The sequence below is a fragment of the Homo sapiens genome, chromosome 20 (genome assembly GCF_000001405.40).
Source record: "Homo sapiens chromosome 20, GRCh38.p14 Primary Assembly".
In the NCBI taxonomy this organism is placed as follows: Eukaryota; Metazoa; Chordata; class Mammalia; order Primates; family Hominidae; genus Homo; species Homo sapiens.
The window spans coordinates 51,573,564-52,006,084 of NC_000020.11; the positions used below are offsets into that span (position 1 = coordinate 51,573,564).

The 432,521-nt window shown below is 45.9% G+C and overlaps 2 protein-coding genes, 1 long non-coding RNA gene and 3 pseudogenes across 5 annotated transcripts, besides 42 other annotated features; 3 read left to right on the forward strand and 3 right to left on the reverse strand.

Annotated features, from left to right (window-relative positions):
• Positions 1 to 22,950: 22,950 nt before the first annotated feature.
• ATP9A (ATPase phospholipid transporting 9A (putative)) lies at positions 22,951 to 194,827 on the reverse strand. The gene is made up of 28 exons (NM_006045.3): positions 194,739 to 194,827; positions 156,271 to 156,415; positions 152,256 to 152,369; positions 139,403 to 139,511; positions 123,861 to 123,919; positions 122,530 to 122,581; positions 120,445 to 120,539; positions 117,176 to 117,256; positions 115,501 to 115,576; positions 102,569 to 102,645; positions 100,590 to 100,750; positions 97,552 to 97,694; positions 96,434 to 96,546; positions 83,375 to 83,587; positions 65,780 to 65,941; positions 55,417 to 55,509; positions 54,037 to 54,120; positions 51,629 to 51,799; positions 48,511 to 48,609; positions 45,391 to 45,480; positions 45,099 to 45,243; positions 43,927 to 43,991; positions 40,114 to 40,269; positions 36,538 to 36,602; positions 34,955 to 35,063; positions 33,964 to 34,021; positions 31,254 to 31,457; positions 22,951 to 27,784 (listed from the first exon to the last, which is right to left on the reverse strand). Exons 1-28 carry the CDS (start codon positions 194,804 to 194,806, stop codon positions 27,648 to 27,650), a joined length of 3,144 nt encoding a protein of 1,047 aa, NP_006036.1. The 5' UTR covers positions 194,807 to 194,827; the 3' UTR covers positions 22,951 to 27,647.
• Positions 34,625 to 35,824: an enhancer, noted in NCBI's record as "CDK7 strongly-dependent group 2 enhancer chr20:50224727-50225926 (GRCh37/hg19 assembly coordinates)". NCBI's record gives its function as "activates an origin of replication core promoter dependent on BRD2, BRD4, P300/CBP, MED14 and CDK7 cofactors, with strong dependence on CDK7, by STARR-seq in HCT116 cells {active_cell/tissue: HCT116}" and the evidence as "EXISTENCE:reporter gene assay evidence [ECO:0000049][PMID:35650434]".
• Positions 36,285 to 36,438: a silencer, noted in NCBI's record as "fragment chr20:50226387-50226540 (GRCh37/hg19 assembly coordinates)". NCBI's record gives its function as "represses an EF-1alpha promoter that drives an FKBP-Casp9 reporter gene in an ReSE screen in phorbol 12-myristate 13-acetate-treated (for megakaryocytic differentiation) K562 erythroleukemia cells {active_cell/tissue: K562(+PMA)}" and the evidence as "EXISTENCE:reporter gene assay evidence [ECO:0000049][PMID:32094911]".
• Positions 50,707 to 51,239: an enhancer, noted in NCBI's record as "H3K4me1 hESC enhancer chr20:50240809-50241341 (GRCh37/hg19 assembly coordinates)". NCBI's record gives its function as "activates a minimal SCP1, AML or CMV promoter by ChIP-STARR-seq in primed H9 embryonic stem cells {active_cell/tissue: H9 hESC(primed)}" and the evidence as "EXISTENCE:reporter gene assay evidence [ECO:0000049][PMID:30033119]".
• Positions 57,311 to 58,510: an enhancer, noted in NCBI's record as "BRD4-independent group 4 enhancer chr20:50247413-50248612 (GRCh37/hg19 assembly coordinates)". NCBI's record gives its function as "activates an origin of replication core promoter dependent on BRD2, P300/CBP, MED14 and CDK7 cofactors, and independent of BRD4, by STARR-seq in HCT116 cells {active_cell/tissue: HCT116}" and the evidence as "EXISTENCE:reporter gene assay evidence [ECO:0000049][PMID:35650434]".
• Positions 65,707 to 66,001: an enhancer, noted in NCBI's record as "tiled region #9373; HepG2 Activating DNase unmatched - State 25:Art". NCBI's record gives its function as "activates a minimal TATA promoter and a strong SV40 promoter by Sharpr-MPRA in HepG2 cells {active_cell/tissue: HepG2}" and the evidence as "EXISTENCE:reporter gene assay evidence [ECO:0000049][PMID:27701403]".
• Positions 121,987 to 122,281: a silencer, noted in NCBI's record as "tiled region #11561; K562 Repressive non-DNase unmatched - State 21:Repr". NCBI's record gives its function as "represses a minimal TATA promoter and a strong SV40 promoter by Sharpr-MPRA in K562 cells {active_cell/tissue: K562}" and the evidence as "EXISTENCE:reporter gene assay evidence [ECO:0000049][PMID:27701403]".
• Positions 124,997 to 125,497: an enhancer, noted in NCBI's record as "H3K27ac hESC enhancer chr20:50315099-50315599 (GRCh37/hg19 assembly coordinates)". NCBI's record gives its function as "activates a minimal SCP1, AML or CMV promoter by ChIP-STARR-seq in naive H9 embryonic stem cells {active_cell/tissue: H9 hESC(naive)}" and the evidence as "EXISTENCE:reporter gene assay evidence [ECO:0000049][PMID:30033119]".
• Positions 127,907 to 128,201: a silencer, noted in NCBI's record as "tiled region #2244; K562 Repressive non-DNase unmatched - State 21:Repr". NCBI's record gives its function as "represses a minimal TATA promoter and a strong SV40 promoter by Sharpr-MPRA in K562 cells {active_cell/tissue: K562}" and the evidence as "EXISTENCE:reporter gene assay evidence [ECO:0000049][PMID:27701403]".
• Positions 127,907 to 128,412: a biological region, named in NCBI's record as "Sharpr-MPRA regulatory region 2244".
• Positions 127,912 to 128,412: an enhancer, noted in NCBI's record as "H3K4me1 hESC enhancer chr20:50318014-50318514 (GRCh37/hg19 assembly coordinates)". NCBI's record gives its function as "activates a minimal SCP1, AML or CMV promoter by ChIP-STARR-seq in naive H9 embryonic stem cells {active_cell/tissue: H9 hESC(naive)}" and the evidence as "EXISTENCE:reporter gene assay evidence [ECO:0000049][PMID:30033119]".
• Positions 128,413 to 128,913: an enhancer, noted in NCBI's record as "H3K4me1 hESC enhancer chr20:50318515-50319015 (GRCh37/hg19 assembly coordinates)". NCBI's record gives its function as "activates a minimal SCP1, AML or CMV promoter by ChIP-STARR-seq in naive H9 embryonic stem cells {active_cell/tissue: H9 hESC(naive)}" and the evidence as "EXISTENCE:reporter gene assay evidence [ECO:0000049][PMID:30033119]".
• Positions 131,722 to 132,280: an enhancer, noted in NCBI's record as "OCT4-NANOG hESC enhancer chr20:50321824-50322382 (GRCh37/hg19 assembly coordinates)". NCBI's record gives its function as "activates a minimal SCP1, AML or CMV promoter by ChIP-STARR-seq in primed H9 embryonic stem cells {active_cell/tissue: H9 hESC(primed)}" and the evidence as "EXISTENCE:reporter gene assay evidence [ECO:0000049][PMID:30033119]".
• Positions 133,353 to 133,852: an enhancer, noted in NCBI's record as "H3K4me1 hESC enhancer chr20:50323455-50323954 (GRCh37/hg19 assembly coordinates)". NCBI's record gives its function as "activates a minimal SCP1, AML or CMV promoter by ChIP-STARR-seq in primed H9 embryonic stem cells {active_cell/tissue: H9 hESC(primed)}" and the evidence as "EXISTENCE:reporter gene assay evidence [ECO:0000049][PMID:30033119]".
• Positions 136,930 to 137,475: an enhancer, noted in NCBI's record as "NANOG hESC enhancer chr20:50327032-50327577 (GRCh37/hg19 assembly coordinates)". NCBI's record gives its function as "activates a minimal SCP1, AML or CMV promoter by ChIP-STARR-seq in naive H9 embryonic stem cells {active_cell/tissue: H9 hESC(naive)}" and the evidence as "EXISTENCE:reporter gene assay evidence [ECO:0000049][PMID:30033119]".
• Positions 139,371 to 139,881: an enhancer, noted in NCBI's record as "H3K4me1 hESC enhancer chr20:50329473-50329983 (GRCh37/hg19 assembly coordinates)". NCBI's record gives its function as "activates a minimal SCP1, AML or CMV promoter by ChIP-STARR-seq in primed H9 embryonic stem cells {active_cell/tissue: H9 hESC(primed)}" and the evidence as "EXISTENCE:reporter gene assay evidence [ECO:0000049][PMID:30033119]".
• On the forward strand, positions 160,977 to 161,501 carry RPL29P35 (ribosomal protein L29 pseudogene 35; annotated as a pseudogene).
• Positions 165,407 to 165,701: a silencer, noted in NCBI's record as "tiled region #2265; HepG2 Repressive DNase matched - State 5:Enh". NCBI's record gives its function as "represses a minimal TATA promoter and a strong SV40 promoter by Sharpr-MPRA in HepG2 cells {active_cell/tissue: HepG2}" and the evidence as "EXISTENCE:reporter gene assay evidence [ECO:0000049][PMID:27701403]".
• Positions 169,427 to 169,721: a silencer, noted in NCBI's record as "tiled region #2507; HepG2 Repressive DNase matched - State 5:Enh". NCBI's record gives its function as "represses a minimal TATA promoter and a strong SV40 promoter by Sharpr-MPRA in HepG2 cells {active_cell/tissue: HepG2}" and the evidence as "EXISTENCE:reporter gene assay evidence [ECO:0000049][PMID:27701403]".
• Positions 176,286 to 176,896: an enhancer, noted in NCBI's record as "H3K27ac-H3K4me1 hESC enhancer chr20:50366388-50366998 (GRCh37/hg19 assembly coordinates)". NCBI's record gives its function as "activates a minimal SCP1, AML or CMV promoter by ChIP-STARR-seq in primed H9 embryonic stem cells {active_cell/tissue: H9 hESC(primed)}" and the evidence as "EXISTENCE:reporter gene assay evidence [ECO:0000049][PMID:30033119]".
• Positions 176,644 to 176,693: an enhancer, noted in NCBI's record as "active region_18115". NCBI's record gives its function as "activates an Ori minimal core promoter by ATAC-STARR-seq in GM12878 lymphoblastoid cells {active_cell/tissue: GM12878}" and the evidence as "EXISTENCE:reporter gene assay evidence [ECO:0000049][PMID:35858748]".
• Positions 188,679 to 189,363: an enhancer, noted in NCBI's record as "H3K27ac-H3K4me1 hESC enhancer chr20:50378781-50379465 (GRCh37/hg19 assembly coordinates)". NCBI's record gives its function as "activates a minimal SCP1, AML or CMV promoter by ChIP-STARR-seq in primed H9 embryonic stem cells {active_cell/tissue: H9 hESC(primed)}" and the evidence as "EXISTENCE:reporter gene assay evidence [ECO:0000049][PMID:30033119]".
• On the reverse strand, positions 208,768 to 228,958 carry SALL4 (spalt like transcription factor 4). Of its 3 annotated transcripts, none has more exons than NM_001318031.2 (4): positions 228,716 to 228,958; positions 217,770 to 218,789; positions 215,298 to 215,578; positions 208,768 to 211,121 (listed from the first exon to the last, which is right to left on the reverse strand). In NM_001318031.2, exons 1-4 carry the CDS (start codon positions 228,843 to 228,845, stop codon positions 210,702 to 210,704), a joined length of 1,851 nt encoding a protein of 616 aa, NP_001304960.1. In that variant the 5' UTR covers positions 228,846 to 228,958; the 3' UTR covers positions 208,768 to 210,701. The 3 variants fall into 3 exon arrangements, with proteins under 3 accessions (NP_001304960.1, NP_065169.1, XP_047296274.1); NM_020436.5 differs by having other exon boundaries at positions 216,459 to 218,789; XM_047440318.1 differs by lacking the exon at positions 228,716 to 228,958 and adding an exon at positions 227,928 to 228,039 and having other exon boundaries at positions 216,459 to 218,789.
• Positions 214,907 to 215,408: an enhancer, noted in NCBI's record as "H3K27ac hESC enhancer chr20:50405009-50405510 (GRCh37/hg19 assembly coordinates)". NCBI's record gives its function as "activates a minimal SCP1, AML or CMV promoter by ChIP-STARR-seq in naive and primed H9 embryonic stem cells {active_cell/tissue: H9 hESC(naive and primed)}" and the evidence as "EXISTENCE:reporter gene assay evidence [ECO:0000049][PMID:30033119]".
• Positions 215,409 to 215,908: an enhancer, noted in NCBI's record as "H3K27ac hESC enhancer chr20:50405511-50406010 (GRCh37/hg19 assembly coordinates)". NCBI's record gives its function as "activates a minimal SCP1, AML or CMV promoter by ChIP-STARR-seq in naive and primed H9 embryonic stem cells {active_cell/tissue: H9 hESC(naive and primed)}" and the evidence as "EXISTENCE:reporter gene assay evidence [ECO:0000049][PMID:30033119]".
• Positions 216,368 to 216,934: an enhancer, noted in NCBI's record as "H3K4me1 hESC enhancer chr20:50406470-50407036 (GRCh37/hg19 assembly coordinates)". NCBI's record gives its function as "activates a minimal SCP1, AML or CMV promoter by ChIP-STARR-seq in naive H9 embryonic stem cells {active_cell/tissue: H9 hESC(naive)}" and the evidence as "EXISTENCE:reporter gene assay evidence [ECO:0000049][PMID:30033119]".
• Positions 216,935 to 217,500: an enhancer, noted in NCBI's record as "H3K4me1 hESC enhancer chr20:50407037-50407602 (GRCh37/hg19 assembly coordinates)". NCBI's record gives its function as "activates a minimal SCP1, AML or CMV promoter by ChIP-STARR-seq in naive H9 embryonic stem cells {active_cell/tissue: H9 hESC(naive)}" and the evidence as "EXISTENCE:reporter gene assay evidence [ECO:0000049][PMID:30033119]".
• Positions 221,749 to 222,248: an enhancer, noted in NCBI's record as "H3K4me1 hESC enhancer chr20:50411851-50412350 (GRCh37/hg19 assembly coordinates)". NCBI's record gives its function as "activates a minimal SCP1, AML or CMV promoter by ChIP-STARR-seq in primed H9 embryonic stem cells {active_cell/tissue: H9 hESC(primed)}" and the evidence as "EXISTENCE:reporter gene assay evidence [ECO:0000049][PMID:30033119]".
• Positions 225,741 to 226,664: an enhancer, noted in NCBI's record as "OCT4-NANOG-H3K27ac-H3K4me1 hESC enhancer chr20:50415843-50416766 (GRCh37/hg19 assembly coordinates)". NCBI's record gives its function as "activates a minimal SCP1, AML or CMV promoter by ChIP-STARR-seq in naive and primed H9 embryonic stem cells {active_cell/tissue: H9 hESC(naive and primed)}" and the evidence as "EXISTENCE:reporter gene assay evidence [ECO:0000049][PMID:30033119]".
• Positions 226,812 to 226,861: an enhancer, noted in NCBI's record as "active region_18116". NCBI's record gives its function as "activates an Ori minimal core promoter by ATAC-STARR-seq in GM12878 lymphoblastoid cells {active_cell/tissue: GM12878}" and the evidence as "EXISTENCE:reporter gene assay evidence [ECO:0000049][PMID:35858748]".
• Positions 227,377 to 228,019: an enhancer, noted in NCBI's record as "NANOG-H3K27ac-H3K4me1 hESC enhancer chr20:50417479-50418121 (GRCh37/hg19 assembly coordinates)". NCBI's record gives its function as "activates a minimal SCP1, AML or CMV promoter by ChIP-STARR-seq in primed H9 embryonic stem cells {active_cell/tissue: H9 hESC(primed)}" and the evidence as "EXISTENCE:reporter gene assay evidence [ECO:0000049][PMID:30033119]".
• Positions 228,663 to 229,304: an enhancer, noted in NCBI's record as "NANOG-H3K27ac hESC enhancer chr20:50418765-50419406 (GRCh37/hg19 assembly coordinates)". NCBI's record gives its function as "activates a minimal SCP1, AML or CMV promoter by ChIP-STARR-seq in naive H9 embryonic stem cells {active_cell/tissue: H9 hESC(naive)}" and the evidence as "EXISTENCE:reporter gene assay evidence [ECO:0000049][PMID:30033119]".
• Positions 237,285 to 238,157: an enhancer, noted in NCBI's record as "OCT4-NANOG-H3K27ac hESC enhancer chr20:50427387-50428259 (GRCh37/hg19 assembly coordinates)". NCBI's record gives its function as "activates a minimal SCP1, AML or CMV promoter by ChIP-STARR-seq in primed H9 embryonic stem cells {active_cell/tissue: H9 hESC(primed)}" and the evidence as "EXISTENCE:reporter gene assay evidence [ECO:0000049][PMID:30033119]".
• Positions 258,234 to 289,350, reverse strand: LINC01429 (long intergenic non-protein coding RNA 1429). Its single transcript, NR_110016.1, has 3 exons — positions 289,262 to 289,350; positions 269,122 to 269,186; positions 258,234 to 260,406 (listed from the first exon to the last, which is right to left on the reverse strand). It is a non-coding gene; the product is annotated as a long intergenic non-protein coding RNA 1429 (long non-coding RNA).
• Positions 272,916 to 273,416: an enhancer, noted in NCBI's record as "H3K4me1 hESC enhancer chr20:50463018-50463518 (GRCh37/hg19 assembly coordinates)". NCBI's record gives its function as "activates a minimal SCP1, AML or CMV promoter by ChIP-STARR-seq in primed H9 embryonic stem cells {active_cell/tissue: H9 hESC(primed)}" and the evidence as "EXISTENCE:reporter gene assay evidence [ECO:0000049][PMID:30033119]".
• Positions 288,839 to 289,405: an enhancer, noted in NCBI's record as "H3K27ac-H3K4me1 hESC enhancer chr20:50478941-50479507 (GRCh37/hg19 assembly coordinates)". NCBI's record gives its function as "activates a minimal SCP1, AML or CMV promoter by ChIP-STARR-seq in primed H9 embryonic stem cells {active_cell/tissue: H9 hESC(primed)}" and the evidence as "EXISTENCE:reporter gene assay evidence [ECO:0000049][PMID:30033119]".
• Positions 313,646 to 314,146: an enhancer, noted in NCBI's record as "H3K4me1 hESC enhancer chr20:50503748-50504248 (GRCh37/hg19 assembly coordinates)". NCBI's record gives its function as "activates a minimal SCP1, AML or CMV promoter by ChIP-STARR-seq in primed H9 embryonic stem cells {active_cell/tissue: H9 hESC(primed)}" and the evidence as "EXISTENCE:reporter gene assay evidence [ECO:0000049][PMID:30033119]".
• Positions 314,147 to 314,647: an enhancer, noted in NCBI's record as "H3K4me1 hESC enhancer chr20:50504249-50504749 (GRCh37/hg19 assembly coordinates)". NCBI's record gives its function as "activates a minimal SCP1, AML or CMV promoter by ChIP-STARR-seq in primed H9 embryonic stem cells {active_cell/tissue: H9 hESC(primed)}" and the evidence as "EXISTENCE:reporter gene assay evidence [ECO:0000049][PMID:30033119]".
• Positions 319,154 to 319,654: an enhancer, noted in NCBI's record as "H3K4me1 hESC enhancer chr20:50509256-50509756 (GRCh37/hg19 assembly coordinates)". NCBI's record gives its function as "activates a minimal SCP1, AML or CMV promoter by ChIP-STARR-seq in primed H9 embryonic stem cells {active_cell/tissue: H9 hESC(primed)}" and the evidence as "EXISTENCE:reporter gene assay evidence [ECO:0000049][PMID:30033119]".
• Positions 319,655 to 320,155: an enhancer, noted in NCBI's record as "H3K4me1 hESC enhancer chr20:50509757-50510257 (GRCh37/hg19 assembly coordinates)". NCBI's record gives its function as "activates a minimal SCP1, AML or CMV promoter by ChIP-STARR-seq in primed H9 embryonic stem cells {active_cell/tissue: H9 hESC(primed)}" and the evidence as "EXISTENCE:reporter gene assay evidence [ECO:0000049][PMID:30033119]".
• RNU6-347P (RNA, U6 small nuclear 347, pseudogene) lies at positions 328,728 to 328,832 on the forward strand (annotated as a pseudogene).
• Positions 331,406 to 331,467, forward strand: RNU7-6P (RNA, U7 small nuclear 6 pseudogene; annotated as a pseudogene).
• Positions 333,729 to 333,905: a silencer, noted in NCBI's record as "fragment chr20:50523831-50524007 (GRCh37/hg19 assembly coordinates)". NCBI's record gives its function as "represses an EF-1alpha promoter that drives an FKBP-Casp9 reporter gene in an ReSE screen in K562 erythroleukemia cells {active_cell/tissue: K562}" and the evidence as "EXISTENCE:reporter gene assay evidence [ECO:0000049][PMID:32094911]".
• Positions 383,401 to 383,908: an enhancer, noted in NCBI's record as "H3K27ac hESC enhancer chr20:50573503-50574010 (GRCh37/hg19 assembly coordinates)". NCBI's record gives its function as "activates a minimal SCP1, AML or CMV promoter by ChIP-STARR-seq in primed H9 embryonic stem cells {active_cell/tissue: H9 hESC(primed)}" and the evidence as "EXISTENCE:reporter gene assay evidence [ECO:0000049][PMID:30033119]".
• Positions 386,326 to 387,160: an enhancer, noted in NCBI's record as "H3K27ac hESC enhancer chr20:50576428-50577262 (GRCh37/hg19 assembly coordinates)". NCBI's record gives its function as "activates a minimal SCP1, AML or CMV promoter by ChIP-STARR-seq in primed H9 embryonic stem cells {active_cell/tissue: H9 hESC(primed)}" and the evidence as "EXISTENCE:reporter gene assay evidence [ECO:0000049][PMID:30033119]".
• Positions 387,161 to 387,993: an enhancer, noted in NCBI's record as "H3K27ac hESC enhancer chr20:50577263-50578095 (GRCh37/hg19 assembly coordinates)". NCBI's record gives its function as "activates a minimal SCP1, AML or CMV promoter by ChIP-STARR-seq in primed H9 embryonic stem cells {active_cell/tissue: H9 hESC(primed)}" and the evidence as "EXISTENCE:reporter gene assay evidence [ECO:0000049][PMID:30033119]".
• Positions 394,965 to 395,466: an enhancer, noted in NCBI's record as "H3K27ac hESC enhancer chr20:50585067-50585568 (GRCh37/hg19 assembly coordinates)". NCBI's record gives its function as "activates a minimal SCP1, AML or CMV promoter by ChIP-STARR-seq in naive H9 embryonic stem cells {active_cell/tissue: H9 hESC(naive)}" and the evidence as "EXISTENCE:reporter gene assay evidence [ECO:0000049][PMID:30033119]".
• Positions 395,467 to 395,966: an enhancer, noted in NCBI's record as "H3K27ac hESC enhancer chr20:50585569-50586068 (GRCh37/hg19 assembly coordinates)". NCBI's record gives its function as "activates a minimal SCP1, AML or CMV promoter by ChIP-STARR-seq in naive H9 embryonic stem cells {active_cell/tissue: H9 hESC(naive)}" and the evidence as "EXISTENCE:reporter gene assay evidence [ECO:0000049][PMID:30033119]".

Consider the following 432,521-nt stretch of genomic DNA (forward strand, 5'->3'; position numbering starts at 1 on the left):
GCAAGCCCAGAAAGATGTCTAAGGAGCTCCAAGCCTTCATTAGCACTCAGAGGAAACAGGCCATGAGGGAGAACACGTGGATGGAGCAGTGACCCAGGAATAAAGCCAATGGGCCCTGGGGAGCTGTATCCAGAGTGGGGCATAAGCTGGTAATGGGCCATGTTGCAGAAAGCCACCTCAGCACAGTCCAGCCCAGGAAGCCGTGCCTGGGAGCCCCACATGGAAACGGGGTGGTTGCTCTGCCAGGAGAAGCGTGCTGCACTTTTCCCCTCCGTGGGCTCCCTGGAAGATAAGAAACCCCAGCTTCCTGAGGATATGCTCTGAACCCTCCTGCTGGCTCCTCTGGGCTTGTCAAAATATTTCTTTGTGGAGCCATCCCTGTTTTTCCATTAATAAAAGTATTTTTGGGCTCCCAGCAACAATGAGTGAGTGTTACAAAAGAGGTTGGGCCTTCCAAGGTAAACAGAGCTCATCCCCAACCTCAGCCGGTGGCTCTGGGCCACTGAGCAGGGGCGTGGTTGTTCTTATTCTGGAGCTCTCTGTGCTCTGAGCCCTGATTTGGCACAGGGAGAGCAGGTTCTAGGATGGGCTGCCCTATCCACAGCAGAGGGCCCTGCCAGTGCTCTTCAGGGTCCCCCGGGCTTGCATTGCCAGGGCATGCTGCATCCATCTTCCCTCCAGCTGATCAGTCAATCAGTCAACACACGTCTGTTGAGGTCCTGCTCTGGGCCCAGCAACACACAGAAAAGATACAGTCTTCCACCCTATTGCAGGGCAACAGATGTGGGAGCAGGTGAACCCACAGGTGCCATGGTAGATATCTCCCTGGAGACAAGCCAGGGCAGAGGGGAGAGAAGCACCTAGTGCAGCAGTGATCACTATGGGCTCTGTGTTCAAACTGGGATCTACCGCCCACGGGCCATGGGACTGTAGGCAAGTGACTCAACCTTTCAGGGAGCAAGTCTCCTCATCTGCAAAGTGGCAATACTAAGTAAGTTAATATAAGAAACATGCTTAGAATAAAACCGTACACAATGCAGAAGTGTTCGCTATTAAATCATTGTCAAGAAATCAATATTTGTTGAATGAATGAATGAATGAATGAATGCATGAATGAGGAAGTAGGTGGATGGATGGATGAATGGATGGAGTCAATGTGTCAGTAACTGTATTAGTAATCTCTTGCTGCATAATACATCAGTCCAAAACTTAGTGTCTTGATGCATTCATAAACATGTATCATCTCTCATTACTTCAATGAGTCAGAAATTCAAGAGCTGCTTAGTTGGGCTCTGGCTTCTTCATTGTGTTGAAGTCAAGATGTCAGCCAGGGCTGCAGTCATCTGAAGGTTGGACTGGGGCTGAAGAATCCACTTCCTAAATGGCTCCCTTTCATGGCTGTCAAGTTAGTGCTGGCTATAGGCAGGAGGCTTCAGTTCCTCCCCATGTGGGCCTCTCCTCAGGACCGCTTGAGTGTGCTAACAACATGGCAGCTGGCTTCTCCCAGAGTGAGTGACTGAGGAGAAAGGGAAGCAGCAGAACCAGAAGCTGTGACCAGCGGTCAGTTTTACCACATCCTATTCCTTAGACGCAAGTCATTAAGTCCAGCCCACATTCAAAGGCAAAGGAATTGGCCTTTACCTTTGCCCTTTGAAGAGTGGCGTGTCAAAAAAAACTTACAAGTATAGTTTAATCATGACAGTGACCAAATAGATCCCCCAAACAGATCACAAAGGCCTCAAATACTAGCTTCCCCAGACCAAAGGAGTATGCACTGTAGGAATCCATTCATTCAAAACTTTGGAACAGTCCAAATCAATTTGCAAGGTAGCAGTCAAGTCAATAGTTGGTTAGGTGGGGGAAGGAGGGATCAATTGCAAAAGGCAATGGAGATGTTCTGTATTTTGACTGGGACGATGGTCAAAACTGATTGAACTGTACCTTTAAAATATGCAATTCATTGTATGTGAACTGTAATTTATTAAAGTTTATTTTTAAAAATACCAGCTTCCTGACTTTGAGTAAACTATTCCTATAATTTCTTTGGTCTAGGTCAGAGATTGACAAATTTTTTACCAGCTCTGGTCCATTGCCTGTTTCTGTAAATAAAGTTTTATTGAAACGCAACCACTCACATTTATTTACAGATTGTCTATGGCTGTTTTCACACTATAATGGCAGAGTGACACAATTGAGTAGAGCATATGGCCTGCAAAGCTGAAAATATTTACTATCTGGGTCTTTTACAAAAAAAAGTTTGCTGGCCGGGGGCTGTGGCTCATGCCTATAATCCCAGCACTTTGGGAGGCCGAGGTGGGTGGATCACGAGGTCAGGAGATAGAGACCATCATGGCCAACATGGTGAAATCCCGTCTCTACTAAAAATACAAAAATTAGCTGGGCATGGTGGCGTGCGCCTGTAGTCCCAGCTACCTGGGAGGCTAAGGCATGAGAATTGCTTGAACCCGGGAGGCGGAGGTTGCGGTGAGCCAAGATCATGCCACTGCACTCCAGCCTGGACGACAGAGCGAGACTCCGTCTAAAAAAAAAAAAAAAAAAAAAAACCAATTTTGCTGACCCCAACTCTAGAGGGAAAACTAGGAGGACAGTTTAATGCTACTTTAGATGCATCCATTTTCAGGGCCAAATGTATGCCAATTTGTCAATCTTTTTACCCTAAAACTGTAGCAGCCCTCAGCTCATGTGTGTGCACAGCAACTTCTCCCAGTAGCAGACAGATGTGGGAAGATCCAAGTTCTCCCGGAAGATCCCACGACTTGTCTGCATTTGGGAACTGTTCGACATTTCCTTAGAAGTGCTTTCTACAGCCCACTTTTTAGTGTCTGGGACCCCTGCCTGAGCTGGTGAATCAAGAACTCGGCCCACAGAGCAGGAGACACGGGCAGCACTTTTGGGGGATTGTCTACATTTCATTAATTATGTTTATCTACATACAATTTCTTTTCCTTCTTCCCTTTCTTCCTTCCTTCTTTTTCTCTTTCCTTCTCCAAAGACACATCGGTCCACCAGGTTGGCTGTGTGGGTCAGATTCTCTCAAAGTGATTCTGTTTCATGGTGTTGACTCAACTTGTAGTCAGGCTGGCAGTATAAAATTGCATCTCAATCAGCTTTAAGAACAAAACTTAAAAACCAAAATGGGAATTACAAATGAAAGGCCGCAGGGAGGGCAACTGTCTGCCACTATCCTCTCCCCTTAAAGCTAAAAAGTCAGAGCATGAAACAGCAGGAGAAAGACCGTCTCAGGGTTTCAGTCCCAGAAGACCCTAAACCCAGACTGGGGAGGAGGGGCCTGGGGGTGAGCCTGCTAGGGGCATCCACCCTGCAGGAAGGCCCCTGTCCATAGTCATTGTCTTTGCCCCACCCCTTCCCCTTCTTCTGGAAATAGTGCCCCAATTTTTACTTTGAGGTCAGACCTTTCTGACTCTCAGCTTGTGCAGTTGGAGAGGGGCTGACTCTCTCAGCGCTTGGGATGGGCACGTGACCCAAGTCCTCCTCATCAGCATCAGGGTGATGGTCTCGGGTCAATGAGAATCCACCCCAGGACTGTAGTTTGAACTGCCAGGAAAGCAAATGTCTCTCACACAGACGTTCTCTCTATTTCCTGCTGAGATGTGAGGATGAAGATCTGCAACTGCTCTCCACCAGCTTGGTGCACTGCACTCTATACCGCAAGATGTCACAGGAGAAGACGGAGCCAGGAGATGGAAAGAGATTGGTTGCTGCTGACGACATTTGAGCCCCTAAATCCAGCCATCCCTGAAGCTAGAGGAAACTCCATATAGCTTCTCACATATATAAAAACATTTCTTCCTCACTTAAGCCATTTTGAATTGGATATTCTGTCACTTGCAACATCTCCTATTTCATCCACAGGAGTTTGAGATCTGGAGACCTGGAGAACCGGAGCCCCAGCTGCTGGTTGCTGGCAGTAGCCATTTTACTGCCATGAAGAAAGCCAGACTGAGGGCAAGGCCAACGCAGAGGGGAGCAAACCAAAGGAAATGCAGAGAAATAGATCCAGAGCCTTGATCATGCAATTCCTGAAGCCCACTTTCCCCCTAAAGTTCCCGAGAGTGAGGAGATACAGTTCCCTAAGGTTAAAGCCAGTTCGAGTCAGGTTTTGCATTACTTGTGGCCAAAAGAGTCTCAAGTGACACATTCGGTCTTCTTCCATGTAACACAGAGATAATCACACTTACCTCAAATAGTGGCTCTGAGGAATAGAGACCAGATGTGCAAATGCTCCTGCCCAGAGCCTAACAGACAGAGCAGGGGCTCCACAGATGCGTTCCCACTGCTTCTCTGACTTATTTTCTCCCCATTCCTCGCTGCTGGTCCCGTGCAGCGCAGGCTGAGGGCCATGTCATTGCTGATTCAGGCCGGGTAGGACAAGGCCTCAAGGTACAGTGGTCACTGGTCCCACAGATGGAATCAAGTGCGACACCTCCTTTCTGCAAAGACAGGGGGCAGTCCAGGGGCAACCAGAGCTGGGGCTTCACCCAGTCCTCCCAGTAATGCATGTCAGTTGACTCCCCTTCTGGTAACACAGTGCCCCCATTTCTCTCTGGCAGTCCACTCCTTCCTATCTCTGTACTCTTGGAGGGGGCTTCATCCCCAGTTTAAAGTTGAGTCATGTGACGAAGGTGTAAGCCTATCAGCCTGTCACATTTCCCCTGACCACTGGTGATTGGTTCAGGGAATAGCATGTGACCCAGGCAGTGCCAGCGTTACCCAGGAGTCTCTGCTGGGCTCTAGATAGCAGCTCAGTCTTTCCTGCTGGAAATGCAAGGGGAAGAAGAATGTGGCTGTCATGGAAGCAGGAGAGGACAGGTAAGGGAGAGTCAGTACAGCAGAGGTGAAACCAAACCCTATCCACGTTGTCTGAACTCCTGAATCCAACCAAGCCTGGGGTCCACCCTGGAACTTTTCAATAAGAAATTCTTTTTCATTACTTCGACCAGTTGGTGAGGTTGCTAAGTTTAGCAAATAAAAATCCAGGCTTCGGATTAAATTTGAATTTCAGATGAACAACAATATTTTAGTATATGTGTGCCCCATGCAACATTTGGTACCTACTTACGCTAAAAAAAATTATTCATTGTTTAGTTGAAATTCAAATTTAACTGGGTATCCTGTGCTATATGCAGCGACCCTACTAGTTCGGGCCAGGTTTCTCATTCTTTGAACGCAAGAGAGTCTGAACTGAGGCCCAGTCCCATCCCCTTCAACAAGGGCACAGGAGTGCTACTCCTCCTGCCGCGCTTCACAGAACAGGGCCCCCCACTGCCCAACCACAGGGGTTAGCCTCGGCCACTCCATCAGCCTCCTTCATACCTCATTTCTCCTGCTAGCAAGGGTGCTACCCACGGCAGTGAAGAACCGTGGCCACAGCTCCTACTGGGGATGCCTACTGTGTGTGAAGGGCTAACCTGTACCCTTCCACCTCCTCCCCACAGCACGATTCTAAGAAGCAGGCAAACTACAGTCCTCATCTTATAGATAAGTAAAGCAGCTCAGAGGCTCTGTGACCCACCCAGGGTCCCACAGCTAGTAAGAGGTAGGGCTATGTTTCATACCAAGCCCAGGTTCTAGGAATGACACTTCCAAGCCGGAGGGGATACGGAAGGAGCTGCCTCTCCACGGAAGGAGGATCCTTCCGAGGAAGCCCAGTAGCCGCCCTCTGGATAGAGGCAGGAGGCCTGGGGAGGTCTGAGTCACTGTGTGGCTAGAGAGCAGGGGTGCTGGGATCAGCAGAAAACCTAGCAGACTCTCTCCCTTAGGGATTTAAAAGGACTGGGCCCAGGGAAAGGGGAAGGACATTGGCCAAGCCATCCTCAGACAGCCTGGGGAGCAGAGGAAGCCGGCAGCTGGCGGGTCACCTGGGGGCAGGTGCCCCACCTCCTGCTTCTCACCTCCTTGGCGTTTCCCAGGCCCCTCTCCTGAAGGCCTGCTCACTCTCAACCTCTGTTTTGCTATTTTGCTTTGTTGTTTTTTTTTTTTAAAGTTCCTTTGTTGTTACCACTTAAAACAATAAATAAATAAGGCAAACCAACAACGCAGACATCTGGAAAGCTTTGTGGAAAATGGCATCTTGTTCAGAGGACCCGCCCTCCCCGGAGTCAGAACACAAGTGCCCACGGGACTCTCAACTGGCCCCCGAATGCTCTCAGAGGAGAGGTGAGACCCCCTCACTGTTCTCCTACCAAATCCCTGTCTTCCCCTGGGGGTCATGTCCCTCCCAAAACACCACCACCTCCATCGGCATGGCTCTCAGCTCCCATTCTGCACCCTGACCAGGCTGCTGAGCCTCCCTGACTTACGCCCAGCACATCCCCGACCCTACTCCATCATTTTCCCTCCCGCTTAGGTCTTTTTCATTCTGGCAGCCATGCCCCATCTCGGACTTGTCTCATTTCTGACCCATCACAAAAGCCTCTGTGCCTCTCACTTCACCTCTTCTCCTTCCACTCCACCTGACCCTTCACCCCACCTCTGCTAAAGTATCTTCTCAGAGTACACCTCAGATCACAATACCCCTTTCCCCTGCTCAACAACCTTCTAGGCCAATGAAGTGGCTCACGCCTATAATCCGAGCACTTTGGGAGGCCGAGGCAAGTGGGTCCCTTGAGGTCAGGAGTTCAAAACCAGCCTGACCAACATGGTGAAACCTCAGCTCTACTAAAAATATAAAAATTAGCTGAAGCGTGGTGGCGCACACCTGTGGTCCTGATTACTCAGGAGGCTGAGGCAGGAGAATCACTTGAACCTGGGAGGTGGAGGTTCCAGTGAGCCGAGATCACGCCACTGCACTCCAGCCTTGGCAACAGAGTGAGACTCGGTCTCAAAAACCAAAACAAAACAAAAAAAAAACCTATGGCTTCCTAGTGTCTCCTGAAATAAATACCAGCAGCTCCTCACTGTGATGTTAAACCTTCCTGCAATGGATGTCTTTTGTTTTTATTTTTCCAGTGTTCCTTTTTCCTTCTTTTGGTAACTCCACCCTTGGTGGTTTTCTTGAGGGTCAGGGAATCGCACCTCCCTAACTTTGAGTCCAACTGTTTTAGGGTCTACCCACAATGCCAGGTCCAGGAGGAGGTTGTGTGACCCAGGCTGGGCCATTGAGTGTGCAGCATTCCCCTGAACAAGGAGTTGGTTCAGGGTTGGCCACATGACCCAGGTCAGGCCAGTCACAGCCAACCCTAGGTCCTTGGCTGGAATGATGAAAGAGGGGCTCTCTCTGTGTTGGTGTCACCAGGCTGAGAAGATACAGGTCAGGAGCTGATGAGGGCCATCAAGCCACCACAAGGGGAGAGTCGAGGGGGAGCAAAGCTGTAAGATCAAGAAAGAACTGGTATTTAAAACATCTTTAAGTTCCTGCATACAGCTGTGCCTGAAGCCAGTCGACCCACACTATTTTTTTAGGTTTAAACTAGTTTGAGATGAGTTTCTGTCACTGGCAGCCAAAGGCATTGTAATGAATATAGTCTCCAATCATGGGTTCCGACTTCCTCTTCTAGCTTTACTCTATTTTCCTACGTGCGTCAGTGCTTCTGAGAAAATGGTCTCTTGAACAGCCAGTGAAACATACCCCATATCTCAGCCTCTGTGCCTTTGGTCCTGCTGCTTCCTTGACCCGAAATACCCTCTTCTTTGTAAATACTGCTTTACAAAGCTCTAATCCTCCCTTAAGGCCTTTCTCAAGCTGGTCTCTTCCATGAGAATGTCATCACTGTCATTTTCTTACTTTCTGTCCCCATAATGCTCTCCAAGAACTTATTGCCCTTCCTTGAATCCTGGTCATTTGTATATCTCCTTTCCCTTCTCAGAGTTAGGGACTCAGATGACAAGGAGACATTATTGTTCAGCTCTTCCTAAGCACAACACATGCACGGAACAGAAACTCAGGAAAAGCATCTTTGTGCTCATGGCCAGCCTGGTGAAGCCTCCCAGGACTCACTCACCTGAGACCTTAATTTTGGGACAGATGTTCTGCCTGCCTGTTTCACATTCATTATCCCATCTTTTCATACCAGTACCCCAATTTTCCTTTGAAGGACCACTCCATCTCCATCCTCATTTTTTTTCCATCACCCTTTCCTGGTATCCATCCTCATTCTTAAGACTTAGGTAGAGCCCTTCCCTCCCTCTCTCTGACTCCACAGATGCCATGTGACCCAGACCTGGCCAACCAGGGCACTGCACACTCCTAACCCCAGTGATTGTCTCAGGTTTGGACATGTGATCAATGCCAGAGATTCAAACATAGAACTTTTGCTGGAACCATTGAGAAGGGGACACTCTGTTGAATGGGATCAGAAAACTAGGGGGATGTGAGCCTGGGCTGCTGGAGCCACCAGGAAAAGAAGTTCTGCCTGAGGAAAAAAAAAAAAAAAAAAAGCAAACATAAAGCAAAACAGAGCCAGGACCTAGAGGCAGATGCTTCATATCATTTGCATCCTAGATCCAGCCATGTCTGAAGCCAGTCCTACTCTGTACTTTTAGATACATGAGTGAATAATTCCTAACGGATTGGGCTTCTGTCACCTGCAACCATGAGTCTCAACCGATACAAGGTCCAAGTCTTTATCCCCATCCTTATTCCTAATCCAGAGCACATCAGGTGGTCTTTAGTTAGTGATCAGCTGACTAAGGGCAGGACTTATTCTCTGCCTTGTCACTGATCCTTTTCCCTCCACTGCACACCCCAACTCTTACTCTAGCTAAGACCTACCCATTCTTCCAGTCTCAGCTTAACTGTTACTCCCGGAAAGACCTTTCCTGACACTCCCAGAAAAAAATTGGTCTCCCCCTAACACCTGAGCCTCAAAACACCCCAGGTTTTCTTTCTCACAGTTGATGATTCCATAATTGTTGGAGAAATTAAGTTTTCTATATCTGTATCTCCCAAACCTGCAAACTTCACCAGCCATACATAGTCTCATTTGCTTCTACATTTTCAGGGCCCAGCGCAGAGCCTGACATAGTAGGTGCTCAGTAAATGGCTACTGAATTAATAAATGTACTGACACAACTCAGGAATCAAAGAATATGTCTCCCAGGTTTCTCAACTTGAATAAAGATGGTGGAACCATGTCTCTTACTACTACCTGGTCCATTGATGGAGGGTTCCAGGAGAACCAGCCGTGGGAGGGCTTGAAGAGAAATTGCCTCTTTGTGCCACTCCACAGAGGTATTAGCATATTGAACTTGATCAGAAAGTCCAACACAACTTGCGATTCATTACTGGAGACCTTAGCCACGCCCTGAAGCAAATGTCAAATTTCACACATTTAATGAACTCCATACTTGAAATATGTGGCCTGTAAAATCTGATTTACACTGCTGTTAAAATCCTCAGTGCCTAAAAAGTAATGTGAAAAGTATGTATTGGTGCTAAGAGAAGGGGCTTTTTTTTCCCAAGACATTAATTCACTCCAAGGCATATAAACGTTCCCTAAAGCATCATTTCAATTGCAATATTTCTTTCAGCACCTCAAATTTAGTTACCAACTTTTAAGAAGAGGGGCTGTGTTAGGTTACACACGAATGGAAAAGTGCCACCATGTAATTGTCAATTCTCTGGAAGGTAAGCTGAGTTGACAGCTGAGCTGGGGACAGCCCCGAAGCAGGCAGAGCACAGCTTACCTGGCACTATAATTAAGACCTGCCTTAAGTCAACACCGACGCGGCCACGGTGCCTGGCAAGATGAATTTCTTTTTTCAATTCAGCCACAACCTTATTTATTTATTGGATGCTAACACCTGGTATTTCTTTCGTCTGGAAGTTCGCGGCTTGCTTTGGCACGTTTTAGGTTCAGTACCGCGGGGTGGCTGAGCTACCTGACGGGGTGACAGGAGGCCTCCCTCTGAGGTGGATCCATGGAGCAGAGGCAGCACAAACCAACTTCCAAGGACATAGTCTAGACCGAAAAGGACACCCTGACCCTCGTTTTCAAGCTTTACTGGCTAGGAGAATTCCGTCCACAGAAGCTGCTATCCTTGAGAGCGCAAAGCATAGCCGATCGTGAGTGCTCGGCACACGGTCATCCCATCCCGGCTTGCTTCCGGAAAACTAGAGCTTGACTCTGATTGGCCTTTATCCATTTCCTTCACACCAGTGATTGATCTAGGGGTGGGCGTGTATCCAGTGCTGACCAATGAGATGTGAGAGAATTTCCAGGAAACTCTTTCAAAGCTGATCAAAAGAGACGGCCTAGAAGAGAGCGTCCTCGTTTTTCTAAAGTTCCACTGGAGATGCTGAGAGTTACCCTGGTGTGGAACTCAGTGCCTTCATTGGACAAAGTAAAAACTGAAGCTTATAGAGAAGTGATAGTCTTGACCACAGCGAGTCCAGTGGCAACGCCAACATTATTACTGTAGTGGACATGTGTTACTCTTTGACCACCAAGCATCTAAGTCACCCTTTCTCCTGGGGAAAGCAAAAACAATCTCTCTGGGGAATTACTTCCTCCCCATGGCAGGCAGTCTTGGAGGAACTGTCAATCAAAATACCCTGCCATGTAACCCAAACTTGGCCCATCAGATTCTCACACGAGGATGTTGACCCTTGAGTGATGCAAGATGGGAGTGATGTGGTGGGGGTGGCGGGATAAGAAACCTGCAGGTGATAAAACAGGCTGAGGGACCTGGTTGCACGGCATATTAGCTCCTGCTACCTCCCATTTCCGGCATGCCCTCATTCTTGTTCATAGCCAAAGCTCCAGTCTGTGAGCCACTCCACATCCTGGCAATAAATTTCCCCTCCCCGTTTCTTGGCTGAACTTTGCCAGTTCTAATTTTTGTTGTGTGCAACCACAGAACTGTAACCGATACGGAACAATAAGTTGATTGTGACCATGCCGGGCATATCACATACATCACATTTATTTTTCTTTCACAATATCACTTATGGAGTGGGCACACATGCACACAGACATCTACCCATTTTACAGATGAAAAATCTCAGGGTCAGACTGCAACATTTGCCCAGCATTTCATAGTTAATAAACTGCCAACCCTGAAATTTAACTGTATCTTGTTTTGCTTATCTGTGAGATGAGTTTAACTCCACTTAGCCTGCAAGGTTAGAGTGAGGATACAAGAAAATACAGGTCCAAGTGCCTGGTACACACTCTCATTTGGAACTTCCATGGCTCTCAGAAGTGTCTTTTTTGAGAGGCTTTTCCTAGGCCCATGAGAGATTCTTTCAGGAGTTCAAAGAGCTTTCTCATCCCTGAACTTGGAGAAAGAAACCAGTCGTACTTGGGGTAACAATGTGGTCTGGAGTATGAACCATATCCTTGATGTCTCTGGCTATGGGAATCCATGATCCCGGGATCTGGAGTCTCTCAACATGACATATAGTAGGCCCGCTCTGCACACTTATCTCCAAAGGTCAGAGGGTAGCTTGCTGCCTGGCATGGTGGGGACAGACTCAGGGTACATAGAAGCCTTCCTACTAGGCAACAATACCCATTTCCTGCCACTCTTCAGCACTGGCTGCCATTGCTCTTCTTCCTGTTCCTGAAAACTCTGAACGCTTCCTGCCACAGGGCAATTTGCACATGATATTTTCTCTGCCTGCAACACTGCTCCTTGCGTCTATGAATCCTGGATCCTCTCACCTTTCAGATTTCAGCTCAAAAGCCAACTCCTCAAGGAGGCTCTCCCTGACCACCAAGTCTAAAAATAGCCTCCCATACCCTCCCCACTCCCAACCCCCAACCTCTATCCCGATTGGTCTCCCAGATGGCATCCTGACTTAACTTTATGATAATATTCATCACTGTGCAATGAATTACCATATTTGTTTATTCATTTATTCATTTCACGTCTATTGAACACTCACCATAGGCCATCTTTTTCTAGGCATTCAGAATAGCAAATGAGTCAAAGTCCCTGTCCTCACAGAACTCACATTTTAGTGACCAAGACTGAGGCTAAGCGCCTGAGGACAAGTAGAGCAAGCAAGGGGCTAGGAAGTGACAGGGCTACACATCCAATGGGAGGAGGTCAAGGAAACCTTTTTTTTTTTTTTTTTTTTTTGGAGACAAGAGTCTCGCTGTGTGCCCCAGGCTGGAGTGCAGTGGAGCGATCTCGGCTCACTGCAAGCTCCACGTCCCGTGTTCACACCATTCTCCTGCCTCAGCCTCCCGAGTAGCTGGAACTACAGGTGCCCGCCACCACGTCTGGCTAGTTTTTTGTATTTTTTAGTAGAGATAGGGTTTCACCGTGTTAGCCAGGATTGTCTCAATCTCCTGACCTCGTGATCCGCCCACCTCGGCCTCCCAAAGTGGAAAACCTCTTTAAGAAGGGACAACTAAACGACGACCTGAAGGAGGCCTGTTTATTTCTCCACTGCCTAATATAGACACTCCACTCAGTAAGAAAGCAGGACCCATGAACATCTAGATCATCACATCCCCAGTGCCTGGAAGCTGCCTAGCATCCAGTAGGTGCTCAATAAATATGCATGCAATGGCTGTCTACTGGTGCTTCCAGACAGTGCTGGGCTCCTCCCGTCCCCCGGGGTGACGACATCTCCACAGTGACTCATGGTTCGAGGCCTCTACCTCATTCTGAGGTTGGCTCTGCTCTTAATTAGAAGGTGGGAACAGCCACAATGACAGCAGCTAGGGAATGTGGCAATTCCCTGGGAAGTGCTATGTCAGGGATGGAGGTGAGGATGGCCCTTGGGAATGATGGGATTCAGATAAATGGAGCATTAATTTGGAAATCTGCCTTGGCATTTTTCAACCTCCTGTGACATGCCATAAAAGAATGCAGCTTGCTGGAGAGAAGGGAGGCTGTTGCTTTCACCAGGAGGCTTGAAGTTGAATTAGATTATAGCTTAAAAGAGGCAGCTGCCTCTAAGTCTGTGGACCTGAGCACCAATCCTGGCTCCATCTCTTACAAATTGTGTGACTTTGAACAAGTCACCACAGCTCTTAAATCCTCATCTATAGAAAAGACAATGAAGGCCGGGTGCGGTGACTCACACCTGTAATCCCAGCACTTTGGGAGGCTGAGGCGGGTGGATCATGAGGTCAGGAGATGGAGACCATCCTGGCTAACGTGGCGAAACCCCATCTCTACTAAAAATACAAAAATTATCTGCGCATGGTGACGCATGCCTGCAGTCCCAGCTACTTGGGAGGCTGAGGCAGGAGAATCGCTTGAACCCGGGAGGCGAAGGTAGCAGTGAGCCGAGATTGCACCACTGCACTCCAGCCTGGGCGACAGAGAAAGACTCCGTTTCAAAAAAAAAAAAAAAGGAACAAAAGATAATGAAAATATCCCTCTTTGAAACGATTCTGTAGGTAAAGCATTTTGCCTATAGCCATAGCTGCTGTTGAACCAAGACTCCACAAACCAGACTTGAAGTGATCTGATGCAAATTAAAACCACAACGACATACCAGAACACACCCACCAGAAAGGCTAAAATTAAAAATATTAACAACAATGACAATGAAAAGGCAAGCTATAAGTGGGGCAGGGGAATATGCAAATCACTTACCAACAATATATATAGTCAGAGTATATTTTTAAAAACTCTCAAAACTCAAAAGTAAGAAAACAATCTAATTCTTACAAATGAGCAAAAGACGTGAACATTTCACCAAAGAAGAAAAGTGGATGGCAAACAAGCACATGAAAAGATGTTCAATATTATCAACTGTTAGGGAAATGATATTTAAAACCATGGTGAGATACCACTGCACATCTGTTAGAATGGCTAGATTAAATACCGACAATGCTAAGCGCAGACAAGGATGTAGAACTGGAACTCTCATACGAATGCAAAAATGGTACAGCCACTCTGGAAAATGGTTTGGCAGGATTTTAACACCTTTAATGAGATATAAGTTACATGCCACAAAATTCACTCATTTAAAGTATATAATTCAATGGTTTTTAGTAAATTTACAGAGTTGTGCAACCATCACCCCCAAAAGAAACTGCCAGACTGTTTTCTAAAGCAAGCAAACCATTTCACATTCCCACCAGCAGTGCGCGAAGGTTCTGATTTTTCCACATCCCCTCCAACACTGACCGTGTCCTTTTAATTGTAACCATCCTAGTAAGGATAAAGTACTATCTCACTTTGAGTTTGTTGGCAGTTTCTCATAAAGTGAATCAGACACCTTCTCCATGATCCCAGTAGGGGTCCCATGGGTGCAAACCTATGCAAAAATGTATCACTATGCATTTAATATTAGCCTACTAGATACACTTTGCTGTATGTATTCTATACTCATTTTTTTAAAACAAAAAGACAACAGGAGAAGAAAAACTAAGAGATTCAGGGAAAATTAAGATGAATGAAATAAGGAATGCAAAAAAAGAAAGGAATAAAATAAAAAGAAATAATGTGTCTGGCCAGAGAGTGCCTAGTGAGATCACAGCTACTGCTCTCACAAGAGGGCGAGTTCACGTCTCCTACCTGTTCACTCACCTCTGGCACCCATTTAACTTTAAGTGTATGGTGGCCGGGCGCGGTGGCTCATGCCCTAACTCCAGCACTTTGGGAGGCCAAGGCCGGTGGATCACTTGAGTCCAGGAGTTCCAGACCAGCCTGGCCAACATGGCGAAACCCTGTCTCTACTAAAAAATGCAAAAAAAATTTAGCAGGATGTGGTGGCAAGCACCTGTAATCACAGCTACCTGGGAGGCTGAGGCACAAGAATCACTTGAACCTGGGAAGGAGAGGTTGCAGTGAGCCGAGATAGCACCACTGCACTCCAGCCGGGGTGACAGAGTGAGACTCTGTATACAAGAAAAAAAAATAGTATATAGTAAGTAAATGAAGTAATTTAAGGTGAAGGTTCCTTAGAATCCCACGTCTTTCCCCTGTCTAGTGTAGAAACTGCTGTTTGCCCACCTTCTTTTCCCTCCTGCCTCAGAAACAAAACCTTGCTTTTTGTCAGTATTCTTGTTAAACAGCTACATTTCCCAGCCTCTTTGCAAGCCAGGTGTGGTCATGTGGTCATTTGCCCAAGATGTCAGCACAAGCAATGTGTGGGAACTCTGGGAAGTCTCCCTCAAAGGACAGGGCTCCCTCTCTTTGCTCCTTCCTACTGGCCGGACTTCAGGCATGAAGGCGGGACCTCCAGCAGCCACCCTGGATAAGGAGGATAAGGGCAGCAGCCTTAGGATGGGCCAGTGCAGAGCTGAAGAAGCCTTGGTTTCCCAGTGACAATCCAGGCCAGCATACCTCTCCTGAACCTCCTAACCCCAGCCTCCTCTGATGTGAGACAGAAAGCACTTTATATCTTATTTAAACTAGGTCGTTTGAGAGTTTTCTGCTATAACAGATGTTTTTTCTCACAGATACATCCTCTGTCAAAATTCAACCACAAAATTCAATCATTTTAGGTGCTATGTGGGCCTGGGTCAACCTCACCCTCTCTCGGTGTTGTTTTTCTCATCTACAAAATGGAGATAATGACACCTGCCTCACGAAATTGTGAGGTCTAGGTGGGAAAGTACTTTGCAGGTGTAAAAAGCCATCAAAAGGCAAGAGTCATTTTGTTCAGTCAGGTTCCTGAATCTTCCAGAATGCACTTTTTTTTTTTTTTTTTTTTTTTTGAGACAGAGTCTCGCTCTGTCGCCAGGCTGGAGTGCAGTGGCATAATCTTGACTCACTGCAACGTCCACCTCCCGGGTTCAAGCAATTCCCCTGCCTCCGCCTCCCGAGTAGCTGGGACTACAGGCAAGTGCCACCACATCCAGCTAATTTTTTTGTATTTTAGTAGAGACAGGGTTTCACCATGTTGGCCAGGATGGTCTCGATCTCCTGACCCATGATCCGCCCGCCTCGGCCTCCCAAAGTGCTGGGATTACAGGCACAAGCCACCGCGCCCAGCCCAGAATCCACTCTTAAAACTCAAGAACTTAGTGCCAATGAACTGTACACTTAAAAAATTGTTGAAATGCTGGGCGCGGTGACTCACGCCTGTAATCCCAGCGCTTTGGGAGGCCGAAGCGAGCAGATCACCTGAGGTCAGGAATTCCAGACCAGCCTGGCCAACATGGTGAAATCCCATCTCTACTAAAAGTACAAAAATTAGCCAGGTGTGGTGGCGCATGCCTGTAGTCCCAGCTACTTGGGAGTCTGAGGCAGGAGAATCGCTTGAACCCAGGAGGCAGAGGTTGCAGTGAGCCGGGATCGCACCACTGCACTCCAGCCTGGGCGACACAGCCAGACTCCGTCTCAAAAACCAAAACAAACAAACAAACAAAAAATAGTTGAAATGGCCTGTAATCCTAGCACTTTAGGAGGCCAGGGTGAGAGCATCACTTGAGGTCAGGAGTTCAAGACCAGCCTAGGCAACATAGCAAGACCCCATCTCTACAAAAAAAAAAAAATTAAAAAATTAGCCAGGCACAGTGGCTTGGGCCTGTAGTCCCAGTTACTCAGGGTCCTGAGGCAGGAAGATCACTTAAGCCCAGGAGTTCAAGGTTACAGTGAGCTATGATTGTGCCACTTTACTCCAGCCTGGGCAACAGAGCGAGATCTCATCACAAAAAAAAAATAAAGTTTAAAATAATAAATTGTATGCTATGTATATTTTACCAGAATTATTTTTAAAACCAACTCAAATGTCACAAAGGTTTACTGAGCCCTAACCATGGGCCAGACGCCTGGCTTGCTAAGGATAAGCCAGTTCCTCTCAAGCTGCACCTCTGGATCCTATGAGCAGAAGCCAATAGTGAAGCCCCGCCGCCGCCCATCCACATGGGCACCAGCCACCTCCTCCCCCTCAATTATCTCATGCCTTGTGTGTTTTTTTTTTTTTAATTGAATTTTAAGTTCTGGGATACATGTGCAGGACGTGCAAGTTTGTTTCATAAGTAAACGTGTGCCATGGTGGTTTGCTGCACCTATCAACCAATCACCTAGGTATTAAGCCCCGCATACCTTAGCTATATTTTTTTAACACAAGTAAATTCTGCTTTCTATTATATTAATAAGTTTGTTTTAATGTAAAAAGAGAAGTTTTTAATGATTGGCCAATTCTATGACTTTCATTCTCCCTTCCAGATCCCTGAGGAAATGGATTCTTGAGGAGTCCCTTTGCCTTCTCCTTTGTCTGTATGTCCCCTGCCCCATGACAGGTACATTCTCCAGTCAGGGATGCCCAGGCCAGCCCAGCATACTGGAGGCAGGTTCACCTCCAACTGAGAACCACGGCTGGGGCCACAGGACCCTGGGCAAGTTTGCAAATCCATGAAAGGTGCACAGAGAGATTCAAGGTCGAGGCCAGGTGCAGTGGCTCACACCTGTAATCCCAGCACTTTGGGAGGCCGAGGCAGGTGGATCACCTGAGGTCAGGCAATCGAGACCAGCCTGGCCAACATGGTGAAACCTCATCTCTACTAAGTATACAAAAATTAGCCAGATATGCTGGCACACACCTGTAGTTCCACCTATTTGGGAGGCTGAGGCACAAGAATCTCTTAACCCCGGGAGGCAGAGGTTGCAGTGAGCCAAGATCTCGCTACTGCACACCAGCCTGGGCATCTGGACTACAGAGTGAGACTCTGTCTCAAAAAAAAAAAAAAAAAAAAAGATTCAAGGTTGGACATTGCCTCTGCCCCCAAACTTTGAAATCTTCTAAGAACTCTAGCCAGCCAGGTGACTGCAGTGTTTGGGGGAAACAGTAGCATAAACCCATTCTGATGAAGGGCTTTTGAGCTTGGTGGAGACCAGGCCTCCCTCCATCAGCAGCAGCCTCGAGTGATAATGACAGCTACTGTTTCTATATCTGCACTGCTTCCAATGCCATCAGCCTCATGGCTGATCCTCACAAATGGGGTTCCTGCTCCCAAAAACAGGCAAGGAATGGGAGGTCAGAATTTAAGGAATTGGCCCCATCTCACTCACCAGTAAGTGGGGAAACTGGTGTTCAAACCAAGTCTGTGTCCGTCCCAGCTAGGTCCAGGCCACATTGTCCCCAACTCCAGCACAGCCCCCTGAAATGGCTCTGATTCATTTCCACTCCCAACCCGCTCAGGGCCCAGAAGAAAGGTAGTGCTTTCTCTTGGGGTCTTCCCCAAGCGTGAGCAGACCATTTTAGAGCAAAAGCCTCCACGTCTGCATAAGCCTGGCTCTCAGATTTTTTCTGGCCTGATTTTCACTAATTCTGTTGGTGATGAGCTGCCTAATAAAATTATGCTAAGTTATGTGCATAAAGAGTAGCATCTTAAACTCTAATTATTGGCCACATCTTTGAAGAATTCCTGTGCAATTTCCAGGGTAATCAACTCACCTCTTTCTTTCGGCCTGATTAGCTGTTTGGGCCAATTTAAGCCCCCACCCCCAGCCCCACTCGAATCAACGGGGTTCTGGATGTCATTAGCTACTCCAATTGCCTTTTTAAAAATCTGTTTCATATAAAAGGACAAATGAGAATGAATATTTGGCCATCTTTAAGACACTAACTACATTCTTTTCCACAGCCTGTTCTCGTTTATTCTTTCTTTCTTCCGGAGGAATTTGAACACAGCCTGGGCTCCCGCAGTTCATGACTGCAAAAGGCTTCGCCTTCGAAATCTGACCCAAGTGGGCATATTCGGGAAATGTGGCAGCTTCGAAGAACATGAGCCAGTTAAGTTTTCTCTACCTATTCTTCCTCCGCACTCACCTCCCAGTTCTAGGCAGCTGGTTTATGCAGCCTGCTTTCCAGGACTGTCGAAGGAAAAGGCACCTCTGCCAAAAGCACCCCAGGCTACAGGGCTGAACAGAGACCCATCGTATCATTCGCTGGAAAAGCAAGAGGAAACTTCATCCAAGGACTGGCTTCTTCTCTCCTTTATTTACTAGTGTGGTTATGTCAATAAAGTCATGCAGAACCACTGGGCATGGGAGTGGGTTGGTTCCAATGGAAAGGGTTGCACCTGAGCCTCCTCGGACATAGACGCAGAAATGAGAACAGGTGGGAAAGGGTCGGTGAGGCGGGGTAGAAGAGAAGGAGTGAAAGGGGCCCTCGAACATGGTTCAGTGTAGAGGGCTAACTTTAATAATGCTTGCTCGTTCTGCAACGGACTCTTTAGTCCGAATGCCAAGGTCTGCAGGCCCTCCCTATCTCCCTGACCTCACCTCCTCCATGCCCCACCCCCTCGGTCTCAGCACTCCAGCCCTGTGCCCCTCCGACATGCCCAGCCTTTCCTACCCCGGGGCCTTTGCACACACTGCAACCACAATGTCACTTCCCCAGATCTCTCTGAATGACGCTCTGCCTTTGCAAACTTGCCCAGGGTCCTGTGGCCTTAGCCATTGTTCAAAGTTAGAAATGAACCTCCCCCCAGTATGCTAGGCTGGCCTGGGCATCCCTGACTAGAGAACATACCCCTCATGGGGCAGCCCAAGGAGAAAGCAAAGGGACTCCTCAAGAATCCATTGACTGGCTGGGCACGGTGGCTCATGCCTGTAATTCCAACACTTCGGGAGGCCAAGGCAGGCAGATCACTTGAGATCAGGAGTTTGAGACCAGCCTGGCCAACATGGTGAAACCCCGCCTCTACTAAAAATACCAAAATTAGCCAGGTGTGGTGGCACGTGCCTGTAATCCCAGCTACTCGGGAGGTTGAAGCAGGAGAATTGCTTGAACCTGGGAGGCAGAGGTTGCAGTGACCCAAGATCGTGCCACTGCACTCCAGCCTGGGTGACAATGCAAGACTCTGTCTCAAAAAAAAAAAAAAAAAAAAGAATCCATTTACTTGGGGATCTTGGAGAATAGAATTGGCCAATCATTAAAAACTTTTTTTTTTACATTAAATCCACTAATGGAATAGAAAGCAGAATTTCCTTGAGATTAAAAAAAAAAACCCCACAAGGCATGAGAAAATTGAGGGGGACGGTGTGGCTGGCACCCACATGGATAGGTTGGGGGGCATCACTACCAGCTTCTGCTCTTACAGGGTCCAGAGGTGCACAGCACCCTCCTTCTCATCCTGCAGCCCTCTGCTCCAGTGGGCCCATCTCTGACTCCCAGCACTTTCCCCACCTTTATTCCTACCTGGTTGTCATCCTCTGCCTAACCCTTAGGCTGCTTTATCTTAGGAAGCTTTCTCTCCACCTGATGTTAGTCTTAATCTGTTTATTGTCTTTCACACACATACACACACACACACACAGAGTGTAATCACTATGAGGGCAGACACTACGCTTGTCTGGTTCCCTGCCACGCCTCCAGCCCCAAGAACAGTGCCTAACACATAGGAAGTGCTCAGCAAATATTTGATCAATGAAGGAATAAAAATGTCAGCATATTCTGCACATCTCCTACCCATCCCCCAACACTTTTTCCATTCCTTCTGGACTCTGCAATCTTTCTCAAAGGAAATAAAAAATAGTCCTGGGCTTATCTGGACCTGATCTGATCAAAGAAAAAAAATGTATTTCTTTTAAATCTCTTGAAAACAAACACCACAGGCTTAGAACACCAAGTTCTTAATGTAAGCAAACAGAACCTGCTGGCTGAATTCTAAGAAATGAGCCCTGGCTTGGTATCAAGCATAGGTTGTGGGGCCGATGACTTCACATGTGACTCAGTTACCCCAAATTTCAGGGGGAATCCATTTCAAAATCAAAACGTCAACATGGAAAGTGGAGGGTGGCTTTGTTTGGGCATTCCTGCAAGAAGGCAGGCTTTCTGAAAAGATGCTATGTTATAGATAACTCATCCACAAAAGGGGGGCAGGAGGGATGGGGAGAAACCCCAGGATTGGGTGTATTTCTCGGCTAAGGCTTTGGATGCAAACTGATCCGGGAATGCGTGATCCTCCAAAAATCCACCAGCCCCCAAAGTGCTTGAGTTACCCCTCCGACCACAGCCACATGGAAAATGAAATTAAATCCCACGGAAAGATTTGACTTTTTTAACATTATGCAATGTTTGGGTGAAAAAAGGGGGGTGGGGAGAGGGAGATCAGAAAAAAATTCATCTTTTTCCCAGAGTTTAGCAGAGCTATTTCTAGCTTTTAATGATACATTTCACCATCACTTCATGGGTAGTTTTGAGAGGCGCGAAGGCGGGACCGGTTCTGTTATGTAACCCATTTAAAGTAGGAAATTAGCAAGTCCTGAATGAATTCTGTCACTGTGCTCCCACTTCTGGAAAATTTGGAGCGACTACAGTTCTATTTTGAGGTGAGCAAATCCATCATTTATAGACCTCCTCACAAATACCACAGGGCTTCATGTCACCCTGAAAAGTTTCATAACAAAAACACTAAAAGTACTTGGGGTGTTGGTACATTTCGTCTCAAAACCTTATTAGACTGAACAGTGAATTGGCAAAGCTTCCTACTTGCCAATTATTCAAAAATGCAAATATCCAAGAGCAAATAAATATTCATCTCTCACCCTCCCTGCCTTTTTTTTTTCCTTTTTTTTTTTTTTAACTAAGTCCAGCAAAATATTCTGGTCAACAACATGAAAAGAAATGTCTGTTTTTCACGGAGCCTCTGGCCATGAAATAAATTCTGAAGCTATGAAAGCACAGTCTTGAAACTCAGGGCAGTTGGGCACGTGGGGTCCGGCTGGTTGTGGAAAACAGGAAACAGCAATGTCTTTCAGTCCTCAAGTTCCCCCTAGCGGCTCCGGCGGAGGAGTGTCCGCACATGGACGGAAGTTCACTGCAGGCAAATGCAGAGGCTTAAGGTCGTGCAGGGATAGCACACGTTTAAGGGAAAGCATGGTCGGTCCCTACCTTTGAAACCACATACCTTCCTTTTGCTGCTGTCATGAGATAACACAACTAAGTTACAATTATCTTTCTAATCTATATACTGAGGATGGCCCTTTCCATTGAGAACCAAAAAGAGGGAACCAGCAGCTCACACTGCAGACAGCCACTAATTACACCATTTGGTATAGTATTTGGTATAGTAGGCGGAGGCATAACTTGCTTCCTGAGACACACGAGCTTATACCTCCGGGCCCTTTTACAAATACAGACAGACAAATGGTACAGCTGACACGTGCCAATTAAATTAGGGTTTCTCTGGCTGGGCGTATGGGCTCATGCCTGTAATCCCAGCACTTTGGGAGGCTGAGGCAGGCAGATCACCTGAGGCCTGGAGTTCGAGACCAGCCTGGCCAACATGGTGAAACCCCGTCTCTACTAAAGATACAAAACTTAACCGGGCGTGGTGGCAGGCCCAGCTACTCAGAAGGCTGAGGCAGGAGAATCGCCTGAACCTGGGAGGCGGAGGTTGCAGTGAGCCAAGATTGCACCACTGCATTGCAGCCTAGATAACAGGGCAAGACTCCACCTCGAAAAAAAATAATTAGGGTTTCTCAATGTTGGCACTTTTGACACTTTGGGCTCTGTTGTGGGGGCCACCCTGTGAATCACAGGGTGTTCGGCAGCATCTCTTGCTTGTAGCACTCCTCTTCCCCGAGTTGTAACAACTGAAAAGGTCTTCATACCGCCACGTGTCCCCCAAGGGACAAAAATCACCCAATTGATTTCAACTACTTCCTACACAAAAGCTTTTTTTGTTTTGTTTTGTTTTGAGACGGAGTCTTGCTCTGTTGCCCAGGCAGGAGTGCAGTGGCACAATCACGACTCACTGCAGCCTCGACCTCCGAGGCTCAGGTGATTGTTCCGCCTCAGCTTCCCAAGTCGCTGGGACCACAGGCTTGAGCCAGTACACCCAGCTCGTTTTCTTGTATTTTTTGTACATGAGTTTCACCACGTTACCCAGGCTGGTCTCAAACTCTGGGCTCAAGCAATCCTCCTGCCTTGGTCTCCCAAAGCTGGGATTACAGACATGAGCCACTGCGCCGGGCCTTAAAAATTTTTTCTGCCTAAAACTTAACTGACTGTTCCTATATGTTCCATCCCTCGATAAAAAAAAAAAAAAAAGATTCCAGTCATCGAGGACCGTGTATAGAAATACAATATGAAGCTTATGGTTTTCATCTTATTTTCCATTTATATCTATCACCTTTTGAAATTCTGACACGTCTGGGATGGACAATAGTACAAAATAATAAATAACATGCATTGATTTGGGGTTTTTTTTGCCAAAATCAAAATAATTTTCTGAACTGGAAAGAGTTTTCTTTACATTTCATGTACCATGAAATAAAGAAAAAATAGGAGCGTTATAATAAAAAGTCCTCATTTTGATACCAGAATTCATGTTTCTGTACAAATTAAAATAATCCCCCAAGGCAGAACGTACACAAGCTTTATTGGGCAACAGCAACGAGCCACGCTGGCAAACAATGAAAGTAGAGTCGCTCAGAAACACGAAAGATCATATGTGTGTCATCACAGCATCGAGAATTTAAATCATCTGGAAGTTCCTGCTAAATTAAAGCATACTGTGCCAGAGCTCCCCTCTAATCAAAAAACGCTGTCCTGGTGAAAATTTGCAATGAGGATTACAGAGAGAGAGATCAACCAATGAGGAAATCACAGACTCTTACATGAGTTTACAGTTAACCCCACTGCAACAAAATAATAAATTAGCCATAATTTGTTTTTTTTGCAAATACCATGCCCCCCACCTGACCCCACAAACACAACAGTCACTGACATGGCCCAGCTATATTAACAGACTGCGCCTCAAACCATGCTGTGGCGGAGAAGACAGATTCACGGGTAATGCCGCTTTGGCCTGAGAAGATGCTTCGGAGCTCCAGGTGGAGGAGCTGCTCACGCTGCAGGATGCTTTGCAGGTTCATTCAAAACCAAATTTTTTTCCAAGAAGAACTGGACATAATTCATGGGAATATTTTAAGTATATATAAGTGGCAAAAAAGCTGTACATTAAAAGAAGGGGGAGAAATAAAATGTGTTGTATTTACAAAGCTCTTTGTATATTTTTTTAAATGAAAACAAAGCTGGGAGTGATAGAATTTTAATGCAATGAAAACCAAATAATTCTTCAAAAAACTTTAGATGACATCATTCTCTCGCTCTTTCACACACACACACACCCCCCACACACTTCAAACATACAGAAAAGGTTAAAGATAAAAATAGCTGATAGGTGTTTAAGTAGGATGGAGCAGAAGAATGTACATGTCCCATTTGCAATTTTGGCAAAGGTTTAAAATGCTGCCCTAAAGGCACGCACGCATGCCCAGCCTACCCCAGTAAAAACAAGACAAAGTATAAAAAGAAAAGTCTGGCGGGGGGTGGGGGAGGCATTAGCATATCAATTTCCAATGAGCACAAAATTCAAAATACATTAAAAAGTAGCATGGCTTACATTTTCAGCAGAGAAGAAACTGAGGAAATGTTCATAAAGAGACAATGATTTTTAAGATTTACTGTCACAAAAAAAAAAGGGTTTCACTTCAGGGGAGTGGAACTGGGATGGGAATTTTACAATGCTAGTTCCAGCACGTGGTCTAATGGCCCCAGGGGCTGGAAAAGGGAGGTCTGCTCCAACTTTAAGATGCGCCCTTGGGATGCCTTCCAAGCAGCTGGAGTTAGTGCCACCTGTCTCACCTGGCACCACAGGCAACACACATGTGCACACGCATGCTTTCAAAATGAGGATCAAAACTGTCCCACATAAGAAATTACTCAAGATGGAAAAACTAGTCTGGTGATTTTCTTAGAGAAAAAAAAAGAGAGACAAAAAGGAAGGGGTGGGGGGAGGGGAAGAAACCAAATAGATCCTGCTTCCCCCTGTCACACAACCATCATCAAAAGACATATGAACAATAATAAAATAGTAATAGAAGTTCTTACTCTGGCAGAAATAGCTAGTGTTGTCAGAGGGCGCAGGGAGCTGTGAGTTTTGCTTTCAGGAAAAGTGTTCAAACAGTGCTGACTGTGTACCTCAAGGCCCTCTGACCTCAAATTAAATTGGCTGTCAAAGACTTACGGCCCATGGAGCTCCCAGGTGACAGTGTCAATGGCGCTTTATGTAAGTTCTTTCCAGATTGATGAACCAAGAAAAAGGTCAACTGAATCCTTATGCTTAAGGTTTACAAACTCAGGAGAGTTTCTTGTATAGTAACTCTAGTTTCTTGTTTGCTTATTTCTTTGTCTTCCCCACCACAACTAAGATGACCTCCGAGAAGTACCCAGGCGCCCCTGGGGTTCTCTGCTGGGCTTACAGTCTGATTGTGCAGGTAAAGATCGTGTCCTCTCACCGGACTGCATCCTCCTGCCTTTGCGTCTCCAGTGTCTGAGAAGCACGGTGTGTGCATTCCTAGGTGTTCAGGGACCGTCCAGTGAATGGCGTCAGCCAGCTGCCCACTGATGGGATGGGCCAACGACGTGGCAGTTTGCACTTGAGTGTCGGTACTTCTCACCCTTGACCGCCTCCGCCCCAGTGCGGCTGAGACAACAGAGTAAAAAGGTTTGTGGAGAACACTGACGAGTACCTTCCACTTCCAACTATGGCTTCTTCAGCCCCTCCTGGGAGCATTCTCCCTTGAAGATGTCAATCAGTATCTTAAGCGTTGGCTTTAAAAGTCAACTTGTGCACCTCAATCAAAATTGAGAATTAAGGAAAAGGCCAGGGAGACCATCTTCATTCTGCTTCTGCTGGAAACCTCTAAAACTTTCTGACGAGGCTCCCACACGCCCTGCCTGCAGGAGCCAGCATCCCGAATCTCCGAGCAAAGCCAGGTACAGGGTTTGCAAAGTCTAAACAGGACTATCTTAAGACTTCCCAGCGTTACAGAGCCAGGTTCAGCATCTGCAAAGTCTAAATGGGACTATCTTAAGACTTGCCAGTGTTACAGACTGATTTCCAAGAAAACGGAGGCTTAAAAACTTCCAGCACAAATTTCTCCTCCACCTTTGAAAACACAGAAACTCACTCAATGAATACGTCAGATTTGCTCAATCTTTCTGAAATTTTTGGACAAAGATCCTATCCTTAACTATTCACTCAATACATCTTTTCTGCCGACCTTTTCCCTCTGGCAGAAATGGCTGAATCAGATAGAGAAAAGTACTGCAAAACTGCAGAATCATAAGACAAAATAGATGTGGTGTCAACAGCCAATTAACCAGTACCTGCAACGTAAAGTCATTCTAGAACATTTTAAAAGGACAACACAAAATACAAAAGCTTATCAAGAGTGCTCCAAAGGCAAGGGACTATCTGATCCTCGTGTCTCCAGCTCTCCAAGAGCAGGAGTTAGTAGGCATCAGAAACCAGGCTGTGATGTACATCTCTGAAGCACACAGAAGTAGCGCCAGGCAGAGGGTTTGAAGGATATGTATTCATCAAGAAGTAAACGCAAATCCAAGATCTCAACCACACTTGGCTCTTAAAGATCCACCAACTTAACCCTTATGGCATGCATATGTGGCTTCTGCAAGAAGCAACTTGAAAACCCAAGAATGCCTTGCTCTACCACGTCCCGCGACTGCAAACTCCCTTCCTCTGAAACAAGCAGCCACAGCTTTATAAGAAACATGCCGGCATGTAGTCCATCCTGGGAGGGGAGAAATCTTCACCACTGGCTGCCTTTCAGCAAGTTCCCCTTGAAATCTGCCGGCAGTGGAACAGATCCCAGATCCCAACGCTGTAGCTTGGGCGTCCTCCCACCAGGGGTTCCTTGTTCTGAAAGCTGCCACCAGTGTTGTTCCGAAAGATGCCTCTGCCTTTGTGGGGTCATCTTCCATTATGCCTCCTAACAGGAAACAGGCTTCTATGGAAGAGAAGAGTCCCAGCCCCCTGACCTTTCCGCTTTGGTCTTGGAGGATCTGAGTCACATCTGCCATGTTGCCTAAAGAATTAGTTGAGTCTCTTATCACACTGTCGACACATTTAGGGGCCATTCAGTGGCACGTTTCCTGCTAAAACAACTCTGCTGAAAATGTCTGAGGTCCTTCTCAAACAGCCACTGGCTTTGTGATTGTTACCAGGTCCCAATAAAGCGGGATCACACCTCTGAAATTCTTTTACGAGGTGGCAGGTGAAGTTAACTCACACACTATGGATGCTGAATCAGATCAAGGATAACAGATTGGACTTAGGACACTCTCTCTCCCTCTCCTCTCATTTACTGGTTACGATCCCAGGAATCCAGTGTAACCTGGATAAGCAGGGCTGGCTGGAGACGATACTGAGCATTTCCGAATGGAGATTATTGTGTGGATAACTTTTTACCAAATGTCACTGTCTTTTCCTCCCAAACCGACACCAAGAGCTTTCTATTTTTCTGACACCTCTTTGTAAGAGCAAGAAAGACATAAAGAGTACATACACATTAGGACTCTTTAAAAACACACACACACACACACACACACACACACACACACACAAGCCTTCTACAACCTTCAGCTACACAGAAACTTTTATCATGTGACAACAAAATTCAAGTCATAAGGAAGCTCGCACAGTGACCCATATAAATCTCCCAGCTGAGCCACCAGCTTTAACATATTCATATTCACCTAAACATGAAGAACGAGGGGTTCAGACAGGCCCAGATGGGTCTCTTTCAGGACCCTCCCTCCCGTTGATGCAGCGTTAGGACTCCGTTTAGGCGCAGAGCCACTTCCCATTAAAACTGCATGTGTTAGCAATTACTGCAAAATCCACAGGTGGCGGTTAATATAAATGGAACTTGAGCTCTGTCCATCAGGGAAGCGCCAAGACCAGGGCCCCCTCCAGCGAACGCACGGCCTATGATGTGAGCTTTGAGTAGCTGGGGGGAGAGAACCGTCTTCGCAGGTACTTGAGGACATAGAGGGGGAGGCAGCTGACCAGAGTGATGACGGAGACTTTCCACAAGAATGACAAGGTGGCGATGAAGTACACATCTGCAAGGAAAGGGGAAGACGGCAGTGAGCAGGCAGGAATATTCCGGAAGGTGCATGGGGTCCAGAAACAGGCGTCACAACTATCAAAGGGAAAGTCATCTCCCGTCACAAACCCACAGCCTCCTGGCATTGGCCCTCTTTCTCCATGGACTGTAAGGGAAGGTACCATGGCTAAGAGCACACAGCGCCGCAGCTTGATTTTCCTCGCTCTCTCTTCTGTAGCTTCCTGACAGTGAAATGCTACTTTTAACACCCAGGAGAAGAAAACTATGGGGGCCACCAGATGCAGTGGCTCATGCCTTAATCCCAGCACTCTGGGAGGCCAAGGCGGGCAGAAGAATTGAACCCAGGAGTTTGAGACCAGCTTGGGCAACACAGCAAAACCCTGTCTCTACAAAAAATACAAAAACTAGCCAGGCATGGTGGTACATGCCTATAGTCCCAGCTGTTCAGGAGGCTGAGGTGGGAGGATCATCTGAGCCCGGGGAGCTTGAGACTGCAGTGAGCCAACATTGCACCACCGCACTCCACCCTGGGCAACAGAATAAGACACTGTCTCAAAAAAAAGAGAAAAAAAGAAGGAAAGAAAATTACAGGGGAAGAAAACTCAGAGATGCTTTTGATTTGGTGTTGTCTAACAGTTGGAGAGTCTTTCTAAGTCCCGGCCACTGGCGAGCAGAAAATGACATTCAAATGCACCCTCTGCTTCCAGTGATGGTCGCAGAAAGCCACAGGATGAGTCTGGGTCATGGTGCAAAGTGTTCAGACCCCCTTGTCAGAGAAAGGCTTAAGCTGACCCTCAGGGACTCTGATGGAAGGTGGGGGGGGCGGGCGTACTGCCTTTCCTGCTGCAGGATTATAAACCCGGTTATGAGGTTTTCTTAAGAGAGGAGTGACAGTTTGTGGCTTTCAATATAGCAGAAGCCAGAATAAGCCCCTTCTCCACTTTCTGAGCACAGGATGCTGAAATGCAGCTGCCACTGAGGCAGCACCTACTAAGTGCCAGGCCCAAGGCTCAACTCACCCTGTGGTTTTCCTACACCTCTGACCCGGTCCTGTGGTGTGTCCCTATCACAAACAAGCTGAGCTTCCTGAGCAGGGGCCACATCTCTGTGACCACCTCAGGCCCAAGCCTTTGAGCACATACTAGGTCTCACAAAACGCTTTCTAGAGACTAGTGACAAGGGTGAAACTGCTTTAAAACTCCACTGTTCACAGGGATGCTCCTTTAGTTCCTGGAGCGCACAGTAAATGCTCACAAATCCTTTCTAGAAACTGGGGCTGCAACTGTGAAACCTTTACTTTTCAGGGGATGTTTCTTTTACCTTTACTAAAACCTTCCTAAGGAGCTTTGGAAGCTGGCAAAAGAGCCGCGATCAAAGATGCTTCCAGGGTAAGGTCGAGTTTCTCTGCCTTTTTGTTGTTATTGCCCCTTAAGGAACATTTTTAGACTTTTCTTCTTCTCCTAATTGACCACCTCCATGACATGTTAATGTCACAGGTATACTGTGTATCTGTTTATAATATTATATATACATCTCCTTTATACGTAAAAGGTTAGGGTTTGTTCACACCCCACCAAAGACCACTGTTTGTTCCCCAGGCGGTGGGGTCCACACCACCCCCACTGAGAAGGCCTGAGGTAAAGGAGCAAGGGATGGGCCATTGCTAGAGAGCCTGGGCCCTGCAGGTTTCCCACGGAGGATGGGGCGTGAGGGGGTTGTCATTAACTGAAAGTTTCCCCCAGAGAGAGTCTATCCTGCAATCCTGAACACACATGAGCTTCTTAGCAGAGAAGCAGCCTCCGGGCCCTGCTCCCCCAGCTGATAAAGGAGAAACAGTATCACTCTTGAGGGTTTTTTGTTTGAATAACACAGACAGAAAATTAAATGCTCCTACTGAGGAGGAAAGAGGTGTAAAGAGGACTGTCTGCTAAACCAGCTAGACTTTCAGGATGACCCCTGGCCCTGAGGTTCCAAAGCCATAGCGGCTTGAGTTTGCCCCGTGCGGGGGAAACCAAGATTAGAGTTCAGAATCTATCCACAGCACAACACAGAAAATGCTGGATCATCTGAACCGTGCCCGTGTTGCAAGTTCTAGTTGAACTAGAAACAGGTTTCTAGACAGGAATTAAAGCCCGTGTCAGCACCCGATGGGGTCCGTAGCATAGCATGGGGTCATCTTGGTGGCCCTGCAGGGACTTGTGGCTCAATCAATTGGGAAGAAATTAACTGATATGGCAAAGCAAGTGAGGTCAGCATGGAAGAGTGATGAAACCAGGCTTGTCCATCTAGAGACAGTGGCTGACGCTGGACAAGCCCAAGAGTACCTGGAATCACTACTGAGGTCAGAGAAATCTGCCACCACCCCACATTAGGATGGTGCTGACACTCCCCCATCTCTACATTCCCATAACATTTTTTATTATTTATTTATTTATTTATTTATTTAGAAATGGAGTCTTACTCTGTCGCCCAGGCTAGAGTGCAGTGGCGTGATCTCAGCTCACTGCAACCTTCGCCTCCCGGGTTCAGGCGATTCTTCTGCCTCAGCCACCCAAGTAGCTGGGACTACAGGTGTGTGCCACCACGCCCTGCTGATTTTTGTATTTTTAGTAGAGATGGGGTTTCACCATGTTGACCAGACCGGTCTCAAACTCCTGACCTCGTGATCCACCCGCCTCTGCCTCCCAAAATGCTGGGATTACAGGTGTGAGCCATTGTGCCCGGCCTCCATAACATTTTTTATTTGGGGTGTGCCTGGGCGTCTAGCACCTCACCCCATTTTTCTTTCTTGGTAACTTTGATCACATCTGATATTCCTGTGCTCACACTCACTTAATGTGTGTTTATCGTGTGTTCCCAACGAGAAGGGCAGCTCCCTGGCGAGCCCGTCCACCTCATCTGCCACCATAATCCTGGCACACGGCAGGTGCTCCCACGTCTACGGAACTGGCGAGTACCTTCAGCACTTGGTTTGCTGTGAGGAGCAGCAGATTGTATTCTGAGATCCCTGGAGTCCCTCAGGAGCTCTATCAGGACACAGCAGCAAGGCAGGGCTGCACGGGCAAGGTTCTGGGGCTCGGCACCTCCCAGCACTGCCACTTTGCTATCACAAGTCCCCTTTTATCAGTTTCATAGATTGGACTTCAGATTAAGATTTCATGGGAACAAAAAGATTTTGTGGCCCAAAAAAGGTGACAGAGCAAGACTCCGACTCAAAAAGAAAAACAAAAACACTGTCTACTGCAATCACGCCCTCTGTCCTCAATTTCACACCCTGAGGCACAACTACCACCTGTCCCTAGAGAACACCTGTTAAGAAAACGTGGACAGCTGAGCGGGAAGGACTGCTGGAGGAAGAGCCCAGGCCGAGCGCTGGGAACCCCCCTTCCTTCATACGGCAGTGAGACCTCTGGGCCAGATTCACTGGGGGTGACGGACGGGGTTTAAGCATTCAGGGGTCTTACCGATGAACTCGTGTAAGAACACCAGGGAGGCGATGTAGCAGGCCAGGCTGAGCAGCTCCGCCACTGTCATGAGCCAGTGCCAGGTCTGGATGGTCAGCGCCACCATGAGCAGCTCGGTGAGGATCAGCGAGGTGAAGGAGATGGCCACGATGTGCACGAACTCCGACTCAAACAGCAGCAGCGCCCCGTACATGATGGTGCTCCCTGCAAACACCAGAGAAGGGTATTCCCCTCACCCTCCCTGCGAAAGCCGTGCGCTGCTCGCCTACACCTGGCTCCTTTCCGCAGTTTTCATTTAGACATGAAAGGCATCACTTGTTACATGAGGTTAATGACTGGTGCTTTATGCAGGTCTGAACCTATGGTTTTCTGATTTTCCTCTTTGACCTTGTAGGATAAATAATCTTTAACTACAAAGTGAGAAAAAGGGAGAAAAAAGGAAGTAAGGCAGGGAGGGGAGTATCTAGAGTTGATGAAAGAAATAGAAAGTTAAATATAATATTTAAAATGATGGAGTCGCGGCCAGGCGCGGGGGCTCAGGCCTGAAAACCCACAATTTGGGAGGCCAAGGTGGGTGGATTGCTTGAGCTCAGGAGTCTGAGACCAGCTTGGGCAACAAGGTGAAAGCCCGTCTCTACAAAAAATACAAAAATTAGCCAGGCATGGTGGCATGCACCTGTAGTCCCAGCTACTCAGGAGGCTGAGGTGGGAGGATCACTTGAGCCTGGGAGATGGAGGTTACAGTGAGCTGAGATTGTACCACTGCACTCCAGCCTGGGTGACAGAGTGAGCCCCTGTCTCAAAAAAATAAAAAATAAAATGATGTCGTGACTCACACCTGTAATCAGCACTTTGGGAGGCTGAGGCGGGCGGATCACTGGAGGCCAGGAGTTCAAGACCAGACTAGCCACCATGGCGAAACCCTGTCTCTACTAGAAATACAAAAATTAGCTGGACGTGGAAGCGCATGCCTGTAGTCCCAGCTACTCGGGAGGCTGAGGCACGAGAATTTCTTAAACCTGGGAGGTGGAAGTTGCAGTAAGCCGAGATCGTGCCACTGCACTCCAGCCTGGGTGATACAGCAAGACTCTGTTACAAAAAAAAAAAAAAGAATAAACCCCAATAGGAGACATGAACAGTAAATTTATTTTTTAAAAAAATAATAAACCCCAGCCAGTCGCGGTGGCTTACGCCTGTAATCCCAACACTTTGGGAGGCCAAGGTGGGCGGATCACAAGGTCAGGAGTTCGAGACCAGCCTGGCCAACATGGTGAAACCCCCGCCTCTACTAAAAATACTAAAATTAGGTGGGCGCCTGTAATCCCAGTTATTCGGGAGGCTGAGGCCGGAGAATCGCTTGAAACCATAAGGCGGAGGTTGCAGTGAGCCAAAATGGCGCCACTGCACTCCAGCCTGGACAAAAGAGCAAAACTCCATCTCAGAATAGTAATAATAATAATCCCCAAATACACATGTTTATTTGTAAGTTATATATGTGTACCTGTCCAGATATATAGAAATATTAGGATCATTTCACATGTATATTATATGTACTACAAAACATACATAAAAATGGAAATACTAAAAAAGAGTGAGGATTCCGGGCACAGTGGCTCATGCCTGTAATCCCAACACTTTGTGAGGCTGAGGCAAGAGAATTGCTTGAGTCCAGGAGTTTGAGATCAGCCTGCACAACATGGTGAGACCTCATCTCTACAAAAAATACAAAAATTAGCCGGGTGTGGTGGTGTACACCTGTAGTCTAAGATGCTGAACTAGAAACAGGTTTCTAGACAGGAATTAAAGCCTGTGTCAGCACCCGACAGGATCCACAGCACAGCATGAGGTCATCTTGCTGGACCTGCAGGGACTCGTGGCTCACAGTCCATTGGGAAGAAATGAACTGATTTGGAAACTGATTTGGTGGTGGTGTACACCTGTGGTCCCAGACTCAGAAGGCTGAGGTAGGGGGATCACCTGAGCCTGGGGAGGTCGAGGCTACGGCGAGCCGTGATTGCTCCACTGAACTCCAGCCTGGGCAACAGAGTGAGACCCTCCGCCACCCAGGGTCTCACTCTGTTTCTACATATTATATAAAATATATTTTATAAGTATATAAAATCTATTATGTGCACTACAAAACATACATAAAAATAGAAATACTAAAAAAGGATTCTGGGCATGGTGGCTTTGCCCTGTGTCTCAAAAATATATAAATAAATAAATATATATATGTAAATTTAAAAGAGTTAGGAAAAATAAATACAAACAGAAGTTTTGCTATTTTCTTCTTATATTCCAACAGGTCATCTTACAACGCCTCCACAGTCTGGGAAGACCCCCCTCTGGAGGCCACTGAGGTAAACATGTTTTTCCAAAACTACGACTTGACCTGACTCTCAGAAAAGGTTTCAGAACATCCCAGAAAGCATCTGCTTTTTGCCTCATGAGTGGAGCAGCCCCACAGGCTTTGATTACTGTCCACTGCCTTCCTCTGGCTTCACTACCTCATTTCTCACACAGCAGCACTGTGCATGTCTGATGTTCAAGTCCTTATACAGGGTGAGCAGGGTCTCCCCTGGGTCCCACTGCCACCCTCCTTCCTGCTATTTCAGATTCGTTTCTTCTCTTCTTGTTCTACAGGCAAGAAGGGGACACCCTGAGTCAGTACCAGAGCACAAGACAAACAGGTGTCTCCACTCATCCTTACCTTGATAGATGCTAATCAAAACCCATATTAAGAATGTCTTGTAGGACAACGGCCGTCCCTGAATGAGAGACAGAGAAAGGTTAGAGCCGGTTTCGCGGGGGGCTCACGCAGCATGCCATCAGCTTTCACGTTATTCTCCCGCTAACGAGATAAGGCAACCCATCTGTCTTCATCAATAAAGTGGCTCGCACACATCTGAACACATTGGAGGAATTATTTCTTTAAAAAAAGAATTGGCCAGGCATGGTGGCTCACACCTGTAATCCCAGCACTTTGGAAGGCTGAGGCAAGTGGATCACTTGAGGTCAGGAGTTTGAGACCAGCCTGGCCAACATGGTGAAACCTCCTCTTTACTAAAAATACAAAAATTAGCCAGGCATGGTGGTGCACGCCTGTAATCCCAGCTACTCGGGAGGCTGAAGCAGGAGAATCGCTTGAACCCAGGAGGTGGATGTTGTAGTGAGCCGAGATCGAGCCACTACACTCCAGCGTGGGTGACAAAGTGAGAATTAGTCTCAAAAAAAAAAAAAAAAAGAATTAACATTAAAATTAACATTACATGGGAATAAACCTTCCCTTGGGTAAAAAACCCTGAAGACAAATAAAATTATACACCTGCCTAGGCACACGCCACCACACACACTTTTTGGAACTGTACACAAGAACATCTCTGGGAGCAAACGTTAAGTTGCAACTGCAAAGCGGAACTGTCAGGGGCTTTTTGCAAGTCGTGAGTTGGCTTGTTTTCAGTTTATCTATTACTGTACTTTTTCACGTTCTTTATACCAGTGAATATATTACTGCTTTAAGAAAAAATGTAAACTCCCACACCTTCCCCCCAAAAGTAAAAAAGCTACCAGTTCAAGTGTGTTCAAATCAGAATTGGAGGGTCTGTGTGAAATAAATTCAAAGAAAAAAAGCAGGGAGGGAGGGAAGGAAGGGAAAAGCAAAGGAGGAAAGGAGGAAGGAGGGACTGAAAAGCTAACAGAACCTTGAGAAGATCCTTGTAGAGCTCAGGATACAGCATGGCAACTTCCGATTTGACATCTTTGTCCAGGACCAGAGAAAACACAGGAAACATGGTGTAAATTGTGGAGTACCTGGGAGAGAAAACCGCCATAGGTAAGACCTGGCTGACGCGATAGGAGCTATGTGCTGTGCCAGCCTCCGGCACCCAAGTCCCAACCATGCCTCTAACAAATATTTACTGCTTGTCTATTATGCTCCGGGGCTGGCTGTAAGCACCAGAAACCCATGAGCAAAAATGGACAAAAATGTCTGCCCTGAAGAGCTTTCATCCCGGTCAGCGAGTCAATAAACAAATAAATTAGGTAAACTCTATGTGTGTTAGAGAAGTGCTAAAGAGAAAAATATAATGGGGTAGAGGAAATAAGACGTGTGTGTGTGTGTGTGTGTGTGTGTGTGTGTAGGGGGTGATGGTACAATTTTAGAGGCTGAGGAACAGAACATTTGAGTGAACACCCACAAAAGGTGAGGGCCAGCCAAGCCAATCCCAGGAGGAAGAGCATTCCAGGGAGAAGGAACCACCAGTGCAAAGGCACTGAGGCGGGAGTGGCTGTCATGTCTGAAGAACAGCCATAAGGCCAGTGGGGCTGGGGCTGAGGGCGACGGAAGAGGAAATGAGGACCCACGGGAAAGATGGGACCAGACCACGGAAGGTCGCACGGCGCACAGCTCAGGGAACCCCTGACTATATTCTGTAATGTTCTTGTACTCTTCCAGAACCCGACGAAAGACAGCCCGCTTTTCCAGTTAGAAGCAGGCAGAATTCTAGTGCCTCCTCTCAGGCTGAACTCATCAGCCAACACAGTAGGATGGAAAGCGGACTCTGTGAGACTCTCCAGAGCGCAGCTGACCTTCCCGCACCCGCCGTCTCCTCATAACCAGAAGTGGCCTCAGCTGCATGTGTCTGTATCTAGGGCACTCGGTAACCAAACTCCACCTACCTGGGTGATTCAGAGACTGAGCACATTCTCTGAAAAGGTCAGAAGGATCATCCTGAAGTTCCAGGTCAGTAATGGGGGTGGGTTTGCAGGCTGCAAAGGCCCAAGTGACACCATCTCTGTCACTGTGGCACAGCAGCCAAGCTCTGTTACTTGCACATCCCCGAGGCAGTGGACTCTGGCCCTCCCTGGAGCTCCAAGGATGGGACTTCTACTGGGCTCAGTTCAGGCCAGGAGGGCATTTTTCAGATCCCCCACCCCTTTTTATTAAGACCCCAGTGAAATCACCAAGTCTGCAAACCTTCCACCTTGCTCTCCTCAATCAACTGATAACTCTGGAGTATTTTTTCAAGACCAGGTACAAATGGCAAAGTGCAACACACCACACACATCTCCAACTCCACTTCCTCCATCTGGTTAAGGGCTTAACAGCTCAAAACCTTGTTAATTGAAGGAGGTTCTAAACCATGGTGCTGGGCCTGCATTCGCTGGGGCTGGGAATCCAATGTGGCTTGGGAACCCAAGAATTTTTCCACCACGTTTCTTCTCTCTGTTGCAGCATTTGAAGAAGGTTTTGTAAACAATTAATTCCTTGGCAGGATTTCCTTACCCAATGATGAGGAATCCTTGATAGAGAGGGACGGAGGCAAAGTAAAACACGGAGGAAAAGACAGCCTGTGCCAAGGAGAGAGGAGGATGTCACCAAAAGTCATGACAAAATCCCTTACATTTACAGAATAAAAATAACACCTGATACTTACATAACACCCGCGCCGGCACTGCTGTAAGGTACTTTACATGGATTTGCTCATTTCATTCTCACAACATCAACAACAACCCTATGAAGTAGGTACGATTCTCATCATCCTCATTATGCAAAGCAGAAAGTGAGGCATAGAGAGGGTACGTGGCTTGCCCAAGCCCACACAGTTCCTAAGCAGCAAATCTAGGAATCATTCCCGGGTAGGGTGATGTATCACAGCTCCAGGGTCTACTCAGCCTGTTGTGAATATTTATTAAGTTCCAGGACCCAGGAATGCTTTGTACATGAGCACAGCTGATCTCCAGAGCAGCCCACAGGATCAAGCCCTACTATCACCCACACTTTACAGAAGGGGAGGCTGAGCAGGTAAACAGCCCTATGGGACTCAAGCCCAGCTGTGGCCACAGCTCTGTGGCCACACTTCTAAACAGCTCGGAATCCTCACCTCTGTAGGCATGCACGCTGCTAACCAAAGTGCCGTAGGTATGGAAACACATACAGAAAAAGAGCCTCTGAAGTGTCTACGGGGGCTGGGATGGCAGAAAAGGCTTCACTTCTTATATTACATGTTTCGGTATTTGGGGAAATTTTTGAAAAGAGCATGGTGACAGATTATTTTTGCAATTAGACAAAAGCAATGAAGATATTTACAAACCCTCGCGGAAATGTCTGCTTCCTGCTTTGGAAAATATTAGCTGCTGGTAATGATGAATAGGCTGGGGAGATCCAATCAGGCTTGAAGCTCTGTTAGCTCCATCTCTGGACCTCTATGGGCTAACAGAGGAAACACGGTCTCCAAGCTGATATCCATTCATATAAAGCTGAAGGAAGGCCAGAGACAAATGCTGCCTGAAAGCTTTTAGAAAGCAGAAGAAAGCAAGGCAGAGATACCCTAGTCATTAGAAATAGCATCAGACCAGGGCTAGCTCCCCAGAGCACCTTCAATGGACACAGAGAGAAAGCATGTAAGAAACACGTGCTTTCTCGGCACAGAGCTCAGAGCGCAGGTGATCCTGAGCGCCATGGCCACAGGAAGCCCCAGTTCGCCCTGGCTGCGCCGGAAAAGCCACTTTTCCAGTGACTTTTCACCCAGGCTGTGCCGCTGCTTAGGAAGGATGGTTGTAAAAATGTCAAGAATCTGTTGTTTATTTTCCAGACCAGTATCAGGAGCCCCTTCCTCTAAAAGGGTCATCCTAACCACAAAGTCTTCATCTCGACAAGAGCACTTTGGGAAAAATAAAAACACTGTGTTCTCTGACAGACTCATGTCCCGGTGCAATTCTAACTGGGACTTGCTCTCGGCCATTTTCAGCACAGTGGACAGGGGTTAAAGGCATTTTCTTTAGCACAAAGAACAATGCCTCATCCTGGAATTCTTTTTCTACATCAATGTTAACAGTAACATCCAGTTTTTGAAGAAGTCAGCTCATCCCGGCCAGCTTTTGTGTATGAGTCCAAGGACGGGCTGATTAATCTCCCAATCATTAAAGCCACAGCATTATCCTGTTCAATTGGTGAGTTAACATAAAAGTACAGATGTGGTCTGGTGAACCACAGCAGCTGTTTGGGTTTAGATCATTTTGATGAAAGTCACTTTCAGGCTCCCCTACTCACAATTGCAATAGATATTTAAAACATAAAATCACCCCCAAAAAACTGGGGTGTAGCCAGTGGACGGAAAATTCTCATGTACCCAAAGCAGCACTACCTGATACATTGTACAAGGCAGACCGCCTTTCAAGTATGATTAAACATTCTCACAAATTAAAATATCACCTGATGTTTACATATTACCTTATTTCACTTCTACTAATCACGGTAAGGATGCCTTAGCACTGATGCCTTAAAAACGTCTCTGTTTTTCACAGTGGCCCTGTCCGAGGGCAAGGAGGGTCTCATCATCCCCGTTTTCCAGGTGGGAAGACCGAGGCCTAGAGTAGTAAAGTTATTTGCTCAAGGTCTCACAGATCCTTAATGGTATGGCCAGAAGGAGACGTGAGTTCCAGGATCTACTGTACCTACATTCTCACCACTCAACTGGGAGCATTTTCACCTCAATGCCCAAAAAGGAAGATTGACAATCAATAGCTTTTTAATACCAAAAATATTTTCTTTCCCTCCTTTGGCCTCCTTTCTACTCCACACTTAATTGCTACAGACTGATGGCAAATTTTGTTGTTGTTGTTTTTGAGATGGAGTCTCACTCTGTTGCCCAGGCTGGAGTGCAGTGGCGCAATCTCAGCTCACTGCAACCTCCACTTCCCAGATTCAAGTGATTCTCGTGCCTTAGCCTCCCAAGTAGCTGGGATTATAGGTGCATGCCACCATGTCCAGCTAATTTTTGTATTTTTAGTAGAGACAGGATTTCACCACGTTCACCAGACTGGTCTTGAACTCCTGGCCTGAGGCGATCTGCCCACCTCGGCCTCCCAATGTGCTGGGATTACAGGCATGAGCCACTGCGCCTGGCCTATGATGACAGATTTTGAAGAAGTTTGTGAGAGAGAAGGTGAGAAAATATATACTCTAGAATCCTTTTATGAAAAAGCAAGATGGGAACAAGATGTTAACTTCCAAGGGTATTCGTGATCATAATAATTAAACTCAGTTCCCCTACTAGGCTCTGCTGGAAGACAGAACCGTGATGCTGAGTCAATCTCAGTGCCAAGTGTCATGCTGACCCCTGCAAGTGGACACGGTCCCAGGCCCTCCATGACGAGTGTATCAAGAAGGTACTCAGATTGTGACTGCAGGCTTTGAGGTCCACCTGCCTGAGCTGACTGAATCCCTGCGGGACACCACAAATTTCTCATCCATATTCAGCCTCAGCCTCCCCATCCGTAAAATGGGCTCAGGCTATTGTGAGGCTTATGTGAGACACTGCATTGTCAACACTTAGCCTGATGCCTAAGGTACAGGAGGCACACAAGCAAAGTACATTCTTCTTTAGTGGTTGTTCTCTGATGGCCCTTACCTCTGCAAAAGGTGAAAAACCAGGGCCTGAATAGTCATTCAGCATTTAACTCTGCGTCTTTCACTCCAGCAAACAAATTATAACAACGTACCCACAATTAAAATAACTCATGTACACTCCACTTGCCCCATGCCAGGCACTGGATGTCACCACTGCTAACGCACACATCCTCACCACATGGCAGGAATGACCAGCACCGCTTAACAGGGGAGGAATCTTGAGCACCAAGAAGTTCAGGGACTGGCTCAAGGTCTATCAGCTGGAATGCAGCCAGGTGGGGGATTTAAACTGGCGAGGTAGGGGTGACAGCTCCAAAGCATAATCTAATTCCCAGGCTTTTTCCATGATAATTACATAGCCACATGTACATGTGCAGAGGGAGCAGCTGCCCACCCACCTACATGGTATAGCCACAGGCACATGTGCAGAGGGGCCAGCTGTCCACTCACCTGCATGGTGCTGATACAGAGGCTCCTGTGAATCACGAACTGGCTGAGGGCGGCTGACCGCTTGTAGCTGTTCCGGCCATGCACCATAAGCAACCGGCCAAGATGCTTAAATTGAGTGATGGAGAAGTCTGCAGCCAACGAAGCCTGTTTTCCTTCCTAAAATCCAATAAAATTAGGCACCATCAGAAGCACAAGAGGTCAGGGCAAACACATTTTCTTTCACTGAAAAAGCAAGACATTGTAGGAAATCTTTGAAGAACTTCAAGAAAGAAATTCTTTGGTTTCAAGCTATATGCAGTTGGTGGTCCAAGTCTAAATTTGATTTTAAAAGGGGAATTTATTTAAATAAAAACCATTCCGAATCACATATAGTTATAATTTGGACGTCAAGTGGATCTAATACTTTGGGAGTTCAGCCCACCCCATAAGTAGCAAAGAATCATTTAAAAATAGATATTTTAAAACATTCAGTTCCCTTAAGAGCTAATTAAACAAGAGGCAAAAACCCAGAGCTACTAACAATATTAGATAGGATATTCCTGAATACACAGCTCTGCACACTCACAGAAGTGGGAATAACTTGCAGTGCAACCATATAATGGAATTCTCTCATTTTGTATTTTTTAATTTTTATTTTTTCTTGAGACTGGGTCCCACTCTGTCACGCAGGCTGGAGTACAGTGGTGTGATCTTGGCTTACAGCAACTTCTGCCTCCCAGGTTCAAGCCATCCTCCCACCTCAGCCTCCTGAGCAGCTGGGAGCACAGACATGCACCACCACACCTGACTAATTTAGTTATTTTTGGTAGAGATGGGGTTTCTCCATGTTGCCGAGTTTGGTCTCAAACTCCTGAGCTCAAGCCATCCGCCCACCTCAGCCTCCCAAAGTGCTGGGATTCCAGGCATGAGCAGCTGCACCTGGCCGAATTCTCTCATTTTAAAAGGCAGTGACAGCCAGCAATAAAGGGACAGAGGGACATGAGAGCCTCTGGATACGACACAACAGGAAGAACACCAATTCCCCTTGTACAGTGCTCATGCCAAACCAGAATTGGAACCGAATCAATCTGATGGGTTCAAGAACTGTGTGCCGTGAGACACTACAACTGTCCTGAATGCTTCAAAAATGTCACTGACATGAAAAACAAAACACCCGCTAACCAAACCAAACAAAAAGAGAGAAACGTGTTCTACAATAAAGAAGATCAGAAACATGAGGACATGCTAATAAATGTGATTTGCAATCCTTCCTGGAGCTTTTATTACTTAAGCTGTGAAGACACTCAGAGGACAGATGGGGGAATTTGAGCATGAATATTATCCAGTACCATTATATATCAATGTTAACACGGGGTTGAGCATGAATATTATATAGTAGCATTGTATCGATGTTACATGGGGTGGGGGTGCCTGGGGGGGCGGGGCGGGGGGTGGGGCGTGGTTATGATGTTACTTTCTTTGTGTGGGAGAATGTCCTTGTTCTAAAGAGATCCAGCTGAAATATTTAGGGGTAACATTACATACAATTTACTTTCTACTGATTCAAAGAAAGAAAGATAATGTAGCAAATAGTAACAATTGGCCAAAGTGAAGGGTAGATGAATGCTCACTGTTCTATTTCAACTTTTCCATTGTTGTATTTCAACTTTTGACATTTTTCAAAATAAAAAGGTAGAGTCAGAGTAAGAAGTGATGGCTCTGTATGCTCTCATGTAGGAACAAATCCATGATGTAGCAGATTTAAGTAAGCTGCACAACAAAATGTACAGTGTGTTTTCAATTTAAAAAAATACATGAAAATTACATATATATACATGTGTAAGATATTTGTATAGATAGCAAATATATACACACTCATAACCAGTAATATACACACAGAAAAAATGTTGAGAGAATAACCAGTGTTACTCATTTGATGCAGTTACCTAAAAGAAAAGATGCGTTTTACTTCTAGATTCTTTTATTTTATGTTATATATATTTTTGAGACAGTCTCACTCTGTCACCCAGAGTGCAGTGGCACAATCTCCGCTCACTGCAACCTCTGCCTCCCGGGTTCAAGCAATTCTCCTGCCTCAGCCTCCCGAGTAGCTAGAATTACAGGCACCCACTGCCATGCCTGGCTAATTTTTGTATTTTTAGTAGAGACGGGGTCTCACCATGTTGGCCAGGCTGGTCTTGAACTCCTGACCTCAGGTAATCTGCCCACCTCGGCCTCCCAATGTGCTGGGAATACAGGTGTGAGCCACTGAACCTGGCCTAGATTCTTTTAATTTTTTATAGTGAGCACTATTTTATATCCCAAGAAACAAAGGAACCAGAATACCATTTTTAATAGAAGGGAAAATGCTTTAATTTTTTAAGAACTGGTAGAGAATGCCATTAAACTCAAAAACATGCTTCTTAAAAACTGTATTCAGGGAATCTATACAGACTTCTGATATATCTCATTCAAAAATCATTTCACTCTACAACTTTAAATCATCGTCATCTTGCTGAGAACCAGAGAACCAGAAAGGGTGGTAAAGAGGGGGAAAAAAAGCCCTATGGGTCAGCCAAAGTCATGAAGCTATGCAACAGGATGGACAGGGGAGCATCTCTGCTGCCCCCTCCGGGCCTTGGCACTCCTATACTTCAAACACACTTCTTTTCTTTTTTTTTGAGATGGAGTTTTGCTCTTTCACCTAGGCAAGAGTACAGTGGCTCAATCTCGATTCACTGCAACCTCCACCTCCTGGGTTCAAGTGATTCTCCTGCCTCAGCCTCCTGAGTAGCTGGGATTACAGGCATGTGCCACCACATCTCACTAATTTTTGTATTTTTAGTAGAGACGGGGTTTCACCATGTTTGCCAGGCTGGTCTCGAACTCCTGAGCTCAAGTGATCCTCCCGCCTCAGCCTCCCAAACTGCTGGGATTACAGGCGTGAGCCACCGCTTCCAGCCCTTCACACACAGTCCTAACAAACTCGGTGACCCATCTTCTTGCCTCTTGTCATTTAGAGGTCACAAATTAGGGCCGAGTAAACTGTAAGAGGCAAGCGCACAATTGGCAAGGAGAAAAAGACAGAAAAAATATTTCCTAACACACCAACTTTTAAAAATTATACCTGCCAAGGCCTTTTGGTGAGAAGTGAACTAAGCCACACTCTTCCATAGCGCCCAAGAGATCAGCACAGAGCAGGATAACTAATGCTTTTACTGACAACGCTGACTGTCCCAGAGAAGTCTGAAGTATACTTACCATACCCTAAGAATATAGAGAAACTTTTTTTTTTTTTTTTTTTGAGACAGAGTCTTGTTCTGTTGCCCAGGCTGGAGTGCAGTGGCGCAATCTCGGCTTACTGCAACCTCTGCCTCCCGGGTTCAGGCGATTCTCCTATCTCAGCCTCCCAAGTAGCTGTGATTACAGGCACCCACCACCATGCCCAGCTAATTTTTGTATTTTCAGTAGAGACAGGGTTTCTCTAAGTTGGCCAGGCTGGCCTCAAACTCCTGACCTCAAGTGATGATCCACCCACCTCAGCCTCCCAAAGTGCTGGGATTACAGGCGTGAGCCACCACACCGGGCCTAGAAACACTTTTTCTTTTTTTAAATTCAGGTCGTGGCAAACAAAAAGCCAACATTCATCTGTCTGTAAGATGTAGCAATACAGACCTCTATCTTCCCAGTGACACAAGGTAACTGTGACACATGATTCCTTATGTTTTATCATTCTTTATCTGGAATTTCCAGAAGGCTTAAAGCTGTGTCTTTGAGGGAAAAAGAACCAAGAAACTACAGCAAGTGGAGCCGAGCAGAGGGAAACACTCTCACCTTTCCTTCCACTCCCACGCCGCAGTCAGATTCCTGAATCATGCTGACGTCATTGCCTCCGTCCCCTGCGAGCCACACAGACCAGAGAGAAAAGATGTTTCATTCTTACCTTAACCAAGAATGTATGCTTGTCTTTACCGCACTCTCGTCTTTCACGGAGCGCTTGCTGAGTGCCTGGCCTGCCCCGTCCATTCCATCTCTCCAACCCCTTGACTACCAAGATCCTGTTTCACAGGCAGAGTGGCTGAGTGTCAGAGAGCCCAGGCGGCTTGCCAAGGGTCCCGGCACTGAGCAGCAGCAGTGGGACTGTGTCCACATAGGCATTTACCACCACCTGTCCTCCTCGGAGGCCGGGATACCCCAGGATTACCATCAGCAGCAACTTGTAGTGCTCTTACTGGACGCTTTCCATGCAGCGTGGCAAGCACATTTTAAAGGTGATCCTTTTTAGGCTGAGCAGTGGCTCACGACTATAATCTCAGCACTTTAGGAGGCTGAGGCAGGCAGATCACCTGAGGTCAGGAGTTCGAGACCAGCCTGGCCAACATGGAGAAACCCCGTTTCTACTAAAAATACAAAAATTAGCCACACGTGGTGGTGCACGCCTGCAGTCCCAGCAACTCGGGAGGCTGAGGCAGGAGAATCACTTGAACCCGGGAGACGGAGGTTGCAATGAGCTGAGATTGTGTCATTGCACTCCCGCTGGGCAACAGAGTGTGACTCCGTCTTAAAAAAAAAAAAAAAGGTGACCCCTTTTAGTCTTCATGACACCATTTAAGGAAGCCACAATTATTATTCCCATTCTACCATAAGCAAACCGAGGCTCAGATGGGTGAAAGAAGCCACCTGGGGCACCCACTGGCAAAGGCCAGTGGAAAGATTTGAACCCAGATCCAACCCCACAGTGTGTGGTCTCCACCCCCTGGAAGGCTGCACTCTTGAGCCACTGGCAAAGGAGTAGAGGCCTGGCACGTGCTTATCTACTCTCCAAGGGAAATATTAAAAATAATAACAAAAAGAGCCAAAGTCTGAGAGGTGGAGAAAAATCATGACCTGAACAAAGGGGCCTGGGGAATTTGAAGAAAGAGCAGCAGTGTCCAAATATCCTTAGGGAAAGGGAGCCTGGTGCACCGGCAGGCCAGGGCCAGCAGCACAGCCTGAGCCTCGCCTACCTACTGCACAGGTGAGCTTGCCCGTGCGCTCCTGAAGCAGGCGCACGATCTGGGCCTTCTGGGTGGGGGCACATCGGCAGCAGACTACGGCCGGGCACTGGCAGGCCAGCTCCATGAACTCGTACTCATAGTACTTGAGGCAAACCTGCAGGGTGGAGGGAGAGGTGGTGCGTTGGTGGAGGGAGAGGTGGTGCGTTGGTGGAGGTCGCTGCCGAGCCTGCAGTGCCCCTGCCGAAGCCGGGTAAGACCCAGGCTGCTGGGAGGACTGGCTCTCAGGGGTCCCCAAGCTCACCTCCAGGGAGTCTCCCGAGATGACCAGGGCACAATCATGCTTCCTGCGGAAGGCGTTCAGCTCGAGGTGAGCCTCCCCGCGGTTGGTCACCTGGAAGGGAACAGAGATGGGGAAGGAGGCATTGCTCTCCGGACATGATAGAACAACAAACAGTGGCTTCCAGGAGCCCACATGAAGACAACGGCCACCCCAGCCAAGGGTCCCTCCCCTCCCCTGCCACCAGAGGCAGCACCAAATGGAATCCTATTGGTTGACTCTGCAGGAATCAAGAGAGCCCATGTGCCAACCACCACCTACAATTTCCCCCAGGACTAAAAATGCCTGTACTGGCCAAGCGCAGTGGCTCATGCCTGTAATCCCAGCACTTTGGGAGGCTGAGGCGGGCAGATCACTTGAAGTCAGGAGTTTGAGACCAGCCTTGCCAACATGGTGAAACCCACTCTCTACTAAAAATAGAAAATTAGCTGGGCATGGTGGTGGGTGCCTGTAATTCTAGCTACTTGGGAGGCTGAGGCAGGAGAATCACTTGAACCCAGGAGGCAGAGGCTGCAGTGAGCCGAGATCATGCCACTGCACTGGCAGTATGGGCAACAGAGCAAGACTCGTCTTTTAAAAAAAAAAAAGGGGGGGGGGGGCCAGGTACGGTGGCTCACACCTGTAATCTCAGCACCTTGGGAGGCTGAGGTGGGCGGATCACCTGAGGTCAGGAGTTCAAGACCAGCCTGACCCACATGGAGAAACCCCATCTCTACTAAAAATACAAAATTAGCCGGGCTTGGTGGCACATGCCTATAATCCCAGCTACTTGGGAAGGCTGAGGCAGGAGAATCGCTTGAACCTGGGAGGTGGAGGTTGCGGTGAGCCGAGATCATGCCATTGCACTCCAGCCTGGGCAACAAGAGCAAAACTCTGTCTCAAAAAAAAAAAAAAAAAAAGCCTGTACTTTCATTTTCGGCCAGGTGTTGGATGATGCATTCGGTGGATTTTTCTCATTTATTTCTCACAACGGCTCTATGAGGTGCCAAAAAGAAGAAGCTCTATTTTGCACCTAAGGAAACTGAAGCATGGTGACATCTGCTAACCTGACTAAAGGCACATGGCTAGTATGCTGTAGCCCAGGTATGCAGAGCCAGGCACCTAGCAGGGACTGGGCCACTTTTCTGTAAAGGACCAGATGTTAACTATTGTAGGCTTTGAGGACCACATGGTCTCCATCACAACCACTCAGCTCTGCCGTTGTAATCCAAAAGCAGTCGTACACCATATGCAAACGAGCCGGTCTGTCTACACTCCAATAAAACAAAATACCTGCTGTTTAGAAAAACAGGTGGCTAGCACATAGGTCATTAGTTTGCAATCCCTGAATTCTAGAACAGACAGTCAATTCTCATTATTCATAGTAGCTATGTTTTCTAAAGTCACTGTGAACACTGAATTAGCAAATACTAAACCATCACCTGTAGGGGAAATACAGGGTTAGGTTTTTGCCCCTGGTTGCAATATCTTCATAAATATATAACCTTATTTTATGTGCGTTTCTACTTAAAGACACCTGGATTCATTAACATTGAGCTCACAGCCACCAGTTCTGTAACTCATGCCTGCAGGAAGCTCATCTAACACACGCATTCGCTCCATAAGTCACATCAACAGCCTTCCTGTTGATGTGACTTATGGATGTTGGGAAGTTCAAGTTCCAGAAAACAAGCCAGCAAAGAAGCGCTGTGTGCGGCCATTTTAAACGACAAACTGCCAACAAAAAGCATAAAAATGCAAAAAACCGGATACTCGATGGACTGCAAAAACGACACTGGTTCGTCACACGGGGCTGAAAGGAGGGGGGAGTGCGTGAGCTTGTTCAGCCTCAGGTGGGAATGTGTGTCTCAGGCAGCTAAAATTTTAAGCCACTCTAGGCCAGGCGCGGTGGCTCACGCCTGTAATCCCAGCACTTTGGGAGGCTGAAGTGGGAGAATCACCTGAGGTCAGGGGTTCGAGACCAGCCTGGCCAAAATGGTGAAACCCGTCTCTACTAAAAACACAAAAATTAGCCAGGTGTGGTGGCAGGCGCCTGTAATCCCAGCTACTTGGGAGGCTGAGGCAGAAGAATTGCTTGAACCCAGGAGGCGGAGGTTGCAGTGAGCCAAGATTGCACCACTGCACCCCAGCCTGGGTGATAAGAGCAAGGCCCCATCTCAAAAAAAAAAAAAAAAGGAGAGATTTAAGCCACTCTACGTATGACAGTGAAAATATCAAGAGTACTGATTTGGAGGTCACAGATAAATTTTGGGAGGAGGAGAATTCACAAAGAATCTGTGAATGATGAGAACTGACTGTACCTGCCTCTATACAATACTATGCTATTTCAAAAATCCCTGGATTTTTTGAAGCTTCTGTGTGCTATGGACCAAAGGCGGGGTGAGGGCGAGACCCCCAAACATCTAGAGACCCTCCAGTGGTTTGCCATCGTGGCTCTGGTTTCAGATCAGTGGGATTACTATATCCTGCCCCAAAGAGGACCCGGTCCCCCTACCTCCCCAATGCAATAAAGCCTAGCACAGTCCTCACTGGCAGCAGTTCCTGATGTGCACATTGTCTTGGTCAATGTCTGCCACAAGGGCGGGCGATTTCTCATTTGCCCATCCAGTTCACCTCCTTCAAAAGGCTCCTCAATGGTCCTAAATGCTTCCCCTCTCAGGAGGGCAGATGGACCAGTATCTGTGGCCTGGAATTTCTTTCTTATCCAAGGACTTGACTTTCAGGGGTTCCGTGAAATCCCAGGAATCCCATGCATAATTTCATGTGTATGAGTGGATCTGCATCTTTCGGGGGGAGTGCCTGACTTTCATCAGCTTCTCAAAGGGACCACGACCCCCAAAAGGTTAAGAGCATGGCATTAGCACAGGGCTAGAAGGAGGTACTCCCAAACCACTACTGGAAGAAACTCTCCAGCCGGCGCCTGGGTCATTAATCATCCCATCCAAAGCAACCGTGGTTGATGCTCCCCACCCTAGGTAATTCACATGCTGCCCCTCCCTTCTTAAGGGGCCCACTCAAGGTTAGGAGGTTATAGGACAAATCGAACATCATCCCCACATGGCCCTAACGCAGAGGACACTTTACCAGCCGAAAAACGTGGATGTCTTGGTTTCTGGTCACCAGATGTGCATTCTTCGCTGTGCACGTAGCTGTCTCCAGCTTGTCCCCTGTCAGCATCCAAACCTGAAATCATGGCGTGACAGAGGTCCTGTTTATTAGTTTTTGAGGCCGGCCTGTCATCTGCAACAGCTGAGTTTCCAACAACATGGAGCTGAACTTGGTATGTTCCGTTTACCTCCTGCCGACTCATGCTGTCCCCAACACAACACAGCAAGCGCCCTGGCTGAAGGGCTCTGGGACTCCAAGCAACCACTGCTGGTAGCAGCAAAAACTGGCAGATGCTTCTAGAAAGGGCCATTTGGCCACACACTACAGGAGGTACTATGAAGCTCGGTCCTTGGACCGCATAATTCCCCTTCTGAGGATTTTTCTTAAAGTGATAAATATCCTAAAAGAAGGGAAAGGCTGTACAGGTGAGGGGGCACTTCCCTGTCCTACAGGAAACACTCATTTTTGACGCTGTGGACTTTCTATGTAGTTGGATGAGCAAGACAGACCCTTCTGGGGTTTAACTCAGCTTATAAAACGCTGACCGTAAATGAGTCAGGTTCTTCCGTATCGTGCATTAGCTCACACTGCATTTCTCTGCTGTGGGCTCAGAGAGGGTAGATGACTTGCCCCAAACCACACAGCTACCTCTTGTCCTAACCAGGCCCAGAATCCGGGTCTTTAGAGTCCTCATGGAATGTGCTTCCTGCTCTGTGATTTTACCTCATTAACCCTTTTGTTCTCTTTGCTCCCAGCTGGGAGCAGTCTTGGGGCTATCGGTCAAAGAAAATCTGGATAGGAGGGAAAGTATAGGAAAGAAGATCATGACAATTGTCTCCTGAGTGTCCACTACGTGCCCAGCACCCACGCTGAGCTCTCTGTTACCTTCATGACAGCTTCTGGAGGCTGGAAATGGAAGCGCTAAGAGCTTCAGTCATTTGCCAAGGGTCACAGAAGAAGTAAAGGGAGAGGTAGGATGGAAACCCAGGCAGTGAGACGGGCAGAAGGAAGGCACCGGGCACCTCTCAGGGCTGAGCCTCCCGGGCCCTCTCCCCTAGCTGGGTCTGTTTTCCCTCAATATCCCGCCTGTCCTAAAAATAATATTCTTTTTGGTGAGCTTCGTTTAGTCATAGTTCTCAGGGTTTGAGGTAAGAGAACAAACACTGGGGAAGGAATTGGGAAGTTCAAGTTCCAGAAAAGCATGAAAAGAACGATCAGGTGCACGACATGGCTAATGTCCCATGCTGTGATGAAGGCAAGGTACTACAGGAAGGGTCCAAGACCCCAGCTCCAGTCCCGGCTCTGCTGCTTCCCAATGTGAGAACCTGGGGAATGGAGACGCCTCACTTAGCCTCAGTTTCTACATCCATACAAGGGGCTGATTTAGAAAATATCCTGTGCAGCCAGGCGCGGTGGCTTACGCCTATAATCCCAACACTTTGGGAGGCCGAGGCAGGTGGACCACTTGAGGTCAGGAGTTCGAGACCAGCCTGACCAACATGGAGAAAACCCATCTCTACTAAATATCTAAATATACAAAATTATCCAGGTATGGTGGCACATACCTATAATCCCAGCTACTTGGGAGGCTGAGGCAGGAGAATCTCTTGAACCCAGGAAGTGGAGGTTGCAGTGAACCGAGATCGCACCACTGCACTCCAGCCTGGGCGACAGAGTGAAACTCTGTCTCAAAAAAAAAAAAAAAAAGAAAGAAAGAAAGAAAAGAAAAGAAAATTTCCTGTGCAAGATCGTATCTTAGACTTTAATTACCAACTAACCTGCCCCATCCCAGGCACTCCCCTCCTCCTGTCATCTAACAGGAAACTAGAATGGTAAGTCACATGCACACTCTGTGAATAAAATATCTCGTCTTGGGCTAACATAGTTTTGAGAAGGAGAAAAACCCCAGGACAAAGATGGAAGCAGAAAATGGAAACTCCAGAAGTCTTAGGAATGGCCAGGGCCCCACTGCAGACCCCACGATGAAGCAGAAATGGGCCTCCAGCGGCCAGACTTCCGGAAGCAAGGTCCCGTTGGTGATTTCCTTATGACGAACCAGGCCTGTGAGCCAAATGCAAGCGACAGAATTGGGTTTACAAGGAAACAGGCACGCAGGGGTGGGAGTCCCCAGTGGGCCTGAATGTTGCCTGGCATCTAACCTGTCCTCCTGCCATGGCCCTGCTGAAAGGACAGGCCCCAGGATGCAGCAGAGAGCCACTTTTGAGTGGAGGCCGGTGGCAGGCACACGTTTCCAGGAGCTCCAGGCCAATGAGTTTGGTTGTTCACACCTCCCTTGGTCCACTGAGGACCAGGTCCTCACGCGCCCTCTGCTGGCCCCTCCAGATTCAACTCCTAGTATTTTTTTTTGGGTCGCCACTGGTAGAGTGCAAAATGCTAATACGACAGTGTGATGGCGCTGACGGTCACTCTGCTGGGTGGTCACTCACTCACTTGGCCACACGGCAGACAGACCGGCGTGCTGATCACTCAACTAGAATTTAATCAGCAGCCATGCACGCTGGACACTGCTCGGCCTTGAGCACCAGGGAGCCCAGTGGAGTCAGGGGAGTCATCGGTACAGTAAAGGCAAACGCTACACAAGATGTCTTCCAAAATCAGGGCTGGAGGGCCAGGCACAGTGGCTCACACCTGTAATCCTAGCACTTCGGAGACTGAGACAGACAGATCACCTGAGGTCAGGAGTTCAAAACCAGCCTGGCCAACATGGTGAAACCCTCTATCTACAAAAATATAAAAATTAGCCAGGCGTGGTGGTACGTGCCTGTAATCCCAGCTACTAGGGAGGATGAGGCACAAGAATTGCTTGAATCCAGGAAGCAGAGGTTGCAGTTAACCAAGATCATGCCACTGCACTCCAGCCTGGGCGACACAGCGAGACCCCGTCTCAAAAAAAAAAAAAAAAAAAAAATCACAGTTGGAGGGGCAGAAACAGTGCCTGTGGCCCATTGCAGATAAGGCACTCCTGGTGTCCTCTGCTGCTCCTCCCACCCTTTCCCCCTGTGATCTCCCTGCACTGCTGAGGGATAACTGGCATTGCCCTGGAGTGCCCTTCCCTGCGGGCAGCCCGCCCTACCTTGATGCCAGCATTCCTCAGGGTCTCCAGCGTGGGCCGCACATCTGCCTGCAGCTGGTCCTCCACGCCCGTCAGGCACAGCAGTTCCATCTCCATCTCCAGGCTCTCGATCACCGTGGCCACTTTGAGGGAGCGGTCGTGCACACTCAGCTTGGCCTGGACGTAGCGGGCCTGGGACACACCAGCAGATGCAGTCACTGCTTAGGGTGAGGAGAGGCCAGGCTGACTGGCCAGTGCCAAGAGTGGAAGGGCCACACCCGATCCCCACCACACGGGGTGGGGGACCCCAGCAGGTGAGCTGGACCCCACAGGGGTGACATAGGCTTCCAGCTTCCTCACAAGTCCTCCATGTAGACACTGCACAGACCTGAGTCCCACCCTACACTCCACACTCACCTGCTGGGAGACTTCCAGCAAGTCACTTAACCTCTCTGAGCCGTGGCCACGAAATGGCAATAACAGCACCAACCTCATTGGGTTGTCTCAGGGACGGGCACAACCAAGATCTCAAAAAAACAGTAAGTTCTCCCATACACAACATGCACTTTGTAAGCCAAACTGTGGGTCACCAGGTTTTCTAAAGACCAAGTCGAGCTTCTGAAGACCATCAACCCAAACTGCCGCTTCTTCTCTTTATCATGTTAGCAAAAACCTGGAGGAAAACCAGTCATCTAATGGGCCCGCTTGAAGCACATGCTTTTAAAATTAAAAGGCAGGTAGCATTGATCGGGGCTAAAATGCTTGTTAAATAATGGCTTACAAAGAACTCAAATATATTAAAGAGAGATCCAGGCAGTTTCCCCGCATGGAGCAGGGCAGGGCCCCACGAAGCGTGTCCCGCCTCCCTCCCTTGCATTCCTGCACGCTGGATTTAGGCCAGGCACCAGAGACACGGCAGTAAACAAGACGAGGACCCTCCCCTCAGGGAACACACAATCTATGGGATGGGATGACAATAAGCAAGTCAATAATCTGGTTCAACCCCAACATTTTTACAGCTTAAAGAAATTAGGGAGGCCGGGTGTGGTGGTTCATGCCTGTAATCCCAGCACTCTAGAAGACCGAGGCAGGCAGATCACCTGAGGTCAGGAGTTTGAGACCAGCCTGGCCAACATGGCAAAACCGTGTCTCTACTAAAAATACAAAAATTAGCCAGGCATGGTGGCACATGCCTGTAATCCCAGCTACTTGGGGGCTTGAGGGAGGAGAATCGCTTGAATCCAGGAGGCAGAGGTTGCAGTGAGCAGAGATCGTGCCATTGGCACTACAGTCTGGGCAACAAGAGTAAAGCTCTGTCACAAATAAAAAAAAAAAAAAGAAAAGAAATTAGGGAGCCGAACCAGATGCGGTGGCTCACACTTGTAATCCCAGCTACAAGGAGGTTGAGGCAGGAGGATGGCTTGAGGCCAGGAGTTTGAGACCAGCCTGGGCAGCATAGCGAGACCCCGTCTCAGAATAAATGTGCAAAAAAAAAAAGAGAAAAGAAATTAGGGCTCCAAGAGAATGATTTATGCCAAATTTTCCCGAAGGCATACCATATGCCAAGGACTATCTTTAACTACTAAGGATATAAGAATAAACCAGGCCAGGCACAGTGGCTCACACCTGTAATCCCTGCACTTTGGGAGGCCAAGGCTGGTGGATCACCTGAGGTCAGGAGTTCGAGACCAGCCTGGCCAATATGGTGAAACCCCATCTCTATTAAAAATACAAAAATTAGCCGGGCATGGTGACGGGCAACTGTAATCCCAGCTACTCCAGAGGCCGAGGCAGAAGGATCCCTTGAACCTGGGAGGCGGAGGTTACAGTGAGCCAAGATCACACCACTGCACTCCAGCCTGGGCGACAAGAGCGAAACTCTGTCTCAAAAAAAAAAAAAAAAGAAGAAGAAGAACAAGAATAAGAAGAACAAACCAGACTTGTAAAGTCCCTGTCTTCAAAAATATTTTATTCCCGAAAGGAGATGGATAAGATGAATGTTAAAAAAAAATATATGAACAGGGTCAAGTTTATATTCTTCTGGCCTCTCCAGATTCAACTCCTAGACATATTTTTTGGCCCCAAATGGTAGCACGCGATGACAGTGACAAATGCAATGAACAAAGTGAAATGGTATGATGGATGGAAAGTGAGAAGGAGCCTTAGACAGGTGGTCCAGGAAGACTTCTTGGAGGACGTGGCTTTTGAGCTGAGACCCAAAAGAAGCGAGGAAATGGGCCATGGGGCTCTGTGGGTGAAGAGAGTTCCAGGCAGACAGAACGGCAAGTGCAAAGGCCTTCAACAACAGTGAACCCAGTGTGCCCAGAAATGACATCAGAATGGCTCGCATAGGATGAGGGATGGTGGAAGGAGTGACTGGGAGGCAGGTGGGGCTGCAAAGGCAATGGAAAGGTCCCAGAACAACTTACTTCAAAGTCCTGATACTGCTCCTCTGCAAGAGACTTCTTTGCCACCACGAGCACCCGCAGCCCTTCTCGGGCCATGTTGCCACACTGAAAAATAGACCACGGTCGAGTGGGAGCGGTGCTGAGAGCTCCTGACCTCACTGGGGAAGGACCAGTGCCCAAGTGGATGTGCCCCTCCCACAGGGTCAGAGAAAATGGCAAATCAGAAAGTTGCTTTCCCCTACGGCAATCCTCCCTGGAGCAAGCTTTCTATAGGGGAAGTTGCAGAGAGGCAGCCGGTGAGCCAAACACAGCCCACCCACAGGTCGTCTTCAACTAGCACATGTATGTTTCCAAATTTAAGTCAACATTGTGCGGTCTCACACACAAATCTGGACTGCTGAATGGGTGGAAAAACTGAGCATCTGACAAAACCAGGTGCATTTTCCCAAATAACCACAATCAATGATGGCTGAGGAGCAGTGGCCTCCACGTGTTCCCAGGAAGTGGAGGTGTCAAGTGAAGAACACTCCAGCACGTTTTACACGCAAAGTGCAACTCTGCTCAAAATCACAACCTGTTTGTTCATTTGCATTAACTGCCAGGCCCCTGTAGGCATTTGAGTTTGCAACCCTCAAACTGAGAATCTTATGCAAAATGTAAATTCCCCCTAGAGCTAAGAGATGGGACAAAAATGGCCTGAAAACTGCCTCCCTCCTGCTGCTGGCCAACTGTCCACGTCACAAACTGGGTTGTGCAGCCTCTGATGTGGCCCCTCCTGGAACTCACATTCTGGTATAATCGCCTACCCTTTGAGTGTGTGCTGGACCTAGTGACTTGTCCCTAACAAACAGAATGGGCAAGAGTGAGGGGATGTCACATCTGAGATCAGGTTAGTAAAGACAGTGACTTCCATCTTGTTTGCCCTCTCCTGTTCCATCACCTGCTCTCTTTGTTGAAGCTAGTTGCCAGGCTGTGAGTGGCCCTATGGGAGAGGCCCACCTGCAAGGAATAGAGGGCGGCCTCTGGCCAACAGTTGGCAACAACCTGAGACCCTTAGTTCAACAGTCCAAAAGTAGCTGAATGTAGCCCACAACAACTGAGCTTGCTCACAAATGGATCCTGCCCTGGTCAAGTCTTGAGATGAGACCACAGCCCCAGCCAACATCTGAATTACGGCCAGTGGGAGGCCCTGAAGCAGAGGATGCAGTTCAGCCACACCAGCATCCCTGACCCACAGAAACCATTATATATTAAATGGGTGCTGCTTTAAGCAGCTGCATTTCAGGGTGGTTTGTTACACAGCCACCGATAACAAATACAGAGACCCACCTTACCATGCAAGGGGCTGCCTCTGCAGAACATGCTTCCAAGGCCTGGTTTAACTTCCTGCATCACACTTACCTCTTCCTCCAACCAGTCATTGTACTGCACAATGCCAGCCATGACCACATCTGCTCCCTTCATGTAAAACGTAATTTCTCCAGTTGATTCATCCTAGAGAGGGAGGCCGGAAGGAATGAGAAACTGAAAGGAACACCCTCTTTCAGCGGCAAAGCCCGCTTCCCATGACAGACAGTGTACAAAGTGCACTTAACAGACACCAATGTTTTTTCAGTTGGCTGAAGATGAAAAGCGAGAAGGGGCCTCATTTAGGGGCAAAGGCTACAGAAAGTAAAAGGAAAACTCAAAGCACTTGGAAGATTTTCAATGATGAAAGAAAGATCAAATGGATTTAAGACCTTTGTTTTGAAAGTTATTACTATTTCAACTGGAATAGACTCACATGCTATGATTTTAGATTTACACTTGGGACTGCAGATATCATCAAACTGTGGTCCACTGAAAGAATAGGGAAGATAAGGACTAGAACAGGGAGTCTCAACCTCGTCACTGTGAACATTTGGGGCCAGATAACTCTTTGCTCTGCAGGGCCCCTCCTGTGCACTGTACAATGTTGAGCAGCATCCCTGGCCCCTACGCACTAGATGCCAGTCATACACCCTCCATGGTGACAACCAGAATGTCTCTAGACTTTAGCAAATGTCTCCTGGGGGCAAACTGACTGTCTCAGCTGAGAATAATTCCAGATCCCTAAGTCTAACTAAGGACTTGCCTAGAGATCCAATTACCCAGAGTTTCAGTTCACCCTAACCAGATTTTCTGGGTAGTGGGTAGCACCATGGCACAGGCATCAAATGCTTGGACCAAGTACCAGTTTCTAGTTGTGTGCAGCTGGACAAGCTACTCCTCTTCCCTAAACCTCAGTTTTCTCATCTGTAAAACAGGAATCAAGCATGTAGCACAGAGACTGACACATGGAAAGGACCCCTCAGTGGTATAACTGCTGCTGGGATGAGAGTGATTTCCCAAGTCCCCCAGCCATACTGTACGTAGAGAACAAGGCTCAGCCCAGTACTCTCAACAGGGCAATGTGGCCCTCCAGGAGACATGTGGCAATGTCTGGAGACACTCTAGGTGTCACAACGCAGGCAATGTCCTACTAGCATCTGACGGGTGGAGGCCAGGGGTGCTGCTCACCCTCCTACATCACACAGGACGCCCCCAACCACCACCAGGAACTCCTCCAGCCCTAAAAGTCAACAGTGCTGAGACTGAGAAGTCCTAGCTCTGAGGAATGACGGCGCAGCCACAGATCCTTCCCCCATTTTCCCCCAATGATTCGCGTCACTGGGAGGTGGGAGGCAGTAAAGATAAGCAAGAAAACTGAGCATGGCCATCAATACCTTGTGCCTAAATTTTGCTACTCCAGGAAGCCCAGAATAAATGCCCGGAAAGTCTTCATTGAATATGGAACCGTGGAGACAAAAGTGACTGCATCTCAAGCTGGGTGTGGTGGCTCACGCCTGTAGTCCCAACACTTTGGGAGGCTCAGGTAGGTAGATCACCTGAGGTCAGGAGTTCGAGACCAGCCTAGCCAACATGGTGAGACCCTGTCTCTACTAAAATTACAAAATTAGCTGGGCGTGGTGGTGCATGCCTGTAATCCCAGCTACTCAGGAGGCAAGGCTGGAGAATCACTTAAACCTGGGAGGCGGAGGTTGCAATGAGCTGAGATTGCACCATTGCTCTCCAACCTGGGCAACAAGAGCGAAACTCCATCTTAAAAAAAAAGTGACTGCATCTCAGGTGCAAATGCGCCATGCTGACTTCTGATTAGCCCAGTCCCATGAACACCCCCGATTCCTACTTAATTCACCGTCCTTCACATAAGAACATGTCAACCTTGATGTTATCGCACAAATTACAGGTGATGAAACATACAGCTTTCTTGCCTCTCCTGGAAGGTGCCCGTAATTGTCCTGCTGGGGCACGCGGACCCTTTCCCTGTGGTATAAGCCCTGGGTCTAGGGAGTAACAGTATGGACATCCACCTGTTTTCCTGCCGCCCAAAACTACACTTCTGTCTGTTCGGCTCCCCCAAAAACCACGCTTCTATCTGTAAGTTTCCCCCAATAAAACACCCTTTAACGACAAACTGGATTTGCCTGCCTTGTTCTTTGGTTTCAGGCTCCTTTGGAGGCCACTTTGTCTATGCAGCCCTTTCATGGAACAGAAATATCCAAAATCAGATTAGTGGTAGAGTTTCCTCTTTTAGAATAACTTTCAAATGCCCCTTAATCACCAACAATCTTTTAGAACAACATGCTGACTCATAAGAGCACCCCCAGGCCAAGACAGGCACCCACGTTTAAAAGCGTTCAACTGCACACTTTATCTCTGATAGACTGTGGCTATGCCTGCTCTTGACGCAGGCCAAAGAGAGCTGTGGGGTCTGCACATTAAAGAATCAGAGGTTTTATTTTTTCCTTCCCCCCGACAACCAAAGGGTGCTCAACAACATGTGGCTGTAGGAAATGATGCTCCCAGCCCAGCTTCCTCACTAAGAAAAGGGCTTGAGTGAGTTCAGAAGTTCTGTCCAATATAAATACCGCATCAACGATCCCCTCCCATGAGTCACTTCCTCCCACGGAGTTCATCACAAGTTTATTTCGTTCCCATATTATGGCAAGATTACGCCATAAATTTACAGAGATCGGCCGGCTGTGTGGCATTGTTTGGGGGCCTCATCTTTTCCCACCGTGGTCTGCATCTGGCACCTGCTCAAAGGCCTCTTTTAGTCCAGCAATGACAGCGCTACGATGATCTACAGCCACGATCCAAACCCGTGGCTCCACGTGGGAAGGGGGAGAAGGCACTGGAACATCTTGTACGCCACAAAAACAAAACAGGGACACAACCTTCCTGCAAAAAGACATCACACGAGTCCTTCTCCAACCTTGCCTGATTTCTTAAGAGACAGACATTCACACAAGGAAATGGCCTTGCTTTGTGGGTGCAAGAAGGTGCCATCTTGCACTGTGCGTGCACTCACACATGTTTAAAAAAGAGACAGGGGAGACCCAAACTGGGGCTGTCCACAGTCACTAAACCAAGTCAAGAGAATTTTTCTTTTTTTTCTTATTCTTTTTTCTTTTTCTTTATTTTTTTGAGACAGGGTCTTGCTGTGTTGCCCAGGCTAGAGCGCAATGGCACAATCACGACTCACTACAGCCTCGACCTCCTGGACTCGAGTGACCTCAACCTGGACCTCCTGACCTCAACCTTCCCAGTAGCTGGGACTACAGGTGTGCACCACCATGCCCAGCTAATTTTTTTGCTTTTAGTAGAGGTGGAGTCTGGCAATGATGCCCAGGCTGGACTGAAACTCGTTGGCTCAAGTGATCCTCCTGCCTTGGCCTCCCAAAGTATTACAGGCAGGAGCCACCGTACCAAGCCTAGGAGAAGTTTTATAACTGAACTAAAACTTCCTCACATCAGATAACTGGACAGTCATTTGCATAGAGCATTTGGGTTATATGAACACATCATAACAGGGTTTCTCAGGCCCTTCCTCAGGTGGGGGCTGTCCTGTGCATTGCAGGATGCTGAGCGGCATCCCTGCTCTCCACCTATGACATGCCAGTAGCACTCTCAGCCTCTGGTTGTGACAACCACAAATGTTGCCAGACATTCTCGAATGCCCCCAGGATGAGAACCATCACATTAGAGGAGTGTGGTGAGGTTTGTGCCAAGGGGAGAACTAGTCCAAAAGCCCCAGAGGCCCAGTTCCACCAACCCAACCAAAGATAAAGAGGTCAGAAAATGAGAAAAAAATAGCAAAATAATACTTATTTCATTAAAGACAACCTCACCAAGATGGACATTCACAGCACTATTTTTAGTAGTCAAAACCAAGAAAAAAGCGAGGCGCAGTGGCTCACACCTGTAATTCCAGCACTTTGGGGGGCCGAGGCTGGTGGATCACCTGAGGTCAGGAGTTCGAGACCAGCCTGCCCAACATGGTGAAACCCCGTCTCTACTAAAAAATGCAAAAATGAGCCAGGCGTGGTGGCAGGTGCCTGTAATCCCAGCTACTCAGGAGGCTGAGGCAGGAGAATCACTTGAACCCAGGAGGCGGAGGTTGCAGTGAGCTGAGATTGCACCACTGCACTCCAGCCTGGATGACAGAGTGAGACTCCATCTCAAAAAACAAAAACAAAACAAAACAAAAAAACTGAAATTGAGAAACAGCCTAAGCAGCCAAAAAATAAGTTAATGAATGAAATAGTGGCACATTCTTTCAACAGAACGCTGCACATGCGTTAAAAATCATTAAAATCAGATTTTAATAATACGAAAAAATTCTCATCGTATACATATAGTTCAATGAGGGAGGAAGTTTAGGAAGCCTTCTATGGAGTTCAGTGATAATTTTACAAAAATGTGTGTGGATATTTACACTCGGATATGCTTAGAAAAGAGACTGAAAGGAAATCCCTTGAAAAGGTAAAAGGTCTTTTGTTGGGTGAAAATGGAGATGAACTGGTCAGGCACGGTGGCTCACGCCTGTAATCCCAGTACTTAGGGAGGTTGAAGCGGGAGGACAGCTTGAGGCCAGAAGTTTGAGACCAGCCTGTGCAACACAGAGAGACTTTGGCTCTACAAAAAATTTAAAACTTAGCTGGGTGTGGCAGTGCATACCTGTAGTCCCAGCTACTTAAGAGGCAGAGGCAGGAGGATCCCTTGAGTCCAGCAGGTCAAGGCTGCAATGAGCCATGTTCATACCACTGCACTCCAGCCTAGGTAACAGAGTGAGACTCTGTCTTGAGAAAGAAAGAAAAGAAGAGAAAAGAAAAAAAGGGAGGGAGGCAAAAAAAAGAAAGAAAGAAAGGACAGAAGAAGGGAAAGAGGGAGAGGGAGAGAGACAGAAAGAGGGAAGGAAGGGAGGGAGAAAGGAAGGAAGGAAGGAAAAGAGGGAGGGAGGGAGGAAGAAAGGGAGGGAGGGAGAGAGAGAGGGAGGGCAGTTTTGATCCCCCTCTTTACCTGTAACTTTTTGTTCTAAATGCCTTAACTGTGAATGTTTTTTAATAACCTGGGAAGGGGGGCATGCCAGGTTAAAACAAAAATAGATCTGCCCATCTGACAGCATCACAGACTCTAAGCACAGAGTCCCTGTTCTTCCTGCTGGAAGACACACGAGCCACATCTCAAAAAAATATAACATGTCCTTCACAACTAGCTGAAGAGTGGCGTATGCCATTCACTTCTTCTAGGATGGCTGACATTAGGGACTGCTCAATGATAAGTCAACCCTCAAATGACCCTAGCAGAGCCCACAGCCCTACGTCTTGAACAACTTCAGACTGGAACAAAATTAAAGTAATTCGATAGGAGATAATGACACTCATTCCCCAGGAAACACCCCACCCACAGGATCTATGCTGCTGCTTCCAGACCACAGATGTTCTTGACATCAGATGCACACTCAAGATACGGTTTAGAAGCCAGGGATCCAGCCAGGTGTGGACCAGTGGGAAAAGCAGCAGCTGTGTGGGAGAGAAAGCTCCCTCTCCACCCAAGAGTTGCCAAGGACACAGGTCCTGCAGAGTCTGAAAGAACCTATTGGCCTCTGGACATAAAAATCCCCTAACATAGGGCCGAGCGTGGCGGCTCACTTCTGTATCCCAGCACTTTGGGAGGCCGAGGTGGGTGGATCACCTGAGGTCGGGAGTTCGAGACCAGCCTGGCCAACATGGAGAAACCCCATCTCTACTAAAAATACGAAATTAGCCGGGCATGGTAGCACATGCCTGTAATCCCAGCTACTCGGGAGGCTGGGGTAGGAGAATCGCTTGGACCCCGGAGGCGAAGGTTGCAGTGAGCTGAGATCACGCCATTGCACTCCAGTCTGGGAAACAAAAACAAAACTCCATCTCAAAAAAAAAAAAAATCCCCTAACGTGTGATGTTTCAAAGCATATTCATGGTGTGCGTCTCTGGTTCCTCAATACAAGTGCTCAGTGCCACCTCCATCTCCTCCTGGGCAGGAAGTCTTCAAAGTGGCTCGCAATGCCCCCCACCTCCTGGTACTCATGCTGTGTGTCAGCCACCCCCCTGGAGTGGAGCTGGGCCTAGTGACTTGCTTCTGATAACAGCATGAGGCTGACGTGAGGGGAGGTCACCTCTGACAGTGGGTGACAGAAGACTGTGACTGCCATCTCATTCACTCTCACCTGCTCACTCTGAACAGGTAGCTGACAGGGGAGCTGACTACAGGGAGGCCCTCGTGGGAAGGCACTGAGGGTGGCCTCTGGCCAACAGCCAGGAAAGAACTAAGGCCCTCAGTCCAACAACCCACCCAGAGCCAAACTCTGCCAACAACACTGACGTCTGTATGTGGGTCCTACCACCATAGAATCTTAGACCCCTTGAGCCCAGGCTGTGAGAGACCCTGAGCCAGAGGACCCAGCCAAGCCTGCCACAGAAATTGTCCTGGCCACAAAAACCATCAGATAGCAAATAGAAAACAGAGCCCCCAGTTAGGTGTGGTGGCTCATGCCTGTAATCCCAGCACTTTGGGAGGTCGAGATGGGAGGATCATTTGAGCCCAGGAGTTTGAGATCAGCCTGGGCAATATGGTGAGACCCTATCTTCACTAAACGATAAGAATTAGCAGAGCATGGTGGTGTGCACCTGTAGTCCCAGCTACTTGGGAGGCTGAGGCAGGAAGGTTGCTTGAGCCTGGGAGGTCGAGGCTGCAGTGAGCCATGATTATGCCACCGCACTCCACCCTAGGCAACAGAGCAAGATGGACGGAAGGAAGGAAGGAAGGAAAAAGAGAAGAGAAAAGAAAAGAGAAAAGGAAGGAAACAGAGGAGGGGAGGAGGAAGGAAGGAAGGAAGGAAGGGAGGGAGGGAGGGAGGGAAAAAGGAAGGAAGGAGGAAGGGAGGGAGGGAGGGAGGAGGGGAGGGGAGGGGAGAGGACAGGAGGAACTTCCTTACTCCAGGGAAATACATTTTCTGGAGTAAGGGAATGCATTTCCCTGTAAGAAAGACACCAATGGATGTCTAAGACCATGAATAATACTGACCCCATATACACTATGTTTTTTCCTACACATACATACCTATGATAAAGTTTAATTTATGAATTAGGCACAGTAAGAAATTAACAACAATAACTTATAACAAAATAGAACACATAATATGCTGTAATAAAAGTAAATAAGACTTGCTTGAACGCAAGCACGGCAATACCACAACAGCCAATCTGAGGGTTCCTGAGTGACTAGCAAGCAGGCAGGTAGATGGCGTGAGTACACTAGACAGATGATTCATGTCCGGGAGGATGGAGTGGGATGGCATGAAATTCGTCACACTACTCACAATGGCACACAACTTAAAACTTATGAATTGCTTATTTCCGGAATTTTCCATTTCATATTTTTAGACTGCAGTTGACCATGGGTAACTGAACCTGCAGATAAGTGGGGATTACCATATTGCTGTTTTAAGCCACTAAATGTGGGGCAATCTGTTATGAAGCAATACGTAGTTAATATCCCACCCTAACATTACTGTGGGTCTTTTGTGAGCTTTTCGATGTCCCTCTCGTCACACCCCAGCCCTAACCCCCAAGTCCTGGCGTAGAGAGCTGGGAGCTGGAAGCCAGGCAGCCTGGAGTGAGTTCCAGCCCCACTAATTCCAGCTGTGTGAACTTGGACAGGTTTCCCAGCTCCCCTCAATTCCAGCTGTGTGAACTTGAACGGTTTCTGAGCCTCCTTCCACTTCAATTTTCTCCCCTGCCAAACATCAGTCCTAATGGTACCTACCTCACATGGTTATGTATTAAATGAGTTACTTCATGCAAATCACTTAGAACAGCCTCTGGCACACAATAAGCCCCTGGGCGGGGTAATCCCAACACTTTGGGAGGCCAAGGTGGGCGGATTGCTTGATGTCAGGAGTTCCAGACAAGCCTCGCCAACATGGCAAAACCCCGTCTCTACTAATAATACAAAAAATTAGCCGGGCATGGTGGCGCACGCCTGTAATCCCAGCTACTCGGGAGGCCGAGGCAAGAGAATTGCTTGAACTTGGGAGGTGGAGGTTGCAGTGAGCTGAGATGGCACCGCTGTACTCCAGCCTGAGTGACAGAGTGAAACTGTGTCTCAAAAAATAAATAAATGTTACTTGTCATTCCTGTCATTCTTCTTACTACTGCTGCTGCTAGTGGCTATTACCATTTCTACTACTATCCCAGAGCTGCCCATGGCACTAAAGCTACACGGTAAATGATCAAGGAGAAGAGTGGTGCAAAGATAGGAGGGCGAGAAAAAGCTGTGAGTTGTTTATTTTAAGTATCTTATTTGATAACTTCCCTAACATTAAAAAAAAAAAAAAAAAAAAAAAGACAACTGGCTATCACTGTTGAATCCTGCTCACTTCGGCACTGACTGTGAGTCTACCGTGTGCCAGGCAGGAAAGCTAGGCACAGGAGACACGGGAGGACCAAAAGGATCCTGGCCCCTGTTCTAACCCACAGGGAGAAGACAGGTGGTGACAAGCAAACCCGCAGGAAATCAAGAATTTCAGTGTGATGAATGCTACGGAAGAAGAACGAGATGCTGTAAGAGGTGGTCTGAATTCAAGGAACCTGTAAGGCTGAAGGAGAAGTTCACAAGCCAAGCCTTAGCTGAAAATTCTCCGCCAGCAGGCAGGGGGCAGGGCCATGTGCCCAACAACCTATGTTATCAATTTCTACTTCTACTTGTGCACTCTGTTTTTTTTTTTTTATTTCCAAAGGTTTTTGGGGAACACATGGTGTTTGGTTATATGAGTAAGTTTTTTAACAGTGATTTATGAGATTTTCGTGCACCCATCACCTGAGCAGTATACACTGAACCCAACTTGTAGTCTTTTATCCCTCACCGTCCTCCCACCCTTTCAGCCCCCTGACTCGCCAAAGTCCATTGTATTATTCTTAAGCCTTTGCTTCCTCATAGCTTAGCTCCCTCTTATGAGTGAGAACATACGACATTTGGCTTTCCATTCCTGAGTTATTTCACTTAGATAATAGTCCCCAATCCCATCCAGTTTGCAGCGAATGCCATTAATTCATTCCTTTCCATGGCTAAGTAGCATTTCATCATTTTATATATATATATATATATATATATATATATATATATATATATATATATATATCTCATAGTTCCTTTATCCACTTGTTGACTGATGAGTATTTGGGCTGGTTCCATATCTTTGCAATTGCAAATTGTGCTGCTATAAAAATGCATGTGCAAGTATCTCTTTCCTCCATGAGGCATGAAACACTTGGGTAGATCAGGGTGGAGAGGATTCTCATTTGTCAAGGAAAAAAAAAAAAAAAAGTCCAGAAAAGATGAAAGAGCCTTATTCCAAAGATCCTTAAGATCTGAAGGAGAGTTTTCTGCAACGAAGCTAAATGATGTGAGGAACCACCCCACTCCAACATAGGTGTGGGACTGAACCAAGGAATCGGTATTTTCAAAGCTCCCTGGGAAAAATCAGACAATCATGCAGACTGCAGAACAACCAGACCAAGTGGCATATGAACACCAGATTTTCCAGCCTCCCCACGACGGAAAGTGTGATCTCCGTGGGTAAAAAGAGAAAACAGAGGGATGGGCACAGTGGCTCACACCCGTAATTCCAGCACTTTGGGAGTCCCAGGCAGGAGAATCGGTTGAGGCCAGGAGTTTGAGACCAGCCTGGGCAGCACAGTGAAACCCTGTATCTATAAAAAATTAAAAAATGAGTCAGCCCTGGTTTTGCAAGCCTGTAGTCCTAGCTACTCGGGAGGCTGAGGTGGGAGGACTCTTATAAATACATTCTTTTAATAAGAATTTAAAAATTAAAAATTTTTAAAAGAGCCAGTAGAAAAACAACATATCAAATCCAATCAGACTCTTCAGACTGGCAAAATTTTTTAACGTGCCCGGCCACAAGGTTTCTTTTTTCATCATTTTGATGAAAATGTTTTGAAACATGAGGGAAGTGGTGGCTGAGCAACACTGTGAATGGACTAAATGCCACTGAAGTTTTCACTTTAAAATGATTATATTATGTGAATTTCACCTCAATAAAAAAATACATGTTCAATATTAAACAAAAGAGAATGAGAGATGTATTACCAAGAAATCCCCAATGGACGTTCTCTTTAACTTTCACTCCAGAACCAGGGACACCATAAGCGGATCAGAGTTACGGGGTGTGTCCAATGAATGAACTAATTTCCTTTCTGCTTAGGGAATTATATTCCCTTGTTAGTCTGGGTGACAGATACCACAGTAAAGAGGGTTAGAAAGAATGTCAACCCACAGGGACACACGCAGCACACCTGGGGTACTTAAGCACTTTAAGCCATGAATAAAAACGACTCACCCGCACGATGATGCCCATACGTTTGCTTTCATAGGTGAAAGGGAAGATCTGTAGGATGGTGAAGTTCAGGATCTGGTCGCCAGGGGTCCTCAGCTGCATGGAAGACTGGTCTCGGCCCACCAGGGTTAAGCCCACACTTTCCGTCCACTGTACCAGGGCCACCTAAACATAACACAGGGTCGAAGGTCAGATGCCCAGCCGAGAATCTGGGTTCACAGGCTGTGCTATGAACACAAAGGCAGAAGGGGGCTCAGAGACAGGGGAATCACAGTAGTCACTGCCCTTAGGGACGCCAAGTGCTCTGTGCTGGCCCATGACAGTGTCTGTTCCTCTGGGTCTATGAGGGCTCCCACACTGAAAGCTGCCCCTCTATAAGGCACAATTCATCTTTTCTAGGCTCAAAACAGGCTGCACACCAGAGGCATGGCGGAAAGAGATGGCACAGAATTAAGAGTGATTGTGACTGGGTGCAGTGGCTCAGGCCTGTAATCCCAGCACTTTGGGAGGCCGAGGTGGGTGGATCACCTGAGGTCAGGAGTTCGAGACCAGCCTGGCCAATATGGTGAAACCCCGTCTTTACTAAAAATACAAAAATTACCCAGGCATGGTGGCGGACACCTGTAATCCCAGCTACCCAGGAGGCTGAGGCAGGAGAATCGCTTGAACCCAGGAGGCAGAGATGCAGTGAGCTGAGATCACGCCATTGCACTCCAGCCTGGGTGACATAGCGAGACTCTGTCCCCGTCCCCACCCCACACCACCCCCACTCCGAAAAAAGGAGCAATTGGCACAATTACGGATCACTCCTGGAAGTATCTGCAACAAGCTAAACAATAAAAAAAAGAAGGAAGAGAATGCTGACTGACACAGCCCTTCGCCTTCAGGCTCTCCTTTCAGCCTCACACACTGCACTGGGGGAGTGTCTTCAGTGGTTCTCAACTGGGTGATTCTGTCCCCCAGGGGACCCGCGCCAACATCTGGGGGAATCTGTACTTGTCACAACTGGAAGGAGGTAATGCTGGTATCCAGTGGGCAGAGGCCAGGGATGCTACAAAACGTCCCGTAACACACAGGACATACCACACCAGAGACTGATCTGGCCCCAAATGTCAATAGTGCTGAGGTGGAGAACACGGGTCCACACAGAAGAGGAAACCAAGGCTCAGAGCAGTTAATGAAGTTGCCCAAGGTGACAGCGCTGGCATGTGGCAAAGCTAGGCCAGACTGGCACCTGGATCCGCCTGGTGTAAAGTTCCACAGCACACACTCTTCCCTTCCAAGAGTCATCGCACGGGTGTCAAGTCAGAACCTTCTCATGGCCTCAGCCAGACATACTCAGCTTAAGGTCAAAGGCATGAGGGTTGCAAACTCCAAGACAGGGGCCAGAGTGTTGATACAAATAGCAAAGAGGGCTGAGTGGGGGCTGTGGCAAGCAGGAGCCCAGCCCCAGCCAAAGGAGGCTGCTGCCACTATACACACAGGTGGCAGTTACTGCCCTGCAGGGACTAGGGCCAGGGTGGATGGAGCTTCCAGTTTCTCAAGAAAAAACAGAAATTTAGACTTCTCCCCGAGACGGCCTAACTTTTAAATGTAAGCAATTGGCCAGCTGCTGTGACTCACACTTTTAATCCCAGCACTTGGGGAGGTTGACGCAGGAGGATCACTTGAGCCCAGGAGTTTGAGACAAGCCTAGGTAACACAAGGAGACCCCATTTCTAAAAAAAAATTTTTTAATTATTAGGGTGGTGGCTCATGTCTGTAATCCCAGAACTTTGGGAGGCTGAGGCAGGCAGATCACCTGAGGTCAGGAGTTCGAGACTAGCCTGGTCAACATGGTGAAATCCAGTCTCTACTAAAAATACAAAAATTAGCCGGAGGTGGTGGCATGCGCCTGTAATCCCAGCTACTCAGGAGGCTGAGGGAGGCGAATCTCTTAAACCTGGAAGGTAGAAGTTGCAGTGAGTAGAGATCGCACCACCCCACTCCAGCCTGGACAACAGAGCGAGACTGTATCTCAAAAAAAAAATTATTATTAGGGTGGGGTGGTGCATGTGTGTCGTCTCAGTTACTCAAGAGGTTGAGGTGGGAGGATCACGATCTGGGAGGTGGAGGCTACAGTGAGCCATAATGGTGCCACACTACTCCCACCTGGACACAGAGTAAGACCCTGTCTCAAAAACATAATAATAGAGCCGGGCGCGGTGGCTCACACCTGTAATCTCAGCACTTTGGGAGGCTGAGGTGAGTGGATCACCTGAGGTCAGGAGTTCGAGACCAGCCTGGCCAACATAGTGAAACCCCATCTCTACTAAAAAAATAAAAATAAAAAAAATAAAAAATAAGCTGGGCGTGGTGGCAGGCGCCTGTAATCCCAGCTACCAGGGAGGCTGAGGCAGGAGAATCACTTGAACCCAGGAGGCAGAGGTTGCAGTGAGCCGAGGTCGCGCCATTGCACTCCAGTTTGGGCAACAAGAGCGAAACTCCATCTCAAAAAAAAAAAAAAAAAGATAAAAAACACTTCCAGTGGAGGTGATGCCTCCCAAGTACCCCTCTCCCTATCACCTACCTGCAGCCCCTGTCAACACCCTCCTAAAACCTGCCTCCCCTACTCCCCCTAAAGATTAAGCTTTATGAGAGGAAAGTGGGAGGGCCTTCCTTTTCTTCTTTCTTGATTTTTTGTAGACACTGTACCTTTGGACTTGGATGGGAATAAAGTGACAGCTTGTTTGGCATTGAAGTTGGAAGCCCTCCTGTATTCCTTTCCTGTTGTTGCTGTACCAAATTACTGTGCATCTGTTTTTTTTTGTTTGTTTTGTTTTGTTTTGTTTTCGTGATGGAGTCTCACTCTGTCACCTAGGCTGGAGTGCAGTGGTGCGATCTCGGCTCATTGCAACCTCCACCTCCCGGGTTCAAGCAATTCTCCTGCATCAGCCTCCCAAGTAGCTGGGATTACAGGCACCTGCCATCACATCTGCCTAATTTTTGTAATTTTAATAGAGATGGGATTTCACCATGTTGGCCAAATTGGTCTCAAACTCCTGATCTCAAGTGATCCACCTGCTTCAACCTCCCTCCCAAAGTGCTGGGATTACAGCCATGGGCCACCGCACCGGCCAGCATCTGTTTTAAAATGAAACAAATAGATTTTCTTACAGTTCTATAGATCAGGGGTGGACATGGGATGAGGGTCTCACTGAGACAGGATCAAGGTCGCTTGATCACCATTGCTGCATTGCTGCGGAGGCTCTAGGGGAGCACCTGTAGTCCCAGCTACTGGAGAGGCTGAGATGGGAAGATTGATTCAGCCTGGGAGGCAGAGGCTACAGTAAGCTGAAACCATGCCACTGCACTCTAGCCTGGGTGACTGAGTGAGACTCTGTCTCCAAAAAAAAAAAAAAAAAAAAAAAAAAAAAAAAAAAAAACCTGGCGTTCCTCTTGAGTTCCCATTCCTTTTACCAAGAGAGCTCTGCAGAAGCCACAAGGCAAAGGTATGCAGCTCTCCACCCCTAGTCCTTTCTTTCTCTGGAACCCCTGGATGTCATCTTAGCTGACCTGCTATACCCCGAAGAAGAGATCAAGCTGGAGCTCAAAACTGGGGTTCCAGTCCCCGCTCTGTCCCCAGCCCCCAGCCCCCACAGGCCTCTGCAAAATAAAGATCTTGGAGTAGATGACTATTTCTCATTTCTGCTCCAGCTCTGAAAATGTATCTTTATGCATCCTTAGTCTACTATGCTCAGATATCGAGTTCAGTTTCTGTTGCTTCTATTAACTAAATTTACATTAGCAAGAAATTATTTTTCAAGACTCTCCCTTATTTAAGTTCAAGTCATAATGAGTCAGCCAGCACTAACGAGCTTTGAGCTTTGACCAATGGAAGAAACTGTCATACTGACCTCTACCTTTCAAAGAAAGGACCAATCAAGTAGTGGGTTTTTCTGTTTTTATTTTGTGTTTTTTTAGTTTTAGTTTTTGGCTACTGGCCTGCCTAAGTCTTTGAAAACTCATTCACTTAGTTATTTGTTTAATTTAATGGCTATGCTATAGACTATGTTTATGTCCCCTAAAATTCATATGTTGAAACCTAATCCCCAATATGATAGCAGTTGGAGATGGGGCCTCTGGGAGGTGATTAAGTCCTGGGGGTGGGGTTCCTCATGAGTGGATGTGTGCCTTTATGAAAGAAACCCCAGAGAGGTCCCTCGCTCCTTCTGCTGCGAGAGACAGAGTGAAAAGAGGGCCTTTTATCAGCCAGGAAACAGGCCCTCACCAGACACCAAATCTGCCAGTATGCTGACACAGGACTTCCCAGCCTCCAGAACTAGGAGAAATAACTTCTGTTGTTTACAAGATACCCAGTTGATGGTATTTTGTTATAGCAGGCCATGTTATAGCAGGCCAAACAGACTAAGACACTCTAACTTTCAATATAGCCCTGTTTTGTCTGCTAACAATTGTCTTCCAAAGTTTAAAATTAACAAATCAGTAATGATTCGCATATATAAAATCATACCAGCCAGGTGCAGTAGCTCATGTCTGTAATCCCAGCACTTTGGGAGGCCGAGGCAGGAGGATCACCTGAGGTCAGGAGTTCAAGACCAGTCAGGTCAACATAGCGAAACCCCATCTCTACAAAAATACAAAAACTAGCCAGGCATGATGGCGGGTGCCTGTAATCCCAGCTACTCGGGAGTCTAAGGCAGGAGAATCGCGTGAACCCCAGAGGCAGAGGTTGCAGTGAGCTGGGATGGCGCCATTGCACTTCAGCCTGAGCAACAGAACAAGACTCTGCCTCAAAAATAAATAAATAAATAAAAACAAGAAAAAAAATTATCCCATCTGTCTATGTAAAAAAGCTTGGGTGCAGTGTAGAAATGTTTATAGAGTGATACACATGGAGAGAATTACTTCTAGCTTTTACTTCTAGCTTTTTTTTTTTTTTTTTTTTTTTGAGACGGAGTCTCACTCTTTTGCCCAGGTTGGAGTGCAGTGGCGCGATCTCGGCTCACTGCAAACTCCACCTCCTGGGTTCATGCCATTCTCCTGCCTCAGCCTCCCAAGTAGCTGGTGCCCGCCACCACACCCGGCTAATTTTTTTTTTTTTTGTATTTTTAGTAGAGATGGGTTTCACCATGTTAGTCAGGATGGTCTCGATCTCCTGACCTCATGATCTGCCCACCTCGGCCTCCCAAAGTGCTGGAATTACAGGCATGGGCCATGGCGCCCGGCCACTTCTAGCTTTCTATACCACCGAAATGTTTCAAACGTGTATACGCATTTCTTTTACGTTTAACTTTAATTAAATAAACATCCCAATACAATTCAAATATTACAAATACCTAGTTATGTACAAGCTAAAAAACCCTGACTAAATTTATATCCTTCCTTATATACCTATTAAGTAATAAAGTAAAAAAAAAAATTATTCTTCAGGTACTTTCAAACACTTATGGAAATGATTTTTTTATTCCTATTCTCAAGTAGCTATTACTTTGCCTGTTAATTGCCCTGAAAATATGTGAAAAGTCTGTGATACTGGGCTTCCAGGAGATACACTAATTCCCCAAAAGCCTGCTTTTAACTTTAATCGAGAAAGAATCTGTAACTCCAGAACCAGAAGTGGCTTCCAGGGCTGGGCAGCAGAATCGGCCAGCCCAGCATGCCCAGCTACAGACCCCACAGGTTCATGTTAGTGGAAACGTTGAATAACTATAACCTGAAATGATCAGAAATGACAAACGCTTTTGAGGAAAGATCAATTACAGCTGTATGTAAACATCTTTTAGCCTTGCTTTCTTCTAGAGCAAGCCTCTCAGTGGAGCTTAGGAGCCTACGACAGCTATATCTGTAGCCCTTCCCCACCCCTGGGATCCACCATCCTAATCAAAACCTCTGCAGGATCTGGCGAGGTGGCTCACACCTGTAATCCCAGCACTTTGGGAAGCCAAGGCAGGCAGATCACCTGAGGTCAGGAGTTTGAGACCAGCCTGGCCAACATGGTGAAACCCTGTCTCTACTAAAGATACAAAAATTAGCAGAGCGTGGTGGCAGGCACCTATAATCCCAGCTACTCGGGAGGCTGAGGCAGGAGAATGGCGTGAACCCGGGAGGTGGAGTTTGCAGTGAGCCAAGATCGCGCCTGGGCGACAGAGTGAGACTCCGTCTCAAAACAAACAAACAAACAAACAAAAACAAACAAACAAAAAAAAAACAAGAACGTTCTCAGTCTCTTTGGGAGCTGATTCCAACAGGATCTGAGCCCTGCAGGAAGTCTTTCCTTCTCCCCTTCCACTCTCCTCCATTTTAGCTTAAGTCAGTGTTAATTTAAAGCTACTTTCTAACAGGACACATAACATCCCCCAGAGTCCTACTCAGGGAGGACCAGTTTAGAAGTGGGGTACTCACTAACACCTCTCGATTGTGGGCCAGACAAACATCTGGGGAGTGAGCTGAGATAACTGCATTCCCTCCCAAAACAAAGTGATATACAACAAGGTTACTTAACATTCTGGCTTCTGTTCAAAGAAATCACCCCGTAACACACAAGATAGAGGATTTCAGGGGCTTGCATCTCACTGCTGTTAACAGCCTGAGTTAGGGTCTCAATAACTGCAGGTCAGGCCAGCAGCAGAAAACACAACCTCGTTAAGGTGGATGAATGAACAGATACATTAGACGCGAGCTGGATAAAATGCTGGAAAGGTAGAAAGGGCGGGGAGGGGATCCTGTCTCAGGAGTCTGTTGTGTTTTCTCCTTTGGGTGACAAGAAACCAAAGGGGCAGAGCCCACACCTTTCCCTGCCTCAAATGCCCATGTGAGGGACTCAGGCCAGAAACCATCCGTGAAAGGGCTTTTTCATCATTTCTTGGCCAGCAATAAACCACTTGTGACAAGTTTTTAAAGTTTTCTCTTTGTACCTGGGATGCTGTGCTTGGGAAATAAGCCAGATCACGCTCAGTAGCCTTGAATTCTTGTCAAAAGCAGGATACATACCAATCATCAGAGCACGTATGATACGAGGCGGGAATGTGACATCTGATAAAAGGGGTTATTTGGTGGCATTCAATAAGATAAATACTTAAGCTCACAAAGAGTCACCGGTCAGCCCTAATCCAGCCTTTCAAAATTATAAATCTATCCACAGACACACGGTTTTCTTCACTCAATACGAAAATACATTCAAATGCACCAGGCAGTGGTTGCAGGTTCAAATGCCGACAGGCGTTGGGAGAGAAGCAGACAGGCATAGGGCAGGGCCATGTGGGGGTCAGAAGAAAACTGAGGCAGCAGCTGCCCAGCTTGGCCAACCACTGCCAGGTAGAAGTTGGGCCTACTATTTCCAGACCTGATCTTTCTTGAGAAAAACTAATTTTGACATAAAATCAAGTGATTTTTAAATACTGCTTCAATTTTTTTTTTTAACATAGCATGAAACAAACAAAACACAGCCTGCTAGGAATCAGCGGAAGAGACAGTGGCATAAAAGGTCACTTCTTGCCAGGCGCAGTGGCTCACGCCTGTAATCCCAACACCTTGGGAGGCTGAAGTGGGCGGATCACCTGAGGTATGGAGCCTCAAGACCAGCCTGGCCAACATAGTGAAAACCCATCTCTACTAAAAAAAAGTGCAAAAAATTCACTGGGCCGGTGGGTGCCTGTAATTCCAGCTACTCGGGAGGCTGAGGCAGCGGAATTGCTTGAACCCAGGAGGAGGAAGTTGCAGTGAGCTGAGATCACACCACTGCACTCCAGCTTGGGCAACAGAGCAAGACTCCATCTCAAATAAATAAATAATAGTCACTTCTTGATCCAAATGTCTTGTACTTGAAATTGAACTTCCTATCACTTGACTGATAAAAATAAATACTTAAGAAGAAAGAACAGCATCATCTTCCTAAAATGTGATCATTAAGAAATGACTATTTATAGACCGGGCACGGTGGCTCATGCCTGTAATCCCAGCACTTTGTGGGGCCAAGGATGGTGGATCACTTGAGGTAAGGAGTTCAAGACCAGCCTAGCCAACATGGTGAAACCCTGTCTCTACTAAAAATACAAAAAAATTAGCCAGGCGTGGTGGCACACACCTGTAATCCCAGCTACTCGGGAGGCTGAGGCAGGAGAATCCCTTAAACCCGGGAGGCGGAGGTTGCAGTGAGCTGAGATTGTGGCACTGTACTCCAGCCTGAGCAACAGAGCAAGACTTCATCTCAAAACAAACAAATAAACTAAAAATACAAAATTAGCCAGGCATGGTGGCATATGCCTATAGTCCCAGCTACCCAGGAGGCTAAGGCAGGAGAATAGCTGGAACCCAGGAGGCGGAGGTTGCAGTGAGCCAAGATTGCACCTTTGCACTCCAGCCTGGGTAGCAGAGCGAGACTCTGTCTCAAAAAAGAAAAAGAAAAAAAAAAGAAATGACTATATATTAACTCTATTCTGAGCCAACACTAATATCACATGGGACAGAGCTTTTGCCTCTATGGCCCATGGATAAGCTAACACCAAGGGAGGCACATCTGACAGTTTCCTACAGTGTCTGTAAAACACTGTCCAGCCCTGCTCAAACAGCCCCCGCTGTCTTCTTCTGAACAACCACAATCCTGTTTTGAGACCCCACTTCGGTGGTTAATCAATAATACTGATGGAAGAATTCCCCTATAGTTCCTAACCTCTGTTCTTTGACCTTACCCCTTGGGTCCAAGGTCATGGCAACGTGGTGGTAAAACTCCAACACCCTCCTAAATCTTTCTGCTTCACACTCCGAGCTCATTCATGCACACATCTGAATGCTGTCATTGTCTGGACCTGAGGCTGAGGCTCAGGCTATACCCAGGCATGGAGGGGAACTGCATACATCTTATGGTTCACCAAGAATGTGCTCATAAAAAAACAAACCAACCAACCTCGTAGCCGCAGAAGGACCGCGAGATTGCCTGCCCTCCCCGGCACCATGTACTTGAGCTCTCCAGCAGGTTTTACACTCACGTTCAGCAACAAGATTAAGACGAGGCAAAAGGAGACAAACGGGACCTTTTACACACATGGTCAAAGATGTGCAGAGAGAAGGTGGAAGGCAATGCATCGTGGCATGATTTATGATAGCCAAAAGGGGGAAACCTCCTAAGTGGTAAGCTTGGGAGATAGAACAAATACTCTGTGGTGTACGTACGCAGAAGAATATTGTATAGCCATTAAAAAACCTCTTATTGGCCCAATGCAGTGCTTACGCCTGTAATTCCAGCACTCTGGGAGGCTGAGGCAGGACAGTTGCTTGAGTTTGGAGTTTGAGATTGGCCTGGTCAACATAGCAAGACCCCCATTGCTACAATAAAATACAAAAATTATCCAGGTGTGGTGGTGTGCGCCTCTCATCCCAGCTACTTGGAAGGCTGAGGCGGGAGGACTGCTTGAGGCCAGGAGGTCAAGGCTGCAGTGAGCCAAGACTGCACCACTGTATTCCAGCCTGGGCAATACAGCAAGATCCTACCTCAAAAAAATAAGCAAAACACATTAAAAAAGAAAGAAATTCTGTGACTTGCAGCAACATAGGTGGAACTGGAAGTTGCTAAGTGAAACATGCTCATTTTAATTTTCCTTTCTAAGGGATGAATCCTAATGAGGTGGGTGGTAAAGGCAAGATACTCAGAAGGTAGGCTGCCAGGGTCTGGCAGAAAAAGGCTTATTTTCACCAAGCTCGGAAGCTTCCCCAGATGAGAAAAGAGGGAAGGGACCAAAGAATAAAAATAAAAAATAAAAATTCCACTGCACTTGGAAGATGCAGAGTGTCTGAACATTACCTCCAAACAGGGCACCCTGTTTGGCTAAAAATAGCCAGAGACTGTGGTACTTCATCCAGTATCAGCCCTGAGTCTCCCACACACAGGCATCTTCACTCTCTGGAGCACTTCAGGAGTTTACAAAGCACTTTCAAGCCATCATCCCCTGGGGAGGAAAGTGGTATTGTGGGTTGCATAGTCCAGACTCTAGGCATGGGCTGTCTGGTTTTAATCGTGCCAGCTATGCGACCATGGGAACTTTCCTTAGCCAACTTACACTTCATCTACAAAATGGGCACAATCATTGTGACTCTATCATAAGAGGGGCTCATAGCCCAGGGCCTGGCACAGAGCAGGTATTCAATAGGTGATCATTTCTCACTGCCGTCAGTACCACTGTTATCACCATTACTACCTCATCTTTAGCAAGGACCTGTGAAGTCAATGGCCCTAGTCCCTCTTTACCTTTGAGGAGGCTGAGGTGCAGCAATGATTTGCTTAAAATCGCACAGCTAGGCCGGGTGCAGTAGTTCACGCCTGTAATCCCAGCACTGTGGGAGGCCAAGGCGGGCAGATCACTTGAGGTCAGGAGCTCGAGACCAGCCTGGCCAACATGGTGAAACCCTGTCTCTACTAAAAATTCAAAATTAGCCGGGCGTGGTGGTAGATGCCTGTAGTCCCAGCTACTTGGGAGGTGAGGCAAGAGAATTGCTTGTACCTGGGAGGCGGAGGTTGAAGTGAGCCAAGATCGTACCACCGCACTCCAGCCTGGGCAGCAGAGCGAGAATCCGTCTCAAAAAAAAAAAAAAAAAATCACACAGCTGATTGAATTGAAAGTTACAAGTTAAACATGGCCAGCAATTGCACTGCAGAAGCAGGGAAGGCCAATGTGATGCCCTCACCTTCCATGAAAGTGAGTAGACAGGGTCTTGAAATACAGACATGCATTTATGCCACTGGGAGGCTACAGGAACCCACGGCAGATGTTTCAGTAAAACTCAGCCCTCGCTGAGGTCACAGTGCAATGATATTCCATGTCCTGGCACATTTGTAAAAACTGAGCTACTAAAAGCAAAGTGTAAAGCTGCATCTATAATTTACAGTTGTGCTTTTAAATTTTAAAAAATACTTTAATAGGCTGGGTGTGGTGGCTCACGCCTGTACTCTCAGCACTTTGGGAGGCCAAGGTGGGTGAGTCACAAGGTCAGGAATTTGAGACCAGCCTGGCCAATATGGTGAAACCCCGTCTCTACTAAAAATACAAAAATTAGCTGGGCGTGATGGCGTGCACCTGTAGTCCCAGCTGCTCGGGAGGCCGAGGCAGGAGAATCACTTGAACCCAGGAGACGGAGGTTGCAGTGAGCCGAGATGGTGCCACTGCACTCCAGCCTGGGTGACAGAGTGAGACTCCGTCTCAAAAAAAAAAATAAAAAATAAAAAATATATATATATTTTAATGAAGCGTGAGGGTAATTCTAATACATGCAAAGAATTATCTCTGCAAGTATACTCAGATATTAATAACAGCGGGTGTCGCAGAGGAAGAAGCCTGGGAGAATGGAAGTCAGGGAAGGAGAGCAACAGGCTTCTCACTCTGTGCCATGAGCATGTGCTAGCCATGGAGACACTCTGCATGTTACCTAGAACTGCTGATTCATTGCTCTGGAATTATTCAGCTATTCAAGACCCAGTGAAATACAGCAAGCAGCTTTCATTCATACACACACATGTGCATCCATGTGCACACACATACTAACATGGCACACAGGAAAATACATCACACATACACACACACACACACACACGTATACCTGAACACAAGCGTAAGTCCTACAGAAATGTGAAAGTCATATGACTTTCTTTTTTTTAAATTTTTTTTTTGAGACAGTCTCGCTCTGTTGCCCAGGCTCGAGTGCAGTGGTGCAATCTCGGAAAGCCATATGACTTTCTAAAGGAAGTTACTTAATTCACCCTCCTTCCTGTTTAATTATATGTACTACAGCATGATTCTGTACTGGTCCTCTCTCTCTCTCTCCATATATATATATACACACACACACACAAAGTAAATATTATTTTATATATTTATATATTATGTCAATATTTAAATTATTATTTACATAATATATATTTACATAATATATTATATAATATATATTTACATAATATATTATATAATATATATTTACATAATATATTATATAATATATATTTACATAATATATTATATAATATATATTTACATTATATATATTTCTTTACATATTTATAATATGTAAATATTTACATATTATAAATATGCATATCATATATTATATAAATACACATAAAATAAAATAAATATATATGTATATTTAAATATGCATACATTTAGAAGGAGTCTGAGAAAATCTATACCAGAACATAAACAGTAGTAGTTATCGCCAGGTGGCAAGAATCACAGGTTATTTTTTATCTTCTTTTTGATTCTACAATTTCTCCCTTTTCTGTAGTGAAGACATTAGTACTTGTGATTTTAAAACCTTTTTTGGCCAGGAGTGGTGGCTCACGCTTGTAATCCTAGCACTTTGGGAGGCTGAGGTGAGTGGATCATTTGAGGTTAGGAGTTTGAGACCAGCCTGGCCAGCATGGTGAAACCCTGTCTCTACTAAAAATATAAAAATTAACCAGGCATGGTGGTGGGCACCTGTAGTCCCAGCTACTCAGGAGGCTGAGGCAGAAGAATGGTTTGAACCCGGGAGGCGGAGATTGCAGTGAGCCAAGATCACACCACTGGGCGACAGAGCAAGACTCTGTCTCAAAAGCGCCTGGCCAAAAAAAGAAAAAAAGTTTTTTAAATATGAAAAATTCATGGAAAAGACAAGTGAATGAGCCATGGACAGAGCTGATCCTAGCTGCTTACAGGACAGCACCTCCTGGCTCAAACCAAGAAACAAAGGCTTGGAAAGTTGCATTATCACCAAGGCCCCCACTGCCACTCCCCACCACCCACTCTCGACACTGTGGAACATCCTGGAAATGGTGGGATGCTGTCAGGGCTGAGGCCTGCTCGCTCCAGCATCTGAGCAGTGCTCCGCTCCTCCGGGTCCGACTGTATCTATTTCATTTCCTCCGTGACTTACTGTACGGTGGCAGGGAGGGCCCAGCGCCCCCAGGCTGTAATCGATAGCTGAATAAAGACACTTCAAGGTTCCCCAACTGGAATGTGCACAGGAAACAAATTTAGGAAATCCTGCTTTCTGTTACAGGAAATGAATCCTACGCCAACTGGTAGAAATTACTCCAGCAGCTCCCAAGTAAAATGCATACTGGTTTCTACACATGTTCCATAAACTGACCTTGCCTAGGCTAGCAATGTTTTATTGATATTGAATTTCAAAGGCACGATTCTAGAGCCAGCCAAGTCTATGCAGAATCCTACAGGGACTTGGAAACAGTACGGCTTTCTGAAAGATTTCACCTTAACTAGATTTAGCCTCCTCTGAGCCTCATGAGGCATTTATATAAACCTATTTGTATTTGGCAGTAGGCGGCCTCTGAAGTAGTTTTTAGAAGGCTGATCAGGAAGACATTAACAATGACTATACCTTTAGTAAGATTATGGGCTACTTTTTACTTTTCTGATCAATGCATTCATGTGTTCTACTATAGACATAAAATAACTGTGCAATACAAAATAATAAAAGTTGTAAAAAAAAAACCACAGCAAGGCCAGTCGCAGTGGCTCACGCCTGTAATCCCAACACTTTGGGAGGCCAAGGCGGGCGGATCACGAGGTCAGGAGATCGAGACCAACCTGGCTAACACGGTGAAACCCCATCTCTACTAAAAATACAAAAAAAAATAGCCGGGCGTGGCAGCGTGTGCCTGTAGTCCCAGCTGCTGGGGAGACTGAGGCAGAAGAATGTTGTGAACCCGGGAGGCAGAGCTTGCAGTGAGCCGAGATCACGCCACTGCACTCCAGCCTGGGTGACAGAGCAAGACTCCGTCTCAAAAAAAAAAACAACCACAGCAAAAAGGTAACACTGGCCTCTGAAGACACCAAAGGCCAAAGGAAAGTAGTTCTTTTTTTTTTTCTCAATCATGATTCAGAATCTTAGAAAAACAAGACAAATCTGATTTCAAGTGCAATTCATCCACAGAAGAGATAAAGTACCATTCACTTTGAGAAAAAGCGGCCGAGAAGTGCAAAGCATTCCATGAAAGATTTATCCTCATGGAAAAATCTTTGCACAGCCCTAAAACAAATACACCAAAGTCCAGTGGGAGCAGAGGAGTGGGCAACGGGCATTAAAGCCTCCAGAGATGCCAACAGGAGCATCAGGGGCCTCAGGCAGGACTTGCTTCTCAGATCATCAGCATCTGGAGCTTGCTCAAATTTGAATTCCGCTGGGTGCGGTGGTTACGCCTGTAACCCCAGCACTTTAGGAGGCTGAGGCAGAGAGATCACTTAAGCTCAGGAGTTTGAGACCAGCCTGGCTAACATGGGGAAAACCCTGTCTCTACTAAAAATACAAAAATTTGCCAGGCATGGTGGCGCACTTCTGTAATCCCAACTACTTGGGAAGCTGAGGCATGAGAATCGCTTGAACCCGGAAGGTGGAGGTTGCAGTGAGCCGAGATCATACCACTGCACTCCAGCCTGGGCGACAGAGCAAAAAAAAAAGGCCTGGCACGGTGGCTCACGCCTGTAGTCCCAGCACTATGGGAGGCTGAAGGATCACTTGAGGTCAGGAGCTCAAATAAAATAAAATAAATTTGAATTCCATCAAATACCCACAGGTTACTGGTTCCAAGTCCATAGCTACCAAAAATATGGCCCTCTCTGACATCGCTATTCCACAGTATCATTCCCAAAGGGAAAAACAGACTAAACCTGCCAAGCCACAGAAAGAAGAAATGATGATAAACCTGAAATTGTCACTTACTATGGCACAAGTCCAAGTAGATCAGGACAATCACCCAAACCTACCCTCCCTCCCCCTCTCTCTTTCTGCACACAATTCCCATCTCAGAAGGTAGCCAGGGGTGTACAACATTTTTCACTCCTAAAAAGCCTGGTTCAAATGTCAACAGTCACGGATGAACTGGGTTTTATAGCTTGAGCTATTCCACAAACACCCTGCAGGCTGGAAGGAGGAGTCTCCCAGGTGACAAATTCCACTGCCCAAAAAAGGGAGAAAGAAGCACCAGGACACAGAAGATGACACTCAAGCGTTCTTCCATTTGTGAACTTTGGGAAAGATGTTCATTGTGCCATCCCCCAACCGCCAGGAACCGCAGGCTCACTGATACTTGCAAATTGGTCCAGAACTTTAGGAGCCCCATTCTTCCTAAAATGGGTTAAAAAAAAAATTGGGATTCCTCCCAATGTTGGTACAAGAGTTAAATGTTTAAAAAAAAAAAAAAATTCTGGGAAGCACTCTGGCCATAGTTACCATGAGCCTTATGCTCATTTAAAGCCGGGCATGGTGGCACACGCCTGTAGTCCTGACTACTCAGGAGGCTGAGGTGGGAGGATGGCTCATACCCACGAGTTCAGGGCTGCAGTGAGCCATGATTGCACCTATCAAGAGCCGCTGCACTACTCCAGCCTGGGCAACATAGCAAGACCCCATCTCTAAAAATAAAATACTCATTCAATTTGACCCACAAGATATACTGACTGCCTACTTGGGGCTTCACAACAGCCCCACTGTGGGGGTTCCATGGCACAGATCTGGAGGCACAGCAAGCATAAGTAACTGCCCAAGTGTGGAGCTGGATCCCGGGAGTAAGTCACACACTATACTGTGTCACACAAGCCTCCTCCCTAGGGGCCTGGGGCTGTCTTGTTAGCACTAATATCACAGTGTTAGTCTACTCAAAAGTATCTCTTGAATTCATAAACCCAATCACGCCACTTCTAGAATTATAAGGTGTAAGGATGTTCATTGCAAAATACTTATAAATATCATTGCTAAAAATTAGGAATAACCTAAGTTCCTACAGTATGAGAAGTTCCAATTATGAGAATAGTTAGGATATTAGGGTATATGCATAGGTAGCAATTCTTAAAGAATGCTTTCAATAATATTCAAGATGATTAGAAAACAGAAATGATAAAATAGTAAGTGAAAAAAGGAGGATACAAACTATATCAATAGGAAAATTCACGTTTTAAAAAGTAAATTAAAAGATATTGAAAGGTGGCCGGGCGCTGTGGCTCACACCTAAAATCCCAGCACTCTGGGAGATGGAGCCGGGAAGATCGTGCCACTGCACTCCAACCTGAGTGACAGAGCAAAACAAAAACAAACAAACAACACCTCAACAACAAAAAGAAAAACAGACAAAGTGAAAATGGATAAAGGATATGGATAGACATTTTTCCAAAGAAGATAAACAAATGGCCAATAAGCATACGAAAAGACGCTCAACATCAGGGGCCATCCGGAAAATACAAATCAAAACCACAATGAGATACCGCTCCACACTGACTAGAACGTCCAGAATCCAAACAACTGACAGTAACAAGGATTGACCGAGATGTGGAGAAACGGAAACTGTCATACGTTGCTGGTAGATACGTAAAATAGCGCAGCCACTTTTGGAAAACAGACAGACAGCTCCTCAAAAGGTTAACTATAGAGTCACCATATGACATTGCCAACCCACTCCTAGGTATATACCCAAGAGAAACAGAAATCTACACCCACTCAAATACTTGTACACAATTGTCCATAGCAGCATTATCTATATAGACAAAAAAAAAAATCCAAATGTGCATTAATTGATGAATGGATAAATAAAATGTAATATATCCATAAACAGATTATTATTCAGTGATAAAAAGGAATGAAGCATTGATGAGTGAATATGCATGGATGAATCTTGAAAACATCACACTAAGTAAAACAGGCCAATCACAAAAGGCCACCTATTGTATGGTTCCAGATGTTTGGAGTGTCTGTCATAGGCAAATCTATAGAGGTAGAAAGTAGATTAGTGGGTGCTTTAGGGCTGGAGGAATGAGGAAGACAAGGGAGTACAGCAGGAAAGTGGGTATAGAATTTCCTTTGGGGTGATAAAAATATCCTAATTTGATTGTGATGATGGTTGCAAAAAAAAAAAAAAATCCCAAAATATACTAACTATATTAAGAAGCCATACTCACCAACGCAGTGACTCACGCCTGTAATCCCAACACTGTGGGAGGCCAAGGCCAGTGGATCACCTGAGGTCAGGAGTTCAAGACCAGCTTGGCCAACATGGTGAAACCCCATCTCTACTAAAAATACAAAAAATTAGCCGGGCATGGTGGTGGGTGCCTGTAATCCCAGCTATTCAGGAGGCTGAGGCAGGAGAATCGCTCGAACCCCAGAGTGGGTGGTTGTAGTGAGCCGAGATCACGCCACTGCACTCCAGCCTGGGCAAAAGAGTGAGACTGTATCTCGGGGAAAAAAATAAAATAAAAAAGTCATACTTTAAATAGGTAGACTGTATGGAATGTGGAGTTTATCTTAATTAAGATCTTAATTATTTACATCTTTTTTAAAGTATGTGGTTTAAATGGGACCTTGTGCCCTGTTATGCTGGCCTTTTGAGTTACAAAACAAAATCTCTAACTTTCCTAATTCAGACTATACCTCAAGTCCAAGGCTATTCTTTTTAGAGGAAAGGCGTTTCTTTCTTGTATTTGAAAATGTGTTTCCCAGCAGCCCTGCATCATCCTGGCTCCTGTCTGCCCTGACACATTGCTTCCTTAGAAAACGCCTAATTCCAGCACAGAGAAAACAAGCAGGGCCTCCCCATGCCTTGCTGCACCTGCCCAGGTTTACCTCATCGGGGCTGGATGCCTGGTATACGCGGCAGGAGTCTTCGTACTGCTTCTCGGCCTCAGCCTGATCAGTCACACCGTTGGACTCATACACGGGAGTCACGTTGTGGCAGAGCGCGATGGCCTTCACGGCTTCGTGCACGCGGCTGCTCATGGTCCGCCGGACCTTAGTGGTGAGCGTTGGGCCCTTCTGAGCCGGTGGGTCCTGGGATTGCTACAGGAAGGAGAAATGAACAAGGAAGATGACCAGAGGCAGGAATGATTTGGAGAGTGGAAGAACAGCCGTGCAGCTATTGTTTCTTTTTTCTACTGTTCCAACACACAGAACCCTTAGATATATCTACAATGATGCTGCAAATAAATGACATGCAATTTTCAGGGTTTGTCATTTATGCTCGGCAAAAAAAAAAGAAAAAGAGACAGAGGAAAAAAAATACAATTTAATGAACGAGAACGATTCTACCTGCAGATTGAGTGAATCTATCCTCCCTGGGGTGGTGTCGGGGGCTTTTGACAGAATGAGGACCCCACTGCACTGAAAGGGATCCCGGTAGTTCAGAGCAGGGCTTCCCCACTTGGGTACTCCTATGTTGGGGGACATTATATAGGGTGTTCAGCAGCATCCCTGTCCTCCAGCCACCAGATGCGCTGGACGCCAGCAGCACTCCCCTAGTTGTGACAAGATATGTCACCAAATGTCCAATAGAGGCCAAAATCACCCTCGGCTTAGAACCACTGTTTAAGCTCACAATCTTCTTGGTTTACAACAGAAGGCAACAACCTCATCTGGTACCGTATGCAAGTAACAACCATCAGCAACAAGCAATCCAGGGCAGTCCAGCAAGGCGTCAGGAACAGCCAGAGGAAACCTTGGCCGGATGGGACTCACTGCAAAACGGCACCTGGCTCCCCACTGAAGCTAGACTTTCGGGTGTAATGGTAACTGTGCTCAAGTTTTGCCTTGCAGGCTGACTTTAGACCCCAGCTCTTGCCTGAGAGGCAGCTCCATGGCATACAACTGGCCTTCTCCATCCCTTCCTTTCCAACTGGCAACACAGCTCAGCCCCTGAAAGGCCAGGAATGGGTTAAGTCTTGGAAAAATGGTTTTGAGCAACATGGTAAAAAGAGCACTGAAGGGTAACCAAAGCTAAGCCTTATTCTTGGATGGGTGGCAAGCAGCTAGGACACCTGCAGCAAGTGGTGTCTGTCCTCTGAGGCTGTTTCCTGTCAACGAGAGGAGTGGCCGGGCACGGTGGCTCACGCCTGTAATACCAGCACTTTGGGAGGCCAAGGCGGGTGGATCACTTGAGGTCAGGAGTTCAAGACCAGCCTGCCGAACATGGTAAAACCCTGTCTCTACAAAAATACAAAAATTAGCTGGGTGTGGTGGCACTGTAATCCCAGCTACTCGGGAGGCTGAGGCAGGAGAGGAGTGAACTAGAGGTGGTTTTCAATCCATGCTCCACACTGAGCCCCAGGAATCCTGAGAAACCCGCTCAGCACCACCAACTGCAGCAGGATGGGAGATGCAGCCTGCAGCTCCGTTCCTCTGTCACACATCGGGTGCCACCTATGCTTCCTTTTTTTTTTTTTTTTTTTTGAGACATGAGTCTCACTCTGTCACCCAGGCTGGAGTGCAGTGGCATGATCTCAGCTCACTGCAATCTCCGCCTCCTGGGTTCAAGTGATTCTCCTGCCTCAGCCTCCCGAGTAGCTGGCATTACAGGCGCCCGCCACCAAGCCCTGCTAATTCTTGTATTTTTAGTAGAGATGGGGTTTCACCATGTTGGCCAGGCTGGTCTCGAACTCCTGACCTCAAGCGATCCGCCTGCCTCGGCCTCCCAAAGTGCCGGGATTACAGGTGTGAGCCACCGTGCCCGACCCCCACCTAGGCTTCCTTTGAAGAAAGGGTTCTACTGCTTTAGAATATAATGAAAATTAAGACCACTGGCGGGGGGGGGGGGGGGAAGGCTCATTGTTGAACACAAGCCAAATGCCCTCGCATCTGATCAACACCTGCCTGCATCTCCAGCTGTCCCTCATGCCATCTTCCTCCCGTTCCCTCTGCTCCAGCCATGCTGGCCTTTCTGTTCTTTGGGCACTGCCAAGCTTCTTCCTGCCTGAGGGCCTCTGCACTTGCTGTGCCCTCTGCCTGGAACCCCATCCCCCAGCTCACTGCAGGGCTGGCTTGCTCAGTCTCATCATTCAGGCCTCAATTCAACTTTACCTCCTCAAAGAGGCTCTTCCTGGGCCCCCCAGTTCATGGCACTCCACTTGCCTTCCCGTTGCAAGTCACATTTTGGCAACACCCTGTGTGTTACTCTCTTCATTGTCTAAATTGGCCTATTTACCTGACGGTTCCCTCTCATTAGACCATAGAAACAGAAGGCTCACCTGAGTGAGTTACTCATCACTGTATTCCTAGTATCCAGGGCAGTGTCTGGTATGTAACAGATATTTGCTGAACAATTAAATTAATAACTTAATAGTCCCAAGGTGGTGGTAGGGAGTCCTCAATTGACATGCATTTTTTTTCATTTTCAAGAAGTAACAACTATGAAATCGACATCAGTTTCAGATTTTAAATCACAGATTTAGACAAGGGGTCACCTACAACAGTCTTACTGAATCCACAGCCAACTGAATTGTGGAGGCTAGAAATGTGTATGGAGTTACCAGATTCTACATTCTATTAAAAACATATTTATCCAACAGGAGAGAAGTGATCTGATCCTTTAAAATGAGTCGCACTTTACACCCATGACACCCGATTGCCCAAAATAGAGAACAGATGGGTTACAAGAAACAAGAAAATGACTTTCACTTAATTTTTTAATACTATTTTTAGTATTAGCATTAGACTCCTCAGGTAATTAGACAATTACTAAATTATTCTGGTCACTGCGGGGACACAGCGCTCTGCCTTCCTGCTCTGTTAACCTCTGGTGTCAGGAGCACACGAGTTTCACTTCCAGGCCAAAGGGCACTGCATGGTAACAATAATTAGAGTAATGAATCAGAACTCCGGTTTAAATGAATCATTATTTGCCGAGTGCTTTTAATTATAAAGAATTTAACTCTAAAATTATAAAGAAAAGATTTACAGAAAGGTTCTCTATTGGAGAGACTAAATCGAGAACCCTTTTTTTAAAAAATTCTATAATTTAGGTTCTAGCCACGAACACGTGTCTTCATTTCTGTCCGCATTCCTCAGCACCTGGACCAAATCGTTATTTAACATTAGGCGCAATAACAAGACCTTTGACAAAGTAATTACTGTGGTTGGCAAGTTTCAGTATCCACGGATTTAAATGAAAAGCTGTACTGAGGGCATCCTTCATGAACTTCTGGATTTTGTAAAGCAATCTGCTTTCATATCTACAAAAGTCAAATGCTTCCACTAATATTTCAAACATGGGATAACACAGAGCCATGGGATTTTGTATTCCAGGTGAAACAATTCCCAAGCAAGGCAAAAAGAGAACCACAGACGGTCAGATGTTGACAAAGGCCTCACTCAGGAGACCATCTGACAACGAATGAATTAGAAGACTACTATGATAGCCTGACCAACATCACAGGCCACAGGTTCAATGCCTCCACCCACATATCTTTCTCTCTTAAATTAATACTTTCCCACCTTTCCTACTAAAATGTTCCAGGAAGGAGAGGAAATACTCATTGGTGCTGAAACTGCTTCTTTTAATTGTTAAATAAAGTCTCATTTGCACACCAAATGGTCATGCGCATACATCCTTAAGGCACTGAAACTGACCAGGGGCTGTGTTTGGATGATGCCTGTCTTAGGCCTGGCCTTCAAACATCCTCACATTCCCCATATGGAAGAGTTTCACATTGTACAGTGTTTATCTCTAACCTCCTCCCCATAGGCCCTTTAACCTACACACATTTCTTCTTACTTAAAAAATACCAGGGGAAAACAAAAACAGATGTGGCATCCACAGAGGCAGGTTATGACTCTTTTTGCCCTGGGGAAAAACCACTGGTCCCCTTATGGAGGGAGGGAGGGCAGAACAGCTCCACACGAGGTCAGAAGTGACTTCAGAACCAAGCACAGGTCACTATTGGGAGAGGAATTAAGATCTCCAAATACAAAGGGCCCTGACTTGGGCCCCTGGGCGGGTGTCTCGAATCCTATAAAGCCCCTGAGTCATTTATAGCATCCCAGCCAATAAATGAGACACCAAGGCAGGGAAAATAGGCTTCCCTTTCCCATTAGTAATCCACAGCTAGGGCCATTTCCTGACAAGAACTCCAGCCTGTTATTACAGAAAAGATTAATACAAAAATTAAACGTTGAGTCACCAGGAATGCCAGTTTTCTTTCCAAATGCAGTTAAAACTTCACCACATATGGGCATTCATACTATTAATGGATATTAGGAATGGGTTGCAATTGACTGAAATACACTTTTTTTTTTTTTTGAGACAGGGTCTCACTCTGTTGCCCAGGCTGGAGTGAAGAGGCATGATCACAGCTCACTGCAGCCTCAACCTTCTGGGCTCAAGTAATCCTCCCACCTCAGCCTTCTGAATACCGGGACCACAGGCGTGCACCACCATGCCCAGCTTTTTTTTTTTTTTTTTTTTTTTGGTAGAGACAAGGTCTCCCTCTTATTGCCCAGGCTGTTTTCTAACTCCCAGGCTCAAGTCAACCTCCCGCCTCGGCCTCCCAAAGTGCTGGGATTATAGGTGTGAGCCACTGCACCCAGCCAGAAATACACTATTAAAGATAAAGAATTTCTGTTATGATAACCCTAACTAACCTGCCACATCAAAAAAGCTCAGAGCTGATGACTCACTCACCTCAAAGGGCCACCATCAAAGAGACAGGCTCAGAGCTACTACCTCCAAATGAATCAGCTGAGCCACAGGCTGATTAAGTGACTAAGTAAATCCAATGTTTACTGTTTTAGAGCAGACATCATCTGCAACACAAAGTCAATAAATTTAAATGTACCCATATATCATCATCATTCTCAACTTGGATGATTTTGACCCTCATTTGGTCATGTCTGGAGACATAATTGGTTGTCACAACTGTGAGGGGACAGGGGTACTATAGAAATCTGTAGCATGCTGCTTAACCTCCTACAAGGCACAGGACAGCCTCCCATGACAAAGAATAATCCAGCCCCAATAATGAGAAGCCTGACAGCCACTGAAACTATAAATCCAGGGCTTAGGACCAGGGTGAGTTAGCGCAACTGAACTGTGCTAGCACAAGGTTGGATCTTGCCTTCATTTAAAATTTCAATATACTGTTCTTCACGAATGTTTTGCGCTTGAGTTTTTAAAATATTGCACTGCGCCAGGTGTGGTGGCTCACGCCTGTAATCCCAGCACTTTGGGGGAAGACGAGTGGATCGCCTGAGGTCGGGAGCTCGAGACCAGCCTGGCCAACAGAGTGAAACCCAGTCTCTACTAAAGATACAAAAATTAGCTGGGCGTGGTGGCAGGTGCCTGTAATCCCAGCTACTCGGCAGGCTGAGGCAGGAGAATTGCTTGAACCTGGGAGGCAGAGGTTGCAGTGAGCTGAGATCACGCCACTGCACTCCAGCCTGGTTAACAGAGCAAGACTCTGTCTCAAAAAAAAAAAAAAAATTTTTTTTCACCAAAGTATGATTTGCTTTATTTATTTTTTTTTTGGCACCCGGTTAAATTTGCTATGTGAGTTCCTCACTTGTCTTACTCTAGTCTGGACTGTGTTATGAAACCATTAAAAACCTTGACATGAGTGAAAAGAAGGAAGTTAAATAGTGTTATTCTGGCAGTGGTTCTTAACCAGGAAGGCTTCTCAGAATAACCAATAAAGATTTTTTAAAATATACACGCCGGGCACAGTGGCTCACACCTGTAATCCCAGCACTTTGGGAGGCTGAGGCGGGCGGATCACCTGAGGTCAGGAGTTCGAGATCAGCCTGGCCAACATGGTGAAACCCCGTCTCTACTAAAAATACAAAAATTAGCTGGCATGGTGGCAGGCACCTGTAATCCCAGCTACTCAGGAAGCTGAGGCAGAAGAATCGCTTGAACCCACGAGGCAGAGGTTGCAGTGAGCCAAGATCACACCACTGCACTCCAGCCTGGGCAACAAGATCGAAAACTCCATCTCAAAAAAAAACATTTTTAAAATATACATACTTAAGATCCAGACCCAAAGAATGCCGTACAGCCCAGGCATATATTTATATTTATATTTTTAAAACTTTACAGGCAATTCTGGTGGTCAACTCTAGTTAAAAAAGAAAGGAATATGATGGGTTCTCATTGAAAAGAAAACAGAGACAGAGAGAAATAAAGAACGCATCTATCCAGACACACAAAGGCAGAGCATTTGGCGTTTTGTCCACCCAGGTGTTAATACTGGTTACTGCCGAATGATATGAATACAGGTGAATTCAATGTTTTGTCTTTGTGCTTGGCCGTATGATTTATTTTTTCTGCAAAAAAAACTTTCATAAATACCAGAAAGTTTTTTCAATGAGTAAAAAATGAAGTAGGCTCCATGTCCCAGAGAAAACCACACTGACAAAAAAAATTCTTCCTCAAGAGAATGTAAACTCGGTGGCTCACACCTGTAATCCCAGCACTTTGGGAGGCTGAGGCGGGCGGATCACGAGGTCAGGAGATCAAGACCATCCTGGCTAACATGGTGAAACCCCATCTCTACCAAAAATACAAAAAATTAGCTGGGCATGGTGGTAGGCGCCTGTAATCCCAGCTACTTGGGAGGCTGAGGCAAGAGAATGGCGTGAACCCGGGAGGTGGAGCTTGCAGTGAGCGGAGATCGCGCCACTGCACTCCAGCCTGGGAAACAGAGCGAGACTCCGTCTCAGAAAAAAAAAAAAAAAAACAAGAGAACATAAACTGAACTTTGTATCTGTTTTCTGTGGATGCAGAAAGTAAGAAGAACGCTCTCTGGCAGTCAGTACTGATGAACTGAGTGCATCCTGTGTATATATGTTGTGTGTAGAAAAATAAATCACAAACTCACACGCTCATAAAAAAAACAACTCAGTAAATGAAAAATGACAGTTCACAGACCAAAGTATGTGGAATAATCCCAATTATGGTTTGAGACTGTCTTGCTCTGTCATCCAGGCTGGGTGCAGTGGCATGATCTCAGCTCACTGCAACCTCTACCTCCTGGGTTCAAGCAAGTCTCCTGCCTCAGCCTCCAGAGTAGCTGGGATTACAGGCATGAGCTACCACGCCCAGCAGGAAAAGTTTTCCAAGTACCTTCCATCTATATATATTGATCTTTGTATAAATATTGTATTGTACTACTGAACATTACAAAACAAGAAAAAAAATTCTAAAATCCTATGATAAAAATGAAAAACAGGGCTGGCTGCAGTGGCTCATGCCTGTAATCCCAGCACTTTGAGAGGCTGAGGTGGGCTAATTGCTGGAGCCCAGGAGTTCGAGACCAGCCTGGGCAAATGGTAACACCCCCTCTCTCTACAAAAAATACAAAAATTAGCCAGGTATGGTGACGCATGCCTGTGGTCCCAGCTACTTGGGAGGCTGGGGTGGGAAGATCACCTGAGCCTGAGGGGTCAAGGCTACAGTGAGCTGTGATGGCACCACTGCACCGTAGTCTGGGTAAGAGAGTATAAGACTCTGTCTCAAAAAAATAAAAATAAAAATAAATAAGAAAACAAAATGAAAAATAGCATTTCTCACACAATTAGCTAATATCTCAAAATAACATATACTTGGGGTAAGGAACACTGAGAATTATAGATTTAAACTTAAATTTCTTTTTTTTTTCCTTTTGAGAGGAGTCTCCCTCTGTCACCCAGGTTGGAGTGCAGTGACGCGATCTCAGCTCACTTCAACCTCCACCTGCCGGGTTCAAGCTATTCTTCTGCCTCAGCCTCCTGAGTAGCTGGGATTACAGGTGCCCGCCACCACCCCCGGCTAATTTTTTTTTTTTTTTTTGTATTTTTAGTAGAGACGGGGTTTCACCATGTTGGTCAGGCTGGTCTCAAACTCCTGATCTCGTGATCTGCCCGCCTCGGCCTCCCAAAGTGCTGGGATTACAGGCGTGAGCCACCACACCCAGCCTAAACTTAAATTTTAAATCATCATACCTGTTATTCAGCTACAAAGAGGAATAAAGTACATACACCTGCTACAACCGGAAGAACCTTGCAAATACTCTGCTAAACGGAAGACCGGCCAGACACAAAAGGTCACATATTGTTTGATTCTATTTATAGGCAATGTTCAGAATAGGCAAATCCAGAGACAGAAAGTAGACTGACAGCTGGGGGGATAGAGCAGGGGGGTTTGGGAACTCAAGGGATGTGGGCTTTCTTTTTAGGGTTGATAAAAATGTTCTAAAATTAGACAGTACCAATGTTTGCACAGTATTGTGAACATATTAAAAACTACAGAATCATATGCTTAAAAGAGCAAATTTTATGGTTTTTAAATTGTATCCCCTTTTTCCATTAAAAGTACTAGTAAATTGCCAGGCGTGGTGGTTCAAGCCTGTAATCCCAGCACTTTGGGAGGCCGAGGCAGGCAGATCATCTGAAATCAGGAGTTCGAGGCCAGCCTGGCCAACATGGTGAAACCCCGTCTCTACCAAAAATACAAAAAAAAAATTAGCCAGGTGTGTTGGCACATGCCTGTGATCCCAGCTACTCGGGAGGCTGAGGCAGGAGAATCTCTTGAACCCGGGAGGCAGAGTTTGTGGTAAGCCAAGATAGCACCACTACACTCCAGGATGGGGCGACAGAGTGAGACTTCGTCTCAAAAAAAAAAAAAAAAAGTACCAGTAAATGAATAACCCAGGGGAAAAACCATCACAAGTCCTTAGCTGGTTATAGTTTTCTCTCCTAATGTGTTGGCCATTTTCTTACTGTTTACTTGGCCTTGTATTAATAATCTGAAGCTTTCCTGCAGGAATCTTTTAAAACCACCTGCTCTCTTTATGAGTCCAGTTTAGTTCAACCACATCCTTAGAACAAGTCACCTGGACACTCATAAACTGCGGCCTACATTTCAACACTGGGAAAATAAACAACTGTGGAATTCCAGCCCCTTCCGCAGGACACCTCAAGGACCGGACCTGACAAGTACCTGTCTGATACATGGAGTGAGGGCCCCTGGGTCAACCTCAATAGTATTAGTAAGATTTTAATTTTGCATTAATTTTGGAGATGGAACTGAAATGTAAAGAGTCGCTTCCTGTACCCCAGTGGGTCATCTTGCAAACTCTTCCTTGGAGTCCACAGGTTTAGATACCCATGCTCTGAACAGGGATGAACCTCAGTTTCACAGCAGCTGTTCTCCAATGCTACTGTACTCTGGAAACACCTGGTTCACCTGTTAAAACTGCAGGTCTGGGCACCACTCCTTGTGCTCCTGACTCTGGCCCAAGTGATCTAGCCCAGGGGTTCCAAAGGCTGTACTTTACGAAACACTGGGCCAGGCATGGTGACTCACGTCTGTAATCCCAGCACTTTGGGAAGCCAAGGCGGACAGATCACCTGAGGTCAGGAGTTTGAGACCAGCCAGGCCAACATGGTGAAACCCCGTCTCTACTAAAAATATAAAAATTAGCCGGGCGTGGTGGCAGGTGCCTGTAATCCCAGCTACTAGGAAGGCTGAGGCAGAGAATTGCTTGAACCCGGGAGGTGGAGGTTGCAGTGAGCCGAGATCGCACCCCTGTACCTCAGCCTGGGCAACAGAGTGAGACTGTGTCTTAAAAAAAAAAAAAAAAGAAAGAAAGAAAAAGAAGAAAGAACCACTGGTATAAGAACCCCTTACGAAGCTCTAAGGTGGGAGGCGTGACTGCAGTGGGAGCAGGGGTGATGTGCATATTTGGGATGGTTCCACAGCTGCAAATTTACTAAAGTCACCACACTGTGTATTCAACATGGCTGAACTTTCAGGTATGTAAATCATCCCTCGATAAAACTGGTTTTAAAAAAGCATGCAAAAGCTTCCATATGTCCCATCACACACGTGGTCCTGTGCTTATGCCAGGATGTTTAGACATCACGAGAGAAAGATGCACACACTCTCACTTGGGTAGATCTGTACTGGAATTGTGAGTTCACCCCAGCCTCGCACAGCTAACCCTAACCCCACAACACACAGCTGTGTCAGACTCAAGGCCGGGATGGGCAAACTGATTTATGAGCTTCCCCTAAGGAAGGAGTATGAGGTGAGGTTCACGGTAAGAAGTGTGGTTTTCTGAATTTCAACACTTTACAAAGAGTGTTATCTGTGCTAAGCCAAAAATGAACCATAAAAGCTAAAATACACAAATATCCTGAGAGGGGACGGCTTCCGTAAACACCAGGAGCTCTTAAAAATACCAGCAACATGGCATGGGTGTAACTCCCACCGGATGTACACACCACCACCTGTGAAGCTGTCTAATATAACCATCAAGAGTCAACACGACTGAGAAGGGGCTGCGAGTGATACAGACATGTAGCTGGGTGCTGATATGCATGACAATCCAATCAATGAGCCCCCCAAGAAGGAGCCTGGTGGGCATTTGGGGTTGGTGGCTCCGAGGGAAGGGTCTAATTTGAGACACAGAAATAAGGCAGCTCACCCTGCCTGGAAGGCTGAAACATGGGAAAGGGGAGGGGATGAAGACCAAGGCTAGATCCCACTGCAAGTCTCAGACTCCACCACAGAGCTGATGGTACCGAGAGGCTCCTGAGAGGACAGCAAGAAGGAAAGCCGGGCAGCTACTGTGCAGGGGGTCACGGCAGACAGGCGAGGAAGGGGGTCACCTTGCTGAGTGAGTGAGAAGGGATGAAGACAAAAGGCCAAAGGTGGCTGGGCGCAGTGCATCATGCCTGTAATCCCAACACTTTGGGAAGCCTTTGGGAGGTGAGGCGATCACTTGAGCCCAGGAGTTCAAGTCCAGCCTGGGCAACACAGTGAGACCTCGTCTCTATAAAAAATAAACCAAATTAGCCAGGTGTGGTGGTGCATACCCAGTGCACACTTGTAGTCCGAGCTACTTGGGAGGCTGAGATGGGAGGATTGCTTGAGCCCAGAAGTTTGAGGCTGCAGTGAGCTGTGATTGCACCACTGCACTCCAGCCTGGGTGACAGAGTGAGACCCTGTTACAAAAGAAGGAAGGGAGGTGGGGGGGGGGGGGGGCGGAAGGGCTGGGAGTGGGCGAGGGGCTGGGGGAGGGGAGGGAGGGTAAGGAAAGGAAGGGAAGAAAGGGAGAAGGAAAAAAAAAAAAAAGGCCGAAGGGGTGATCTAGTGATCGGGTGGGAGCAGGTACTGGAGAAGGGGCAGTGGCTGTCAGCTGGGGTGACGAGGGTACCAGGATGGAGGGCGTGGTGTGCACTAAGACAAGCAGCCCTGGGAGAGAATAGGTTTAGGAGATGAGGGAAGAAAGTCAGGAGGGGTCCCAGGTACAGCATCCTTATGAGCCACATGCAGCAATGCCAAACATTCGGCTACGTTATAATCCAAAGCTCCAGGTCAGGCCTAGAGATGGAGATGGAGACAGAGCCATCAGCATCCACAGAGCGATGGAAGCAGGGTGAGGGGCCATCCGGGGAACAACATAACAGAGTCCAGCACCGAGCCCCAGAGACACCAACCCCAAATCACCACACAGAGGAAGACGGTCAAAGAGACAGAAAGGAAACGGGGGCTGTGCGGCTCATCCTCCCTGTCCAGGGAAGTTCCTCGTGATTTCTTAATAGTGCTAAAGTACATCTTTGAAAAAGGTCCATGGATCCATTTGGAGACCAGCCATGACGCCTCCCCATGGAGCCTGGAACAGCAACAAGGGCTTTGTTGCTGGTTGTAGATGATGACAAGAACTGTGTCAAGTCAGCTGTTCTAACTTAACATCCACTCCCACTGTCACACTGTCCCCTGCTCTGCCATTTTCAGGAGACAGCCTGGAAATCCAGCCCACTGACAAATGTTCCAGAAAATTAAATGTCAGTTATGACCGTATCAAGAAGTATTCAGGGATTCTGCCTTTAACCTGTATACAGAGATAATTCATTCATATTTCTTACTGGTCTTCTGACTATGGGAATGTTCTCTATTTCGACGAATTTAAGCAAAATATGACCTCCTTATTCTCTTGTTATCTCCAAACAAGTGCTGCAACATGGAGCTGGTCTAACGCGGTCTGGCTCAGCCTTGGATGTGCCTCAGAATTAGCAAGGGGTGTGTTTGTCTTACTTTTAAAACCCAAAGCCACGCCCTGCCCTAAGTCTTAATGAGTAAGAATCTCCAGGGTATCAAGCCCAAATAAATGTCTCGTTTTTGTTCTGTGTTGTTTTGAAACTCCACCAGCAATTCTGACACACAGCCAAGATGGGGACCCACCGGTCTAACACTTTAGGAATATTAGGATATTTGCCAGTAATACTTTCTCTGAAAAGTGACTGGTTTTGGGAAACTTGGTAGGAAAAATAAAGGTAGGAACAGATAAACTGCAAGTTATCTCTGATGAACTAATTTCTTCCTCGTGATTGTTGAGTTGAATGTAGATGAGAAACTAAAGGTAATCAGTAACGTCATGATTATTTCACAAGCAGACCATTTGTTATTGGTGCTCCGGGTCATAGCCAGGGAAAGGGAAAACATCAACGTGGTCGTAAACTTGAAGTATAATCAACCAGCAGGTTCCTTCTGGTTCTATTTATTGGGCATATAATTTTCTCACAGGTTTTTCCTAATGTCCATCAGCACTTCAGCAGAGCAGATTAGCCCTGAAGATAGGGAAGATGGGGAAGGACCCCAAATGCAATTTTATTCAAAGTGTAAAGGAAGTGTGGGTGTCATGGGTATAGAAGGGAGGTATTGGGGAGTGACTGCTGATGGGTAGAGGGCTTCTTTTTGGGGTAAACATAAAATCGATTGCAGTGACAGTTGCTCAACTCTGAATATGCTTAAAAAAAAACAATGAATTGTACTCTTGAAATGGGTGAATTGTACGGTATTGTGAATTACATCTCAATATAGCTGTTAAAAAAAAAAAGTCAAAGAATTGTTTTGGGTGTTGAAATGGAAGGCTTTACCTGGGTGTAAATGCTGAAAATGTGGCTTTGTACTTCGTCCATTGAGTCGAGGCCGTAGGCTACTGTTCCGAGATGGAGCCGTTTGAAAATCATCTCGTTCTGGGTAAGAGTGCCTAAAACACAAGACAAATGAGTGGCCGGCCTGTCTCTCAGGATGTTTGTTATTATTAACAGTAATGACAGCTGCCATCTTTGGAGAGTTTGCCCTATGTCACACACTGCAGTCAGTACTGTCCCTGCTGGGGAAGACACCTGCAGCATTTTGCCTGCCTAGAATCCCATTCCCCTTTTGAAAATGGCTTCCTAGCTTTCCCAGGGGAAATTAACCACACCATGCCCATTACCTAAGGTGGCCCAAGAGGACTGTCAATCAGGGGCCTGGCCCATTCCGTTGGCCAAGAGGGTGACAAATGACATACACTAGAGCAATCAGATTCTATCTCGAAGGATTCTGACCCTTGAGTAGAAAGATACATCCCTAATGGCAGAGCCCTACAGAGACCACCTGGAGGGTCCTAATGCTGACTTAACCAGAACTTTCCTGGTGGCTCTCCTTCCAGAAACCTCATTTTTCTCTGATTTGGTGAGCCGCCCAGGATCTTTGCATTAGCTTCCCTTCTACCCCATGGACATTAAGCAGTAGAGATGAGGCTGAAACCAGATCTTCCCCCTCCCAATCCTTGCTCTTCACCACTCTGATAGCCTAATGCCTGGACAAGCATTAAGTTGTGTAGCAGTATCAGGGTGTGGTCAGAGATCAGGCCTGACTGCCTGAGTTAAAGCTTGCTTCGGCTACTATGCGCCCGTGACAAGTCACTTACCCTCTCTGGGCCACATTTCCTCATCTGTGGAAGCGGGACAGAAACACTACCTAACTCACAAGGTTCAGGTGAGGACTGAAGGAGTGACCGCACTGAAACTCCCCAGAATTGTATTCTGCACATAATTCTGTTATCATCATCTTCATCACCAAAGAATCTTCATCAAAAGATGAAGGGAATAAAATAGCAGCAACACGCATCTCTCATATGTCCAGAGAGAGCCCAAGAATTTCAGCCAAAGCCCTCAGGCATCTTCTCTCACCAGGAATCCTGCGCAGGTCCCAGAAAGCAGCTCACCTGTCTTGTCTGTGAGTAAGTACGAAATCCTGCCCAGCTGCTCAGGAATCGTGCTGGAGCGAACCACGGTCCCGGGGATTTTCGAGTCCCTTCGAATCACCCAGCTGTACACGATCTTGCCCATGTCCAGGTTCACACGCAAACTAGGCACAAAACCAGAGCAAACAGGCTAACAGGACAGATGTAAGGCTCCTTGTATCTTTATAAAAACATGGACTCTAAACACATGTGCCATCGCATCCGGACTCACTCCCTGCAGAAGCACACTGCCAGAGCTGAACGCACAGACTCAGCAAGAGCCAGCACCACCGTCAAGTCACACACGGAACAAATCCATTATTGTCACAAAGCTCATGTTATGGACTGAAGTCACTTAAAATACAGAAAGGGTAGTGGTTTCCATCTCACCTTTTAGAAAAATTACTGATCCCTTAAGCTAATATATTTTTGATGCTATATTCATTTTTTTAATTGTGGTAAAATATACATAACAGGAAATTGACCATTCTATAGTACTGAGCACATTTACAATGTTATCAGCCATCAGCATCATCCACCTCCGTAATTCTTTCATCTTCCCAAACTGAAATTCCACACCCATTCAACAATAACGCCCCATCCCCCACCAACCCTAGCCCTGGCAGCCCCTGGCAACCAGCACTCTACTTACATTTCTATGAATTTGACTACTTTTTTTTTTTTGAGACGAAGTCTCACTCTGTTGTTCAGGCTGGAGTGCAGTGGTGCTATTTCAGCTCACCACAACCTTTGCCTCCCGGGTTCAAACGATTCTCACACCTCAGCCTCCAGAGTAGATGGGATTACAGGTGTGTGCCACCACGCCGGGCTAATTTTTTGTATTTTTAGTAGAGATGGGGTTTCACCATGTTGCCCAGGCTGGTCTCAAACTCCTGGGCTCAAGTGATCCACCCGTCTTGGCCTCCCAAAGTGCTGGGACTACAGACGTGAGCCACCACGCCTGGCCGGAATTTAACTACCTTAGACACTGCATGTAAGTTGAATCATACACTTTTTCTGACTTTTGGGGGGGCTTATTTTTCTGGCTTATTTTGCTTAGCATAACGTTCTCAAGGTTCATCCACACTGTAAGGTGCATTAGAATTTCCTTCCTTTTGAAGGCTGAAGAGTATTCCATTGTATGTATTATACTCATTTTGAAATTTAATTTTACTGCACAAAGTAAATAGAAGTCTTCACATTAATTCATCATCCTATAAACTAATCAAACTGCTTGCCATTTTACTGGCTAGCCCTGGGACAAATGAAGAGTCGACTCACCAATTTTTAATCATGTTACATGTAGAACTTTGAAGGCTACCACGTCACTTAGATTGAATACTTGTTTTGCTAGCAGTCAAGTCACTAAAGTGGATGTATTTATCCTCTGAATCCACCATCCAGAGCATGCTGACTTGGGCACAGTCCCCCTGTCCCTGTCACACTGTTTTACACAAAACGACAATCTCTGTCCCCAGAAAAAGACAAATTCTCACCAAGATGATCTAAATATATAAAATAGCAAGACAAAATATAAGATAATATATCAAGTATAAGACAGAGTATAAGCACTAAAAGTTTCAGGGAAAAAATATGTAATTTAATATTTACTAATTATCATGGGGAAAAAGTAGAAGCAAACAGAACAATATGGGGGAAAGTAGACTGCTAACCCACATCACAGAGCAGCTCTAAAAAATGATGGGACACACATACAAGTGATGTGAAAAGTTATTCAAAACACTGCTCCAATTTTTTGTAAAGGCAGATTTTAGTAGACCAAACTCCCCTTTTTCTAAAATCAAAAGCACTCTAGAAAAAAGTATATCCCATACTATTAACAATGATTATCACTTGGTAGTGAGAGCAGAGGTGATTTATATTTTATTCTTTTGCTAATACAGGCCTTCACTTTTTTCTACTATGAAAATCTATTATTTATATCACTTTAAAAAACCAGGCCAGGTGCAGTAGCTCACGCCTGTAACCCCAGCACTTTGGGAAGCTGAGGCGGGTGGATCACTTGAGGTCAGGAGTTCCAGACCAGCCTGGCCAACATGGTGAAACCCCAACTCTACTAAAAATACAAAAATTAGCCAAGCGTGGTGGCAGGAGCCTATAATTCCAGCTACTCAGGAGGCTGAGGCAGGAGAATCACTTGAACCCAGGAGGTGGAGGCTGCAGTGAGCTGAGATCGCACCACTGCACTCCAGCCTGGGCGACAGAGCAAGACTCCATCTCAAAAATAAATAAATAAATAAATAACCATTTATTCAACCTCCAAATCAGGTAGGCAAAGGACTGGCATGTGCCACCAAGCTTTCATTGCACACCTACAGCAGACACTGCTGTCAATCACAACACCATTTCCCTTTGAGCCCAGATGCAGGCTCAAAATCCTTCTCAACACAGCAGTCCCAACAGCCACTATCAACCTTGCAGAGCTGGCTGATGACAGGAGCTCTAAATGGCATCCCTAGCATAGGGAGGCAAGGCAAGGAAAGATCTCTGATTCAAGAAAGGATGGCTTGTGGAGGAATGTGATCTTCTGGTGCTAGAGCCTCAGTGTGGTTCACACTCCTGACTGATTGCTCTTGGTCCTCACTCTACAAAGAGATCTGCTCCTTCTAAAAGCCGATGGGCGCGGTGGCTCACACCTACAATCCCAGTACCTTGGGAGGCTGAGTCAGGTAGATCACCTGAGGTCAGGAGTTCAAGACAAGCCTGGCAAACATGGTGAAACCCCATCTTTACTAAAAATACAAAAATTAGCCAGGCATGGTGGTGCATGCCTGTAATCCCAGCTACTTAGGAGGCTGAGACGGGAGAATCACTTGAACCTGGGAGGTGGAGGTTGCAGTGAGCCAAGATCGCGCCACTGCCCTCCAGCCTGGGCAACAAGAGCAAAACTCCATCTCAGAAAACAATAATAATAATAAAAGCCACAGAACCATCATCTTTGAATGAGTAAAGAGAAGAAGATGTCACGGCAGCCAAACTCAAGCTCGTCGCCTGCTTACCTAATGGGGATGATGTTGGAAAACAAGAGGAGGAAGCGGATGATCTGCAGGTACCAACGGCCTGCAAAGTGCTGAAGGGCAACCATGACCAGCGAGACCACCACCAGGGCACCAAAGAGGATCTTGGTGAGGCAGTTCACTTCCAAGTCGAACAGGCCGATCTGTGGGACGAAGCACAAACCAGGGCTTGAGATGAGCTGGTGTAACTAATCTCAAACCTAAACCAGGAGGTGGAGGCTGCAGTGAGCTGAGCCTCACTGCACTAACTCAGCCTGCCGGAGAGCTGGTCCTTCCCCTACAAACACCTCTACCCCAGGTAGGACAGTGGGATCCATCGATCCTCATATCTTTGGTCTAAGAACACTGCTTCCATGGGCTGGTGTTCATAACAGGCATCCAAGGGAACTCAAAGAATTCTGAAAACTCAAAAAAATGTTTACAACTAAAGAAGATTTACACTTGGAAATGTATCAGCGAGTTACTGCTGTGCTGGCTGGGTCGTGTGCTGAATAGCCTCCACCACCCTGCAGAGTGCCCTTGGCCTTGTAAAACAACTCAGATCCTAAACTCTCAGCACCCTACCCAACACCAACTCGGCAGTGCCTGAAAGTCTGGGGCGCACACCAGTGGTGGCACCCGATTTTTAGGTGGTGCATTAATGGACATTATTTTATTATTTATTTATTTAGAGATGGAGTCTCGCTTTGTCACCCAGGCTGGAATGCAAGGGCACAATCTTGGCTCACACCTCCTGGGTTCAAGCGATTCTCCTACCTCAGCCTCCCGATAAGCTGGGATTATGGCGCCCGCCACCACACCCAGCTAATTTTTGTATTTTTAGTAGAGACGGAGTTTCGCCATGTTGGCCAGGCTGGTCTCAATCTCCTGGCCTCAGGTGATCCACCTGCCTCGGCCTCCCAAAGTGCTGGGATTACAGGTGTGAGCCACCGTGCCCGGCCCTGGACATTATTATTTTAATAATAATACATTTATCTTCATGTCTAGTCTTTTAAAAAGTAACAAATCATATCCATAACTTCATAGAAACATGCCCCAGGATAAGGCTAAAACATTAAACAAACGATTTTATAGTTGTAATGATGGCTGTAACGTCTAATGGTGGAGCGACCATGACTGAAGTTTAGGAGACACAGCATTCCTTCCTGCTACTGACAAAAGACAATTATTCTGTAATGTTCTGACTCTTAAAAATTGGAGGAGGGGTAAGCTGTGATGGTGGGTCACGGTTTGAATCACATGGGCCTGCCCCGTCCTCACTGTGTAGCCTGGACAGGGCACGGTGCTTCCTGAAGCCGTTTCTCATGGATAAAGGAAGCATGCACTCACAGGGCTGTTATGAAGATGAAATGAGATGCACGTGAAGGGTGAAACACAAGGCGTGCAAACCGTACGTGCTCCACAGTTTAACCTAAAAGCACAAAAAATGCTGGGCGCCATGGCTCACGCCTGTAATCCCAGCACTTTGGGAGGCCGAGGAGGGAGGATCACTTGATGTCCGGAGCTTGAGACCAGCCTGGCCAACATGGTGAAACCCCATCTCTACTAAAAATACAAAAATTAGCCAGGCATGGTGGTACACGCCTATAGTCCCAGCTACTCAGGAGGTGGAGTTGGGAGGATTGCTTGAGCCCGGGAGGCAGAGGTTACAGTGAGCCAAAATCAAGCCACTGTATTCCTGCCTGAGCAACAAAGTGAGACCCTGTCTCAAAAAAAGAAAAAAAAAAAAAAGGCACAAAAAAGTCATATATCCACAAACATGTAACTACATATTTACGTACTGTATTATATATGTGTATTGTATATGTATTTATTGCATACACACACACACATATGCATAAAAAGATAAAATGTCTGTATAAATATCACTCTTAGGTGTTCCTATTTTAATATCTCGTCACTCACCCACCAGAACCAACCAGCCCACAGCCGGTCAATGTACCCCATGACCTCGTACACACCTTACTTCGGGGATTTGAGGTATTCATGACACTCCGGAGTTCTCTGCCAGTGTAAAGAACAACACCCACAACAGTACCTAAAATGGAAAAAAGAAAAAAAAAAAAAGAAAAGAAATATTAATACAGACAGGCAGGCTTGCAAATAGAAGAGTCTGATCCTCTTGAGAGACTGGGTTCTTTTTTTTTTTTGAGACAGAGTCTTGCTCTGTTGCTCATGCTGGAGTCTGGAGTGCAGTGGCACAACATGGGCTAACTGAAAGCTTCCCACCATGTTCAAGCGATTCTCCTGCCTTAGCCTCCTCAATAACTGGGATTATAGGCGTGCACCACCATGCCTGGCTAACTTTTGGGTTTGTTTTGTTTTGAGGCGGAGTTTTACTCTTGTTCCCCAGGCTGGAATGCAATGGCGTGATCTCCGCTTACTGCAACCTCTACCTCCTGGGTTCAAGCAATTATCCTGCCTCAGCCTCCGGAGTAGCTTGGATTACAGGCACCTGCCACCACACCCGGCTAATTTTTGTATTTTTAGTAGATACGGGGTTTCACCATGTAGGCCAGGCTGGTCTTGAACTCCTGATTTCAACTGATCCATCTGCCTCAGCCTCCCAGAGTGCTGGGATTACAGGCATGAGCCACCACGCCCAACCTCAATTTTTGTATTTTTAGTTGAGATGGGGTTTCACCACGTTGGCCAGGCTGGTCTTGAACTCCTGACTTCAACTGATCCATCTGCCTCGGCCTCCCAAAGTTCTGGGATTACAGGCATGAGCCACCACGCCCAGTCTCTTTTTTTTTTTTTTTTTTTTTTTTTTTTGAGAGAGGGTCTTACTCTGTTGCCCAGGCTAGAGTGCAGTGGCACAATCATATTAATAGCTCACTGCAGCCTCAACATCCTGGGCTCAAGCGATCCTCCCACTTCAGCCTCCCGAGTAGCTGGGACCACAGGCACATGCCACCATGCTTGGCTAATTTTTGTTTTTTTTGTAGAAATGAGGTCTCACTATGTTGCCCAGGCTGGTCTTGAATTCCTGGATTCAAGTGATCCTCCCACCTTGGCCTCCCAAAGTGCTTGGATTACAGGCATGAGCCACCTCGCCCAACCCAACAGCCACACTATGAGAACATCAAAGGTTTTACATTAGGGCCAAACCAATGATCTGCGGCTACACTGACCAAAAGAACAGTCACTAACCACTGAAAACCCTTTGAGTTTAAATTCAGTTAAATTAAATACAGCGCCCACCCTCCCTAGCCCTGTTTCATGGCCATATAAGCTAGTAGCTACCTCATGGAACAGAGAAGACCCAGAGCCTTCTCCTTTTACCACAAAACTTGTACTGGTGAATGCTGGTCTACGGGGCCCAGCGGCTTCTAATGGAAGGTGACTGGGGAAAGGCGTGGCTTGCCGTTTGTGCCTCTGGTCATACAGGCTTCCAGAGGTGCCTAGAACATTCCTACCTTCATTAACTATTATGGAAACTTGGAAACAGATGCTTCTTTTTAGAGCACATTCTTCCTGCTAAACCTGATCCCTTTCAGTCTAACTTGCCCATTTGGGGATGTCTGTCCCAAGGACAACTCTTTCCTAAGAACTCCCCCACCCCTTCTATCCTCCAGACACAGTAAGAAAAGGCATGAATCCTTCGAAAGTCAACAATTTACTCAAGAAATCAACATGGCCAGTGAACAAGAGGAAAATGCTCAATCTAGTAAATAATCAAAAAATGCAAAATCATTTTTATCCCAATTAGATTGGCAAAAATCCTGTGGTACACACTGCTGGCTGACGTGCACACTGGTGTGATCTATTTTGGAGAGAAATTTGGCAGTATCTGTCAAAATTTTACTTCTCTCCCCTTCTCAGTGTGTGCCAAGAAAATCAACACAGCAGGAAAGATAGACAGTAAAGAAGGAAACCAAGAAACACGGCATCACAGGGAGTGAGTGGCGCTAGGCTGAAAGTCAAGTCAAGCGGAGAAACATACAGGACTGGGTGGCAGGGCGGGGGGAAGGGGGCAGTGGGGGGCAGGCAGTTTGTACTGTCTCCATTCACATCATCTGAGCCAAAACTTGGAACACGAAGGAGCCAGCCCTGCCAAGCTCTCAGGGAAGATCCCAGGAATACAAGCAATTTGGTCTCTGCCAGAAAGAGAAAACACCTCTTTCTCTGTGCTCTCTCCCCCTCACTCTCAGGAATGCCACTGTCAGGAGATACAAAAATCCGAAGAGGCTGAAGCACATCTGCAGTAAAGAGCCCGCCCCCAAATGCACTGAAGGGACCACGTCCTGGACAAAGAGCCCTAGGAGGAGGCGCTGAAGTCCTTCAAGGGTCTAACACACTCAGCCAGGCAAACAATGTTCTCCAGCACAATGCAGTTCCCTTCCAAGGAGGCTCCCGGCAGATGGCAGGCCAGGGAGAGCTTGCGGTGGCTTCTCGGCAGATGGCAGGCTCCTGTGAACACAGGCAGCCCTCCCTTCAGGCCCCTGTCACCACAGCAGATGGCTGGACAGTGGGAACCGAGCCCGGGCTGAGCTTGGAATGACCACACGACCGCTGCATCCACTCCTATGCAGATGCAGCTCAGCCTCAATCCCCAGAGCCCAGGGTCAGAGAGGGCCCCAGTAACAAGGGGGACCCCAAAGGGAGTGCCCTCTACGTCTGGCCTGGCTAACCTCGATGCCATCAAATGCTGCTGAAAATGGCCTTTCCCATCCCATGCCTTCTTGTGCTCAGGACACAGGCTCTGCCTCCACAAGATCCAAACCCCAGCCTCATCCTCAGTGAGACCACCAACCGGAGAGGACGCACACACCGGATGCGCCTTGGCTTGGTCTGCACGGTGCCTTCAAGGTTCTGAATAACTGGCCACTTTTAAATTCAGGAGCTTGCCTATCTAAAAAAAAAAATGAGGCCGGGCACGGTGGCTCATGCCTGTAATCCCATCACTTTGGGAGGCCGAGACAGGCAGATCACCTGAGGTCAGGAGTTTGAGACCAGCCTGGCCAACATGGCGAAACCCCATCTCTACTAAAAATATAAAAATCAGCCGGGCATGGTGGCTCATGCCTGTAATCCCAGCCACTTGGGAGACTGAGGCAGGAGAACTGCTTGAACCTGGGAGGCGGAGGTTGCAGTGAGCCGAGATCACGCCACTGTACTCCAGCCTGGGTGACGGAGTGACACTCTGTCAAGAAAAACAAAATTCTAAAAAAAGAGATCTCTGGCTTTTCCTGGAAGTGTGGAAGATCTGATGACACTGAGTCCACGTTCCTCATGCTACACCCAGGGAGTGCTGAGGAACAACCACCTCTTAGACAGGCACGTGCTCTGAGCTCACCATGGTCCCCATCCACCACTATCCACTCCTTTAAATCCTCTGCCCAATTTGTAACTGTTGACCCGAAAGTATCCACCCCCAGGCCTCTGATCCCCTCCTTCCCCTGCTGTCACCTCTGCAGCCCCTCCTTGCTCTCAAGGTTCTCTTCACTCCCACCCTCTGCAGCCTGCAGGCCACGCAGCCCTTTCCATTCTCCCAGCCAGTGTCCATCTGGTTTCTCCAAAAGGCCAAGAGGTCATGGTCAGGCATTTCACGGAGTTCTAACTGACTCTCTGGAACAGTGTGGTGCTGCCTGGGGTCAGGGCTATTCTGTGACCCCTTTGTTCCTCATCCACAACAAAATAAATGCTGAACCCGAGAATCAGCGTTTGGAAATTTTTATAGCAATTAAGTATTGCTGCAATATTCGAGCATGTGATCAGAGTAGTCGTCTCATCAAATGGGGTATAGACCATGGAGGCACTATCAAACTGTTGTGGGCTGAGCACGGTGGCTCACGCCTGTATTCCCAGCACTTTGGGAGGCTGAGGCGGGTGGATCACTTGAGGTCAGAAGTTCGAGACCAGCCTGGCCAACATGGTGAAATCCCGTCTCCACTAAAAATATAAAAATTATACAGGCGTGGTGATGGGCACCTGTAATCCCAGCTACTGGGGAGGCCGACGCAGAAGAATAGCTTGAACCCAGGAGGTGGAGGTTGCAGTGAGCCAAGATCGCACCACTGCACGCCAGCCTGAGCGACAGTGAGACTGTCTTAAAAAAAAAAAAAAAAAAAAACTTGTGGCAAGGTGCACATAGTGTGGCTGCATATTACTCATGCACAGAGGCAGGACCACAAATCGATCTTCTACACATTAGGGGAAAACCCAACAAACTGGTCCCTCTCCACTAAAAGTTTGAGAAGAACTGGGCTAGAGCACCAGTTCTTCTCACCTTCTAAGAGGTGGCTGTTCCTCAACCTGGGCTCTGTAACATCCAGGCCACCTTCTCTGCCAAGCTCCTGGTCCTCCTCCATCCCTCCCCTTATCCTTCACTCTTGTGCTGCCTCAGCCTTGCAGCCCTGCATTGGCTACCATGGCAACCACATCTTCTACAGATTAATGCCAGCTGATACAGACGGACCTCAGCACTGCCTGGCAAGCTTTTTTATTTTTTTTCAACTTCCAACAGATAATAGCAGACCTGTTAACCGAGAGGCAAGAGTTACAGCCTATAGGGAACACAGAAGTGAAATCTCACATAATTAAGATGACTCTTGCTGGCTGTTCCTGGCGTTGAGAACTAGAAGGAAATGGCTTGGGTTTACATTAGAATCAGAGGGCAATTAGATGTCTACTCAGTGAGATGCAGGGGAAACTGAGGCCAATTAAGGAAGCAGTCAATGCCCAGCTGCTCATACTGACTCCAAATCATACACCCACTAAGAGGCAGGGCAGGCAATGCCATCAGATCACTGCTGTGCTCTCCCTCCCCTACCGCACCCCTCCCCCCAAAATAACCGAGCACACAGAGAGGAATTCAGACAAGTGAAAATGTATCTTTAACTCCACAAGGCATCTCCCATGAACTGTCTGAAATATCTTTCTTCTTCAAGATGCCAATATGCCTTCCACTCTCCTCCTCCCAGGAGATGACCTCTCCAAGGCATGTAACCTTGAACAAGTTGCTTAACCTGAGACTCAGTGCCTCATCCCATTAAATGTCCTCATGTAATGTTATGAGACCAAGTTAAGAGAATGGCAGCAAAACACTTCATCAATTAAAAGTAAGTGATAAGTGAAGACTTAATTAGTATTGCTCATCTCTGAGACTAAGACTGACAAGCCCTTCCAACATTGCTCCTTCCACCTCAGATTTCTCTGCATTTGCAGCTCAGCTCAACTGTTTTCCTTTTTACTGATTTTGGAGGAAATACATAAAACTCTCTCCCATTTCCTCTATAGCCCATCCTAAATTTCTTTTTTTTTTTTTTTGAGGAGTCTCACTTTGTCGCCCAGGCTGGAGTGCAGTGGTGCAATTTCGGCTCATTACAACCTCCGCCTCCCAGGTTCAAGCAATTCTCCTGCCTCAGCCTCCCAAGTAACTGGGACTACAGGTGCACGCTACCACACCCAGCTCATTTTTGTATTTTTAGTAGAGATGGGGTTTCACCATGTTGGTCAAGCTGGTCTCGAACTCCTGACCTCAAATGATCCACTCGCCTCAGCCTCCCAAAGTGCTGGGATTACAGGCGTGAGCCACCGCGCCCAGCCTCCATCCGAAACTTCTAATAAACTATAAATCCCATGTTGTGGGCACATGCATCTGTCTCCTAAGGCACTACCACAGTGCTGGGACCGGCAACGGACCTCAGCACCGAACAGGTGCGCTCTTGCTGCATGAAAAGGAGGACGGAAGGAGAGAAGAAAATCACCAGATGAAAAACAAACAGGCATATGAAAATGCATTTATTACTGAAATGCTAACATTTTCAGTAGCCAAGGTGGTGGTTACCCTTGGGCAGGTGTGGGGCAGCTAGAAGGGAGTGGAGGGAGCTTCTTCGGGGGTGGACGGTGATAATATCCTGTTTCTTGATCTGGGTGCTAGTCACACAAATGTGTTACCTGTGTTAAAATCCATCAAGCATAGGGTGGAAGGAGGGTGAGGATCAGAAAACACTACCTATTGGGTACTATGCTTACTGCCCGGGTGACAATATCATCTGTACACTAAACCCCCGCAGCATGCAATTTACCCGTGTAGCAAATCTGCACATGTACCCCCAAACCTAAAATAAAGTTGGAAAGAAAAAAATATAAATCCACCAAGCACTATGTTTAGGATTTTCTGTGTACGTACTATCCTTCCACAGAAGGCTTAGAAAAGAAGAATGGTGAACCGTCCACAAAAAATGAAGTACGTCCTATTCACGTGGCTGTCTAGTAAGGAGATGAGCACATGACAGGTAGTCATGAACTTCCAGCCCTGCCTATGCCAGATGCAACGGGACATGACAACTTTAACCCCATCTTGTTCTCATTGCCTTTAACGCCTCTTTATTCCACCCAAAGAGACAAGCATTTGACCCAGACATCCTCTGCTCTAAAGTGTGTTGCTTTTCACTGTATCTTTTTTTTTTTTTTTTTTTTTTTTTTTTTTGAGACAGAGTTTCCCTCTTGTGGCCCAGGTTTGGGGTGCAATGGTGCAATCTTGGCTCACTGCAACTTCTGCCTCCCAGGTTCAAGTGATTCTCCTGCCTCAGCCTCCTGAGTAACTGAGATTACAGGCACGCACCACCACACCCGGCTAATTTTTTGTATTTTTAGTAGAGGCGGGGTTTTACCATGTTGGCCAGGCTGATCTCAAACTCCTGACCTCAGGTGATCCAGCCGCATTGGCCTCCCAAAGTGCTGGGATTACAGGCCTGAGTCACCGCATTCAAGACCAGCCTGACCAACATGGTAAAACCTCATCTTTACTAAAAATACAAAAAATTAGCCGGGTGTGGTGGTGCATGCCTGTAATCCCAGCTACTCAGAAGGCTGAGGCAGGAGAATCGCTTGAACCCAGGAGGTGGAGGTTGCAATGAGCAGAGATCGCACCATTGCACTCCAGCGTGGGGACAAGAGCAAAACTTTGTCTCAAAAAAAAAATAATAATAAACAGCGTCTTTCTCTGTCACCCAAACTGGAGTACACTGGTGATCACAGCTGACTGCAGCCTTGACCTCCAAGCTCAAGCAATCCTCCCACCTCAGCTTCCTGTATAGCTAGGACCAAAGGCACACAACACAACACCTGGACGTTTGTTTGTTTGTTTGTTTTTATTTTTTTTGAGACGGAGTCTCGCTCTGTCGCCCAGGCTGGAGTGCAGTGGTGCTATCTCAGCTCACTGCAACCTCCACCTCCCAGGTTCAAACGATTCTCCTGCCTCAGCCTCCTGAGCAGCTGGGATTACAGGCGCCCACCACCACGCCCAGCTGATTATTATTATTATTATTATTATTTTATATTTTTAGTAGAGACGGGGTTCACCGTGTTAGCCAGGATGGTCTCGATCTCCTGACATTGTGATCCACCCGCCTCAGCCTCCCAAAGTGCTGGGATTATAGGCGTGAGCCACCTCACCTGGCCATGTTTTTATTTTTTGTAGAGATGGGTTTTCACTATGTTGCCTAGGCTGGTCTCAAACTCCTGGACTCAAGCAATCCTCCTGCCTTGGTCTCCCAAAGTGCTAGGATTACAGGTGTGAGCTACTGCACCCAGCCTCGTTTTACACTTTCATTCCCCATAAGGCTGCTTGTTCACACGGGGCCAGAAACACAGACTGGGCCTAAGAGTCTGGAGCCTGGAGTCTGACCTGAGGTAATATTCCCTTGCCTGTTAGTTCTCCTAACTCTATTCCTTAAAGCAAGTATTTTAATGTAAGACTATATAAACACTCCAAAAAAAGTCAGTGGATATTTTTATAATTTTAGAGCAGGGAAAATTTTCTTAGCATGACACAAAAAACAGAAACCACAAAGAAACAAAAGATCCCAGCCTGGGCAACATGGCAAAACCCTGTCTCTACAAAAAATACAAAAACTTAGCCAGGCATGGTGAGGTGCGCCTATAGTCGCAGCTACTCAGAAGGCTGAGGTGGGAGAATCATTTGAACCCAGGAGGTCGAGGCTGCAGTGAGCCCTGATCATGTCTCTGCACAACAACCTGGGTGACAGATCAAGACCCTGTCTTGAAATGAAAAAAGATCAACAGGTCTGACTAGATAAAAACTGCAAACTTTAGTTCCAAAAAACAAATGAGACCAAGTGAAACAGTCATTGCAATTAAGGCAACAAATAAAATATTAATATTCTTATGACATAAACAATTCTTACAAATTATTTTTTAAAAACCAACCTATAAGCAGAAATAATGGGCACAGGACACAAAGTGGTCATTCACACATATATTTAAGAAAATACGGCCAGGCGCGGTGGCTCATGCCTGTAATCCCAGCACTTTGGGAGGCTGAGGCGGGTGGATCACGAGGTCAGGCGATTGAGACCATCCTGGCTAACACGGTGAAACTCCATCTCTACTAAAAATACAAAAAATTAGCCAGGCGCGGTGCCAGGCACCTGTAGTCCCAGCCACTGGGGAGGCTGAGGCAGGAGAATGGCGTGAACCCGGGAGGCGGAGCTTGCAGTGAGCCGAGATCGCACCGCTGCACTCCAGCCTGGGTGAAACAGTGAGACTCTGTCTCAAAAAAAAAAAAAAAAAAGGAAAGAAAATACAGGCCTGGGCGCGGTGGCTCACGCCTGTAATCCCAGCACTTTGGTAGGCTGAGACAGGTGGGTCACGAGGTCAGGAGATCGAGACCATCCTGGCTAACAAGGTGAAACCCCGTCTCTACTAAAAACACAAAAAAATTAGCCTGGCGTAGTGGCAGGCGCCTGTAGTCCCGGCTACTAGGGAGGCTGAGGCAGGAGAATGGCATGAACCCAGGAGGCGGAGCTTGCAGTGAGCCAAGATTGTGCCACTGACCTCTAGCCCGGACCACTGAGCGAGACTCCATCTCCAAAAATAAAAAAAAAAAAAAAAAAAAAAATACAAATAAATAGTAAACATAAAGGAAGATGTCTGCACAAATAATTTTTCTAAAGGCAAATCAATATGCTAAAATTTGTTCAATGTCTATCACATGGGCAAAAATTAGAAAGCCAAACACACTGCTGGCTAGATACACATGTAAGTTAAGTTTATCAGGAGCATGAAGAAGAAGAGGCAAGTTTCCTGGGTGAATCGAAACATAAAATGTATATGGCCTTCCAACAGCCATCCTGTTTTTATGAAAACATAGGCACACGCCTGTAATCCCAGCACTTTAAGAGACTGAGGCGGGTGGATCATGAGGTCAGGAGTTTGAGACCAGCCTGGACAACATGATGAAACCCCAACTCTACTAAAAATCCAAAAAAAGTTAGCTGGGCGTGTTGGCGGGCCCCTATAATCCCAGCTACTCGGGAGGCTGAGGCAGGAGAATCACTTCAACCTGGGAAGGTGGAGGTTGCAGTGAGCCAAGATCACAACACTGCACTCCAGCCTGGGAAACAAGAACAAGACTCAGTCTCAGAAAAAAAAGAAAAGAAAAAAGAAAAGAAAAGAAAAACAGACACGAAAAAATGCTCATCATCACTGGCCATCACAGAAATGCAAATCAAAACCACAATGAGATACCATCTCACACCAGTTAGAATGGTGATCATTAAAAACTCAGGAAACAGCAGGTGACGGAGAGGATGTGCAGAAACAGGAACACTTTTACACTGTTGGTGGGACTGTAAACTAGTTAAACCATTGTGGAAGACAGTGTGTTGATTCCTCAAGGATCTAGAACTAGAAATACCATTTGACCCAGCCATCCCATTACTGGGTATATACCCAAAGGATTATAAATCATGCTGCTATAAAGACACATGCACACGTATGTTTATTGCGGCACTATTCACAATAGCAAAGACTTGGAACCAACCCAAATGTCCATCAATGATAGACTGGATTAAGAAAACGAATAGAATACTATGCATAGAATTCTATGCAGCCATAAAAAAGGATGAGTTCATGCCCTTTGTAGGGACATGGATGAAGCTGGAAACCATCATTCTCAGCAAACTATCGCAAGGACGGAAAACCAAACATGGCATGTTCTCACTCATAGGTGGGAAATGAACAGTAAGAACACTTGGACACAGGGTGGGGAACATCACACACCGGGGCCTGTCGTGGCGTGGGGGAGTGGGGAGGGATAGCATTAGGAGATATACCTAATGTACATGACGAGTTAATGGGTGCAGCACACCAACATGGCACATGTATACAAATGTAACAAACCTGCACGTTGTGCACATGTACCCTAGAACTTAAAGTATAATTAAAAAAAAAAAGAAAATGTAGGCAATAAAAAATTTTAAATTTCTATATGGTAAAAGAAAATAAAGCCCATCACAAACAAAAACAAAAAACAAACAAAAAACTGCAAAAATATGTATAACCCACAAAAAGTGAAAGTTTGATATTCTTTCCTCTATAAAGCATTCTAACAAAGTAATGAGAAAAAGAAGAACCACAAAGGAAAGTAGATAGACCAGAATATTAAGAATTAGCTGACAGGTAGAAAGACATTCAACTATATTTGCAATTAAATCAAAATTAAAACAGTAGGCTGGGTGCGGTGGCTCATGCCTGTAACCCCAGCACTTTGGGAGGCCGAGGCAGGTGGATCACCTGAGGTCAGGAGTTCGAGACCAGCCTGGCCAACATGGTGAAATCCCATCTTTACTAAAAATACAAAAATTAGCCAGGGGTGGTTGCACATGCCTGTAATCCCAGCTACTGGAGAGGCTGAGGCAGGAGAATCACGTGAACCTGGGAGGCGGAGGTTGCAGCGAGCCAAGATGGTACCACTGCACTCCAGCCTGGGCCACAGAGGGACTCTTTTTTTTTTTTTTTAAGCCAACTAGTAACTTACAAAGAAACAAAAGAGACAGATGCAAATATGACCACCTGCCAGGTAATCTAGGAAATTCAAACTGAATGAGATAATTATTTTTCAGTCAAATTATCAAAGAATAAAAAGAGTAATTAATTATTATTTGTTAATAAATGACTTGAAAGCAAGAAAAAATTGGTTCAGGTGACATGGGTGGAAAGTGGCAAGGAGGGGCAGGATGTGAACGTCTGCATGCTGCGTCCCCTGGGTGGCTGTGCCCAGGCGTGGCCCAGGCATGACCGTGCAGAATTTCTCGCTCTTTAGTCATCAGGGGGACTGAGAGACGTACCAAAGTATGATGAAAATAAAGGCAGGCAGTGGAAATAAAATGTAGCAGAAAAAACCTCAAGGGAGAGTGCACCTCTGCCTATTTGTATTAAGTAGTGCATGTGTGGATGGTGACACACGGTACTCCAGGGATAGTTTGTGCTGCTTCATTCCCTCTCCTTGCCACACAGGATCCTAATCGAGTGTCTACTACTGTACTAGAGAGCAACAAAGAAGGAAAAGGCAAGGTGGTTTACACCTATGATCCCAGCGTTTTGGCTGAAGCAGAAGGATCACTTGAGTCTGAGAGTTTGAGACCAGCCTGGGCAAGAGTGAGACCCCCATCTCTAAAAAAGTATTTAAAAATTAGCTGGGCCTGGTGGCATGCACTTGTAGTCCCAGCTGTTTGGGAGGCTGAGGCAGGAGGACTGCTTGAGCCCAGGAGTTCGAGGCTGCAGTGAGCCATGATTGCACCCCTGCACTCCAGCCTGGGCAACAGAATGAGACCCTGTCTCAAAAAAAAAAAAAATGAATGAATGAATGAATGAATGAATGAAAGAGAGAAGCAACCAGCAGAGTAAAACGGCTTGATGGTGGGGAGTGGAGAATACTATGTTTGAAGAGAGGAAAAAATTGATTCATCTAATAGTAAAGACAGAAAGTCACCAGCAGTAGAATTATAATACTAACTATACTATTAAGTTAATGATATCACGAAATGTAAGAAAAGTGATGGCTACACAGTAAGTTCTGTTTCTGGAGCAAAATGCCTAGGTTCAAGTTCCAACTCTGCCTTTCACCTGCTGTGTGACCTCAGAGCAAGTTACTTAACCTCACTCAGCCTCCGTTCCGTCATCTGCAGAATGAGCATAATATGAATAATAGTATCTACCCTCATGGTGCCGTTAGGAGGGTTAAGTGCAGTGTGTAACACACATAAGCACCCAGCACAGGGCCTGACACATGGGCTGCATGCCGCTGATGTTAACCACTGCTATCGGGGGTCATATTCAGCCCATGCAGTCCTGATCAGTGTCATCCCAGCACTGAAAGACACCAATGGGCCAGGTGCAGTGGCTCACATCTGTAATCCCAGCACTTAGGGAGGCTGAGGTGGGTGGATCACTTGAGGTCAGAAGTTTGAGACCAGCCTGGCCAACATGGTGAAACCCCATCTCTACTAAAAATACAAAAATTAGCCAGCGTGGTGGTGCGGGCCTATAATCCCAGCTACTTGGGAGACTGAGACACAAGAATCGCTTGAACCCGGGGGGCGGAGGTTACAGTGAGCCAAGATTGTGCCACTGTACTCCAGCCTAGGTGACAGTGTAAGACCTTGTCTCAAAAAAAGAGAAAAGAAAAAAAAAGAGAAAAAGAAAAAGAAAGGCACCAATATCCACTTCCTCTTGGTGTTTAAACACAGAAGCTCCAGCTCAAGCCCATGCCCTTTCCTAGGGCCCCAGTGCTGGCAGTCCCAGCGCGACATACCCTACAAACACAGCCTCCAGCCAGAACATCCAGGCTGCCTCCCCCTCTGGTACAGATTAGAATGTCAATCTGAACAGGCAATTAGAGCTACTGCCAGCATGGACGCTGCAGAAAGGTCCACAGGCCACGCGGGCTTCTCCTCCAGGCATCTCTAAGTGTCCGAGCTGCAATTAGATGTCAGTTTAATTCCCTGGAGGTGTCGGAACAAGTGGAAAATGCCATTTGACCGAGCACTCATTTTTCCAACTGACAGATGATTATTCTAATTACAAAAGGATTTTCTTTCCTTTTCAAATTGCTACCACATTCCTCAAAACGGCGCCTCACCTGATGCGACCACAGTGCCAGCCCACAGCGTGTTCTCTATGCTCAGGCTCTCGCTGATCGGGGGGTCGCTGTCTTCCTGGAAAAGACCAAACGGACACACGTTCACCCCCCAAAGCTTCCCCAGAATCCACAGGCTGCTTCTAGCATGGTCCGCTGGAGATAGAAAGACAGGCTCCCCCCGATGAACCTGGAAGCCCAGTTTGGAAGCCGACGGCTCCACCATGAGGGGAGGGCCAAGCTCTTCCACTACTGCCCTTGGGGTTTTCATCTCCCACAGAAATATGTGAAAAAGTTGGCCTGTGATTTAAGAAGCGCAGGCCTCTTAGCACTGAAAAATGTTTTATGAGGTTAAGAATCAAAACGTAAAAGCAAACCAATCAGGCTGTTTGCAGGCCAGCTTTGTTTGTGGCTTATAGAAAGAGAATGTGGACAATGTAATATGGGTTCTAGAAACCTGTTGACCCATATTCCTAAAATAATTTTTTTTTTTTTGAGATGGAGTCTCGCTCTGCCACCCAGGCTGGAGTGCAGTGGCGCGATCTCGGCCCACTGCAACCTCCACCTCCCAGGTTCAAGCAATTCTCCTGACCTCAGGAGATCCGCTCACCTCAGCCTCCCAAAATGCTGGGATTACAGGTGTGAGCCACCACGCCAGGCCTCCTAAAACAAATTAAATCCAAATTAAATTTCTCTTCTGAAAGGTCTGGAAGTGGCTTAAAAATTATGAAAATGGCAGATAGGATTTGTATGAATAAAAGAGGACAAAGTCAGGTGTGGTGGCTCACACCTGTAATCCCAGCACTTTGGGAGATCAAGGTGGGTGGATCACCTGAGGTCAGGAGTTCAAGACTAGCCTGGCCAACATGGTGAAACCCCGTCTCTACTAAAAATACAAAAAATTAGCCAGGCGTGGTGATGCACACCTGGAATCCCAGCTACTCAGGAAGCTAAGACAGGAGAATCACTTGAACCCGGGAGGCAGAGGTTCCAATGAGCCGAGATCGCGCCACTGCACTCCAGCCTAGGCGACAGAAGGAGACCGTCTCAAAAAAAAAAAAAAAAAAAAAAAAAAAAAGGCCAGGCTCAGTGGCTCATGCCTGTAATCCCAGCACTTTGGGAGGCCAAGGCGGGCGGATCACAAGGTCAGGGGATCAAGACCATCCTGGCTAACACCGTGAAAACCCGTCTCTACTAAAAATACAAAAAATTAGCTGGGCGCAGTGGCGGGCGCCTGTAATCCCAGCTACTTGGGAGGCTGAGGCAGGAGAATGGCGTGAACCCGGGAGACGGAGCCTGCAGTGAGCCGAGATGGTGCCACTGGACTCCAGCCTGGGCAACAGAGCAAGACTCCATCTCAAAAAAAAACAAGAGGACACAGATCCATCTGAAGGACAGAGAAAGAAAAACTCTTTCAGACGCCAGCGTTCACATGAATTGCAGCAAATGCTTCCTCTAAGTTGTCAGGTCATTTAAGCTGTTCCAAGGCCAGAAGAAAATTCCAGTTGTGTCGACCTTACTGAGAAACAATACGCTGGCTTTCAAGGCGGTGCCTTCTTTATGTCCCCACCTGGCATGAAACAACTTCCTGACAAAGAACTGTCAGTACTTCTTGGCCTTCATTTCATCCCTTACACACTCCCGGTGACAGGATCCCATGTGAAGGAAGCTCACTTACTCGGGTAAAAGTTCCCACGAAGTTGTGAATGTCAATATTTGGCTCTTCTGCGTACACATACGATCGAATCTGAAGAAGGTCCTGTTCAACAGAAGGCACATTCGGGAGTCAAAGTCAGTTCACAATGCAAGACTTCAGGAGGCATCCACTATGTTTCCAAAGCAACTATATTTCCCACACACAGCAAATGGCCCCTCAAAATTACAGGGGAGGTGGAAAGAAGAGGAAAGTCCTCTGTTAAGTAAGTTGAGGAGTCGCAGCATACAGTATCTCAAAGCACCCTGACAGACTCTACAGTGAAGACCCTCGTTTCTCTGTTTACTCAGCCCTTTCCAGACTTGATGGGGTGATGCTACACACCTATGAATACCCTGGAAAGTGGCAGACCCTCCTCTGCTAAATTCTGGCTTGCAAGACTTGTTTGTACCATTGAAAATACTCATTCAGGCCAGGTGCAGTGGCTCATGCCTGTAATCCCAGCACTTTGGGAGGCTGAAGTGGGCGGATCACTTGAGGCCAGGAGTTTGAGACCAGCATGGCCAACATGTTGAAGCCCTGTCTCTACTAAAAATACAAAAAAATTAGCCAGGCATGGTGGCGCGTGCCTGTAATTGCGGCTACTCAGGAGGCTGAGGCAGGAGAATCGCTTGAACCCAGGAGGTGAAGGTTGCAGTAAGCTGAGATCGCGCCACTGCATTCCAGCCTGGGCGACAGAGCGAGACTCCGTCTCAAAAAAGAAAAGAAAATACTCATTCAACAAATGGTTACTGGGCATCTACTCTGTATAAACCTCTGGGAAGAGCTGAAAAAAGTAAGAACGCCTCCCACCCGTAAGGATGGCTGCTATCAAAACAAAAACAAAAACAAGTGTGAAGATGTGGAGAATGTGGAGGCCCTGTGCACTGTTGCTGGGAACGCAAGATGGTGCAGCAGCTATGGAAACAGCACTTCCTCAAAAAATTAATCAGAAAACTACCATATAATCCAGCAATTCCACCTCCGGCTATATACCCAAAAGAAATGAAAGCAGGGACTTGAAGTGATCATCTGTCCACCCATGTACGTAGCAGCATTATTCACAATAGCCAGGAAGTGGAAGCAACTCAAACAAGCATCAGTGGATGAATGGATAAACAAAGTGTGGTCTGTCCATACAATGGAATATTACTCAGCCTTAAAAAGGAAGAAGTTCTGACACAGGCTACAATACGGATGAACCTTGAAGACATTATGCTAAGTTAAATAAACCAGTCACAAAAAGACAAAAACTAGGTGATTCCACTTATAGGAGGAACTTAGGGTAGTTTAATTCATAGAGACAGAAAACAGAAAGATGCTTGCCAGGGGCTGGGCCAAGGGGGGAATGTAGTTACTGCTTAATGAGTCCAGAGTTCCAGTTTTGAAAGATGAAAAAAGTTCCGAAGATGAACACGGCTGATGCCTGCATGACAACGTCAATGTACTTCATGCCACTGAACTGTACACTTAAAAACGGTTAGGACGATAGATTTTATGTTATGTGTATTTTAGCACAATTTTTTAAAAAGCAAACAAGAAGTCAACCTTAGGTGATAAGAAAGCCCAAAAGTGAAAGATCTTGGCAAAAACTACATTTCAAAGCAGCATATGTGAAGTGGCGTAAGACAGGCACAGTCAGGGGGAGCAGCAGTCACTGTTAGAACAGTGAGTTTCTAACTACTGTCTAGGAGCCCCTGGGGACTTGTAGCAGCCACCATCACGTGAAGTGGGGCTGGAGGGGGAGCGTGGGGTCCTGGAGAGCCCCTGGGAGGTGGTGGCTCGTGCCTGTAACCCCAGCACTTTGGGAAGCTGAGGTGGGTGGATCAATTGAGGCCAGGAGTTTGAGACCAGCCTGGCCAACACGGTGAAACCGTGTCTCTACTAAAAATACAAATATTAGCCGGGCGTGGTGGCGGGTGCCTGTAATCCCAGCTACTCAGGAGGCTGAGGCAGGAAAATTGCTTGAACCCAGGAGGTGGAGGTTGCAGTGAGCCAAGATCATGCCACTGCAGTCCAGCCTGGGTGACAGAGCAAGATTCCGTCTCATAAATAAATAAATAATAAAATAAAATTCCTGGTTTAAAATTAACAGTAATAATGGTGTTATTTCACTTTTTATTATCCATGAAAAATCATTCATAGGGTGGCTACATTTCTTGTTACGTCAATCCCGCCAAGACATGGAACTTTCCTCCTCCCTCAGGGGACACAGTAAGGAGTGGCTTCGATCCATGTGACGTGAGCACAGGGGAAGCTTCTGTGTTCCACTTCATCCTTCCAGACCACAGTGGGGCATGCCACTCACCAGGCACTTAAGTTACACATGGCCAACTACTGCGGCCATCCTCTCAGCCAGGGCCTGCGCCCCATCATACACACTGGGGATACGGCAGAGAATACAACAGGAAGAACCCACCCGCAGGGATGCTGCCTGGAAGTGAGTGAAGCAGGGATGCAGGGAGAGGTGGGCAGAAAGAGCCTCTCCGATAAGGAGAATCGTGAGCAAAAGCTCAGTGGAGTGCGGAGATGCCCTGCCAGGCAGACTCGCCAGGGATCAGAGGGCTCCCAGTGGAGGAAATGGCAACAGTAAACATCCAGGGACAGAATGACAGACCCGACAGGCTGGTAGGCAGAGGAGAGAGGGCCAGGCACTGAGGTCGGAGCCTCTGCAGAGAGACAAATGGGAAGGAGCTGAAGACGACAGCAAGCACCGCAGAACTGATTCTCAGTAAGATGAGAAATCTTTGGAGGGTTGTTTTTTTTTTATTTTATGGTTATTACTTTTATTAGATACAGGTGTCACTATGCTGCCCAGGCTGGAGTGCAGTTGCTATTCCCAGGCACAATCATGGCTCACTGCAGCCTCGAACCCGCAGGCTTAAGCAATCCTCCCGACTCAGCCTCTTGAGGAGCGGGGACTACAGGTGCATGCCGCTGAGCCTGGCCTACCTTCGTAGGTTTTGAGCAGAGGAATGGCATGCTCTGGCTTACCTTTTCAATTTTGGTGAGGCCCCTTGGCAAGGCTCCTTATGGTTTTTAGCTTCCCGCAGGAGAGCTCACTCCCTGCACTCGGGGTCTGCTTTGGTCACGTCAGGAAAGCCAACTAGGCCCAGGGGCTCTCCAGGACCCCACGCTCCCCTACTGGCCCCACTTCACAAGTTGCCATCCCATGCCTGGCCCCCCAGGTATGAGTTTGAGAACCCTGCTAAGATAGGTTGCCCGCATGGGCTTCTGCAGGGAAAGCTACTCACGGCGGCCGTGGGGAGCCTCTGCGTGCAGGCCACGGGAAGCCGCAGCTTCCAGTCCGTCTCCCCATCCAGCTGATCCGTCCGCAAGAAGCATGACCCTGTGGAAGGAAGTCGGGTGCCGTCACCTGCACCTCAAGCACCCTTCCCTTGGCAGCTCTGGGCAGCGTCTGCTCTGGTCCTTGTAAAAACAGCCAACCAATGGCCAGCGACCACAAGAGAAAATACATATCCTATCTCCTACTTCTTCCATAATAAGCTCTGGGGTCAAAAAGCTCAGAGTTCAAATCCTCACTCCGCCACTCCCTCTGAGTGGGATCCCCAGCTAGTTTCTTGGACTTGTCAAGCTTTAGTGTCTGTAAAACGTGGAGAAACGCAGACTTCGCAAGCTTGCTGTAAAGATTCAATGGGGAGATAGAACGGGGACGAGCACAGGTTGACCAGCATTCCGAGCCGTCTGGCCAGGCATCGCCAGCACCTTCTCAGGACCCAAACCACCTGAGTGCAGGTCCAGGCTCTGCCACGTAATAGCTTTGTGCCCTGAGAGTTGCCTATCCTCTCTGAGCCTCAGTTTCCTCGTGTGTAAAAGTGGAGATAGGAACAGCACTGACCCTGTAGAGATGTTGTGACAATTAAAGAGCTGATTCGTGCGCAGAGTTCAGAACAGGACTGATCGATCCAGGCAAGCACTAGGTCATTATGGGCTGGCACATTTCAGAGGTGTATCTTTCAGTCTGACATACAGATCCGTGCAAGTAGTCAGCTGTATACTCCATCAGATACAGAACATACCCCATTCACTGCCACTGCAGTTCAGTCTTTGAGAACTATTAATGTAGAACACTCATAATTTTGGTTTGTTTGTTTGTTTTTTCAAGAAAAAAAGAGCATGTCAGGGGCCCTACTCCATAATGCTCTGTTTTCACTAAATAGGACACAAGAACGAATTTAAAGACAAAGCTGCAGTTTTTCAAAGGCTGTTTTAATCTAGTGCCTTTTATCTCCTGTCCTGATTACATATTAGTATAAAATTTTACTTGTACTTTAATTCTATTCATAATGAAATACGTTGCAGCATCCTCAAAGGAATACGAATGTAAATTTTTCATGTATTCAAAAAACCTCCGATCATGCCAGATAAGGGAAAAACAGCCTTATTTCCTCAGAACAGCTTAAATAACAAAAATTAAAACTAAGGCCATTTTGGCCAGGCGTGGTGGCTCACACCTGTAATTCCAGCATTTTGGGAGGCCAATGGATCACTTGAGGTCAGGAGTTCGAGACCAGCCTGGCCAACACGGTGAAACCCCGTCTCTACTAAAAATACAAAAATTAGCCGGGCATGGTGGTGCACGGGAGGCTGAGGCAGGAGAATGGCTTGAACCCAGGAGGCAGAGGTTGAGGTAAGCCGAGATCGTACCACTACACTCCAGCCTGGGCGACAGAGCAAGACCCGGTCTCAAGGAAAAAAAAAAAAAAAAAACTAAGGCAATTTTAGTAGACTCATAGGGTGGGCAGGCAATGACAGCTGCCACCCTAGGGAACAACTGCAAGGAGTTAAGGGCCTTGTAGGAGACTTCAGAGATTCCCACCCCACAAACTCAGGCTACAATAAATAAATCAATAGGTGCTATAGGCAAGGTCCCCTGACTCATGAACAAAGGGCAGAAAAGACGCCCACCTCTCCCCAGTTTCTGTACTGCCCCCATCATGACACATCTGCTGGTATCAGCTTAGAAGAGAAAGGATTTCTGTTTACTTCTACATGGTAGAGACACTTCCTCGTCCCAACTCCTGAGGTTGAGCTTAACACAGCCGGGAGAGGAAATCCAAAGCCACTGTATGCGTGACTTTACCAGCTGTGAGTCAGCCGGTGTTCCACAAACTGTATTTTTTAATGATCACAATCTATTGACTTTTAAAACACCAACAACACTGTTTAAAAAGCACGGTCTATTTAAAAAGATGCTTTTGATTTGCCTCCATGGCTCCAAAATGATAATCTACTTTGTGACATTTTCAAATGATTATTTTGCCAAATTACCACTGAAAGGTTAATGGTTATTTTCCAAATTGATCTCAGATGTTTACCGTTTTTTTCTGATGTCCTCAGGAAGATCATGTCGGCAGGGACCCGCTGGTTCTGTGTTATGAAAAGAAAGACTGTTACTGTGAATGAATGACCGTGTGCTGTGCGGTGGGGAGGGGGGCTTCCGCCCCCACCCCCAACCCCTCGGTGGGTTGGGGCAGGGGGGACTGAAACTCACAGACTCTTTTACGTTTCTGCCTTTGTCAAAGACAGATTTGGGGATTTATTTTGTTTTGAATCTGAAAAATCTTGCACACTGCTGCTACTTTACTAATCCCCTATCAAAATCTTATCTTGGAAAGAGAGCTTCTAGTTTTCTGGCACATTCAACCATTACCTCCCAAAATCCCAAAAGCCTGCCTCCCCAGCTGGCTCTCTTCCAGGCTGTCTGCTGAGACTCAAGACAGACCCTCCTCTCTCGCTTTCTGCTTCTACCAACTTACCAGCTTGATGTTTGGCTTTTAGTGGATTTTAATAAGGAAGGAAAGTAGTAAGAAGCAACAAAAGCCATTCTAAAAAAAACTGGGGGGTGTGGGGAGCCAGTAGCCCCCATTTAATTATGAACAGAAAAGTATGTGATAACATAGATGGGGGTTGTGTGGTTCTTCTGAGCTGCCACCCAAAAGAGTTTCACTTTACCTTAAAGCAGCTTTGAGTTCTTGGATTTAATCCCTTTAAAAGAGCATAGCTCAATTTCTACAGAAACAAGTTAAGACACAACCCTTTTCTAATCAAATATTATTCCAAGCCTCTCCAGAGCCACCCCTCAAAATCCAATACCTTCCAAATATACACACTAGAAAAAGACATGAGTGTTTGCTAAAGTAGCAAACATACTGACACGGCTATTTTTTAAAATGTATTTTTGGTCTTTTTACTGTTCTCAGGTTACACTTAACCCCTGCTCCCCATAAAATAATAGACAAGCACAATGGTTAGGTCAGGAAATGCAAGCTAAAATGGCTCAAAGGGTAAATTAGATAAATATTTTAAGTGTCTATGTAGTAAGCAGACTTCTAGGAAAAACTTTATGATATTTTTTATCCCAAAATAATAAGCACATCGAACAGGAAATCAAAACTTGTACTTGTGTTTGTAAGCAGGATTTCTGGCTAACCAACGCATATAAACCTTGAAAAAATATTTGTGTGTGTGTGTGTCTGTGTGTGTGTGTGTCTGTCTGTCTGTCTCACAGGAAAGAGATTTTTCTCCCCAGGCAAAGTTTTTGGATAGAATCCCAAAATTCAACATTCACTTCGTCTACCAGATACACAAATGACACATTAGGACCCATGAAGTGGTATCCACACACAAGCTTCCAGATTCTGCTCACCTTTTCAACGATGATAAGGTCTCCAACTTGGATGTTAGAACTCTTCACCTTCACTGTGCCTGCAAAGCAGCAGGTTCAAGATACATCACCATCTTAATTCATTTCAATTCAACACGTCTTTACAGAGTGCCCAGCCTGCAAACACACAATACACCCAGAAGTACACGCTCCCACACACAGCTGCCAGTGACTCCAGCACCATTATTTCCTGCCTCTCCAGGAAAGGGTTCAACCGCTACAGAGGCCGTTGCAGAAATAAATGCCCACTTCACAGGGCACTGGAATAACTTCAGCCCTTCATGAAAGATCATTTATTTGCCTTCAGAGTGACTTAGATGGAAAGTAGTGGGGGGAAAAAAGTCTTAATTTTCAACACCACTTAACAGTGACTTAGATGCAAAGTACCGGGGGAAAAAAGTCTTAATTTTCAACACCACCAAAAAGAAAGAAGCTAACTAATTCCAAATGACTGATTTACTTTTTAATTTATAATTGCTACATGCTTTGATTTATAGGATTATGATCAGACTATATAATTTTTGCTGGATGTTTAGATAAACAGTAAAAGCTAACATTAAATGCTAATTCTGTGCTCAGCACTGTACAGATTTTGAAGGTTTCATTTAATCTTCACAATAGCCCTCAGAAGAAGGTAGTTCCATCTCCAGCTTTCAGACGAGGAAAGGAGACTCAGGATGTCCCACCTTCCCCCAAAGTCTCAGAGTTAGAACAGGTCAGTGCTGGGATTCACACCTGCATCTGACTCCACAGTACAGAATAAAAGCAGTGAGTTCCATTCAACCCAAAAAACATGACTGGGCCAGGCACAGTGGCTCACATCTGTAGTCCCAGGACTTTGGAAGGCCGAAGCAGGCAGATGGCTTGAGCCCAGGAGTTCCAAACCAGCCTGGCCACATGTCAAAACCCTGTCTCTACCAAAAACATAAAAATTAGCTGGATGTGGTGGCACATGCCTATAGTCCCGGCTATTCGAGAGGCTGAGGTGTGGGAGGATCGCTTGTGCCCAGGAGATAGAGGCTGCAGTGAGCCGTGATCATGTCACTCCGGCCTGGGCAACAGTGAGACCCTGTCTCAACAGCCAGACAGCATTTACTGAACGCCTGCTGTATGCCAGGCGTTCTAAGGGCTGGGGATACGTGAAACTCAATTCCAGTGGAGGGGAGGAGGCAATAAACAAATAATGGATGAAAGGGGTTGGAGAATCAGAGGGGTGGCTGTCAACAAACTCTGTGGGAGAGTTGAGGCCAGAATTAGACAGACGAAGGACACTGTGTTTACCAATAACAGACGAAAGGCACCCTGAGATGTGAGAAAGTGGGACAGGTGAATAGCTAACAGCATGCACACGGCCAAAGGCTAGAACTCCTTCAGCAAGACGTAAAGCATCAGGAAAGCAGGGAACAGCGAGAGATGAAAGTGGAAGGGGCCAGTTGGGGCCAGGTGGCCCCACACCCTGTGAGGGAGCCCAGAGAGGAAGAGAGAATTTATTCTGGTGATAGGTGAAATTCACATACAGGAGCAACACCACAAAATCTTTATGATGCTGCTATCTTGTAACAAGCCCATGTAACTTACAAATGTTCAGCTAAGAGAGAGATAAAAAGTAATTATAGGCCGGGCACCACAGTGGCTCACGTCTGTAATCCCAGTACTTTGGGAGGCCGAGGCAGGTAGATCACCTGAGGTCAGGAGTTCAAGACCAGCCTGGCAAACATGGTGAAATCCTGTCTCTACTAAAAATACAAAAATTAGCAAGGCATAGTGGCAGGCACGTGTAATCTCAGCTACTGAGGCAGGAGAATCGCTTGAACCCGGGAGGTGGAGGTTGCAGTGAGCCAAGATCTCACCCTTGCACTCCAGCCTGGGCGACACAAGCAAAACTCAATCTCAAAAAAAAAAAAAAAAAAAAAGAACTTAAAGACTTAAAGACACGAAATAATATAAGTGCACAACTCTAGACTTTTAGTGTCTCACATATTTTACATTTTAACATAATTTAATATCATTTATTTTTTAAGTATTTCACTACCATTGAGATTTTTCAGAGCATTCCAATGTTTTCCTATTGAAACAACTCTCTTTAATCGGTTCCATAAGATTTGTTTTTAACTAATTTTTGTGTGTCGTTAAATCTTGTCATTAAACAATAAGTAGAACTGGCATCAAAAGGTCTGATATAAACACTACTGACTTCTGACTTCTTTTTTTTTCTTTTTTAGACGGAGTCTCGCTCTGTCACCCAGGCTGGAGTGCAGTGGCATGATCTCGGCTCACTGCAACCTCCACCTCCTGGATTCAAGCGATTCTTCTGCCTCAGCCTCCCGAGTAGCTGGGACTACAGGCACCCACCACCAAGACTGGCTAATTTTTGTAGTTTTAGTAGAGACGGGGTTTCACCATATTGGCCAGGCTTTTCTCGAACTCCTGACCTCGTGATCCACCCGCCTCGGCCTCCCAAAGTGCTGGGATTACAGGCATGAGCCACTGCGCCCGGCCAACACTACTGACTTCTAGAAAGCACTCAACTAACAATGGCGAGCTGAACTAACCCTCGATCGCTGGTAAGACTTCTGGACTCTCCTAGTGTGAGTATTTCACCCTACTAAGTGAGCATCTAGCATCTAATGGCACCTCATTTTCATAAAATGTGATGCTAAACTCAATTCAGTGACCGGAGCCCTGGCCTGCTAGAGAGAGATCCACTGGCCTCCTTTCATTATGTCTTGGGCTTTGGTCAATACATTTACAGAGAGACTGGAGAACATCCAATTAGATGATTAGAAATGGGTAAAGAGGCCGGACACAGTGACCCAAACCTGTAATCTCAGCACTTTGGGAGGCTGAGACAGGTGGACCACTTGAGCCTATTAGTTCAAGACCAGCCTAGGCAACATAGCAAGACCCTGTCTCTACAACAAACACAAAAAATCAGCCAGGTGTGGTGATGTGCACCTACAGTCCCAGCTACTCCGGAGACTGAGGTGGGAGGAATGCTTGAGCCCAGGCGACCAAGGCTGCTGTGAGCTGAGATTGTGCCACTGCACGGCAGCCTGGGCAAAAGAACAAGACCCTGCCTCAAAAAAGAGAGACAGAGAAAGAGAGAGCGCCGGGCATGGTGGCTCACACCTGCAATCCCAACACTTTGGGAGGCCGAGGCGGGCGGATCACCTGAGGTCAGGAGTTTGAGACCAGCCTGACCAACATGGAGAAACTCCATCTCTACTAAAAATACCAAATTAGCCAGATGTGGTGGCACACGCCTGTAATCCCAGCTACTCGGGAGGCTGAAGCAGGAGAATCGCTTGAACCCGGGAGGCGGAGGTTGCAGTGAGCCCAGTTCGCACCACTGCACTCCAACCTGGGCAACAAGAGCGAAACTCCGTCTCAAAAAATAGAAAACAGAGAGGGAGCGAAAGAAAGAGAGAAATGGGTAAAGAGACGGTCTAATTGGCAGAACGATTTCATGGCCTGAACCACTCTTCTTGCTCCACTAGGGGGCAAAAGGAAAAATGAACACAGACCTGTCGTTTTTCTGGGAGCTCAGGAAGGTATTACTTGAAGGAAGACCGTAAATTCAACGTGGCCCTCAGCGCCAATGAACTTTTCCTTCACCTGAGCTTGCCCCAACTTTCCCAAACATAAATTTACACATTGTCTTTGGTTTTATTACTAAAATTTATGCTGCTGACCTGGCCCAAATGATCACACCCGGGTTCAGATCTTCAAGCTCTAGTTACAGGTTCCCTCTTAAAATCTAACTCATAGAAGAGCATGTGTTTTCATTCTTATTAAATAATAATTGCCTATGTATATGTGTGTACATTAGCAGGACAGAGGACAAAATCAGGGAGATTTCACTAAAAGGATCAGCAGGGCTTTCTCTGGCACATATATTTTCCAAATTTTTCACATGAATTGTTTTTCCATTAAGCGTAAGGTTGCTTTCCTAAGAAGAAAAAAATAATAATTAAAATTAGCTCAAATTTTTAAGTGACCAGACCCAGATTTTTCCCTTCTGCAAGTGAGTGCTGATTTATGATCCATTCATTTGAACTCTGCCTCTCTCTGTCCATCTGTTCTGCCTCAACAAAAACCCCTTTAATCCTCTGTGTTTGCAGAGCAGTTTCTGAGTAACCCCAGCAGGCCAATCCTTCATGCAAACACACCTACTGTACCCAACTGTCCATCAGCCAACAGGGCTCTTGCTCCACCTCTAAGGGAGGAAGCAAGGAGCCACACCATCATGAGGTCACTTGGGATTTTTAGCCACGGTCATTCATTAGCATTGCAGTGTTTTGAGGGGATGAGCCTCGGATCTGCAGCTTGAACAAACACAGATTCCCAGACTCTCCCCTTCTGTTGAGCTACTGCAGAGTGCTGTCAATTTGGACTTCTTGCCCCATGTTGTCTTTTCTTTTGGTGATCAAAAACACGTAGTTTGGCTGGGCACAGTGGCTCCCAATCCTAGCACTTTGGGAGGCCGAGGCGGGTGGATTGCTTGAGCCCAGGAGTTTGAGACCAGCCCGGGCCGCATGGCAAAACCCTGTCTCTATTTTTTAAAAAAGTTAAATTAGGCCAGGCGTGGTGGCTCATGCCTGTAATCCCAGCACTTTGGGAGGCCGAGGCAGGTGGATCATGAGGTCAGGCGTTCGATACCAGCCTGGCCAACATAGTGAAACCCTGTCTCCACTAAAAATATATAAAATTAGCCGGGCGTGGTGGCAGGCGCCTGTAATCCCAGCTACTTAGGAGGCTGAGGCAGGAGAATCGCTTGAACCTGCAAAGGCGGAGGCTGCAGTGAGCCAAGACCGTGCCACAGCCCGGGTGACAGTGCAAGACTCTGTCTCAAAAAAAAAAAAAAAAAAATTAAATATCTATAGATACATAGTTTGGGCCTTCATGCTTCATGGTGTGTGTGTTCGTGTGTGTGTGTGTGTGTGTGTGTGTGTGTGTGTGTGTGCATGTAATGAGAGAAAATACAAATAAAACCAGAATGAAAAGGAGAAAAAGCAGCAAGAAGAAAAGAGATAAAAAAGCAGATACTGTTATTTACATTCCCATATTTACTGGGAGTTTTCCACCAGCCAGGCCCTAGGCTTGGCTGTCAGTATTTGACTAAAATGTCCCTCTCCAAGGAGCTCTCAAGTTGGTAGGGAGAAAGAGGGAGAGAAAAGAGAGACCAAAGTTAGAAGTGAGGAATCACTGGGCATTCAGTGGTCAGAACTGACTCCCAGAATGAAAAAATCGGTAAGGGTGTGGAAAGGGCCCAAAACACATGATTTCTAACTTCACAGCAACCACTATTCTGAGTCTTCTACGAACATTGTTGCAAAAAAGGGGAAGAACAAGATACGGAGAAGTAACCTAACAGAAGGGTTCTTGTCTTCCTAAGAAAGTAACAGCAGAAAGAAAAAATAGCACATTGATAGCAATTATTACCAATCTCAAAAAAGGGCAGGAACTCTCCCTACAATTGATCTGACAGAAAAGAAAATGCCCTCCTAACAGGCCTCCGGCAGGCACACTTCCCAAGCGCTCCTTGGTTTTTTTGTTGTTGTTTTGTTTTGGTCTCATCTTCCCCAGAGACTCCTAAGATGGAAAAAGGACCAATACACTCCCAGCTTGGGCGATGCTTCACTGTTAATGTCTTAAAATTCTTGGTCAGTTTTGTGTTTTTTTAAACTCAAGATCTAACCACCTGATCTTAATACTTTTTGAACAACCCCACCTCCCACCACAATTTTCATTTTTCACTGGGTCCCACAAATTATGTAGCTGGTCCAGAAGGGAAGTAAAAACACCCAATAATATCTTCTTATAAAGTGCACAGGAAAACCTGGCCCTGTCCTAAGAACCGAGGCCACAGAACTCTGAACTTTTCCTGTAACACCCCATCTCCAATATCGAGGCTCCAAGATTTTTAAACGCATTTGCAGAAATTCTACAAAGGTAAGAGATTTTTGCAAAAGTTAAGCGGAAAATTCTCTGCCTGCCACATCCTAAATCATTAAAAGTCTTCTAATAAATCTATCCCTTTCAGCTTTCGCCACTTCACCCAAGTCGTCTCTCAATCAGAGTTTGTAACGGGGAACAAATTTCCAATTATTAGAGCTGTTTATTTCTGTAGCGATGGACCCCCAAGCCTTTCATAAGCAAACCTATTGAGCCCAAACCATGCCTTTCATGGATGACAGCTTCAGAATAAGAGCAGTTTGTCTACATTGCAGGGAGAAACCAGATGTTTCCCTTGAGTCGAAACAAGCAAATGACAATTCAGTCAAACTGCAGAATAGCCTACCAAAAAAATTTTTTTTAATAAATTCCAGGGCAGTAATATGTGTGGGCCTATTTTTTGACCCTGAACACCTCCATCTATACTTGTATTTTTCATTGTTCATGCAGGGCACTGATTGCTTTTGTAGATCTCTAACAACAATCTCCATGCACTAACCCTGGTTAATGTATTACTCTTTAACTCACACTCTAATCTAACTGTGACAGTGATGAGTTGTAAATTCTGCTTCATGTGTACATTTCCTGAGGTTGACATTAAAACGCCTCTGCAGACCCAGCAGAGTTCAGAGGTTTAAAGTTGAAATTTTCATATTCAAATAGAGTTGTCTGCATTCCCCAAAGCCAAAGAAAAGACTGTTATTTGAAAACAGGCAAAGAGTTGAAAGGATTATTATAAATAATCACTACCACTTCCTGGGGCTTTTGTTTAAATAGTGGGAACTTAAAAAAAAAAAAAAAAAAGGCTGCAGTTTAAATGTAACAAGTTTATACCCAACAGTGGCTTTTAAAATAAATATATAAATGGTCTTGCCGGTTTATGGTGCCCAGAAATGATGAAGTAGACGAACACCCTTACAGGGGGGAAATAAATACCTTTTGGGAATAACAGTGCAATTTGCAAGTTTGAGTTTCTGGTGTTTTGTTGTTTTTTTTTTTAATTAAACAATAGATCAGTTCACCAATGACTTGTACTAAAATGAAATTGAGTACTTTGAAAGGAAAATCTGAACTTTGTGGATCTTAAATAACTTTATATCTGGGCGGGGCACAGTGGCTCAGGCCTGTAATCCCAGCACTTTGGGAGGCTGAGGCAGGCAGATCACCTGTGGTCAGGAGTTCAAGACCAGCCTGACTGACATGGAGAAACACCGTCTCTACTAAAAATACAAAATTAGCTGGGCATGGTGGCACATGCCTGTAATCCCAGCTACTCGGGAGGCTGAGGCAGGAGAATCGCTTGAACCCAGAAGGCAGAGGTTGTGGTGAGCCGAGATCGCGCCATCGCACTCTAGCCTGGGCAACAAGAGCGAAACTCCATCTCAAAACAAAAAACAAACAAACAAAAAAAAAACTTTATATCTGTACCAGGCAGTATGAAAAAGTATTCAGCAAAATCTGTTATAAGTAAGATTCACTTGTACCTGCTGATGCTCTGAATCTCAGACAAGGGAAATTTGGGAAGGGAATTCTTTGCTCACTGAATTGTCTTTGAGGTCCTTAGTGAAGGATCTTTGCAGCAGTTTTGCTGCAGTAACATTGAAAAGTCTATCCATACCATTCTCTTCTTTAAAAAAAAATCATAATGCATATCTTAGTGTTCTCCATGTCTGGACAGAGCTTATACTTTGAAACATAAGTAGTACTTGGGTTTAGGAATATAAAGTTTCAATTTAATTATTAGCTAAACAATTCCCCATTAATGAATGCACCTTCCCTACATTATTATACCTTCTGATTAACCACAATGACATACAACTCCAAAAAAGAAAAAGGTGCATTCTTAGGTCTTGAAATTTAAGTCACATTAATTGCAATCCTAGATAATGGTACAACATGGGTTTTGTGCTACACTGAAAAATTTGTTGTCTCTTGTTACTCAAGAGATCCTTGAGGTTACAGGTGATTCTGTAAATGAGAAAGAGTAAGCAGAGAGCATCACTCAACTATCTAGAAAGAAGTGGAAAAGGAAAGATATCAGGTCGATTTTTTATACCACATATGTAGGAGAAAGCTGAAGATACGCAAAAGAGCATAGATCTTTGGCTTATGACTTATGGTCAGCCTGCCCAGATGTCCCCAGCAGGAAAGAAGCATCAGCAATTGTGTTAATTATGCCTCTGTTTGCACTTCTTTCAAGGCTAATTGTCCGCTTGCTTCATTTAGTCCTTGATCAGAAGTTAGTCTGGGAAAGCATTCCTGGTATGAACACCCATGGAATTCATCTTGTGAAAATGCAAATCCCATTTTCCTCACCACCTGTGATAATCGAGGCAACCCCCCACCCCCATTAAACTTTTGGTTTGGGGAAGGCAAGTATAAAGAGAAATAATTCCTTCACTAATTATTCTTTTCCAATCCAACCCAATTCTCTTGAGTAACAAAACTAAGTTTTGCTGGGTCTGCTACATCTCCAAGATCTTCTCCTTTCTGGCTTTATTTCCAGTGCCACTGAATGCTATTAATTTAGGAAGACAGCTCTATAATTAAAACCATAAAAACTCATAAAGGTCTAAGAACTGCTCTTAAGTCTCTGATGTTTAAATGTGAATTTGTAAGTAGGAGGAAAGGGATGCTTGTTTATCCAAAAGCACTACCCCATGTGGTTTTCAACAGTTTGTCCATCTGACAATGAGGAGGCTAGATTGATAGGTTTCTTTGGACTCAGAGATGTGTTTTAAAATGACTCAAATCTTAAAAGCACCCCTGTAGCATATGTATTAAGGCTGAACGCTGTAGCAGTTGTTGAGATATTATATGCAAAAGTGCTGAGCTCACCTCCTGGCACATAGTAGGTAACTTGACTTAAAGGCTAAGGTTTTACATGCAAACAAGCCTGGGTTCACATTCCAGCTCTGCCTTTTGCTAGCTCATCATCCAAGACAGGATGCTTTTCCTCTATTTTGTTATAGGGGCCTCAGCCATGAACCTAGCAATGAGTGAGAGAAAGAAATGTTTTCCTTCCCTACATCCACACCCATAAAAGCTACCTTCACAGGGCTATCTAGAAGACTACAGACTAGGCTGGGCACATTGGCTTATGCCTGTAATCCCAACACTTTGGGAAGCCAAGGCAGGAGGATTGCTTGAGCCCAGGAGTTCGAGACTGGCCTGGTAACTTCATCTCTATAAAGAATTAAAAAGTTAGCCAGGTATAGTGACATGCAACTATGGTCCCAGTTACTTGGGAGGCTGAGGTGGGAGAATCACTTAAGTCTGGGAGGTAGAGACTGCAGTGAACTGTGACTGTGCCACTGTACTCCAGCCTGGGTGACAGAGTGAAATCCCATTTCAAAAATAAAGAACGAAAAGAAACTACAGATTAAACCTTATCTAGCACCTGGCTAGCTGATGGCAGGTAGCCTTTCTTCATTTTTTCTCCTGCTTCCTAATTTGAACAGCAGTTTTTCAAACAGCTCAGTGCCACCTTTTTCCTATAGCATGCCTGTACTGTATATGAATTCTTCAAACACAGAATCAACCCTTCCATAGCCTCAGGTTCTCACTGGCCTGTGTGGTCTTCTCTGGAGAGGCTCAGGAAACTTCGCCTAATTGGGAACAGCAAGCTGCTGTTGGAACCTGGGGTTCTGTAGCCTGCCACCCCAGCCGTCACAGGCTGCAGCTTTGCATTCGACTTGATGCTCTTTTTGGAGAACTCTTTACCAGGGCATGCCATCTGGGTCCTGGCCTGAGTTCCATGTTCAGGTGGGTCCCGTACTTGGTTTAATGCCCTGCTGTTGCCATCTTGAGATTCTTAATAATTTCTGAATAAGGGTCCCACATGTTCATTTGCATTGGGTCCCACAAATCATGTAGCCAGTCCTGCTCTCTTCCCTCCTCTAAGACTCAAGATGAAGGTCACCTCTTCTGGAAAGACATCACCAGATTCTCTCTGATGGACTCCCATCACCCCTGGCTCATACCTCCATTAATCCACCCACTGACACTTAAGAAATGCCTGCTTCAATACCATCCACACTGGCCTCTCTCCACCATGCCAAGTCCCAAGGCACAGTGCTGAGCTCTTCCCATGCAAGAGCTTCACTTACAGCAACCCTTTAAGGTAGGTGCTATTATTTTCCCTGATGTAGATTCATTTACTGAGAACTTAAAGGATCTACCCAGGTGGAAGCAGGACTCCTGAACCCTGGCAGAGCAAGTTTGGAGCCACTACTTTCAACTCCTGGGAACGATGCTCAGAACCGAGAATGCAGTGGCCAGAAAAGGGACATTCCTTATGAGGATCACCACACTTATTCCACTTTTTGTAACTATCTGTCTACAGGCCTGAACGCCTCACTGGATTATAACTTCCTGGGACCCCAGGCTCTCACGTTCATCTCTGTGATGCAGAAACCTAGCATAGACTTGGTACATGATGAAGTCTCAACTGTGTTTGTGTGTGTGTGTGTGTAGCGTGTATTTTAGAGATGGAGTCTGGCTCTGTCCCCCAGTCTAGAGTACGGTGATGTGATCATGGCTTACTGCAGTGTTCAACTCCTGGCCTCAAGCAATCCTACCTCAGCCTCCCAAAGTGCTGGCATTACAGGCATGAGCCACTGTGCCCAACCAAATATTTCCTAAAATAATGACTAAAAGGTCATTTCCATGTAGATAGCTAATTTGATTATCAAAGTACTTCAAATACATTTTATTAAGCCATGGCAGTTGTATCAAAAATTAATCCAATTGATGTTGTTCGAGATACACCTTGGCTGGGCACAGTGGCTCACATCTGTAATCCCAGCACTTTGGGAGGGTGAGGCGGGTGCCATCACTTGAGCTCGGGAGTTCAAAACCAGCCTGGGCAACATGGCGAAATCCCATCTCTATGATTTAAAAAAAAAAAAAATGATACACCTTGATTGAAATAAAATTATCTAAAATGTTGAAAACTAAAACAAAGCAACAACAATAAAAAAACCTGTCATCCATTTTTCCTCCCAATAATGAGTTCCTATTAATGAGGATTTTAATTCAGCTGTTTAAAATTACTGGCCAGGCATGGTGGCTCACACCTGTAATCCCAGACCTTTGGGAGGCCGAGGCGGGCGGGTCACTCGAGCCTAGGAGCTCGAGACCAGCCTGGCCAATATGGCGAAACCTCGTCTCTATTAAAAATACAAAAATTAGCCAGGCATGGTGGCGCACACCCGTAATCCCAGCTGCTTGAGTGGCCGAGGCAGGGAGAACTGCTTGAATCCAGGAGGTGGAGGTTGCAGTGAGCTGAGATCACGCTACTGCACTCTAGCCTGGGCGACAGAGCAAGACTCCGTCTCAATAAATAAACAAATAAATAAATAAATAAATCTAGTTTTGAGGCCACATCCAACAAATACAAATGGAGGGACAGGATACAAAGTAACTGCCTTGAAACTGGCCTGTCCTCTTCGAAATGTCAAGATCACGAAAGACAAAGAAAACCGAGGAGCTCTGCCAGGCTAGAGACCAAGGAGAGAGGACAACTAAATATAACTGACAAACCTGGTCTGTTCCTGAACTAAGAAAAAAATGCTATCAAAGGACATTTTAGGGACAAATAGCAAAATTTTAAAAAGGATTGTAAATTAGATTAATAGCAATATATTGATGCTCAATTTATTTGATTTTGGTAATTGTACATAACTGTGTTATATAAGAGAAACGTCCTTCAAGGAATTAAGCACTTAAGTATTTAGGCACAAAAGGGAATGTCTGCAACTTGTCTCAAATGACCCCAGATATACCTATATGTATATGGACATTGGGGGAAACAAAAGTATTAAAAAGCAACTGTGGCCAGGCACAGTGGCTCACACCTGTAATCCCAACACTTTGGGAGGCTGAGGTGGGCCAACTGCCTGAGGTCAGGAGTTCAAGACCAGCCTGGCTAACATGGTGAAACCCCGTCTCTACTAAAAATACAAAAATTAGCAGGGCATGGTGGTGCACACCTGTAATCCCAGCTACTCGGGAGGCTCGGGCAGGAGAATCGCTTCAACCCGGGAGGCAGAGGTTGCAGTGAGCCGAGATCGCGCCATTGCATTCCAGCCTGCGCGAGGGGGTTCGGTGGGGAAGAAAAAAAGCAACTGTGCAGCCTGGGCAACATGGCAACCCCATCTCTAGAAATAAAAAATAGAAATTTAGCAGGGCGTGGTGGTGTGCACCTGTAGTCCCAACTACTCGGAGGCTGAAGTGAGAAGATTGCTTGAGCCTGGAAGGCGGAGGTTGCAGTGAGTCCAGGTCCCACCACTGCACTCCAACCCGGGTGACACAGTGAGATCCTGTCTCTAAATAAATAAATAACTGTGGTGAAATGTCACAATTCATGAATCTGGGTTAAGGGCATATTGGAATTCTCCATATAATTCTTGCAAATTTTTTGCTTGTTAGGAATTATTGCAAAAACAAATTTTAAAATTTAACTACAATAATACAAGTACTGCTATTATTATTCATCATAAAAGGATGTAGCAGGTAGGTAAATACCATGGTCTATAATCTAGTGATCAAGGCATTCTGACTCCTGGCCATTTTCACCCCACAAAATACTGTTGAAAAGAACATTTTAAGACCTCATGTGAGGCCGGGCACAGTGGTTCACACCTGTAATCCCAGTACTCTGGGAGGCTGAGGCAGGTGGATCACCTGAGGTCAGGAGTTCAAGACCAGCCTGGCCAACATGGTGAAACCCCATCTCTACTAAAAATACAAAAAATTAGCTGGGTGTAGTGGCATGTGCCTGTAATCCCAGCTACTCAGGAGGCTGAGGCAGGAGAATCGCTTAAACCCAGGAGGTGGAGGTTGCAGCGAGCGAAGATCGCGACATTGCACTCCAGCTTGGGCAACAAGAGCGAAACTCCGTCTAAAAAAAAAGAAAAAAACTTCATGTGATAGAAAGAAAACAGTCCATCATGAATATACTCATACATACTTATTTCATTTTGCTTTGGAACTTACTAAGTGAAGATGGTGAAGTTTTTGCTCAAGGAAATATTATGAAGGAATTCGACAGGAAAGTCAAAAAAGGCTTCTTTTTCTCCCTCTTCCCTGCAATCTCCCAGTTTAGGTTTGCTACTCTGGCCCTCCCCCCAAAAGCGTATCAAATAACTAAACTCGCCTCGATCACTTTCCAAGCTGACAGTTTCTTCAGTGTTTTGCTGGGCTTTCACAACAAACTGCAGCGCTAGGGTCTGGGTTAATATTCAGAACTGTGTTCTGTTTTCCCTAGAGTGGGATTGGCATAACAATGGACACCAGGGGCCGCAAAGAGAGACCCACAAAGGAAGACAAGTTTTTAATGCTAGAGCCATCTGCCAATTCTCCTTAGGACTTTCTCAAGAGCTGAGTGAAGTTGAAGCAAGAGCTGGGAAGGGGCGTGCAGTGGAGGGCAGAAAAATCATTCACGGGAAAAGCAATTGCAATATGAAAAGAACCAAAGGAGGGTCGAAGCCCGGATGGATGAATGAATGGAATCCGAAGGCCTCTTCTCTTGAGCTCTGAAGAGATCCACCGCACTCTCTCCGATGGGGCTTTTGTTGGTTGCCAAGCGTTTTAAATGTTATAGTAAGAATATGTTATTAAGGGAGGATTTAATATACACGAACCACACACAAAAAAAGCCCTCCAGAAGGGTCTTCTGACTACTCACGCAGAAAGCCCAAGCCACCTGCCTCTGCAAAGATTACACTGATTCTTTTTCTTTTGGTAGCAACATGTCCTAAATACAGTAGTTTAGCATGAATAAAGCATTTCTTTACCAACTCTAAATTCCCCCTTCTCCCAGAGATGTGCATATTTTTAAGACCACCAACCACGACAATGTATTCAAATACCCTAAAACAAAGTATTTTCATACCCTTGGGAAATATAATTAAAATCTGCATTTTTTTTTAGCCCAAAACATACACCTTTGACATTTTTCCCAAAAGGAAAACTCTACTGAAAACCCCGAAGGAACCATGGATGGACTGCTTCCTTGGAAGCATAAAGCACTTAAACAGCAGTTCAGACCTTGGCTCAGGTGCTAAGTCCCTTGGCATCTAACCATCTTATCTCTTTCCAAATTCTCAATTTCCTGAAGGCAAGGCATAGCCTTTATTCCCCTCCACCTCTTTAAACAGCATTAATCCCTGAATGGGATCAGTCATCTTAGGGGACAATCGAATAGACTTTCCTTGGCCAGATTAGCAAACTTTAGGTAACATTCTCTCATTTCTGAATGCAACCTTACAGTAAATCTATTGTAGTCAGACACAGACATCAACAATGGCTGGGTTGTTTTGTGGCTTTTCCACCGTGTGTTTCAGTGGGTTTTTAAGTTCTAGCATTTAAAATGCACATATCTTGCAAGTGGGGGGTCAGTGATTAAAGCTTTTTCATATCCCTGGGAAATATTATTAAAATTTCAATTTCAATTTTTTTTTTTTTTTTTTTTTTGAGATGGAGTTTCCCTCGTCACCCAGGCTGGAGTGCAATGGCGTGATCTTGGCTCACTGCAGCCTCCGCCTCCTAGGTTCAAGTGAGTCTCCTGCCTCAGCCTCCGGAGTAGCTGGGATTACAGATGAATGCAACCATGTCCAGCTAATTTTTGTATTTGTAGCAGAGACAGGGTTTCCACCATGTTGGCCAGGCTGGTCTTTTTTTTTTTTTTTTGAGATGGAGTCTCGCTCTGTCGCCCAGGCTGGAGTGCAGTGGCGCGGTCTATGCTCACTGCAACCTCCGCCTCCCAGGTTCACGCCATTCTCCTGCCTCAGCCTCCCAAGTAGCTGGGACTACAGGCGCCCGCCACCATGCCCGGCTAATTTTTTTTGTATTTTTAGTAGAGACAGGGTTTCACCATGTTAGCCAGGATGGTCTCGATCTCCGGACCTTGTGATCAGCCCGCCTCGGCCTCCCAAAGTGCTGGGATTACAGGCGTGAGCCACTGTACTGGGCCAAAATTTCAATTTTTTGTTTTTGAGCCCAATACATATAACTCTGACATACACAACTGGTCATTTATTTTTGGATCAGACTCCATGCTCTGCAGGCCTCAATTTCCAGGATTTATAAAATGCCTTCAAAGAAATCTTCATGGATGCAGTTATTTATCTAAATCGGTTGCCTTTCTAAAAACTAAAGTAGCAACAGTTTAATCACTGCCAAAAGAGTATCTTTGAAAACAGTTTGCAGCCTCTCATTTGAACAGCAGAGGCGCCCTACTTCCCTCTTCAGCCAGGCGGCAGAACGGGAAAGGGATTAGCCAGCTGGGATGCCAGCACACAAAATGTAATTCCAGGTTTATGACACATAAGTTATTTGACAAGACCAACACCAAGAGGCCTGTGGATGCTGCCAGGGCCTGGTGGGACCCCGTCAACCTGTCATCCAGGGCAGATGGAGGCCTCCCTGGTGCTGGAGTAACCAAGCGACTGTTCCGCCACGTGGCATTCCCACACCTGCGGCCCGGGCCTTGAACTCTTCTCCCCTGACTGTCAGCGGCCCGTGATTGAGCTGCAACCCTGTGGCCCAGGAGCCAGAAGGCTGACCTCGTGCTGTGAGCCGGCTGTAGACCTGGGAGTTGACTTCCTTGTCCCGCACGTAGCATCGGATCTCCTCCACCGCCTCACGGATGACAGTGACGGCCAGCACGAAGCCCTGCAGAGACAGACGACAGTGAGTCTTGCTACAGGCAGTGAGCCCTGCTGCAGCCAACCGTCCCCTCCTGGTGCCAGGGGCAGGAAAGGCGAGAGGTCACTTGGGAGGGCAGGGGGGCAGGACCTGTGAGTTATTCCAAATGCACACGCCGCTGCAAGCCCCCTCTCTGAATCTGTCTTAGGGAACATGCACTCCCAAACACAACCTGTAGAAACACTACCCTAGAGAAACACTCACTGCCACACACACACAAGCACGTCCACATTCACCACCTCAGGGTGAGGGTGACACACACAGGAATACTCAAACTGTCCCTCCACAAGCAAACGATGGTGACTACTAATACTGTCTCTCACCCACCATGTGCTGGGCAGTATTGGAAGTGCACTTCATCCTCATAACAACCCTGAGATATGCTCCTATAACTGAGATCCCCATGCAGATGAGGAAACTGAGGCACAGAGAGGCTGAGTAATCTTGCCCAAAGACATAAAGCTACTAAGTGATAAATGGGAACTGCAATGTAGGAAATCTTAATCTTTACTGCCACTGTATCTAGAGAAACTTAGGTGGATGGAGCCAGTAAGAGGGACCACCAGGCAACAGTTAAACAGAATAAGATACATCCATTGCATTCACAGAGCCAAGTGGAAAAAATCCATCTTTCAGGACATACACTGCAACCCCATTCATATAAATAGCAACAAAGATTCTATACAATTAAATGTTTTCCAATTTCCTTAACTACAGGTTAGATTTCTCTGCCGGGAAGGAGACTAGAATTAGGATAGGGAGGGACTGAAAGGTGCTTCAGCCTATCTGTAATGTCTTCAGTTTTTTGTTTTGTTTGTTTGTTGGAGTCTCACTCTGTCACCAGGCTGGAGTGCAGTGGCTCGATCTCGGCTCACTGCATCCTCCACCTCCCGGGTTCAAGCGATTCTCCTGTCTCAGCCTCTCGAGTAGCTGGGACTACAGGCACGCACCACCACGCCCAGCTAATTTTTGTCTTTTTAGTAGAGACGAGGTTTCACCATATTGGCCAGGATGGTCTCGATCTCTTGACCTCGTGATCCGCCCACCTCAGCCTCCCAAAGTGCTGGGATTACAGGGCTTTTTTGTTTGTTTTGAGATAGGGTCTCGCTCTGTCACCCAGGCAGGAGTGCAGTAGCATGACCTTGGCTCACTGCAATCTCCACCTCCCGGGCTCAAGAGATCCTCCTGCCTCAGCCTCCGGAGTAGCTGGGACCACAGGTGTGTGCGCCACCATGCCTGGCTAATTTTTGTATTTTTGGTAGAGATGGTTTGTTGTTGTTGTTGTTGTCATTGTTACAGAGTCTCACTCTGTTACCCAGGATGGAGTGCAGTGGCACCATCTCGGCTCACTGCAACCTCCGCCTCCCGGGCTCAAGCGATTCTCTTGCCTCAGCCTCCCCAGTAGCTGGTATTACATGCCCACCTAATTTTTGTATTTTTACTAGAGACAGGGTTTCACCATGTTGGCCAGGCTGGTCTTGAACTCCTGACCTCAGGTGATCCACCCGCCTCGGCCTCCCAAAGTGCTGGGATTACCGGCGTGAGCCACCACGCCCAGCAGAGATGGGTTTTTGCCATGTTGCCCAGGCTGGTCCTGAACTCCTGAGCTCACGCAATTCACCCACCTCAGCCTCCCAAAATGCTGGGATTACAGGCATGGGCCACTGCGCCCAGCTGTTTTAAGTTTTTATAAGGAAACTCTATTAAAGTATTAATTGCATAAGTAGAAACTAATAAAAATTTTAAACTTCCCCAACTTTCCTCTGAGTTGGGAACCCCAACTCATAATATCTGGTTGGGTGGAGGGAGTCACCCATAGCAGAATCTACTTCCAATCTAGATTTTTTTCCTCTTGTAATCAATAAAGCCAAAATCATTCATTTATTTTACTTACTTGTTTACAGTCATTCGTTTTCCTTGTCATTCCTTCCCCTATCCCCTTTTAAAGCTTGCCAGGACAGTTATTTTTTAAATACAGTCAGCATAACCACCCAAGGGTTAGCAGTTGTGGTTCTTGGAGAATTTCACTTTCATAGTTTACCCTGTGAAATATATTAACTTCGATTCAAAGGACTTTAAATCTCTTATGTAAATCTATCCAGAGATGTGCTGCTTTGTGAAACTCCTCCCAATGCCCATACATCTTTACAATCAAAGGATTACTCCTGTTTCCAATCAGATGTAAAGTACACACTGCAGCCAAAAGAAACTGGTACATTTCAGAATCAAAGCATAACCAGACCACATAGGGAGTGAGAGAAAACCTGTTCTGTGAGGAGCACGTACCCGGTGTGCAGGGCTGCCCCCTCCACTATGCTGCTATTTTGTTGTTCTGTGCCAAAACCCAAGTTTTCGTTGTTGTTTGTTTTTTCGAATGTTCCAGTTTCTATTTCTCTCTGCGTGGGCCTGGCTAAATCCCATTGATGTTCATGGAAAGTGTGTGCTCATACAAAGACAGGAGCCGCTCACTAACCTCCCTGCTGCAAATAAATACCACCTCCTAAATTATCACGTCTCCCTTCACATATACACACACAGTTCTCATTAATCCTAGGGGCCACGCCATGCCTTAGTATTTTTACTAGAGACAGGGTTTCACCGTATTGGCCAGGCTGGTGAAATTGCCTTACAAAGAGATGCAAATGTAGTCCAGGAATAAATTCCAACCATCCAATTTAGGAGGTCCTTAATATCCATTCACAGATATTTAGAAAGAAGCTTTAATGGGCAGGGGAAGGGGGGCTGTTGAAGGAGGCAGCTGTTGGAGCTGGTGAAGAATCATAGGCAGTGACAACTCACAGACAAGCAACTCTGAAAGTGCAAGCCTCTTTTGCCAAGTTGTACCTCAAAAATAAATTCACTAAAGCAAAGCTAATCTATGGGAGATAGAAATCAGAAAAGCAGTTGCCTGGGGTGGTGGGGGCGGGTGGGGTGATAGGAACAGGCACTGGGGAACTTCCTGGGGTGATGGAAATGTTCCATATCTTGATTGAGGTGGTATTTATGTGGAGGCTGACAAATGTCAAAACTCAATGAACTGAAAACTGAAGATCTGTGTATTTTATGGTATATAGATTATATCTCAATAACAAAAATACTCCACATTTATTTGGTCATCATATAATGTTACAGATTATTTCTGCTCTCCTGAGTTACTTCTCCCCTAACATATTAGTACCAAGAAAAAATTATTAAAAGCTAAAACATGGCTGGGTGTGGTGGCTCACACCTATAATCCCAGCATTTGGGGAGGCTGAGGCGGGAAGATCGCTTGAGCCCAGGAGTTCGAGACCAGCCTGGGCAACATAGGGAGACCCCATCTTTACAAAAACTACAAAAAGAATCAGCTGGTTTCTACAAAAGAAAATAGAAACCTGAAACAGAAAAAAAAAAAAAAATAGCTGGGCATGGTGGCTCGTGCTATGGTCCCAGTTACTCAGGAGGCTGAGGCAGGAGGATTGTCTGAGCCCAGGAGGCAGAGATTGTTGCAGTAAGCAGAGATTGAGCCACTACACTCCAGCCTGGGCGACAGAATGAGACTCTGTCTCAGGGGCAAAAAATTTAAAACTTAACAATGAAAAACATGTCATTAGTGGCAGAATTTAAAAATTAAAATCAGAATGTTTCCTGAGAATTCTATACAGCCACATGAAGCATTTTTACTTGCAGTAATTCATTTAAACCTCCCAACAAACCAAGGCAGTAGAAAGGATCATTCCTTTTTACAGATGACAAAACTGAGGCTCAGAAAAGTAGCCTTGGTTCAAATTACACGACTTCTCAGAGTCAGCTGTCGTGGCTCACACCTGTAATCCCAGTACTTCGGGAGGCCGAGGTGGGCGGATCACCTGAGGTCAGGAGTTCCAGATCAGCCTAGCCAACATGGTGAAACCCCCACCCCTATTAAAAGTACAAAAATTAGCTGGGTGTGGTGGCCACCTGTAATCCCAGCTCCTCGGGTGGCTGAGGCAGGAGAATCGCTTGAACCTGAAAGGCGGAAGTTACAGTGAGCTGAGATCTCACCACTGCACTCCAGCCTGGGTGACAGAGCAAGACTGCCTCAAAAAAAAAAAAAAAAAAAAAAGATCTAAACCCAAACCACTTGGCTCCACAGCCCTCATTCAGAACTGCTGCACTTAAGAGTTGGGTTTGAAATGAGGCAACTTTCAGAGTGGCTAGAAGACGTTTCAAAATGTCTTCTAGCCAAGAACTGAAAATTGACTCTCTACATAAAAATCTATTAAGGAAATCAGCGATGGTCACCTAGAAGTAGATGCTGTCTAATTTTTCACCACAAACCCTTTTTTCTGTAGCTGTTGGAAAGAGAGGCAACAATACAAGACAAATATCCCCCAACTTAGCCATCACAGGAAAAGCTGACTAAAAAGGGTCTACAACGTGGAGACCAACTGCTGGAGGTGCCAAAACCTAGAAACAAGCTATTAACCTGCCTGGCTTCTATCCTAAGCTATAGTCAAAGGGAAAACAGGCCAGTCAGGAGACAGCAGAGGTGGGAGTAGGGGCAGAGAAGGCCTCAGTGGAAATAAATTTTTAAAAAGTCATAATTGCCGAGTGTGGTGGCTCATTCCCATAATCCCAGCACTTTGGGAGGCCAGGGCAGGCAGATCATGAGGTCAGGAGTTCGAGACCAGCCTGGCCAGCATGGTGAAACCCCGTATCCACTAAAAATACAAAACTTAGCCGAGCATGGTGGCGCATGCCTGTAATCTCAGCTACTTAGGGGGCTGAGGCAGGAGAATCACTTGAACCCGGGAGGTGGAGGCTGCAGTGAGCTGAGATCACGCCATTGCACTCCAGCCTGGGTGACAGAGACTCCGTCTCAAAAAAAAAAAAAAGAAAGAAAGAAAAGGAAAAATGTATGCCAAACATGGCTAAGGTCTCCTCCTAACATGCATACCAATGATAGTGTAAATGAGGCTGCAGGGCTGCTCATGTCTGTACCCCAAGACATTGCAGCCAGGGCAATGGATAAGGGGAGGCGGCAGAGACCAGACTGCACATCACGCTTGAGATATAAAAGGCAGGGAGACGGAGAGACACATGGCTGCCTTCGAGGACACCTTGGGATCCCAAATCTATAAAACATGCATCTGCAGAATATATATGGTTTATGTAAGGTAAGTTATAGTATACATAAAATACATGCATAAGTAAGAAGGCACTGGAAGGAAACACACCAGAATCATAAATGGGATATTTTAGGGTAGTAGCTACACAGGTGATTTTCATCACCCTATGTGTGTGTGGGGGGGGGTTGTTTGTTTGGTTGTTTTGGTACTTTAAATATTTCTCCAATATCATGCGATCTTTTCTATTTGAAAAAAGAACAGTGAACAGGAGCAGCTTTGGAGGAGTGGGGGGCAAAAAGAATGGCAGGATCTGGCTTTTAAGATAATTCAAAAGATGTGGCTTGAGTCGAGCGCTCACACCTGTAATCCCAGCACTTTGGGAGGCCAAGGTGGGCGGATCACATGAGGCCAGGAGTTCGAGACCAGCCTGGCCAACATGGTGAAACCCCATCTCTAAAACTACAAAAGTTAGCCAGGTGTGGTGGCCCACATCTGTAATCCCAGCTACTGGGGATGTGGAGGCAGGAGAATCACTTGAGCCTGGGAAGCGGAGGTTGCAGTGAGCCGAGATCGCACCACTGCATTCCAGCCTGGGCAACAGAGCAAGACTCCATCTCAAAAAAAAAAAAAAAAAAAAAAAAAAAAAAACAGGCCGGGTGCAGTAGCTCATACCTGTAATCCCAGCACTTTGGGAGGCCAAGGCAGGTGGATCACGAGGTCAGGAGTTCGAGACCAGCCTGACCAACATGATGAAACCCCATCTCTACTAAAAACACAAAAATTAGCTGGGCGTGGTGGTGCGCGCCTGTAGTCCCAGCTACTCAAGAGGCTGCGGCAGGAGAATCGCTTGAACCCGGGAGGTGGAGGATGCAGCGAGCCAAGATCGAGCCACTGCATTCCAGCCTGGGCGACAGAGTGAGACTCTGTCTCAAAAAAAAAAAAGAGAGAGAGATGTGGCTTGAGAGATGGGGTCTGGAGCATTCCTTGCTGGGGGCCAGGGAAGGGCCTCCTGAGCCCAGAAGCACAGGGGTGAGGTAATATGAAAGTCCCTCACCTTCAACAAGAGCAGAGAGGACAAGGGACAGCCTGAACATACAGACCACGAGGAAAAGGGATGGGTCCAATTCACATACTGCTTTAAATTGTTATTAATGAGTTGTTGATGTTTAAAAATCAAGAGAAAAAATACTAAAAATTTTTAAAAATGATTAAAAACTATGTGTATCTTATTTTTTTCCTAAAAAGAAGAAACATGGGCCAGGCGCAGTGGCTCACGCCTGTAATCCCAGCACTTTGGGAGGCCAAGATGGGCGGATCAAGAGGTCAAGAGATCAAGACCATCCTGGCCAACATGGTGAAACCCCGTCTCTACTAAAAATACAAAAATTAGCTGGGCGTGGTGGCACGCACCTGTAGTCCCAGCTACTTGGGAGGCTGAGGCCGGAGAATCGCTTGAACCCAGGAGGCAGAGGTTGCAGTGAGCCAAGATCGCACCACTGCACTCCAGCCTGGCAACAGATCAAGACTCTGTCTCAAAAAAAAAAAAAAGGGGGGGGAAGAAGAAACGGGCTGGGCACAGTGGCTCACGCCTATAATCCCAATACTTTGGGAGGCCAAGGCGAGAGGATCACTTAAGGTCAGGAGTTCGAGACCAGCCTGGCCAAAAATGGTGAAACCCCCATCTCTACTAAAAATACAAAAATTAACTGGGCGTGATGGCACACACCTGTAATCCCAGTTACTCAGGAGACTGAGGCAGGAGAATCACTTGAACCCGAGAGGCAGAGGTTGCAGTTAGCCCAGATCATGCCACTGCACTCCAGCCTGGGTGACAGTGAGTGAGACTCTCAATGAATCAATCAATAAAAAGAAAGTTGTAAGAATTTTTATTCATTGTACTTTGTTCATAAGCAACTCTGGAGGGAAGGACAAGAAATGAAAGTATTGCAAAACTGGATGGAAGTAGATTCTTCAAAAGGAACATTTGTATATTTCTTGAGTCATGTGAATGTACTACCTTTCAAATAACTACACTTTAAAAAGATAACCAATAAAAGGCAGTATGATAAATGTTATTTTATATACATTGTAGACCAACTTTGTTAAAGTAACTTATGGTTTGATTTTTATGTAAGTATACAGTAAACAGTTATGGAACTAAAAAACTAAAATGAAGTTAGAGTATTTCACATAAAACTATAGAGTTTGTAACTCTTGGGTCTGGCAACTCCTGGTCCCTGTTTGTACCTGACTGGGCAGAGTAGCCGACAGGAGCTTCTCATTCTCCCAGGGCTTTACTGCATCAGCCCAGCTCTAGGGCATCTCAGTTTATAAGGTAAAGCCCAACAGTTTCCTAGGCCTAGCGCAGTGGCTCACACCTGTCATCCCAGCTTTGGGAGGTCAAGGTGGACGGATCACTTGAGGTCAGGAGTTTGATAGCAGCGTGGCCACCATGGTGAAACCTCGTCTCTACTAAAAATACAAAAATTAGCCGGGTGTGGTAGTGGCTGCCTGTAATCCCAGTTACTGAGGAGGCTGAGGCATGAGAATCGTTTGAACCCGGGAGGTGATGGCTACAGTGAGCCGATATCGCGCCATTGCACTCCAATCTAGGCGACACAGCGAGACTCTGTCTCACAAAAAACAAAAACAAAAACCGTTTCCTGATGATCACAATATCAGTGCTTAAAGGCGCAGGCACCACCTGGCAGTTGGTTAAGCATGCCACCTGATACAGGCAGGAATGTCTGTTATCAGAGGGGAAGGGATGCTTGGATAAAGGGCCTCTCTAGCTCTCAGGATGCTACTTCACCCCAAAATGACTCAGAGCAGAAAAGAACTATTCTCGTCATTTCAGAAGCACCTGCATTGTTTGTGTGGAAGAAATGACCTCCCTTCCTCTTCTCAGGGCAAGAGCTGCTGGCATCACTTGTCTGATAACATGGCACGTACGGCGTATGCACGCCCACTCCCTGGTCCCTGAGCATCTGGCTTCCTCCACTCCACAAGCACGTCTACACCAAATCCTTATCATCCCTCACCTACTGCCAACAGCAAAAAGGTTTATTGTTTTTGTTTCTTTAAGGAGAGCCTAAATCTTTTTTATGTTTACAACTTTCTCTTAGTCAAAAAAATTTAATAAGTTGGGCGTGTCGGCTCATATCTGTAATCCTAGCACCTTGGAAGGCCAAGGTAGGTGGATTCCTGAGCCCAGGAGTTGGAGATGAGTATGTGCCACATAATGAGATCCTGTCTCTACACAAAGCTTTAAAATTAGCCAAGAGCATCGTTCTTCACAGAATTAGAAAAAACAATTCTTGGGCCAGGCGCAGTGGCTCATGCTTGTAATCCCAGCACTTTGGGAGGCCAAGGTGGGTGGATCACGAGGTCAGGAGATCGAGACCATCCTGGCTAACACAGGTGAAACCCCCTCTCTACTAAAAATACAAAAAAATTAGCCAGGCGTGGTGGCAGGCGCCTGTAGTCCCAGCTACTCGGGAGGCTGAGGCAGGAGAATGGCATGAACCTGGGAGGCGGAGCTTACAGTGAGCCACGATCACACCACTGCACTCCAGCCTGGGTGACAGAGCAAGACTCCATCTCAAAAAAAAAAAAAAAGAAAAAGAAAAAAGAAAAAACAATTCTAAAATTCATATGGAACCAAAAAAGAGCCTGCATAGTGAAAGCAAGACTAAGCAAAAAGAACAAATCTGGAGGTATCACACTACCTGATTTCAAGCTCTACTATAAGGCCATAGTCACCAAAACAGCATGGTACTGGTATAAAAATAGGCACATAGATCAATGGAACAGAATAGAGAACCCAGAAATAAACCCAAATACTTACAGCCGACTGCTCTTCAACAAAACAAACAAAAACGTAAAGTGGGGGAAAGGACACCCTTTTCAACAAATGGTGCTGGGATAACTGGCTAGCCACATGTAGGAGAATGAAACTGGATCCTCATCTCTCATCTTATACAAAAAATCAACTCAAGATGGATTAAGGACTTAAATCTAAGTCCTGAAACTATAAAAGTTCTAGAAGGTAACATTGGAAAAACCCTTCTAGACATTGGCTTAGGCAAGGATTTCATGACCAAGAACCCAAAAGCAAATGCAATAAAAACAAAGATAAATAGTTGGGACTTAACTAAACTGAAGAGCTTTTACACGGCAAGAGGAACAGTCAGCAGAGTAAACAGACAACCCACAGAGTGGGAGAAAATCTTCACAATCTATACGTCTGACAAAGGACTAACATCCAGAATCTACAAAGAACTCAAACAAATCAGTAAGAAAAAAACAAACAATCCCATCAATAAGTGGACTAAGGACTTGAATAGACAATTTTCAAAAGAAGATACACAAATGGCCAACAAACATATGAAAAAATGATCAACATCACTAATGATCAGGGAAATGCAAATCGAAACCACAATGCGATACCACCTTACTCCTGCAAGAATGGCCATAATCTAAAAATCAAAAAACAGTAGATGTTGGCGTGTATGCAGTGAACAGGGAACACTTCTACACTGCTGGTGGGAATGTAAATACAACCACTATGGAAAACAGTGTGGAGATTCCTTAAAGAACTGAAAGAAGAACTACCATTGATCCACCAATCCCACTACTGGGTTCTACCCTGAGGAAAAGAAGTCATTATACGAAAAAGATACTTGCACACACGTTTATAGTGGCACAATTCACAATTGCAAAATCGTGGAACCAACCCCAGTAGCTGGGATTACAGACGCCCGCCACCATGCCCAGCTAATTTTTTGTATTTTTAGTAGAGATTGATGCCCATCAATCGACGAGTGGATAAATAAACTGTGGTATATATATTCAATGGACTACTCCTCACCCATAAAAAGGAATGAATTAACAGCATTTGCAGTGACCTGGATGAGACTGGAGACTATTATTCGAAGTGAAGTAACTCAGGAATGGAAAACCAAACATCATATGTTTTCACTAATATGTGGGAGCTAAGCTATGAGGACACAAAGGCATAAGAATGATGCAATGGACTTTGGGGACTTGGGGAAAAGAGTGGGGAGGGAGGCAAGGGATAAAACATAACAAATAGGGTGCAGTGTATACTGCTCGGGTGATGAGTGTGCCAAAATCTCACAAATCACCACTAAAGAACTTACTCATGTAACAACATACCACCTGTACCCCAATAACCTATAGGAAAAAAAATGAATTAAAAAAAAAATTATCCAGGCATGGTGGCATGTGCCTGTAGTCCCAGCCACACAGGGGGCTGGGGCAGGAGGATTCCTTTAGCATAGGAATTCAAGGCTGCAGTGAGCTATGATTGCACACTGCACTACAGCCTGGGCAACAGCAAATTCTTTTTTTTTTTTTTTTTTTTGAGACGGAGTCTCGCTCTGTTGACCAGGCTGGAGTACAGTGGCGCTCACTGCCACCTCCGCCTCCCGGATTCAAGCGATTCTCCTGCCTCAGTCTCCTGAGTAGCTGGGACTACAGGTGCATGCCACCAAGCCCAGCTAATTTTTGTATTTTTAATAGAGACAGGGTTTCACCATGTTGGCCAGGATGGTCTTGATCTCTTGACCTCTTGATCCGCCCATCTCAGCCTCTCAAAATGCTGGAATTACAGGTGTGAGCCACCGTGCCCGGCCTAAAAGCAAATTCTTTAATTAAAAATAAAAATAGAGCCAGGTGCAGTGTCTCACGCCTATAATCCCAGCACTTTCGGAGGCCGAGGTGGGTGGATCGCCTGAGGTCAGTCGTTTGAGACCAGCCTGGCCAACAGAGTGAAACCCATCTCTACTAAAAATACAAAAAATTAGCTGGGCACAGTGGCGGGCACCTGTAATCCCAGCTACTCGGGAGGCTGAGGCAGAAGAATCGCTTGGACCCAGGAGGCAGAGGTTGTGGTGAGCTGAAATTGCGCCACTGCACTCCAACCTGGGCAATAAGAGCGAAACTCCATCTCAAAAATAAATAAATAAAAATAAAAACGTTAATGAGATTTATGAACAGAGAATCCAAGCGTTCCCCCCCTGGGTCCCACTTGTTGAGAATATAAACAGCAACTGCATTTCATAATACCTCAGTTTGGAGAAAAAAGGGTATCTATTCTGCCCTCTCCATAGCTCAGTTACATTGGACCTCTTTCTGTTTCTCAAATGCTCTAAGCACATGCCTGCTGCAGGGCCTTTGCATCACTGCCCCCTGGAATAGTCTCCTTCCCATCACTCCTCAGGAGGCCTTTCACAGCCACACAGGCTAAGGCTGCCCCTTCACATCTCCTACCCTTCACCTTCATTCATGTAAAAAATACTAAATGTATCTGGGATACCCCATCTGTCCTACGACCTTATTCTGTTACCTTCAGAGCACTTTTCACAATTTGTAACAATTTCATTTACTGGTTTATTGTCTATCCCTTCTGAATGTCAGCCCCACAGGGCAGAAATATTTGTCTACTCTGTTCATTGCTGCACCCCCAGAACCCAGCACAGGGCCTGGCACACAGCAGGTGCTCAACCACCATCTGCCAAATCAATGGAGAAAGAAAAGGAGGCGAGGGAAGGAACAGAGGGGCTACTCGGTTCTGCTACACATCGCATGCACAAAAGCATAGATTCTGCTACTTTTCCAACCCCTCACACTCAAATACTCTACATTGGTTAAAAAGAAAATGTGATCCCAGGAAACAATTCAAATACAAGGTGAGCATCCCTGATGCAGAATGCTTGGGAGCCGAAGTGTTTGAGATTGCAGATGTTTCCAGATTGGGGGACATCTGTGCCATCCTTACCAGTTAAGCATCTCAAATCCAAAAATCTGAAATCCAAAATGCTCCAGTGAGCATTTCGTTTGAGTCCCATGTTAGTGCTCAAAAGTTTTAGATTTTACATTTATTTATTTGGAATTTTTTTGTTTGTTTTTGTTTTTGTTTTGAGACAGGTCTCTCTCCATCACCCAGGCTGGAGTGCAGTGGCGTGATGTCAACTTACTGCAACCTCTGCCTCTCAGGTTCAAGCGATTCTCCTGCCTCAGCCTCACAAGTAGTTGGGACTACAGGCACGTCCCACCACACCCCACTAATTTTTATATTTTTAGTAGAGATGGGTTTCACCATGTTGCCCAGGCTGGTCTCAAACTCCTGGCCTCAGGTAATCCTCCCACCTCGGCCTCCCAAAGTGCTAGGACTACAGGCATGAGCCACCGTGCCTGGCCAGATTTTAGACCATTTGAGATTTTGGATTTGGGATGCTCAACCTGTGATATAATCCATGAGGACAGGGGATTTGTCTTTCTCATTTACCTCTGTGTTCCCAGAGTCTAGACTTGTGCCATATACAATAAACATACAATAAATCCTTGTTGAGATAATGCAAGACCCAACAGCTAAATGAATAAATGAACGGCACAGGCTTTGCTATAGTTTGATCCAGGCGGTATATGAAATGGAGCTTCAACGTTAAAGTCTCAGAGACTCCCAATGTATTGGCCTAAGGGCATCCTTTCCCTTACAAGGCCACCATCCCATTCCAGATGCCTAAGTGAGAGAAACAAAGAACTTTCTGTTTCCAAACCTCTAAGGTTACTGAACAAACAATGCCGATTAACTTACCAGGGGAACCCAGTAGGTATAGAGTGCACCAAGTCTCATTTCGGGAACAAACTGAGAGCAGGCAAGAAGTAAGAAATAGAGGTTGAAAAAGTATTTGAACTGGTTGAACAGCACCTGGAATGGAGGGAGACAACAGAGAAAGACATTCAGGGCTTGTCTGATGAGATCTGGAACATTTGGTGGGAAATGAATAACATCTAAAAACATTCCTGCAGCCAGGCGTGGTGGTTCACGCCTATAATCCCAGAACTTTGGGAGGCCGAGGCGAGCGGATCACCTGAGGTCAGGATTCGAGACCAGCCTGACCAACATGGCGAAACCCTGTCTCTACTAAAACTACAAAAATTAGCCAGGCGTGGTGGCAGGCACCTATAATCCCAGCTACTCAGGAGGCTGAAGCAGGAGAATTGCTTGAACCCGGGAGGAGGAAGTTGCAGTGAGCCAAGATCGCACCATTGCACTCCAACCTGGGCAACAAGAGCGAAACTCTGTCTCAAAAAAAAAAAAAAAAAAAAAAAAAAATCCTGCTTTATAATACAATTTACACTATACTTTTCACATAGAGCTTAAACACTTCCATATGTTGTTTAGAAAAACATACATGGGTAATAAAAGTATCATTTGTAAAAGAAAGAGTAAATAATGATATACATGGAAATTGTAAATACCAAATTCAGAAGAGTAGTTACTTCCTGGGGAAGGGGTAAAATCTAACATGGAGGGGCACACAGGGGCATCAACTATGTTATGTGTGTTTTGGGGTTTGGTTTTGTTTTTTGAGACCAGGTCTCGCTCTGTCACCCAGCCTGGAGTCCAGTGGCGTGATCGTAGCTCACTGCAGCCTCGAATTCCTGGGCTCAGGCGATCCTCCTGTCACAGCCTCCCAAGTAGCTGAAACCACAAGCATGCACCACCATGCCCAGCTAAATTTTTTGCTATTTGTAGAGACAGGGTCTCCCTATGTTGCCCAGGCTGGCCTTGAACTCCTGGGCTCAAGCGATCCTCCCACTTCAGCCTCCCAAAGTGTTGGGATTACAGACCTAAGCCACTGCGTCCAGACTGTGTTATTTCTTTTTTTTTTTTTTTTTTTTTTTTTTTGAGACGGAGCCTTGCTCTGTTGTTTAGGAGGAGGTTTTTGCGGAAAATGCTTATGCTATAAGGTTGAGTGCAAAAAGAAATAAAAAGTTATGTCCAGCCAGGCGCAGAGGCTCACACCTGTAATCCCAGCACTTTGGGAGGCTGAGGCAGGCGGATCACGAGGTAAGGATATCAAGACCATCCTGCCCAACAAGGTGAAACCCCGTCTCTACAAAAATACAAAAAATTAGCCAGGCACCTATAGGCTACTCAGGAGGTTGAGGCAAGAGAATCGCTTGAACACAAGAGGCAGACGTTGCAGTGAGCTGAGATCGCGCCACTACACTCCAGCCTGGGTGACAGAGCAAAACTCCATCTCAAAAAAAAAAAAAGTTACGTCCACAGCATGTCCAGACGTGGTGGTACATGCCTGTAATCCCAGCACTTTGGGAGGGCGAGGTTGGCAAATGGCTTGAGCTCAAGAGTTCGAGACCAGCCATGGCAACATGGTAAAACCCCATCACTACAAAAAATACAAATATTAGCCAAGAGTGGTGGCATGCACCCGTAGTCCCAGCTACTCAGGAGGCTGAAGTGGGAGGATCAATTGAGCCCAGGAGGCGGAGATAGTAGTGAGCCAAGATCATGTCACTGCACTCTCGCCTGGGTGACAATGAGTCCCCCACCTCAAAAAATAAAAAGTGAAACCCCATCTCAAAAAATAAAATAAAAAATAATTTTTAAAAAGTTAAATGGCCGCACACAGTGGCTCACGCCTGTAATCCCAGCAATTTGGGAAGCCGAGGCGGATGAATCACGAGGTCAGGAGTTCAAGACCAGCCTGGCCAACATGATGAAACCCTGTCTCTACTAAAAAATAAAAAAAGTAGCCGGACATGGGAGCACGTGCCTGTAATCCCAGCTACTCAGGAGGCTGAGGCAGGAGAATCACTTAAACCCGGGAGGTGGAGGTTGCAGTGAGCCGAGATCACGCCATTGTGCACCAGCCTGGGCAACAGAGGGAGACTCAGTCTCAAAAAAAAAAAAAAAGCTATGTCCACAACATGACCTCAACTCCATAAAATAACACAGTCAAATCCTCCCCTGGGGAGCAGCTAGGTGCTAGTGTGGTTCTGACCATTGGCATGCACCCGAGAGTCAGACTGAGACCACATGACTAGTTTGGGCCAATAGGTAATGAATGGACGTACTGTGTCTCGTTGAGGCTAAGGCAGCTAAGAACCATTGGTGCCTCTTGAGCCACTCTGGTGACTTTGGTGGCCACATAGTCCAGGTGCCATACCCAGGAAATGGAGGAGTGTGGCCCAGTCTGCATCAGACTTTCCATGAATGAGAATAAACCTATTCCTCACTTGAGGTACTGAGAGTTGGGGGGAGTTGAGGAAACCAGCAATGAATATAGTCAAAATCACCCTTAAAAACATTCACGGCTGGGAGCGCTGGCTCGTGCCTATAATCCCAGCACTTTGGGAGGCCAAGGTGGGTGGATCACCTGAGGTCAGGAGTTCGAGACCAGCCTGGCCAACATGGTGAAACTCCGTCTCTACTAAAAATACAAAAAATTAGCCGGGCGTGGTGGCGGGTGCCTGTGATCCTAGCTACTTGGGAGGCTGAGGCAGGAGAATTGCTTGAACCCAGGAGGCGGAGGTTGCAGTGAGCCAAGATGGCTCACTGTGCTCCAGCCTGGGCGACAGAGCGAGACTCCATCTCAAAAAAAAAAAAAAAAATTCAAATTTCTGTTTGGGAGGCTGAGAGAGGAGCATGGCTTGAGCCCAGGAGTCTGAGGCTGCAATAAGCTCTGATCATGCCACTGCACTCCAGCCCAGGCAAGACAGTGAGATCTGGTCTCTTAAAAAACAAATTCCAATTGACCTTGAACTCGACTATATAATAGATTTGTGCCTCTGCACTATCACTCAATATCTAACACTACCATTATGTTCCTTTCTGCATTGGAGCTGATTGCTACTGCTGCTTCTCAAAGTCAACTGGTGTGTGTTTGGAGGCAGTGCTGGATAAAAATAGATATTTAATTTATGTGCATGTTGGGGAGAAGGTTTGCTGAGTACATGTCCACAGATTTGTGTAAGTTAATGTGGAAGTGTTATGCCACCAGAAACATTTATTATTAGCAAAAATACTAATGAAAATTCTCTCTATAGATGGTAAGATTAAAATGCATCTTTATTTTTTCTCCTCTAAGCTATTATCTCCCAACTTGCCAATATTGACTACATGTGTCATGATGGGGGGAAATTTAAGCACTGCTGACATTCTTTTCTGCTGTTTTGGTCATAATGCTAGGTCCCCAGAATGTCTTTTTCATTCTTAGGCTTAGCACACCAAATACATGTGAAGTTACTCTAACTGAGCAGGTGGGGTCACAGCCTTGCAGAGAGAAGGCAGGTGCCCCCTCCACCCCACCCCACCTCCAACCCCGCCACTACCCAGTGCTGAACCCAGGGAAGATGAACAACCAGGGACTAAGGTGGCACAGAAAAGTCACTGACATCTGCCACAGGGAACTCAGTCTTTTAAGACTGTACCGGCGGGCAAGGTGGCTCACATCTGTAATCCCAGCACTTTGAGAGGCTGAAGTGGGTGGATCACCTGATGTCAGGAGTTCAAGACCGGCCTGGCCAACATGGTGAAACCCCATCTCTACTAAAAATACAAAAATTAGCCACGCGTGGTGGCACATGCCTATAATCCCAGCTACTCAGGAGGATGAGGCAGGAGAATCGCTTGAACTCAGGAGGCGGAGGTTGCAGTGAGCCAAGATTGCGCCACTGCACTCCAGCCTGGGCGACAGAGTAAGACTCTGTCTAAAAAATAACATGACATGACATAACATCTGTACCAATGCATGTATTTGTGATGGAAAAAAGAAAAGAGCACGGTCCCTGCCTGCACGTACCCCAGGAAGAAAGGTGAAGAAATTGTACTTCTGATTGTTGATGACATTCCGAGGATACCTCTGGTCTCTCTTCTCGGGGTGCCCCAGCCAGACAGTGCGGGGCCTGGCCTCCCCTCCACCGCAGCATCTCAGCCACTCGCAGCACCTGTGGGAAAGAAACCCACGCATCAAGGCCACGCCCACGCATCGAGGCTGTGCTCATGTCTGCCCACTCTTCGCAGATTGCTTTTCTCTACAGCATCTTCTCTGGCTCAGGACCACAGCCATATTTGAGGCTTCATCTTTCAGTGAAACAAGAAAACAGAGCAGAAGCTCCCACGAAGCTGTGGTCCAAATAAAAGATGCTTTGTCCTGGCCAGGCGCGGTGGCTCACACCTGTAATCCCAGCACTTTGGGAGGCCGAGGTGGGCAGACCACAAGGTCAAGAGATCGAGACCATCCTGGCTGACATGGTGAAATCTCGTCTGTACTAAAAAATACAAAAATTAGCCGGGCGTGTTGGCACGTGCCTGTAATCCCAGCTACTCAGGAGGCTGAGGGAGGATAATCGCTTGAAACCAAGAGGCGGAGGTCGCAGTGAGCCAAGATCGCACCACTGCACTCCAGCCTGGCGAAAGACTGAGACTTCGTCTCAAAAAATAAGTAAATAAATAAATAAAAAGATGCTTTGTCCCCAATCCCAAATTATTTACAGTCTTGCATTGTTAAGCGACAAGGATACGCTCTAAGAAACGCATTAGGCCATTTCGGCACTGTGGGAACATTCTAGAGTGACTTACACAACCTGGCTGCCATCACCTGCTATGCACTAGGCTGAATGGTACAGCCTATTATTCCTCAGCTACAAACCTGCACAGCATGAGACTGTACTGAATAAGACAGGCAGTGGTAGCACAATGGTAAGTACTTGTGTCTCTAAACATATCTACATATAGAAAAAATACAGTAAAAATACAGTATTCTAATCTAATGGGGCCACTGTTATATATGTGGTCTGTGGTTGGTTGATATGTCATTATGTGGCAAAAGACTGTGTTCCAAAAAGTAAGATTCGGCCAGCCATGGTGGTTTATGCCTATAATCCCAACACTTTGGGAGGCCAAAGCAAGAAGATCATTTGGGGCCAGGAGATTGACACCAGCCTGGGCAACAAAGTGAGACTCTCATCTCTATTAAAAATTAAATTTTTTAGCCAGGCACGGTGGCTCATGCCTGTAATCCCAGCACTTTGGGAGGCCGAGGCAGGCGGATCATGAGGTCAGGAGTTCGAGATCAGCCTGACCAAGATGGTGAAACCCCGTCTCTGCTGAAGATACAAAAATTAGCCAGGCATGGTGGCAGGCGCCTATAATCCCAGCTACTCGGGAGGCTGAGGCAGGAGAATCGCTTGAACCCAGTAGGCGGAGGTTGCAGTGAGCTATTGCCACTGCACTCCAGCCTGGGCAACAGAGCGAGACTCCGTCTCAAATAAATAAATAAATAAAAATAATAATAATTTTTTAAAGGTAGGCTTTATTTTAGAATAAAAGGATTTAAGAAAATAAATATATCACAGTAAGTACTATTATTACATCTATGCTTCACAGATAAGAGAGAAGCTTGGGCCAGGCGAGGTGGCTCACGCCTGTAATCCCAGCACTTTGGGAGGCCGAGGCAGGCGGAGGTACCTGAGGTCAGGAGTTCAAGACCAGCCTGGCCAACATGGTGAAACCCCATCTCTACTAGAATTACAAAAATTAGCTGGGTGTGGTGGCAGACGCCTATAATCCCAGCTACCAGGGAGGCTGAGGCAGGAGAATAGCTTGAACTCGGGAGGCGGAGGTTGCAGTGAGCCAAGATCATGCCACTGCACTCCAGCCTGGGTGACAGAGGGAGACTCCATCTCCAAAAAAAAAAAAGAGAAGCTTGGAACAGCTAAAGCACCCAAGTTTGCAGAGACGTAAGAAACAGCTGGGTCTGGCCTTGAACTGTGTCAGCCTTATTCCAAAGCCTAGTGTCTTTTCCCCACCCCATGCTGTCACAGCTGCTAGTTCCACCAAGATTGCTATATAAAGGAAAAGGGGGAGCGGGGGAATCTCCTCTCCACCCCCAGCTTTCCTTTTCAGCAACACATTAGAGGAGCAAGCCACAAAGATGATGTCTCAGAGCTCGATATAACCTGGAGAGAAGCCAGCACACCAGCTGTCGGCAGAACGACCCCAAGGGCGCCCCCAACGTGGTTTTCCCAAGAGGACAGCTCATTGGTGCCAACATCAGCACCCCCACTCCCAGGTCACCCTCCCACGAGGCAAAGGAACACCTAGGAATCTGGGCTGCTCTGGCAAAACGAGGTGCTCTGAGGACCCCAAAAACGGCAGCTTGTCCTTCAGGAGAGCTTTATTAAACAAGGCACTCTGAGAAGTACAAGCTCCCGAAAAACTGCAACAAAAACGTCCCTCGCTGGACCGCTCACCTCACCGCCCCAGCACTCAAAGGCTGAGGCAAGGTCCCAGCCCTGCCAGCCCCCTGGGATGTCGCCAGCTAAGGTGAAACCAACAACTCACATATTACTCGTCCACCACAGACCTTCCTTCTTCCCTTGTTCCCACAGAGCAGGTCCTGGTGGGTGCTGGGGTACAGAGCTAAGAAAACACAGCCTCTGTCCATCAGGACCTTAAAGATGAGCGAGCCAGCAGGCTGCCTGCTCAGATGCTCAAAATTTCCATGATGAAACACAATGCTCTTTCTTAAAAATAGCATCCTCATTCCAGTAAACCAGCATTCATGGTGGAGTGTGGCTCTGCTAAGGTTTCACTTCTAGTAACTCATTCTTGTTGGCCCCTTTCTAAGTTGTCCAAAAGCCAGAGACACACACAGAAGCCTCAAGGAGTCCAACCACTCTCGCCACTCCTGTTTCCAAGTGCAAATCACCCATGCTGGCCATCAGTGGACACTCACTGAATACATTTTGAATGAATGGAGGAAGCAAAGAGGGAGGGGGAGAGGAAAAGGATGGGAGAAAAAGGGGAAGGAGGAGAGGAGCGAAGGAAGATTCATTTGACAGAAAGCGCATCACCGTATTTGCAGAAACCTTACTGGATGGTGAAGACTGACTCCTCTAAGAGCCAGTAATTCTCTCCCTATCCTATAATAATCTAGTAATGACTGTCTTCATAGTTGTACAGTTCTAATGAAAGATGAAAAATGAATTTAAGAGAATCACAAACTGTCAGGTTGACTGTTTATACAAAATTTTTGTTCTGTTTTGTTTTAGCAGAAGTTTCCAGACATCAAGCTATCCGGTTACAGTTATGCTATTTATTAATTACTTAGCCTATCACCTTTGTGCATATGCACAAAGTACAGGTCACTCACTGCACTATGGGAGCAAGAGATTGGAAACAAATCTAACCATTTGTTTCAGTCCCTTCCCGCTACTATAACAAAATACCTTAGACTATGTAATTTACAAACAAGGAAATGTATTGCTCATAGTTCTGGAGGCTGCAAAGTCCAAGATGGAGACACCAATAGATTCAGTATCTGGTGAGGCCCATTCCTCATGCCTTTTTTTTTTTCCAGACAGAGTCTAATTCTGTTGCCCAGGCTAGAGAGCAGTGGCACGATCTCCACTCACTGCAACCTCCACCTACTGGGTTCAAGCCATTCTCCTGCCTTAGCCTCCTGAGTAGCTGGGATTACAGGCGTGCGCCACCACACCCAGCTAATTTTTGTATTTTTAAGTAGAGACGGGGTTTCACCATGTTGGTCAGACTGGTCTTGAACTCCTGACCTCGTGATCCGCCTGCCTTGGCCTCCCAAAGTGCTGGGATTACAGGCGTGAGCCACTGTACCTGGCCTTTTTTTTTTAATTTTTTTTTAAATTAAAAAATCTGTATTACCCAGGCTGGTGTACAGTGGTACAATCACAGCTCACTGCAGCCTCAAACTCCTGGGCTGAAGCAATCCTCTTACCTTAGCCTCCCAAGTATATGGGACTAAAGGCATGTGCCACCATGCCTGGCTAATTTTTTAATATTTTGTAGAGTGAGGGTCTCACTATGGTGTCCAGGGTGGTCTCAAACACCTGGCCTCAAGCCATCCTCCCACCTTTGCCTCCCAAAGTGGTGGGGTTACAAGTTGTGCCACCATGCCTGGCCCCTCATGCCTTTTTCTTTTCTTAAGATGGGGTCTCACTCTGTCGCCCAGGATGGAGTGTAGTGGCATGATCTCAGCTTGTTGCAGCCTCAACCTTCCAAGCTCAACCAATCCTCCCACCTCTCAGCCTCCCAAGTAGCTGGGACTATAGGCAAGCACAATCACACCTGGCTAATTTTTGTAATTTTTTTTTTGTAGAGATGGGGTTTCACCATGCAGCCCAGGCTGGTCTCAAATTCCTGGGCTCAAGTGATCTGCCCACCTCATCTTCCAAAGTGTTGGGATTACAGGTGTGAGCCACCCCACTCAGCCCCTCCTGCCTCTTTTATAAGGGAATTCATGAGGATTCTGCCTTCATGACCCAATCACCTCCTCAGTGCCCAACTTCATACAACTATCAGATTTAGGGAGAAGGGATACATTCAGACCATAACACCGTTCATCAAAGGAAGACTGGTTAAATAAACAGGGATAAGCCATAAATGAAATTCCTAACCCCCTCTAAAGCATAAGGTCCTCTTCCGGTTCCAGGCACTTCGGGAGCTGTGGGTTCGGTGCAGACATGTCCAAGTCCACATACAACCACACACAACCAGGCCCGAAAATGGAACAGAAATGGCATCAAGAAATCCCAGTCCACGTGTATCCCATTTTGGTTTTTTTAAGAAGAAATTTAAAAAAGAAAGAAAGAAAGAAAGGAAGAAATCCCAGTCACAAAGATATGACTTTCTTAAGTGGGTGAACCCCAAGTTCCTGAGGAACATGCACTTTGCCAAGAAGTACAAGAAGAAGTGCATGAAGAAGATGCAGGCCAACACCACCAAGGCCCTGAGTGCACACGCCGAGGCTATCAAGACCCTTGTAAAGTCCAAAGAGGTTAAGCCCAAGATCTCAAAGGGTGTCGGCAGCAAAATTCATCGACTTGCCTACATTGCCCACTCCAAACTTGGGACGCATGCTCATGCCCGCACTGCTAAGGGTCTTAGGCTGTGCTGGCCAAAGGCCAAGAATCAAACCAAGGCCCAGACTGCAGCTCCAGCTTCAGTTCCAGCTCAGGCTCTCAAAAGTGCCCACGCCCCTAAAAGGCTTCAGAGTAGAGATCTCCATCTGCAAACATGAGGACAGAAGGATTGGTATGACCTCTGGGCTGCCGTCTGCATGGGGTTGGTATCTTCCTGTGCTATTTGTACAAATAAGCCTGAGGCAGGGGGAAACAAACAAAAAAAAGAATAAAATAGCGCTGTGTGCACAAAATGACCCAATCTGCAAAATACACAAAACCGAAAAGCAAGGGGCTAAAAGGTGTGTGTAGGATGCTATTCTTTGCACGAAAGCAAGAGGACATACATGCAGGGAGACGCTTGCATGAGCACAGACAATCTCCACGACGAGCTAATAACACTGGCTCCCTTTCAGGAAGAAGGAGTAGGGAGAACTTTTCCTGTATATTCTTTTAGTAAGATTTGCATTTTTTACATTCTACACATATTGTCTATGGGACTAAATGTTTCTGCAGCTAAATTCATAAGAGTAAGCATTATTTTATTAAGCGCTTACCCGGTACAAAGTACTATTCTAGGTCCTCTGGGACCAAACATTGGAACAGAATCCTTGCCTTCTCCTTCCTCACAATCTCATTGCAAAACTGGAGTGTTTGGCACAGGATAAAATAAGAACTTTGTGTTACCTGAGCCAAAAGCCCATCTCATTTAACCAATTTGATTGTTACCACATTCATTCAGTCTTCACCTGCACTGAATATAACTTACACCTTTTAATACAGGACTTATTTGACTTTCAAGTCAATAGATACTGAACACTTAGTAACAACAACAAGGCAAGTAATAGCAGCTTCCTTTTTGTCACTCCTCCATTCCCAAAGTGTGCCCTGAGTGTTTGCACAGTGGCCAGCCCTCGCCTAGGCACCGGGCATTCAGTAGCGAACAGGACAGACAAGGCCCTCCTCCCATGGACCTTGTAGCCTAGTGGAGGGAGACAGTAAACAACTTCCAAAGAAAATAAGGCCAGGGGCCAGAGAGTGAATGAGGAAGGGGTGTGGCTCCGGGAATGGGTGGCCAGGGAGGTGAGGGGACAGTTTAGCTGAGTGCCAAGAAGAAGCTGCCATGCACCCATACAAGGAAGTGCAATCCAGGCAGATGGAACTGCACAGGCAAAGATCCGGAGGTGGGAGGCAGCCTGGCACTCGCAAAGCATGCAAAGACTGGCTGCAGCAGAAATGCACCCATCACGGGGAGAAGATAAAGGACAAGGAGGGAGGAGATGGGGGGCGGACAACACAGGGCTTTGTCACCAGGGCAAGGAGTCTAGATGTTACTCCATACACAGTGTGGATCATTTGAAGGTTATAAGCAGGAGAGTGGAATGATCTCATTTATAGTTTTAAAAGGTCCCCCAGGCCACTGGTCAGAGAAAACACTGCAGTGAGCAAGAGCTGAAGCAGATAATGGGTATAGGGTTTCTTTTTATGGGAATGAAATGTTCTCACATTGTAGTTACTCTTATTTTTTTTTTTGTCTTTTGTTTTTGTTTTTTTTTCCTTTTTCTGGAGAACGAGGTCTCGCTATATTGCCCAGGCAGGTCTCGAACTCCTGGGCTCAAGCTATCCTCCTGACTCTTGCTTCCCTGAGAGCTGGGATTACAGGCGGGAGCCACCGCGCCTGGCCCTCACATTGTAGTGATAGCTACACAACTCTACAAATACACTAAAACTTGCTGAATTGTACACTTTAAATAGGTGAATTATAAGGTATATGAGTTATGTCTCAATGAAACTGTTATATTAACAACAACAAAAAAAACAGAAACAGGAATTATTTATGAGGCTGGTGCCATCATCCAGGCAAGACTATAGAGCAGTCCAGACTAAGGGGGGTGGCAGTGGGGGAGTGAGGAGTAGGGTACTAGGGTACAGACTCTCGATATGTTATAGATGTAGAAATGCACAATCTCTAAAATGTCAAAAATGAAAAAGAAATGCACTGTCTCATTTAATGTTCACAACAATCCTACAAGGTACTAGCACCATTCCCATTGTTACAGTGGATAAAGTGAGCCCCAGAGGACTCAGTGACCTGCCCAAAATCATCTGCTACATCCGCTCTCTCTCCTACTAACGGGTAGAAGCAGGAATGGAGCCCAGGCCTGTCTGATCCAGACCCTGGGCTAAGAGCTCTCTGCATCCTGCACTACCATGAACAGCCTCACCTGCACAATTCTTTCACAGCAATACTTTTTTTCCCAGTCTCTCAGTTCACAAATTGGAAGCGTCTTTGGGGACCATCAAGAGTGACTGTTCGGTCCATGCAGGAGCTCTCTTGCCCCGTACCCATTCACCTTTGAGCCACTTATCAATTTACTCCCTCTCAGTGCCAACATCACCCTTGAATACCTGCTCTGCCACAATGGACAGATTTCCTTTATGCCTCTCTCCCTTATGAATTATTTCCTTTGCTAATTACACAGATTACTAATCTACCATGTCACTCTTTGCACACGTGTGGGGCCCAATATATATACATTCAGCCTTACCAAAAGTACGTAACCCCAGTTGGACTAAGAAGCGTATTCACAGAAAAAGAATACAAAAGATACTACTCACAGTATTATTGCTGGGGAGTGAAAAAAGAGAATTGTTGGATGAATAAAGTCACTTGACTTGTACTTTTTGCTGTACCCACTTCTGCATATTTTAATTTCTTATGAACATGTATTACACTTTTCAATATTGATTTTAAAGATGATATTAACTAAGCAAAAAACTAAGCAGAGGTACTGTGGTCCTAAACTTTTGAACTTGTATGCTTCAAGGACTCATACTACGGGATACAAAACCAAACACCTCCACGGGACAGGCAGGTAAAATAAGTAAGCGAAAGAGCCAGGTGTGGTGGCGCAGATCTATATCCTATCTATATGCTATACTCTATATCCTAAGTATCTATAATCCCAGATTCTTAGGAGACTGAAGTGGGAGGATCACTTGAGCCCAGGATTTCGAATCCAACTTGGGCAACATAGCAAGACTCAGCCTCTAAAACATTTTTTTTTTTTTTTTTGAGACAGAGTCTCTCTCTGTTGCCCAGGCTGGAGTGCAGTGGTGTGATCTTGGCCCACTGCAACCTCCACCTCCTGGGTTCAAGCGATTCTCCTGCCTCAGCCTCCCAAGTAGCTGGGATTACAGGAACCCAACACCACGCCCGGCTAATTTTTTGTATGTTTAGTACAGACAGGGTTTCACCATGTTGGTCAGGCTGGTCTCGAATTCCTGACCTCAGGTGATCCACCCACCCGTGACCTCCCAAAGTACCGGGATTACAGGCGCAAGCCATGGTGCCTGGCCTAAAAAATTTTTTAAAAAGTAAGCAAATTGAACTGCATATAGATTGGGGCAAGTAGGGCAGCACAAGCTCCATCGAAAGTGTATGCCTCTCGGCCAGGCGCAGTGACTCACGCCTGTAATCCCAGTACTTTGGGAGGCCGAGGCGAGCAGATCACCTGAGGTCAGGAGTTCACGACCAGCCTTGCCAACGTGGTGAAACCCTGTCTCTACTAAAAATACAAAAGTTAGCTGGGCATGGTGGCGCATGACACACCTGTAGTCCCAGGTACTCGGGAGGATTGACGCAGGAGAATCTCTTGAACCTGGGAGGCGGAGGTTGCAGTGAGCAGAGATCACACCACTGCACTACAGTCTGGGCGACAGAGCAAGACTCTGTCTCAAAAAAATAAATAAATAAAAAACAAAGTGTATGCCTCTCTCCTTTACAGTGCTCCAGTGTTAAGCTTTCTCAGTAGAGAATGCTGGAGGGAGGCTGGGCGCGGTGGCTCACGCCTGTAATCCCAGCACTTTGGGAGGCCAAGGCGGGTAGATCACTTGAGGTAGGAGTTCGAGACCAGCCTGGACAACACGGAGAAACCCCGCCTCCACTAAAACTACAAAAATTAACCAGGCGTGGTGGCAGGTGCCTGTAGGCCTGAGTCCCACCTATTCAGGAGGCTGAGACAAGAGAATCGCTTGAACCTGGGAGGCGGAGGTTGCAGTGAGCTGAGATCACACCACTGTACTCCACCCTGGGTGACAGAGCAACACTCTGGAGGGACGCGTGTGAACCACCAGCTATGACTCACCAGCCCCACCTGCACTTGGAAGGTTGCCTCCCCCTTTCCCCATGGGTGCAGACCAGTTCTGGCCCTGCAAGCCCGCCAACTTTCTTGCCATCCAACAGTCTGGACCCCATTGTCCCCAACCAGGTCTGAACCCTGGCCCCAGAGAGGGTCCCCTTCCAAGTACGTCCTTTCTTAGGTCTACTCCCTCAGTCCTAGACTGCCATAGAGTTTTCTTCTATCCTACACTCACTCTTTTTTTTTTTTTTTTTTTGAGATGGAGTCTTGCTCTGTCGCCCAGGCTGGAGTGCAGGTGACACAATCTCGGCTCACTGCAAGCTCTGCCTCCCAGGTTCACGCCATTCTCCTCCCTCAGCCTCCCGAGTAGCTGGGACTACAGGCACCCGCCACCATGCCCGGCTAATTTTTTGTGTTTTTTTTAGCAGAGACAGGGTTTCACCTTGTTAGCCAGGATGGTCTCGATCTCCTGACCTCACCTACACTCACTCTTTAATCATGGTTGTAAAAGTCAATTTCCTCCATCTTCTTTCCCAGGGGTTTAGCTGAGCCCAATCCCATCTCTGAATTTCAGGCATGATGTGCGCAGGCTCCAGGCTTAGCCAGGGAGAGCCCTGGATGTTCTGGACATGGTGACAGGCTTGAGAAGGGACAGTGAGACCCCTGGCTGGGATTTTGCTAGAAATACTTGGAAAGATGTGTTCTTCTCCCTGGGGTTGCTAAGGTAGCAGAAAACATGCCTGGGCAGGGGACAGACATCCTGTTCCCATTGAGGGACTAGTCGGCCTGAAAATGAAGCCCCCAAGGAGGACAGCAGAGACAAGAAGTTCCCGATAGCCTTGAGAGACTGCAAAGATTCACCCACCCCTGGACTTTCAGTCTCAGAGTCAATAAAATAGCTTTTGTTGTACTTTACTTTGCTCAAGCCAGTTTACTTTGTTTCACTGTTATTTATTTATTTAGAGACAGGGTCTCACTCTGTTACCCAGGCTGCAGTGCAGTGGCGAGATCATAGCTCTCTGGAGCCTCAACCTCCTGGACTCAAGCAATCCTCCCACCTCAGCCTCCCGAGTAGCTGGGACTACAGGCATGCACCACCACACCTGGCATATTTTATAATTTTTTGTAGAGTCAGGGGTCTCCCTACATAGCCCAGGTTGGTCTCAAACTCCTGGGCTCAAGCGATCTGCCCACCTCAGCCTCCCAAAGTGCTGGGGTTACAGGTATGAGCCACCACGCCCCAGCCAACACAAACCAATTTTAGTTGGGAGTCTGTCAGCCACTATCTAAAATCTTTTAAGATTCCTGTCTGGCAGGCCAGGCGCGGTGGCTCACACCTGTATTCCCAGCACTTTGGGAGGTCAAGGCGGGTGGATTACCTGAGGTCAGGAGTTCAAGACCAGCCTGACCAACATAGTGAAACCCCGTCTCTACAAAAAATACAAAAATTTTGTGTTGTTGTTTTTGTTTTTTGAGACAAGGTCTCATTCTGTCACCCAGGCAGGACTGTGGTGGCACCATCATGGCTCAGCGCAGCCTCCTTTTCCCCAGGCTCAAGTGATCCTCTTGCCTCAGCCTCCCACGTGGCTGGGACTACAGGTGTGTACCACCACTCCCGGATAATTTTTTTTATTTTTTATTTTTAGTAAAGACAGTCTCACTATGTTGCCCAGGCTGGTCTCCAACTCCTGGTCTCAAGCAATCCTCCCAGTTCAGCCTCTCAAAGTGCTGGGATTACAGATGTGAGCCACAATACCCGGCCCCAATTCTAATGTTTAAAGAGTACAGTCTACACCTTAAAGCCTGCATTTTATCATCCTGTCCTCACTGCTCTGACTTCTTTACAGTTGTGCTGTCCACCTTGGCGGCTTCTACCACATGTGGCTATTTTAAGTTTCAATTAATTAAAATTAAATTTTAATTTAATTAATTAAAAATAAATTTTAATTAATTAATTAAAAATTAAAAATTCCTTTTCCCTGGCCACACTGAGTGCTCCATAGCTACATGTGACCACTAACTACGGACTAGACTGTGCAGACACAGAACATTCCATCATGGCTGAGAGTTCTACTGGGCAACACTGCTGGAGAGCATCCCTTTCAAGACACCTCCTTCCACCTTACTCTTGAACTGATGTCAATGGCAAAGGAAGCACACACGAACATTAGTAAGTGGAGCTCACAGGCCAGGCGCGGTGGCTCACGCCTGTAATCCCAGTACTTTGGGAGGCCGAGGCAGGCGGATCACGAGGTCAGGGGATCGAGACCATCTGACCAACATGGAGAAACCCCATCTCTACTAAAAATACAAAATTAGCCAGGCGTGGTGGCGCATGCCTGTAATCTCAGCTACTCAGGGGGCTGACACAGGACAATCGCTTGAACCTGGGAGGCTGAGGTTGCAGTGAGCCGAGATCACACCATTGCACTCTAGCCTGGACAATAAGAGCAAAACTCCGTCTCAAAAAATAAAAATAAAAATAAAAAAGGAAGTGGACCTCACAATGGAGGGAAACTCGCCTGAACAGAGTTTCCCAAACTTCAGCCATTTTCATACACACATGGGATTTCTATGATCTCCAAATACCTCTAGCTTCTACCTACACAATTTTGTCTAAATTTGATCACCTTACATCAGTGGTTCTCAACTACAGGCAATTTTGCACCCCCAGGGTGGGTATCTGGCAATATCTGGAAACACTGTTGTCTGTCACAACTCCAAGATGCTACTCTCATCTAGTGGATGGAGGCAGCCAAGGATGCTGCGAGACACCTTACAATGCACAGACAACCTCCACAACAGAGAAGTATCCAGCCCAAAACGCCACTTGTGCCCAGTTGAGAACTCCTGCTCTAGGTTTTATATATAAACTATTTGTTTAAAATGGATTCACTCCATTTACATAAATGTATTTTAAATGATAGCCTCTGGCCAGGCATGGCTCACACCTGTCATCCCAACACTTTGAGAGGCCGAGGCAGGAAAACAGCTTGAGTTCAGGAGTTGGAGACCAGCCCGAGCAACACGGTGAGACCTCATCTCTACTAAAATTCAAAAATAATTAGCCAGGCATGGTGGACATGCCTATAGTCTCAGCTACTTGGGGGGCTAAGGACGAAGGATTGCTTGAGCCCGGGAAGTCGAGGCTGCAGTGAGCCCTGATCATGCCACTGTACTGCAGTCTAGGGGACAGAGCAAAACACTGTCTCAAAAAAAAAAAAAAAAGATAACTTCATGCCATTACCATAACTAGAAACCAGTATCACTTGCCATAAACAGAAGATAAATAACAAAACCAGCACAATGAAAAGCAAAGTGTGTTACTCCACTCCAGCTGGCTGCTGCAGCTGGCAGTGCCTCTGAGCCAGAAGCCTACCCTGCTGTTGCTCCTCCTCCTTTACTTTTTTTTTTCTTTTTTTGAGACGCAGTCTTGCTGTCGCCCAGGCTGGAGTGCAGTGGCGCGATCTCAGCTCACTGCAACCTCCGCCTCCTGGGTTCAAGCAATTCTTGTGCCTCAGCCACCCAAGCAGCTGGGATTACAGGTGTGCACCACCACGCCCAGCTAACTTTTGTATTTTTAGTAGAGACGGCGTTTCACCATGTTGGCCAGGCTGGTCTCAAACACCTGACCTAAAGTGATCCAGCCGCCTCGGCCTCCCAAAGTGCTGGGATTAGAGGCATGAGCCGCCGCACCTGGCCCCTCCTTTCTTTATTGCTGAGAAGTTAGCAAGTGTTTGGTGTTAAAAAGTAGGCCCTGACAGGGCTGTAAATACTGAAGGGAAACTGAAAAATAAATAAGCGTCTTGCTAAATGTCTCAATGTGAGTCAGTTCCTGCCCATGAATTCCTTAAATTTATCACTGCAGCACCCAGAACCATTGCCTGCCCAGCATTTTGGAACTGTTGTCCCACGGTAGAAACCTTGAGCTTGGTGGCAAACTTACTACAAGTGACCAAATTCCCCCACATCTGTCCAAACAAGAGAAGTGACAGCCAGCCTCCCTACTGAGGAGTGGATTTATACATGCAGTTCTCTTCCTGGGGAAGCTGCAGCCACACCCTGCGTGTTGCATGCATGGACTTCAGCTCCCTGGTGCCCCAGGGTTCCAGAGGAGCAGTGGCCCAAAGCTGTGTTGTGGCAGCTGTCACGTTGGTGTTGTGGGTGCTGCTGTTGTTCCTTAACACCAAACTGAAACTGGACCGTCTGACACTGCCATGACAAATAAACTTCCATCCCACATTCCAGACAGGCTGGGGAGATGGGCTGCAAGACCGAAACTGATTTTTTTTTTTTTTTTTTTTTGAGACGGAGTCTCACTCTGTCACCCAGGCTGGAGTGCAGTGGCGGGATCTCGGCTCACTGCAACCTCTGCCTCCCGGATTCAAGCGATTCTACTCCCTCGACCTCCCGAGTAGCTGGGATTACAGGCGTGCACCACCACGCCAGGCTAATTTTTGTATTTTTAGTAGAGACGGGGTTTCACCATATTGGTCAGGCTGGTCTGGTCTTGAACTACTGACCTCGTGATTCGCCCGCCTCAGCCTCCCAAAGTGCTGGGATTATAGGCATGAGCCACCGTGCCCAGCCCAAATCCTTTAAGAGTAAGAAATTAGGCCGGGCACGGTCGTCACGCCTATAATCCCAGCACTTTGGGAGGCTGAGGCGGGCGGATCACGAGGTCAAGAGATCGAGACCATCCTGGCCAACATGGTGAAACCCTGTCTCTACTAAAAATACAAAAATTAGCTGGATGCAGTGGCAAACACCTGTAGTCCCAGCTACTCAGGAAGCTGAAACAGGAGAATCGCTTGAACCCTGGAGGTGGAGGTTGCAGTAAGCCGAGATTCTGGCACTGCACTCCAGCCTTGGTGACAGAGTAAGACTCCATCTCAAAAAAAAAAAAGTTATTTTTCCAGATGAAAAAGGAAAATATGAAATAACTTTCTCACCCATTGATAACAGCCATTCAACTAGGTTAAAGTGTAAGTTTATAAATAACTTCGTTTACACTGCTTCCTGCTTAGACCATTTATTTATTATTTTATTTATTTTTTGTTTGTTTGTTTTTGAGACAGGGTCTCACTCTGTCACCCAGGCTGGAATGCAGTGGCCCAATCTCGGTTCACTGTAACCTCCGCCTCCCAGGCTCAAGTGATCCTCCCATGTCAGCCTCCTGAGTAGCTGGGACTACAGGCCTGCACCACCACAGCCGGCTAATTTTTGTATTTTTAGTAGAGATGGGGTTTCACCATGTTGGCCAGGCTAGTTTCAAACGCCTGACCTCAGGTGATACACCTGCCTCAGTCTTCCAAAGTGGATTACAAGCATGAGCCACCGCGCCCAGCCTAGACCATTTATATAAAGGAAAACCAAAATTGATTTTCTTAGGATTTGACTTTAAGACAAATAAAGGTTTTAACAGCAGATAGTCTGCTAACCAGATGTGCAATGGTTTCATACAATCTGGCTGAAATGCAAAAGCAAATATTAGAGGAGCAGAGCCAAGGGAACAATGTTTCTGAAAAAGGTAACTAATGTAACAAGGAGTTGGCCTCCACAGAAACCATCATCTCTGCTGGGAGTTCCCCTATAATCAGTTAGCACTGCGCAAATATTTGCTGAATTGTCTGCATGACACACCAACCTTCCAGGAAGTTACAGGGTCCAGGAAAGAACAGTCTCAGCATTGACGCTGGGCAGATCCAAGAAGAACATGAAGAAAAATTAAAAGTAGCCAGATATGGTGGCTCATGCCTGTAATCCCAGTACTTTGGGAGGCCGAGGCGGGAGAATCACTTGAGGTCAGGAGTTCGAGACCAGCCTGGCCAACATGACGAAACCTTGTCTCTACTAAAAATATAAAAATTAGCTGGGCATGGGCCGGGTGCAGTGGCTGACTCCTGTAATCCCAGCACTTTGGGAGGCCAAGGCGGGTGGATCAAGAGGTCAGGAGATCAAGACCATTCTGGCCAACATGGTGAAACCCTGCCGTCTCTACTAAAAATACAAAATTTAGCCAGGTGTGGCTGTAGTCCCAGCTACTGGGGAGGCTGAGGCAGGAGAATTGCTTGAACCCGAGAGGCAGAGGCTGCACTGAGCCAAGATCATGCCACTGCACTCCAGCCTGGGTGACAGAGCGAGACTCCGTCTAAAAAAAAAAAAAAAAAAAATTAGCTGGGCATGGTGGCGGGTGCCTGTAGTCCCAGCTATTGGGGAGACTGAGGCAGGAGAATCGCTTGAACCCAGGAGGAAGAAGTTATAGTGAGCCAATATTCTGCCACTGCACTCCAGCCAGAGTGAGATTCTGTCTCAAAAAAAAAAAAGGAAAAAAATTAAAAGCCGTTATGAATTAGTCAACAGCAGTGGTTCTCAATAGCAGGGCGGGGGGATTTTGCCCCCTGCAGACATTTGGCAATGTCTAGGGATGTGTTTGATTGTCACTACTACAGGGAAGTAGGGCACTACTGGCACGTAGTGGGTAGAAGCCAGGGATACTGCTAAACATCCTACAATGCCCAGGAGACCCCCCACCAGAGAGTGTAATCTGGCCCCAAATGTCAATAGTCCTGCGGTGGAGAGCCCTGCTCTGGAGCAGCTCTGCCCACTAGGCTTCTGTGATGATGGAATCATTCTATACTGCACCATCATCCAGCACAGTAGCCAGCAGCCACATGTGGCTGCTGAGTACCCAAAATGTGACATTTAAAGTTTATTTCAATACCCAAAGGAATATACATCATTCTACCATAAAGACACACGCACACAAATGTTCACTACAGCACTATTCACAAAGCAAAGACATGGAATCAACCTAAATGCCCATCAAAGACAGACTGGATAAAGAAAATGTAGTACATATGCACATGGAATACTACGCAGCCATAAAAAAGAACAAGATTGTGTCTTTTGCAGGACATGGATTGAGCTGGAGGCTATTATCCTCAGCACATTAACACAGGAAAAGAAAGCCAAATACCACGTGTTCTCACTTATAAGTAGGAGCTAAGTGATAAGAACTTACAGGCACAAAGAAGGGAAGAAGAGACACTGGGGGTCTATCTGCAGGTAGAGGGTGGGAGGAGGGAGAAGAGCAGAAAAGATAACTGTTGGGCACTGGGCTTAATACCTGGGTACAGCAAACCCCGGTGACATGAGTTTACTGATGTAACCTCAGGTACGTAGCCCTGAACCTAAAATAAAAGTTTTTAAAATTTTTTATTTCATTCACTTAACTGATTGAAATAGCCACGTGGTACCATTATGGACAGCAGTTGTTAAGAGGGCAGTTAGGAGTGGAAGGAGGCTGGGCACGGTGGCTCACGCCTGTAATCCCAGAACTTTGGGAAGCCGAGGCAGGCGGATCACCTGAGGTCAGGAGTTCAGGACCAGCCTGGCCAACATAGCTAAACGCTGTCTCTACTACAAACACAAAAATCAGTCAGGGCTGGGCACGGTGGCTCACGCCTGTAATCCCAACATTTTGGGAGGCCAAGACAGGCAGATCACGAGGTCAGGAGATTGAAACCATCCTAGCTAACACAGTGAAACCTCGTCTCTACTAAAAATACAAAAAATGGGCCGGACATGGTGGGGGACACCTGTAGTCCCAGCTACTCAGGAGGCTGAGGAAGGAGAATTGCTTGAACCCAGAAGGTGGAGGTTGCAGCGAGCCAACATCACGCCACTGCACTCCAGCCTGGGCAACAGAGCGAGACTCCATCTCAAAAAACAAAAACAAAAATCAATCAGGTGTGGTGGCGCACGCCCGTAATCCCAGCTACTCCAGAGGCTGAGGCAGGAGAATGGCTTGAACCCAGGAGGCGGAGGTTGCAGTGAGCCGAGGTAGTGCCATTGCACTCCAGCCTGGGCAACAGAGCGAGACTCCGTCTCAAAAAAAAGAGAAAAGAAAAAGGAGTGGAAGGAAAGGTATGAAGGGAAACTTTTGCTCTTCCTTCTAAATACATCTAAGGTCTGGGTTTTTCGTTTTTTTTTTTTTTTTTCCTGTTTAACTAGGAGAATACAAAACCTAAGTCAGGAAGGATGCAAAGAAAGAAGCGAAGTCTGAAGTCTGAACACATCCCTGCCACAGAAATGCTACTGTCTGGAGGAGAAATGGGAATATATCAATCACCTCATGAGAAAAGCCAAGTCAATGTGGCAGCTTCTCTTTAAATGTAAAGCTCAGGTCCTCTGACCCAGCAAGTCCTGCCAGAGGGAGGTAGGGAGCGATCTCTGGTCCTATGGGAGATGCACGAGGATGTTCACAGCGGCAATAGACAGGGCAACACCCCGGAAATGACAAAGGCACCCCCTGTGCAATGGATTTGTACCAATTGCAAGAAGGAAGTAGAGACATATACACTCCAGGGAAAGATCCAGGTGGTTAAATGGGAAGAAAAAAAGAAGGCAAGAAACATGTAATTTATTATTTTGTATTTTAATACCAAAATATGTGTTAATATAAGCCTAGGAAAAAGCACTGAGGAACAAACACCTCCTCTGCCCCATGACTGTTACCACAGGTGCTTCCAGCAGATGGGCAGTCAGGGATGCTGGGACTGTCGCCTTTCCCTGTTTCTCCATCTCTGAGTCTTCCCTGTGGGTATTCTGCTGCTCAGCAGACCTGACTCCTCTTATAGAAGTATGACTCGTGTGTTGACCCACTCCCACAAAGATCCTACAGCTATCAGACTCAAGTCCAAGGCTCTCACCTTCTCACCTTTTCATCTCTGCTGTCCCTTTACCAAGCCACCCTCCTGCAGCCAAGGCAGGCATGCCCCGGAACCCTATGCTCTCATCTTTCCCCACCATTCCATTTCTATCAAACTACCCAACATGTCTGTAAGACCCACTCACACCAGACATCCTCCTGCAAGCCTGTCCCTTTGTCTTCTATCTATCCTTCCAAACCCAACTCTGTGCTCTTCACAAGGAGAGGAGGAAGCAGTTCTGGGCTCTCTTAGACTCTACTGGTCTGTTTCTCTCTAGACCAGGACTGGCAAACTCAAACCTACAGGGGCCCAGCAAGCCACATAAAAAAATACATAGGCCAGGTGCAGTGGCTCACGCCTGTAATCCCAACACTTTGAAAGGCTGAGGCAGGAAGATCACTTACAGCCAAAAGTGTGAGACCGGCTTGGGTTACATAGTGAGATCCCATCTCTATTTATTTTTTAAAAATGGAAGAAGAAGAAAAGAAGAAAGAAGGAGGTGGAGAAGGAAAGAAAGAAGAGAGGAGGGAGGAGGAGAAAAAACAATGAATGAAAATAAACACAGGGTCCAGTGGGATGGGGCACACCGCCAGTCCAGTTCCTACACAAGCCTAGACCATCTGATTCTGCAAGACAAAGACATTCTGTAAGCAAATATTCAGTTATAAAATGTTGGCAACTGATTCAATTTTTAAATATTATACAAAACTAAAACCACACCAAGATATCTTTTTTTTACGACCAAAGTCAAAAATCTTAATAATGGCAAGGATGGACAAATAGGCGCTGTCACTGCCAGCAAGGATCCAAGATGGCATCACCTCAGGGAGGACATTTTGACGATGCTATCAAAATTACAAATGTACCTTCACTTCAGCCATTCCCCTTCCAGATATTCCGTGCAGTCTAACATGGGCACAAAGACTTGTGTGACATTTCTAGTAATAGTAAACCATTAGAAAAAATAAATATAACTGACCAAGCTCAGTGGCTCACGCCTATAATCCCAGCACTTTGGAGGCCCAGGTTCACTTGAGGCCAAGAGATCAAGACCAGCCTGGGTGACAGCGCCTCTAAAGATTAGATAGATAGATAGATAGATAGATAGATAGATAGATAGATAGACAGACAGACAGACAGACAGACAAATAAAATGGAAAAATAATCTAAATGACCATCAGTGGTAGACTGGCTAAACAAACTACAGTACTATTCAATTTAATACTACAAAGGCATTAAAATAATGATCAAAGGCCAGGTGCAATGGTGTGTGCCTGTAGTCCCAGCTATTTGGGACGCTGAGGCAGGAGAATCACTTGAACCCAGGAGTTTGAGACAGCCTAGGCAACACAGCCCCCACATCTCAAATAAGTAAATAAATAAATAATTTCAAAAAGGGAATGAAGAAGGTTGTTATATACTGACACGGAACGAGCTCAGAATTTTTTTTTTTTGAGACGGAGTCTCACTCCGTCACCCAGGCTGGAGTGCAGTGGTGCGATCTCGGCTCACTGCAACCTCCGCCTCCCGGATTCAAGCAATTCTTCTGCCTCCTCAGCCTTCCGAGTAGCTGGGATTACAGGTGCCCACCACCATGCCCAGCTAAGTTTGCTATTTGTAGTAGAGACAGTTTCACCATGTTGACCAGGCTGGTCTCAAACTCCTGACCCCAGGTGATCCACCCACCTTGGTCTCCCAAAGTGCTGGGATTATAGGCGTGAGCCACTGCCGGCCAGAATGTACTGTTAAGTGAACAATACATGTACTGTGTAGGGTATATTAATAATAGAATAAAAACAAAAAATCTATGTCTATTTATCTATATAAAGATGCATGGTTTTTTTGATAAATGCTTAAAAATTTCTAGAACAATACAGAAGAACATGGTAAGACTGGCTGCCTGGGGAAGGGTACAGGGTAGCTGACTAGAGAGAGTGGGAGGGAAACTGACTTTGCAATGGCTACACCTCTGTAGCTTTTAAGTATTAAACCATGTGACTCTGACTCAGTACACTTTTTTCTAATCTAAAAATAAAATAGGCCGGGTGCAGTGGCTCATCCTGTAATCCCAGCACTTTGGGAGATAGGCAGATGGCCTGAGCTCAGGAGTTTGAGACCAGCCTGGGCAACATGGTGAAACCCTGTCTCTACTTAAAAAAAGAAAAAAAGTCCAATAAAATTAGCTGGGTATAGTGGTGGGCACCTGTAATCCCAGCTACTTGGGAGGCTGAGGCGGGAGAATTGCTTCAACCCGGGAGGCGGAGGTTGCGGTGAGCCGAGATCGCACCACTTGCACTCCAGCCTGGGTGACAAAGCAAGACTCCGTCTCCAAAATAAATAAAAATAATAATAAAATAATAAAGCTCACCCCGCTGCCCAAACAGCACACAGCTCTGTCTGCAGCCTCTGATCTTGCCATGAGCTTGTAGGTCAGAGAGCAGACACCATTCACCTCCCCCAGGCCTGGCACACAAACGTGCTCCGTCACTAAGCGTGGGCTGATGACTCATTCTCCTGGGCCCTTTCACATGCCCCAGTGCCCAGCACTCCTCCCTCACCTCATGCATTTGTGTTTACCCAAGACACTCGGTCATAGGTTCTAACACAGACCTAGGCCACAGAGCCTGGCTGGCAACCCCACACAGCACGAGCCCAAAAAATTCCAGAAAACAGGACAGAATCCAGTGGAAGGCAATTTCCTAGACACCAAAACAATAAGCAAAAACATGAGTAAGTGCTGAGTGTGTGCCAAGCGCTGTGGCAAAGCCCTCAACGCGAATGACTTGCCTTGCTCCTCCCGACTGTCCTACATCAAGGGCTTCTATCCTCGCCCTCTTGTAGATGAGGACACTGCACCTCAGAGGGTCTTGCAGCCCATAAGGGACAGAGCCAGGATGTGAGTCCAGCAGGCTGACCCCGGAGCCAGCCCTCTTAGCTGGAGTCTGGCAATCTCATCTCGTTGTAGAATCTGAGAGCCACCTCTCAATTGTCTAGATGGCAACCTAGGGAGGAATCCAAATGGCAGGAACCCAGCAGAGACACACCAAGGGTCCCCACTGGCACTGCCAAGCCCACCTGCCTCCTCCCTCCAAGCCTGCTATGGCAGCTGGCACTGCTATGGGAGCGTCCATGAGCAACACACATTGGGGTCTAAGAGCTCTACGTCCAACAAGAGGCAGGAGGCTGGACGTGGCTCCTTCCTTGCAGCCATGGGTCACGCGGATAAAGAAGGGAAGGAAGAAGGGAGGGGCATCAGGAAGGAAGAATTCCCTTTTTCTCTGCAGATGAGGATTCCATTGTTTATCCTCCTTCTGGCTCCAGTGCTCAACATGTACCCTCACTGAAGCCCATTGTGGGCCCTGCCACCACTTATACCCCCAATGAATTAGGAATGCAAAACTCTTGAGATTTTTTAACGTTTCTGGGTTTTTTTTGTTTTTTTTTTTTTTTTTTGAGACAGCGTCACACTCCATCCCATGCTGGAGTGCAGTGACGCGATCATGGCTCACTGCAGCCTCAAACCCCTGGACTCAAGGGATCCTCCCACTTCAGCCTCCCAAGTAACTGAGACCACAAACATGCAATACCATGCCCAGCTAATTTTTTATTTTTCTTGGTAGAGATGGAGTCTCCCTATGTTGCCCAGGCTGGTCTCGAACTCCTGGGCTTAAGAAATCCTCCCACCTCCGCCTCTCAAAATGCTGGGATACAGGCATGAGCCACCATGCCCTGTTGCTCCTATTCCTTTTTGTTTGTTTTTTGTTTTTGTTTTGTTTTGTTTTGAGACAGAGTCTCGCTCTCCCCAGGCTGGAGTGCAATGGCGCAATCTCGGCTCACTGCAAGCTCCGCCTCCCGGGTTCACGCCATTCTCCTGCCTCAGCCTCCTGAGTAGCTGGGACTGCAGGCGCCCACCACCACGCCCGGCTAATTTTTTTGTATTTTTAGTAGAGACGGGGTTTCACCGTGTTAGCCAGGATGGTCTCGATCTCCTGACCTCGTGATCCGCCCGCCTCGGCCTCCCAAAGTGCTGGGATTATAGGCGTGAGCCACCGCGCCCGGCCGCTCCTCTTCTTTATTCACTCGCTCATTTAATCAAGCAGCCAGTATTTACTGAGCACCTACTAGGTGCCAGCCTTTGTGCTAAGCACTGGGATTCTCACAAGACAAACGAGGGCACTGCTCTCACAGAGCCTACATTTTGTAGGTGGGCAAGGTAGGAACAACAACAAAAAAAAAAAAACAAGAAAAAAAAAATATATGCTACTCAGCGGTAGGTGGCTCCTACAGAGTGAATGGTCTGGAAAGATGTCCCAAAGACACAGCTGAGCTGAGACCTGGGAGACAAGAGACAGCAGCTTACGAGCTGTGGGACCCTGGACTAGTTAATTAACCCTGCTAAGCCTCCGTTTCCTGGAAAATAAAACAATGACAGTACCTAGTATTGGACGATGCCATTAAGACAATCCACTTAAAATACCTAAGACAGTGATGCTGGCACCCAAGACACCAACGGAGTTTAACAAAATTCTTACAAGAAAAACTACTGTGTGTCACTAGAACGGAAGCCCCACACTGTCAGGGATTTCTCTCGCACGTGTTGACCACTATATCCCTAATATTAAAACTGCCAGAGACAGAGTAAGTGCTCAGGAAATATTTATGGAGTGAATAAACGGATGAATCAACAGTAGCTATTTTTAGTCTTCATGCTATAAACCTCTGTTAACTTTTCTGTGAGTGTGTAGAGATCTGGATGCCCTTTCAAACAGCCGGCAATTCTCTGAAATATCCAAAAACAAGGCCAAGATTCTTAAGCACTGGTTTTCTGTGGTATCACACACAAAACTGCATTTTTGAGTGCTTCTTTGTTGGTCAGGCTTATCCGATCCCAGTTAGGTGACTTCTCAGGCCCCGGGCAGGAGTCAGTGCCTCTCTCTACTTTCTCTTTGTTTGCTTTAGGAAGGGCCAGGATTCAGAATGAAAACATTACCTGTGGCCGGGTACAGTGTCTCATGCCTATAATCCCAGCAGTTTGGGAGGCCAAGGTGGGTGGATCACCTGAGGCTGGGAGTTCGAGGCCAGCCTGGCCAACATGGTCAAACCCTGTCTCTACTAAAAATACAAAAATAGCTGGGGGTGGTTATGCACGCCTGTAATCCCAGCTACTTGGGAGGCTGAGGCAGGACAATCACTTGAACCTGGGAGGCAGAAGTTGCAGTGAGCCAGGATGGCGCCATTGCACTCCAGCGTGGGCAACAAGAGCCAGACTCTGTCTCAAAAAAAAAAAGAAAGAAAGAAAGAAAAGAAAAAGAAAACATTACTTGTAAAGTGAAAATAAAATACAAATCAACTTGTGAGACTATAAGGCACTGGTTAAGTAAATTAGAGATGTCTATTCAAAGAAATATGCTGTCATTCAAAATGTCATTTGCATATGGCAAAACCCTGTCTCTATTAAAAACACAAAAATTAGCTGGGCGTGGTGGTGTGCACCTGTAGTCCTAGCTACTTGGGAGGCAGAGGCGGAGGCAGGAGAATCACTTGAACTCGGAAGGCGGAGGTTGCAGTGAGCCGAAATCATGCCATTGCAATCCAGCCTGGGCAACAGAGTGAGACTCCGTCTCAAAAAACAACAACAACAACAACAACAACAACAACAACAAACCCACGTTCTACATGGTTCCTAGTCATAAAACAATGTACACGCAGAAACAAACAGGAAGAAAACATCATCTGCTAAAAGGTTTGTGTTCATTGTGATTGTCTTTGAAGGAAAAATAACATAATACCAGCATTTCCTTTATCAGTTTTCTCTGTTCTCTCATTTTTCTTTTTCTTTCTTTTTTTTTTTTTTTAATGAGACTGAGCCTCGCTCTGTCACCCAGGCTAGAGAGCAGTGGCACGATCTCGACTCACTGCAACCTCCGCCTCCCAGGTTCAAGCAATTCTCCTGACTCAGCCTCCCAAGTAGCTGGGATTACAGGCATGTGCCACCATGCCCAGCTAATTTTGGTTTTTTTTTTTCCAGTAGAGACAGGTTTTCACCATGTTGGACAGGCTGGACTCGAACTCCTGACCTCAGGTGATCCACCCACCTCAGCCTCCCAAAGTGCTGGGTTACAGGCACGAGCCACCATGCCCGGCCTGTTCTCTCATTTTTTTTTACATAGATATGTACTCATTTTTCAATTAGAGGAAAACAAAGATTAGACTTTTTCACTGCTCCCCTTATAACATAAACTATTCAAGAAGAGAGTGCCTGGCCAGGCCCTGGAGCCTGGAGCCCCACAGGAGGACAGACCACCCTGACTTGACAATTTAAGCTCAGTGTTCCTGTGACTTGGCTAACCTATATGTCTAAAACTCAATCTCAGATACAGAAAAGGAAGCCAACGCTGGGCGCGGTGGCTCATGCTTGTAATCCCAGCACTTTGGGAGGCCAAGGCAGGTGGATCACCTGAGGTCGGGAGTTCAAGACCAGCCTGACCAACATGGAGAAACCCCGTCTCTACTAAAAATACAAAAAAGTAGCCAGGCCTGGTGGTGCATGCCTGTAATCCCAGCTACGCAGGAGGCTGAGGCAGGAGAATTGCTTGAACCCAGGAGGCGGAGGTTATGGTGAGCTGAGATTGCGCCATTGCACTCTGGCATGGGCAACAAGAACAAAACTCCATCTCGGGAAAAAAAGAAGAATAAATTTCTTAGGTCAGGCATGGTGGCACAGGCCTGTATTCCCAGCACTTTGAGAGGCCAAAAGTGGACAAATCACCTGAGGTCAGGGGTTTGAGACCAGCCTGGCCAACATGGCTAAACCCTGTGTCTACTAAAAATACAAAAAAAATCACTGGGCATGGTGGTGCATGCCTGTAATACTAGCTAGTAGGAAGGCTGAGGCATGAGAATTGCTTGAACCCAGAAGGCAGAGGTTGCAGTGAGCCAAGACCACACCACTGCATTCCATCCTGGGCAACAGAGTGAGACACTGTCTCAATAAATACATAAATAAGCCGGGCATGGTGGCCCATGCCTGTAATCCCAGCACTTTGGGAGGCCGAGGTGGATCACTTGAGATCAGGAGTTTGAGACCAGCCTGTCCAACATGGTGAAACCCCATCCCTACTAAAAAAAAAAAAATACAAAAATTAGCCAGGTATGGTGGCATACACCTGTAACCCCAACTACTCAGGAGGCTGAGGCAGAAGAATTGCTTGAACCCAGGAGCCGGAGGCTGCAGTGAGCCGAGACTGCACCACTGCACTCCAGCCTGGGCAAAAGAGTGAGACTCTGTCTCAAAAAATAAAAAATAAGTAATAAATAAATAAATTTATTGGCTGGGCGTGATGGCTCACGCCTGTAATCCCAGCACTTTGGGAGACCAAGGCAGGCGGATCACAAGGTCAGGAGTTCGAGACCAGCCTGACCAACATGGTAAAACCCCGTCTCCACTAAAAATACAAAAATTAGCTGGCGTGGTGCCACGGGCCTGTAATCCCAGCTACCCAGGAGGCTGAGGCAGGAGAATCGCTTGAACCCAGGAGGCGGAGGTTGCAGGGAGCCAAGAACGCGCCTCTGCACTCCAGCCTGGGTGAAAGAACAAGACTCCATCTCAATTAAAAAAAAAAAAATTTCTTATAATACCATTATACTCCTATCAGAATGGCTGAAACAAAAGGTGACGGACAATACCAAGTGTTGATGAGGACATGGAACAACTGACCAGCTTGGTGGAAGTATAAATTAGTACAATTGCTTTGGAAAATTATCATTTTCTTCTAAAGCTAAACACAAATATACCCTAGGGCCCAGCAAAGCCACATAATACATACTGAATGATGTGTTCAAGAATGTTCATAGCAGCCGGGCGCGGTGGCTCACGCCTGTAATCCCAGCACTTTGGGAGGCCGAGGCGGGCAGGTCACAAGATCAAGACCATCCTGGCTAACAAGGTGAAACCTCGTCTCTATGAAAAATACAAAAAATTAGCCAGGCGTGGTGGTGGGCGCCTGTAGTCCCAGCTACTCTGGAGGCTGAGGCAGGAGAATGGCGTGAACCTGGGAGGCGGAGCTTGCAGTGAGCCGAGATCGTGCCACTGAACTCCAGCCTGGGCGACAGAGCGAGACTCCATCTCAAAGAAAAAAAAAAAAGTTCATAGCTGCACTATTCATGACATTAATTTCAAATAAAAGCTTAATAACACTAAGAGATACTGCACATGCCAAGATGGCAATAAATGAGACGCTTTCTACGTTAGTTTCCTTGGGCTGCCATAATAAAATATCATAGACTGGATGGCTTAAACAACAGAAACTTATTTTCTCACAGTCCTGGAGGCCAGAAATCCAAGAACAAGGTGTCAGCAGGGTTGGTTTCTCCTGAGGCCTCTCTCCTTGGCTTGCAGACAGCCACCTTCCCCCTGTGTCCTCACACGGTCTTTTCTCTGGTGTCTCTGTCTTTTTTTTTTTTTCTTTCTTTCTTTCTTTTTGAGATGGAGTCTCGCTCTGTCGCCCAGGCTGGAGTGCAGGGGCATGATCTTGGCTCACTGCAACCTCCGCTTCCTGGGTTAAAGCAATTCTCCTGCCTCGGCCTTCCTAGTAGCTGAGATTACAGGTGCACGCCACCACACCTGGCTAATTTTTGTAATTTTAGTAGAGATGGGATATCACCATGTTGGCCAGGCTGGTTTTGAACTCCTGACCTCAGGTGATCCACCTGCCTCAGCCTCCTAAAGTTCTGGGATTACAGGTGTGAGCCACCATGCCCAGCCTCTCTTTCTGTCTTAATCTCCTCCTATAAGGTCACCGGGCTGGATGGAAAAGGGCCCATCCTAACAGCTTCATTTTAAATTGATCACCTCTTTAAAGGCCCCCTGTCTCCAAATGCAGTCACATTCTGAGGTGCTGGGGATTCCAGCTTCAAACGTGAATTTGGGGAGGTGTGGGGGATCCACGTCTGCAACATTTCCCAAATGTTCTAACAGCACAAGGCTTCCTTAATTACTAAATCAGAAAGCTGACCTCATAGCAAGAACAATAGTCCAGACTATATGAATTTCTCATCCAACAGGTGTCTTGAGTTTTGTTTTCGGTTTTGTTTTTTTTTTAAAAAGACAGGATGAGACACCTTAAAAGGACTATGGCCACTCAGTGAGTATCAGCTTCCTTAGTCCAGTGGCTCTGAGGGCCATTCACCCCCCAGAGGACACTTGGCAATGTCTGGAGACATTCTTGATTGTCACAAGGTGGGGAGGGGATGGCACTGGCATCTAGTGGGCAGAGGCCAGGGATGTTGCTAAACATCCTACAATGCCCAGGACAGCCTCCATAACAGGGAATCATCAAACCCAAAATATCGGCCAGGCGCAGCATATTTTTAGTAGAGACAGGGTTTCACCATGTTGGCCAGGTTGGTCTTGAACTCCTGACCTTAAGTGAGCCACCCACCTCGGCCTCCCAAAGTGCTGGGATTACAAGTGTGAGCCACCAAGCCCGGCCCCAAGCCTGACTTTATCTCATCACTGCAAACTGCCCGTGGCACGTGGGAGATCCTGCCAGGCCCACGGTAGGAGCAGGGCACTGTTGACACTACAAACTGATTCTTCCTTGGGGACCGCCGCCAACAGGCTTTTCCTTGGCATTTGCTAAATGCCACAGAGATTTAATTGGGGCGAAGGAAGAGCATCCGGCCCAGTCCACCTTTCCAATTCTCACCAGAAGCCTTTCCCTGCTCGCACAGGGCCTCTTCCAACTGTCTTCCCCCAGAGTTTCTGCAAATTCTGTTTAGACAAAAATAAAAGCAGGGCCAGGCACAGTGGCTGCTGCCTGTAGTCCCAGCACTTTGACAGGCAGAGGTTGGCGGACTGCTTTAGCTCAAGAGTTTGAAACCAGCCTGAGCAACATGGAGAAACCCCATCTCTATAAAAAAATACAAAAATTAGCCAGGTATGGTGGTGCATGTTTGTAATCCCAGCTACTGGGGAGGCTGCAGCGGTAGGATTGTTTGAACCCAGGAGGCTGAGGTTGCAGTGAGATCGCACCCACTGTACTCCAGCCTGAGCAATAGAATGAGAGTACGTCTCAAAAAAAAAAAAAGGTTTTAAATGTATAAGCACAACCAACTATCCTATTTCTTTCCCCTTGTAGCAGTAACATTATGTGTTTAGACTGCGCCATTTCAGCATGGGCCACTAATTCCTAAATGTCAGGCATGACTTGGGGTATTTACAAATCTCAGGAACTTTTATAGACTTCATGGTTTTCTTTAAATTGACTGCCTTTTATTTAAATTCTAAAAGGAAACTTCCTGCCATGACACAAGAAAGCAAGTATCATTTGGTACAAACAGAAGGGCTCATAAAAATAATTGCTAACCTTTCATACATATATTAATCTTTCAAACTCACAAATTAGAGAAAACAGATACTAGTTGTTAAAATCAGAATCATTCTAAATGTCATCAATAAAAATGTTATAATTAGTCTTTTTCTTTCCAAATTAAACCAAAATCACCACCTTCATGAGTGACCCTGAAGACACGTCCCAACCCCTCCACCCCTTCAAAGGCAGTCATAAAATACAGCCAGCCCTTATCACTGACTTTCAACATTTCCATCTGGGTAAAGACACTAAAAGAACATTCTGTTCTGAGAAGTAAGGGACAAAAGTCCAAAGATGGCCGGTTCCATGCCTTGCCTCCTTTTTCCAACTTATTGCATGCAAGACAGAGGTCAAGGTCAAAGGGTGCCCCCATCTCCTTGCGGACTGGACTACAGGGACCTCCTCTCGCCAGCCAGCTGTACAGTAGGTAGAAAGAGCCCTTTTGGGCTGGGCGCAGTGGCTTATGCTTGTAATCCCAGCACTTTGGAAGGCCAAGGCGGGCGGATCATGAGGTCAAGAGTTCGAGACCAGCCTGCAGAACATGGTGAAACCCCGTCTCTACTAAAAATACAAAAATTAGCCAGCCATGGTGGCCTGCACCTGTAATCCCAGCTACTCAGGAGGCTGAGGAAGGAGAATCGCTTGAACTCGGGAGGCGGAGGTTCCAGTGAGCCGAGATCATACCACTGCACTCCAGCCTGGGCAACAGAAGGAGACTCTGTCTCAAAAAAGAAAAGAAAGAGCCCGTCTGCAAGGAAGCCCGGCAGGCACGGCACCCATGTCCACACTCCATCCTTCAGAGTCCCTCTGTGGGTTTGCAACAACACATCTTCTGGTCTCCACGTGGGCAGAGAGCAGCTAGTCTGGTTTTGGTCAGCACAAGGCAGAGCAAGGGAGGACCTCTGTAACTGAAGGGGATGGCGCAAGTGCAGCTGGGCGCTGGCAGAGGACAGAGAGCACAGCCCCATGGGCCGCTGCCAAGCTCCACTGTTCTCATCCCAGGGGGGCAAAGAGCTGTTGGTGCAACTCTCTCCTCCAGCCCAGAGAGGGGAAGGTCGGTGGCTGAGGAGGGGGGTGTCTCTGGGTTTCACCCACCAGCACAATCCCCTCCCTCAAAACATACCCCTATATGCTTGGTATCTAATACTCCCTCCACCACATCAAAGAAAGGATGTTAAAATGTACACACACGGCCGGGTGCGGTGGCTCATGCCTGTGATCCCAGCACTTTGGGAGGCCGAGGTGGGTGGATCACCTGAGGTCAGGAGTTCGAAACCAGCATGGCCAACAGGGCAAAACTCTGTCTCTACTAAAACCACAAAAATTAGCTAGGCGTGGTGGCGGGTGCCTGTAATCCCATGTACTCAGGAGGCTGAGGCAAGAGAATCGCTTGAACCTCAGAGGCAGAGGTTGCAGTGAGCCGAGATCGCACCACTACACTCCATCCTGGGCGACAAGAGCAAGATTCTGTCACAAAAATAATAATAATAATAAATAAAATTAAAAAATAAAATAAGATGTACACACACCCCTACATGCCACATATCTAATACTATCTCCACTTTGTCAAAGGAAGGACATTGAAACACACACCCACCCCACTATATACAATTGATCCTCATAATTTATAATTTCTGTATTTGCAAATTCACCAAATCCCTCAAACTTGTAATCCCAAATCAACAGCTGCAGCCCCTTCACAGTCACTAATGGATGCGTGCAGTGTAGCCAAAATGGTGAGTTGCTCCTCCCTGCCCCGCCCCCAGACACACACATTCCCAGCTGAGGTGACACAAGGCTTCTCATTGCAGCTCTCACACTACAAATAGGAGTCATTTTTGTGGTCTCTTACTGCCACGATTTGTGCATTTTTGTGCTTTTCCCTGATGGTTTTGCAGTTTAAAATGGCCCCTCAGCACAGTGCAGAAGAACTAGTATCTCTAAGCACAGGAAGGCTGGGATGTGCCACGTGGAAAAAATACACGTGTCAGATAAGCTGCCTCCAGGCGTGAGTTACAGAGTTGTTGCCTGTGAGTTCGATGTTAATGAATCCATAACGTACATTAAATATGCGGTTTTTAAAAAACAGAAACACACCTAAAACGAGGTTCTTCATTGATCAGTCAACAAAAATAATGTGACCAGAGCCTCTCAGGAACCTAACCCCATATTTCCCCTAAGAGCAATGGTTCCATATTCGAAAATTCAGTGCTCACAACGACTGAAATAAAGAATGTAAGTACTGGGCAGGGCACGGTGGCTCACATCTGTAATCCCAGCACTTTGGGAGGCCAAGGCAGGCGGATCACCTGAGGTCAGGAGTTCGAGACTAGCCTGGCCAACATGGCGAAACCCCGTCTCTACTAAAACTACAAAAATTAGCCGGGCATACTGGTAGGCATGTGTAATCCCAGCTACTTGGGAGGCTGAGGCAGGAGAATCACTTGAACTGGGAGGTGGAGGTTGCAGTGAGCCAAGATCACGCCACTGCACTCCAGCCTGGGCGACAGAGCAAGACTCCGTCTCAAAAAAAAAAAAAAAAATGCCAGGTGCAGTGGCTCACGCCTGTAATCGCAACACTTTGGGAGGCCGAGGCAGGCGGATCACAAAGTCAAGAGATCAAGACCATCCTGGTCAACATGGTGAAACCCTGTCTCTACTAAAAATACAAAAATTAGCTGGGCGTGGTGGTGGCGCAGGCCTGTAGTAGTCCCAGCTACTTGGGAGGCTGAAGCAGAGAATTGCTTAAACCCAGGAGGCAGAGGTTGCAGTGAGCCGAGACTGCGCCACTGCACTCCAGCCTGAGTGAGAGTGAGACTCCGTCTCAAAATAAAAAACAAGAATGTAAGTCCTGAGAGTAATGAGAGTCCTACCTAACACCACCTCCATCACATCAAAGAGAAAGGGCATTTTTGTTTCCTTATCAGTAAAGCAAGAATAAAAAAAATTACCAACATCAAAGGGCCATTGTGCAGCATGAAAGAGGAAACATGAGTTCAGAGCCAAAACACTGCAGGTCCTAAATAAATATTCATCTTTTTCCTCCACCGTCAGATAATGAGTCACATAAACATGCTGACATAAGCTCTATGCTCTCAGGCAAAATGTAGGACCTCTGAAATGCCTCTGATGCCTCCACCCAGGTGGCGGGCTTCCTGTCTAGATTCCAGTCCCCTTTGTGGGATGGAAAGAGGAGCACGACAATCCGTTCCCAGGGTCTGCAGCACACATCGGTGTGTGACAGCTTCTCCTCATTGTTGTAACAAATTAGCACAACTTTGGCCGGGCGCCGTGGCTCACGGCTGTAATCCCAGCACTTTGGGAGGCCAAGGCGGGCAGATCACGAGGTCAGGAGATCCAGACCATCCTGGCTAACACGGTGAAACCCCGTCTCTAATAAAATACAAAAAATTAGCCGAGCGTGGTGACAGGCGCCTGTAGTCCCAGCTACTCGGGAGGCTGAGACAGGAGAATGGCGCGAACCCGGAAGGCGGAGCTTGCAGTGAGCCAAGGTTGCGCCACTGCACTCCAGCCTGGGCGACAGAGCGAGACTCCGCCTCAAAAAAAAAAAAAAATTAGCACAACTTGAGTGGCTTAAAACAATGCAAGTTTATTACCCTACAGTTAGGTCCGAAGTCCAAAATGGGCCTCATGGGACTAAAATCAAGGAAGGTGTCAGCAGAGCCGTGTTCCTTCTGGAGGCTCCAACCGAGTCCGTTTCCTTAACTCTTCCAACTTCTAGAGTCCCCCGCATTCCTTGGCTCATGGCCCCTTCTTCCCTCTTCAAGCCAGCAGTGCAGCCTCTCCCAATCTTTCTCTTATGCTGACACTCACTCTCCTGCCTGTCTTTCGCTTTTAAGGACCCTGTGATAACACTGGGCCGGGCCAGGGTCAGTGGCTCACACCTGTAATCTCAGCATTTTGGGAGGCCAAGGTGGGCAGATAACTTGAGGTCAGGAGTTCAAGGCCAGCTTGGCCAATACGGTGAAGCCCCGTCTCTACCAAAAATACAAAAATTAGGCCAGGCATGGTGGCTCACGCCTGTAATCCCAGCACTTAGGGAGGCCAAGGTGAGCGGATCATGAGGTCAAGAGATCGAGACCATCTCGGTCAACACGGTGAAACCCCATCTCTACTAAAAATACAATTAGCTGGGCGTGGTGGCATGCGCCTGTAGTCCCAGCTACTCCGGAGGCTGGGGCAGGAGAACTGCTTGAACCGGGAGGCAGAGGTTGCAGTGAGCCAAGATCACACCACTGCACTCCAGCCTAGTGACAGAGCAAGACTCTGTCTCAAAAAAAAAAAAAAAATTAGCTGGGCGTGGCGGCGGGAGCCTGTAATCCCAGCTACGCAGGAGGCCGATGCATGAGAATCGCTTGAACCCGGGAGGTGGAGGTTGCAGTGAGTAGAGATCATGCCACTGCACTCCAGCCTGGGTGACAAGAGCGAGACCCTGTCTAAAAACAAACAAACAAAAAGATTTAAGGTGATATATCCACAAATGGCTTTTTTTTTTTTTTTTTTTTTTGAGACAGGGTCTCACTCTGTTGCCGAGGCTGGAGTGCAGCGGTATGATCAGGGTTTACCGCCACCTACGCTTCCTGGGCTCAAGCACTCCTCCTACCTCAGCCTCCCAAGTAGCAAGGACCACAGGCTCAAGCCACCATGCCTGGCTTTTTTTATTATTATTATTTATTTTTTGTAGAGACAGGGTTTCACTATGTTGCCCAGGCTGCTCTTGAACTCCAGGGCTCAAGCAATCCTCCTGCCTGGGCCTCCCAAAGTGCTGGGATTACAGGTGTGAGCCACCAAGCCCAACTGAAATTCTATTACACAATAAAAAGAAACTTCAAAAACTTCATGCTAAATTAAAGCAGCCAGACACAAAAGGCAACACGTGGTGTGATTCCATTGATAGACAATTTCCAGAAAGGGCAAACCTATGGAATCAGAAAGCGGATCACTGGTTGCCTGGGACTGGGGCAAGGGCAGGGATGAATTGCAGATGGGCTGGAGGAGACTTTCGGAGGTGATGGAAACATTCAAAACCCATGCCGGAGTGATGGTTGCATAACTCCATACACCTGGTTTTTTTTTAATCAATGGTTTACATACTTTTTTTTTTTTTTTTGAGATGGAGTCTCGCTGTGTCGCCCAGGCTACAGTGCAGTGGCGCGATCTCGGCTCACTGCCAGCTCTGCCTCCTGGGTTCACGCCATTCTCCTGCCTCAGCCTCCTGAGTAGCTGGGACTACAAGTGCCCGCCACCACACCCAGCTAATTTTTTGTATTTTTAGTAGAGATGGGGTTTCACTTGTGTTAGCCAGGATGGTCTGGATCTCCTGACCTCCTGATCCGCCCACCTTGGCCTCCCAAAGTGCTGGGATTACAGGAATGAGCCACCGCACCTGGCCAGTTTACATACTTTCAATAGATGTATGCTATATAAATTATACTTCAATAAAGCTGTTTAAAACATTGTGGTAGACAACATATCTATTCAGTTCTTCTTTCTCAATCTGATTCATATTCAAAACTTCCTAGTCCCCCAAATCCAAATATATCAAGCATCAAAGCATCCTCATCCAGTGTGGCCACCCACAAAACGTAGATTGTTACAATGAGGCAAAGTCTTGGGCCACCTGGTACCTAAGCTCCCATCCTTGCCACAACATCACACCAGGGCCTCGACATACCTGGACAGAATGCTCTACATAGTTATTCATTTTCCTAAATTTGATCAGGAAAAAGCAGTGAAATTCATATTTCTAAATTTCTCATAAAAGGCCCCTCCTCTCAAAGAAGCACACTGTAGACCCCAACGGTAAACCTCATGCAAACACCTAAGGATTACCATTAGCCCTAGTAAACACCTAAGGCATACTGAGCACTTATTCTCCTAAACTTTACATGGACTAAAAAACTATGAGATACATAATTATTGATATTCCCATTTTACAGATGAAACAACTGAGACTCAGAGAGGTAAAGTTATTTTCCCAAGATCACACAGCTAGTAAGCAGCAGAGCCTGGGTGTGAACCCAGCTCCTCAATGGACTCCTGCGTCCTGGCTCCTAACAAATAATCCCTGCCATTTCACCACAAGAGGAGCTCCATTCAGCCATAAGCAAAGGGCATGATGTCATAAAATGGTTTCCAGCAATGGAGGTGAAATGCCTTGTTTCCTAACTACACCATTTCAAAAGTTTTCTCAACATCAGGATGTGGTAACTTTCTCAAGAGAGAAAAGAACTTTGAAGCCAGGAGATTCCTCCAAAAATAAGCTGCACGTCTTCGCAACATTCGCTGAGTGACCCCAGAAATAACTGCATTCTGTCCCCTATGACATGTGGCATCGTTTTTGGTTTTTTTAACCACAAATCTTCCAACCATTCCACAGCTTTATTGCCTAGAACCATTAGGTGAAATGGGTGGATCCGGTTCAAAACTGCCTCCTCTCACAACCTCCAAGACCACGAACACATTAATATCAGTGAATCTTTGTTTCCCTGTCAATAAAATGGGAGAATTTTTTTTTTTGAGATGGAGTCTTGCTTCTTCACCCAGGCTGGAGTGCAGTGGTACAATCCTGACTCACCGCAACCTCCACATCCTGGGTTCAAGCAATTCTCCTGCCTCAGCCTCCCCAGTAGCTGGAATTACAGGCACCACCACCACACCCGGCTAATTTTTGTATTTTTAGTAGAGACAGGGTTTCACCATGTTGGCCAGGCTGGTCTCGAACTCCTGACCTCGAGTGATCCGCCCACCTTGGCCTCCCAAAGTGCTGGGATTACAGGCTTGAACCACCACATCTGGCCCCTAAAATGGGAGAATTAACTCCAAAAACTCACATGGTTGTTGTAAGGATTAAAACAGCCCTATTTATCTCAAGTGTCCAGCAGACAGCCTGACCCATTACATATTACTTTTTTCTTCCTTTAACCACCCACCCACTTTAGCCCTCACGCTGCCATCCCCCAGCCCCTAGTTCTATTTCAGGAAGCTCCTCCATCTCTCTGTGCTTCTCAAGAGTTTCTAAACTTCAGGATTCCACCTTGATGTTGCTACTCCTGAAAATGCAGATTATATACAAGAGCATTTACGCAAATGCACAGCAACCCTGATACACAATTTGAATCCAAATCCATGTCACTGTTTAAGAAATAGATTGGCCAGACACAGTGGCTCACATCTGTAATCACAGCACTTTGGGAGGCCAAGGTGGGTGGATCACCTGAGGTAAGGAGTTCGAGACCAGCCTGACCAACATGGAGAAACCCCATCTGTACTAAAAATACAAAATTTGCCGGGCATGGTGCATGCCTGTAATCCCAGCTACTCAGGAGGCTGATTCAAGGAGAATCGCTTGAACCTGGAATGCGGACGTTGCAGTGAGCCGAGATCGTGCCAGCCTTGGCAACAAGAGTGAAGCTACATCTCAAAAAAAAAAAACAGAATTAGATTAGTTCCAGGCCAAGCACGGTGGCTCACGTCTGTAATCCCAGCACTTTCGGAGGCCAAGGCAGGTGGATCACCTGAGGTCAGGAGTTCAAGACCAGCCTGGCCAACATGGTGAAACAACTCTCTCTACTAAAAATACAAAGATTAGCCGGGAGTGGTAGTGGGCACCTGTAATCCCAGCTACTTGGGAAGCTGAGGCAGAAGAATCGCTTGAACCCAGGAGGCAGAGGTTGCAGTGGGCCAAGACCAAGGCATTGCACTCCAGGCAACAAGAGTGAAACTACATCGTCTCAAAAAAAAAGAAAGATTAGTTCCAAAGCTGGTAAATTCTAAAGGGGCTGTGATGCTCCATTCCAACGCAACCTAGAAAACTTACTTTTAAATAAAATTATCTGCACCACTCCCTCTGGCTCTCCATATGAACGGCTCATGTTTCTATCACGCTAATGATCACTTTTGAACAATATTTGCATTTTTCTTTCATGTACTGACTCAAAAGTTCTCAACTCTGACTGCATGTTAAAATCATCAGGGGAGCTTATTAAAATATATAGATAGAAACCCAGGTCCCACCCTAAATTCTTATTTCAAAGGTCTAGAATGAATCAGAAAAGGCTAGTTAAGTTTCCCTGGTGATTGCAATGAACAGCCAGGGTCAGGACACCCACACCTGTTGGGCAGGTCTTCTTTAATTCATCCTTGCATCCCCATCAGCTGGAGTGGCTCCTGCACATAGTAGGCGTCTCATAATTGCTCATGGCACAAATTAATAACCACTGGATTTTAGACTCCACTGATCATATTAATTCATCACAGTATTTACGGAGGATGTACGATGTACCAGGCACTGTTCCAGGCATAGTGTTCAAGTCAATTGTCATCATTAAAACGAAGGAGGCCGGGCGCGGTGACTCACGCCTGTAATCCCAGCACTTTGGAAGGCCGAGGTGGGTGGATCACGAGGTCAGGAGTTCAAGACAAGCCTGGCCAAGATGGTGAAACCCCCGTCTCTACTAAAAATACAAAAACTAGTCAGGCGTGGTGTCGGGCGCCTGTAATCCCAGCTACTCGGGAGGTTGAGGCAGAGAATTGCTTGAACCCGGGAGGCGGAGGTTGCAGTGAGCCGAGATCTCGCCACAGCACTCCAGCGTGGGCAACAGAGGGAGACTCCGTCTCAATAATAATAATAATACTAATAATAATAAACGCAAAACAGAGAAGGGAGGAGTGAGGGAACTATCTTTGGGTCAGACAATCCGGAGTTCAATCTCCATTTTGCAGTCTTCCCTATAGCCCTTAACCTCCGTAACCTCCAGTTTCCTCCTCTGGGTAATATCAGTGAGGCCTCTTCTTCGGAGGATTCAGGAAGCCAGGGACAAAGACCCCACAAAATGGCCGCCAGCACCATTCTTTTTTTTTTTTTTTTTAATTCCACTGACACCTGGTGAAGCCACCCTTATGGTTCACTCCACCCGCCGCGTCTCCTGTTCCGAGCAACTGACGCTGCAATAAGCGGCCGCCACCGGGAAATGCCCAGAGAGGACCAGACGCCCGAGGAAGGGCGGAGCAGAGCGGCCGCAGGCCCCGCCCAACACCGCGCTCAGCCTCCCGCGGGCTCCAGCCTCACCTGCGCGGCCTGTGGAGCTGCACATCTCCAGGCCCCGCCCCCCAGAACTCTGATTGGCGGGTCTAGGCGGGGGCCGGGAAATCTGCATTTGCACCAGCGCCCACCCCCGTCCTTCCCACCCCCGCCCCTCACGCCCAGGTAAGTCTATGGCAGGCGATACGAGAGCCCCGCAAACCTCAACGCGTCACGCTGCCATCCTCCGAACAGGAAGACGGCGAGGCGCAAAATACCAACCCGTCCCCTCTTCCCAAATGCAGAAAAACCCTTGCCTGTTCCGCGCCTAAGCTGCCCTCGGGGTCTCCTACTGCGGGAAGGGCACAGCAGGTGGCAGCCCCTGTCCCAGCCGTGGGATTCCTTCCCCGAAATTGTGGGGGGAGAACACAAGGGGTAGTGTCACCAAGCGGCCAGTAGGAGACCCTCCCACCCTCCTGCGACTGCTGGTTCGGGTCCACCCCGGGCGGAGGGGGAAGGGGCCACCGGAGCGCAGGTGGTCTCGGCGCAGCCTCCTGGGGCTGGGACCCAGGGGCGCTGATGGGGTACCCCGAGGCGTAGGCCGCGCCCCCCTAAAAGCTGAGCATATCTGGGCTCCCGAGTAATGCTCCAAGCGCAGAGCTCGGTGTGACACTGACCAAATTGTTACCTCAGATATTAATTACGGACAGATATTAATTACGGAACAATAAAACGGTGAGAAAGCACGGCTGATCCGAATTCCGCGAGTGTGTAAACAGCACTGGGGCGGGCCCGGCTTCTCGGGGTTTCTAAAGGAAGGTGGGCAAGGAGGCCCAGGCAACCGGGCGCTCGAACCCCAAAGGGCCGGCATCAGGCTAGGTGCCGCCCGGGGCTGAAGCGCAGGGACCCCCTCCCCACCTCCCCGCCTCCCCAGCCCTGCCCCAGGCTCATGGCGCCGGGCGCGGCGCGCGGCCAACCTGTCAGGCCCGGCCAGGCTGGCCCGAGCGCCGGGCTCCGGGAGGCGCGGACAAAGGAAAACACGGGCCCAGGCCCACTCACCCGGCGCGGGGCCTGCTGTCCATCCGCTTCTTCTGGCGCACCGGCTGCAGCGGGATGTTGTCCGTCATGTCGGCGGCGCCGCCCGCCTTGGCCGCCGCGCCCCCCGCGCCGCCTGGGCCGCCGCCCGGTCCGGCCTCCGCGCCGCCGCCCGCCGGCGCCGCGCCGCCCCGGGGGAGGAGGCGGCGGCAGCGGGCGGGCCGGGCCCGCAGCGAGGGGGCGAGCTCGCGAGCGCCGGGCCACGCGCGGAGCGCCCGCGCGGCCCGACCGACGGACACGGGCGCACCATGGGCCCGAGCTCCGCGCTGCGCCCGCTCGCTCCGCGCCGCGCCGCGCCTGCCACGGGGGGCGGCCGGGCCGTGTCCGCGCCGCCGCGACCGCTGCAGTGTCCCCGCCCCCGGCCCGCGCCCGCGCCCCCCACGCGCGCCCACCCGGCCACGCGCCCCCCGCCCACGCCCGCCGTGCGCGCACCCTGCCACCGCACCCCCCGCAAAATCCCACATTCACAATCACATCCCAGCCCTATACACGCGCGCTGTGACACTCATCCCCACCAATATCTGACATGCACAATCACACGGGCACCCGGCCACGCTCACCCCATCAGTCAGTCATTCTCACTCACTCTTGCACCAACGTGCATATTCACGCCCAGGCCCTACACACACACCTGCCACTGCTCACTGCCTGCAACATCTAACATTCACAATCACATGTGAGTCCTGCACACACACATAACACTCTCACCCTCCTGTTGGTCACCATCATCCATGCACCCAGTTTCTCAAGCCTCACACCCATGTGCCTGCAGAAATCACAGTCACACAGGGACCCTCAGCTTATCAGACTCCTTCACCCTCTGACCTTCACCATCCTCACCCTCATTCTCTATCTGGATTCTGGGAACTCACCATGACACACACGCACCTGCCTCTTTCATCCAAACACCCTTCAATAGTCTGAACACCCTCATTCTCACACCAGCCACTTTCTTGGGCTTGCACATGGGCCCCACTCTCAGGCCTCAGACAGTCACCCTGCATTACCTGTCACTGTGATTCACGGTCTCACACACACACCTATCTCCACCGCAGCCCACATCCACACTCACTTCCACACCCTCCCACACAGTGTCTGGGACCCATGAACTTTTCAAAGGCCTGATAAAGTTATGAGAGCAGGAAAAAAAAAACAGAGGGAAGGAACAAAGTGAGGGAGTTTAAAAATCAATATGTAACTAAAGAGCCTGAAATTGTAATAATACCATATAAACTAATCTAAAGCTGACTTTTACATAGTTACATCTAATGACTGATCATGTTGGACGCCGTTTCTTTTTTTTCTTTTTGAAACAGAATCTCCCTCTGTCGCCCAGGCTGGAGTGCAGTGGCAAAATCTCAGCTCACTGCAATCTCTGCCTCCCAGGTTGAAGCAATTCTCCTGCCTCAGCTACCCGGGTAGCTGGGGTTATACATGTGCCTGGCTAATTTTTGTAGTTTTAGTAGAGATGGGGTTTCACCATGTTGGCCAGACTGGTCTTGAACTCCTGGCCTCATGTGATCTGTCCACCTCGGCCTCCCAAAGTGCTGGGCTCTTCCTTGGCATTTGCTAAATGCCATAGAGATTTAATTGGGATGAAGGAAGAGCATCCGGCCCAGTCCACCTTTCCAACTCTCACCAGAAGCCTTTCCCTGCTCCCACGGGCCACTGCGCTTGGCCCTTTTATTTTGTTTTATTTGTTTGTTTTTTTAAGTTAGTGCTAACTGCCAGCAAGTGGATGCCTTTTGTGTTTGCTGTCACACAGGATGGAGCCACCAAATATCCCAGTGTCTGAGGTGGATCTCAAACCAAGAAGTGTGACTTATCTCATGCACCAGAGAAGTTCCTCAAGAAAAGAAGCATGTCATTAGTAATTGCTGCATTGCACATTTGGAGAGGAAATAGCATTCTCCAGCCAACAGGCCTGGTGTGCTTTGCTTCCTGCTGTCTCTTCTACATCTAAAATGATGCTTCGTACATAGCATGGCACAAGTTGGCACTCAATAAAGGCTTCTTGCATGGAAGAAGGATAAACACCCTGACACACCAATTATGGCATCAGTGTGGGTCCCACCATCTCCCATCTGCTTTGCTAGACATCCCCCTTTCAAACTCCACACCCTCTTCTCAACCCCACTACTACACAGGGTACAAGAGAAGACCAAGGAGGCCGGGCGCGGTGGCTCACACCTCTAATCCTGACACTTTGGGAGGCCGAGGTGGGCGGATCACTTGAGGTCAGGCATTCGAGATCAGCCTGGCCAACATGGTGAAACCCCATCTCTACTAAAAAACAAAAATACAAAAATATATTAAAATCACCCGGGCACGGCCGGGCGCAGTGGCTCACGCCTGTAATCCCAGCACTTTGGGAGGCCAATGCGGGCAGATCACGGGTCAGGAGTTCGAGACCAGCCTGGCCAACATAGTGAAATCCTGTCTCTACTAAAAATACAAAAACTTAGCCACGCATGGTGGCAGGCACTGGTAATCTCAGCTACTCAGGAGGTTAAGGCAGGAGAATTGCTTGAACCCGGGAGGCGGAGGTTGCAGTGAGCCGAGATCATGCCATTGCACTCTAGCCCAGGCAACAGTGCGAGACTCTGTTTCAAAAAAAAAAAAAAAAGAAAGAAAAGGTTAGCTATTAAAAGTCCTACTTCTATGATATGAATATTCATAGTTTTCCCTAATTCAAGAATGAACACAACAGCATTATCAATGCTCATCCCTGAAAGATTCCAGGTGGGTTTTTAAAATACAATTTAATTAGCAGGATTTTTTGTTTTAGTAGTTTTCCATTTATAGAAAACATAAGCAATTAGCACAGAGAGTTTCATATGTCCCCATCCTATATCCATGTCCCCAGTCATGGGGACAGTTTCCCTTATTAACATTTTGCGGTACATCCAGGTGGATCTTAAATATTTCATTGCTTTTGTTTTGTCAATACTCTCTACTTTTTCTCTAGCAAAACGTGTTGCTTTTGCAATAATTTTTTCTTTAAATAAGTTTTTAAAAGATGAAAGAGCCCACTATTAACCCTCAAAGGTACTAACACTCTCATATGGAAAGAGAGGGGGAAATTGTAGGTGGTTTTTTGTTTTGTTTTGTTTTGTTTTTGCCTTTTTACTTTCCAAATTTTCTTTCTTTATTTATTTATTTTTATTTTTGAGATGGAGTCTCACTCTGTCGCCCAGGCTGGAGTGCAGTGGCACAATCTCAGCTCACTGCAGGCTCCGCCTCCCGGGTTCACGCCATTTTCCTGCCTCAGCCTCCCCAGTAGCTGGGACTACAGGCGCCCATCACCATGCCCAGCTAATTTTTGTATTTTTAGCAAAGACAGGGTTTCACCATGTTAGCCAGGATGGTCTCGATCTCCTGACCTCCTGATCCACCTGCCTCGGCCTCCCAAAGTGCTGGGATTACAGGCGTGAGCCACTGCAACCGGCCTTTACTTTCCAAATTTTCTTTAGTACGCTTTCATAATCAGAGGAGAAAATACATTTAAAAAAACTCCTTTTTGTTTTTATTCTTATTATTTTTTGAGACAGAGTCTCACTCTGCTGCCCAGGCTGGATTGCAGTGGCATGATCTCAGCTCACTGCAACCTCCGCCTCCCAGGTTCAAGCGATTCTCCCGCCTCAGCCTCCTGAGTAGCTGGGGCTACAGGCACACACCAACATGACCGGCTAATTTTTATATTTTTAGTAGAGAAGAGGTTTCACCATGTTAGCCAGGCTGGTCTCAAACTCCTGACCTCAGGTGATCCACCTGCCTCGCCTCCCTAAGTACTGGGATTACAGGCATGAGCCACTGCGCATGGCCGTTTTTATTTTAAGAGACAGAGTCTTGCTCTATTGTAGCTGGGACTACAGGTGTGCACTGCATGCCAGGCTAATTTATTTTATTTTTTATAGAGACAAGGTCTCACTATGTTGCCCAGGCTGGCCTTGACCTCCTGGGCTCAAGCCATCCTCCTGCCTTGACCTCCTAGTGTCCTGGGATTACAGGTGTGAGCCACTGCACCAGGCCGAAACTCCTTTTCAGCAAGGTAATCCCTCAGGAAGGGACGCACCTGCAGGCTTAAATCTCATCTTGAGAGAGAATCAGATGCCTGCTTGGGACAAGCGAGACACCCAAGGGATCACCAGAGCGGTGCCAGGGTCTAGGAGAGGGGCAAGGCTGGGGGAAGTGATGAGATGTGAGAGGTTAATCTGAGGCCCCCTTCTGGGTATACAGCAACCCCTCTTCCTGACACAGCACTACCTTCTGCCCAGGAATAGTCACCTCATGGTTCTGCTTCCTCAGGAAAAGCCCCTTGACAATCCTCTCCATCCAATAGGTCCTGGGTACAGTGCACCCCTGACTCCTAGGTATGTGGAGTGGAAAGGTCCTGGAGGGATAAGCCAATCTAGTCCAACTTCTACTTTCCAGAAATCAGAGAGACTGTGGCCCAAAGAGGTCATGTCACATGCCTCTATGTCACATGCCATCCATGCCCGATGGATGACAGGCTGGAGCCGGAATATACCTTGAAACTCTCATCTTGGCCCACCATGAAGCCTTATGTTCATAGACCTCCAAGCCCACTCCTGCTTTATTATTTATTTGTTTGTTTGTTTGTTTGTTTGGAGATGGAGTCTCACTCTGTTGCCCAGGCTGAAGTGCAGTGGCATGATCTCAGCTCACTACAACCTCCAACTCCCAGGTTCAAGCAATTCTCCCACCTCAGCCTCCCAAGTAGCTGGGATTACAGGCGCGCGCCACTATACCCGGCTAATTTTTGTATTTTTAGTTGAGACGGGTTTTCGCCATGTTGGCCAGGCTGATCTCGAGCTCCTGGCTTCAGGTAATCCACCCGCCTCAGCCTCCCAGAGTGCTGGGATTATGGGTGTGAGCCACTGCGCCCTGCCCCACTGCTACTTTGGACCTGCTGTAAAGAAGGAGTGTTTGGTGGTAAGTGGGCAAGAAGTCAAGGGTACGGGCAGTGATGAGAGATGGAGGAGGCAGGGAAAATGGGAATAAATAATAAATATGCTTTGGGTAAACTCAGGCTGGGAGTGAGAAAATAAAATCCTTTTAGTGCCTACAATTCTCTCTCCATGAATTCTCTCTGAATAAACATTCTAGGTATCCCCCAAAGCAGTTTCCCTACCTTGGCACTATTGACATTTGGGCTGAATATTTATCATGGGGGGCTGTGCTATGCATTACAGGAAATTTAGCAGCATTCTTGGTCTCTACCCACTAAATGCCAGTAGCTGCCTCACACCAGCTGTGACAACCACAAATGTTTTCACACATCATGAAATGTCTCCTGGGGAGACAAAATTGTCCCTAGTTAAGAGCCACTGGGCTAGAATGTGATGTTAAATCATTTTAAAATCTCTAATAAGACTGTGTGTGTCATTTTTTTTTTTTTTTTTTTTTGAGACAGAGTCTCCTTCTGTCACCTGGGCTGGAGTGCAGTGGCACCATCTCCCGGGTTCAAGCGATTCTCCTGTCTCAGCCCCCCGAGTAGCTGGGATAACAGGTGTGTGCCTCCAAGCCCGGCAAATTTTTGTATTTTTAGTAGAGAGGGGGTTTCACCATGTTGGCCAGGCTGCTCTTGAACTTCTGGCCTCAAGTGATCCTCCCGCCTTGGCCTCCCAAAGTGCTGAGATTACAAGCCTGGCGTGAGCCACTGTGCCCAACCAACTGTGTCTCTCTCTAACACTTACCAATCCAGTCCTTTCCCAACCCTTTGTTTTTTGTTTTTTTTGGAAAGAAAAAGAACGTCTTAGGTTGAGAACTTTCCATGAACAACAATATCTAGCTAAAATTTAATAATATTCTGGGCTGTGTGTGTATTTTTTAGATAGAGTTGGCCAGGCACAGTGGCTCACGCCTATAATCCCAGCACTTTGGGAGGCCGAGGCAGGTGGATCACGAGGTCAGGAGATCGAGACCATCCTGGCTAACACAGTGAAACCCCGTCTCTACTAAAAATACAAAAAATCAGCTGGGCGTGGTGGTGGGTGCCTGTAGTCCCAGCTACTCGGGAGGCTGCGACGGGAGAATGGCATGAACCTGGGAGGCGGAGCTTGCAGTGAGCCGAGATCACGCCACTGCACTACAGCCTGGGCAACAGAGCGAGACTCCATCTGAGATAGTCTTGCTCTGTCCCGCCCAGGCTAGAGTGCAGTAGCGCGATCATGGCTCACTGCAACCTTGGCCGCCCATGCTCAAACTATCCTCCCACCTCAGTCCCCCAAGAAGCTGGAACTACAGGCATTCATCACCATGCCCAGCTAATTTCTGAAATTTTTTTGTAGAGACGGTTTTGCCATGTTGCCCAGGCTGGTCTCAAACTCCTGAGCTCTAATGAGCCTCCTGTGTTAGCCTCCCAAAGTGCTAGGATTAGAGGCGTGAGCAATTACATCCAAAAATATTCTGTTTTCACCTCCAAAAAGGGCACTAAGAAGGTTGGGGGAAAAAAATCAACAGATGTCCAATCATTCCGTCAAGCAGTCTTCACTAAACACCTACAATGGTCTATGCATAGAGGGTACAGTCAGACACAGCCCCTGTTTCAAGGAGATGACATCCTAGTAAAGGTTGTTAAAAACTTAGAAAGCATCGGCCAGGCGCAGTGGCTCACACCTGTAATCCTGGCACTTTGGGAGGCCAAGGCGGGGGGGGGTGGGGCAGATCACCTGAGGTCGGGAGTTCAAGACCAGCCTGACCAACATGAAGAAACCCCATCTCTACTAAAAATACAAAATTAGCCGAGTGTGGAGGCGCATGCCTATAATCCCAGCTACTGGGGAGGCTGAGGCAGGAGAACTGCTTGAACCCAGGAGGCGGAGGTTGCGGTGAGCCAAGATTGCACCACTGCACTCCAGCCTGGGCAACAAGAGCAAAACTCTGTCTCAAAAAAAAAAAAAAAAAATTGAAAGCATCAAAAAGATGACTTGATAGCTTGCCTTAGCATACCCTTCCAGGTTCCCTGTGTCTTTCATCGTCCTTGAGCTATTTTACAACTCTATAAATTGTAGAAAACTGATAATTATGCAAATGATTCTTGTCCATAGAAATGCAAATTATTTTGTCCAGTGGAATGCAGTTATTGCCTGTGGATATTGATCATGTTTTGCATCTGTTTGTAAGTTCTTTTCAACATTCCTAATTGCCAGCAATTTAGGAGCTCATTTTAAATTCTCCTCTGAATCAACTGTAAATTTATTAATAATTCTTTGACATGTGTTCATTTTATACAGGCATACCTGAGAGATATTGTGGGTTTGGCTCCAGATGAAAAAAGAAAACAACTTTTATCTCAGGAATGTGAGTGTTTTTAAATTATCAGGCCCAGAGAGACATTAAAATGAAGCAGCAATCACGTTCTACTCCCTCCTTTGAGCTATGTATTCATCTCCTGAAACTGCCCGTTATTGCCACAAGTAGCTAGAAATTAACCTAATAATGCTGCACCAGACACTATAACCCACACCCCATAGGTTAGCAATGTATAGTCAATTACTAATCAATGTTATTTCTGTAAACCAATGAGAATTTCTGATGAACAAGTTTGTATCAGCCCACTCCCTGTCCGCTTTTTTACCCTTTAAATACCTGCTTATGGCCTGGTCCAGTGGCTTGCGCATGTAATCCCAGCACTTTAGGAGGCCGAGGAAGTAGGACTCCTTCACCCGTCTGTACAAAAAAATAAAAGAATTAGCTGGGTCACGGTGGCACACGCCTGTAATGCCAGCTACTTAGGAAGCTGAGGTGGGAGGATTGCTTGAGCCAAGGAGGCTGAGGCTGTAGTGAGCCATGATTGTGCCACTGCACTCCAGGCTGGGTGACAGAGCGAAACCTTGTCAAATAAATACATAAATGGGCCAGACTCAGTGGCTCATGCCTGTAATCCCAGCGCTTTGGGAGGCCAAGATGACAGGATCACTTGAGCCTGGGAGTTCAAGACCTGCTTGGGCAATATAGTGAGACCTTGTCTCTACAAAAAATACAAAAATTAGCTGGGCATGGTGGTACACGCCTGTAGTCTCAGCTACTCAGGAGGCTGAGTTGGGCAGATTGCATGAGCCTAGGAGGTTGAGGTTGCAGCGAGCCATGTTCACATCACTGCACGCCAGCCTGGGTGACAGGGTCTTGCTCTGTCACCCAGTCTAGAGGGCAGTGATTAATCAATCAACCAACCTACCTGTTGGTAACAAAAGCCATACAGAGGTCATATCCAAGGTTACTTGGGGCTGAGTCTTCCAAGCAGCTGTCCTCACTTTGGCTCAAGTAAACTCTAAATTGTATTTTGTGCCTCAGCCTCTTCCTTTTAGATCAACACAGACCACAACAATAAAGCAAATATTGCAATAAAGCAAGTCATATGACTTTGGTTTCCCAGTGTATATAAAAGCTACGTTTACACTATATCCTGTTAAGTGTGTAATAGCATTACATCTAAAAAACAATGTACAGGCCGGCCACGGTGGCTCACGCCTATAATCCCAGCACTTTGGGAGGCTGAGGCAGGCGAATCATGAGGTCAGGACTTCGAGACCAGCCTGGCCATCATGGTGAAACCCCATCTCTACTAAAAATACAAAAAATTAGCTGGGCATAGTGGCAGGCACCTGTAATCCCAGCTATTCGGGAGGCTGAGGCAGGAGAATTGCTTGAACCTGGGAGGCAGAGGTTGCAGTGAGCCAAGATCGCACCAGTGTACTCCAGCCTGGGAGACAGAGTGAGACTCCATCTCGGGAAAAACAAAAAACAAACCAAAAAAAAAAACAACGTACATACCTTAATTATAAATTCCTTTATTGTTAAAGATGTTAATGATCCTCTGAGCCTTCTGGAGTCGTAATTTTTTTGCCGGTGAAGGATCTTACCTTGATGTTGATGGCTGTTCACTGATCAGGGTGGTGGTTGCTGAAGGTTGGGATGGCTATGCCAATTTCTTTAAAATAAGACAACAATGATGTTGGCTATATTGATTCTTTATCTGAGATTTCTTTGTAACTTGTGATACTGTCTGAAAATATTTTACCCACAACAGGCCGGGCGCGGTGGCTCATGCCTGTAATCCCAGCACTTTGGGAGGCCGAGGCGGGTGGATCACAAGGTCAGGAGATCGAGACCATCCTGGCTAACACGGTGAAATCCCATCTCTACTAAAAATACAAAAAAAATTACTTGGGCGTGGTGGCAGACGCCTGTAGTCCCAGCTACTTGGGAAGCTGAGGCAGAAGAACCACTTGAACATGGGAGGCAGAGGTTGCAGTGAGCTGAGATTGCGCCACTGCACTCCAGCCTGGGTGACAGAGCGAGACTCTGTCTCAATCTCAAAAAATACTTTCTTTGCTCATCTGTAAGAAGCAGTTCTTTATTCATTCAAGTTTTCTCCTAAGATTGCCACCATTCAGTCACATCTTCAAGCTTCACTGCTATTTCCAGCTCTCTTGCTATCTCCATCATATCTGCAGTTACTTCCTCCACTGAATTTTGTTGTTTGTAAAGACAGGATTTCACTGTGTTGACTGGGTTGGTCTTGAACTCCTGGCTCTCAAGCCATCCTCCTCGGCCTCCCAAAGTGCTGGGATTACAGGCATAAGCCACGGTGCCTGGCTCTTTCACTGAAGTCTTGAACCCATCAAAGTCATCCATGAGGGTTGGAAGCCACTTCTTCCAAACTCCTGTTTATGTTGATATTTTGACCTTCTCCCATGAATTACGAATGTTTTTAACAACATCTAGAATGGTGAATCCTTTCCAGGTTTTCACTTTACTTTGCCCAGACCCATCAGAGAAATAACAAACTATGGCAGCTTACAAAATGTAGTATTTCTGAAATAATAAGACCTGGAAGTTGAAACTCTTAGAGGCATTTGAACCAGAGCCACTCCATCTCGAACAGGAGCTGGGGAAAATAAAGCTGAGACCTACTGGGCTGCATTCCCAGGAGGTTAAGGCATTCTTAGTCACAGGATGAGATAGGAGGTCAGCACAAGATACAGGTCATAAAGACCTTGCTGATAAAACAAGTTGCAGTAAAGAAGCCAGCTAAAACCCACCAAAACCAAGATGGCGACAAGAGTGACCTCTGGTTGTCCTCACTGCTACACTCCCACCAGCGCCATGACAGTTTACAAATGCCATGGCAACATCAGGAAGTTACCCTGTATGGTCTAAAAAGGGAAGGCATGAACAATCCACCCCTTGTTTAGCATATCATCAAGAAATAACCATAAAAATGGGCAACCAGCAACTCTCAGGGCTGCTCTGTCTATGGACTAACCATTCTTTCATTCCTCTGCTTTCCTAATAAACTTGCTTTCACTTTATGGACTCATCCTGAATTCTTTCTTACGTGAGATCCAAGAATCCTCTCTTAGGGTCTGGATCCAGACTCCTTACCAGTAACAAAACCACTCCTTGATCCAGACTACAAAATGAATGTTGTGTTAACAGGCATGAAAAACAGTATTAATCTCAGTATTAATCTCCTTGTACATTTCCATCAGAGCTCTTGACAGATGCATTAGATGCATTGTTTTTTTGTTTTTTGAGACGGGAGTCTTCCTCTGTCGCCCAGGCTGGAGTGCAGTGGCGTGATCTCGGCTCACTGCAACCTCCGCCTCCCAGGTTCAAGCAATTCTCCTGCCTCAGCCTCTTGAGTAGCTAGGATTACAGGCGCCCATGACCACGCCCAGCTAATTTTTGTGTTTTTAGTAGAGACAGGGTTTCACCATGTTGGTCAGGCTGGTCTCGAACCCCTGACCTTGTGATCCACCCGCCTCGGCCTCCCAAAGTGCTGGGATTACAGATGTGAGCCACTGCGCCCGGCCTAGATGCATTGTTAATGAGCAGCCATAATTTTTGAAAGAAATCTTTTTTTTTTTTTTTCTGTGCAGTAGGTCTCAACAGTGGGCTTAAAATATTCAGTAAATCATGTGATAAACAGATATGCTAAACTGGGCGCGGTGGCTCACACTTGTAATCCCAAAACTTTGGAAGGCCGAGGCGGGTGGATCACTTGAGGTCAGGAGTTTGAGACCAGCCTGACCAATATGGTGAAACCCCATCTCTACCAAAAATACAAAAGGCAGCAGGTGCCTGTAATCCCAGCTACTCAGGAGGCTGAGGTAAGAGAATCACTTGAACCCAGGAGACAGAGGTTGCAGTGAACTGAGATTGTGCCACTGCACTCCAGCCTGAGTGACACAGAGACTCCATCTCAAAACAAAAATGAGATATGCCATCATCCAGGCTTTGTCATTCCATTTCCAGAGCACATGCAGAGTAGAAATAGCATCATTCTTAAAGGCCCTAAGATTTTCAGAATGGTAAATGAGCATTGCTTTAGCTTAATGTCACCACCTGCATTAGCCCCTAACAGGAGTCACCTTGTCCTTTGAAGCAAGGTGTTTTTTTCCTTTCTAGCTATGAAAGTCCTAGATGGCATCTTCTTCCAATAGAAGACTGTCTTGTCTACTTTGAAAATATGTTGTTTAGTGTAGCTACTGTAGTTATTGTAGCTAGATCTTCTGGATAACTTGCTGTAGCTTCTACATCAGCATTTACTGCCTTACCTTGCTTTTTTTTTTTTGTTTTCTTTGAGACAGAGTTTCACTCTTTTTGCCCAGGCTGGAGTGCGATGGCACAATCTTGGTTCACCACAACCTCCACCTCCCATGTTCAAGTGATTCTCCTGCCTCAGCCTCCCGAGTAGCTGGGATTACAGGCATGCACCTCCAAGCCCAGCTACTTTTGTATTTTTAGTAGAAATGGATTTTTCTCCATGATTGTCAGGCTGGTCTCGAATTCCCAACCTCAGGTGTTCTGCCCCCCTCAGCCTCCCAAAGTGTGAGGATTACAGGTGTGAGCCACCACGCCCAGCTGCATTTTTATATTAGGAAGATGTCTTCTTGGGCCTGGTGCAGTGGCTCATGCCTGTAATCTCAGCACTTTGGGAGGCTGAGGCGGGTGGATCATCTGAGGTTGGAAGTTCGAGACCATCCTGACCAACATGGTGAAACTCCGTCTCTACTAAAAATACAAAAATTAACTGGGTGTGGTGGTGCGCACCTGTAATCCCAGCTACTCGGGAGGCTGAGGCAGGAGAATCACTTCAATGCGGGAGGCAGACGTTAAAAAATTAAGCAGTACTTAATTTTTTTTTTTTGAGACAGAGTCTTGCTCTGTCGCCTAGGCTGGAGTGCAGTGGCGTGATCTCGGTTCACTGCAATCTCTGCCTCCCAGGTTCAAGTGATTCTCCTGTCTCAGTCTCCTCAGTAGCTGGGATTACAGGCGCAATGCCACCATGGCCAGCTACTTTTTTGCATTTTAGTAGGGACAGGGTTTCACTGTGTTGCCCAGGCTGGTCTCGAACTCCTGAGCTCAGGTAATTTGTCCACTTTGGTCTCCCAAAGAGCTAGGATTACAGGCGTGAGCCACTGCGCCTGGCCTATAAACAAATTTAAACAGAGAAAAGGTACAGTAAAAATTAGTATTACAATCTTATGGGACCATGGTTGTATATGCGGTCTCTAACTGACAAAACAAAGTTATGGCCACACTATGCGGGCATAATCTACTTGCATAGGTACAATCACAATCTACCCTTTAGAACTGACTTCAAAGATTAAGGCTGAGAGGAATGATGCACACATATACACACTACACACTGTATTATGGAAAACAGCACACACACACAAAGACAATGATAATCTTTTCCCCAGCTATCCCAAGCAGGAATTTACCCTGGAAGTGAACTCAAGTATAAGAAAAGAAATACCACAAAGGCAATCAAAAACAAAATAAAAAAGTTCACGGGGCCAGGCACAGTGGCTCATGCCTGTAATCCCAGCACTCTAGGAGGCCAAGGCCAGTGGATCATTCGAGGCCAACCTGGGGAACATGATGAGACCATCTCTGCAAAAAAAAAATTAGCTAAGAATGATGGTGTGTGCCTGCTACTCCACAGGCTGAGGTGGAAGGATCACTTGAGTCCAGGAGCTCAAGGCCAGTCAGCTGTGATCATGCCACTACACTGCAGCCTGAGTGATAGGGACGTTTATGGGTAAACACCAGCAGTGTTGTCAATAGATGACTAGACATCATTGTTACGTAATTGCAGTTATTTTAAAAGGATTAGCTGGAATTGGGTTTTACCTTGGAAAGATGTCTGAAATATGTGAGAGGGGAGAAAAAAGGCTGGGCAAGGTGGCTCACGCCTGTAATCCCAGCACTTTGGGAGGCCGAGGCAGATGGATCATTTGAAGTCAGGAGTTCAAGACCAGCCTGGCCAACATGCTGAAACCTCATCTCTACTCAAAATACAAAAATTAGCCAGGTGTGGTGGTGGGCACCTGTAATCCCAAGTAAGGAGGCTGAGGCAGGAGAATCGCTTGAACCTGGGAGGCGGAGGATACAGTAAGCCAAGATCGAGCCACTGCACTCCCTTGAGCCTGGGAGGTCAAGGCTGCAGTAAGCTGAGATCATACCATTGCACTCCAGCCTGGATGAAAGAGTGAGACCCTGTCTTAAAAAAAAGAAAAAAGGCCGGGTACGGTGGCTCACTCCTGTAATCCCAGAACTTTGGGAGACCGAGGTGGGCGGGTCACCTGAGGTCGGGAGTTTGAGACCAGCCTGACCAACATAGTGAAACCCCATCTCTGTTAAAAATACAAAATTAGCCGAGTGTGGTGGCGCATGCCTGTAATCCCAGCTACTCCGGAGGCCGAGGCAGGAGAATTGCTTGAACCTGGGAGGCGAAGGTTATAGTGAGCCGAGACCATGCCATTGCTCTCCAGCCTAGGAAACAAGAGGGAAACTGTCAAAAAAAAAAAAAAAGTGAGGCAAGTATGGACATAGCCAGGTGTGCATCTTTTTGACGCTAGGAACAAGAGTGTCACAAGGCAGCTGAAAGTGATTGTCAAGTAAAGATTCTCAGGTATAGAGCAGAAAGTACCAGAAAAATTTATATACACCTGGGTGAGAAAAAAAAACATTCAAATTTTATTTTCCAACAGACAGACAGCATCAGCAGGTACAACTACAGGGGTTTCTCCGTAGATCATACATTCACAAGGCATTATTAGCTCAACAGTGAGAAAGCCACTGGTGTGTTTTCTGTAACAATATCCACTTCACAGTGTAAACAGGTACTATTATCGTGTTCACTTACAATTCCAGAAGGAAAGGCACAACTTGGCAAAAAAAAAAAAAAAAAAAAAAAAGGGGGGCGGAATCCTAAAGTCAGGTGCAACGATGAAGAGACAACACTTTGGCTAATCGTCTTGGATGCATATTTCCGTCAGGACCTTCCACATAGAGGGGAAAGACTTTTCTCCCAGAAATTAGAGTTTTTTTCTTTCTTTCTTGTTAAACCAAGAGCAATGTTTCGTTTGCTCAATATCACATTTACAAAGGAAACTACAAAAAAAAAAGGCATCACAAAATCATCTTGAACGTTCACCTCTTCCCACCAATACATCAACTCTTAGGCTTTAGACAGGGCCTGGGAATACTTCAGCGGTCTTAAAATAGGAAAATAGACACTATGGCTACAAAAAATAAAAAATAAATGAGGTAGATAAATTAAAGCTTTCACACCCAGGACGTGCCTGTTCTAACTTCGTAGCCTTCATGAAATATTCAGCAAGGAAACAAAACAAAACAAAAAATCGTCATAATTACTTGGCATAAGTCGCACCAAGGAAATTCAACAAAAGCAATCAGTATGTGAACCTGTGATGGGAAACACGCCCTTCCACGAGTTTCTTCTCGAGCATGAAAACCCAGTTCTTCAATAGAGTAGGCACTGGCAAACTAAGTCACCTGAGATTCCCCGCTCAGGTGCCCACCTCTTCTGGGATTTGGGAAGAGGAAGGCATCCAAGAGGTGTGGGGAAAACATTGGCACTCTCGGGGCTCCAACTGAACTGTATTTAAATAAGCAGCAACACACACATTGACTCCCTAAGGACTAACGTAAGTCCATTTGAGGGCCTCCTACTTAAGGTTCTAAGGTTGAAGCAGTTTTATAATTCTACAACCCTAGTTTTTTGTTGTTCCTTTTTTAAGTACATTCAAAAAAAAACAATAAGATGGGGACAGGGTTGGGGCATATAAAACAGGTCCCTAAAGAGATGACAGACCTTGTCCTTTTACCCGTGTCCAGTTACCAGTAAGTATACAGTACCCATCTCCCCTCAATGAGGCTGTGTAGTTGTCTTTTCCACTGTTGTTCAGTAAGTTCCAACGATTCTACCTTGAAATAGGTAACAGTCTTTGGAAAAAGTCACTCTAGGTTGTACAAAGGTTCTATGTATACGTCTGTTACAAGTAACAAAGCTACTTTGCAAGACCCGCTTCTTTCCAAAATTAGAAAAAAAAAAAAAAAGTGCCAGGCGTGGTAGCTCATGCCTGTAATCCCAGCACTTTGGGAGGCCAAGGCGGGTGGATCACGAGGTCAGCAGTTCGAGACCAGCCTGACCAACATGGTGAAACCCAGTCTCTACTCAAAATACAAAATTAGCCGGGCGTGGTGGCACCTGCCTGTAATCCCAGCTACTCTGGAGGCTAAGGCAGGAGAATCACTTGAACCCAGAATGGGGAGGTTGCAGTGAGCCGAGATCATGCCACTGCACTCCAGCCTGGGTGATAGAGCGAGACTCCATCTCAAAAAAAAAGAGTCTGTATTTGTTTTGGTATGCATTTTTTTTTTATTTTTTCAACTTTTTGCAAAGCAGCATAGCAACAATCGTGATTGTAGCACTTGCCTGAGGTTGTGGTCACAACCAACGTAGTAAACATCATTTGCATATCAGTAAGAAAAAGAAAACAGGAGGAGATGAGTTCTTACAAAACAAAGCAGATTCTAGAGATTTCACTGTGTCTGCATTGCTCCTTCCACGCAAGTTCTCCCTTAGCTGACCGCAATCTTGTTTTCTTCCAGGAAGTGAGGAAACTGGTGTTTGGGAACGCCGTCAGTAGCACTTGGTTTTTCCACATCTGCACTGATACCCGACTGGGAGCCATCCATCTTGGAGACAGTGGCGTTATTCACAACGGAGGTGGCCCCCAAGGAAACCGGGAGGGTAGGAACCCCCCCACTCTGGATCACAGAGATCTCATTGGTCTTCACGGCCAGACCGCCATTGAGCATGCTGGTGTACTGGTTCCACACAACAGGGTCCACATTCACTGAAGGGGCCAGGATTTCCTTGGGAAAGATTTCTGAGACTCTTTTTCCGTCCGTACCTAACAGAGCCATGGTGTTCTCGATGGCCAACTTCCTTCCACGGCGGGCTGAGTTATTGTTCGCCCCGTGTGTCATGTAGTGAACCTATGGGAACAGGACAGAAAGGTTTTTACCAAAATAGAGATTTGAAGCTCACTGGCAAGCCAAGAATCAATCTGCATATGGATTTCATTCTACCCAGTGTTTTAACATATAGATGATCCTTGACTTACAGCGGGGTTATGCCCAGATAAACTGATTGAAAGTAGAAAATATTCTTAGTCTAAAATGCATTTAATACCCCTAACTAGCCAAACATCATAGCTCAGTTTAGCCTACCTCAAACACACTCAGAACATTTGCATTAGCTTACAGTTAGGCAAAATCATCTAACGCAAAGCCTATTTTATTTTATACATGAGCACTGAAACAGCTCATGTAGGCCAGGCACGGTGGCTCACGCCTGTAATCCCAGCACTTTGGGAAGCTGAGGTGGGCAGATCACTTGAGGTCAGGAGTTCAAGACCAGCCCGGCCAACATGATGAAACCCTGTCTACTAAAAATACAAAAAGTAGCCAGGCATGGTGGCACATGCCTGTAATCCCAGCTGCTCGCGAGGCTGAGGCACGAGAATCGCTTGAACCTGGGAGGCGGAGGTTGCAGTGAGCCAAGATCATGCCACTGCACTCCAGCCTGGGTGACAAAGCAAGACTCCATCTCAAAAAAAAATAAAAAATAAAAAATTAGCTCATAGCTCATGTGATTGAGCATGTACTGAAAGTGAGAAACAGAATGGTTGTATGGGTGCTCAAAGTCTGATCTCTACTGAATGCCTATCACTTTTGTATCATCGTAAATCAAACCATCTTAAGTCAGGGACTGTCTGCACTTTATATTTAGAAAATCAGATTTCTTATATCACCTAACAAACATTCCTCCCCAGAGCAACCAAGATGGGGCTTATAGTCTCCAACTGTCTCTGCTCCACCAATCATGGGTGTACCTATGTGAAAACCTACTATATCCTGGGCATTGATCCAAGTGCCAGGGTTAACATTTTTTTTTGAGTCCTTTTTTTTTTGAGACGGAGTCTCGCTCTGTCGCCCAGGCTGGAGTGCAGTGGCGCAATCTCGGCTCGCTGCAACCTCCGCCTCCCGGGTTCAAGCGATTCTCCTGCCTCAGCCTCCTGAATAGCTGGGACTACAGGCACGCGCCACCATGCCCGGCTAATTTTTGTATTTTTAGTAGAGACGGGGTTTCACCATGTTGGCCAGGATGGTCTTGATCTCGTGACCTCGTGGTCCGCCTGCCTCGGCCTCCCAAAGTGCTGGAATTACAGGCGTGAGCCACCACGTCCGGCCTTTTTTTTGAGTCTTAATCTGTCACCCAGGCTACAGTGCAGTGGCACAGCTCACTGCAGCCTCAACCTCCAAGGCTCAAGCAACCCACCCACCTCAGCTTCCTGAGTACCTGGGACTACAGGTGCACACCACCATGCCCAGCTAATTGTTTTTTTTTTTTTTTGAGACAGAGTCTCGCTCTGTCGCCCAGGCTGGAGTACGGTGGAATGATCTTGGCTCAATGCAAGCTCCACCTCCCGGGTTCACACCATTCTCCTGCCTCAGCCTCCCGAGTAGCTGGGACTACAGGCGCCCACCGCCACCACGCCCGGCTAATTTTTTCTATTTTGTTTTTAGTAGAGACAGGGTTTCATCGTGTTAGCCAGGATGGTCAGGATCTCCTGACCTTGTGATCCGCCCACCTCGGCCTCCCAAAGTGCTGGGATTACAGGCGTGAGCCACTGCACCTGGCCGGCTAATTTATTTTTATTTGTAGAGACTGGATCTCCTTATGTTGCTCAAGCTGGTCTCGAACTCCTGGCCTCAAGCAATCCTCCCACCTTGTCCTCCCAAAGTGCTGGGATTACAGGCATGAGCCACTGCACCCAGCCTAGAGTTAACATTTTTAAAATGCACAAACCTACGCAGGTAATAAAACTGTAGAGTGCACAACATGCACACCTGAGTACAAGTAAAATGGGAAAATCTGAATGTTGATTGTAACAATGTCAATATCTTGATTATGCTACAATGTTGATACTACCGTTTTGCAAAGTGCTACCAATGGGGAAAACTGGGCAAAGCATACAAGGATGTCTCTGTATTACTTTTCAAAAGTCCAGTGAAAATCTATACTTATTTAAGTAAAAATTTCAGTTAAAAACAATTTGTGGGCAGGGCACAGTGGCTCACGCCTATAATCCCATTACTTTGGGAGGCTGAGGCAGGCAGATCACCTGAGGTCAGGAGTTTGAGACGAGCCTGGCCAACATGGTGAAACCCCATCTCTACTAAAAATACAAACAGTAGCCGGGTATGGTGGCACACGCCTGAAGTCCCAGCTACTCAGGAGGCTGAGGCAGGAGAATCGCTTGAACCCAGGAGGCGGAGGTTGCAGTGAGTCAAGATGGCACCACTGCACTCCAGCCTGGGCAACAAGAGCAAAACTGTCTCAGAAACAAACAAACAAACAAAACAAACCAAAACAAAACAAATTTTGGGGCAGGACGCAGTGGCTCACACCTACAATCCAGGACTTTGGGAGGTCAGAGCAGGTGGATCACCTGAGGTCTGGAGTTCGAGATCAGCGTGGCCAACATCGTGAAACCTCGACTCTACTAAAAATATACAAAAATTAGCCGGGCATGATGGCGGGCGCCTGTAATTCCAGCCACTCAAGAGGCTGAGGCAGGAGAATTGCTTGAACCCGGGAGGCAGAGGTTGCAATGAGCCGAGATTGCACCGTTGCACTCCAGCCTGGGTGACAGAGCAAAACGACCATTCCCTGATGCAGCTGACATCTAAATATAGAGAACATCAATGTCTCTAATAATTGCTACAGAGAAAAATGTATCTGGCTGGGAAAGCTACAGAAGGCCATGGTGGGAATAGGATGCTATTTAATCTAAGGTGGTAGGCAAGGCTTCTGCTGAAGAAGGGACCTTACTAGCACCTGGCTGCTTTCTTTAATTATTTTTCCTGTCTGGCTTTCAAGTTTTGAAATCCTTTTCAGCTTCTTTTTTTTTTATTTATATGAATTTAATTTTTGTAGAGATGGCATCTTGCTATGTTGCCCAGGCTGGTCTTCAACTCCTGGGGTCAAGTGATCCTCGCACCACCACCTCCCAAAGTGCTGAGAGTACAGGCATGAGCCACTGCGTCCGGCCCTTTTCAGCTTCTTAAGAGTTTAAAACTCTTAAGAGACAGGGTCTTACTCTCTTGCCCAGGCTGGAGTGCAGTGGTGTGATCACAGCTCACAGAAGCCTCGACCTCCCAGGTTCAAGTGATCCTCCCACTTCAGCCTCCCAAGTAGCTGGGCCTACAGGCGCATGCCACCACGCCCATCTAATTTTTATTTTTATTTTGTAGTGACAGGGTCTCCTTATGTTACCCAGGCTGGTCTCAAACTCCTGGGCTCAAGCAATCCACCTGCCTTGGCCTCTCAAAGTACTCAGATTATGGGTGCTGAGCCACTGCACCCAGGTAGTATTTCTAATTTTTAAAATTAAAATGTAAACATTTTAATTTTTTTAAGAGACAAGGTCTCACTTTGTTTTCTAAGCTGGAGTGCAGTGGCATGATCACAGATCACTGCAGCCTTGATCTCTCAGGCTCAAGTGGTCCTCCCACTTCAGCTTCCCAATTGGCGGGGACCCAAGCATGCAACACCATGCCCAACTAATTTGTGTGTGTGTGTGTGTGTGTGTGTGTGTGTGTGTAAAGACGTTGTCTCCCTATGTTGCCAGGCTGGTCTCAAACTCCTGGACTCAGCTGGGTGCAGTGGCTCATGCCTGTAATCCCAGCACTTTGGGAGGCCGAGGCAGGCGGATCACGAGATCAGGAGATCGAGACCATCCTGGCTAACGCGGTGAAACCCCACCTCTACTAAAAATACAAAAAAATTAGCCGGCCATGGTGGCGGACGCCTGTAGTCCCAGCTACTCAGGAGGCTGAGGCAGGAGAATGGCATGAACCCGGGAGGAGGAGCTTGCAGTGAGCTTGAGCTTGAGATGGCGCCACTGCACTCCAGTCTGGGCGACAGAGTGAGACTCCGTCTCAAAAATAAATAAATAAATAAACAAACTCCTGGACTCAAGCAATCCTCCCACCTCGGCCTCCCAAAGGAGGAATGGAAGGATGGAAGAACTCATCACGGCTTGTGCCAATAAGAAGACACCTGGTGCCTAGCCCCCATCCTGCTGAAAGCCCACACAAACCCACCTTTAAGTTGCCTTTGGTGGTAAAAGCTCGCCCACAAATGTTGCACACAAAAGGCTTCTCTCCAGTGTGAGTCCGCTCGTGGATCTGAAGAGCGCTAGCAGACGAGAAGTTCTTCCCACACCGTGTGCAGCCATGTTGCTTGGCCTGTCGGCGTGGCTGGGCTGCTAACAAAGGGGTCATCCCTGGGGACAATGTCGAGGGTCCCACAAATGTGCCAGGAACTTCAACCTTGACATAGGTCGGCGGGGCTCGGATAAACGTGGAAGGGAGACTGCTCCGACCTAGTACACAGAGGGGAAAAAAGCCAGACCTTTATCATCCAACCTTCATTCTTTCTCTTCAAAGCAAAAGAGATCTTTAAAAATAACTGCCTGCTAGTTTGAGAGTCTGGAGCTGGCTTTGTAAGTAATTAACACCTTCCCCTTTGAATTGTTTATCTGCACAAAGAATAAAGCTTCAAATGCTTGGGAAAAGGTATCACTTTGGGTTTTTTTTTTTTAAAGGCATGGGCAACATATAAACACATATGTAATTTAAGTTCAAATTTCTGCATAAGAAACTACCTTTAAAGCATATGCCCAGACACCATCTTTCTTTGATTCTTTGATACAGCTTTTCCCTTATTTTACCATTAATGACATCAACAAACCTCTCAATAGATATGTGCATTTAAAATGGGTTCATCTTTCCCTGCTTCAAGAGTGGCTAATTTGTGAACATTACATCAGGCAGTGGGGCCTCAGAGTCAGGGAACCACGGCTTATTTCAGTGGTCAAAAAGCAGTGGCCACTTCCTCAAACATACTCTTAAGACACCCATATACAGAATCATAGTGTGGAGAAACAAAAAGAAAAAAACTATAACAAAATAGAACGACTACCCACCCCTATGTCCCAAGGGGCTCAAAGACAAAAATAAAAACCAACAAAAAAGGTATGCTGTCCATACCCATTTTGCATTAACCATCATAAATTAAAAGCATGTTCGTTACTAGGATAGAGGCAGTTACTATTGCCCTCTACCCAGAAGTAAAGAAAAGCTAATTGCCCTATAGAAGGGGCTGCTTCAAGTCATACTCTCCGTTTGTAAAGTTCAACCCAGGCTCCTTTTTGATGACCTTGAGCCCAAAATGGACATAAGTTAAATCCAAAGCTCTATCACCTTCCATCTCAGTGCGGCTGTTCTCGGAGCTCTCTGCTTTGCTCCCAGCATCGGGAGACTTTGACTTGATGCTTTCGGCTTGACTATTGGCCGGGGAGAGTGCCTGGAAGGATGTGGTTTCCAGGATATCTGGGCTTCGGCTCTGATACTCCTGGTCTCCCATCAGCGAGGATGAGTCGTTGGTCAAGCCATCGCTCTCCACGGAACCGTTTTCTCTGCTGCCCTGGCGCTGCAGGTTAAAAGGGGCAGGACCCACTTTCCCTGGGGCATCTAAGGAAGCCATCATGGCAAACCCTAGCGTGGGTGATGCCGAGTGGATGCTGGGAAGAGGCGTGGGGACCTTGGAGGAGCTGCTGGGAGCCTCCTGGGAGCTGACTTCCTCTACATCGATGCTTTCGATGACATCATCATGGCAGATAGCGCCGGTGCTGCCGTTCTCACCCACGGTCATTGGCTCAGAACCCGTAAAGTCACAGGGATTCTCTGGCAGGGGCGTGTTGGGAATCTGACCGCCCATGTGCATCCGAATATGTTGCTGCAGCATCACGGCATTAGTGAACTTCTTCTGGCAGATGGGGCACGAATGCTGCGTCTTAATGGATGTGTTGGTTCGGTGAACCCCAAGGTGTGTCTTCAGGTTACCTTTGGTAGAAAAGGCTCGGCCACAGATCTTACACTGGAACGGTCTCTCCCCGGTGTGGGTGCGATAATGCATCTTGAGGGAGCTCTGACAGCTTAAGACTCGGTGGCAAATGAGACATTCGTTGGGATCAGTGGTGGCCTTGTCAATGTTCTCCACCAACTGCTGCAATTTCAGGGTCTCTGACCCTGGCTCAGGGGTCCCACTCCCTTGGAAGCCACCAGCCCTTGGGGAATTATAGTTTGGTCCCACCCCAGGGAGTGTGGGTCCACCCTCACTTTCTGGAGAAGGCCCAGGCTGCAGGTCACCGGGCAAGGAGCCACCCGTGAGGTCCTTGGGATTAGTCCCCGAAGAAAGATTCTGAGGTAGCCCTACAGAGGTGGTTACAAGGACAGGTTTGCTGTCTAAAGAAAGACTCGGTTCATCTATGGGGTCAGGTACAGAGAGTGCATAGGGGATGCCATTGCCGGCCGCCACTTTGTCCTGGAACTCGGCAAACAGCTGGGGGTTTGCCTTCACCTGGGGATGTCGGTGAAAGTGCACCTTGAGGTTGCCCTTGGTGGTGAAGCGATGACCACAGACAGAGCACACGAAGGGTCTCTCTCCAGTGTGGGAGCGGAGGTGGATCTGCAAGGAGCTATCAGTCCCAAAAACCTTGCTACAGTACTTACACTTGTGCTTGTAGAGGGCCGCCTCGTCTTTGGGTTTGACATCCACCGCGGAGATGTTCGGTGGCTTCCCCTTCCCTTTCTTGGATGTGTCTAGCGCCACAGTGGAGAAAGGGCTCTGGAAGAGCACCGAGCCCGGGGCCTGAGGAAGCAAAGCGCTCGGGAGGCGGGACATGACGTTCGGGAGCACCCGGGTCCCATCCGGCTTCAGAGTGAAGGGTGCCAGCCCTGGGGACAGGGAGCTGGTGGCAGAAGGGATGTTGGCGTGAGGTAGCTTGGCTTGTTTCAAGGCATCCAGAGACAGACCTTGGCTTCCAGCTTTCTGGCTGAGCAAAGCCACAGCTGCAGAAACCTGCTGAGACATGTGGCTGCCCAAGGTCTTCAGAGTGTCGGCCCCTGCCCCGCTTGAGTGGAGGGCGTGGGAGGCCCACATGTTCACCTGGATGCGGATCTGCTCGGTGAGCTGGATCTGCTGTAGCTGCTGCTGCTGCAGACACAAGATCTGCTCGAGGACCCACGGGATGCTGTTGGCACCAGGCACGGGGGCAGGGAGTGCATCCGCGCTCCGCTGATTCACCGCCACCTTGGTGCCCCGTAGTGCCTGCAAGGTCACATTAGTGTTGGCCACTTTGCCTTTGGCTAAATAGCTTATGTCCTGGGGGGTGGGTGGCAGGGCTGTCTCTGTCTTTAGGTACACCACAGACTCCGCATCCGGCTTCTCCTTCATGTCCTCTGAGCTGCCGCCATTCTCCCTGTGACAGTCCTTACTGCCGGGACTGGTGGGCTGGTGGCTCAGTACAGCTCCGGAGAAGTCTTCTGAAGGCACAGGCCCCTCGCTGTCATTCATGATGAGGACAGGTGGATTTTTAGTGCAATTTTTCTTATGTTCCAGGAACTCAGAGATGCTGAAGAACTCCGCACAGCATTTCTCACAGACGTGCGTCTCCTCCCGACGAAGCCGCTTTACTGTGGCTTCATCCTCACTCGCCACCTCGTCATTCCCTGGGTGGTTCACTGGAGCACCTGTAACAAGACAGAAAAAGCTAAGGACTCTGCCCAAGTAAAAGATGTGGGGGGAGCCGGGCACCGTCGCTCACATCTATAATCCTAGCACTTTGGGAGGCTGAGGTGGGCAGATCACCTGAGGTTGGGAATTCAAGACCAGTCTGGCCAACATGGTGAGACCCTGTCACTACTAAAAACACAAAAATTAGCTGGGCATGGTGGTGGGCTCCTGTGGTCCCAGCTACTCGGGAGGCTGAGGCTCAAGAATTGCTTGAACCCAGGAGGCAGAGGTTGCAGTGAGCTGAGATCCCGCCATTGCACTCCAGCCTGAGCGACAGAGCGAGACTCCATCTCAAAAAAAAAAAAAAAAAAAAAGGCAAAAAGGCTGATCCCTGAATTTCTTTTGTAACTGGGGCTTACTTACTTTAGGGTTAGTGCCAGCCTACACATTGCAACTCCGAACTTGGGACTGTGTTTTAGCCAGATGCTGGGGTCCTTCACATGATGCCTGGAAGTCTCTCGAAGCTACTTCATTGTTCTCACCTCCCTGCTGTCCTCTCAGGTATACCCCATCATCAAGATATCAATGGAGCTTGGGGCCACAGGACAAAGACAGGCATATCTCAGACCCAGCAGCTAAGCCTATAAATCTAAACCACACAAGACATTCACACGAGCATACAATGATCTAGGTTTTCTTGTTTTTTCAGAAATGTTCACAGCAGCAAAGAAGTAAATTTTGGCCCACCCACCCATAGTGTGAGAAATATGCAGAATTTCTGTATGCCACAGAAATTAAGTGAAAGAAACGGGTTGCGCAACAATATGTACAACATGACCATTTTGCTTAAAACAAAACCTGTGTTTGAAATGTACAAATGTGGCTGGGTGCAGTGGCTCGCACCAGTCATCCCAGCACTTTGAGGCCACTTTTGAGAGGCCGGGAGTTTGAAACCAGCAACACAGTGACACCCCGTCTCTATAAAAAAAATAAGAAGATAAAAATAGCTGAGCATGGCAGCGTCCATGTATAGTTCAAGCAACTCCAGAGGCTGAGGCAGGAGAACCGCTTGAGCCTGGGAAGTCAAGCCACTCCAGCCTGGGTGACAGAGTGAGACCCTGTCTGGAAAAAAAAAGTACAAATGCACAAGGAAAAGGCCAGGAAGGGCTGGAGTGCAGTGGCCCAATCTTGGCTCACTGTAACCTCCGCCTCCTGGATTCAAGCTATTCTCATGCCTCAGTCTCCCGAGTAGCTGGCTAATTTTTGTATTTTTAGTAGAGATGGGGTTTCACCATGTTGGCCAGGCTGGTCTCAAACTCCTGGGTGCAAGTGATCCGTCTGCCTCAGCCTCCCAAAGTGCTCGGATTACAGGCATGAGCCACCGTGCCCAGCCAAAGCCACGGACTTTTGACAGCACAGTCCACCCACGGGTTTCCAGGAGGGGCTGATCTTGAAGCATGGCCTTAACAAACTGATTTAATCTTTACTTATTTCAGACTGGGTCACAATATGAAGTCTTGCAAGGTATGTGTAGGCTGGGGGTGGGTCAGGGGAAGAGACAACAGCCATGGGCAGGTCTGGCCTGCCAGAGTTAAGAAAGCTAGGCAGGGCCAACCTAGCCTTGCCTATCAATAACAGGTAGTTATTGATAGGCAAGTCGGCACACCCCTAAGAAAGCCTACTGGGCACGCGTAATCGCGAGATGACAACCTCGTGATTAGATGATTAGGTAGATGCCTGGATTTACTGATTCAACCAGGACTGCTGAGAACAATGCCTTACAATAAAACAATGTAATGCCTCTCGTTCCACAATACTAACCTCCTACTGCGTGCAAAGCAGGGGTTGGGGACCCAATGGTGAAAAGATGAGCCCCATTATCTTCCTATAATTCAGATTTTGTACCAGCAGATGCCCATACTGTAATCATTCAATCCTATTAAATATCAGCTCCATTAAAGGCTGGGCGTGATGGCTCACACCTGTGATCCCAGCACTTTGGGAGGCTGAGAGTTCGAAACCAGCCTGACCAATATGGTGAAACTCCATCTCTACTAAAACTATAAACTTAGCCCAGCGTGGTGGCGCATGCCTAATCCCAGCTACTCAGGAGGCTGAGGCAGGAGAATCACTTGAACCCAGGAGGCGGAGGTTGCAGTGAACTGAGATTGTGCCATTGTACTCCAGCCTGGGCAACAAAAGCGAAACTCCATCTCAAAAAATAAATAAATAAATAATGAAAAAATAAAGATGTGAAAAACAGAGACTCTGAGAAATAATGTCACTCGTGCAACATAACAAAAGTTATTGACAGATAACTTTTGAGCACTTACTTTGTATGTGCCAGGTATGATTCTAAACAATTTGTTATATTAACAACTCTGAAATAGAAACTATTACCCTATTTGACAGAAGGGGAAACTGAGGCACAGAGGACATGAACTTGCCCAAGCTAACATGTTAAGTAAACTGCAGAGCCAGTATTAAACCCCAGACATGCAGTTCCCACACCCTCTATTGGAACCCTTCATTTGTACCCCTCTGATCATGTTTCTTCTGTAAAGATTGCAACTTTCTTTCCTCTCACAGAGATGTTAAGATGGGACAGGAAAGCCTGGGAGGTTGCCTTGGTTAGGAAGGGGTGGGAGTCGACCACCCATTCCTGTCTCATTTCTAGGACTTCCAGAAGTTGCTCTGAAAGTGTTAAGATGCAGTGCGATGCTGCTACTTCCAGGTAGAGTTCTAGTAGCAGGTACCAGCACAAACTCTCCTTTCTTAAGGCCCCAATACTGCTGCGAATCTGCCTCACTTCAGTGATCCAGATAAAAATGTTCGGCCGGGCACGGTGGCTCACAAGGTCAGGAGATCAAGACCATCCTGGCTAACACGGTGAAACTCCATCTCTACTAACAATACAAAAAATTAGCCGAGCACGGTGGTGGGCGCCTGTAGTCCCAGCTACTGGGGAGGCTGAGGCAGGAGAATGGCGTGAACCCGGGAGGCAGAGGTTGCAGTGAGCCGAGACAGTGCCACTGCACTCCAGCCTGGGCGACAGAGCGAGACTCCGTGTCAAAAAAACAAAAACAAAAACAGATAAAAATGTTCGTCAATTCCCAGAACCCTGGCAACTATTTATCTGGGAACCGCCAACTCTCAGATAAATAGTATCTATCTGTATGATTTTCCAAGACTGGAAACCAGCACTAGTGGGAGTGCTAGGTGGCACAATCTTTCTAGAAAAGCAATTTTGACAATTATGTGTCAAGAATGTTAAGAAGTGAAACTTTTTAAAACAGTTTCTCTTGTTAGGGAAGGAAATACACGCTGCTGGTACGAGTGTATAGACAGATACAGCTCTTTCAGGGAGTCATCTGGCAACATCTTCATTTTAGTACAATTTTCCTTTGACCCAGCAATTCCTGCTTTAGGAATTTCCTCAATGTACTTGCAGCATTTCTCATGTTAACAAACAGCAACAAAATGGATGCACCTTGGTCCATCAGTAAGATTTTGGTTAAATAAGTTAGGGTGCAGAAAAGGCGAACGCTTTATAGCCTCCAGAAATAAAGAAGACCAAGGCTGGGCACAGTGGCTCACACCTGTAATCCCAGCACTTTGGGAGGCCGAGGTGGGTGGATCACCTGGGTTCAGGAGTTTGAGACCAGCCTGGCCAACATGGTGAAACTCTGTCTCTACTAAAAATAGAAAAATTAGCCAGGTGTGATGGTGTGCGCATCGCTGGAATCCCAGCTACTCGGGAGGCTGAGGTGGGAGAATTGCTTGAACCCGGGAGGTGGAGGTTGCAGTGAGCCGAGATTGCGCCACTGCACTCCAGCCTGGGCAACAGAACAAGACTGTCTCAAAAAAAAAAAAAAAAAGAAAGAAAGAAAGAAAAGAAAAGAAAAAAAAAACCCTCAATAAAGCCCATGCAAAAACATTAACCACTCCATACTACTTTTTAGAGGCCAAAGCTAACCACCACCAACCTCTCCAAGCAAGAACAAAAACATACTTCATACTCTTACACCTTAAGGCAAGCTTGTCCAAACCAGGCCCAGGCCAGCTTTGAATTCAGCCCAACACAAATTCATAAACTTTCTTAAAACGTGAGATAGTTTTACAATTTGTTTTAAGCTCATCAGCTATCATTACTGTCCGTGTCTTTTATGTGTGGCCCAAGATAATCCTTCTTCCAATGTGGACCAGGGAAGCCAAAAGATTAGACACCCTTGCCTTAGGTCGCTTATCTTCATAGCCACATAATCAAACAAGCTCCTTTGTTTCCATTTTGCAGATGTGGAAAACAGGCTCAGAACTAAATGGCTCAAGATGACATACTGCTTGCTAGTCACAATACAGAGGTGACTTAAATACTATTTAACAGCACTAAAATTAGTGGCCCAATTCATAATCGTTTCTTCTAGAGCGGAGTTTCTCCCCTCTGTGGGAGAAACTTTTTTATTTTGCCCCTCTATGGAGGCTTTTAAGTTATTTTTCCCTAATAGCTCCCCACTTATAAAGTTCTAATATCACAAACATATTATATACATTTATCTCCTTTGGAAGGCCACAAACCACTGTACTATCAATAAAACGTTTTCATCCCATTGGTGAAAATATCACTTGATTGAAAATGCATGTTCTATTTAACACAGGCATTTTTAAACAGGGGGTCTATGAAATTAGATAAGAAAAAAATACTAATTTTCACTAAGCTGAACTAAAATTCAACCTTTCTTTCAATGATGAATATAAGCAACATACCACAGTGGTATTAATAGAACTTGTGACTTTGTCATCAGTGGAGACCACAGATATTTTCATATAGTGTTACAAGTTGTTATGACTTGGAAATTCTTGTTATCTGACAGGCTACTAGATCTTGTTATTTATTGTATTAATAAAGTAGCTGATATTACTAAGTTAAAAATGTTTTCATTTTTGATGACTGTATTTCAATGCAATTTATTTCCTTGGTCATCTATGTATTTTATACACTATGTTGAGAAGGGATCTATGGCACAAAAAAGGTTAAGCTCCCTCCCCTAGAAGGATCCAGCAGTTCCCAGAGTGATTTACAGCCTGAATACCAGCTTGCCTTTGCTGTATACACAAGCTTGCCTCTTCTGTAGCCTCCACCAGCAACATCCCACTTGACTCTTAAAACAGCAGCAGCTCTGTTTGCTTGTGCAGTAAAAAGTGCTTCTACATCCAGGCCACCACTGGTAAATACCGCAACTGTATTTGCCAAGGAGTAAGAAGATTCTGTTATGAACAATTGCTGGGCATGCTTAAGTTAACCAAAAAGGAAAAAAAAAAAGCAAAGTTCAGAGGGATTACACAGCAACTAGTTCTTCCATTTCTCCACCCCACCCCCACCCCGAATTTTAGGAATGTTATCTTGCAGCATCTAGTTATCCAATAAGTTGGAAGAATGCAGTAAACCCAGCAGGGGTCTTAGATTCAATCACTGCCAAATGGATAGAAAATACTCTTACTATTGTATAGGAAGAAAGTTCATCTACTAGTGGCCAATCAAATTCTGGAGACACTGAAATGCTTAAAAAGTAAAACCTGTATATCTTGATAAAAGCATTATGACTCAAGCTTATCTTTTTTTCATTCCTACATTTAAAGAACGACAATGAGTAGATTATCTAAAGCACACAACATCTTCTACCCTCCCCCAACCCCAGGATAATTGCTTACCAAAAAACAAAAGGAAATTATGTGCCTTCTTAAGTATTTAACCAGTTGAAAGAAAACTGCCTCTTTAGCAGCTTAATTTTAGCAGTCAAAAAGCCTTCAACTCAATTCATAGAAGGCAGATAAGACTTTAAGTTTCCACCTAATTAAGATCTAAAAAAGGCAAAGTTTCAAACAGCCTTGAACCAAAATTCGGGGATGCTGCTGGAGAGGAAAAAAAGAGTAAATGGCTCAAAGAAAGTTTCACAGGCGCTAAGGCGTGTGACTTCTGTTTGCTTCCAAGGTTAGGGAAGTGTCCCACTCGTCCCCAACTAGAGATCAGGCAAGTTTGCAAACTCCATGAGGGCAGGGGTTTTTGTCGCCTGTCTCCAGAGCCCCCCTGAACAAATCCTGACACAGACATACAATTTGTTGGGGCGGGGGTGGGGGGGGATTGTGGTGACTGGCGATGCAGTTCTTATCTGGATTTAGTGGCTTTTAAAAATGTTTAGACATTTTAAAAAATAGTCAAAAGTACTGTAGGCTAAAGGTGATGAGGAAGGGACAACTTCTGGAACTCTTTTCGCCATCAATTTTTCCAGGGTAGTACAACCCAGAGAAGCCGACCAAACTCCAACATTGTTTTATTTCTGGGACCTCTTCATCTAAACCGTGTGAAGGCACATCCCAACATTTAAGATGGCAGAGGAGAGGCCACCAAACCCAACCAGCCAAGCACCAATCACGGCTCCCTTGTCGAAGATGCCAAAAAGAACATCTCATCACATCACCAACTGACCTAAGGTTATTTTTAAAAAACCAATAAAAACAAAACAAAACAAAACAAAACAAAACAAAAAAAACAGTTCCTTGGGCTCTGGGGCGAGGCAGGACAAGACACCATGGGCCATCAAGCAGGGCAAGGCACCACGGGCAAAGCCATTTCAAACAGGTGCTGCAATTTAAAATGAGTAAAAACATGACTATCACTTTTGGTCTTTAATATCTTGAATTAAAGATAGCGCACTCGAGTCCCCAGCCTGGTGTCTGGCAGGCAGCACACTGCCATTTCTGCTAGATTGCCTCAACTGGCAGCTCAACACCATCTTGACACAATAAACACAAATAAAAACATTTTGGTATTTTGAACAAAATTAAGACTGATCACATTCCCAATTCATAGTAGCCCTTCTATAGTTGAAATTATCTAAACAGGGCATTTTATCACTGCTATATAGAGGAGGAACCCAAAAACTCAGAAAAAACAAAAAAACAGAAAACGCCACCAAGCTGGCTTCAAGGTTACACAGCTGAAAGTCACACAGCCACAGTGGAACGCGGATCCCATTCTAAAACCTGACTTCCCAGGCATCAACCTAACACTTCACATTTTAAAAAAGGAAATGCTAACTGCCTTCTGCCTCCCAAGATGGTTCCCCAACCCACAGCCCAGGAGGAAGCTCACTAACAGCAGCACGAATGACAAAGTATCATTTGCTTCTGCACTGCACATTTTTATTCAACAAAAGGAGCTGTTTGGCAAATTGTAGCTTCTCTCCCTATGGGAAACCCACATGAAGTCTAACGTAGAAAGTTGACCTGAAACGTTAACTAACGTCAAAATCCTTCTAAGCCAGCGTAGGTCATTTTGGTGAGTAATTGGAAATAGGAAGTTATTCGAAACTTGGGAATCCTAATCGTTGATGTTTGTAATCCAGTTTAGCACAAAGGGCATTTGAAACTCTTTTGAGAAAATGCTAATTTTTCCTGTATGTAGTGTTAGCCCTGCGACCACCTGCAGATTTTTTGATCTGCTAATTGATCGCCAGACGTCATTTTCCTCCCTCAAAAACTGCATTCTCGAATGGCTTTGCAAAATAAGACCAGCTCAATCTGCATTCTAAAAAATTATGTGAGACATATACATACATCTAAGTTAGATATGTATGTCTACATTATATACCTAACACATATAATTTTAGGCAGCTCAAATGCAAACAACCCAAACGCAGCCATTAAAAACGCACTGCTTGGGAAAACAACCTTCTCTCCCAAGGAGGCAATTGGAGGCTCTGCAAACACATTCTAGCCGCCAGGAGTTATTACCAAGAATTCCACACTTGGCAAAGAACAGCGGGCACAGACGACGATCAAGCAGGCGACCGGCACGAATCCCCTAGGGTACCCATCCTTGGCCCAGCCCAGCACTCTCCATTCACCCCCACAACCCGTCCCACCCACCAGGTGTGAGCCAGTACCTGCGAAGGGACCCCGCCTCCCAGCAAAGGGCTAGGCTTCAAGCTGGGCCTCCAGGGGGCGCCCGCGCGCAAGCCGGGTGGGCTGTCCGCGACAACCCTGGTGATCAATAGCCAACTCCCCTCCCTCCCAAATCGCAGTGGCAGCGCACGGCCAGGCCCGAGGTTTTAGCTCAGCTCAGGTTGACTCTGATTCCAAACTCCAACCATCGTTAATTTCAGAAGCCCTCTCGTAACAAGCTTCCCTCCCGAAAGGTGCCAAACACCACCAAAAGCCCCACGTGTGTGCGCCCACCCAAAATGAAGGGGGAAGGGGAGGTCAGCGTAGGACCAGGGGAGGGGTCAGAACCAGGAGCTCGCCCCTCCTCTCCGGAGGAAGCAGGCGGGCTGAGGGTTAACCCTTTTGTTCCAGGTGGGCCAGGCCACGAAGCCTTCACGCTCCCCTCAACCCCCACCCCACCCCGCCCCCAACCAAGGCACAAAGAGAGTCCCTCCAGGCGCCTGGGACCTCGGGTGCGCGCTGCGCTGACCACCCGGCGCCCCGAAAACGCCCAGCCATCCCCTCCGTCAAGCCGATCCTTTTAATTTGCCCTGGAAAAATGTTAAACGGGGAATTCTATTGACGTATTATAAACTTGGGAAATGTATTACATTCAGTCTCCGACAAAAAGGCGGGGATACGGAAGCCAAAAAGTGGCGACCGTCTTCTCGGGAAACCCCGGGTATCAGAGATGGTCTCTGAGAGTCCTCCGGGGTTGCCGCGCACACCCGTCTGCTGCAGGGAAATTAGAAAGCAGGCGGGGAGCGGAGCGACGAACAAGGCCGGAGAGGAGGCTACAAATCCCCCCTCCCCCCACGCGCACGCTAAAAACTTATCAGGCGACAATTTGGCGGGCCGGGATGGAGACGAGATAGTGGAAAACCGCCTCGCTCCTAAAACCTCCGCGGTGAAGTGATGAAGTGGGAACAGAGTTGGCCCCGCCGTTCCTGGCGCGGCTGGGGTCCCGAACTCCCCTCGATCTGGGAAACGCTGGCCGCGGAAGCGTGGGCCAGGTCAGCCGCGGGAGTTCGCTCTGGCCCCCCACCTCTCCCCTTTCACACCCAAGCGCAAATGTGGAAAGCCGAGCGCTCCAGAAAAGCCACGCAAAACGGGAGGCCGGTGCACCCCAGTGGGGCTGCCGCGCGCCCGCCACCCCGGCCACTGGGGGCTCGCACCCTCGGGCTTGCCGCGGTTATTTTTAGGAAGTCGGAAATCAAAGATGGCTGGAGGTCAGGCCCCGAAAGGTTAGGGCGAAGATCGGCAGGCGGCGCAGCCCGGGCAGAAAAGGCGAAATCCAGAAAAGAAAAAAATTTTAAAGGGAAACATTGAGCCCTCCTCCCCCACCTCTCTGGGCCCTCCAATCCCCTGCGCAGCGCGGGTGGCCCGCACCCCAGCTCCTGAGGGTGGGGAGAGGTCGCGCCCCCTCCCCCCACTTGGCCCGGGAGGGGCGCGTGCAACAGATCGTCCTCCTCCGGGGGGTCTTCCAGGGGTGCGCCCCTCCTCCAGCCTCCAAGAAAAGCCCCAAGGGGCTGGTGGAGAGGGTGGGGATCCCCCGGGGTTCTTTCTTTTGAGAGCGACGCGAGGGAGGGGGACCTAAGTTACAAGGGGGGGGGGTAACACCAGTGAGGGGAGTGGAACCAATTAAGTGAGGGGCAGAGGACAAGGAGAAGGGAACCTTTCGGGAGCGAGAACAGAGGAGCGAGTGGGGGTCAATTTTACAATTAGGGGAGAAAGCTGGGGGTGAAACTTACACAAGAGGGGAGAAGAGGAAAAAAGTGTGAAATGTGCAAAAGGCGGGGTGGTGGGGAGAGGAGGAGACCTCTCCTCCCGGGCACTGAGCCCCCAAATCTCGGCTCCTGAATTTGCGCTGGACGCCGCCCGCTCCCCGAAGCCTGCGCCCTCGAGGATCCCGCGTACGTCCGGGAAGCTCCCCTCCCCGGGCGGGCGCCCCAGCCCCACTCACCCAGCTCCCCCGCCGCGGGCGCCGCTGGGGCCGCATCTGCAAACTCCGGGGTCTGCTGCTGCGGCTGCTGCTCGCCCTGGTCCTCCTCCGAGTTGATGTGCTGGGGTTTCGCCTGCTTGCGCCTCGACATGGTGCGAGCATCGGGGCGCCGGGAGAGCCGCAGTTATTTGCCCTCTCCGCCACAAATTCCTGGAGTTGGGAAATTTACCCCCCTTCGGCCGGAACGCGCATGTCCCAGTAATTATTATTATCAATAATGCATTGCGATTTATCATGAGCCCTGACAGCTGATTGGCCTGGGTCCAAGACCTCAGAGATCATTTAAATAAGCCCTCATTGATCAGGGAGGGGTGAGGCATTCTGGGCTTTGTAGTCCGGGCCTACTTGTGACAAAGGCGTGTTCATCAGGGGAGCGCAGCTAATTAGCATCCGGGCTCAGATTGGCTGGGGCGGGGACGAAATCAGAGGGGGACCCATCCTTGCTCCAGCTATCTCAGTCCTTGGAGAGGAAAAGAAAATGGGGAGAAATGCGTACTCATTAAAAAGTAGGAGCTTACGTAGAAGTTTTGGAACGGCTTTATTTGGTAGTTACTTGCTCCAAAGATTACTTGGTAAGGTTGATGTCCACCAGCCGAGAAGGGAGATCTCTTCACAGTGGAATATTTTGGCTCAGTTTTCACATCTACACGCACACACATTCCCCCAAACCTGAGATGTGACCCGTGTCCCCTCCCATCTTTTTGATTAAAAATGTTTAAGTTGAGTCTCGAGATAACTGAAGAATGATGAATGGTGGTGTTTTCAGCCCTCCCACCCATCTCAACTCTTAAAGTGAGCTCGGAACTTCCAAAATTTCAGATACCCCACCACCACCATGACTTACCTCCTTTAAAAGCTGATTAATAGCCTCCAGGATTCCTGTTCACAAAGACTGGTTTGTGGTTACAATGCAAACCTTGATTTTTTTTTAACTTCAAAATGACTGGCTACTAAATATAGAAATGGCAAATGATAAGCAAGCATAGTCAGAGATAATATCAAAACAGCAAGCAATTGCATTTTTTTCCCCAGGAGCCATAAATGCCTGATAACATCATATTTTATTACTGAGACAATGCTCTTGCATCTCCCATGGAATGGCAATGGGGCACTGTCACAGTATCTGGTTGTTACTAATCACTATTGGAATTTTTTTGTGCAATACACACATTATTACAGAAAAGGTGTATCGTTCAAAGTGATTGTATCATTGACACATGATGCCTGGAATTTTTTAAAGTGGGGCTTGTGTGTGTGTATATGATATATTACATGTATACACATTTATACCGTAAATTCATGTATACTTAATTTGGCTAACTGCTTTACACAATGTACATGCTCAATAAATGTTAAATGAATGATGAAATCATCAACCTGCTAAGTCTTTGATTGGTCTTTCCATAACTGCTCTGGGCATGCGTCTTTGTTTGGCATTTACTTCATTGTAAGGGACTGTGCAGATATAAACCCTCCCTCCACATTTGTGCATTGCATTCTCTTGATTAGTTATTCATCACGTTCCCAGCTTGTAAACTCATCAGGAATACAAGCAAAATGGAATGCTGGGCTCATCAATGTGTTCACCTGGGTATTTGGACAACCCAAGGCAGAAAATAAATCAGCTTGATCATCTTTTTTATATTCGTGGCCATCAGTAAAAACTTGTTGAAGGAAGATTAACCTTCAATTTTTGAGTCTCTGAAAAAGTCTTGCCTTATTTTATGTATAATATTTAAAGCAAGTAAGACAGAATTATAGCCAACAGCCAGATTGAAAAGGTAAGAATTTGGTTTAATAATACATAGAAGCAGTTTAGAATTCTGATACTGAGTAAAAAGGCCAATTAGCACCTGCCTTGCTGACTAATCTACTAATATTCTCAACACCTTTTCTGTGTAAGATAGTGTGGCAGGAGATCTAACTTACAAATCTAAACGAATGTGCAGTGGGTTTATGGCTCAAAAAATACTATTGGGTTAAGGAAAATTTCATTTATATAGTTGTTTATATTTATTTTAGTAGATGATAGTTGTAACATGTTAGCCTTACTACGAGACAAAATTGTGCCGCTTGACTCTCCAAGTGATAGTAATAATAATAATTGATTGAGCCCCTTGTACATGCCACAGACTGCATTAAATGAATGCACACCGCCTTGTTTTATCTTCCCATGGAGGTTGGCCCTATTGTCCTCTCCATTTTGAAACTGAGGCTCAAAGACATGAAGTGACTTAATTAGAAACTGGCTGAGCTGGTGGTCAGTTTCTAAGCCGGTGGTCAGTTTCTAAGTCTGACTCCAAAATTCTATCACATCCTAATACCTGTCTTCCAACTATAGCTGAATATAGAGAAGATAGCTAAAGAAGAAAAATCGGAGTACAGTAAACTAAATTTAAAGTGTCCTAGAAAAATCTTGGGTCTTCAGAAATCACTCCAACAGATGAAGTCAAGAAGTTTCCCTCAAATGGAAACCTTCCACAAATGTCATATCAAGAAAAGCAGGACACAGTACATGTTTTGAATCTACCCCCAGTTTAACAGCTGCAGCCAGGAGCCAGTTGGTGGAAAATAAAGTAAGTCCTAGAGCAAAGCAGGGGATGAACGGAGGGCATAGCAACAGGCAAGTCCGTAATCAAAAGTTGTTTCAGGCTGAGCACAGTGTCTCACGCCTGTAATCCCAGCACTCTGGGAGGCCAAGACTGGCGGGTCACCAGAGGTCAGGAGTTCGAGACTAGCCTGGCCAACACGGTAAAACTCCATCTCTACTAAAAATACAAAAATTAGCTGGTTGTGGTGGCGCATGCCTGTAATCCCAGCTACTCAGGAGCCTGACGGAGGAGAATCACTTGAATCCAGGAGGCGGTGGTTGCAGTGAGCCAAGATCTAGCTACTGCACTCCAACCTGGGCGACAGAGTGAGACTCTGTCTCATGAAAAAACAACAACAAAAAAGTTATTTATTAAACCAAAGGACCTGGTTGGGACCCAAGCTTGAAAAGAAAATGTTCAGAGTAAAGGATGATATTAAACTTTTTCATGTTAACGTCCTTTGTTAGGTGACTGGGTTTATATAATCCAGTCATTGTCAATGTTTATGTAATCCAGTCATGTTCAATGTTTGTGCCAGGCAGGAATATTCAAAAAATACACTTCTTGGTATATTTTTCAGCAGTCTTATTGTTTATAAGGAGATTTGGGATGCATAATCCCATTTTATCCTCACTAATATCCTTTTTTAATTCCTTTTTTTTTTTTTTTTTTTTTTTGAGACAGACCACTCTTGTCACCCAGGCTGGAATGCAGTGGCACGATCTCTGCTCATTGCAACCTCTGCCTGGGTTCAAGCGATTCTCCTGCCTCAGCCTCCTGAGTACCTGGGACTATAAGCACATGCCACCACACTCGGCTAATTTTTGTATTTTTAGTAGAGATGGGGTTTCACCATGTTCACCAGTTGTCTCCAACTCCTGACCTCAAGTGAGGCCCACCTCAGCCTCCCAAAGTGCTGGGATTACAGACGTGAGCCACCGTGTCCGGCTTATTTCTACTTCATTTATGGAAAAACAGAAGCTCATTGCTCCCATCAGCTCCTAGCGAGTACTAACGAATGCATGCCAAATTATGGATTCAGTAACTTTGCACAGGTCTCAGTGGAAGGCAGATCTTTCCCTGAAAACCCCACCTCTGCTCTTTTCTACAAGGAATCGTCTTCCTTTCCACTGCTTGCCTCTCTTCACCTGGCCCACTCCTAAAAAGCCTATAATCTCTTCAAATTTCCCTTCCTTAAACCAGCCTTCCCTCTTCCAAACTAGGTCTCATTTATTAGTTCTCTCAGGCTTCAAGAAACCATATCTTTCTTTTTATAGCGCACTTCAAAATATATAATGACAGACTTTCTCATGTATCTGTTTATTGCTTATTTCTCACACTGCAGGCTCCGTGAGGGTAGACACCGTCATCACGGTGTCCTTAGCACTTAGCCACAGTAATGGAACACAGAAGTCACAACAAATAAATAGCGATGGACTCAATCCATGCTGAGTAACTTTAGAGGCCTGAATATGAAATGAAGTGTTAAAGGCAATATAGTAGGTGGGAATGTAAAATGCTGCAGCCACTCTAGATGGCAGTTCCTCAACAAATGTAAAAAAGGATTACCATATGATCCAGCAATTCCACATGTGGGTATATATCCAAAAGAATTGAAAGCAGGGTCTCGAAGCAGTATTTATATACCCATGTTCACAGCAGAATTATTCACAATAGCCAAAAAGTGGAAACAACTCAAGTGTCCATGGACAGATGAATGAATAAAGTAAATGCAGTCTATCCATACAATGGAATATTACTCAGCCTTAAAAAGGAAGGAAATTCTGACACATGGTACCACATGGATGAATCTTTGTTTTCTTTTGGGTTTTTTTGTTGTTGTTTTTTGAGACAGAGTCTCGCTCTGTCACCCAGGAGTGCAGTGGTGCGATCTTGGCTCACTGCAAGCTCTGCCTCCCGGGTTCACGCCATTCTCCTGCCTCAGCCTCCCGAGTAGCTGGGACTACAGAAGCCCACCACCACGCCCGGCTAATTTTTTGTTTTTTTAGTAGAGATGGGGTTTCACCATGTTAGCCAGGATGGTCTTCATCTCCTCACCTTGTGATCCGCCCGCCTCGGCCTCCCAAAGTTCTGGGATTACAGGCGTGAGCCACCATGCCCAGCCAACATGGATGAAACTTGAAGACATTATGCCAAGTAAAATGAGCCAGTCACAGAAGGACAAATAGAGTAGTCAAATTCATAGAGACAAAAAGTAGAATGGTGGTTGCCAGGGGCTGGAGGGAGGGAGAGTGGGGGGTGGAGGGGCCGTTTCTGCTCAATAGGCATGAAGTTCCAGTTTTGCAAGATGAAAAGGGATCTAGATAAATGTTTAGATTTTAGCTGCTTTGCCACAAAAACAAACAAAATCAGGTAACAATGCAAGACGGATAGGTTCATTTGCTTCACTGGTAATCTTTTTACTATCTATATAAATCCCATAACATCATGTAGTATGCCTTAAATATACACAATAATTTTTTTTTTTAAAAGATCTGGACTGGGCACGGTGGCTCACGCCTGTAATCCCAGCACTTTGGGAGGCCAAGGCAGGCGGATCATGAGTTCGGGAGTTCGAGACCACCCTGACCAACATGGTGAAACCCCATCTCTACTAAAAGTACAAAAATTAAATGGGCGTGGTGGTGGGCACCTGCAATCCCAGCTACTTGGGAGGCTGAGGCAGGAGAATCACTTGAACCTGGGAGGCGGAGGTTGCCCAGATGGTGCCACTGCACTACAGCTTGGGAGACAAAGCGAGACTCCAACTCGAAAGAAAAAAAAAAAAAGAAAAAAGAAAGAGAGAGATCTGGAAATTGGTTGCTCAACAATGTCAATGTACTCAACATTTCAAAACAGCACACTTAAAGATGGGTCAGACAGTAAATCTTATGTTAAGTGTATTTTAACACAGTTGCAGAGAAAAAAAGGCAATTACAAACTAGATTATCACGATGGCTGCATACTGTATGGATTTACTAAAAATAATTCAACTGTACACTCACAGTGAGTGAGTTTCATGATATGTAAAGCATATGTACATGAAATGGTTTTTAGGAAGACAATTACATACTTGGCTATCCCTGTCATTGAAAGGACCACAGTTATGTGTGTGTTTTTTTCTGTGTGGGATTCCCAGCATCTTAAGCTCGAAATGACTAAAGTAGCGAGGTTGAGTCCCATAAATCATGATCTGCCACTGCAAAAGTATTGCCCCTTTGGACCTCTGTTTATTCATGCCAGGAAGCAAAGTCGACTGACTTGGTAACCACAGCTGCTTCAATTTGGGAAATGTAAGGGTTGGATTTGGGAAGTATCTTAACATGGACCAACGTCTTAGAGTCTATGGACTTTTATGTATCATAGTACATTTGATATCTGCCTACCCCAAATGGAAGGCTTGATGTCTGGAAGGCACTCTTCAAATTCTAGAGATTTAGAAGTTAAGCTAAAATTGCCTCCAAAATCATGCTTGTAATTCAATGGGACTGTTTTATTATGGGGCCAAATGTCCACTTTTCTGAGTGTCCTGGCCCAGAGCCCTTCTGCTGGGACGATTTATGTTCGCAAAGTTGGCTAATTGCAATAATCACCACTTAACTGATGATATTTCCCCCATTTTAATATCTCTCTGCTTGTTGCCATTTCATCAATTCCAAATTGGTATTGAACAATTTCTAGCTCCAATTAGTCTTCTTAGTTGCAGCTGATGTATTGAAGCCTACAACTGTGTATTCAAAAAAAAAAAAAAAAGGTAAAAATATTCCAGGCCAGACACCGTGGCTCATACCTGTATTCTAGCACTTTAGGAGGCTGAGACCAGAGGACTGCTTGAGCCCAGCCCAGGAGTTTGAGAGCAGCCTGGACAACATAGGGAGTCCCCATCTCTACAGAAAATAAACCACAAAAAAATTAGCCAGGCATGGTGGCACGCACCTATAGTCCCAGCTACTCTGGAGGCTGAGGTGGGAGATCACCTGAGCCTGGAGAAGTCGAGGCTGCGGTGAGCTGTTATCGTGCCACTGCATTCCAGCCTGGGTGACGGAGCGAGACCCTGTTTCAGAAAAACAAAACAAAACAAACAAATAAATTAATCAGGCATGGTGGTGTGTACCTGTAGTTCCAGCTACTCAGGAGACTGAGGTGGAAGGATTGATTGAGCCCAGGAGTTTGAGGCTGCAGCGAGCCTTGTTCATGCCACTGCACTCCAGCCTGGGCAACAGAGTGAGAGTCAGTCTTAAAAAACAAACAAACAAAAAAGGGCCTGGCACAATGGCTCACGCCTGTAATCCCAACACTTTGGGAGGTCGAGGCCAGCAGATCACGAGGTCAGAAGTTCGAGACAGCCTGGCCAACATGGTAAAACCCTGTCTCTACTAAAAATACAAAAATTAGCCAGACGTGGTGGTTTGCGCCTGTAATCCCAGCTACTCAGAAGGCTGAGGCAGGAGAATTGCTTGAACCCAGGAGGCAGAGGTTGCAATGAGCCGAGATCGCGCAACAGCACTCCAGCCTGGGACAGAGTAAGACTCTGTCTCAAAGAAACAAAAAAATTCTGTCTGGGCGTGGTGGCTCACACCTGTAATCCCAATATTTGGGAGGCCGAGGTGGGTGGGGCATCTGAGGTCAGGAGTTCGAGACCAGCCTGGCCAACATGGTGAAACCCTGTCTCTACTTAACAAAAAAAAAATTAGCAGGCATGGTAGCGGGCGCCTGTAATCCCAGCTACTTGGGAGGCTGAGGCAGGAGAATCACTTGAACCCGGGAGGCGGCGGTTGCAGTAAGCCAAGATCATGCCATTGCACTCCAGCCTGGACGACAAGAGCGAAACTCCGTCTCCAAAAAAAAAAAAAAAAAAAAAAAAAATTTCCAACAAGCTTATTAAAGCAAGAGTGAATTGTCAGAAATGATACTTTCTTCTGTAAGTTTGCTGGTTAAAGACTAAATGGATTAAGAATAAAAGATTTGGCCGGGCATGGTGGCTCACTCCTGTAATCCCAGCACTTTGGGAGGCCGAGGTGGGTGGATCACGAGGTCAGGAGATCGAGACCATCCTGGCTAACACGGTGAAACCCTGTCTCTACTAAAAATACAAAAATTAGCCGGGCTTGGTGGCGGGCCCCTGTAGTCCCAGCTACTCGGGAGGCTGAGGCAGGAGAATCGTTTGAACCTGGGAGGCGGAGCTTGCAGTGAGCCGAGATCGTGCCACTGCACTCCAGCCTGGGTGACAGAGCGAGACTCCGTCTCAAAAAAAATAAATAAATAAAATAGTTTGTGTGACTAGCTTTTTTTACTCCTCAGTCGCTTGAAACTCATGCTAGTCCAAGCATGCAGTCTTTCGGTCAATCTCAGGCACACACATACAGTCGAGAATGTTGGTTCTCTAAGTCCACAGCAGCAGTTCTTAATGGGAACAATGTGCCTTTTCCCCCACCAGGGGACATTTGGCAATGTCTAGAGACATTTTCGGTTGTCACTACTGTCTAGTAGGTAGAGGCCCGGGGTCATGCTTAAGATCCTACAATGCCCAGGATAACCTCCACAACAAAGGAATAGCTGACCCAAAAGGTCAACGGTGCCAGAGATGAGAAACGAGGCTTACAGGTAATATGATTTCAAGGCTATATTAGCACCTAACTAATACCATTAAAAAAAAAAATAGTAAAGTCCTTTCTAAAAAGTATTAAGTCACAATCAAATCCTCTTATCTTCTCCAGGGGAGGCTTCTTAACCTTCCCAACTAAATCAAACTTCAGCATTTCGACCCTTTCCCTCAAAGATTGCACAATTACCGTCTTATATTCACTCATGTGATGATTTGAGTAATTTATCTACTTCTCCGCCTGCAGATTAGAGAAAGATAACATTTTGGAATTCTGTTTATTTCACTGAATGGGCTATCATAAGATTCTCCTGCCGCATTGAAAGAAATCTTTGTAAATGTGTTTTGTTATTTTTTCACTCTGTGGATGAACCTTTAATTCACTTAACCAACCCCTGTTGAGTATTTGAGATCTTTGTCTTTACTTTAGTAACATTTCAGGGAACGTCTTTGCTCATAGACGGCTCTGTCCAAATTTTGGATTTCTTGCCTTAAGGCCTACCATCTTGAGTCTTTCTGAAGTGAATGTTGAAATGAATTTCACAGATTCACAGCCCTTTGAGAGCTTTTTTCAAATACTATCTTACTCCTTTTGTAGGCTCTTGTGCAAGACCAGGGCCTCAGTAACATGAGTGATCAAGCTAAATGGGTCATCTCATAAACATGCTTATCGGGACACTCACATATTGCGTAACTGGACAGCAGAAATGTATAGATTTTCAAAAACAAGTCAAAGGTTCAATTGATTGAACATTTTTTTTTCTGCTAGAAATGCTTTCCTTTTCATTTCCTTTTTACATAAGTCTGATTCACTCTTTACTTAAATATTTCTGTACTGGCGTCCAAAACCCTTCTTAAAAGTTTTCTCTTGCCTTAAAAGAAAATTTTTTTTTGTTATCTACCAGGCACAAATCCAACCCCTTAGTCCCCTAAAAAGTGCCTATTGTAAACTCTATGTTTAAAAACTATTACTGAGAAGGCGCTTCTTCAAATTCGCTGCAAACTTTATTATAACAAAGCTTAAAGAGCTAAAAGCGCGGCACAATGGAAAGTTGACTGTTATAAATATCTATCCGGCTTTGCAATATAAATTATAATTAAAAATAAACTTGTCAGAGAACTCTAGGCAACACACAAAAAGTGAGACGTTTAGAACGAGGCAATTAAGAATGTTAATTGGAACACAGAGAAAAGCAAAGGACAGTCATTGTTAAGATAACTGCTCTATAAACACCTAAATGGATTCTGTGAAGGGGAAGAAAGGATCATCTTTTGACCATGAAAGGGAATATAAAATGTTCTTTTCTTTGTTTTAATGTGTGGAGAGATTTTAAACTTCTTTTCTCGCTCAGACGCTCAAGTAAACAAATGACTTGGCCCTAGTCTGGTGTGGGTAACTAAAGAGAGAAATGGAGGGAAAGAGAGAAAAGCCAACTGGGTAGGCGAGAAGAGAAGAGAGCAAATGCTGAAGAAGAAGAAAAACAAAGGAGGATGATAAATGTAGAGGAATAAAGGGAAAAACCAAAACAGAAGGCATAAACCCCTAGGAAACAGAACAAGAGTTAAACACAGAGAATAAGAAAGGAGTCATCTCCCTTTCTTCACTCTCCAAATGATCTGCAAGTTAATTTCTTAAAGACAGCAGAGTCGACAAGCACAGTCAGACAGACCCAGATGTAGATCTTGCTTCTTGGCAGTTTCCATCTGGGCTGGATAATTTCCTCCAGGTTCTCAACCTCTCTATGCCTTGATTTCTTCCCTAGTCAATGGGGAGGGTAATCGCTGCTTGTGGCTTCGCTGCAAAAATCAGAAATGATTTGTGTGAAGCCCCTGGCATATAATTAGTGTTTAGGAAACATCTATTACCACATGAATTATTTCAGGGTACAGCAGGAATGTTTAAGCTTTCTCATAATATTAAGCAGACGCACAACATACATGATAGTTTTGGAGTCGGAGTTATTTAATTTACATGGTCATTTATTTGATCATTCATTCATTCAAGGAGTAATAATTTTGTCTGCTATGCACAGGGCCTTGAGCTCACCCAGTGCTGGGAATTTAGACATGAAAAACCTTAAGTAGTTCAGCCTAAAATGTCTAAAAGTTTAATGTCAAAATTGTTGGCTTTTGCAAAAATGTTAGCCTGTGGGCCAATGGTGGTCTATGGTACATTGACTCTGCCTAGAATATGGCTAGGATGGGATGGAAACACGAAAGACATGATTTAGAACATATTCTTTTCCAGAATAAGCATTCCGTGACAGAAGGGGCCATATTCATCTCATTCACCGTTGCATAAACAAATTGCATTGCATAAGCAAATATCTTTAATGAACAGCATCTAGGAGCACGTGCTTTGAAGACAAAGCAAGGTAAAAGGACAGAGGCCATCAGTGGATGCTTTTCTTGTAGGGTGATCAGGAAAGGCTTCACTGAAAAGGAGACAAGTGGCCGAGACATGAAGGAGGTGAGGGAGAAAGTCATATAGATCTGTGGGAATTGCATTCCAGACAGAGGCAACAGACAATGCAAAGGCCTTGAGGCAGGAACGTGCTTGGCGTGTTTGAGGAACCAGAAAAAGGCCAGTGGGGCTGGGGTGGAGTGAGTGAGGAGTAATAGGGGCAGAGGACATATGACCTTAGAGATCATGGCTCTAGATACTTTGTTTTCCTATTTTTTTTATTGTGGTTAAATATCCATAATATGAAATTTATTTATGTATTTATTTTTCTGAGATGCAGTTTTGCTCTGTCGCCCAGGCTGGAGTGCAGTGGCATGATCTCAGCTCACTGCAACCTCCGCCTCCCAGGTTCAAGCGATTTTCCTGTCTCAGATTCCCCAGTAGCTGGGATTATAGGCGTGTGCCACCACACTCAGCCAATTTTTATAGTTTTAGTAGAGACGGGGTTTCACCATGTTGGCTGGTCTGGTCTTGAACTCCCGATCTCAGGTGATCCGCCTGCCTCGGCCTCCCAAAGTGCTGGGATTACAGGCGTGAGCCACCGCATTTCCACTTATTTTAAATGTCATCTCGTAGTGGCAGCTTACCAAATAGAGATCCATATAACTGCTCGAAAATTTTAAGGCTTAAGAAATACTCAAAAGGAGTGATTAGTAGTAGAATGCTTAATAAATTCTTAATTGTCAGGCTGGGCATGGTGGCTCACGCCTGTAATCCCAGCACTTTGGGAGGCCGAGGCAGGTGGATCACCTGAGGTCAGGAGTTTGAGACCAGCCTGGCCAACATGGCGAAACCCTGTCTCTATTAAAAATACAAAAATTAGCCGGGCATGGTGGCACACACCTGTAAGCCCAGCTTACTCAGGAGGCTGAGACATGAGAATTGCTTGAGCCTGGGAGATGGAGGTTGCAGCGAGCTGAGATAATGCCATTGCACTCCAGCCTCGGTGACAGAGCGAGACTCTGTCTCAAAAATAATAATGATAATAAAAAATAAATTCTTGTTTGTTTGTTTGTTTTGTTTTGTTTTGTTTGAGACGGAGTCTCACTCTGTCACCCAGACTGGAGTACAATGGCGTCTTCTCAGCTCACTGCAGCCTCCACCTCCCAGGTTCAAGCGATTCTCCCGCCTCCACCTCCCAAGTAGCCGGGACTATACGCGCGTGCCAACACACCCGGCTAATTTTTGTATTTTTAGTAGAGATGGAGTTTCGCTATGTTGGCCAGGCTGATCTCGAACTCCTGACCTTGTGATCCGCCCACCTCGGCCTCCCAAAGTGCTGGGATTACAGGCATGAGCCACCGCGCCCGGCCAATAAATAAATTCTTAATTGTCCTGCAGCAAAAATGTCTAAGGGAACCAAGCATGGTGGCACATGCCTGTAGTACCAGCTACTGGGGAGGGTGAGGTAGGAGGATCACTTGAGCCCAGGAGTTGAAAGATGTATACCCCACAATCGTGCCTGTGAATAGCCACAGTGACCCAGCCTGGGCAACATAGTGAGACCTGGATCTCTAAAATCAAAAAACGTAAGAGTTGAAATATTTAGATAGGTTTCATCTTAATATGTCTGCCAAGTCAATTAGCGATAGGACAGCCCTCCCCACCCCGGTTTTTTTGTTTTGTTTTGTTTTTAAGAATTTTGCTAGGGCTGGGCACAGTGGCTCACACCTGTAATCCCAGCACTTTGGGAGGCTGAGGCAGGTGTATCACGAGGTCAGGAGATTGAGGCCATCCTGGCTAACACGGTGAAACCCCTTCTCTACTAAAAACACAAAAAATTAACTGGGTGTGGTGGCACGCGCCTGTAGTCCCAGCTACTCAGGAGGTTGAGGCAGGATAACCGCTTGAACCTGGGAGGCAGAGGTTGCAGTGAGCCAAGACTGCGCCACTGTACTTCAGCCTGGGCGACAGAGGGAGACTCTGTCTCAGAAAAAAAAAAAAAAAAGAACTTTGCTTTTTTTTTTTTTTTTTTTTTTTTGGTGACATGAAAGGCTGTCAGAGTGTTTTGAGCAGGGGAATGACAGGATTTTCCTAGGTTTTAGGAGAACTCTGAGGGAGGTTATAGACCCAAGTAGGTGGGGGATAGGATGGATGTGGGGAGAGCAGTGAGGACGCTCTTGCAGTAGTCCAGGAATGAGAAAATGGAGCTTGGACCAAGGTGGAAGTGGCAGGGGTGGGAGAGATAAAACAGAGATGTGGGGAATTCATTGTGATCATGTGGCTGATAGAACTTGCAAACTGATCGGATGCAGGTATAAGACACAGGGGTCAAGGATGACGCCTAGATTTTCAGCCTGAGCATCCAAAAGGTTGCAGGTACCAGGTAGAGAAATAGGGAAGGCTGTGGGAGACGTAGATTTGGCAGAGGGGGTGCTTCAGAACTCGTTTGGAACATGTTAGGTTTGATTTGCCAATTAGACATTCAAGTGGAAAAGTTAGATCAACAGTTGGAGACACCAGTCTAAAGTTCAGAGGCAAGGACCAGCAGGCTGTTGACATCAGTATGAGATGGTTTTTGAAGCCGAGAAACTGGCTGAGATCATCTAGGCAGTGAATGGAGATAGGGAAGAGAAAAGAGCAAGGATGAGGCCTGGGGAACTCCTGGGTTTACAGGAGGGAAGTTGAGGAGAAAAATACATAGGTGCAGAGAAAGAGCAGCCAGTGAATCAGGATGACAGAGAGAGCAGTCCAGGAAGCCAAGAGAGGAACGTGCTTCACAGGGAGGCAGGGACTCACTGTCCAAACATGACACTGATGTGTCAAGGCAGACAAGCATTGGAACTGAGTGTTGGGTTTGGCAACACAGAGACAACTAGTCATTAAGAAGATGCCTGGGGATACCTAGGGGCAACAGCTGATTGGAGAGGGTTGGGGAAGGATGAGAGGAGATGGCGAACTCTTTAGGGTCAATTCTTTTAAAACTGTCTCATGGTGAGTGGGGAGTGGGGAGCATCAGGGTGAATATGAGTGTGAGGGAGATAACATAGCAAGTGCTGGATGACGTTGGAAGGATCCGAGGGAAGAGGAAATGTTGATGATGCAGGAGAGAAAGGGAACAATTACAGAGTACAGATGCTCCTTGACTTCTGATGGGTTTACGTCCCGATAAACCCACTGTAAGTTGAAAATATAATAAACTGAAAATGCATTTAGAGGCCTAGGCGGGTGGATCACTTGAGGCCAGGAGTTTGAGACCAGCCTGGCCAACATGGCAAAACTCCGTCTCTACTAAAAATACAAAAATTAGTCAGGCTTGGCCAGGCTCAATGGCTCACGCCTGTAATCCCAGCACTTTGGGAGGCCCAGGCAGGTGGATCACGAGGTCAGGAGTTCAAGACCAGCCTGGATAACATGGTGAAACCCCGTCTCTACTAAAAATACAAAAATTAGCTGGACGTGGTGGTGGTCACCTGTAATCCCAGCTACTTGGGAGGCTGAGGCAGGAGAATTGTTTGAACCCAGGAGGCAGAGCTTGCAGTGAGCCGAGATTGTGCCACTGTACTCCAGCCTGGGCAACAAGAAAGAGCGAGACTCCGTCTCAAAAAAAAAAAAATAGTCAGGCTTGGTAGCGCACACCTGTGATCCCAGCTACTTTGGAGGCTGAGGGACGAGAATTGCTTGAACCTGGGAGACAGAGGTTGGTGTGAGCTGAGATCACGCCACTGCACTCCAGCCTGAGTGACAGAGAGAGACTGTCTTAAAAAAAATGCATTGAATACACCTAACCTACCAAACATTACAGTTTAGCGTACCTTCAACATGCTCAAAACACTTACATTAGTCCACAGTTGGGCAAAGTCATCTAACACAAAGCCTATTTTATAATAAAATGTTAAATAGCTCATGTAATTTATTGAATACTGTACTAAACTGAAAAGCAAAATGGTTGTGAGTACTTGAAGTACAGTTTCTACTGAATGTACTAATTGCCCTTGTACCACTGTAAAATTGAAAAATCTTAAATTGAACCATTGTAAGTTGGTTCATCTGTAGTGATCTCAGGAAAGTAGGAAAGAGCTGGGCATGGTGGCTGCTCATGCCTGTAGTCACAGCAACTCGGGGGGCCGAGGCAGGGAGATCCCTTGAGCCCAGGAATTCGAGACCAGCCTGGGCAACATAAGGTGACTGTGTCTCAATTTATTTTATTATTATTTTTTTGAGACAGAGTCTCACTCTGTCACCTAGGCTCGAGTGCAATGGCGCAATCTCGGCTCACTGCAACCTCTGCCCCCCGGGTTCAAGCAATTCTTCTGCCTCAGCCTCGCCAGTAGCCAGGATTATAGGCGTGCACCACCACACCCAGCTAATTTTTTATTTATTTATTTTGTTTTTTGAGACAGAGTCTCACTCTGTCACCTAGGCTCGAGTGCAATGGCGCAATCTCGGCTCACTGCAACCTCTGCCTCCCAGGTTCACGCCATTCTCCTGCCTCAGCCTCCCGAGTAACTGGAACTACAGGCGCCCGCCACCATGCCCGGCTAATTTTTTTGTATTTTTAGTAGAGACGGGGTTTCACCATGTTAGCCAGGATGGTCTTGATCTCCTGACCTCATGATTCACCCACCTCAGCCTCCCAAATTGCTGGGATTACAGGCATGAGCCACCGCGCCTGGCCTTTTTTTTTTTTTTTTTTTTTTTTTTTTTTGAGACGGAGTCTCACTCTGCTGCTCAGGCTGGAGTACAGTGGCGGGATCTCGGCTCACTGCAACCTCCACCTTCCCGGGTTCATGCCATTCTCCTGCCTCAGCCTCCCGAGTAGCTTGGACTACAGGCACCCGCCACCACGCCTGGCTAATTTTTTTGTATTTTTAGTAGAGACGAGGTTTCACTGTGTTAGCCAGGACGGTCTTGGTCTCCTGACCTCATGATCTGCCCGCCTCAGCCTCCCAAAGTGCTGAGATTACAAGCGTGAGCCACCACGCCCGGCCCACACCCAGCTAATTTTTATATTTTTTGCAGAGATGAGGTTTCACCATGTTGGCCAGGCTGGTCTCGAACTCCTGACCTTAAGTGATTTGTTCACCTTGGCCTTCCAAAGTGCTAGAATTACAGGCACGAGTCACCGCACCTAGCCTATTTTATTTTACTTTATTTTAGTTTTCAGACAGAGTCTTACTCTATTGCCCAGGCTGGACTGCAGTGGCGCATATCAGCTCACTGAAACCTCTGCCTCCCGGGTGCAAGTGATTCTCCTGCCTCAGCCTCCTGAGTAGCTGGGATTACAGGCACGTGCCACCAAGCCTGGCTACTTTTTTTGTAGTTTTTGGTACAGACGCGGTTTGTCCAGGCTGGTCTTTAACTCTTGGCCTCAAGTGATCCGCCCACCTTGGCCTCCCAAAGTGCTGGGATTATAGGCATGAGCCTTTTATATTTTATTTAAAAATTTTTAAAAATTCTTTAAAAAAGGAAGAGATGGAGTGCTGGCCTATGACATGGTAACATAGTTCATCCGCTGCAATAGCAGGGAAGGCAGAATAGTTGGGTGCAGTTCAAGGCAGGTAGGTTAATTTAGCTTGGGAATGTGTGGGAGTTCACTACTGATTGCCTCTATTGTGTCTATTACATTAGTGAAATTAGAAACAAGAGTAAGGAAGGGAAGAGGATGCTGAGTGTTAGAAGAGAGAAAGAAAGGGGTAAAAGTCTTCCAGGAGAGAAAGAGAAAGAATGAAGGAGGGAAATGTAGTGGGGTGGCTGGGTCCATGTGGGCGCTCATGCATTTCTTTCTTTCTTTCTTTTCTTTTCTTCTTTCTTTCTTCCTTTCTTCTTTTTCTTTCTTCTTTCTTTTCTTTCTTTCTTCTTTCTTTTCTTTCTTCTTTCTTTTCTTTTTCTTTTCTCTTCCTTCCTTCCTTCTTTCCTTCCTTCCTTCCCTCCTTCTTCTCTCTCCTTCCCTCCTTCTTTCCTTTGTTCCTTCTTTCCTTCCTTCTCTCCCTCCCTCTTTTCTTTTCTTTTCTTCTTTTCTTTTCTTTCTTTTCTTTTTCTTGAGATGGAGTTTCACTCTCATTGCCCAGACTGGAGTGCAATGGCATGATCTCGGCTCACTGCAACCTCTGCCTGCCGGGTTCAAGCGATTCTCCTGCCTCAGCCTCCCGAGTAGCTGGGATTACAAGCCTGTGCCACCACGCCCAGCTAATTTTGTTTTTTTGTTTTTTTTTTTTGAGACAGAGTCTCTCTCTCTGTTGCCCAGGTTGCAGTGCAGTGGTGCCATCTCGGCTCACTGCAAGCTCCGCCTCCTGGGTTCACACCATTCTCCTGCCTCAGCTAATTTTGTATTTTCAGTAGAGACGGGGTTTCACCATGTTGGTCAGGCTGGTCTTGAAGTCCTGTCCTTGGGTAATCTGCCCACCTTGACCTCCCAAAGTGCTGGAATTACAGGCGTGAGTGGACGCCCGGCCTATTTCTTCATTTTTCTTAAAATTATATATATATATATATATATATATATATATATATATATATATATTTAAATAGATATTTATATATTTTTTTTTTCAGAGGGATTTGCTCTGTTGCTCAGGTTGGAGTGGTGCGATCATGGCTCACGGCAGCCTCCACCTCCCAGGCTCAAGCAATCCTCCATCCTTAGCCTCCTGAGTAGCTGGGACTACAGGTGCACAACACCACACCTGGCTAATTTTTTTATTTTTTGTAGAGACAGGGTCTCGCTATGTTGCTCAGGCTGGTCTTGAACTCCTGGCCTCAAGTGGTCCTCTTGCCAAAGTCCTGGGATGACAGGCATGAGGTTCGGCACCTGGCTATGGTCATGCATTTGAAGGGAAACCAGTTAGCTGTGGTAGTGCTTTTTTTTTTCCCTCAGACATTTTCAGTGGTACCTGTCCAAGTGCAGAATGGACTAAGAGTTGGATTGAAAAGGAATGGGGTTTAGCCAAGCAAGTACAACAGAGAATAAAAGAACAGGGGCACTGAGGCTGAATGTGGGGGATTACAATGATGGACCCTAGACTCAAGGCCTGGTAAGAGAGGCAGAGCAGGAAGAAGTGAAGAGGAGTAAAACAGGTTTGTGAGCATGGAGGTTGGGGGAAAATCAAGCGATTGTTGGACTTGGGGTCCCAAAGGGACAAAGCCAGAAAGATTTTAGGGGATAGTCGGAGGAAAAGATGCTTGAAATTGAGATGGTGGAGCCGATGTCGTGGCTGGAAAGGATGAGGGTATGGAGCACCTGCTCAGGTGGGGTGGATGACAGGAGCCTCATGGAGAGGAGGACAAGGAGCTGAGCAGCTGAGGTATCAAAGGGTCATCTTACCAAATACTGAAAATGTCAAGAAGTATTGTAGGTGAGCAAGACAGTCGGGTGACAGTGTCTTTAGGAACTGAGGAGTAGGCTCTCGGGTCTGCAGAAGAGGCAATGAGGAGGGGGCATAGACAAGAACAGGTGAGTCTGAGCTTCTGAGTCTCAGCTGAATGCTTTGGGGAGGAAGAATGGATAATTGAGGCCTCAAGAGGCAAGAAACTCACTTAGCCCAACTCCAGTCAGTGCACCAGGGTGACAGAGGGAAACAGAGCCCCTGGAGAGAGCTGGGGGAGAAGCAGTGTCCCCAGGGGAGAACCAAGGGCCAATTAGGGCAAGAACATTCCAAAAAAAAAGTGAGGATAAAGGAGACTTTGCCATGACGAACCAGAAGACACTGAGGAAGTGTTGGGGGTCGGTGACAGGGCTGAGGATTGGGTCAGATAAGAAACAGGTTTATGGGCCGGGCGCGGTGGCTCACGCCGGTAATCCCAGCACTTTGGGAGGCCGAGGTGGGTGGATCACAAGGTCAGGAGTTCAAGACCAGCCTGGCCAACATGGTGAAACCCCGTCTCTACTAAAAATACAAAAATTAGCTGGGCGTGGTGGTGCGCTCCTGTAATCCCAGCTACTCGGGAGGCTGTGGCAGGAGAATCACTTGAACCCGAGAGGCAGAGGTAGCAGTGAGCCAAGATCACGCCACTGTACTCCAGCCTGGATCCAGCCCAGGCTACAGAGCGAGACTCTGTCTCCAAAAAAAAAAAAAAAAAAAGAAGGGCTTTATAGAATTGGTCACGTAGGACCAGACGCTGTCCGAACCACTTTGCTTGTATCTAATCGTTTACCCCATGGGATAATTACTATTATTAACAGATGCATTTTCCAGATGAGAACTTTGAGGTATAGAAAGTAATGACCAAGATTCAGCTATAGAACTAGGCCACCGCCTCAGGACCATACTGGGTGTCAGCCCCTGAGCCAAATCCAGCCCACCACTTGTCTTTGTATGACCTTCGAGCTAACAGTGGGCTTTAGAGATGAACATTTCAATCTATTTGATGATGAACATTTACTTTGAATCCCAGTTAACCAACATGTCATCCCCTCTAAAAGAATTCCATTCTTCTCATTAGTAGACCTATATTAGGAGAAAATTAAATTGTTATTATATTTTGAATTTCATCAATTGCAAATTTGTGAAAATTTGTTTTCTCACTTGTGTACCTACATCATATTCTTGATTGTGCCTCTTGGTCTGTAAAACCTAAAATCTTCCCTTTCCTTCCTTCCTTCCTTCTTTCCTTCCTCTCCTTCTTTCCTTTTCTCCTTTCTCTCTTTCTCTCTTTCTTTCTTTCTTTCTTACTTTCTTTTTTGAGATAGGGTGTCACTCCATCACTCAGGCTGGAGCGCAGTGGCACAAACATGGTTCTGCAGTCTCAACCTCCTGGGCTTAAGCGGTTCTCCTACCTCAGCCTACCATGTAGTGAGACTATAGGCACACTACCGTGCGTGGCTAATTTTTTTTTGTTGTTTTTTTAGACGGAGTCTCGCTCTGTTGCCCAGGATGCAGTGTAGTGGCACGATCTTGGCTCACTGCAACCTCTGCCTCCCAGGTTCAAACGATTCTCCTGCCTCAGCTTCCTGAGTAGCTGGGACTACAGGCACCCACCTCTACGCCTGGCTAATTTTTGTATTTTTAGTAGAGACGGGGTTTCACGATATTGGCCAGGCTGGTTGCAAACTCCTGACCTCAGGTGATCTGCCCGCCTCTGCCTCCCAAAGTGCTGGGATTACAGGTGTGAGCCACTGTGCCTGGCCTAATTTTTTATTTTTATTTTTTTGAGGCAGAGTCTCACTCTGTTGCCCAGGCTGGAATGCAGTGGTGCCATCTTGGCTCACTAGAACCTCCTCCTCCTCCCAGGTTTAAGCCTGATTCTCCTGCCTCAGCCACCCAAGTAGCTGGGATTACAGGTGCACACCACCATGCCAGGCTAATTTTTGTAGTTTTAATAGAGACGGGGTCTCACCATGTTGACCAGGCTGTTCTCAAACTCCTGACCTCAAGTGATCTGTCCACCTTGGCCTCCCAAAGTGCTGGGATTACAGGTGTGAGTCACTGAGCCTGGCCTAATTTTTCTTTTCTCTTTTTTTTTTTTTTTTTTTTGAGACGGAGTCTCGCTCTGTCGCCCAGGCTGGAGTGCAGTGGCACAATCTCGGCTCACTGCAAGCTCCGCCTCCCGGGTTCACGCCATTCTCCTGTCTCAGCCTCCCAAGTAGCTGGGACTACAGGCACCCGCCACCATGCCTGGCTAATTTTTTGTATTTTTTAGTAGAGACGGGGTTTCACCGTGTTAGCGAGGATGTTCTCAATCTCCTGACCTCGTGATCTGCCCACCTCAGCCTCCCAAAGTACTGGGATTACAGGAGTGAGCCACCGCGCCCAGCCTGGCCTAATTTTTCTGTAGAGACAATGTCTTATCATGTTGCCAAAGCTGAACTCCTGGGCTCAAGCCATCCTCCCGCCCTGGCCTGCCAAAGTGTTGGTATTACAGGCATGAGCCACCATGCCCGGCCCCTAAAATATTTCTGTCTGTTCCTTTACAGAAAGAGTGTGCCAACCTCCGTATTATATTCACATATCTCTCGGTGGAGGAAATGCTCAATAAATGTCCGATATTATTGTTGATATTATTATCATCATTGACACCTAATTCACAGGACTTCAAAACAAGCTAGCTATGATTCCAGCCCTGCGCTGTCACGCAAAAGATATTAAACAAATGTTGGCTAGGCACAGTGGCTCACACCTATAATCCTAGCAGTCTGGGAGGCTGAAGAGGGTGGATCACCTGAGGTCAGGAGTTCGAGACCAGCCTGGCCAACATGACGAAACCACGTCTCTACTAAAAATACACAAATTAGCCAGGCGTGGTGGCGCATGCCTGTAATCCCAGCTACTCGGGAGGCTGAGGCAGGAGAATCGCTTGAACCCAGGAGGCAGAGGTTGCAGTGAGCTGAGATCGTGCCACTGCACTCCACCCTCGGCGAAAGAGTGAAACTCCATCTCAAAATAAATAAATAAATAACAAAAAACAAAGGTTAGCTATTGAATGAATGAGTGAGTGAGTGAATGAATGAGTGGGTAGGTGAAGTGGAGGAGGATGTGAAGTTGGTGGGAGTGAGGGTGCTAGAAATCTCCACATCTTTCACCAAGGCAGAGAGCTTATCGGGGGAGGAGGAGCAGAAGCAGTGAGTTCATTTCCAGAAATGTTGCTGGAGGTGAGTTGACTAGCTCCACATAAACCCTGGGAATGATCACTGAAGCTGGGTAATTTCACCATTGTCCTCAGTATCTGACCCCCGATGGAAAATTCCACAGCTTCACTAAAAGACCTGTATACCTCTGGAATATTTTTATAGGGAACATAAAAGAAATGAATGTGGGATTTGGGGGACTGGGGAGAAGATTCTGAGGAGCTGGTCCTCTGAGAAGAGTTAATCAGGCAAGTCCAGTAATTATCTGGTTCCAACTACATTTGAAACACTGTGCTGGGTCCCTTATGTAATTGTCCTTCCAACTCTGAGAAGTAATTTTATCATTCCCTTTTCACATATGCAGAAATTGGGATTGAAAGAAGCTGTGCTCCATCCCAGGGCATTGCCTCCTCCAGCACTGGGTCTAGGCTTTGCATCAACCTGTCTACTGCCGGTTGGCCATTTGTGTCTTCATGCTACCCACAGGGCCCTCGAGGCTCTACCTCTGAGATTCAGCAAAGGAGGTCCTGCCTCATGGAGCTCACAGTCCAGGGAGAAAGACAGACAATAAACAAGCAAACAATACACAAATAAAATAGGCCAGGCATGGTGGCCCACACCTGTAATCCCAGCACTTTGGAAGGCTGAGACGGGTGGATCACTTGAGGTCAGGAGTTCGAGACCAACCATGGCCAACGTGGCAAAACCCTATCTCTACTAATAATACAAAAAATTAGATGGGACTGGTAGTGAGTGTCTGTAATCCCAGCTACTGGGAGGCAGGAGAATAGCTTGAATCCAGGAGGCAGAAGTTGCAGTGAGCCAAAATTGTGCCATTGCAGTCCAGCATGGATGACAGAGCAAGACTATGTCTCTAAAAATAAAATAAAATAATAAAAAAATTGGCTGGGCACAGTGGCTCACACCTGTAGCACTTTGGGTGGCCGAAGCAGGCAGATCACCTGATGTCAGGAGTTTGAGACCAGCCTGGCCAGCTTGGTAAAACCCCAACTCTGCTAAAAATACAAAAATTAGCCGGGCATGGTGACACGCACCTGTAATCTCAGCTACTGGGGAGGCTGAGGCATGAGAATCGCTTGAACCTGGGAGGCAGAAGTTGCAGTGAGCCGCAATCACACCATTGCATGATCAACTGTCTAGCACTGAGCAACAGGGCTAGACTCCATCTCAGAAAAAAAATAAAATAAAATAAGAAATGCAAAATTGTTACAGGAGTTGTAAGGGAATAACAAGATAATAGAATTAGGGAGAGACTGCAGGTGGAGGCCAGATGAGATGTTCATGGGTGCCCCCTTGGAGCAGAGACCTGTAGAGCTACAGGAAGGATGTTCTAGAAAACACCAAGGGCCCTGAGGTAGGAAGGAGCTTTGAGGCATCAAAAATGAAGCTACTGTCCTTGGTGTACAGCCAAGAAAAAAAAGGTGGGAGAAGTTGAGGTTAGGGGTGGGTGGGACCAGATCACAGGGGCCTTGTAGGCCCTGCCTGTGATTTGAATTTCATTCTAAGTGATGGGGGCTTTAAGCTGGGGAGGGAGGTGACCTGATTCACCCTGGAAAAGAGTGCCCTAGATGCTTGTGGAGAAGAAAATGAAGAGGGCAAGATGGAAGGCAACCTCGAGACAGACCTCAAGGATGCCATTCCCTGCCTCACCCCCATCGCTCCCCAGAAGCTTGGGTGAAACCACCTTCCATCTGGTCCTTCCAGTTCCTACCTCTCTAATTGAGAGGGAGCCTAGCAAGTTGGGGTAGGGCCTGCTATATAATTAGTTAGGCCCAGTGCAAAATGAAAATAAGGACTCCAAGCCGGGCGTGGTGGCTCGCACCTGTAATCCCAGCACTTCGGGAGGCCGAGGAGGGTGGATCACAAGGTCAGGAGATCGAGACCATCCTGGCTAACACGGTGAAACCCCGTCTCTACTAAAAATACAAAATATTAGCCAGGCGTGGTGGCGGGCGCCTGTAGTCCCAGCTACTTGGGAGGCTGAGGCAGGAGGATGGCGGGAACCTGGGAGGCGGAGCTTGCAGTGAGCCAAGATCGCGCCACTGCACTCCAGCCTAGGCGAAAGAGCAAGACTCAGTCTCAAAAAAAAAAAAAAAAAAAAAAAAGAAATGCAAGATGCTAACAGCAGAGTGTTCAGCCAAGCATGATGCCCTTCTGAGCACAGACCCCATGAAGTTGACAGTGGGGAGAAGACTTTGGACCCAATGGTTAGGGAGGCTGCTCTGAGAAGGTGACACCTGACCTCCTTCAGAGATCATGGCCTTCTTGGGCCTGGTGCGGTGGCTTACACCTGTAAGCACTTTGGGAGGCCCAGGCAGGAGGATCACCGGAGGCCAGGAGTTCAAGACAAGTCTGGGCAATATAGTGAAACCCTTGTCTCTATCACCGTGCCCAGCCTACAAAAAAATTTTTAAAAATATTAACTGGGTATGGTGGCGCATGCTTGTAGTCCCAGCTTCTCGGGAATCTGCGGTGGGAGGATCCATTGACTTCAGGAGTTCAAGGCTGTGATCTCACTGCTGCGCTCCAGCCTGGGTGACAGAGCCAGCCCCTTGTCTTTAAAAAAAAAAAAAAAACAGGCTGGTTGCGGTGGCTCACGCCTGTAATCCCAGCACTTTGGGAGGCCAAGGTGGGTGGATCAACTGAGGTCAGGAGTTCGAGATCAGCGTGGCCAACATAGTGAAACCCCATCTCTACTAACAATACAAAAAATTATCTGAGCGTGGTGGTGGGTGCCTATAATCCTAGCTACTTGGGAGGCTGAGGCAGGAGAAACTCTGGAACCTGGGAGGCGGAGGTTGCAGTGATCCGAGATCGCACCACTGCACTCCAGCCTGGGAGACAGAGTGAGACTCCATCTCAAACAAACAAAAACACAGAGAGAGAGAGAGAGAGAGAGATTATGACTGTCTTGGTACCAGCAGATGTTGCTTTGTAATCACCAAGTGGGGAGAGGGGGTGGCAGCCTGTCTTACACACCTGGACCACATTGCCCAACAACACTGCTCCACCCAGTCCGTAAAACCTCCCTCGGTGGCTATCTTCACCTAACATAGACACCTATTCAAAGCATCTGATGAGGTCATGTGCGTGCTACCACTTGGGAAAACGAAACTAAGAGCACTATAGGAACAATGATGAATATCATCATCATCATCATATTTACAAAATGCTTGCATATCACACCTGTAATCCCAGCACTTTGGGAGGCTGAGGCGGCGAATCACCTGAGGTCGGGAGTTCGAGACCAGCCTGACCAACATGGAGAAACCCCTTGTCTATTAAAAATACAAAATTAGCCAGGCATGGTGGCAGGCACCTGTAATCCTAGCTACTTGGGAGGCTGAGGCAGGAGAATCGCTTAAACCCAGGAGGTGGAGGTTGTGGTGAGCTGAGATCACGCCATTTTGCACTCCAGCCTGGGCAACAAGAGCAAAACTCTGTCTCAAAAAAAAAAAAAAAATGCTTGTGTAAGTATTTATTATGTTAATACAAAATATTTATCATCAAAAAATAAACAATACATTTGATTGAACCATCTTGTATCATCCTTCTTCTTAGTGGAAGACATTGCATAGACACTGTATCTCTTATATTTCTCCTGATAATACTACAAGATTGATCCTTGTCCAACAGATATTTCCTGAACACCTACTATGTGCTGCAAGTACTGAGATCCACAGTGCAATCCGGCAGCCAGGGAGCACCCCCGATCACAGACACTGTGGCCCCGCAATGGATGGGCGCTTCCATTGCTGGAGCTCACTTTTCCTGCTCTGTAAGTACTGAGATCCACAGTGCAATCCGGCAGCCAGGGAGCACCCCCGATCACGGACACTGTGGCCCCGCAGTGGACGGGCGCTTCCGTCGCTGGAGCTCACTTTTCCTGCTCTATTGTTGTCATAGAAGAAAGTTCCATACCCAACATCACATTCTCTACTTATTTGTTTGTCTCTCTTTTCCTCTAGAACTGCAGGAGCTGGGAATTTGAACTGTTTCTCTCACTTCTGGATCCCAGCATTTAGAACAGGGCTCCACTCACAGCAGCCACTATTGCTGAAGAAGCAAATCCCGCGGGATTGCTTGAGGTCATTGGACTTCACAAGAGATGTCTGGGGTGGAGACAGGACTTGGGAAGATGCTGGTTCATGGATGGTGTGGGGGCTGCAGGAGGAGATGCCTGGGGAGAGAGTATCTAGTAAGAAGTGACAATGTTGGTTGGGCACGATGGCTCATGCTTGCAATCCTAGCACTCTGGGAGGCCAAGGTGAGAGGATCACCTGAGGTTAGGAGTTTGAGACCAGCCTGGCCAACATGGTATAACCCCGTCTCTACTAAAAGTACAAAAATTAGCCAGGCGTGGTGGTGGGCGCCTGTAATCCCAGCTACTTGGGAGGCTGAGGCAGGAGAATTGCTTGAACCTGGGAGGCGGAGGTTGCAGTGAGCCGAGATCATGCCACTGCACTCCAGCCTGGGCGACAAAGTGAAACTCCATCACAAAAAAAAAAAAAAAAAAAAAAGAAGTGACAATGTCCTTGGGTCTGCCTTGGTGCCGCAGGGGAGTGTGGTCATAGGTCGAAGACAGAGAAAGAGCCATTAAGAAATGGGAGTAGGCTGGGCGCAGTGGCTCATACCTGTAATCCCAGCACTTTGGGAGGCTGAGGTGGGTGGATCACCTGAGGTCAGGAGTTTGAGATCAGCCTGACCAATATGGTGAAACTCTGTCTCTACTAAACATACACAAAATTAGCTGGGCATGGTGGCGCATGCCTATAATCCCAGCTACTCAGGAGGCTGAGGCAGGAGAATCACTTGAACCCAGGAGGCAGAGGTTGCAGTGAGCTGAGATGGCGCCATTGCACTCCAGCCTGGGGGACAGAGCAAGACTCCGTCTCAAAAAAAAAAAGAAATGGGAGTAGCCCAAAGGGGTGAGTGATGGTTACCTGAGGGCTCTCTCTGGAAAGCAGGACTTATCCACACTCCTTAGTATCTTGATGCTGCTGAGAGATCAACGTCAGGGCTGGGAAAAGGGCTGTTGGATTTGAGAGAAGGGATGAGAGTCATGAAGCACACTGGGGGGCCGCTTCCAGGGACAGGAGACATCAATGGAGGGGAAATGAGAAATAAGTGGACCTGCACCTTTTGCTAAGGGAGGCTGTTAAGGGAGGAGAGAGACCGGGCAGTTGCTAGACGGATGGTGGCCAAGGGAGGGTTTTGTTTTTGTTTTAAAGATGGGAGAGATTATAAGTGCTGAAGGGAAGGATGTAATTCAAAAGGAAAGCTTGCATATTCATGGGGGATCAGGAGTAAGGAAGGTTCTGAGGTGGCAGGCAGGGCTAGGAGGCGGCGGGATTGGTTTTTGGAGGGACATCCGTTAACAGGAGGAGAGAAGCTGGGGACCAGGAGCAAAGCCCAAGGCCTTCCCAGGCCCTGGAAACCCTCCGTGCTGGGCCGGTCCCCTGCTGCTTCTCTGGTTTCACTTCCTTTCTCAGCCCTGTTCCCACTTCTGCTCTGGCCCCCTGGCTCCCTGGCTTTTCCCTGAGTCCTCCCACCAGGCTCCTGCCTTTGCCTCACTTTCCTCTCTCCCTAGGATATTTTTGCTGCAGAGATCCACGTGGCTCAGTCCCTCGCTTTATCTGGGTCTCTGCTCTCCTGTCCATTTTTCAGAGCTCTTCCCTGACTACCACATAGGTAACGGTATCCTCCTATTACCTTCCATTCAGACCCTCTCCTTTACCATAGGGCCTTTGCACCTGCTATTCTCCCTGCCTGAAATACTGTGCCTTGCCTGATTATTATTATTATTATTATTATTTTGAGACAGAGTCTCACTCTGTCACCCAGGCTGGAGTGCAATAGCACGATCTCAGCTCACTGCAACCTCCACCTGCTGGGTTCAAGTGAGCAAGCATGGCTAATTTTTGTATTTTTAGTAGAGATGGGGTTTCACCATGTTGGCCAGGCTGGTCTCGAACTCCTGACCTCAAGTAATCAACCTGCTTCAGCCTCCCAAAGTGCTGGGATTACAGACATCTGCCACCACACCCCCGGCCCCTGATTTTTTGTTTGTTTTTTTGAGACAGACTCTCCTTCTGCTGTCTAGGCTGGAGTACAGTGGAGCGATCTTAGCTCACTGCAACCTCTGCCTCCCGGGTTCAAGTGATTCTCCTGCCTCAGTCTCCTAAGTAGTTGAGATTACAGGTGTCCGCCACCATGCCTGGCTAATTTTTGTATTTTTAGTAGAGACAGGGTTTCACCATGTTGGACATGGCTGGTCTTGAACTCCTGACCACAGGTGAGCTGCCTGCCTTGGCCTCCGAAAGTTCTGGGATTACAGGCATAAGCCACTGCGCCTGGCCTGATTTTTTTTTTTTTTTTTTTTTTTTTTTTTTTGTAGAGATGGGGTCTTGCTTTGTTGCGTAGGCTGGTCTCGAACTCCTGGGCTGAAGCTATCCTCCCGCCTCAGCCTCCCAAAATGCTGGGATTACGGGAATGAGTCACCAAGACTGGCCCCTTCCCTGATCTTGTTAATGACTCAATCTTCACCCCTAGCTCAGGCATCTGTCTTCAGTCTTGTCTCTTCTTTCTCCCCAACTAGGTCAGGTTCCCTCACACAGGACCCTTGGAGAGCTGGGCACTTCTCCAATAGCATTTGTTGAAGTTACTATTTTTTATCTGTGAGATTGGCTAAGACCTCTTTCTTGCTCCAGACTACAGGTACCATCCAAGCAGAGGCCACATCCATCTTACCCAAATGTGTATTTTCAGTGCCTGCTGGAGTGCCAGGCACCCAGCGGGTACCCAGAACTTAGGGTGTTGGGTGTACTCATGGATCAGAACTTCATTTCAGCCCGAGCTGTAGACCTGAAGACTGAGGCTCAAGATATTCCATCATCAGATATCGAGGGTCGGAGGGTAAAAAAAAGAAAAAGAGCCAGGCGCAGTGGCTCCCGCCTGTAGTCCCGGCACTTTGGGAGGCCGAGGCAGGCAGATCACTTGAGGTCAGGAGTTCCAGACCAGCCTGGACAACACTGTGAAACCCCGTCTTTCCCGAAAATACAGAAAAGTCCCAGCTACTCAAGTGGCTGAGGCAGGATAATTGCTTGAACCTGGGAGGTGGAGGTTGCAGTGAGCCGAGATTGTGCCACTGCACTCCAGTCTGGGTGACAGAGTGAGACTCTGTCACGAAAGAAAGAGAGAAAGAAAAAGAGAGAGAGAGAGAGAGCAAGAGAGAGAGCAAGAGAGAGAGAGCAAGAGAGCAAGAGAGAGAGAGCAAGAGAGAGAGAGAGAGATCATCGATACTCATTTATCAAATACTCAAACCCGTATCTGTCTACACATGCTATTGACCTAAACTATACTTTTCAAGAATATTCTTCGCTGCCAAGGCTGGAGTGTAGAGGCATGATCTCATCTCACTGTAACCTCTGCCTCCTGAGTTCAAGCGATTCTCCTGCCTCACCTCCCTAGTAGCTGGGACTACAGGCCTGCACTGCCACACCCAGATAATTTTTGTATTTTTGGTAGAGATGGAGTTTTGTCATGTTGGTCAGGCTGGTCTCAAACTCCTGACCTTAGGTGATCTGCCCGCCTTGGCCTCCCAAAGTGCTGGGATTACAGGCATGAGCCACTGCGCCTGGCTTCAAGAATATTGTTCATTTACAGAGGCATAGAGGTTAAGAGTACCCTCTGAAATTACACAGCCTGGAATTGACTGCTAGCTCTCCCCTCTGCAATCTTTCTGGCACCAGTCATGTTGGTTCAGCTCCCTCTGGGCCTCACTTACCCATCTGTAGAATGGGGATAATAACACCTGCATTGTACATCTATTAGGAGGATGAATGTGATTATCACATGTAAAAGGCTAGAGCCATGCTTGACACACGATACATATTCAAATTCCAGTCAAGCTTCTCTCTTTTTTTTTGAGACGGAGTTTCGCTCTGTCGCCCAGGCTGGAGTGCAGTGGCACGATCTCGGCTCACTGCAAGCTCTGCCTCCCGGGTTCAGGCCATTCTCCTGCCTCAGCCTTCCGAGTAGCTGGGACTACAGGCGCCTGCAACCAAGCCCGGCTAATTTTTTTTTGTATTTTTAGTAGAGACGGGGTTTCACCGTGTTAGCCAGGATGGTCTCAATCTCCTGACCTCCTGATCCGCCCGCCTCGGCCTCCCAAAGTGCAGGGATTACAGGCGGGAGCTACCGCGCCCGGCCCAGCTTCTCTTTTTGAATGCCAGGCTTTGTGCTAAAACTCTTACTGGTTTTTACACTGAGCCCCCAAAGATTATCAACCCAAATTTCAGGACGCATGTGTTTTTATTAATGTCTCAGAAAAGTCAGATTGGAAGTTGCATGCACAATTCCTGCCGGAACAAAGTACAGCCATCTCCCTGCACTAATGCATTTCCAGCTGGTGGAGTTCAGTTTTTAAAGAGCAGTAAATACTTGCAAGAGACGAACGGCAGGAAGTGAATGAAGGAATAGATACATTTTTAAGATCCACTGACAGCTTGTACATTCTGGAAGCCATGTGGGTCAGGGGGATGAATTTATTGGCTTTAACGTCAGACGCTCTGCAGGTCGTGAGATGTGCCTTTTGTCCTGACGTCAGCTGAGAGCAGATCTTTGGAAGGATTTGCCCATTGAGCACATTTGCTGAAACATCTTGGCTTCATTACATTTATGAGTTTTAAAAGCATGTAAAATATTTTATGTGGTTCTTGCAAAAGGGTAACAACATAAATAACCTGCAGGGATAGGATGATTTTCAAGAAATGGGGTCAGCCGGCAAGCCAGTGTTCACTCTGTGGACATTCTGAGTGTACAGAATATTAATACTTCATTTGCCCCTCCAGATCCACTCTCCATTTTCTCTTCCCTCCTCTGTGCCCAAGAGGCCGGGCAGTGGGGACCACATCTCCTGGTTCTGTGACATCTGGTTTCTTGCTGGGTTCAGCCAATAAGGAGGAGTGGGAGATGGGAGGGCCAAGGTGGGGCTGGGCTATTAACTCCCTGGCTGGCCATGGTCTGGCAGTGGCTGTGTCCCTCTACTGAAACCCACAGCTCCCATGGGGTGGCCTTTTTCCTATGGATCTTGCCATTTTCTGATAACCACTCCCTCCTGCTGCCTTTGGAGGCCTTGGAGAGGGAAGGGCTTTTGGTTGTTGGTAGCCCCGGGGTGCTTCATCAACCCTGCTGATTTCTCTATACCTTGCTTATATCTTGGTAAATACCCCTTTTATTAAACATTCCTCAGCCGGACATGGTGGCATGTGCCTGTAGTCCCAGCACTTTGAGAGGCCGAGGCAGGAGGATCTCTTGAACCTGGGAGGCGGAGGTTGCAGTGAGCCAAGATTGCGCCTCTGCACTCTAGACTGGGCGACAGAGTGAGACTGTCTCTAAAAAAAAAAAACAAAGAACCCCAAAAGACTCTCCTCAGTTACTCTGCTCAAGTGAGCCTTTTAATTATCTTGGGGACCTTGTATAGGTACAGTTATTATTTTGTTTGTTTGTCTGTTTTGAGACAGAGTCTCACTCTGTTGCCGAGGCTGGAGCGCAGTGGTACAGTCTTGGCTCACTGCAACCTCCACCTCCTGGGTTCAAGCAATTCTCCTGCCTTCGCCTCCCAAGTAGCTGGGATTACAGGCATGCACCCCCAAGCCCGGCTAATTTTTGTATTTTTGGTAGAGACGGGGTTTCACCATGTTGGCCAGGCTGGTCTCAAACTCCTGACCTCAAGTGATCCTCCGCCTTGGCCTCCCAAAGTGCTGGGATTGTAGGTGTGAGCCATCACGCCCAACGGGCACAGTTGTTAATATCATGTTAGATTAAAAATCAAAATCTTACAGAAACTTCAGCCTTTATATCACGATGGCTTCCTGTCCCTATGGCAAGGTAATCCTTAAGAGAGAGGCCAAGCTCAAAGCTGTAGCCAAATAATTTAATATCTATGAGGTGACTTTCACATACCTCATACTAAATATGCAAGCTACACATGACCTCTACCATCCAGAAATACCTGTTTTAGCAGCGAAGATAGACTATCTGATGAGAAATCGTACTATGGGAGGAACATGGCTTGGCAATTAAGAGTCTCTATTTGTTTTCTGGGGCTGCTGTAACAGAGAGCCACAGACGGAGCGGCTTACACAGCACAGATGTATTGTCTGAAGGCTCTCTGGGTGCTGTGAGGGAAGGATCTGTGCCAGGCCTCTCTCCTTGGCTCGTAGATGACCGTCTTCTCCCTGTGACTCTGCCGTCATCTTCCCTCTATGTCTGTCTGTCTCTGTGTCCACATTTCTCCCACAGGTCACCAGTCCTATTGGAATAGGGTCTTGGTAAAGACCCTATTTCCAAGTAGAAACACATTCTGAGGTGCTGGGTCTCAGAGCTCCAACATCTCCTTTTTGGGAGGATACAATTCAACGCAGAGCAGAGGCCGACATCCATGAGTTTAAATCCAGGTTGTGTCACCTTGGGCAAATTATTTATTTATTTATTTATTCATTTTTGAGACGGAGTCTCACTCTGTCACCCAGGCTGGAGGGCAATGGCGTGATCTCAGCTCACTGCAACCTCTGCCTCCCGGGTTCAAGTGATTCTCCTGCCTCAGCCTCCTGAGTAGCTGGGATTACAGGCACCCGCCACCACACCTGGCTAATTTTTGTATTTTTTAGTGGAGACGGGGTTTCACCATGTTGACCAGACTGGTCTCGAACTCCTGACCTCAGGTGATCTGCCCGCCTCAGCTTCCCAAAGTGCTGGGATTACAGGCGTGAACCACCATGCCCGGCCACCTTGGGCAAATTATTTAAACTGCTCAGTGTTTGTGTTTCATCATCTAGAAAATGGGGATAGCCTGGGCTTGGTGGCTCGCACATGTAATCCAGCACCTTGGGAGGCAGAGGCAGGAGAATCACTTGAACCCAGGAGGCAGAAGTTGCAGTGAGCTGAGATTGGGCCACTATACTCCAGCCTGGGCTACAGAGCGAGACTCCATCTCAAAAAAAAAGCCAGGCATGGTGGTATGTGCCTGTAGTTCCAGCTACTTAGGAGGCTGAGGCTGGAGGATTGCTTGAGCCTGTGTGGTCAAGCTGCAGTGAGCTGTGATGGTGCCACTACACTCCAGCCTGGGCAACAGAGCAAGACCTATCTAAAATATAAAGTAAAATAAAATAGGGATAATATTTTTACAATCACTTTGCAGGATACTGTGAAATAAGGGGTGGGAGACTGCTTAAAAAGTGCCTGGCATAGGCAGGGCGCGGTGGCTCATGCCTGTGGCTCATGCCTGTAATCCCAGCACTTTGGGAGGCTGAGGCGGGTGGATCATGAGGTCAGGAGATAGAGACCATCCTGGCTAACACAGTGAAACCCCGTCTCTACTAAAAATACAAAAAATTAGCTGGGCGTGGTGGTGGGCACCTGTAGTCCCAGCTACTCGGGAGACTGAAGCAGGAGAATGGCATGAACCCTGGAGGCGGAGCTTGCAGTGAGCCGAGACTGCGCCACTGCACTCCAGACTGGGCGACAGAGTGTCAAACAAACACAAAAACGTGCCTGGCGTGTGGCAAATGTTGTCGGTGTGGGCTTTCGCTATTATTAACCTAAAGTGTTGTACTTTCACATAACAACTCCATTGAGCGTCTTCAGGCATCTCAAACTTCCCCGTCCAGTTGGCTCGTTTTCTAATCCTACCCATCTTGGAAAATGGCACCCTCACCAGCCCAGTTGCTCAAGCTGTCCATGATCCTTCTCATCATTGCCACTTTCACTCCACCAGTGAACCTGCTGGATACCCCTCCAAGGACACGCTGTATTCTGAATTCATTGCTTCTCTTCATCTCATTAGTTAGATCTGATGAGACGGCCCTGCCGTCCTCTCTTGGACACTCTCTTGAACAAAGCAGTAACCTCTTAGCTTGTTTTCCCGCTTTCACTGCACCCCTTCTAGAGATCATCCTCTGTACAGGAGCCAAGGGATCTTTAAAAACATGGATCCCAGCCGGGCATGGTGGCTCACGTCTGCAATCCCAGCACTTTGGGAGGCCGAGGAGGGCAGATCTCTTAAGGTCAGGAGTTCGAGACCAGCCTGGCCAATATGGTGAAACCCTGTCTCTACTAAAAATATAAAAATTAGCCAAGTGTGGTGGCGGGCGCCTATAGTCTCAGCTACTTGGGAGGCTGAGGCAGGAGAATCGCTTGAACCTGGGAGGCTGAGGTTGCAGCAAGCAGAGATCACACCATTGCACTCCAGCCTGGGCAACAGAGCGAGACTCCGTCTCAAAAACAAACAAACAAACAAACAAAAACAAAACACGGATCCCATCATGTCTTTTCCTGCGTAAGACTCTGGATGGCTTTCCATTGAAACTAGAACAAAATCTACACATCTTTGTTCTAAGGCCCTCTTCCAAGGCCCTAATGATCTGGTCTCTGCCTGCCTCTCCAATGTGACTTCCTACCATTCTCCCCTGGATCACTAGATTTTAGTTACATGGGTCTTCCTGCTTTTCCTCCAATATAACAAGCAGATCCAGCTTCAGTGCCTGTGCACTTGCTGTTCTCCGGGCTTGGAATACCCTTCCAAGAACTTTCTCCCTCACTTCATTCAGGTCTTTGCTCAAATGTTACCTCTTCAAGGAGGTCTTCCTTGCCCACCATTTTTTTTTGTTTGTTTGTTTGTTTTCTTTTCTTTTTTTTTTTTTTTGAGACAGAGTCTTGCTCTGTCACCTAGGCTGGAGTGCAGTGATGCGATCTCGGCCCACTGCAACCTCTGCCTCCCAGGTTCAAGCAATTCCTGTGCCTCAGCCTCCCGAGCAGCTGGAACGACAGGAGACACAAGCCACCATGCCCAGCTAACTTTTGTGTTTTTAGTAGAGACAGGGTTTTGCCATGTTGTCCACTCTGGTCTCAAACTCCTGAACTCAAGCAATCTGCTCACCTCAGCCTCCTAAATTGCTGGGATTATAGGCATGAGCCACCATGCCTGGCCGAGATTCCCTATTTCTTTTTTTTTTTTTTTTTTTTTGAGATGGACTCTTGCTCTGTTGCTCAGGCTGGAGTGCAGTGGTGCGATCTTAGCTCACTCCAACCTCCACCTCCCGGGTTCAAGCGATTCTCCTGCCTCAGCCCCCTGAGTAGCTGGGACTATAAGCGCATGCCACCACACCCGGCTAATTTTTGTATTTTTAGTAGAGATGGGGTTTCACCATGTTGGCCAGGATGGTCTCGGTCTCCTGACCTTGTGATCCACCTGCCTTGGCCTCCCAAAGTGCTGGGATCACAGGCGTGAGCCACTGCACCCGGCCAGCTCTTAATTGCATTATTTTATATTACCATTCTCACAGCATTAATCACCCTCAGCAGTTCTATTTACGCACTTCTTTGTTTTGCTTACGGTCCACCTCTACCACCAGAATGCAATTGATCTGATAGTTGAGAGGTCTCCCATGCTCACTGCTGAATCCCCATCACCTAGAACAGTGCCTGGCACTTAATAGGCATCCAGTAAATCTTTGCGGGGGTGGGATGGGAAGCAAACACAAAATGATATGTGGTTCTCTTCTCTCTTTTCTGCCCCCTCTCCAAACGAAACCACCAGCAGAGGAAAGAAACAAAAAGTCTATGAGTTGTCAAGATTTCTGCTTTGGGGCACAGTGGTCATGCCTGTGATCCCAGCTTTTTGGGAGGCTGAGTTGGGATGATCATCTGAGCCTAGTTGTTTGAGACCAGCCTGGGCAACATAGCAAGACTCCATCTCTAAACAAATTTTTTTTTTTTTTTGAGACAAGGTCTTGCTCTGCCACCTGCATTGGAGTGCAGTGGCACTATCATAGTTCACTGCACCCTCAACCTCCAAGGCTCAAGTGATCCTCTCACCTTAGCCTCCCAAGTAGCTTGGACTACAGGCGTGCACTACCACACCTGGCTAATTTTTTTGTAGTGACGAGGTTTCGCCATATTAACCAGACTGGTCTTGAACTCCTGGCCTCAAGTGATCCTTCCTTCTTGGCTTCCCAAAGTGCTGAGATTATAGGTGTGAACCACCATACCTGATTCTACAAAAATTTTTTTAAAAAGTTAGCCAGGCATGGTGGCGCATGCCTGTAGTTCCAGCGAGGTGAGGTGGGAGCATTGCTTGAGCCCAGGAGTTGGAAACTGCAGTGAGCTTTGATCCTGCCACTGTCTGGGCAACAGCATGAGACTCTGTTTCTAGAAAAACAAAACAAAACAAAACAAAAAAAGATTCCCGCTTTGGAACAATGGCTAGGGGCTGGGAATCTAGGATGGATCCAGAGTGGGCAAGTCTTGGCTTCTTATAACTGCAGAATCCCACGATGGATGTGTGGGTGGGCTGGGGTAACAGATCTACTCAGGGTGGGGGCTGGGGGTATCGCGAGGTGTTTAAGCCTGTCAATAAAAAAAGTGACCGCTGCTTTGTATCTGCAGCTACTCAAGGGAAATAAAGCCGTTTGCTTATAAAGAATTTCCATAAACATTTCTGAGGATGTGTATTAGGGGTAATCTTGGGATGTGCATTAAACTAAACAGGGTAGTATAAACACAGGAACAGGCTGAAAGGGGGAGAATAAATGGCCCAGGTTTGCCCTGGCCCAATGGCCTTAGGCAACTTGTGCAGCCTGCAGAAACCCAGAGACTTCAGTTCATTATTTAAAGAAGGCGGAGACAAAGAGGGAAAACCAAACGCAGCCCTCCCATGGGTAGATAGATTCTTGAACAACCTCTGGAATTAAGCTTTTTTTTTCTCTCCTCCTAGTGTTCAATGCTTTGGATTCCTGAAGTTATCTATGTTGAAATACTCGAGAGATGGTAAGGAGAACAGGAACAGGTAGCTTTGGGAGGCACGTGCTCTGGGCTAGGCATAGTTCTTTTTTTTGGGGGGGCGGGGGGAGGGAGTCTCGCTCTGTCGCCCAGGCTGGAGTGCAGTGGCGCGATCTCGGCTCACCGCAACCTCCACCTCCCGGGTTCAAGCGATTCTCCCTCCTCAGCCTCCAGAGTAGCTGGGATTACAGGCACCTGCCACCACGCCCAGCTAATTTTTTGTATTTTTAATAGAGACTGGGTTTCACTGTGTTAGCCAGGATGGTCTCGATCTCCTGACCTCGTGACCCACCTGCCTCGGCCTCCCAAAGTGCTGGGATTACAGGCGTGAGCCACTGTGCCCGGCTGGCTAGGCACAGTTCTAAAAGCTGCGTGTGCACGATCTCATTTCATCCTCCCGGTACCGCTTTGGGGAAGGTAACACTATTGCCTCCACTTTGCAGAAGAGGAAACTGAGGCAGAGAGAAGGGTGATGACTTGCTGAAGGATACAGAGCTCATTACAGTGGAGGTTCAGGGTCTGAGCTCTAGAAAAGATGCTCCACCCTATGAAGGAAAAGGTTCATTGGTATTATCTATCTATCTATCTATCTATCTATCTATCTATCTATCTATATATTTTTTTCTGGGATGGAGTCTCACTCTGTTGCCCAGGCTGGAGTGCAGTGGTGCGATCTCAGCTCACTGCAAACTCTGCCTCCCGGGTTTAAGCTATTCTCCTGCCTCAGCCTCCTGAGTAGCTGGGATTACAGGTGTGTGCCACCACACCTGGCTAATTTTTGTATTTTTAGTAGAGACGGGGTTTCACCATGTTGGCCAGGCTGGTCTCAAACTCCTGACCTCAGGTGATCTGCCCGCCTTGGCCTCCCAAAGTGCTGGGATTACAGGCGTGAGCCACCACGCCCGGCCTAAATCATTTGAATTTGCTAACTCATTCATGTGTTGATAATATAAATAAATAATTTTTAAAGTGTCCCCTTGTGCAAACCAATGATGAAAGCAGGCCATGAATAGAGGCAGGTGATCAGCTCCACTCTGTGCCCCGGAGTACCCTCAAAATAAACCCCAAGGCTCAGGACCAAATATAGATGATGATAGGCTAGGCGGTGGCTCACACACAAAAAATCAGAGGTGGATAAGAATCTATATCTGCACCTGCCAGGAGCCAGGTCGAGGAGGATTAAGAGTTGGGGGAGACTTTCCACTGTGCCCATTCTTTCTACATTTTGGGTCATATGAATGTATTATCTTTTCCAAAGTTTGAATTATTATTTTTGTTTTGTTTGTTTTGTTTTTTTGAGGCGGAGTTTCACTCTTGTTGCCCAAGCTGGAGTGCTATGGCACGATCTCGGCTCACCTCAACCTCCGTCTCCCAGGTTCAAGCAATTCTCCTGCCTCAGCCTCCCAAAGTGCTGGGATTACAGGTGTCAGTCACCGCGCTCGGCCTGAATTATTTTTTAAAAACTTTGATAGGATATAAATGAAAAGAATTTTTTTTTTTGAGACGGAGTCTTACTCTGTCACCCAGCCTGAAGTGCAGTGGTGCGATCTTGGTTCACTGCAAGCTCCGCCTCTCGGGTTCACGCCATTCTCCTGTCTCAGCCTCCCAAGTAGCTGGGACTACAGGCACCCACCACCATGCCTGGCTAATTATTTGTATTTTTAGTAGAGATGGGGTTTCACCATGTTAGCCAGGATGCTCTTGATCTCCTGACCTCGTGATCCGTCTGCCTCGGCCTCCCAAAGTGCTGAGATTACAGGCGTGAGCCACCGCGCCCGGCCAAAATTTTTTTTAATATGATACAAAATAATTTTTTTTTTTTTTTTTTGAGACAGAGTCTTGCTCTGTCGCCCAGGCTGGAGTGCAGTGGCACGATCTCGGCTCACTGCAAGCTCCGCCTCCCGGGTTCATGCCATTCTCCTGCCTCAGCCTCCTGAGTAGCTGGGACTACAGGCGCCCTCCACCCCGCCCAGCTAATTTTTTGTATTTTTTTAGTAGAGACGGGGTTTCACCATGTTAGCCAGGATGGTCTCAATCTCCTGACCTCGTGATCCGCCCACCTCGGCCTCCCAAAGTGCTGGGATTACAGGCGTGAGCCACCGCGCCCGGACTAATATTTTTTTTTAAATAAAAAATATGAAACTGGCCTGGGCACGGTGGCTCATGCCTGTAATCCCAGCACTTTGAGGGGCCGAGGTGGGTGGATTACCTGAGGTCAGGAGTTCAAGACCAGCCTGACCAACATGGTGAAACCCTGTCTCTTCTAAAAATACAAAATTAGTTGGGCGTGGTGGCGCATGCCTGTAATCCCAGCTATTTGGGAGGCTGAGGAAGGAGAATCACTTGAACCCAGGATCTGGAGGTTGCAGTGAGCCGAGATCACGCCATTGCACTCCAGCCTAAGCAATGAAGAGTGAAACTCTGTCTCAAAAAAAAAAAAAACAAAAAACAAACAAAACAAAACAAAAAACTGAAAAGGTTTCAGGAATGCAAAGGCAACATGTCCCAAAGTATTAAAATGGTACAACCTTGCTTTTGACGTGAAGGTCAGTTACAGAACGAAATTAGCCAGCAAGCAGGTGAGAGCAGAGATTAAAACGGTAATGAAGATGGCCATTCCACAGCCTTTTCTAACTACATGGAAATTATCTTCCTTGACAGTAGCCAACCTGTGCTTACATTCTCTCTCTCTCTCTCTCTCTCTCTCTTTCTCTCTCTCTCCTCCCACCTGCTTGCCATGACCTATTTCATAGTCCTGGCACGTGTGAAATGCCTGCCAAGAACTGCAGAAGACAGAGACACAGTGCTCCAAAAAGGTTGAATGGCAACTTTATCATGGACATTTTGGTGATTACAATATCTACATTTCCTGGGGGGTCTCAGAATCACAGAAATTATTTCAAGTTAGTCCGAGGCTGCTCAACGCTGAGGTCAAAACATCTGAGAGAAAAGGTTAAGTAAAAAATCTGGTTGTTTCTATAAAACTGGACTCATTCATTCAATGGCTATGTACTGAATACCTACCATGTACCAGACCACGCTGAGGACCAGCCAGAGGCAAGGCAGGCACCTCAGGCACAAAAGGCAAGAAGGCCTCACTCTCTGTCACTGCTACACCTGCAAAACCCCTAGCGTAAGGTTCCCTTTGCATTTCCTGCCCGTGGTGCCTGCCTGGCCTCATCCTAGTGCCTATTCCATACCAGACGCTGTTCTAAGCACTGACGCTGCAGCAGTGAACAAAACAAAAAGAAGCTGGACAAATGCTCAAGTCTCCACATTTCAGAATTGGATATTTTGGTGCTGAATTGACTGCGTTAAGAAACAGAGGTTTCCCGGATACAGTGGCTCATGTGTGTAATCCCAGCACTATGAGAGGCTGAGGCGAGAGGATGGCTTGAGCCCAGGAGTTTTGAGACCAACCTGGACAACACGGTGAAATCCCAGCTTTACAAAAAATATGAAAATTAGCTGGGCATGGTGGTACACGCCTGTAGTCCCAGCTACTCGGAAGGCTGAGGTGGGAGGATCACCTGAGTCTGAGGAGGTTGAGGCTGCAGTGAGTTGAGATTGTGCCACTGCACTCCGCCTGGGCAACAGAGTGAGACTCTGTCTCAAAAAAAAGAAACAGGTCAGGCGCGGTGGCTCACGCCTGTAATCCCAGCACTTTGGGAGGCTGAGGCGGGTGGATCACCTGAGGTCAGGAGTTCGAGACCAGCCTGACCAACATATTGAAACCCCGTCTCTACTAAAAATACAAAAATTAGCCAGGCGTGGTGGCACACGCCTGTAATCCCAGCTACTTGGGAGGCTGAGGAAGGAGAATCACTTGAACCTGGGAAGCGGAGGTTGCAGTGAGCTGGGATCATGCCACTACACTCCAGCCTGGGCAACAAGAGCGAAACTCCATCTCGGAAAAAAAAAAAAAAAAAAAAGAAACAGAGGTCTTTGCCCACTCTTCAGCTTGGAGTTACTAAGTGATCTCAGTCTTGCTTCAGTTGACTTCTTACTCTGCATCCCCAGGTAGCCCTTTGTTGTTCAGGACTAGCTTGGACAATGGAAAGCCCCATCTTCTGAGTGCTCCCCAATGTCTGGGGCTATAGATAGATTGACCAATGCAATCTATGTCATGCCCCATGAGGTGGGACCAGTGATTCTCACCACTTTCCAAACTGAGGTCACAGTTGGTCTGAAAGCTGGGAGGGTTCACCCATAGAGAAAACTGGCCAAGACAAGATTCAGATCTGGCGTGGGTCCGAGAGACTCCTGCAAGGGTGTACTCTAGCACTCCACACATTACTTAAGGTTGGTTGAGCTCAGAGGTACAGATATATGTTGGCGACTTACTGAAGGCTGCAAAGCTCATTAAGATCAGGGGTCCAGGGTCTGAGCTCTTCAAAAGATGTTCCACCCTAGGAAGGAAAACGCTCGTTGTTATCATCATTGACGTTTGGTCACTGAGCCTTGGGGTTTATTTTTAGGAAACTCCTAAAAATAATGTGTTTTAGGACACACAGTGAAACTGATCATGTGTCTCCATTCATGGCCTGCTTTCATCATTGGTTTGTGCATGAAGACACTTCTAAAATTATTTATTCATATTATCGATATATAGATGTATTAGCCATTGCTTCTCCCTGTCACGTATAAGACTTGACAAGACTATCATCCCCGAGGTGACCCCCGAAGTGCTATCATTACTCACCGTCCTACCCTCTGGCCCAGCTGCAAAGAATGGGTCTAGCTTAGCTTTCTGATCCTTTCTGCCATCCCAACCCAATCTGCTCTGATTCATCACTTCCTCCCTAAGCATCCTCACCAAAGCCCTTCAGCACCAGTGTCAGCAACAACAGCCAATATGCCCTGGGTCTTCCTTCCTGTGCTCTTTCAAATAACCAGATTATTACTGGACTGCCTATTATATGCCAGGCCCTGTGATTGGCACTGGAATGCAACAATAAGCAAAAACAGACATGGTACCTACCCATCTTCATTTAGCACACAGTCTAGTGGAGGGAGGTGGACATCAGTTAAATAATCACCCCCAAGTACGCAGAAAGATCTTATTGCACAGTATGATAATGGATATGGAGAAAAAGTGCCAGGCACCGCCACCAGGAGTTGGAACTGGTCCAGGAGGGCTTCTCTGAGGAAGGGACCTTGGAGCTGAAACCTGTAGGATGGGGCAACTGGGTAAAGTGGGCAGAGATAGCCTCTGGGCAGAGGGTTGAGCAGTGACACTGGAGAGGAAGCCAGAGGCTCACTTGGGAAAGACCTTGAGATGGATCAGAGGCAGGTGATGGCGGGCATCCATGGGGTCTTACTCTGAGCATTCATGGGATTCAGTTTGGGTGCAATGCAGTCGCGGCCGGCTACAGTTGCAGAACTCACTGGAGGGAGGTGAGAGTGCATGGGAAGACCAGTGAGGAAGCTCCTGCCCGTCTACAGGTGATGGACGATCGGGATAGTGGGGTGGTAGCAAGGTGCAAACAAATGGACTCATGATGTACTTGGAGATTTGGTGATGGAGTGCATGAGGGATAAGGAGCAGAGTGAGGGGTCCCTGACCTCCTGCTCGAGCAAATAGAGCAACAGTAGATCCTCAGGTGATCTTCATAAATTCAAACCATCCTTCCCTCCCTTGCACAGGCAAGAAACAACATTGAAGTATCTACATTGAAGACAGAACTTTGTGTTCCTATTTGTTTTTCTCTATGCTAATTAAAATGCCCTTTGTAATGGCCGGGCATGGTGGCTCACACCTGTAATCCCAGCACTTTGGGAGGCCGAGGCAGGCAGATCACCTGAGGTCAGGAGTTTGAGACCAGCCTGACCAATATGATGAAACCCCGTCTCTACTGAAAATACAAAAATTGGCCGGGCACGGTGGCTCACGCCTGTAATCCCAGCACTTTGGGGGGCTGAGGCGGGTGGATCACCTGAGGTCAGGAGTTCAGGACCAGCCTGGCCAACATGGTGAAACCCCATCTCTACTAAAAATACAAAAAAATTAGCCAGTCGTGGTGGCAGGCGCCTGAAATCCCAGCTACTGGGTGGGTGGGGGGCTGAGGCAGGAGAATTGCTTGAACCCGGAAAGGGGAGGTTGCAGTGAGCCGAGATTGCGCCATTGCACTCCAGCTTGGGGGACAAAAGCAAGAAGCTGTCTCAAAAAAAAAAAAAGTACAAAAATTACCCGGGCATGGTGGCATGTGCCTGTAATCCCAGCTACTCGGGAGGCTGAGACAGGAGAATTGCTTGAACCCGGGAGGCAGAAGTTGCAGTGAGCCCAGATCGTGCCATTGCACTCCAGCCTGGGCGACAAGAAAGAAACTCTGTCTCAAAAATATATACATAAAAACAAAACGAAACACCCTTTGTAAATCAATCCAGAGGAAACTTTTCCTTTTTTTGCCAATGAAATTAATTATGTCGAGAAACCTGAATCTCATCTCTTCTGTCTTCATGTCTGTTACATTCTCAAAAGACACACTATTGCTCAGTGTCAGGGTAGGATAATGAGCTGATCAGAAACAATTTTCATGTCATTTGAAGCTTAATTTCATTAGCAAATAAAAACTGTTTCAAATACCACCATTGGTCCTCTAAAGTTGATTTAGAGATTCAGGTTGAAAATCGATTAAAGTGATTTTTCCTTCATAAAAGTTTATAGCTCTGCAGGCACACACAGACTCCTTAGACTTGCAAAGCCACATCCATATTATTTTCCAGAATGACCGTTACCGAAAAAAAGTGAGTTGCAGAGCAATAAGTAGATATGATCTCGTTTATGTAAAAACAAAACAAAGCAGTGACAAAAGCTAAAACTGAAAATCACTCCAAATTCAGCAGCATTGGCATCACAGTGGAGCTTGCTAAAAATGGGGAATCTCGCCCGGGCGCAGTGGCTCACGCCTGTAAATCCCAGCACTTTGAGAGGCCGAGGCGCGTGGATCATGAGGTCAGGAGATCAAGACCGTCCTGGCTAACACGGTGAAACCCCGTCTCTACTAAAAATACAAAAAATTAGCCGGGCGTGGTGGCGGGTGCCTGCAGTCCCAGCTACTCGGGAGGCTGAGGCAGGAGAATGGCGTGAACCCGGGAGGCGGAGCTTGCGGTGAGCCGAGATCGTGCCCCTGCACTCCAGCCTGGGCGACAGCGAGACTCCATCTCAAAAAAAAAAAAAAAAAAAAGAAATGGGGAATCTCAGATCCTACCCAAGACCCACTGAATCATTTTAACAAAATCAACAGCTGATTCTTCAGCACATTGAAGTCTGACAAGCACTGCTGTTAACAGTTCTTTTTCTTTTCTTTTCTTTTTAAGACAGGTTCTCACTCTGTCACCCAGGCTGGAGATCACAGTCCACCACAGCCTCCTGGGCTCACGCAATCCTCCCGTCTCAGCCTCCCAAGCAGCTGGGACTGTAGGTGCATGCTATCATACCCAGCTAATTTTTTTCTTTCTTTTCTTCCTTTTTATTTTTATTTTTATTTATTTTTTATTTTTTCTAGATACAAGGTCTCACTATATGGCCCAGGCTGGTCTCAAACTCCTGGACTCAAGCAATCCTTCCACCTCAGCCTCCCAAAGGGCTGGGATTATAGGCGTGAGCCACCACACCCAGTCTATATTTATATTTCTACACACACACAAACACTTGTGTGTGTTATATATGTAGATAAATATATTATCTATGTATCTAATATATCTATTATCCTAGACATACATAGATATGTGTATATGAATAGAAATATAAATGCATAGAAAAGTCTGGACTAAACTGCTCACGGTGGTTAATTTTGAGAAGTTTGGATTTCAAGGTGAATGTGGTGGTGAATAGTAAGTGGGAAATTCAAAGGGGGCTTTCACATTTTACCAGATATACCAGATAACCTAGATTTACTGATCTAGGCGCCCGCCACCACGCCTGGCTAATTTTTTTTGTATTTTTCAGTAGAGACGGGGTTTCACCGTGTTTGCCAGGATGGTCTCCATCTCCTAACCTCATGATCTGCCCGCGTCTGCCTCCCAAAGTGCTGGGATTACAGGTGTGAGCCACCGCGCCCGGCCAGACAGAACTGCTTAATGCATTACTTGGGTAATTTAAATTTAAATATTAAGATAGTATAAAGCTGAGGACCTAAAAAACTAATCTTACAAATAACACGGACATCTCAAGTCCCTCCTCTCTTTGACCTACCAATTCCTCCTGGGGGGAGGTGCCCTCAGAATTACTCACACATGTGAGAAATGATGTGCAACCGAGATAATTCACAGGAGCACTGTTTGTAATAGCCCAATATTGAAGACAACTTAAAGGCCCATCATAGCCCGGGCACGGTGGCTCACGCCTGTAATCCCAGCACTTTGGGAGGCCCAGGCAGGCGGATCACTTGAGGTCAGGAGTTTGATACCAGCCTGGCCAACATGGTGAAACCCCGTCTCTACTAAAGACACAAAAAGTAGCTGGGTGTGGTAGCGCGTGCCTGTAATCCCAGCTACTTGGGAGGCTGAGAGAGGAGAATCGCTTGAACCTGGGAGGTGGAGGTTGCAGTGATCCAAGATCGCATCACAGCACTCCAGCCTGGGTGACAGAGAAAGACTGTCTCAAAAACAATAAAGGCCCATCATTTGGGAATTGGTTAAATAGAATAAAGGACATTTACAGCGTAACACTATACAGTCATAGAAAAGAGAGATCAAAGGGCTGGGCGTGGTGGCTCGTGCCTGTAATCCCAGCACTTTGGGACGCTGAGGTGGGAGGATCACCTGAGGTCAGGAGTTTGAGACCAGCCTGGCCAACATGGTGAAACCCTGTCTCTACTAAAAACACAAAAATTAGCCGGGGGTGGTGGCACACATCTGTAATCCCAGCTACTCAGGAGGCTGACTCAGGAGAATCACTTAAACCTGGGAGATGGAGGTTGCAGTGAGCCGAGATCGCGCCACTGCACTCCAGCCTGGGTGACAGAGCGATACTCTTGTTTCAAAAAAAAAAAAAAAAAAAAAACAAGATCAAGCTCTATATGTGTTGAGATGGAACAATGGCCAAGAGCAATGGTTCATGCAAGGACAAAGGGGCTGAGCCATCTGGATGATATGTTGACAATTGTGTAGAAAGGGAGCGGGGAGTGGAATACATATTTATATTTGGTTGTATATGCACAATGTAGCTCTGAGTATCATATTATACAACATAAAGGAGTAGTGGTTGACTATGAGAAGGGGAACAAATGGGTGGCTGTGGGACAGTGGTTAAGAGACTTTTCACCATTTGTTAAACTTGGTGATTATTTGAAGCACTTGGATGCATTACCTATTCAAAATCTTACTAAAACAAGAACAAAACAAACAAACAGAAGCTTCTAGGATTCTTTTATTTCTCTGAGAATCCTTACTCCTGGGAACTACATCTGGAGAACTCATTGTGAGCCCAATAACACAGGGGCTTGGTTTCCCATGAAAAGAAGGCTGCCTTTCAAGGAAGGAGAGGGACATTCTCCATCCTGAGGGGACACCCCCCACACACCCCATGCTTCCTTTATTGCCATTTCGTCCTTTGCTGCTCTCATTTGATGTGGCTCGGCTTTTTTTTTTTTCTTAAAGTTCCCACCAGTTCTCTTTAAAGACAGCACCAAAACTAAAACTAAAAACCAATTTAATTTTACTTTTAAAGCACTCCCCCTTTTTTTTTAATTTTTACAATAATGAAGATCTTATTCTAGGATGAAAATAATGAATAGGAAAGAGCTGTTTATTCTTCCTTCTTCCCACCCCTGAATATTGAAGTAAAACTAAATAACAATGAAAGTGACTAGGAACAGCAGACAAGGGGAAATATGTCAGAATGAGAACATCTCATGTCATCTCCAGGGCTGGGGGAGAAACATCTTTCCTGGTACAAGGTCCCGGTACCGAAGAAATACAATTTTTCAAAAAGTTCTGTAAGTGATACATGCTTGTTACAAAAAATCTCTACCATTTTCAAAGCTTAGAAGGCAGAAACTCCTTGTTAGTTGGTAATTTCTTTATCTCTCTCATGCTTTCCTGATATCTGAATTACGCTTGAGAAAAAGAGGAAAATAAAACAAGACAGAAAATAATGCTTCCTTAGGTAAATACAATCGGCTAAGAAAGGCTTCCAAGAAGAAGCATAATTCACTGAGTCCCAGCTTATTGAGAGAATCCCCAAACAAAGGACTTTTGTGAAGGGATCAGTCTCAGCCACCATAACTTAGCATACAATAGGATGGCTTAATAAAAGAGGTTTCCAAAGGCCAAGATGGTTATCAAAGATCTCCCAAGGAGAGAGGGAGAAGAAGAGACAGAGAGAAAAAGAGAGAGAGAAAGAGGGAAGGAATAACCTTCTGGAATGTTCCCAACTATCTTTCCAGTTAGCATTCATGAATACGTGAAAGGTTTCATATCACTTGGAGTCCCACCCATTTTTCAAAATAGGAAGCTTCCGCTATTTTCTTCTGGATCCGTTATTGGGTCAAGAGAAGTCTCTGCCTCTTGTCCAGGACATTTGGATATTTCTTATTTGTTATTTATTTATGAGATAGGGTCTCACTGTGTCGCCCAGGCTGGAGTGTAGTGGCACAACCATGGCTCACTGCAGCCTCGACCTCCCAGGTTCAAGTGATTCTCCCGTCCCAGCCTCCTGAGTAGCTAGGACGACAGGCACCATTGCACTTGGCTAATTTTAAAATATTTTTTAGAGATAGGGTCTTGCTATGTTGCCCAGCCTGCTCTCAAACTCCTGGCCTCAAGTGATCCTCCCCCACCTTGGCTTCCCAAAGTGCTCGGATTGCAGGTGTAAGCCACCCACTGCACCTGGCCTAGATTTGGAAGTTTATATAATTACTTTTCAATGAATGTTTTAATGAATGTTGCAATGAATGTCTCCTTGTTTACCTTAGATGACTGGGTGAAATAAACAACTCCTCAAATTTTGTTATGTTACTCTGCCATATTATATCACGTATGACATATATTGTTATATTATATTACATATGTATGTCTATACATATGTTTCTGTGTATGTAGATGTTTATACATCCAGCATATTAAATCCATCAAGCTTTTCGACAAAGGTGAAAGGTTGTAGACTTCACAAACTTAAATAATGTAGGTTGTAGAGTCAGAGCAACTTCTGGTTGTCCCAGTGAACTTGGATAAGTGACTTAACCTGGCTGGGCCTCCATGTCCTCCTGGCAAGTAGGGGTGGTAACCGCCCATATGGAGGGGGTTCCACAAGATAAATTTGGAAAGACATAGGCAAGTGGCACAAAGCAACGGTAGCTGTGGTTGTCCCCTCCGGACAGTGGTTATTAAAAAGACTTATAGGTTGGGCGCGGTGGCTCCTGCCTATAATCCCAGCACTTTGGGAGGCCAAAGCAGGCAGATCACTTGAGGTCAGGAGATCCAGATCAGCCCAGCCAACATGGTGAAACCCCGTCTCTACTAGAAATACAAAAATTACTGAGTATGGTGGCGCAAGCCTGTAGTCCCAACCTACTCAGGAGGCTGAGGCATGAGAATCACTTGAACCTGGGAGGCAGAGGTTGCAGTGGGCCAAGATGGCGCCACTGTACTCCACCCTGGCAACAGAGTGAGACCTTGTTTCAAAAAAAAAAAAAAAAAAAAAAAAGAAGATGTATGTTCCCGGCTTTAGGAGACTACCTTGGGGGCTGTGCAAACACAGGCTACTCTATTCAAATTCTGGATTTCTTTAAAAAACAAAACCACAAACACCAAAATACTCTGATAGTGCTTCAAAACCTCAAACTGGCCAGTGTGTGGCTCATGCCTGTAATCTAGCACTCGTGTGTGGCTCATGCCTGTAATCTAGCACTCTGGGAGGCTGAGGCAGGTGGATTGCTTGAGCCCAGAAGTTTGAGACCAGCCTGGGCCACATGGTGAAACCCCATCTCTACAAAAATGATAAAAGTTAGCCAGGCGTGGTGACTGTGGGCCTGTAGTCCCAGCTACTCAGGAGGCTGAGGTGGATCACCAGAGCCCAGGAGGTCAAGGCTGCAGTAAGCCGAGATCATGAGATCATGCCACTGCACACCAGCTTGGGTGACAGAATGAGACCCTGTCTCAAAAAAAAAAAAAAAAAAAAGCCCTGAAATTCAGTGGTCTCAAAATTTAGAGTATATTCAGCTATTCAGCAAAAAAGAGAAAAGAATAAAATTCTTACTTGAGGCCGGGCATGGTGGCTCACGCCTGTAATCCCAACACTTTGGGAGGCCGAGGTAGGTGGATCACTTGAGGTCAGGAATTCGAGACTAGCCTGACCAACATTGTAAAACCCCATATCTACTAAAACTACAAACTTAGCCAGGAATGGTGGCACATGCCTGTAATCCCAGCTACTTGGGAGGCTGAGGCAGGAGAATCGCTTGAACCCAGGAGGCAGAGGTTGCAGTGAGCTGAGATAGCGCCACTGCACTACAGCCTGGGTGACAGAGTGTGTGAAACTCCATCTCAAAAAAAAAAAAAAAAAGATTATGGTGAGCATTGCAATGACTGTGCGCACACTAAAGACCACTGAATTGGTCACTTTCGATAGGTAAATTGAGTATGAAGTATATCTCATTAAAGCTGTTATGAAACACATTTTAAGGCCGGGCGTGGTGGCTCACGCCTGTAATCCCAGCACTTTGGGAGGCTGAGGGATCACCTGAGGTCGGGAGTTCCAGACCAGCCTGACCAACATGGAGAAATACAAAATTACCCCGGGGTGGTGGCACATGCCTGTAATCCCAGCTACTCGGGAGGCTGAGGCAGGAGAATCACTTGAAACCGGGAGGCGAAGGTTACCGTGAGCCGAGATCGTGCCATTGCACTCTAGCCTGGGCAACAAGAGCGAGACTCCGTCTCAAAAAAAAAAAAAAAAAAAAAAGTAAGAAACACATTTTAGTGCACTTTCATATGCCCTGGGCACGCTTGTTTAAAATGTAGGCTGGTACACTTTCTTCCAGGGATTTTGCTTGGAGAGACCATTCTTATGCCACCAGGGGCCTTTCAAAGCTTTGAGAAACACCGCAGGAGGCCTGACCCAAGTCTTATCCACCATCTAGACATCCACTGTGCCTGATGTTCCATCCTGAACACCTTGTTTTGTCCATCCTTTCTGAAATTTTATGTCCAGGTTGCTATCATTGCTTTATTTTACAGGGGAGGAAATGGAAGTGGTATAAAACAAAACAGCGAAGCTCAGGGCTGTGGCTTCAGCGGGCCTGGAAATGGGTAGATGGGGACTATAGGTCAAGTGTGTTCTCCTGCAGCCCACACCTGATCACTGCAGTTCTTTTTTTTTTTTTTTTTGAGACACAGCCTCGCTTTGTCACCCATGCTGGAGCGCAGTGGTGTGATCTCGGCTCACTGCAAGCTCCGCCTCCCAGGTTCACATGCCATTCTCCTGCCTCAGCCTCCCGAGTAGCTGGGACTACGGGCACCCACCACCATGCCAGGCTAATTTTTTTGTATTTTTAGTAGAGACAGGGTTTCACCGTGTTAGCCAGGATGGTCTCGATCTCCTGACCTCGTGATCCGCCTGTCTCAGGCTCCCAAAGTGCTGGGATTACAGGCGTGAGCCACCGCGGCCGGCCTGGTCACTGCAGTTCTAGCGGCACCTAGGAATGTGGTTAACACAGGCTTTTCTTGCTGTGGTGGGCCTTACTATATACGACACCTAATATAGTAAAATACGACCATATTTCACATTCAGTTAAACAAATGTGTGTAATTTTTGAAATGTTCTGAAGTGTGCAATTACTAATTTTGCTCAGATAGAATATTTTGCTCTTGTGATTTTTTTTTTTTTTGAGATGGAGTCTCGCTCTGTCGCCCAGGCTGGAGTGCAGTGGCGCGTTCTCGGCTCACTGCAACCTCCGCCTCCCAGATTCAAGTGATTCTCCTGCCTCAGCCTCCCAAGTAGCTGGGTTTACAGGTGTGTGCCATCACACCTGGCTAATTTTTGTATTTTTAGTAGGGATAGGGTTTCACCATATTGGCCAGGCTGGTCTCGAACTCCTGACCTCAGGTGATCCACCCGCCTCGGCCTCCCAAAGTGCTGGGATTACAGGAGTGAGCCACCACACCCAGCTTGCTCTTGTGATCTAAAGACCTCTAAAAACCACCAGTTGCAGATGCCAGTTAGTATGATGTAACAATTTGTAGCCATTTGTGAATTCTCTGTGTATATTTTATCACTTATTAAATTTTTATTTAATTTTTAGAGAGGAAGGGTCTCACTCTGTCACACAGACTAGAGTGCAGTGGGGTGATCATAGTTCATTGCAGTCTCAAACTCATAGGCTCAGGCAGCTTCTCACCTCTGCCTCCCAAGTAACTAGGACTACAGGCATGCACCACCACACCAAGCTAATTTTTCAATTTTTTGTAGAGACAGGGTTTTGTCATGTTGCGCAGGCTGGCCTCCAACTCCTGGCCTCAAGCCATCCTCCTGCCTTGGCCTCCCAACATGTTGGGATTACAGGCATGAGCCACTGCATCAGCCTCTGTCTATTTTTAAATTTGTTTTGGTAAGCCAGGATTTGATATTTTTCTTTGGTTCTTGCAAAGCTCTTGCGTCCTTGGATCTAGTACTGCAGCACCCTGTAAAAATATCCCTGAAAGTGTAGGCAAAGTCATGCTTGGTTTTGTGGTGGACGTGATCCCACTTGTTGTCTGGTTTCATTCACTATTTATCTCAAAGCGCATTTCTGATTTCTCTACTTCATTCTGTCCATTGTAGCCTGAGGAGGTGGAGGTGGGGCTCTGAAGATGGCTGAGAGGTGGGGACTGTGTCCAGGTGTGTCTAGTAATCTGAATATTTCTTAATCTTCCACTGTATGCAAATACTTTACTGAGCTACATGATAGGAAGAAATATAAAACAAAACCCCTTTAGAAGATTGCAAATGAATACTGTAGAGGAAGCTAGCAGGCATGTATAAGAAAAGATTCTTGACCTCAGGCATTATAAGAAAAATGCAAATATAATTAGTATATCTTTTTTTTCCTTATCAGATCAACAGATATCCAACCTTTTGATAATGCCGTCTTTGCAGGGTGTGGGGAATCAGGCTCTGACATACACTGCCAAGAGGGTGGGAGTTAAAAATGCTTTAGTCTCCTTGGGAGTATTTGGAAACATAAACTAAAATAGAAACTATACACGTTCCTTTTTTTTTTTCTTTTGAGACAGGGTCTCGCTCTATCGCCCAGGCTGGAGTGCAGTGGCACGATCAGCTCACTGCAACCTTCACCTCCTGGGTTCAAGTGATTCTCATGCCTCAGGCTCCAGAGTAGCTGGGGCTACAGGCGCGCGCCACCATGCCCAGCTAATTTTTTGTGTGTGTGTGTATTTTTATGAGAGACGGGGTTTCGCCATGTTGGCCAGGCTGGTCTTGAACTCTCAAGGGATCCACCTGCCTTGGCGTCTCAAAGTGCTGGGATTACAAGCATGAACCACCATGCCTGACTGAGATGTACATACTCTTTGACCTAACAATTATTCTACTGGAAATTTATCCTATAGACCCCCACTCAGGAATATATGATAAGTGATGTACGTATAAGGAAATACATTGCAACATTGTATGTAAAAGCTAAGTAATAGAAACAACCCAAATGTCCATTAGAGGAAGCTGTCAAAATAAGTTATGGTCATCTATGATATGGCATTGTATTTCTGCAGCTGGAGGCAGCTGTGTTTGAACTGACATTCTGTGAGAGATAGACTGAAATTAAAAACACAAGCTGGGGCCAGGTGCGGTGGCTCACGCCTGTAATCCCAGCATGGGAGGCTGAGGTGGTTGGATCACCTTGAGGTCAGGAGTTTGAGACCAGCCTGACCAACGTGGTGAAACCCCGTCTCTACTAAAAATATAAAAATAACCCGGGCGTGGTGGCACATGCCTGTAATCCCAGCTACTTGGGAGGCTGAGGCAGGAGAATAGCTTGAATCCGGAAGGCAGAGGTTGCAGTGAGCCAAGATCATGCCATTGCACTCTAGCCTGGGAGACAAGAGTGAAGAGTGAAACTTTGTCTCAAAAAAAGAAAGAAAAACACAAGCTGCCAGACTGTTTTGGATGCTACCAACTGAGTAGGAAAAAATATTAGGTTGAGCCATGTGAAAGTACCAATATGAGACCATTTTTGACATATAAACATGACAGTTTCATGTACTTCAATGTCATATATAGGTATGTAGGGTTTTTTTTTTTTTTTTTTTTACTTTTTATTTTGAAGCGAAGATTCACATTTTTTTTTGTTTTTCTTCTTCTTTTTTTTTTTTTTTTTTTTTGAGACGGAGTCTCGCTCTATCGCCCAGGCTGGAGTGCAGTGGTGTGACCTCAGCTCACTGCAAGCTCTGCCTCCCGGGTTCACGCCATTCTCCTGCCTCAGCCTCCCGAGTAGCTGGGACTACAGGCGCCCGCCACCACGCCTGGCTAATTTTTTGTACTTTTAGTAGAGACGGGGTTTCACCGTGTTAGCCAGGATGGTCTTGATCTCCTGACCTCGTGATCCACCCGCCTCAGCCTCACAAAGTGCTGGGCTTACAGGTGTGAGCCACCTCGCCGTGCCCGGCCTCATGTGTACTTTTAAGAAATAATAGATACTGTGTAAACTTTACCCAGTTCTCCTAATGGAAACCTCTTACAAAACTTTAGTACAGTATCATAACCAGGATGTTGACATTGATATATTCAAGATACAGAACATTTCCATTATCATAAAGATTCCTCATGTTATACTTTTATAGCCACACCCACTTCCCTCCAGGCCTAACCCCTCCTTCATTCCTGGCAACCACTAATCTGTTCTACATTTCTATAGTTTCGTCATTTCAAGAATGTTACATAAATGGAGTCATATAGTATATAATCTTTTGAGATCAGCTTTTTCTCTGTATTTATTTATTTTTTGAGATAGGGTCTCGCTCTGTCACTCAGACGGCAGTACAGTGGCACTATCTGGGCTCACTACAGCCTCCGACTCCTGAGCTCAATCAATCCTCCCACCTCAGCCTCCTGAGTAGCTGGGGCTATAGGTGTGTGCCACCATGCCCGGAGATTTTTTTTTTTTTTTTTTTTTTGAGACAGGGTCTCATTCTGTCACCCAGGCTGGAGTGCAGCGGTGCGATCTCGGCTCACTGCAACCTCTGCCTCCCGGGTTCAAGTGATTCTCCTGCCTCAGCCTCCCGAGTAGTTGGGATTACAGGCACCTGCCACTATGCCTGGCTAATTTTTGTATTTTTAGTAGAGACGGGGTTTCACCATGTTGGCCAGGCTGGTCTCAAATTCCTGACCTCAGGTGATCCGCCCATCTCAGCCTCCCAAAGTGCTGGGATTACAGGCGTGAGCCACTGCTCCCAGCTGAACACAGTTTTTATTTCTCTGTGATAAGTGCCCCGGAGCGCAACTGCTGGGTCATGTGGTACTGCATGTTTAGTTTTTTTTTTTTTAACAAACTGACAGTTTTCCAGAGTGGCTGTAACACGTGACATTACCTCCAGAAATGCATGGGTGCTATGTACAGAGTGGTAAAAAAAAATCTCTGTCGCCAAACCATCTGAACTCTAGTGAAAGTGGGGTGGGTGTGAACAAATGAACAAAATCTACATTGTATTAGACAAGGATAAGTGCTTTGGAGAGAATGAGGCAGCCAGTGGGGGTGGGGTCTGCAAGGGTCTGGATGGATCAACTGCAGTGGTGAAAAGGGAAGGCTTTGGAGGGAAAGTGACACCTGAAGATAGAATAAATGTGTTATTGTGGAATGCAATGCTGCTCCACTGCCCCCCCACACCTTTTTTTTTCAATGCCTTGAAAAGACTTAATCCAGACGAACTCTCTTCTCGCCTGCTTTCTTTTTTTTTTTTTGAGACAGAGTTTCGCTCTGTCACCCAAGCTGGAGTGCAGTGGCACAATCTCAGCTCACTGCAACCTCTGCCTCCTGGGTTCAAGTGATTATCCTGCCTCAGCCTCCTGAGTAACTGGGATTACAGGTGCATGCCACCACGCTCAGCTAATTTTTTGTATTTTTAGTAGAGACAGGGTTTCACCATGTTGGTCGGGCTGATCTTGAACTCCTGACCTGAAGTGATCCACCCGCCTTGGCCTCCCAAAGTGCTGGGATTACAGACATGAGCCACTGTGCCTGGCTTGATTTTAGATTCCCATCTGATGTTCTCTATAACTTTGATGACTCCCCAAACAAAGGCTCCCAAACACACTCTGAGGCTTATGGTAATGAATTTAAATAAGCCAGCGTGTGTACTGGGTGTAGCACATGTCCAGAAGCAGGAAACCCTCACTGTCCTCTATAAGCTGCTGTTCTGTCAGGAACATTGTGACAGCACTGCTGCTGATATTATCGTTTTCATATCCCAGAATGGGAATGGTTTCTTGCCATCCTCAGACAGAGTTGCCTCATCTTGATGACAGTGGTAGGATGAGTAATAATTATCTACCATTGTCTAACTTAGATATCAAGCACTTTGCACCAATTCTTATTGGGTGCTCAAAGAAACCTCAGGAGGAATATGCTATCAGTATAACTCCCTTTTTATAGCTAAGGCCACAAAGGCTCTGAGTGGCGAAGTGGTCCATGAGGGTCTCAGAGCAGTAATGGGGAAGAATGAGATTTTGAATCCTAAAGCACTAGAGGAAATGTTCTTCAACTATGCCTCAGAGGTGTCCTAGAAAATCAGACCGGAAGAGTATTCACCAAATTTAGTATTTGTGCTGCAACGATTGGAAATCCATAAGTAAAAGAATGAAAGTGGACTTTTCCCTCACACCATATGCAAAAATTAATTTGAAATGAATCAATAACCTAAACAGAAGAGCTAAAGCCATAACACTCTTAGGAGAAAACACAGGAGGAAATTTCCATGAACTTGGAATTGGCAATGGGTTCTTAGATATGAACACACAAAACATGAGCAACAAAATAAAAAATAAAGCACAAGGAACAAAAGGAAATAAATTGGACTTCATTAATTTCTTTTCTTTTTTTTTTTTGAGGCAGAGTCTTACTGCTGTCTCGGCTCACTACAACCTCTGTTCCCCAGGTTCAAGCAATTCTCCTGCCTCAGCCTCCCAAGTAGCTGAGAATACAGCTGTGCACCACCACACCCGGTTTCACCATGTTGGCCAGGGTGGTCTCAAACTCCTGACCTCAAGTGATTGTCCCACCTTGGCCTCCCAAAGTGCTGGGATTACAGAAGTGAGCCACCACACCCGGCCGGGACTTCATTAAATTTAAAAACTTTTGTACATCAAAGGACATTATCAAGGAAGGAAAAAGACAACTCACAGAATGGGAGAAAATATTCGCAAATCAATCATAAATCTGATAAGGGTCTGGGATCTAAATTTTTTTTGTAGCCACCACGCCTGGCTAATTTTTGTGTTTTTAGTAGAGATGGTGTTTCACTATGTTGGCCAGGCTGGTCTTGAACTCCTGATCTCAGGTGATCCAACCACTTCGGCCTCCCAAAGTGCTGGGATTACAGGTGTGAGCCACCACTCCCAGCCTGGGATCTAAAATTTGTAAGGCATTCTTGCAAAGCAACAACAAGACAAACAACTCAGTCAAAATATGGGCAAAGGACTTGAATAGATATTTTCTTCCAAAGAAGATGTACAAAAGGCCAGAAAGCACATGACAAGATGCTCAGCATCATTAGTCACTAGAGAATGCACTTCAAAATCACAAGGCATCATTTCACATCCACTAGGATGGTTATTATCAACAAAACCAAACAGAACACAAAAACCCAGGTTGGGTATGGTGGCTCATGCCTGTAATCCCAGCACTTTGGGAGGCCAAGGTGGTTGGATTACCTGAGGTCAGGAGTTCGAGACCAGTCTGGCCAACATGGCAAAACCCCATCTCTACTAAAACTACAAAAATTAGCCAGGCATGATGGCACACGCCTGTAATCCCAGCTACTCAGGAGGCTGAGGCAGGAGAATAGATTGAACCCGGGAGGCGGAGGTTGCAGTGAGCCAAGATTGCTCCACTGCACTCTTGCCTGTGCGACAGTGAGACTCCATCTCAAAAACAAACAAACAGGCCAGGCGCGGTGGCTCATGCCTATAATCCCAGCACTTTGGGAGGTCAAGGCAGGTGGATCACGAGGTCAGAAGATTGAGATCATCCTGGCGAACACGGTGAAACCCCGTCTGTACTAAAAATACAAAAATTAGCCTGGCTTGGTGGTACGCACCTCTAGTCCCAGCTACTCAGGAGGCTGAGGCAGGAGAATCACTTGAACCCAGGAGGCAGTGGTTATAGTGAGCCGAGATCGAGATCATGCTACTGCACTCCAGCCTGGGTGATACAGCAAGACTCCATCTCAAAAAAACAAAACAAAACAAAACAAAACAAAACAAAAAAACAAAAAATAAGAAAACAGGCATTCAAATACACGTACATACGTGTTCAGAGTAGCACTATACACAATAGCCAAAAGGTGTAAATATCCCAAATGTCCATCAACTGGTGAGTGCAGAAATGAGATGAAGTACTGTATAAGTTCTGTTGTACCACAGACAATTATTCAGCCATAAAATGGAATGAGATACTGATACGTGCTACAATGTGGATGAGCCTTGAAAACATTACAGTAAGTAAAAGAAGCCAGACACAAAAAGCCACATTTGATTTTGTTGATAAGAAATAGGAATCTGAATCTGTTCACTTTAACCAGAATAGGTAAGGCCATGGCGAGATGCCGATTGGCGGTTGCCAGGTCCTGGGGGCTAGGGTAGAACTGGGGAGCGACTGCCTACTGGCTACACGGTTTCCACTTGGGGTGATGAAAATGTTTCGGTGCTGGACAGAGGTGGTGATAACGCAATACTGTGAATATACCAACTGCTCCTGAATTGGTCACTTTAAAATGGTTAATTTTATGTTATGTGAATTTCATGTCAATTTTTTTTCTTTTTTCTTTTTTTTGAGACAGAGTTTCACACTTGTTGCCCAGGCTGGAGTGCAGTGGTGCAATCTCGGCTCACCACAACCTCCGCCTCCCGGGTTCAAGCGATTTTCCTGCCTCAGCCTCCCGAGTAGCTGGGATTACAGGCGTGCGCCACCACGCCCAGCTAATTTTGTATTTTTAGTAGAGACAGGGTTTCTCCATGTTGGTCAGGCTGGTCTCGAACTCCCGACCTTAGGTGATCTGCCCGCCTCGGCCTCCCAAAGTGCTGGGATTACAGGCGTGAGCCACCGCGCCCAGCTTCATGTCAATTTTTAAATTTCACGTTTGATTCCAGGGGTTGGGAGTTTGCTGCCCTTCATCATGGAGTTTGCTGCAGCCAGTGCAGGGGTGAAAAGGGAAGAGCAAAACAGGCAGATCTCGTTTAGGAGAGATACTGCAATTTATCTGATGCTGATCTTTTAAGTCACTTCTGGTGCCAAAGAGCACTGGACTTGGAGCCTGAAGAACTGAGACTTCCTGACATTTGGCCTTAAGCAAGCCTGAGCTTAGACTTCCTGAGCTTTTCCCGATGTTTTGTGTTGGGCAGCCCCATTTCCCTGGACAGCTGCAGGGATGGAGGGAAGTGATGCGTGTATGCATGTGGGCTTGTTCCTTCCTTCTCTATTCCACAGGCTGTCAGTGTACAGGTATGTTTGCACACAAGAAAGATGTTGGTCCTGGGGTCTCAGAGGCACCAAAGAACTGGCCAGCTTTGTCCAATTCATCCAAAATCCAGTCAGTGGCGTAAAGAGGAAGCCATCACACCAGGCCTTTGCCAACAAAGCAGACAGGCTGCCCAGCCCAGGAGCTGCCTACTCTTACTCGCCTGTTGGTTTGAGCAGATGCAGCCATGACAGCAGGGTTACAAAGGCCACCCCAGCCAGGCCACCACCCTCCACCAGGGCTCTGCCAGGATGGATTGAACCCTGGCCCTCATGTGTTACTTGATGACAGCAAGATACCTGATAAGAAACTGTTTGGATGTCACAGAGAACACATTTTAACAGCCCAGAGAGGTGGGATTATCACAGAGTGGTGTAAAAGAAGCAAAATTATTTCGGATAAACCATGAAGGAATTTTATTACCCAGTGCAGTTATAAATCAAGTTCTCTGTAAATGCAATAAAACAATTGTTTAGTCTGCATGATTCATACCACAAACCTCAGGATTCTTGGTTTTGATCTTATTGCCGCAATAAACTGTCTAGACAGCAATTAACAAACTGTTTTTCCTTCAGATGTTTGGAGTGCTGGTACAGCGGGAATCGGCACTTAGAAATTCAGGGGCTTCTTCCTGGCTCCTATTAATTATCAGGTTGGGTGAGTGGGAAAAGCCCAGAATCTTCTCAGAATTAGCCTTCTGGAAGTGTCCTTCCCCTGTGAATGTGCCACTTCACCACATAATATTCACTTATAACTGGCAGAAAATCCAAATATACAGATTTTCTTAAACCTTGGCCTGTCACTTTAGAGAGAAGTGAGCAGAATTAACTTTTTTTTTTTTTTTTTTTGGAGACAGTCTTGCTCTGTTGCCCAGGCTGGAGTACAATGGCATGATCTTGGCTCACTGCAACCTCCACCTCCCGAGTTCAAGTGATTCTCCTGTCTTAGCCTCCCAAGTAGCTGGGATTACAGGAATGCACCACCACGCCCTGCTAATTTTGTATTTTTAGTAGAAACAGGGTTTCATCATGTTGGTCAGGCTGGTCTCGAACTCCTGACTTCATGTGATCCACCTGCCTTGGCCTCCCAAAGTGCTGGGATTACAGGCATGAGCCACCATGCCATGCCTGGCCTAGCTTTTGTATATCCTTGGAGCAAAATTTATATACAGATAAGTCATTTCTTCATGTATTCATTCATTTATTCAGCATTAGGGTATAATAGTTTAGAACACTCACTCAGGAGTCTAATCGACTTTCGTGCCATTTCAGGTACGTGATTTCACCTTCCTGAAGTTTATTTTGCATATGTTGAAAGTCATGGAGGAAAATTAAATGAAATTATCTGTGTAAATTGCCTGGAACATAATAAGAGCTCAAAACTATTCACTATTATTGTCTATCATCCATGCATTCATCTGTCCATCCACGTATTCACCATCCCTCTATCTATCCATCCATCCACCCACCTATCCATCCATTCCTTCACCCTTCCTTTCTTCCTTCCTTCTATCATTTATTCACCTATCTGTCCATTCTTCCTTCTTTTCTTTCCTTCCTTCCAACATTTATCCATCCATCCATCCATCCATCTATGCATCCACCCACCCACCCACCCATCCTTCCATCCATCCCTCCATCTATCCCTCCATCTGTCCATTTATCTACACACTCACTCATTCATTCCTTCTTTGCCTGGTACTCTATGCCAGATTGTTGAGATTATAAAAACAAATAAGATATATCCCGACTTCATGGAGATCCCAGTTTAGCTGGAAAGACAGCATTAGGTCTCTGGCTGTAGGCAGCATCTGATCCTGAAGGAAATAGTGAGAGAAAACCTGGGGAAGTGTTTAGTTTCTGGTCTAGCCCTGGTGATTTAAGATGATATGTGAGACGCACTCACCTCCCAGGGCTCCTGATGGCTCAGAGCTCAGTGGATGAACATGGCTTCATCCACACAGTCAGTTACACGGTGAGACTACACATTTGGCAAATGCCCCAAACAAACAAACAAACAAACAAAATAATTTGGGTTCAAGGTAACAGTAAATCACACTCTTCAAACCTAAATATTCTTCTCTAGGCTTCTTCCCACCTTTTCTTCCCTTCTTTCTGCCAACTCCTTCTCCTCCATTTTGCGTCAGACACCATGTGCATTGGGAGGATGTTGCTAGGTCACAGTGGGGACACTTGCTCTATTTACAGAGAAAACAGGGCTCCTCAGATTCACAGGGTTTGCAAAGGAAAGCCCTCCCAGAAAGGAATTCCAGCCTTCCCTTCTGAGGCTGGTGCAGCAGGGCTGGGGGCTGCAGGAACAGACCAGAGAAAGTGACTCAGAATTCCCTTCGGCTACAGTACGATTGCGAGAACCATTTTAAGTATGAGCTGTGGCTCCCCTCTCCCTTTTTCCTCAGCCTCCAGGGAGCTGCCATTTAAAAAATCTTGGCCTGGCCAGGGGCGGTGGCTCATGCCTGTAATCCCAGCACTTTGGGAGGCTGAGGTGGGCGGATCACCTGAGGTCGGGAGTTTGAGACCAGCCTGACCCCTGACCAACATGGAGAAACCCCGTCTCTACTAAAAATACAAAATTAGCTGGAGGCTGAGGTAGGAGAATCGATTGAACTCGGGAGGCAGAGGTTGTGGTGAGCTGAGATCACGCCATTGCACTCCAGCCTGGGCAACAAGAGCAAAACTCCATCTCAAAAAAAAAAAAAAAAAAAAGAAAAGAAAGAAAGTAATCCATGTCTTTCTCACGTACCAACATCCAGATAGAAGCAGTCCAGGATGGGTAGAGCAGCTCCTTTGGTAGAACCCACCTCTATTGCGCTGCCATGCCTGGCACGTTGCTCCCATCCCCATGGTCCAAGGGTCCTCTCCTCCACATCCCCATCCAGCCAGCAGAAAGGGGAGACAATGAAGGGAAGGCACGCCCCAGAAGGATGTGCCTCCGAGGCCTCTCACATCACTGGAATGCTCTCCCCATAGCCTAGGATTTAGTCACGAGACCGCACAGGGGAGCTGAGCTCTTTGTTCTGGTTGGCCATGTGTCCACATCTATTACTACACAAAAGTGGGGATGGCCATGGAGGGAGAACCAGCAAATTCTTTCATACGCTCCTATGGCCTTGATCCATCCAGTGGGTACATTTCTGAGCCCCTCGCTTTCTCACTGCCTCTTCTGCTGGGAGCATGACTCCCGGGCTGCAGAAGGACAGGCTGGTGCATTGAGAGTCTTTAGGCTTTGCTTGAATTGCAAATGCTCTGGTTTTCTGGCAAGACGGAAGTAGGTCCCTGGGCAGAAGTGTCAGAAGACCTGGGGTTGCCTCTGAACGTCACTGTTTCTGGGTCTGAGACCTTGGACTCAGAAATGAAAAAAACCTCTGAACCTCAGTGAAATGGGGGAAAAAATAAATGACTTCCATAGAGTTATTGGGAGGACCAAACTGCATTACCAAATACATTCTGAAAAGGTGAAAGTTCTCCAAATGATTGTGTGTTTTATCATCTCCACCACCACCATTTTTCTTTTTCTTTTTTTTTTGAGACAGAGTCTTGCTCTGTTGCCCAGGCTGGAGTGCAGTAGCGCGATCTCGGCTCACTGCAAGCTCCACCTCCCGGGTTCACCCCATTCTCCTGCCTCAGCCTCCCGAGTAGCTGGGACTACAGGCACCCGCCTCCACGCCCGGCTAATTTTTGTATTTTTAGTAGAGACGGGGTTTCACCGTGTTAGCCAGGATGGTCTCGATCTCCTGACCTCGTGATCCACCTGCCTCGGCCTCCCAAAGTGCTGGGATTACAGGAGTGAGCCACCGCGCACGGCCCATTTTTCTTTTTTCTTAATGCATGTATGTAGCTGAATTTGTGTAAGTACAATGGATCCATGATGAGAGTCTATTTATTGAATTTTTTTTTTTTTTTCAGATGGAGTCTCACTCTGTCACCCAGGGTAGAGTGTAGTGGTGTGATCTTGGCTCACTGCAACTTCCGCCTCCTGGGCTCAAGTGGTTCTCCTGACTCCCAAGTAGCTGGGATTACAGGCACCCACCGCCACGCCAAGCTAATTCTTGTGTTTTTAGTAGAGATGGGGTTTCGCCATGTTGGCCAGGCCGGTCTCGAACTCATGACCTTAAGTGATCCGCCCGCCTCCCAAAGTGCTGGGATTACAGGCATGAGCCACTGCGCCTTGCCTAATTATAGAAATTGTATTTGGAGAGAAAAGTATACTCTTTCTCTAAGCATTTCTGACATTACATTCTTTCAAAGCAATGCGAACAACTTCTGAAGGTACTGGTCTGGGCTCCAAGCTCAGATCTGGGTGGCGGAAGATTCTATGAACAGGTCCTGGCCAGGTTTGGGGGAGGTCCATGAGCAGGTCTTCTCACCAGGAGCAATATCCCTAGGAAACCAACCCACAGAATAGAAATTGAAAGAGCAAAAAGGCTTCCTTTTCTAAGAAAGGCCATGATGTCTCCAGGAATAGCATAAATATCCCCTGCAGGGCTTATCCCAGAAAAGAACATTCAGAGGGGCCTCTGAGTTGCTCTGCACCCCCAGCAGATGCCCTGCTCCAAATGGTCTCTTGTGTCTCCAGCTCTCCACCCAGGCTCTACCTGGAAGGCTCTTCTCTGACTTGTCCTCACGCAGCCCCTTCAACTGAGCCACAGTGACGTCCCCCATAGGCATCCTGGTGAGTCCTGGTGGGGTATCGTAGAGGCTCAATGACCTTTAAAATGAGTTCAGGCCAGGCACGGTGGCTCCCACCTATAATCCCAGCACTTTGGGAGGCGAGGCAGGCGGATCACCTGAGGTCAGGAGTTCAAGACCAGCTTGACCAACATGGCATCTCTACTGAAAATACAGAAGTTAGCCGGGTGTGGTGGTACATACCTGTAATCCCAGCTACTCGGGAGGCTGAGGCAGGAGAATCACTTGAACCTGGGAGGCGGAGATTGCAGTGAGCCAAGACTGGCCACTACACTCCAGCCTGGGTTACAGAGCGAGACTCCGTCTCAAAGAAAAAAAGTCAGTTCAAACTTTGCGATTCAACAACTGGGTGACTCTCCGGAGTCAATGAATTCGCCAATCCATGGATACTGATGAGCTTGACCTGAGCTGCTTGGGAAGCTGAGCTGCAGTGAATACGATGCAGCAGATGGAGCCAACGCTGCAAAGCAGAGCCGCGGGCAACACGGAGTTCCCGGGACTCCCTCAAAATCCTCCCCTTTATCTACACTGGCTCCCGCAGACCCGCGGGCAACACAGAGAGTGCTTGGGACTCCCTCAAACTTCTCTCCTTTATCTACACTGGCTCCCACAACAGGATCTCAACCCTGGTTGTACTTGAGAATCAGCAGGGAAACTTCTAACAGTTCTGATGCCTGAGCCATGCCCACAGATCAATTATATCAGAAACCCCGTAGCTGGGACCTGGGCATAAGTATTTTAAAGCTCCCCAGGTGATTCCAAAGTCCAGCCAAGGTAGACATCCACTGCTCTGGGGACCTTGTCCATCCCACAGGTAGAAGGCCCCATCTGTGACCACTTTTCTGAGGTCCAGACTTGCCAATTTATTTTCTCAACATCACCATTTCAGTGCCTAAGAGACAACTCATCTTGCCAGAGTAAAGTGGATTGTCCCCTCCACACCTGCTTCTCTTCTCACCAGGGTCCCCCAGCTGTTTCAGGGCAAAAACTGAACACCTTCTGATTCTTTTCTTTGTCTCACAGCCCATAGCCAATTTTTTTGGAATTCTCAACAGCTATAATGTCAAAATATATCCCCATTCTAATCTCTGCTCCCCACCTCCCCTGCTAGCCTGGAGATCCCCTATTCTTCTTTTGAATCCTTCTAGTTTGGTCTCTGCCAACAGCTCATGTAAAATCTATGAAAAAATGAAGCTCCGGGTTGGGTGTGGTGGCTCATGTCTGTAATCTCAGAACTTGTTGTTGTCGTTGCTGTTGTTTTGAGACTGAGTCTTGTTCTGTCGCCCAGGCTGGAGTGCAGTGGTGAAATCTCGGCTCACTACAACCTCCACCTCCCAGGTTCAAGCAATTTTCCTGCCTCAGCCTCGTGAGTAGCTGAGACTACAGGCGCGTGCCACCACGCCCAGCTAATTTTTTCTTTTTTTTGTATGTTTAGTAGAAGCGAGGTTTTACCATGTTGGCCAGGCTGGTCTTGAACTACTGACCTCAAGTGATCTGCCTGCCTCGGCCTCCCAAAGTGCTGGGATTACAGGCGTGAGCCACCACACCCGGCCAATCCCAGTACTTTGGAAGGCTGAGGTGGGAGGATTGCTTGAGCCCAGGAGATGGAGGCTGCAGTGAGCCATGATTGTGCCACTGCACTCCAGCCTGGGCAACAGAGCAAAACCCTGTTTCCAGAAAACAAACAAGCCCAAAAACTCAGCATGAAAAGATGCTCAGCTCATTAGCCATTGGGGAAATTCAATTAAAACCAAAAGAAGGGCCGAGCACGGTGGCTCATACCTGTAATCCCAGCACTTTGGGAGGCTGATGTGGGTGAGTCACCTGAGGCCAGGAGTTCAAGACTAGCCTGGCCAACTTGATGAAACCCCATCTCTACTAAAAATAAAAAAATTAGCCGAGTGTGGTGATGCACGCCTGTAATCCCAGCTGCTCGGGAGGCTGAGGCAGGAGAATTGCTTGAACCTGGAAGACAGAGATTGCAGTGAGCCGAAATTCCACCACTGCACTCCAGCCTGGGTGAAAGAGCGAGACTCCATCTCAAAAAAAAAATAAAGATATGTTGAGATACACAAATACCATTGTGTTACAATTGTCCACATCATTCAAGGCAATAACATGTACGTGTTTGTAGCCTAGGAGCAATAGGCCATACCATATAGCCTAGGTGTGTAGACTCACTCCATAACGTACCCATAATAACGAAATGCCATAATGTACCAACAGGAGAACAGATGAACAAATTATAGTATGTTTATACAATGAAATACTACTCAGCAGCCGGGCACGGTGGCTCACGCCTGTAATCCCAGCACTTTGGGGGGCCGAGGTGGGCGGATCACGAGGTCAGGAGATCGAGACCATCCTGGCTAACACAGTGAAACCCTGTCTCTACTAAAAATACAAAAATTAGCCGGGCATGGTGGCGGGGCGCTTGTAGTCCCAGCTACTCGGGAGGCTGAGGCAGGAGAATGGCGTGAACCCAGGAGGCGGAGCTTGCAGTGAGCCGAGATCACGCCACTGCACTCCAGCCTGGGCGACAGAGCAAGACTCTGTCTCAAAAAGAAAAAAAAACCAAAAAACTACTATTCAGCATACAAGAAATGAATTACTGACGCAAGCAGCAACGTCAATAAATCTTATAGACATTCCTCTGAGCAAAAGAAGCTGGGTAAACTTTATGAATGCATTTATAAGAGGTTCTAGAAAAAAATGATTCAAGGGTGATATGTTAAAATATGGCTTCTAGCCAGTGGGATGGTCAGGGGTTTGACTGGATTGATTGAAAAGGAGCATGAGGGAGCCTTCTGGAGTGATGGAAATGATTTTTATCTTGTTTTGGGTGGTGATTACAGGTGTCCAAAGTTACTGAACTCACTTAAGAGCTGTAAGTCTTGGCTGGGCAGTAATCCCAGCACTTTGAGAGGCCGAGGTAGGTGGATCACCTGAGGTCAGGAGTTCAAGAGCAGCCTGGCCAACATGATGAAACCCTGTCTTTACTAAAAAAAAAAAAAAACTACAAAAATTAGCTGGGCATGGTGGTACGTGCCTGTAGTCCCAGCTACTTGGGAGGCTGAGGCAGGAGAATTGCTTGAACCTGGGAGGCGGAGGTTGCACGCTGCAGCCTGGGCCACAGAGCAAGACTCCATCTCAAAAAAAAAGAAAAAAAAAAGGAACTGTAAGTCTTACTGCATGTAAATCATACCTTAAAAAGTAATTTGGGGGCCAGGCGCGGTGGTGCATGACTATAATTCCAGAACTTTTGGAGGCCAAGGCAGGCAGATAACTTGAGACCAGGAATTTGAGACTGAGACTAGGCTGGGCAACATGGCAAAACTCTGTCTCTATAAAAAATACAAAAATTAGCTGGGTTTGGTGGTACACACCAGTAGTCCCAGCTACTTGGGAGGCTGAGGTGGGAGGATTGCTTGAGCCCAGGAAGTTGAGGCTGCAGTGAGCCATGAGTGCACCACTGCACTCCAGCCTGGATGACAAAACAAGACCTTGTCTCAAAAAAAAAAAAAGAAAAAAAAACACAGAGTCCCACAAACCTCTGCTCAAACTCCCCCTACCCTCACCCCCAACCTTTAGGACAAAATCTGGAGCACCCACTCTGGTCTTCAGAGCCTTGCATGAACTGCCGTCTTTTCCCTCCTTGGCAGTGTCTACAACCACCCTTCCCTTTGCTCTTTTTTTTCAGACAGAGTCTCACTCTAACACCCAGGCTGGAGTGCAGTGGTGCCATCTCAGCTCACTACAACCTCTGCCTCCCAGGTTCAAGCGATTCTCCTGCCTTAGCCTCCATGTAGCTGGGATTACAGGCATGTACCATCGCTCCTGGCTAATTTTTTGTATTTTTAGTAGAGACGGGGTTTCACCATGTTGGTCATGCTGGCCTTGAGCTCCTGACTTCAAATGATCTGCCCGCCTCAGCCTCCCAAAGTGCTGGGATTATAGGCGTGAGCCACCGTGCCCGGCTGGCTTTTCTTTATAGAATGCCTGCCGGTGTATACATCACTAAGCAATCATTCTTTTAGTTCTCACACACTTTTTTGGAAACACCATGCATTCTTTTGTACTTAGGGGCTTTGCTTTAATATTATGTTCCTGAGATTCATCCAGGACCACTATTAATTTTCATAGTTGTGTTCTAATCTATGATGATCACATAATTTAGTCACCCATTTTCTTGGGAAGGGGCATTTAGGTTGTATCCAGATTTTTGCTGTTACTCACAATGCTGCCAAGAGCATTGTTGTACATGGCTCCTGGGACATGTATGCCAGAAATGTTTAGGATATTTATCTATGAATGAAATTGCTTGGTCAGAGGGTATGTGCGTTTTCAGCTGTATCTGATATTTCAAAGCTATTTTTTAAGGTGGTTGTACCAACTACACTTTTCACCAACTGTGTAAAAGAGTTTCCTTTTTGTCCTATATCCTTATCAATACTGGGTGCCCTTAAATTTATTAATTTTTGCCAATCTTGCGGTTTTAATTTGCATTGTCTCAATCATTAATAAGGTTAATCATCACTTTATATATTGGGCATTTATCAAAAAATAAAGCTGTGTATTTTTAGATGGGAACAAATGCACAGAAAAAGATCTAAAACCGTGATTCTAAGAAGGGGAGTGGAAAAGGAGGGGTGGGATGTGAATACTTTGTTCTGTGTGATCTTCACATTTTTACAACAAAAATTATTTAATATGCTTATAAAATTCATATAAAAATGGCCAGGCATGGTGGCTAATGCCTGTAATCTCAGAACTTTAGGAGGCCCTGGGTGGGCGAAATCACTTGAGGCCAGGAGTTCGAGACCAGCCTGGCCAACATGGCAAAACCCCATCTCTACTAAAAACACGCACACAAAAAAATCAGCTGGGGGTGGTGGTGCACACCTGCAGTCCCGGCTACTTGGGAGGCTGAGGCAGGAGAATTGCTGGAACCTGGGAAGTCAAGGTTGCAGTGAGGCAAGATCATGCCACTGCACTCCAGCTTGGATGACAGAATGAGACTCTGTCTCAAGAAACAGAAAAAACTGGCTGGGCGCGGTGTCTCATGCCTGCAATCCCAGCACTTTGGGAGGCTGAGGTGGGCAGATCACAAGGTCAGGAGATCGAGACCATCCTGGTGAACACGGTGAAACCCCATCTCTACTAAAAATACAAAAAATTAGCCAGGACTGGTGGGCGCCTGTAATCCCAGCTACTTGGGAGGCTGAGGCAGGAGAATCACCTGAACCCGGGAGGCGGAATTTGCAGTGAGCTGAGATCATGCTACTGCACTCCAGCCTGGGAGACGGAGTGAGACTCCATCCCCCCCGCAAAAAAAAGAAAAAATTGATCTAAAAATTAAGCAAGATATAGATCAGTACGCATCATTAATTTTTTTATTTTAAAAAATTATATGTAAACACACACATACATGCATTGCTTTATATGTGTGTGTGTATGTGTGTGTATAGAAGAAGGCCTGAAATAATTTTCTCAGAGTTTTTAAGGGTGGTTTTCTGTGTGGAGGTGGGGATGCAACTGTGCAGTGGTGGAGTTAAGGAGGGTAGGGGTAGTAGGGGGCGGTATATAATTGTTCCTTTTAAATTTTATGCACCTTTTAAATTGGATATTTTCTTCAGTCTTTAATACAAAATTCACTAGTTCTGCGATTTAACATTTTTATGTTATTTTACAAAAATCTTTCTGATATTTCCTTCATTCTCAATATCCAAATTTTCTTTTTTTTTTTTGAGACAGAATCTTGCTCTGTTGCCCAGGCTGGACTGCAGTGGCACGATCTCGACTCACTGCAAGCTGTGCGTCCCGGATTCATGCCTTTCTCCTGCCTCAGCCTCCTGAGTAGCTGGGACTATAGGCGCCCGCCACCACACCTGGCTAATTTTTTTTGTATTTTTAGTAGAGACGGGGTTTCACTGTGTTAGCCAGGATGGTCTCGATCTCCTGACCTCGTGATCCGCCTGCCTCGGCCTCCCAAAGTGCTGGGATTACAGGCGTGAGCCACTGTGCCCAGCCTAAATATCCAAATTTTCTGTGGACTGTCACAGGTATAAAGTAAAGTGCCCCACCCCCACACCCACCATGTCCAAAAAGAAAAGAGTAAACAAGGTTCCAGTGACCTGGACCATACCTAACTCCGCCTCAGTTGGTAACTCTGATGTGAACAGCACACATCAGAAGAACATAGGGCCACCACTGTGATATAGGTGGTAAAATTCCCTTTATCATAAACATGTACAATGATTACATATCCATAATAATTAGAAATAAAAACATTTTTAAAGGTAAAGCTAAGCAGAAAAATAAAAAATAAAGGTTCCTTTATGTTCTTGAGATCTGAAAAGGAAATTATACGTACAGCCTTTACAATACCTTTTATTATAAATCTGTTTATGAGTTTAAAACTATGCTGTCCAATATGTAGCCACTAGCCATATGTGGCTATTTAAATTTAAATTGACTGAAATTAAATAACATTAAAAATTCAGTTCCTTAGTCACATGGGCCCACTATTTCAAGGGTCCAACAGTTACTTTGGGCTAGTTGCTATTGTATTATATAATGCAGATTAAAAATATTTATACCAATGTGGAAAGTTCTGATGGACAGTACTGGATTAAAACCTTATATAGATATTATTCTTGTTCACCACCATGTGAGAAGGTTTTTACCATGGGAAGGAATTCTTGTTTGTTTTTTTTGTTTTTTTGTTTTTTTGTTTTTTAAATTGAGGTAGGGTCTTGCTCTGTTGCCCAGGTTGGAGTACAGTGGCACAATCACAGCTCACTTCAGCCTCGACCTCCAGGTCTCAAGTGATCCTCCCACCTCAGTCTCCCAAGTAGCTGGAACTACAGGTACCTGCCACCACACTCAGCTAATTTTTTTTATTTTTTGTAGAAATGGGATCTTACTATGTTGCCCAGGCTGGTATGGAACTCCTGGGCTCAAGTGATCCTCCTGCCTCCAGCCTCCCAAAGTGCTGGGATTACAGGTGTGAGCCACCATTCCTTGGGCCATTCTTGTATTTTAAGTACTCAGAGACATCCAGGAAAGGTAACCGAGTGGGTAACTTCAGCACTTCAGAGAGTGCCTAGTGTGTGATTCTAAGCTCATCACTCCAGGGACCCAGCACCCAATTCCAGCTGTGTCTTTCCTCCATTTAAATCACCCTCTGTGGATCCTATTAAGTATTCTCCCATTCTGGTCAAACTGGTTTATGAAACTACTATTTGAGAAGTCCAGTCTTGCAGGCCGATGGGACCCTGCCTTTGTGTGGCCGTAATAAGGTTATTTATGAGGGCTGGAGCCGATTCTCTTGATTCTTCGGGAAGATGAAAGGTTTGGTGGTAAAGGAAAGCAGAAGCTTGGGGAGCAGGTTTCTCCTTATAGCAATGACTCTCCAGATAGGATAAATCACCCAGGACCATTAAACCTTCAAGAAGAGTGCTCGTAAACCTCCGCTGGAAACTCACAAAGCATCTTCTCTCTTGGAGCAGCCTATGTGGAGAGGGACTCGCCTCTTTTTCCAAACCACCAGCCAGTCACAGATTAACCCTGCTGCCATCTCTGCCCAGGACACTGAAGCAGAAAATCACTTTCTTTTTTTTTTTGAGACAGAGTCTCACTCCGTCACCCAGGCTGGAGTGCAGTGGCGCGATCTTGGCTCACTGCAACCTCCACCTCCCTGGTTCAAGCGATTCTCCTGCCTCAGCCTCCCGAGTAGCTGGGATTACAGGCATCCGCCACCATGCCCAGCTAATTTTTTGTATTTTTAGTAGAGATGGGGTTTCACCATATTGGCCAGGATGGTCTCAATCTCTTGACCTCACGATCCGCCCACATTGGCCTCTCAAAGTGCTGGGATTACAGGCGTGAGCCACTGCACCCAGCCGAAAATCACTTTCAAAGTCATCCTTTCAGGTGGCCAACTGTCCCTGTTTGTCTGAGATGAAAGGGTTTCCTGGGACAAGAGATCAGGAAAGTCCCAAGCAAGTCTGGATGAACTGGTCACTCTATTTCCTCCGTACCTTGGGGGCAAGCAATGCCTGCGACTCAACAGGACAAAAACATTTGTTCATATTTAGCTCCCATTTATGAGGCTCTGCAATGTGTCAGGTGCTGGGCAAAGACAGTGCTTTACCTGACGTGTCTCGTTTCATCTTAACAACCAAATGAGCTTGGTGTTATTATTATCCCCATTTGACAGGTGAAGAAACCGAGGCTCAGAAAGCTAAAGTGACTTGTCCAAGGTCACACCTTAAATGGTGTCTGTGTCTCCATAGCTCATGCTCTGAACTGCTCCTCTAATTCTTCCTTATCTTTCTTTTTTTTTTTTTTTTTTTTGAGATGGAGTCTCGCTCTGTTGCCCAGGCTGGAGGGCAGTGGTGCGATCTTGGCTCACTGCAACTTCCACTTACGGGGTGCAAGCGATTCTTGTGCCTTAGCCTCCAGAGTAGCTGGGATTACAGGTGTGCACCACCACATTCGGCTAATTTTTGGATTTTTATTTGTAATTTTTTTTGAGTTGGAGTCTCACTCTATTGGCCAGGAGTACAGTGGCACAATCTTGGTTCACGGCAACCTCCATCTCCTGGGTTCAAGCGATCCTCCTGCCTTAGCCTCCTGAGCTTACCAGGCGCCCGCCACCACACCCGGCTAATTTTTGTATTTTTAGTAGAGATAGGGTTTCACCATGTTGGCCAGGCTGGTCTCAAACTCCTGACCTCAAGTGATCTGCCCGCCTCAGCCTCCCAAAGTGCTGGGATTACAGGCGTGAGCTACCGTGCCCAGCCTGTATTTTTAGTAGAGACGGAATTTCGCCGTATTGCCCAGGCTGGTCTCAAACTCCTGAACTCAAGCGATCCACCCGCCTTGGCCTCCCAAAGTGCTGGGATTACAGTGTGAGCCACTGCACCTGGCCTTCATCTTTCTTAATCTGCCTTGGATTTTTGGGGTTCCAGAAGCTTCCCACAAAAAGAGTCATTGGAGATACTTATATTGTTAACCAACGGGGTAGGAGAATGACTTTCAGCTGAACTTTATTTGCACGTTAAAAAGTCAAGTCTAATTTTCTAAAACTATCTGGACTCTTTCACTGGCAAATGCCGAGTTGGAAGGAAAGTCCATAAATCACTCACAGACCTACATTGGCCGTGGCTATATGCAAACCCAGTACTGCTGGTCTGGCCACCTGGGAGCACCAGGCATAGGATGGGGTGAGATTTCCCCACCAAATTCAGGGCATATCAGAGCTCAGAGTACCTGCACCCAAAGGGAAATACCCCAAACACTGGCTTCAGGAAAGTTCTCATTAGATAGACACAAGAAAGTTTTGCCCTAATCCTCAGTATTGGCTAACAGATCACTTTTATTGAGGAATTACTATGTGCCAGGCAATGCCTGTTTTCATCCACTTCTCATGTCCAATTATCTGCGAAATAGATAAGATTATTATCCCAGCCCAGAGATGAGGAAACTGAGGTGTGGAGAGCTGGCGAGATTGATCTAGACCAGTGGTTCTCAAGCAGGGGAGGGTTTGCCCTCCATGCACATTTGCCACTATCTGGACACATTTTTGATCATCACAACCTGGGATGGGGTTGCTGCTGGCATCTAGTGAATAGAGGCCAGGGATGCTGCTCCACATTCTACACTGCACAGAACGGCCTCCCTCTACCCCAGTAAAAGAAATTACATGGCCCCAAATGCCAATAGCTCTGAGGTTGAGAAACTCTTGTCTAAATCAAGAAAAGGGTGGCAACTCCTGGGGAACCCTTCACTCCAGAGTTTGAGGGGCTCACATGCCTAGCAAGGGGTAGAGCAGTGATTAGATCCCACTTGCTTTTACCTTCCTATGCCCTGGAGAAGGATTACTGAAAGGTCAGTTCAAGAGGGTATGAACTTGTTGTGTGATGCTAGAACAGTGCTGGGCACAAATAGGTGCCCAGTAAATATTTGTTGAATGAATGAATGAATACTAAGTATTAATACCATTTATTGAGGGCTTTCTGTCAATGAACACACCAAGTATATTGCCAGCATCATCTCATTTGATTCTTGGAGTAGACCCCAGAGGCAGGTACCACTCCCCACAGTCTTATTTTACAGAGTAAGAGACAGAGAGGGCTGGGGGCGGTGGCTCACGCCTGTAATCCCAGCACTTCGGGAGGCCAAGACGGGTGGATCACGAGGTCAGGAGACCAAGACCATCCTGGTTAACATGGTGAAATCCCTTCTCTACTAAAAATACAAAAAAGTTAGCTGGGCATGGTGGTGGGCACCTGTAGTCCCAGCTACTCCGGAGGCTGAGGCAGGAGAATGGTGTGAATCCGGGAGGCGGAGCTTGCGGTGAGCCGAGATCGTGCCACTGCACTCCAGCCTGGGTGATAGAGTAAGACTCCGTCTCAAAAAAAAAAAAAAAAAAAAGAGACAGAGAGAAGAGGTCTCATGCCAGAGTCATACAGCTTGGCCAGTGACTGAGGTTTTCCATTCAGGGTGGTCCAAGTTTAACTTAGAATTACATTGCCTCATACCAGAATCTCTGGAAACAAGAATAATTTCCAGGGCTTACATCATGTAGCAACTTTTTTTTTTTTTTTTTAGACAGAGTCTCAACTCTGTCTCCCAGGCTGGAGTGCAATCTCAGCTCACTGCAACCTCTTCCTCCCAGGTTCATGCCATTCTCCTACCTCCGCCTCCCAAGTAGCTGGGACTACAGGTGCCCACCACCATGTCCAGCTAATTTTTTTGTATTTTTTTAGTAGAGACAGGGTTTCACCGTGTTAGCCAGGATGGTCTCAGTCTCCTGACCTCATGATCTGCCCGCCTTGGCCTCCTAAAGTGCTGGGATTACAGGCATGAGCCACCGTGCCCGGCCCACATGTAGTAACTTTTTTCACTGTTCCAGGTTTTATAAATATATCCCCTTTTTCAGCACTTGCTCTCGCTTACCTTTTTTCTTTTGTAGGCAGGGTCTCCCTTTGTCACTCAGGCTGGAGTGCAGTGGTGCGATCATGGCTCAACCTCCTGGGTTCAAGTGATCCTCCCGCCTCAGGCTCCCAAGTAGCTGGGACTATATACGTGTGACACCACACCCAGCTAATTTTTTAATTTTTTGTACAGACAGGGTCTCACTATGTTGCCCTGGCTGGGTTCAAATTCCTGGGCTTAAGCTATCTCTGCCACCTCAGCCTCACAAAGTGCTGAGATTACAGGCATGAGCCACTGCACCCAGGCAGCCCCTTTCTAAAAAAATAAAATGGGCCGGGCGTGGTGGCTCACACCTGTAATCCCAGCACTTTGGGAGGCCGAGGAGGGTGGATCATGAGGTCAAGAGACCGAGACCATCCAGGCCAACATGGTGAAACCCCATCTCTACTAAAAATACAAAAATTAGCTGGGCGTGGTGGCGGGCGCCTGTAGTCCAGCTACTTCGGAGGCTGAGGCAGGAGAATCGCTTGAACCTGGGAGGCGGAGGCTGCAGTGAGCTAAGCTCATGCCACTGCACTCCAGCCTGGCGACAGAGTGAGACTCTGTCTCAAACAAACAAAAACGAGTTTTACACTATTCTATAAATAAAAGGGTTTCAGGGTTAGCCATGAAAGGCCCCAGTGACAAAGTTGTAATGTGATCAGAAATGAAAAGCTCAAAAAAAGATTTCAGTTGGTGATGAAACAAGGCAAGGATTATGAATCTCACAGGCGTTTCCTTTCTCCAGAAACTGAAGGCACCTTTGCCAGGAGAAAAAGGCAGTTTCCATGGCAGGGACCCAGCCTTGACTTCCCCAGGATCTGTCCACATGAACGTTGTAATGAGTCCACCCGAGATGGGGACTCTCCATTGTATTTACATTTTATGACATCTTTTTATATTTCACAGGAGAGGATTCTGAATAAAAATGAGCCCGGCTTTTAGGGCTGTTTTTTATTATCAGCATTTGGTAAAAAACATCCTTAATGAGGTGTTAAGAGTCATCCTGCATCCTATTGTGGAGGAGGCCTGGGAGCTCATAAACCCCTGAAAAGCCACAGGGTAATTTATAATCCTTGATGCCACCCCTTCCTGACACAAGCGCTTCAGAGGGAGCATCTTTAGTTCTCGGGCACTTCCTGCAATTTACACGCCCAAGCTGCTTCGACCACAATCTGAATTCAACCTTATTAAGTAAAGTTCAGCCCAGGATTCTTCTTGCCAAGCTGTTCACCTCTGAGAAACTCTGGCCAGCCTGCCTGAAATTAATTAGAGTTTCCGTTGAGTTTGGACTGAAGGTGTGGCTCTAGAAAGTGTTCACATTTCTCTCCTTACTGGTGAGGAATTTAACAGTTATGGTTCTGGGGAAAAACAATAACATAACAACAACAACAACAAAAAAAACCACTTTTGCTTCTCTGCAAGAAGAGGAGTTTCTTGATACTGTGATGTTTTACTCATAAGTTCATATCCTTTCTGAAATAGACTTCAATTAAGACTGAGGGTGTCCTAAGCCCCAGAATGATATACTACTTCATTGAGAAAAAAATACTGCCACTTATATAAGGGATCTAAAAGAGCCAGATTCATAGAATCAAAGTGTGGAATGGTGGTTGCCAGGGGGTTGTGGGAGAGGGCAATAGGGAATTACCAATCAGCCAATAATCAATGGGCATAAGGTTTCAGTTAAGCAACAGGAATAAGTTCTAGAGATCTGCTGTATGACATTTAACCTAGAGTCAACGACAGTGGATTATACACTGAAAAATTTGTTAAGAGGGCCAGCCTTGTATGGCTGGGAGCAGTGGCTCATGGCTGTAATCCCAGCACTTTGGGAGGCCAAGGCGGGCGCATCACCTGAGGTCAGGAGTTCGAGACCAGCCTAACCAACATGGAGAAACCCCGTCTCTACTAAAAATACAAAAAAATTAGCCAGGCGTGGTGGCGCATGCCTGTAATCCCAGCTACTCGGGAAGCTGAGGCAGGAGAATCGCTTGAACCCAGGAGGTGGAGGTTGTAGTGAGCCGAGATCGCGCCACTACACTCCAGCCTGGGCAACAAGAGCGAAACTCCGTCTCAAAAAAAAAAAAAAAAAAAAAAAAAAGAAGGGCCAGCCTTGGTGGGTCACACCTGTAATCCGAGCACTTTAAGAGCCCAAGGCGGAAGGATTCCTTGAGCCCAGGAGTTCGAGGTCAGCCTCGGCAATATAGTGAGACCCTGCCTCTATTTTTCATTTAAAAAAAACCCAAAATTTGTTAAAAGTGTATATCTCATGATAAGTGTTCCTCTCAATCAAGTAAAATAAAACGACCGCCACAAACCAGACTTTGTGATGGCGACAAATATCTCAGGTTTAATCTTGAAATCTGTAAATTGAAGAATAAAGAAAATAATTTAATCCTTTCCTTTATATCCTTTTTTGTTTGTTTGTTTGTTTTTGTTTGAGATGGAGTTTTGATCTTGTTGCCCAGGCTGGAGTGCCATGGTGCGATCTCAGCTCACTGCGACCTCCACCTCCCAGGTTCAAGCAATTCTCCTGCCTCAGCCTCCCCAGTAGCTGGGATTACAGGCATGTATCACCACACCCGGCTAATTTTGTATTTTTAGTAGAGACGGGGTTTCACCATGCTGGTCAGGCTGGTCTCGAACTCCTGACCTGAAGTGATCCACTCACCTTGGCCTCCCAAAGTGCAGGGATTATAGACATTAGCCACGGTGACTGGCCCTTTCCTTTATACTTTATATCCTTCTTATTTGGGGATCTCTTTTTTATTTTTTATTTTTTTAAGAAAAGTACATATGACATGGTATATATTGACCCTTCCTGACTTTATTCAATTAAATATTATAATTGACTATTAGATGGTTATTTCTTTATTGCTGTTAATTTTTTTTTTTTTTTGAGACAGTCTCTCTCTATTGCCCAGGCTGGAGTGCAGTGGCGCAATCTCGGCTCACTGCAAGCTCCGCCTCCCTGGTTCACACCATTCTCCTGCCTTAGCTTCCCGAGTAGTTGGGACTACAGGTGCCTGCCACCACGCCCGGCTAATTTTGGTATTTTTAGTAGAGACGGGGTTTCACCTTGTTAGCCAGGATGGTCTCGATCTCCTGACCTTGTGATCTGCCTGCTTCAGCCTCCCAAAGTGCTGGGATTACAGGCGTGAGCCACTGCACCTGGCCTATTGCTATTAAATTTTAACATCAGCATTTCACATAGTCCCTATTTGGCTTTCATAGTTCCTGTTGACTGAATATCATTTATATTTAACTTGAAAAATAGATATTTATATTTCACTTGTGTGGACATAGTTGAAAAAGTGTAGGAATTATAGATTTTATCATGCAACATTTTATGTTGTTTCCAGCCTCTGAACGAATAAATAATTTATATGTGCAATGTATATGTTTTGTTCCTAGGTCCTCTGGGGAGGCATTGTAGGGGAAAAACCCACAAAACCTGGTGTTGGAGGGTCAGGGTTCAAGTTCTGTTCTTAGCAATAATGTGATCTTGAGCCCATCAATCATTGTTTCTGACCCCACATGTCCTTATTAGTAAAGTGAAACTGATAATACATATGCCACTGCATTGTTAAATTACTATTATAATAATAATTATTATTATTTGAGACGGAGTCTCACTCTGCCACCTAGGCTGGAGTACAGTGGCGCAATCTTGCCTCACTGCAATCTCCACCTCCCGGGTTCAAGCAATTCTCCTGCCTTGAGTAGCTGGGATTATAGGTGCATGCAACCACGCCCAGGTAATTTTTGTATTTTTAGTAGAGACAGGGTTTCAGGGTTTCAGGGTTTCACCATGTTGGTCAGGCTGGTCTCGAACTTCTGACCTTGTGATCCGCCCGCCTCGGCCTCCCAAAGTGCTGGGATTACAGGCATGAGCCATCCCGCCCGGACTGTTAAATTAGTATTTATTTTCTTTTTCCTTTTTTTGAGACGGAGTCTCACTCTGTCGCCCAGGCTGGAGTGCAATGGCGCGATCTCGGTTCACTGCAACCTCCGCCTCCTGGGTTCAAGCAATTCTCCTGCCTCAGCCTCCCGAGTAGCTGGGACTACAGGTGCACACTGCCACACCTGGCTAATTTTTTTCTATTTTAGTAGAGACAGGGTTCACCATGTTGCCCAGGATGGTCTGGAATTCCTGAGCTGAGGCAATCCACCCTTCTCAGCCTCCCAAAGTGCTGGGATTACAGGTGTGAGCCACCGTGCCTGGCCCTTCTTTTTTTTTTTCTGAGACGAATTCTTGCTCTGTCACCCAAGCTAGAGTGCAGTGGCGGATCTTGGTTTACTGAAACCCCCGCCTCCCAGGTTCAAGCAATTCTCCAGCCTCAGCCTCCTGAGTAACTGGGATTACAGGCATGTGCCATCATGCCTAGCTAATTTTTGTATTTTTAGTAGAGACGGGGTTTTACCATGTTGGCCAGGCTGGTCTTGAACTCCTGACATTGTGATTTGCCCACCTCGGCCTCCCAAAGTGCTGGGATTACAGGCATGAGCCACCATGCCTGGCCTATTTATTTTCATTATAATTGACAGTTATTTAATTAAGTATAAACTTTTAGCTACGTGTTGTGAATGTGTGTTATGTCACTTGACTAACCTATAAAGTGTGAACAGTTATTAGCATCACAGGTGAGGTTCTTGAGCCTCAGAGAGGTTAAGTGACTTGCCCATGGTCACACAGCCTGAAAGTGGCAAACCTGGGATATGAACCTAGGAACATATGACTGCAAAAACAGTACCCCAAGTCATTCGACGTGAAGCTGCCTTTTGATGATGTAAGTGAGATTGACTGCGACTTGTAAAGCTGTCTGTAAATGCCTAGTTAAGAGAGATATGGCCAAGACATCAGAAATTTTGAGCAGAAGAAGGTTCTAGGAATCAACTAATTAAATAACGTGATTTTAGAATGATGAGGCCGAGAGTCTACCTTGGGTCAGAAACTAAGATAGAGATGTCAGATGAGAAGACAGATGCCTAGCTGCACCCTGGGCTCCCTGTAGTGCTGTGTTTAGGTTCTCAGACCCGGGAGTCAGAGCCTGGGCTCAATATTGAGCTCCGGTTCATACTAGCTGTGTACCTTGGACAAGATATGTAAATTCTCTATACCTTAGTTTCTGCATCTCTAAAATGGGATAGCTAAGAGTAATTACAGGCTGGGTGCAGTGGCTCATGCCTGTAATTCCAGCACTTTGAGAGGCCAAGATGGATGGATCACGCGAGGCCAGGAGTTTGAGACTAGCATGGCCAACATGGAGAAACCCCATCTCTACTAAAAATACAAAAATTAGCCGGGCTGGTGGTGCATGTCTGTGATTCCAGCTACTTGGGAGCCTGAGGCAGAAGAATTGCTTGAACCTAGGAGGCAGAGGTTGCAGTGAGCTGAGATTGCACTGCTGTACGCAATCCTGGGTGACAGAGCAAGACTCTGTCTTCGGGAAAAAAAAAAAAAGTGTAATTATAGAAAGATTAAACAAGTTTAAAATGTGTGACATGCTTAAAATAGTGGTAATTTATAAATGTATCATTATTCTGGCCACCACTGATCGTCTTTAAAACTGCACCATTCCTATTTGATGAGCTGAACATACAAAAACATCCATGGATACCATTATCATCTTTATCTCTTGCGAAACAGCAAATGATGAATAAACCCGTACAATTCATTTTTCTTTTTTTCTTTTTTTTTTGAGATGGAGTCTCACTCCGTCACCCAGGCTGCAGTGCAGTGGCGCGATCTCAGCTCACTGCAACCTCCGCCTCCCGGGTTCAAGCAATTCTCCTGCCTCAGCCTCCTGAGTAGCTGGTACCACAGGTGTGCACCACCATGCTCGGCTAATTTTTGTATTTTTAGTAGCGATGGGGTTTCACCATGTTGGCCAGGATGGTCTTGATCTCCTGACCTTCTGGTCCGCCCGCCTTGGCCTCCCAAAGTGCAGGGATTCCAAGTGTGAGCCACCATGCCCGGCCTGTACAATTCATTTTTCTAAGCCACTAATCTGATCAATTATTTCACTGCCTTGATTAACACTTTTCCATGAAGTATTTACAAGTCACATATCTGATAAGTATCCAAAATATGAAAACAACTCTCACCACTTGACAATTGTATTCATTGTTTTTAAGACAAAAAATCCAATTAAAACACGGGGGAAAAAATGGAATAGACATTTCCCCAAAGTACATATACAAATGGCCAAAATGTACATGAAAAGATGCTGAGGATCATTAGTCATTAGCGAAATGCAAATCATAACTGCAATGTGATGCCACCTGAGACCCTGTAGGGTGGCTATAATAAAAAATATGGAGAGTAACAAGTGTTGGCAAAGATGGAGAGAAATTGGAACTCTCATACATTGTTGGTGGGAGTATAAGTGGTACAGCTGCTTTTGAAAAATCTGGTAGTTTCTTAAAATATTAAACATAATTTTCATTTGATCCAGAAGTTCTACTCCCAGGTATATATTTGAGAGAATTAAAAACATATGTCTACAAAGAAACTGTTTTTTTTTGTTTGTTTGTTTGTTTTGTTTTTTTTTTTAGACAGGGTCTTGCTCTGTTGCTCAGGCTGAAAAACAGTGGTGTGATCTTGGTTCACTGCAGCCTCTTCCTCCAGGGTTCACACAATTCTCGTGCCCCAGCCTCCCAAATAGCTGGGATTACAGGCATGTGCCACCATACACGGCTAATTTTTTTTTTTTTTTTTTTTTTTTTTTGCATTTTTAGTGGACATGGGGTTTCACCATGTTGGCCTGGCTGGTCTGAGACTCCTGGCCTCAAGAGGTCTACCCACCTTGGCCTCCCAAAGTGCTGGGAGCCACTGTGCCTGGCCCTCTACACAGAAATGTGTATACAAATGTTTATAGCAGCATTATTCCTAAACTCCAAAAAGTAGAAATAACGTAAATGTCCATTGACTGATGAACTGATAAACAAAATATGCTCTACCTATACAACGGAATATTATTCAGCTGTAAAAAGGGAAGAAGTAGATCACTGGCACAGAATAGAGAGCCCAGAAATAAACCTTCAGGTATATGGGCCAATGATCTTTGACAAGGGTGCCAAAACTACACAAGGGGAAAAGGATTGTCTCTTCAACAAATGGTGTTGGGAAAATTGGATATCTACACAAAAAGAACTAAAGACATACCCTTTTCTTCTTGTGCCATATACAGAAATTAATTCAAAATGGATTAGGAACCAGGGCTTTGTGTGGTGTCTCACGCCTGTAATCCCCTCACTGTGGGAGACCCAGGCAGGAGGATTGCTTGAGGCCAGGAGTTTGAGGCCAGTCTGAGCAACACAGCAAGACCACATGTCTACAAAAATAATAATTGTAAAAAAGATTAAAAACCTAAACATAAGACCTGAGATTATAAAACTTCTAGAAGGAAATATACTGGGGCGGGGCGGAGTGGCTCATGGCTATAATCCCAGCACTTTGGGAGGCCAAGGAAGGCGGATCACTGGAGGTCAGGAGTTCAAGACCAGCCTGGCCAACATGGTGAAACCCCGTCTCCACTAAAAATACAAAAATTAGCTGGGCATGGTGGTGGGTGCCTGTAATCCCAGGTACTCAGGAGGCTGAAGCAGGTAGAATTGCTTGAGCCTGGGAGGCAGAGGTTGCAGTGAGCCGAGATCCTGCCACTGCACTCCGGCCTGGGCAACAAGAGCGAAACTCTGTCTCAAAAAACAAAACAAAACAACAAAACAACACAAAAACAGAAAACAAATATTGGCAAGAAATTGGTACCCTTAGATACTGTTGGTGGGAGTGAAAAATGGTGTAGCCACCATGGAAAACAGTATAGTGGTTCCTCAAAAAATTTAAAATAAATGGCTGGGCGCAGTGGCTCACACCTGTAATCTCAACACTTTGGGACACTGAGACGGGCAGATCACCTGAGGTCAGGAGTTTGAGCCTGGACAACATGGTGAAACCCCGTATCTACTAAAAATACAAAAATTAGCCAGAAATGGTGGTGCGCGCCTGTAATCCCAGCTACTCTGGAGACTGAGGCAGGAGAATTGTTTGAACCCGGGAGTTTACAGTGAGCTGAGATCGCACCACTGCAACCCCAGCTTGGGCGACAGAGCAAAACTTCATCTCAAAATAATTAATTATTAAATTAATTAATGACCATAAAAAACTATCACCTGATTCGGCAATCCCACTTCTGGGTATATATCCAAAAGAATTGAAAACAAGATCTCAGAGAGAGATTTGCAACATGTTCATTGCGGCACTATTGACAATAGTCAAGATGTAGAAGCAACCAAAATGCCCACTGGATTAATGGATAAAGAAAATGTGGGCCAGGTGCGGGGGCTCGCACCTGTAATCCCAGCACTTTGGGAGGCTGAGGCAGGCAGATCACTTGAGGTCAGGAGTTTGAGACCAGCCTGGCCAACATGGTGAAATGCCGCCTCCATTAAAAATACAAAAATTAGCCCGGCATGGTGGCGTGCGCCTGTGGTCCCAGCTACTCAGGAAGCTAAGGCAGGAGAATACGATGAACCCAGGAGGCGGAAGTTGCAGTGAGCTGAGATCGCGCCACTGCACTCCAGCCTGGGTGACACAGCAAGACTTCGTCTCAAAAAATAAATAAAAATAAAATAATAAATAAATACACCCAGAAAAGGCACTTGTTTATAGAATGAGAGCTGCAATTAGAAGGTAGCGTGTTTTCTTGTCCATGTTGGGCACTGCTCTGTGCACATCTGCAAACGACCTTAAGAGCACCAGGAGCACTAATTTGGGGGTTACAAATAAATTTCAGTGAGTAGGTGAATTTGAAAATATGCAGGCCTCAATTAATGAGGATCACTGTCTTTTGAAGACCATTATTGCATAAGTGCATTTGGAAAAGCCAGCCTCATTCTGATGAAAAACCGTGCGAGTATTGCTGGAGAAATGTTAGAGTCGAAATTTTTCCTGATTTGCAGCTGAGAGTCTCCTAACTGATCCAGAATCCCAGATTTCACCAAGAATCATGAATGAAAGGGAGTGTTTTCCATAGCATTTGGGAGACAGAGATTTCACACCCCCAAGATGAGTCACAACTGATTATTGAGGGATTCTCTGTGGCTAGGATATTTCAGCCAAGAGTTGAAGAATGCAGAAGTCCTTCTTCCTCCGTACAGGAGAGCCCATCTTATTATTTCCCTCTCTCTTGTTCCTAAGACATGGCTGTTTACTCTTTTATTTTTGAGACACAGTTTCACTCTGTCGCACAGGCTGGAGTGCAGTGGCATGATCTTGGCTCACTGCAATCTCCGCTTCCCGGGTTCAAGTCATTCTGCCATTCTCATGCCTCAGCCTCCTGAGTGACTAGGAATTACAGGTGTACGCCACCACGCCTGGCTAAGTTTTGTATTTTTAGTAGATACGGAGTTTCACCATGTTGGCCAGGCTGGTTTTGAACTCCTGACCTCAAGTAATCTGCCTGCTTTGGCCTCCCAAAGTGCTAGGATTACAGGCGTGAGCCATCACACCTGGCTGGTTTCGCTGTTTAAAAACCCATTCTGGGCCAGGCGCGGTGGCTCACGCCTGTAATCCAAGCACTTTGGGAGGCCGAGGCGGGCGGATCATCTGAGGTCAGGAGTTCGAGACCAGCCTGACCAACATGGAGAAACCCTGTCTCTACTAAAAATACAAAATTAGCCGGGCGTGGTGAGGCATGCCTGTAATCCCAGCTACTCAGGAAGGCTGAGGCAGGAGAATTGCTTGAACCCAGGAGGCGGAGGCCAGGAGGCAGAGGTTGCGGTGAGTCGAGATCACGCCACCGCACTCCAGTCTGGGCAACAAGAGTGAAACTCGGTCTCAAGGGAAAAAAAAAAAAAAGAATCTGCTGGATGCGGTGGCTCACACCTGTAATCCCAGCACTTTGGGAGGCTGAGTTGGGTGGATCATGAGGTCAGGAGTTTGAGACCAGCCTGGCCAGCATGGTGAAACCCCGTCTCTACTAAAAATACAAAAAATTAGCTGGGCATAGTGGCACACGCCTGTAGTCCCAGCTACTCGGGAGGCTGAGGCAGGACAATTGCTGGAACCCAGCAGGTGGAAGTTGCAGTGAGCCGAGATCGCGCCACTGCACTCCAGCCTGGGTGACAGACTGAGCATCTGTCTCAAAAAAAAAAAAAAAAAAAAAAAACCCCAACAAAAACCAATTCTAACATGCTTTTGGTTCCAGAGCGCTCTGGAAAACTCAAATAAGTCACTATAGTTAATATAATAGTAGATCCAGTTTCCATTTGGCTGCCTGGGTTCTAATCTGAGCTCTATTCTAGCTGTGCAATGTTGAACCAGCTTATGTGCCTCAGTTTCCCTTGTCTGTAACAATGTAAAATTTTTGCAGTAGATGTAAAAATCATTGTGAAGATTGGTGGGCTTTTTGAGGAAGATGCAGTTACAGGTACTGCGAAGCGGTGGTCTGCCTGCTCCTGATCCTGCCTCACCGCTGTGGGCTCTCAAGGAACAAGTGGGTCAGGAAGCCACACGCTGCAGCCATGGCTTTTATCTGTTTATTGATTTTTAGAGCTGGGGGTCTCACTGTGTTGCCCAAGATGGTCTGAAACTCTTGGGCTCAAGCGATCCTCCTGCCTTGGCCGCCTGAATTGCTGGGACTACAGGGGTGAGACACTGTGCTCAGCTCAAAATGTATTAAGAGCAGGCATTGTGGACCTCGTGAGGCAATTCACATTGCCATTTTAAGCTACATATTTAAATCTAAGCTGTCCACTAGGCTTTGGAGAGGCATTTCCTGAATGTCTGTTCTAAAGGAGGAACTCTTCCAACCCTCTTGTTCTGTGGCAGATAACCCTGATCATGACTTGCAATTACTTTATTTCAATTTATATTTTGGTTTGTTCTCATCACTAGAAATGAAAGCCTCATAAAAACAGGGACTTTATTGCTCCTGTTCATCTATATATCCCCAGGACAGTGCCAGGCACATAGTAGATGCTCAATAAGTATGTGTTGACTGAATAAACGAATGAATAACAGAATTTGGTGTCTGACTCCCAAGCCCTTGTACTTAACACAAGGCTGTGCTTCTTCTCACACCCTTCTTTGTGTGGTAGTGGGTTTGGTCATGACTTAGAGCAGCATTGTCCAATATGGTAGCCACTAGCCACATGTGGCAATTTAAATTTAACTTTAAAGTAGTGAAAGTTAAATAAAGTTAAAAACCCAGCTCCCCAGGCATGCTAGTATATTTCCAGTGCTCAGTACCTACATGTGACAAATGGCTAGTGGAGAGTTCCCATATAGAACATTTCAATTGTCACAGAAAGTTCCATTAACGGAGCTGATTGAGATCAGTGGTTCTCAACTGGAGAAGATTTTGCCTCCCAAGGGGCATTTGGCAATGTCTGGAAACCTTTCTAGTTATCACAGCTTGGAAGATGGACCTGACATCTAGTGGGTAGAGGCCAGGGATGCTGCTATACATGCTACAATACACAGGACAGCTTCACGCTAGAGAAGTATTTGGCCCAAAATGTCAGCAGTACTAAGGCTGAGAAACATGGTTTACAGGAAGGCACTGGGGTGACAGTTTTCTCTGTATGACCAGAATGCTAAATTCCTCAGGATCTGGATGGGTTAATTTGCAATTAAAAGCCTGATAAGGACTCTTCAGTGTATGTGGCATGGTGTCTAGTTTCCTGGCTTGAATTCCTGGAATTCCTCCTAATATTTTGAATAGGATATTAAAATCCAGAAATCATTGCCCAGCTGGGTTTTCAAGTGCCCACACTTCCCTGTGAGACTCATTCAACGGGATTCACAACACTCAGACCAAAAGGCATTTCTAAGGCTAGATTGTTCTAGATCAAGGCTCTGTAAGACACAGTCCCGGCCAAGCCTGCCCGTGAACAGAATGGCTTTTATATATTTCTTTAATTGGATGAGAAACAATCAAAAGAAGGCCAGATGAGGTGGCTCATGCCTGTAATCCCAGAACTTTGGGAGGCCAAGGCAGGCGGATCACCTGAGGTCAGGGGTTCGAGCGAGACCAGCCTGGCCAACATGGCGAAAACCCATCTCTACTAAAAATAACAAAAATTAGCCGGGCATGGTGGTGCACACTGTAGTCCCAACTACTCAGGAGGCTGAGGCAGGAGAATTGTTTGAACCCGGGAGGCGGAGGTTGCAGTGAGCTAAGATCGCACCACTGCACTCCAGCCAGGGTGATGGGGTGAGACTCGGTCTCAAAAAAAAAAAAAAGAAACAATTAAAAGAAGAATATTTTATGACACATGAAAATTATATAAAATTCAAATTTCAGTGTCCACAAAGAAAACTTCTTTGGAACAGTCACCACCATAATTTATATAAAAGTATTGCCCAGGGCTGCTTTCGTGTTGTTGAGTGGTCCAGCCACAGAAGCCACAGGGTCCGCAAAGCTGAAAATATTCACCACCTGCCCTTTTACAGAAAGACTTTGCTAATTCCTGCTCTAGATACTAAAGACCTTACTGGATTTTTTCTTTCCTTCCCTCCCCCTACCCATTTGTTCTTTTATTTTCTTAAGATCAAAATTATCCTGATAATTTGCAGGTGTAGACACAGAGCAAATGACCAAATGGACTTTCTTCGGGAAGCCGAGGGCGGAGGGGATTAGCTTCCATGCAGGGGCGTTCATGTGAAAGATTCCTCTTAGATGAATTTAGGGAACAAAGACCCCGTGGTCAATGATTTCTGTGGGTCTGAAAGTAAAAGACTGGCTGAGTTCTTTTGTCAGTTTTGCAGCACAGATCATACAGTTACTGAATACTCCCCTCCACGGTAGTATTCTTTTAACGCTTCACTCCATGACCTCACAAAAATAATTGCTGGGAAGCAAATTTACTTCGCCCTCTGCCTTTATTTGCTGACCAAGGGGCTCAGCCGATAGCCGTATTGTTGATGGAAATGCAAAAGGGGGTGGAGGGAAGGAGAAAGAATACAATTTGGCCAGGGAAGATGGATATATTGAAAGGATTCGAGGATTTGTCCTTGCTTTATAATTGGAGTCAGGATTTTCCTTCAAGTTACCCTGCACAGACTGGAAGGAAACCTCTCCAGCCTCCTCCACCCCCATGGCCTGTTAAACTCTTTCTCAACAAATTGAAATCTGGCTTTTAAATCCTTGTCATTTTTATGATTATATGATTATAGCGAACATTACAACTTGTCCAGTGAATGGACTTTAAAAAAAATTTTTTTTTTTTTTTTTTGTAGTGAGCATCAGGCTATGTTGACCAGGCTGGTCTTGAACTCCTGGTCTCAAGCAATCCTCTTGCCTTGGTCTCACTTTTTCAAATTCTGAGAATGTCTTTATTCAGAAAGAAAGTAAAAACTGATTAAAAATGATTTGTATGCATTGGGACCAGTTGGGATTTGATTTTTTTTTCTCTCTAAGTCTACAGGAGTTTTCACCGATGGCTTTCAATTCTTTGGAATTTCTGGAAATGGAAGCTTGCATCTTGGAAGCAAACCTACAAACAACCTTATATTGTCCCATACCCTCATTTTAGAAAACAGACCACTCTGATTACTGTGGGGATTACCTGGAGTGATCTGGGATTCCCTTGGCAGGAACAAAGTGGAAAGATTTTCCGGCCCTTTAATTTGTAAAACGAAAACCTGTGTTGGCTGCTACTGGTAGAAAAATAAAAAATTAATACACCCAAAGTAAAAGTTAGCAAGGATAACTGCCAGGCCAGACACAGTTTGTTATAAGCCCCGCAATGTGCAATATTGAAAGTGGTTTCCTTCCCCTAGTACTTAGGCATCCAATCAGTCAAACCATCTGATAACTGCTTATCTCCTCTAATGCGACTGAGATGTGTTTGATGACTCTTTGCATTTCAATCGTAAAGCTCACCTTAGGTAAGCACCTTGAGGAGAAAAAAGAAATTCACAAGTCTCAGCTTTTGCATTCATGGAATTTTCTTTTCACAATGGAAGGAAAGTTAAGCTGGTGCCCGTTAGGGGGAGGGGTGCAGAGGTGGTTGAAGATCTTTGAAAGGGAGGGGCGCAGTGTTCAGTTTGTGTGTAGTGCACACACACATACACACACATACACAAAGGTAAAACACTTCATTTGGGTTAAATGGTTGAGAAACAATCAAAAGAAGAATATTTTATGATGCATAAAAAGATATGAAATTCCCATTTCAGTGTCCATTAAGAAAGCTTTATTGGAATGTAGCTTCTTGTCTCAGGAGCCAAAATAGTAAAGCAAAGCAAAGCAATCCCGAGAGAGGGGGAAGATGAAAGATGAACGGGCCACTCTATGCTTCATTTTTAGCTACCTGAGGACACAGGAAAAATAGAAAATGTGTATAAGGAAAGATTTCCAGGATTTTGGTAATCATAACTTGGCATGTCTGACTCCCTGCACCCACAGTGCTTTTTATAATCCTCTACCCAGCAATCTTCTGTGAAATGGGGAAGAAGCGGGGCACCTCTCTCATAGGAGTAAAAGGTTGATAGATAGGCACGTGTTTATTCTAGCCTGGCACACAGTACATGCTCAGAAAATCTTAGCTGTTATTCTTATCGGGGTGGTTATTGTTTTGTTTTGTTTTGAGATGGCGTCTCGCTCTGTTGCCCAGGCTGGAGTGCAAGGCATGATCTCAGCTCACTGCAACCTCCGCCTCCCGGGTTCAAGCGATTCTCCCGCCTCAACCACCCGAGTAGCTGGGACTACAGGCGCCCGCCACCACGCCCGGCTAATTTTTATACTTTTAATAGAGACAGGGTTTCACCATGTTGGCCAGGATGGTCTCGGTCTCGTGACCTTGTGATCCACCAGCCTCGGCCTCCCAAAGTGCTGGGATTACAGGGGTAAGCCACCGTGCCCGGCCAGGGGGGTGGTTATTGTTAACAGCAGTTGCTCTTGTACTTTTCCATCTCCTATTGTTGGAGAAGTATTAGATTGGTGCAAAAGTAATTGTAGTTTCTGCCTTACTTTATTTTTATTTTTATTTTTTTATTTTTTATTTTTGAGATGGAGTCTTGCTCTGTCACCCAGGCTGGAGTGCGGTGGTGTGATTTCGGCTCACTACAACCTCCGCATCCTGGGTTCAAGAGATCCTCCTGCCTCAGTCTCCCCAGTAGCTGGGATTACAGGCGCTGCAACTTCTGCCTCCTGGGTTCAAGAGATCCTCCTGCCTCAGTCTCCCCAGTAGCTGGGATTACAGGCGCTGCAACTTCTGCCTCCTGGGTTCAAGAGATCCTCCTGCCTCAGTCTCCCCAGTAGCTGGGATTACAGGCACTACAACCAAGGCTGGCTAATTTTTGTATTTTTAGTAGAGACAGGATTTCACCACGTTGGCCAGGCTGGTCTCGAATTCCTGACCTCAGGTGATCCACCCGCCTCGGCCTCATGGAGTGCTGGGATTACAGGTGTGAGCCACTGTCCCCGACCACTTTTTTGCCTTACTTTTAATGGCAATTTATAGTTGGTTGGTGCAAAAGTAATTTCTGCAATTACTTAGTATAACTTCAACTTGGTTATAACTTGGTATAACTTCATTTGGGAGCAGTTTGGCAATATTCGCCAAACTTTAAACATACACTTTCACCCAGCAACTCAGTTTATAGGAGTTCTTCCTATGGATCAATTCCCTCTTCATATGCCAATCAGAATTCATATTTTTGTTTTGAATTCCAAACCACGTGCATGTATTATTGTTTTAGTTTTGTGTTATCAGGATATACATATTTAGGATTATGTCACTTGGTGAATTGACTCCATTATCATTTTGAAATGTCCCATTTTTTCCCTGGAAATATTTCTCAAATTGAAATCTATTTTATCTGAAATTAATGCAGCCAATCCACTTTATTAGGCTTTGTGTTTGCATGGAGTATCTTTTTCAATCCCTTACTTCTAATCTACCTGGTCTTTATATTTAAAGTGGGGTTTCAGGCTGGGTGCGATGGCTCATGCCTATAATTCCACAACTTTGGGAAGCTGAAGCAGGCAGATCACGTGAGGTCAGGAGTTCGAGACCAGCCTGGCCAACACGGTGAAACCCCTTCTCTGCTAAAAACACAAAAATTAGCTGGGCATGCTGGCGCACGCCTGTAATCCCAGCTACTTGGAAGGCTGAGGCAGGACAATCACTTGAACCCAAGAGGCAGAGGTTGCAGTGAACTGAGACTGTGCCACTGCACTCCAGCCTAAGTAACACACACCTAAGGTGGTGTGAGACTCCACCTCAAAAAAATAATAAATAAGAAATAAAGCAGAGTTTCTTAGAGACAGCATATGGTTGGGTCTTGCTCTCTTACAAAACCAACAACTTCTGACTTCAATTGGAATATTTAGATCATTTACCCTTATAGGAATTTTTTATATGGTTGAACTTAAATTTACCATCTTGCTCTTTATTTTTTATTGTCCTATTTGTAGTCTATTCTTTTTCCTTCTTTTTGCCTGGCTCCCTTTGGAATGAGTTATTTTTTAGGATTCCATTTTATTTCCATGACTGGTTTATTAGCTATATCTTGTTTTTTTTTTTTTGGTTGCTCTAAGGTATAAAGTATGCATCTTCAGCTTATCACAATGTACCATCAAATGATAACAGTTCACATATAATATAAAAATCTTGTAGCAATATACTTCCCTCTCCCCATGTCTTTTGCACTGTATTTGTCATAGATTTTATTACTACTTATGTTATAAACTCTGAAATATTTGTTTTTTTTTTCTTGCTTTAGAGTCAATTGTCTTTTTTTTTTTTTTTTTTGAGATGGAGTCTCGCTCTGTCTCCCAGGCTGGAGAGCAGTGGCGTGATCTCGGCTCACTGCATCCTCAGCCTCCTGGTTCAAGCGATTCTTCTGCCTCAGCCTCCTGAGTAGCTGGGACTACAGGCATGTGCCACCACGCCCAGCTAATTTTTGTATTTTTAGTAGAGACGGGGTTTCACCATGTTGGCCTGGCTGGTCTTGAACTCCTGACCTCGTGATCCACCTGCCTCAGCCTCACAAAGTGCTGGGATTACAGGCATGAGCCATTGCGCCCAGCCAATTCTCTTCTTCATAAATAAAATTTTAATTTTAGAACAGTTTTAGGTTTACAGAAAAATTGAAAAGATTGTACTAAGAGTTACCATATACCCTAAACACAGTTTTCCCTGTTATTAACATCTTACATTAGCATGGCACATTTGTTTTAATCAGTTAAACTATTAGCCAAACATTATTATTTTATTATTATTATTATTTTTGAGACGGAGTCTTGCTCTGTCACCCAGGCTGGAGTGCAGTGGTGCAATTCTGGCTCACTGCAACCTCCACCTCCAAGGTTCAATTGATTCTCCTGCTTCAGCCTCCTCATTAGCTGGGACTACAGGCGCCCACCACCACACCCGGCTAATTTTGTGTATTTTTAGTAGAGACAAGGTTTCACCATGTTGGCCAGGCTGGTCTCAAACTTCTGACCTCAAGTGATTCACTCGCCTTGGCCTTGCAAAGTACTGGGATTACAGGTGTGAGCCACTGCGCCCAGCCAATTTTTGTATTTTTAGTAGAGATGGGGTTTTACCATGTTGGCCAGGCTGGTCTTGAACTCCTGACCTCAAGTGATTCACCCAGCTTGGCCCCCCAAAGTGCTGGGATTACAGGCATGAGCCACCTCACCCGGCCAATTTTTGTATTTTTAGTAGAGATGGGGTTTTACCATGTTGGCCATGAGTCAGTCTCAAACTCCTGACTTCAGGTGATCCACCCACCTTGGCCTCTCAAAGTGCTGGGATTACAGGTGTGAGCCACTGCGCCCGGCCAGCCATACATTATTGTTAATTCAATTGCATACTGTATTCAGGTTTCCTTGGTTTTTACCTAATGTCCTTTTACTGCGTTAGGATCCTATCTAAACCACCACATTACATTTAGTTCTAATGTCTCTTTAGGTTACACTTAGCTGTCATAGTTTCTTAGACTACCCTTGTTTTGAAAACCTCGACAGTTTTGAGGAGCTTTGGGCAAATATGCTGTAGAATGTCCCTCAATTGAATGGCTTGAACCCGGGAGGCGGAGGTTGCATTGAGCTGAAATCCTGCCATTCACTCCAGCCTGAGCGACAGAGTGAGATTCTGTCTCAAAAAAAAAAAAAAAAAAGAATGTCCCTCAATTTGGATTTATTTGTTGTTAAATGTTTGTGGAAGGAAAACCACAGAGGTAAAGCCATTCTCATCACATTAGATCAAAGGTACATTCTATCAACACGACTTATCATTGTTGATGTTAACTTGGATCTCCTGGCTGAGCTAGTATTTGTTTACTGTAAAGAAAATCTTTAGCTCTGTGTTTATGAGCTCATGTCTACCTTCAGAACCAAAATTGCAGAAACGGAAAAGTAGTTTGCCAAAATCCTCAAGAACCATATACTTCGGATAACGATAAAATTTAGAGTTATTCTGGCACAGGTACCTCTCCAAGTCACCCTCACTCTCCTCACCAGTTCCATACTACCTTGCTCCTCCAGCCAACTTGGTCATCAGAAAGCACTTATTTATTTATTCATTTGTTTAGGGTCTGTGACCTTGCAATGACACATTCTCTATGTCTCTGCATCAGGCTTCTCTTCAACTCCCTGAGCTTCAGATACTTCCTCTTACCTCCTCCGTCCTTCCTGAGTGCTGGGATGATGGGTGTTGGAAAAGGACTTTGAAAGCCGTATATACAGTACTATACAAAAATGAGTCATCGTTATAAATGTAAGCTCTGCTGTCGCCTGCCATCTCTCCGTATCTCCCTTCCTCTCCCCTCCACGCTCTTGCTAGAATGTAGAATATAGAGATCCAATGGTACTTCCTCCCAATATGTGTCTTCAAACTCAGAGCTCTAGTCAGTGGGTCCCAACTTTTTTGGCACCAGGGACTGGTTTTGTGTAAGACAATTTTTCCATGGATGGGATGGGTTGGGGGAAATGGTTTTGGAATGAAACTGTTCCACCTCAGATCATCAGGCATTAAATTCTCATAAGAAGCGTGCAACCTAGATCCCTCCCATCCGCAGTTCAGAATAGGGTTCCCGCTCCTATGAGAATCTAATGCCTAGAGAGATCTGACAGGAGGTGGAGCCCCGGCGGCAACGCTCGCCCACCTGCCACTCCCTTCCTGCCCTGTGGCCTGGTTCCTAACAGGTCATAGCCCAGTACCTGTCCACGGCCTGGGGGTTGGGGGCCCCTGCTCTAGCCCATAAGACTAAGCCCTTTGTATGGTCTAAATATTTCCTCCAAAATTCATGTGTTGAAACTTAATGGCCAGAGTGACAGTATTAAGAGGTGGGGCCTTTGGAGGTAATTAAGTCATGAGATTAGAGCCCTTGTAGAGGGGATTTGGCCCCTTATAAAAGGGCCTGCTGGGTGCAGTGGCTCACACCTATAATCCCAGCACTTTAGAAGGTTTAGGAGGGAGGATCACTTGAGCCTAGAAGTTTGAGACCAGACTGGGTTACATAGTGAGACTCTGTCTCTACAAAACACTTAAAAATTAGCTAGGTGTGGTGGTGCATTCCCACAGTCCCAGCTACTCGGGAGGTTGAGGTGAGAGGATTGCTTGAGCTCCGGAGGTAGAGGCTGCAGTGAGCTGTGATCGCACCACTGCACCTGGCACCAACATTTAATTTTTAAAAAGTATTCATTTAGTATGAATTTTAGACTTAAGAAGAGCTGCAAAAATGGTACAGAGTCCTCTTGTATCCTCACCTTCCTTCTTCTATTGCTAACAGTCTGCATACTTATAGAGTACAATGACCAAGAACAGAAAATTTCAACACTGGTACATTATTATCATTACTACTACTACTACAGACCTCATTTAAATTTCATTGCTGCTCTCCTCAATGTCTCTTTTGTGTTCCATGATCCCTCCCAGGGTCCCACATTGCATGTGACTGTTCTTTGTCTTTAGTGTCTTCCAGCCTGTGCCAGTTTTCTTTCCTTGTGGGGTTTGTTTTTTTTTTTTTTTTTTTTTTTTGAGACAGAGTCTTGCTCTGTCTCCCAGGCTGGAGTACAGTAGCACTATCTAAGCTCACTGCAACCTCTGCCTCCAAGGTTCAAGCGACTCTTATGCCTCAGCCTCCCGAGTAGGTGGAATTACAGGCACCCACCACCACACCCGGCTAATTTTTGTATTTTTAGTAGAGACCAGGTTTCACCATGTTGGCCAGGCTGGTCTTGAACACCTGACCTCAAGCGATCCACCCACCTTGGCCTCCCAAAGTTCTGGGATTACAGGCATGAGCCATCACACCCAGCCAAGAATTATCTTTCAAAACAATTTATTGATATATTTGGTACATGTAACCCTCCACTTTTTTTTTTTTTTTTTGAGATAGGGTCCTGCTATGCTGCCTAGGCTGGAGTGCAGTGGCTATTCACATAGTGCATTACGGCCTTGAACTCCTAGACTCAAGCAATCCTCCTCTCTCAGCCTCCTGAGTAGCCGGGACTAGAGGAATGTGCTACCATGCCCAGCTGGGACTTCGTTTTGAAGCCAATTTTTTTAATTATATGTAATTTTTTACTTTCTTTATATTTCATTCTTTATTTTTTATTTTTTGACACAGAGTCTTGCTCTGTCACCCAGGCTTTGCCTCAGTATCCCTAGTGACTGAGATTACAGGTGTGTGCCACTACGCCCAGCTCTAATTTTTTACTTTCTCCAGTGGTTTCAAAACCAAACCTCCAGTTCAAATGCAACTTTAAAAATTATACTGCTACAACTTATGGATATTAAAATTACCCAAAGCTACAAACTATTTTCCTTTCTTTTACCCTATATTGACATATAATCAGACATACTGACCAATGAGAACATCTTCCTTCAGTCTCAGGTCCTGAAGAACAAAGGTTCTATTTTAACAACTGAAAATTTGAATCGAGTTTTGTAGTTTTTTTTTTTTTTTTGAGACGGAGTCTTGCTCTGTCACCCAGGCTGGACTGCAGTGGCGCGATCTCCACACTCACTGCAAGCTCCGCCTCCCGGGTTCACGCCATTCTCCTGCCTCAGCCTCCCGAGTAGCTGGGACTACAGGCGCCTGCCACCACGCCCGGCTAATTTTTTGTATTTTTAGTAGAGACGGGGTTTCACCGTGTTAGCCAGGATGGTCTTGATCTCCTGACCTCGTGATCCGCCCGCCTCGGCCTCCCAAAGTGCTGGGATTACAGGCGTGAGCCACCGCGCCCAGCTGAGTTTGTAGCTTTTTACTGAGTATTTTCAATTCTGGGACTTCATTCTGGAGAGTCATGTCATAAGCAAGCCAATTTTTCTACGTGAGGATGTGTTTTGCAGCTTTGCTTGCAACTGTGAAAATTGGAAATAAACTCAATGTCCATCCGTAGGGAAGTGATTAATTATATTGTATATCCACATGGAAAAGTGAGGGACTAATTTAAAAAAAAAAAAAAAAAAAAAGAATGGCCAGGCATGGTGGCTCATGCCTCTAATCCCAGCACTTTGGGAGGCCGAGGCGGGTGGATGACCTGAGGTCAGGAGTTCGAGACCAGCCTGGCCAACATGGTGAAACCCCATCTCCACTAAAAACACAAAAATTAGCCAGGTGGTGGTGCACACCTGTAATCCCAGCTACTTGGGAGGCTGAGGCAGGACAATCACTTGAACCCAGGAGGCAAAGGTTGCAGTGAGCTAAGATTGGGCCACTGCACTCCAGCCTGGGTGATGGAGTAAGACTCCAACTCAAAAAAAAAAAAAAAAAATGAGGCAGAAAGTTTATGTAATGACATAGAAAGTTATGTAGACCAGTGCTAGAAAGTGCTACCCAATAGAACTTTCTGCAATGATGGAATGTTCTATGCTGTGCTGTCCAATACAGTAGCCACTAGTCACATGTAGTACTTGAAACGTGGCAAGTGCAATGGAGAAACTGAGTGTGTAATGTAACTAAAGTAATTATTTATTTTATGTTATTCATTAATTTATTTTTAGAGACAGGGTCTTGCAATCTTGCCCAGGCTGGTCTTGAACTTCTGGCCTCGAGCAATTCTCCTTCCTCAGCCTCCCAAGAAGCTGGGATGTTAGGTGTGTGCCACTGCACCCCGCTATTTATTTGAATTTAAATTCCCACATGTGGCCTATGATATTGTACTGGACCTCACATATTTTAAATGTGTTTTGAGGACAGGCTAGTTGAAAAATGAAGAGTATGATTCCTCTAAAAGATAATAAATAATATATGTTAATTTAGAAATTTTTAGAAGTCAGACAGAAAATACACTGAACTAGTAATAGTGGGTTTCCCTGAGATATACTGAAGACTTTTTTTTTTTTTTTTTGAGATAGAGTCTCCTTTTGTTTCCGAGGCTAGAGTGCAGTGGCAGGATCTCGGCTCCCTGCAACCTCTGCCTCCTGGGGTCAAGTGATTCTCCTGCCTCTGCTTCCCGAGTAGCTGGGACTACAGGCGTGTGCCAGCACGCCCGGCCAATTTTTGTATTTTTAGTAGAGACAGGGTTTCACCATATTGGCCAGGCTGGTCTTGAACTCCTGACCTTGTGATCCACCCACCTCAGCCTCCCAAAGTGCTGGGATTATAGGTATGAGCCACTGTGCCTGGCCATGTTGAAGACTTTTAATACCATATATTCATACAGTATTTGAATTTTTAAATAAGGAACATAATTTGTTTTGAAATAAACACTACAAAATAAAGTCAAACTCTGAAATTCTAAATTGCTTCAAGTTAAATGAACCGAGAGCGTGGTTGGAGGAGAAACCTGAGAGAATCTTCTGGAAGAATTACCAGAATTTCATGTACTCTGAGGAAGATGCTGGGGCTGACAGGTTTGAAGCCACCAGGTGGGGTTAACAGGGTACCATAGGGGCTCTTAGGAGGTGGGTTTAGGAAACAATTTTCTTTTTTATTTTTTTTATGATGGAGTTTCACTCTTGTTGCCCAGGCTGGAGTGCAATGGTGCAATCTCAGCTCACCACAACCTCTGCGTCCTGGGTTCAAGTGATTCTCCTGCCTCTGCTTCCTGAGTAGCTGGGATTACAGGCATGTGCCACCATGCCTGGCTAATTTTGTATTTATAGTAGAGATGGGGTTTCTCCATGTTGGTCAGGCTGGTCTCGAACTCCTGACCTCAGGTGATCCGCCCACCTCAGCCGCCCAAAGTGCTGGGATTACAGGTGTGAGCCACCACGCCCAGCCTAGGAAACAATTTTCATAGAGACAAAGAGAGCTGAACTCTACTGCTCTGCTCCTCTGGTGGGTTGCAAATTCTAGTATAGTGTCTTCTTACTGTATCCCAGTGCTTAGCACAATGACTAGCACAGAATCACTGTGCAGTAGACAGGAATGAAAGCCTGACAAGATGCTTCAAAGCCTTCATTACTGGGAATTCAGCATCCAAGTTTAAACATGGTCTCTGTTGGTACCAAAGCGCACCCAGGTTTTAAGTATTTTAAAAGAGTGCCCAAAATATAATGGAAAGAGGCCGATACTTTCTTTTGCTAGGCCCTCCCTGCCAAGTCTAATAAACTGATAGATGTAAATTAGCATTGGGAGGATGGGCATTGTGGGGAAGGACAGAAATCTCTCTTTGCCTTCAGGAAGTTGCAATTAGGTAGATTGACATTGTGGGATAGAGGTAGGGGTGAGGATAACAGATTTTTTTTTTTTTTTTTTGAGATGGAGTCTTGTTCTGTCAAGCAGGCTGGAGTGCAGTGGCGTGATCTCGGCTCACTGCAGCCTCCGCCTCCTGGGTTCAAGTGATTCTCCTGCCTCAGCCTCCTGAGTAGCTGGGATTACAGGCAGTGCCACCACACCCAGCTAATTTTTGTTGTTGTTGTATTTTTAGTAGAGACAGGATTTCCCCAGGCTGGTCTCGAACTCCCGACCTCAAGTGATCCACCTGCCTTGGCCTCCCAAAGTGCTGGGATTACAGGTGTGAGCCACTGCACCCGGCCTGAGGATAACATAGATCTAAAGCCCCTTGATGTGGAGAGTTTTTTCTTAAACTTTAAAGGTAACGGTATTCTCCACACTAGCAGGGGCAGAGGAATTTCAGGGAGTGCTCTGATTAGTGTAGTGTGATTTCTTGTTCATCCCTGAACCATGAGGAAGGCAGTGTTGATGGTAGGGGCGTGGAATACAGGTCTCTGATTGGCTGAATTGGGTGGGTAGATGGGGCGTGTGCAGTAAGGCAACATGATTGACAGCTTCCCCATGCCCTAGTGGAGTCAGGAAGAAGTTCCCCAAAGGTAGTGGGATGGCTGATGGAGGAAAAATTTTGCCGGGAAGACGAGAGCAATGTGCCGCACAGCTCCAGGGGCCGCCATTCTCACAGAATCACACAGATATGTACATCCTTCTTCCTTGCTTAAAATTCCCAAACTGCACCTCAGCTGCCCAGTATTAATACAGTAAAACAGACTTACCCATCCCTATGGGAGTCACCTCAGCCTCAGAGGCACCCCTGTCTCCATCCCATTATCTCTGGATGACGTGGCTTCTGCTGATTTAGTCAGGATGTGGCTTCTCAGGAGCTAGTAGCCTGTGGCCAAAGGATACATTTATTTACCCCTAAATTATACACTCCTATTATATCCACAATTATGTACTCCACACAGTATATGGTGGTCCAGTGTATAAATATGGAGGCATAACCAGATAATTGGAATCTAATCATTCTACAAATATTAACTAGGGCCCCACCACGTGTTGGACCTTTGTTTTTATCTCTCTAGGTCTCAATTTCCTCATCTATGAAATGAACATAATGCCGTTTGAGGATTCAGAGGCAGTACACATCAAATGTTTAACACAAGTACCTGGCACCCAGCACACACTCAATAAATAATAGTTGTGCTGGGCATGGTGGATCACGCCTGTCATCCTATGGGAGGCCAAGGTGGGTGGATCACTTGAGCTCAGGGTCTCACTATGTTGTCCAGCCTAGGAGACTAGCCTGGGCAACATAGTGAGACACTGTCTCTACAAAAAGTACAAAACATTAGCCAAGTGTGGTGTCTGCCTGTATCCTAGCTACTTGGGAGGCTGAGATAGGAGGATTGCTTAAGCCGAGGAGCTTGAGGCTGCAGTGAGCTATGATCACACCACTGCACTCCAGCCTGAGCCACAGAGCAAGACTGTCTCAAAACAAAAACAAAAAACTAAAAAAAAACCCCCACAGCTGTTATTAGTGTTCCACCATGCCTGGTGACCCTCAATTATGTAGTTACTGAGTTTTTTGTTTTTATTTTTTTTGAGACAGTCTCTCTCTGTGATCCATGTTGGAGTGCCGTGGCACAATCTCGGCTCACTGCAACCTCTGCCTCCCGATTCAAGCAATTCTCCTGCCTCAGCCTCCTGAGTAGCTGGGATTACAGGCACGTGCCACCATGCCTGGCTAATTTTTATGTTTTTAGTAGAGACGGGGTTTCACCATGTTGGTCAGGCTGGTCTCAAACTCCTGACCTCGTGATCCACCTGCATCGGCCTCCCAAAGCGCTGGGATTACAGGCATGAGCCACAGCGCCCGGCCTGAGTTTTAAGTATGTTACATTATATGTAGGATGCCAAGAAAATAAGACATACTTCTTTCCCTTCCGGAAAAAGCAGGCCATTTGGGAAGGCAAGTCTCTCACTTGTATAGATCAGAGATAATCCCAAGAAGTGGGTGCCAAGGCACTCCTAGATAAGCTGCCCCTGCTCCTAGAAACCTGATTGGTTGCAGTGAAGGCCAGTTGGGAAAGCAACCCTATTGTATGCCCTCAGCTATGGAGTCCTCACAGTCACGGTCACAGGGTATTGCTTCATTAAGCTTCTCTGCTCTTCTTCTCCATGAATAGACTATCTCCCCATCAATCCAATTCTTTGTGTGTGTGTGTGTGTGTGTGTGTGTGTGTGTGTGTTTTTAAATGGAGTTTCCCTCTTGTTGCCCAGGCTGGAGTTCGGTGGCATGATCTCGGCTCACTGCAACCTTTGCCTCCCAGGTTCAAGTGATTCTCCTGCCTCTGCCTCCTGAGTAGCTGGAATTATAGGCGCCCGCCACTATGCCCAGCTAATTCTTTGTATTTTTATTAATTTTGAGATCAAGTCTCTCTGTCACCCAGGCTGGAGTGCAATGCCACGGTCTCAGCCCACTGCAACCTCCTCCTACTGGGTTCAAGCAATTCTCCTGCCTCAGCTTCCTGAGTAGCTGGGATTACAGGCGCCCACGACCGCGCCCAGATAATTTTTGTATTTTCAGTAGAGACAGGGTTTCACCATGTTGGCCAGGCTGGTCTCAAACTCCTGACCTTGTGATCCGCCCACGTCAGCCTCCCAAAGTGCTGAGATTACAGGCCTGAGCCACTGCGCCCAGCCTAATTTTTTGTATTTTTAGTAGAGACAGGATTTCATCATGTTGGCCAGGCTGGTCTCAAATTCCTGACCTCAGGTGATCTGCCTGCCTCAGCCTCCCAAAGTGCTGGGATTACAGGTGTGAGCCACCGTGCCTGGCCTCTCAATCCAATTCTTTGGATTCTCAGCAAACAGTTTGATTGTTTTCAAAATCTATCAGAGATGAATACATGGTAATTGACTCATTCAAAAATATATATTGACTGCTGGCTTCACCAGTACATATGCCAAAAACTGGAACGATACAGAGATTAGCATGGCCCCTGAGCAAGGGTGACTGGCAAATTCACAAAGCGTTTCATATGTGTATATATATTGAGCACCTACTATGTATTACACATGCCTATAAGCAAAAGGGAGGCAGGAGTGAGCAAGGCAGATATTGACTTTTTGGTTGTTTTTTTTTTCAAGATGGAGTCTTGTTCTGTCATCCAGGCTGGAGTGCAGTGGTATGACCCGGGCTCACTGCAACCTCTGCCTCTCAAGTTCAAATGATTCTTCTGTCTCAGCCTCCCAAGTAGATGGGATTACAGGCACGCACCACCACACCCGGCTAATTCTTGTATTCTTAGTAGAGACGGGGTTTCGCCATGTTGGCCTGGCTGGTCTTGAACTCCTGACCTCGTGGTTCGCCTGCCTCGGCCTCCCAAAGTGCTGGGATTACAGGTGTGAGCCACCGCACTCGGCCCCAGATATTGACATTTTGATGGGAAAGAAGGACAATAAACAGAAATAGATACACAATCTTTCAGGAAATGATAGAGCTCTAAAGAAAAAGAAAGCAAGGTAAGGGGGAGCACAGGGACTTAAAAATGTGTCTGCAAATTCCTTGACGCTCCTCCCTGCAGAGGATGAAGCTAGTTTCCTTCTCCTTGAGCATGGGCTGGTCTGCATGCCCACATCTAGTGAACAGAATACAGCCGAGTGATGTAATGTCGCTTCTGAGGGTCCGTTTTTGCCCAGCTCTCTTTCTGTCTCTTGGGATGCTTGCCCTTGGAATCCAGCCACCATGTTGAGGGAAGCCCAAGCCACAAGGAAGCCACATTAGAGGTTCTGAGTGAGTGACAGCCTCAGCTGCACTTGGGTGACAAAGAGCATGTGATCTGTCCTCAGCCTCTGACTCTTTTTTGTTTTTGTTTTTTTGAGGTGGAGTTTTGCTTTTTGCCCAGGCTGGAGTGCAATGGCACGACCTCAGCTCACTGCAACCTCCACCTCCCGGGTTCAAGCGATTCTCCTGACTCAGCCTCCCGAGTAGCTGGGATTACAGGGGCGCACCATTATGCCCCGCTAATTTTTGTATTTTTAGTAGAGACAGGGGTTTTGCCCTGTTGGCCAGGCTGGTCTCGAACTCCTGACCTCAGGTGATCCGCCTGCCCTGGCCTCCCAAAGTGGTGGGATTACAGGCGTGAGCCACCGCGCCCAGCCTAGCCTCTGACTCTTAACAGCTGTAGTCCCAATAATTGTGGACGGAGAAAGCTGTCTCCACTATGCCCTTTCTGAATTCCTGGCTCACAGAAGCCAGGTGAAATGATAAATCATGATTATTGTTTTAAGCCATTCATCTTGGGGATAATCTTTTACACAGTAAGGAATAGTTAATAAAGGGGAGAGGGCGGGGCATGGTGACTCACACCTGTAATCCCAGCACTTTGGGAGGCCAAGGCAGGCCGCTCCCTTGAGGTCAGGAGTTTGCGACCAGCCTGGCCCACATGGTGAAACCCTGTCTCTACTAAAAATACAAAAATTAGCTGGGCGTGGTGGTGGGTGCCTACAGTCCCAGCTACTTGGGAGGCTGAGCCAGGAGAGTCGCTTGAGCCCAACAGGCGGAGGCTGCGGTGAGCTGAGATCCCACCATTGTACTCCAGTGTGGGTGACAGAATGAAACTCTGTCTCAAAATAAATAAATAAATAAATAAATAAAAGATAAAGGGGCGAGAGACTGAGGTGGAAGGTGGTAGGAGAGTGAGTGCTAATTAAACAGGGTGGTCACGGCAGACCTTTTTGATGAGGGGATATCTGAGCAGAGACCTGGATGAAGCGGGGCAGCAAGTGACGTGGATACAGGGCAGAAGCTTTCAAGGGGAGAGAAGGGCCAGGGCAAAGGCTCTGGTGCAGGAATGCGCTTGTGGTTCAGTACAGGGGCCAGTATGGCTGGAGCAATATGGAAGAGAAACACAGTGGCAGGAAATAAGATCAAAAAAAGGGGTGAGGAGAAATTGCAGGCTATGTAGACCTTTGCAGGGAATTGAGCAGAGAATGCTGCAATATGATCTCAGCTGAAGTTAAGGCTACTTCGGCTGCTGTACAGAAAAATAGCAGTTAGTGAAAGCATGGAAGGAGGGAGAAGCCAGCTGGGAGGCTACGATGGTTGTCCAGGTGAGACATGGACGGTGGCCAGCACTAGTGAGGTGGAGGAAGTGAGAGGTAGTCAGAATATGGATATATTCAAGGTAATGCTGATTGGACTCACTTTTTGATAGAAGCAGGGTATCAGAGAAGCAGAGGCTGGCAGAGCGGATGAGCTCTAGGCGGGACTCAATGTGTGGACCATAGACCAGCAGCATCAGCAGCATCTGCATCACGTATGAGAAATGAAGACTCTCGGGCGCTGCCTCTACCTACTGAATTTTAGCAAGACTACCAGGTGTTCCCCATGCACATCAAACTTTGAGAAATGCTATTCTAGGTTGCTCTCAAGTCTGGCTGCAGATTTGAAACACCTGGCAAGCTTTTAAGACACGTACCAACGCTAGGTCTGGAGGTGGAGGGGCTGTTTGTTGGTATTCATATTTTTTAGCTCCTCAAGTGACCCTCATCTAATCCTTGGATCCCCATCCAGCCTTTCCACAAACTCTATGGGTTCTGACCTTAAAATATAGCCCAGTGTTACAGCTCTTTTAGAATTTGTCTAGCAGTCTTTCCAGTTTTTGCCGGAAAGCCCCTCTCACGCTTAAAATAATAATAATAATAAAATAAAATATATTTTAAGTCTCACGCCTGCAATCCCAGCACTTTGGGAGGCTGAGGCGGGCAGATCACTTGAGGTCAGGAGTTCGAGACCAGCCTGGCCAACGTGGTGAAACCCCATCTCTACTAAAAATACAAAAATTAGCAGGGTATGGTCGTGGGCACCTGTAGTCCCAGCTCCTCAGGAGGCTGAGGCAGGAGAATCGCTTGAACCTGGGAGGCGGAGGTTGCAGTGAGCTGAGATCGTACCACGGCATTCCAGCCTGGGTGACAGAGTGAGACTCTGACTCAAAAAAAAAAAAAAAAAGAGATGAGGTCTTGCTATGTTGACCAGGCTGGTCTCGAATTCCTAGCCTCAAGTGATTCTGCTGCCTCAGCCTCCTGAGTAGATGGGACTACAGTTGTGAGCCACAGTGCCTGGCTCCCACCCTCATTTATGTTATTTTTGGATTGAGTTTTCCTTTTGGTGTACAGTTTTTGTTTATTTGTTTGTTTTTTCTGAGACAGGGTCTCACTCTGCCACCCAGGCTGGAGTGCAATGGTGTGATCTCAGCTCATTGTAACCTCGGCTTACTGCAACCTCCGCCTCCTGGGTTCAAGTGATTCTCCTGCCTCAGCCTCCCAAGTAGCTGGGATTACAGGCATGCACCACCATGCCCAACTAATTTTGGTATTTTTTGGTAGAGACGGGGTTTCACCATTTTGGCCAAGCTGGTCTCAAACTCCTGGCCTCAAGTGATCCGCCCACCTCAGCCTCCCAGAGCCTGGGATTACAGGCGTGAGCTGACGTGTTTTAACTCATCTATCAATTTGTGTTACTATCAGGAGGCAGACCAGTTCCGGCACTCTGAAGAGCTGCCATGGGACACCCTTTTTATAACCACACCATCCTTCTACACCTAAGTGAAGATCTGGTGCTGGGATTACAAGGGCAGGATGAGTGAACTCAGGTGTGATGATTGAAGACTTATGGGCCAAGAGACCCAGCAGGTCAAGATAGAGACATTTTTCCAACCTCAATCTAGAACTCAATGAGGATAGCAAATACATTTCATCTGATTGTGCCCACTCCACCCAACTGCCTGGCAGGCTGGATTGTGAAGGACTCTAATGCATATCAGGGCTCAGCTGAAGAGTGTAATGGTTGATTAGTGATGCCTCTTGTGGACACAGGCCAATGGGAGGGGGTGCCTGTGCTGGAGAGTGTTGTTAGTGTCGGGGCTGATTGTCTACCAAGAGGGCGGGGAACGCCCTAGGGGAATGGGAGAGAAAGCCGAAATCAGACACCCATACATATTTTTTTTTTTTTGAGATGGAGTTTCGCTCTTGTTGCCCAGGGTGGAGTGCAGTGGTGCAATCTCGGCTCACTGCAACCTCTGCCTCCTGGGTTCAAGCGATTCTCCTGCCTCAGCCTCCCGAGTAGCTGGGATTAACAGGCACCCGCCACCACTAATTTTTGTATTTTTAGTAGAGATGGGGTTTCGCCATGTTGGCCAGGCTGGTCTTGAACTCCTGACCTCAGGTGATCTGCCCACCTCAGCCTCCCAAAGTGCTGGGATTACAGGTGTGAGCCACCACCCCTGGCCCAATATATATTGGATATTAGATCTGAGATACTCCATCTTTGGAATGTTTATACCATCTGTCTTCAGTTGTGCTCAGTAACAAGAATCATGACTTCCTTATAAATGCATAAAATCTCAGGGAGACAGAGAATTATGTCTGTGTGAGGATTTACAGTAGTGCTTAAAAATCCCAGATTGATTACAAGCTATCCCAGATGGCTTCAAACACAACAATACTGAAAGGAAGCAAGTTTATCATCAAAGAGAAAACTAGGAAGCAACTGTGGGAAATCACAGTTTGTCTAGATAAGAGAAGTCTACAAAGAGGCAGCAGGAGGCATTTGAACTGTTTTGTATTCTTATTGTAGTGGTGGTTACACAACTCTGAAAGTATGTTAAAACTCATAGAACGTACATACATATATAAAGTCAATAATTTAAAAATCTAAAATCTATTTAGCCATGAAATATGATGCTATAGAACTTGGTTTGCTGCTGGGCATAGTGGCTCATGCCTATAATCCCGGCACTTTGGGAGGCCGAGGTGAGTGGATCATGAGGTCAGGAGTTCAAGACCAGCCTGGCCAACATAGTGAAACCCTGTCTCTACTAAAAATACAAAAATTAGCCAGGTGTGGTGGCGCATGCCTGTAGTTCCAGCTACTCGAGAGGCTGAGGCAGGAGAATCTCTTGAACCTGGGAGGCGGAGGTTGTGGTGAGCCGAGATCATGCCACTGTACTCCAGCCTGGGCAACAGAGCCAAAAAAAAAAAAAAAAACATTAAAAAGTTGGTTTGCCAAAATGTGGTACACACAGAGCTGGTTGTACACAAGATGATATAAGACGAAACGTAGATGAACATTTGAATTGTGTAGTTATGTATTTGCATTAATTCATATTAGAAGAATGTCTAGTTTATCAAGCCTATAACTTCAAAAAGACAATTATATAAGGTTAGGCTAAGTAGAAATTTGAGTTGCTTTAAAGGAAAATATAAAGTAAATAATTATACAGGTTTTATGCATGTAGACAAGATTTTTGATCGGGGTATGGGAATAAAGTTATTTGTCTGAAAATCCTACCTTGACTGAGTGTGGTGGCTCATGCTTGTAATCCCAGAATTTGTGGGGGGCGGCCAAGACAGGAGGATTGCTTGACCCCAGGAATTTGAGGCCAGCCCTGGCAACACAGTGAGACCCTGTCTCTACAAAAAAAATAGAAAAATTATCCAGGCGTGGTGGCGTGTGCCTGTGGTCCCTGATACTCCAGAGGTTGTGGTAGGAGGATGGCTTCAACCCAGGAATTTGAGGCTGCAGTGAGCTACAACTGTGCTACTGCACTCCAGCTTGGGTGACAGAGTGAGACCCAATCTCAAAAAAAAAAAAAAAAAAAAAAAAAAGTCCTACTGTTATAGAGTTTATAATCTAGCAAGTGCAGAAAAACAGGGATATTAAAAGATTATGAAATAATTTTAAAAATCAGTTACCAACGCATAACACTGTGAATGTATTTAATGCCAGTAAACTGTACACTTTAAAATGGTTGAAATGCTAAAATTTATGTTATATATATTTTAATATGATAAAAACCCAATTTCCAAACATATATTAAAAATGATGCCATGCCCGGGTACAGTGGCTTACACCTGTAATCCCAGCACTTTGGGAGGCTGAGGCAGGTGGATCGCCTGAGGTCAGGAGTTCGAGACCAGCCTGATCAACATGGAGAAATTTTGTCTCTACTAAAAATACAAAAATTAGCTGGGTGTGGTGGTGCATGTCTGTAATCCCAGCTACACAGGAGGCTGAGGCAGGAGAATTGCTTGAACCCGGGAGGCGGAGGTTGCAGCCGTTGTACTTCAGATTGGGAAATCGTGCCATTGCACTCCAGACTGGGCAACAAGAGTGAAACTCAGACTCAAAAAAAAAAAAAAGATGCCATTTTTGTAAAAGACATGCACATGTCTTTCTTATGCATAGGAAATTGGAAGGATGGATAGCTACTTTTATACATAGGAAATTGGATAGAAAGATAATACTGGTGGCTGGGCGCAGTGGCTCATGCCTGTAATCCCAGCACTTTGGGAGGCCAAGGCAGGCAGATCATGAGGTCAGGAGATCCAGACCATCCTGGCTAACATGGTGAAACCCTGTCTCTACTAAAAAAATACAAAAAAATTAGCCAGGCGTGGTGGCGGGCGCCTGTGGTCCCAGCTACTCGGGAGGCTGAGGCAGCAGAATGCATGAACCCGGGAGGTGGAGCTTGCAGTGAGCCGAGATCGCGCCACTGCACTCCAGCCTGGGCGACAGAGCGAGACTCCGTCTCAAAAAAAAAAAAAGAAAAAGAAAAAAGAAAAGAAAGATAATACTTGTCATTTTTGGATAAGATTCTGACTGATTTTTTTTTTTTTTTTTTTTTTGAGACAGAATTTTGTTCTTGTTGCCCAGGCTCCAGTGCAATGGCGCAGTCTGGGCTCACTACAATCTCTGCCTCCCGGGTTCAAGTGATTCTCCTGCCTCAGCCTCCCAAGTAGCTGGGATTACAGGAATGTGCCACCATGCCCAGCTAATTTTTTGTATTTTTAGTAGTCATGGGGTTTCACTATGTTGGCCAGGCTGGTCTCGAACTCCTGACCTCGGGCCATCCACCCGACTCAGCATCCCAAAGTGCTGGGATTACAGGCGTGAGCCATCATTGAGTGATTTTTATTGTTTACTTACCTTGTCCAACATCTTATAGAATACATACGTATTAATTTACAATAAGGTTTTATTTAAGAGACTTTTTTTTTTTTTTGGAGACAGAGTTTCACTCTGTTGCCCAGGTTGGAGTGCAGTAGTGCAATTCTCGGCTCACTGCAACCTCTGCCTCCCAGGTTCAAGTGATTCTTGTGCCTCAACCTCCCGAGTAGCTGGGATTACAGGCATGCACCACCACACCCAGTTAATTTTTGTATTTTTAGTAGAGACGGGGTTTTGCCATGTTGGCCAGGCTTGTCTCGAACTCCTGGCCTCAAGCAATCCACCTGCCTTGGCTTCCCAAAGTGCTGGGATTACAGGCATGAGCCACTGTGCCCGGCCGACGTTTCTGTGATTTTTTATTGAATGGCCAAAAAAAGGAGGGAAGGAGGGAGGGGTATCCTGGGGAGGTCAACGGAAATAAAACCAAAATAAGATTTGAAAAAAGGAAACCACTAAAAATGCAATGTGGCATCTTAGATCCTAGAACAGGAACAAGACATTAGTGGAAAAATCAGTAAAATCCAAATAAAGTCTAGAGGTCAGTTAACGGTATTTTACTAATGTTCATTTCTCAGTTACCGTGGTATGTAAGATGTCAAAATCTGGGGAAATTGAGTAGAGAGTATGTGTGAACTCTTAATACAATGTCTTTGTAACTTTTTGGTGAAATTAAAATTACTCCAAAACAAGAAATGTATTTTAAAAATTTAAGTTTAGAGGTTGGAATCATCTTTTTCCTCTTCAGTTTATATTACTGTCATTAACAATAGCCACCAATGACTAATGGCTAACTTTGGAATTTCCACAAATAGCAGGAGAAAACCATTTGGGGTAGGCAACTATTGAAAAGTTACATTTAGATAGTCCCAAAACAAAAGAGAGAGATTTGCAAATTCAGAGGTGATTTTCTGTTTTCTTTTTTTTCTTAGCGTTCTATAAAAGTTCAGTGACGACTTTTAGAAATTCTCCTTTGGATATCCTTAGCTTCCAGGGCCGGAACCAGCACCCTCTAGCCTTCTATGACTCAATCCATGCATATAGATTAGGGGCCAGATACTCTACTTGCATTTCCAGAAATATGAGGGGGGAGTACTTCCCAAGGAGAGGATGTAGTCTCTTTGAAATTTGACCCTTTAAAAGTTGGGCTGCTGGACATTAATAAGGAAGAATTGAAAGTGCAGATCAATAAGACTTGCTGAAAATAAAACACACATTAGCATAGAGTGTTCTCCCTATAACCAAGATTAATGCCTTTTTAAACCAAACCAGAGCACAAAGGTATATCTTTGAGGCTAATTGCCGCTAGCAGATTGCAGAGAGAAAGAAAGACAGGCTTGGGGGCAGGGGCTGGTGGACAAAACCCAATTGCAGAACTCCTAAGAGCAGGAGTGAAATGAAATAACCCCTTGAGTTATGCAGAGAATTTAACCAGCGCTGGGCTCGGTTTTATTGGGCATGCATTTGAAATTTAAATACGTTCTGGGGACAATGCCTTTTTACAGCATAGCCAGGAGCTTGCCAAATAGGAGCACAGCAAGTTTATTAACAAGAGGACATGATCAAACATAAAATAGCAGGCTAAGGACTCCTTTTCTTGTACAGCCACGCTGAAAAGACTTCTGTGGAATTCCAATCCTGCTCTCGACACACCCCTTGTCTAGGACTGTATTTACTCAAACAGCCACCCTCATTTCCTTTTAAAATTTATTTGTCATTAGCCATTACTCACTGCAAAGCTACTTTTTGAGATTTTAATATCCCTTTTAATAAGGCACTATTCTTTGAAAACTACAATACCAACATTTTTGTTGGTACAGTGTTTTTTGGTATTTGAAAAACTATGAAATCAGAAGAACTTATGGCTTGAGATAGTCCCAGATGCATAAATACCCTAAATCAAATGGGCACTTGTTTAGAATGCTTTCTAAGGATGTTCCTCACCCATCTAAAACCCTTCCAACATATCGCATCATGGTTAAGCAGGTAGAATCTAGAATATGATTGTCTGGGTCTAAACCCAGGCCTCCTCCACCTTGGCCTTGGGCAAGTTCCTTAACATTTCTGTACCTGATGTCCTCATTTCTAAAATGGGGCTAATAATAGTCCCCACCTCATAGGGTTGTTTTAAGGGTATACATGTGTGTATACATACGCGTGTACACATGTTGCATATGTATATATTGCACATGTAATTGTGTGTGTGTGTTTATATATAGATATGTGTGTGTGTGTATTTATATATAGATGTGTGGGTGTGTGTATATTGTACTTCCAGGAGAATTCTCAATAAATGGGAGCTGTGGTTGTTTTAGCTTTTTATTGTATTATGGCTGTGAGGCAGAGCTTGTGTTCCTGTGTTTTTTCCCCAGGGGTGGTTTGGCCATGGAAATGAACGGGGTGGCAGGTGATGCTGGGGAGACCAAGGAAAGCAGGAAGAGTGAGGTTGGGAGCAAGAGAAAAGAAGGACGGGAGGTCCAGTCTCAGCTCCTTGCCCTTCTCCTGCCATCTCACTAGCCTCTTACCCCAGGCTTAGTCTCTCAGCTCTTCCCTTCGTTTTCTCCTGAGTTGATCCATTTTCTTAAAGTCTGACTGTCTTTCCTAACAATGTATTAGAAAATAAATAATAAGGCCAGGTGCAGTGTCTCATGCCTATAATCCCAGCGCTTGGGAGGCCGAGGCGGGCGGATCACATGCAGTCAGGAGTTCAAGACCAGCCTGACTAACATGGTGAAACCCCGTCTCTACTAAGAATACACAAATTAGCCGGGCATAGTGGCAGGCACCTGTAATCCCAGCTACTCAGGAGGCTGAGGCAGCAGAATCGCTTGAACCCCGGAGGCAGAGGTTGCAGTGAACTGAGATCGTGCCATTGAACTCCAGCCTGGGCGACAGAGCAAAACTCTGTCTAAATAAATAAATAAATAAACAAATAAATAAATAAGCAAGCTGGCTGTGGTGGCGCGTGCCTGGAGTCCCAGCTACTCAGCAGCTGAGGCAGAAGAATTGCTTGAACCCAGGAGGCGGAGGTGGCAGTGAGCTGAGATTGCACCACTGCACTCCAGTCTGGGTGACAGAAGAGACTCCATTTCAAAACAAACAAACAAAAAACCCCCACCAAACTCCTGGTCAACCTCAAATCTGCATTCTTACAGGATTCACCTGCTTGGCTCCTGGCAACTCTATCCCACCACTGGCAAAACAACGGACAAACAAATAAACAAAAAAACAGGAGATTTCTTTGACTTTTCGATTTCTCTGCTTTCCCATCCAACCCAGCCATCCATCTTCATCGTTAAAACGGATTCGGAATCAGACCCTTCTCTCCATCCCCACTGCTCCCATCGTGGTCCAAATCGGGACGTGGTGCTAACTCCCCAGCTGCCTCCTGCCCCATGCCCTGTTCTTCACACAGCAGGCTGAGTGATGCCACGGAAGTGCAGGCTGGACTACATAGCTCACGTGCAGTCTCAGCTGACGCCCGAATCCCCACAATCTCTGCCTCCCTTGACTCCTGACCACAGCTACCCTACTTTCTCCCCCCTGGCTGGCTCCTCCAGCCACACCAGCCTCCTTACTGCTCCACGAGTCCCCCAGGAGGCTCTGCCTTTGGACCTTGGCACTGGCTGTGCCCTCGGTCTGGGGCAATTCCCCCATATTCCATGCCCCTCTCCTCCCTTGCTCTGTCCTTCCTTCAAATCACCTTCATTGGGGTGAGGTGGCTCATGCCTGTAATCTCAGCACTTTGGGAGGCCAAGGTGGGCAGATCACTTGAGGTCAGGAGTTCAAGACCAGCCTGGACAACATGGTGAAACCCTGTCTCTACTAACAATACAAAAAATAACTGGGCGTGGTGGCACGCACCTGTAATCCCAGCTATTCGGGAGGCTGAGGTGGGAGAATCGCTTGAACACAGGAGGCAGAGATTGCAGTGAGCCGAGATCACGCCATTGCACTCCAGCCTGGGCGATAGAGTGAGACTCAAGTCTAAAAAAAAAAAAAAAAAAAATCACCTTCTCTGTGACCTTCACTGACCTCCGGATATAAAATGACAATCCTTACCCATCAGCACTGGTTCCTCTCTCTACTTTTTTTTAAATCCATAGCATTTACCACTATCTAACACATTATACATTTTACTTAGATAATTTTGTTGATTATCTCCTTTCCCTTACCACCCCCCAGCCCCCACCCCATGTGAGCACCATGAGATTAGGGGCTTTCTTCATTCATTGCTCTATCTCCTGTCTGGAATAATGTCTAGCACATGGCAGAGCTCAAGCATTATTTGCTGAATGATTTAATATCTGTCTACTTGACTACTACCATCTATTCGAATACTCAAAGTCAGGGGCTGTACATGTTTGTGCTTACTCCAATGGCTGGTGCATGGCAGTCGTCCAGTACATTTTGTTGGGTGACTATACATGGGCTTTGTAGGGCATCTGCTTCCTTCTCTGCAATAGGAGAAATGGGGAGTGCTGATTAGAAAGTCTGCCGGGCGCGGTGGCTCACGCCTGTAATCCCAACACTTTGGGAGGCTGAGACAGGTGGATCACCTGAGGTCAGAAGTTCAAGACCAGCCTGACTAACATGGTGAAACCCTGTTTCTACTAAAAATGCATAATTAGCCAGGCGTGGTGGCACATGCCTGTAATCCCAGCTACTCGGGAGGCTGAGGCAGGAGAATCGCTTGAATCTGGAGGTGGAGGTTGCGGTGAGAGAGATCACGCCATTGCACTCCAGCCTGGGCAACGAGAGCGAAACTCCGTCTCAAAAAAAAAAAAAATTAAATTAAAAAAAAAATAGTAAGCCCAATCCTGCCTATGGGGGCAGCTTTCCCTTGGCCCCAGTATGGCGGCTTTTGCCTATAATCTTAGCACATTGGGAGGACAAGGCAAGAGGACAGATGAGGCCAGGAGTTTGAGACCAGTCTCAGCAACATAGTGAGACTCTGTCTCTGCAAAAAAATAAAAAAATAAAAATTAGCCAGGTATGGTGGTGTGCACCTATAGTTCCAGCTACTTGGGAGGCTGAGGTGGGAGGATCGCTTGAGTCCAAGTGTTCGAGGCTGTAGTGAGCTGTGATGGCATCTTTGTACTCCACCCTGGGTGACAGAGTGAGACCCTGTCTCAAAAAAAAGAAAAAAAGAAAAAAAAAAAAGAAAGAGAGAAAGAGCTTTGTTTCCTGCATAACAAACCACCTCAACACTTAATGGCTTAATACAACCACCTATGTATCTCATAATTGTGCAGGCTGGTGAGGCAGGTCTTCCGGTGTGGGGCGGCTCAGCTGATCTCTTCAAATCAAATAATCCTCCCAGTCAACACAGATTAAAATTGAAACCCCTGGCAAGCAGAGGGCTTTTGTATTGAAGGAGGAAAACTCACCATCCCACAAAAGGTTGGCATGAAATTAAGGTGACAAGGGAAAAAAGGGCCATGAGCTACTGGCCAAATAATTCAGCTTAATCTCCAGGAAATGATTGTCATAGCCTTAGGAAGGTACATGTGCAGATTTGGAGAACCCTGGCTGAAAGAGCCAGGCGGCCTCGGAAACAAATTCACATTGCATGCGACATGCCCAAGGGCAGCGGGCTCTGGCTTCAATCATGACTATATTACAGGAATGGAAATGACAAATGGGTTTGGGAGTGGCAGACATCTAACGATGATTACAGAGAACAGGAACCGCAGAATTAGGATGCACCCACAGTCACTTTTTTTTTTTTTTTTTTTTTTTTTTCAGAGACAGGATCTTGTTCTGTCGCCCAGCGTGGAGTAGCATAATCATAGCTCACTGCAGCCTTGAACTCCTATGCTCAAGTGATCCTCCTGCCTCAGCATCCCAAAATGCTGGGATTACAAGCGTGCACCACTATGCCTGGCTAATTTATTTTATTTCATTTTTTGTAGAGATTGAGTCTCGTTTTGTTGCCCCGGCTGATCACAGTTACTTTTGAGTATATATAATCAGTGGCTATCAGGAACACAAGAGGCCCAGTTACTTCCATTTCTTGAGATTTTCTGTATATTAAAAAATTTAAAAGGGGATATTCTGTGTGATTTATTATCAAAACTGTGTGATATGTTAAATGTGTACAGTTTTAAATCATAACTTTTAACAAACCCCCAAAAAAGGCAAAACAAAACAAAACAAAACAAAAAAACCCTAAAAAAATGCAACATAATTGTGCTAGTCAAAGATAATATATATATATATTTTTGAGATGGAGTTTTGCTCTCTCGACCAGGCTGGAGTGCAGTGGCACAACCTTGGGTCACTGCAACCTCCACCCCCTGGGTTCAAGTGATTCTTGTGCCACAGCCTCCCGAGTAGCTGGGATTACAGCATACACCACCATGCCCAGCTGAATTTTGGATTTTTAGTAGAGACAGGGTTTCACCATGTTGGCCAGGCTGGTCTCGAACTCCTGACCTCAAGTGCCTGCCTCGGCCTCCCAAAGTGCTAGGATTACAAGCGTGAGCCACCGCGCCTGGCCAACCAAAGATAGTTTTAAGAAACATTAATTCATTTGTGCTGTACACTGTGGTCCAGTGATGAGACCCACGTTTAAAATTGTACAAAATCGGCTGGGCGCAGTGGCTCACGCCTGTAATCCCAGCATTTTGGGAGGCCGAGGCGGGTGGATCACAAGGTCAGGAGATCGAGACCATCCTGGCTAACACGGTGAAACCCTGTCTCTACTAAAAATACAAAAAATTAGCCGGGCGTGGTGGCGGGCACCTGTAGTCCCAGCTACTCGGGAGGCTGAGGCAGGAGAATGGCGTGAACCCGGGAGGCGGAGCTTGCAGTGAGCCGAGATCGCGCCACTGCACTCCAGCCTGGGTGACAGAGCGAGACTCCGTCTCAAAAAAAAAATAAAATAAAATAAAATAAAATAAAATAAAAATAAAAAAAATATATATATATAATAAAATTGTACAAAACCTTCCTGATGATGAAATATTGTACAGAGCAACTGGCCTGAGCTCTTCAAAAAGTTAATGTTGGGCCAGGCACTGTGGCTTATGCCTGTAATCCCAGCACTGTGGGAGGCCAAAGCAGGAGGACTGCTTGGGTCCATGAGTTCAAGACCAGCCTGGGCAATATAGTGAGATCCTCTCTGGCTTCCTTAATTTAGTATAATGTTTTCGAAGTTTCTCTTTATTGTGTCACAGAATTCCTGCCAGGCAAGGTAGTTTATGCCTGTAATCCCAGCACTTTGCGAGGCCGAGGCAGGAGGATCGCTTAAGCCCAGAAGTTCAAGATCAGCCTGGATAACATAGCAAAACCCCATCTCTAACAAAAATTAATTTAAAAAATTAATTAAAAAAAAAAAGCCAGGTATGGTGGCACACACCTGTGGTCCATGTGGGAGCCTGAGGTGGGAGGATTGCTTGAGCCTAGGAGGCGGAGGCTGCAGTGGGCTGTGGTCACACCACTGCACTCCAGCCTGGGCACAGAGAGAGAACCTGTCTCAAAAAAAAAAAAAAAAAAAAAAAAAGTTATTGTCATTAAAGAAAAAAAAAGCAGGGTGGCAGGAAGAGCTGGTCTAGATTTTATTTTTATTTATTATTATTTTTTGAGAGAGAGTCTTGCTCTGTCACCCAGGCTGGAGTGCAGTGGCGTGACCTTGGCTCATTGCAACCTCTGCCTTCCAGGTTCAAGTAATTCTCCTGCCTCAGCCTCCTGAGTAGCTGGGACTATAGGCGTGCCCACCATGCCCAGCTAACTTTTGTATTTTTAGTAGAGATGGGGTTTCACTATGTTGGCCAGGCTGATCTCGAACTCCCGACCTCAGGTGATCCTCTTGCCTTGGCCTCCCAAAGTGCTGGGATTACAGACGTGAGCCACTATGCCCCGCCTGGTCTAGATTTTAAAAGAGATACAGGACAGCCAGGCGCGGTGGCTCACAGCTGTAATCCCAGCACTTTGGGAGGCTGAGCCAGGTAGATCACCTGAGGTTTGGAGTTCGAGACCAGCCTGACCAACATGGAGAAACCCTATCTCTAATAAATATACAAAAATTAGCCAGGTGTGGCGGTACATGCCTGTAATCCCAGCTACTCAGGAGGCTGAGGCAGGAGAATTGCTTGAACCTGGGAGGCAGAGGTTGTGGTGAGCTGAGATTGCGCCATTGCACTCCAGCCTGGGCAACAAGAGTGAAACTCCATCTCAAAAAAAAAAAAGAGAGAGAGAGAGAGACAGGACATGTAACAACCACATGCAACGTGTGGGCCTTGATTAGATCCTGCTTTGAATAAACCAGCTGTAAAAGATATTTCTGGGAAAAATGCAGTTGTTTGAAAAAGTCCTCCCTATTGTTTTGGAGATACAGCCTGAGAGATCTAGTGACAAACATTCATAAAGTCTATAATGTGAAATCTTCAAGGGAAAAATAAATGATTAATGAAGCAAATACGGCAGCATGTGAACCATGATCCTATCTAGGCAATGGGTGCATGCATAGAGATAGAAACTGCTGTCTGTGCTTTTCTACATGCTTGAGAATTTTCATAATAAAAAGTGAAAATAGAACACAGAACACTCAGGAGCTTAGGATAAGCATTTACTGTATGTACTTAATATAGTCATCTGTATTATAAATGAGAGTGATTAGAAGATAACAGGAATATTTTGAGGAGAAAAAAAGGGCATGAGGAATGTCATCTTCCCATCTTCTTACCAGTGTTTCTCTGTGACTCTGAGGATGACCTCATGTGGAGATAATGTCAAAAGTCCACATTTTAGACCCTGCATCTGAAGACAGGGTCAAATGGCTTCCTTGATCTCCCTGTGATAGGATGGGGTGGCTATTGTCTTTTTCTTCCTTCATTTTGCCCTCCCGGTGATTCTATCAAAACTGAGATATTAGAATGACCCGACGGGCCCACCCAGCTTCTTATAAGCACTCTGTTTACTTTCCAAAATGGAAGAGAGAAGGTGACTTTGGAGATAAGGAAAGAAGCTGATTAACCAGTTAAACCATTTCTGTTAGTTCAGTGATCAAATTTCACTGTATTATTTCCAATGTGAATAGTTAACTTCCCGGTGCAGTCATATATAAAGAAGGTAAGTTCAGATAGTAAATGACCATAGTTATATTCCCCTAGCCAGCTCCCCACCCCTCTCTGATCAGAAATCAGTTTCCTGATTGCCCTCTGAAACTTAGTATTAGAATCTAGAAGACACTGTTGGCCACAAACGCACGTCACAGTAGCAAACGCTGGATTAATTTTATTTTTGATGAAGGAATTCCTGAAGAACCAAAGTGCATGGATGCAACGTTTTGCAGCCTTCTGCACAGTGAAATACCTTAGCATAGCATCAAACCACGGCAGCTTGTCACTCAGATCTGGGATTCATGGTTATCTGGAACTGACTCAGATCCCAAAATGCAAACAGTATTTTGAAACACCAAAAAATTCCAAAAAGCTTTTAAGATAGGTCCCATTCTCAAACTCACTCAAACTCATCTACGGAGAAAAGAATCCATGGCTACGGGAGCTGACAACAAAATTAATTGCTTTCAATTTTTATAAAAGTTCTCAAGGAACTTCAAGAGCTGATGCAGGTGGGTGGAATTAAACATTAGCAAGAAGAGCTATATTGATTAAAAATTTAAATGTCTGACCTATCTCTTTATCTGGTTTCAGTGGGCTGGCAGGGCGGCTCTGTCAATCAAGATAGACCTAACATAACAATAACATTTATAAACACATAAAAATTCATAGAATGCACGTCTACACTTTTCTCTGTAGAATTAAAAAAAAAAATTCAATGAATTTTTTTTGAGAAGGAGTCTCGCTCTGTCACCCAGGCTGGAGTGCAGTGGTGCCATCTCAGCTCACTGCAACCTCCACCTCCTGCATTCAAGCAATTCTCTTGCCTCAGCCTCCTGAGTAGCTGGGATTACAGGCACGTGCCACCATGCCCGGGTAATTTTTGTATTTTTAGTAGAGACGGGGTTTCATCATGTTGGCCAGGATGGTCTCTATCTCTTGACCTTGTGATCTGCCCACCTCAGCCTCCAAAAGTGCTGGGATTACAGGCGTGAGCCACCACACCTGGCGTGAATTTGTTTTTTAAGGGACACAAGGAAAGTTAATAGTTACTAGCCTAATATTGCATTCCCTGCATATGAAATCTTTATTCTGCTAATGTAAAATTCAAACATAGCAGAAGCAGAAGGAAAATCATGTCATAGAAGCAATTCTTTCAGCACAGTTAAAAGTTGGGAATCAATGAATACTGCAGACTCCTGCCATGTAGCAGTTAATACCAGAGGGTGGCAAACTGAGGCCCTCGGGCCAATTCTGTCTTTGCAAATAAAGTTTCCCCGAGAAACAGGCAAGCCCATTTCCCTATGGATTGTCTGTGGGGGCTTTTGTGCTGCAAAGACAGAGTTGAGTAGTTTAGGCAAAGACCACTTGATCTGTAACGCCTCACGTATTTACTATCTGGCCTTTACTAAAAACTGTGTTAATAACATGAATGTTGGAGTCAGGCAGGTCCAGATTGAGGATCCAGCTCTGTTCAGCTGTATGTCCTTGAGCACATTCCTTAAGATTTTCAAATCTCAGTCTTCCTACCTATTAAATGGGAGTAATAAGAAAAATAATAGCTAAATTTACTGAATGTTTACAATGTGCCCAGCACTGTTCAAGGTGCTTTGAATGCAGTAACTCATTTAAACTCACAGCAACCCTATGAAGAACACACTATGCTTGCCCGGGCATGGTGGCTCACGCCTGGAATCCCAGCACTTTGGGAGGCTGAGGTGGGTGGATCACCTGAGGTCAGAAGTTCGAGACCAGCCCGGCCAACATGGTGAAACCCTGTCTCTACTAAAAACATAAAAATTAGCCGTGGTGGCACACACCTGTAATCCCAGCTACTCAGGAGGCTGAGGCATGAGAATCGCTTGAACCCAGGAGGTGGAGGTTGCAGTGACCCGAGATCACGCCACTGCACTCCAGCCTGGGTGACAGAGCAAGACTCCGTCTTTTTTTTTTTTTGGGTAGGGGGATGGAGTCTCGCTCTGTCACACAGGCTGGAGTGCAATGGCATGGTCTCAGCTCACTGCAACCTCCGCCTCCTGGATTCAAGCAATTCTCCTGCCTCAATCTCCCAAGTAGCTGGGACTACAGGTGCGTGCCACCACACCCAGCTAATATTTGTAGACACGGGGTTTCACTATGTTGACTAGGCTGGTCTCGAACTCCTGACCTTGCGATCCTCCCACCTCAGCCTCCCAAAGTGCTGGGATTACAGGCATGAGCCACCGTACCCAGTGAGATTCTGTCTTAAAAAAAAAAAAGATATTACTGTGCTTGTCCCCATTTTAAAGGTGAGGAGACAGGCTCAGAGAGCTGAAGTAACTTATCTAGAGTCCCACAGCCAGGAAGTGGTAGAGCTACAACCTCATCTGGTAATTATAAGTGTAAAGTGAGATTAGGCCTGCAGGAAACATGCTTTAACTGGTGCTTGTAATATAGCAAGCTTTCAAAAAATTAGATCTGTTTGCACGTGGTGGTGCATGCCTGCAGTCTCAGCTACACTGGAGGATTGCTTGAGCCCAGGGGTTTGAGGCTGCAATGCGCTATGATCACACTGGGCAACATGGCAAGACCCCATCTCTAAAAAAGTAAAAAGAAACAAAATAAATTATATCTGTTGCTATTACTAATTTGGAACATAAGCCATCAGAAATTAATAAATGAATGGGAACCTGAGCTGACCCTTCAAATCTTGACTTCATAGCATGTTTATTTAACTGACATCTTCAGGGGGGCAGCTACCATGTCAAAATGGTGTTTGTTGTTCTGGGGAAGGTGATAGATTACGCAGAGTTTGCTTTCCTTGGTCTCTGGATTAATTGTCAGTTTTTTAAACAGGATTTTGACACGCTAAGATCTCCCAGAAAGTATGCCATTAAACTGAAGAAGAAGAAAAACAAGAAACCTCATAGAGGTGAGACTAGAAGCTGAGTGTGTACATTTTACCACCGCAGTTTGCTGGTCACTTATGGTCAGTTGGTTCACATACAAACCACAACAAACACATGCATATAATGAAATAAATTGGCTTCTTGAACCGTTTTACTTTCTTTATAACTTAAAAATACATAAGTCGCATGTTGTTGGAGAAAGTGCAGATATAAACAACAGGAAATAGAAAAATAATCACCCATAATCCTACCTTGAAATAACCATCTTTTTTTTTTTTTTTTGAGATGTAGTCTTGCTCTGTTGCCCAGGCTGGAGTGCAGTGGTGCAATCTGGGCTCACTGCAACCTCCGCCTTCCGGTTTCAAGCGATTCTCCTGCCTCAGCCTCCCAAGTAGCTGGGACTACAGCCACGCGCCACCACGCTCAGCTAATTTGTTGTATTTTTTAGTAGAGACGGCGTTTCACCATGTTGGCCAGGATGGTCTCGATCTCTTGACCTCATGATCCGCCCATCTCAGCCTCCTAAAGTGCTGGGATTACAGGCGTGAGCCACCGTGCCCGGCTGAAATAACCATCTTTAACCCACGCTGGGGATCTAGTTTTGTTTAAATATGGGTTTTGTTTTGTTTGTTTGTTTGTTTCCTCCACTGCAGGAATGGTTTCAATGGATCACAATGTAAAGCATTTAAATAAATGATGGTAACTCACTGGAAACAGTGATGATCCGAGAGGCAGACTGAGAGATCTCCAGCCTCTATGTTGTATATTTCTGGACTCTTTCACCAAAACTACTTTTTTTCACCAAGTCTAACTCTGTTTAAGATGAGAAAAAAACCTAATAAGGATCCATTTTTGAGTTAAAAATGTAATGATTAGAATGAATTTGGAGCAAATATTTAAATTGCCAATATCAGTTCCAAATGTCTTTCTTTAATCGGCAGAGCAGTCCACATACACGTTTGAGTATGTATTTTCATGGACATCTGGAAAGACCTGTCATTAGCTAAGTATCCCCCAATGAGATGGAGCAGTCAGATGGTGTCCACGTGCCTCTAAAACAACTTGTCAATTCAATAAGAAAAAAAAAAAAATCCCAATCCAACCATGCAGTCAATTTAGGGTCAAATTATCAGTCAACCATTTGTCATGTAATCCAAACAAATGGTCACCTAAGTAAATCTACATTTTAATTAGTTATGCTTATATCACATAGATACTGTCAGGCAAGACTTTCGGTAGCAAAACAAAAGACCATGAAATTTGCAAGGAGGTATTTCCAATCGATCCTCCGTAAGACCCACTCAGGGGTGAACACACAGGTTTGTATTCATCTTAGGCCGTGATTATTGGAAGAAAGAAATTAAATATCTATAGGTTGGCCAGACAAGGTAGCTCATACTTGTAATCCCAGCACTTTGGAAGGCCGAGGTGGGTGGATCACCTGAGGTCAGGAGTTCGAGACTAGCCTGGCCAACATGGTGAAACCCTGTCTCTACTAAAAATACAAAAATTAGTCAGGCGTGGTGGTGCATGCCTGTAATCCCAGCGGCTCGGGAGGCTGAGGCAGGAAAATCACTTGAACCCCAGAGGCGGAAGTTGCAGTGAGCAGAGATCGCGTGATTGCACTCCAGTCTCAGTGACAAGAGTGAAACTCTGTCTCAAAAACAACAACAACAACAACAACAACAAAACCCAAAAACAACAAACAAAATTAGCCGGGTGAGGTGGCGCATGCCTGTAATCCCAGCTACTTGGGAGGCTGAGGCAAGGAGAATCGCTTGAACCCAGGAGGCAGAGGTTGAGGTGAGCCGGGATCGCGCCACTGCACTCCAGCCTGGGGACAGTGCAAGACTCTGTCTCAAAAAAACAAAAAGATCTCTTGATGAGGTGCTCAGGTAAGAACTGCCCTGGTGTAAGGTCTCTTGAGTTGGGATCCCAGCTCTGCCATTTACTAGCTCTGTGTGGCTGGGCAATTTACTCATCTTCTCTGGGCTTCAGTTTCTCTCTCTGTAAACTGGGGAGTATAATAGTATCCATCTCATAAGCTTATTGTGCACACTGGAGTAAGTCACCTACATAATGCCCTTAGAAGGGTGTGATTTAAATCCAACAAGCTCAGAAAACCAAACTTTAAAAAACTACTTTGATAGCCAAAGCTCATCTGATCTGAACTCATTTGCTGGCAAAACTTGAGCTGAATCGGCACAAGAGAATTTCTATGAATATCCATAGTTTTTGCTGCAGAAATAGCAATGTGTTTGATGGTGCTATGTAGACCCATACTGATATATGGTATAAGCACTGTATTATCTTTCTAAGTGGAAACATGTTGAATTCCAAAATTCATGGCATTAATGAACATGTATTTCTCTTGCTATAAATATGACTTTTTTTCTTTAGTTGAGTTTCCAACTAATGATTTCATCTGATCCTCATGAGTCAGGTAAGGCAGGCATGATGACCTCCTGCTTAATAAATGGAGATATTGAGGCACAGATTCCCAACTTGTCAGGCAACTTGTCCAGACTCCAAAACAAACAAGACTAACCCAGTTAAGGAACATGCCTATCAACACTGCAGGATCCCCAGGAATTAGTAGCAAGGGTATTGTCATCGGCTATTTAAAAAAAAAATAAATTAAATTAGCCAGGCCTGGTGGCACATACCTTAAGTCCCAGCTACTCTAGTCCCGGCTAGTCTGGAGGCTGAGGTGGGAGGATCACTTGAGCCTGGGAGGTAGAGGTTGCAGTGAGCTGAGATTGCACCACTGCACTCCAGCCTTGGCGACAGAGTGAGACCCTATCTCAAACAAACAAACAAACAAGCAAAAAACACAACAACAACTTATTCATTTATTTATTTATTTAGAGATGGAATCTTGCTCTGTCGCCAGGCTGAAGTGCAGTGGTACCATCTCAGCTCACTGCAACCTCCGCCTCCTGGGTTCAAGCAATTCTCCTGCCTCAGCCTCCCAAGTAGCTGGGACTACAGGCGCACGCCACCACGCCAGGCTTTTTTTTTTTTTTTTTTTTTTTGTATTTTAGTAGAGACAGGGTTTCACCATGTTGCCCAGGCTGTTCTCGAACTCCTGAACTCGGCAATCTGCCCGCCTCGGCCTCCCAAAGTGCTAGGATTACAAGTGTGAGCCACCGCGCCCGGCCAATAAATTTAAATCTTAGGGTTAAAATCAAGGTGGTAAGAGTCAGTGAAACACACTATAGACTCTATTTCCTCTCAGAGTCTTGGTAAAAATGAGTAGCAGCAGCGGTCATAATGATCAAAGCCATTATTTACTGAGCACTTGCTGTGGGCCAGGCATGTGTGTGATCTCATTTAACAGAAGGTAGCTTCTATTATTATCCCCATTTTACAGAGGAGAAAACTGAGGCCCGGGCAGGTTAAGGAGGATACACAAGGCTGTAGAGTTAGTAAATGGCAGAGTGAGGATTTGAACCTGGTGCTATCTGGCAAGGCAGAACCTCTGTCAACTAATTCTTTGCCTCCATAAGCTTCTCCGTATTCAGAGTTTTATCCTTTTTTGCTGAAATCACATTTCATTCCACTGACCTTTTCAAAGGCTTTTGTCTAAAAGGTTAGAAGTAATTCCACTTCTGGGAACTGATTCTCAGAAATATTCAGAGATATGAACACAGATTTATGTTCAAAGGTATTTAGCATGACATTATTTATAGTAGTCTAAAAAAAACAGTGTGAGAGAGATTAAATGGTGAACATTGTACATTTCTTATAAGAAAATATTATGTAATCATAAAAACAGAATTGTTGAGGCCTGGCATGGTGGCTCACACCTGCAATCCCAGCACTGTGGGAGGCTGAGGTGAGATCGCTTGAGGCCAGGAGTTTGGGCAACATAGCAAGACTTGGTTTCTACAAAAAATAAAAATAAAAAATTAGCCAGGCATGGTGGCAAGCACCTGTAGTTCTAGCTACTCAGGAGGCTGAGGTGGGAGGATTGCCTGAGGCCAGGAGTTCGAGGCTTCAGTGAGCTGTGATCGTGCTACTGCACTCTAGCCTGGGCAACAGAGAACGGCCCTGTCTCTAAAAATAAATAAATAGGCTACTCAGGGCACACTGCCCATAGGGTAGCCCTGCTCTTTTACTCTTAATTTTTAAGGAGCAGTTAAATATAAATAAATAAATAAAAAATAAATAGAATTGTTAAATAGCTTAGTATTCTAAGGAGATGTTCATAATATATGGTGAGCTTTTAAAAAGGGATACAGGCCGGGCACAGTGGCTCACGCCTGTAATCTCAGCACTTTGGGAGGCCAAGGCGGGCAGATCACCTGAGGTCAGGAGTTTGAGACCAGCCTGGCCAACATGGTGAAACCCTGTCTGTACTAAAAATACAAAATTTGCGGCTGGGTGCAGTGGCTCACGCCTGTAATCCCAGCACTTCGGGAGGCCAAGGCAGGCGGATCACGGGGTCAGGAGATCTAGACTATCCTGGCTAACACGGTGAAACCCCATCTCTACTAGCCGGGCGTGGTGGCGGGCGCCTGTAATCTCAGCTACTTGGGAGGCTGAGGCAGGAGAATTGCTTGAACCCGGAAGGCAGAAGTTGCAGTGAGCCGAGATTGAGCCATTGCACTCCAGCCTGGGCAAAAAGAGCAAAACTCCGTCTCAAAACAAAAAACAAACAAATAAAAACAAACAAACAAACAAACAGGATACAAGGCCAGGTGTGGTGGCTCACACCTGTAATCCCAGCACTTTGGGAGGCTGAAGTGGGCAGATCACTTGAGGTCAGGGGATTGAGACCAGCTTGGCCAACATGGTGAAACCTCGTCTCTACTAAAAATATAAAAACTAGTCAGATGTGCTTGCCTGAACCCAGGAGGCAAAGGTTGCAGTGAGTCAAGATTGTACCACTGCACTCCAGCCTGGGCAACAGAGTGAGACTCTGTCTCAAAAAAGGCAATTCAGTCTTTTAGCAAGAATGGTTGCTTGAGGAGTTGAGGACGTTACCTTTTGGCCCACAAAGTCTAAAATTTTTGTTTGTTTGTTTTTGTTTTTGAGATGGAGTCTCACTCTGATGCCCAGGATGGAGTGCAGTGGCGCGATCTTGGCTCACTGCAACCTCTACCTCCCGGGTTCAAGTGATTCTCCTGCCTCAGCCTCCGGAGTAGCTGGGACTACAGGTGCGGGCCACCATGCCCAGCTAATTTTTGTATTTATAGTAGAGACGGGGTTTCACCATATTGGTTAGACTGGTCTTTAACTCCTGACCTCGTGATCTGCCCACCTTGGCCTCCCAAAGTGCTGGGATTACAGGTATGAGCCACCGCGCCCAGCTCACGAAGTCTAAAATATTTACTCTCTGGGCCTTGATGGAAAAAAGTTTGTTGAGCCCTGGTATATAACAAACAAACCAAACACCTCTTGTGGCTACATTGGGCCCACTCAAATAACCCAGGATATCTCATTCAGTTGATTAGCAATCTTAATCCCATCTGCAACCTCAATCCCGCCTTGCTGTGTAACATAACCTTGTCCCAGGTTCCTTATACATGGGAGAGGAAGGCAGGGGAGTCCGTGTCAGAGGGATGCGGCCTGAGAGACTCCACCGTCATTGTTGGCCCTGAAGGTGGACAGGGCGATGAGCCGGGGCAGGCAGGCAGCCTCTAACAGCCGGAAAAGGGAACGAAAGGAATTCTCCACTACAGCCTCCACAAGGGACCGTCCTGCCAACGCCTTGATTGCAGTCCGTGAGACCCCTTTGGACTTTTGATCTCCAGAACTGGTAAGATAATAAATTTATGGTGTTGGAAGCCACCTGTCTGTGGTAATTTGTTACAAAAGCAACAGGAAGCAGATACAGCTCTGGCGAATTCAGGAAGTGAGTAATGGTAGAGAGTGGGGAAATCAGGAAAAACGTCAACAAAGTCAAATTAATTATTCGGTGGAATATGGGACTGTAATTCCATTCATTCATTCAAGCATTAATTCATTCAACAAATACTTATTGGGACACTAGGCCTGGTGCAGTGGCTCATGCCGGTAATCCCGGCACCTTGGGAGGCAGAAGGGGGTGGATCACCTGAGGTCAGGAGTTAGAGACCAGCCTGGCTAACATGGTGAAACCCTGCCTCTACTAAAAATACAAAAATTCACACACACCTGTAATGTGATGGCACACGCCTGTAATCCCAGGTACTGGTGAGGCTGAGGCAGGAGAATCGCTTGAACCCAGGAAGCAGAGGTTTCAGTGAGCCAAGATTGCGCCACTGCCCTCCAGCCTGGGTGACAGAGTGAGACTCTGTCTCAAAAAACAAACGAACAACAACAAAAAAACCTCCAAAAAACCAAAATACTTATTGGGACACTTAACTTTGTGCAAAGACTTCAGCTAGGTTTCTGGGATCTGATGGTGAAGGGGACAGGCTAGCCTGATCCCATCCCCACGGTGCCTAGAGTCCCGTGTGGGAGGAAGACAGTTGAAGAGTTAACCAGGGGATTAGTAAAAGGTGATGAGGTGATGAGGGGGAGTGGGGGGGAGGGGGTCTCCTGAGGAAGTGATAATGATGCCCAGATCTGGAAGACGGCTGTGCTGGCCAGGGAGAGGGTAGGGCAGGATTACAGGAAGTGGGGGCCTGCAGGGAGAGGACAGCAGGGGGTACTCTGAGGGCCTGGGTTATATTCCTTCACCCTCTATCTGGGGCTCGGAGCATAGTGGGTCCTCAGGGGAATTAGAAGTAAGGAGGAAAGACATGAAGGAGGGAAGGAAGGTGGAAATGAGGAAGGGAAGAAGGAAGTGGAAATGAAGAAGGGAAGAAGGAAGTGGAAATGAAGAAGGGAAGAAGGAAGTGGAAATGAGGAAGGGAAGAAGGAAGTGGAAATGAGGAAGGGAAGAAGGAAGTGGAAATGAGGAAGGGAAGAAGGAAGTGAGAGAGAGGGAAGAGGGAGAAAGGAGGGAAGAAGGAAAAAAGAAGGAAGAAAGAAAGTAAGGAAGAAAGCCGGGTGCTGTGGCTCACTCCTGTAATCTCAGCATGTTGGGAGACTGAGGTGGGCGGATCACCGAGGTAGGAGTTCGAGACCAGCCTGGCCAACATATAGTGAAACCCCATCTCAACTAAAAAAATACAAAAATTAGGCCGGACGCAGTGCCTCACGGCTGTAATCCCAGCACTTTGGGGAGGCCGAGGCAGGAGGATCACCTGAGGTTCAAGACCAGCCTGGCCAACAGGGCAAAACCCTGTCTCTACTAAAAGTACAAAATTAGTCGGGCGTGGTGGCGGGCACCTGTAATCCCAGCTACTCAGGAGGCTGAGGCAGGAGAATTGCTTGAACCCAGGAGGTGGACGTTGCAGTGAGCTGAGATTGCGCCACTGCACTCCAGCCTGGGCGACAAGAGTGAGATTCTGTCTCAAAAAAACAAAACAAACAAACAAACAAAAACCAAAAATTAGCCGGGTATGGTGGCACACACCTGTAGTCCCAGCTACTTGGGAAGCTGAGGCAGGAGAATCACTTGAATCCCAGAGGCAGAGGTTTCAGTGAGCCAAGATTGAGTCACTGCACTCCAGCCTGAGCGACAGGGCAAGACTCCATCTCTAAAGAAAAAAAAAAAAAAAGGAAGAAAGAAAAGGCAGGAAGGGAGGAAGGGAGGAAGGGAATAAGGGGGGAAAAGACACATTTAACCTAACTAAGGAAGAACTGGATACATGTTGCTAACATCTGATACACACTCCATCTCCATCTATGTTGACCAAACAGACTTTTACCCCAGTTTTGAGAGCTCCAAGTCTCCAGGATAAGCTGTCCCCACCCACAATCTGTGAGCCTGGGCCTTAAGGGAAGATGCTCACTGCACCTTTCTCACCTTCCCATGACATAGGGCCCTCCACGGGAAGCGGCTGCAGCCATCACAATGCCTCATCTTGCCATTAGTCATATTTCTGATCTGCTATTCTATGAAATGCCCAGAAAAGGCAAATCTTTTTTTTTTTTTTTTTTTTGAGACAGGGTCTCATTCTGTCACCCAAGCTGGAGTGCAGTGGTGTGATCACGGCTCACTGCAGCCTGGACCTTTCAAGCTCAAGCGTTCCTCCCACCTCAGCCTTCCCCGCCTGCCCACCCCAGTAGCTGGGACTACAGGTGTGTGCCACCACGCCCGGCTAATTTTCATATTTTTTCATAGAGATGGGGTTTCACCATGTTGCCCAGGCTGGTCTCGAACTCCTAGGTTCAAAAAATCTGCCCACCTTGGTCTCCCAAAGTGCTGGGATTACAGGCATAAGCCACCACGCCTGGCTGAAAAGGCAAATCCACAGAGACATAGAGTGGATGAATGGTTGCCAGGGGCTGGAGGTGGGAACAAGAAGGACAGAAATGAGGGAACCTTATTAGCATGATGAAAATGTTTCCAAAACTGAGTTGTGAAACTAACTGCATAATTCAGTGCATATACTTAAAAAATCATTGACCTGTGCACAACAAAATGGGTGAATTTTATGGTATGTAAATTATACCACAATAAAATTGTTTTTAAAAATTCAATTTAAACACAAAATTTCCTGGTTTGCCTAATCCAAAATTTATTTATTTATTTATTTAGAGACAGTGTCTTGCTCTGTCACTTAGAGTGGAGTGCAGTGGTACAAGCATAGCTCACTGCAGCCTTGACCTCCCAGGCTCAAGCAATCCTCCCACATCAGCCTCCCAAGTAGCTGGGACTGCAAGCGCATGCCACCACGCTCGGCTAATTTTTGTATTTTTTTGTAGAGACAGGGTTTTGCCATGTTGCCCAGGTTTGTCTCGAACTCCTGGGCTCAGGCGATCCTTCTGCCTCAGCCTCCCAAAATGCTGGGATTACAGGTGTGTGCCACCATGCCTGGCAAATTTAGTTTCTAAAATGGTCACAGGAATGATCTGAGTTAACATAGCATTCATTCATTCAGTCAGTCGTTCACGCCACAAATATTTATTGAGCATCAACTATGTGCCACACATAGTTCTAAGTAGCAGAGAAACAATAGACAACAGTCTCCCACTCTTCTGCTGCCTTTTGGTACTGACAGGACCCTTGTGATTACATTGGGCCCACTCAGAACATCCAAGATAATCCCTATATTTTAAGGTCAGCTGATTAACAACCTTAATTCTATTTGCTTCCTTAATTTCCCTTTGCCACGTAATATAACATATTTATAGTTGCCAGTGATTAGGATGTACACAATCTCTAGGGGGCCACTATTCTGTCTACCCCACTCGCTATTTTGATAGCCTATAGACACAGCTGTGTCTCCACATCCCATAATTGTGGATTCTTTACAGATATTATTTTATGTAGTCTCATAAGGATCCTAAAACGTGTATGCCATGATCTCAACTTTGCATATGAAGAGCATGAGGCTCAGAGAAGTAAACTGAGTTTCCCAGGATCACACAGATACAGTGTCAGGGTTGGGGATTAAGCCCAAGTCTGTGGGGCCCCAAAGTCTGTGAGTTTCCAGCAGGCTAAGCTTGGCTACGTCATGTTTGCAGAATGATCTCTTCCATGTACTGGCTGCACTAGAACAGACAGACACCTCAGTTAATTCAATGGCTCAGCCACGTGGACTTAACTTGTGGAGAAAAGTATAAAGGCAGGGCAACCCTCTGGAGACCTCAGTTCAAATCCCACCTCAGGGAAATGACATCAGCTCTTTGGGCCTCAGCCAGCTTCTCATGGGGATGCTAAATCATCCAGGAAAGCTCTGAGTCATTTGTACAAGAAAGATTTTAAGCTCCTCTATGTGCCAGACTCCATTCTAGAAATTTCCACAACGCTCCATAAAAGCAGGATAAAAATCACTCCTTTTTATTTGAACCATGCAGATAATTTTGCCATCAAGTTATGTTCATGATAAAAACCATGGCCAAAGCTACCACGGCTTTACTGTGTGCCAGGGACCCAGCTCTGGGCTTTGCAAATATGGACAGTTCTGAATCACGATTCACTCTAATAGCTGGACTTCAAAAGAAACAGCAAACTTCATTCCCCTTATTCAAGTGTGGATATTCCCTTAATGAAATCCCAAATTAAGATCCAAATAGCTGGTGATCATAAGAAGAACCACCATCCTTACTGTGGGGCGAGAGGTTTCTGGCGGGACACTAATTCTCCTCATTTCCCTTCCTGGAGTTAAGCCTTTGATCTTTCAGTTCACAGATGACAGGGCTGCCTACCAATCACCAGGAATTGCTGAAGTGCCTTTCTGTCTTGCTGAGTACGAAGGTGTGCAGACACTCAGAGCCGCCTTGCTCACGATCCGATTTTATGAGCATTGAACTGTGGGTTTGGAAGCAGATTGATCTGCTTTTTTGAAGTCAAAGCTGTTTGCCTTTGCTGTGTACTCATTGGAAAGGGAGAAAGGGAGCTAGGAATGTTGATAATTGAGTGTTTTTTTCTGGGGAATGACTCCTGCCTAAAATCTAGGAAGCCCCTCCTTGTGCGAGGAAGTCATTGCTGGGACTCACCATTTGGTGTGTGGGTTGCTTCTCAGGATGAATTTTATGACAACAACAACAGTAACAACAACTGATTTTTAGAAGTTTGGGGAACTTGATAACTAAGTGAAGATGAGAGGAAAAAGCTGAGATTTGTGTCCAGCAAATAGCTTTTCCGTGATTTTTGGAAAACAATCTCAGTCTTTTAGTCTAGCCTCTACATTTGGTGGTGATGGGAGGGACAGCTAGCATGAAAAGCTATTAACTCAAGAGCACTTAGAAAATGAATTTTAAGGCCAGGCGCAGTGGCTCACACCTGTAATCCCAGCACTTTGGGAGGCCAAGGTGGGCGGATCATGAGGTCAGGAGTTCGAGACCAGCCTGGCCAATATGGCGAAACCCCGTCTCTACTAAAAATACAAAAATTAGCTGTGGCAGCGCACGCCTGTAGTCCCAGCTACTCGGGAGGCTGAGGCAGGAGAAACTCGGGAGGAGGAGGTTGCAGTGGGCCAAGATTGCGCCACTGCACTCCAGCTTGGGCAACAGAGCAAGACTCTGTCGCAAAAAATAAAAATAAAAATACAAAAATTAGCCGGGCGTCGTGGTGCATGCCTGTAATCCCAGCTACCCAGGAGGCTGAGGCAGGAGAATCGCTGGAACCTGGGAGGCGGAGGCTGCAGTGAGCCGAGATTGCACCACTGCACTCCAGCCTGGGTGACAGAGTCAGACCTGTCTCAAAAAAAAAAAAAAAAAAGAAAGAAAAATCTAGGCTGGGCACGGTGGCTCATGCCTGTAATCCCAGCACTTTGGGAGGCCGAGGCGGGTGGATCACGAGGTTAGGAGATTGAGACCATTCTGGCTAACACGGTGAAACCCCGTCTCTACTACAAATACAAAAAAATTAGCCAGTCATGGTGGCGGGTGCCTGTAGTCCCAGCTACTCGGGAGGCTGAGGCAGAGGAATGGCGTGAACCCAGGAGGTGGAGCTTGCAGTGAGCCGAGATCGCGCCACTGCACTCCAGCCTGTGACAGAGAGAGACTCCGTCTCAAAAAAAAAGAAAAATCTGGAAACAATCTGTTCATTAATAAGTCCATCGTTAATTAGTTGACTTCTTAGTTCTTCAATATCCCCATCTGTAGAACAAAGATATTCAGAATACTTATTGGCTGATGATGAGGACTAAACTAGTTAATGTGCAGACAGCGTTTAGAACAAGGCTGGCACAGAGTAAGTTCTCAATACTCTTTGCTATTATATATTATTACAACTCGATATTAGAAATGAACATAAAAAAAGACTAAAGTTGATCTATATGTGCTGAAATGTTCGTATTTATGGTTAAGGAAAAAACCCAATAAATGGCAGAATATGTTGAATATGGTTGATCACATTTGTGCTTTTCAAGCAAGGCTGTGCCTGTGACTTGTATTTACTATGTAGGTTTATTTGTATATAGAACATTTCAGGAAGGATACACAAAAATTGGTGGTTATAAAGGAATTTCTGTCTAGACTCTAGAGAGTTAATGTTAAAACACAGCAATCTGTCTACATTCTTTCAAAAGACATCTGTCGACTGCCAACAATTCTAATTTATGGTTTATGGCACATATAGAAATGGAGCAATTTGAGTCACAACTGTCTAATATGGCTTTGTTTGAAACTAGTGGGTACGATTAATCTATGATTTGAACTAGTGACAAAAAGCACTCATAATATATGTTTTAAGAAAAAAGCCATATGGCTCTGCTGGCCGAAAACCTTTTTTATTTTTTTTTGGAGACAGAGTCTCGCTCTGTCGCCCAGGCTGGAGTGCAGTAGCAGTGTCGGCTCACTGCAATCTCCGCCTCCTGGGTTTAAGTAATTCTTGTGCTTCAGCCTGTCGAGTAGCTGGGACTACAGGCATGTGTCACCGTGCCCAGCTAATTTTTTATTTCTATTTTTTGTATTTTAGTAGAGATGGGATTTCACCATGTTGCCCAGGCTGGTCTCCTACACCTGAGCTCAGGCAATCTGCTCACCTCTTCCTCCCAAAGTGTTGGGATTACAGGCGTGAGCCACCTTACCCGATTGGAAAACCATTAATTTTGAAAATGATTGCTATCAATAAAGTGTCGCTTTTTGGAATAAAAAGCTATGAAACCTCCTGGCTTCGTTTTAAATTATCTTCGGAGTCAAATACTAGAAACAAATTAATGGCAGAAATTCAGGGAAATATTTTGGCATCAGATTCTATAGGATTAATTAAAAGTTGATATCAGGCAGTTATTGCTTAAATGTCATTTTTTATGCAAACAACATAATTGCAAAAATGAGCAGAGCCTTATGTTTGATTTTCTCTGCACATACTGTCATTCAGGTTCATACTTGTCGAGCATTCATCCATGCTTACTAAATATTTTTTAATTGTGTAAAACCTGGGTCATTTTACAGATCTGTTTCTGGGTCTGAGTGGTTAGTATGTCGCCATAGATCTTTCTCTCCCTGACCAAATTCTGCTACTTTTCTGAAATGTCTTTTAAATGTTGTTCATTGCAAGGTTATTATCTTTAATGAAAAAATGCCTGCTGAGCGGACTACAAACCATTTGGTTCCCTCCTGTCAGGGGAGGAAAAGAATAACATTGAACAAGGCTGAAGGTTTTTATTATCACATCGTAAATGAGCAAATGGCATCTGTCAATACAAAGTGACTCAGAGGTGCATGGAAAAAGAAGTTGTATGGGGAGGCTGTCGAGTGACAACACGGATTTTTATTAACCTCCTGGTCCAGCATCTCTTTTCCTATTTTATTTTGCCTCATTCACTTTGCAACATAATAACGCTATAAAAACACTCAAACAGGAAGCTGATCACCATTAAAAACTGCAGGACCGCCTTGCTACTGAGCAACAGCAAAGAGTTTGGATCATAGACTATCTTCAGGGTTTTATACTTAAGTGTGCCGACGTGGGTGTATTTTCACATGCAGCCCCTGCCTGCTTTGGGTCTTTTTGAGAAGATATTTCTTTCCAAGAATAACACAGCCTGTTTGCCTAAGTGTTAATTCTCACAAAGTTTTCATATTTGGGTCATAAACATCCTTCACGACACTGGTAAAATGGCCAAGGTGTTTATGGGCTGCAAGAAATGTTTATGCCAATGCATAAAGGCAGAAATGGAACCGTTCACATCAGACCTGAAATGAGCTGCCCTGGAGTGGGGGAAGGGGAGCCAGAAGCCCACCCCCTACCCCCAACGACCCCCCAATGATTTCGCTGGAAGTTGTTAAGGTGGATGTCTCATAAAAATGTTTTGTAAATGTTAACAGCGATTCAAGCTTAAGCAGGTGTGGGGGCAGTGAACCCTGGGAGGACAATGGGAAGAGGGACCGGAAGTCCTGCCCACTCTGAGGGGAAGCAAGTGCTTTCCCTTATGCCCAGGGCAGGGCATGGAGGAGGCCTGGGCACAGAGTGCCAGAAAATGCCAAGGCTCAAGTTCTGAAATTCTGACAGTTGGGGCCCACCACGTTGTTCAATGAAATTTAAAGGCTGGGTATGAATTGGGTGATGACTTCCATGAGAAGTCAATAGCTACAGTGCAGATGTTTTAGTGTCCTAAAGACAGTGACAATATGGTAGATCTAAATATGTTTTGACACAGAAAGATTTCCACAATTTTTTTTTTAAATAGAGACGGGGATTTGCTATGTTGACCAGGTGGTCTCGAACTCCTGGCCTCAAGCAGCCCTCCTCCCTTGGCCTCCCAAAGTGCTGAGATTACAGGCATGAGCCACTACGCCTGGCCTCTTCCACAATTTTTTTTTTTTTTTTGAGACGGAGTCTCGCTCTGTTGCCCAGGCTGGGGTGCAGTGGTGCTATCTCGGCTGACTGCAAGCTCTGTCTCCCGGGTTCACACCATTCTCCTGCCTCAGTCTCCCGAGTAGCTGGGTGTCAGGCACCCGACACCACGCCCGACTAATTTTTTTTTTTTTTTGTATTTTTAGTAGAGATGGAGTTTCACTGTGTTAGCCAGGATGGTCTCGATCTCCTGACCTCATGATCCACCCGCCTCGGCCTCCCAAAGTTCTGGGATTACAGGCGTGAACCACCGCACCTGGCCCACAATTTTTTTTTTAAAGCAAATTTTAGCCAGGCACAGTAGCTATATTCCTCAGCTACTCAGGAGGCTGAGATGGGAGGATTGCTTTAGCCCAGAAGTTGGAAGCCAGTCTGGGCAACATAGCAAGACCTCATCTCAAAAAATAAAAAATTTCCAGCTTAGAAGATCCTTTATTGTTGTTTTAAAAAATAGCATCTACACAGAGAAAATAACCTGGGGAAAACAGCCCAAACATCACAATGGGTTTGAATGTTCTCTACTTTGTATTTCTGTGTTAATTGTTTTTTTTTTAGAGGTTATGTAGAGATAAAATGTCATAGATCTATGTGTAAGGACATTAAAAAACAAAAGTGCGGCCAGGCGCGGTGGCTCACGCTTGTAATCCCAGCACTTTGGGAGGCCGAGGAGGGTGGATCATGAGGTCAGGAGTTCGAGACCAGCCTGGCCAGCATGGTGAAGCCCCGTCTCTACTGAAAATACAAACGATTAACCAGGCGTGGTGGTGTGCACCTGTAGTCCCAGCTACTCAGGAGGCTGAGGCAGGAGAATTGCTTGAATCCAGCAGGTGGAGGTTGCAGTGAGCTGAGATCGTGCCACTGCATTCCAGCCTGAGTGACAGAGCAAGACTCATCTCAAAAAAAAAAAAAAAAAAAGGTGAGTGCATCCGATTATGGCCTGTAGCCTTGTTGACTGTATTGTGTCATTGTCTGTTGCCTGGTTTTGATAATGTCACTGTGGAGAGCAGCTGGGTGATGAGTAAATAGGACTTACTGTACTATTTTTACATTTCTGTGATCTAAAAATTACTTCAAAATAAAAAGTTACAATAGGGCATCTATTAGTTTGTAAGTGAAATAATAAAGAAAAACAAAGTAAAGTGAGTCATAAAATAGATGCCCACAACATATTGTTGAAATTTAAAGATGCAGATGGCAGAGCAGAATGCCTACACAAAACATACCCAGCAAAATGGTGCACAAATATGCTCAGAGAAGTGTATGGTTGGAGGTTGCCAAATCTAATAGTGGTGATCAGTAGACGGAAGTGTCCACTTTTTGGGGGTAACTTTTTTTTTTTTCTTGAGACAAGGTATGGCTCTGTCACCTAGGCTGGAGTGCAGTGGCAAAATCACGCCTCACTGTAACCTCTGCTTCCTGGGCTCAAGCGATCCTCCTGCCTCAGCCTCCTGAGTAGCTGGGAATACAGGAGCCCACCACCATGCCCAGCTAATTTTTGTATTTTTAGTAGAGACAGAGTTTCACCATGTTGGTCAGGCTGGTCTCGAACTCCTGACCTCAAGTGATCCGCCTGCCTTGGTCTCCCAAAGTACTGGGATTACAGGAGTGAGCCACTGGGCCTAACCATGCATTTAAAAAAATTTTTTTTAAATTTGTTTTGAGATAGGGTCTCACTCCACTGCCTAGGCTGAAGTGCAGCAGTGGTACTTAAATTTTTTTTTTTCTTTTTTTTTTTTTTTTGACACAGAGTCTTGCTCTGTCACCCAGGCTGGAGTGCAATGGCACCATCTCGGCTCACTGCAACCTCCACCTCCAGGATTCTAAGCGATTCTCTTGCCTCAGCCTCCCAAGTAGCTGGGATTACAGGCATGTGCCACCACGCCCAGCTAATTTTTGTATTTTTAGTAGAGACGGGGTTTTGTCATGTTGGCCAGGCTGGTCTTGAACTCCTGACCTCAGGTGATCCACCTGCCTCAGCCTCCCAAAGTGCTGGGATTATAGGCGTGAGCCACCGCACCTGGCCCTTAATTTTCTTTCTTTTTTTTTTTTTTGAGATGGAATCTCACTCCATCGCCCAGGCTGGAGTGCAGTGGCGCGATCTCAGCTCACTGCAACCTCCGCCTCCTGGGTTCGAGTGATTCTCCTGCCTCAGCCTCCAGAGTAGCTGGGATTACAGGTGACTGCCACCACGCCCAGCTAATTTTTGTATTTTTAGTAGAGTCGGGGTTTCACCGTGTTGGCCAGGCTGGTCTCGAATTCCTGACCTTGTGATCTGCCTACCTCGGTCTCCCAAAGTGCTAGAATTACAAGTGTGAGCCACTGCGCCCAGTAATTTCTTTTTTAAAGAAATTATGACTATACAAATGCATAGTCAGCTTTTTAAAAAAATTAATTACATGTATAAATACGTGTGTATGTGTATAGTTAAACCTCCGAATAGCACAAAGTGTGTCCAATAACAAATACTGTTAAACACATCAGCTAGTTTCTTTTTAATAAAGGGAAATGTCATCATTAATAAACTGGAAATCTCTTTGGCAGCTCTTCCAAATTCTACTTTCCATCTTCCCTCTTCAGAGACAACCATTATCAAGACGGTATGTGTACCTTTCAATCTGTTCCTTATATTTTATCATGCATATAAGAATTCAGGCAGGGCGAGGTGGCTCATGCCTGAAATCCCACCACTTTGGGAGGCTGAGGCGGGTGGATCACAAGGTCAGGAGATCGAGACCATCCTGGCTAACACAGTGAAACCCCGTCTCTACTCAAAATACAAAAACAAAATTAGCCGGGTATGGTGGCGGGTGCCTGTAGTCCCAGCTACTTGGGAGGCTGAGGCAAGAGAATGGCGTGAGCCCAGGAGGTGGAGGTTGCAGTGAGCCGAGATCACACCACTGCACTCCAGCCTGGGTGACAGAGAGAGACTCTGTCTCAATAACAACAACAAAAAAAGAATTCAAATTAATTCATACTTTTTTTTAATTGTATGATTGGTATTTTACATATCGTTCTTCAACTTGCTTTCCAAATTTGCCATTATATTTTTGGGATCTATTCATGTTGATTCATACATCTCCTGTTCAGAGCTGTTTTTCTATAAAGGGCCAGAGTAAATATTTTGGGCTTTGTGAGCCATAGGGTCCCTGTTCACTCTGCCACACCCTAATGCTATAGCTGAGAGGTAGTCATAGCAGTACGTAAATGAATGATGTGGCTGTGTTCCAGTAAAATTGAACACTAAAATTTGATTTTCATAGAATTTTACATATTATGAATATTCTTCTTTCGTCCTTTTAAAATTATTCAAAAATGTAAACATCATTCTTAGCCCATGAGCTGTACAAAATCAGGCAATGGGTCACTTTTGGCTCACTGTTTGCTGACCCCTGCTCTAGTGCATTAATCTGAACAGCTGTAGAGGGTTCCACTATGTCTATACCCATTTCATGTGTCCATTCCCCTACAGAGAGATATTTAGGTTGTTTCCTTTTTTATTGCTGTTGCGAAATGGAGCCCTTAAGCAAGTCTTCTTATATCATGTGTCCTATTTAATAGAAACAATAAATGCATTTCATGAATGAGTGAAAAGGCAATATTGCGTCAATACCATCTGTGACCTTTTGAAAAATAGATGCTTGCCAAAGATGCCTATGGAAGAATTGGCACAAGAATTAATGCTTTTAAAAAGCTCCAGATGAATTAAATTATTGCCCACAGTACTTACATTTTCTTCCTCTCTAGCAAGTGTTTAGGGGCTCAATTTAATGAGATTTGGGTGCGGTAGGAGTGCTGGCTCTGAGCCGGTGCCAGCAGTAGATGGCGGTTGATCATAGTGCTAAGTGCTTTAAATCCAAGTCTCACCACAGCCCTGTAGAATCAGGGCTGTTTTTTAGCCCCATTTTTCAGATGAGCAAGATCGACGGGCAGGAGTAGAAGTCTCAGTGGCTAAGTATGGCAGGAAAGAGAAACGGGATACAGAAGTTTACAACGCCTGGTAGAGCAAGAGGCTCTCATGAAATTATACGGACTGTGGTCGGTTGAATAATGGTCCCCAAAGATATCCGTGCCCTAGTCGCTGAAACCTGTGAATATTTTACACAGTCAAAGGGACTTTGCAGATACGATTAAAGCTTTTTTTTTTTTTTTTTTGAGATGGACTCTCTCTCTGTCGCCTAGGCTGGAGTGCAGTGGCCTGATCTCGGCTCACTGAAACCTCAGCCGCCTGAGTTGAAGCGATTCTCCTGCCTCAGCCTCTCGAGTAGCTGGGATTACAAGTGTGCGCCACCACGCCTGGCTAATTTTTGTATTTTTAGTAGAGACGGGGTTTTACCATATTGGCGAGGCTGGTCTGGAACTCCTGACCTCAAATGATCCACCCACTTCGGTCTCCCAAAGTGCTGGGATTATAGTTGTGAGCCACCACACCCAGCCAAATTAAGGCTCTTAAAATGGAAAGATCATCCTGGATTATACGGGTGGACCCAAGGTAATCAAAAGTACTTACTTATAAGAGGGAGGCGGCAGGTAAGTCAAAGGAGGAGAGAGGGGATGCACCAGCAGAAGGAGCGGTCGGGTGATGTGAGAAGGGTTTCAGGAGCAAGGGATGCAGCCGGAAAGCCAGGAGAGGGAAAGGAAGTAGACTTTCCATTCCAGACTCCCCAAGGAACCAGCCCTGCCAACACCTTGACATGCATCCCGTGAGACTAATTTAGGACTTCTGCCCTCCAGAACTGTAAGAATAAATTTGTGGGCCGGGCGCGGTGGCTCACGCCTGTAGTCTCCGCACTTTGGGAGGCCGAGGTGGGCGGATCATGAGGTCAGGAGATCGAGACCATCCTCGCTAACACGGTGAAACCCCGTCTCTACTAAAAACACACACAAAAAAAGTTAGCCTGGCGTGGTGTTGGGCGCCTGTAGTCCCAGCTACTTGGGAGGCCGAGGCAGGAGAATAGCGTGAACCCGGGAGGTGGCGGAGCTTGCAGTGAGCGGAGATCGCGCCTGCACTCCAGCCTCCGTCTCAAAATAAATAAACAAATAAATTTGTTTTGTTAGCGCCTCAGATTTTTTTTTTTAATTTTTTTGAGAGGGAGTCTTGCTCTGTCGCCCAGGCTGGAGTGCAGTGGCATGATCTCGGCTCACTGCAAGCTCCGCCACCTCCCAGGTTCACGCCATTCTCCTGCCTCAGCCTCCTGAGTAGCTGGGACTACAGGCGTCCGCCACCACGCCCGGCTAATTTTTTTTTGTATTTTTAATAGAGACAGGGTTTCACCGTGTTTGCCAGGATGGTCTCGATCTGTTGACCTCGTGATCTGCCCGCCTCGGCCTCCCAAAGTGCTGGGATTACAGGCATGAGCCACCGCGCCCGGCCAGCCCCTCAGTTTTAAGTTCGTGGTAATGTTACAGCAGCAAGAGGGAATTAACGCAGGGCCTGTGAGTGAGTTAGGGAGAAAAGTGAAAGGGGACTTTAATAAACAGTGCTACTGGGCTGGGGTTGGTGGCTCATACCTGTAATTCCAGCACTTTGGGAGGTCGAGGCAGGAGGCTTGCTTGGGCCCAGCAGTTCAAGACCAGCCTGGGTAACATAGTGGGCGGGACCCCTGTCGCTGCAAAAACTTATTTAAAAATTAGCTGGGTGTGGTGGCACGTACATATAGTCCCAGTTACTTGGGAGGCTGAGGTGGGAGGATTGTTTGATCGCAGGAGTTCAAGGCTGCAGTGAGCTATGATTGTACCACTGCACTCCAGCCTGGGTGACAGTGCAAGATCTCATCCATAAAAATAAAACAATAAAAATAGTGCTAATCACTTTAAATGGACTCCTCTTAATTTTTTTTAGATAGAGGAAAAAATCAGAATTCCTTCTGTTGCTTGATTGTGCTTCCTTAAATAAGTCTCCTTGCATTGCCTGGGCTGCATAGAGCCACTGTTTTGTTTTCAGATTTTGCAATTGTTCGTGGACTGTGACTGTGAGAACAGAGTTGCTGAATCCACTCACAGAATGGGAAACTATGACACAGGCAGATCCATGCTTCCCTAAGGAACCAGAGTCTGAAGCTGTGTTCATTCACATCATGAGATCTCACCCTCGGCCGGGCACGGTGGCTCATGCCTATAATATCAGCACTTTGGGAGCCCGAGGCAGATGGATCACCTGAGGTCAGGAGTTTGAGACCAGCTTGGCCAACTTGGGGAGACCTTGTCTCTACTGAAAATACAAAGATTAGCTGGGTGTGGTGGCATGTGCCTGTGGTCCCAGCTACTCAGGAGGCTGATGCAGGAGGATCGCTTAAACCTGGGAGGCAGAGGTTGCAGTGAGTTGAGATCTCGTCACTGTACTCCAGCCTGGGCAACAGCCTGGGCAAAAGAAAAAAAAAAAAAGGAAAAACAGAAATCTCACCTTCACTGTTATGTTAATGAATACAGAGTCCAACTTATAGTCTGTAGTGAGACAAGAACAAAAATTGGGAAATTGTGTAGGTAGAATATGGCAAAAGTACAATATAAATGGAACATAAATATAAATATGTATAGTTACTTCTTTTTAAAAAAAATTTTACACAAATAACTCTTCTAGACAAATTTTAAAATACAGATTTTAAAAAAGAAAAATAAATGTTCTTGTTACAATATAGAACAGATAACTACTGTTGGCCTAAATACACAAGTATTTTCACAAAAAATGATCATACTGCATAAACCATCTTGTGACTACTTGGTGTTCTAAATCACCATGTACATCTTTCCATGCCAATAAGCACGTTTTCTTTCTTTTTTGTTGTTTGAGATGGAGTCTCACTATGTCGCCCAGGCTGGAGTGCAGTGGCACGATCTCAGCTCACTGCAACCAACCTCCGCCTCCATGTTCAAGCCATTCTCCTGCCTCAGCCTCCCAAGTAGCTGGGATTCCAGGCATATGCCACCACGCCCAGAAAATATCTTTTAAATTTTTTTTTTATTTTTTAGTAGAGACGGGGTTTCACTATGTTAGCCAGGATGGTCTTGATCTCCTGACCTCGTGATCTGCCCACCTCAGCCTCCCAAAGTGCTGGGATTACAGGCATGAGCCACTGCACCTGGCTAAGCAAGTTTTCTTTTTTTTTTTTTTTTTTTTGAGACGGAGTCTCGCTCTGTCGCCCAGGCTGGAGTGCAATGCAGTCATCTTGGCTCACTGCAAGCTCCGCCTCCCTGGTTCACGTCATTCTCCTGCCTCAGCCTCCCGAGTAGCTGGGATTACAGGCACCCACCACTACGCCCAGCTAATTTTTTGTATTTTTAGTAAAGATGGGGTTTCACCGTGTTAGCCAGGATGGTCTTGATCTCCTGACCTCGTGATCCGCCCGCCTGGGCCTCCCAAAGTGCTAGCATTACAGGCATGAGCCACCGCGCCCAGCAGCAAGTTTTCTTAAAAGTATTTCCCGGAGCGGTTTCCAAAGAATGTTAACAGGTATTACAATAAGTTCTAGGATGAGATTATCTTGAAGATCCTAGGGTAGAGGCAGTTGGGGAACATTGTTGCAAGATACTTTGATAATGAGAGACAAACAGATGGATCTAAGATGGGAGGAATAATAGAAGGGTCCAAGTGATCTGGCCATGGAAACCCTCTCTCGTTTTCTTTTTATCTTATTTTATTTTATTTTTTATTTTTGAGACAGGGTCTTGCTCTGTTGCCCAAGCTGGAGTGCAGTGGCACGATCACAGCTCACTGCAGCCTCAGCCTCCTGGACTCAAGCAATCCTCCCACTTCAGCCCTCCTGGTAGCTGGGACTACAGGGGTGCACCACCTTGCCTGACTAATTTTTTTTTTTTTTTTTTTGAGATGGGGTTTTGCTCGTCACCCAGGCTGGAGTGCAATAGCGCGATCTTGTCTCACTGCAACCTCTGACTCCTGGGTTCAAGGGATTCTCCTGCCTCACCTCCTGAGTAGCTGGGATTACAGGCGCCCGCCACCATGCCTGACTCATTTTTGTAGTTTTAGTAGAAATGGGGTTTCACCACGTTGGTCAGGCTGGTCTCCAACTCCTGACCTCAGGTGATCCACCTGCCTCAGCCTCCCAAAGTTCTGGGATTACAGGTGTGAGCCACTGTATCTGGCCTTCATTTTTAATTGAGGAGAAATTTACCAAACATAAAATTAACTATTTTAAAGTGAACAATTCAGTGGTATTTAGTACTTTCACAATGGTATGCAACCAACACCTCTGTTTAGTTCCAAAATATTTTCATCACTCCACAATAACCCTTATCCTGGGATCATGAATGCCTCACTCTTCCTGGTGTTTGTTGAATGAATACATAGAAGCATGGTTTAAGGCTATAGCAACAATTTCTTCAACTGTAATCTGTAGGACTACGTATCCAGAAGAACAGGAAAGGCCAAGATGTAAATCCACACTCCGCGATAACCCGACGGTCCTCTCTCAAACCCCAGAAAAGGAAAAAAAATCCTCTACAATTTGTTACTACCATAGCCCAAACAAACAATATATTTATTCAATGTATTTAAGCTTAAGAAGAGGCTATTTTTCCCCAAAGCATTTTGGCAGGTTATAAAGATTTGAACATTTAACTCACTAATCATCTCCATCTCTTAAATGGCTAGAAAGGTTATCTTATCTTGTATCTTTCTGTTTGGAACCTTAAGAAAAAAAAGTGAACTCTTTCGGCTGGGCATAGTGGCTCATGCCTGTAATCCCAGCACTTTGCGAGGCCGAGGCAGGTGGATCATTTGAGGTCAGGGGTTCGAGACCAGCCTGGCCAACATGGCAAAACCCCGTCTCTACTAAAAACACAAAAATCAGTCAGGCGTGGTGACGGGCACCTGTAATCCCAGCTACTGGGGAGGCTGAGGTAGGAGAATCGTTTGAACCTGGGAAGCAGAGGTTGCAGTGAGCCAAAATTGTGTCACTGCACTCCAGCCTAGATGACAAGAGCGAAACTCCATCTCAAAAAAAAACCAAAAACCAAACAAACAAAAAACCCTCTTTCTTCCCTAGCAGGAAGTCAAAAGATTAAATTCTATAATTGATGCTCAACAGCCAGGAGTGTAAATGTACTATTTAGATTTCGGGAGTAAAAGCGGAAAAAAATACAACCAGCAAGAGTTAAAAGTCGTTTCCTGAGAAGAGTAGGCCTGGGGGTGGGACAGGGCAGTCTTAGTTTTCATTATTACCCCTTCTGCAGTTGATTAATTTTTAACCACCAGCAAGGGATTCTTTCATTTAAAATTGTTCTTAAAAGAAATACAGGCTGGGCGCGGTGGTTTACACCTGTAATCCCAGCACTTTGGGAGGCCAGGGTGGGCGGATCACGAGGTCAGGAGTTCAAGACCAGCCTGGCCAGCCAGCATGGTGAAACCCTGTCTCTACTAAAAAAATACAAAAACTTAGTCGGGCGTGGTGGCATGCGCCTGTAATCCCAGCTACTCGGGAGGCTGAGGCAGGAGAATTGGTTGAACCCGGGAGACTTGGTTGAACCCGGGAGACTTGGGAGGCTGAGGCAGGAGAATTGCTTGAACCCGGGAGACGGAGGAGGTTGCAGTGGGCTGAGATCATGCCACTGCACTCCATCCTGGCGACAGAACGAGACTCTGTCTCAAACAAAAAAAAAAAAAAAAAAAAAAAAAAAAACCCAACCAAACAGAAAAAAACCTTAAGGCAAAGTACTACAAAATGAAAATAAAATAATACGTACTTGGGGACCTTTAAAAAAAAAAATCCTGGTGGTTGGGCCACACCCTGGACCGATAAAGTCTGAATCTCTGGGGATGGGATGCAGCCGTTAGCATAATTTTTTAAAGTTCTCCAGATGACTCTAAAGTCATCTGGTTGAAAACCAGCACTTTAGAGACCCTGGAAGTTTTCTTTTAGTGTTAACTTTCTGTAATCTATAGAGTAATTTCCTGTCTCTGCAAAAATAGCTCCAAGGCATTTGGGGTGGTTTCTAACCTATTTTCTAAATAATTAATCTTTAAAGTAATGATTTAAAAAATACAATATTACATTAGAATGCAGGAAATATCATTTGTCATAAGGAGACCAACAGCTTTCTCTGTGCATCCATGTGAGGGTATCACATATTTGGGGTGTAGGTGACCACTGGTAGCCTGTATTTTTTTTAAGACAGAGTCTCATTCTGTTGCCAAGGCTGGGGTGTGGTGGTGCGATCTCAGCTCACTGCAACATCGACCTCTCGGGCTCAAGAGATCCTCCCACCTCAGTACCCCCTCCATGAGGAGTAGCTTTTTATTTGTATTTTTTGTAGAGACAGGGTTTCATCATGTTGCTCAGGATGGGTAGCCTGTATTTTTATAATTTTATTTAACCTATTGAGTTTAATTAAATTCCCTTTCACCCTACTCCACACTCGGTGACTTCAAAGAGAGGGTATGGTCAGTTCAGCTCTACAGAGGAGAAGAGAACATTCTGAATGTTTCAATATCTTGGGGAAGCTGGAATGTTAGGATATTTTAGCTGCAAATAACACAAACCCAACTCAGCAGGGCTTGAACAATAAGGTCATTGATTAACCGTCTCTCAAGGAGTTTGGCGTTAGGATGTCTCCAGGGTGGTGATTTAGTAGTTAATTTGGGAGCCAAGATTTTTATTTTTTTTAATTTTTTTGAGACAGAGTCTGGTTCTGTCTCCCAGGCTAGAGTGCAGTGGCACGATCTCGGCTCACTGCAACCTCCGCCTCTTGGGTTCAAGCGATTCTCGTGCCTCGGCCTCCCTAGTAGCTGGAATTACAGGTGCCTACCACCACGCCAGGCTAATTTTTGTATTTTTAGTGGAGATAGGGTTTCACCATGTTGGCCAGGCTGGTCTTGAACTCCTGACCTCAAGTGATTGGCCCGCCTTGGCCTCCCAAAGTGCTGGGATTGCAGGTGTGAGCCACCGCGCCCCACGGAGGAGCCAGGATTTTTCCTTCCTTTCATTCTCCTATGCTCAGCTTGTTTTCTCTGGCTGCCTCTCATCATGGCCCCAAGATGGCTGCAGAGTTGTAGAAGTCACAGGGAGATGGCAATGTCCAGAGGCAAAAAGAAAAGTCCCAGCCTTCTGTCCCTTTTTAAGGGTGAAGAAAACCTTCCCTGAAGGCCTCTCAACCACTCTCCCTCATATCTTGTTGGTCAAAGTTGCATCACATACCTATTCCTAACTCACAACTTGGCAAGAAATTGAGATTGCCCTGGTGGGCTCACATCCAAGGGAACATGGGTGTGTGTGTGTGTGTGTGTGTGTGTGTGTGTACATGCTTACATATCTAACATTAATATAAAAGACATTTTATTCCAGTGTATTCTGATTTGGTTAGTAGTTAGTAGTTTCCTTTGGCAATCTTACACTAGTGAGCTGAACATCAAAGTGTACACATACATATACTTCTGTGTGGCCATATTAATTTATAAGATAACAATTTTAAAATTATATATAGTGAAGCCAATTATATTTGGGCATTTAGCATGTGATAAAAATTGCCTTTTAAAATGAGTAGGGGGTGGCCGGGCACGGTGGCTGACGCCTGTAATTCCAGCACTTTGGGAGGCCGAGGCGGGTGGATCACTTGAGGTCAGGAGTTCAAGACCAGCCAGACCAATATAGTGAAACCCTGTCTCTACTAAAAATACAAAAATTAGCCGGGTGTGCCAGCAGGCACCTGTAATCCCAGCTACTCAGGAGGCTGAGGCAGCAGAATCGCTTGAACCTGGGAGGCAGAGTTTGCAGTGAGCTGAGATCACGCCATTGCACTCCAGCCTGGGCGAAAAAGCTAGACTCTGTCTCTAAAACAAACAAACAAAAGTGAGTAAGGGGGAAAGATGAATTATACCATAAATGGTATTGGGATAACTTAGTGGCTGTCTAGAAAAACTATAAACTTAGAGCTACATTTCAAAGCATACCCAAGGATGAATTTCAAAAGGATAAAAAATTTCATTGCAAACAAACAAATTATAAAAGCACTAGAAGAAGCTATCAGAATGTTAAAATAATCTTGAAGAGGGGGAGATCGTTTTTACTAAGACACATAAATCAGAAGCTATAAAATTAAAACACTTGCATGGCAAAAACTATAATAAGTAAAGTGAAAAGACAAGACACTTGGAAAAAAATAATTGCAGCTTATATTACTAAGTATTAATTTCCCTATATATAAAGAGTTTCTAAAAATCAATCAGAAAAAGGCCAAGAGTCTGCCAGAAAAACTGAAACAAGGATATATATGATAGTTCACAGAAAAGGGAATACCAGTGGCTTTTAAACATGTGGGAAGTGATTAACCTTCCTTATAATAAGAGGTATGCAAAATAGATTATAGGGAGATACTGGTTTTGTTCACCTACTAAATGACAAATGATCAAAAACTTTGATAACATACTATGTGGGCAAGGATGTGGTAACACAGTCATTTTCATATCTATCAAAATTACAAACACATATATGTCCTTTAAACCAGTAACTGTATTTCCAAGAATTTATTGTGCAGACATACTTATACATGTACAAATATCTAATGTCTTATATGAAAAGTGTTCATCAATGCAGCATTATTTATAGTACCAAAAGATAAAACAACTGTCTGGGTGCGGTGGCGCATGCCTGTAATCCCAGCACTTTGGGAGGCCTAGGTGACTGGATCAATCACCTGAGGTCAGGAGTTCAAGACCAGCCTGGCCAACATGGTAAAACACCGTTTCTACTAAAAATACAAAAATTAGCCAGGCATGGTGGCGGGTGCCTGTAATCCCAGCTACTCGGGAGACTGAGGCAAGAGAATCGCTTGAACCCAGGAGGCAGAGGTTGCAGTGAACCAAGATCACACCACTGCACTCCAGCCTGGGCGATAGAATGAATCTCCTTGGAAAAAAAAAAAAAATCAAAGCTACAAAAATAAGCTTACTTTATGCTGTGTTTTTAACCAAATGCAAGTCATAATGACAGCCTCTGCATTAGTTCTGAGGATGTCCTTAAGAATGAATAAATATTATTTTTTCTTTTGTTTTGGGAGTTGTTTAATTTTCCCGAGAAAAATTGTAGCTCAGCATGTTAAGATAGTCTTGACTTTATATTCAACTTCGTGCTGGATCATAAAGTCAGTTTTTTTTTGTTGTTGTTTTGTTTTTGAGATGGAGTCTTGCTCTGTCGCTGAGGCTGGAGTGGATTGGCGCGATCTCGGCTCACTGCAACCTCTGCCTCCCGAGTTCAAGCCATTCTCCTACCTCAGCCTCCTGAGTAGCCTGGCTAATTTCTGTATTTTTAGTAGAGATGGGGTTTCACCATGTTGGCCAGGCTGGCCTGGAACTCCTGACCTCAGGTGATCCGCCCGCCTTGGCCTCCCAAACTGCTGGGATTACAGGCGTGAGTCACCGTGCCCGGCCGCATATGTTTTATTTTGAGGGGACAGAAGCAACTAAAATTTCAACAAAACCAATTCTTTGTGTTGCTCCCTCACTTCTTTCTATTGATCTAATAAACATCACATAGCACAGTGATGGTTGAAGACCAGTGGAAAAGAGAGAAAGTGAAAACTTAACAGGACTTCTTATTGTACGATTTTTATGTTTGCAAAGATGTGATATGAAATTTCATTTATTGCTGTCAAATATTGACATCTATCTGTGGACACAAAATAATCTTTTTTTTTCCTCCCCCACTGTCTATTTCCCTACCCAACCTTGCATTAAGAAAGCAATTGACAAACTAATGTATGGAAAGCGAATCTTTTGTGCTGTCTATAATGACCACATTTTCCTTTGGGCTCACCAAAGCCGTTCAAACAAGAGCTCCGTTGTCCCTTTCAGAAGAGAATAATAGAAAACTTAAATGAAACCTGGAGGTCATTTGACCTCTTAGGAAACGTGGAGGTAGACACCACAGCTCAAAACCCCGGAGCCTGTTAACATGTGACACATTGTACACACTCATATTTTTAGAGGAAAAGATGAGGATTTCTGCTGCCCTGGGAGGTTGTGGAATAATGCTTTCCTCATTTCAGGATTCTGAGCCTGTTTCCACATCAGAGAACCCATCAGATATATTTTATCCAAAACAAAGATAAAACTTGAGTAAAAATAATGATGATAATTATAACAGTAAGCATACCAGCAGCCACCATTTATTGAATGCTTAATATTTCATCCCCACTATGACCCTATGAGGTGGACATGATGATTGTGTCCATTCTACAGATGAACAAACTGAGGTTCAGAAAGGAAAAGCAGCTAATCCAGGAAGTCTTAAAGCTGGTGTTTAGATGTAGACTATTTTGGAAGCTTCTTTCCTAAACATTGTGTTATTCTGTTTCTTGTTTCTCTTTTTTTTTTTTTTTTTTTTTTGAGACGGAGTCTCGCCCTGTCACCCAAGCTGGAGTGCAGTGGTGTGATCTCAGCTCACTGCAAACTCCGCCTCCCGGGTTTAAGCGATTCTCTTGCCTCAGCCTCCCAAGTGGCTGGGATTACAGGCACCCACCACCCCACCTGCCTAATTTTTGTATTTTTAGTGAGACGGGGTTTCACCATATTGGCCAGGCTGGTCACAAACTCCTGACCTCAGGTGATCTGCCTGCCTCAGCCTCCCAAAGTGCTGGGATTACAGGCGTGAGCCACAATGCCTGGTCTCTGTTTCTTATCTCTTATAAACTCTTCTGTTGCCTTAAAAAATTAAAAAATTCAGCATGTAGACAGGTATGGTGGCTCAAGCCTGTAATATCAGCATTTTGGGAGGCCAAAGCAGGAGGATCACTTGAGGCCGGAAGTGTGAGACAAGCCTGGGAAACATAGTGAGACCCTGTCTCTACAAAAAATTAGCCAGGCGTGGTGGTGTATGCACCCGTAGTCCCAGCTACTTGGGAGGCTGAGGTGGGAAAAATGCTTGAGCCCATGAGTTTGAAGTCATAGTGAGCTATGATTGCACCAGTACACTCAAGCCCAGCCAGAATAACCATGTATTTAATTATATAATAAATGTTACTTAAAATTGTATACTGGTACATAATTTTCACAATTTAACCAAGGAGGTGCAAGATCTGTGCACTATAAAACTATAAAACATTGATGAAAGAAATTAAAGAAGATACAAATAAATGGAATGATAGCCCACGTTCATGGATGGGAAGAATTAATATTTTATTTCTAGAAATTGATCCAGCAGAGATTCTCCACCAGTGAGAACATCAAACATCTCACACCAGGGAGAATATCTGCTGGATCAATTCCTAGAAATAAAACAGCTGCATCAAAGTAAAATATGCATGGTAAATTTTGGCAAATATCGCCAAGTTGCTTGCTCATCAATAGTAGACTGGCCAAAGAAATGATGGTACCTCCTTACTGAAGAACATTATGCAGCCATCATAAGAATGAGGAGGTATTAAAAGTAATTGCAGAAACCACAATTACTTTTGCACCAACCTAATGTTAGCTGATATGAATGCCCCCGTCCTATGCAGGTGAATTAAAAAGCAAGGCACAAACTGGTGTTATGGTATTTATCATTGTTAAGGTTTTATAAATGTGCATTATTGCGCAAGGAGTGGTTCTGGAAGGATAAACGAGAAAATGATTAACCCATTGGCTTCAGGGACGGAAACTGAATGGCTGCTGGGTAATGGGGACAGAAGATAGTCTACTCTTTGGCACTTCTTGAATTTTGTAGCATGTGAATGTATAACTTGTTCAACTGAAAAATTCACCCTATAGATTTACAAAATATCAGAACTATCATCTTGCCACCAGCCCAGTTATATGGATGAGAAAACTGAGGCCCAGTAGAGTCAGCTGATGCAGGCCTGGCCCGATGCTCTGCACACTCTGCATCCTGCCCCTAGACATCCTTATGCTTTCTCCTTTGAGGCTCTCAGAAGCTTGGGAGCAGACAGTGTGGCACTGAATACTGGGAAGAAATGCATCCCAAAGGCCATAGAAATCTTTTCTGGGGAGCTGGCTAGAAAGGCTGGGACAGTTTGAATGGCACCAGTGATCACATGGTCAGGAACATCACCCAGAACACAAACAGCCACAGCATCTTTTTTTTTTTTTTTTTTTTTTTTTTTTTTTTGAGACAGAGTTTCACTCTTGTCACCCAGGCTGGAGTGCAGTGGTGTGATCTCGGCTCACTGCCACCTCCGCCTCCTGGGTTCAAGCTATTGCCCTGCCTCAGCCTCCTGAGTAGCTGTGATTACAGGCACATGCCACCATGCCTGGCTAATTTTTGTATTTTTAGTACAGACGGTGTTTCACCATGTTAGTCAGGCTAGTCTTGAACACCTGACCTCGTGATCCACCTGCCTTGGCCTCCCAAAGTGCTGAGATTATAGGCGTGAGCCACTGCACCCAGCCACCACAGCACCTTTGTTGGATGACACTCATGTGCCCCATTTATCTCCCTTAATCCTGAATTCAACCCCTTGAGTCAAACTCTATGGCCACCTCCATAGGCTCTGGCACCATTGGCTCACACCTCGAAAGCCAACAGCCACGGTCTACCACTATGCTCAGCCATCTTTCTCTCTTTAAAAGTCATTGATTGGGGCTGGCCAGTGGCTCACACACGCCTGTAATCCAGCACTTTGGTAGGCCGAGGCGGATGGATCACTTGAGGTCAGGAGTTAGAGACCAGCTGACCAACATGGTGAAACCCCATCTCTACCAAAAATACAAAATTAGCCGGGCGTGGTGGGAGGCTACTTGGGAGACTGAGGCAGGAGACTCACTTGAACCTGGGAGGTGGAGCTTGCAGTGAGCTGAGATTGTGCCATTGCACTCCAGCCTGGGCAATAAGAGCGAAACTCTGTCTCAAAAAAAAAAAAGTCATTGATTGATCTCTTTCTGGTTTAACTGCTATTATTTAGTTTTATAGCATTACATTCAAGTTTTTATAGCATTACAATTCCTAGATTCTATTTTCAAATATTGATTTGCTTAATTTTTTTTTTTTTTTTGAGATGGGGTTTTGCTCTGTCGCCCAGGCTGGAGTGCAATGGCATGATCTTGGCTCACTGCAACCTCTGCCTCCTGGGTTCAGCCATTCTCCTGCCTCAGCCTCCCGAGTGGCTGGGACTACAGGTGCCCGCCACCACGCCTGGCTAATTTTTTTTTTTTATATTTTTAGTAGAGACGGGGTTTCACCATGTTAGCCAGGATGGTCTCGATCTCCTGACCTCGTGATCCGCCCGCCTCGGCCTCCCAAAGTGCTAGGATTACAGGCTTGAGCCACCGCGCCTGGCCTTTAATATAATTTTTATGAAGACATTATTTCCACTTCATTGGGCTCTCTAGAATTAGATTGCATAAATACTGTAGTTTTATTTCAATAAAAAGTCAACTGTTATTTAAACCATGACTAAAGCTTGACATGAATAGAGACTTTAAAACAATAAACATTGCCAGACATGGTGGCACATGCCTGTAGTCTCAGCTACTCAAGAAACTGAGACAGGAGGATCTCCTGAGCCAAGGAGTTCCAGCCCAGCCTGGACAACATAGTGAGATCCCATCTCTTAAAAAAAAAAAAAAAAAGATTTGCTTAATTTTACTTTTACAATTTTTTCTTTTCTTTTTTTTTTTTTTTTTTTTTTTTTTTTTGAGATGGAGTCTTGCTCTGTTACCAGGCTGGAGTGCAGTGGTGTGATATCGGCTCCCTGCAACCTCTGCCTCCTGGGTTAAAGCAATTTTCCTGCCCCAGCCTCCCGAGTAGCTGGGACTACAGGCGCGCGTCACCACACCCAGCTAATTTTTGTATTTTTAGTAGAGATGGGGTTTCACCATGTTGGCCAGGATGGTCTCAATCTCTTGATCTCGTGATCCGCCCACCTTGGCCTCCCAAAGTGCTGGAATTACAGGCGTGATCCGCCATAACCTGGCCTTCCTTCTTTTCTTTAAAAATTTTTTTCTGAGACAGAGTCTCACTCTGTTGCCCAGCCTGGAGTGCAGTGGCACAATCTCGGCTCACTGTAGCCTCCACCTTCTGGGTTCAAGTGATTCTCGTGCCTCAGCCTCCCGAGTAGCTGTGACTACAGGTGTGTGCCCTCATGCCTGGCTAATTTTTGTATTTTTAGTAGAGATGGGGTTTCACCATGTTGGCCAGGCTGGTCTCGAACCCTGGGCTCAAGTGTTCTGTCTGCCTCAGCCCCCCAAAGTGCTGGGATTACAGGCATGAGCCAAAGTGCCTGGCTAGAAAATTGTAAAAGTAACTTAATATCTGCCTCATATACTTTTGTTTTATTTAAAAATGCAAATCCTCAACCACAAATCGAAACAAGAACAACCCTCTGATGACTTCCCTCCCTCTCTCTTTGTACAAAGAAGACTTTCTGCTGTCTGACTCTGACCACCTTGGTCTATTTTATGGAGCTCCAACCCTGCCTTGTTTCCTTCTCAGGCCATCTGTCCTGGTTGGCCTCACTGTTGGAAATGCTCTTCTCAAGATGTTCACGTGGCTGGTTCTTTGTCATTCAGTCTCAGTTCAAATACTCCCTCCTCCAGGAAGCCTTCCCTAACTTCCTAGGTGAAAGTGGTTCCCTTCCCCTGAGTCACGATTATGGTTTCTTCAGTGTACTTATTAATGGCCAACACTGTCTCCTTTATTGTTTGCTTATGAATTTAAAGTCTGTTAGCAGCACCTGCAGCTTTTAAAAGCCTCCTTGTCTCTCTCTCTTTTTTTTTTTTTTTTTTTTTTTGAGGCGGAGTTTCGCTCTTGTTGGCCAGGCTGGAACGCAGTGATGCGATCTCGGCTCAGTGCAACCTCCACCTCTTGGGTTCAAGTGATTCTCCTGCCTCAGCCTCCTTAGTAGCTGAGACTACAGGCATGTGCCACCATGCTGGCTAATTTTTGTATTTTTAGTAGAGACAGGGTTTCGTCATATTGGCCAAGCTGGTCTCGAACCCCTGACCTCAGGTGATCCACCCATCTTGGCCTCCCAGATGCTGGGATTACAGGCGTGAGCCACTGCGCCTGGCCTAATTGTCATTTTCGTTTTTTTGTTGAGACAGAGTTTCTGTCACCCAGGCTGGAATGCAGTGGCACGATCTCAGCTCACTGCAGCCTCTGCCTCTTGGGTTCAATTGATTCTCCTGCCTCAGCCTCCCAAGTAGCTGGGACTACAGGTGTGTGCCACCACACCCAGCTAATTTTTTCATTTTTAGTAGAGACGGGGTTTCACCATGTTGGTCAGGCTTGTCTCGAACTCCTGACCTCAGGTGATCCGTCCAACTTGGCCTCCCAAAGTGCTGAGATTACAGGCATGAGCTACCGTGCCCAGCTCTCAATTGTCACTTTTAGTGCATATTTTCTGGTTGTATAAAAGCTCTCCCATGCAAGAGGGCTGATGTTATAACAGTCGATTATTATACTGTCCTGCATTTTCATCAGGTAAAGAAAGCTTTTCATGTTTCACTGAGAATAGTCAACCCCTTCACAATGTAGAACCCGAAGATTGGATCTTCTGAGAACATCAGAGAAAGACTGTCCTTGCCATCCACACTGCAAGAAAACTTCAGGATCTTGAACCTTGCGTTCATAATCTCGCAAATGAAAAGGGTCCCTCCACACTCTTGGAACTGTACACCCATTGGAACCTTTAAGGTAAAGCTAACCAAGGAAGTCTCCCCAGAAGAAGATGGCATCCTTGATGTGAACAGCTTTTCCTAAGATCGTGGATCAAGACTTCTACCATCATGAGACTTTCATGAATATTTTTTCCTTGTTAATGTCTCTATGGTTTTTTTTTTTTGTTTTTTTTTTGTTTTTAGGCGGAGTCTCGCTCTGTTGCCCAGGCTAGAGTGCAATGGCGCAATCTTGGCTCACTGCAATCTCCACCTCCCTGGTTCAAGTGATTCTCCTGCCTCAGCCTCCCTAGTAGCTGAGACTACAGGCACATGCCACCATGCCCAGCTAATTTTTTTGTATTTTTAGTAGAGACGGGGTTTCACTATGTTGGCCAGGCTGGTCTCGAACTCCTGACCTCAGGATATCCATCTGCCTCAGCCTCCCAAAGTGCTGGGATTACAGGCATGAGCCATCTCACCAGGCCTAGTTTTAGACTTTTGAACCATGTGGATATACACCCATGAAAAGTTAAATAATAAGGATGTAAGATAATTGTATACTACCTTATAAATATTCTTTTAAAAAATAAACTGGTTAAATTTTTATAAGAAGCCTATCTTTCCAATCTTTGAGACAGCTGACAATAATGATTTTTTTAATGGGAAAATATGTACATGCCACTGTAAATCAGTTAACTAGGGGGTTGGGGATGAAGAGAGGATGGTTAATGGATGCAAGCACATAATCAGATAGAAGGAGTAAGTTCTAGTGTTCTATAGCACAGTAGGGTGACTGTAGTTAACAAGAATGTATTGTGTATTTCAAAACAGCCACAAGAAAAGATTTGAAATATTTCCAACACACACACATACAAATAAGTTAACTAGTATGAAAATATTGAAATACCTAACGCCTCTTTTTTTTTTTTTTTGAGATGGACTGTTGCTCTGTCACCCAGGGTGGAGTGTAGTGGCGCGATCTCAGCTCACTGCAACCTCCACCTCCTGGGTTCAAGCAATTCTCCTGCCTCAGCCTCCCGAGTAGCTGGGATTACAGGCGCACGGCACCATGCCCGGCTAATTTTTGTGTTTTCAGTATAAACGGGTTTTCCACCACATTGGCCAGGCTGGTCTTGAACTCCTGACCTCGTGACCCGCCCACCTCGGCCTCCCAAAGTGCTGGGATTACAGGTGTGAGCCACCATGTCTGACCATGCCTCTTCTTTTCCTTAGTCCTTCCATACCTCGGAGATAACTCTTATTAATAGGAGCCCCTCATCTTCCATCCACTCCTCACCACTTTAACCATCTTCATGGTTAGATTACATAACACATGTAGATTTACAATTAACCTTATTTTTTAATTTTTTATTTTTTGAGATGGGGCTTTCGCTACATTGCCCAGGCTGATCTTAAAATCCTGGGCTCAGGCAATCCTCTTGCCTCAGCCTCCTGAGTACCTGGGAAGAGGCATGCACCACTTGAGCCCAGGCAATTTGTCTTTTCAATTGGCAATGCAACCGATGCATTTCCTGTCAGAATATCTGCTCCTTCATTTTATTTTAGTGGTATTTTATCCTTTGCACGTACCATAAATTTTTTTTTTTTTTTTTGAGACACAGTCTCGCTCTGTTGCCCAGGCTGGAGTGCAATGGTGCGATCTCTGCTCACTGCAACCTCCGCCTCCCCAGTTCAAACAATTCTCCTGCCTCAGCCTCCTGAGTAGCTGAGATTACAGGCATATGCCACCATGCCCAGCTAATTTTTGTATTTTTAGTAGAGACAAGGTTTCACCATGTTGGTCAGGCTAGTCTCGAACTCTTGACCTCATGATCAACCCACCTCGGCCTATCAAACTGCTGGGATTACAGGCATGAGCCACCGCGCCTGGCCACATACCATAAATTTTTAAGGAAACCTCTCATGGTGACTATTTAGGCATTTCTATTTTTTCTACTATCATAAATAATGTCATAGTATAGATCCCTTTGTATATGCTGATAGGATTTAAACCACTATCATTTTTTTCTTTTTGAGATGGTGTCTCACTCTGTTGCCCAGGCTATAGTGCAGTGGCACCATCTCCCCTCACTGCAACCTCCACCTCCCAGGTTCAAGCAATTCTCCTGCCTCAGCCTCCTGAGTAGCTGGGATTATAGGCATGTGCCAACATGCCCAGCTAATTTTTGTGTTTTTAGTAGAGACGGGGTTTCACCATGTTGGCCAGGATGGTCTTGATCTCTTGACCTCAGGTGATCCGCCTGCCTCAGCCTCCCAATGTGCTGGGATTACAGGCATGAGCCGCCGTGCCCGGCCTCATTTTAAAAATTTTATTTATTTTTCGAGACAGAGTCTCGCTCTGTCGCCCAGGCTGGAATGCAGTGGTGTGATCTTGACTCACTGTAACCTCCACCTCCTGGGTTTAAGCAATTCTCATGCCTCAGCTTGCTGAGTAGACCTGGGATTGTAGGCGCATGCCACCGTGCCTGACTAATTTTTGTATTTTTAATAGAGACGGGGTTTCACCATGTTGGCCAGGCTGGTCTCGAACTCCTGACCTCAGGTGATCCTCCCACCTAGGCCTCCCAAAGTGCTGGGATTATAGGTATGAGCCACTGTGCCCGGCCTACCACTATCATTTTTATAGTAAAATTAATTTAGTAGGCCTATGCCCTGGGCAAAATTTCTTCACTTCGTTGTTGCTTATTTACCAAACGGGTAAATTTTTCTTATTTTTTATTTTTATTTATTAATTTATTTTTTCTTTTGTTGCTAATCATGTTTTTAAAAAAACTCCAATGCTAGTTTCACAGACTTAAGATTCAGATAACTACTTTTAAAAGAATCCTTGTAAATATTACTTCAGTCGAAGTCATTTTTTAGTCAGTAATAAAACTCAGTTTAGGAACCCAAGAACAAAGGCAGAGCCTCAGAATGAATTTACATGTGACCGTTTTCTGAAATCTTACGTCTAAGGAAAAAGTTAGAGACTGACATTTCTAAATCTAATTTATTTTAGGCTTAAGAATATAGATGCATAAGTTTTCCCAGAGACTTAAAGAAATCTTTATTGATAACAGAGAGAATGAAACAAAAGTAATAAATCACCAGAGAGGACCAGCTCACAAAAATACCTGAATGAAGGCACGTATTGCATCATTGTTGGCAATCGTGAAAAATTTGAAAAACCTTAAATGGCCACTAAAAGAGAAGTGGTTGTATATATCATGATATATCCATCCATGGACTACTATGTATAAATAAAAAAGAATGAGGCGGACTTATATGTATCAGTTTGGAAAGACTGGCAAGTCTAATAGCTGAGTGAGATAAAAGAAGTACATGATTGTCATTATGGTATGACAGCATTAATTAAAAAAAAACCACGGCAATATATGTGTATAGATATGCATTTTTGCATGTATGTGTGTAGATATGTGCATTTATGGATGTAAATTCCTGCAAGAGACACAGAAGACACACACACATCCTAGCAAGAGGGGAGTGGCCTAATGTTAGAAACAGAGAAACAGTGCAAGAGACATTTAGATTTACTTTGCAAACTCTCAGTGTCGACTCTTTTACAGATATGCACGGCTGGTGTTATTAAGTATATTTTCAAGCACAAAGGAACCAGAGGTCGATGGTGAAATCAGATGCTTTCAATGGAAACATATTTCATTCTTCTAAAAATAACTTTGGTGATTCGGAATCCATCCTTAATCGTAGCAGCCAGCCCATTTTTGTGGCTCTTTCATTTCCCCCAGAAAAAAAAAAAGTGTATAAACACAGCAGGATATAAATGCATGCATCTGGAGAAGATGAACTTTTACACTAGTTCTGCCTTTTCAGCTTTCTAAAATGTGGACCTTACCAATTTCTTTGACCTCCCCCTCCTTTTTTTCCATTCCAATGCATGGCGGTGACAAGGCATTGAATTACCAGTTTGTCACTAACGCCATAGGCTTTATTATTCCTTTGAACAGAAGCTGGGCTTAAAAAGAAAAGTTTTTCTTAATAAGTAGCTGTTCATCCTTTGATATGCACATCTGGATCTGTGGTCTTATCTGCGGCATGCTAATGCTGCTTCCTGCAGATAATGATAAAGGAACAACTCAAAATAACAAAAAAGGAATAAAATGTGCCAGATGCCTAAAAAATAAGGAGGACAATGCAAATAAAAGCAACTGGTTTTTCTATTCTGGAGAATAAACTCTACCCACAATTGAAGTAATCATTTTGGTGGTTACTTGATACACACTTTTTTTTTTAAGAGATTAGGAAGGAAAAAAAAAAAGCAAACATCAGCTGACAAGCACTGCCACATTCTGTTAGAAATTAAGAGGGAAATAAACCTAAGTACGCTATAAATCACTTTGGGGTTTAATTTTGCTTCTACCCTGCTACATCGTTTCTTCTGTTTCTTCTTTTTTCTTCATTTGGCTGTGGCTTAAACATTGTTAATTAAAAGCCAAACTGAAAGATTTTGACTCATACATTTTTTAGGAATATAAAATATTTCAAATATACAGAAAAGTACCAGGAATACCGTAAGGAACATTCGTGTATCTACCATCAGGGTTTAACAATTTTTCTATTTTTCCTTCCTGTTCATTTTTAAAGAATACATTTCCTTCATTCTGAGTTTTTTCAAATGTGATTTTTCTTGATTTCTGTATCACCTTTGTTCACTAAAAGAAGGTGTTCTTCTTATAAAAATATGATTTTCTCAGTTTTAGTCAAGTTTCTCAAAGGAGCTTTCTTTCCCTGCTCTGTGTAAATGGGTCTTGTTTTGAAAGTTAGATTAGCGTTAAGACGTAAGAGTGAAATTGTTATATAATACATATATGATTTCTAGATATTATGTATGATTTCTGTCTAGGTGATCTTTGTTCTTTATGACTTCTTTTCACAAGAGGCAACGATAAACCTGCTTTGTCAATACGTGCATAGACCTTCAGTAGTTCTGAGGCTGATTGTAACTGGTATTTTAATAGGCAAATAAAAACTTCTGCTTTACATAAATTGCTCTATAAACTGGGAGCTGAGGATTGTGAGGAGGGCGAAAAGGCCATGGTGCCCTCTCTACCGCTGCACAAACCCAGATTGTGTGTGGTTGGGATCCCTTGGTAGCCCAACCAGATAAGAGTCATGAATTGATTCCACATTAGCATGCAGCAGGCATGGGAAAATGATAAACTCCTATTACCACTGTCATGGCAACTGAAAAAATGGCTGCTTTGGGGGGAACAAGGTCCACAGGAGAAGAAAAGCGAAGCCCCGTCTCTTTCTTCTGTTTGACATCTGTTGTTTAACATACAAAATTGTATTATCGTGACGCAAGCGAGTCAGCCAGGGCTAAAGCCTGGCTAGGAATTGTCAAAACCATACTGCCCCAACTCCCATTCCCCTCTCTCTACCATGAGAGTATATAATTTGACCCCGGACATTTCCACGAAGGGCAGTAAATTCCCCTCCCTTTTCATCCCAGGTACAAAAAGCGTGAAGTGCCTTGGGAAGGTGGAATAGAGGGAGGAGGGTCTTTTTGGGGGGTAGTGGAGAAGGGAGACATGCTATCAATTATGAAGCAAAAATAAAGCTCTTCTCCGTTTGCAGTTGCTTCTCTAAATGATTCATTCCTCCCTCCTCCCTTCCCCCAACCTTCCCTCAAGAACATTTTAGATTTTTCTTTTATTTATTTATTTATTTATTTTTGAGACAGAGTCTCACTCTGTCACCCAGGCTGGAGTGCAATGGCCCAGTCTCGGCTCAGTGCAACCTCCGCCTCCCAGGTTCAAGCGATTCTCCTGCCTCAGCCTCCCTAGTATCTGGGATTACAGGCACATGACTGGCTGATTTTTGTATTTTTAGTAGAGATGGGGTTTCACCATGTTGGCCAGGCTGGTCTCAAACTCCTGACCTTGTGATCCGCCCACCTCAGCCTCCCAAAGTGCTGGGATTACAGGCGTGAGTCATCGCAGCCAGCCCTAGATTTTTCTAAAACAGCAATTTGAGCGGGGCTTGTGAACACAGACAAAACATGAGCAGATAGGCTACAAGCAGGGATGGCAGCCTTAGGCGCAGGGCTGAAGGTTGAAAATCCTGATTGCAGGTCATTGAGAAAAGGCTAGAAGGAAACACACCTGAGTGCTAACCAGGAGTTGGACAAGAGGTGGATTTTTATTTCCTTCTTAATATAGCCCTTTTCAAAATGTTTAATAAAGTACCTGTGTCAGTCACTCTCATACTCAGCAGAAATATCCAATAAGCTTTCGGAGGTCCAGGAATGGGTCTCAAAGGAGCTTTCAAAGGGTCTCAAAGATCTCAAAGTTTCTCTCAAAGGAGGATTGAGGTGTAGATGCTCACACAAAAATTCTGTTCGGCAAATTTCCATATGATCCAAACATATCACTTGAAGCAAATCCTTTGCATATAAATATAAATATATACAAATTTATTTGTATATTATATATAATATTTATATATCATGCATTATATTTATACATTATATATTATATTATATTATATTTATATATTTATATTATATATTATATATTATATTTATATATTTATAATATATAATATATAATATATAATATATTATATTATATTTATATATTTTATATTATATATTATATATTATATATTATATTTATATATTATATTTATATATTATATATTATATTTATATATTATATATATTTATATAGTATATACATATTATAGATTTATATTATATATAAATTTATATATTTCATGAAATTTATATAAATATATAAATATAAATAAATATATATATTTCATGAGGACATTTAAATGAGTGACTTTCAAACACGCTTCACTTCCCACCTCCCCACAGTTGTGTAACCAGAACAAACCTAGTACCATTTTGGGTTGTTTTCACAACACAGCCTTTAAACAGCTGTGAAAGATTGGGGCCATCCTAAAATGGACTAAATTGTAATTTCCAGTAAGAGTGAGATTAAGCCCCTTGATAGGACAAGATCAGATAAGTGCAAACAAAAGCAAGAACATTTATATAATCAATCTCGGCCATTAGCAAAGTTAGCATTTTAAGGTGGTAAAACAAAAAAGGAACCTCTTGGCCAAACCCGCACCCCATGTGCAGTTTGGAACTTCCCAGTTTAAAGACTATCATCTTTAAATAGGATCCTATCGAATGGGCAGGCTTTGAGGGGATGCAGAAGCAAAACCAGTGGAAAAGGTCAGAACTGCTCTGTTTGTTTTTCCAAATTGTCGGAGTAAAGTTACAATATGCCACCTGGGTAAGCCTACTAGCTAAATATCCAGATAATGTACACAGTAACCACAGGGATTTCTCGGACAGATTGGAAACGTTGGAGGAGGAATTTGCTTGGGGGAAGGGAACTAGACGAACCTGGGTTAAGCCCTCCCTAAGCATGGAGGGGTTGCTCAGTGCCTGACATGAAAAACGGTCTTATTTTTAATCCTCAGGACATCTCTTTGAGGAAGGTATTATTATTCCCAGAATAATAATAGGGGATGGGGGATGGCTCGTGTGACTTGCCCCTGGCATTTTCCTTCATGGATATTCCCGTATCTGATCATTTCTGCTTGTGTTTGAGCTTTCAGTTTCATCAGCATAATCTTTGTCGGAAGGCGGGAGTTTTACATTTGCAATTCTAGATTTTTCTTTCTGCTGGCGTTCCGGCAGACCACTACTGTTTGTTATATATCTACTTCACATCAAATAAGTCAAGCCGTAGAAAAAGTCCTGGGAGGTTTCCTGGGGTGTGGGTGTGGGGCCTCTGTGATATTTCTCTTTGCAGTTTAAGATTTTGAAAGGCAGAGGGTCTGAGGGGCAAGGGGAGAAAGTCCCCCCAGAGAGCGGTTTCTTTTTTCTTTCTTTTTTTTTTGGAGATGGAGTTTTGCTCTTGTTGCCCAGGCTGGAGTGCAGCCGCGCGATCTCAGTTCGCTGCAACCTCCACTTCCTGGGTTCAAGCGATTCTCCTGCCTCAGCCTCCCAAGTAGCTGGGATTACAGGCATGTACCACCATGCCTGGCTAATTTTTGTATTTTTAGTAGAGATGGGGTTTCACCATGTTGGCCAGGCTGGTCTTGAACTCTTGACCTCAGGTGATCTGCCCATCTCGGCCTCCCAAAGTGCTGGGATTACAATCATGAGCCGTTGCAGCTGGCACAAAGAGCCTTTTCAATTCAAATCCTCACCCACCTTCTCCCTAGTCTTTTCACTGGATGTCTGGGGGCTCACACCTGCTCTCTGACACTCCCATAATAAAGTTACTACCAAGGCCAACTATGGATCAGACTCACCTGGTGAATTTTCAGAAAACAGATATTTGCTTCCAATTTACATACAGGCTCAGATCCTGAAGGTCTAGTAATTAGACTCATTGCAAAAGTGCCCTCCGCTGATTCTCAAAATCAGAAATAACTATGAATGCATAGGAACACATACAAATTTAAAGTTATGAGAATCACTAATACATAGAAAACAATTTCAGATTTGATTACTGGCCAGGTCCACAGCTCAGCGTAAATGTCACCTGTTTAAAGAGATCTTCACCATCATCTTCCAAATTCTAGCCCTTTTAATAGCATAGAGTGGATATCATTTATCTGTGCATTCATCATTTGCTTCTCCCCAACAGAATGTTAGCTGCCTAAGAGCCAGAGTCTTTTCCACCCTCTTCTCGGTCAAGTTCAAAGTGTCTAGGTTAGTGTCTACACATCGCAGGTATTCAGTTTCTGCTGGGTGGGTGCATGAGTGAACAAATTTTTTTTTTTTTTTTTTTTTTGAGACAGAATCTTGCTCTATCACCCAGGCTGGAGTGCAGTGGTGCCATCTCGGCTCACTGCAGCCTCTGCCTCCTGGGTTTGAGCAATTCTAGTGCCTCAGCCTCCGGACTAGCTGGGACTACAGGCACCCGCCACCACGCCCAGCTAATTTTTGTATTTTTAGTAGATGGGGTTTCACCATGTCGGCCAGGCTGGTCTTGAACTACTGACCTCAAGTGATCCGCCTGCCTAGGCCTCCCAAAGTGCTGGGATTACAGGTGTGAGCCACTGTGTCTGGCCTGAACGAATGATTTGATTAGAAAAGGTTCAGTCAGCTAAGAGATACCCTAGCATTTATCTGATCTGGCCTCCTTGTTTAAGAAATCCTGGGAGGCAGGACAGAAAGCCAACCTGGCTAGCTGAGGTCACCATTCCTGGGCTTCTCATCATACCTGCCACAGTGGCCACTGTGAACAACTTTCTTCTCCTCTGACACCTGGGATTTTTTGTTTCAAATACTCAAAGGTGTGTATTACAGTATTGTTAATGGTAGCAAACACAAAAACAAAACCAACAAAAAACCTCTAGAAACAAAAGGAAAGAATCCTGACACATTCACACCATGGAATATTATATAGATATTAAGTAAAATGAGATAAAACTGGAAAAATTGTCTTAAAGGAATTTCCATTAAGTATTGTTGAGGGAGGAGAGAGGCTGGGTAAGAGGTAGGATTATTATGATAGAAAGGGAAAAGTTGGTAGAATTTTTTTTAAAAAAGAAGAAAATTAAATAATGGTGGTATTTTAAAAATATGTATGATATATCCACTTTATGTATCTATGAAAATTGCACAATTAAACATGCTTGTATGTAAGCAGAAGTTTTCTTTTTTAAAAAATGTGGGATGGCTGGGTGTGGTGGCTCACGCATGTAATCCCAGCACTTTGGGAAGCTGAGGTGGGTGGATAACCTGAAGTCAGGAGTTTGAGACCAGCCTGACCAACATGGTGAAACTCCATCTCTACTAAAAATACAAAATTAGCTGGGCATGGTGGTGCTTGCCTGTAATCCCAGCTACTTGGAAGGCTGAGGCAGGAGAATTGCTTGAACCCGGGAGGCAGAGGTTGCAGTGAGCCGAGATGGAGCCATTGCACTGAAGCCTGGGTGACAAGAGTGAAACTCCGTCTCAAAAACAAAAACAAAAAAAGCAAGATGCACCTACAGTGATAAAAAGGATAATGTATAGCTTCAAATGTAGGAAAGAAGGATTAAAAATAAATAAGCTGCCGGGCACAGTGGCTCACGCCTGTAATCCCAGCACTTTGGGAGGCCGAGGCGGGCAGATCATGAGGTCAGGAGATCGAGACCACAGTGAAAGCCCGTCACTACTAAAAAATACAAAAAATTAGCTGGGCGTGGTGGCGGGCACCTGTAGTCCCTGCTACTCAGGAGGCTGAGGCAGGAGAATGGCATGAACCTGGAAGGCAGAGCTTGCAGTGAGCCGAGATCGCGCCACTGCACTCCAGCCTGGGTGACAGAGCAAGACTCTGTCTCAAAAAAAAAAATAAAAAATAAAATAAATAAGCTAACATTTACTTCAAAATGCAGTAAGAAGAAAAACAGGGTCAAATATAAAGAAAGATGGAAATAAAAGGAAATAACCATCTGAAAAAAATTTAAACAGAAAATGTCCTAAAGCTAATATGAAACGTTCGGCCAGGTGCGGTGGTTCATGCCTGTAATCCCAGCACTTTGGGAGACTGAGGCTGGCACATCACTTTAGGTCAGGAGTTTGAGATTAGCCTGACTGAGATGATAAAACCCCATCTCTACTAAAACTACAAAAATTAACCAGGTGTGGTGGCACATGCCTGTATTCCCAGCTACTCGGGAGGCTGAGGCAGGAGGATCGCTTGAACCTGGGAGTTGTTGCAGTGAGCGGAGATCGTGCCACTGCATTCCAGCCTGGGCGACAGAGTGAGACTCCGTCTCAAAAAAAAGCTAATATGAAATGTTAACAGTTGTGGCTGGGCGCGGTGGCTCGCGCCTGTAATCCTAGTACTTTGGGAGGCCGAGACGGGTGGATTGCCTGAGCTCAGGAGTTTGAGACCAGCCTGGGCAACACAGGGAAGCCCTGTCTCTACTAAAATACAAAAAATTAGCCGGGCATGGCGGTGTGCGCCTGTAATTCCAGCCACTCAGGAGGCTGAGGCAGGAGAATTGCTAGAAGTTGGGAGGCGGAGGTTGCAGTGAGCTGAGATTGTGCCACTGCACTCCAGCCTGGGCAACAGAGCGAGACTCCATCTCAAAAAAAAAAGAAATGTTAACAGTTGTTATTTTAAAAGAAGGTTACAAAGCTGCTCATTGTATTTTTTTTTCTACTTTCTGTATTTTTAAACTTTCCTGTTAGAAAATTATACATCAAAAGTAAAGTGTCCCCATGAGGTCATTCTGTCCCCAGGAGTGGGAGGCTTGCCAGGCCTCTGGGTGGGGTGATGCCGTGCTCCTCCCAACCTTGATGCCAGGACTTCCTAACCAGGGGACACCTCATTTCGGTTCTGGTCAGCCTGGCTTTACTTCTCTCCTTACTGCCCCCTTATGGTAGCCATTTGCCAGGGTTTTGTCTTCCTTGGTTATGTCCCTAGCTAAGAGTGTTCTGGAGCCTTGATGTGGATCTTGTGTAGAGGATGAAAGCTAAAAAGTCAGGGAGCCACTTAAGGCATCCCTGGCCTGGGGAAAGGAGCCTTCCTTCTTCCCATTTCCCTTGTCAATGATGCCGGCTCCGTGGATTCTACTCCCATACTTGGGTAGATAATCTGGAAGTCTACTCCTCATCTTTTATGCAGGTTTTAGTTCTGGATAGTTCTTCAATCCTGTCCACTTCCCACTCCCACCCCCAAACGGTGCACTATGTATGAGCCATGCAGTAGGTACCCCGCATAAAGGGAAACTCGCACCTCCCTTCCTCACAGACTCCCATGGCGGGGAAGCTGGACTTGGCACAGGTGGAGTCCTGGGGAGTAAGTTCTTGGGCTGGCATGTTCATCATCTCACTGGTGGGCTCACCTTGGGCAAATGACAATTTCTCTAAGACTCAGTTTCTTCTTGCAGAAAACTAGGACCACAAACTGGGTATACATTAAGTAGATAATGAGTGTTTGGACTTTTGTTTACTGTGTATCTTTCCCAGTTTGTCTGGAGGGCATAGTCTTTCATGGTTTCGTTCAGCATGGTTTTCTTAGAGCGTTTATGCATGCCTGTCACATGTAGGCATTCTGGAAATATTTGTTGAATGAAGTACTTTTGCTTTGTAGTTTTACTTTAAATCTTCCCTTACTTCTCTTGGAGATTTTTTTTTTTTTTTTTTTTTTTTTTTTTGTGACGGACTTTCGCTCTTTTTTTTTTTTTTTTTTTTTTGAGACGGAGTCTCGCTGTCGCCCAGGCTGGAGTGCAGTGGCGCAATCTCGGCTCACTGCAGGCTCCGCCCCCTGGGGTTCACGCCATTCTCCTGCCTCAGCCTCCCGAGTAGCTGGGACTACAGGCGCCCGCCACCTCGCCCGGCTATTTTTTTGTATTTTTAGTAGAGACGGGGTTTCACCGTGTTAGCCAGGATGGTCTCGATCTCCTGACCTCGTGATCCACCCGCCTCGGCCTCCCAAAGTGCTGGGATTACAGGCGTGAGCCACCGCGCCCGGCCCGGACTTTCGCTCTTGTTGCCCAGGCTGGAGTGCAATGGCGCGATCGATCTCAGCTCACCAAAACCTCCACCTCCCAGGTTCAAGCGATTCTCCTGCCTCAGCCTCCTGAGTAGCTGGGATTACAGGCATGCGCCACCATGCCAGGCTAATTTTGTATTTTTAGTAGAGCCTGGGTTTCTCCCTGTTGATCAGGCTGGTCTCGAACTCCTGACCTCAGGTGATCTGCCCGCCTCGGCCTCTCGGCCTCCCAAAGTATTGGGATTACAGGTGTGAGCCACCATGCCCAGCCTAGGAGGAGATATTTTTAAGGGTTTAAAGAACATACCTAGACATAGAATTGTTGGGTCGTGGGAAATTCACACCTTCAGCTTCAACTAGATATCACCAATTGTTCTCCAAAGAGGTCTGCCAATTTCTACTCCCAAATAGCAGTTTATAAGGGTTTCCTTCTGTTCACGTTCTCTCTAGAACCTGGTACTTTCGGATTTTAACTGCTATGCCATCCTGATGGGAATGAAATGCTTTTTCTTTAAAGGGAAGAATGAAAATGGCAGGTCCACTTTAGGCTATACGACATATTGAACAATTTTAATTTTACTGTTACTGGATATTTACATTTTAGTTATCCCAGATCTCAGCTCCGATGTCTCTTCTGGGGAGGACTTTGCTGAATCCCTATATAAGTTGGTTTTCCCTTCAGTCACTGACTATCCCATCTGTCTATTTCCCTTCCCTTCTGTCTATTTCCCTTCCCAAGCACAGAAGTCGGAAAGCATCTTTTGGATTGTACTTGTTTACTGCTTTCTCTCCCAGGAGACTTTAAGCGCCCTTGCCTGTCTTGTTCACCACTGCACCTCCAGGCCTAGCACAGAGCCTGGTACAGGACAAGAATGTACAAAATATATAGAGAATAAATGAAAGAGTGTATGGACTTATTGAAAAGCAGAAGCCAGTGGACTAATTCAACACTGGACTCACTAAAATGAATCTTGACAGTTATAGGCAAGTGCTACTGTCAGATACTCTTCCTTTGTTTTGCCCTTCTTACCTTTGAGCCAGAGGTTTTGTTTTTTTTTTTCAGTTTTTTGTTTTGAGACGGAGTCTCAAACTGCACTGCACTGTCGCCCAGGCTGGAGTGCAGTGGCGCGATCTTGGCTCACAGGTGCCTGCCACCATGCCCAGCTGATTTTTTTGTATTTTTAGTAGAGATGGGGTTTCATCGTGTTAGCCAGGATGGTCTCAATCTCCTGACCTTGTGATCTGCCCGCCTTGGCCTCCCAGAGTGCTGGGATTACAGGCATGAGCCACTGCACCAGGCGTGTTTTGTTTTTGAGACAGGGCCTCACTCTGTCGCTCAAGTTGGAGTGCAGTGGCACGATATCGGCTCACTGCAGCCTCGACCTCCTGGGCTTAAGCGATCCTCCCACCTCAGCCTCCTAAGTAGCTGGGACCACAGGCATGTGCTACCACGCCCAGCTGATTTTTTTTCTTTCTTTTCTTTTTTATTTTGCAGAGATGGCGTGTCACTATGTTAACCAGGCTGGTCTTGAACTCCTGAGCTCGCGTGATCCTCCTACCTTGGCCTGCCAAAGTGCTGGGATTACAGGTGTGAGCCACCACACCTGGCCTGAGCCAGAGGTTTTATAATTCACTTAACAAGTGTTTTTGATCACCCCCCGTGTGCCAGTGACTGTGCCATGGAACTACTCATGGAATGAAGGCAAAATTACAGGTCTGCAGTTTTGCTGAGAGTGGCCTTGGGTGACTCAACTCAGAATGAGACATGAAATCTGGCATAAATAATCTCTTCAAAAGAAAAAAACACTTCTTGGCCGGGAGTGGTGGCTCATGCCTTTAATCCCAGCACTTTGGGTGGCTGAGGAGGGCGGATCAAGGTTGGGAGTTCGAGACCAGCCTGACCAACATGGAGAAACCCCGTCTCTACTGAAAATACAAAATTAGCCAGACATGGTGGTGCACGCCTGTAATCCCAGCTACTCGGGAGGCTGAGGCAGGAGAATCACTTGAACCAGGGAGGTGGAGGCTGCGGTGAGCCAATATCATGGCATTGCACTCCAGCCTGGGCAACAAGAGCGAAACTCCGTCCCGCCCCCCCGCAAAAAAAAAAGAAAAAGAAAAAGAAAAAAAACACTTTTCTCATAGAGGAGTAGTAGTGATGGTGATAATAAGGAAAGTCAACATTTATCAGGGGCTTACTGCATGCCAGGCATGGAACTAGTTGCTTTGCATGAATTATATATTTAATAATTAGAAAAACCTACAGCATGGTTATTCAAGTGCAGTCACCAATAGATGCATTGAATCTACCTGATTTCTACCAGTTGTGTGGAGAGAAAACGGAGACAGAGAAAAAGAAGACTGATTTAAATTATCTGGGCCACCATGTGCACTCTTGCAGGTAAGAGACGAGGCACACGTGCATTTTCTGGTCTTGAGCTCTGTCCAGTCCCTGATGGTGATACTATAATAGAAAAGATATGCAAGGTCATTTTTGACCATACTCAAAATTTTCCTCTATACACTGGCTTTTAGAATGAACTCCTTTGAAAACAAAGGCTTAGAGGGGGCTAAATGTCTTCTATAGCAGAGTCACACACCTGGAGGAGCAGAGGCAACCACTATGGGGACCCAGAGGCTTTGATCCTAACCTGTCTCCTAAATTTAACACCTCACTAGGTTTTACTTCTTCAATACAGGTTCATGCTATGAGCACTTTACTGCATCATTTATTATTGTCTGTTATATAAATTTCTTCCAAAGAGCGCAGAGCTCAGTGAACATCAGGAGAAATGCTGAAGATCGCAGTAAAGTTCCTTTCATGGGAAGCCTTTTAAATTATAACTTTAGCCAGACTGACTTAGATAGGTTGGATGCTCTGTTTGGAGACAGGGACAGAAATCTGAAAGTTTATCCCAAACCCAGGATTCTGTGATCATCTCACTGTTTCCCAAACTTTCGTTTTTTCTTTCTTTTTTTTTTTTTTTTCAGATGGAGTTTTGCTCTGTCACCCAGGCTGGAGTGCAATGGCATAATCTTTACTCAGTGCAACCTCTGCCTCCTACATTCAAGCAATTCTCCTGCCTCAGCCTCCCAAACAGCTGGAATTACAGGTGTGCACCACCACGCCTGGCTAATTTTTGTATTCTTAGTAGAGACGGGGTTTCACCATGTTGGCCAGGCTGGTCTCAAACTCCTGACCTCAAGTGATCCACCCGTCTCGGCCACCCCAAGTGCTGGGATTACAGGCCTGAGCCACCTCGCCTGGCCTCCCAAACTTGCTTGATCACGGAAAACACTCACTAAAAAACAAAAACAAAAGATAACCACACAATGAAACAAGAAAACATAGTCCCTGGCACATAGTAGGCGCATGATATTTTTTGAATGATCGAGGTAAAATTGCGAAATTGCCAATCGAAGAACAAAATGTAAAGTCTGATTTGTTGCTAACAGCTTCCCAAAACTACGTTTCTGTCTTTCCATGTGCTTATACACACGCACATCCTCATGCTTTTTAATATGTAAGTTTGTAAAATCATAGGTAAAAACTTTTGTTTGTTTTTGTTGTTTGAGATGGACTCTCGCTCTGCCACCCAGGCTAGAGTGCAGTGGTGCGATCTCAGCTCACTGTAACCTCCGCTTCCCGGGCTCAAGCAATTCTGCTGCCTCAGCCTCCTGAGTAGCTAGGGTTACAGGCGTGTGCCAACATGCCCAGCTAATTTTTGTATTTTTAGTAGAGACAAGGTTTCACCACGTTGGCCAGGCTAGTCTCGAACTCCTGACCTCGTGATCTGGCCACCTCAGCCTCCTAAAGCGCTGGGATTACAGGCGTGAGCCACCGCACCTGGCCCATAGGTAAAATCTTAAAAGTGTTTGACAAACTGTTTAAAGTGTCTTTCTTTGGGGAGAGAAAATATTTCCTCCTATTGTGCTTAAATTTTAATAATTTAGTTACAGAAATGCAATAGATTTAATTTTAATAATTGTTAATAATTTGATAATTATAATGATGTGATACATTTAATCATTTTAATAGCTTGAAAAAATAAGCGTGGCAAGTAAGAGCGATGATCTCTTTTTTATAACTATTTACCACTGATTTTCTTTTTCAAAACAAATTTGAGAAATAGTCACGCAATGCCTGTCTGATACAAGGCTCAGTGCTACGTCTGCTCAGGACTCAGTCCTCAAGCCCACGTCTGCCCTGGAGCACTTATGTTTTGACCAAGGACATATGCTATTCCTGTGTGACATCTTGACAATATGAGATGGACATTACAGCTCAGGATGACAACAAAAAGTAAGTCCGGATTACTGCCGTGAGGGATGTGGGGGAATGGCAGCCAGGTGGTCTGTAGAGAGAGGTTGGGAAGGCTGGCAGAAAAGACAAGGATTAAAAAAGACTTAGCCCAATAATCCAAAAGAAAAATGAGCAAAGATTCCCAGGAAAGGAAATCCGAGCAGCCCTTAGACATAGGAAAAGATGCCCATCCTTGCTAAGGGGAGAGAAAGACAAGTGGAAACCACGGGGCTGTATCGTTGTCCATGTGCAGTGGCCTGGCAGAGAAAACCACATGTGCATGTACCCTGTGAGGGCGAGGCCGTGGGACACAGGCAGGCTCCCTACATAGTAGGTATGATTGTCAACTGCCATAGTCTCCTGGGAAGGGAATTTGGCAGTGAGACCAAAATGAGACACGCCCATATTCTCAGACATAGAAATTCCAATTCTGGATTTCTCCTCTGGTGCACTTGCATGGGGTTGAAATGATATCTGCACAAAGCTAGCCATTGAAACATTATTTGTAGGAGCAAAAAGATTAAGTTGTGGAGCTGAGAACAAACTAAATGTCCATTAAAAGGGGACTGTTTCAATCAGTTACAGTAGAGAGATACAATGCAATATTCTGTGGCTAATAAAAGTCTAACATTGAAGCCGGTTGTGGTGGCTCACACCTGTAATCACAGCACTTTGGGAGGCCGAGGTGGGTGGATCACCTGAGGTCAGGAGTTCGAGACCAACCTGGCCAACATCATGAAACCCTGTCTCTACTAAAAGTACAAAAAAATTAGCCAGGCATGGTGGCGCCCGCCTGTAATTCCAGCTACTTGGGAGGCTGAGGCAAGAGAATCTCTTGAACCCGGGAGGCAGCGGTTGCAGTGAGCCAGCCTGGGAGATAGAGTGAGACTCAGTCTCAGGAAAAAAAAAAAAAAAAAAAGGAGTCTAACATTGGCTAGGTGCAATGGCGCACGCCTGCAATTTCAGCACTTTGTGAGGCTGAGGTGGGAGGATCACTTGAGCCCAAGAGTTTGAGGCCAGCCTGGGCAACGAGGTGTAACCCAGTCTCTACTAAAAATACAAAAATTAGCCAGCTGTAGTGGCACATGCCTGCAGTCCCAGCTACCTGGGAGGCTGAGGTGGGAGGACTGCTTGAGCCCAGGAGGGTGTGGCTGCAGCAAGCCATGACTGCCCCACTGTACTCAGCCTGAGCAACAGAGTGAGACCTTGTCTTAAAAAAAAAAAGAAACAAAAAAGTCTAACAGTTGAGTGTGCTGGGCATTATTTTATTTTAAGTCTTGTGTGTTTCATTACTCAATTATCTCATGAATGCTGAAGTAGATATTTGGGTATATTGTCACCTTCACTTCACAGATGAGGAAACTGAGGTACAAAAAAGGGTAGTAATTTGCCCAATGATACACAGCTAATAAGTAGCAGGGTCAGTCTTAGGTGAGAAAAATCACAGTGTAGAACAGTGTGTATAGCATGCTCCCATACTGAGTACAAAAGACAGTAAAAGAGGCCAGGCGCAGTGGCTCACGCCTGTAATCCCAGCACTTTGGGAGGCCAAGGCGGGTGGATCATGAGGTCAAGAGATCGAGACCATCCTGGCCAACATGGTGAAACCCCGTCTCTACTAAAAATACAAAAAATTAGCCGGGTGTGGTGGTGGGCGCCTGTAGTCTCAGCTACTCAGGAGGCTGAGGCAGGACAATCACTTGAACCTGGGAGGCGGAGGTTGCAGTGAGCCAAGATTGCACCACTGCACTCCAGCCTGGTGACAGAGTGAGACTCCGTCTCAAAAAAAAAAAAAAAAAGGCAGTAAAAGATAGGGCTGAGCACAGTGGCTAATGCCTGTAATCCTAGCACTTTGGGAGGCCGAGGTGGGCAGACTGCTTGAGCCTGGAAGTTTGAGACCAGACTGGGCAACATAGCGAAACTATGTCTCTACAAAAAACCCCACAAAACAAACAAACAAACAAAAAATATGGTGGGCATGGTGGTGTGCACCTGTGGTCCCAGCTACTTGGGAGACTGAGGTGTGAAGATCACCTGAGTCCAGGGAGTTTGAGGCTGCATTGAGCTGTGATTGTGCCACTGCACTCCAGCCTGGCCAACAGAGTGAGACCCCATCTAAAAAAAAATTTAGAAAAGAGCAAAAAAAAAAATATATATATATATTTTTTTCATATATATAAAAACATATATATTTTTTCATATATATAAACATATATATTTTTCATATATATATAAACATATATATAAACATATATGTATGTGTATGGATATATATATGTGTGTGTACGGATATGCATGTATGTTTATATATGCTCGTATTGGTTTAGAATATCTTTGGATGGAGACAGGAGAATCTGAGAGTCTATGAACTGTGGGTGCCTCTGGCGACAGAAATTCAGTGCACGGAAGACAAGGGAGGGAGCAAGATTTCCTTTACGCTACATAGAATTCTATACCTGCTAAACTTTTGCACCATAGATATGTGATATCTATCAACACCTTTAAATCCTTCTTTCTTTTTTTGCATCCCATCCCCAACAGCTTTAAATCTATAATTTAAAAAAAATTAAAAATGTAATGGGAGGGAGCTTCAGGTCCATCTTACAGGCCGTCTCTTAGCTTGTAATGTCCAATAGGAAAACCACTAGTTTCCATCTTTCCAATATGGAAACACAGCCACTGAGCAGCTGAAATGTGCCATATCCGGATTGAGGTGTGCTGAGGCTGGAGGCTGCAGGCAGTGACTCACACCTGTAATCCCAGAACTTGGGGAAACCAAGGCAGGTGGATCACTTGAGCTCAGGAGTTCGAGACCAGCCTGGGCAACATGGTGAAACCCCGTCTCTACTAAAACTACAAAAAAAAAAAAAATCGCCAGGTGTTGTGGTGCCTGCCTGTGGTCCCAGCTACTTGGAAGGCTTAGGTGGGAAGATCACTTGAGCCTGAGGGCCAGAGGTTGCAGTGAGCCTAGACTGCACCACTGCACTCTAGCCTGGGTGACAGAGCAAGACCCTGTCTCAAAAAAAAAAAAAAAAAAAAAAAGATGTAAGAGATGTGTTGTGAGTGTAACATACATGCTGAATTTCAAAGACTTAGTATAAAAATGGCGATTTCGGCCGGGCGCAGTGCCTCACGCCTGTAGTTTTAGCACTTTGGGAGGCCGAAGCGGGCAGATCACTTGAGGTCAGGAGTTTGAGACCAGCCTGGCCAACATGGTGAATACAAATAATTAGCCAGGCGTGATGGCGCGCCTGTAATCCCAGCTACTTGGGAGGCGATTATTACTAAAAATACAAAAATTAGCTGGGCCTGATGGCGTGCCTGTAATCCCAGCTACTTGGGAGGCTGAGGCAGGAGACTAGCTTGAACCCAGGAGGCGGAGGTTGCAGTGAGCCGAGATTGCACCATTGCACTCCAGCCTGGGGGACAAGAGCGAAACTCTGTCTCAAAAAAAAAAAAAAAAAAAAAAGCAAAATATCAAATTCATAATTTCTTTTTTTTTTTTGAGATGGAGTTTTGCTCTTGTCACTGAGACTGAAGTGCAATGGCACCATCTCGTCTCACTGCAACCTCCACCTCTCGGGTTCAAGTGATTCTCCTGCCTCAACCTCCCAAGTAGCTGGGATTACAGGAATGTGCCACCATGCTCAGCTAATTTTTTGTATTTTTAGTAGAGGTGGGTTTTCACCATGTTGGTCAGGCTGGTCTCGAACTCCTGACCTCAGGTGATCCACCCACGTCAGCCTCTAAAAGTGCTGGGATTACAGGTGTGAGCTACCGTGCCCAGCCTCAAATTCATAATTTTTATATTGCTTGTATGTATGATGATATTTTGGATCTACTGAGTTACATAAAAGTCTATATTATTAAAATTAAGTCCACTTGTCACTTTTTACACTTTTTGATAAAGCTAGTAGAGAACTATTCACAGTAAGCAAGATATGGAATCAACCCAAGTGTCTATCAATGAATGAGTGAAAAAAATGTGCTACATATGAAATGTTATTCAGGGGACAGGCACAGTGGCTCCTGCCTGTAATTCCAGCACTTTGGGAGGCTGAGGTAGGCAGATCACTTGAGGCCAGGAGTTCAAGACGAGCCTGACCGACATGGTGAAAACCCATCTCTACTAAAAATACAAAAATTGGCCGAACATGATGGCACATGCCTGTGATCCCAGCTACTCGGGAGGCTGAGGCAGAAGAATCGCTTGAACCCAGGAGGTTGAGGTTGCAGTGAGCAGAGATCGCACCACTGCTCTCTAGCCTGGGCAACAGAGGGAGACTTTGTCTCAAAAAAAAAAAAAAAGAAAAAAAAAGAAAAGAAAGAAAAAGAAATAAAGAAATATTATTTAGCAATAAAAAAGCATGAAATTCTGTCATTTGCAACAACATGAATGGAACTGGAGGATATTATGCTAAATGAAATAAACCAGGCACAGACAAGGCAGATACAAATATTGCACGTTCTCACACACATGCGGGAGCTAAAAAGAAAAGACCAGCCATGTTGACCAGGCTGGTCTTGAACTCCTGACCTCAAGTGATCCATCCACCTGCCTTGGCCTCCCAAAGTGCTGGGATTACAGGCATGAGCCACTGCGCCCAGCCTGAACCTACTGTCTTCTGGGATAAAATTCTTCCTGAGACCATTCTGTCTGTTTAAAAGTAGCTAGACATGGATGTCAGGAGTTCAGAATCTAATTATTTAAAAAAACAAACAAACAAATGCCATCTTGTCTTCTTGGTTTACAGAGACTTAACAGAAATATACAAAGTACGCTTTCCTCTCATTACTTTACTTTCAAAGTTTGACCAGATCTTTACAAAGGTTGTTCCGTATGCCACACCACCTGATAAGGGAGAAGTGATAGTTTAAAATAGAGAACTGGGTTGGGCGTCGTGGCTCACACTTGTAATCCCAGCACTTTGGTAGACTGAGGTGGGTGGTCAGGTTGAGCTCAGGAGTTCAAGACCAGCCTGGGTAACATGGTGAAACCCCATCTCTACTAAAAATAGAAAAACTAGCTGGGTGTGGTGGTGTGTGCCTTGTAGTCTCAGCTACTCAGGAGGCTGTGGTGGGAGGATCGCTTGAGCCCTAGAGAAGAAGGTTGCAGTGAGCCAAGATCGCACCACTGCACTTGAACCTGGGCAACAGAATGAGACCCTGTCTCAAAAAAACCAACCAACCAACCAACCAACCACCCAACCAACCAACCAACCAACCAGAGAACTGAATTGTTGGTGTTACCATCTAGTTTATAAACTTAAAGCTTGAGACAGTCTTTCCCTTGGGATTTTATTTTTTTCTTAGTTGAAAGAATGACCTTATAATAAAATGGTAACAATAATGACAGAAATAGCTAACATTTTTGAAGCACTTGCTACAAGCCAGCCATTGTGCAAAGTACTTTCTTGAGTAAAACTAGGATCACAAACTGGGGTGTTATGAGCCCATCTATTCTATGAGGTAGATCTCTTTGTTAGGCCCATTTTACAGATGTGGAAATTGAAATTTAGAGAGGGTGGGTAATAATATTGGAAGTCACAAAACTTAAGCTTGCATTTTTTTTGTTTTTTTTGAGACGGAATCTTGCTCTGTCACCCAGGCTGGAGTGCAGTGGCGCAGTCTCGGCTCACTGCAAGCTCTGCCTCCTGGGTTCACGCCATTTTCCTGCCTCAGCCTCCCGAGTAGCTGGGACTACAGGCGCCCGCCACCATGCCTGGCTAATTTTTTGTATTTTTAGTAGAGACGGGGTTTCACCGTGTTAGCCAGGATGGTCTCTATCTCTTGACCTCGTGATCCACCCGCCTCGGCCTCCCAAAGTTCTGGGATTACAGGTGTGAGCCACTGCGCCCAGCCTGCTTGCATTCTAACTCTATCACTAACATGCTATAGAGCTGTTTACACATAACTTCTTGGCAGTAGGTTGAATTGTGGTCCCCTAAAAGATAGGTCTAAGTCCCAATCCTCAATACCTGTGAATGTGACTTTATTTGGAAAAAAAGGTCTTTGCAGATGTAATAAGGTTAAGGATCTTCAGATGATATCCTGGATTAACTGGATGGACTCTAAATCCAATGACAAATGTCCTTATAAGAAGAGAAGACATGGCTGGGTGTGGTGGCTCATGCCTGTAATCTCAGCACTTTGGGAGGCCAAAGTGAGAGAGGAGAAAGGAAGAAACCGGTCAGGCAGGCAGTTAGGGTGGGTTCTCAGCTGAATTCTTTCAAACCAAAGAACAGCCGGAAAAATCAAGCTGCAGGTACAGATAAGGGAACTTGCATAGGGGGGCTTGTGCACGTTCCCTTATCTGTGCCCGCAGCCTAAGACATGCCCACAGCTGCACAGATAAAAAAGTCTACACAAGTGACTTGCCTAGACATGCCCACAATGAAAATGCCGTCCCCTGACACATGTGTGGTAAGAGGAACAAAGTGATATGGAGTAACTCGAGCTAAGGGCCTGCAGGTGCATTAGGAGGACAGGGTGGAGCTACCAGAAATTCGTGCCTTATGCAAATGATATGACCATTCCTCATCAGCTTCTTATAAAAGCCTTTGCATTCAACTGTAAAAACAGGAACCCAGCCAGGTGCAGTGGCTCATGCCTGTAATCCCAGCACTTTGGGAGGCTGAGGTGGGTGGATCACCTGAGGTCGGGAGTTCAAGACCAGCCTGACCAACATGGAGAAAACCTGTCTCTACTAAAAAAAAAAAAAAAAAAATTAGCCAGGTATGGTGGCACATGTAATCTCAGCTACTTGGGAGGCTGAGGCAGGAAAATCACTTGAACCTGGGAGGCAGAGGATGCAGTGAGCCAAGATTGCACCATTGCACTCCAGCCTGTGCAACAAAAGCAAAACTTTGTCTCAAAAAAAAAAACCCAGGAACCCTCTTTCAGGCCCCCTCTTTACAGTGGAGAGCTTTCTTCTTTTGCTATTAAACTTTTGCTCCAACCTTGCACTTTGTGTCCATGCTCCTTAATTCTCTTGGTTGTGAAACACAGAACTCCAGGTTATACCTCACAATGAGAGACTGCTACATTGTGGTGCCTGGGTGAGACTGTAACAGAGGCAGGTGGATTGCTTGAGCCTAGAAATTGGGGCAGCCTGAACAACATAGCGAAACCCTGTCTGTACAAAAACTACAAAAGATTAGCCAGGCATGGTGGTGCACTCCTGTAGTCCCAGCTACTTGGGAGGCTAAGGCACAAGAATCACTTGAGTCTGGGAAGTCGAGGCTGCAGTGAGCTGTGATTGTGCCACTGTATTCCAGCCTGTGTGACAGGGGAGACTCTGTCTCAAAAAAAAAAAAAAAAAAAGTAAAAAGCAAAAAAAAAAAAAAAAGAGGGACACACACACACACACAGACACACACACACACACACACACACACACAGCAAGACCATGTGAAGGCTGAAGCAGAAATTGGACTGACGCATCCTCAAGTCAAGGAATGCACGGAGCCAGCAGGAACTGGACTAGATGAGGAAGAATTTTCCCCTGGAGGTTTCAGAAAGGGCACGGCCTTGCTGATACCTTGATTTCGGATTTTTGTTCTCCACAACTGTGAGAGAATACATTCCTGCTGTTTTAAGCCATTCAGTTTGTGGCTATTTCTTATGGCAACCCAAGGAAACAAAGACAATCACTATAGGCAAATCACTCTGGGCTTTGATTTTCTCCCCTGTGACGTGTGAGGTTTGATTATACTGGTGGTTCTGAACCCAAGACCATGGGCCAATCTGTGAGGGGGAATGTATAGAATATTTACATGTCAGCTGGAGGGTCTCAATCAGGGGTGCTTTTACCTCCAGAAAACATTTGGCAATGCCTGGAGATATTTTTGGTTTTCACAACTTGATGGGAAGGGGAGAGGATGGGATTACTATTGGCATTTAGAGGGCAGGGGCCAGGGATGCTGTTAAACACCCTACAATGCACAACCAAAAATTATCCAACCCAACGTGTCAGCAGTGCTGAGGTTGAGAAACCCTGATATATGCAGTCATCCCTCTGTATCCATGAGGCACTGGTTTCAGGAGTCTCCTGTGAACACCAAAATGCACAGATGCTTAAGGCCCTGCTATAAAATGGCCTAGTATTTGCATGTAACCTACACACATCCTCCTGTATACTCTAAATCATCTCTAGACTTATTTATTTATTTATTTAGAGAGGGAGTCTCACTCTGTCACCCAGGCTGGAGTGCAAGGGCACAATCTCAGCTCACTGCAACCTCTGCATCCTGGGTTCAAGCTATTCTCCTGCCTCAGCCTCCTGAGTAGCTGGGATTACAGGCACCCACTACTACGCCCAGCTAATTTTTGTGTTTTTAGTAGAGACGGGGTTTTACCATGTTAGTCAGGCTGGTCTCGAACTCCTCACCTCAGGTGATTCGCCTGCCTCGGCCTCCCAAAGTGCTGGGATTGCAGGTGTGAGCCACTGTGCCCAGCCTCTAGATTACTTATAACAGAGGTACCAGTCCATGGCCTGTTAGGAACCAGGCTGCAGAGCAAAAGGTGAGCAACAGGTGAGCAAGCAAAGCTTCCTCTGTATTTACAGTCACTCCCTATGGCGCGCATTACCACCGGAGCTCCGCCTCCTGTCAGATTAGCGGCCACATTAGATTCTCATAGGAGTGCGAACCCTATTGTGAACTGTATACATGAGGGAACTAGGTTGTTGATGATCTGTCGCTGTCTTCCATCACTCCCAGATGGGACTGTCTAGTTGCAGGAAAACAAGCTTAGGGCTCCCACTGATTCTACATTACAGTGAGTTGTATAATAATTTCATTATATATTACAATGTAATGATAGAAATAAAGTATACAATAAATGTAATATATTTGAATCATCCTAAAACCATCCCCCTACCAGCGGGTCTGTGGAAAAATTGTGTTCTGCGAAACTGGTCCCTTGTGTCAAAAAGGTTGGGTACCGCTGACTTATAATACCTAATACACCAAAGTGAGTGGATCACTCGAGGTTAGGAGTTCAAGACCAGCCTGGCCCAGAGGGTGAAACCCCGTCTCTACTAAAAATACAAAAAAACTAGCTGGGCGTGATGGTGCACACCTGTCATCCCAGCTACTCGGGAGGCCGAGGCAGGAGAATTGCTTGAACCAGGGAGGCGGAGGTTGCAGTGAGCCAGGATTGTGCCATTGCACTTCAGCCTGGTCAATAGAGCAAAATTCCATCTCAAAAAAAAAAAAAAAAAAAACTGAAAACAAATACAGTGTAAATGCTATGTTAATAGTTGTTTATACGGCGTGTTTTATGTATATGATTTTTTATTGTAGTCTTTATTTTTATTTTTATTTTTTCAACTATTTTCCAGCCCTGATTGTTTGAGTCTGCAGATATGGAACCCATGGATCTGGAGGGCCGACTGTACTATGTGCTTTTTACAAGCAAAATGTTATTGAGGCCAGGCCTGCTACCATGCTCATAATACCAGCATTTTGAGAGGCCAAGGCCAGAGGATAGCTTGAGTGCAGGAGATTGAGACCAGCCTGGGCAACATAGTGAGACCCTGTCTCTACAATGACAACAACATCAACAACAACAACAACAAGTTTTATTGAATCTTCACAGCTACCCCCTTAGGCAGGTATTATTAGTACTACTTTTCCTATTTTACAGATGAATAAATTGTAACTAAGAGAAGTGAACTGATTTCTCCAAGGCTACAGAACTAGGAGGTGGTAGAGCTGGGATATGAGGTTTTAGTTTTGTTTTGTTTGTGAGATGGGGTGTCACTCTGTTGCACAGGGTGGAGTACAGTCATGTGATCATGGCTCAAGTGATCCTCCTACCTCAGCCTCCCAAGCTGGGACTACAGGTGTGCACCATCACACATGGCTAATTGTTGTATTTTTTTTGTTTTTTTTTTGTAGAGACAAGGTCTGTTTGTGTTGCCCAGGCTGTTCTTGAACTCCAGGCTCAAGCAATCCACCAGTATTGGCCTCGCTAAGTATTAGGATTACAGGCATTAGCCACTATGCTCAGTCTGCCTTTTTTTTTTTTTTTTTTTTGAGACGGAGTCTCGCTCTGTCGCCCAGGCTGGAGTGCAGCGGCGTGATCTCGGCTCACTGCAACCTCTGCCTCCCAGGTTCTAGCGATTCTCCTGCCTCAACCTCCTGAGTGGCTGGGACTACTGGTGCGTGCTACCACGCCCAGCTAATTTTTGTATTTTTAGTAGAGACGGGGTTTCATTATGTTTGCCAGGATGGTCTCAATCTCTTGACCTCATGATCCGCCTGCCTTGGCCTCCCAAAGTGTTGGGATTACTGGCGTGTGCCACCGCACCTGGCCGAGACTGGGTCTTAAAAAAAAAAAAAGAAAGAAAGTAATGTTACTTTTATGAAAAAAAAAAAAATTTCCAAAACAAAAAATTTAGTGAAAAGAGTAACATTTTTTGCTTCTTTTTTCTTGCTAATCCCTCTAATGCCTTGCTTTATACAAGACGGCCAGATACACACAGCAGCTTCTACATTTACTTTGTTGTGATATCATATGTCATGCAGCCTCTGGAAAATCCCACTGTACTTGTGATTGACTACAAGTGAAAATGATAAATAAAGGCTTAGTATTATTATTATGAAAGAGTCTTAATCTTGTGAACTTCCTGAAAAAGATGTTCCTGAATAGTCTGCTGACCGCAATTCTAGCATTCTCTCCTAAAAGATATAGAGAAGATGGTAGAAGAAGATGGGAGGAGATGGATCTCCAATCCAGTGTCTCCCCGTATTCATCATTTGTGTACCACCTTCACAATTTCTGCCAAATCTAAGGAGTCAATGTTTTACTTAATACGCATATAGGTAAAACAATTTAACTCATGTCCTTTCCTTTATACAAATGTATTTTCACAGGAAACTTTATATATTACTATTATGAATGGAGAACTTGGTATTCATTATTAAACAGCAGGTAATGGCACAAATTAATTTCCAGAAAAGAAAAAAAATTCTAGGCCAGATATGGTGGCTCATGCCTGTAATCCCAGCCCTTTTCTGGGAGGCTGAGGTGGGAGGACCGTGTGAGCCCAGGAGTTCAAGACCAGCCTGGGCAACAGAGTGAGATCCCATCTCTACAACAATGACAAGTTAGCCAGCCATGGTGGCACACATCTGTAGTCCCAGTTGCTTGGGAGACGAGATGAGAGAATCCCTTGACCTCAGGAGTTGGAGGTTGCAGTGAGCTGAGACTCCGTCTCAAAATAATAATAAATAAATAAATAAAATAAAATTCTAGGGAAGCAGTCTAATCTGCTAAAGGCTGTGCAGCTGGGGCTTGCTGTCTGTTCAACAAGGGAAATTAGTTAAGTGTGGAGAGGTGATAAAGATCTATTAGCACCAAACAGAGACTTTCTCCTTAATGTAATCCGAAAGATTGAAGATGAACCCCTGTAGATTTATTGTGTTTTTTTTTTTTTGAGACGGAGTCTTGCTCTGTTGCCCAGGCTGGAGTGCAGTGGTGCGATCTTGGCTCACTACAAGCTCAGCCTCCCGGGTTCACGCCATTCTCCTGCCTCAGCCTCCTGAGTAGCTGGGACTACAGGCGCCCACCAGCGTGCCCGTCTAATTTTTTGTATTTTTAGTAGAGACGGGGTTTCACCATGTTAGCCAGGATGGTCTTGATCTCCTGACCTTGTGATCCACCTGCCTCGGCCTCCCAAAGTGCTGGGATTACAGGTGTGAGCCACTGCGCCCAGCCTATTTATTGTTATTTTATTTATTTTTATTTTTTTGAGACAAGGTCTTGCTCTCCTGCCTCAGCCTCCCAAGAAACTGGGATTACAGGTGCGCACCACCATGCCCGGCTAATTTTTGTATTTTAATAGAGATGAGGTTTCACCATTTGCTGAGACTGGTCTCAAACTCCTGGACTCAACCGATCCTCCTACCTCAGCCTCCCAAAGTGCTGGGATTACAGGCATGAGCAACCACACCAGGCCTTATAGCATTATTTAATGCCACATCCATGCACCATCTAAATTATCTAGCTTATGGACAATAATAATCTTCAGACCACACCTTGCAGCCATTCCTCACTTTGGGGAAACTGGCACTGCCAGAGTTTCTCAAAGCATTTTCCATAGTGATTTGATAGGCATTAAACTGATCTCCTAATCCAAGACTTTTTTCAATCCTTATGCACTGAATGAAGAACAGTTTCACTTTTTTAGGACCAAAGATTGTTTACCAATAACTTACCTAATATTAAAATATGGTTTTAATGCCCATTTGCTTTAGGGCAAATAGGAGGGTTATAAAACCTCACTGGATGGATCCAAGAGGAGAAAAAAAAAGATTGGCTTTAAGGGAAAAACAAGAATGCCTAATTAGCTTTTTGTTTTGTTTGGGTGACATCACATGTATCATTAGGCTTAGAAAGTTCATTTGCCACCTTATTTGTATGAGTTTTTGAGTTCCTTCCATATCTATTTTCCTGTATTGGGGCTTTTTTTTTTTTTTTTTTTTTTTTTTGAGACGGAGTCTCACTCTGTGGCCCAGGTTGGAGTGCAGTGGCATGATCTCGGCTCACTGCAACCTCTGCCTTCAGGTTCAAGCGATTCTCCTGCCTCAGCCTCCCAAGTAGCTGGGACTACAGGTGCGTGCCACTATGCCCAGCTAATTTTTGTATTTTTTAGTAGAGACAGGTTTCACCATATTGGACAGTCTGGTCTTGAACTCCTGAACTCGTGATCTGCCCGCCTCGGCCTCCCAAAGTGCTGGGATTACAGGTGTAGGCCACCGCGCCCGGCCGCGTTGGGGCTTTTAGAATTGAATTTACTGTCTGTGAGAGTTCTCTTCTATTTCAATTTTAGGGCTAAAGAATGTGGTTTTTTTTCCCTCCAGGCAAATGAGATTAAATAAATATTTAAATTTTGTGTGAAGTTTATTTAACATTTTCCACTCTTTGCTATTGCTTAAGTGCAAAGTTTTGTCTTTTTTTAAACATTATAATTGCTACTTAGAATTCTAAGCTGTAATTTTGCTGTTATGTAAATTACACAACTTCAGTAGTAAAACCAAGCAAATAGTATTTATTCCTTCCTCTGCCTTGGAAACTGATTCCTTCTGAAAATAATTGCAGAAACTAATGAAAGCAAGATCCAGTTCCTGCCTAGATTTGGCTGGTCTGATTTTAAGCCACTCCCCACAGGAAATAACAGATAAAATGATGCAATACTAGCTAGCATTCCTGGCTGTTTCTGACAATCCAGGAGCTATGTGACTAATATATCAAGTGAAAAAAATATTTCCTTGATTAAAGTCATAATAACATATTATGTGTAATAACACAGGGAGTATAGATGACTCAGATTCCAGGAATAATAGAAATTGGTGGCTCAGCAACTTAAAGCAGCTAGAAAGGATTGTTATGCCACATGGGGGTTGGAGAAGGGCTTGCCAATTGCACACTGAAGTTAAACAAAAGCCTAACTTAATTTTTATTCCTGGTTAAAAAAAAGTCTATTATGTACATCCAGCCAAAAAACCAGTGCCTTAAACAAGATAAATGCGTATTTTCTCTCAATTAAACACTACATAGGTAGTCTAAGGCTTCAATGACTCTCCTTGGTCCCAAGCTGCTTCTTTTTTAATTTTTTTGAGATGGAGTCTCGCTCTGTCGCCCAGGCTGGAGGGCAGTGGCGCGATCTCGGCTCCCTGCAAGCTCCGCCTCCCGGGTTCACGCCATTCTCCTGCCTCAGCTTCTGGAGTAGCTGGGACGACAGGCGCCCACCATAACGCCCGGCTAATTTTTTGTACTTTTTAGTAGAGACGGGGTTTCGCCATGTTAGGCAGGATGTCTCAATCTCCTGACCTCGTGATCCGCCCGCCTCAGCCTCCCAAAGTGCTGGGATTATAGGCGTGAGCCACTGCGCCCAGCTCCAAGCTGCTTCTTTCTTGGTTCTCTGCTTTGCAGAGTCAAATGACCTCATTGCCGAAGATGGCGGCATCCAAGTTCCAGGCAGCAAGATGGAGAAAAGAACAAAGAGAAAGCAAAGATACCCACCCGAGGCTTGACACTTCCATTTATATCCCATTGGCCAGAACAAAGTCACGTGACCGTACCTAAGCTACAAGGGAGGCTTGGAAAGGTAGCGTTTCTTTCTGAAAAAATTCAGCCCTGCTGAGAATTCAATTCCATGGAAGAAAGAGACAGGATCTTGACAACTAGAACTTTCATTAAAAAAAAAACAGGCCGGGCGCGGTGGCTCACGCCTGTAATCCCAGCACTTTGGGAGGCCGAGGCGGGCGGATCACGAGGTCAGAAGATCGAGACCATCCTGGCTAACACGGTGAAACCCCGTCTCTACTAAAAATACAAAAAAATTAGCCGGGTGTAGTGGCGGGCACCTGTAGTCCCAGCTACTCCAGAGGCTAAGGCAGGAGAATGGCGTGAACCCGCGAGGCAGAGCTTGCAGTGAGCCAAGATCGCGCCACTGCACTCCAGCCTGGGCGACAGAGCAAGACTCTGTCTCAAAAAAAAAAAATAATAATAAAAAAAACAGGCCAGGCGTGGTGGCCCACTCCTGTAATCCCAGCACTTTGGGCGGCCGAGGCGGGTGTATCACCTGAGGTCAGGAGTTCGAGACCAGCCTGGCCAACATAGTGAAACCCTGTCTCTACTAAAAATAAAAAAAAAATTAGCTGGGCGTGGTGGCGCGCAACTGTAGTCCTAGCTACTCCGGAAGCTGAGGTAGGAGAATCTCTTGAACCCGGGAGGTGGAGGTTGCAGTGAGCTGAGATCACACCACTGCACTCCAGCCTGGGTGACAGAGTGAGACTCTGTCTCAAAAAAACAAACAAACAAAAAACCAAAAACAAAAAACCTTTTTCTTTTTCTTATTATTTTTTTGAGTCAGAGTCTTCCTTTGTCTCCCAGGCTGGAATGCAGTGGCACTATCTTGGCTCACTGCAACCTCTGCCTCCCAAGCTCAAGAAGTCCTCCCACCTCAGCCTCCTGAGTAGCTGGAACCATAGGCATGTGCCACATCACCTGGATAATTTTTTTGTGTTGTTTGTAGAGACAGAGTTTTGCCATGTTGCCCAGGCTGGTCTAGAACTTCTGAGGTCAAGCAATCCTCCAGCCTCGTCCTCTCAAAGTGCTGGGATTATAGGTGTGAGCCGCCAGGCCCAGCTGATAACTAGAACTGTCTACCAAAACATAATTGCCTTTCTGGGCTTAGCCCAGAGTTTCATGTAGATAAAATATTCATTAATTCATTTAGTCATTCAATTGCTTAATTCAATAAATATTTATTTATTTTTGAGACAGAGTCTCGCTCTGTCGCCCAGGCTGGAGTGCAGTAGCATGATCTTGGCTCACTGCAACCTCCGCCTCCCGGGTTCAAGCAATTCTCCTGCCTCAGCCTCCTGAGAAGCTGGGACTACAGGTGCACCACTGCACCTGGCTAATTTTTGTATTTGTAGTAGAGATGGTGTTGTGCCATGTTAGCCAGGCGGGTCTTAACCTCCTGACCTCAGGTGATCCACCCACCTCAGCCTCCCAAAGTGCTGCGATTACAGGTGTGAGCCACTGCGCCCGGCCAATAAATATTTATTGAGTACCTAGTATGTGCCAGGCACTGTTCTATGGGCTGAGATATACTGGTAAATAAAACAAAGTCCCCTGTCCTCTTGGGGCTTACATCCTAGCAGGAAGGGAAAAACAATAAATAATAAATATAAGTAGTTACATTACTGCTGTGGACTAAATGTTTGTGCCCCTCCAAAATCATATGCTGAAATTCTAACCCCCAGTGTGATGGAATTAGGAGGTGGGCCCTTTGAGAGGTGATTACATCATGAGGGTGGAGGCCTCATGAATGGAATGAGGGCCCTTATTAGAAGAGACACAAGAGCTTGCTCTTGCTTTCTGCTCTCTGCTATGTGAAGATACTAGAAGGTGGCCAGCTATGAACCAGGAAGTGGGTCCTCAGTAGACACTGGATTTGGCAGTGCCTTCATCTTGGACTTCTCAGCCTTCAGAGCTGTGACAGATAAATTCTTGTTTTTTAAGCCACCCAGAGGCCATGCCAGAGGCTCATGCTTGTAATTCTAGCACTTTGGGAGGCTGAGGCAGGAGGATTGCTTCACCCCAGGAGGTTGAGGCTGCAATGAGCCAGGATCATGTTACTGTACTCCAGCCTGGTAACAGAGTGAGATCCTGTCTATTAAATAAATAAAGCCACCCAATCTATGGTAATTTGTTATAGCAGGCTGAATAAGCTAAAACAATTACATAGTGTATTAGAAAGAATAAGTTAATAGATACAATAAATTATGTTTTTTTTTTTTTTTTTTTTTTTTTTTTTTTGAGACAGAGTCTTACTCTGTCACCCAGGCTGGAGTACAGTGGCACGATCTTGGCTCACTGCAACCTCCGCCTTAGCAATTCTCCTGCCTTAGCCTCTGAAGTAGCTGGGACTACAGGTGCGCGCCACCACACCGAGCTAATTTTTGTATTTTTAGTAGAGATGGGGTTTTGCCATGTTGGCCAGGCTGGTTTCAAACTCCTGACTTTAGGTGATCCACCTGCCTCGGCCTCCCAAAATACTGGGATTACAGGCATGAGCCACTGCGTCTGGCTGATACAATAAATTATCACAGTAAAAAAGAAAAATGAGGAAAGGGATGTGGAAGTGAAGGGAGGTGGTGGTAACTTTACATATGTGGTCAGGGGTTGTCCTCATTGAGAAGGTGACAATTGTGCAGACTCAAACAAAGTGAGGGAGTGAGGTCTGCAGAACTCCAGGGGATGAGGCTTCCGGGCAGAGGGAACAGCCAGAGCGACGGGCAAAGGTGGGAGCAGGACTGATGTGGGGAAAGAGGCAGGGAGACCAGAGCTGGCTGGAGCAGAATGAATATTGACGGGAGTAGAGGAAGCTGGGAATATTGAGGGGAGTAGGGGAAGTCAGAGGAAGCTGGTTCCTCTAGGGTGGGCTCTTATGGCTAGTAAGGACTTTGGCTCTTACTTTGTGTGAAAATGGGAGCTATTGCAGTGTTTGGAGTTGTAGAATTCTAAATGCATAGTGTTTATAAATAAATAGTCATTTCTCTATTGGAGAGAGGGCTAAACATTTAATAACTGCTGGGGTGCATCACTTTAAAAGTTTGAAGACCGCTAGCTGGACCTATTTTCTGCATCTATGTAACAACAGCTGAGAAATAATGCCATTCTACTTCACTAACTTTTCTTTCTTTTTTTTTTTTTTTGAGACAGAGTCTCACTTTGTCATCCAGGGTAGAGTGCGGTGGCATGATCTCAGCTCACTGCAACCTCCGCTTCCTAGATTGAGGCAATTCTCCTGCCTCAGACTCTCGAGTAGCTGGGATTACAGGTGCCCACCACCACACACGGCTAATTTTTGTATTTTTAGTAGAGACGGGGTTTCACCATGTTGGCCAGGCCGGTTTCAAACTCCTGACCTTAGATGATTCGCCCGCCTCGGCCTCCTAAAGTGCTGGGATTACAGGCATGAGCCACTGCGCCCAGTACTAACTTTTATTTCTGATCAAAATTTCATTTATGAGCTATATTGGACAACCCTGGGTGGCCATAATTATTACATTCATTTACATGTAGTGGGAGATCAGTGTGGCCCAGTACTCTTCTAAGTCCTTTGTTCAGAAGAGCCTGTTGAATCCTCACAACCACTCTATTATTATTACCCATTTTATAGATGAGGAAACAGAGAGGTGAAGTTACTTGCCCAAGGTCACACAGCTAGCAAGGGGTGAAGCTGGAGCTGAACCCCAGGCTTGTGTGTAGCCCACGCTCTTCACACTATGCCAAACTGCCTCTGAGATGATTCAGAGGCTTGGTGTATCCCATAAACCAAATGAACCAAGAAATGTATTCAACAGTGGCACCCTATTTAAGCCTGGTGGAAGCAAAGCACTGCTCTGAACAGCAAGGAGGGCTGCCACCTGCCCTTTCTGGTCTGCAAGACTTTTTTTTTTTCTTTTTTGGAGACAGAGTCTCCCTCTATCACCCAGGCTGGAGTGCAGTGGCGTGATCTCAGCTCACTGCAACCTCCGCCTCCTGGGTTCAAGCAATTCTTGTGTCTCAGCCTCATGAGTAGCTGGGATTACAGGTGCATGCCACCACACCTGGCTAATTTTTGTATTTTTAGTAGACTGGGTTTCACCATGTTGGCAAGGCTAGTCTTGAACTCCTGACTTCAAGTGATCCGCCTGCTTTGGCCTCCCAAAGTGCAGGGATTACAGGCGTAAGTCATCACGCCCAGCCAAGGTCTGTAAGTCTTGATGTTGATAGGATTTGCTGATCCAACATCTGAGAGTCTGTGTGTAGGACTGGACATGTCCTTGAGGATCATGATGATGGCCTCATGTTACCTGGTGTTCCTGGCAGAATGGCCTCATTCAAGTCCAGCTTCCTGGGTCTTCCTCTGTCCTTCATGCTGTCCTTCTTATAGCTTGCTACTTAAAATCACTACTAATATCATGTCCAACTGAAATACAGTAGAGAATAAAGAATACAGGCAAGCCTTGGCTCAGGGAAGACTTGGGTTTGAATTTTGGCCCTGGTGCTTCATAGCTGTGTGACCTTGGGCAGGCCATCTAACCTCTGAGCCTTAGGTCCCTCAGTGTGGATCTTACCTCAGAGGTTCTGGGGAGGATTAATTAAGATCATGCATGTGAAAAGCACATAATAGAAGCTCCACAGATGTTTCCTATTGTCACTTTTAAACCTATGTAACCCTTGTACTATTTTCCTGTAAAACCTGAATATAACTGTTCAGAAAAGCAGAAAACTCAAATTATAATCCAGAAATATTTGTACTTCAATAACTTGAGATGCTCCTGCCCTCCCCCGCTCTAGCAGTCAGTTCTGCTATAACCTTTATTGTGAAAACACAGATTTGTTCCAATTGACTGGTATATTAGGGAGCAATAGCATCTATGAACATAACATACATTTTGCATTTGCTTATGTGCAAGTTCATTTGCAGGAAACACTAGCTGAATACTGAAAACTGCACCCAGGTAAACAGAATCACATAGGTATACACAAAATGCACACACCTATACATCTCCAGGGACTTGGCTCACCACGTGTTAGGAGCCACACTCATCTATACCTGGCCTGTCTCATTTCAGATAATCCTCAATTGCTTCACGATGGCCCACAGGCTGCAATTTTTTTAGAATCATATTTCCACAAGCAAACTTGAGGACTTTTTAAAAGTAAAGTGCCATTAATCTTAGCGTTTATATACTTTTGAGGAATTTAATATGTGTAAAACTGTGCTAAAATTTTTATTGTGTGTGTGTGTGTGTGTATTTTGAGACAGGGTCTTGCTCTGTCACCCAGGCTGACATGCAATGGTGCAATCATGGCTCACTGCAGCCTTGACCTCTCACACTCAAGCAGTCCTCACACCTTAGCCTCTCAAGTAGCTGGGATCACAGTCACATATTTGTATTTTTAGTAGAGACAGGGTTTCACCATGTTGCCCAGGCTGGTCTCCGACTGCTGAGCTCAAACAATTTGTTCGCCTTGGCCTCCCAAAGTGCTGGGATTACAGGTGTGAGCCACCCACCGTGCCTGGCCATGATTTTTGTTAAGTTCTCATCTTTTAAAAAATGTGTCACTGATGAGGTTTTTGAGTGTAGGCCACTACCCCTATTTTTCCATAAGCCCTGTGGTTTTTACTGTACAATGTTCTTTGCACAGTGATTTTTAGGAATGCATGTGTCATCTTATAGAACTGACTGTGCTACGAAGTGAATTACATGTTCATTGTAGAAAAATTAGAAAAGTGCGGCCGGATGTGGCGGCTCACACCTGTAATCCCAGCACTTTGGGAGGCCGAGGCGGGAGGATCACCTGAGGTCGGGAGTTCAAGACCAGCCTGACCAACATGGAGAAACCCTGTCTCTACTAAAGATACAAAATTAGCTGGGCATGGTGGCACATGCCTGTAATCCCAGCTACTTAGGAGGCTGAGGCAGGAGAATTGCTTGAACCTGGGAGGCAGAGGTTGCAGTGAGCCAAGAACATACCATTGCACTCCAGCATGTGCAACAAGAGCGAAATTCTGTCTCAAAAAAACAAACAAACAAAAAAAAACAAATGCAACAATAGGGATTCCATGCATTAAATCTATACCTACAACTTTACTTTTATAGGCTGTACTATATTTTATTGTATGGATGAACCCCAATTTGTGTTTAAAAACGGTATTTTTTTTTCTGATTTTAAAAAGAATGCATTTGATGTAAATAAATTCAAACATTCTAGTAGTCTATCATGTAGGAAGGAGAGGTCTCCCATGGTCTCACCCCAAGCATCCATTTGCCTATCTATCTGGTAAATATCCATTGAGAATTCTTCCTATGCTGGGCTCTGGGCTAACCAGAGGATTCAACCGAGGAAACAAGCAAACAACAGGCACAGAAGCTGTTCTCAAGGAGCCAACAGTATAGTAAGAGTGAAAGGTATTAAAGAGTCTCACAAGGCAATATAAAATTATATGATGTACTAAGTGCTTTGTGGAAAATGTGCAACTTGCACTGAGATGCTACCATGGGAGACGAAGGGGATGTGTTTGTGTGTGACGTGTCTGACCACGCCTCCCTAAACTGATGCTACTGAGAGGGACCACTGGCAAAAGCATAATGCATATTCATCCTGTTTGATTTTTCTGCAATGTACACACTAATGTTTGTTCTTTTCCAATAACAGAATCATGTTTATTAATTTGTGTAACACTCACCTGTTTTTGCCTAACAAATTACCCAAGGCAGCTTTCCAAGGCCAAACAGCACAGTAGGTAAGATCCTGGCCTCTGGATTCAGATGAGCCTGGGTTCAAATCCTGACTCTGCCTTTCACTAGCTGTGTGATCCTGGGCAAGGTCCCTTACTCTGTCTGCCTTAATTTCTTCGTCTGCAAATAGGAATGACAGAAGAGTCTCTACCCCTTTCAAAGTGCTGTAAAAAGATTAAAAGGAGATGATAAATGTAAAATTCTCAGCACTTAGCATATGTTAGATACTATTTTAATAGTTGTGTGGTATTTGCTTGTTTAAATCAGTTTCTCGGTGTCTGCAGTACTGACATTTTGAATCAGATAATTCTTTGTGGTTGGGGCTGTTCTGAGCAAAGGACGCTTAGCAGCATCCCTGCTCTGTACACATTGGATGCCAGCGGCGTCACCCCAACTTGCGACAACAAAAAATGTCTCCAGACATTAAAAATGTCCTAGGGGGTGGAGTGGAGGGAGGCAAAAATTGTCCTTGGTTGAGAACCACTGCTTTAAATGTACACATTTTAAATATATACATCGGCTGGGTATGGTGGCTTATTCCTATAATCCCAGCACTTTTGGAGGCCAAGGCAGGAGAATCAGTTGAGGCTAGGAGTTGAAGACCTGCCTGGGCAACACAGTAAGACCCTCATCTGCAAAAAATAAAAATACAAATTAGCCAGGTATAATAGTGCACGCCTGTGGTCCCGGCTATTTGTGAGGCTGAATTGGGAGGATTGCTTGAGCCCAAGAAGTCAAGGCTGCAGTGAGCTGTGATTGTGGCATTGCACTCCAGTCTGGGCGACAGAGCAAGACCCTGTCTCTAAATAAATAAATACACACATATCCATAATATAAAACATGTAATATGGCTGGGTGTGGTAATCCCAGCACTTTGTGGGGCCAAGGCAGGCAGATCACCTGTGGTCAGGAGTTTGAGACCAGCCTGGTTGACAGGGTGGTGGAAACCCATCTCTACTAAAAAAAAAAAAAAAAAAGGTAGCTAGGCATGGTGGTGCACGCCTGTACTCCCAGCTACTCGGAAGGCTGAAGCAGGAGAATCGCTTCAGCCTGGAAGGCGGAGGTTGCAGTGAACCAAGATCGCACCACTGCACTCCAGCATGGGTGACAGAGCGAGACTGTCTCAAAAAAAAACAAGCAAGCCATGTAATGTGTTATATATTTAAATATAATAAAGTGTTATTTATTAAATATAAACAAATACTGTGTTTATGGTGAAGGCATTAAAATATGCTGTTTTGGCATTTTGACTATTTCTATTTACTTACACACACACACACATATATATTTTTAAGATGGAGTCTTGTTCTGTTGCTCAGGCTGGAGTGCAGTGGCATCATCTCGGCTCACCGCAATCTCTGCCTCCTGGGTTCAAGCATTCTCCTGCCTCAGCCTCCCGAGTAGCTGGGACTACAGGCGCGTGCCACCATGCCTAGCTAGTTTTTGTATTTTTAGTAGAGACGGGGTTTCACTATGTTGGCCAGGCTGGTCTTGAACTCCTGACCTCGTGATCTGCTGGCCTTAGCCTCCCAAAGTGCTGGGATTATAGGCGTGAGCCACTGTGCCCAGCCAACTATTTATATTAAAGGTATATAAAAAATAGGTGTAGTCCTAGCTACTTGGGAGGCTGAGGCAGGAGGATCCCTTGAGCCATGGAGGTTGAGGCTGCAATGAGCTGTGATTGCACCACGCTGCACTCCATCTTGGGGGACAGAGTAAGACTGTGTCTCAAAAAAAAAAAAAAAAAGAAAGAAAGAAAGAAAGAAAAAGAATTATTATACTGTATCTTTTTTTTTTTTTTCGAGACAGAGTCTTGCTCTGTCACCCAGGCTGGAGTGCAGTGGCGCGATCTCAGCTCACTGCAACCTCCACCTCCCAGGTTCAAGAGAATCTCCTGCCTCAGCCTCCTGAGTAGCTGCAATCATAGACACCCACCACCACACCCGGCTAATTTTTGTATTTTTAGTAGAGATGGGATTTCACCGTGTTAGCCAGGCTGGTCTTGAACTCCCGACCTCATGATCTGCCCACCTTGGCATCCCAAAGTGCTGAGATTACAGGCGTGAGCCACCGTGCCCGGCCTATTATACTGTATCCTAACTGTACCTTTTCTACGTTTAGATAGGTTTGAAGGCACAAATACTACTGTGTCACTACTGCCTATGGTATTCAGAACAGGCACATGCTGTGCAGGTTTGTAGCCTAGGAACAATAGGCCATATTCTCTAGCCTGAGTTTGCCGTAGGCTACACCATCTAGGTTTGTGTAAGTACAATCTAAAATGTTCCCACAACAGTGAAATCGCCAAATGACACATTTCTCAGAACAGAAATATTATTCCTTTTTAAGGAAAACATAATGAGGACAGTCAAAAAAATTGAAGAGAAACAAAAAGCCATGTATGTGGGAAGGAGAAATCTAAGTAAACAAAAGGCAGTCTCAAACATAAGTAAAAGTGATGTGGTTTCTAATTTCCACCAAAGCAAAATGCGGACCAGATGGGGTTGGGGGTGAGCCGGCCGCATAGAGGAATGCAGTTTGCTTTGGGGAAAGAAGCTATTTTTTGTGTTTGTGTGTGTTTCTGTGTGGGTGTCTGTGGGGGTATTTGTGTCTGTGTGTGTGTCTGTGTGTCTATCTCATTTCAGTCAATTGACTGAAATGTCGTTATGCAGCACATCACTGTCAATGTTCGTGTATCTTTTACGTTTCAGTTTTTATATCTTATATAATGTATTACACTTATATGTGAATATTTTATCTTATCCATTGTAGGGAGAGTCTATGTGTGTGTGTTTGTGCGTGTGAGCAACAGAGGTTGGGGAAGGAGGAAATGTGGCCAAAACGATTTTGTGGTCAATGACCCTTTGGTAAAGGCACACACAGGCATGTTTAGAAACACTTATGGGAAGAAAACTATCCCCGCAGGTACACACCCACTTTCAGATCATATAAATCTCACTTTTCCCCTTACACAAAAGATGCAGGAAGCACTTAAGGAGGGTGTCTACCCAGCCTGAACAATGAGTCTTTTCCTCCCCTTGTTCCCCATCTGAGTTTCTATTCCCAGGGGCAGAGTCTGGGGCTGGGAAGGGCTGCTTGTCAGGGAGCCTGAGGGTGAAAGCAAAGAGGCTTTGGTCTGTCCTGTTGAAGGAGTCACAGACAGTGGGGGATGCTGATGGACATCAGTGATAACAGCTGGCACCTACCATGCCCTGTCCTAAGCATACCACATCAACTGGCTCCTTTCACCCTCAGAGAAAGCCCAGGAAGACAATATAATTATGCCTATTTTACAGGTGAGGAAACTGAGGCACCGAAAGGAGAAATCACAGGTTCCACAGCTTGCAAGGGACACAGTTGAGATTTGAACCTAGTCAGCTGCCTCCGGAGTCCAAGCTTTACCCTAGACCAGTGGATCTCAGGGGTGGTAGAGGGTGTGTGGGTATTTTGACCCCTAGAGCAGCAGTCCCCAATGTTTTTGGCACCAGGGACTGGTTTTGTGAAAGACGGTTTTTCCACAGACTGGGGTTGGGGGGGCGGGAGGATCGTTTCAAGGTGATTTAAGCACATTGCATTTATTGTGCATTTTATTTCTATGATTATTACATTGTGATATATAATGAAATAATTATACAACTCACTATAATTTAGAATCAGTGGGAGCCCTGAGCTTGTTTTCCTGCAATGTGATGGTCCCATCTGGGGGTGATGGGAGACAGTGACAGATCTTCAGGCATTAGATTCTCATAAGTGGTGTGCATCCTAGATCCCCTGCATGTGCAGTTCACAATAGGGTTTGTGCTCCTATGAGAATCTAATGCCCGCAGTTAATACAGATGAATCTTTGCTCACTTGCCTGCCGCTCACCTCCTGCTGTGTGGCCTGGTTCCTACTGGTCTGTGGCCCGGGGTTGGGGACGCCTGCGCTGGAGGACGTATGGCAATGTTTGGAGTCATTTTTAGTTGTCACGATTGGAGGATGCTGCTAGGATCTAGCAGGTAGAAGCTGAGATGCTACTAAACACATCATACAAGACGCACGACAGCTCTCTCCCCACCAAATCATCCACTGCAAGTGTCAACAGTGCTGCTGTTAAAAACTCTGTCCTATTTTAGGAAAAGACTACTTTTCTTCTAGAACTCTAAAAAATTATTTTGTTTGCTCTCTAAATTACAAATCATACATGCTCATTGGAAACATAGAAACAATTAGATGTTTATAAAGGAAGACCTGAAAGATTCTCTCCCTAGTTCCGCGCCCTGCGGCAAACACTTATCAACAGTGTGGCATATTCTGCTGCAGCCTTTTCTATTACAGACCTTTGTTACATTGTCAGTCTATCTACTTACATCTTTATCTCTTTTTCTCCCCTTTTCAAAAATAGAAGCCTACACATATTTTCCTTTTTTTTTTTTTTTTTTGAGACAGGTTCTTGCTTTGTCACCCAGGCTGGAGTGCAGTGGCAGATGTATTAGCCTGTTCTCACGCTGCTAATAAAATCATACCTGGGTAATTTATAAAGGAAAGAGGTTTAGTGGACTCACAGTTCCATGTGGCTGGGCAGGCCTCACAATCATGGCAGAAGGCAAAGGAGAAGCAAAGGCACATCATACATGGTGGCAGGAAAGAGAGCTTGTGTATGGGAACTCCCATTTATAAAACCATGAGATCTCGTGAGACTTATTCACTATCATGAGAACAGTATGGGGGAAATCGCTGATTCAGTTATCTCCACCTGGCCCTGCTTTTGACACGTGGGGATTGTTACAATTCAAGGTGAGATCTGGGGACACAGCCAAACCATATCACACAATCATGGCTCACTGCAGCCTTGAACTCCTGGGCTTAAGTGATCCTCCCACCTCAGCCTCCCAGGTAGCTAGGACTACAGGCACACACCATCATGCCCGGCTAATGTTTTGTATTTTTTGTAGAGACAGGATCTCACTATGTTGCCCAGGCTGGTCTTGAATTCCTGGACTCAAGCAATCCTCCCATCTAGGCCTCCCAAAGTGTTGAGATTACAGGCATGAGCCACTGTGCCTGGTCCACATCTTCTTTCACATCTTTTTCATTCAGTGCTGAACTCCAAACCACAAACTTTGCACCTGCTGTTCTTTCTTTCTGGAACAGTCTTCCCCCAGGTATCTGTAGACCTGCATCCCTGGATGTATTAAAATCTGAGCATATCTTCTCCTTAAAAGGGAGCTCCCTGACTTCCCTCTGTAAACCATTTCCTCTTCTAACTCCTCCTTTTTTTTTTAGATGGAGTTTCACTCTCACTCTGTTGCCAGGCTGGAGTGCAGTGGCGCAATCTCGGCTCAATGCAACCTCCACCCGCTGGGTTCAAGCGATTCTCCTGCCTCAGCCTCCCAAGAAGCTGGGATTACAGGCATGCGCCACCACACCCAGCTAATTTTTGTATTTTTAGTAGAGACAGGGTTTCACCATGTTGGCCAAGATGGTCTTAATCTCCTGACCTCGTGATCTGCCTGCCTGGGCCTCCCAAAGTGCTGGGATTACAGGCGTGAGCCACCGCGCCCGGCCTCCACCTCCTCTTCTTACCCGGTGTGACTTTTTTAGTTTTTTTTTGCAGGTCTCCTCTCTGACACGTGGGCAGATGCTTCTTAGCTTGTTTGCTGGTTGCGCCCTTCCTAGAATGCTGGCTCCATGGTGGCAGAAATTGTGTCTGTCTTTCATAATGTGTGTCCCCAGCACCTAAAGCAGAGTCTGGCACCTAATAGACACTCAATAAATATTTATTATTGGCCGGGCACGGTGGCTCACGCCTGTAATCCCAGCACTTTGGGAGGCCAAGGTAGGGAGATCACTGGAGGTCAGGAGTTCGAGACCAGCCTGGCCAACATGGTGAAACCTCATCTCTACCAAAGATACCTTTGGGTGTGGTGGCACGCTTGAACCCAGGAGGCAGAGGTTGCAGTGAGCCAAGATCATGCCATTGCACTCCAGCCTGGGCAACAGGGTGAGACTCTGTCTCAAATAAATAAATAAAATAAATAAAATTTATTATAATCAACAAATGGATAAATGAAAGAACAATGAATGTATCATATATATCCGTTGATGTCCATGTATGCAAATAAAAACATATCTCATTCCCTTTGATGGCTACCCAATATTCATTTTACTATTCTCTCTCTCCTTTTTTTTTTTTTTTTATTTGGACATGATTGGCTCTGTCACCCAGGCTGGAATGCAATGGTGCAATCTCTGCTCACTGCAACTTCCACCTCCCAGGCTCAAACGATCCTCCCATCTCAGCCTCCTGAGTAGCTGGGACCAAAGGCACACACCACCATGCCCGCCTAATTTTTGGTAGAGACGGGGTCTCACCATGTTGCCCAGGCTGGTCTCAACTCCTGAGCTCCAGCAATCTGCCCATCTCGGCCTCTCAAAGTGCTGGGATTACAGGCCTGAGCCACCGCACCTGGCCATTTTACTATTTTCAAGTTGATGAAAACATAAGTTGTCGTATTTTTTCCTTTTGTGGGGGACAAATGGGAGTGATTTTATGAATCATGCCACAATGAGCATCTTATACACATATTTATACACTTGTGCAGGAATTTCTGTAGGCTAGATTCCCAGAAGCAGAATTGTGGATCAAATGTAAACTTTTTATCAGAGTTGCTACAAATTTGAGTTCCAAAAGTAGAATGCCCTTTTCTTGTCTTTCCTCATCAACACTGGATAATTAGAACTAACATTAATTAACACTATGTTCTAAGCCCTTTACATGTGTTAATCTAATTAATTCTTAGATAAATCAGAAAATGATAATAGTAAGTGATTATAGGAAATGATTATATAGGACATGCTGAACACTGTCCTAAGTGTTTTTGTTTTGTTTTGTTTTCTGTTTTTTGAGACAGAGTTTTGCTCTTGTCACCCAGGCTGGAGTGCAATGGCGCCATCTCAGCTCACTGCAACCTCCGCGTTCAAGCAATTCTCCTGCCTTAGGCTCCCGAGTATCTGGGATTACAGGCGCATGCCACCATGCCTGGCTAGTTTTTGTATTTTTAGTAGAGACAAGGTTTCATCATGTTGGCCAGGCTGGTCTTGAACTCCTGACCTCGGCTGATCTGCCAACCTCAACCTCCCAAAGTGCTGGGATTACAGGTGTGAGCCACCACCCCGGGCCCTAAGTGTTTTATGTACATCATCTCACTTAGTCCTTGTAAAAATCCTCTGGGGTGGATATTATTATTATTATTATCATTTTACAGATGAGAAACTCAAGCATGAAACCTTAGGTCTAGTAATTTCTCCAGGATCCGACAGCCAAGAAGTGGGACAGGCCAGGTTGGATCAGAAAGTCCGGTTATAGAATCCTTACTGTAAACCACGCTTCTATCTTCCTTCTCCATGGGTAAGAGCAATGATTGTCTCCATTTTACAGAGAGGAAAACTGAGGTACAAAGAAGCTAGGAAACTTGGCCAAAAATATTATCAATCTTTTTAATTGGTGCAAATGTGATGGGTGAGAAATGGTATCTTATGGTTCTACTCTCTAAAGATATCTCTTATTCTTTTCTTCTTTGAATTTGAAAACAATTTAATTCCTTATTTGGATAAAGTAAATTTCTCAACTGATAAAATATGTATCCTGTTTAAATATAAGTGTCTGGGCTGGGCGCGGTGACTCACGCCTGTAATCCCAGCACTTTGGGAGGCCGAGGCGGGTGGATCACAAGGTCAGGAGATCGAGACCATCGTGGCTAACACGGTGAAACCCCGTCTCTACTAAAAAATACAAAAAATTAGCCAGGCGTCGTGGCGGGCGCCTGTAGTCCCAGTTACTCGGGAGGCTGAGGCAGGAGAATGGCGTGAACCCGGGAGGCGGAGCTTGCAGTGAGCCCAGATCGCGCCACTGCACTCCAGCCTGGGCGACAGAGCGAGACTCCGTCTCAAAATTAAATAAATAAATAAATAAATAAATAAATAAATAAATAAATAAATAAATAAATAAATGTGTCTGTAAAATGTGAATTCTTTTGCCATCTAGATCCAAATCATTAAAATAAATTCAGATTTCTTTTTACTCCTAAAATGCCTCTTAATAGGGACAGTCATGGTGGCTTACGCCTGTAATCCCAGCACTTTGGGAGACCGAGGCGGGCAGATCACCTGAGGTCGGGAGTTGGAGACCAGCCTGACCAACATGGAGAAACCCCTTATCTACTAAAAAAAAAAAAAATACAAAATTAGCCGGGTGTGGTGGTGCATGCCTGTAATCCCAGCTACTCGGGAGGCTGAGGCAGGAGAATTTCTTGAACCCGGGAGGCAGAGGTTGCAGTGAGACAAGATCGTGCCATTGCACTCTAGCCTAGGCAACAGGAGTGAAACTCTGTCTCAAAAAAAAAAAAAAGCCTCTTAATATCATTTTTTAATTTTGTTGAGATTCATAGGCGCGAGCCACTGTGCCTGGCCCATATTTTTATTTTTATTTTAAAGAGATGGGGTCTCCCTATGTTGCCCAGGCTGGTCTTGAACTCCTGGACTCAAGCTGTCTTCTGACCTCAGCTCCCAAAGTGCTGTGATTACTGGCATGAGCTACCATGCCTGGCGTCCGTTTTTTTTTTTTTTTTTTTGAGACGGAGTGGCACTCTGTCGCCCGCCCAGGCTGGAGGGCAGTGGCACCATCTCAGCTCACTACAAGCTCCGCCTCCCGGGTTCACGCCACTCTCCTGCCTCAGCGTCCCGAGTAGCTGGGACGACAGGTGCCCGCCACCACACCTGGCTAATTTTTTGTATTTTTAGTAGAGACGGGGTTTCACCGTGTTAGCCAGGATGGTCTCGATCTCCTGACCTCGTGATCCGCCTGCCTCAGCCTCCCACATATTTTTAAGTTAAAGTAATTTAAAGAGACAATAATTTTCTTGAGAGATAAATCGCAAATAAATTTTTTGAGAGATAAGTCACAAAAATATTTGAATTTGCAAGTTTATAATAGCCTGAATGTAACATGGTAGTCTGGGTTTGATCCTAGACAAGGATATTAGTGGAAAAACTGGGGAAATCCAGGAAGCCTGGAGTTTAGTTAATAGTCTTTGTCCAATATTAATTTCTTAGTTTGGACAAATGTACCCTTGGTAGGCAAGATGTTACTGTTAGGGGAAGTGAGGTGACAGGAGCTCTCTGTATTAACTTTGCAACTTTTCTATACTTCTAACAATTATTCCAGCTAAAAAGTATATTTTAAATGAGTGTTGAAGGCTATTTTTCAGATCTGTAAACACACTCCCAATGCGGTTAGGCAAACATGGGAAACACCTGGCCATGGCCACATTATGGTAAAAAGAAAAAAAAGATCTCTGTGATCCTTCTGCTGGACAAAAGGGTATATTTAGCCTCAGATTTTTTGCGGTGACCTTTGCATTCTGAAATGAATTAGAGGTTTACGTGTCAGAATGTAAAGAGCAGGAAACCAGGAAGTTGATGGGGAACGACTTTCCTGTTGTATTTCACTTGTTTACATACAGCAGCATCACCGAGAGCAGAGATTTTGCTAGATTATGTTGACATCACATATCCCTGATCCACCACTGGGGGCTGAAAGCAGCATGCACCACCCCCAGCCAAACTGCTGGAAATTCCTGCATGAAATTTCAATCGCATGGTTTAGCTGTATTATTATTATTATTATTAGCTGGGTTATTATTGTTATTATTAGCCGTATTATTATTATCATTATTTTAGCTGAGTTATCTTAATTTGCTCTTTTTCTCTGGCTATTTTGATCTGAAATGAATTACTTATCTTTTCTCTTGTGGGCAGTAAAGAAGTTCTTTTTGTCTCAAATACAATCTAAGATAAATTTTGGAAAGCAAACCATGCTCCTTGACAAACAACTTCGTGTTCACCTCTCTTCATGGTAAACATTGGAAATGTGAACATCTCTGTTTGTCTCTCGTTTGTTCTTTAACAAATGTAACATTTTCAATACAGATAACAAAAAGTCCAATTTCAGAGAATTCTGCCTATCTAGCTCACCCCTCTATACCAGGATCATCAGCATCAGACACTCATATTTGTAGGATAGACAAATGAAGAGGAAGAAAATGTCATATAATATTCTTGCATTTAAGATCTTTAGGAAGGATAAAAGCATATTTCTCTGCAGGAATGTTAAAGTAGCATATTTGACAATGTGATTACAGGAGAGTATGTGTTGCCTTTAATATTCGTTTTTTAGGAATAGTCTTTATTCTAAGCCATTTCCATGTTAATTTGAGGAAGAGGTTATTTTCCACCTTATCACTCAAATCTGACGATGTTTGGCTTCTCAGAAATATCAAAATGCTTACATTTTGTTTTCATTCGTGAAACAAATGTATGGGTTTTGGTTGGGCTTGGACTCAAATGGCATTTTAAAACAGGAGCATATGTTTCGGGAGCAATTAGCGATTGTTTAATATAACGACCCTGCAGGCTGGAAAGGCTGCAGGTCAGAATTGTTAACAGGCAAAGCAATGAAAAATAGTAAAGCATTAGCAGATAGCGTAAATAGTCAAATTTGACCTCCAAAGGTCAAGAGAGAACTAAATAATTTGGTCGCAGCACTGACTGATTTAAATCAATGCAATCCCAATTTCCTTTTTTGCCGGTTTGCCTTTGGTATTCCACGGTCTAGTACTCGCCAGGAGTCAGGAGAGAGAACAGGGTAGGGTCTACTCAGTGATATAATTTTACTAAATGTGGGTGGTTTCGAGAGAAAAAATAGCCAAAAGTATTTCAAGGACCAAATGAAATTATTTAAACAGAACGCCATTGTGTCTGTCCTCTTAACTACTTGGTTTTGTTTCTCTAAGGATGATTTATGATGGTAACACCGATACAAATACATAATTAACCATGGGAGCATTTTGCATCTCAGGTTTCCCACATTTTTTCTCATTTGTAGGCTTCTTAGATTTAAAATTATACCTTTACCCTATGAAACTGAAAAATCAGCAAAATTCGTAAATTGCTAGACCAAATAAGTTTTTATCTTTTTTAAAGTGTGAAAAAATGATCCCCTGAATTCTTTTGGATTTCTACCTAATTTTTTTTTTTTAGTGGAATGATTCCCTCCCTCTTGACTGCTTCTGTCTTCTATTTTTTCATGTAGGACTCTTCTTCGTCATCCCTCACATAGATAATATGTGGCTTACTCAAATTTATTTTTAAGGTACTATATCCTGTTTTGATCAGGAAAAGTATATTTTAAAGAAAAAAAAATCTTTTGGTGATTACAAAATCACTTTAAGACCCAGGGGGAACTATGCCTCAGTGACAAAACAAATTTGCCACAAATCATTGTACAAAAGAACAGCAGGACCTAAGCCTAAACTCGGGGACCGCTCCCATTCATCTTTCATTTGTTTTGGAAACTCCACCCTCCTCCTGCCATGTTCAATATCTAATTGGCATTCTGACCCTTCAGATAACTCAACATCTGCTACTCTGATGCATCTTGGAAACTCTTTGTTCCCGTAAGGCGGAGTTCAAGGGGCTCTCTTCACTGATACACAAGATTCATGCATGCTATTGTGTACGCAGCTTCTGGTGCTGAATGGAGACAAAACTTTTGCAAGCTAATATGAAAAATGAAGTGACTCTCATATTCTAACCAAATCATCTTCAGCAGGTTTAAAATTATGCATGGCTGGACAAGACAGCAGTGCATTAACCAAACAATTAAGCTTCGCTTCTTTCATAAGCAATTTAAGGCTGGAATCCACGTATCTATTTTTACTGTGACTTGTTTGCATATTTTGGCCTGATAGCCTTTGTTTTTCTCTATTATGAGGCAACATATGTACTGATGTTTAATCTCCTAAAACAGATTATGTAGATATAAACTAGGATTTTTTTTTAAGCAGAATCACACAGGTGATTGATTTTTCAATGTATTATTTCATTGAATCCAAGATACTACAAACTGTACATTTTAGAATTATTTTTAGGTACTATAAAGAAAGAAAAACTTATACTAACCAATCTGTGATATGCCTTTGATTCTAAGACGTAGGCCTAATATCTGAGATGTAAAAATGTGAAAAAAAATGCATATCTGGGACTGATGCAATTTGCTAGTAGGTGCACACCCTCGCACAGTTTTGTGGGAGAGATTATGCAATTTATGTTTCTGCAATTTACCAGGAAACCTGCCATCTGCTTCAGCTGTGTTTCTTTCCTTTGGTGGCTGGGTTTTGCTGAGGGATGTCCAGTGGCTTTCCTCTACCTTTCGGTTTTCAGACTCATCTAAGGAAGATCCCCTGGTACCACTTGCTAAGATTGTGTACCCTGGGCTGCAAGTCAGAATCACAGTATGGGCAACTGGTTTCCTTTTATTATTTTACTGAGCAGCTTGGTTTAGGGTCAGTAGGATTTTATTATCTTCTGGGAAGAATTAAAAGACCCACAATGAGCTGAGAAGGTTTTCGGTCCTTTTTTTAAAAGTGTCAGCCATATTTCCCCCCATAATACTTGCATGTGAAAGTTATCTTAAGTTTTGTACCAGCCTAGAAGATTCTACTAGTCTATTGCTAATAGTTTAGGCTTCAGGAGAAGCCAACAAAAGGGTATGAGAAATAATCAAGCCATCAGGAATGTAGGGAAGTTTTACCAAAAACAACAAAAAAACAAAAAAAATCAAGTAACTGGGCCGGGCATGGCAGCTCATGTCTGTAATCCCAGCCCTTTGGGAAGCCAAGGCAGGAGGTCACTTGTGGTGAGGAGTTTGAGACTAGACTGGGCAGCAAAGCAACAGCCCGTCTCTACAAAAATAAACATAAAAATTAGCTGGGGGTGGTGGCACGAACCTGTAGTCCCAGCTACTCGGGAGGCTGAGGTGGGAGGATCCCTTGAGGCCAGAAGTTCCAGGCTGCAGTGAGCTATGTTCATGCCACTGCACCCTCGCGGGGGTGACAGAGTGAGACTCCGCCTCTAAAAAAATAAAAATCAAGTAACTGATTTTTTTTCCCCTTGGTTTAAATGGTCATGAGGGGTGTTATGTTTTGGTTCAAATCTCTGCTCTGCCTTTTTCTAGCTAGGAGACTTTTGGGCAAAGGTTTGCATTTTTGTAATAGGGAGCAATATTCACCTAGCAAGATTAAATGAGTGAATGCATATAACATGTTTAGCTGAGTGTTCTGTGCATATTGTTAATTGTCATTATTCCTGCTTTTGTTAGACACAGTCGCTTTTGACCCAAAGCTGCCAAAATTTCATGCTGGTTCCCAAACAGATGCACTGTTCTCCTGACATAGCCTGGAATTCCTCAAAGGGTAAACTCTCACTACTGTTATTAGGATTATTAT

What these genes read in the sequence shown, in the direction of transcription:
- ATP9A (NM_006045.3), bottom strand. Translation starts at nt 194,806, where the DNA reads ATGACGGACAACATCCCGCTGCAGCCGGTGCGCCAGAAGAAGCGGATG. An exon ending in ACCTTATCATCGTTGAAAAG is followed by an intron (nt 122,582 to 123,860) that starts GTGAGCAGAATC and finishes TTCATAACACAG; the next exon opens with AACCAGCGGGTCCCTGCCGA. An exon ending in TTTGATTAGCATCTATCAAG is followed by an intron (nt 31,458 to 33,963) that starts GTAAGGATGAGT and finishes TGGTGTTTGCAG; the next exon opens with GGAGCACCATCATGTACGGG.
- SALL4 (NM_020436.5), bottom strand. Translation starts at nt 228,845, where the DNA reads ATGTCGAGGCGCAAGCAGGCGAAACCCCAGCACATCAACTCGGAGGAG. An exon ending in GCCCGCGGCGGGGGAGCTGG is followed by an intron (nt 218,790 to 228,715) that starts GTGAGTGGGGCT and finishes GTCTTGTTACAG; the next exon opens with GTGCTCCAGTGAACCACCCA. An exon ending in CCACCAAAGGCAACTTAAAG is followed by an intron (nt 211,122 to 215,297) that starts GTGGGTTTGTGT and finishes CTGTTCCCATAG; the next exon opens with GTTCACTACATGACACACGG.